This window comes from Ammospiza caudacuta, chromosome 4 (assembly GCF_027887145.1).
Source record: "Ammospiza caudacuta isolate bAmmCau1 chromosome 4, bAmmCau1.pri, whole genome shotgun sequence".
NCBI classification, from domain to species: domain Eukaryota; kingdom Metazoa; phylum Chordata; class Aves; order Passeriformes; family Passerellidae; genus Ammospiza; species Ammospiza caudacuta.
Window position 1 is genome coordinate 51,585,370 of NC_080596.1, and position 485,315 is coordinate 52,070,684.

General features: G+C 39.0%; 14 protein-coding genes across 25 annotated transcripts; 6 read left to right on the forward strand and 8 right to left on the reverse strand.

Annotated features, from left to right (window-relative positions):
- Positions 1-8,575: 8,575 nt before the first annotated feature.
- Positions 8,576-20,213, reverse strand: SPATA18 (spermatogenesis associated 18). Its single transcript, XM_058804331.1, has 12 exons — positions 20,090-20,213; positions 18,464-18,553; positions 18,278-18,354; positions 16,762-16,880; positions 14,819-14,941; positions 12,799-13,015; positions 12,132-12,293; positions 11,585-11,760; positions 10,413-10,536; positions 9,999-10,061; positions 9,124-9,163; positions 8,576-8,652 (listed from the first exon to the last, which is right to left on the reverse strand). Exons 1-12 carry the CDS (start codon positions 20,211-20,213, stop codon positions 8,642-8,644), a joined length of 1,326 nt encoding a protein of 441 aa, XP_058660314.1. The 3' UTR covers positions 8,576-8,641.
- Positions 20,214-20,550: 337 nt separating this feature from the next.
- On the forward strand, positions 20,551-27,952 carry SGCB (sarcoglycan beta). The gene is made up of 6 exons (XM_058803250.1): positions 20,551-20,579; positions 22,042-22,251; positions 23,036-23,221; positions 23,334-23,525; positions 24,011-24,142; positions 24,967-27,952. The coding sequence occupies exons 1-6, from the start codon at positions 20,556-20,558 to the stop codon at positions 25,168-25,170; spliced, it is 948 nt and encodes a 315-aa protein (XP_058659233.1). The 5' UTR covers positions 20,551-20,555; the 3' UTR covers positions 25,171-27,952.
- Positions 27,953-28,235: 283 nt separating this feature from the next.
- LRRC66 (leucine rich repeat containing 66) lies at positions 28,236-36,510 on the forward strand. The gene is made up of 5 exons (XM_058804273.1): positions 28,236-28,731; positions 31,102-31,271; positions 31,793-32,123; positions 33,509-35,191; positions 35,723-36,510. Exons 1-5 carry the CDS (start codon positions 28,236-28,238, stop codon positions 36,508-36,510), a joined length of 3,468 nt encoding a protein of 1,155 aa, XP_058660256.1.
- A 1,502-nt stretch (positions 36,511-38,012) lies between these two features.
- Positions 38,013-79,690, reverse strand: DCUN1D4 (defective in cullin neddylation 1 domain containing 4). Of its 6 annotated transcripts, none has more exons than XM_058803001.1 (12): positions 79,598-79,666; positions 70,053-70,123; positions 69,079-69,118; positions 63,216-63,245; positions 61,813-61,927; positions 52,431-52,525; positions 50,075-50,145; positions 48,424-48,515; positions 47,423-47,531; positions 43,002-43,106; positions 42,454-42,556; positions 38,013-42,343 (listed from the first exon to the last, which is right to left on the reverse strand). In XM_058803001.1, exons 1-12 carry the CDS (start codon positions 79,620-79,622, stop codon positions 42,288-42,290), a joined length of 912 nt encoding a protein of 303 aa, XP_058658984.1. In that variant the 5' UTR covers positions 79,623-79,666; the 3' UTR covers positions 38,013-42,287. The 6 variants fall into 6 exon arrangements, with proteins under 6 accessions (XP_058658984.1, XP_058658985.1, XP_058658987.1 ...); XM_058803002.1 differs by lacking the exon at positions 79,598-79,666 and adding an exon at positions 79,053-79,070; XM_058803004.1 differs by lacking the exon at positions 79,598-79,666 and adding an exon at positions 77,343-77,360.
- Positions 79,691-87,027: 7,337 nt separating this feature from the next.
- CWH43 (cell wall biogenesis 43 C-terminal homolog) lies at positions 87,028-112,780 on the reverse strand. The gene is made up of 16 exons (XM_058804419.1): positions 112,677-112,780; positions 111,688-111,879; positions 108,534-108,654; positions 108,267-108,421; positions 106,744-106,945; positions 105,692-105,780; positions 104,164-104,418; positions 101,287-101,412; positions 99,087-99,166; positions 98,051-98,156; positions 94,701-94,836; positions 93,340-93,489; positions 90,916-91,060; positions 90,234-90,295; positions 89,029-89,184; positions 87,028-87,532 (listed from the first exon to the last, which is right to left on the reverse strand). Exons 1-16 carry the CDS (start codon positions 112,717-112,719, stop codon positions 87,445-87,447), a joined length of 2,106 nt encoding a protein of 701 aa, XP_058660402.1. The 5' UTR covers positions 112,720-112,780; the 3' UTR covers positions 87,028-87,444.
- A 5,019-nt stretch (positions 112,781-117,799) lies between these two features.
- On the forward strand, positions 117,800-132,758 carry OCIAD2 (OCIA domain containing 2). Of its 2 annotated transcripts, none has more exons than XM_058804420.1 (8): positions 117,800-117,962; positions 121,104-121,233; positions 123,474-123,564; positions 124,376-124,429; positions 126,254-126,301; positions 127,294-127,399; positions 128,584-128,671; positions 131,085-132,758. In XM_058804420.1, the coding sequence occupies exons 2-7, from the start codon at positions 121,174-121,176 to the stop codon at positions 128,663-128,665; spliced, it is 441 nt and encodes a 146-aa protein (XP_058660403.1). In that variant the 5' UTR covers positions 117,800-117,962; positions 121,104-121,173; the 3' UTR covers positions 128,666-128,671; positions 131,085-132,758. The 2 variants fall into 2 exon arrangements, with proteins under 2 accessions (XP_058660403.1, XP_058660404.1); XM_058804421.1 differs by lacking the exon at positions 117,800-117,962 and adding an exon at positions 118,504-118,535.
- Positions 132,759-139,738: 6,980 nt separating this feature from the next.
- OCIAD1 (OCIA domain containing 1) lies at positions 139,739-155,397 on the reverse strand. Of its 2 annotated transcripts, none has more exons than XM_058803550.1 (8): positions 155,324-155,397; positions 153,910-153,994; positions 150,407-150,460; positions 149,862-149,909; positions 146,850-146,979; positions 144,475-144,683; positions 142,974-143,123; positions 139,739-140,170 (listed from the first exon to the last, which is right to left on the reverse strand). In XM_058803550.1, the coding sequence occupies exons 1-8, from the start codon at positions 155,372-155,374 to the stop codon at positions 140,133-140,135; spliced, it is 765 nt and encodes a 254-aa protein (XP_058659533.1). In that variant the 5' UTR covers positions 155,375-155,397; the 3' UTR covers positions 139,739-140,132. The 2 variants fall into 2 exon arrangements, with proteins under 2 accessions (XP_058659533.1, XP_058659531.1); XM_058803548.1 differs by lacking the exon at positions 155,324-155,397 and adding an exon at positions 154,775-155,121.
- A 4,694-nt stretch (positions 155,398-160,091) lies between these two features.
- On the forward strand, positions 160,092-322,751 carry FRYL (FRY like transcription coactivator). Of its 3 annotated transcripts, XM_058803962.1 has the most exons (64): positions 160,092-160,224; positions 173,552-173,752; positions 227,144-227,343; positions 233,657-233,710; positions 237,539-237,678; positions 238,082-238,178; positions 238,720-238,799; positions 239,293-239,373; positions 239,834-240,002; positions 240,845-240,937; positions 244,522-244,620; positions 246,017-246,118; positions 248,904-248,948; positions 252,130-252,233; positions 252,867-252,975; positions 253,992-254,078; positions 254,707-254,878; positions 255,562-255,694; positions 255,949-256,056; positions 257,240-257,477; positions 258,090-258,275; positions 258,369-258,455; positions 259,204-259,472; positions 259,889-260,084; positions 261,032-261,156; positions 263,293-263,350; positions 264,704-264,795; positions 265,884-266,056; positions 266,499-266,659; positions 267,182-267,292; positions 268,157-268,311; positions 268,553-268,652; positions 269,788-269,956; positions 270,781-271,040; positions 272,213-272,353; positions 273,367-273,535; positions 274,836-274,920; positions 276,655-276,767; positions 279,095-279,245; positions 279,580-279,683; positions 280,222-280,407; positions 282,121-282,325; positions 283,210-283,331; positions 283,800-283,990; positions 284,677-284,771; positions 285,885-286,492; positions 287,079-287,176; positions 288,152-288,322; positions 289,258-289,398; positions 291,476-291,673; positions 292,877-293,038; positions 293,329-293,403; positions 294,513-294,689; positions 297,335-297,538; positions 298,386-298,556; positions 302,500-302,753; positions 305,403-305,610; positions 307,641-307,790; positions 310,069-310,167; positions 314,713-314,781; positions 318,050-318,067; positions 319,029-319,139; positions 320,497-320,693; positions 321,143-322,751. In XM_058803962.1, the coding sequence occupies exons 3-64, from the start codon at positions 227,224-227,226 to the stop codon at positions 321,399-321,401; spliced, it is 9,105 nt and encodes a 3,034-aa protein (XP_058659945.1). In that variant the 5' UTR covers positions 160,092-160,224; positions 173,552-173,752; positions 227,144-227,223; the 3' UTR covers positions 321,402-322,751. The 3 variants fall into 3 exon arrangements, with proteins under 3 accessions (XP_058659945.1, XP_058659942.1, XP_058659943.1); XM_058803959.1 differs by lacking the exons at positions 160,092-160,224; positions 173,552-173,752 and adding an exon at positions 187,474-187,653; XM_058803960.1 differs by lacking the exons at positions 160,092-160,224; positions 173,552-173,752 and adding an exon at positions 202,413-202,505.
- Positions 322,752-326,157: 3,406 nt separating this feature from the next.
- On the reverse strand, positions 326,158-327,799 carry ZAR1 (zygote arrest 1). The gene is made up of 4 exons (XM_058804063.1): positions 326,870-327,799; positions 326,694-326,786; positions 326,545-326,619; positions 326,158-326,461 (listed from the first exon to the last, which is right to left on the reverse strand). The coding sequence occupies exons 1-4, from the start codon at positions 327,797-327,799 to the stop codon at positions 326,318-326,320; spliced, it is 1,242 nt and encodes a 413-aa protein (XP_058660046.1). The 3' UTR covers positions 326,158-326,317.
- A 181-nt stretch (positions 327,800-327,980) lies between these two features.
- Positions 327,981-330,568, reverse strand: SLC10A4 (solute carrier family 10 member 4). The gene is made up of 3 exons (XM_058804182.1): positions 330,177-330,568; positions 329,546-329,756; positions 327,981-328,878 (listed from the first exon to the last, which is right to left on the reverse strand). The coding sequence occupies exons 1-3, from the start codon at positions 330,560-330,562 to the stop codon at positions 328,363-328,365; spliced, it is 1,113 nt and encodes a 370-aa protein (XP_058660165.1). The 5' UTR covers positions 330,563-330,568; the 3' UTR covers positions 327,981-328,362.
- A 15,933-nt stretch (positions 330,569-346,501) lies between these two features.
- Positions 346,502-380,643, reverse strand: SLAIN2 (SLAIN motif family member 2). 2 transcript variants are annotated; one of them, XM_058803577.1, is made up of 9 exons: positions 380,285-380,643; positions 370,761-370,909; positions 365,798-365,962; positions 364,226-364,387; positions 362,669-363,028; positions 360,481-360,618; positions 355,478-355,555; positions 350,827-351,136; positions 346,502-349,135 (listed from the first exon to the last, which is right to left on the reverse strand). In XM_058803577.1, exons 1-9 carry the CDS (start codon positions 380,641-380,643, stop codon positions 349,069-349,071), a joined length of 1,788 nt encoding a protein of 595 aa, XP_058659560.1. In that variant the 3' UTR covers positions 346,502-349,068. The 2 variants fall into 2 exon arrangements, with proteins under 2 accessions (XP_058659560.1, XP_058659561.1); XM_058803578.1 differs by lacking the exon at positions 355,478-355,555.
- Positions 380,644-397,181: 16,538 nt separating this feature from the next.
- On the forward strand, positions 397,182-441,279 carry TEC (tec protein tyrosine kinase). Of its 2 annotated transcripts, none has more exons than XM_058803170.1 (17): positions 397,182-397,237; positions 426,737-426,838; positions 427,817-427,898; positions 429,430-429,558; positions 430,923-430,963; positions 431,425-431,606; positions 432,547-432,612; positions 434,289-434,343; positions 434,507-434,586; positions 435,121-435,254; positions 436,047-436,121; positions 436,826-436,997; positions 437,160-437,376; positions 437,903-437,967; positions 438,930-439,048; positions 439,385-439,542; positions 440,193-441,279. In XM_058803170.1, the coding sequence occupies exons 4-17, from the start codon at positions 429,453-429,455 to the stop codon at positions 440,268-440,270; spliced, it is 1,548 nt and encodes a 515-aa protein (XP_058659153.1). In that variant the 5' UTR covers positions 397,182-397,237; positions 426,737-426,838; positions 427,817-427,898; positions 429,430-429,452; the 3' UTR covers positions 440,271-441,279. The 2 variants fall into 2 exon arrangements, with proteins under 2 accessions (XP_058659153.1, XP_058659152.1); XM_058803169.1 differs by lacking the exon at positions 397,182-397,237 and adding an exon at positions 412,815-413,025.
- A 1,782-nt stretch (positions 441,280-443,061) lies between these two features.
- On the forward strand, positions 443,062-462,209 carry LOC131556737 (tyrosine-protein kinase TXK-like). The gene is made up of 15 exons (XM_058803566.1): positions 443,062-443,115; positions 448,869-448,920; positions 449,122-449,224; positions 449,417-449,616; positions 450,626-450,688; positions 451,326-451,380; positions 452,187-452,266; positions 453,642-453,769; positions 454,906-454,980; positions 455,920-456,091; positions 456,794-457,010; positions 457,944-458,008; positions 459,981-460,099; positions 460,560-460,717; positions 462,030-462,209. Exons 1-15 carry the CDS (start codon positions 443,100-443,102, stop codon positions 462,096-462,098), a joined length of 1,572 nt encoding a protein of 523 aa, XP_058659549.1. The 5' UTR covers positions 443,062-443,099; the 3' UTR covers positions 462,099-462,209.
- Positions 462,210-466,218: 4,009 nt separating this feature from the next.
- NIPAL1 (NIPA like domain containing 1) lies at positions 466,219-477,062 on the reverse strand. The gene is made up of 6 exons (XM_058803772.1): positions 476,947-477,062; positions 472,942-473,208; positions 471,825-471,881; positions 471,285-471,375; positions 469,339-469,499; positions 466,219-469,205 (listed from the first exon to the last, which is right to left on the reverse strand). Exons 2-6 carry the CDS (start codon positions 473,114-473,116, stop codon positions 468,601-468,603), a joined length of 1,089 nt encoding a protein of 362 aa, XP_058659755.1. The 5' UTR covers positions 473,117-473,208; positions 476,947-477,062; the 3' UTR covers positions 466,219-468,600.
- Positions 477,063-485,315: the final 8,253 nt, after the last annotated feature.

A 485,315-nucleotide genomic window follows, 5' to 3' on the forward strand; every position in this document is an offset into this window, starting at 1 on the left:
CCTCCTGAATGAGGGTTTTACCATTCCTCCATTTTGGCTCAGTCCTGGAGATTTCCTTCCCCTTCTTCCTTGTTTTGGGCAGAAATGGTTTCTGCTTGCAGCACCTCACCATCTGGTCCAGCCCAAAGGTACATCCCTGCTTTATCAGTTCAGCACCTCTTTTCACAATTTCACTTGAAAATACACATGCCAGATAAGGAGAAATTGCTTCCAGATGTCAGGAACTGAACATGAACTTATACAGAGAGAGGTGATATTATGTGATGAGAACACTGTGGGATGATTAGAAATAGAAAAAAGTCTTCTTTTAGAGGTCAGTGGTGAGCTGTCTGTCAAAACATTTTAAGTATTTATTGTCTCCGCAGAATTCCCCACTCTAACTAAGTCGTCCAGAATTCATCTAAACAAAGACTTGGGAACATTTCAGAAATATGGTCTATGTATTGAAGAAAAAAACCTAAAAAGATGATAAAGACAAATCTCCCTTAAATCCAGCTTGGTCCTAGGATTTGTCCTATCCAGCTCCAAGGGAGTGCCTTCCACACCCACAGCTTCCCTAACAGAACTGGGTGCACCCCACCATGAGATATCAACTCAGCATTCCCCACTGTGGGGACAAAAGTGAAGAGACACCCTTTGACTTGGAGCTACAAACTCCAAGTTAGACAAGTGGGGCATTTTCTAGATGCAAGGAATGTTTTCTCAGCTCCTCACCACTACAACTCTCTGTACAATGGGAACAAAACAAATACACCCCTTGTTCCAAAATCCAAGTGTGGTACATGCACATGATTGAATGCTTGCTGCCATAGTAATGGTTTATGACTTACTACATTTAGCCTGGTTCTTTGTAGCTGCATAATATATATTATTTTGCTTCACAAGAGACTAAGTCTGGTTTTGATTAGGCTTGTAGAGAGCTGTCAGAAAGTCAGACTCAAGCAAATAAGCCCCTGTAGGTTCTCTTGGAAAAGCCCATAAAATGTCTGCTGTTCATTTAAATTAGGCTCAGAAAGAAACACAAACCTGAGGGCTGCCAGTGTTTATACATTTGTTTAAGAATTTTTTTTTCTTGTGGGGCAGAGGAGGCTGGGAGAGGAGTTATTCTGGGAATAAGCCCAGTCAGAGAGCAGCCGTGGGCCCAGACCCTCATTCCTTCACACGAAGCAAAGGAAAAACAGACTTATGCAGGCACCCTGAGCTGTAGCATAAATCCCTCTCATGAATTTAAGCACAGCAGTGGAGGAGCAGCACAACTACTTTGCAGACATTTCTGAAACCACTAGGTTGTGGCAGTGGTTAAAGCGAGTTCTGAGAATACTTTCCTGTACATGGCTTGCTTAATCACAGTTTTTCTACACATCTCTGAGCCTTAGGTAAGCAAATCTGCCTGGGCCACAGCCCAGATGGCAAGGCAAGATTTCCCTCCACATCTAGCTCAGGCTGCCATGGGGCTGCTGCTCCCAGAATGTGGTGCCTGTCCTACACTTAAATGCCCATACACACAGTAAGATTGCTTAGAATGGGGATGTCAACGGCCCCTTTACCTTGTAGTGTACTTTTATTTTCTTAAGTGCTCACTGGTTTCTATTTCCATGCTTTAGCTGCCAGAGGTGAGGGCTGCAGCACCAGCTGAGATGATGACATTGCTCTGTCATCTTCAACTCTCACTCTGAGCTGTCTGAAACTCTCCTTACAGTTGGGATTACTCTGGAGGCATCGCTTGAGAGTCTGTCTCTGCTGTTTCTGAGCCAAGCAGGCTGGCTGCTCCCTGCCCTTCTCCCCTTCATGCATGCACATGTGGATCATCAGCTCTCCCACACCCCTGACTCATACATTCTCCATATGAAGATAATAGGCTCAAAACTTCATTTCTTTGCTCTGTCTCATCTGGGTCCCACAGCCTCCAGCATGTCCCTTCCCCATGTGCAGATCCATGGCTGTCCTCCAGAGCCTTTCTCCAGGCGCCTGCCTGCACATTTTCCTGCCCAGCACCATCCCTCAGGTTTTGGGGTCACATCTCCTACTGCTGGGCTGCCATAAATCCAGCATTGCCTCCCACAGCCTCTGGTTGCACGTTTTTTTTCTGGGGGATTCACCTGACCGCTGCACTCATGAGCACACACTGGTTTTGTCTGCAGCTCCTGCTTGGCACTTTCTCAACATATTTTTGACTTCCCAAGCCGGGACAGAGGACAGGAACAACTTCTGAGGTCTCTGAGGGTGCAGAGCCTCCCCCAGGACCTCCACCAGCTGCTAGTCCTGACCTCTGCCACTCTGCGGGTCAGAGAGCACAGATTTCCTCGGGATTTTGATGACTTCTAATTATATTACAGTTTGAGAAATAAGTAAATCTAAACAGAACTTGGAGGTCCTACACACCTGTCTTTGACCACTCCAGATCAGCACTGAAGTCCCCAGCAGGGAAATTAGTATCTTGGACCCCAGCAGGAGAGAATTCCTCTTTCTTTTTTCTGTCTGGCCATCCACTCAAATGCTTACAGAGGTGTTCTAGCTGCTGCATCTAAGCTACCAGAACAAGGTCCCTTGCTGCCCACTGCAGGGTGCTGGGGACAGTTTGGGGGTCTCTCAGTACTGAAACTTTCTACTAATTGTTCTTATTGTTGTTAGCAGGAAGGTGAGAAGGCACTGGTTGGCTCAGCAGGGCAAGAAAGAGGTGCTGCCCTCCATTCACTCCAAACCTCTCCTTCCCACCATATCAGGGTCAAGCTGCATTTGGCTGAACACACACATGCTAATTGTAGAAAGCAATTAATAGGCACAAAGCATTATCTGTATCTTATCTAGTGTCAGCATTTGATTAATTGTTCCCAAAGACTGAGGCTTCTCAGACTTTCATTTTAATTAGGAGGAACAGTTGCCAAAAGCAATTTCTCTGAGGCAACTTTCACCATTTGTTGAAGTATTCATTTATCTGATATTATTCCAAGGCTGGGTTAAAAAAAAAAAGCCAAACCCAAAACAACAACAGCAACAAAAACCACCCTATAAGAACAGCCCATCTATTCAAATTCTGAGAAGCCTCCTAGACAGCAGCTAGGGGGGAAGAGCTGACCTTATGAAAAATCTCCTGTCCTTGGCCCAGCCGAATCTCCCAAGCAGCTTTGCTCGCTGTGCGCACTCCATGCTTTAGGGAGATAAGGAGGAAGCTACTTTTTAAGCCTATTCAAAAACAAAGGAAAAGTGTACAATTACCTTCAAGAACACTTAAACGCCCACATATTTTAGGGGTGACTTAGGAAGGCTCTTATTGTAAGAGCCTTTTTGATCATATTCCCTCTAATCCTTCCTCCCTGTCTTGATTACACATAGGAATTTGTGCATGTAAACATTTATCCAGATGCCTGGGTTGTTTGTATTTATATGAGATGATGGAGCTGCTCTAACTGCACAATACTTGGGCACAGAGAGTGATTCATGCTGTGCAACAGGAGTGTGAATGGGTCCACAGCTGACTCATGGGACCAGGGGAGCATGTTGCACCAAGCACTGATATGGTAAGGCTGCATCTGCCTTGCAGACACATCACCTGTGAAACCCAGCCCTGCTGCACAAAAGGTAAGAAACTGATCCTGACCCAAAGATTTTAATCTGAAAGCTGCACAGTAGATGAACTGTGAAGGAAGAACCATGGGAACAATAACCACATCCTGTGGGTGCACAGAAATTTAGATACATGAACACGGTATTTCAGTGACAGAGGCACGTGTACATGTCGACTGCTTGCCTGTTACTGGTTGCATGATTCAGACAAGAAGCAATGGCACAAAATAGACTGGGGAAAGTGCCATTCAACCAAGAGAACAGACTTCAAAACTCTGGATGACCCAGGACTCACAGATAAACAGCACAAATCCAGAATCATGGCAGAAAATATTTTTAGCAGGGTCATTTTTGCTCTGACAAGTGTTATACATATATTTTGGAGATGCCTATGAAGGCCCTCATCAAATCTAAGGGGTAGGCAAATACAACTAAGAAAAAAATCATGTCTCAAGAAATGAGAGCCATGTCATCAATAAATCAAAAGGCAAGTTTAGATGACTTATAAAATATTTCAATGTTACTTGCTGCAAACCATCAGGTATATAACTTCTATTCTTTTAATGAGGAATTTCTAGTATTTCATTCTGTTAATATTGACAGAGACGTGTCCATTGAATGGTCTCCAGTATTTCAACAAGTTTCTAGTGATACTCTTCACATTTATTTCTTCTCTTGTTAAAGTGGATATAAATAGAGTTAAGTAAGATATTTTCCTTTGCATCATCAAGCTCCAGGTAGCTACTTTGAAACTTTGTAAGGCTGGTTACTAAAATCTGTTCAGGCTGCTTAAAGTATAGAATCACCCTGCAGTAAGTTTTAGCAATAGAGGAACACACCACGATGCACTATGGCATTCACATTGTCATGGTATGTGTGCAAATGGATGCCCAAAGCTCAGCATTTCTAAAACAACTGTGCCATTCATATGAAAAGCATTTAGACATCAAGAGTCCACCAAAAATGTGTGGATGAATTAAGTTCTAGGGGGAAAAGAACTCATCAATTTGAAACAACTGAGGATAATAAAGCTTCTTAACTGATCACAGATAATGAGCCACTTGCCACAGACACACTACAATGGTACAATGAAAATGATAAGTGTACCATACAAAGCTGTTGTCAGGCCTTATCCTGAATACTGGACACCATTTCTAGTCATCTGTACTCAAGAAAGAAGAACTGAACAGAAATAAACCCAGAGCCACCCAAAAAGGATAATCAAGGCAATGAAAAACCTCTCTTCAGAGGAGACGGAAAGATTTGGTGGTTTTAGTTCAGAGGAGAAAAGATTATTGCTCTCAACAGTAGGGCAAATACCAAAGGCAGGGAATGAGGACTTCTGAAGATAATCACACTGGCAGAAGAACAAAGAGGTATAGCCTCTTTGGCTATAGGAAATTAATACATTTGGGCTGGATACAGAAGAAAACCTCCAAGCATTAGAGAAATGACACTCTGGACCAACACTGCAATTAAAGATAGAGCATGATGATAAACAAACTTTCTTTTAAAAAGATAATTAATAAGTTGAAGAACTAATTACCCAAACCAGTCGCTGTGACAGCAGCCTTCCCTCCAGCTGTATCCTGAGGGTTCAGCAGGTGCAATTGACTCTGTCTTTGATTAGAAAATGAACAGAGGTGCAGCTAAAAGCAGGGAGTACCTTCCTGATTCAAAGATTTAGCAGACTTCATTTAAAAGTCTGCAATGTTCAAAAACATCTATTTCAGTCATAGACAAAGGAAATAGCGAAGCAACTTGCCAGTCAGCCATTGCAACAGAAAAATCACACACAAGATAACAATTTTGCAAGCCACCGTTTTCTTTAACTAGATAGAAAATTTAGAAGAACTAGAGTAATTTTCTTGAAATCATTTTAAAAGAACGAATGTTAAGAGAAGTTAATTTTCAATCTGAATTTCAGTTTGGGATTTGTTTTTATATATGTTCTTTGAGAAGATTGGTCAGAATATAAGCAGATAAAAACCATTCACTTTGGAAAGACTCATTAAATTAATTTTGAAAAATTGACCCCTCAACAGGAAAATACCTAAACTCAAACAGTTTCTCCAATAATGTATTGATAGTCATGTTCATCTTACAATATATAAGGATTTTCATATTCTTATTAGGCAGCAAACTTCAATTGTGCTATCAGTAAGCTAATCTGACATCATAATTCTCCATCTGACGTCTGTTCATATTGCTTCAATCTGTGACTATTATGTATCTACTGGCAAACCTCATTATGGCAATAGCTTTTAAAACTGCAGTTGAAATTAAAACCCGATTTTTCTGTTCTTAAGGCAATAGTGCCATCTAGTGGGAGATGTTCCGGTTTTTGTCTTATTCTGGGCAAAGGAGCTCAGAGCCTTTCTTAGACAAACAATTCCTCAAGAAAAAGAGATGTAATTTTTTTTTCCCCCTAAGTTGGCTCCCTCAGGTTAATACATAAACTTTCATCTAAAATGCCCACTATCCCTTTCTAGTCACTCTGATAAGGTTTCATAAGATTTTTGCTCTGCTCCAAGGTGTTCTACAAACCACAGCCCCTGTCTGGGTATGTGCCTAGGGACCCAAGTCCTGCATCCTGCCAGGAGGGTCCCATGGGCATAAGGCAGAGCACTCAGCCCAACTGCAAGTAGTGCTACTCTGCATTGTCCAGCAAGAATAGCCTCACCAACCAAGTCCCTGCTGGGAGTCCTCGGCTCTGCTGCATGTGTTACACACACACACACACACACACACACACACACAGTGGCCAGTCATATCTTAACCCTGCCTCTTCTGGCAACTTTTTCAGACTCTTTAATCTGATTTTGTGCCTCCTCTCCTTTTAATGGCTTTTTCCCTCAGTTTCTGCAGAGTCAAAAATATCTCACAAGCCAGAGAGCACCTGATACCTTTTTACATTTAAAATGCCTCTGTCCTGCAGAGTGTAAACAATGAGGATGAATCTGGTTTTCCCACAAGCAGTGGGTCTTCTTTCTTTCCTTTTTAATAATGGGGGTTATGCTTGCCCTTTTCCAGTCTATGTGAACTTCATGGGACTGCCATGACTTCTCAAATACGATGGATAGTGGCTTAGTCACCTCCTTGGCTAGTTCCTGTGGATGTTACTCACCACATGTCAGGGACTTGTGCACCTTTGGGTTCCTGAGATGCTCTCAAACTCATTCTCCTCCTACAGCAGACAGTTCTTTGTGGAATCTCATCCTGCTAAGATCTTTATCTCAGATGCTTTTACAGAGGGTTTTGACCTCAGACCATGGCAGATAGTGTAATGAGGGGGTGACCTAATCAGGTCACAGTGGGAATTATAGGTTCTTGTGAGTAGTAATAGAACCTTCCTATATTTGGTCATTTCCAGTTTTCCTTCTCTGTTGGGTCAGAACTTTTTTCTTATAAGGTCATGTTCTGAGTTCACCTTCCTGATTGGACCTGTGCCCCTATACCTGGCTGCATTTGCCCCATCCAAAAGATTTTTGGAATCTAGCCTCTGTACCCTGTGCCACCGTTATTTTCATTATTAAAGCTTTAATTTTCCAGGCTATTCCATCATTCCCGTTCCTCTTTATTAGCCAGCTCCTCCCAGCTAAGCCAAGTAGGGGTATCACAGTGGGCTGTAGTGGGCCTCATTGACTCAGTCTTTCTGGCCAAGTGGCCTGTAGCAGTTCCCCACTAATAATGACACCTGTTCCAGCCCTTCCTTTAATCCTTACCCAGTCAGCTCCTCATCCATGCCCAGGCCAAGCTCCATGCACTCCAGCTGGTCGACAGAGAGGGCAATACCATTCGTCTCCCATGCCTTTCCTTCATAAAGTGCCCCTGCCCTTCCATTCCAGCCCTCCAGACACAGGAACCATCCCACCACTTCTCAGGATGCCAATATGGTCCATAGCCCTGCAGGCTTGTGTACATCTCTAGTTTCTCCTGTTTACTTCCCATCCTACCCGCTTTTTTTAGAATAGAGGATTTAAGCTGGGCCCCTGGTGAAACTCTCTGACTGCAGTGGCTGGAATTCCTTGGTGCTATTCCTTCAGGTGTTCACTGACCTGCACACCCTTCTCCAGGCTCTGGTCATCTCTTTCTGGCTCAGAGAGCCAACTAGTACGAATGGGATGGCATGTCATCCCACATCTTATCACTGTTAAATCTCTTCAGGTCTCTCCAATTTTTACACTCAAAGTGCAATAAATGCCTACAGTAAGAAATAACTAGACAGGATTTTTTCACTGTATTCACAATCACTGATCTATCAATACAGTATGAAAGCTCACTAAGTGTGATCCTGAAGAGGCCTCACATATTTCAAGCCTACAAATACTCAGTGGCACACTTTCAAAATACTTCTAGTATCAAACTACAAATTTTTATTATAATAATTTCTAAGTTAGAATGTATTTAAACCAGGACTATTACTGGCCTTGCTAAAGAACATGTGAGCATTCATCCATAAATGTCAATAAAGCCCTGGGGATTCCTGGAGTATTGGCAGTTTATGACTGCTCTGTGCAATTTCTGCATTGCAGCTAGAAAATTCACTTTATCACAGGGATATATTAAAAGGCTGCTGTGTGAGACTGCCACATCCTATGATTATTGCTATTTTCTAAAATTGTAAACAAGAACCAATTAATTACATTGTGTTCAAGTAACAGCTAACCTCAACATTCTGCAACATTCACCATTTAGGTTATATTAAACATCCTATAAAGATGTTTAATATAAGATGTTTAATTAGTAAGATAAACTGCATCATTTGGAATCTGAGGGAAGCAAACATTCTAGATGCAATAATTCTATCTCCACCTGCAGGATTACATCACGGCTTCCTGACCGCTTTGCAAATTTTGCCAAATGATCCTGTACTGCATGCACTTTTTTTAAATCAAAAGTGTTTCGTTTCTAAAATTATAAATAAGCCTTCTATAATTCTAAAAAACACACTGAATACAAACTCCATTTGGAGTGACAACCGCCATTTATTGAGAGATTTGAGGTATTTCCGAAGAGAAACGACACCAGCAAAGTTGTTGAATCCAGTTGTGTTGCACTGCAGGAAGATGTCCAGTTAGCAGCGCCCTATGGAAGAAAAAGGTACATTTCAGTGCAACTGTATTTTCTAAATCTCTGAGTTGGGTTGGCTTCAAGATAGGCACACACTCATGCTGCCTGAAATCCCTCACTTCACTGTCACAACTTAGCCATCTCTTTGGAATTTGAAAGGCTGGAAGACAGCAGATATACAGTAGCAAACTGTCTCTTGTGTAAGGAAGGAAGCAAGTTTTACTTACTACAGCACTGGCCACAGTGAAGGCAACCAGCAGAGACAAATCATGACAATGGTCCAAGTAGAGTGAAAAAACAAGCTTTCCTCCAAGTAAAAAATCTCAGCCTTTTTCCACCCATAAAAAAAAGGGGGCTATCCAATTTAACACTTCGGCAAGTATTTTAGAATCAGAGACAGTCAACATGTAATTTTGTTCTTTTGTTCAATCGTTCAATGGCTTGATGTGAAAACCATGAGTCACTAGGAACCAATATGCCACTTACTTCTGACCCTCACTGTTGAAAGACTGCGGCTTCGAGGCACCTGCAAGACAAAGAGAAAAGGAAAATCAGGCGTGCTAAAGAACTGTAACCAAAAAAGTCACCCGGGCACCCATCAACATTTAGAAAATCTGCACATCTATCAGTGCAACTCTACTGCTACAAAGTCAAGTTCAACAACTTTCTAGTTTTCTTTCACATCCTGCACACACACACAAAAAAGGGAGCCCTACCCAAAGCCTCTCACATTTTCAATATTCATATTTTAAGGTGAGGGTGCCTATGTCCATTTAATAAGATGGGCTAACAACTAGAAAAATATACACATTTTTAACAGTAACAGTAATAATTAAAAAACATTTTGTAACCACACAATATGCAGAACTCTGCTGAAGTTTCACATATCTTATTTGTACCACCTTCTCTTCCTGCTCACCCTACATTTCTTTTTGGCCCCTTTGATGCATTTCATAAATTAGGAGTAAATTTAGGTCACTAAGTCCAGGAGGCAGGAACTATGTGTTGTATATGTACTCCAAAATTACTGAAACACTTCCAGATGATGCAATTATTTATTTGGAAGGGCACTAAAGCAGAGTAGGGGCAAAGCATTCCAAGATACACAATTGATGCTTCTGAGAATTTAACTATGATCTACTTCTCATACAGTATCTCATACAGTATCTCTACTGATCCTTATACCAGGCAATAACTATCTGTCAGTTCAGCTTCACCTCATTCGAGACCATCAAGCAAAGGCACTTATTCCCAGTGTTAAAATGTACATGTGGCACATCAGCATTTTTAACAGGTTGCCTACATTCCTAGTTAAAAATACTTGATGCTGTTAACACTACAAACATTTAGCTGAGGCTTACCCCACACAGCAGAGGACGGCCACAGCTGCAGCTTCTGCTTCTAATCCTGCATCTGCGAGGACACTACAAGAGAAAAGTAGGCTCTTGTAAGTAAACCTCTTCTGCGAGAGAAGGTTTAATAAAGACACACTTTGCAAGCCATACTGGAGACAAGGTTTGAGGACAGAGAGGAAACACAGTAAGCTTTCTGCTTAGAACAGGTTCTGACAACAACCATTATCTGCATAAATAACACATGAAGGAAAATGGAACTATTCATCCTATATACAGGATGAGGCACTAAAACCTAATTGATGTTTGATATACTACTCCACCCATATAGGGGACAGTTAAAAACTTATCTTTTTAAATTTTAAAAACAGTGTTGAAATCCACTGACTTTCCCTTAACATTTTTCTTTAACAAAATACGTACCATAACCATTTTTTTAGTGACTACTTCTCCTTTCACAATAACAGTGCCATCTTCTACCAGAGGAGGCCAGACGTGATAGGCCACAAAGGGAGCTGCGAAATCGGAGTCAAAGCTACGATAGTACCTGTTGAAACAAACAGTACAAGAAATGTCTGCATTAAGTGCCAAAAGAGAAATAAGTTCCAAATCATCAATGCTGATAAAAAGTAGTTACTAGTATCTTTCCACATCACAAAAATATGTATTCTTAATGTGATCCTGTAAAAGAAATGGACTTGGAAGACAGACTTAGCAGAACATACTGTTTACTTATCCTGACAGACATTCTAATAAAGCCATCTAACACTTCAGAAGGCCACTAGACCTTAATTTTTGCATAAATCCCACACAAGCCAGGGCCCTGTGTCCACTGACAGATTAAACCTTCTGAGCAGCAATTTGGCAGACACAGTCATCCCCGCTTCCTGGAATATCTTGGGTTCCATTCTATTCTAAATTATTACTAGAAACCCTCTTAGTGATGTAAGGTGTTTTGCTTTTTAGAGCAATTTTTATGACCTATCAATTCCAATTATTTTCTAGACAACATGGAAGCACTCTACAGGTCTCTGCTAAAAAAGCAGCTTGACCCTATAGAAAAAAGAAAAATTATTAACAAAATTCTCATTTTTCAGAGGCAGTTTTGGTTTTGACCAGCTCTAAACCAGAAGAGATGGGAGCATATTAATAGTCGTATGTTGTACAGTAGCCACAGCCTGGAGGTTGCAGCAAACATGTTGATGACCCTGGTAATGACACCGACTGCAAGATCTCAGTAAGTATGACTTTTACAGAACAGGCCGGTAAGGAGGAACAAGATGCAAGCATTTTTTAAAAGGCAAATAGAGACTAAGCAGGGAAAGCTGATGATCATTTTCTTCTTAAATAATAAATTAAATATGCTCTTGAGAGTGAAGTTTATCCAGAAAATTGCTCTGCTGTTCACTAAAAAAAAATTGCTGACGCTTATGTACATGCTAGTATTTACCTTAAAGACATACCAAATTCACTACAGGCCAGGGGGTTTTGCCCTAAAGTAATGTTTAGCAATTGTGAACTGCTGTATTAATTAGGAAACAAGTAGACTACAAAACTTTTAATGGTAAGTCTGACTGAATATAGAAATGTCTTACATGTTCCTATTGAAGCATTCTCCATCAACACCATAGGCAATATCAAGAGGAGGAATGAGTGTCTGCATTGAATAAGCCAAACAGCACACCTCTCGAATCAAATTGCTGATCACAACGAAATCCAGTTCTCCTGGACATGGAAGCTTTGGGTTCCTGTTCATGCAGCAAACTACTTCCTGAAAATAAACATACATGAGTAATTTGCACTCACTAACAATTTTTTCACAGGCAACTGCAGAAATCCCCCCTAAATATGCCTCTCAGCTTTCTACATTTAAAAATCAGTATAAAAAACTCATAGTAATGTTGGCCTGGACTATTCCAGAAAACAACAACTTCAGAAAGAATGTGCTGCTATGAACAAACCAAGCAAGCCATTACTAAGCCATACATATACTAGTCCTAGCAATGTTGTTCTAGAAAATAAACTGCTACAAGACAAAGTCCATACAGTAACTCTTTTCTCCTTCAGGTTACAGTGCATTTCTAATTTACATATTCTGAATTTACTAGCTCCTGAAAGAGATCACCACTGCCCTTCACTTACATGGACACTGCAACAAACGTCATACAGATCCTTGTGGCAAGCTATATAATCCAGGACAGCAACTTCAAGTGACGTAGGTCCCCCTCTGAAACATATACCCAAAGTGTCTTTTACGTTTATTTTCACCCTCCAGAAGGCCATCTTTGCCGCACGGAAAGATTCCTGCAAAAGTAAAGAACATTAAGTTAAATACAGCAGACCCAGTTTAATATTTTATCTGTTATCAGAAAATTAATAATTTAACCCACTATCATCAAAACAAGGAGGAATATAATACATTGCTGTAAAGGAGAAAATTAACTCATGAGGAAGGAATTCTCTGATTGAGTGTAATTTATTTGCAGAAGGCAATGTTGATCACTGCAGATACCATGTAATTTTCAGACCAAATCACTTGACCAATTTCAGACTAAATTTCACTCTTTTAGTATCCGTACAATAAATCATTGACCCTGTTCCCATCTTGGGACAGGTCAGGTAGGACACTATATTGAGAGTTCAATGTAAAAATGTGAGGGGAAGAAAGAAAAATCAAAATAAAAAAGAAAGCTTTTCTTCTCTACACTTGACAGAAATGCTAATTTACCCACAATTTAAACCACTGCAGACATAGTATTTTACAACACACCTCCAGCCTGTAAAATAAGAAATAATATTTCTTTCTCACCACACATGCAATGTATACTATCCTCTGCACCGTCTCCAAGTTACAGACGTATCGCCTCAAAATGCACTCTGCCTCCAAGCGTTCTTTAGCGTAAATGAAGTTATAGCGAGCTATGAGGCAGGCACGGTGTGAAGCGCTGCCCCGCCTGATCCGGGGAGGTGTACAGGGCCTTGGGCAAAGGGCACGGCACTTGGGAGGACAGGGCCTCATGCAGGGTCTCACGCAGGGTCTCACGCAGGGCTTCACGCAGGGCCTCAAACGGCACGGCAGAGGAGAGATACAGGGCCTCACACAGGGCCTGGCACAGGGCCTCATACACGCCCTTGGACGACATGGTAGGCACGGTGGAGAGAGACACTTCAGACGGCATGGAGAGCCCGACCTTGGAGGGCAGGGTATGCATGGAGAGCAGGGCCTTGGACCACAGGGTCCACATGGACCACAGGGTCCGCACGGACCACAGGGTCCACACGGACCACAGGGTCCACACGGACCACAGGGTCCGCACGGACCACAGGGTCCGCACGGACCACAGGGTCCACAGGGTCCACAGGGACCACAGGGACCACAGGGACCACAGGGACCACAGGGACCACAGGGTCCGCATGGACCACAGGGTCCACAGGGTCCACATGGAGAGCAGGCCCTTGGACGGCAGGGTATGCATGGAGAGCAGGCCCTTGGACGGCAGGGTATGCATGGAGAGCAGGCCCTTGGACGGCAGGGTATGCATGGAGAGCAGGCCCTTGGACGGCAGGGTATGCATGGAGAGCAGGCCCTTGGACGGCAGGGTCCGCATGGACCACAGGGTCCGCACGGACCACAGGGTCCGCACGGACCACAGGGTCCGCATGGAGAGCAGGCTCTTGGACGGCAGGGTCCGCATGGACCACAGGGTCCGCATGGACCACAGGGTCCGCATGGAGAGCAGGCCCTTGGACGGCAGGGTATGCATGGAGAGCAGGCCCTCGGAAGGCACGGAGAGCAGGCCCTTGGACGGCAGGGTACGCATGGAGAGCAGCCCCTCACAGGGCATGGAGAACAGGCCCTCGGAAGGCATGGAGAGCAGGCCCTCGGACGGCAGGGTCCGCATGGAGAGCAGCCCCTCACAGGGCATGGAGAGCAGGCCCTCACAGGGCATGGAGAGCAGGCGCTTGGACGGCATGGAGAGCAGGCCCTCACGGGGCATGGAGAGCAGGCCCTCACAGGGCATGGAGAGCAGGCGCTTGGACGGCATGGAGAGCAGGCCCTAGGAAGGCATGGTGGAGGAGAAATACAGCCCCTTGGAACGCACGGTGGAGGAGAGATACAGCCCCTCAGACGGCATGGTGGAGAGAGACATCTCCGACGGCATGGCGGAGGAGTGCAGCGGGAAAGCCTACGACACACAAGCAAAGAAGCTTCATGTCACTTTACCATCCTCAGATGCTTTCCCTATGGCAGACTTCTTCGTCAATTTAATTTTTACAAGGGTAAGGTGAGTTTTGAGCCAAGTAATTAAAGAAGCTACAGCTGGTTAGTCTAATATGAAGGCATTTTCATAGAATGTTTTATGGCCTACAGCATAAACAGTAAAAGAAAAGTAATATGTAAAGCATATAAGGCCAAGCACTTTGTTCCTAGGAAACACACCTTTAACCAGTAATATTTTGGAGATTTGTTCCTCTTTCAGTACCACCGAAGAGTACTGCTGAAGTCAAACAAGTAAAAATTGAATACTACAACTACAGAGCAGAACTCTATAAAAGTACTCATCAACAAAAGAACTATTTCATACAGTTGCTCTCCATGTATTTTGTAAAGGTGCATTATTTGCTGTTTTGTCTGAAATGTAACATAACTGCTTTAAAATAAAATATTTGGGCACTAGAACAAATAACCTAAAGAGTTTATGTTCCTTCATAACAAAGCAAAAAACCTTGGCTTTTGTTTATATTTCAATTTAAATGAGGAAGAAATTCATGCTACCTAACATGACCGATTTCTATGATTCAGTGACTTCTCTGAGTAAGGTCTCTACCTGCTCTGGATAACAGACTTTTTGCAATCCAGCATAGCAATCTCATCCCGCAAGTTCTCAATCTTCTGCTCGTACTCATCTAGTTCCTCTAGCCTCTTTAAGTGGCACCGGGAAGCCTTCAGACTTAATGACACAGAACAGTCAGTCACAAGATGTCCTTCTATCAACGTAAACTATCAATTAATCCTCATCATCAAACAAAAGGAGCAAAAAAAATAGGAAAACTATTGACCAAGCTCCTTATGCTTGCTGAATAATTTCAGCATGCTTTCCTTATACTGAAATACAGGAAAAATCCAGAGTTTAAAAACAAATGAAACAAAGCAGACCCTTGATCTTACTTTAAATTGTGTAAGTGTATTGTGGCAGGAAAGTGGATATAGCACTGTGTGCTATAGGAACAATTACTGGTTAACATTTGGCGTCCTTATACTAGCTCAGATGATCAGGTCTAAAAGAAACTAATTTCTTTTTCACATTTAAGACAGTAACTAAACCATCTCAGTTTTCTTTCCATAGATTAAGAACCTATGCATTGTCTCCTACCAGGTTCTTGGGCTCTTTTTCTTTGCAGAAATATATTAGTCAGTCAAAAGACATCAGAAATGCTAGTCAAGTAATACCAAAAGCTAACAATTCCTCTCCTGCTGTCCCCAAAAGCAGGAGTGATTCTTAAAGATTGGCAGACAACCAGTGAAACAAGTTTATCTTCTGTCCTTTACTCTTAGTTAATAATAAAAACTATCCCAAAATCTCTGCTTTCCATCCAAATACCGGTATTACTGCTGCTTTTCTCTTACCAGAAGTGGAAGGCAAAAAGAAAATATGTTTTCTATTTATTTTGAAGGTATTCACCCTGTCCTTCCTTTTCCTTACTGGAGGACCCTGGTGAGATTTTTTTGAGACTCTGAATCAACAAAAGCTCTAACACTTATCAATTGATATGATTCTTGTTCCACCTTTTTAAGGAACAAGCTGACTGAGATGACCACAGGTAATAAGGCCACCAACATCTGCTAAGAGGAAAGACTGCCCAGTTCCATCCAAGTCAGCTCCTTCAGGAAGGACTTCTAGCAGAACAGTAGTAAAAGAGGGTTAACGAATTCTACTACAAAGGACAATTGGGAAAGAAAAGCAGATTTGGGAAGATGAGCTCTAGAAGTAGGCATGGGGGAAATCCAAAATTATATTCTTGGAATCACTTAGTAAGGGCATGAAATTATATCACTTAATGCACTGACCCAAGACTTCCAGAACGTTCATTGTTCTCATGGTAATAGGATGCGTGAGAATGTGTCTGCCGCGTCGAGCTGCCTCTTAAATGGCCGTGCAGCTGGTAATAACTGCACTAACTTGTATCTGAAGCAATTTATTAACTTTTATATTATAATGCTCCATAAAATATGTTTTACGCAACTAGACCAAAACTCTTCAGGCCTAGTCACTCATCTGGAAACGATGAGTGACTTCCTCCATCTTATGACAGTGGCTTTTATCTTCTTGGACATTTATGTATCAATTACATTGTATAATTAATTGCGACATGTTGTAGGTCCTTCAATAAATGTTACACTGTAGCTACTCAATTGATTTTTTTTATTTAGGGTTTGCTTAGTATGCAACATTTCATAGACTATAACTCCACAAGGGATTGTCATGGACTATACAGAACCTTTTTATGTAGAATACTGGCATGTCTTTCAACATCTCTGTCATAAGCAAAACTTACCAAGTGAATTTATGAATGTTGGTGTTGACTGTATCATTTGTACCCCACTTTGGATATATACACACGATACAGAGCTCAATGCATTTTGAAACTCTGGTTTTAGGCCAGAAATAAAACATTTTACAAATGTCCATCAATATTTAGACATCAAGGGAAAAAAAAAAACAAAAACAAAAAGCAAACAGAAAAAATTGCAGTTAATTTTTTTCCCTACTCTCGTTCCATCTGGTTGATCTGCACACGAGTTTCACTTAGTTTGTCCTCCAGTTCTTGCAGCTCACACCTTGGTTTGCAGGACAAATCTCTCAGCTGTAGCTCTCCTTCAGCTGACTCCTACCAGGAAATGAAGTCACACTGCTTGAATGTTCTACTTTATAAATTCCCTCAGTAAAGTACTAGAGCATAAAGGGCAGATGTATTTCTAAATATTTCAGCAATGACCATTCTTAAAGAAACTGAGAACAAAAGCTATTGCATTCTCTCTGAGACATAAGCAATACCTTTCAGGCACACCAAAGAAAGACTCAGTTATAGAAATAAAATATTCACTTATTTTATACTTCATGGTAGAAATTATGGAAGGTCAGCATATGCAGATTTACTGCCTGAATCATCAGAACAAAGCCTTTTGCAGATGTGTTGCATAGTTGTTTTTTTTCAGTTAGTCAACTCCTGATTGACTAAATGACCAACTCAAGTAAACTTTTTGGGAATTCGTGTATACAAAACAACAAAAAGTTATTAGAACACAGAAGTATCATTCCAGAAAGCACACTACTATACATGCAGCTGCCTTTAACAACCCATAAAATGGCCAGCTAGTACTGGAATTAGACTAGTAACTGTGCAACGTGCTTTTCTTAAAATTTTGAATGTCACATGCAATTACAAACCTGCAACTGGTATTCCTGGTGTACTGTCATTTAATAACTTTGTTGTTTAATATTTTGGGAGGGTTTCGGCACACCACCACTCCTGATTCATAATAGACTCGAACTCTTAAAGGATATCACTTTTTATTTGTCCTATTTTAATTGTGAAATATTTTGACAGATCAGGTGTAAAAATGAGAAACCAAAGAACATGGAGACATCACTATCAAATCTCAGGATCTTGAAGATCTTCCCCTAGCCTGAATTAGCAAAGTCTCTTATTTTCATTCAAACCATAAAGCCACAACAGATCTGTCTTTTCTGTTAGTATCAAACTGTTAGTATTACAACCCCTTCAGTAAATACCAAATATATGTGAACTCCAAATATGATGGCAGGAGCATAGTGGTATCATGACACACATGAACACTTTTTTTTTAACACTCCAGGAAATAATACAATGTTAAGATATCCTTAGGGTTTTTGCCTTAAAAAAAAAAGGAGCTCACAGATTAATGCATGGAGTTTATGCACACTTTCATCTTACACATGCATTTTCACAGTGCTCTTTTTTTCTAAAAAAGAGATATGGCATAAATACTGCTATTATGTTTCTGAAATGTAAATGGCAATTCCGTACCTAGAAAAGGAAAGCAGTATAATAACACAGATTTATTATACAAAGCAAATCCCTCCATAATAGCATAGTTGTCTCCATAGGTGTCTCCACAAGCAACTAAGGATATATTTCATTAAGTAAAATCTGAGGGAGGCTAATATTAACAGAAAGTCATTAAAGTGCTTCCACAGGTATAAATTCACCTAGTTCTATTCCCTTAAAATAAGTTTCTTACACACCTGAGTGAGGTTGTCACTTCCTGAAGCAGTACATATACTTGGCAGGAGACAGCCTTTTAATTTTGCTGCACAATCCTCTAAAAACACAAACGTTAAGAAATGCTAAGAACACGTACAGAAAAAGCCAGAGTTGGAAAAAATGGCACATGTGAAATGTGTAAGTAATTGGACAAGGCATCAATTTACCTCCTTGGGATGTTTCATTGAGAATTGAGAAGAGCTGCTTTTGAATTGCCTTGTTCGGTTCTAACACTTCACAGCATCGGCTCAGATTTCCTCAGCAGAATTCCCCTGTTAATAATGCGCATTATGACATCTGTGTGGGCTTTCTTACCTAAAGTTACTCCTGTTACAATCATGGCACATTCTCCCCCATAATTACATCTTCCCAACTTTTTCCTACTGGATCCATTAGAACACTTATTTTTGAATACTCATTTCTAATAGGCCAATGAGCAAAACAGGACTTCTATGACCCACTTCATTCACTACTTGAGAAAGCATAATCCTTTTCCATCATAAAGAGGATGCAACCACAAGTTGAGTTAAAATCTTCCAACAGTTATTAAAATAATAATCTAGCAGATTGTTGGATTTTAAAAAATAGCCTAATATCTGGTTTTCCATATTAGCTGAAAAAATACATATAAGGCTCTTATCTTGCTTTGTCTATTCCTAACCAACTTTTGATGGAGAGGTCAGCTCCCACTGCCGCTCGGCCCTCCTAAGGCCTACCTCCAACAACCATTTGCAAGATTTTGAAATACATGACACTGTTCCTCCTCCGGCCTCCTCTGTGGTAGCTTTACCGGCTACTCCCAACCTCCTTAAAACCGCCCTTTGCCTTGAATCTTGCCGACAGTTACGCCGGTTATGTAACTGTAACTCCTATTCAACCATGAAGTAAAAGAAAAAAACTAATTTCCCCTGAAAACACTGCATTTCTTTTCTCACCAACCACAGCAGACACAGTAGGTAGTCACAAGTTCGTGACCAACTATCTGCATCCTGAAGGTACAGAAACCTGGGGATGCCGGACGGAAAATTCTATCAAGAATTTTTTTCCACTCAGCAAAGTCACTGCTGTGAAGTCTCACCTTTCCCTAATTTTACACTTTCTCTACTGCTTCCACTGTTTCACCCCCTCAGCTCACCTCCGGTCACTCCTGGATGGACTCCATCTCACCCCTTCGGCAGCTCTTCTTCAACTAACGGCGCTCCGCCCGTACCGCCTGCCGTTTCTGAAACCGTTTGCCGCCAACGGCCGCTAGCCGGCCGCGCCGCGCGCTGCCCGGTAACCGCCTCTCTCGCGCTCAAGCTTCTCCCCCCCCAAAAGAGCCGGGATGCTGGGTAACCCCGTCTCACTTCCAGCAGCCGTTTTCCTCACTCGCACTCCTCACTCAACTCTGGCTTTTTCTGTACGTGTTCTTAGCATTTCTTAATGTTTGTGTTTTCTTAGATGATTGTGCAGCAAAAATAAAAGGCTGTCTCCTGCCGAGTATATGCTGTACTGCTTCAGGAAGTGACAACCTCACTCAGGTGTGTAAGAAACTTATTTTAAGGGAATAGAACTAGGTGAATTTTTTCCAGACTGTTCCTAGGCCCCAACCGTAGTCCTTCCACCGGCCGTTTTTCAACGCTCTCCTCCCTTCTAAGCACAGCCGGTACCGATCAAATCTCACTTTTAACCTCCAACCCTTCTTTTCAGGAAACCTTGCCACGGACAAAAAAGCGAAACAACTGAAGCTGTGGGAGCTTAACAGGTCTTAAAACTGCGCTAACTGGACGCGCGTTCCGGGCAGTGTCCCAGACCGGCCCGTGGACCGCCGAGCGAGGGCGGCTGCCTCTGGCCCCGAGGAGTGGCAGGACTCACCTCATAGTCCTGCATTTCCCGGGTGTTTCCCCCGCCCACGAGGCTGTTAATTTCTTTGGCCATGGCTAGATGTCAGCTCGCTCTGCTGTCCCCTCGGCAGAGTATTCTTCGGGCGGCGCAGGTGTAATGGAGATGGTAATGCCAGCCCGGGCCCCTTCCCTGGGCTTGGCCGCGTCCGAGGGCTTCCACAGCCGCGGTGGTGTCTTAACGGCTGGCGCGGCGATGGCGGTGCCACGGGACTGGGGGGGGGCTGCGAGGCGCCTCGCGGGGCGCGTGGACGGTTCGCGGCCGCCAGGTGACGCTGCTGGATAACGACGGTGCGCGCGAGCCGCGGGGACCCGGCGCGCGGAGCGGCACGTGGGGGCGCTCGCGGGCCCCGCGCAGCGGCGGCGGCGGCGGGGAAAGATGGCGGCGGCCGCCCCCGAGCAGGTCCGTCCGCAGCGGGACGCGGGCACGGCGAGGCGCGGCGCCGTCTCCGCCGGGGCCACGGGGGAGCGGGGCCGCGGGGAGCAGGCGGTCCGGCCGGGGGTGCTGCTCGCGGAGGGGAAGCGCGGGCGGGGGCGCCATTTTCTCCGCGGTGGGCGAGGCTGGTGTGGTGCCGGAGTGCTCCGGCTGGGGAGGGGAGAAACGGCGCTCGGGCGGCCCTTCCCGCCTTGTGCCCGGACAGTGTTCGGACGGGACGGGCTCGGGGAGAGACGGCCCGAGCCTGCTGTCCGGGCGGGGCCCGGAGCGGCGCCGTCCTGCCCGCAGGCGTGGGTGTGTGACAGACAGAAACACTTTGTGCTCTGTGTGAGGCGCCTGGCGTTGGAGCGGTGCGCGGACGCCGCCGCCGCGCCTGTCGGGGCGCTTGGCGCTGCCGAGGGGCGGGAGGCAGCCGTGGGTGCCTGCGGGGCTCCGCAGCTCCTGTGGGCTCGGCAGGGTCACAAGGAGCCCAGAACATATCCGAGGCTGCGAAGCCTCCACAGACTCGTCCAGGTCAAGCACCTTTGTCAACACAATCTCTTAATAGTTCTTCAACAGCAGAAGAAAATACGGTGTTGTTACTCGTTGCATCAGTGTGGATATGTGCAAGTGTAGTTACTTAAGGAGTAGTTTTAGGGTTCATTTCAAGTGAACAAACTTAATTCCATCCGAAAGATCAAACTCCTTCTTTGAAGATGTGAATCCCTAAATAACAAACCGTTCCATTCAAGGGAAGTGGAACAAAATTTTGAACAGCTACGAAAATACATTAAAGCTTTATTTTTACTATGAATACCTACAAGAGTTTCCTCTATTACTTTGTTACGTTGACAGGATATCCCTTACAATCTCATAACTTCAGATTATTACAAGAAAGCTACTCTGGCCAAGTGCCCCATGCCAGGTTTGAGGCCTCACAGTATCTTTATCAATGCTGCATGCAAGCAACCGGAGCTGAACACAAACCCTGTGCTGTCTAACTAATTTAAAAACTGTATCCACTACTCTTTTTGAATAGTCACTGGGAGTCTATCACATATGAGCACAACTAAAATCCTGTGTATTGGCAGATGACCTGCCCCTGAGAGGTAAACAATACCCTGAGAGGTAATGAATTTCTTAGTAGCTGGTTTTAGTTTATTAACTGTAACAATATAATTAATAATTCCTATCTGCCATGATAAAAATTAGATATAAAGCCATACATTGTCTGAAAGTATCTGGATTTTAAACTTAAGTCATTGTGCTAGCAGAGGTTGCTGTGGTTCTAAGCGCTTATTCTGACAGCTGGGTGCCAGACTTAAATCTAATACTGAACGTAATATCCAATATATCCCACTAGTCAATTTACATTTTTTGCATACATATGTGTATGCCATTGTAGCTAATTTGCATGCCTTTTAAAGCTGACCCGTGCCTTGTGTTACAGCAAAGCTCTAACGGCCCGGTGAAGAAGTCTATGCGGGAGAAGGCTGTGGAACGCAGGAATGTTAATAAGGAGCACAACAGTAACTTCAAAGCAGGATACATCCCAATTGATGAAGACCGTCTCCATAAGACAGGGTTACGTGGCAGGAAAGGCAACTTGGCCATATGTGTGATTGTTGTTCTTTTTATTTTGGCTGTCATCAATCTGATTGTGAGTATAATAGCTATAGTGTGAGCAACATTAGGTCATACTTCATTTTGACAGTTCAGTAAAAAAAAGTTTCCAGTATGGCTGAGGACTTAAAACATACTGAAGGAGATTCTCATTTTTCTTCTCTCTTTTTAGTTCTTTTTTAGTCTGAGCAAGGTTAGATGGAAGAATGGTGTAAGTTCAGGCATGAGTATTTAATGGTCACCTCATGAGAAGTGTTATTAGTACATATGCATTCAGGATTATATGGCATATAAAACATGGTTATATTTTATGTTACAGAACTGTATGTGAACATTCAGAATTAACAAGCCACTGTACTTTAAAGCTTCATTGTTCTAATCATCACATTTTTATTGCGTGTTCAATGAGAAGTAACAAATTATTTTTCATAATTGCACATCCATCTGGGAGGATGCATTCTTGCAGTTCAACATGTTATATATATACCAAGCTGAACTGTTCAGGAAATTTGTTTAATTAATTATTACCCTTAAACAGAAAAAATATGTAAGTATGGATGTGATTTAATATTTCATATCTATTTCATATATATAATATATATATAAATCATTTCAGTTACTGTTTCGAGTAAGTCTAAAACTAATTTTAAATGCTTTTCATAATTAAATGTGTTATGATGTTTTCAGTAGGAGCAAACTAAAGTCAACTCACACTTAAAGCTCACTTTAACACTGGCATTAATAATTGTTCAAATAAAACATCTAATTAATAAAATAATTGAACAATCAACATAATCCTTGAAAATGTGTTTCTCTTTCAGATTACCCTGGTTATCTGGGCAGTGATAAGAATTGGTCCCAATGGTTGTGACAGCATGGAATTCCACGAGAGTGGCTTGCTGCGGTTCAAGCAGGTGTCTGACATGGGCGTTATCCATCCCTTATATAAAAGCACTGTGGGAGGGAGACGGAACGAAGACTTGGTGATCACTGGCAATAATCAGCCTGTAAGTTATACCATGAATTGAAAGTGTGTGAGCCACACTAGAGAATTACACTCACACTGCTGATAAATGTTACATTTGAAACATCATTAAATTCATGCCTTTGTTTCTGAAGATTGTATTTCAGCAAGGAACAACCAAGCTTAGTGTGGAAAAAGACAAAACTTCTATCACCAGTGATATTGGCATGGAATTTGTTGACCCACGAACACAAAATACTTTGTTCAGCACCGACTATGAAACTCATGAGTTTCATCTGCCAAATGGAGTTAAAATCTTGAATGTACAAAAGGCCTCTACAGAGAGGGTATGTTTCTTATTTTTTGTAAGTAATGAGAATACAGCCCATTGTTTGTTTGTGTAAGAGTAGAGTTAGTGGTTTTATAGGGGGTTGAGTGTGCCTTTGGAAGCACTGAGCAACCCTGTTGCAGAAAAAACACAACTATAAATAGATAGGAGGAACAGATTCAGTGAAAACAGAGGGGTAAATTTACATAATCTGTTTTAGCAGGAAGCCCATATTTGGTACAAGTGCTAGCTGTGTATCCCATAAAATTGTCATATGAATTGTTGTCTTTATACAAAAAATTAATTTTACGTACCTTCCAAAATTCTGTTTTGAAATTCACCATGGAAAATAACAAATATGCAGAAGCTAGTGGGCAGAAGGGAAATTCAAGTTTTTTATTAAATTGCACAGCACTGCTTTCAGGGTAATTAAAGTTACTCAGACAAACACAAGTGGCACATAGTCACTAATCCATAATACAGTTTTTTTGGTTGTGTTCTTAGATTACCAGCAATGCAACCAGTGATCTAAACATAAAGGTTGATGGTCGTGCCATTGTCCGGGGGAATGAAGGTGTTTTCATCACAGGCAAGACAATTGAGTTTCGAATGGGTGGAAACATGGAACTTAAAGCAGTAAGTACTTCAAATCGAAGCAATTTTTTTTTAACAGCTTAGTTTCAAATTTAGGCTGATAGTAAACTGATGTAGCTTTATATAGCTTCAAATTTTATATAATTTACTTATGCATACAAGTCAGTATATTTAGTAGGATTTAAATAGATGATTTATTACTTTGCTGTTAAGTAGTGGTTGAGTAGCTTCAGGTAACACTGATTTACTACTGTTAAGACACCAAAAACCTACTATGCAGTTAAAGCTAAGCTATTGACATCAATACCAAAGGGAGTAAATTTCCTCTGGAAGCTTAACCAGGGTTGACAACCTTTGCCAGACGAGCAGTGCATATAGTTTGGAGCATTACCTTCTGTGCTGCTGCTGTAAGACTCACTAGCATTCCTTTAAGATTTTTGGAGATTAAGATGGCAGTATATGTGCAGTGATGGAAAAAAAGGATAAAAATAGAGGTATATGCACTTTCAAGTGTGAATGAATTTCATGTATGAATTCAATTGCCTGTTTCATGTCCATATTTTACATTTACTGCAATTGCTAATAAGAATGTAACATGAAAAGTCACCCTACTGCTGTCTTTCTCCATATCAATCCCCCACTGGAATAGCAAAGTACATTGCTGACTAGAAACCCATAGGCATCACTATAATTTTCATTAAAAAATTAAATATTTGTACACATACCTTTTTTATTATTGTTGATTCTACAGCCATGCTAGAGATGTTACTTATCCATTAAAGCAGTTTGTCCTTCTCAAAAGCAATCTGCCTTATTTACATTAAAAGTTGTAATTCTCCAATTTATTTTTTTTCCTCTCCTAATAGGAAAACAGCATCATCCTGAACGGAAGTGTGATGGTCAGCCCGACACGGCTGCCGAGCTCTTCCTACGGGGATCAGTTCAGCAACGGCAACTGGCTGCGCTTCAAGCTGTGCATGTGCGCCGACGGGACGCTCTTCAAGGTCCAGGTCACCGGGCACAACATGGGCTGCCAGACCTCTGCCAACCCCTGTGGAGCCACGCACTGAAACAGCTGCTCCTGGCACGGGCCACTTGGTGTTTACACAGAGCTGTGGGAAGTAATTGCATGCCTTCCAGGGTTTCTTTTTTTACAGCGGTTTATACTAACATTTCTTACACAGTATTTTTAAGGAAAGGCTGTTACGGTCAGCAATGTTAGGACATCGTGCTGTTAGCTGCAATAGTGGCACTGAATCTGAAAGCTTTCAGTGTACATGCATACTGAAGTACCTTCTTGAATTTGGATCAGTAGAATATATGTAAAGAACATGATCTTGGCATCAGCTCTGCTGCCTACAGTTGTCTCTAGAGGAGGTTTTTGTCCTACGTCTCAAGTACTTCCACAGGAATGTCAACTTCTTGTTGGAAATAGATTTTCCTAGGATGGCTGAAGTGGCAGACTTTTCTCTTCTTTCTTTTTGATACATTGATTTACCCCAAACTTAGGTGGCTTACCAGATGTGTACTAAGAGGAGTAGTGGCAGATTCACTTTAAAATATTGCATTATTTTTGCCATGTATTCGTTCTCACGTTGTTAAAAAATTATGCTATCATAAATACTATTTGCAAAGTAATACTGAGTATGGAAATTTAACTTGAATTTTGAAGTAGTCTTGTGGTTATTGAAGTGTTGCTTGAACTTCCATTCTATCTGTGCAGTTAATGCATTCTGCAGTTGCTTAATTTATGTGAAGTACTTATAAAACGTGTTTATAGTAAAAGTACATTTTTTAAAATGTACTTACAACTTGCTTACTACCCAAAAATAGTGTTTTCCTGGGTGTTCTAATGTGAATAGTGTCTGAGTCCATTAATCAGTAGGTAATAATCTGAGTATAACTGTTGCAGCAGTGTCTGAGTTAGATCTCTCCTTCCTCATAAATGTCAGTACTGATGCATTACTGAGAAAATCAAAACTTTAAATTCTGAAGTTAAACTGCAGGTCTGTAATAATTAATGAGGTGGTAGGACATCAGGGTAAATAGATGTGTACCAGAATTTGTCAGCAGTGAAACTATGGTGAACTGGGGCCTATTAGAGCCTTCCAACTGCTTTGGCAACAGTGAGGTGTTTTGTGCTAAAAATAGACCAGCTATTTATAAGATTCCCTCTTTCCTCACCCCATGTATTTCTTCAGTTTAAAACAGCTTTGTTTTGCAGTAGTGTCAAGTAACCTTAATATTGGAGGTCTCAAAGTGATTTTGTAACAGCTTTTTGACAAGTTTTTTGATAAGCATGCACTTCTTTACCTAAAAATTATGTGAGTTTTACACATTAACTTCAGAATTGATTATTTGAAGATAACTAGAAGATAAACTATCTAGCCACGTTTTACAGTGCTCAAAGTACCTAGGATTCCATAAATCACAAATCAGCTCCTGCTGTAACAAGAAATTAATATCCAAGGTCCCAGTTTCTGAATTTAGTGGCAGGCAGTAAGCACTCATGCAGAATGTGTATAGGTGGAAGTGATTTTTGGAGGGGTGTTCTTCAGTCAGGCATTATGGCACATGGGGGAGGTCAGAGGAGTCATATTTCGCTCACTGCTCAAAGGCAAACCAGATTTTGGTGCTCAGTAGTTGTTGCATTTTTGGGGCTGCACAGCAATGGAGCTGTTCTGACAAACAGAATAAGCAGAATATAATGTAGCAAAAACCACGGAGTTCTCACATTAAAGATTGTGGGGAAGTACTAACATTTTGCATACTTCCTTCATGGACCTTATAGTTTTATCAGAGTTAATAGTTACTAAACACTTCAACACTCATTTTGCTGCTTTACACCCACCTCTGCTGCTAAGCAGTGCCTCAATTAGTATCTGTTAGAGTTAAAAGGAGGAAATGAACTAACGTTTTTAGAATTTTCACTCTCATGCTAATGGAAGTTTGTCACTTTATGTATACAAATGCAAACACATATTAAAAAATATAAAGAGGAGTATCCTCAAAGCTGAAGTCCAGGTTGAAAATAACAGATACTACCTTGGTCAAGTAGGTTAAACACATATTAAAGCTCTTCACTGATTAATACTGACATGCCTATATGCTAGTATTGGATTCTTGTAATTATCAAGAGTTCTTTTTAAAATACTGTGTGCAATGTGCAGCTGAAAGATTTGTCACAAAGGTACTCTTAAATCATGATCTGCAGAATTGTTTTTGAAGTGTGGATTTTTTTGGTCAAAATGTAGCAAAACCAATCATAAATACCAAATGAAATAAATTATCAAATTTGCTAGCCACTATGTATTGTTAATATATTTTATATTTATATTATACAGTTTGAGAAATGTTGGTACCACACATGCCTCTGTTGAGCATTTACTTGTTTATCTTCTAACTGCCTAAGGTACATTTTTCTATATGTATTTAAAACATTGAGTGGAACACTGTTTATTTCAGTCCCACAGATGCACTTAAGATTCTGCATGTATAAAGTGTATTCTACATGCCTCTGTAAAATGCCATACTGGGTATGCTGAAACAACTTGCCTGTGAAGAGCTCTCACCATCTCTAAGTGTGGTGGTTGTTCCAGTGGGTGAAAGGCAGTAGAATTTCAAATGCTTGTTTTGAAATAAAACAATAAATTCTAAGATGCAGCTGCAGTCCAGAAGTGTTATTTGTAAGAATATAGTTTTTCATTAAAAATACATTGTTGTGTTATTGATATGACAGCTGGAAGGATAAAAATTGTTCCACACCTGTTTGTCATAGATTGTACGTGGTGGACTTTGCTCAGTGTAATTGTGTGCAATACCTGAAGCAGAGTTCAAAAGTCTCCACTGTTGTTAGATCTCAAGCTCCCAAGAAGTTGTGTTTCTCGACCAAAAGGCTGGAAAAGGAAAAAAAAAGGTTCTAATTGTTTTTGGGATAGATGGGGGGAGGAGGGAGGTTACCGGTTTATGAATGCTCTTTTTGAAAATAAGACTCCAAAACTGAATGTTCAAGGCGGAATGTTGGTAATGCTGTGGTTATTCGGTGTTGATTTTTTTTTTAATGTCAAACTCTTTATGCTTTCTATCCTTGTTGTGCTGAATTTAACCATAATTCTACATTTTACATATAGATACTATGGATAACTATCACTTGCATGTCATAGCTGTGGTCCTTTACTTTAATCTTCCTGGATCAGTGGGAGCCAAGTCCCAGAGGATCCTTCCTGCTACACATCGCCGTTCAGAGTGCCGGTGGGATGGGCAGCTCTTGCTCAATTGCTCTTCTACCAGAATGTCTACTGTTCCAGAAGATACATCACAAACAGCAGTAACAGCTGATTTCAGTTACAATAATATTAAAACTTTTGTGTGCTCTGATGGAAGAAATGAAGAGTGGATGCTAAAACACCTGAACCTCAGTAACAACCTGATTTCTCAACTCACCTTAACTACTTGTACAAATTTACCCAATTTAGAAACTCTAAACCTCAGTGGTAATGCCATCCACACCCTCACACTGGAAATGCCTGCACCTGCACACGGGTCTAAAAACTACAGCATGGTTGATCGTCTCCTGCCTGCTTTGAAAGTATTGTCACTTGAAAGAAATAATCTTAATACGGTTCCAAGAGGTAAGCATTTCAAAAATCTTTAAAGACTTGATTCCCAAGGGGTAGGTTGGCTTTGGATATAATTCACACATCTTACTGAATCCAGACTGTGACTTTCTCATTTTATTATACTTCAGGTGAGGGGAAGTTCCACTGGCAAATACAGAGGCAGAAGTAAATCGGTTGTTTGTTTACTTTGTTAGGTTTTTTATTACAGTGTTAGCAACTGTACTGCATTAACAGCAGTCAAATACAACCAGTTTTATCCTTTAAGAGCCCAAGTAGTATTCTTACTTGTTGTATAGAAAGGGGGAGTATGGATCTTTGGAAAGCTACCAGCCTCCACATCCCAGTCATGGACTTTAACACCAAAAATATTACAGATCATTAATTTCAAATACCCTTCAGAAGGAAATCAACACTCTTAAATTCTTCCTGCAGTTTGGGTATTTCAGAGACAGGAAAACATTTTATTACTAACAATTTTGCTTAGTGTTGGTTAATACTCAGTCACAGCGAGTAACAGGAGAGGGGTGCAAGGCTTCGAGAGACTTTGAGAAGGGCTTTGCTGGTCACTGAACTATGCTGGGCAGCTCAGCCTCATCCAGGGATCAGTCACAGTGACCAAACAGTTTAAACGAACCAGAAGCTACCAGATGAGCAGCCCTGTCCTATACAATATGTAGAATTTATTGATGTTTGATAACACCATCAAATTAATGAGAGTTTGAAAATACAGGAGGACAAGTGATGACAAACAAAAATGCCACTTATCCCACAAAGTCACACAAAGATAATATATTTGCCCCTACACAGGATCATGAAAGTTCAGTTTTTCTCCTTTTCTGCTATTAAATAATTCTCTGGCACACAGGAAAGCCATTTCATTTAATGATTTTGTAGTGTGTGTATAGACAAGGTATCTGAATAGACAGTACAGAAAAGCTTACATTTTAAAATATATCTATTAATATTTGATTTGTTTTGATATAGATAAAAAATATTTTGTTGGATTTAGATAAATATGACTGCCCATTATAGGATGCCTCAGAAGGTCAGACAGATCAATCCTCTTCTATAAGAGACTCAGTTTTTTAAGTTCAAATTGCTATGCATGGTACCACCATATTTCAAGTTATACTTAAATCCTATATTCATTTAAATACATGTTCAGAACCTTATTCTTGTCCAAAGTACTTCACTAAAATTCTGAGGTTTAAGCTCTGGAAAGAAAACACAATATGCAGGTCTATACCAGAGGTTTCCCACAGAAAAACCCTCCCCCCAGGAGTAAGGCTGCTGCCCACTGTTGCCATACCAGTGTATATTTTTGGCACAAACTTAAATTCAGGGAAGTAGCCACAGTACAATTCCTCATGTAGGTACACTGATGAATTTATGAAGTGCCAGAACTTCTGCATGCCTTTCCTATCACCCACCTCTAGTTTTATACCAGGAGTGAATCATCCTCTCTGCTTTTCACAATAAACCCAAAGATCAGTTACTCAGCAAACAGAACTGCTGTCTGAGAAAAGAGGTTTCTGGAAAACAAGGTGACACCAAGGGCAAAATTGTTAAGAACCAGTAGCTTCTCAACAATAGTGTATGATCAAAAATCCCTTCAGAGTGGCACTGTGGTGTTGAATATCAGTGGGCATGCTGAGTGTTCAAGGGCCTGCCTTTCCACTGGACCCTGCAGGCTGGAGCTTCAGGGGCTGCCTTCACAGCACCTCAAAACAATTAGGTGTCTCCAGCAAACAAAAGTGTTCCTTATGCAAGGTGGATGTCACTGTAACTGGGATACACTGAAGAATTTACTGTCATTCTTCATAATTCACAGGCAGATAGGCACAGACAACAACATGGTTTTGTTTTCATTTGGTTTTACATTCTAGAAATACAGTTCAAGTAATTCCACATATGAAAAACTCCCATGAAAATGCACATGCAAGTGGATAGGAGATACTGTATCACCTTTTGCATCTCTATCTTTTACTTGCAATTAGCATATTTGGATCTTGTCAACTCAATATACTCTAAACTTTTCACACTCCTCTCCTACCTCCAGTTCTCCAGAGAAGCTTGCTCCAAGTACAGAGATCAAAGTCAGAATCATTGTGATAGCACAAAGAAACGCTAGTGGCTTTTATGAAAGTGTCAATTTTTAAGACATCCATTGACTGTGAATGTTTTAATGTGCCAGCTGTGGATGCTATGCAGCTTTTAGAATGCGACACCCTTGACTAGGAAAGGCATAACACAAAGGCTGCAGCCACTCATTGCAATAGTGAGGAATGGAAGGAATTTCGTGGCAAAGTATTTTATAAAGACACTTGATGCACTTTAGAAAACAAGAATATGAAATGTAAAATAGGGATTTTTTTCTTCTAGGGCTAGGCCTCCTGCAGTCTTTACAAACTGTCCATATGTCATCCAATGCCATAGAACAGATTGACCCAAAGGATTTTCAGAACTGCTCACAGCTGAAGGACATTGACCTGCGAAACAACAAGATAACTAAAATTCATCCAGATGCCTTCAGAGATCTCAACAAATTACAGGTTGTTAAGCAATACAGCTTAATATTTTAATATTTTAATATTTTATGGTAATCATTAAAGATATCATTTACCAACTATTCAGCATGATTATATGGTTCTGATTATAATACTAGTGTAGAATTTAAAAACTAGAGAAAATGGTGAAAATAATATTTTATATATTTCCTTTTTATATGTAGGAAAACACACATGCTGAAATGTAATAGATATAACCATAAAATCACAATTTCTCTATGCCACAAACCAATCCATAACAATACATGTCCTTTTCTACCCCCATACCTTCCATGGCAAGAGCTCTGCAGCTCCCTATTTACACAGAGGTAAGTCTACAATGGGAGAAATCTAAACACCACCATTTAAACTTTTCATCTATATTAAAAAGCTTAGAATATTACTGAAATCCTAAGCAGATTCACAGAAATCAGAATTGCTTGTACACTGAAACACTGTTGTAAGATGTTGCAATAAGAATTCCACTGTAAGCCTTATCAAATTAATTCTGTGTTGTTTCCAAATAGGTCGTGGATCTCCGTGAAAATGCTCTGACAATCCCTCTACCACAGATACTAGTCAGTTTGAACTTTTTTCAACTTGAAGTGTATTTCTCAAAGAATGCCTGGATATTTAACTACAGGCTAAATGCTTTTAAAGAGTTCTTTCATTTTGTCTTTGACTCCACAAGGCAGAAATGGAGCCTTTCCTACAATAAGTCTGCCAACAACCCTCAGAAACCTCTCCTGTATCTTTCAAGTTTCCATTTAAACTGCAGGGACAATGTTTTGCTCAAAAGGGCTACAATCCCAACAGGGAACACATCAGTGCTGACCTGTAACTTGGACAACATAAGGGGTACGTAAATCAGGCACTCCATTCAAATGCTGCTAAAATCCAAAAGAATGCAAAATGATCAAATAAATCTGGTTTTAAAAGTGTCTTTCTAAAGACACTGTTTAAAAATAACAGTTTAACATGCAAAAATATTTCATTAGAAAGTAGTATTCTGCTTAGAACATTTGAAAGTTAGGTTTCCTGAGTCTTCATCCCCTTCCTTACATTAAAGGAGGAAGTGATGCTAAATTCCATACAAATATGTTTCAGTGAGAAATGCATTGCAAATGCATTGGTTCGTTTTGGACTGAAACAAAGGACCAAACAGCAGGGTGGCACTTCTGAGGCATGTATAAAACCAAGCAGGATGCAATAGTTTTCAGTGTTCAGTTACAGCAAAATGAATTAAAGGTTTATTTGCAGGGAAAAAGATTTCTAGCTCTTCTAAAGAAGTACAGACACTGTAGCACACACTTCACTTACATTTAAAATTAATAGAGAACATTGAGAATATAAGCAACAAATTCTAAAGAGCCAAGTCTTACTATGCAGATGGAAAACTAAGACCAAACTCAGAGCAGAAGGTGTATTTGCCATGTGCCATAAGGCAAAATGGTTTAACTCTAATGGCCTAATAGCACTTGGAGGTGGTAAGGCTTTCCCCCTGGGAATAATTCATCCACAATGAAAATATGCAGGACCTATCAGAAATGCCACATGCTCTGTTTACAAGAAAAGTCACAGAAACCTGGATTAAATCAACACATTGCATTGCAGCAAAACTCAGCTGGGAGCAAAAGCTGATGCAAAGACAAAGCCAAAAATGCAACTTTGAAACAAATTGCTAAAAGACAACAACCAGCCATGGCCCACACAAACTCAAGTTTGGAACAATTGCTCAGTCTGTATAAATTCCCTTAATTTACAGACTTTTTTTGCTGCAGTCAGATGAGGAACTACAGGAAAATCACAGTGGTTGCAACACTGGCAATTAAGAGGTGATGTTTTATCCCCCAGCTGCACACAGTGACCATGGCCAGGCTGCAGAGCAGCTGGCTGTAGATGTGTCCTCCACAAGGAAGATCAGGAGGTGTTTGTAGAACAACTCTGAACTTGCTTAGATTATTTCAGTGACCTCCTTCCTCACATTACCATTTTTCTGGTAAAGTCTACGATTAAGACCCCACATGTACTCTGTTTTTAGATGGGAGGCAGTTGGGACAGGCCTGTAATACGCTTTAACAGACTTCATACCATGTAAAATTACTTAGGATGGATAAAAGGAAAATGAAGCTTATAATAAACTGTTAAAATTATGAAAGATAGTCCAGAGTATATTCTTAACAACATACCCATGTATACTATGCTTTTAACAAAGACTGAGTTTATATTTTCTTTCATTTCAGGCAATGGAGTCTCTTGGTGGACACCTAAGGGCAGAATTTCAAAAACTCACAGTCTTCCTCATATGACACTGGATAAAATGAATAATTTAGTGATATACAATGCTGATAAAACTGCTGAAGGATTATATTTGTGTCTTTTTAATACAACAAAAGAGAAATATCTGATTTACAATATAGAGGTGAAAGAAGGAGTGTCAGCATTTTTGGTTAGAAAAACCAGGGACACCCTTTTTAGAGAGAAAAATACAGAGCCAAACTTTGCACTGGCTGTCTCCCTCTCTGTGGTCATTACATTTGTTTGTGCTTTTTGTCTGGGTGCTTTTGCTAGACCCTACCTGGAGAGGCTGTGGAGACTCATGCGCAGGAACAAAAATTCAGGTTCAGAACACACGTATTCTAACCAAGCTTTTTCAGACGAAACCTTGAGCAGAGACTCTTCTGCAAGCAAGCCAACAAATATGCAGCGTAATACATTCAATTGTGATAAGAATTCTTTAAGAAACACATGGACTTTCCCTACAGAAGCTTCTACTGTGTATGAAAATGTCACTGGCAGTGGTGTACATTCACCAAATCCCAAAGCAGAGTACAAGAAACAAAGCAATACTGAGATCAACATGAAGAAAATGCCAGTGTTTTCAAAAGCCCAAACTAGTACTGACAGTAATGAAAGCATAAATGTTTCTGATACTGGACTGTTTTTTGTAAGGACGGATTACCAGAACAGCAACGAAATAACACCAAACAGCAAAGTAAGAAACAACTCTGGTCTGCTGCACTCTGAGATCACAAAAGCTACACCAGATTCTCCAGAAAGAAAAGGTGCTCTTTCACATAAAAAACCCAGGCACACTAGAAAATTTATGCAGGGAAGGCAAAGCTGTGAAGAACAACTTTATCTAAATGGCAACAAAAATATACCTAGTGATGTTGGAGATTTTATTTCACCCAGTAGCTTCAGAAGAGATGCAGATATTGAGAAGCTAGACATCTATGAAACAATAGACAACTTTCCCACGACAGAGCATGACTGTAAAAGGATACATTCAGATGAAAAAGATGCTGCAGCTGATATATTTGGTGACAGTTCTTCAGCTGAAGGGACTCCATTCACAATGAGTGACTGCAGCTCTTTAGCAGACTTTGAAGTGGAACACCCTGGTGTCAGTGACAACCTGCCAGTGTGTCAGTCACCTCTAGATGAAGCCAACACAGACAGTGGAACTGAGAAGTTTGTAACACCACCAGAGTCTCCAAACAATACTGCTGAACTTCAGCAGACTGGGAAAAATGAAGATGAGAACAGTGCCTATTTTGAAACCACTATTAATTATGGATTAGACACCACCATGCAGGAAACAGCATCCACTTACACCAATAAAAGCAGTGGCCAGGTGACCGTGTCAGATCCAGATACAGTTAGTTCTTCAAGTCAAGAAATTCCAGTTACATTTGATTATTCTACTAATGCAGAGTCAACAGAAGAAAACTCTATTTCTGATTCTCTCCACAATCAAAGTACAGATTTTGGTAACATGGTACTTAAATTAAAACCTTTTCCCAAATATGACACAGAAAAAACTTCTGAAGAGGATGAATTGCAGCTTTCTCTGTTTCCCAGAGAACCACAGCATTCCCTCACCTTCAGTCACACAGAACAAAAAGAAAATGCACCAGCAGGAAGCACAGATGAGCACACAGCCAGGAACTCCCCTGGAAAGAGTCATGGTGAAGCAGCTATTAATGCAGAGTCCACTATTTCTGATTCTTTCCACAATCAAAGTACAGATTTTGGTAACATGGTACCTAAATTAAAAGCTTTTTCCAAATATGAGACGGAGAAAACTTCTGAAGAGGATGAACTGCAGCTTTCTCTGCTTCCCAGAGAACAGCATTCTCCCACTTTCAGTCACACAGAACAAAAAGGAAATGCACCAGCAGAAAGTACAGATGAGCACATAACCAGGAATTCCCCTGAAAAGAATCATGGTGAAGCAAACATTAAGGCAGAGTCAACAGAAGAAAACTCTATTTCTGATTCTCTCCACAATCAAAGTACAGATTTTTGTAACAGGGTATTTAAGTCAAAACCTTTCCCCACGTATGACACAGAAAAATCTTCTGAAAAGGATGAATTGCAGCTTTCTCTGTTTCCCAGAGAACAGCATTCCCTCACCTTCAGTCACACAGAACAAAAAGAAAATGCACCAGCAGGAAGCACAGATGAGCACACAGCCAGGAACTCCCCTGAAAAGAATCATGGTGAAGCAGACATTACATTACAAAGAAACACGAGTACATCTGAGGACAAAGGCTTTATTTTTGCTCCCATTGATACTAGTTTGAATGAGGTTGTAAGCAAACCATCGCTGCTGCATTCCAGCCAAGAATCATCTCTTCAACTGCTGCCTGAACACACAGCTAAAAAATATTTCATGTTTGTTACACAGGAAGATGACTTGCTACCACATGAGAAGCAGGCTTGTGCACATGAAATGCAAGGAGGTTCTGATGAGAAAAGTTCTGATGGATTCACAGAATTGCAGGAAAGCAGCAATCACAGCCTGCCTGAAGAAAAGCAGTCTTGGAGTCCTACATCAGTTCTGCTGCATCTTCACAGTTCTGGGAAAACACAGTCAGAATTCACAAAAAATGATCCCTTCCAACTGGATCAGGGTGATGAGGATGCATATTCCTTCTCAATCCCACAAGGTTTCTTCAATGAAAGCTCACCATACAGCTCATGTTCCTTCCCACAAAAGCCTACAGGAAACACAACCTCTGAAAGCACTGATTCCAGCAAGATGAAGGATCACACTACTTTGACAGAACTGGAGAACCACTCTGCAATAACTGGAGAACACTTCCAAAGTTCTGGTGAAAATCTCAGCCAAAAAAGTCAGACAAATTCGAGACAGGACCAGTTTTTTGTTAAGAAGAAAAGAGCATTTGATGGATTTGCTAATATTTTGCAAAGCAGGAGAACAAACTTCAATAGCTGAAACACAAAATGGTAATACTAAGCTCCCACAGTGTTTATGTCACTACAGCAGGTGCAAACATTTTGTTTTGAAGTGAAATTACTTTTGTTTAGAAGGGTACCCATAAAAAACCTAATGACAGACTTTATAAAAAGCTACTCCAGAATATTAATAAACCTTTTGCTGAATTATGTTTACTTTTGCATTATTGGTAGTTGATACTTAGAGACAGTTGCTCAGGACACTTTCAGAGGGCTTCTGAGTATCTCAAGGACAGACTCAGTATCAGTGCATGGTGACCCTCACAGCAAAACAGAGCAGTCCCTGATGTGCAGATGGAGCCTCCTAAGTTTCAGTTAATGCCCACTGCCTCTGTCCTGTCACTAGGCACCGGCTGAAGAGTCTTTGTCTTCTTTACACCACCCCTTCAGATATTGGAACACTTTAGTAAGATTTCCCATAGCCTCTTCTCTTCTCCAGGCCAAACAGCTGTAAGCCTTTCCTCATGGGAGAGAAGTTCCCATCCCTTCATTTCCTTCCTCATTATCCTCACGGCCCTTTACTGGACCCTCTCCAGAATGTCACAGTGTCTCTGGCACGGGAAGCCCAGAACTGGACACAACAGGTGTGGCCTCATCAGGACTGTGTAGGAGGGAAGAGTCAACCCTCAGCCTACTGGCAGTACCTGGTCAGAATCAGGCAGGAACCACTCACCTTCTTCACTGCAAGGACTTGTTGCTAGCTCATCTCTGACTCGGTGTCCACCAGGACCTCCAGGCCCTTTTCTGCCAAGCTGCTTCCCAGCTGGGTGGTCCCCAGCAGATACTGGTGCAGGGGGCTGCTCCTCCCCAGCTGCAGGACTTTGCACCTCTCCAGGATGAAGCTCTTGTAGTTCCTGTCAGGCCATTTCTCAAGCGTGCTGAGATCCTTCTGGAAGGCAGTATGGTCCTCTGGCTTATCATCCTTTACTTCCAGCTCTGTGATATCAGCAAACTTGCTGTGCCCCATCACCCAGGTCAGTAATGAAGCTGTTGAACAGGACTGGACCCAGCTCTGACCCTGGGGGTAGAGCACTAGTTACTGGTCTCCAGTTAGACTTTGCTCTGCTGAGCACCACTCCCTGGGCCCTACAATTTTCAGTTTTCACCCATCTGTTCATCCATTCCATATATCAACAGCTTTTCTATGAGGACCTTGTGGTTCAAAAAGCTGGACCAAGATAAGTGGGTAAGAATTATCCTTCTGTAAAATTTTGTTTTGAGACATTTCTGCTCAAATTCACTTATTGTTGAAAACTTTCGTATTAATGTTTTACACCAACACACTCCATTTGAACCATAACCTTTTTGATACATGTACCTGTTCCCAACAGTTTTAAATACAGATTTGCTCCACTATTAGAAACCAGGGGGACAAGATCCTACACACAAATTCCCTGCTAATATTTAATGAAGGCTGCCAGCTGATGTATGTTCAGATATGAGAATTCCTGAACAATGAATCACAGAAAAATCTGAAGTCAGTTTCTGATACCAACACAAATACTGTTTATTTGTGAGATGCCATTTTAGAACAACACCAAGAAAAGACCTAAAAAAATCAACTGGATTAACTCATGTTAGATGGCATAAGAGTATTTTCATATATTGTGAGTCACAGGAGTTAGCACACCTTAATTATGTAATATCCAGGTAACTAAGACATAAAGCATTCACAGTTACAGGTTAACTGCTGCTCCTGCCACAGCAGTGTCAGTAGGTGCTATTTGGACACATGTACACATGCACACACACACAGTGGGGGAGTGGGTGAGGATTTAAAAAATAAAAGCAAACAAACAAAAAAAAAGCTGAATTTTGGTCTCAATTACAGAAAACAAACCATTCTGTTTGTGGATGGATTCTATATACTTTTACAATAATATGAAAAGACAAAATATAAGGCCTAGAAAGAGGTATGTTAGCAGCTATAAATAAAACCAGGGCACAAGCTAACCTTTAAAGCTGCCTATATAAATTCCAAGAGTATTAAACAATTTGACACTTGTGACTAAGGGTCAACAGAAATCTGGGAAAACCTTAACACAACTGAAGTCCATTTCTTGCCCTTCAAAATAGTCACTTGGGAACATTAATGAAGTAGCAGTAAGCCACAACTAATTTTGATTGTGTGAGAATATTTCTGATGAAATAAAACACATGTTTGTGGTAAAATGTGAGAAGCCTCTACAGAAGTAGAAATGGCTACAGAAAGAGAACCCAAGTAGTTATTGTAGCTTAAAAACAACCTTAAAGAGGTTTTAACTGAAAACTCAAACACATAAATATTTTCAGTAATTTCAATGTTCTTCAGTTTGCTTTCCTTGGAAAAGATAAAAAAGTGAAGAAATAACAGCAATAGAGAATTATATTAATACTTTAAATACTTAGTCACTTTGCTTTAGAAGAAAATTTAATTCATGGACTGTTTTGGTTACTAGTATTAATAGAATCATTTAGGTTGAAAAGATTCTTAAGACTACTGAGTGGAAAGAGCTCCAAATGTCAGTCATCTATTAAAGAACATCAACTGCTATAGTCTCTGAACACTGTTTTCCTTTCACTAACTGTCTTTCCAATTTACATCTCCCAAACACCAAAAATGAACTGTAGATTGATCATCAAGTTTCTGCTAGAAGTTCAATCACAGTACACCAGTAACATCAGCACAAGACCCATAATACTTCTTCAGGAATGACCTCTCAAGTGTCTTGTCCCAGAAAACAGCATGTTTTCTACGTTACTTTTCTTAAGGGTTGGGATGGGAGCCCACAATCAAACAAAAAAAAAAAATCTACATCAGCTATTTGATGGCATAATAAACAAAAAAAAAAGCAAATGCCACACTTGTACTAAATACAAGATTAACTGAGTATGTTAATTAAGTTTCCACAACTATTAAAAGTTTCTCCAACATACAGGAGTAGGCAATGTTAGGATCTTCTGTTTATCAGCATATTTAGCAAACCCAACAGAATGGATAGCACAGGGAAGCTCATCAAACCACAGGTCCATTTTAGTCCATTTGTTCACTATAAATGTCAGTAAAGCTGTCTCTACTAGCTTTAATTGAATCTGTGGTTTATTTTATGAAGATGCATGTTTATAAAACTGCTTATGGCTACCGATTCATACTGTTTCAAATGGAAGAAAAAATTTGCAGCATCTGATTCATTTCCAAACATATCCTTCCTTTCCATCATTCTCAATTACTTTTACCCAAATTTAAAAAATCAAGTTTGTTTGCTTACACAGCTCAAGTACTTTGGGGTTTCTTTCCCCATTTCTTTGCTTTTAAGTAAATTTTTTATTCTGATAAACATTTGCAAAATTGCCAACATTTGGCTGAACCAATTTCTGTCAATCCTGTTATATGAAAGCTATACCCGTAACAGTAACATATTAAAAGTGTCTTTGGCTCTTGCTTCCATTATTGGAAGCTCAGTTATTTGTGACATACAAAACCTTTTATACAAACTTGTATTTGTTGCAGGATTCACACCAATTTGAGCTGAACAGTCTCCTAGAGTCAACAGCTAGCTTAATGTTTTAAGAACAATTACATCTATTTCCCTTAAAATCTTGGCAATCACAATTTGGCCTAATGTTAAAAGTTATATTGCTTCTAAGTTCATTCTTTGAAGAACTAAACCAGCAGCTCCACTGGTATTTCATTACAATAATACTATTGTAATGTACACATTTACATCAGAAGTCTTAATAAAAGTTGTGTATTCTTAGGAGGCTTATTGTAAACATTAAATACCACACTCCACTCAATGTCTTGTGCAAACTGGCATCAAACATGGAATTAAGGTTATGTGCATTAGTACATGAGAAAGCACTGACTGTGTATGTTTTACCACTACTAACTTTAAATTTAAAAAAAAATTAAAAATTTGGAAATCCAAATGTAGCTATTTCACAGGAAAGGTAGTATTTTCTTCTTAACATCATGAAATTCTACGTTTTGTATATGCATGTATATTTACATATATAGAAATATACACAAACAGACACACAGTTTTTGTCTTTGGCAGTTGAGCTTGAAAAACAAAAACCAAGAAAAACAACAAACAGATCTGAACACAAATTATCACCTGTACCGTGACAATTACAACCTCCTGGCCCAGGACAGCAAACTAACCTGCTTTTGCTAAACTAGACTTAATCCTGAAAGGAGTCAAGTCAATGGCAGTTGTTCCTCACTTGATGGCAAGGATAGAACCTTCAACACAGAAGAGAATTTCACTTTCAACTAAAAATGCTTTCCTCCTGTTCCCCTGGATGGCATTCTAGGGAAATAACGAAACTGCCAACACCTTGTAAAATATTTCTACAGAAAAGTAATGTTATTTGTTGTTCCAAAACACCCACTGGCCCTTTGCTGTTAAATGCTCCATGAATGAATAACATTTTAATAAATCCTTAGGGATAAAAGTTTAATAGCACCTGATACTTTAAGGACCTATTTAGAAATATCAGCAATGACATTAATGAAGAAGGGCAAGGCAAAGACAACATGACAAAATTACAGAACTTAAACGTTATTCCATTCACTCATTTTTTCCCAAAATAATCACTAGAACCATCCCATACAGACAGAGATGAGTGAAACAGGCAGTGGTCCCTACTAAAAAGTACTGTTACTTAATGCTGGTGTCTTACATACCCATTGCCTGCAATGGACATTCTGCCAGGAAACTTTAATCCCCAACAGGAAAGAAAAAGCAATACTTTGACTATTCAACATCCTATTCTTTCCAATATCATACTTTAAGTACTTAGAAACATGAAGCTGGAGGCCCTTGGAAAGACTAGTGTTACAAACAACATAATCCCCAAAACCTTTGTCGTGTCTGTGCTACGGGTGAGCATACTTCATTCCCCAAACCACTGACTTCAGCTAGCACTTCCAATGTCATTGGGTGACTAGATCACAACATAGACCAAACACTCTTGGTACACCAAAAATTAAAAGGAGTATGCCAAAGGCAATTTACAAAAGTCTAACACCCATTTTTAAAAGGTACTTTAATTTGTTCTTTTGTACCTGTAACAACTACTGCAGTTTTAACATTAAAAAGTCAGTACTTTTTTCTTCAAATGGAAATCATCTGTGGCATGTACAGCTATTACAGTGTTTAAATATTTATATGTATATATATATTTTTAAGACACCAATATTTCATTCTTATAAAGCATTAAGTCAGGTTTGGCAAATTCTGGTGAAGGAAATCACAGCATGTCTTCTCTTCTCAGAAATTGGCATCTCAAATAGTAACATTGAAACCGTAAATAGTTCTTCACATAACTATGTCCAGAAAGACTGAAATGCTACATTTGAGACCAAAAGAAAAACAAAATAACTAAAGTTTCAACAGACGTGTAAGTGATGATTAGAAATATGCCACAAAATTATTTTTACAATACATTTCTGCAGAAATAATTCCTAGGTGAAGCCTTTTTTTATACACATATACAAAATTTAGACAGCAATATACACATAATCACAGTGAAGACTCTGGCAAGTTCACCAATTTGTAGTGTAAATACAAAATGCAAAGCAGCCTTCAAAGAGAACAATGCTAAACAGCAAGCATAGCTAGCTTGTTAAATAGCAAACATCAAAAGTTCCTTGCCAAAGGGATGCAGTGCAAGAAAAGCAGCATGCACTTTGATACAAATAGCAGTTTATGGCTAATGGTTGACATAACTGTGGGAACAGTGACTCTTGAGTGGCTGTGCATAGTTAAGCTCCTATGTCATCTGTTTTCCTTTATACCACTCCACAAACTCATCCAACAACACTGGCCCTGTGGAGAGATCAAAGAACTGTATTTTACAAAATTTTGTAAAAGAACAATGATTGATTAAGCTCAGAGAAATAAATTATTTTAGAAAATCAACAAATGGTAGCACTTACAGGCTCCATCTTCATCATAGTTACTGAGGTCAAGGTTAATTGTTCTGCTGAATTCAAGAACGTTACACCATTGGTCCTTATTGATAACTTTGTATTTTGATTGCTGCTTGAGGCAAGAAACAGAAATTACCGAAATGTATTTTCAACTGTCTCAAACTCAAGATTTTCATACAGAAAATTTCAACTTTTTGGTGCCTTATTGTTTTAATTTGTATGTCATCAAAAATAAAAAGGATTAAACCAGCAAGTATTGAAACTAGTGTTGAATCATGCTTCTGATTAAGTCATCTTTTAGAGGGCAAACATACTGCAATAAAGTTCAAAAGCAAATAAATAACATTCTATAGTTTGTTCTGCATTACACAAATCTTAACAGCATAGGATTTTAGGAAAAAGGAAGAAAGGAAAGATAACCAGCTGTATGTGCTGCTTTGGTGGTTACAATGTCCTAAATCAGAACACAGCATTCTTAGCTGTTCATTATACCTCGAGTTAAAAGTATCAAAGACAGATTAAAAGCCCCCACAATTCTGTTTCCAATTCCATACCTCTAGAAACTGATGAAACACTGGAAAAAGGGACCATGCTTTTCCTAAAAGAAGGCCCAACATACACTTGGCAGTATTGATATCTAGGCTGCGCTGGTCCTTTTCCTGCATGAAAACATCAAAAAGGAAAACAGCATGAATTCCAGATTTTTCACTTCCCTCACAGCTCACCCACGGACAAAATAAATTACCAAATAAATAATATACAACAGTATCTAATAGTGTTTTTTTTTAATAATATACAACATGCCAGTAAAATTTCCTTCCTTATAGGTAATGGTTTGTTATATGGAGATGTTGATTTTTATAGATGCTCCCAATAAAAACAGCACCGTTACGGCAGATGAGGCATGAGGTTATTTCTGACTGCAGACCTCCCTAGCCAGCAATGGCCACCACATCCCCACACAGCCACACCTCTCAGAATAGCAGTGCTGTCCCACTTCCCACCCTATCATTACAACTATGTGAGCTGTCAATAGACACTCAGTGCTAACTGACACCTCCTTCCCTACCCGAGAGTGAGCCAAAGGAGGATCTTTGTTCTGTTTTTCTAATTGATTACATGGAATTCAGATTAAATTATCAAATGAGCAGACAGAACATAGTACATTAGCACATTGAGACTCCCCTCTGGACTGTCCAGTTTTAGTTCAATGTAACAACAACATATTTAAGCTTAAGGGCTGTTTGTTTTTTTTTTTTTGTTTCTGCTAAGTAAGAGCAGCAACATATGTACCCAGCAGGTTTGTTAATCAGTGGTAAATATTTAGTAACATAACTTCTGCACATCTCAAAGTAACATGTATGTGTATGATTCCATTTTGTTAAGTAGTTTATTCACCTACATTTGTTATCACAAAATTAAACCACTTTTGCTGAGAGATGAGACACAACCCCCCACACTTTTATGCCTTGGTTTTAACACTGAGCTACAAATTCACAAGTTAATGAAATCACAAAAAATATATTTCCGTATTAGCTAACATAGACTTGTTCTGTGTATCTACTCGTGACAGCAGAGTGCAAAGGCTAAATTAAGAGGCATCACAGAATCATGGAATTGGTAAGAGACCACAGTGGCTCATCAGGTCCAGCTCCCCTGCTCAAGCAGGGTCACCCTAGAGCACACAGCACAGTGCACCCAAGTGGTTCTTGACTATCTCCTGAGAGGGAGACTCCACAGCCTCTCTGGGCAGTCTGTTTCAGTGTGTGGTCACCTGCACAGCAAAAAAGTTCTCCCCCATATTCAGATGGAACTTCCTGTGCATCAATTTCTGCTCACAGCCTCTTGTCCTATTGCTTGGCAGCACTGAAAAAAGCCTGGATCCATTCTTGGACACCCTCCCTGCAGATACTGATAGACACTGCTAAGTTCCTATCCTTTAACCAACCTCATTGCCCTCCACTGGACCTGCTCCAGGAGCTCCATGTCTCTCCTGCCCTGAGGAGCCCAGAGCTGGGCACTGCACTCCTGCTGTGGCCTCACCAGGGCTGAGTAGAGGGCCAGGATCACCTCCCTCAGCCTGCTGGCAATGTCCTTCCTAATGCCCCCCAGGACACCACTGGCTTTCCTGGCCACCAGAACACACTGCTGACTCATGGACAGTTTGTTGTCCACCAGGACATATCCCACACAGGGGTATCTGGATGTAGGGACTGTCTAACAGATCATTGCAAGACAGCTAGCTGCCCACCAGAAGGGGAACTGTGCCCTACATTTCACCTGCAAAAATGCACCGGTATGTATTACAGAACATGCATCTTTGTTTTAAAAAAAAGCAAGCTCAAATCATAAGTGAATTGTTCTATCACACAGGAAGGAACTGGCAGAGCAAGATCCCAGTTCTCAGTCAACAAGTGAATGCCCTAGTTACAAGGTTATGTTCATTTCATAGTAAATGCTCCTCAGTTCTAAAATTGTATAGACAGAATTTAATGCAGATTTGTTTTGAAAGTAAAGTGGGGAAACCAGCAATTCTGAAAACCTGAGAAACTGTTTTGCATTCTGGGCACTAAATCCAAGAGGGATTTAGGGAAAAAAAAGTAAATTCCATGATGAACAACGCTTTTCAATTAGCAATAAAGAAGAAAAAGAAACCTGCAAAGGCATTTTTGTACTAGTATGATATAAATCTTTCACTTATTTCCAACCTCAAAAAGTTCTAAAAACTAATCCTTTTTCCAAAGCCCATCTACACTTCTGTCACAAACACCTTTAAAGCAGAAACAATACTGCTGTCAGAATACATTTTATTTTACCTACTGTTCATACTCTGAATTCTACCCACACACTCAAGTATTAATGAAATCAGGCTCTATTGCCTTCACTTTGGCCACACTGGTTTTTCATGCCTTATATTGTTACATTTCTACATTCTCTCAGACAACTGATCAGAACAAATTGTTCAGATAAGCCCTTTCTACCCACCTCCAACTGCCTAATGGCACATTTGCCATGACAGATGATGCAATTGCATTCTTAGCTTATGTTCTAAACACATTCCTTGGATACAGTTAAAGGAATTTATTTAAAAACTTTATTTTATCTGACTATTTGTTTTACACTAATGATAGACACTCTTCCTGAGATTTTTTTCCCCTAATATTTCACATTAACGATCAATTTAAGCCATGCAATAGATGCATCTGTATGTTCTAAAACTTGGCAATAACAAGGGAAAACATGGATTGAGGAATGTTATTTGTGCTTAATATCAACATATGGTGTTATAAATTATTTCCCCAAATCTATGCTGACTTAAATCACACATGCCATATGAAACCTTGATGACACATCTTTATTCACAAACTAACTTCAAATGCCAAATCAACAGACTCTTTAAAAACCTTTCCTCTAATAACTTAGGAAGTTTAGACAAGTGGCTTTTTGCCATAGAGTACTCCCTTGAAAGAATTATCCTTAGGACAGAAATTATACAATCAGCTTTTTTCTATCAATCACTTCAGTGACCCTGAAAAAAGTTATGCCCAATTTAATCTGCCACCTATAACTATACCTGCCTTTGTTCTTTTCTATTCTTACTGGATGCCATTCTCCTATAGACTTTCCGCAAGTCTGTAGTATGAGAAGTTCAATAATCATATTAGCCAAATATTCCCCAGTTTATACGTCGTTGACTTCAAGTTCTATAATCTGCAGGGGCTTTTTGTCACAAATGAAGTCACAGCACCTGTGTCTCAATATTTAAATTTTTTGAGACCACTGTTTGTCATACCAGTTTGGTACCTCTTGAAAAGAACACACACACTATCCACCTTTTAAGTATCTGCACTTACTTCTGACAGGCCATCAGCTGGCACAGATTTGCTCTCTATCCCAAATATTTCATCAGTATCTTGAACTTCTTAGGCAATGCTTTTGCATTTCACATTCAGCAAAAACTAGCAGAATAAATTCCTCCTACAGCAAAGGAGGAATTAAGAGGTTGATGTAGCTTTTCTTTTCCTCACATACTAACTAATCCCATGCATTTTTTTCTATTCAACTGCAAGTTTCCTTGTTTAAAAGTGAACTACCACAAATCCGAATGCTGAGATGCAGAAAGCACTGAGGTACCAAAAATCTGAGTTGCTAATGAGATACTATCAGAACTGCTATCAGTTCAACTTCTCCTCATTTTTCTCATTTTCTCATGCTACTTTTTTTGGTGCAAGTTTTCTTAGTATTTTTAGTTTTCTTGCACTGAAATCTGAGGTTCAGTTTTACCTCTTTATGTTAAGTCTTCTGTACACTCCATCACATTAGCAAAAGGGATGTCCAAATTCTATTCCAAAATGTTATTTCAGAAAATAAAGTTCTCTTATTACTCCTTCCAAGTATGAACAGTCTTATGCATATTGGTTCCATTACAAAATTTCATCAAAGCATGTTTTATAGCAGGAAGACTAATATCAGGGTATTCTTTAATGAATACTGAAAACATCATTAAAGCCATTCCAACAATCTTCTGAATCAGTATTTATATCATATCCAACTTTTATCATGTCATCCATTTTTACCTATTGAAATATGTGAAGTGTCTTCCTGTTTTATATATGTTTATGCTCACAAAATTCAGAGTAAGAAAAACCACAGTAAATTATAAAGTCAGAGGAACTGAGTGATAAAGCTCCAATATATAACAGAACAGGCCCTAATTCATTTCCCTGAAGTCATAAAATAGCTTGAGGCAGAGACGTAATTAATACATGCCACTAAACCACTAAGCATTACACATTCCATGTACTTTTCTTTTCCAGTTTTGACATTTTGCATATACTGTTTCAGAACACAAATTGCTCCATTTGTTCAAAGCCATCTTGAGTGGTACCTTCAGAGAAACAAACTTAGAAGTACACATTCTTTCAATTATTATTTATGACAGTAAAGCTTGTAATTTCAAATGCACAGTACTTACCCGTGCAAAGTCAAAGGCATATCTATAAATAAGTTTAAAATTGGTAGGCTCATTTAATAAAGATCTCAAGTAATCCAGAGAATTTCTCAATTTTTCTGTAGTATCACACCTACAAAACAAGCACCAAGTGAGTTTAGAATCTGCATTCTTACTGAGATGTCTGATGTTCTAGGAAAGAATCTCTAACAAGTATGCCCATTAACCTGTTCAAAACACATCACTCTGTACAGACACAAGTGTTTGAGTATGTCTGCATAAAATGCCTTATTAAACCTGTAGTGTAAAACAAATTTAGATGAAGTAGCCAAGTCTTACACTGGGACTGATTGGCTTTGTAAAAAATGCACTCTCCAACAGATAAAGCTAAGAGCTTGTCCATGCATGGCAAACAAGCATCAAATCAAAGCAGTGAAAAATACTTCTAAAGTCTTGCTGAAACTATAGAACTTCCTACACAGTTTTAGTAATTCTCTTCTGGAAGGTAAGTCAAAACAGTTCATGCTTTCTCCAGCTCTCTGTGAAACATGATTATTCAACTTTATTTATGTTAATTTTGCCATAAAATTAGGCTCTTAACTGGAGAAAGCAACTTTTCGAGCAATGCAGAGTTACAGAAAGGGTTGGTATTATTTAATGTTTTACATCACTCTAACAACATATCAATATCTAAAAGATACATGCAATCCAGCAACAAAGATTGTTGGTGTCCTTGGGGACAGAAAGAGTGTCAAACCTCATAACATTTCTCTTTTATCGAGACTGCAGATCTTTTAACCCAAATATATTTAAATGTGCTACATCAGGTTTCAAGTTGTCTCTAAGTGACCATATTATCATAAATCAGGCCAAAAATTTGTGACTTCTACTCCATGGCAGAGTTCTTTGCTTTAGGTGTTGAGTGAAAACACTAAAGTGTGTTTTTTCTGAAAAGCTGTGTTTACTATAGCAAATATAGTAACTATAGAGAATTAAGTAACTATAGAGAATTTCCAGGCACTTACTGTAGTGATGTCATTCCTTTTAACCATTCTTGTAATGTAAAGTAGCCCATGTTTTGTGCATCCAACTTCCATGCTAGCACAAGCATAACTACCTGTTTTAAAGAGAAAAAAATGGAGACTGAGAATTTAACAAAAAGAGCCATCTGTTTTATAAATAACCACTGTTTAGTAGGATACCACTGCTTTTACTTGTGTAAGTGGAAAGTTCAGAACTTTGCTACACTATTTTAGAAGTTTAAAAAACCCTGTAAGTGACAAACTTGTACACAATCCAAATGAAGAGAAGGGAATAGTACAAATACATGGAGTGAACATCTACCCAAGTTATCAGTCATCTCATAAGCAATACAGTGGGGAGAAGATGAGTTGGTGCGAAAGCTGCAGAAAAGATTTCCCAAAGTAACTACAAAATTTCAGTATCAGTTTGATAAGCTATACCTGACATTTGTTAAACCTTCATCTCAATGAGCATCATCTGCAATCCATGGAATCAACTATTTGAAAGCTAATAATGATCCCACAATTCAAGCAGATAAGAAAATCCAGATGAACTAACAGTAATACGCATAAAAACACAGGCTGATACATAATACCTCAGCTCTGCCCAAAAGAAAAGAGTCTTTTTCACATCTCACACAGAAGACCAAAGCAAAAAAGAATTTAGATAAAGCAATACCAGAAAATTATTATAATTTAATTTATCAACTTAAGAAACCACCTTTGACAAATATGTGAAAGAAAAACTTGCAGGATAACTGACCCTACCAACCTGGAAAAAAAAATAATCAAGTTATTTAAATTTGCAACTCAGCCATTAACTAGCTATGGTTAGGGCAACCCTATACAGCTTATAATGCAAAATCAGAATATCTGCTCATACCTCCAAATGTCTACCTAAATCACAACATTTATTATTATCCTAAACTCTGAAATTAGCAAATTACATCTGATTTTCCAGTACATCTTTCAAAGCCACAAATCTCATTTACTTATATGAAGCTCCATGAATTCTGCAAAAGACAGGACTTACAAAATGCATTTAAAGAACAAAAATTAGGCACTAGGAAAAAGCCTGTAAAATGCTCTTTTTTTTTTTTTTAGATTTTATTTATTTATATATATATTTATATATATATATATATAACTATACACACCTTCCATACAGAGTAAGTACCTGTAAATGTATTTATATTCCTTATTTGTTTTTTTGAAACGGTGTAATGGTAGTGCCACTACTGCCCATAATATTTGAGATCTCTTTCTCTCCTAGAAAACCCAAAGGAAACACTATTTGTTTGTAAGCTGATATATTAAATCTTGAATGTTATCTCATTGTTTCAGAGAAGACAATCATCAGCAATTTTTTTTTTAAAGATCTCTCTTTTTATGAAGAGCCTGAAGGTTGGTGGTCTTAAAGAGAAAGAAGGGGGGGCAATGAAGACAAATTGAGGTTTTACAGGTTGACAGTCTGGGGTTTAACATAATGGCAAGTTGTTTCCAAATGTGTTTCAAAACTTCAATGGTTTATATTTCTTGATTTTTTTTAAACTCTCAAGATTTTTTTAATTCTTGGTGGAAACACAAAAACTGTAAGACTAGCTCATGTACACTACAGCAGATGAGGCAATTTTAAAATGGATTCTGAACTTACATTTTCTGGTTCAACTCCAATGTCTTCGCAAAATTTTTCCATACCTTCTGGCCCTACAATGTCATCTGTGCCTGCAAACAAAATATATTTTACTTATCTCTAAAAATTACAATGGCCTGCCCTTTACAGCACAAAAGAAGTGCAATCACATAGTGCAACCTAACTTTGATACAGTTTGTTTGTTTTGGCACTAAATAAATATTTCCACACTTACTATCAGACTTGGATACACTTAAATCTTTATCTCACTTTTGAAAACAGAGAAACCGTAAAACAACTTTTCATGCCTGCCAATCTTTCAACTCGTTTACTGAGATAATCTTGAAAGTGTAAATTAGAAAAATTTTTTCCATAATGCACTTAAGACTAACAGAACACCCAGATAATATTACCAAATTAAATGAGAGGACGATGGCTAGTGAAACTCATGCCCTGGCTGGAATCTCTACTTTTTCATAAGCTCAAATCACATACAAACATGATGTACAGCTATACAGGATACAAGGCATTATCACTCCCAGAACCTCATTCCACACTGTCTCATATATTATCTTTATATAATGTTATCCTGCTTATTCATCATATTGCTACACCATGGTCACACATCATCTGTCTGACAGTAAATGCAGCAGGAAGGAAATAATGAATTACAGTTATTTATTTGCCTACTTAAAAGGAAAAAAAAGATTCAAAACACAAATGCTATTAAAATGCACCACTAATAAAACATGGTCTTAAATCAAGATATTTACAACTTCTATAATACTCTGAAAAAATTATACAGACATTAAGAATCGTACTGTGCAATTCTACACTTTAAGTATTTGAACTACTTTGTTAGAATTATTTGACTCATATTTAAAAGGGCTCATTTGAAAAAAAATACATGCTGAAATGCCTACTTTCCTCCAATATAAAGAGCACATGTGCAAGAAAAACAGGATTTATAAAGGGAAGATCAATCTGTATTTTATTATTAGGTGATCTACTTTAGAAATAACAAGGTTTAATTATGTCTTTTCCCATCTTCTCATAACAGCCTCTCAGCTCTCAGAGTGTACACAACAGCCTTTAAAAAGACTCATTCTGCTATGCAAAAACACACCAAGGGAGGGGAAAAAACCCAAATGCAGTGTCAACTGTCTGCATACATAAAGCAGACTTATGAAGCAAGAACACAAGAGATTATTCCTTGAAAATTAAATTTTTAGAATGTTACTCAATACTGTAAACAGAATCGTACTCTCCACTTTTCTGTGTTTTATCTTGGTGTGTGCATCCAGTGGAAACCCCAAAGTTCTTTCACAAACAGCCTTCCTTTCATCCTTTTTTTCCATGAAAGTCTTGACAAAAATGAGTCATGCCTGTTGCTAGAGTAAAAAAATAAATCAAGCTGGTCAGAAAGGCAGACAATCTAACAGGTTAGATTTGGCTTGAATTCGTCTGAATCTCCTCTCAGACTGCCACAGACAAGTGAGATCTCAAAGTGTTTAATTTCATTTATATAATTTTATTAGGAGAAAAAAAGTTTTATTACATGAAATTAAGTCACTCTTCATTATGTTTAAAAAGCAGACAAAACAGAACAAGTTAGACATGTTATTCAAGACATCGCCAGAAAACTGTAAGATGACACAAAATATATATCTAATTTCTTTTTGGTCTTTACAGTCATGAGATCATTTTCCCCCATACATCAAATTCTTCCTTTCAGAAAACATTTGCAGGAAAACAAATACAACAACCAACTTCACTAATAAAGGATCATCTGTGACCACAGACCATAATTAACTTTCCTAGAAGTAATGTCTGAAGAAAGTTCTCATACATAAGGGCAAGAATAAATAATACAGGCTACCTTCCCTATACCTTGTGATGCAAAACTATCTGGTAAAACTAGTCCAGGGTATTAGAATTCATTCACTTCTTTGCTTAAACCTTAAGCACCAGAACAAAGCTAGCATTACTACCTCCCTCACCCTTTGGGTTTTTAATTAAAGACACACCACTTCTGAGGCTAATTCTGTACTATACAGCACTAACATGGCAGATGACAGAGAGGTAACAACATTTTCAACAGAAGTACAGCTTTAACTGTAGATTTGAATAGTAATGTATAATGTTCCAAAATATTCCAAATTACACACCTTCTGTATTCTTTTCAAAGGATATAGACAAAGGCAAAACTGAACCTTGAACTCTTCAACCTCACATCCCACAGGATAAAGGGAAGTTCCTCTAAGACTTTTACAAAACATATTTTATATTCCATCTTTTGAAAGCTCAGTTAATGCAATTTTCATATTCCAATATAAATGTAATTGTTACTGGTAGGAAATTTGCATTTCACACTTACCTGCATATTCATAGAACCATTCTAAGCATCTCTTACTTGAAAAGACTTCTTCTTCCTCTGCTTTTATTCTAGTGGAATCGTATTTTCTATACATACTTAGAAAAAAAGAAAGAGAAACAAGTAATTAATTAATCAACAGTTTTAAAAGCGATCCTTTAGTCAACAGCCACTCTTAACAGAAACATTATTCCTTTCAGTTTACTCAACATCTGTCCTCATATCCAGTCATTTGGAACACTGCTTAAGAATCAATGACACTAAATACTTGGTTAGCTCACTCTGTCATTTCCACTGATTTATAATCATTACCCATGTAATGACCTTCCCCTAAAATGAATATAGGTCAGTTCAAATTCAACCCCAAACTGTTCTGTAAAAGTTCACAGTAAGGCCTTGCCTTACACCACCAGTCACCACAGACAGCTGATGGGCTGCAATCCAGCTGTGGGTCCATGGCCAGAGTAACTCTGTCACAGTCAACACAGGTCCTACCTCTAGGTGCACTTTGAATTATTAACTAAAGAAAACTGCAAACACTCTTTCTGCTGCCTCGAAAAGATTCTACAAAGGGCATAAAGGCGAAAAGAGACAAGACCTACACTTATATTATTCTAAAGCCAGTAAGATGGTTACATGAAAGAATCACAGGAAAAAAAGGTTGAAAGTCCTCATAGACAATACCTCAAGGGATGTCATTCATCATGGAATACAGAACCATCTGAAAAGCTGGCCCCTTCCCCTAGAGACTACCAGCAGGGTAATGCTCTTCTCCTTCAACAAGAAGTGTAAGGAATTTTAACTACACTAAGGAAACAAATTTAGTACCTGAAACACATAAAGCACAGAGAACATGACAGAATGTGAAGGGTCACTCCCTCAGTTAGACCTTCTGAAACAGGCACAATATCATTTGTGCCTGCTAGAGGAAAGAGACTCAGCAGTCCAAGTAGTTATCCACTGCTGCATTCGCATTCTCTGATCCATTTCCACCACTCTTCAGCTCAAAGGCTGAAAAGAGCAACAAATAAATGGTTTAGTCTAGAGGAGCTAGCCAAGAACAGCTCTGTAAGTGTTCCAAGCATGCAGAGTTTCCTCTTACAATGTCAAATCCTGATGGGGGAAGACAATGAAGCGGCTAACCGGTTCAAGGAGAATTTTGAAACCATTTGAATAATGAAATTAATTTGGAGCTGACTTCATCACTGTTTCATCCTTCTAGAAAGACATGTAAAAGACACCTAGATTTAGGAGCTTAGCACTGATCTCACTATCCTCCACCTAGCTCAGCTATCAGCTGTGAGGAAGTGTAGCTAGAATTTAACAGCACACATCATTCTGACAGGAATTCAAAGAAATATTTCATGTTTACTGTCATAGTTCCCTAAAAGCAGCTAACCTTTAGAAAAGTAATACTAGTCAGAACAAAATGATAAATTGCTAATTGGAAGAAAAATGCAAATGAGGCTCTTAAGAAATTTCTTATGAAAAATTGACACTGTACTGAAACACACCGATCTACAACAAACTGGAACACTGCATAGAAATGTCAGCCATATGTGTTCCAAACACATTCATATACTCACAATTTTAGGTTTGGGGTTTTCTCATTTTGAAAACACTCTTTTCCTATTTGAATTATCTGTTTTGCATAAGCTTTACTGAAGCTGCAAAGGAAAAGGCTGACAGCATCGCTCAGTAAGAGCTAATCCAGAAGGTATAAGACTGAGTTGGAATAATTTTTTTTAAATAGGTCTGATAACATTTTTACATTTGCAAAATGAACTGTGATTATGAAAGACCTATCCAATAATTTTTAGAGTACTCTGAATTCAGAGCAATCAAGACAAAGAAAGGAGGCATTCTGCCACTTTGGCAAAAGTCTTAATTATTCAGTATCCCCTTTTTTGTCACAAACAAACGTGACAAACACCAAGTAGAATACAAGTTGGAAACTGTAGCAGGAGGTAGTCAACATTTTTATTCTATTCTCTTTATTCAAGAAGTCTGTAAAAGTACTGCTGGGATCGAAGACATGGCAAAGCTAACAAGGTTCACAAAGGAAGTTATTTATCACAAGACTCAATGCTTTTTCTTACAAAGGGATGATAACCAATTGTCTTGCCCTGCTTGTTCATGTAAATCATCAACACATTAAGCTGTCAGTATGCAAACAGTGCATTTAAGAAGGAACTCTCAAGAAACAGACTTATTGACAGAGCTGTAAGTCATTCAGGTATTTTAGAAAAAAAGGTATCCTGCATCTACAAATGGCAGAGCTAGATACTGCAGCCTGAAACAAGACATCAGAGCCAGCAGCATGGATAACAGGAATGGTGAGCAAGAACAGAAAAAAACAGCCCATTTTATACATTCTCTGCATCTGCACATAGTAGAAGAATTTCAGACAACTGATATGAGATTGAAAGTCACTTGTCTTAAGGACTAAGGTCACAGTTCAGGAACTGCAGGAAACAGCAATAATAAATTAAGTTAATGTGCCCAACATACGGCCAAGTAACTCCAATGAAAATGGTCTTGCCTCAAACTTATGATTGTTCAAAAAGCTCAATACCTGACCACTGGAGTTTGATTTTTGAGAAACCAGAACTGACTACAGATATTCCAGCTTGTGCCAGTTGACAAGTTCAGAAAATAAAGTCAGAAGGGATACAATCTTGAAATATTATCCCAATTTCTGCTATAAGCTAATTAGTCAGACATGCATTAACAGTGCAGATGACCCTGTATCACGTTTATAATGAAAACAGACTATGCACAGCCAGAATTAGTGATCTCATGTATAAAGACAAACCCTTTTCTTTCTCTGCTTACTCCAAACATTAAATGAGTGTCTCCCCCCAAGCCTAGCCAAGCCAGCTATTCCTACTAGCAAGAGACTCCTAATCTCTGAAGTGTCTAGGGAAGTAAGATGAGTGGGGAGATGCAAACAAGTAAGTAGACAAGTACCTGAGATTACTCAGCCTAGGACAACTTGGTTCAATCTAGTGGCACAGAGTAAAGCTCTTTTCAAGGACTACATCCCCTGAATTATGATGAATATGGATTTGATTACCTCAAGAACCATATTTACAGAGGAGAAAAACACAAACTTCCCGACACATCTGGCATCCATTTTATATCTTGCAGTATTCCTCATCTCTGTGGAATTTCTCAGTATATACTGCAAGATGATGTGCCTTGTCTTTGTTCTAATGACAGTATCTCTTGCTATGCAGAAAAACACACTGCCAGAGTGCACAGGGTAGATATCTGAATACTTTGGGAGTACCAAACATCTAATGAACAGATCTCACAAACAGCAAGTTGTCAATGGCTCACAGCTTCATCAAGATGACCAGCACCAGTACTTTGAAACAGATGCACAACCATTATGCCAACCACGTTCTGCTTAGTAATTTTCTTCCATATTAATGGTCTGTAAAAGGAAACTGCCAGTCACAGGAAATTGCCAGCAAAGTGTCAGTCACACACCAGATGTGAAACAACACACTGCTCACAAAAAAAAAAAAAAAAGAAAAAAAAAGGGGGGGGGACAGGAAGGGTGAGAGCAGGCAAGGCACAGGGGAAAAGTAAAAAACTCAAAAAGATGCCTTCCATACAGGAAGAGCAAATGAATACACTTGGCACTTTTAGTACTAGAATTTGCACACTGCCAAAGAATGCTGGCACCGAAACAGGATTGCTAAGGGCATTTTCTCCATCATCAGTTAGAAAGGTGCAAGCACAGTTTATCCCAGAGTGTTTGCTACATCCATCACTACCATACAATACCAAACTCAGAACCTTTTGCGTTTAGAATTACCCTTCCATTTCTGACTCATGACATGAATATCCATCAGGAACGGGAAAAAAAAGAAAAGTATTACTTACAGGCTAAGTATGTATTTACCTCTAAGATGAAACACACATGTAGGTACAATAACTCAGAAAAATCTTCACTTGAAAAATAACTTTTTTTTTTTAGTTTAGCATGATACTGTGTCAGTGTCAGTGACAGCAATATACAAGTTATTTGTAACAAAATATCCCTGTAAGGAGCATTTAGGGTTGTTTTTTTTTTTTTTAATTATTATCTCTTTCTAACAGCCATTTCATCAGCTAGAGAGAGGAAAGAATGTGGGACAGGGCAGGGCAAAAGCAACATGAGATAACCTGTCTAAATTCTGTAAAAGTGATTTCAGTTACTTAACCACATCAAAATGTAATAATTTTCTCAGAGATGCTTGCACCTCAACCATGACCTAATGGCTGACTCATAACATCCATGTTCAAACATATATATGAAATATTCATGTGAGGGAACTGTAATATACCAGCAAAAAAGGTAAGACAATGTAGTTTATAACTGGAAGTGCTATAGGCAAGCATCAACAACCACCAAAAAAAAAAAATTAAAACTGAGTGTCTAGCACTTCACACTTTGTGGGAACTTTGAATATATGGTCCACATATTTTCCACATTATTTTCTTCTCTTCCTAACTAACTTGGTGGGAAAACAAAAGCATGAAAATTCCATCCAACTATAATGGGGTGACTAGGCAAGTGACTGTAAAAGTTGATGGTTGCTGCCAGCAAAAAGAACAAGGTAAGGGCAATTCTCTTCAACCCACTGCAGTCCTCAAAGCTGGGTTATCTGCTGCTCTGAGCATGTTTCACCTGTACTGGAGTTGGTTAAAGCTCCAGCCACAGCCCCTACCAGTGCACCAACTCTGGGCTGTGTAGCTCCAGAATATTCCAACCAAGATCAGTGAAAACATGGAGCTTAGGTCACACAAAACATTCTCTTCATGGTGGAAGCTGGTAATAATCCATTGAAGAGGAAAAAGAAAATCAAAAGGGAAGGGGAAAAAAAGCTATGTTTTATTATGGTAAGTCAAAAGTCTCTCATGAAGATCTACAGCCTGGTTATTTCAAAAGGTCAGTGCTTACTGAATGAAGACATCAAGAAATTCACCAACAGAAGCTTTGTTTCTAAGCAACCAGAACTTAGTCAAAATCTTTACTGAATTTTGTTTGAGTTTTGAACTAACTAATTGCTTCCAGATTACTTTTTTTTCAAAACATGCCCCACACTATTTCCATTAATACTAATTAATTTTCAATTTTGGCTGAGCATTTTCATCAATGCAGCACAATGAACATACTTTAATAAAGCCTTATCTATTCACCCACAATTATGATTCTAGCAATAGTTTCATAAAATCTGCAGTAGAAACAGAAGGGTGGGAGAAGATACGTTTTGCAATTTACAAGACATGACAAAAACAGTTTAAAGCAACCCTCAGGACTAACTTGACTGTTAAGTTTTATGAATGAATATACCTTATGTCTCCTTGTTTAAAGACTTACAATCATTCCTAAACTGTTCAATGTTTGGAACTTTATCAGAATTACTTAATGAGCAGTATGTGTAACAACACACATGCTGATAGTCACATGTCCAGTTTAAGTGAAGTGCACTGAAAAGCTATAGAAAAAGGAAAAATTATGCTTGTGTGTACCTGAAAACCCCTACTTCAAGCAAAAAGATCTACACATCTATGACAGCTGGGAACACAGGTGGTCTGCATGGCGCAGGACCTAAACAGATAGTAAACAACAGCAGAACAAAAACCAAACCAACTCTCAACACCAAAGGTTTTGAAAACTTTGGAAGTTAGTACATCTTATGTTAATGACACTCTGTTTTCAAAAACTGCATTTTTCCACACAGAATATGGAGTTTACGATTCAATACAGAAAACCTATTTTTCATGTTAGTAGGCCCTTTTGTGGTTCCTACACACATAAGAGTAAATTCATTGAAAACATTTATCTAATTGTTTGAAAACCTAAATTTCAGGGAAGTAGGTAAATATTCCTGGTTTTCATCCTCCTAAAGTGACAGTACCCATTACTTCAAGGCTTTTGCCCTCAGTGTGATTCCAGAATAAGGAGTAGAATTACTTTTTAAATGAGACTGTCAAAACATAAGACATTATATTAAACAGCTCACTTTTCCCTATTTGGCTAGATATGGCATAACAGATAAGCAGCATAAAACAATTACCCAGTGAGGACTATCGTTTTACCTAGCAAGTATATTTACATGAATCTTGCTTTACCTTTCTGAAGATGCTTAACATAGTGATGGAAGAACAATGTACAGAAAATGTAATTTTAACTCTAATTTGAGAATACTCTATACTGTGACAGCTTTAAGTACAATAAAGTCAAGACTGAGATGAAAATAAAACAAAGTCTTCAAGTGATTATGTTCAAGTTAGCACATGCTCAACTGTTTACTTCCAACAGCTACTCTTTAAGGCAAGATAACTCTTACTGTTATCTATAGAGCATTGAGTTCTTTTTATTTTTCGTCATCTGGTATAAAAATTCCCTCCCACTGAAACGCTGCATTCATGCATGGTTCATGATGATGCTATAAACACTAATTAAGAGAATTCAAGTTCTTATTATGTAAGGGTGCAATACTAATGAACATGCTTGGAGTCTTCTATAATCAGTTTATGCACTAGATCAGCATTTCCAAATAATTTCACAACTAGATTGCTTCCTATAAATGTTTTTCCTCAATTGCCTGTGCATTCCACTAGTACTTCTGAGATGAGGTTGTATTCCTACCAGCTTGAAATTAAGGGTGTAAGATATGTTTAAGTTTATAACTGGAAGAGTCTTTAGAAACTATCTTCTCTTTCAGCATAGAGGCCTGCTGAAAGAAACTTTATGGAAGAAGGCATATCTAAAAATATTCCTATCCGATTTGAAGAGATTATAGGAATGAATAAAAATTAGTGAAGACTGAAAATATCACCCAACAAAGCACTCCATTACAGATTAAAAAACCCCACATTTTTATAATGGAAAAACCAGAAAAAATCATCAACCTTCAGTCTCAGTTGCAGTAACACCATTAATGATGACATCCCTTGAAAATCTTTGGACTACCACCCAGTATTTTTCCACTGAGAACAAACAGGAGACTTTGAATTACTGAATTTGTTAATGTTGGCCCTGTAAGTATGCCACTGTAGCTGAGAAACACACAAAAATGTATGTCATTCCATTAAGTATTTGAAGTGACAAATCACTTCTGTTAGGAAAGAGGGGCTCTTCTGGAGAGGACTGTGTAGCTCTTCAGTGACCGCCTTTCCTCACTTAATACAGAATCCACACAGACTAATGTCCTGTGAAGGCTTATCCTGAGTTACTAGAATGCAGCTTCTAAGAAGTCTGTCTCTAAAACAGTAGCTGAGAACTGGGCCTAGGAGACCCTTATTCTATAAACTGATATTCCACTATACTCTTTTTACTGTATATAGCATTCTCTGCACACAATGTGAGCAGAACTGGCTTTGTAAACTAGGCATGCTACAGCACACTGCTGTAGAGTTTCCTGATTTCAGACTGATTTCTGCTCAACTAACTGAGATGTCTGATCCAAAAACTAAACTTGACAGGTATGAACTCCACCTGACCAAAACAAGCATGGAAGTAGGAGACTGCATTTTTACTAACTCATTCAAGAAGATTACAGGGGTAAAAATTCTTCCTTGAAAGAAAATACAGCTTCAAGACCAGGCTGAATGTCCAGCAAATAATTTCATATTGCCTGTCATGCTGAAATAAAAAACTGTTTTCTTGAAGACAAAAATAAAATAAACACTCTGGAAAACAGAGAAAGCTCAAAAATCTTTATAGGAAGTCAGTCAGATAAAAACTGGAACCACATCAGAGGATATTACCCCATGGCTCATGACTAGCAGATCTGGTTTCTCCTCCAATTCTAAAAGCAGGCTGAGATCCTCCCTTTAATAAAGACTTACATGGCAGTAAAATGAAGACTAGATCCATTAGTTATAAACTGAGAGGCAGATATTAACAAATCCTTCAAATTACATTTGCAACAAGCTCTTAAAAATTATGAAATATCCAGTATTCAGAGAGCAAAAACTCAGGTTTTTATAATTTTCTTATGTAATTACACAAATCGGTATTTCTTACTTACATGCAAGCTTACTTTTTAGGGGGGTGCTTCTTTCTATCATCAGTGTCTTGGCTAAGGTAGGTAGAGCTCAGTTTTATGAATCTCTCTATATTCTAGAAAGGGTCTGTCTTTGTATTGCTTCCACATTGTATGCCTATCTGTGAATAACCTGTAATGCCCTCTATCAACTATTTACCTTTTATATTTCATTATTTCTGAAAAGGGACAAAAACATTAAGGACATGAACAGCTTTTTTGTTCTAGTTAGTGTTACAACGCAATGAAAGAGAGTTGAAATCTCTTTCTTCTGCATCAACAGATCATTTAATAAATTCCAGTGCAGTTACAGTTGTGCAACCCTATTAAACACAATGGAGTTATAGGGGCATGACCACAGGCCTAATTTGGCTACAAGTATTTTTCTTACTCATGCTAAAGTATAAAAAGGAGAGAACCTAGCCTGATTTCAGGCTGACAGTTTGGAGAAACATGCCTTTTTTAACCTCCCTGAAGGTACCTGCTATGGAAGCATGTGTTTTCTGGGATGTCAGTAACACATGAGTATAATAGAGCTCAAATTCTACTGATTGATGCAGTGCCAAGCAAACTTTCCAGTTGTATAAGACACTATTCAACATCAGAGCAGTCCTGCATCTATCATGCAGGAGTGTGCAGTTCTATACAGCCTCAAGTTCAGAATTTTGTCCACATAAATAGTGATTTTTGCACACTCTGAGCACATTCAATGCTTTCTGAATTACTCACTACACTACTGGAAATCCACTGCTTGTAGAGATTTCAGCTATCCAATACTTCATGCCAAAAGAGTACACTGTTCATGCACTCTCTTTAACCTGTTTGGCTTCTGCTGTCCAGTGAGAAGCCCCTCAGTAACTGTTGAACCACTGGCTGTCACCTTACTTGGGCAATTTCCCTTCTATGTTCAGTGCTAAATCACAACATAACAGGAGAGACTAGCAGGATTTTAAGAGCTGAGTGGACTATAACTACATTCCCTTTTTTGACAGGCTAGAGATTGATAACAGCCAATCCAGACCTTATGCATGTATATGAGAAAATAGTACTGTATCTCTTAGAAGTTGGTTTTGAACAAACAAGTACATATCTTCATAGCTGGCAACTAGAGCAAGGAAAAGTTTCCTACATGCTTCTTGTATGTCTAGAGAAAGGTGAGATGCAAACTGAAGCTACATATACTTATCAATATCCCACAGTTCAATCACCAGCTATGGTTCCACACTGAGAAACCAAGTAAATTTCAATATTATTTCCATTAGTATTTAAACACATGATACATCAGCTCTTCAATTTTAGATATTCCATAAGTCTTAGCTCATGGTAAGATGACATACCCATCATGTCTACTTTTCTTAGCAGATAAATCATCTCCTGCTGCAGGTCTCCTCTTTTTCCTTGGAGGCATCACTTTACTAAAGCAGTCTGATGAACTGCAAGACCGAAGACTTCCTACAGAGGGAATTAAAAACACCAGCACAAAGAAATGAAACTGTTGCAGACCAGTTAAACTGTGTCCACTAATAGGCATATTACAAAGGAAAGGGAAGGAAGTTAGGGGATTTAAAAATTAAAAAAGAAACAGTCTCCTTTCAATAGCAAAATCCATCTCAGCTTTACACGGTTTCCTATGACCAGATTTCCATTAAGGTCAAAAGTACTACAGCAAAATGTACAGTAGCACTGGCATTACTTCAGTCTAACAGCAGTCAAGAACTGACACTATCCTAAAGAGGTATTTAGGTCCCCAAAAAGTCATCCTTATTTTTAGTCTTTTATTCAAATCAAAAGTTCTAAGAGCTGATCATTGCTTTTTGAAATACAGATATGACTGAACACCTACCTCTAGAAAACAGAACTTTATTTTCAAGCCTCAAGGTTTTTGTGATACAGAGAGCAAGAGGTAGGAAAGGTTTTGTTTGTTCATTGGTGAGAGGGTTTTTTTCAGGTTTTTTGTGAGGTTTTTTGTTTTGTTTTGCAGGGACAGGTAGAGACAGTCAGCAGCCACCAGGGAAAGAAACAAGTGGCTGGCTGAATTATTTACACTGAACAGTTCTCAAAAAATGAAGGTCCCCAAACAGGAAATAGCCAATTCTTGACACTGATGCCAATCAGGTGGCAGTCTTTCCATCCCCTTCTCTCAGCTACATACTCCCGTCTCTGGTAACTCTTCTGTGTGCCAATTCAGCTCGCCAAACCTGTAGATAATTAACCAAGGAAAAAAGAATAACAACTTTCTGTACATTAGTACAAGAAAGAGCACAGGACCATCCCTTTTGACCACACCAAGTCATTTATTGCTTTTGCTGCCTCATGAAAGAGTAGGCTAACACTCCAGGCACACTTTTGTCCTACTTTCATGTGCTGAAGACCACAGTGACACCTGAGAAAGGTGTGTGTAACAGCAGCTCCAAGAGCTATCACACCTCTAAGTGTTACACGGAGAATTTGAAAAGAAAAGGAAGAGAGAAGTGAGGTATAACAATCCAGACACAAAGAGATGCCAAAGAAATTTGCAAGAAAACATGAAGAACTCCAGCATTCCTAAGCTATCTTCTCTTTGCTACAACAGCATCCAAGTTTAGCTACGCTCAGTTAAGATGCCCACAAAATCTTTTATCTTACAACATCACAGCACAGAAGCAAGCAATAAAACTTTGACTGCTTTGTGACACCAAGGGAACAGACTGAAATCAGAGGCCCAATTCCCACCAAACACTGACAGCAATCTTTTGCTTACCTATTCTTCGAATCTTTGAAAGGCTCTCTCCTGTTATAGGAGAAACACATGTAAGGAACCTTAGAGCCTCACAGGCTTTGCTACATGTACATTATTCAAACATGCATGAAAATTCTAACCCATAAGAAAGTACATATTTCTCTAGTATTATGTTCATATTTCTCTAGTATTACATAATATGTTCAACCCAATTTTTACACCAAGATGAACTAATCTGGTTTCAACTAATAAAGCTTTTGCACTAAGTATGCCTTCTTTGGTCTTATCTTTATATTCACTTCTATCTATTAAGAAGAAAATTAATCTCTCTAGTTCAAGAAATACTCTCCAATTAAAAAAATTCTTCCTATATATATTCTTTTTTGAACCCTAAAACTCCCTCCTCATTATTGTCTAGGAGAGTACGGCCATACACTGTCTTTTTGAAAGAGAATTAACAGCATTGTAAATTCAAATTACAATTCAACTAATAATCAAAAAACTTGCAAGTATTATGCTCCATAAACTATTACCACAAAAAAAATCGTAATGGCTGTGTCAGAAGAATATATTTCTAGAAGCACTGTCCAGAACACATTACAAAAGGAAACTAGTGACAATAGTAATTATTTTCTCCTCAACAATATCAGATATATTTGAAACAGGTAAGCCAGAGACCATAAAAAACTCAAAGTACATCCAAGGCATTTTACAAACTAAACAAACTAAGGAACCTGACCTGCTGAATGTCATTTGTTCCATCAAATTATGCCTCCACATTAATGATACTGAAAAACACTACTCTCATAAGTTATTGAATCTGCAATACTTTATCTTTCATATCAAATTTCTGAAGACTCTGCCAGTAAGTAGTTTTTGAAAGCCTACACAGACTAAAACCACCTAGGATGACAGCAGAACTAAACAGATGGCTAGAAAGAGCCAACAGACTTAAGACACACAATGAACTTAATAAATGAAAATGTGATAGTGAACACCTCTTTTTGGTAAATATGAATTTACTTAAGTATAACCTGTAGCTATCTCATTCCTTCGAGAGCAAATAGATTGCTTTTAAGTGCCTTTCTTTTAAAAAAGTAAAAATCCATTTGTGATGGACACAGGCATTGGATGCTGGTAAAATGCAAGAAAAAAATACACATCCCCCTCACTCCCCACAAATTTGTGCAGTTTACTGGTCAGTTGATTGTGAAAAGAAATATGCAAAGCCTCTGTGACAAAAGAAGCAGAGCAAAAGAGAAAAAACAAATAAATGTAAAATAAAGCAGTTATAGAACAGAGAAATCATTTTGTCAGACCTGCAACCCCATACAAACCAAAGAACTTAACTCAAGAATTCCTGCTTGGACTCTTTGCCTCCTTAAATGACAGGATGTTTTTAAGAAGATTGGTGAACTTGCTTTAAAGGCTTAAACTGATCACAATTCACTACACAACCCAATTTCTCCAATGACTCCTATGAAAACTTGTATCCTTTTTGGTTTGAATGTATCTAGTTGCAGCTCTCAAAGGCACAGAAAAAGGAAGAAAAGAGACAGCTCAGAAATTGGTAGGTTTAAATGCACACATACACTGCCCTCACACACTGACAGCTGACAGCACACAGACACCAGGTGGACATATTGTAAATGCTTTCCAAGACTTAACATCTTAATAACTGAGGTTTGGAGCAAGTCTTCACTAAACTTCAGATTTTGAATAATCTCTAAACTACTAAAAAACACAGTGTAAGGATTTTACTTTCAAAGTATTTCTTTTGTTACTAAAATTGGTGTATTAAATTTGAAGGGCAGTTATAATTTCTCTGTAACAGCAGCAGAATAATTCTTTAATTTTCATATAAAGCTAAAAGTTATTAAATTGGATTTTTTTACTTTGAACTCCTGCAATGTCTTAAATTACAATACAGCTCACTAAATAGCAATATTAACCTTTCCTACACAGAGCTTTCTAATTCTAAATGTAATTTTAGGTCTAGCAGTGCACAGTTAATTTCTCTTCCCAAAGGTCTGCAAACAAACATGCAGCTACCTCTGACTACATGTAAATTTGACAGAATTTTACTTACCAAGTGCAGCTTTGCTGATGTGATTATCTTCAAAGTTTCTCACTCCTAGGCCTCAACTCAAGATTGGCAGAACCCTGCTAGTTCTCACTGGTTTTTTGACACTTGAAGCTAGCATTTGCAAGGTAGAGCCTCCAAATGGCTGCTGAATAGACCACCACCAGCCAAAAGCCTGTCAAGTTTAAATGCTGTTTGCCAAACATCCCATTGAATACTTCCAAATTTGCAGGAGACAAAGCTTCCAAATCGAAGTATCAATTCAAGAGCTAAAATTCATCCTAGGAAATTTAAAACAATATATAAAATAAAACCTACAAGAGAGGGACAGCCCTAGAATAGCAACAAAACCAGAATAAAAAAAAAAAGAAAAAAAGTCAACAAAGAAGAACTCTACAAGCTGTGTCCCTACGGAAATTATTTACAGGCATGGCACTTTCACCTTCTCTAGCTAAAGCCCGTGAGGAATCCTACTCTTCTGATGCTTCAGTAGAAGGATGCTTCAAAGGAAAAATAATTAGAAACTGTGAATGCTGAAGCAACTGGGAAGATACAGCTGATCACTTAATAATGCAACAAAACGACCACAAGCATAGCTACAATCATCAGTTTTCAGACACAAGATGAGAAAGCAAAGATACTCATCAAAACATTAAACAACTTCCAATGCTGTTGCAAAAGGAAAAATCATCTTCTCTGTCTTGAATGCTACACTACAGAATTGCTCTGGACTCAAGAGGGGTTTCTTCTGTAACCTAACAAAAGAAAAAACCAGCAGAGACAAAAGCAATTTCTCTCACTCCAAAGATTAATGAACCACAATGAAGCCTTCTTTTTGTTGAAGAGGGTACCTCCCTGTTTTAAACAAGCCAGGTGACAACAAGAAGCATATTTTAAAGACTTTTTAATCTGGATAAGGAAGTCACAATTTAATTATCAAATCATGACTTTAAGTTATTAACAAGCTGCTAGATTTGTAGTTATAACAGAAAAACAACTATTATTTCCAATCTAAGTTTTCCAAGTTAATGCATATACATACTAAAAGAAAAAGAAATTGTTTACAGAATCTGAATGCCTGCTGTTCTTACACCTACAGGTGAAAAGGCAAAGCCCATCAGACAGTTGAAGTCTATCTTATTTTTCAGACAGATATGCATACTGAATTATAGCACATGAGACTGCAATCATTGTAGGGGATCAGAATTTTGAAACAAGATTCATCTTAGCTCTCAAATCACTGAAGGAATTCTGAAACTGCCACTTCCCTGTAGTTCGCTGGTGTTTTAGGGCCTGGTTTCAGACAGGCAATCTGGCTAATACTTAGAAAAGATACAATTTGCTTCTAAGTAATTTAGACATCCAATACATTTTTTGTTAGCTTACAAAAACTGCTTTGAAGTAAATGTGATACGCATTTAAAATTTAACACTATTATTAATAAATATTAACCTAAAACTAAGATTTTTTAAAATAGCTTTTAGAAATCCAATCCAATTTAGATAAGCATACATTAAGTCATCCCAAAAACAAAGTCCACAACCTAATGACAATAATCCAGATAATTATGTCAGAAAACGAACAGCAATCTTTAAGAATAAGGCCTGGGTCAGAAGATTTAGGGTTAAAATAATCTCAGAACTATAAAAAACCTTGACATGGGTTTGGCAACACTAAAACCTTTTGCAACAGTTCTTAATCTGACTTTCAAATGAGTTCTAGACGCAGAATCTCAAATTTACAGCACCTATACAGTTCTATAAATTGTGCAACAAAATTAATAGGTCTTGACAACTTCTTACTGGAAAACAGAAGTTCCACAAGTTTAGGCACATTGAAATCAAACATTTTTCAAAAGTAACTTTATAGATTTATGCCAGTCTCTCCAAGTAAGATGTTTCAGAAGTGTCAAGTTCCATACAAAACAGAAACAGAAGACCTCACTGTACTACATTCATGAGGGCTAAAATAGCTCCTTGCATGTGTATTTGTCCTCATTTGAGTAAAAAATCAAATACACATTTAAACTGAACATGCCTGGAACTTATGTAAACATTTGGGCTTCATCTTTTCCTACAAGGAGACATAAAACAGGGCAGAAGCATAATAGTGGAAATAATATCTGAAGATGAGGAATCAACCTGGCATTATCAACCTTTACTTGTGGTTCTCATTTCATATTTGTTTCTGGTTTGAAAGGTTTTACAGCTATTGCAAAAAAACTGCACCCTTTACTGGGATTTTGTGTCCCGACTCATTCAACAGGCACATTTACACTTTTGAAACAGCTTAATTCAAACAGTGCAGGCAATAGGATACTGGCTTTGATGAACAGTTTTGTACTGACACTGATGGTAATGTGCTCAAGCACCTTCCAATACAGGTAATGAGAGCACCAAGGTTAATTTCTTATACTTTATGACACAAGTGCTAGGCAAGAGGTAAGACAAATTCCAAACACCTCAAGTACATCAACACTTACTCATTAGTGACAGAAGGGGACTACCTCAATGCTTCACAACAGGTCTTGGTGATCAAGAGTACACAAAGATTATAGAACACATTTCATACAGGAGATCAGTATGAAGCTTAGATATCAGTTTAGAGCACCTGGGACACATAGGAAAAAATACCAAGTCTCCATCACAAGATGGGAGAGGACATCAGTTCTAAATTATGGACATTAAAATCTCTGTCTTCAACTATTGGTCATAAGCTCTTTTTCAGAGGCTTTTCATTGACATAATGAGTTAATTTCAAGTATCAAATCACTAACAACACTGATGGAAAGTATTTCAGAGAAGCCTTTTGTGGTTAGGGTAAGAAGAGTTCAAGCTTGAAACAAAGTGACCTGCTGCTGTACAGAGGAGGGTGCATAATCCCTAAGTGAGCTCTGTCCAATCCCAAGCAAGGCAGTCCTATGCATCTCTTCTCATTGCTCTAGGCTGAGTGTGCTAGATTTCTAAGTGTGTGGCAGAAATCTCCAGGAGGAGCTGACAGCTCTCCCCAGTTTGCTAAATGCTCAAGGTAACATCAGCAAATATAGCCATCACCTCAGGACAGTGAAAAAGCTTTGAGTCAGATGGTAGGACTGACATGGTCAGTTTTGAAGAACAGTTCTGCTGAGTGAGTGATCAGGGCTTGAAGGCAGTGCAAAAGGAGGTAAGAACCCTTGCAAAACATCAAGTCACAAAGCTCAAATGCTGACAAATCAGGAATGACAGGAAGCTGGTATCAGGCACCTGAGAAGAAGGCCTGAAAAAATGATGACACTTCATGGAACAAAACACAGATATGATCTCAAAAATAGATAGTACTCAGACACTGACTGAAAATCTGCACAAGAAACAGAAATAACCTGCATCAGAACCAGTCAAGAAAAATGCTGGTTGTTTGGGGCACAGCATTTAAACTCAGTCACAGGTATCACAACAGCCAGAAGAGGTTTTGCTTCTGCTTTGTTCTCACTAATGCTCTTTCAAGACTCAAAACACTGTAAGAACACAGATATTCTGTGGCCCATCAGGCTGAGTCCCAGGAGTGAGAGGAATTTTTTATTAATTCTTCTAAACTAAGAGACAGTACAATTACAGATACTGCTGATACCTGTTCAAGTCCTTCATAATTCAATAAATTAAAAGCACAAACACCTATTTTGAAAAAACTAAGAAACCCTGACACTTGTTTCCTAAAACTCCTTTAGCATTCTAAAACATCATTTTCAGTTATATTAGAGAGACTTGCTTAATAAAGCGTGTTTGAACTGTTTCCATCTATTTTTACTCCATCCCTATTAAATACCTGTCTGGTGATCGTCTTGACCAACGTCCTCTGTCAGATTCTGCAAGAAAAAGGAAGGACACAGTTAAACAAGACAGTGATCTTCATTCCCCTGTACTATTTTTAACTTTTACTTGATAGTAATATTCATCCTAATTACTTAAGGATCATCTACCTAAGATTGTAGACTTTGTGTTTTCAGCCCATATTTACCTAAAAAGTTACACTTGCACATTTATCTACCAAGTTCAAGTAAATTGAATTTGATAAATATTTTTGAGGTTTTTTCCAATCAAAAACATATCAAATTATTTCAAGAGTGGAAATACTTACCCATCAGGTTGGAAATTGGCATTATTTTACTTAATAATTCCTCCAATAAATGCAGCATTAGAAAGACTGAATTTACCCCTTAGCACAGAAATGGCTTTGCTTAAGGATAAACATACATATGTGTTTTAAAGAAAACTGATTAAAAACCATCTGAAACATTGGAAATGAATCTTCAGGCAGGGTCTTTTCCACTAAATTTACAGTGTACACACAGAAGCCATATCACCACTTCCAGCTATAGTTGCAACAAAACAAATGTAAATGCACAACACATAAGCAGGAAGAGTCTTCACAAAAACCTTGTTTCACTTTTTGCATGGGTGTAAAAGGACAGCTTGCTCATTCAATATGTTTTCCAGAAGAACTGCAAGAAACTGGGTAACTATGATGATTACCATCACTTAATGTATCCAAGAAAGCTTCTTGTATGAGGCAACATCTAAATCCAATGTTCAAAGTTCAAACTCCACTCTGACCTCTGGAGTATAATCTTTCACCTTTTACTAATACTGCTTATCTCTTCACCAATTCAAACCCAATAGCCTTTCATACAACAAAGCAGTTATAATTTTTAGAAGTGTAATCACTTAATGATTTCAATCATGAAATATTCTGGACCAAAGCCTTAGCTATTCTGCTAAGAGAAAATGGCAAGTCATTACCAGCCTATTGAGGGTGTGGTAAATCTTGTGAATATTTGCCAGTGTTGATAGATGAGAATTCAGTTGAAAATCTAGAGGGGAGAAGAAAAAAGGGTTTTAAATTTCTGATTTCCAAATGCAGCAGTCATGATCTTCCCACATTCTGGCTATTTAATAAAATCATCACAGAACTTTAAACTAAAAGTAATCTCAACTTTTTCAGCACTGACATTTTCAACACTTGAGTAGAACAATTGAAATCTGCAAAAAGATATCACATGTATATTTCTTAAGACATGGATGATTCTCAGCAGAACAGAAGTATAGCTAACTATAGCTGAATTTAAAAAAAAAATTACAACTCTTTTTTCCCTGATATTGGGAATCATTTTAACTTCCATGCTACCCAGTCCTTCTGTTTCATCTATTCCAAAACCAAGTTAAGTACCATGTAACATTCTAAAATCATTAATAAAAATCCTAGTTCTTAAAAAAAATCTGATTTTATTAACACACATGTACTTGCCTTTATGCTAATTTCCTTGCAAAAATAAGTGACTAGAGTACACTTGCACAGTTGAAACATGGCTTTTAAATAACAAACCAAAGGTTACAATACAGCAGTTGTTAAGACAAGAGACAAAAAAAACTGATAATGAAATATTCTGACACTTCTTGGAAGAAGCCATAGCATAGATGGTAATTTTGCTTCCACGCTCCAAATAGAAAACACTTGAGTTTGCTTCAGTTGCTAAAGAGCGAGAAACTAATTTTTCTCTATTCTTTTGAATTCCCTATTTTTGCTAGGAATGTGGCAAGAACAAAACTGGAAAGTAACTAATTCACAAAAAAACAACTGAGATCCAGCTAGACAGCAGGCAAACCAAAAAGAATCTAAGAAACTGAACACAAACCAGCTGAGAGGGCTTAAAGACAGCCAACTACTACAGAGTATCTCCATTTAAACTAAAAATAAATTAGCTACCCCACTAGAACTCATGTGCCAAAACACTCTAGAGAAATGTACTGTATGATAAGCAAAGTACTCCAAGCAAACTTCTTCTGTATGTGAAAAGCTTCTGCATGTTCCTAGCGTCACTACCCAGCTAACGCACTAAAGCATTTCTAACAGGAGACATTTAATTTGGCTTTGCCCAGCAGCTGATGCAAGATGCAAGGTCAAAAAAATAATTCCCTTATTTCCATCCAGAGTATTTCAAAGGAATGCTCTCAAGATACACTTAAGATGACCCAGATAAACAAGGGTCATCATTAAACATCCGACTGCCAAGCCAGTGAAGCACACTGCTATGAGTTAACAAGTGGAACTGAAAAACTGCCTGCTCCAAGTATACTTGTTACACACATCCCTGTGGAATTCTCTTATCACAGGGAATTAAAAAAAAATAAAAAGATACTTTTAGAAATTATACATGTCATTTATTATGTTAGCCAGAGTATCATCTAATTAATTGCTACCTATTTCTTAACGTGTTGTCCCCAGTCCACCACAGCAATAAAATTGCTCTAAGTCAGAAGCAGCAGAGACGGAATTTCCAACTTCAGCTAACCTTATATATACAAAGTCAAAGACAATCTAGATCTTCTTACCAAGCTACAATAGGAAACTCTTGAACCTTGAACAGGGTGCTAGAGTTTTTCCTGCATTAAGAGCTCAATAAAGTTCCATTTTTGCTAGTCAAACAATACTAAGCAGAACCATTCTGCAAGAAAAAAATAATCCTGATAATCTTGGTCAATCCTCAATTCAATATAAAGCAATGAGAAAAAAAAAACAGAAGGAGAGGGGGGCAAACAGGGACAAGGACAACAGGGAACATTAAAGCCGTTCTGAGGAAGGCAGGATGAAAAGATAAGACTTTATTTGTTAACAGGCAGATCAGATTAAACTTTCTGGAATATGAATTTTACAGTTTCCCTTGCTGCTTAGCCTAAAATCGACAAAGAACATGAGTGGTTAGAGAAACCAGTTATATCTGGGGGTAAGAAGCTGAGAACACTAAGCAAATATTTATTTATTCTTATCCAATATTAACTTCAGATAGCACTCTTAAAATGGTTGAAAAAGTGCTCTAACATTAGGATTATATATATAGGTATCACCTTTGAAACAAAACATTCCTAGGCACTTTAAAACACACAGTTCATGCCAGTATGTTTTACATGTCCGCTGGAAATATCTGTACAATTTTAAGCTGCTGCTTCAGAAATAGGATCCATAACTATGATGGACTTAGCAGGGTTATACCAACATATTTTCCAGTTCTAATACAAGAGATATCACACCATCCACCATTTGAATATGGAGGACCGGAGTACAAAGTTTGTTTTCTCTCACGGGGAAAGCTTGCACAGTGTAGGGATATTAGCTAAAACAAGTTTCTTTTACAGTTATAAAAGCAAACACAAGGAGCACCCGTTAAGTTAGGGAAGTTAAATTACAGTTCAGGTTATTCTGTGAATTGGTCAGTGAGTCAGTGTTTGCTTTATCTATATTTCAAGAATGATACACAAAGTATCCTATGCCACTGTGAAAAAGGCTATTGTGAGAAAGATTGGGTTTTGGGTTTTTCTAAGAAACAAAATCCAAAAAATAATAGTTCCCATGCTCGAACAACACTATCTGAGAAATTAGCAAAAATAGCATCGATCAACAGTGGTCAAGATGGCAAGCAATTGGACAGCTGGTTGCAAATGTATTCTTCAGGGACACACTCTCTCCCCTCCACTTCCCAAACTTTCCCCATATGCTTATCCAGCCTCCGAAGTTGTGCCTGCTGATCCCCTTCTTGGTCAGCCCACTACACTTGGAATCTAACCCACAGAATAAACAAACAAACCCTGCCATCCCAGTGCTCTGAATCAGATCACCAAGGAGCTGCAACACAAGCTAAGTTAGAGGAAGAAACAGGAAAGGTCTTCTGAAGTGGGAGGACAACAGCAGCAATGTGTTTGATTAATCCACCTGTCCCTGCCAGTGCCACCTCGAGAGGAGCAACACATCACAGGAAGCTCCACAGCTGCTTGGATGAGCCTGACACAAATAATGCCACCATGTCTGAAGCTATTTTTCACCTAAAGACAAGAGTTTCAAAGCACATTAATTGGTCTGAATTATTTTTTTTTTCCTACAGAAACTGCATCCAGCTCTGGGGTCCTCAGCACAGGGAAGACATGGACGTGTTGGAGGAAGGTCACAAAGGACAACTGGAGGAACAGCTAACCATGAAGAAAGGCTGAGAGCTAGGCTTGTTCAGTGGGGAGAACAGAAGACTCCAGGGAGATCTCACAGCACTTTTAGTGCACTTACAGTACTTTAAGGGGACTTTCAGGAAAGCTGGAGAGGGACTTTCCAGAAGAGCACATAGTGACAGGACAAGGAGGAATGTCTGCAAATTGACAGTGGGTTTAGATCAGATATTAGTAAGAAATTCTTTACTGTGAGGGTGGTGAGACATTAGCACAGGCTGTCCAAAGAAGCTGTGGAGGCCCCAAGCCTGAAGTGTGAGGCTGGATGGGGCTCTGAGAAACCTGGTCCTGGTAGAAGGTACTGGTGCCCATGGCAGGGGCACTGGAACGAGATTATCTTTCAGGTCCCTTCCAATTCCAGCCATTCTAAGATTCTGACAGAACACACAGTTCATTGACCTCCAATCAGAAGAAGGAAATCTGCTTGCTTTGTAAATAGTGAAAGATGATATGTGGAAAGTTTGCTACGACTTTAAGGGGTATATGTCAAACAAGCATATGTATTCTGTTGATTAAATTAGTTTTCATGCAAAAGGTAGCTGATCTTCAGTGAGGTCTGAAGCAATGAAAATTCCAGATGGCATTAAATACTTTGCAGTAATTCAGAATGCAATGGCTAAAAAAAAAAATCTGAGTAAAATAATTGCAAATCCAGAACGCAGAAAAGAATGACAGAGACAACCTAGGTTAATGGAATTTAAACATTGTCGGCAGTGTGTGATTAACACAATGTTAAGGGTTAAAGGCTGGGTTAGTCAATTATATATTATTTAAAATTAAAAAGAAAATAGTTTAAAAATAATTTTCAGAATATTGTAGGTTAAGGTTTAAACTATGGACCTGAGAATTACAGAGAGGTAAAAGAAACAAGAGCTACCTTGCTTCCATAACAAACTAGAGAAAAAACATTCTACACCCTCTCATTAATGCATACATGAAATACAATACAGAAAAACAAAAAACTCAATGTATCTTAAGTATAAGCAAAGTATACAGGTAAACTAGACTCAAATACTCTACTTTCCTATCTGAAATGAAAAAACTTTAGAGATCAAATCCCAATTTTTTCTATTTTTTAATCAGAAGGAGCAATGTGTTGCCAAACTATTGAAATGAACATCTGAAAACCAAGGGGGGAAAAAAAAAGTACCTGCTGTGGAAATTTAAAGCTTGGACAAAACACAGCTACAAGGTGCAGTAAAATCTATTAAAAACCTAGTAAGAAATTAACAATAGTAGTAAACAAGATCAGCTGACTCCAAGTTTCTTTTAAAAGCTGCTATTTTTTTTTAAGCAAATAGAAAATCTATACAAAATCTCACTTTAACAATAGGTCTGAAATAGTTGTCCCAAATTGATATGCCATATATACAATATTAAAATTTAAATATAGAAATAGCAGTAGTGATAACATAGTAGTAATTCTTATTACTGCTAAAATACAGCTGTAAACTTCTCAGAAAAAAAATTAACAGAAAACACATCAGGCAAATTCATATCTAAAAATTAAAATAGCATGCTTAGGCTTTTATTCAATTGTTTTCCTTCCTTTCAAGTAACAGAGATAGAAAAAAAAAACTTGTAGTAGTACTAGCAACAATAGTTCAAAGTTCTGTTGTCTGAGTTAGCTTTAAATAAACTTTACTTACTCAAAAAAGAATCATTTAATCTTCTACAAAATATACTATTTTATAGTCTGTAGTCTACTTATGGAATTATCCTAACAGCAATACAATTTATATTGATTAATGATGAATTGATTAATGATCTGAAACCTACATTTGGTGAAAGCCCTCAACGCTCATGTCCAGGAAGCAAAATTTTTGTATTCATTACTAAATACAGAAGGCAAAAGAAAAATGTACATCAGTCTTATTTACACAAAATCTTAACAACACACCTGAAGACTGAGAGTCCCAAAGTGCAGTACACAGCAGACAGGAGCTGACTCTGCATTCCTGTCAAAGACAGGATTAAAAATCTATTTCCAGCATCCCTGCAGGCAGTGACACCCTATACCAGGGCCACCGTGCAGAAGAATCCTTTCTCCCAGTCCATCGTGGGACAAGACAACAAGCCTTGGGTCAAGGAAGGCAGAGAACAGGCTTGAAAAGCAGGGTCTCCCTTGATTTGGTGTGGTCAAATAAAGGGCATGATTCAGAAAGTAAGGAAAACAGAAGTGAATTCCAGCTTGCAAAGCAAGGACAGGCAATTAGATGGGATGATCCAAGCTATCTCGAGGAGCATCAGGACCTAGCCATTAAAGCTGAAGACAGGATACTGCAGAATGTTTCTCCCGCCTGCCTGCACCCAGAACTGCACCGGGCTCAGAGCTACTGCTGACACCAGCAGTAGCCAAAACCCACAGTTGCAAATTTGTGTAAATTTTGCAAACACAACAGCCTAAAATGTTCTGAAGCAAAACACAGTCTGACTTAAGCTAGTAAATAAAAAACCCTACAGAAAACCCAAATCCAAGCAAAAAAATACAGTAGGAGTTACTAAACGTACTCTAAAATATTTTAAAAGTAAACATTCACATTCAACTCTTAACATTTGGTATCACCACTCAGAATGACTGCAACAAAATACTTTAAGATCACTGCATGCTGCATAGATAGAAAAAAGCATAATTCTTTTTTGCCCCCATAGGAACAAATCTTTATTCTACCTAGGTGTTTTTGCAGTATCCTAATCTGAAGGCTTGTTTACAAAAAGATCTACAGCAGTTTAACGCTACTTAAGAATTTTAGAGCAATTTAAACAGTGCAAAATTTGTGTAACTGCTACTTTAGTTTGAATACATTTCCATTGACCTTAAATTGAACAAATAAGAGCTAGGCTAATTCTCCTATACTAACATACAGGATAAAATCCTCTGCACAACTGGCTCATGGCAGGATTTGGCTTTGCTTGGAAGGAGGTGATTTTGGTTGGGTGTTTTGTGCTATATAGCAAAGACTAACACTAAGTGGGTTTCTGGTGCAAAACATCTACTTCCATTGATGGCAAGTGTTCATCCAGTCTAACACTTATACTACCATCAGATTAATTCAAACAAGTGTCAGTGAGCTAGTTTTGCATCATTGGCTGCCATGACCCAAGAGCTGTTTGCAAGCATTACTCTTAACTTCATGCCAGGTGTCACCTGGCACCCTACAAAGGGCACAAAGCTAATACAAACTTTGTATCTTGTGCTCTAGCTAATTCAGGAGAAATACAACCCTGTCAAGCAGCTGCTATAGGGTATCCAGCACTGTGCGCATCTGGAATGTGGCTCAGGATGGAGCTGCAACAGCCTAGAAACAGCTATGCCAGCCAAAGGCATCACTGTCCCGCTGCTTGCTTCTTCCTCCCTGCCAAAAGTGACTGACCCCACAGCCCTGCCAGCAGCACAGGCCATGGCCACGTTCTCTAACCCACTTCAGGCAAGAAATCAACCTGTCAGTTGAGACAACTTAAGTAAGTGGCAAGAGCTAACCCAGGTACATTTGACTGAGTGGATTAGAGGGTGCTCCTACAAACCACTTTACCAGCAGAGCAGGGAAGCAGCAATCTGCAGCTAATGAGCAGACCCAGTCCCACAGTCTGGGCAGCGACACATCTGCATCAAGTGTGCCACACCAGCCAGTTCCCCAGGATGAGCTAAAGCCTTGCACCTCTAACCCTATGTAAATATATATAGCCATCTACATACACACAATTTTATATGTATATACACATGCCTCTCACTGAATGAACTGGTAGTTGTTCCCATCTCTTTATGAGCCAAAAGTAAAAATTCTGTTTAACATCAGACCATGACTGTAAATAAAACAATTTAATTGGAGAGTACAACAAAAATGCTGGCACATATAAACTAAGGGTTCTGCTTCAAGCCCCTGTTAAGTAGTCTTACTTCCTGTAGAAGAAATAACCACACTATTAAATGCTCTAATATTTAAGCTGGATACAAGAGGTGAACACTTTCACAGGATGTACTGTACTTCCTAATGCTATGCTTTTTGGCAAGCACCAAGACAGACAAATTAAGCGAGTTACCTTCTTCTGCTTGAAGACACAAACAAAACTAGGAACTAATGCTTTGAAAAAGCCCGAAGTCTTTGCTTTCAGTAACTGCAAAGAAAGTGTGGGAGGAGGGGAATTAAAGAAAACACGGGATTAATAATTCACTAAGAGCACAAAAAGTACTCAGACAAAAATAAATTTAAATGAAGTGCTGCAATTACACAAATAAGAGCTCACCGCGATACAACCGAATGAAGAGAAGCAGTAAAACAAAACTTTACCTGCCTAATTCAACCTATTACATGGTCTTATACAGAGAAGGCTTTTCCAATTATAGCTACAGGAGCTACAAGAAACTTTTAAGCAAGCATCTTCAATAGAAAAAAGCAAAGCTGATTTCTTTATATAATGGTGTGTATCCAGAAAGTAAAACTCAGACCGAGCAAAAATATATTAATGGAGTTTACAGCATAAGAACTAAGAAGGATCAAAAAAGTGGCTCAAAATAAACCTTCAGTCAAGAGACTACCATAAGCCAGCTCCTGTATGTGCAAAACTATGCTATGAACACTTCTTGCTTCAAGAAGTGCTCATTTAGATCAATGAAAAAAACCCAACCACTATGAAGCTACAGATAATGAAATTAAATTAGGAAAAAATATCTATTTAAAATAACACATATGCAATTAAAAAAAAAATTGAGGCACAAGATTCGATAACTCCACAGCACACTGTTAATGAAAAGCCAGTAACAGCTGAAGGATGAGGAAGACTACTCTTACTGTTTTTTGAAGACAAGCTAAATTTTAAAAAAATTAAAAATCATTATGTCGCCAAATCATCCTACATGAGGGAGCCCCGGAATATTTGTAACTGCAACTCACACGTGTATATAATGAGGACCTGCATTTTTTTTGACAGGGCATATGACAAAAGACACAGAACAGAAGGCATTTTCTAGAATAATTATCCTTCTATTTCTGAGGCAATAATTTCTGTTTTAATGGCAGCCTTCACCACCAACACATAATGACCCCTAAATACAAAGGTAAAATAAACCAGAACCACTAAAAAATTATATAACCTTATGATTTAGAGCCTTTACCAGGCTGCCCCTGTACGAGATCTCATTCTGAGAGACACAGGAGGATTCAAGAAAATCCAGGCATTATGCAGCATTTCTTTCCCGCACTGCTTTCAGGACTTCGTCCAAAAGTCGGACCATCATTGCCTAACGCACGACCAAAACTCCAATTTTCATTATATTTCCCACAAGCAAGTTCTACAGTAATAAAGCATCTCAGAGCTGCAAATCCTCTCGCAGTGAGAACACGTTCCCGGGAGATTTCAGAGGGACACCGCTGAGCAGGACAGCGGTGTGCTCGGGACGACCGCCAGGTCTCTGCAGCGGACGGTGCCTGTCCCTGAACCCCGGCCACCCCACGGCCACGCCGCTGCGTGACCCCCTGCACCGCGCACCCCGCCTACAGCAGGCGGTCCCTGCTGCTCGGAACGCGCAGCCAGAAACTCGACTGCGAAGACAAAGCCCTCGCCCCGCTCCTCCAGAACGGGCGGCGCGATGCCCCCGGGCTGCCCAGGGCGGGCGGGGACGGCCCGGCCGGCCGGGGGTCCGCGGGGCGGGGGCAGCGCGCCGCGCCGCCGCAGGGCCCGCTGGGAGTTGTAGTCCGCCAGGCCGCCTCCCGCCGCCCCCGTTGCGTGGGGCCGCCGCCGTAGGGACTTCACCTCCCACCATGCGCCGCGGCTCGAGTCCCCCGCACAAGCAGCACGGTTCTCCCGCACCAGCCCGGCGGAACCCGCTGAATTCACCCCCGTCCGTCTTCCCTTACACACGCAGCTCCGCGGCCCGCGCTCCCCTCGGCAATCCCGGCTCTCTCACAGCCGGCCACGAGGGCCGGCCGCAGCCTCACCCGCTCACCAGCTGGGATGGGCAAACTGCGTCACACCCTCCGAGCGCCCCCGGCCCTCTCCGGTGCTGCTGCCCCCGCCCGCTCCCGCCCCCGCCCCCCGGGGGAGCGCGCTGAGAGCCGCGGGGCTCCCTCTGACCCGCGGAGGCCCCGCCGCCAGGCACGCACACACCGCCCCGCTCCGCGGCGGTCCCGCACCCGCGGGCCTGAACCCTTTCCCGGCATCGGGAGTCCCGGTGGCGCGCTCGGCCAAGCCTCACGACTCAGGGGCAAGAGAAGCCGCCCCCAGCCGGGCGGTTCTTTCGGTCGGACAGCGGGGCGAGCGGCGGGCCCGGGCCCGGGCCCGGCCGTGGCGCTACTCACTGACAGCGGCGGCATCCGAGTGCATTTTCGTGCAGCGCTGCACACGCTGCCGGCCCGGCCCGGCTCCTGCCCTGCTCCCAGTCCAGAGCCTGGGCACGGACACCCCTGCCCCGCCCACCGCCCGCGCCCATTGGCCCGCGCTGCCGGGGGACGCGGCGAGTCTCGCTCTCTTACTGGGTGAGGCTGCTGCCACTCTCCCCCCGCCTGCCCTGCACCTCCGCCCCGGCCTTCCATTGGGCAGAAGGCCGAGCTGGCCACGCCCCTCTCCGCTCTGACTGGGCTCCGGCGCTGCCAGTTTTTCCCGGCCTTTAAAGCGCGTGCAAAGAGCAGCACTTTGTGTCACCCGCGGCGCTGATTGGCTATGGGGACCAAGGGCCGCGCCCATGCATTGATGCGATTGGCTGAGCTAGAGAAGAGGGCGTGGCCTGTGAGGCTGCCCCGCCCTCCAGGGCCGCGGGCGGGGCGTGCCCGGGTCGGGGGGGGGCCGGACTGCGGCACTTCCCCTCTGCTCAGTGATCCCCGCGCGGTGCGGCCAAATCAGCGGCCAGCCTGGAACGATTTCCTTTTTTCTTCCATCCCCCTCTTCCAAGGGAGAAAAATGGCAAGCTGCCAACGCCACCGAACGCACACACGTGTCAGGTCAATGTTACAGCAGCGGCAGGATGGGCTGCGGGCATACCTGGGGCCGCCAGGGGTGCTCCGTGCGGGACGGTGGCAGCGGCTCCTGCCCTCGGTATTGTTCTCCATCCTGGAAATGTACTGCATGGAGCCTCCCTCCCTCCTTCCCCTGCCCTCGCAGGACAGGTCGCCATCGCCGAGCCCGGGAGGAAGGCTCCCTGCCGGTCATTGCTGCTCGGCCTGCGAGCGCAGCATCCCGGGGCGCTCCGGGGTGAACCCGGCCCCGGCACCTCCCGCCGCTGAACACGCGTGCAGAGACTGCTAGAGCAGCGTATGTGCAGCATTAGAAAAAACTGAGTAGTGAAAAAACCCTCCCGCTAAAAGGTTAAGTTAAAATAAAGTCAAGGACTACGAACGTGAAGTAGTGCCAGATTCAAGGTAATTGTCCCTCTGGATTAATGCCTTAACATACAGTCCTGAATTAATTGATCACAGACCTGTTTGTGTTTCTTTGGGGTTTTTTGTAAGCTTTGCCTTACTCAGTGAGTCAGAATGTGCAAGTGTAGGTGATTTTATTTTGCTTGTTTTCCACTGCCTGTTTCTGTTTTACAGAGATTGATTCACAATAAAATGAATCCACTTTTCAAAAGTTGGGCACTAAAACCCATGTCAGAGCAATGAAAGCTCACATTATTTGAAATCCTCACTTACTCACTAGCTTGTTGAAATTATTTCTGTAGAACTTCCTGCCTGTGTCTCAGGATATTTTCCTATTTTCACCATCTTTTCTTGAGCTCAGTTAGTTGGTGTTAATAACACTAAGGTTGGAGTTCAGTCCCCATATGAACTATTTACTTGAGACCTGGACTCCGTGATCCTTGTGAGTCCCTTCCAATTCAGAATATTCTGTGATTCTGTGAAACCTCTGCAAAAAAAATATAAAGCAATGCAAACTAGGTTTCACTTCTTTGGTAGTTCTATAACATCCCACATGCCAGACATTCACATTAGTATGTGTCATCCCAAGTTCTTATACCCAATAGGGGCACCACTGAGTAGCAGTTCATCTGATCTAATTCTGGTTTAAGAGGAACAGCTCCTTTAGGGGTGTCTGTTTGTTCACTTGACCATAAAAAGCATGCAGGCTGCTAGTTCAGAATAAAAACATATTCAAAAAGAAATATTCTTCCATCCCTTACAAAGCTGTAAATTGATACAGATGTAAAGAAAGGTAGCACAGAAAAACCCTTTTTGGTTGTATGTGAAGACAGAAAGGTTTGTACTTTCCCCCCATTTATATTAGTCTAAAATGAAAGATACTCCTTGGCCTTAAAAATATTTACTTAGACTATAGCTAAATATTTCCTTAGACTATAGCTTCTGTAACTACTTTCATTCTAGATTGTAAAGCAAATAGGTTTGACAGGCAAAACTTCTGTATATTTTTGAATGCACAAGTATAATCCCTGACCCTTAAAAATGAGATCTGCAAAGAAATCCAGAGGGAAACATTTACTGTTTTCTTAGCTTCTGCCTGCTAAACAGGGGATTCATGCATGAGCCAGAAGAAGCCTGCCCCATGAGAACAAGGCCCATTAAAACATGCACCCCAATAAGTTATAAATAATCCCCTTTGTTACCACTAGCTGTAAACCACTATGGAGGTCTCCAAGCCAACAGATGCTACAAAATCAGGCCTGTATTTCCTTTATAAAGCCTGAGTTTATAAAATGTAGAAATGCTTCACTTTACATAGAGCAGATAAACAGGTCATGGCTAATCAATCATGGTGTTGGGTCGCTTGCCAAGGTTCTGATAGCAGAAGGATTTCAGGAGTGCTTCTGTGAGAAGCTGCTAGAAACTTCTCCTATGTCTGACAGAGCCAAGGGCAGACAGCTCCAAGACAGACAAATCAGTGATGGGGTAATGCCTCTGTGGTAACATATTTAAGAAGGGAAAAAAAAGTTAATGCGCAGATGTAATGGTGGCCAGAGAAGGGGGGAGTGAGAACATTTGAAAGAAACAGCTCTGCAGCCAGCAGGGTCAGCAAGGGAGGGGAAGGAGGTGCTCCAGGTGGCAGAGCTGACATTCCCCTGCAGGCTGTGGTGGAGCCCATGGAGCTCCACAGGGTTCAGCAATCCACCTACACAGCACCTGGAGACCCTACCCGGCAGCAGGAGATGCCCAAAAGAAAGGTGTGGGAAGCCCACACTGGAGCAGGGTCCTGACAGGACTTGTGAGCCTCTGGGAGATCCATACTGGAGCAGCCTGTTCCTGAAGGACTGCACCCCATGGCAGAGTGGAGCAGTTCATGAGGAACTGCTGTTCATGGCAAGAGCTCAGCTTGGAGTGGTTTGTGTAGGACTGTCCCTCTCCCGTGGGAGGGACACACACTGGAGCAGCTGAAGGACTCCTCTCCCTGAGCAGGAAGCAGCAGCAGAAACAGCACACGATGAACTGACCATAACCCCCATTCCCCATCTCCCTGAGCCACTGTGTAGGAGGAGTAGAAAACTGGGAATAAAGTTAAGCCCAGAAAGAAGGGAGGGGTGGGAGAAAGGTGCTCCTAAGATTTCTTTTACTTCTTATTGTCCTGCTCTGATTTTGATTTGCAATAAATTCAATTAATTTTAAGTCTGTTTTGCCCATGACACTAACTGGTGAGTGATCTCTCCCTGTTCTTATCTCAGCCTCCAAGTCTTTAATTGTATTTTCTCTCCCTGTCCAGTTGCACAGGGGAGTGACAGAGTGGCTTTGGTGGGCATCTGGAATCTAGCCAGGGTGGAACCACCACATGGACTGAGAGAGCTTAAGCAGTTCCAGCATTAGTGTCTTGATACTAACCCTCCTGGCATCCTTTATTTTGTGCCAGTGCAATCACCTGGACAGCTAAATAGCAAGGTAGGTCAAAGAGCAAGACTGTCCTCAATGCTCCCAAAAAGCAAAAAATCTCGTAACAAAACAAACCTTTCAACACTTGCTTAAGTTTTCTTTATTTGTTTGTTTTCCCAGCCAGCTGAATATCTAGATCTGGCTTACTACACATATGTGCAAGTGCTCCCATGAATGCACGGGAGAGGAGTAACAAACCATGGAAGTGAAGAGTGGCAGTAAATGCATTTGCCAGTTTGCACACTGTTAGATCAACCTTGGAACTGTAGACTTCTTTTTTTTTTTCCTGAAAAAGACTGCCATTGTTTGCTTTTTTTTATGTCTGCACTGCTTTTTTAACTGATAGCTAAAAGAGCAACCACGTTAAAAAAAAAACAAAACAATTGTAGACCGTCAAAAATACTGGATAACAAGAGAAAGAGGAGCCATTTACTTAGTTATATCTTCTTCACTATCAGAAACAGTGCAGATGTATCTGAGAAAGAAATTCCAAAAGGAAACTCTGTATCCAAAGGATATCAGACTCCAGATTGCTAAAGCCATTTTATCTCTTGAATACTTTAATTCATCTTGCTTTGCTTAGAAACAAGCTTGAAAGTTAATTTTAGGCACCAAAATCACATGCCATGATGTGTTTTACAAGTCAGAGGGGAAAGAGAATTGTATTGAAATGAAAAACATTACAAAGAGGAATTTGCTGAACATTAAGAAAGCAGATAAAGCAGTAACAAAGCACAGTGCAGGGTATTGTAAGAAAATAAACAAAGTGCCTAAAAGAAGCCCAGCAATCACAGTTCTAAATTATTTGCAGATATGAAGAGTTAACTGATACCCAAATCAACTCATATTTGTGTAATGCTTCTGAAAAGATTTTTCACCCTCAGAGTTGCAATGAAAAAACCTAACACCTGTGAGTTATTCCTGCTTGGTGTCAGCAAACTGTACCAATTAGGGACAAAAGAGGACCTCAAGTGGCAGAAAGTAGAGCTGCAGATTATATGAACTGCTTCAAAGCACTACTCATAAAACAGTTCAGCTCATTTAAATTTCCTTGTCCATGGACCCAGACTGTGTTCTCTGTTGAAGTGACAAGGTCTGTTCTCTAACACTTGCTCCACAAGTACATTGCTTTGACCCAAAGGTCCTTCTGTAACATCCTGCAAACCAATATCATTTTACATACATGAGAAAAATCACGTTGCAGGGCTTTTGATACTTAAATTCTTACATTCCAGTTATAGGGTTTTTTTCAGCTTCAGTTTTCAATTTTACATTCTTTTCATTCATTAGGAGGCAACTCTAAGCAGCCAAGCTTGAGAGCATCTAAGAATGTCTTCCTGAACCCTGGGGGTGCATCAAAACAGCCAGCACCCCTTTCTGGGGCCACAAATCTCCCTCACTAGCAGCAGAGGACCATGAACATTCTCAGAGCTCTGTTCCAGTGAGACAGGTGGGAACTGGTTACCTGTACACTTAAGCTGCAACAACTTGTTTTAATAACATCAAGTCTGGTTCAAAACCAAAGGGTGTGTCCAACTTTTGCTCAGCTTGTAGCTGCAATACTGTTTTTGAAAATGGGAAATAACAGTTTCGGGTTTTTCTTAGCCCAAGAGGTTTGAACTGCAGCTCCCAGGTTCTGGAGTGCTCTCTAGCAACACCAGAGTCACTGTGCCTGAGTCAAGGCAGGAAAATATATGTAAGGAGAGACTGGAGTTTCCACCCTGCTCCCAGTACTCTCAGAAGTTGCTCTGATATATGTTACCTGGAGTTCTTTTTGATTGCAAGGTACACACTGATAGGCCCCTGATGTACTGCTGCCTCTTCCTGCACATTCCTACCAACTTCAACAGACCTGCACAGAATTTCAGAGGATGGGATTTGGAGTACCACAGAATACATATTATTTAGAAGTCAGATATATGTAATCTAGACCTTTTAGCACAAGCAAAAGTTCAAACCTTTAGTAAATACTGCTTATTTAACATGTTATTTTCTTTACATGCAATCTCTGAATGCATAAAGATATTCACAAACTTCTTCTTTCATAACATACTTTCTTATGAAAGCTGAGATGAAGAAAGTATGATTAGAAAACTAAAAGATTAGTCACACACCCCTGCAGCAGGACCTGTTCTAGCACATTTCTGTCATAGTTTGAAACAATGATTGTGACTTAGATATATAATGCACATTTTCCTAAACCACTTAAATATCAAGGGATTAGATCAGTGTGTGGATGTAAGGACAAATAAAGTTTAGTTTTATCTTCCCAATTCTAACCACAGGTGTAGAAGAAGTATACAAACTATTTGTAGTCATGTTTTTTCTTAATAATTTTGATAAAATAATGCAAATGTCAATAAATATTAGCTATTAATTACATACATTAAACTACACAAGCTACTTAGAAGAAAAGAATACTCAAATTGAAGATTTTTTTCACTGTCAACATAAACCCTCCTAATAGGGTGAGCATGTCTAAATCTTGTAAAAAATCCATCAAAGTATGCTCAGAGACTTTGAAAATTACATACAGATATGATTCATAATCTGTTATGCAAGTCATGTTATGCTGTCTGGCTTCTTGAAAAATATCCTCATCCTATTTTTAATTGTTAAAAATTAGGAGTTTTCAAGCTTTTTGTACTTACATGTATTGTCTCTTGCATTTCACATTAATAATCTGCTCACATTACCAGGTATTTGCAGAAGAAAACTGCTAAAAGTGCAAGAAAGTAATTTGTATCTCTCCACAACATCACTTATCCTGTCTTGCTGGGAAGTCACACAAAGAGCAAGTTCAGAGGGCTTGTAAAGACACACAAAGCACCCTTAGGTAAGAAATTAGTTCAACAATGTCTGGTTAATTGTCAGTTACATCTGAGATGATGAATACATAACCACTGAGACTTTTAAATGGCTTTCAGATATCCTCTGTCCACAAAGGCCAGTGACCAGTTTCTCTCTCAGAAACACAGCTCTAAAAACAAGGGAGCAAAATGATAGATGATCAGAACAGAGCAACAAGTGTGGTGCTGGCAGCAATTACCTGCCTCCATAGAACAAGAAACCCTGGGTGAAAACCCATCCTGTATTTGCTTACATGGAGAAACAATCAAATTGAGTATGCTCAAGCTCTTCTTAAAAGTATATGGTAAAGAATTAGAGAGAGAGAAAAAAATCCATCCTCTCTCCTGCAACATATCCTATTCCCCTTAGTTATGGTATGCTTAGATATGACTGGAAAGACACACAGTATTAAATCCCAACATCACAAATGTGGTTTCCAAACTGAATGTGTCACTTAAATTATCTAACATGCTTCTCACAAGCAGAAAACATCCTTTGGACAGCACTGAAGATGTCCTTCCTCATTGTTAAAGGGAAGCTCTGCACATATACTGAAGGATTAGGAGCTAAATATAAAATACATTGCCAAGAGACCCTGAGAAGACACAACATTTTACATTGTGTCACATGTGCATGGCATAACAGGGAATTCACTGCCTAGGTCAAAAAAGCAACACCTCTCTTCAAGTCCTACAGAAGTGTAGTGCTAGAAAAGAAACAAAGCTTTTTCCCCTTTATTACAGTTCATTTTAAATAAAAGTTACCACCAACTTTTCTCCCTTCTCAGAAACCTTGTTATGTTGAGCATGATTGTTTTTAATTCTTCATCAGTGTGTTCATGCAGGTGTCTCATAACCATCATTATTCAGAGGTACTCTGCTCTTCCCTTTGTAAAAGCATTGAAGTGTCTCATGTCCAGTTAATAAAATGAGCTCTACAAAAGTCACCTCTTTTTCTCCAGCACTATGGACATCAATTATCTGCAAATTGTTGTAAAACTCATTTAAGAATAAAATGTAGAATAGCAGCAGATGTAAATACTGTTTGAGTCAAAAAGGTGCACACTTCAAACACATACTTAGTGCATAATTCCCAATTAAAAAATACACTAGTTCCATTCCTATTTTGAAAAGCCCTAGGTCAATCTTTTTATTGCAGTAGCAGCAATAGCACTCTGAAACGTCATGATACATGATACCTTCACAAAAGCTGAAGAAGTTGTTGCCAAAGCAGGTTACCACCCTTGCTCTGTGGCATACAAAGCAGGTATCTGGCCAACCAGTTTATCAAAATGCGTGCATCTCCCCCCCCTCACAGTGATGGCAGCTCATTCAAGAAGGAAGTCTCCAGCTATTACACAGACATTCACAGTGTTGTGCAGCATGGGAGTTGCTCAGCCTTAAAGAGTGTAGTCTTTTTGGCTGTCAATTCAGTTTCAAGCAACAAACCTTTCTTGTTGGTCTGAATAATAATCCTATTTTCTTCCTTTAATTTGTCCGTTTAAAATATTTAGGTGTGCTCATATGAAAGTGATGAATAGGCACATAATTATGTCCATCTTTATAAGATCCAAACCTAAAAAAAATTCAACAGAGCAACACTATTACAACATTATTTAAATCATGCAATTAAATCATACAATCCCTGCTCTACTTCTGAATGTTCTAGGCAATTTGTTTCAGAAACAGGGCCCAACTCTATTAAATGTACATCAGGTTCTATGAACCCTCTCCTGCTAAAGGTCTTTGAGTATACTGGAGACAATTAATTACATTGATTCTGCTCATGCTATAGGCAGTCTATAATTTGAACTTCAGATGAAAAAGCTGAGTGTTGCATTTATCTACTTAAATTTTTAGTCCTAAGTTTTTATTCCTGATTTTAGTGGAGATACAATTTAAACATCCATTGTATCAAAACAGTCAACTCTGTTATAAATACTGTACATCTTGCTTTTGCAAATTATGATGAAAATTTTAATTTTTCAGGCCAAATTTTAATATGGAAGTTTTGACAACTGACTATTATGGTAGACAGACTTGCAAAGGTAAAATGGAGTATTTATTCAAAATATCAGTGCTAAATAATATTTAAGAGCAATGCCATTGTGTTTCTAAAGAAGTAGAGTTAATCAGAAAAAGTTAAATACATTCCAATAGGGTAAACATTTTCTGATTATAGGCAGACAAAAGAAATTAGGACAAGATTCTGTGCTGAAGTCAACTGAGAAAAATCTGAACATGAATGCTAATTGTAGGCAAGTTCCATCATGTGGAAAAGTCTGGGCAAACCCCTGCTTAGACAGGAAGCAGTGGTTGAATGGTACACAAAAAGTGACAACACTCCACTGTCAGATGTATATGAGAAAGTAATATACTCTGCATTATAGGAGTAGTAAATGTGGCATTACTGGGAATTATTCTCTTTGTGGCAACATCTATCACTAACTTCATGACTCTTTCACTACCAATACGTGACACTAGAATAAATATCTTCCTCATGTATCTCTTCATTATGCAATACCAGTGGGAAAATTATGGCAATTTAGAATTAAATGACTCTTTTACATTAAACCTAGTCCTTTTTTTTCTTTCTTGACACATGCAACGTACTGTCTCAGGCATTCTTTTTAATTTTTGCTCCAATTATATGGTATGTTTTAAAATGCTTATGCAAAAAGTATTTATATTGATATTCTTGAAATTCTAAGTAACAGTATATTAAGAGCCCAATTTCCAGAGTGCTGAGAAACATGGGAGACTTTTCATCATCTATCAAATGAGTCACCACACCACTTGGCAAATATCCCTATCAACAATCTCAGAAACTGCCTGGGTGAAATGAGCATTATTTGCAATTTATGCTGTGACACAACAGACTGATTTTCCCAGGGCATATGCCAAAACAACCAAAAAAATTGAATTACAAATCAGAAGTTCTTGACTTCTACCCTTCTGCTCAGTTGGGGACTGATCAGTGTCTCTCACTTTAGAAATAATTTTGTTCCTAGACTTCTCTTTTACCAGATGCCAGGTACATCATCCTCTTCATTTCCTATGAGACACACTAACCTGGGATTGAAATGGATGTCCTCAGGAACTTGGCTGGGATCAGTGACAATTCTGTCATTGTCAACATAGCTATCCACGTGATCTGGGATTCTAAATTTGGCCATCTGGACTTCTGAATCACTTAAACCAGCATGAGATATGCGAGCATAACCCAGCCTGTCAAACATGAGAAGAGTTAGTTTGAAGAAATAACCCAAGACAATTTCACCCCATTCTTAATGAATGTATCTTTTTTTTCCAAGAGTTATGCTTTGACTTATCAACACAATTTTCCATTTCTGTTAATCTCACCTTCAAAAAACTGAAAGTGCTCCATAAACAGGATCATAATACCATGTCACAAGCATAAAAACTGAAAAAATGTGTTTGACAGTAAAAATAATGTCTATGTCTAAAAACCTTTTTTTAAAATTACAGCTTTAGAATGTGAGTAAATTTTCACTGAAAAGATTTCAATATTCAAGAAAGAAACTCAAGCATCAATTGAATGAATAATGAGAAAAATTCAAATTGCAAATAGAGTTTTAATTGAGGTTTTTTAGTTGCCTTTTTTCTTTTTTACTCAATACTGTTAAGACAGCTATCAATTTTACTTCTTGTGAACACTGCAGAATTTGCAGTTTATTCAAAAGAAGATGAAGTCCATTTCGGTACAAAGACCACCAAGAGAATGATTTACAAGCAATTTGGGATTAAAAGATATGGAATGCATAAGTCTAGTGCCTCAATATGGGTTCACACAGTTCAAGTTTCCACTAAATCCAGCATAAAGATTGGCTGGATTAGATCAGCATTTTGCTTCAACAAACCCTAAAGCATAGTTCAAAATTTGTATCTTCTGTGTCACATACAAATTAGGTCTTAGCCTTCACATTTCAGAATGAAGATGCAAAGCTAGAGCTTTGGAAAAATGTAGTTTTATGCTACCAAATAAGAGTAGATCTGAATGTAATTCTGACACAGAATGATGAAACCTGTAATAGTGTGTTTGTGAATTATATTCAGAGTTCTTGTGAACAGGTGAATTATATTCAGCAGTTCTTGTGACCCTAAGATGAACGTTTCACATAATTTTATGATAGATCCAACTGCCCATAAGAATTGTTTAGAGATGTAAGACTCCTCCACAATCACTTACAAAAGATTATAAAACTGATAACCATACAGATATTTAAGCCACAAATAGGTGATTCCCTTTAACATACCTTATGACTCCACGATACATAATGTAGCTACACCATCTGTCCCGGTCTGTACTGTCAATATCCTAGAGAGGTAGTGAAAGAGAAAAAAAGTCAAACAAATAAGGTAAGCGTTCATCTGGGTAGGCTTTAAAGCAGTAACAGGACCAAAGTGTAAGCTCACTGCAGAAAAATATTTTGCCTAAAACATTGTACTAAGGTAGAAAGAAAAAAACTCACTGTTAGACATGGACAAATCAGACAACTTTCTTGGTATCTCTTAATGCAGAGATCATTTTTAATACAAAAGAATCATGGAATTAGAGGCTATCTGGAGGTCTCCTACTCCTAACCTTGGTCAAAATAACTTCAGGCAGGTTCCTCAGGGCCTTATGCAGCTAACTTCTGAATATCCCCAAGGATGAAGGTTTCACAACTTCACCAACTCCCTGTTCTAATCCTTGACAACCCTGTGACTTTTTATTTCTTCTAAGTGACATTCCTCTTGGGGCAGCTGCTGTCTATTGCCTCTTGTTCTTTCACTGTGTAACTCCACCTCCTCTGCAAGATATCATGAGGTAGCTAAAGATTATATTTGAAAATGGGCATGTGTTTTCTTCTCTGTCTATAGTTACCAATTTGAAATACTAAGCTGAGTGTTTCCAATATATATATATTCTCTAAAGATGCAGTATTTTTATATTACCTGCACATTTCCATTTTTTATTAATTCAGTATAGTCTCTGGATCCAGGTGCTGAAGTGATGTATCCTAGAAACACAACTTGTTTAGAGCTAGTCTTCAACAGGTTTGAAACAGCTATTGCTTGGAGTTTTCTGTCCAAGTCCTCTCTGAAAGAAATGGAAAAGACTTTAGGACATACACATTTTAGCTCACAATCTTTGTGCTATGACATAGTAAACCACAAATCAATCTGGTACTATTTTTCTTTCTCAATATTAGAGAGTATGAAAGTTCACAAAAAGCTCATTGATTCAAAATTATCCCTACATTTGATAAAAGCCACATGGTCATGGTAGATGTAATTCACATTCTCTTTCTATCCATTCCAGGAATGACATTTTCTATTACTGTTCTGTTTTTAATACTGATACCACCACTAGGAAATGTGAATGTTAGTGTTTTGGTTATCTAAGGCTTTGTCTCTGCTTGCACGTAAAATTTAACTGTGCTAGCACAATGTGGTGCATAACAAAGAACTTACATGCTAAGAAAATTTTATTATGGATAGATCATGGTAAATAAAGTCTTTAAGTCTGGGTCCTATAATTTATGAAATGTAACTAGAGTTACATCATCCCATTAGCACTACTTAATTACATTTGGCATGTATTTCACATCTTTTTAACAAGATTTACACAAGAGTTCCAACAAGACAAAAAGTGATAGTGAAGTAAGTGGAGCCTGGTAAAATACTTCATTGGATCTCATTCCCTGTCCTTGGATTTGTCATAAAATAATGAAAAAGCAGTTCTCTTTCTATGATTCTTCATATTAATGACTTTAAATGGTTGTGTAAATCATGTTGTCTTCTAGATTTTGATAGTCTGGGCTAACAGTAAAATCGTTGACAGAGAGAGCTGATTTTGGAACCTGTAAACCCTGAAGAAGACAATTTAAGTGCAGCCATGCTTTCTAAATAGTGGTACTTCTGACTGAAGCAACTGTACTAGGGAGAAAGAGCACACAGGCAGGAGACAAAAAACCCCCAAACACTTAAGTAGAAGTGTGACCTAGGTATATATGAAGTTGCCTGCTCAGCTAGCTGCTCTTTCCAGAATGCACCTCTCCAGAAGATGGGATCTTTTAAAGGCACAGGCATAGTTATAGTCCCACATTTTAAAAATCCTATTTAAAAACAACCTTACCCTAGTTATCTAGTATTCGATAGTCTATGTCAATGTAACCAGCAGAATAAAAAATATTAAAAATGAGCAGTTATGTGCAGTATTTAGCTACAAACTCATTCCCCTCTAAAACACAGTCTAATTTGCACTCATTTCCCATGTGTCTCCTCAAATTTTCTCTCTCATCTTGATCTCATTTCTTTGCAAGGGTATAATACAATGTTATTTTCTTCTACTTTGACAAACAGTTTCTCAGACAGGCAAGTCTAATCATCTGTGTGAGGCACAGAATTAAATTCTGTTCTAGAGTTAAAATTGGGAGTGATTTCTGACAATTATATTTGTTTAATAAATGGGAAATCTATAGACCATTCGCAGGTTTCGTGCAGTTTCTACTCAGGGGAAGGAAATGGGATACAGAGAATTCCTTTGGCTTTCTGAGCAGCTTCTTTGTGTTATAATATTCTGCACCCTATCCATAAATTTGATGCTCCATTAATTGTAAGAATTTTTTTTTAAATTCCAGATTTTACTACATAGCCACAAACATACTAGATATCCCATCAAATATAACAGAAATAGCAGCTACATGGGGTATTCACAAAACTGTCTCTTATTAATATTCATTACACACAGGTAATCAAGACATTGTTTTCAAGAACTGAAATATATACCTTATTCTTTTCCATCACTTATTTGATTTATTGGTATAATATTGCTTTTCTGAATTCAGAGATCAGACTTCCTATTTCCATTTGCATACGCTCAGAAAGACACTGAAGGATATTTTTGCTGTTGTTTCAACCCTGTCCTTTCTTAGAGGTTTCAGATGTTACTTTAAAAAAAAAAAAAAAACAAACAGTTTTCTATTAATGGTACCTATCTCTAACTGTACCTCTCTGCACTCATTGTGGAATGTAATACATCTATTCCACATGCAAAAAGTCAGAAGGATGCTATCTTGCACTGAGATGCATCTGTAGCCCTATAAATTGTTGTGACTTTGCAGAACTGTTTCTTTAAATCCCTAGTAATTCAGATAGTAGGTTCAGCTGAGTTTTGCATGATACCTTAAAAAATGCTTCAAAATTTTAAACCAGTAGTTTAACCAATTTTAAATTGTCATAGTATTTCTTCAAATGTGCCCTGCTAGAACCAGTATTAGAGCAGCATATTTTAAAGAGTACAAAATGAATCCTGGAAGTTCACAAATTACATTACATGACTTTGTACACTCTATGTAAAACAAGTGAAATACACACTCTTCATTTCCAAAGTGAGCAACAACAAAATCAACCAGCTTCCCTGTGAAGTTGACAGTCAGGGAGATGGCAGGCGCAATCTCTCCCTCTGGAGATGGAAGGAGGTGATGGGTCGATTTTACAATTGGATACCTGGACAGTGCCATAATCCTACATGAGGAGAGGCAAAAAGTTACATTTTGTGATTCACAAGCATCAAAGGTGTGTAAGCAGATAAATGCGAGCAGAAATCTAACAGTCACTGAAATAGAAAACGGTAAGACCAGAATACAAACCATGTCTAGTGGATTTTCCTGAATCTAGACAGTTTCCTTCTAAAATACTGCTTAACTACATGCCTAAAAACATATTATCAAGTTAATTCCTACACTGAGAAATATATTTCCATAAATATTAATTCTTTCACTGAGCTTTTCATGATCTGTATTTCAGAAAAAACCAGAATTTTATACTACCAGAAATTAAAAGGTATTTTATTAAAAGCAGAAGTAGGTAGAAATATATCTTTAAAATGAGAGATTTCTCTTTTTTCAGCTTCTGTTTGGACATTTTGCACCAGGTTTTTCAATGTATTTCATTAATAAAATCTCAGAGAATGACTTCTCTCCCCCATTCTGTCTCAAATAGACAGGGTCTGGAAGAAGAAAGTTACAAAATGCCCCTCACATATGGCAAAAGTTAAATAGCCATAGCAACATCAGTAGGAAGTTCTATCTGCCATAGAGATGTGTATATCCCCCTGAAAATAAAAAGACACTTTATATGCCAGTATTTTTCTAGAGGACAAAGATGTTTAAAGATATGCAACTGGTAGGTGGTCAAGCATTAAGGTAAAATTAGACACAAAATATCTGTCAAACAGACTTGCACCTTTCTATTCCCATTTCCCATTATACAGCCCAAGCTAGATATGAATTCTCATACCTCCTATATGAAATCAAAATTTCTCATAGCTCCTGATGGGCTACATTTTCCAACTGCTGTCACATTTTTAAGTCTGCAACATAAAATTCTCATAGCCCAAAACAAAATAATATGAAAAGGGCATCAGATGCAGCACTTGGAATGCTAAAATTCCAAATCTGTACATTAAAGGGTAGGGTGCCATTTTCTGCATCACCAAAACCAAAGCAGCTTATGGGGGCAGGCACCAAAATCTGATCATGTTTAGCAATGAGAACACTCCATCCACATGGCATGGTACTGCTAATGAATCAAAGCCTGTTGCTAAAGGACAAGCTTCAACAAGTGATTATAGTGAGCACTATTCCAACTATTCTTTGCTTCTGTATTAGAGCAGTTTGCATTGGGCAATATATTTACATCTATTTACTGTCACTGTGCATGTGAAGGTGACTCACCCCCAGGTGTGATCTCTTGTGCTTGGACCAAAATCTGTGTAAAATCCCAGTCTTTCTCCTAGCCACATGGTTGGATCATGGTTTCCAATGAATGGTTTAGAGGCATCACTCTCTATAATAGTGATAAAATCTGCTCCTACGATGGAAGGGAAAAAAAGAAAATAATTTCACATTTATAACTGTTACCTATAAATGGGACTTATAAAAAAGTACATAATGTCATTATTTTGGTTACAGAGGGATGGACACAAGCCCTTCAGGGGTCAGTCAAGGCAAATCAATGCTGGCAACAAAGTCATGCCCAAACTTTTGGCTACTGCAGGCCACACAAACTCTGATGAAGATGCACTTAGTGTCTGCTGGCCATGGTTCATCTCTGGTGCATAACCAGAGACACCAGACTGCAGAATACAGCTGGCCTGAGCAGACCTCATGCCATTTCTAAAGCATTAGAGATACTGTGCACTCACAAATTAACAGCACAGTAGCAAGTCTGCTTTCAATTTCATGAACAAACATTACACAGCACACCTGCACTTCCCTCCATCTACCAAATCCTATTGTGCTTCAAAAGGTCCTGTACAAGACACAGCTGGATGCTGTTGCCAAAATAATAATTCAGCCCAGAGCAACCCTGCATCAGCCCCAAGGCATGGTAACATGTCGGGAGTTTAGTTCAGGCATGGCTTGAGGAAAAAGGCCATGAAGCCATGCAATTGAGAGAAAAGTAACAGGTAGCTGTGAAGCAGTTCCAAAGCAGTTCCCAGCCTGACTTCTATAAACAATTAGTCTCTCTCAGGCATCATTGTATAAACAATAAGGTTCTCAGGCAGTCTTCCCATAACAAGTGAAACACCCTCTCTGGGAAAAGATGGCACCCTGGGAACAGATATGGAAGTTTTGGGAACCGTTCATATCACAGTGGGAACACTGGTTTTATTTTGTGTAAACAATCAACGGTATTGTAAAACAAAAGGAGTGGTTAGAGTTTTCTCTGTTAGCCTATCATAAACCTGGATTTTGGAATATGCATGAAGTTAATTAACACTGTTATTTAAAGTGACTGATCGATCAATAAATCGGAGTTCGATGCATTATAGGATGGTCGTTCTCCCCCTCACTTCAACAGTAACAGAAGGGTTTGCAGCTCCAGTGAATTGCTGAGCACCTGCAGCCACCTCACTTTCTCAAAGCACTGTGGTCCCTCCCTGTTTGCATGCAGAGGTGTGGTTTTGCCAGGGGAACATGATGGGTTCCTCTACATTTTAACTGCAGGGTACAGAAGAACTTGCAGTTCCTTGAGGAGCTGGCATCTAGGAAACACCTGCCCATGCCCGAAGGAAGGTGGGAGTTGCAAGCTGCCCACAGGAGGGCTGAACTATTCAGACTCAACTTGAGCAGCAGGTCAGTATAAGTGCAGCAGTAACGAGTGATCCAAGGGCTCCCTTCTTGCTGCAATTATGCCCCTCTTAGAGTGCTCCCCTACACAGGAAGGCAAATCAAGTCACCATTTCATCCACAGCCCTTCCATAAGGAATTACGACCATCCAGCAACATAGAAGATTTTTTGCTTTTGAAATATATGCAGGAGTGTGTAAAGCATTGTCAGCAGAGAAAATGGGAATGCAGAGTTCTTAAATGGATTCCCAGGTTTTTTCTTCTACATCATTAGCATACATGCTGATCACAGAAACAGTAACTGAAACCATTAATAAAGGCTGATGTTGGATCCCTTCAGGGCAGACAGAAATTCCAGTGACAAAAGCCATTATATGTTGCATCTTCACTACTCCAACAGAGAGGTGAGCCCAAGGAATGCACTCCACCACACCTTTAAAGACAACTCCTACCCTAAAGCAGATAGCCACTCTTTTCTCTATGGCTCTCAAAATCAGAAACTCTTCTTGTAGGAATTTCTAGACAAACTCTGAATGCATTTACTGACAATGTTAATGTAGTATTTTATATAACAATATGCATGTAGGATAAAACTCCAGAATACCACCTATTAGAAAATTTTTCCACCTATTTCCACCTATTAGAAATTATGATTTATTATTTATATTTTGGAATTTGCTGCCTTTTTGATTCACCAATTGTCTCTTTTAGAAGTGATATTTTATTACCCTAAAGAAATGCCAATGGACATAACAAAGTAAGCACTTTTTCTAATATTCATTAATTAAAACTAAAGGTACCAGAAATGCATGCGTTCATCAAAATTCATAAATAAATATGCAAAGATTAAATAACCACCCAGACATGAACTATAGAATCAGTTATGTAGAAGAATGCTCCAAATTTCAATTTATTAAATGTCCTGGCTCTTTTCTCATATCACCAGATACACAACATAGCCCAGCTCTCTGAACCTTTGGTCATGGGACAAGGGAGTGAACAAGGTTAAAATCAGTCTCTTCACTCTTCACTAACTCCTGTGTATCTCTGCCACAATGTGTTACACAGGAACACATTTCATTGCCTGGGTCTGTAAAGCCTGAGCTGCTCAGGAAAATACTGTGGTGGACCAGAGAGCAACAAATGCTGGAATGGCAGCACGGGCATTTCCTAATTCCCTGAACTGCTTTAGATGTTAAACTGTCTGTCCCCTGTCTACCCTATCTCATGGGCACTGCAGGAAATGAGTAACACCTACAAGCACTCCTGGCCAATTCCTTTCAATGCTCTCTGCAACAGCACTCATCTTGAATCCTATTCTTCATTTCCTATAGCTAATTTTCCAACCAAAATCCTGCCCATGAGCAACAGTTTAGATGCTCTTCTTTAGAGTGAAATCCTGACAACCAAGCTACAATCACTACTTTTCTTGTATACATTGCACTGGTTCAGTGATGGAAACAGACTTGTCTGTTTCTTCTCTGTACTCATTGTTAAGGGCATTTGAATTTCACATCCTTTAGGAATTATGTAATGGTTCACATTAAAAAAAAAAACACATAGGAGTTATAAAACGTTGTATTTTATGTAAAAGTATATTTACCTTTGTAAATACCATTGTATTTTATCTAAAAGGATATTATTTCATTTATGCAAAGAATTTCTCTATAGACAAGTAACTCTTCAGCAATATGAGAAGAAAAATCCAAATAAGAAATATAATACTTCCTCTAATCAGAAATCTCTTTAAAAATATTAAACAAATTATCACCTCTGCAAATGGGTTTTTGACTGAAGTGATTATATTGGAAAAGTTCAGAAATTGAGGAGAAAACCACTAAACACAGGTTCTTGTGTTAATGTGAAAATGGCCTCAGTTACCAAGGTGTTTTCACTTGTCTCTTCAGATGAATCCTCCCAAATATAAATGAAGCACGGAAAAAACGAGTTACCTGTCTGATTAAGCAAATTAGCTGATCCTTCCAAATTAGACCATCCTTCATTGTCATATCCAAATCTAAAAGGCCAGATCATAGCAGAGAAATCTCTTTTTGGAACCTCAGAAAATAAATGGAAAAAAGTAAAATAAAGTTTGAATTTTTACATTTTATAGCTTTGCAGTAAACAACATCAGACACATGGTGCCATAAAAGACATACAAGAAGAGATGTTTTTCCCAATATATTTTCCTCATAAAGCTGTCAGAATCACAAAAGACTAAAACTGCTATTAACAAGGGAATAAAAGTCATCATACTTCAAATGAATTTGTACAAATGAAGAGGAGAGAGACAATGCATTTTTTCATCTTTCTAAGAGGAACTGACCACATTTTGCCACACAATAAGGATAAACCTGAATTAATTGAAAAAAGAAGGCCAACCGTATAAATCTGTGTGCATTTGTGAATGTAACACTGAACTCCATGACTGTTAACCATCTTGTTATTTACTACCTTTGCAATACCGATTTTCTTGCAAGATAGAAAATTGGAATCTTCAAATTTTCATCCAATTTCCATACCTAGTCTAAATCTAATCTACATCAACCAACTTTTCAGAGAGCTTCAGTTCAGAGTTATGATATAGTACAGAACCCTAGAATTCCTTCACCTGGAAGAAACCTCAGGAAGTTATCTGTTCAAACTCTCCCTTCAGGAGATCAGGAGGCTAACAGCATTGTCCAGTTTGAATACCATTCAAATAAACTAATTCATAAAAGTAATGTTCAAATTGAACATATGAGACATGAATCTCTCAAATTTTCAAGATATTTTTCCTTCATAGCATCACTATAAATCTCCAAAGACACGGACATTTCAATTTGACATGAATTCATAAATTAAATTTTTGCATCTTCATTTATGCATTAGTTTTTCCGACTACTTGGTTGCAAAGATCTCTTCAGCCACAGTTAACACACCTAAGCTATTACATACATATTTTACTGTATATTTGAAAGTTACCATTGTCACAAACACCCTACTCACCCCTTGGCCCAACTTCTTCTGGTAAGTTTTATAACGTAAACCCAATCCAAGTAAGCCAACACCAACAAGCAGCCACAATACTTGAAATAGAAAAAAAGAGAAAAATGGTTTTAATTTGAAAAAAAATAATGTTTATATTGCTGTTAAACAGGGCACTTACTCTAAGGTGTGCTATTCACAGAATGAGAAATGTGTCCACTTAAGTGACAGCACCAGATCAAGGCAGTATCTATGCATGCATGCAGAATGTGTATATATGTGCAAATACACTCTCCAAAACACAACATGCTGAGCAGATAAAATGTACCAAAATCCTTGGGATAGTTATGTAAAAATTACAGCTACTGAAGAATTCATTATAGAACATGAGTAAGAGCATCACGTAAACCCTTCAGTGTTTTCCTCCCTCTGTGCAAGTATGCATTTGCAGTACACAATTTTTATCTTGTATTAATACAATGTGTGGAATAAGATTTAGTTTACTTTGCAAGTCTTTAGATGTCAGAAAGATGTGGCTCTTGCCAGGCTTACAGAGTGCCCATTTGTTTGACATACTCTTGGAAAGACAGAGCAGCTTCATAGAAAGAATGTTCAGAGCTTTCTAATTGCTCCTGTGGCATTACAAATAACCACAGTGTGCACTTAAGAGCTCTCACCATTCAGCATTATTTAATTTGATGATTAAAGCCCTCTGCATTTATTTCATTTACACAGTGGCATATGTTATCTACAATGATTTCAGTAACTCTAGTTTATTCTTTCATATATTTAAAAATATATGAAATTATTTTAATGAAAGTTTCTTGGAATGGTTTTGTGTAAAATTTAAATACATTTTATAATGGAAGATGTCAGAAAGAAGGACATCATGCCTATATTAGCACATGTCAAGCAATTTCATACTCTGCAAGACACAAAGGTGCTTGGAGTGGAAGCTGAGAAAGAGTACAAGTGTGGGCATGATGAGGAAGTACAAGAGGCACTGTTGCAACATTACAAGGTTAGCTGAGCAAGGGCTGTGCTTTGTTACAGGTAGCATTTTGAAATATTAATTTACTTCTGTGAAATGTTTCTTAGTGGTAATATTCAAACCACTTGAAATGGTGCTCGTGTTGTCTCTGACACACAAACTCTCACAGGCCACATTCTTTTGGCTCCTGAGCATGCAGAGTAAAGATCTCCATAAAGATTCCAGAAATAGCTCTGAAAAACTGTGAAGCACTATTGTCTTCTTTTTCCAAATGCAGCAAAATGTACACAAATGGCAGGCAATTTGATCTAAAGTCACAGAAGAAAAGGTGCAGGAATTGCAATCTTCAGCATCCTGGTCTCTGTAGGGTTACCATGCCCTCATGCCTGGCATTTTGTTCCTCTACCAAACTTCATGCTACTGACAGGCATTTTTCTTTAGAAACAGTAAGCTGACAATGAAAACAAATCAGGCACTTAAATGATTGTAGAGAAATAGTTTGAAAATATTTGTATTCTTCAAAAGCCAAAAAGTGATAAAACCTCAAACATTTGATTTTCATTTCTCTTCAAAAGCTAAGGAAAAAAGCAGACCCCATACATATAATCTGAAAATCTGGGATCCCTAGGCATAGTTGAGGGACAGGCCTGGTCTGAACATACAGCTAGCCCCAAGCACTGTGCTGTGCTGCTGGCCACAGCAGGCCCTTCAGGACAGCCTCCTCATGCAGGACAGTGCCACACATAGAGCAGCTCAGGGCCAGCCAGTGCCACCACCCTGCCAGCCAGCTCACACAGCCCTGGCAGTGCTGTCACACCAAACCACCTCAAAATCGCCATACTGCATGGCTGGGAAACCATTCACAGCTTCTGTACACACCATGTAAAGCCCAAGGTCCAGAGAGGCCTCCTCCTCAACCACTGAAACAAAACCCCCCATGATGCTGAATCCACTTTCACATTTTGGATTTTTCCCAGTTTCTTGTCTCTGTTTAATATAATCCATGAGGAATAGCCTCTATCAGTAATGATCGCAGTGAGTCAGCTCCTTCAGTAGTATACGCCATCATTAACCTGGAACTGGGGAAATAACCAACTACCAGTCTGTCTCTAAAACTAGTACCAGAAAAAACGTTTCTAAAACATCTGAGCAAATACTCCACAGTGTTATATTTTTTCCTCAAACAGTATTCCTAGAATCATGGAGAAAAGGAGCTAAAATTATACTTACATAGTTTAATATAGTTTTTACTCCTTTTGAAGAATGGTTTTTGGTTGCTTTTCACTTCAAAGACAGAGCTAAGGTCTTTCTTGGGTCCTGTTAGAAATTCTATCCCAATACATAACATTATAAAACCTGTAAAAATACATGTGATTAGTTTAACATATTAAACATTGCTCATAAACACTTTTTGTAAACTCCCAGCTGTTGTGTTACAACATAACAACCTTATGGTTCCAACAACAAAGAAGATTCAAAGCAAAATGCACATAAATGCCATAGCTAATAAGACAATGCAGGAACTATGAGATTTATTGGCAACACTCTCAAGCAGAGTGATTTGCAGTGCAGTTACAGGGTATTATGTCATAAAAGCTAACACATGACTGATAAAATATGCTAAAATCCTTCCAGGCCATATTGATGGCTACAACTCTCACCTGAGCCCACTGTTTTCAAAGTTTACTGGAATCAACCTGACAAAAACAACTGAGGTACTCCTACATATTATAGAACCTTAAAATAACAGCTTGATGAAAAAAAGTACATTGATGATTGCACATACCTATTATCTTTGACAATGAACTGCTCTGTCACCAAGATAAAATTAACACACTTTTCATATGAGAACTACCAAAGCAATTGCCAATAACACTTTGTTATAAAACAGGGTAAGGAGACTGCTGCAGTCCATTTAACATGGCAGCACCTTGTATTCTGGAACTCCAGAGCCAACAGAAATAGTTCTGCTTTTTAGGAGCAGAAAACTAAACACACCTACAGATACATTTTAAAAACTAGTAAGCAACTTCAGTGCACTAACTGATGCAATGGGTGGGGATAGTATCTTTTCAATAAGTACCTCAGACTAATAGTACAAGGTCTTTTCCAATCCCTAATGAGATAAAGAATCCAATTACTTTCAAAAAAAACATGGGAGGATAGTGAGCTGGATAAGAGCTCTGCTGGAGAAGATATATGCCCTTAATATCTTTGTGGCATAGTTAATTAATTATAGAAGCCATATTTTACTTCAGAGTAATAGCTAACTGTTACTCAGTAATTTTTTATTTCCCTTACTTGTTACATTAGCTGTAGTGAAAGTTTGGAAACCAGGACACTGGGTCTGCACAACAAAGGGGAACACATAAAACCTTTCTCAAAGGGTGATTGATTCACAGCCATAAAGTTGACAGAGATCAGGAATCTGACCCCTCAGCATTATATCACATCATAGTGAAGCAGCACAGAAGTTTTTAATTTAATGATCTTACTTTCATTGTCACTTTTCGTGGTGCAGTTCCCTACCCAAACTGCAGCAAGAGAAAGGCAGGATATTGGACAGGAGAAGAAAGCAAGAAATAGCACTTGCACCTGGAAGAAACCAGAAGAAAATGAGCAGTTTGCCAGAAAGCCAAGCTCTAAGAGTAAAAGCACAGCAACAAATACCTAGTCTCATGGTACAATCTTTGATAAGCTATGGGATGGCATAAAAAAGATAGAAAATGCATTCCCAGATGGAAGTTAAATTCATGCAGTGCCATCAGCTGTGTTCCATTTACAGTGTTCTTTTCCAAAGAGAAAATTAGGGCCATCTCTCTGTTACCATTCAGTGATCACACCAGGTAAATTAATCACAAGAGTGCATTTCAAAGGAAGTAACAGAGAGGAATTTTGAATAAAAGTATTTCTTTTGTGAAAGCATTACTCAAGAAAGCATTTGACACTCCTCTACCACATGCTTTCTTCATATAACTTCAAAAAAAAAAATTAATTACCTAGGATATCTGTTTCTAAAGACTCCTCAGAGTGCTTTCAGAACAAAGAAAGTCATGCAATAATGGAATTAAATTATCTTAAAATATAATGAACTTAAATCCCTCATGTGAATGCTGTAATATAAGAAACACACCTGAAGAGTAAGAAACTGGAGTGACACAAAATAGTTGCAATGACATTTATGAAATCTGAAACCTTTGGAGCAACAAGTTAAACCCAGCATTCATTAATCCTTTCCAAATAAAATATACTAATGCGTCACATTTTAAAAAACACAATGAGCCCAAGATCATGTTTGGCATTGTTAAATATAGTCAGTGAAATATGCCATTGAAACATGTTAGTACATATTGCAAAAATATTTCTGGAGACAAAACCAGAAAGGGTTAGTTTCCTTTCCACCTCTCCACCCTCATCAAGTCATCATTTTGCTAAAGCCCATATATTTGCTCAACTCAGTTTTTCCTGATTTGCAGCTACCTGACAGCTTCTTTTCTGCCTGTCCTGTTCTCGTGTTTCTGATGCTACAGGCTCATCTGAACTCCCCCAAACATGCTGGTGTGTCCACAAAACATAAGGTAGAGCCACAGGAGAAAGAAGCTCAGGTCTCCAGCGTAGACTAGCTAGATGAGTAGGATGCTGCACTTTGCTCTGCAGAGCAGGACTAAATAATGCACTGAACTACATTACAGTCCCAGTAGCTACACTGTTACCTGAGGCACTGCTACCTTAGGTAACCAGCATATTTGTGCATTCACACCCTGGATTGCAGCCATATTTTTAAGGTGACTGGATAACAGATCTCTTCCTCCACTGCCTACTTTACTTATCAGACATTTTTCCACTTTGCCATTTTCCCTTAACTGAATTCCATTTCCTGTCCACATTTAGACTATTTCTAACAGAAAAGAAACAAGTAGAATATTTTTTGCATGTCTCATTAATTTTTGCATGTCTCATTAATTTTTGCACTGAAATTCTTACCACAGTAAGTAATTTAACAGTAACCAAGCATTTGAAAAGACTCTTTATACACTAGATACATTTCACGTGCCTGTCTGAGGCTAAAGCAAGCATATTTGTATTTGTTCATTATCACAAATGTACCTAGAAGAAGATGGGAGCTTTCTCTAATGTAAACTCCTCCAGGTACAAATTTATAAGCTGTACACCACACACAGAAGAACAATTCAAGAACGTAGGTAAACATGGCTGTGCTCATGGCTTTCCCAGGATGGGGACAGCTAACAAAGCGTCCCGCTAGCTGAGGCCACACACACATGGTAAAGACCCCAAGAATGTTGCCTGCAACAGCAGCACTCCAGGTGTGTAAGTAAAGCAGACCAGCTGAAGATGCCAAACCTGTGAAGGGATAGAAAAGAATACAGTGAGTCTCAGTCAGGTGTATTACTCACCACACTCATTTTCATATTTTGGCTAGCGAAAAAATAGTCTGGGAAATACAATTGTGCTTTCTAGGCTTAGAAATTGCATCGCTAGAAGGACAGGTATTCAGTAGCTAAAGAGTCTTTTATTTTTCCCAATATCTCATTCTTTTAAACATTGCCTATTCAGCTGAAAACAGTATAGCAAAAAGGGCAGAGAAATGTCATCAAGAGCCAAAACCAAACAGTTTTTTCTTACAAAGTTCTTCAGCACAACAGAGGAGTGATGCAGCTCTTAAGAGAGTAACAGGTCTGTCAGTTATAAATCTCTTTTACCATAATACAGAAATAATCAAATAGATTATTATGAAGAGAAAACATATAATTTCCTGATCTTTCCCTGTAGATAATCACAGGATGGGCAAGAAAACAACTATTAATCTTTTACTGACTGCAAGATCCTTGACTTACCATGCTATCTTTGATTTGGGGATTTGACTCTAAACAGAACACTAGCAACCACAGAACCTCTCTATGACGGGATGACTTCATTTTAAAACATTATTGTAGATATGAATATTTACTGTCACACCATGAAAGCAAATGTATAGAAACACTTTTAATATTTAACTTTAATACATCAAAGTTCTGAGCATTTTAGAATGCAGTGCTTGAATCAACTAAAGAACCTTTCTATGCCTATTTTAAATAAGAAATGTGTGTGTATCAAAAATCAAAAGTTCATCCTTACATTACAATCTGCACACACATTTCTTAACACTAAAACCTGCCTGTTCATACAATTTTACTGACTGCAGAACTTGGCAAGTAAAGATACAGGAGGCAAGCTTGTCTCCAGGTAGACTGCTTGTTAAATTACAAGTTATTTTGCCTCCTGTGGAGTTGAGAGGCTTGTGTCCTCTCAACCCCTAACCCTAGATGTGGCCTTATCATAGAATCACTAAGGTTGGAAAAGACCTCTAAGATCATCAAGACCAACTGTTACACAATGCAGGTGGTCAGAACTGAGATGCTTAACAGGGCTTCTGAGGAAATAACTGCTCTGCAATGGCCTGGGGATTTGGCCTGTAACCCTCAGTCAGCTGGTGACATATGTGTACTACAGTCAGTGGCAAGAGAAAAGGAGGCTTTGATTAGCCACCCTTTTCTGAGATGTGGTGTCAGGTCAGAGGACTTGAGTAAAGGGAATAAGGTAACAGACAAAAATTCTGCTCAGGATTTGCACCTACCTATAAGAAACAAGGCAAAACTGATGATAGAAGACCAGCTCCAAAATGAAAGCATCAGTCCCTGAGCAAGGCCCAACAGAACTGTACCTCTGACACAACAATAAGGAAAAAGAAAACATGCACTCATATGATTTGAAAAACACCTGATATTAAAAAAAAACACTTCTAGATTTACAGACAAGGGTTCTTGGTAATATATTATAATTATTTTACTTTAAACAAAGCTAAATTTTGCTCACACCCAGGTACATTTTCTTCCCTTTATTGGATGTAAAAAACATCCAGTTGAAAATAATGGCAATTTACTGTGATGTATAAATGAGCCATGTTCAGCAGCAAAGCAGTCCACTGAAATCTTGGTACAAAAGGCAAAAACAACTCAGAGAAAACAAAAGGGAAGAATCTACCCCAAACAGAAGTATTTTTTTCATGTCAAATAAGGAATCCTAAAGAATCTAACACTCCTCTCAGTCTTGGGGATCTCTTTTGTATACCAATTCCAAAATATAAACTCTGTCAACTGCTATCACATGTGGTTTACTCAGAATAACAAATTTGTTTTCTTTCTAGATTTTGGAACCTGAATGAACCACACACAGCATTAAGACTACATTTTTACTAACAAAAACTTCTACTGAAGTATATATTTTAACAGTGCACACAGTTTATTTATACTTTGTGCATGTGTCTCTGATCATCTCCTCTCTGAAGCCAACTGCTAGACTAATTTGCTGCATAGTATAGATGCACTGCATTCATAAGTCCTTGAACCTCAGTCCTAATCTAAAAATTGTTTTGAAATATGGCAAACCAAGATTTTAGTGCTGAAATAAAAATAATTCTGTATCAGAAAATTTTCAGGTCTGGACAAAATGCTCAGCAGTATCTCAAAGGAAGAATGAATCCTCTGTGTGAAGTACCTTGTACCCACTATTTTTTGTCTTATACCATCATCAGGTTGAGTTTTAATTTGTCACCCACTACAGCACTGGATTTTCATTACAATTTTGTAATCATCATCATCATCATCATCATCATCATCATGCACTTACCCATATGGATTAGGATCTGGACCTGTATGTGGATGTCCACTTACTGCCCATCTGGAAATCAGGGAAACCTCCCCAAATATCCACAGAGTGAGGAACATGAGGCTGCCAAAAGCAATCCCTGATAAAAACCAATGAGGGTGGGAAGCAGTCTCTCTAATCACTTTACCAGTTTTGTTAGTTTCTTGTTTCCTCTTGTCTCCACCTAGAATAAGAATAGAAATACAGCTAAGCAAACTGTCAAATCCTATTAGCAAGAGTTACTAAGAAAAAGAAACAGCCAAAATCACAAATTTATTAGAATAAATTACATACACAAAAGCTAATTTATATGATTAGGATTGTGTTATCAGAAACTGATAATACCAAAAAAAAAAAATTCTTTACTAACAACCCGAGATCTGTCAAGAAAATATATTCACCCTAAGTGTTCAAAAATGCCAACCTGCCCATCTGATTATTTTCCATAAGAAATTTTAAATGTTTAAATTGGCTTTGAAAATCAGCAGAAAAGTTATTATAATTTGTTCAGAGGCCTCTGTTCTCTGAAACCCGAAACTCTGATAAGAACAAAACCTGACACTTCCAAATAAGCCAGAAATAAACTCCCTTCCTTCTTTTTTCCATGTGCTTTAGAACCACTCTTATCTAAGGAGAAAGCAGCACCTTGCATAGACATATCATTTTGTCACCCACAAACAAGACAGATTTCCTTCCTAATCTGCTGCAGCAGATTCCCTTTCTAAATTCTGATGAAAGCTCAGGCTTAATTTAGATTGTGTAATGCTAGATTACAGACAATATGCATGATGCTAATTTATACCCACTTACACATAGATAAGGTTTTATCTTTCAATTAATTCTTTAAGGTTATACTGAGAAGGAAGGATATTCTGAGGATTTAACATGAGCTGCCTTAACTAACCAACCCAACCTTGCTGTCTTCATTGGCAATGCCACCTCCACAATTTAGCCTATGCCAGCCCCCACTACTGTGTACTCTGTGCAAACACTCCAAGAGCTTGGGCAAAGTGTAACTGGGACAACTTGTCCACTCCTCCAATTCTTTCTGTTTATTTTCACATATCAGCTGTTCCCCAACTGTGTCTCCCTTTCTCTGTTAAAAGATATGCACTGGCAGAGAAACTCAAAGTGCAAACTGAATTAACAAAATAACAAAAACACCAGAAATGTTTCATGCTGGAAAGACAATAACTCATTCTGATTTTATTGGTCTATCTTATGCCTTTGTTTGTGTTACTGTCACATTGTTGGCACTGCAATAGGGAAAAAGAGGCAGTTCTGGCACCAACTTACTACCACTTGTATGAATTGTGATACCAGTTCTGCCATATTATGGGCAGATGGAAGTACCCCACAACTTCTAAAACCTGCAATGCTCATGCAGCAGGTCTAAAACCAGATGAGGTTGGGGATAAAAATCAAAGAATCAAAATCCAGTGACACATAGCTAGGTATACTTTAGGCTCTTCTCATAACCACCATCTTTGCTGTAATATACTTACCTGAATGGATTTGCTCCACTGCTGCTATGAAACCAATTGTCAATATGACAGTATTGGCAACTTGTGAGCTCCAGACTGGATTAAGGGATGTGTACCAGATACGAAGAACAAGGAGCATTATCTTGCCTAGCATGAAGCCCCATATCCTGATGAACCTGTAAGAATCAGTTTTTGAAATAGTGAGACATTTGGGGGATTAAACAAAAAAAGAAAACAGCTTTTAATATAAAAAAACATCAGTTAAATTCCATCAGTATAAGAAAATACCTTTGTAAACTGTTTCCTGACCACCATGTTACTGTTTGAACCAGCAATGAAGAAGAAACACCAGCAGCCAAGATGAGCAGTCTAATTGAAGCATTTGGTGCATGGTATGATGCTAAGCTTCCTGCAAACAAATACACATAGAGGTTTCTTTAATGATCAATAGAGACTGGGTAGTAAGGATTTCCTGTGCATTAGGTCAACATTTTCTGTAATTTGAGCAGCTATACCACTCATCTGAAAACACATGACACTACACATTTTTAAACCAACAAAAGAAATGTAGATATGCATACAAATTGGGTATACATGATTTCATAGCAGTTATAATTTTCAAGGAAAAATTTTATATGAAGCAATTATCCAACAGTCCAAGTGATTGCCTTTTTTTAACTACTTATGGTGATTGATTCCATAGAGAGGATGTATGGATATCTAAGTATGTACAGATATTCTTTAACCATGCACTTAGATAATTCAAAAGCCATAAAGTTTTATGTACTGTGACTGTTCCTTTCTAAAAAGGATATGGCTTTTGCTGCAGTGCACTTGCAAAAGTAAGTACCCTGTGGCAAAAGCCACGTTCTTTATTAGACAGGAGCAGTCACCAAACATAGCACAGGGATTAGTAATCTACTGCCTCAGTAGGGGTGCACAAGGCTTTCTCTGAAGTCTGGTCTCAGAAGTGGTCAGTACCAGCCTGTGCCAGTCTATTACTGAGAGCTACTACTTTCCCAGCCACTGAAGGAGAGCATGTGCATACCTTTGCCATTTCCCAGGGCACAGTGACCCCACATCACCAGCAGTTTTAAATTCTGCTAACAGGTTTCCAATTCAAGTGACAATGGACCACATACATTCTTATACCTTCAGTCAGTGTGGTAAATACTGGCCCAGGACCAATGACAAACAGCAGAGGAAGCAGCAACACTGTTATGATACCAGCCATTGGCTAAGTGAGTATGAGTCAAACTTGAGGAGAAGTTAAGCAAGTAATGTCAGAAATGGCGCTGCAGATTCTGGCAACGCGTGCTAGGAATCCTCCAACTGTTCAGCTGCTCATTCTGCTCAGAGTAAAAGATGCAAAGCTTAGAGCCAAGGTGATAAACAAGATCAATGTGCAGTGAAGGTGTACTTGCATGAACTTCAACAGAGGTTTCATGTACAGTACACACAGATTTCTGTCACTAAATTGTTCTGGCAATCCCTAAACCTGCCTCTTCAAATATTTCATCATGTGTGCTACCCTGATTAAAGGTAGCATGGGTTTGCCAAGTTAGAGCAGACACACCTTTACTTGCTGGGCAAGTACAACCAAGACTTAAATATATCTATCCAAACACCCAAATTTAACTTATTTATGTGAAGACATAGATGCAAATAGAACTACCACAGGACACTTTGCTGTTTTTTGTTTGTTTTCAAACAGAACACAAAATCAAGTAGCACAAAAGGATACAGAAATTAGAAGTTGCAGGGAAAATAAAGCTTCCTGAAAAGGCAGAAAGAAACAGAATAGAAAAAAAAAATCATCTCCATAAACATTCTGGTCTTACTAAGCATGAAGAATTTTCTTATTTTTTGATTGTGAAACTGAAGACTGAGTAGAATGGGGTGGAGCATGCATGGGGTAGATTGTTCTGCCGGACAATTCAACAAGTCCCAGAGGAAGGCCATGGCCTTTTTGAGAAGAAAAAAAGATCAAAAAGAGAATGAACAAAATTGTCTCAGTATGAAGGAGGAAAAATGCAGGAAGAATTGAGAAACAGGAGAATCAGCAGCACATAAAAGACCATCATAGGCTGGTCACTGCTCTCTATTTAGCAGAACAAAACTTACACATTTCTAAGTAATTTCCATCTCTTTTGGTAAAGTGAACTAGTAAACATAGCAAGGTGATCTGAAGGATCAACCTTAAATAAACGTGGCAAATTTTGTGTTACTGTCACATCTGAATGAAGGTAAGGTGAATTTTAAATGCTTATACTCACTCCTACTTTCTAAACTAGAAGAACTTGCAGAAGGCAACACACAAGGCACTGCTGCAAGAAACTGAAGATTCTGCTCACTGAGAAGCTTATTACAAAACAAGGATGGATATAATGGGAAGAGCAGGAAAAGAAAAGAACATGGTAAGACTATTCTTCATGAAAATCAATGACACCAACAAATTCTGCTCATTTCTAGTATTTTTCTAAAGATAAAGAACAAAAATGATTTTTTTAAAAACTATGCAGGGAAAGTGAATAAGATTGTCTTACTCTGTCTTCTAACAGTAAAAGAGGAAAATTATAAGGAAAGTTATTATCTGTCTATCATCTTATATTGACAGATGAGGAGCTAGGATCTGCTGCTTGTGAAACACATCACTCTGCAGCAGCACTTTCACCTCTACACTGGATGGAGACCTTTGTCTCCTCTGAGTTCATTGGGCGTGGCAAACTCTCGCTTCTGAATGTGGCTGTAGCTGCCAAACCTTCCCCCAAAAAACTTTCAAAGAATCAACAAGAGCTAAGATTTGCACAAGTTAGCTGAAACTGAAGTAGGAATTCCAGATAATCTTGGTTTAAGGAGGAGCCTGTGGAATGGGAAACGAGGCATCTATTTCCTGAGTTTAAGATCAAATTTTTGTCCTGTGCAACTGACCATGTAAGAGTTATTTCGTATTTAGGATGAACCTATAACCCCTCTACAGACATGTAGATAGATAGATTTAATTTAAAAAATACATTCTTAGAAGAAAAAACTGCCTCAGAAACTAAAAAAGAATGTTTCACTCATAGAAATTAGCCCCAAGCTGCTCTATAATGCCTCATCCCTACCCATTGTCACAATTCAAAAAACACCTGCTCTGCTGATATTTGAGTGATACTGAAAACACCTTTCCTATTGGACATCACTCTTACTAAATTAAAAGCTCCTAGAAATAAAAGTGAAATTATATTTTTCTGCATTTATGCGATACAATGGCTGCAGAAAATATTTCTCTGATTATAGCTAAAAAGCATGAAAAAAAAAAAAAGAAACCAACAAAATATGAGTATGGAGAGAGTGAGAACTTCTTATTCTTGTCCCTTTTTGCCTGAATTTTAAGTGAATTTGAAATGTGTGTTCTTATGCACTGATGCCAAAACAGAACCTATAAGTGCATACTTACCAACCATAGTCAGTCTCAGAAAGGCTAGGACATACTCATTGTTAGCCAACCTCCAAAAAGGGCCAATTGTCAAGAATATCGGGGAAAAGAAGGCAACAGCAAAAACTTCTATGCCTGTGAGTGCCAGTGTCTGAAGAGGGAAGTAGTAGATCATTGGTGGCAGTGCATGGTAAAGAGACCAAGAAATGTAGCCTAAAACAAGAACAAGCCAAAAAAAGAAAACCCCATCATGTATTTTCAACAACAAGATTTCCTGGAGATTACTTAAGAGGTACCATTTTATACTTTCACATATATACAGACAATCAAATGTATTTGAAAGCAGTTCAAGCAACAACAGCCACCTTCTTTGAAGAAATGTTTGTTATTTCAAGATAAACAAACGCATTTTATGAGGAAATAAAATTATGAAAATAAACTAGCTCTTCCCCCACTCAACGGTTCGTACTTTGAACCTCAGTGAGGTGCTGAACCTCAGCAAGGATCCGTGTTCAGATGGCTGTCTATTTAAGCAGCCCACCCACAGTGTGAGGGCTCCTCAAAGGCAGACGGGTGACAAAGGAATTATTCTAGTAAATCGGTGTGCTGTTCTCCCCTGGAGACGCCTTCTCCGGGCACAGCAGCACTGCGCTGGGAGTTTCCAGCCTTTGCAGGAGATGCACCGAGCCGAGGACACTGCTCGGCGCCCTGCCTTGAGCAGGACAGCACAGCACCGCCTCTGCAACACCTGCACAAACACTTGGCCCGGAGCAGCAATAAATTCTGGCTGATCCGAGAGACAAAAAGCAATCCAGCATTAGAGGAATAAAGAACCCGAAGAAGAACGCTCAGATGAGAGCACTATTTACTCGTCCCAGAAGGGAGCTGTTCATGGACGACACGCCCGCACGCAGGTGAGCCCCGCGATGCCTGCCCGGCCGGGCCCGGCTGAGCCCCACCGCCCTCAGCCGCGACCCCGCGCCCCCAGCCGCGGCACCTCCGCCACCTACCCAGGACACTCTCCGAGAGAACGGCCTTCCACAGCGGGAACATCGCCCCCGGCGCTGCCCGGCTCGGCGGGGGCTGCGAACCTCTCCCGGGAGCCGCGTCCCGAGTGCTCGGCAGGGCGCGGCGCCGCCGCCCGTCCCGCCTCACGGAGCCGCGTCCCCGGCGGGGGCGGGCAGCCCGCACGGCCGCACCGCGCTCTCCGCGATCTCCAGAGCCCGCCGCGCTGGACGGCCGGGACAGCTCGCCCCGCCGCTCGTGTGCCAGCAGCGCACATGAGTATTTTTCTTACTACCCTGAGCAGTCACGGCAGCAAGAAAAATAAAAGCAAAAGGTTGTCATAGCACAAGGTGTGGGGAAAAGAGGAGCTAACCCACTTGGCAGCCTGTACAAACAGATGGTTGACTACGCGTGGTTCAGGGATTTAGCACTGTGCTCACCTTTGTGAAATGCATGTTGTTCTATAGCAGAGTAAGGACTTCTGATAAGCAGTGCTGTCTACAAAAAGCACCAAAAGATGCGTTTCGTTTGAGATTGCTGAGATTCCTGAGTAACCATGCTTGCTGAGATTCCTGAGTAACCATGTTTGATAATTTTAGAAGAAATAATGAGTTAAATCGAGCCAGCCATGATCACAGCTGCCAAGTTCTGGCAAAAAGATTACATTAAAAAAATCTCAACTTTAGAATTTTTGGGGAGGGAGTGAAAAGCAAAATTGTAAATATAAGCCAAGAACTAAGAAATCCTTTTGCTGTTGGAATATACCATCATCTTAAATTTTAATAATCTTCATACAGCATCCTATAGAACCACCATCTGTATCTTCTAATTTGTTTAAAAAGACTGTTCCATTCTAAATAAACCTTATGGTATGCATTTTCTTTCCCCAGTTTGTGAAACTCTAAATCCATAGGAGTAAACTACAAACACCTAACATCTATATGACCTATTATTAGCAATAAAGTCTGGTTTAGACATTTGAGAGGACACGGTACTAAACTAAATTTTGCCCTAGAAGTCTCAAAGTCAAGTGATTCATTTACCCTGCAGTATGATGAGGTTTGCTTATTACAAAAAATTCTGTTGAATTTTGGCTGCTATTTGAAAATATGTTTTAAAAGTCCACAGAAGAATTAAAGTATTTTGATGGAAAAGTTGACCTCTCTAGGGAAGGTTGAGACTCATAGATTTAATGAGCTTCTCTGTTTTCTCCAAGTTCCATGTCACTAAAGGCATCTTTCTTTTTCTTCATTAAAGAAAAGTCATACCAGAATAGTCACCAAGCTCACTTATGACTGGATATCAGGATTACGTGAGTGATGACACAATTTCATCTCACTGTGGTGTGATGCAAATGGAAGATGAGATCTTTGGCCAGAATAAAACCAGAACATGGATGCTGAGCAGAGCTTGAGGCTCACAGCATGCATTCAGCCAATACATGTTAAAAAAAATTTTGCAACCCTTTTTGTAATTGCAGTATCTTGCTTCATGGTTCAGAGGTGGAGTTCCAGTAAAACAAGACATGACCGGAATTGTGAACCCAATATGCTTGTGTGGCTTCCATTGAACTCATAATGCAATGAAAATAATGCAGATCCTGACAAATTTACCCATTGTATTCTGGGTACTGTCTTGGAGATTCTTAGTAACTATTAAGTTTGGCTTCACATGGCACAAAGTTACATTCTAGTGCTCTCCATAGGGCTGATATGTGTATGAGCTCCAGATTCAGTTGTAATGTGTTAAATACAAAAGTCAATGCTTGCAAGGTGCTTAGTTACACATATATGTGGAGCAATGCCTTTCACTACATTTTTTTGTATTCCTGGAGTGCCACAGGTGTACTTGACAAAAATATAAAGCAAAAGCATTTGATCGTTATAGGAATACAATAATGTCAAACCAGTAAAGTCAAGAAAACACTACAGTAGAATCTTCCACTCACAGAACAAGAAGCATTTTCATTCTAGAATAATATTTAAGACACCCTTACCCCAAGGCAGACATAACAAAATTATCTGAATTTAAAAGCCCCATAATTACATTGGTTGACAAGGGTAAACTTTTCTAAAGCTAGTGATTGTAAAAAAACAATGCTTTATTTAGGTTCAAACTGTAATACAAGTATGTTTTGAGACCCAAATAAACACATGGCACTTAAAAGAACTTTCAAACCCCTGTGAGAAGTTGTCCTTATGTATTGCCTGAGATGCCTGAAATGAGCATGATGAAGAAGCAGAAGCAAGTGCCAGAGAAACGGGGTAAAAAAGCATGAAAGTATGAGCACAGATTAGGATTAAAACCACAGCTCTGGAAGAAAGCAGGAGTGGATGAGTTTACAGATAGGCATTTGTCACAACCTCATGGGAAATACAAACACATGCAGGTCCCTGCAAGCACTTTACTGGGTTCTTCACACTGAGAAGGGGAAACCCTGTATCTTAAACATTTCATAATTACCAACTCTTCACTTTTTAAAGATAGCCCAGGACAAGTATAAAATAGAAATACATCCAAGAATCAGCCAAAACAGAGAAAACTTACATGATTCCTTGCAAGTAGTGAGGGCAGTTTAATGTTTTACTCAGAAGTATGTTGACTGTTTCCTGCTGTGACTTTTCACGTCTTTTCATTCGCCCTTGACTCCTACTCCCATCAGCATGAGAACAATGCCCTGTCGTGTAATTCTTACTTCATTTTCCATGCTCTGTTATGGTTACAAAGCAAGGGGGTGGAGCTTTGTTTCTCAGGGAATTTCAAGCAATTAATAGGGTTTGATTTTGTAACAGACAAATAAACCACGTTTAACACAAGTGGTAATAGTTCCTCCTGCTGGCACACACTGCACACATAGGTGGAGTGTTTCTGTTGAACATGCACACCAGCAAGGATTTGCTTTGGTGACTGTGGTGAACATCAGGACCCTGGCAACCCTTCCGTGTTTTTTAACAGCTTCTTCAGTCAAGCAGCCAGAGCCTGTAAACCTTCCCTGAGTTTGTGAAACCTCATTCCTTGATCTGCTTCTACTCTGACAACAGATAATTCCTCAGCCAAACATTCAACTCCATATTGGTGGTTTTATTTTTGGTATCACTTGGGTTTTTTTCATTTTGATGTGTAAAGTTGGTTTTGTTCAGGAGCAGTAAGAGTCTCTTTTGCTTTGTGTTTACCCTTCCAAATCACTTACATTTACTGGTTTCTATTACCTTCTCTCCATTTTTATAACTCTGAAAAACTTTCAGGTAAATCTTGGAAAGAAAGAGTGTTTGAAGAACATATTGAATTGTGATAACAAACTTTACATTTAAAGTTACAATTAAAAAGAAGCTTAAACTGATTTTTAATAGGCACTTTTGCACAGAAATTTGCAAGAATTCCTTTGCAAGAATTCAAACAATCCTATCTCTAGGCAATCACTATCCCCAGGCACACATATAGCCCATAAGAAAATTATCATTCCAGAGCTCTTTCATTTTATGTTCAGCTTAAGCTAGACCAGTTAAGAAGTCTTTGGTTATTAAGTACTCACTCCAGATGGGATTCTCTAGTGTATTGCATTTTTCAGAACAGCATGGAGCCAATATCCATTAAATAGTTTTAGTGTATGTTTCCAAGAATACCTTTTAGATCCCAGTATTAGAAAGGTATTAGATACACTTTCAAGACTTGTTTTAGGACAACGCTCTTGCCCAGCCTCCGCGTGAAAAGCACATTTTGCAGCAGCAAAGTCTGATCCTCTGGTTTGGCAGGAAAGAGTGGGAGAATAGTCTGGTGAAAGGGGCTTCAAGTAGCTGAGACTGATGGAAGATGAAAGCTTTTTCTGGACTTAAGAAAATTAACTACGATTTATGTTTCTTATGAAACTGAGACACCAAGGTCATGCAAAAGGAGGAAGTTTAATGGTGATATCACAGGCTATTCATTTCATGATAAGCACTGAAGTGTCATATCACCATTTTAGATACTCTACTGAAAACTATTGTCTTTTTTATTAAAATAAAATGCAGAATAAAACTCATGTTTATATTTTTTTGTTTTAGAAAACTTATTCTTAAAGAGAGGCATTGCATTTCTCATTTCAGAGAAAGTAGAACCTTTTTTTTCAATATTCCTAGAACAACTCCTCCCACACCCAACTGACATTTTCAGGATAACTTTGTTTGCAAAATTATTTTTGCCTGATGAAAGTGCCTTTCTTATTTGTTAAATTCTTGTTAATATTAAAATTTTATTATTTACTTAATTATTTACAAGCATCGTAGTATTAAAATCAAAGTAGATAAGCAACACTTTTCATTCCAAAATGGTCAAGGTTGAATTTCCTTTTTAAAGAAGATTTCAAAAGCATTTTTTTTTAAAGAAGATTTCATTTCCAAAAAAATATTTTCAATTCATAGGACAGACCCTGTATGTTGTATATTGGGGTCCTCACTACAAGAAAGAGAAGAAGTTACTGGAGAGGGTTCAGTGGAAGCCACAAGGATGATGAGAGGTCTGGAACATCTCTCTTGAAGAGAGACTGCAGGAGCTGGGCCTGTTTGGTCTGCAGATGAGAAAACTGGGAGGGATCTCATCAGTGCATATGAATATCTCAAAGGCAGGTGCCAGAGGATGCTGCCAGACCCTTTTTGGTGGTAGCCAGCAACAGGACGAGGAGCAGTGGCCATAAACTAAAACCACATGAAGTTCCAATTCAGCTTGAGGAAGACCTTTCCACGGAGAGTGCCAGAGCACTGAACAGGGTGCCCAGGGATGTTCCAAACCCACCTGGACGAGTTCCTGTGTCACCTGTTCCAGGTGGCCCTGCCTTGGCTTGGGGGTTGGACCGGACGACCTCCACAGGGCCCTTCCAACCCTAATGAATCCGTGATTCTGTTACCTTCACTAACACATACCCTTGCTGAAAGAGCGGTCTGAATTTCAGTGGCGAAATCCGAGAAGGCGGAATTTTCTTGGCGTGCTTGCTGTTTTCCTACCGGAGCAGCGCACCGGGAGGCGAGATGTGCCCGTGTAGCCTTCGTAGGAGCGAGGAGCGGGGCACGAGGGGCACCCTGCGGCCCGGCCGCCCCGGTGTCCCTGCGCCCGGCGGCCGGCAGGTGCCGCTGGAGCCCGGCAGCCCGGCCGGGCCGGCCCCCGCCCAGCGCGGCTCAGCCCGGCAGGCGGGCCCTTACGGGCTTCTAGGGCCGGCCGGGCCGGGCCGGGTCAGCCCAGCCGAGCCCGGCCCAGCCCATCCCGGCCCAGCCCAGCCCGGCCCAGCCCAGCCCGTTTCCTCCTGAGGCCTAGGGAAGGTAAGCGGTGTGGGGGCCGTGAGTGTCAGACTCCTCCTCTCCGCGCCGAGCGGCCCCGCGGGGCCGGGTTTCTCCGGCGTCACGGCGGGGGAAGGCGGGGGTCGAGGCGCGGCTTTGGGCAGCAGGCCCGGCGCAGGCGGCCGCTGCGGAGCCTGTGCTGCTGCAGCCCGACGGCGCCGTCGCCCTCAGTTCAGGAAGCACACTGAGGTGCTTGAGCGTGTGCAGAGAAGGGCAGCGGAGCTGCTGGAGGGTCTGGGGTATAAGTCCTGCTAGGAGTGGCTGAGGGAGCTGGGGGCGTTTAGCACGGAGAAAAGGATGCTCGCGGAGACCTTATTGCCCTCTGCAGCCACCTGGAAGGAGGTTGATTAGTCTCTTCTCCCAGACGACTGATGGCGGGACAAGAGGACTAGCTTCAAGCTGTGCCAGAGGAGGACGTTAGAAGAATTTATTCACAATAAGCGTGATTAGACATTGGAATGGACGTGACAGTGCCATGGTTCAGTTGACAAGGTGGTGTTTGGTCATAGGTTGGACTCGATTATCTTAGAGGCCTTCTCCAGCTTAATCACTTCTGTGAGTCTGGGAAAGAAATCCTCAGTGCTGGCCGGGTGTGCACTGCCCTGGGTGTGGGCACTGAGCAGGGCTGGGCAGGCACGGGGCATTGTGCTCTCAGGTGCTGGTAGGGACCTTTGCATTGACTGCCTAGTGCAGCTACACTGTAGACTCACCTTTGTTTTAGACTCTGGCTCTTACTTCAGAGAACCAGTTCGGATAGGTGTGAAACATCATGTTGAGGCTTGTCATCTTCCTCACGATGGTCCTTGAAGTGCCTCTCTGAAATCTTTGATGAGTGGTGCCTGCCCTGGGCGTCACAGCCCATTGCCTGGACCAGTTAATAGAAGCGATTTTGGCTCCCCCCTTTCTTCCCCAAATTCTAGCAGCAGGAATTATGGGGTCATTATTTCTATTTAGAAGGAGGATTTTTATTGAAAACACAGTATATGAAGTTGACAACTCTCATATTTGAAAAACTTAGCTGTCTTCTTGCATACTGCTTCTTTGTCATCCCATTAGAGGTATTCAAACTGTGAGATATTTTCAGGAGCCTAAAATTAGCATTTTCTCCTGAAAATGAAGAAATTGACCAGAATATTTCTTGTAAAAGACAAATAAGTTTTTTGACTATTTGATCCTTGCAAACAACATTGATTTAATCTTGTATTATATAGGTATTTAATTTAAACAGAATAATATAACTGGGAAATTCTTCCCAGAATATACACTTAATTGTTGCACTAAGAATTATGTGTAAGGTTGAGAAAACAGCAATGAGTACTGCAGACAATTACAAGAAATTACATTTCTGCAGTAAGCTAATGAAAATATAGTTATTTTTTGGGATAACAGTTGTCTTTCCAAGACACAGGGGCTTGAAATATTAGAACACTTTTACATTCCTCAGATAGGAGACAGCTTGTCTGCTAGATATGAATATTAATGTCAGTTACATAATGTTTTGATGACATCAACTCTGCCTCTTTGTTTCATTCTTGCCAGTATAGCTCTCAGCTTTCATCCCATGTGGGAGATGTACCATGAGGCTGCTTAAAGGGCTAAATATTTTTGGGGTTCTTCATTATGTTGAAGCAGTAGCATCGCTGAATAATTTATAATTCAGGAGAAATGTGTACTTAGGCCAATATAGGAGGCCCATGGCAAACTGCAGATAGCTGTAATCTTTATTTATACTCACTCTTTTCCCTTCATTTTATTTTATTTATTTTCCTCCTGTGACTCAGCTGTTTTATTATCATGAAAAAGACAAGCTCTTTAAATCTGTTGCAGCATTTAGAAACTGTTTCCAGTGATTATTTTATGCAGCCGTCTGCACAAGTAGGCTTTCTGAGTAGATGAGAATAAAAAGGTAGATAAGAAAAGAACATTTGATTCATTTTTGATTGTCACAAACATCTTTATATGTCTTTCTTATATTTTATGTCATTTTTTTGCATTAAGTGACAAGAAACTGATGAAAATTAAATTGCTCTCAGATTGAGGAAGACGGTGTAGAGCTGTGAGCTTTCCTCATAGAATATGGGTTTTCAAACTTATGGTTTTTCAAAGACACAGTGATCATTGTCATTTTTGTGAGTGTCTGAGAATAAAGTGCAGGTTGGTGTGAATTCAATGCTTTATTCAAGTTTTTTTTTTTACCAAGGGGATAGGAGGTTATGTTGCTCCTATTGCTTAAAAAAACTTTGCTGTCTGAATATCTAGTGTTTATGAAGCAGATGTTGCTTGAACTTCATAGCTGTGCAACTGACCCCAAAGTAAGTGCAGGAAGTTGTTTATACAGTAATATTATTAATGAAAAAAAATAGATCAGTAAATTGTTACATATCTTTTCTATTTAACTCTGCCCTTTACAGCCACTTTAGCCTTGCTCAGTGCCACCATTCTCAGAAGGTACTTTCAGAAAAGAAGTGCCCTCTATGTTAATAAAGTGCTAGAGCATGCAGCAAAGTGCTAGGTAAAAATCACAATTCAGATTGTTTGAAGTGCTCTAGAAATAAATGAGTTTCCTTCTTGCTTTTCCCTAGCAGCATAGCTCTCAAGCATGGAAGGTTGCAACTCTAAAACTCTTTGGAATCTATTTATTCTTTTGTGGTTTGTTTTTTTTTTTTAAAGGATGTTTGTAACTGAATTGGGTTTTTGGAGACACAGATGTGGTTTGTGATAGGCTTGCTTGGGGGGGTCCCATGGAATCCAGGCTTCAGATGATGGCAGTGAGGGTAGAAGTAGTGCAGTAATTCTGGACAGCACACTAAAGAAGCTGGTTTTTGGACCTGCAATACATTAAAAAATTAGAAAGGTTTTCTATTACTTGCTCATATTTATTTTCATTTCTTTATGATTGAGCATACTATAGTAAGTCATGATTCAGCATTTAACTTACCTGTTTAAGTTATGCACAACTCTGTGTTGCTGATAAGTGATAAACTATGCTGTAAATTGTGTATCAGGATGCTCTCTGCTGTAAAAATTGCACTCCTTTCAACCTGGTCCATTTTCTTTGTAGATGAACATTGGACTTACAAATATCAGTATGATATCTTGACTTTCTACCTTTGTACCTTGCAGAAAGAGAAGTAGCCAAGCATAAAACGCCTCTGCTGAACAAGAGCAGTAGCAGACTACAAGGAAAGAGACGATGTCTTCTGAAACAGCTCAACCGGGAGGTCAGACACCTCCAGTAAAGCAACCTGGATGGGTAAGCTGGGTTTCCTCCCTTTTATTTCGGTGCTATTGCTAATGAATAACAGACTTTGCCTCAGTTGCTCTTATTGAAGAGAGAAATAGGTGTCTGTTAGCTTAAGCATATAGATGAAGAGAGGAGAGGATGGTGTGTTATTTTTCCTGGTTCACTGTGCTCAGAGGCCTGGGAGCTGTGAATCTCAAGGCTCTGATTTGTGCCCTGAGTTATGAGCTGGCATAGCCGAGGTGTCTGAGCACAAGTCCAGTACAGCCTGTCCCCATCAAGCTCTGCATGCACATGTTCAGAAGGGGAGAAGGGAACAGTTCAGCACAAGAACATTCTCCTCTGATGGAGACATCAAGGAATTTAAATGTGATAGGACTTTTTGCTAACCAGTCATTACCAGAGGGCAGCAATACTGGGCTGATCTGCAAGGAAGAGGCACAAGTGGCAGCAGGGTGGCAGGGGATAGGGCCTCAGGTACAGGGAGCACAGTATCACAGTACCCAAAAAGAGGAGGAGAGCAGATGCAATGATCAGCCTACAGTCAGTTCAGTGACTGCCAGGCAAGTCTGATGCTAAGCTGAGTAATCAGGTTAGCAAGGCAGGGTAAGGATCTCCATGGTATAGCTACAGCACAGTTAAGGCAAGGGCCTGAGCTGAAGGGCAGAGGCCCTGGGTAAAGCTTCCTGCTGATTTCTCTGAGCTTTTCTGTTTTCTCTGCAATCTAACTCAGTGTTACACAACTGTGCCATGGTAGAGCTGACTCTGAGCTCAAGCAACTAAACAGCTGGCAGGGTGTGTATGGAGGCAGAAAGGTTGCAAAGCCTGTTGGTACACTTGGGGCTCTGACATGCATTTCCTTATCTTTCAGGCAGCCTGTTTGTATTTTACTGTATTTGCTATCACCTTGCTCTGAAACCAGTTTGAAGCAGTTCTCTGTGGTCTGGAGTGGAGCCAAGTCTGTGTTGTTTGCCCAGCTCCACCATTAACTTTTGTGGGAGCAGTGCTTGAAAAAGGGCTGAGATATTAATTACCTATAATGTGAAATGTGTGGCTATGGCCAATAAATGCATTTCCTTATGATGGCTATAAAATCATGCATAAAAGGAGTCAGGCATAAAAGGAGATTGAATCCTGTAATAGATGAATGTACTCTTTTTTCCAAGGCATTGCTTCTTCTATGATGCCTGTTTTTTTTTTTTCAAGAATGTGTATGTTTGAAGATGATGTCTTTTTATAAAAAAAATGTTAAAATTTCAATTAATTTTAACTTAATGACAACTCCCTTCCCTTGGCTTTTCTTGTTGAGCACAATGTCATGGTATGGAATTGGAATATCCTTTGGATCTGCTGGGTTCAGCTGTCCCTTATCAAATTCTTCTACATCCCCAGCTGGTGGGGCAGCCTGAGAAACAAAAAGGCCTTGACTCTGTGTAAGGTCTACTCAGCAGTAATGAAATATCCCTGTAATGTAAAGACTGGTTTGGTCATAAATCCCCAGCCTAGCACCACACTGGTTACTATGGAGAAAATAAACTCTCGTCCAGTCGAAACCAGTGTACCCTTTTAACACTGAGTCTTTTCTTAAAGAAAGAAAAATAATCCTCATATGTTTCCATGCCAATACCCTGGATAGAATGCAAGGGAGGATGCTGTCACTTTTTCCTCACAAGCACAATGGGGGAAAAAAGAGCTACCTTCAAGAAGTCTGTTGGCAGCCTGATTTGTACTAGGGTGAAGCCAGTATGAGTTCAGTTAATGCCATGAACATATTTAAATTGCCCAGAGAGAAAGTTCTACTAGTGGGGAGTCTGGCAGAATTTGTGTTGACCCTCTACTTGAAAATCTGCTATTATTGAACTTCAGTTGATTTCTGTACAGAGCAGAACTTGATTTTTGAAAACTGCCATTCTGCCTTTATTTCCTGTAATTTCTTTCTGGGAGACATAATGGAGCTCATGAGAATGAAATGACTAACAGATAGAAAACAATATGCTTCTGGGGTAAGCAGCAGCTGAGCTATTTTAGGAAAGTAAAGACCAACAAGATGGGTTGTTTATACTTAAAACCTAAGTAGTTCTTTCTGTTTCTGTATTGGGGCATCACAATTTCATCACACTGCTAGCAACAGAATAAGGATTTTTGCTTTGCATTTATTTGTTTTTTAAATAATTTATCTTCTTTAATTGATTTGGTTTTTTTTCTTCCTGTGAGATTAAATTTGGTAAACTAATCCATGTTTATGCTTTCAGCCAATGTTCTTTTGTCCCATGTCCCAAATTCAAGACAGAGAGATTGCAAGGATCATTAAAGAATGCAGACAGGAAAGTTTCTGGTACAGAGGTGAGTGATCCAAAATCATTCTCACCACACTTACCACACAGAATGACTTTTTGTTGTATGTATGCAAAACTGTCTGCAAAATGCTTTTTTGTTGGAACACTGTTGTGGGTTAACTCTGTCATGTTAAGTCATACTTTGTATTCTCAAAGGTTTAATTGAATTATTTGCATAATTGTTGTAGGTAAAGGTGGTTGAGTTGAGGTCTTGTTTAATCTCAACTTCAGCAGTTGTAGAGTTGGTTCCATTCTTGAAGTCCATTATAACAACTACCTTAGGAATGTTTTACTTTGTTACATACTTATCCTTGCCTTTGAATGGAAGACAGGCATAGCTATGTGTCTTTGATTTGTGAAATTCTTTGTATGTTAGGACAGCTAAAAAGATCAGTGCTTGGTGTTGTAGTATCCTTTACTTCCACCCTCTCAGTTTGTATCTAAATTACATAATTCCTTGAAAAGATGAATTTTATTGGAGCTGTTGTCATTACAAGTGTTGCAGTAGTTAGAGGAGATATTCAGATTGTGGAAACTATTATTTAATAAATATATATATATATATATATATATTGCATTAGCTCCAGATGTTACAGCATGGCTGATGTCTGGCACTGTGTGAGGACATTGTGGCTTTGAAGAGAACAGAATTTGAATGAGCAGATGTAATAGGTGATTAAGAACAGTGGGCAAAGTTAATGTTTAGAAATAATGTGTTTAACATTAGAAACAGAAAACATTTAATGTATAAGAGAGTATTTACCAAATATGTAGCAAATTTTGGCTGATACTAGCTACTCTCATTTTCATTTTCACAGCTCTTCCTTTATCTCTTGGGAGCATGCTTGTCACCCAGGGGCTAATCTCAAAAGGTAAAGATAAAAAAATATGTCATTAAAGTGCTGGTTTTCAAGATCAATATTCTTCTTGCTCATTACCATCATTGCTATGGTGATTTGATTATTATGTGTGCATTGCCACAGCCATTCTTTTGCAAGAATGAACTGAAAAGAGAATTTGCAAATCCAAAGACTGGTGGCTGGGTTTTGTCACCGTGATCACCTGGAGGTGAGTGGAGCCTTCAGTGGGGCAGCTCGTGGGGCAGAGCGTGGTACAGCCCGAGCAGGGCTCAGCATCGGGGGCTGGAGCTCTCCCTGGTGTGTTGGAAATGCTGGCAGTGTTTTGGCACTGACCATGTATCAATGTGACTGCAGCTTTGGTGCAAAGGGACAAGGAGTACTGCCAAAGGGAGGAGACAGAGAGCTTTCTGTAGAGATGGCTCATGATCTGCAGGCTAACACAAAAGAAAATTGTGTTCTCTTTATGTGGTGGGTGAACCTGGTTCTGCACAGGCATCTTCAGTTTCCCTGCTGGGGCCTTGACTGTGTATAAGGTTGAGGTTGGTGTTTTGGGGAGAGAGTGAGGGGCATCCACCCTGAAGTCTGCTAAGCTGTATCACAAGAGGCTGATGTGGGTTCCCTACTCCATCCTTGACCTATGAGCTTGTAGGGAGACAGGGAGGGAAGGAGTAAGAGTGTGTCAGAGAAGGATTGCACACTGGAAAAAGGGTGAGCAGTGATAGGAAGGGCACCAGGGCTGTCTCTGTAGTAACATGCCAGCCTCTGGCACCAGGTACTCTTCTCAGTCTCTGTTCATTGTACTTGGCTGTTTCTGATCAGCTGTGAAATAACAAATGCTCTTAGTAAATAATCATTGCTGTGTGTCAACAGTTGGAGGGGCGTGATTAGAAACAAACAACACTTTTGTTCCTCCCTCCCCCGAGAGACCCAATATAAAATTGCATAGATCACAGTGGGCAAAGGCCCTTGTGCTTAGCATAGGCTGAATAATCCTCTGTCTAAATACTTTCTTCTGATGGCTGCACACAGTACCCTGCCTCTAGAAGATGCTGGAGCTTCTAAGCCTCATTATTACTGTCTGAATGCATGTAACAGTGCAAGCAGTGTTTACTTCCCTTCCCTTTGCCATGGTAATCTTGCTGTGTGGAGCCCTCCTCCACAGCATGGCATTCCTCTGCCAGACACATAGTTCTCAGAGGAATACTGGTTTCACCTCCTGAGATAACTGAGGGAATGTGGATTTTGGTGGAAAAGCTAAAGATAATTTTTTGCTTTTTTTGTTTAGCACACTGTGTTCTCCTCTTAAAGGCCAAAATGTGTGATCTTTCCTCTGCACAGGGGAAGGCTAGATACCAGTGGTACAATTTTAATTGATAGCCATGGAAAGCTACCAAAGAGCAGATTCATCCTACTTATCACAGCACAAGGAGCTGGACCCTGTGTAAGAGATTTAATTTTGCTGTTTTATATGCAGGGTTGGTTTGTGCTGAAACATAAGCCACCATCACTTCCTCTGCAGTGCTGCAGGTGTCACCAGTGGCAGACATGTTGGTTTACACTGCTGCTTTCATGTTGGTTTACACTCTGAACTCCTGCCTGAGGTGAATCCTGCAAAGTCCAGATTCTCTTCCTCCTATGACTCTAGAACTGCCCAAAACACATGCACTAAGAACTAGTGGAATAGAAAGTGCCCTGATGTACTGAAATCTGAGTTAATGGACTTCATACCATCTTCACCTAAAGAAATGCAAAATCTGTAGGAAAATTAATGCTGGTTTTGAGTGCTGCTGAGTTCCTCAAGTGAATAAGATTTCTGACTATTTCCTTTTATTGTAGGCATTTTCTCAGCAAGTCCAAGATTTGGTCCATTCCCCAAGATGGCAAGTAAGTTGTACCCAATTCTAAAAGGAAAGAAAAGGTTCTTTACAGGCAATATGCCTGTAAAGATGCATCTCTCTGAATTTCTTTCCAAAATCTTCTTTTTTTTTGCAATTTATATGTTACCCCAGCAGATTAGGAAATCAGATTTCTGATGTGTTTAAAAATAAATGTATGAAATGAGATTCTTCTAATGTAAATATTTTCAGTAGCAGCTTATATTTATGTAACACAGTACCTCAAATTGGTACAAACTCTAGTCTCCATTTTGTTTTATAAATTATGTCAGCTCATTGTGCTTGGCAGATTGCACAATTTATGGTATCAAGAAGTCACAATACTATAATATATAAAATAGTACAGTCCTTTTCATGTGTTTGATTGATCTCAACTGTCTAATTCAGAACCGTGGATTGATAAAGAAAACAGAGAGAAGCACAGGAACTGTACTGTACAGTGAGGTGGCTCGTAAATGACAAGAAATTAAATAGATTCCCTCTCCAGCAGAAATTCAGCAGGAAATCAAGGACACTGAAGTAGTCTTTTATTGTGACTCTAGTGAATGAAAGCCACAGTGCAACCGTATGGCAAGCTGATGTTCCAGCTTCTTAGAAGGCCAGAGAAGTTGGTGTTAAAAGTGTGATCAATTAGAAGTAAACCATGTTGTGCAATCAAAGGCAAAAACTGTTAGTGCTGACATTGTGAATTAATTTAATTTTCTATAATCCTTTAAATATTATCTCCTTTTCCTGTACATAGGAATATTATATCCTTTTCTGTATCAATTATTTTGGACCAGTTCTTCTCTCTCATGATAGGTAACCAGTGTTCAGTAGTTATTGAATTCACCCCTGTAAACCCTGTATAATTTCACATGTGTTTGTGACATGTTCTGAGAAGATGTGGTACAGAATTTGTTATATGAATAAAGTGGAGCCAATAGCACACTCCTGATTTAAGCTGTTGTATTAACAATATTTTGTTATCTGTCTCTGTAGTTGCTGGTGTCATGGGTTATGCCATTGGAAAGATGTCATACATGGGAGAATGCAGAAAAAAATTTCAGAAAATGGGTATTGCACCAATTGGTCCAGAAAAAAAAAGGTCTGTGCTTATTTAAAATAGTCTAAAACGCACTAAAATTATATGGAGCAAAACTATTAATTTAAATTCTATTATTAGATCCTGAATACTCATTTTGGACTATATATCACAGTATTAGAAGCTACTACACATTCTTCAGAAAATGCAAATTAAACTAATTGTAATACCTGTTAGTAGGATATCCATTATTTAAATGAAATTATTGTACTTTTAGTGTGATGTGAACAGTTGCTCAGTCTCTTTTCTAGTATCATACTGCTAAGATTGTCCATGTTATCACTTTGATCCTTTGAGTCTTCCTTTGGAACATACCTCAGGCCAAATATGCTGCAGATTTTCTTATAATGTTCTCATGTTTTAACAACAGTGTCAATCTCAGCTCGTATTCCAACCTCCCTCTCCTCTCTGGCTTTGCCCAGCCTCATGCTGTCATGCCAAACCATGAAGAGCACAAACTGAGGGGGTGCTTCTTCCACCTTGCACCTCTAACCATAGAATAGATCTCAGTGGTTGACTTCTGTCACCTGGTGCCTCCATGAATGTTTTATTCATTGTTTTCTTAATTTCACATAAAGTACTCCTTCACATCAAATCAGACTCTGCTTTCCTTCCCAGCTCCTCCTTCAGGTGCCTGTTGTACTCTCCATTCTCAATATGGCTTCTTGTAGAAACCTTTTGCTCACAGAACACATTTCCAAAAGTCCTATCTAAAAAAAAACATTCTCCTTTGTCTTTCTACATCTTTCCCCCAGACCAGCATGAGCTTTTATGGCTATAAAAGTACCTGACTGATAATGGGAAGCTTTTTCATTGTTCATCTATTTCTCTACTTGTATTCTTCCCCCACATATCAAAGTATATACTTGGTATTACATGAAGTGTTATACACCTTACTCCTAGCTCAGTTTGCTCATAGGTACAATGGCAAGGACTGTCCTTTGCTGCTTAGAAAATCCTGTTCTATTTTAGCAATTGCTAGAAGGAGTACTTAGTACTAATTAATGGGCATTTATTGTCTAAGGCATTTAGATGTCATATTTTGCAGTTTATATCCCATATTACAAAAACTGGGGAATCTAGGCAAGAGATTACTTCTTCAAGAACTTTTACCATCATGCTCTATGGTTGTATTAGAAGAAATCCGGCAAAATTCTTCAATGTTTTATTTGCTTTCCATATTGTAGGAAGTGTCCTCATACTTGCAAAGAATGTAAAGCAAAATCAGGATCGAATGAGAGAGAAGGTTCAAGTCCTTCAGCAACTTAGTGCCAGGTAGGCAACCTTGTAATTGTTTTTTTAAATCTCATACTATTTTCCATGGTGAATGGTATTCTGCTTTTGAACAATATTGTGTAAATTACAGATTTTAACAATGGATCAAAATCCAAGCATTACTCGAGGAAATATTCTGTATTTGTAATTCCTGATTAATTTTGTTTCTTAATTTTTACCTTACATACCTTTCATACTAATTTTAAATCCCCCATCTCTGTGGAATTTTTTCTTTAGCTGTAGCTGAGTATTGATGATTGACCTAAGTGGAATTAATTTGGATTGTATTTGTATTAAAACAAATACAACTCCTTTCAATTTCCAGCTTGTTTTACTTAAGAATCAGTTATGGATTTTGTTGATATTTTAAAATGCATTGAAGTATTGAGAACTAAAAGCAGACACAGCTGGGTGTAGGTTTTTTGCATTCAGTTCTACAATTTGGCTAGAGCCTTAGTGGGGCAGTGTGATAGTGGTGCAAGAGCAGTCTGCTGTGGTGGGGCAGGGGATGTGGCTCATGAGGTGTTCTCGCCCCAGAAAGGGGGAAGTTCCCTCTGTGGAAAAGGAGGGTTTGCAGGGTAGAAGGTAGGCAAGTGTTTAAAAGGACTTGCACTCTATGAAAAACAGGCCAGCAGCTAGGTTTTTTAAGAATGCTTTCATACTGTCTGCTTGTGGTAAGCTGGCCTACATTTCTCACAGGCAGGAGAATGTGTGGAAGTGTTTGCAAATAGCTCAGCTGCCTGCAAGAGAGGGGAGCAGAGGGCCTGTTTGAAACCCTGCCATGGGAGTTTATTCAGCTAAGAACAGAAGTCTGACACAGAAATTGTTGCATTGAGTCTAGCATATATAATGTACCAGTTTGGACAAGGATATTGGTGATGGTGCCTTTCTTACTCCAAAGTGCATGCCCACAGACAGTCTAGAAGGAGGAATATCCTGTCAGAACCTGTTCACTTGCCCAGATGAGAGATTTTGATGGACTTTTACTATGCAGCAATACATTGTGGCAGTGAGGATTGAAAAGAGTTTTCAGAGTCCTTAAAGAAGGTATTAGAATAAAGTCCTGATTTTAATCAACTTTGCCACTGGTTCAGAATTTTATATCAAGTGCTGCAAGTGCTCAGCCACTAGCAGAAAATGCACTTTGGCTTAGGCTCACCTCATGGGGTTGTTCCAAAAGAAGCAGTGTTTCTCTTGTGCCGGTGACAGAGATCACTAACTGAGCTGGCCCTCCAGGCCACCTCTCTGCTCTAATTTGGTATGAGGACAGGGGTAAAAAATCCCCCAGAACTTTCTGAAGGGTTTTGTGCTAGTGCCAGCTTGAAGGAGGAAGTGAGCCAGACTTAGATAACTCTGAATAAATAACATTCTAAATCCATTAGCACCTATGAGCTTAATTAACTTCTTGCAGTGCTGTGCTGATTAACTGCTTTTGAAGATTTTGTGTTAAATAAATGTTTATGTAGGCTCACTTATTTCAAATAAGCACCTCAAAGCATATTTAATTGAGAATGGTCATTTACTAGCAATTACCTGTGTGGAGGAATCAAATATTTATTATGGGATTTACCTCTGCTGTTTGCCAGAGCTGCAGCTTGCTGAACCTTCAATCCAAACACATTTTATTTTTCAGTCTTCCTCTGTGAACTGACAATATTTTTCTGGTATGCAAGTACCAATTAGCTTTTAAATAAATTCCAAATTGTCTCAAATACAAAGGAGCCTTGCAGCTTTTAGAGGGGAAGAACACAGGATGCCACAGGCCTCTTTCCTTGTTTTCTTCCTGTAATGGGTCCTGAAAGTTCTGCTGTGGAACCTGTTCCCTGCTCCAGCTCACACGTTCATCAAAGACCCTGATTGCTGCACATTTTACCAGCAGCTTAGATCTTCTTGTTTGGTTTTTGAAACAGCTTGAAAGCTTAGTAAAAAAATTAGTTTGAAAACAAATGTAAGGTAAGTGTATTTCTTTCAAGTTTTAATTGCTGTAATGAAAAAGCCATTGTATTTGGGGCAGTGTGGTATTTTGAATTTGCCACAAATCAATTCTGATGGACAGGTTTTAGAAACTAAGGAAAAGAAGAAGTACTGTAAGTATTATGTTGTTTTCTGTGTTGTTAAACCTCTTCTATGTTTCAATAAAAATTCTTAATTTATCATGCTGTGCTCTAAAAATGTGCAGAGCCTCTGCTGAGCACATCTTGCTACTACCCATGCAAAGCATGTGATGCAAGCTCTGGCAGTACCTGGGAAGCCCACTCAGATAAAATTGTAGTCATGTCCAGGAGTCCAAAGTCAATGTCTTTTATCCTCAGGGACTCTGGAATGTTTGAGAAACCACCAAGAAGTTCTGTGTTTAACACTGAAAGCAAGGTGGCACTCACATAAATAACAGATCATTTTATTCTGTTTACAGATGTGGTGAACACGATTAAAACCTTATGGACCATCTTCTTTCAAGGCGCTTTCCTGTAGATTAGAAATAATAATGTTGTGATTCTATCTCTTAGATTTGATATAAATTGACTTATTTGAAATAGTTGCATATTGTTTCATAGTTCTATTTGTACTAAATACCATTTTTTGGAATGCACTTTTTGAAATACACCCCTCTCTTTTCAGCACATATTGGGTAATTTTCCTCTCTTCAGTGTAATTTAGCTCTTAGTGCTGAAAAATTACATTTGTCTATTGTATTTAGATGCTGGCAATGCTTTGTGTAACAGACAAAGTGGTTTATGTTGGAATGTTTGTCTGTGTCAAACAGAAATGGTGTGAGGATGTGTAAATGGTTTGCACAGTGAAGCAGCTATCCAGTCTCTGAGCTGACCCCTTGGTTGTGGAGTACTCTAAGAGTACCCAATTCAGGGGATTGTCAGACTGCACTTACTGTGCTGAACCAACTTTCCATAAGCCAGTTTTGCACAAAGGGCCACTTTGCCAGGGATACCAAAATCATGAACAAGAACACACAATATTTTGGAACAGTTTATGGTTGCATAAAATCTGAGGCCACCAGATGCTGAGAAAATCCCAAACCTAGATGGCACATGCTCCCTACAAACAGCAGGACACAGTCTTCCATGAAACATCTCAGCAAATCAAAAGCAGGCACTTCCCCTAAACACAGTGATGGCTTTCATATGGAAATCAATGCAGCTACTGAAAAGTTTGGCCTTTGCTGTCAGTCAATGAAGACTGTCTTCTGTGGGCTTTTTCTGTTTGCTTTAATATTATGCCTGTGGCTAGTGTTCCTCTTTTGAACTAGCTTCTGTGGGCATCTTTACCTTGACACAAAGAAATTCTGCAAGCAAAATATATAGTGTAGAAAAGTATAATGTAACTATTAATTGGTTAGTAAACACAAAAGACATTCTAGATTTGACAAAGTCATTAGACTGAATACTCAACTCCCTGATAAAGCACTTGCATAGCCCTTTCTAGCCAAGCAGCCACCAGGCAGAAGGGAAAGGGTTAGACTGGCCTGCCTGTTCTTTACTATAAGATTTTATATTTTTCTACTTAGTGTTTATCCTCTTGAATTCTTGAGCTACTAAGCACCCCTGTCTCAACAGGGGCTTCAATTTTACACTCGCTACTTTTCTACAGAATTTTTCACAGCACTTTCAGTGGGAGTCAGGGATACACAGCAGTGCTGGGTCACAGCTGCTGCTGTGACGGGCAGGTGAGCCCTGGAGAGCCTTGGAGGGCCTCCAGGGAGAGGGGCTTACACACCCACAGAGAAGGCAACCTCCTTTGTGAAAATCATGTCATTGTCATGGCTATGCTGTGATAGCCACCAAAACTTGACTGGTGACATGTCTGAGCTACTTCCCCTTCATGTGTCATCTGCTGCCAAGGTAACAGCCAGCAGCTCCCCAGGGTTGTTCGTGCCTGGCTCATCTGAGGGAAGCCATCACATCCAGGTGACACCAAGGAGAGCCATGCGTGTGACAAGGACCTGGCGTGTCAGACTCTCAGAGGTTGTTCTTGTGGTCAGTGTGACCTCTTGGGATTACAGCTTAGCCACTGAACTTTTCTTTAAATGTAATTCTGATTATTTTTTACCTTTGATTATTTTTCTGTAATAAATATACTGATGTATAAAATTTCTTGTTTCCTTTTTTTCTACCTTTGTTTCCATACTTTGCAAAAGGATGAATAGCTAATTGTGTTGATCTAAGTTAGTGATGCAGATATGAAAAAAGGCAATTTGTGAATAAGATGTATTAGCACAAAATTTATGCATATCAAAGGAAAATGAGCACAGCTAATGGGCAAACTGTTCTTTCAAAGGTCGTTAAAATCAGCTGGTTTTTAGTAATTATGTGCAGTTTAATGAGCTAATCTTTGTTGGCCATTGCTGTTTTGCATTCCATACAAGCAGGTTAAAGAATTTATTTTTAATTGAAGCAGGAGTTGAATACATTGAATTTAGGAGTGACCTATCAAAAAAATTGGGAAAGATTTGAGGTAATCAGTTTCTTCTTTAATAAGAGGGGAAGAGGTCTCCAGGAGGAAAAACATTTGACCTTGCAAAGGTAAACTAAACTTTTCTTAGCGTTTTCTTACACTGATGATAGGCTGTACTTCCCCCTTTGCCAGAAGATGTTAAAAAAGGCCCAAAAAATCCTATGAACTTACACAGCTTCCTGTGAGTCATTTGTATCTGGAAAGTTGAACTTGTTTTCTTCACTCAGAGACAAGGGAGTTGAACTGTGTGCTTAGGCATATCACAGCTTAGGTGCAGTCCATGTACTTGTTAAAATCAGGAAACCAAATACCTCCTTCAGCTGTCATACATACAGAGTGGAGAGCTGTAGATAAGCCTCTGTGCACTTTATGAATTTATGGCTAGAAAAAGGGTGCAAGAGGAAAGCTACAGTGACATTAACCACAAACAACTGCAATAGACTGCTTATCTTTGTGGATTTTTATATTAGCTGTTGGCATTCATTTTACAAATATGGTATTCACTCCAAATTTTTTTAAAATGTGTTTTAGAAGAGAAAGCAATTGCAGGTTGAAAACATCACATTCCTGTTTAAATCCTTAGTAGGTGGACTCCAGGCAAGCCAGCTGGTCTAGAATTCTAAAACTGGGAATGAAAGGGACATGAAAGCTCACTATCAGGTTTTCATAAATCCTACCAAAACCAAGATTTGAGCCTTATTTTATTGCATTTTCAGAGAAGGAGGAGAGAATAGGGCATGCTATGCAACAACAGGTGATAGGAGGGCAGAGCTCTGGAGTGAACTGGTAAGAAAGGAGGTTCTGGGGCAGGATTTACAAGAAGAGCATGCTGGACCAGGCCCTGTGGGAAATACAGAGTGGCAGTAATGCTAACTTGGGAGCAGCAGCCCCTTCCTCAGGTCCATTTCTACCAGTGGAAGAGCTGCTGGTAATTTGTCCAACTCACCCAACTTGTTTTTGGCATCACACACAAAAAATCCCTTTGAGAGAACAAAAAATGGGATCCAACTTCTGACATCAGCATTGCAGTAGTTCCACATCCTTGAAATACTAAGAACTTGTACATTGTATGAGTATGGAGGGTTATTTGTTTTGTTTGTTTGGGGTTTTTTCCCCTAGTAAGTCCCTCAAAAAAATGAGGTTCTTCAGGAAATAAATGAGACTTCTCAAGGCTGTTTAAAATGTAGAATGCCTGAGAGGGCATTTGGGGACATGTTAGGGGGCATCTGGTCAACATTTTAACAGATAATCTGCCAAAGGAAAACACAAGTGTTTCTTGACAAAATTACAGAGCTAGGAAAAAAGTCGTCACGTGAGAGGCTGACTAATAGGCTTCACAGTCATGCAGAAAAATACTAACTGCATCACACTGTTGGTTTTAAATTACTCTTTTTCAGAACAGGGACCTGGGAGTCATTTTGCATAGTTGCAAGACATAGGATCAGTGGTCTTTGACAGCCAAAAGGCAAGTAGAACATTAACAATTCTCAGGGAAAAAATAGATTTAGACTACACAGCAATTCTATGGCATGCCCTCATTTTGAGTATTATGGTGCTTCCAGTGCATCTCAGAAACTGCAACACAGAGACACAAACAGGAGAAAGAAAAATTAAAAAAGAATGATCAGAAATACAAAGTTGTTTCATCACAAGAGATTATGTAACTCACTTTCCAGGCTGAAAACATCTCAAGGTGAGGAATACTATGTCTGTCAAAGAGTGAAAGATGAATAGGGAGCAAGTAATTGCTGGTTTTGTAAAATCAAACCTTATCAACACTCAGTGAAATCAGATTTAAACCAAACAGAAAAGAAATTCTTCTTTACACCACACAATCCCATCAGGGGCATTCTTGCCACAGGATCTGGTAGGAGCAAAGAAAACAGCTTCAAGAGACATGACCTACACTGAGACTTGGCTCCAAAACACCTGCATTTGCATGATCCAAATGCAGCCCTTGTGTCAGGAAATTGAGCAGCTGTGATCAGTGAAGGACAGGAGTGGGCACCAGTGAAGATCTCCTTCTAGAAGGATCACTTGCCAGTGTGGGAGACCACCATGATGATTCTTAAATTCTTGCAGCTTTTGAAAAACCAAGTTAAGAGGCTTGCCAAATGAACTAAACCCCAGGTAGGTCATATCTAGAAGTGGAGAGTGAAAGATCTTCATGTGTAGAAAGGACAAGATTCATGATTCCTGAGAAATTGCACCTTTAAATTATTTTTATTACAGTATAGTGACTTCCTGTGCAGATGAAGGGTAAAAAAGAACTAAGGGTGGTAATGAATGCTTTTCCCACTGTCTTTGGCGTTCACATTGTTTGAGAGCAATGGCACTTCCAACTTCTTGCACAGAAAAGCCCCACTTACCCAAACTTTGAAATGTTTCTTCTCACCTGTGAGCATTTTGAGCTTTCTGCAGCCTGTGCTTGGGCACATCAGCAAGCTCAGGTATCTCAGAACAAGAGATCTTTAATTCTTCATCCCAGAGGCACATTTTAAACCCGTCCTTCGCTCAGCCAGGCTGGGCTGGACGTGTCCAAGGGTACTTCTTCCTTTTACTCTGTCACATCTGTAGTACTCAGAGGAAACCTCTCCCAGCAGCAAACGCTTGCCACTCACTCACTGCCATTCTCCTGCTTAGCTCCAGGAGCCAGCAGATCGGAGCGCTCTGAGCCGTGCCGGGCACGGAGCCTGCCCGTGTCTCACTCATGCAGCACAGCTGGCAGCTGGGGCCGCCGCAGCTCAGAGCGGCTCCAGCAGCCCGGCTTCCAACCCGGCCCGTTCCGTTCTGTTCCGTTCCGTGCCGTTCTGTTCCGTTCCGTGCCGCCCCGCTCCTCCCGGCACAGCGGGAGCTGCCGCCCGCCCGCGGCTCCCGGCCACAACGCGGCCTCAGAGCGGGCTGGGAGCTGCGCGTTCTCCGGCATGAGGAGGGGCAGCGAGGAAAAATGCATGCAGGCTTACGTCAAATCTTCAGGGGACCCTAAAAAGCACACTCTGCTCTTCTTCGCATGCACTGACTCCACAGCACTGTACTAGCAGAAATGTTTTCTACTTACCATAGCTAAAATTATTTTGACATTGTTAATAATCCATCATTGATGTTTAGGGATTGGTCACTGCAACCAAAGTCATCCTTACCCGAATCAGTTGCATTTTTAAAAAATGCTAGTTATCCTAAAATAGTTAAGATTAACAATTGTATTCAAAGTACAAAATTAAGCCAAACAAAATTATTTATTTTGGCACTAGATTTATATAGAAACTAGCTTCATATATAAAATAAAAATTGTATGTACTAGAAATGTGTGTCCTCTGTGGGTTAGTGGAAGTAGAAAAGAATGTGTATCATTCTGTATAAGGAATGAATTAAAAATTTCAGGGTTTAGAAGCTGTTCATGCAAGATCTCAGATCCTGAAAACGGAGTCCTATGTCATCAGTGAGCAACTGGAACAACAGCAACACAAAGGTTATACACTAGGAGTTTTTAATCCTGAGTAATTTACCTCAAGTTTTGGCAAACTCGGGGTAAATTATCTCCATTTCTTGTTCATTTTAAGATTTTTTTTTTCCTCCTTTCAAGGAAAAGTGAATATTCTATTTGATTGCATATCCATTCTATCAGATGATTGCATAGCCTCTTTATCCCATATCCTTTGTTTGCTTACTGCAGCATCACATTATGAGAGTAGCTCATACCAGGCTCTTGATTTTTAGTTTTGAAAGTATAAACTTGAGGCAGGTGCGTGTCCAGGCCTGCACTGGCTGTGCTGAACCACCACAAACCCAGGGCAAGGGTCTGAAGTGGAAATGGGATGCAAATTGTCCCAGTTGTTGCCTTGAGATTAACATCCAAGGATTTGTGGTTTTCTGCTAACAACTTAATAGGAAACTAAACTGCAAAAAGTAAAATGATATTTTTAGACCCCCTGTTTCATGTAAGAGATTACAGGGAATTTATTCTGGTTGTGAGTTAGGAAGACTGGGCAGCAAGCAAAGCTTTCTTCTGGCAGGTCTGGTGTGTTTGTGGGGCCAAGGAACTGAGCTGGACATGCCTCCTGCAGCTGGCAAGGTCCTCACCCAGGGCCACAAACAAGAGTCCCCATGAGGAGAACAAATAGGTCTTTCAGCTTCCAGCAAACAGTGGACAAGTGAGGATTTCTTCTTGAAGCTCAAGGAGGCAAAAAAATTATGGGTTCAGTCTGGAATAATAATGAGTTCCCCAGTTTTCCACAAATCTGCTCAGCTTTCATTAATCAAATCAAATCAAATCAAATCAAATCAAATCAAATCAAATCAAATCAAATCAAATCACTTTTCAGTTACACCTTTCCATGTAGCTGTGCTCCAAACTAAGTCAGTAGGGAAAAAGCCCTGCAAAGGTCAGACTAGTACCTACTTGGGGCTCTAAACATGCCTACTAATTTGGGGAAACACAGAAACATTCAGGACCAGGATTTTTGGTAGCTTTACCAGCTATAAAAGAGCTAAGGCACATTTCTGAAACCCTCTTCTCTCTGTTCATGTATGTTAGTAACAACAAACTTGGAGCTACCAGCTCCTTTAAACTGGCCTGCTTATTTTTAAGCTTGTAGAAACTGTGAAAACAATTATTTTAGAGGTTTTTTTTTTTTAGGAATGTTCTTTGTGAAGCATTCAGACTCTTTTCCTTGTGTTTGATTTAAGGTATAAAAAGTTACTTTTTTAATGTTATTTTCAATTTGAGGAAGAAAAGAAAATTTACTTAACTGTACAATAAACATTGAGTTAATTCCCAATTATTGACAAAGATACAGGTATGATGGACCATAGAAAAACTTCAAGTATTTTTTAACACCATTGTTCCATACATCTAGTAACATTGCTCCCAGCAACAGTAACCCTGCTGTCAGCTCCAAGACACTTGGTTTCAGCTAAAAATTCCCAAAAGTCATGGCAGTGCAGTATGAGCAAGCTACTGATGGGTGACTGAGTAGCTGCTCTGAAACCATGAGTGTAAAGACCCACTATGAAACAAGGGGGTACTAATGGAAGATATGCAGGAAAGGGGAAGGAAATTGAATTCCCTTGGCTGTTTAGTGAATCAGGGGCTCAATGTACACATTGTCACAGCAAAATGTATGTGACCATGTATGTGACCTAACTTTGAAGAAATATCAGTTCCCAATACCCTACTAAATTAACAGCTATGACTGGGAACTGTCCTGTATTTAATGTGTAACTAAGGGTGTGAAATCAAAAGAATTTAAAATTGGTTGACAACAAACCAAACGTGTTCAAGTACAAAAGAAAGTATGTCCTCTGAGAGTAACTAGATGCAATAGAATAAAAGCTTTATATTCAATTTAAAAATGCTATCAATACAGAACAACATTAATTGACATGCCTTTTATTTTCTCCTTTAAGAAAGGAAGAAAAATTCTGATACAATTTATATAAAACACTGTGCTTGTCCACCCAAAAATATGAATGTGAGGCAAGACACTTTGCAGGAAGGCACCATCACAGGAATCTGCTCTATTATTATCTTCTCAATAGTCTGCCTCCTATTGCATAACTGACAACTAAGAAAGTGTGAATATTTTCATGATAAAGCTAATCAGCTTTGGTATAGCACACTGAAAACCACAGCAATACAACTCTGGCAGACTGTGTATTTTCAGAGTGCACTCCTAACAGCCATGAGAAGCACTCTACAAGGTAAATTTCTGATACAACTAAAAGATTATCCAATTAGTGCATTAATTTTTTTTAGAAGATGAGCTTTTCTGAGAGCAATCTTCCTGGTTTATTTTAAGTAGTATTTGGCTCTTTAAGCATCCTCCTCTTCCCACTTCTTCCTCCTCATTTGTGCCATTTGCTGCAAGTCCACTAAATCAATAAGGTCTTTGAGAATTTTCAGCTTGGTAGGCGTGTTGTTTTTCAGCTCCAACATAGATTTCAGGAAGGCTTTTATGCTATCAACTTCATCATGGTTTTTGCTCCCTTATAGCCCAAACCCCCAAATAAATGCAATGCTGGGAGATGAAACTGCACAGGTGAGAAGATGAAAATCATTAAGTGAAGGCAACATGTTCAGAGACAGAGCAGGTGATGCAAACACCAGGAAAAACTCTTCAGTTTTGCCAATGTAGCTCTTCTCTTACAAACTGATAATAACAAAATATTCCATTGACTGGGATCTCTTCTCCATAAACATGGTGGTTTTGTCATGACTTGGAAAATTGAGAAATAAGGTCAAATATACAGAGCCTAACATTAACAGTCAATATATCATTCAAGGTTTTACCAAAGTTTGTCATGTTTAGCCTTCTGCACTTAAATGTAGTTATTTTCAATACGTGCAGTTTCATTCAATTATTTTCTTCAGAAATGACTGTCTGTAGAAACCTGTTGTGGGCAAGCAGAGTATCAGCTGAAAAATGGAGTTGGCACCATGAAACACTTTTGAAAAAGTTATGGTTATTTCAGTGTCTGGCTCAGCTCTTCAGCCCTTTTCCTCTCAACAGTTTAGCAGTATTCCTCACATTACAAACCAAGTATGAGGACAATTTCAAGTTCCCAGCATATCACTTGCAGACAAAACAAGGTGAGAGGTTGAGTTCTACAGGTAACTTTTAATGCAAGTCTTGAAAATTTGAGAAGATTCTGATTTGTTCCCTTCTCAATACATAGGATTGCATTTATTTACATGTATTTTACCTTATGCCATATGTTCATATTACCAGTTACCTTTCTCATTCTTAAACAACAGCACAAATGGTTTACAGTCATGACACATAACAGTAGCCTTGTTTTTCATTTATGCAAAATTAAAAAAAATTCAGCATAAATACAATTTTTAAATTTTCTGAGAAGTCAGGATTTTTTCCTCATTTATTAATAGTTGTGTCTGGCAGAGCACATCAAAGGTGCTGATACTCATGACTAATCTAGATGAAGTTCAAGTTAGCTGACAGGAGGTAATTTTCTTCAGTTCTTCATTTGACTCTTACTCATCCCAGGTATCTCCATATTTATTTACTTTAACTAAAGAAAAAAGAAAAAACAAAAGTAGTCATGTGACAGTTTAACTGCTGAAGTTTATAATATACAGTGCCAAAAAGTATAATGAAGTGCACTGTCATCTGAAGTGGTGTGTGGGGAGAGAGTCAGTCACAGCACCACAGACACGTAATTAAAGCTACTTTTGAATAAATGGGGAGAAGAGTTTGCTAATCACTTTACCTTAATGAATCAATATTCAATCAGGAGGCCTACTGTGCTAATTCCTACTCTACAGAATTTGTAATTGCTTTAAAACAAATGTAACACGAGAATGAAACAAAGACAATTGGAGGAAACAGGCAAGGAATGTTACAATAAATAATGAGGCCACATAATCTGGTTACATGCAAGGTTGGATGTATTCGGGATAGTTAAAAACACATTCAAAGACAAACAAACAGAAATCAGTAATCCCGACTAGGAAACTACTCAGCCATTATTATTTGGCAGCTTCCTTTAGCACAGGATTGAGTCAGAGAGGAAAAACCCAGGGCAGTGGTCTAACGGCTTTGCTCAGAGTGCCACTGTAAGTGAACACCGACCAGAAAGTGAAAATGGGCTCTCGTGAGAGTGAGCTGCAAAGTCCTCTGTAATTGACTGCCATCACTGAAAAGGTTAAGAATGGCTCCATTTGATCCAGTAGGAATGCTGACAGTAGTCAGGCACCCCTTTATAAATCCACTTGCAAGTTAATAATTAAGCTGACTGTTACTAACTGCAGCAGAACAAGTAGAATGGAGCAAAACACCTGGTCCTTGTCTCTGTGAGCTACCAGCAAACTGAGCATAATGCCCTGACAAATCTCTTTGGAGTGACTGATATTGTTGTGAGACACAATGAGAAGCTCTCCCAAAGCAGGATTTGATTTCCATTTCTATTACCCACGGCAGCTGAACAGGCTGCACTCATTCCCTGGAAAATGGGCCAGCCTCGATCACTATGCAGACACTGCAGGGAAGGGAGAAGGCACTGGCACATGGAAGTCAGGGATTGCTTAAAGCTGGTTCAAACATGGGTTGGCTTCCCTTCTGCCCTTGCAAGGAAGGTTCTATTTGCTAGGGACTCAGAGATAAGAGAATGAACCAAGGGGCAGTGACTCAACAAGCACACAGCAAGTAACATGCCCAGTTTGACACAAGAAGCTAAATCAGATCTTAGTCCACAATATCAGTGCAATCCCCGAACTGCCGATTTAAATGTACTTGCACGTGCAAACCACTCCTGAATTTTTGTATGCCCTCCTTCCTCTTTTTCCCTAAAAATGTGAAGAGATACTTTAAAAAGTCTATTTACAAATCTCACACACTGCTCAGTTTTCTTCTCAAAGCTCAAGTACAGCCTTCAAACACAGAACCCAGAAATATAAAAGAAAGAATGCAATATTTGATCAACATTTTATAGAGGTCTTTACATACCTCAAGTAACGAAAAATAAAGTAAGAAATATACATTCTCACTTCACAGCCACATCTGCCATGGAATATGGCAAGGTTTTCAGAATGCTGCTTAACATTTCTTTCTATGGCTCACAAGTGACATTTCTAGGCTTTCTACTTGTGGAGAAGTATCTTGAGAAAGAAACATTGTGTAAATCCACAAAGTGTCAGCCAATGGAATTGAAAAGCAATCTGAAACCACAGCTTCAATAACTTTTTCATGTCTCATTTGGCACAGTCACATGATAAGAGAAAGCCTTTTATCCTTGAAAAAACAGTTAAAAATCATTATACAAAAATGGTTTATAATTTTTCTTTCAAGACTGCAGATCTGTCCAAAGATAAATGACCTGCAGAAAGTAATTCACAAGCATCAAAGCGACTGACACTCTTTAGCAACACTATTCCAGAGCTTGGTGTTACTGCTTCAGAAGGTTTTGTTTTAATACACTCTTCTATACTTACTACCACCCATTATGCCCAATAGGAGACAACAGCTGTTCCTAGAAGTCTTGTTGCAACATGGCTGACAAGACTGGGCAGTGCACACAAACCCAAACAATTTGAGGTGACTGACTAGTGCCTCAGTATATTAAATGGTAAAACTTTCCTCCAGCTACAATTGTTTTTACAGATGCCACATTAAATTTTAAAAGTTCTAGAGCGAGTAATTGAATATGAATTGCTTCTGTGTCTCCTTTTCAAAAAATTGATTGAGTCAAAAAGTTGTCTGAATGGCATCTTGCTCTTCAGGACATTGCATTCTTATTTTGCTCTGTAGAGTTTTCTTTTTCACTGTGAAAACAAATCTCAATATTGCTGCCAAACACCGTTTCCTTCCTCTGGGTTTTAATGTAGAAAATGAACCTCTACAAACAATGCCTCTATAGAAATTCCCTAATTCCACATGAAACTATTCATAAAAATAAATACCCTCCCCTTCAAACCATTGGCCATGTGCTCTATTTTGAGACAACAATGCTATCTAAAACACAAGCCCCTCTCCCATAGCTCTTTGGTATAGCTCTGAGCTCAGAGAATTCTTTGTTGAAAGAGGTTGCTCAATATACTCAATGAAGCAAAACTTATGAGCTTTTCAGTCTGGCACCAAGCAATATGGCTAGAGAAAATGAATTACAATTTTCTATGGGGTGACCAAAATTTTCAAAAAAATAATTAATCTGCAACAGGAAACTACAGACTGCATCTATCACATATGAGATACCTGCAGATACACTAAATATACATTGCTTAAAAAGTATGCAGAATTCAGCTTTGTGGTTGCAACCATTTTTAACATTATGGCAAATATCTGAATTTCACAAGTATTTCTGTAAATTGGTGTATTACCTTCCTTAGCTGGTTTTTCCTGTGAAAACTTGCTTGGAGTTTCTGCCTTTGGTGGTTGCATTACCTCGTATGTCTGTCTGTGTTTATTCCTCAACTCCTCATATGTGATGCCTTTTTTTTTACGACTTTCTTCTGGAACTGGAGCAGGTTCTGGACACAAAACAAACAGAAAAATACTAAATATGACATAACACACCAAAATGTAGCTTCTAGAATACCAGTTAATTATTGCTCAATCCCAAATTAATAGGAGCATGACAGCTGCAATTCTAAATACAACAGCGAATGTATATGGTCTTCAAGTAATCCATTCCTTTTATCCTTTTAATTTTGCCAAACTTCTTTGAAACACTGGCTGTTAATTATTTTTCTTCATTTTACCATAGGAAATTCTAACAACCATGTGGTAGTTGATGGATAAAATAGCTCTGGTCACTTTATCTAAAATTTACAATTATTGTACATTTAAGATATATATGATTTCAGAAGAGAAATCTAAGTGAAGCTCAAGGGTTTGCATGAAGGCTTTAAATTTTGCTTTCAAATAATTAGGACAATATGCATCATATGATGCCTGATAAACATGTGATCCTTTAATCTGTATTTATATTGCAGAATCTTTGTTATATAATAAAGGTTTTACCAACTATTGATATTTGTGATGAAATGCAATAACAATTTTCTTGACACATTTATATCTGATATTTTCATATAATTATAACCAACTTGCACGAAAGGGCTTTTTTAGTGAAATAAAACATTTTTCATAAGTAAGTTGAAGAAATCCAAACTAATTCAAAGTCCTAAACCCTGAATTTGACAGTATCTTCCTCCTTTGTGTACCAGAGATACCTGAATTCAGAATTCTGTCTTTTCCCTGCAATAGCTGAGGACGGTTCACACTGGAAGGAGGGAAACAGCTGTATTGTACTTGAAAACCATTTTAGTTCTCTGTGAGAAAACCAGACTGCTAGTGGATAGAACACAATATCTATTCAGTTCCCAGGAGACAAAAATGTTTTTTCACATTGAGAAAAATTTTTAGAAGTTTAATGTCACGGAGTTACAGCACTATCAGTGACAGCCCCACAGAGGGTGGAACTGCAACAATCACCTTGGAAGGGCCAGCAGGCAGTGGGAAGGCTGTGGTGCATTCAGTACAGTGAAGGGATGCCATATTCCCCTTTCCTTCAGTCAAAGAGAACTTTCAGTCAGGCTGAGTTTCTTGCAAGTTTAGTTCCACAACAGATTTCACTTTGTAAGTTAATTCAGGATATTTATTTGCAATTAAAGCAATTTTCAGCTAGAAAACCCTGAATCTAGTTTACAGTTAGAACACAAAATAAAATTTATATTTACCTTCTGTGTGAAAACAATTATAATTCTTCCACAGCTCTTTCACTCAAAACCACTTTATTTTGCCATGTGTTTGCATAGGGTGAGAATACATAGTTTAATAAGAGCAGTATCTAAAAGAAAGTCTCTAAGTACTAAGGCTCACCTTGAACAGAGTAGTCAGTAATTCCTGTAGGTGAAGATTCATTCAAAGAAGCACTGAATGGAACAGGCTCATAATTTGAGAGGGCTCTATCTGTTGAGCTGTAATCATCTAAATAGCTGGAAGAAGGTGGGAATCCAGCACTTGGAGAAGATGACTCAGTAAATGACTGAGAAGGTACATCTGAAAATTCAGATTTACGACTGGAACGACTGGAAAAGAATAGAACTAAATATTAAATACAAAAATACTGAAGTTAAAAATGGAACTATAACAATACTTGCAATTCAAGAAAATGTTCTTTCATTTTAAATAGTTTAGTTTCCAACTGAATCATCATCTTAAAAAAATTTTGGGATGTTTTGGCTATTTTCTTTACACTGCAAAAATTTCTCTCTTTCTTTCCCCACAGGATCTTAGCTCATACCTCCAGAACAGGAGAGAAAAGAGACAAAACATATTGAACTTTACAATAACTGAAGTTACAATCCTTTTTCCCAAGGAATCTTCAGACAAAAACACCCCATATCAGACACAAATAGTACACGGTGTGCCCACGTAACTAGTGGTAGTATAAACTACAGTGAATTTTAAAAGCCTTTTAGGAAGAATTTGATATTTTAAACCCTTCATCATTAGAAGGTGCTGTAATTGATCAGGCCTGAAGAACAGAAGAAGAGCAAACAGCTATCTTAAGAAAATTAAATTATGAAAATTAATCAAGTTGCTGAATTCTGCAAAAATATTAATGAATTTTCTCTTGAGAGAGAAAGATAATATAATATAAAATATATTCTGGAAATTGGTACCAGATATTTTAAAGTGTTCACTATATTCTTAGAATGGCCTTGCAAGCCACTACACAGCATGTCCCTCTACCAGGAATGCCACCACTAGAATGCCACTAGAACATCTCTAGAGTATTTATTAATTTTTTACTTTTAATTTCTGCTCAGCTGTACTTTTAGTTTCCTATGATAAACATTTGCAATTAGTCTTTATTTAATTCACATAATAAACATACAGAACAAACCCACTTTGTTGCCTCAATTGTGCCTTTAAAATACATGCAAACCCAGCTTTAAAAAACTACCTGATCTTTTAGCTCCCTACAAGTTTTTAACTCATATTATATTTTGGTAAATCAAATTACCAAACTACATTAATTAGTAGACATACAATGCTCAGGAAAGTGTAATGATTTCTGTTGCAAGGGTTAAAAGGGTTAGCCTGTATGGATAATAATGCGATTGAAATGAATTTAAATTATTTATTCAACCAAGGAAAAGGAATTTATCACTTAGGAAATAAAACTTTACAGATACAAATGGGCCATTAACGGTAGAAGGAATGTATTGGTGTGGCAGATGATGGTACTTAACCAAGTTCTCATGTAAACACAATTAATGAGCATGACAATTTCATATTAGAAACTGGAGGGGGGTGAAGGGACAAGTCCAACTCCAGTTCAGCTGATTCTATGCAGTCAGTGTATGAAGTGGTTATGCCTGAAATTGTGTGATGTCATAAAACCATAAACATTTCAGAATAAAGGTAAATCTTGCAGACAAAATAAAAACTGTCATAAATCTGAATTTATAGTATATTTAAGAATTTAAGCAAATCCTTTATAAACATTTAACAAATCTCAGCACATACACAGGAGGACTACTACTCACTATCCAAACACTATCCTCCCAGTTTTGAATCAAGGGTTTAAGTGACATATTCTGAAAGCAGCTTGCAATTAAAAACCAGTTGAAGTAGAAAACATTCTGGAAGAAAACAGGAAATAGTTTTAAGAACCTGATGAGTTTCTCATATGTACAGCATAATGGTGTTACAGATGTAAAGGATTTAAACAAACAGCAGTAAGTTTGACCACCATGCTTCTTCCTGCACTGATATTGTTTACTAAGCTCTTTCCTTTGATAAACACTGAAATCATTTCCACCCTTTTCCTACTTCAATCAAACTAAACTATGGGAAAAAAATTCCAGAATGTAACACTATTTTATTTCAGTTAATTTAGTTTACTTTTAAACTAAGGAGACAACTTGTGCTGTCACACTTCTCTAAGCAAATTCCATGGGAAACACTCTCAATTTTACAAGGAATACAGTTTGCTAAGTAAACTGTTTATTTTTCCACTATTCAAAGTCATCAGTTGTATGTAAAGAGCTCAAAATATGTATTTTATAGCTTGCCAACTGATACAAATACAGATTTCTGAAAGTGGTAGATTTGAGGTAATGGGGAATGAGGGAAGGTGCAGCTCTGAAGGTGGTGGAAAGCTGCAATAGTAGTATTGATCTGTCAGTGTTTGAAACACCCTATTCAGAATATGTTTTAAATTTAAAAGATACTTAAACTCTTACTTAGGTGAACTATGTCTCTGAGCTTGTCGCAGAACATCTCCTATTGGGGAATCCTTCAGTTTCTTAAATTTCTCGCTACAGATTGGCAAGTAGGATATCTTTCCAGCCAGGTATCCACACATTCCAGCAACTTTTTAAAAAGAAAAAAAGATGGGTTTATATGCTGCACTATAATATCCAACATTGTTTTAAAACAATAATTTCAAATAAATAATATAGTATCTTGAATAAAAGAAAGAAAACCAGTTTAGATCTAAACCAAAAACATGCAGTAATCATCTCTGCTTCTTCTGGAGACAAAGGGTACAAAACCAAATGCAACAGCTGAACAGAGACATAAAGCAATGATTTAGACATGGTGTGAGCAACAGGTGATTTCAGCTAGTACTTGGTGAATGAAATGTGGCAAAAAAATTAAATTACATTGTTTTTTCCCAAGATCCAGAAATCACAATTAACTATCATAGATGATAAACCAATCAGGAATAAATACAGGCAGTACATTCTGCTAATTTAGTCCATCAGAACAGTCACATCCTGAAAAGGCTTTACCAGTAATGAAGAGAGGTCTAAACCAACTTAGTAGTAGGCTTATTTTTTGTAAAGGATTCTGTTACTTGACTGCCAGGGGGCAAACAACTGAATTAGCTGAACCCTTGTAATGACTAAGCAAATGGTTTCAATTTAGTGCATGAGCTACTTCCACCTGCTGCAAAGAACATAAGAATAAATTACCAAGATAGCTCTTTCTGGGCTTAAAACTTATGATTTCCATCAACTGGCTCCTTCAAGTTTTATGAGTGGGTCAATGGTGCATGAAGGATTCCATGGGAATGAACAGTTTTCTTGTCAACTTTGTAGGAGAAAAAGACCAGTCCCTCCTTTCATGTGCAATGAGTATTTCCTAAATTTAACGACTAACAGTCTCGATTATCTTTAAGTCAGGAAAGAGTTAATTATCAGGAACATTAATCCTCTGCAATTCTCAGCTGTAGATTACATTGCCTGGGAACCATTATAAAGGGGATTTTACCCCAGCCTGCTGTGCTGATACTGAAATTTTGATTCCTGTTCTAATGTCTTATTTTCAAAAGAAGGCTGAAAGTCCTTTTCCAAGGGAACAGAGAAGAACAGCCACAACTATGAGTGATGTTTACAAATAAGGAATGTAAGGGTTGCACTGTTTAGCGGGTTACAAAAACCCGAACACCTCATATACAATAAATACGTGCAAAGTGAAAAATTGCAAGTCTAAGAGTAATTCAAACTAAACATTCAGCAAAATAAAAACAGAAAAGCTAATTACTCTTCTGCATTAATTACAAAGAGAAAGTATTTTTCATGAGGCCTTCTAGTAAAGAAAAGGGGAAGTATCTCTCTGGAAGATGTTTCACTCAAAGTAATTATTGGCCAAATGATTTGATTTATTTTATTACAGAACTAAGAGCCAGATGATCCACATTTTTCAAGTTAGCACAGTAAATCAGGTGTTGTTCTTTGCTTCTACATTCACTGTGACAAGATCTTTGAGAAGCTGATTAGATATGGCCAGGTCCCACTGCAGACTAAATGAAGGACACAGAGGCATTGGAATCTTCCCCTTCTTTGTCAAAGACAGAGAGCACCAAGAGCTCTCTGCTGTGTTGAAGGGAATGCTGCCAATGTAGTACATCAGCCATGGCTAACTAGATGTTTCAGAAAATTGCTGGGAGTACCTAGAAAACTACTGACAAAAGTACAGTAATTCCTACAGGCAGAACATCCTGGCCAGCCCAGCTGCACCTTATTTCCCCCCCTGATTTCAATAAATTACTTGTATTAAATAAGAAGAATGTGGCCCTTATGTGTAGCAGTGATTGGGGAAATAGCTGTTGTATTATTTATTAGAAATGTTTGTGTTATGCCATTGTTTGGTGTTCAAAGAAAGTAACCAGAATTTAGCATAAACAACTGGAGCCCTAGTCTCACGTTCATTTATCTGCTTAAACAACACTTCCTTGACCACAATCATAGGGTTTACCCTCTTCCCACTGAAGTAAACTGGCTGTATCTGCCAGATTGGCAAGATGGCAACTTCCTGTTTTACTGTCCTGTATTACATTGAAAAGACTAATTTATTAAGTTGATAATTTATTTTTGCTTATACTTTATCCAAAAATCATTCACATGAAATTGCTTTTTTCCTACAATTGTATATACATAATGTCCAGGAAAAAAAAAGTAATTAAACTAGCCTGAACGGGACACGTGAAATCCATGAACAAAGACCTTCAAATTCGGAAGGGAGGGGTGGCTGTGTTCTGGCAGTGTAATTTAAAGCAAGGTTGCACAGTGTCTATTTACAACGTTTTTATCTTAAATGATGATGTTACATTTATCAAGCAATTTTATACAAACCTTATAAAGAAAAGTTGTGCAAAATGTGCAGTACAAATTCAGACAGTGAATAAATCACTGACTCATAAAATGGCTTGGGTTGCAAAGGGACCTTAAAGATCCTCCAGTTCCCCTGTGGCATGAGCAGGGATGCCCCCCACTAAACCTGGTTGTTCAGGGCTCATCCAACCTGCCCTTGAACACTTCCAGGAATGAAGCATCCACAGCTACTCTGGGCAACCTGTCCAGTGCCTCACCACCCTCAGTAAAGGATTTCTTTCTAACATCTCATCTAAATCTCTCCTTTTAGTTTAAAAGCAGTGGTCACACTGGGCATTAGGAAAAGGCTCTTCACTGAGAGGGTTGTCAGGCACTGGAGCAGGCTCCCCAGGGAAGCAGACACAGCACCAAGCCTGGCAGGGTTTGAGGAGTGTCTGGAAAACACTCCCAGTCACATGGTGTAGTTTGAGGTTGCTCTGTCAGGAGCAGGGAGCTCGGACTCTGGTCCTTACGGGTCCCTGCCAACTTGAGCCACAGTGAATTAGCCAGCCAGCCCCAGGGGAATTACATCTGCACAGCAGAGTCCAGAACATACAGCACAAATACACGCTGAATTTATATGTAGCTTTTACTTACATGCAACTTTAATAAAAGAGCCGAATCTTGAGGTATCTCTTAGAACACCTGAAAATGAGGATGAAATCAGATATTAAGATATATCATATTACATAAGATATGTGTAATCAGATATCAAGAATAAACTTGAAAAAACTCAACTGTAGCTATGTTTGTAGAAGCAGGTTACTCCTTTACACTTCACATTAAAGAAAATTTAAAAAAACCCCCACTAATATCTGAATTCTCCATATAATTTAAAAAATCTAGGAATTACCTCTTTAATCATATTTAACTACAGGGTTATTAACACACTAAGAACATATTGTTTCATAAGCAGTGAGATACTGCACTTCTCACACAACATAAAACACATATGAACTTGATTTTGAGTTCAGCTCCTTCTTTATGGTGAGGAACTGCAAATCATGTAGCTGCAGAGTCTGAGCTGCATCTTTTATTTGCGAGTATGTTGGACATTATATTATCAAAATAACTTTCCTAACAGCAGAAAGATATTTCAACTGAGCAAACTGGAATGAAACTGAAGTATTTTTATACTTTACCTTTTCTAATTAAGAAACTAGTACCAAGCATGCTCACTGCAGCCAAAGGGAAAGCTGTGAAGAAGAAAAAAAGCTGCTTAAAATACAATTTTCAATATTTTCAATCACATTTCACAAATATGCAACAAAATGAGAGCTGCTATGCCTTCCAAAGCTCATTTGTGTAAGGATATATATATATAATTAACAAAGTGTATATAAATTATCAAACATTGTCAATTCCAGTTTTTAAGACCTACTACAAATTATGTTGTATGAGTTAATGAGTCATCCTGCCTGCATTATACTTCATGCTTCCTAAAATACAAAAGCCACTGTTGGATGGAATAAAGCTCTCCAGACAAGACTCCAGGTCTCACTACAACTGCTACAGCAGCAAGGTGCAGAACTTTAAGCTAGAGAGGCATACACAGTTCTGCACAGCAGGAGGAAGTTATATAGAGGCCAGTGCTTCTAAAAACTGTTGATAGTCTAAACTCTTGATGTTTTAACATATTTTGGAAAAAGTTTGACTCCTACAGAGCTATAAATCAGATTGATTAAAATTAGGTAATGTTTGATTCACCAGCAAATGAAGAAACAGGGCAGCTTTTCCTGTAGCTTACAGATCAAACTATACAACCTGGGCTTAGGGTCAGAAATGCAGAGAAAAGAACCTTCTGGAAGACCATCACTGCCTACCACAACCAGCCTAACAGTCCATGTCAATTTTTATTATATTGAAAGACTTTATGTGGCAAGAAGCATTTGGAGGTCGCAAAACCCAGAATGAATGCTTCTTTCAAGCAATAATAATTATTTTATTGGGAAGATTACTGTGCAGCTATTCATGAGGAGGACCACCACTGCACAAGATATAGGGACAATGAAGTAACAAACATAACAGAAGGCTAAAGTTATTTAAAGATTTAGATATGCCATAGAGAAGTTTAATTTCATGCAATTCTGAAAATGCAGAGGTTACAAAAAGGCTCAATGACTTCTAGGAGAGAAAGTTTTGCAACAGCACTAGATGGCTGAAGTGTTTTGATGCACACAATTTGTTAATTAAGTTCATATTTGAAGACAAATTGTATTTCTGGAGAGCAAAGTACTAAAGAATAGTTTGCAAATGAACATCTAATTCCCTCAAAAATTCTGACAGATCTAAACCAGGTAAGGAGTCCAACCAGCATCTGTCTCAAGGTAAAAGCAACTGGATGTCACTTTAAGAAGAAATACTGCCTCTTTAGTTCAAAGCAGGATTACAGCAAAACTTCAAAATAGAGAATAAAACCTCCCAACCTATTAGATGTTAAAAATCTGATGCTTTTACAGATTCCAGACCTAGATTTTCAAAAATTTACTGTTCTAGATTTTCTGAGATATAAAATGACAGCACAGATTTGCAACTAAATTGTAAAAGAAAAACAAAAGCAAACAAAGCCAACAACAACAACAACACAAAAACAAACAAACCCTTCCCCCCCAACAAAACAAGGAGAGAGAGGGTGTGTAAAGAAAAATACGCTCAAAAATTATTACAGAAGATTTCAGTCCAATCCTTAGAAGTTTGAAATTATTTATAGACCTAACAGAAACATTCCAGATATCAAAACCAGGCTATACTAGTATCTGAGCATATAAGTGACCTGAAATGGTAACTAAAAAAAAAAAAAAAAAAAAAAGCTAAATGAAAATTGGATTCATACCTAAAAATCAACATGAATTATTCAACTGTTGGGGAAAAAAAAACCTAACAAAACAAACTCAATAAATCAGAAACCATAAATGCTATGGGCAAAGAGTACTTTTTCTACTCCAGGAATAAAATAAATCTAGGGAAAATAATGGAAGGCTGATATATCAACAGCACATAAGGATGGTAATATAATGTATCCAAGTCAAAAGTATTTGATGGGGAAAAAGTTTTATCGGTATGATTTGATTTTGTTAACGTGATTTTAGTTAGAATTTTTAAGAGTGTAAGAATTTATAGGATAATGTGATTACAAACTAGTAACTCCAGTAAAGCACATATTAAACTGAATTGTGAAATGACTAGTGGCAGAAGCTGTCAAGAGAAACTATGACAAAACAGACAGTTTGTAAGAATGAGTAAAATTTGCTACAGCTTGAAATTTGAATAAACAAACTGAAAACACACAAATTTATAGTAACCTCAGTGAAAAACAAAAGCTGACACAATCCAAAGTGAGGATTTCAGGGCAGTCACACAAGCACCCTCTTGCAAAGGGGAGTTCAAGCAGTATGTATGTAATACAGTGAATACAACACTCTGGTATGTGCATGCACAACAGGGAAACAAAGACAGGAGACCTAGAAAACAGCGATGGACTTCAGGCTCTCCCAGCCAGGTAACAGCACAGTCCACAACCCCTGAAAAAAAATCTGTTACTGTTGTAGCTCCCTAAAGAAAAGTGACTCAAGAAACTAACTTAGGGCCTTCAAGCAATACCTACATGCTGTTTCTTCAGTGACTATATAAAGATGCACAGGGCAACGAGCAACATTGCCAAGCAGCACAACAGCTCAGGAACAAACAACTCTCTCTCTCCTCTTTGTGTTCCAAAAGAGAGATTATCAATAAACCACAACCATCATTGTACCACTAATGGACCTGCCTCCTTCACTTATAAAATTATACAGAAAATGTACATTTTAGCAAATATGTTGAAGATTTCCAAGTATTTATGTAAAAGTGAATGAGGAGAATGCCAAACCAATGGAGAAAGACAAAACAGAACTTTGAATCATTAATTCAAAATCACAATGCCTTAGGAGCTGTCCCTGAAAGTATTGGCTTCCACGAGAAATTAGAGCCCCAGTGTGCTAAAATTAGCAAATCAGCTGCTAAATTCTTCATCTGTCCTGGTTTTTGCCAAGCCACCTATCAGCATCAGTAACCTACTAGTGTGTGATAAAACAGCAAGTAACAATCACATCAGAAGGCCTTTTCAACCCTCGAGACCAGGTGTACAAAAATCAAGCATGCCTTGAACCTTAGGGTTACAGAAACCATGCACACACAGCAATTTTTTCCAAAAGCTGAACAGAGTGACTACTTGTATATTGTTCTCTTTACAAGTCTCTATAGAGATGAAAACTAATGGTTATAAGTTAAACTATTTTATTCTTGCATGCTAAACAATAAAAATTGAAAATAAAAATGCAGAAATAACACAAAAAAGAAAATCCAGTAATATAAACAAGACTCAGTAATTAAATCTATTTTCAGACTTTTAATAACCACATAAACTTAAAATATGAAGATATCTTGTTATAAGGCATGCAACTTGGAAATTATGTTGCACCTTGTACTAAACTGCTGCAAACTCTCAGTAAATACCACATGGATCAGCATTTGCTGGGACACAGTTCTAGTAGGTGTGAAGCTCCTTAATGCTCTGTTGTGCTATATTGTGCCTCTGTAATGCCTCAGACAACAGCAAAAGCTAAGGGTGGAAGGAAAGCAACCAATTTTACCAGCAAAGTGAGCTCACCTCTATACCGAAAACTCTCTTCAGCACATTCCTTGAGCAGTCTTCTTTCTTCCTCCGTTGGAACATAAGGCTTTGGTACTTCCCTCTTTCATTAGCCAAATAAATTAGAAAAGAATGAAAAATGCCCCCAGACTGTTTTGTCCAATCAAAAAACTTAAATGTCTAGCTTTCACACCTTGTAGTTCCTATACTTACACCCAGTTAAGAAACCAGTGCTTTTTGTCCATCAATGTCACATGAAATATATAATTTTTAAAAATCCAGTGCTTCTAAAAATTACATGAGAGAGCAGGAAACACTTTATGCATAGTCAGATCCCAACTCAGCTCAGTCCTTTACTTTAGAAAAGCCTGCTTTGGTCCCTCCAACCAGCCTTCCAAACAGCTGACATATGACAGATCATTAAGTGCCTTTTTGAAGTATTTCTTAGGGTTTCAAAGACCACAGGACGTGTTGTTGCTTCACAGGGATGTAATTCAGCGAGAGCTGACCAGCTGTTTCCCCAGCGTGAGCGAGGTTTGTGCGGGGGTGCTGACCCTGTCCCCCCGGAGAGCCGTGACACTGGGCACGCTGCTGGGCACAGCTGTGGGAAGGCCACCAGGGGAACAGAGAATCACAGAATCAGGTGGGTTGGAAATGACTTCTGAGGTCATCTAGGACTGAACACCACCACACTAAGTGCCATGTCCAGTCTTTCCTTAATCACCACTAGGGACGGTGACTCCAGAACCTCCCTGACCAGTCCATTCCAATATCTAATGACCCTTCCTGTGAAGAAATTCCATCTAATGTCTAATCTAAATCTCCCCTGGTGCAGCTGTCTTGTCCTGTCGCCGGTTGCCTGGGAGAAGAGGTCGATCCTTACCTGGTTACAACCTCCTTCAGCCAGTTGTAGATAAGACAGTGATAAGGTTGCCCTGAGCCTCCTTTTCTCCAGGATAAACAACCCCAGCTCCCACAGCCACTGCTCGTAAGACTTGTACTCCAGACCGACCACGAGTTGCCGTTCTCTGGACACGCTCCAGCACTTCAGTGCCCTCCTGAGCTGAGTGGCCCAAATCTGAACGCAATACCTGAGGTGTGGCCTCACCAGTGCCGAGTACAGGGGCACGGTGACTTCCATGGTCCTGCAGGCCACGCTATTCCTGATTCAGGCCAGGATGCCACTGGTACCAGAGCACCTCGGTGGCTCACGGTCAGACACGAACACCTTCTCACCTCCCGCCAGGACCCCCGCCCGGCCCCCGAGAGGCCTCAAGGGCACCGGCCCCGCGTGGAGCTCAGGGCAGGGACGGCCGAGCGGCTGACAGGAATCCCCTTTCCCTGCCCCGATCCCGCCGCCTCGCCCTCCGCCCCGCCGCCCCCAGCCGCGCCAGGTTTCCCCGAGGCAGCGCCGCCGATCCAGCGCAGTTACCTGGGCCGCGTCGCCGCCGGGGCCGGGGCCGGGTCCCTGCCCGGCCTCCATGGCCGCCGTGACCCGGAACTGCGCTCGGCGCACGCAGGCGCGGTGCGCATGCGCGGGGGCGGGCGGGCCGCGGCGGGGCGGGCTCGACTCGGCGGCGCTGCCCGCGCTGAGCACGGGCTGGGCCCTCACAGCGGGCAGCGAAAGGCTTCTGTCTGCCCCTGCCCAGCTCCAGCTGTACGTACGGTACCCACAGGCTTGCTAACGACGGATGGCCAGAATTTCCTAAAAGGAAAGGATCTCTGTTGCCTAAAAAAAGTGGGTTTTTTTCTGAATCAGGACCAAGCAAGGGTCTGCTAGGCAGCTCTTGAGCTCGAAAGTGGAATTAGTTTGGTGGTTAGGATTGTCTTGGAGTAGGAGACTAAGAAGTTGTGTGCTTGATTCTAGCCAGTGCCGTGGAAATGGCAGCTTTAGCAGGTGCTTGCAGTTTTTGAGAAATAAGGAGAAGTTGAGGGAAAAAAGTATGGTGTTGATAGTGCAATGTATGCCTTGGCATTTTCTTGTAAACAAGCAGTACTGTGGCTTGAGCTCACTATATGCTGATATGCCCGTGCTTGCATATGGAATGTACCACTCCCTTTAAGCCTTTCGAGGCTTAAAGAGCAAGCCGTTCTTTCTTTACCCCGGAATTTGGCTTAAATTGCTGCTCTCTGATGGCTGTATAAAAAAGGGTCCATGCCTGAAGATAGGAGAAGGAAGGTCCTTGAGATTGAAGGTCTGAATTTGGTACAGAATGTGAATCATGTGAAGGGCCTAGGGCAAATGGACTAATGAAAACTATAGAGGAGATTGGATTCTTGAAAAAAAATAGGTGGATAGAACCAGAAACTATGTATAGTGGGGTTCTTTTATTCACACCTCTCATCATACAATAAATATATTTCTAATTTACATGAGATTGGAAGTAACTGGTGTAATCAGGCAATCTTCTTTATTTCTGCTTGTCACTTGGGCCCTTGCTAATGGAACATTCTCCAATACATGACCATCCATGATGCACATTATTAGTCAGAAGGCAAAAGATTTTTGCCTCATCAGCTCAAGACAGTTTTGTTTATGGGACTATAGCTCATTTATTAAAACAACTTATTTCATGCTTTTTTCCACTTATCTTTCTATGCAAAGAATACAGTGGGGTTTAAAATCTTTAACTTTTGTGGGGAAGGACATGCTTATGAATTGCACTTCCTCTAAATAAGGAGCTTCAGTGGGGAAGAAATGGCAATCTGTCTCCTTCATTGTAGAAAATAATGACTCTGAGCTGCTGTTTTGCTTCTCTATTGTAAAATTGAAAGTTATCCATTCAGTTTTCTCACTTCACTGTCTTCATGTTTCTTAGACTTCTAATGGGAAAAGAATTAAAATAATCCAGCAAACTGGTGAGTTTACCATCTATTCAAAAATCTTTCCTAGTACAGCCTGCTTGTGAGATACTTGAAAGTTTCACCAGGCTACATGCATCCATTTGTTGGCTTACAGCTGCAGTTGTGGGGCCATATGCAGCATATCTACATCCTTGGCACTTGATTCTCTGTACTCAAGACCAGTTTTTGGAGTTCATTCATTGAAGAAATGTTAACAAGGACACTCTTTCTGACCCTCTGGTGGTTTTTTTACAACTTCCTTTATAATCATGCTATCTTTCATGCAACTATGAGAACTTCAGTTTACAATTGATGATTGCATCACCAAGTCCTTCTGATAAGCATAAAATGTTGTTCTCTTGCAAGGCTTGAGGCTAGATATTTAACCCCTTTCTTGAATACTATTTTCTCTACTTTCTGCTTTAACAGGTGCCATTATGCAATATGCTGGTTTTGTTTATAAATCTATGCACTAGAGTAGTTCTTAAGAGAAAAACTCTCAGAGATCTCAAAATGTTTGTTTTAACAACATGTGTTGTTTTAAACACAAAGATAATAGATTATTTGTAATAGCATAAAGTTATAAATTTTTGGGCCACTTCAGGAGTCAAAATTATTTTTACAAGTATTACAACTCACGTATCTATGCCTCTAAACTTTTTATCTTTTATTACTTAGTATCATGTAAGAATGAAGAATATATTTGAGATTCAAAATACTGTAACAAAAAAACTTGATAGTTAACCTTTAGAAATTGGAACTTATTTCTTGTGAAGGAGATGCCTCGAAAGAAAAACGAAAACTTTCAAACTATGAGATTCTCTTGAAACGAACTGATTACTTAGGTTAACAAGTTGGAAGGTGTGAAGGTCACATGGTTTTTAATTGCAGTACTTTGCAAAGCAGTGGTGAATATTCAGAACCCTTGAAGGTGGAGCTCAGAGAATGATTGGGGTGAGCTCTGTGCAGTCTATCAAGTGGTTTAAAAGTTTGTTTCTGATGAATTTTTTTTCATCCCCTCATAATAGTCAGTGACAGGTTTTATACAACTCCACTGCAAAACACAGGTGGCCTAACAAATGAGTTTTACAATACTGTATAAGACATAACTAAAACTATTAGATATATGAAAGAGTTGGAGCAAACACTGATCTGGTAAGGAAAGTCTCGAAAGCAAGTACTGGAAGTGTAGGTGCTCAAGTGCAAAGAACAATGGTGATTTTTTTTTTTTTTTGCTTGGTGCTCTGGACAATATAGTAAAATGCAACAGCTGAGAGGTTCTGGTGACTGCCAAGAGTTAATAGGATTGTATTGGAAAAATCTGTCCCTAATGAGAAAATAACAGTGCCTCATACCAAGAAAAAAGAGCATTGTTGTAACTGCTACAACTAGTGGCAAACAAAGAATCAGTTATTTGCCTGAAGCATTATGGCACATCAGCAAGAACCAAGAGTGGGTGTCTTTGAGGAGCTGATAGTCAAAGCCTCAATTAGTAAGGACTTTACCCACATAGATAATGATTGCCATTAATATTAACTGGTACTGTAATGTATTTTGAAAATTACTTTACATGTAAACTAATCCTTAGAGCTATTTTGTAAAGCTGGCAGGTAAAGGAGCATTTGGGTCTGAAAGTTACATACTTGCTTCAATCAATTGTCTGAAATGATGCACAACACCAGAAGCAATGAATCCTGTTTGTCATGTTAGGTCTTCTGTCACCCATTTTGGACTGTTTGGTACAATTGTTAAAATACAATAAAAAGTACTCCACAAAATTCTTAAAGCTACGGGGAAGAGTTAACCTCAGCTACCAGGACATCTTTATTTTTTTCCTCTCCTGCTTTCTTTCCCTACTGGCTTCTGCAAGTTGATGTACATCATGTGTCTTAAGGGTATGCAGCACATGGATATAAATAGTTAAACATGGAGGGGCTTTTACTGCAAATAAACTATAATTGTACAAAGTGTGGTACAGAACTTTGAACTTCTAATAGAATTTTTTACAGCTGTTGTGCTGGTGCATTTGTTCTTTGTACTTTTCACTCAGTTCCGGTTTTCTTAGAAATGCTTATTATAATACAGTACTTGCATGACACGCTTATGTTTAACAGTGGGAAAATGTTAACTGCAGGATTCTTTCTAATACTGTTTTGCAAATCCTGTGTTATTTTATCACATTTTACATGTATTTATTTTTCCTTTTTTCCTCTCCACTCCGTTTTTCTTTAATGCCTGGAAGCTTTGATGCACTTTAACAGAAAATATAGTTACTTTTTAACCAGTTAAAATGTTGATGTTGGTACTGTTTCTGTTAACGTTGGCTCCCAGATCTTTGCATTGTTTAGAAATACATTGTTACTTCCAACCACCAGTCCTGTTGTATTAGTGAAATCCCGGCTAGACCCAGTAGCGGCTCTGTTTTCTGAGGATGCTGTGAATTATCGCATTACTCCGCCTCGCTGCCAGTGCATTGCGATAAACCTTGCAGCTCGGCTCCTCCGGGAAGTCCTTGAAATCAAGGCGAATATCAATGGCCAGAGCGGTGCCAGTGCTTTATGTGCCGTGCGGGGGTGGCGGCAGCGCGCCCTGCCCTGCCCCGCAGGCTGCCCGGAGCCAGGCTGCTTCTGCGGGGGAAGCCCGGCGGCTCGCAGTGTACAACAACGCGAGTAATTCCTGGCAAAAAAAAACCTGCGGTATCTCAGCATTTGTGCAGCTGGCCGCGACACAAATATTTGCCCTTATTCGCTGGGGGGAAGGGCGGGTTTTCCGACCGCTTCCTACGGGCGAAAGGAGCGTCCTGATGGCACGGGCACGGCGGGACCTCTGCGGGGCTTCATCGCCTCAGCCGCCAGGACACTTCCCTGATGTTTCCCAGGGTACCCAGAGAGCCGTTTGATTCCCGGCTACCTTGGTTATACCGGCCTTCTTAACGGCAGCGATCGGTCCTGCTCTCTCCGGGGGCTCGGAGGCATCCCGGGGCCGCCCTCCCCGCCGGGCCGGCCAGGCTCCGTGCGGGGCTCCGCGGAGCCGCTGGGGCCCGGTGCGCTGCCCGGGCGGCCCGAGGGGAGCGGCGCCCGTAGCGCTCCGGGGGCGGGCCCGGCCGCCACCCCGGCCTATCACAGCCACGGGAAGGGGGGGCACCGCCAATCGGGGCCCGGCTCGCCCCTCACCGCCTCGCGATTGGCTGAAGTGTGGAGGGCGGTGCCTCGAGGGCGGGCCGGGCGCTCGGGAGCCAACGGGGAGGCAGCGCGGGGGCGGGGCCTTGTGAGTGCTGCGCGCCTGCCCCAGTGAGCGCCGGGGCCGGGCGGGGCCGCGCGTGCCAATGGGGCGGCGGGGGGGGCGGGAGCGCCGCGCCGGGACGTCGAGGTGCCGGAGGGGAGAGGCGGCGTCGGGATAAAGCCGGCGGGGGATGCCGGTGGCGTGCGTCGCTCGCTGGGTCCCACCGGGGTCGCTCTGAAGTGTGGGGGGGACCGCAGCCGCGCTGAGGTAGGCGGCGGCGCCCGGGGCTGCGGCAGCTTCCACCGGTGGGAGAGGTGAGGCGGCGGCGCAGCCGGGATCCGGTCGTGACTGATCGGAGGGAGGAGAGGGCGCCTTGCCCCGACGGGAACGGAGTCCGCGGGTTGTGCTTTGCGGCCCCTGGCGCTGGCCCGGCCCCCGTCCTCGCCGCTTTGTTTACGGTGGGGCGGGGAGGGGAGGAACGGGAGGGAGGGCAGCGTGTGGCCGGGCGGCCCTGCCCGCCGTCGCCGCGGGGGCATGAGTAGGGCGGAGGCGGAGCAGGGGTCGGCGGTGCTGCGTGCGCCCGGCCGCCTCCACCTGAGCTCCGGACCTCCTGCCCCGGGGAGACGGAGCCTGCCCCGATCTCTTCCGCGGCCCGCGCTCTGTCTCCTTCCGCCCCTTCCTCCCCGGCCGCGGCCCCACCCGTGCGTGCCCAGCTTCTCAGCCGGCGGCCCCCGGAGTCTCCGGGCTAGGAGCGGCGCTCACACGGCCCCGCTGGCCGAGCGTAAAGGGGCGGCCGCCGCCGGGCTGCTCCCGCCCCGCTCCCGCACCCGTCCGGCCGGCTCCGGCCGCCCCCCGGGACAGCGGGGCCGCGCAGCCGCCGGGCAGCCACCGGCGCAGGGGATGGCGGGGCTGGGAGCGGGCCGGGCCGGCCGGGAATGGCGGGACGGAACGGGGAGGGTGGCACGGAGCCGGGCTTTGTTCCCGGCCCCGCCCCGCCTGGGGGTGCCCGGGGGCTCCGGCGGAGAAACGCGCGTCCCGGCTCCTGGTGCGGAGGGCGGCGCGGGCGAGCAGCGACGCCCCCGGCCGCCCGTGCCGCCCTCGGCGCAGCTGGCCCGCTCCCCCGCCTTCGGGGGAAACTTGGGAGACTCGAGCGGCAAACTAGGAGACGTGTGTGCGCTCCGTGTGCAGCGCCTCGCTGATGGAGTCGCTCCGAGGTGCTTTTAGGACCAAGTTTGGCTTCCACTGTTTTTACAGCCTCAGATCCGCGTGCTTGTATAGCTGTAAGTATTGTAGGGGCTTAATTAGTTTTCCCCTCTTCACTTTTATGTGTGTGTTTCTAGTATTTTGGTAATGTGATAATTTTTGTTACTCAGTGGGCGGTTCAGTTTGTGTCTTGACCAGAAATCACTGCCTGACGATCAGGGTAGCTCTAGCTGAAACATCCTAAGGATCAGAAGGAAAACATAAAAAGAAAAAATCCCTGAAAACCCAACAAACCTCAAATATTTTGGTGGCCGCTTATACTGAGGGAATTGCAAAAGCAATTTGCTAATATGATCTTGAGGAATAGTAGGGCAATCTGGAGACAAGGCAGCAAGAGTGTAACCTGGACTTCCTTTAGAATTACAAATCTCAAGTGGACTCTAGGCAAGAAATATCCTAAACCAGAAAATGAGTTCTTTACACCTTTGTGTACTGTGTTTCTCTGTGCTGCAGACTTCATGGAGTATATGGAGTACTATGAGAAAGGTGATTTGCTGCTTGAGGGTTGGGCAAAGAGTGAAATTAACTGTAGTTTCTTAAGAAGTATTTCCTCGCCGTGTCATTTCCTCAGTAGGCTGTTTCAGTCGCTTTGCTTCTGTGTTGCTGCTGTCGTGCTGAGGATATGTGCTAAATACTTCAGAATCTTTGTGGAAGATCGCACACCAAGTGCTGTAAAACCACCCTGATTCTTATCTTGTGACACTATCTCAGGAAGGAAACAAACCACTCTGTAAAAATTGTGCTGCAGGTTTAGTAAGTCACATATTTAAAGATGAGAACAACATTTTCAGTATCAAAAGCTTCCTTTATCTGTGGTTTGTAGAGGTCCTTAGTGGTTGGTGCTTGATGGTGTTTGTTTCCCGTAGGCAACCAACTTCCCTGGGCAAATTGCTGCTGTGAGTGACTCCTTATTTATATTCCAAAACTGATTTGGGTAGTCTGTGCTGACTTCTCTGGAAGTGGTTTCCTTGGAGCAGAGTGGTGGTATGTTGCTTTGGGATGTTGTAGAACATTGTTGCTGAGCTTCATTTCAAAAGAAAAGTTATTTAATTCTGCTGTGAGGTTAGTTAAGGTAAAGTTGGAAAATTCAACTAATTCTATTTCTGTTTGACTAGCCTAAGTGAACCAAAGCATGGTGATAGCTGGTTTTCATGTAATAGCATAATACGTTTAAGAAGGGAAGTTTTAGGTTGTAGAGGCTAAGGCAAAAAGTAGAACTGTTCATTTTTCTTGTTACTGTATTAACGCTTTGCAGAGTTGTCCTCCTAGCTCAAGAGTGGTCCTCATATGTTTATTTCACTGTGAATGCTTGTCTTTCTAATTGGGGGTGATAAAATGAATTGGTATGCTGAAAGTTTTTGCTAATACAGTTGAGATCATGCTGTCTGTATTTGCTTTTCCTGAGAACTTAAGGAGATTATAATTCCCTTCAGTGGCTATGCATCAAGGAAAACAACTTGGAAAACAGTGTGTTCTGCATCAGGCAGGAGTTGCCTATTTTATATCTAGCCTTGTATTTAAGGGGGTTTTGTTTTCATTGTCGTGCCAGGTGAAGACTACTTCGTTATTGCATAAAGGACCAAAGGACAAGTTCAGATTTTTTGTCTGAGCTCCTTAAGACATGTGAAGGCAAACTTTTCGCTTCAGTGGACTTGCACAATGCAGAACATGGGTGCATAATGTGCTCCTTCTAGCTTAGAGTGCCGTGAGTTTTTAGCAATTTTGCCTACAATTTGCCTTAGTTTGAAAGAAACTACAGTTATTATGCACGTAATGTAGAGGAAGGAGCTACATGCACGTGTAGGCTGTGTGAGTTACTGTGAGAAAAAGGAGGATAATATTTCAGGGTTTGTGACCCTGTACCTGTGGGTACTGGCCTGCCTTACCAGTAGAAAATGTGATGTAGCTTTTCCTCAGTGAGGGGGCTGCTGGCCTAGCACACGGCCTGGCTGTGGTTTGCTGCTTTCTGCAGCTTCTGTGTGCTCGCACCCAAACAACCTTCAGCCTTTACAACTCTTGTATCTAATAATCCTCCCAGGAATCACAGTGGGCTGGAGAAGTGTTGCAATGTTAGAAGGTTTCAGAATTCAGCATTATTCTTGTCTGGTCTTGCTCTAAATCCTGATGAACTCCAGTAATAGATGCTAGCCAGACTGACTCAGCTAGGGCTGCTTCTGCCTTTCTATATTCTACTAAAAGAGCAGTTCTTTCTGGTATTTAGCTTGCTTATCCTCAGTGCTCGACAGTTAATTGTCCCAGTGTCTGTGTACTCCCATATAGCTCTGTCTCCTAAGATTTCTGTTGTCCTCCCTTTCCTTCCTTCCCCTCCCCCAAATCTATTATAATCCTAATTCCCTCTGACATGAGCACCTCCCAGGAAGAATGACTGAATACAGTCTCAAACAGCAAGTGTCCAATGCCATCACTGGAAGATATCAAAAAGGAAAAAAACAATCCCCTTGAGCTACTTGAACAACAGTGTTTGCTCTGGACTTGGCTTCAGTTTTGAGGGATTTTTGTATTTATCCCTAATTTTTTCTAATGATTTATGTTTGCATGCAAAAATAGAAGAGGAACAAGTATTAAAAACAACCAAACCTCTTTGAGTTTGAGGTTCTCTGAAATGTCTATGTATTTGATCTGGTGCAAGGACCTGGTGTCCTGACGCCATTGCTCTAAGCTTTGGGGTTTTTTTGGTTTGTTCTTTATGTGGGTATTCTTGTCCTTGTCACCAGAAGCAGCATGAATTGTTTTTTGTGGTTAGTGACAATAGTCAAAGCTGAGCTGCAGGGAATTTGCACAGACCTTGTTACAGAAGGACCTTTTTTCCATCATTCCAGCTGCTGCTTTGGCAGCTGGTCCATACAGGTGTGAGAGAACTTCTCTTTTCAAGAGCTGGGGCTGGCCTAGCCTGAAATAGCTACAGACAAGAGTGTCTAGCAGTAGGCTTGGGATATTGACATGCCACTTGAGTGGTGCAGGTGGTCCCTTTGGAATTAGCATGGTGACCTATTTTCTTCTTATTCCATGTATTCCAGAAAATGGAAGAAGACTCCTGGCTTGGACCTTTTTCTCCTCTCTCTTAGATTTTTTTTAAGTGAAGTTACATAAGATGGTCATGATAATAAAACAAGCTTTGTATGTTTTGTCAGCTAACTATTGAAAGGCTGCTTCAAAACCAAGTAACTGATACTTGGGGAATATTTGCAATTGTATGTTAAAGGAGTTTGTCAGTGGCAGTTGCCAACATTATTTTTCATCTTAGGTAGCAATTTTTTTCTTTTTAATGTTTGTTTCCCCTTATCTTGAGTGTTTCTAGAGAGCAATAGTATAATTTTGCTAAACCAGATAAACCAGACTCTCTCTTGTTCAGGTGAGATTTCTTGTTCACCTTATCATACTAGAATGCTGTAATTGCCTTCTTCATGTATTAATTAGTCTTTTTAACATGCATTGGCCAGACTTCTATAAAGTGTTCCAGGGAAAGTTCCAATGGGACTTTATAAAGGTTCTTGAATACTCTGGTGGGTGTATCTTGCTGGTAAACCTTAGGGATCCTGTTTGCTTTCCATAGTCCTCTCAAGGTTTCTCTCTGTCTTCATAAACTGCAGCTTATAACAAAAGCTGTTACTGCTCAAGTATGATACATTAATGGAGGAAGAGAATCTGTAGGTTAAATGCAGCTTTAGTGAGTATCACTTTTGCCAACAGTCCTTGGGGCTACTATAGTTTGGGCCCCAGTGGACATGGCGTTAGTCATGCTTGTGCAGAGAGAGTTCAAGGAGCTCAAAGATGCCCCAGCAGTGTGCCAGTAAGCAGGGAGAGGAGCACAAAATAAAATGGTGTGTGCTAAAAAGATCCTTGGGTTATGGCAAGACCTGCCTTGCCATATGCAATCCCATTTGCTTAGCTTTTCACAGACTTCCTGCTCTTGAACTTTCACTGCTGGCTTTTTGTAGTAGTCTCAAGGACAATAATTGTGTAGGTTTTACCAGCCCTATGCAGTTAAGTTTGATTGTTTAGAGTAACTGAATATAATGTTGGATATGTTTATAAAATATCTATAACATAAGGCTTGAGAATGATCTGATAAAATGAGACCTCAGGAATTTGCATTTGAAGTTGATATTGCAAAGAATGGCTTTCTCCGTTGGTGTTGTCCAGTTTTGCAAAATAAAGAGGCATCTTCTTTTGTAAATGCCATGTCCTGAAGAGGACTTGGAACCAAGAGTAGACCTAGACAAAGGCTGTTTCTCTTTAAAGGCATTAGCATGGGAAATAGCTGAAGTGTTCCTAGTAATTTTTATCTGTCTTTCCTGAGAATAGTCCTTATCAACACCACTTCTGCTCTTGTGCTAAATCAGAAAGAACTGCTGAGGTTGTGCTCGTGGCAGCTGGACGTATTGACGTTGACAGAATTTTCATGATTTTTAATTGAACTAATCTAATCTGCCAGTAATGCTGATTATGTTAAAAAATTGCTATAAGCAAAAATAGTAAGCTTTCTACCTCTGTAGATATCATCCAAAACCAATGTTATCCAAAAAGCTGAAGAACTACTGCCCTGTGACTGCTGACTGGCCTGGTTCTTCTCGGGGACAGGGTGATGAGTAGTCACTGGTCCCACCCCACATCAGCCCATAAAGAGAAAGGAGTTGCAAATGAGTGCTCTTATTCTTTGCAAGAGTAACAGTATGTGTAGGTCTCCCTGACATCTTCACTAGGATACGGCAAACCTGGTGCTCTTTTTCTTGACACAGAAATCATGGAGGTCTTGCCCCATTCCCTCTGTTTCTTCAGCTGTGAGCCTACCACTGCCACCCTGTTTGAAATTACTTTGGTGGTGGATGTTGCATATAAAATTGGGGATCAGAGCTGTCTTTTCAGATGGAGTTGATACATGTGTTTGTGTGTATATTTATATGTATTTACAGGCACTTACCTGCAGAATTGATAGGTGAATAGCTAGAGAGGGTGAGAGTGGTGGATAGTAAGTGTAGGAACAGCAAGTGTGGGTAAACAGAAGTACAAAAGAAATAGAACAAGCTTTTGGTGCAGGAAACAGAGAGATTTTACCTACACATTCCTTTAACACTTCAGTATAATTTTGCTGTAGTAGGGGAGAAATGAACTTTATTTCAAAGTGTTTATGAGCACTTCTTTTCCTGTAAGTCATGAGCAGGCTATGATATTATAGTCTGTAATTCAAAATCTGTAAACAAACCATCAGGCACAGATTGTACTTGTATTTTTGTGGTGCTGAGATAAATTGTGTGCAACTGATTTGATCTGGTTGGAAACCCAACCTTGTTTCTCCTGGGAGAATATCTAAAGAAGGTATTGCATTGTATGGCATTCTGTGTTATGCCATAGTGTGAGTTGTTGTTCTGTTGTCTTGCCTTTTTAAATTAAGAACATTTTCAAGTATGTCCTAGTCTCCATAATGTGCAAGTAGCTTTTATTGCATGTTCCCATCAAACCATATCTAGTATGTAAAACTCTTACATAAAACTTAGGTAGTTTAAGGGCATGAAATCTTTGTGACTGTAGCTCAGTGATACAAATATTCCAAGTTGAAGTACTGACATATGTTGGGGACACAAGACATTCTGAATTTTGCAGGTGGCTGTTTGAAAACTACTATGTGATTATTATGGGAAGACTAGAATGTAGAGAGAGAGAAATCACTAGGGCTTTCTTAACATTTTGTGCCTAGAAACAAAAAGGATAATTCAGCTACTTTCATGTTTGTTATTATTATGCTGGAGAATGCAGACTGGCCTCATTTAAGTCTTTTTTTTTTTAAGTGAAAAAGCAAGTTCATATCTCACCCTGTGTAAATATAGACTCTATGAACTCTACAGTTTAAGAAAAAAGAATAGGTTGAATGGTCTGCAGGTACAACAAAGTCCCCATTCTGATCATTGCAGTTCAAAAGCAGTTAGCACTACTGCTTTTTATGCAGTATTTGTATTCTAATTCCAGAGGCCAGAGGTAATTGCACTAGATTGGGATATATCAATTGGAATGTTTTTCAGCAATGGCTTGAGTAGCTAAGAAATCTGCTAACTGGTGTTATACTTGCTGTATTATACATTATTGATGTTCTACTTCATTGTTGTCTGGTCAGCATATTGGAAGAGCTGCTGGTGTTTTATATGTAGGACCTTAGTTTAAGCTCTGTTGAAGATGTTTTGAGGGCAGGAAGTGGGGAAGGCAGCTGCCTGCTTTGTTTGAAGGAGTGAAGTTGGTGAGGTGTTTTTTGGTGTGGGTGGAGCAGTGGGGAAGTGTTATTTATTTATTTAATTCATCCAGACCTTGGTACTGAATGTGCATAAAGTTCATGTTGGTTCCTCCTAATGTTATGTCATAACTAACAAAAATTGCCACATTTTCTTTGTATAGATTCAGTAACAGAAGTGGTCAGTGTTTTATAGGTTTTGGAACTTTAAAAAAAAGAGAATGTATTTTGAGCCTTAATAGTCTGTTAAGGGAAGAAATATTCTACATAAGATGTTAATTTTTTTAATCATTCCTTAATTTCAAGTGCTTGAACCCTGCTAGATGGTGATGTCCAAAAGCCGATTGAATAAAAAGGGATTGTTGTCTTTGGTTTGAGATACTTTCAAAAATAGGAAATTGCCAAAAGCAGTTTGAAGGTGTGATGTAAGGTCCTGTTCTTTGGATCTAATTTATTTAGTTTCAGGCTCATTTTTAGTTTAGCTGTGCTTGCAATTTATTTTGTAAAAAGGGAAAAAAGGAGTTTAGTTTCTAAAGCCATTTAGCATTTTTTTGCATTTCTCAGTTGTTGCTTTAGTGGTGGTGTAGGGGTCAGAGTTTAAAGCTTCTGGCCTACACTGCACACTCATTGAAGTTCTCACTTTTCCTGTGGCTGAAACTTTGTTAATAGAGCTGGTGGTGAGCACTGGTGTTCAGATGAGTGCAAACACTCCAGACACACTGTTGTGCTTTATTGTTGAGGGCAGCAGTGCGTCTGAAGAGAGCATGATGGCTTTTGCTCTTGATAAGGGTCTGCTGTTTTCCCTTCCAAGCACACAGGAAATAAGAAGGCACAGATGATGATAAATTCTAGGGGACATAAGGTTAGGCAAGCTGGGGTCTTACTCATTTCTTCTCTTGGAAATACTGTAAAAACTTAGTTTTAGCTGTTCTCCTGGTAGAAGCAACATTTCTTTAAGTTAGCCTGAACATCTGAATTGCTTACAACCTCTCATGCCAAGAGGAAAGAACTGTAATTTCTTGGTCCTCTGCAGATCACTTGCAGATTGAACACTTGCAGAGAAAGTATTTCTCTGCTGCTGCAGTTTCTTGAAAAGCAGCAGAGAAATACTTTCTCTCAGATTGCTGGTCCAAATTAATGGTGTAATAGAAGATAGTTAAGGTCACTTTTTGGGGGACCCAAAATATTTGGTTCTGTACTACAGCTGAGGAAACACTCCTCTAAACCAACAATCAGAAAACAGCAGGGGTAAAGGAGCAATCAGAGGGCATTAGCACCTTGGAAAGGTGTAACTGCATCACTGCTTTCTGAAGGCAGTGGGTTCCTTGCCTTGTAGCACTAGTAAAGACAATTTTTCTAGTGAATAATCTGAGAAACTGAAAAGGTCTTAGGCCTAGATGGAAATACCCATTCTGCTGTGGTAAAAACACAGTCTGAGTTTTGGCATACTCCTAATACTTTTCAATGAGACTCCAAAAGCGAAAAAGTTAGACTCTTTACCATATCAACAGGCAGGATTTGTGGCCCTGACCCAGTGGATAAGATTTGAGATTCACTTACTTAGTCCCTTTTCATGCTAACTAACGAAAAGAGAATTCGAATAACCCATTTTAAGTTTCAGTTATCATGGTCAAATTATTACACATTTAGTACCATGCCCTCAAATTTATCTTGCAAATCCTTCTTCACTACAAACAGGAGCATTTTCAATTGAACTTTATCAATTTGTAAATGGAGAGCTATTTGTAATTCTTGGAAGAAGAAAGTGTTGAACCAGTAAAACGTGTAGTTCTCAGGTGCAGGTGGTTGGCTATATTCCAAAGATTTGTTATGACTGAGATAGGCAGTTTTTTCTTCTTGTTCCATGAATCCTTTTAGGTGATCTTGATATGTCTTATGAGTGTTATCTCATTTCCATATCAGTTATGTAAAAGCTGAACCTACATTAATTGTGTACCAGTGATCTATGCATCTTCCAGTTGCAATATTTGTATTCAATGAAGTTCTGCCTGCCCAAGCCCCTGAAGGCTTGGTTTTTGCATTAGTGACCCTGTGTCTCTCCTGTTTACAACTTTTGTGGTTCCTCACTCAACTGATTAATTGATCCTCAGTTAATTGTTCAGCAGCCACCCAGCCTTGCTGGTTGTGTGGATTGTGGAGTGGAAAAAAAGCTATTTTTTAGTAAGGAGATGGTTGGTGAAATTGGGAGAATATTGCATGACTACTGTGTTCTTGACAGCTTTTAGTAGCACTCGGTTCATCATGTACCATTTTTAGTTTGTGGTGTTGATTATTGTTATACACTGTTAATATACTTAAAACTTTTACAGGAAGCAAAAGAATGAAGTTGTTACTAAAAATCTTCTGTTGATACAGTGTGCTGAGCATCAGTAAGGAAATGGAGCAGATTTGAATAAAAGGAGCCTGGGAAACTTCATTCTCCACTTTTATTCTTATGACATCCAGTTTTATGAAGTAATTAGCTTAAAAGTGGCTTCTGTCGTATTCAGGTGCTCTCCAGCTCTTCTTTTTGCTATTTCTGATGTCAGTCACCAGTATCACTTACTTGGGAGGATAGCAAGCCATAAGCTCAGTATAGTCTCAGTAGTGCATGCTGTTGCTGAGGAAGAGGTTGGGAGAACAAGGGAACTAGTCAGCCACTGGAAATCTTTCAGGCTTCTGGTATCATTTTCCCATGCTGTAGTGGAAAAAATGCGTAATTGGTCTGTAACAGGGAAGTCTTGTATAAAGTCAATATGTTGTATAATCTAGTTTATAGTTAACATGGTTAACTACAGTTAACATTTATAGTTAACAATGTTGTTTTCTTGTTTTCATACCTCCTGTGTGAGGGGTGGTGTTAGCTGACAAGAGGACCAGAGCTCACCAGGGGTGGTGTGTTATCTCAGGAGTGCTTGTGACAATAGGTTACTTAGCTCTAGAAAAAGCTGAGGTTATGGGTAAGCCACAGGTTTGGGTGACCATAGTGCCATTGTGTAAATGTTTTCCCCTAAACTTCAAACTTCTTGTTGTAATTTTTCAAATGATGTCATAAAAACTGGTATAGTTCCTTTCTGCCTTTGTTCTACCTGTGTAAAAGCCAACAGTGTATTGAAGCCTGGGTAGGGTTTGTAGTGTGGAAACACCACTTCTAGCAGATGGGTTAAAACTATTACTATCTCTTTTTGTCTTTTGAAGTATCATCTTAATAAATTTTTTGGGCCTATAATTGTGAAGAAGGCTCTAATTTAGTGTGTTGTGTGTATCTTCTTAAATGAAGTTGCTGATACTTGGATTTCCAGCAACATTGGTATTAATCCCCATCCCTGAAGTTTTTGGAAGTGATCTGCTGTACCCCTCTCCTCCACTTAGCAATGTGTGCTGAATTGGAGCATGTTAATTGCTGCTCAAAAGTTAAAGTTGAGTTCCATCTTGCACAACAAGTAGCCAACATTATAGCTGCTACTCTGTGAATATAATACAACAGCTTGAAAATAATGCTCTGTGAACACTTTTCCTTTTAAAAAAAAAAAAAAGCTTTTGTAATTAGAAGTTACATGTGCTGTTACTTGATCAGATTTGAGGTTGGCAGAATTTTTATTTGTGTTTTCCAATTCAGGTTGTTGGAGGATTCTTAATTCTTTTAGATATGAAAACTTGGAGGTAGCATCAGTTTTCTTTGTACTATTTTTTGAACCTTATGATAGCAAACCTCCTGTATTTTCAGCTTTGTTTCTTTTTTTCATGTTCTGCTCCTTAACTTTTCATAAATCTTCTGTAGGGATGAACCCTAAACACTGAAACTACACCTGTGTGATACCTTTGACTTCAAATCTGATAAATATAGTTATATTTTAACTTGTCAGCTGCCATTAGGAAATGAAGCCAAATGAACCGGCAATATGCTGTAGCTACTGTAAGCTTCCCTGGCATCTGTTGGAGACTTTTGACCTTTTTGCTACCTTTACTGATACTTTTTTCTGTAGTCTGAGTTAATCTGATCAGATTGATTCTGTAGAATACCTCAGGTTGTATTCAAATCCAGCTGTAGTTGTTCTTGAAGTTCTGGGCAGCAGCTACTATATGAAATTCATTGTTGCCCAGTGTGCGCAAATAAACTTGAGTACATGGCATGTGTTTTTGTGGGCTTCCCAGCCTCTGGCCTCTTTCCAAACAGTCAGCTAGCTGACCTGACAGTGCCTTCCTAAAGCTTGGACAGTCGAGTCAGTTTTCAGCTTGACTTTATTTCCTTCCTTAAGCAGCTGGGCTCTTGGGTGGTGGTGTGGTGGGAGGGGGAGATTGAATGTGGTGTGGTAAAGAAGGAAGATTTGTATGTATTTCTGTGTGTTTGCTTGAAGGCAGCAAGCAGGGGAGCCTCTAATGAGAATGGATTGTGTACCTGTGAATGTATGTTTTGCTTGAGGTGGTGAGCTAAAATGTCAGCATATGCCAGGGTGGTTTCTGTCTGGGTATTCTGTCAGTTTTGTGGAGGGTAATAATGCATGGGTTTGATTGTGTTCAAGTGCTATTCCCAGTGATTGTATTAGGGGAGGAGTTAAAGGACAGCTGACCCACTCTCTTTCAAACTGGGGCAAACGGAAGATTTGGCTTGAACTGAAAAAAATTGCTTACCTTTAATAAAAAAAAAGAGGAGCAAAAAGAGGAGAAAAAAAGGAAATTGTTCAGTTTATTGATGTAGGTAGGATGCAAGGTGATTGTTTTCTGCACAGCAGAACTTCTCTTAAGTGTCTGAAGAAGTAAAAGTGATGTGTATTTGATGCATTGCACTGTCAAATGCGCAAACTATGGAAAACAGTTGACATTTTTATTAAAGTGTTGCAAAATTTAACAGGTAAAATTCACAGTCAGAATTTTGTCTGTCTTTAAATGCTTCCCTTTGTACCTGGTCAAGTCTTTGAAACACGTGACTTCCTTTTCCAAGGGATTATGTAACGCATTCCCAATTTATATATAAACCTCAGGTTGCCTCCTATTTGCAAAAGTTTATCTAATTTTCTTGCTTGTCTCACAGTCCCACTTTTAAGCTCTCTTACATGTTAAAATCTTCAGGATGTGGCTTTTTACTTTTAGATTGCACTTATATGGGTCTCTCTTTTGTATTTTTGGAAACACTAATTAAGAAGTGGAACAAATTGTACATAAAAGAATTGATGATGATTGAATAGTTCACGCATACTTAAAGGAAACTACTACATTTGTGCTGCATCAGAGCACTGAAAATCATGTTGGATGTACAGGGGTTTTTAGAGTTTTTTTCTGGAAAATTTTCAAGCTGTGGAATTTTAAAATTCCTGGAATTTTTCAAGCTATGAATTTTAAAAAGAAGAAAAAAAATATAAACTAGATGTTCCGGAGTGGTGGACTGCTGCTGCATGATGAGACTTGAGTTGTTAAAAGCAGTTGAAAGTGCTTGATCTGCCTTCAGGGTAAATTTAAAAATACTAAAGTGCTTTCTTTTACTGTAGTTTGGCACTGTAGAAGAACAAAAAGAAACTGCTGCCTAGGCAAGTTGTGGCAAGTATGTCAGCTGCATACAAACTTCTATTGTGAAGGAATCTGCAGAAGTTCTCAAGGCTTTGTTAGGAAGACCCAGCTCTGAAGTGTTTTGTTTCTTTTTCTGACCACATCCTCCTGCTAACTGAGCAGATGAAAAAAAAAACCCCAAAAATCAGAAAAGAAATGAATAAAAGAACTAATATGAAAAAATTGATTCAGAATTACTTGCATTTTAGAATGGTTAGATATGGTTAATAAAAATATGATTGTAACTAAAGTGCAATTAAAACCTTTCATAAGGAATGGATGCATGTAGAATATGCTGAGCGTGGGAAACCAGATGTTATTTTGGTGTCAGTTTTAATTTTTCTCTTTCATGGGGAAAAAAATCATTAAAAATAATCAGCTTCTGAGCAGAAGTGCAGTTTTGAAGACAAATGTAACAAATAGATTTTCCTAGTTTTCGACTTTTAAATGATAAATTTAGAATTCTAAAGCATTGGGAAATTGTTGACATCTCTGTTAAATGTCTAAGGTTTGATTTTTTTTTTTTTTTTCTCATTTCTTTTTCAGAGTTCTGTATTTCATTTGTCTGTGCTGTGTTTGGAGATCTTTCTCCAGTTTTTGGCTACATACCAGCCGACTCAAAGCTGTTTACATCTTTGTCTACTCTTACATCTCGAAGCACAACGTTGGACTCGTGGGGAAAATGTCTTGATGGATCCAACCTAAGTGTGGTAGCTCTCGTCAGTGGTTAACAATGGCTTCTAAGTGGTAAGGTCTTTCTCATGGTAGTGTCATAAGTAGATTTTCATCTATCTCTTTCTGTTTTGCTTGTCTGTGTTTTACTGTGAACACACCTTGGGCTGCTACTTCAGCTATCAGTTGTCTGACTAGAAGTCTGTCTGTACTGTGTTCAGTCCAACAAGAACATTTGTTTTAATACGGTGTAGTGGCTGACCGTGGCCAAAAGTGAATGCCTGAGGAAGAGGTCAGGAACAAGGCAAATAGCCTCCCTGTCATCTGTGTGGGGACTTCCGAAGCCAGATGTGGTTTCTGTGCATTTAGTAATTCTCGAATTGTCTTGAATTGGTATTTCTTTGTGTAATTTCTGTATGTTCAACAGGTCTCTCAAGTTTTCTTTCTCGACGGTCGGTGCCCCGTGCGGGCGGGAGTTGGTGGGAGCGGGGCCCTCCCGCCTGTGGGTGTGCGGGCGGGCGGGCGCCTGCGCGCTGCTCCCCTGTGGCTGCGGCCGGTACTGCAGCCCGCTGGCAGGGGCCGTCATGGAGCCGTGGGGCGCCTTGGGCTGGAAGGGACCTCTGGTTCCTCAGTCAGAGTTCTCATTCCTCAGTCAGTGCCACGTACAGATGCTCGTTTCTTTGCTGCTCTGCATGGAAGGATTTTACCTTAGGAAATTAGGAAATTTACCTTAGGATTTTCCAGTAGGAAATAGATAGGCATTGATGCCAAGTACAGGGCAACTATTGTCCCTAAAGCATTTCTGAGCTGAAATGAGTATGGATAGATCCAACCAACATCTAAACTGTCCTTCAAAAATAATATAACACACTGCTTTTCTATAGTCAAGTGGTAAAACTGATAGACCGTGCTTTCTTTGGGCCTTTGAGCAGAAGGTACATTGGTGTGACAGGACGAAAATATTGAAGTGCTGTTGTGCATTTATGCCATTTACTATGTGGACTTTTGTATTCAAGAAAATTTTATTATTTATATATTCTATAGTATTTTGTAGAATGTAATAAAATATTTTGTTTTATTACTAACTGCCATTAATAATTAGAATATATATGTTATATAATATTTACTCATAGCTCTCACTTTCCTTTATTTTTTATTGTTCTATATATTCTGTGCAGAAGAAAAGCTTGGACAGAAGAAAAACTTACAGTATAAAATTATAGTAATGTTCTCAAACCCTCTGCCTCAATTGTTCTGCTTCATTTAAAAGATTGATTTGGAGTACCTGCTCTAATGTTCAAAGATGTACTTGCCATCCTTGAGCAATAGCAAGTTATGGTGTATAAGGTAAACTTCTGCAGCAAAAAATCTATTATACATTGAAAGAAAATACTTCAGTACAAAAATAATTATGGTATAAAATTCTAACAAAGGACAGTTAAGGAGGTCAGCACGTTACATCACTGGAAATGAAAAATGTAACAGAAGAAAACATGGTACATGATATAGTGGAGATGTTTAAAAAGGAATCAGGTTTTTAACAAATCAGGTTTAAAACAAATATTCTTAGTACTGGGTCCACAGCTTTTCTATCTATTGTCTTCTGTAATAAAAGCCTATTGTGTTTTCTACAGGCAATAAATGTTTGGGGTGTTAGGTGTTCTTTTTGTTTTTCACTTTAGGGAAGTGGTCTTTCAGGGTCTATTTTCCTGTTGGAGAATGCACAGAAAGTTTTATGCAAGTGCATTCCTTTAAAAATATGGGTGATAGGGAGAAATAATACAGATGGAAATATGTGCCAGTTGCCATTCTTCTTCGGTGTTGCTGATTTACCTGCAATCAGTTTCCTGATCCACCTTGTTGCTCAGGGCTTTGTCCAGTCAGGTCTTGAAAAGCTCTCATGGCTTCTCTGCAGAATTGTCTGGAGCACCAATGATGCTGAGAAACCTATTTCTGTAAAAGCAATTCCTGAACATATTCAAAATAAGAAATGTGCCTGTTAATACTCAACAAGCATTTTTGCAGGTGTAGCAAATAAGTTTGGTTAATTTATTTTCCAGCATAATTAATAGAGGATCATCATGAGGAGAAAAAGTGTAGTGGTTTTTTAATGCATTTGATTTAAAAACAAATATTTCTTATTCTTCCTTGTATTTTTTCTTCTCCTTAAATAATCATTTAGGATTAAAGGAGTACTTATTAGTCACTTGATAGTCTGCTCAGCAGTTTTCTTTAGTTTGGTCAATATAAATTCTAAAATAGATATTGAAAAAATAAATAGGAAATTTAAGTTCTTTTTTTCATCACAAAGTTTCTATTAAGATATAGCTCAGTGGGCCTCAGTGACTTTTAATAAGGCTTTCTGTGGGCTTTCCCCCTTGCTTCCTGCTTCATTTGGACATTTGTTCTCACTCTGATGCCTGACTAGAGAGGTGTGTTTCTGCTGAAGAGCTGAAGACCATACCTAATTGAAGTGACAAATGACTTGCAGAATGCCTCACACTTGGTGCCTCGTGTTGTTCAAATAATGTGGAACATCTGAGGCACATCTACCAAACAAACCCCAGAAGATGGAAGTCTAATAGGGACACAGAAGAGCTGCTTAATCTGTGAAATGGGAAAGGGTCTGTCAGACTAGAGGGGAAAAAAAACCTTCAACCTTACTTAGGACGTACTTTCCCTAGGATTCTGTGGACTTTGTGCTTTGTTTTTGTTTGTTTGAGTTTCCTTTTTAGGCAGCGTTCAACATTCATAAATTTTTGTTTTCAACATTTTGTAAATTTTTTTTAAACTTATTTTCTGGCATAAAGAACAGCGATTTATCTTGATAACGAACAATAAACTTTAGTGTGATTGCATTTTTTTTCTTTTGACCACATTTTAAAAAATATAATCTGATTTTGTATTGAGCATAATATACAAGGCACTACCTTTAGGTGTCTTTTAACACCTAAAATGAAATACATTTGGCCTTCAAAGGGGCTAGACCTTTTGTCAGTTTCATTATGCATCAGCAGAAATATTGTGGAGAAGAACTCTGTATGCTAAGTAATTTTGCTCTTGCTTAAAATTGCACTATTACAGCCCTTTTAATATGTGTATATACACACATGTATACAGCCATTTGTATCCATATATATCTTCAACCCTCATTTTTAATGCTTTTTTTGGTCAGGCAGCTGTTACATATTGGTTGTGGAGATGCTGCTGTTCTCCATTTACAGCCAGCAACTGTTTGCTTGAAAGCAATTCACTTGGAGAGGTGCTTAATTTAAAAGTAACAGTAACTTCTACCTTAAGGTGTGGGGTAACTGTACAAGTTACAGTAAAGACTCCATATTGCAGTTTGAATCTATGATATATAATGGAATGGAGACCAGAAATCTTTAAGGAACTGGAAAATGCTTATTCCTTGATTAGCAGCTAATGGAAACACTGTATGTATTTAAACAAAACAAGTATGTCCAAGATAAGAAAAATGATTTTTTTTTCAGAGGTTTGGGTACAGCACAAGTGATGTATCTACTTCTGATACCTCCTAGGTAGCTGCAGAGCTTTCCTGTGGAAACTCTGAGTTGCCCTCCCTTGTGCCCCTGCTCATCAGGGCTTTATACATCTTGCCTCACTTGGCCCAGGGCAATTTCCATGTACAGTGCACCACTGGTCATTAAGTTCTTGTTTCTACTGTGGTTAGTTCCTCCTCAGTAATGCTCTGGCTCAGAAATCCATAATGAAGTGCAGCAAGCCTCACTTCTGATGCAGAACTGTTCTTCGATTTGAGGCACTCTGTAAAGAATATAAGGATTCAGTCTAAGACATACAGCAGAATTAAAGGAGGAATAACAGGGTTGTGTGAGAAAAAGGCTCCTTCTCCCATTCAAGTGTACTTAACTCCTATTCTTAATTGTAACCACATTTAGTTGGCTCTTCTGTAAGAGCGATGGAAGGTAATCCTAGCATGGACAAAATGACAATTGTCACACCTCTTTAACATTTCCTTTAAGAGGAAGTGATTCCAGTTTGTGAAATTTTTTAGCAAAGAATCCTCCTGTGTTTCACTACTACAATTACTAGTTTTTTGTTATTAAAAGTCACAAGTGAAGGAAGCACTCAGGTGTTCTTTAGTCTTTCTGTTCTTATCAGATGACTGGAGCATCACTTCTTTAAATAAAGGAATTCTTCCCTTTCTTGGTGATCATGTTCAGCCAGGTCTGTAAGTTTTAGTTTCCTCTCTTTCCCTTCAAAGACAAGTGATTTTTTTCCTTCCTGCTTCTAACAGGAACAGGCTTAACCTCTCCTTCAGATAGGTAATACAGCAATTCTCCTCCATAATAAGGATACTTCCATAAATCTTTTACAATACATGTAATCTTGTGTGTGTTTCTTCTGGCATTAGAAATTACATTAATCCTTTAAATTAGATGATATATGTGAGTAAAAAGTGTGCCACCATTCTTAGTATGTCTGTTCCATAGATCCACCTTAAGGTGTGGCACTTGGGTAGAGCTACTGATACATGGAAGTGCCTTTTGAGCTTTGCTGTGGCCCCCAGGTGACTGTCAGAATGCCTGAGCAGCAGAGCTGGTGTGTAGGAACAGTAACTTTGCCTTGATTGCTGTCTTTTAAGCCAAGTCTGTTAACTGTCCTTCTGAAGTTGCAAAGTCAGTGTGCTGTGTATTGCTTCTGTTTTTTTTATTTTATTTTTTGGTGATCTTGTTTACTGCTCTTCAATTTTATAAGCTTTACTGTGATAATTTGGTTATATTTAGCAAACAAACCTGCGTGGTTGTGCATAAGTTTTCTCTTGGATGGCTCAACAATTTTTTTGTTTAGTTCCTTCATCCTTGTGTGTTTCTTTACTTAGTAACTTTGATATACTGAGAATTAGTTATTCTAGCAGTGCATTTAGTGACTGTGTTTAGTTATTTACTAATAATCAAAAATTGTTTGGTTTCAAACTTAGGGTTTTTTTCTCCCCTTCTTCCGAGAAACATTTTTGAACTTTATTTTAGTACCTTAGTTGGACCCCTGTTTCATCCAAGTATGTTGTATTTTTCCAAACAGGAAATTAGATTTCATCTAACATTTAACACTGAAAGTTAGAATTTCCTCTCCTGTGCTCAAAGCCCTGAAATCAAAACCTCACCAAACCTAAACGATATCCATTCTCTTTCCTTTATAGAAATTGTGAAAGTGCAAATTCTCTGCCTCTTTTCTTGTTTTACCTTAAACATGAATGATGTTTTGTAAATGTTTATGTACTTAAAGCTACAATACTGTGGTGCCCATAGGCCCATGTGGAATTCTACTGGGAGCATTCTCTGCAGTATCTGGTGTTTTGGTTCTTGCTACTGATTTTTTTCCTCCTCCTTAAAACAGGAATCCAGATGTTTCCATCCACAGTCCAGCCCATTTGCTGAGACAACACCAAAAGGAAGCCTATTAAATACTTGTACTGATACATATGTTATATTCATACAATGTATATAGAGTTTCAGAGTTTTAGTGTTATAGTCTGTATAACAGAGCCTAAATTAGTGGAGACTTGAGCATGTCAGTCCACATGAATGGACAGGTGAATGCAGCCACCCAGGTAGGTTGGGTTTTCTTCCAAGTAGGTTGAATATGAGTTTCCACTTTCTATTTTGCCGTGTAGATTAAACTTTCTGTGGCCAGAAAATTAACCCAGTTAATTTTGCAAGAGAAGAGCTAAAATAGATGGGATGGGTGTAAACCAAGACAGAACCTGTATTTAATGTAGGCATTGAGAGCTTTTTCATTGCTATTGTAAACGGAGCTTATCCTATAACTCACTAAGCATGTTTATTGTATTTTTTCAAGTAATAGAAGCTGTTGAGAAAAGTCACAGTGAAGAAAAGGATAGTGGTAGTTCCCCCAGGTCAATGTGTGCCTTGTATGAAATTTTAAGCAATGAACTGCAGTTCGGTTAGGCTTGGTAAGGGAAGCAAGATAAGTGTTCTGTATGCAGTTTTGGGATTGGAATGGTGGTTATTTTGAACAGTGGAATATAGATTCCCATGCTGTTTGACTTTTATGCTTTTAACATGATTTTAAAAGTTGGCCATTCCAACATGAGGAAATTCTTCTACAGGTGTGTACTTTTATTAGTGCTAGAGAAACTCTTTACAGAGACTGTGACAATGCTGTGAAAATCAACTAAATAGCCCAAATATTTGTTTAAGAAATACATGTTGACTCACTGTTCTTGAGTAATTCTGGAAATACACATGTGCTTGGTCTCTGGTTATTAGTTACTGTCTCTTCTGGCTGCTCTATGTATTAACAATTGGCAACTCTTGTTTTTCTGTAGAGCACTCTAAAAAACTTTTAGTAAAAGTTTTCAGGTCTCAATTCCTCAGAAATCCAATTTTACAGCAATATTACCATTGTTGTTCTGGCAGTGAACCTTTGGTTTTAAAATGTTTCTTATTTTAATGTCCTTTATATAGAGATATCAAAATCAAGATTGTCATCATTCACTTTGATTATTTTATAAGAAAAAAGGTCTGGCCACTTCTATTGTTATGGGATTGTGTAACGATGTCTTCTCTTGCTGTTTCTACTTGCATGGAAATGGGTATGGTTCAGGTTATGCTGCATAGTTTGGAAGATCTTGTGCAATACATCAGTACTTGGAACAAGCAAGAGGTTAGCAACAGGAAGCCTGACTGAGGATTGTAGGAGCTGTGGGGTAGACAATACCTTGCTCTTCTCAGGAACTCCTAATGAGTTCAGGAAAGCATTGTATTCTTGCATGTGACCTCAAGATAAGAACAATTATTTAATACATAAATGGTAAGAATTTGGGGACTTTTCTGTTCAACAGACTAATACAGTACTCAGTCAGTGAACAGAACAGTTTTATGTTCAACTGCTGATGGATATATTTTGACAGATGTTTGTATTTTGTTTTCATTCTCATGCTAGACAATCAAAGCTAAACTCTGAAACCTCCCCCTCAAATCATTCCTGGAAATTTGCAACCTTCCAAAGAAAAAGCCCCACAACTTGCTCCAAAAGGATCTCCAGTCCCATTTAAAGCAAATAAATACAGCCTAAGTGACTGAAAGAAAAGTGAAACTTTACAAGAAACTGACTGTGGCTTGTTTCTTTCATTTCTCAGAAAACAGCTAGGTGTGTCTAAGAAAAGTGATAACTGAAACTATTTACATTTTTACATTAAATCAGTAAACTAAAACTATAGAAGGGTTAAATGGCTTAATTTATAAGTATTTTGTATGCAAAATAATAGCTAAAACAAGTTTGCACTGATATAGAGTGTATTGCATAATTGTACATTGATTTGTCCCTGGCTGGGTTTTTTTCTGTGAAATAACATTAGTTGAACAGAACCAAAGAAACCATTAATTCCAAGTAGCTTAGGAATTAACTGTAAAGTTAAGTGTAACTTATATGAAGGATGGCCTCTTAAATATGATTTTAAAGTTTGAAGTAGACATGGCAAGTTGATTCCTTTAAATGTATTAGATCCTTACAAGTGGTTAGTGCAAACTGCCAAAAGGTGAAACACAACAACATGACTGATACACTGGTTTCTCCCTCTGTGTGTGTGTTTTTCTAGGCCATGTTCTTTGTTCAAAACTGTGACAGTTGTAGTTCTAAAGCAAAAAGGCTTGCCATTAAAAAAAAATGCAGCATATACAAAGGAAGAAACAGGGTTTGTCCTCCCTACCCCATGCAGGCTTTGTGTGAAATTATGAATGTCCTACTATTTGCCTAGCTGGTATAAAACATGGATGTCCAGTGCCCACCACCTCTTGTGATTTTAATGTAGGTCTGTTAATTTATACCTGTAGGCTGGATTTCTTTATACCTGTAGGCTGGATTTCTAGCTCTGCTGTCTTATTCTGCTTTCAGTTGTGTATCTTGCATCATAACTTTTTTTTTAAGAGTAGGTTTTTTCCATTGATATGACAAACTATTACAAATAGTCTTACAAATTTGTCTTTTCTTCTAAGCATCAAGAAGACACTTCCTGTACTTGTTTTTTTCTCCTAAATATTTATTTTTTTTAGCAGATTTGCTTTCACATGACAGTGGAAGCAAACAGTGATGTCAGGTTGAAATGAGGAAGTTGGTGAAAACAGTCATGTTTATTTGGTGTGCACTAATGCTATGTTTAATATGTTTTATATGGTTTGTTCAGTATGGGATGCATAGTTAATACCCTTAATCTCAAGGAATATTAATGTTTCCTGAAGAGGTGCAAACAGATAGAGATCACTTTGCATCACTTGGCCGGCTCACTCTTTCAAAAGGCAGAACTTGCACCCTTTCTTATGCTGCTGGGTCTTTACTGTTAAAACTCCTTTGGTGATGCCTCCAGTACCAGTGTCCCAGCAGGAAGGATAGTTTTGCTTTGTAGGTTCTTGTTTTGGTGGGTTGTTGTTGTTTTTTGCTGGGGAATGTTGGTGGTTTTTTCTTGGGTTTTTGGGTTTTTTTTTTTTTTTTTGGCTGTGTCATTGTGGGAAATACAAGCACAGAGAGCTCCCAAAGCCTCGAGCATACAAACTCAGAGATGGAGATTGATACAATGTTTGGCCTAAGACCTTGGAGAAGGCTTGAAGGTTTAGAACAGAAAAGTGAAACAGACACAAAGTAAGAATAAAGATTTATAGTTTAAGCAGAAATATGTTTTAAGCAAGTAGGAATATGCCTCACGTAAGCAAATAAATATGCTAGCCAAGATAGTAGAAAATTTTAAAGGCTAGTAATGGAACTTGTTACAGAGTTGGTAAAAAGTAGAAGATACAGCAGTAAGTTTCTGTAGAGTTACATGATTGGATAAAAAGAGATGCATTGTGACAGAATCTTGTAAAACAATTAGTGATTGGTTTGTGAAGAGGCTAGTGAGCTTTGTGGAAGTAGTTGATTGGATAAGAAATATATAAAAGACATTGTAACTAGAATTAAACTGGCTTTTGATGTGATGGCATTGGATGTAACAACATTACCATCTCATCCTTCCATGAGACTGATTTTGCAAGAAACCCTTTGCTTAATCGCCTCATCAGCCGACCTCGTCTACTCTGTATCCCAAACATGTTGTTCTGTCTGGTTAATGTTGTCCTGTGGCTGAAAAGCTGGGAGAAAGCACAGGGTCTGTGTGCCAATAGATGTGCCCACCCTATAGCAGTGTTTACCTAAAGGGGACATCATAGAATCGTTTAGGCTGGAAAAGACCTTTAAATCACCAGAGTCTACAGTGTGAACTTCCACTATGTTGGCACAGGAATGCCTCTAGCTGTGTCCTTTGCCAGTGTGGTTGTACTGATGGCCATATTGCCAGCATGGCTGTTGAGGAATACATTCCTCGTACGTGGCTCAGTGTACAGCTCCAGGCTGAGCTCTGCGGAGCCCGGAGCCTGAGGCAAGAGAATGTGAGTTGGTGGCCCTGTGCAAAGTGAAGGGAGCATGGTGCCAGCCAGGGCCAGGAGCCTGAGGCAAGAGAATGTGAGTTGGTGACCCTGTGCACAGCGAAGGGGATGTGGTACCAGCCAGGGCACCAGACCCTCAGAGAGAGGAGGCTGAGGACTCAGCTAGGAGACCCCAGGCATCCCTGCGCCTGCACTGTGAGGGTACAAACGCCCAGGGGTTCCTTTGCTCGGGGTCCCTCCTCTGGGGCACCAGCTCCAGCTGTTATTTTGTGATTTAATTATTGCATTACCTTAAATTATTTTAAGGATCTGGACGTCTGAAACTCTGCTGTGGGAGCCCTGGGATAGAGCCTACAGGGAAACCTCGCCTGACTGTGAGTGTGGGGCGTGCAGCTGTGAAGGGGCCTTAATCCCAGCTCAGGGGGTGCCAGGGTGGCTGGCAGAGTGGCTCCCGGATGGGCGGACAGGGAGTTTCCTTAACACGGCTGTATTTTGGAACACGCGTTCCCACCGTGCTAAGCAAGCTCCCCTGAACTTGTTGCACTCTGCGGGGGCCCGTGAAATCGGGCGCAGTTCTGTTTCCTGTGCCAGGGCGGTCTGCGCGGCCCTGGCAAGTTGATCCCGGCCCGCTGTGAGGGCCGAGGGCCGGGCCGGCAGTCGGGCCAGGCGGAGCGGGGTCCGGCCTCGGGCCGCGCGGGGGCGCTGCGGCAAAGCCCGCCGGGAGAGGGGGCGCGGGGCTCCCGGAGAGATCCCGCCGGGACCGGGGCACCGCGCTTCCCCCGCCCTCCAGCACCCTCTGCCGCCTTACGACGTAAGTATAAAATAAACCCGTGCCCCCTGTCCCACAGCTGGTAGGGCTGGGCACAGTGGGGTAGTTCTACAAACATTTTGTGTTGCAAAGCTGTAGGTTTGCAATGCATGCTTGCTGGGAATGTCAAATGATGCTCGGACCTGTCAAATGATGTGTTGTTTGTGGTAGGCTATAGGCCCTCTAGGCAGCCTTCCAAAGTTGTACTTCCCAGTATCTTGTCTGATTTATAATTGTCTTTTACTATTATTATTGCTAATTCTAGGAATTCTCTGCACATGTGAATTCAAGTCGCTTCCAAGTAGTTTTTTCTCACATGGATCTTTCTTTTGTTGACTGTGTTTTGTTTTTTCAGTATTTCTCATTCTTGGGATGTTCCTCCATTAGCAGGTTCACCTGCTTCAGTGGAATTCCCATGTACAGAGCTTTCTATGCACCCCTGCCAAACAGCTTGGCTGTTTATGTTCTGAAAGGTCTAATCCAAGGAGACAGTGCACTGAGAAGTGCTCTGAGAAGACCCAGTGATCATTCACTCACTGGGTCTCCCAGTATTATACTTCGGCATGTTTCATGATCTGTTTGCAATCACTTCTGCTAATGTGGACTCCTGTTGGTGAGAGGTGCAGAGCTCAAATGTTATCTTGCCAGCTAGTGACACAAACATCAAGAACTGTGGAAGGGGAAGCCTGAATGACTTCAGCAGGCACTTCAGTGCAAAATCAGTCATCCATTGAGTGTAACCAAAGTGGAATATATGTGAAAACACATCAAAGAACTTGCTGTAATGCATATAACATTTTTAAAAGCAGGTCTTCTATTTTTAAAACTCGTTTTGTGTAGAGGTTCCAGAATAAGAACTAAAAATTCTTATTATTCTTATTCTGTTAAAATTTATCGAATAAGGCTTATCGTTGCCTGTTTTGGATTTGTTTAAACATGAATTTAGGTATAACAATTGTAAGACTTCTGATATGTTTTACACTGGCAGACAATCGGTAAAACTTGCTTAGGTTGTATAGAACCCACAATTGTACATTGTACTGTTTAAGAAGATGGTAAGAGCAAATGTGAGTAAGGAGTATATGTGAAATGATATAACAAGGCAAAAACATAAACCTTGTATCTTGCCTTTATTTTTTATAAAATACTGTTTTCATAGAATGTAGTGAAGCATGGAAATCCTGGAGTTAACCTCCAGCCATCCATGTACATATATAAATACATGTGTGTGTATCCCCAGCTATCTTCTGTAGAAAACTTCTTGATGTTCTTTTCTTAAGAGTCAAAAGTCAGCCTGAAGGAAAAATCAGTCAAAAGCTTTTTGGTACATCTGTTTTGTATAAGCTTCATTAGTTTATCAGGTTTAATCTTGAAATATGATTATGTGTCTGGAAGGTGATTTTTATTGCTTGTGTTTTATGTGTCCTATTACTTGCAAGGCTATTGTTTTCTTATTTTGCAAAAAATATAGCTTCAACACCTAATTGTTTTTTAAATTCATGATTAACTTACATATGCCACATGTTGTGTAAAATGTCACACCTTGTGCACTTAATGTTAAGTGGTGCACTGGGTACTTGAACTTGACATGTTGACTCCACCCTGAGTCCACACACATAATAAAATCTCCCTCCCGTGGTTAACAGCACTTTGGTTCCTAGTCTGAGCCTTTCAGAGGGTGTTTAAGATAGGTACAAAGGGAAGGATCTGGTTGCCCCATCTGCAAACTCCAGTTTGGCAGGTGGATAGTTGGAACCATTCTCAGTCTCATGGAAGTATCTGAATTGCTCCCAAATGCAAAGAACTGCAAAGTAGCTTTGTGGCAAGATTTCAAGGGCAAAAAAAGGAATTCTATAGAAAATAATGCTATTATGAATAAATGATGGCTTGACCTTGTAATGACTCATGATCTCTTGTAATCACAAGTTGTCTTTGTGATATCATTATTATTGTTCTGAAAATGCATAAACCCCTTTCTCTGTATTTTCTTTTTGTATTGTGGGTAAAACACTGTGAATGAAATAATTTTAGGGAGACTTTTTCTGCTTGATCTCCCTGCAGGAAGTGGTATTCTTGCAATATGTCTCTTATGATAAGGTCAGAATTTTGTATTCATTTATAAGGAAAAAATTGTGTAGATGTTTATATTCATTTACAAGGGGAATTTGGACTCACCTATTTATCTGGGGATTTTAATGCAGAATTGAATAGAAAAGACATTTTCAGTCTATATAGAACTTGAAAAAATATCTTAGGTGGCGGCTTTAATGAACTTTTTCAAGTTGTGGCATTCTGAATAACATAGGTGGCAGTTGAGTAAGACTGACAACTTAATCCAGTTGAGCAGCCCCTTGTCAGCATGCAGCTGAAACTCTGAGACCTGAAACATGTTATGCTGCATACCTTTCATAGACTTCTGTTTTCTTTTTAAGAGCTAAACAGTAGTGAATTTCAGATTAAATACCTTCTTTTGAGGAAAGTATACAAGTGTGCTATGCTTCATGTGTAGTTTGGATAGTTGTGTTGCATGCATTCAGCAATGTTTTGGACACTGTGCTGCCTTCATAAAAACAACAGAATCATGCAGGCTGCCACTGAGATGTTTGGAATGAGTATTTAGTGTATTTCCTCTGAGCAGTGTGTACAGTCTGCAGTAGTAAATGAGGTAGGAATATTACCTAATACAGTGTCTGTCTGTCTCCACTCTACGTGTAGTAAATAAAAGAATACCGTAAATCAAACAATTATACATATTCCCAATTGTAGAAAGCCTTAAGGAACGTTCTTCTATGATAATTTCTTTTTTTGTCCTTGAACTTTCTTCTCCAAATGCAAGTCATTTTTTTGGCTTCTTTAAGCTAAATATAAAACAACATTTAAACTTCCCAAAATAAAACCCAAAAATTCAGCTAAACCAGGCATGTATGGAGAAGTAGCCCTAGGGATAAAGTGGATGTTTGGACAAGAGACAGGTTATTTCTGTACTTGTAGTTTTCTGGAAGGTGGTGCGAATATTTTAAGTGGTAAAAATAGCACCAGAGTCCCTGCAAAAAGCACATAAATATAATAAAAGTTAGTATTTTTGTAGTTAGTTGCTAAAACTATGTGAGAATGTGAATGGTGATGTTATACACCAGCTTTAAAAACAAAGTGCCTGGACTTTCTGAATGATAAGTGTTATCTTTCAAATACAGAAGAACGCTCTTTGTGCACTTCATGAAAATGAAGAGCTATTAAACTCTGTCAGATATGAGTTTGCAAATTCTGTGCAAATTTTCGTTGGGCTTACAACTTTAGCAGTGCTAAGTAGTGTCTCCTTGGCGTGCAGAGTTTAGCCTGCGTTGGTTAATATATAGGCTTGGTGGTGTTTGGTTTTCTTATCAGTCCCCACAGTGAAATGTCTTTAGAATCTGCCCTGGAGCAGCTGGCTGGCAGCTGACGTGCTGCTGGCACCACCCAGGTTCAAACGTGACATCACCACAAGAAGTCCACCTCTGTGCTCAAGGAAGTTGATGTGGGAGCCACGCTCTGTGAAGTGGAGCATAACTGCTGAGACCACAGAGGGCACGTAAAAATGGAATTCCTGAAAAAAATTGTTCCCACTGCTGCTTCTGGAGATGTTCTGGATGTTGGGAGTCCAGCCCGTGAGAGCTCTCCGAGGCTGCTGAAGATGAGACGGGTCAGGCTGTTTTCATTAGGACAGACAATAGATGAAGATGAGGAGACACATATTTTACATCCTGATTGCTGTATGTATCCATTACATCAACCTGGTGGAAACTGATTGCTAAGCTCTTCCTTCAGATCATGATTATTTTGTTCAATTGACAAATTTGATTATAAAAGGCATTTTTATCAGAGTTCCTATGACTGTGGTGTCTTAAGCTTTAGAACTGTTTTATCACTGATGCATTATCCTTTGTTAGTGACCTATGTGGAAGCAATTTTTCAGGATTTCTAATTTCAGGACTTCTTGTCTTTGGATGTCTGTGTAGTTTTTTTCCCCCTCCTCTTTCTGGGATAAGAATATGTTTAAGTTTCTAAACTGTAATGTACATAAAGTTAGGCACTAAGTTGTCTAGACAGAAGTGTGCTACACAGAGATCTGTGACTGTAGTGCAGGATGTGAGTTCTGTGTCATCTTTTCTCTCCCTGTCTTTTGATCCCCTAAGTTTTCAAAGGCTTTCCTTTTGAGTGGTTTTTTGTCTCAAAACAGTATGTTTCACTTTTTTAGTGTTTGGAAGATTGCACATTTTTAGTAAACATATTATGTAAATAAGTAAGAATATGGATATTGTGTAGAGAATTTTTAACCTCAAGAACATGGGTAAGGTTGCTTATATGATTTCTTTTAAAAAAAATTTTTACTATGTGTTAGTGGCTAAATATTAGTGTATTGTGCTAATAAAAAGTAGAATTAGTTCATGTTCCTTTTTCAGATAGTACAGCTGGGTGGTAATGGAAAATTCAGTTTTACCTTTTTTTTCTTTTTGCCTTCAGCTAAAGTAGTGCAGTCTTGAGCCTTTATGGTCTTGGATTCTGCTGGCTGTCAGATGTAGTTTTTGCCCTTCACTGTGTGGTTGGATATTTTCAAGAATTAGTATGGCTTTTAAATTTTTTTCCTTACCTGCAATTTTTTTCCTGTCTACCTGCAGTGGTGGGAGATGGAGACATTCATCTGTCTTACCGGGTGATGAACTTACAGCCTTAGGGAATTAGGCTTGTGGTGGTGGTGGGAGAAAAGGATTTCCTTGGAAAGATGTCTCTTAGCCTTTCTGATTGTTACATGAACCACTTTTTTTAGTGCATCAGGTTGAGTAAAATAGGCAGCTGAGGAAAGCAGGGACAGTTCTGATGTTTTAAACAAGTTGTTTCTGTGCACAGCAAATTACAAGAAGTTGATGTTCTAATGCTGTGGGTTATTGAAGGCTGCCTACAAAATAAAGTGTTGTGGCTGCCTATATACTTGAAAACTGATCAGAAGCCCATGGTGTGTGATGGTAAAGGTTTTTTAGCCTCATTTAACTTGGAATGCTGTACAACAGCCCTGGAGTTTATAGTTGGATATCACTGAATTTAATATCTCCGTAGGTATATCTCACCAATCCTGCTTTTGTGCTACATTCTAATTTCTTTATAGCTCTCAATTTAATTAGTATTTTTTCCACATGTTATAACATCAGAAGAAATAGAATTGTCTTTGTGTCAGGTTAAAAGAAAATGCTCTAGGCTGATTAAGTTGGTAGAGAAAACAGATACATTCATCTTTGTTCAGTGTTTTGTTGATAGTTTGAGCAAATGAGAATAATAAACATAGAATAAACTACTCTGACTGTTAAAGATGAATTTACCTCTCTTGATCCTTAAATATGGGCCAAATGGTGGCTGTTAGGAGTGATTTTGTGGAAACCAGCAGTGCCTGACTAATATTGTTTAATAGTGTGATGTCATCATTTACGAAATGAAGACTTAGAGTCTGTTCTGGGATCATGCTTTTACAATAGCAGATAGTAGCTGAATCCTCTTTAAATTATCTGCTTATTTCTATTTTTGTATCTTGGTAATGGAATGAGCTGCCCTGCTGGAATAGAGCAAAAGAACTACTGTGTTTACCAGTTGGGTATGCTGCAGAAGGCAGGTGCTGACCAAACAGGTAATAAAACAATAGAATTATTTGAAAAAATATTGTAAACATTTACTTGCTTGTTGTTGGCAGATGTGGTGTTAACGCACCATAGAATTTGAGGAACTCAGTAGTTTTTTAAAGCCAAGGTGGTTTGTCCTATTACTGTGTTTGAATTTGAGAGTAAGTGGTGTTTATTATTTTTTTTCTTTTTACTTTATGTTCCTCATTGCTGCTGTTAAAGATTTTTTGTTTTGTTTTGGTGAGAATTTAGGTGAAATTCTGAGCCTGACAATTATTTTTAAGTATAACCGTATTTTAGAAGTTCTCCAACAGACAGACCAAGCAAAAAAAACCCTATTCCTGGCATTGAAATCCTAAACTGTTATTTTTATAATGCAAGCTAGTTGGGTTTGCATCTAGCTGACCTAAACTTTTTGTGAGAAATTTGGGTGGTGAAATTTTTTGGTTTTGTTGGTTAATAAATATTTATCATATCAGCTGTCAAAATATTTACTCAGTATATACTTTGTTTTAAAGCTGAAAATAGGACCTTACAAATATATGCTCTGTGATGCATCTTTTAAAATATGTAGTTTCCACCAGAATGGTTTCAAGTGTATTTTAGAAGTCTTTTCAGAAATGTCTTTTTAGATGTGTAAGATTAGCACAATTGTAGAAGAAAACCACAACTGACTTGTTGAAGTGTTTGTATGTGACTGGATGCATCATAATGCTTAATAGAGGTTAGTAAAGAAACAGGCAGTTTTAAAAAATTTGCTGTAGTGTTTAAGACTACATGTTCTCAGTTGTAAAAATTTGTTTCAAAAAAATCTACAATCCAAATGAAACATGCGAAGTTGAGCATGGAAGTTTCAGATTGTGGCATTTAAGAAGGGGAGTGCCAGGGCTGCCCCGAGTGAGCTGGCGAACGGCAGCTGTGCCTGTGGTGTGTGAGATGTGCCCTCCTGTTGCAGCTCTGTGCTTTCACTGTGTTACAAGGCAGGCTAGCTGATACTGTGAACTGTCTTAATGGCCAGCTGTGTAAGTCAATTCTGCAAGAATTGTAGATGAGATGTTGATTTTTTTTCAGTGATGTGAGTATTCTCACTGCTCACAGCCCCCATGTTATTTCTGTGTGTGGAAACCTACTTCACTTCAAGTGCTTCTGCTAGGAGAGTAAAAATACATTCCTACAGGAATGTGGTCTTTGGTGGTAAAGCAACAGAGCTGTGGCTGCCTTGGGGGTCGGCAGCAGGGCCTGGATACACATACAGTACCTGTGAGCACTGTGTAACCTGTAATATCAGCAGCTCTGCAGGGCATGTTCAGCTCCCATTGCATCTCTAATCAGCCCTGTACACCTGGGACTTGGTGTTTATACGTGAAATAAGAGTCAGTTTCTGTACCCAAGTACAGAGTTTTGGTTAGAAAAGACTGGGGGGGTTGGTGTGCAGCTCAGTGCCATGGCTGCCCCCCACAATCTCTGCTGGCTCGTGTTTAAAGACTGCTCTATAATGCTGTTTGGGATCCAGAATAGTATTTGCATAAAAGCCTCTAACCTCTCTCCTTGTTTTCTTATTGCTGCAGATAACATTGTTTTGTTTGAGTAATGCCCCAGGAAATTGTTCTGTGTATATTTTCCATAAGAAATAAAAAGTGAACCTCTCCTAAGGGCCTTTGGAATCTGTGCTTTGAAGCCCTTTGCAACAGAAGGGAGGGAAAGGAGATTTTGGTTGGATTTTTGAGTGCAGTTTTACAAGCGGATCAGGCTGATCTAACAGCCTGCCGTCAATGAAAAGGGCAATCTCACTCACAGCTGTGCAGCCTTCCCCATCTTCTCCTGAGTTCTGGTGTGGCTTTTCCCTGAGCTGATTAATTTCACAAAGCCAGTGGAAAATGTTCCAGTGTATTAGGGGCGCTTTTGAAATGAATCGGCAAGGGGAGTCAACTTGCTGAAAGGGCCTTTTGGGTCAGTAATGGCACAGCATTAGATGTCCTACCATCACCAAAAGTAGCAGTCACCTTTTGGATATCCCCTGGTTTAATTGATTTGTGGAAAATGAACTCTTAAATATTTTAGATAAATGGAAAAACAAGCATCTCTCCAGAGTTTTATTTTAAGTGCAGGCATGATAGATTTTATTATTACTGCTTATAAGCAGATAAAATGACCATTGGGTAAATGTTTCTTAAGTAAGGCATTAGCTTAAGATGGAGTCAATAAAGAACTGAAGTAAGGTCCAGCAAATCTTTTTGAAAGTAAGCCCAAGTGCAAAGAGGGTACACTTCTGACTTCTTTATTTTACCATTAATAAAGAAAATTAACTGTAGTTGTGTTTAGTTTTCAGCCACATCTCAAATATAATCTTTATTTTATTGAAGATCTGATCTTTTAAAATTGCATACTTGACTGTATACCTAATATACTTCTGCTGTAGTTTTTGTCAGGATTTCTTCTGAAGAGTATGTGTGCAGAAATTTACAATGAATATATTTTAGTAAAGTGGTGAAGTAATTCTAATTCAGTGCTTCATACAAGGTGTGTATCAGAACAAATCAAAGGTGGATCTAGAAGTATTTCTTCATACTTAACAGCTACTTGTGTGGGATATATTTATATAAATGTGTGCAGTATATGTATACAGTGAGGAGGTAATTCACTTGTTTTCATCTAACACATGGTGAAGAGCTTATAAATTTTTTATTGCTATCGGTCACTTACTAGATTATCTTTGTATCACATTTATGCATCTTCTGGACTTCAAGCACTTTAAAGGTTTTCTCAGACATAGTGTTAGTATGAGCTTTCATGTGACAGCTGAATCAATGTAATGGCTCAGTGCTGTGAACAGGAGATTGTACCCTTCCACCTGTGTAGTTGTCTTGCATATTCATTTTTGGTATTTCGGTTGCACATCTATCTTTGGTGAGACTATTCTACTGCTAAACCAGAGGAAACCTCCCTTCCCTTTCAATACCAGTGGACAGGCAGCAAACTAGAATGCTGTGAGAAATAACCAACAGCAAATCTAGGAAGTGAATGTCAGTAAACCTGCTGTTTGGACTTTGTTTTTCTGTTCTTTTGACTTTGTCCTGCAGATTGTATGGTGAAAAGTAAGAATAAAATCTCCAGTTTATTAAGGGAAAAAAACCCCGTGAAATTGGACAATACTTAGCTGCAAATATTCATTGAAATGTTATCTTCAGACTAATTCTTTGAAATAATGCAGATAAAATTTAGTGGGAAGATTGTAAATCAAGCAAACATCTCTTGACCTTGCCAATCTACAACTATTTTTAAGGTAATTGTGAGAGGGACAAAATAAAGCTTTTAAGTTGAAGGAGAGGGGGAGAGACACGATACATGTGGGGGATGTGAAAAAACTTAACATAGACAAACAAGTTTTCAGAAGATTTTACAAAAGCTGCTGAAGTCAACAAGATGTGGAGAAACTTGTTGCAAAAATATCTGCTACTGTAAAACTGTTCTATCTATAATATACTGGTAATAGAAGAACAAAAATATTCTTGAAATTTTTTGTGTCTAAGGTGGCCACAGGCTTTACAAGTGACATTTTGAGAGAGATAGAATAGTTTAGCATGTTGTTTCTGTTTCAAATTTTACTTGTATATATCTTGCACGTAGCAGATTAAGTTTTAAAATCTGTTCTATCAATAATGTCTGTTAGTGATCCCAAGGTAGAGTATATAAAAGGCTGGATAACATGTAAAATAAAAGTATCAGCTTATTTTTAAGGAGCTGTTTTCTTTGAAGTAAAAAACTGTTATCCTTTAAAACATTAAAATTGATCTATGGGCTAAAAAAAAATCCCATCTAATATCCCCCTAATGCTCAAGAATATATTTGAAAGGTCTGTATAGTATTTACTAGCAGGATTCATTCAGCAGCTTCATGTGAAGATGCCACACTTGTGATACCAGCAATTCAGATTAAAGTTACAGAAAGGTTAGAATTAGAACATTGTGAAACAGTTTTTCAGTTATCACTTGAAAAAGAGGTCTGTGTTTCAAATGGAAAAGTTTTGGTTTGTAGGTGATCAGACTAGTCTTAATCTCCTTTAGGCGTGTTTTTTCTGTTTCTAATGAAGATGTGAATTTTAAGTGGAAGAGCAGATATGATATTTTTCAATAATTGATATTTTTGATGACTGTTGGTAGTTTCTGTTGGCTGCATTTGTTGACTGTTTTATGTCTTTGTTTATAAACTTCTATGTTTCTAGTTGCTTTTGTTCTAAGCTCTTTGGTAACAGGATGGTTCTTACCCTGTGAGTTCTAATTTTGTGTGTTCCTTTATTGTGTGGATCCAAACTGGGGGAAAAAGACTACTACTTCAATTACATCCTCTTTATCAAGGGCTACTTTGGAAAGCCTTTCCATTTTCAGTAAATGTCATTTTTCATGTCTCTAACTTAACACTGAATAGCTTTAGTTGCTCTTCAAGTAAGAGTATGTTCTCTCAGGTAGTGAATGCTACTGCAGAGTAGCTGTGATTTGGGAAGCAGTGTTAGTGACGTTGGCTGTTTCACTCGACACGCATCCTCTTGTTCTCCAGCCAAGTTCTAAAAGGTCCCTTCAAGCAAGGAACCACCCTCCCAGACAGGAGGATTCTTGACTCATGCTTGTACATTTTTGATGCTTGTATTTATTTATAAAAGAAAGAATTTGTTACGAGAAATCCAAATGCACTACTGTTTTGAGAAGACAAGTAAAACTTTCAGAAAGCCATGTCACTTTACCAATGGAACCTTCTCAAGAGATGTTTCTGTCTGCAGCAGTTTTTCATTATGTGCTCTGGATGTTCAGGACTTGGTGTATCCTCACTTAATGAGCTGTGCAATATGCCTTTGTAGGGTGATACTACATAACTAATAATAGTTCTTTAGCTGATATCTGTAGTGCCAGGCATGTTGTGGGCCCTGATTTCTTGGGGGACTTTCAGTGCTCATTGACAAGACCAGTATGGCAATATAAGCTTCAGATACTCTTAACACCAGGATGCTGTTGCATGGTTGCATTAGACTGAGTCAAAACTGTCTGGTGTCACTTGGCATCTTTAAAAATGCACTGATGTGAGCTTTGTCTCAGTTACTTTTTTGAGAGGATGACTTGCTGAAGGATGGATGTTTTAAATTTCAAAGTATTTTCTAAGTTAAAACAGGAAAACCAGTAATACATATAAAAGAAACTCAAAACTTGTATAAAAATATTGTATTTATCTAGTATGTTCTTTTCAGTTTATTAGAGTTAGTTTAAAACTGTTTTTTCTTTGTTGATTGGGGTTTCCATAAATTCTATTTCCATGGAAGGTGCTGTGCAGAGCAGAGTAGGTTAATTTACCCAGTTATTGAGGAAGTTAGATGTTTCTAGGTACATTGTATGTTTGGATAATTGACATGTTCATATCAGTTACTGGGAAAAATGAGCAGCATGCAAATGCTCTATCAATAGATAATATGAGTGACAAATAGGGAGAGCCAGGTGAATGAACAGAAAAAGCTAAAGCACATTGTCCATGTTATGTGAACTTGTTTTTACCAGCTGATTTCAGCTGTTCATTTTTCAGTCATTAGCAGGGCTTGCAGTGGGGTGACACCATGGCTCTGGTTGGATGTGCTGTGCCCGATGCAGGTGTGTGGGTGCAGAGCTGCCTGCCGTGGTTCAGGTGGAGTGCTGGGCTGTGCAGCTGCTGGCAGAGACTGGCTTCTAGTCCACCAGCTATGGCACTTTAAGGAACTCTGCGTCGTGAAATATTTGCACAGCTTCCAGACAAACATGGCCTTGTAAAGTTTTAGTGTGTGTTAGGTGTTTAGTATCTAACTGTTGCATTTAGCTGCCCTTGGGTTTGTTACTAGTTCTGGTTCTCCCCCTTTCTGATTTTTGTGTTTATTTTGCTTTTCTTTAGTGTAACAGCATGCTTGCTCAAGATAAAGGTTCAGAAAAGACACTCATATGAATTTTTATTTCTGATTTGCAAAAAAAATGTACGTTTTACCTTTTAATTACCTTTTTAAATCTTAAAAGCATCACTGTTTTTAACTTATGCTTCAGGTTCCTGCAAGAATATATGTTTCACAGAGATTGGAGAGCTGCAAAATTCAGCATTAAAAATACTTGTTTAAATCCTGGTAACTAAAGCACTAAAGAAAGGTGCTGTAAATATTTTCTGGCTTTGGAGTAAAGAAATATGCCAGTTAAGTTCAACTGTGAAGAATGCCATGCTAATGTAATGACTCCATTTATTTCTGATATTGGGTGGTGGAGCTCCGTATGCTCCTGCCCTGTGTAACAAACATCAGGAAAGGCAGATTTAGGAGTTGAAACCTCAAGAGAAAATTGGCTGTCCATGCCTTGCCCCTTCTTGCTTTCCTTTTCCTGACTCTCAAGTGCATCTGACCAAGTCCTTATACTCTGTGTGCAGAGCTGCCTACATGGGGATTGAAGCTGTGGTGGAGTAAGTTGGTAGCCTGTGATTGTGAGGAGGTTTTACAGAGACCCCTGCAGCAGTTCCCTCTTGTCACTGCGCCACTGCCCATCCTCTGCCTGCTGTTAAGTGCCCTGTGGCAGAGGTGGCTGACTGAGACGTGCATCTGCATATGCAGGGCTCTCTGGTGTTTAATGTATGAGCAGGAGTGGACTGCAGTGACAGTGCCTCGGGAGCAAACACTCAGCTTTGCTTATGGCAGAGGGAGGAGGGCAGGAGTTCACCTCCAGGCACAGGGCAAGCACACACACAAGGATCTGCAGCTGCTCTGTGAGTTTAGTGGTAATCTGCAGCCAAGAATATTTTCTGCCCAAGTACTATTGCCCTCATGAGGCTTAATAGATTGCAGCTTCTGGGCTGAGTTTATCCCTATAGGTAGTGTTTTTTCTTTAACTTTTTCTTCTTTAAAGTTTTCCCAGATGAATCATAAGCTCTCAGTGTTCTTTTCCCCCCGATGCTCTCTATAGGGATGGAATAACTGATCCTTGCATAATGTAAATATGATGTTTCCCGTAAAAGCGGCAGAGACATCCAGCAGCTTGGGAGGAACAACAAAAATAGAAACATAACTGATTTGTAGCAGTTGTCTTGAGGCCTTGTAGGGTAACAGAGTTAAGCCTTTCCTTACTCTATCCATTTAAATGCCCAGCAACTAAGCAGGGATTTTCTGTGTAGCTCCGTAACTGTTTCCAGGTTCCATTTAAAAAGTTGGTGAAAACTGAGGGCTGGTTCGCAGTGCATGGGTGTGTTTGTGCTGAAGCACCGTGAGGAGGCTGGCACAGTACAGAACTGGACAGATCAGACCTTAAGCAGTTATTTCAGGTTGTCTGACACTGAACCATCCTAATTGGGCTTTATACCTCTAACTTTTATTGCAGTCATTGAAGACTGAAATTTAGCATCTAAGAAGGGAATAAATCTCAGAATTTTAATTGCAGGGCTGCTTGTGGTAATTGAGAAACTTGGATGTGTCAGACTTAAGAGATGTGATAGCAACTTTAGGCTTGGCTATCACTTTACCTGTCTCATTTTGTCTTGGCACGAGATGGGTTAAACATCATCTCAGAATGGCTTATTCTGGTTTTTGAAATGTTTCACCTTTTGATTTCTGATTTGCTTCCTTGTAGTCTTACAATGTTTGCTGATCTGGAAAGCTAGATTTTCAGGAAGGACTGGGTATCTGTTTACTATAAACTCTTACAAAATTCATAAGACTGTTGTTATCTACCTTAAAAAGGATTTGAATTTTCATTATTTGATTACTCTTGAAGGTTGTGGGGGATTCTTTCCCTTTAATTTTTTTTCCATTTACAGCAGACTTACTATTCAACCTAGATATTGTTAACTTAATGAAAAGTTAAATATTAACTGCATCCTCTTTGATCCTACTCAAAGACTGTGTTCTGTGGGGAGGGTGTGCATGTGTATCTTCAGTGTTCTTCCAGAACTAGCTGGAAACTTGATCATTTACTTTCAGTGGGGAATATTATTTGTAGTTCTGAATGTATTTTCTGCTGGTCTTTATCATCCTGAAGATAAATGTAGTAGGGTTGAAAACTGTAAAGGAACTTACAGAAGCAAGGATAGCTGCATGTTTTTTGTGACTGGAAAGAATGCCTTTAGCTTTGGTTTTTAATTGAGTGTTAATGCCAGAATGCTTTGTTGAAAATAATCTAAATTATTTTGCAGAGAGATAAGTAGAAAAATCATATTCTGTTATCTTGGCCATGCCACTAGAAAAAAGCAAGAGTGCACTGGGGGTTTGAGGGAGGGAGGCAGAGTGTTCTCTAGAGTCCTAGAGAAATGAAGCTATTGTAGAACTGGGGAACAATGCTTCAAATGAAGGGAGGGGGAAAGGAAATGAAGCTAAAAATCTGTAATGCTCCCTGTGAAACACAAATTAATTACTTATAAAGTGCTATTTCTTTGCCATTTAAAAGCAAAGTTTTTAAAGTTAAATATTGCTCTTTTAAGATAATAAATACAACAATGTCTTCAGTCATGAAACCCCTCTTACCTTTGCAGCCTGTAGAGGTGAAGCAAAACCAGCATTGTATGAATAATTTTTGTTGGTCTTGCATGTCAGTGTTTGCCACAGGCCAGATCTCTGGCAGGTACTGCAGCAGCAGCATTATGCATATGGCACTTGATGTACATTGTTCAGAGTGGTTGCCAGCAATGTGTCTGGGCATCTCCAAGAAAATGGCATGATGCTACTTGAATTAAAGCAAAGCTGTGCAAATAGCCTTTGCATACACATTTCTGGTAAATGTATTGATCCTAGTATGGATAATGATCCTTTCAGAAATATTTTTATTAAATGCCTAATGCTACAAATAAAGAAAAGTTCTGTTATTTGTACTATCTACAGTGCTAAAGTTTCTGATCTCTTAAATTACTTGGGTCCTCCAGCTATTAAAACACTCAAGGCAAATCTTGCCTGTCCTGTGACTGGGCTTACTGTACATGTATTGAAAATTCCATCTCAAAGGTATGTGTGGAAGTGCTGAATGGGCTTTGCTTGCACAGGTCAAGCGTGCTGTGGATGAATGGTACCACAAATGCCAGTGCAATGCTTCCTGGAGCAGCTGGGCTTACAGTGCGTGAATCTTGTAATGTATCAGTCTGTTTCCAGCCTGGAGTCTGCGGACTGGGGTCACTGAAGCAGCTTGAGCAATTTGCTTCTGGCCATCCTCTTTGCTGAGAGTTTTCCATATCAGAGCAGAAAGTATGGTGTGGACTGGGCACTTGGATGAATCATTTTAGTAGAGTGCAAACAGCTTGTGTCTGCAGATTGAGCACTTCTGCTTTACTGCACCTACAGTCCAATTCTTGTCATGTTCTTTTAAGAGCTCGCTGATACCAGTGTGCTTATTCATGCATACCTCACCTTGGCTCTTGAGAAAATCTCAAAAATAGACTTGAGTAGTCTGCTCCCTTTAGAAGTGAAATTGATCCAGAATCAAAAGGTATACTGGGATCAGTATATAAACTGTGTATTTATTGGAATTGTTTAATGTTCAGCCTATTTATAAAAGTATGCACAGATCTTCAATGTCATATTTTCTTTTTTGGATTTTTTTTTTCTTAGTTGAACCACCTCCAGATGAAAGCAATTTGCTTATATTTAAATGCAAGTACTTTATTTTCCAGTTTATCTAAAATAGTAAAATATTAATCTTACGGAAGACTTTTTAAAAGTACTCACACTGATAGGTATTTTTAGTGGTCATACTTGTTGCTCTCAGTTTTAGACACAGTGTACTTTCCAGAAGACTTTCATGTTCCTCTCTGAGAATCAGGAACTGGAAAAACAAATATTTGTTGTAAATGACATTTTTCTAACACTGTTCTAGAAATATATGATGTTGATATCTTTGTTGGGCTCTTCTCAAAGAATTAGCCTTGTCTGTGCTTGTCCAAGATTCAGAAGCTTGTAATCCATAGTTTTTCTTTCCTGCTTTTACTATTCTTGTTTTTATTAAAAATAAAAGGTTACATTTTAAACTTTGTAGTTTATACTGAAATCTTCTGTTTATTCTAATATTTGGTAGGTTGTTTCATTAACTCATTTCAAAGGAAAACCAAAACCCAAGAAGTCTGGTATGGCAGTCATTGTTATTTACACACCTTTGGTTACAAAGCAGTTAAATTGAGTTGTGAGGAAGAATTGTTGGAGGGCTTGTGCACAGTTGTACAATGAGAAAACTCTTATGATGCTGATGGTATATGATAGGTCTAAGATACTGACAGACCCATTACTCCACTTGTGAAATGGACTTGTACTAATAATTTGGTTCTGCCTTTCTTGGGGGGAAGGGAGGACTGTGAAAATACTTGGTGAAAGCCATTTTTAAGTCTAATAAATTAGTGATGTCCATCTAATGAAAGTTGCTGTGTCTGTTCATGTATGTATGAGAGCATACATATTCCTGTAGTATTAAAAGAACATATTTCTTTTCATAATATTTTGATTCCTAATATATATTCCTAGTCTTCAATGCATCTACCAAAATCTTTGGAAAGAAACGCTTATACTCTTGGTGCATACAATTCTCATTTCTTAGGAATTGTTAATGGGCTAATATTTTTTCTGTTAATAATTTAAAATTACAATTGCAAGTATCCTTGAGGAAACCCAATCTGTTGTGATCATTAGTTGATATTATGAATAAATAACAGTGCTACAAAATCTCAGATGCTGTGGTGAAAGGCTGAGTAACTTGCCTGGCTAAACACCTCAATGTCATAAATAAATGCAAATTTTGAAAAAGATTTCCTGATAATAATTTAATTTTGAAATGCTACTTTACAGAAATACTGACAAGTTCTCTGTTTGTTGAAAGTCTCTTCACAGGAATCCAGAAGGTGGAACATGGAGACCAGTATTTTTGTGGGGTTGTTTTAGTGTATCTCTTGGAATTTCTGGGATGATTGTTTTTAGTAAGTCTTTGGCACTGATAACTTAAAGAATAAAAGCTGAGGGGGGGTGGAAAGGGCAACTACAAAGAAGCCAAAGTGTATTTTTAAAAGTCATTATTTTTGAGGTGCTGAGAGAGTTGGCTCATGATTTTGGAATGCACACTGTTAACAAGGATTCCTTTGAAGAAGTGTCTGTAGCCCAGTGTTAAAGGCAGTCAGAGACCAACCATAATTAATACAGTCTTTCAAATTAGTGGTGAAATTCATCAGCCGGCTCCAAAATCTGACCTTTATATTCTACCCATAACAAAATACAACCTCTGCTATGTCTTATTTAGTAAGAGGAAAAAGGAATGATTGGAGTGTAACTTTGAATGTATTCCTAAAAGGAGTGATGAAAAGGAATATGATGTAATACTACCTACTACATGGGCAGTACTACCTGAAACAGCTTATGAGAGAAAGTTGGATGTGAAGTCCCAGAGAGTTATCCTGCGGATATATGTTCTGCTGTAACCTGTTTGGGAAGAACAAAAGTACTATTTTGATATAGGTGGCAATTTACTATCTAATTACAGAAAAGTATTTTTGCATGGGGAAATTTGGATTATTTTTAAACTATGAAAACTGAATGAGATTACTGGTCTCTCTCTTAATAAAACTGTTCATCTCCTAAATGACAGCAGCTGTTGGTTGAACCAGCCTAGTGCAGTGAGAGGCTTGTGCCCTTCTTTCTCCAGTGTCCTTCTACTGCTGTGTTAGACCTGTCACTCAGAACCACTTAGTTTTACATCAACTGGTTTGTGTTACCTCTTGGTTAGTGATAATTCTTTTGTCTATGTGGGGTGAGGGATATAGATTTAAAAAGCCCCAAACAAACAAAACCAAAACCACAAATAAACCCCAAACCTTAAAAGTATTTGATGTTCACTGTTCTTTAATCTTTCCTACAACTTCAGATATCTAATAACACCTGAGGACACAGGTGTTATTTCCTCCTCATGGCTTGTTTACTCCTAGTATGGGCAGCAGTTTTAAAACTGTGGATTTTTAAAAATGTCACTTTAAAACAGATTTAGTTAATCAGTGTTGGATTGCATCCCTAGGAACCCAGAACTGTAACTTCTAAGAGACTTTCCATTGTAGCGTTTGAGATGATACTGGACAGAGTAAACCATCAGAAATGCCAAAATTGTGTCAAGTCCTTTAGAAGATGCTAAGAAAAAAAACCCCAAACCAAACAAACCCCAGGTCAAGTCCTTTAAAAGACATTAAGGAAAACAACCACCACCAACCAAACTCCAGAGAGTTTGAATCATAGAAGGATTTGGGCTGGAAGGGGCCTTAAAGCTAGTCTAGTTGCAGCCTCCTGCAATAGCAGCACTACACCAGGTTGCTCAGAGCTTCATCCAGCCTGGCCTTGAACTCTTCTGGGGCTGGGACATCCAGAACTGCCACTGGCTGTAGCTCTTTTGCAGGCAGCCACCGTGGGAATACTTAAGGCCTTCCTGCCCGCCACCGCGATTGTTTTTCACATTTGTGATTTCCCATCCTCCTTACCGCCACCCCTCCTTTGATCTTGATGTTCTTTTAGCGTAGACGGCTTGATTGGCTTTTGGCACTGCGCAGAGCAACGCTGGGCGGTTTGTTTAATTCATCACGATTTTAACAGATCGGTTGGAAGTTTATTTAAAACTCGGAAAAGCACAAGCAGCCTTTTATAGCCCCTTGTTGTAGTTGCGAGGAGTCGCTCCCTTCGGCTGCCAAGGGCTGGGGCGCTCGGTGGCTGTGCCCGTGTCGCTGGGAGCATCCCCCGGAGGCGGAACGGCCCCGGGGCGGGGCTCGGAGGGCTCGGTGCCGGCAGGAGCCGCCCCCCGGGCCCTGCGTCACGGCGGCACCGGCACCGGCGCGTCCCTCCCGCGGGTGCTGGCGGAGGCGGCGGCGCGGCCGGCGCCCGCTCCGCCCTGCCCGCACCATGCTCAGCCTGCAGGACTCCCTCTTCTTCGAGATCAGCATTAAGTCTCTGCTGAAATCCTGGAGCGGCAGTAGCAGTAAGTATGTCGCTGCACCCGGAATCACAGCAGTGTAGCAGATATCTTATCCCTTTTTAATTTTCTTTTTTGGCGATTTTTTTCCTCTATTTTTCTTTTCCCCCTTTTTTTGCATGTTGCCGTGTGAAATTGCCCTTTAAAAAACAGGATTTTAGTGGTCCTGTGTGCTGATGCAACTTGGCATGGCTAGTCTGAGAGCTATCTGCTTCATGGTTCTCATGAAAGATTTTGTATGTATATATTTGTTTATTATTTTATTTTCTCAGACTGCAGTTATTTCAGTCTGATAAAGTTCTTTGCACCCTTTGCTGTCCAAGAGAAGTGACAGTAGATGCTCATCTCTGCGGAGTTACCGGATGCTGATGATGTCTTAGTTCTGTCAAGCTCCAAATGCTCCTTTGGAGCTCAGTCACCCTTGGACAGTGTATTTTACAGGGGGGCATTGTTTTTTGTGCCTGAAACCTATTATTATGCCTACAAAAACTGTCCACTTTGATCTTCTAAATGTCCTGAAACAAGAGTTTCTCAGAGGATTCCTTGTCTGAAGTGAAGCAGTGAAGCAAGGATGCTGCTCTTGGTTCAGACAAGCCGTCTGTCCTCACGTCACCCCTTCACACACGCTTCAATGCAGGGTCTGGGCCCCGAGCTGCCTCGCACCGTGTCCAAGGCTCTGCTAACGTAAGCACAGCAACTTCATGACAGGATGCCAGGAGGTGACAAAGATGACGTAATTGCACGTCAGCTGAGCATTTCCTAGGTCTGAAGTTTCTTGTATATGTGAAAATGAAAAAAGTTAAGATCTGGAAGTAACCAGTATCTCAGCTTTATGTTTCATTAATTGCTGCTTGAGATGTACTGGGATGCAGTTTCTACTTACCATACACTTCATCAAAATAGCTCCATTAGGATTTTTACCCCAATACAGTAGGATATATTCACCTGTCTTGTTTGAAGGAATTAGTAGCAAGTTATTTATTATACACTGTATTAATCAGTGCTGGGAGATATGCAGATACTTTGTTTGTCCTAATAGCTCATTCAGACCTGATCTGCTTTTTGTATTAACTGCTATAATTTGTTTTAGACTGATAACTTCTAGACTATTATCTTACAAGTTAAAGCAATTCATGTTTCAGAACAGGTTTTCCTTATAGGTTTTGCTTTTTAGTTTGTTTAATTTGTGTCTTGCAGATTAACAGTATCTGTTCCAAATTATACCTTGTAATTGTACTTGGTAGTTATTAACATGCTTGCTGCAACAGAGATAAGCAGAAGGATTTTTCCAGTATTTTATAGTAGAAGTTGAAAATATCTTATGAAAATGATTAAACATCCTTAATGTTGATTCATGTATATTGTTTCCAAGCTAAAGTAAATCGTAGGATACAATCAGTAACAATAAATTTAGTCTGCTACTAGATATATCATTGCATAGATAAGGAGATAAATTGCAGCTTCCAGACTAGATAATTGTCAGCTGTGACAAGACAGAGTAACAATATTAAGATAGAGAGTAATAATAATAAAAAGGTTGTCCAAGAAGCAGTTATATATGGTGCTATGTTTTCTCCTTTATGCCCTCTGTTATGTAAGCCCCACGGAGTAAGATCTTTCTGACTCCTTCATCAGGAAGTGGCACTTGGATCATCTACCAACAAACCAATTTTTTGTGTGTGCTGGTGAGATAGCTGGGGTTCATTTCACTTTTCCCAGCATTGTCACCCCATTTGTGGGAATGGCTGTGATTCCAGCATAGCTGCACGTCCGAGCGTGCGGGAGTCGCATTCTGATGGCGCTGTGCAGCCTGGCCGGGAGCAGAGCCCTCTGTGCAGCCTGTGCTGGCTCCAAGGACTGTGATTCACATGCATACCTCAGTGAGCTGAGCTGAAGTGGGCAAGCCATTTGCTTTGTTCCTAAAGCATTTTCTATTCAAGTGATGTACTATGTGCAGAGCAAGGGATTACACAATATTTATGTTGAAGATGAGCTTGGAAATTCAGGAAATATCCATATGCTAAGAAATTACTTCAGAAAAGTTTTTGCTATGTTTTCATAAAATTTTTAGGTGCAAATGCTACTTTTTATAGTTTTTATCATAACTTTAAATTTTTACATGCTGAAGGATGTCAGAAAAGGAGTGGGTGTGCTAGCATGCATTTCCATGTGCATAAAAGTAAGCATCTGCAGGGAGTGTATAAGTGTGTAACAGAAAGGCAGTAAAGCTCCATGGGTCTGGTTAAGGGCTTGCTTAGCTGGCATAACGTTGCAGTGCTGGCTAAGGTTTTATTGTAGTTGATCTTTTTTCTTTCAGTAACAACAATGAAGTGACATTCATACAGCCTAGTTTCAGAATGCTATCTCTGTGCCAACAATTTCAGGCATTACTTCTTTTTAAATGGAGTCAGGAATGTTCTTTTAATCCAGCAGTGAAGTGAGGATGTTCTTGCTTAAGAACTGATTCCTAACTGAAGTTGTGAATGTAACTGGGAGCTTAATACTTGCTTGTCCTCAGGGCTGCTTGGCTCCTTAGTATTTAAGGAATCCTAGTTGTGATCATGTATCTCAGTGCTCTTGGATTCTGTTGTTTAGCCCATTGCAGTTTCAGTGTGTGGTCTGTCTAGTGGTTCTTCTGAGTTCCTAAATTGTAGGAAAAATACTAATTTTGATTGTTGTTTATGTTGCTTGGTGTAAGAAAGCTCTTATATTTTGTCCACAAAAACCTTCATTTAAGGTTAAGGAGGTCTGGATGCCATGAGAATTGCTTTTAGTAATGCAGTATGTGGGTTCAAAAACCAAATGTGGTGCTGCTTACAGTGAAAAGCATTTAAGTAATAAATACCTTACTGTAAGATATGACACAAGTTTTAATGAAAACTAGGCATGTATTTCTGGGGCTTACAGTCTGGACAGGAACAATGACTTTCCAGTAAGCACAAGTACAATCCATTATTGCTTTATTAAAAGCTTTTTTGTGTTTCCCATATATACCGTATTAGTAGTCGTGTCCTGTTTGGAAATAAAGAATTATTTCTGGATTATTTTTTTTAATAGGATATATTGTCTTTCTTCAAGCTATCCCACAGCTTTCTGTTGCTGTGCTGCAGTTGTACTGTATCTATCTGGTAAACAGAAAGGACTAAACAGAAGGGTACACCTTTCATGTGGGTGCTTGTGTGTCCTTGAATTTGCCCCTATCCTCTTCTGGATGAATCAGTTTTGGAGGTGGTTTGTGAGATTTTCCATTCCACCTTGCTCAGCTTGGTTCAGAAGTCATGCATATATCTCAAGAACTTATGCTGCTTAGGAGAACAAGGCTGCACTTTGACGATGCCCCTGCCAAAGCTACATTGAGGTTGTTGCCCTTGGCTTCTTTTTGATAAAGGTTTGTGACAGGGATTTTCAAAGTTACTGAGATGTGTGAGCCTGGGAACAAAGTCCTGCCAGGAAAGCAAGCTGTATCTGCCTGGACAGCAGTTGGTTTGGAAATTGTTATAAAATCAGAAAGAAATGGAGCAGCTTTAAAAGCTCCAAATCATTGGAGCTATGGCTGCCAGGTGCTGATGAGCACATGAAAACTGGGGAGCTGCCTGGCAGATACTTTTGAATCATTCTTTCTGTGGATGAAAAAAAGCACTTGGAGTTTGCTTTTTAAGATTCACTTATCATCTCATAGGATTAGTTTGAAGATTACTTCCTCCTTTACCAACCAAAAATGAACTCTTGGCTCTCAAGAGGTTCTGCTCTGCTAATACAGCATTTAACGAAGTAGATGTAGTGGATTCATTTTTATCCTGTGACTGTTTGTTTGAAGACAGCAGTGAAGCTGTAATTAAAATAAGAAAAGTCACATTACAGTGCCATTATAGGAATGTATATGAAAGAGGACCATAGGAAGAATTCTGGGAAAACAAATGTTTTCTTCATGGTCTTATTCTTTAGGAGAAGACGGGTGAGGTAGAGTATACATGGGTCTGTGTGTGGTTTTTTTAATAAAACCACAGATTTGCTGCTTCCATGGCTATTTGCTAGTGATTTATACTTTTTAAAAGTAATAAAAGCACCAGTTTTTAACATACTGGAAGTTATTATTGTATGATAAATTTTATCTCGTTTCCCCATTAACTGTTAAAGAGCAAAGAAAAATAAAACTTGAGGAAAAAAATTGATCTGAGATGTTCCATGATTGCTTCTCTTTCAGACTGTGCTTTGGGCTAAGAGTTATTAGTGGCATGGCTGTGCTTTAGAGAATGTTCATACAGCTTTTATATTCCAGTGGATAAACCAGTATTACTTCACAATGTAGAGAAGTCCTATTTTCATGAGATACTATTTTTGGTGCCTTCTAAAACAATAATAGTTATTAAATAAGTACAGTATTAAATAGGGTGTTAACTTCAGCATCCCAAACAATAATATGCTCAGTCTTTTTTTTTTGTTGGAAACTTTTTCTTTATTGTAACCTTGACTTCAAAGGATCACATCAGTTAGTAGTGTTGCCTTGTATGCTGAAACATGATAGGCACTTTCTAGAGAATGTAACAATTTTTCTTTATGATTATATCTTCCAAAACTGTTTTGACATGTTGCAAAGTGAAATTTTTAATGAAATACGAATCCAAATGTATTGAGTTTTGAAAAAGCTACTAAATTCTGCTTTTTTGAAAAAAGCATCTACATCTAATTTGTGTTAGTAAATGTAGTTACAGGTCCCTGTACTACTCAAGAAGCAATTTATTTTCCTGTAGAAGGGACATATGATGACCTTTCCAAAGTCTTTTAAGTTGTCATGAGTCTTTTAAGTTGTCAGTAGTTAATTACCCAATACAGTGTTGAATGTATCAATGTATTAATGTATTGTGGAGTGTGGCCTCCATATTTGGCTCTGTTTATGAACTTCTGTGGCCTTTGATGATGGTCTCTTGTGCAGTACATCTTGAGGTACATAATGAGTCATTGCATTTCCAGATATATTGTGTGTTGTGTGTTGTCATATTCATTAACAGAGGTGCTGGTAACGTTCTGTATAGTAAAATTTGCTATGCAAAGAGAACATTGGGTGGGACTTTTTTTCCTCCTCCTTTCTTTATTTCTGGGTATGTTTGGAACAACAAGGTCTATCAGTGGATGTAGGCTTGAGGAGGATAACAAGGCTGGAGTATAACATCCAAACTAGTCAAAGCCAAGTACCACCCTGAAGCTGAAGAGTACCCAGCACACATAAGTGAATGATGTCAAGGGAAGGAGGCTACTGTAACAGAATGTTCAGGATCAGCTGCCTGGCAGTGAGAGGCTGCCTGCCTCTCTTGGTGGGCATGTATGGATGTCTCAGCTCAGATGGATCCTGGAGTCTTGCTCTCCTGTCTTTTGCATAGAAGCCTTTTTATATTTGCTCATTTTTCTTCTGTGTGACTGAAGCTGGGGAGCGGGTTGGGTATTTGGGGGTTGGTCTAGCTTCCATTATTGCTAAGCATTCATACCTACTTGTATACTTTTTGCCTGCCTTACCTATTTGATGTCAGCAGTCTGTATTGTAACACCTTCCATGTAAGTTGGGCATTAGGGTGTGGATGCTCATTAGGGAAGTGCATGTATCCAGATTTTCACCAGTTGTAATTAGCTAAGCTTATGTGATGTTTTGTGCCCTACTTTGGACTTCTCTGCACATAAAGATGGAAAGTATGGAACTGTTATTTAAAACAAAAATTTTTTGAGGATTGTTTTGTGTGAAGTTCTTTGTATTAATTTTTTAATAAAATGCTTGTGTTGTAGGAAGTACATTACATGTTGAGATATGCATTATTTGTCTTCATCAGACATAGATATGCTAGAATGAGCTCCCCTTTGTGAAATTCTTTCTATGAAAGTGATAGACTTTCTACTAAACCCATAACTAGATTCTGTAATGATTCAAATTGCAGAAGAGAATGCTGTTGAAAGGAGAAAGTGCACCAAATGCAAATCACTCTGTCAGCTACTGTTGCTGGAATAAACTGCCTGCTCTGCATGGACTTCAGGAAAGCTCCAGATAAACCAATTGCAACAAGCCATATCAAATACCCCATTTCTGCTGACTGTTTTTTTTTTTTTTTTTTTTACACTCTAGCTCTGGTGCTTTTGTATTTGAAGGGGAAAGGTTTACACATTAGGGGTTTAATAGCATTTAAGAGATAACTGACACAACAACATTGATTTATTTGGAAAGGTGGTTGCCAATTTTTTTTGCTGTATTATATCCTGTGTACATGTAGTTAGAAGTTTTCCACTCTATAGAAGTAAATGTTCTTCCTCATTCCTATACAAAGAGTAATGATGCTGGTTAAAGGGAGCTGTTAAATTCTGTTAGGTACAGTGCAAAATAAAGGGTCTGTTTAAAGAGGAAAAGGCCATTCTAAATCAGAAAGGACACTCGGAACCTAAAGGAAACTGGGCCATGCTACTGTAAATAAGAATTAAGTTTTTGAACTCTTAACATTCCCAGTTGCCTGTGTGAATGTCACAGGCAAAGGTTTATATTGGTAGGTCTGGTGGAAACTACATTTTGTGAGAGATTTCAGGGGAGTTTAAGGAAACTTGATGTGTGTAATAGGCTACCAAGCTGCAATAACAGAAGAAAATAAAATATTGAGGCATAGACTTGCTTGAACTGCTTTTAACATTAGAATACTAATTATTGGAAAATTAGGTTACAGAAAGAAATAAACTTTTTATCATTGAGTTTGCTTTAATAACTCTCATTAGACAAATCCAGGAGTCTCTAATAGACTGATATAGAAGTACTTAAAATACAGTGATGGTCAAAAAGCTAGATGTGGAAAGTGTTTCAATGCAGTTACAGAATTACATGGTTTATGAGTCTTTAATTAATTTTCATCAGAATTTAAACTTGATGCCCTAAGTAGGTATAGTTATTGAAACAAGAAAAGTATGATGACATATTTTACTCCAATTAGAACAAATTCTTCTAATGAATAAGTATATATATATATATTATATAATGCTTTCAAAGTAGTAATAGAACACAACAGGCATATGAAACATTTTCTTCATTCTTTGCCTTTTCTCATTCTTCTAAGAATCAAGAATTTGAAAATCCAAAGGGAGTACTTTTTATCAGATATATGTAGACTCAGACTTTTGAGAGTTTAAAAAACAACCATTTCAATCTTCAAGAATAACATTTTTAATTTAGAACATTAATATTTATAGGTTTCTTGCTCAAGAATTCATTTAAGTTCTAGAAGCAATTAATTTTATAAAGAGATCTTAGGAAAGTATGGGAGGTATAAATAACTCCTGTGCTTCTGCCTATCAGGCACAGCTGGCATGTGATTTGGGGATATTTTCAACTATATTTTTTAAAGTTTTCTTTGCAGACAACTGGTACAGACAAGAATAGTGGTCTAGAAAGATATATGAATGCCTTAAGCCCTTGCCAATCAATGCTAGCTAATTATTGAAAGAACTGTTACATTCACAGTGAGTGCTATCAAAGCAGTGTAAGTAGCTCTGGGGGTTGGTCATTTTCTTCCTTTTGCTCTTTTTATTCATCATCCCTGTTTGCTGCCTTTATTCATGCTGCTGAACTAGAACTGAAGATCTTGAGGTTAGGAAAGTGATGTTTATGAGGGTGCCAGGGTCAGTGGTCAGTAACAGCTCAGCAGCTCTTAGTGAAGCCCATGTTGGGCTTAGAGAATCGTGTGTCTGACATCCCAGTGGAAACCTGCCTCCTTTTTCTCTCCAACATCTTGCTTTGTGCTGGCTGTTGGCAGGACACAGCAGCTGGGCCAAATATCACCAGATTTTTACTGTTCTTTCAGCTACAAATGAGGTCTTGTCCTGAAAAGAGAGGCTGGCAACTGGCACTTTGTTTTTATGACAGCAAAGTGAAGAAAGAAAGAAGCAGAGCCAGGTGTATTGAGGTTTGACTGAGAAGTTCAAAGGTTTTTTTGGTAGCTGTTTGAACTCTGTGTCCAGACAGCCATGATGGACTAAGCCGGGGATATTAAGGTGGAATCCTACATTGTTCTGCATGTAGGGGTATTTTCATCTTTTAATCTCTCTTCAGAAAGTAACTGGGTAGGAAAAAAGGAAAGAGAGTACCCAAAACCTAGAAATAACCCAGCAGAAGTGCATGGATTGCAAAAATTTTGCAGTCTTTTTGTCTTACTTTTTTTCTTCTTAAATAATGATTTAAAAAAAACCCTGAGAGAGTACTTCAAGTTAGAGTTTTTCTTCTGTGGGAAAAATTAAAAGTGTATCACTAATTCTGAAAGAACTATCTTAAGAAAACTATGGACAAACCCCAAGTTTCCCAAATATGGCAAAAGGTGGCCAAAAGGAAAGTGATTCCGCTGTTAGAAGTTTTCCTAGTATCACTACAGTGTAGTATTGTTTAAAGGCTAATTTGAATAATTTTTACTTATGTATTTATTTTTAATTTACAGTTCATGCCTATCTGTTATGCCCACATGCCCCCTTTAGACATTGCTGTAACTGGAAAACTGGAGTGCTCATTTTGGGTAAGACAAGGAAAAACAAGAACATAATGTGTTTAATCAGACAGGGGAGAGGATGGCAGGACAGCTGGGAGGTCCTTGGCGTTGGTTCTATATTATTTGAAGTAAACCTGTAGGATTTCACTATCTAAAATGTAGTAAAGGATGTGAATTTATGCTACCACTGAGCACAAAAACATTTTGAAGCATATTGAAGCTGAAGTTCAGCATCACTAAGAGTCAATCTTGGTGTGCCAAAATGGTGTCTTGCTGTAGATTCAAGTTTTTAAAAAAATTAGTATGCACTGCACTTCTCACTCTGAAAACCTGAAGTGAGGCAGTACTGTGTCCTCCGTTAACTTTAATTTAGATACTGTTTTTTTAACATATGTTCTTGCACATTTCTAGTTTTTCCTCAAGCTTTTGTATGTCTTTCTTGCGTGCTTACTTCTGCTGAGACCATCTACCTAATGGTGCTGAGAAAAACGATGCTAAGTCCTTGAGAATGTTTGCAGTTTTAAGACTGAGGTGACCAGGACTGACTGCCAGAAGGCAATTGTGAGTATCAGACAGTTTTAGCTATTTGGGACTGAGAGAGGTGACAGAGACCCATGAGGTGCAGCTGTGCCATCCTGACATGATTAAAACATCTTGGTGGTTTATGGTGGTGTTAATATGTGAGCACGCAGACTTAGATCCCACATCCCGAAAGAAAAGGATGAGCGATGAGCTCTGGATGTGAAACTGGCATTTCCAGGTCACTGGCCAAGAGTGTAGCTGGGCAGAGGCCAGAGCTTGTTATCGTTTCATGGTCTGCCTTTGGTCTCCTTCCAGGTGGCAGGGCTGGAGCGCTCCCTGCTTTGAGGCCCTAAGCCCCCAGCATGCCCAAGCTGCACCTCTGCTTCTGTTCCCCCCAGAATCTGGTCAGTTGTTCATCTCACCTGTGTTTTATTACTGGAGAGTGATTATTGAGGTCATGTTTTATTAGAATAGATACAGAATTTGCCTGTAACCTCAATATAGTGAGGAAGCTTGAGTTCCAAAACCTTGATCAGAGAGTCCAAGATTTCCAGGGTTAAGTGGGAGTAACTGGGCAATGTATAATATCAGTTCTGTTAATATATACCTGAGCAAGAATGAAGAAAGAATTGCTCCATTTTAAAATGAAGGCTACCAATATATTTATATATTGCAGCTTAGGAGATGGCAGCATTGACTACCTCTCTGTAGTAATTCTGGTTGGAAATTTAAGTGACCTATAATTTTTTTTTCTTTATTATGTAGCAGTATAAGCAGTCATACAGACTATCAGACCATTATTTGTTTTGTGATATCCTCTGCTAGGAAATTTCACCCTCTCTGCCTAAAGAGAGATGAACATTGAAGAATTTTTAAAGCAGAAACATAATAGTTTCATATAATTTTTCCTGCATATTCCTCATTTTTATATTTGTCATGACCTGTGTAGTCATCTAAATATCGTGCAAGTACTGCTGTCATTATTGGCCAGCCATAGTTGCTGTCAGCACATGCAGTTAGATACTTAGTTCCTTTTCAAGCCCCAAAACATGGTAGTATTTGAATGACTTGCAGATCTGAATGTAGCTATGACACAGTTTTCTCATCTCCTTAACAGGCTGCACTCTCTGAAATATGGATTGATGTATAAACATGTTTTTATCCCTGTCCATCAGCTTGTAGGCCAGTGTATCTCTTTCTTTTCTGATAGACTGGGGATATTTTCTGTGTCTTCCTACACAAGTACAAAACCCACTATTTAATTTTTACCACAACACAGTGTAGGAAATGCTGTTGCAACATTGTATAAACTGTGTAGCAGGTGTAAATGTGATATCTTGTAAGAGGGAAAGCAGATATTATTTAAAATGAACTGAGGGGAGCAAAGTGAATGAGTCCAAGAGGACCACCAAGCACTAGGACGAGGGGGTGCTCAACGTCCAGCAAAAAGGCACCTCAATGCTTGTGTCAAGCTATTACATCTGTAATCTGTGGCCATGGTGTGGGAGCCAGGAATGTCAGGTGTGTCATTCTCCATGTGTCCTGGGCTCCTTTTCAGTTGGCACCAGATTTTGGAGCAGTGTTTTTGAAGTTGTCACTGTTTAGTGTGCCCATCCTGTCACACTCTGTGAGTCATTACGTGATTCTTTGTCTCCAGCTGTGGGTGTGTTGTGAAACTGCAGGTGGGTGCAGGGGGATCTCTGTACCCACTCAGGCAGGTGTTGTTCATGCAGGCCGTGCTGAAAGCACCAGTCCCCTGGTGCCTCCACAGCCAGAACCTCCCATTCATATCAGCCTCAGCCTCTCAGGTACAGTTCTCTGCAATGCTTTTTAGAGCTTAAACGAGTGTATTGAAACCAGATAAAGTTTCTATTGCAGAGAGAGCAAACTACTTTTTGAAGTAAATTAGAATCAGATAAAAACATAAAAAGAAAGTTGAGGGAGTTAGGAGAAAAAAGTTGGTTTTTTTTCCTTGTGATGCCAGTACACGCAGCTCAAATCTTTTAAATGACCAATTTAGCCGTGTATTTTGGAGTTCCATGGACAAGCATATGACAACCTATTTTTACTTCAGATGTGACTAGTCTCCTCCCATGAAACTGACAAAGAAGCTGGTAACTCTGAAACCTTGGTGTGTTTGTGGTGGCTAAGAATAGCACGGCACTGAGCATTGTCTCCATATAGAAGTCCAGTGTGAGTGCTGGCTGTGTGCTTGCTGGGTGGGGTTTTTTTGCCAGGTTTGTGCTATGCCCTTATGCTTTGTCTGAGGACTTAAAGCCCTGAAGGCAGTCATCTGCTTCCCTAAGGAATTGCACAACTTGGGATTCTTCCTAATTTAGTTTACTTTTATTTGCAGTAAGCATAGATAAATTTAGTCAGAAAGACTGATTAGAAATACAAGTGTCTCATGCTTTTTCTTAAAAAAAAAGCTAACTAGGGTCTCATGTGAACTCAGCACTACCTTTTGCTGTTAAAGACTTAAAAAGCACTGAGAAACCTCAAAAAACAATACCTACACTAGCCCACACATGCAAAGCAAATTTGGATAAGTATCCTAGTGAACAATCCTGAGTTTTCTATATATTTATTAATTTTCATATTCATAAAACTTTTTCCCCAAGAAAATAGTTGTCCCAGACTATCAATAAATAAAGCAGCTGACACTGCCGTTTTTCTGTAGAGTTTGAGGAATGGACTTGACTCAGAAGAGCACATTTGATAAACAGGAAAAACTGACAATTAACTACACCTATTTAAAAACAGAACTTACAACAGCATTATAAGATGTGTTTATGCCTTCACAAGGAAATTTTTGTTGTAGTTGAAAATACTCAGTCTCTCCTATGTGCTGATAACTCTTTGGTAATATCTACTGGGAACTGAAACTCATTGGAGTTGAATTTTCAGAAGAGCTGATTCCCTGAGTGCAGGGCAGAAAATTTAATTCAGGGAAATTATCAGGGTTTTTTTACAGTTAAATTTAGATAGTCACCTGGATGTGAAAAGGAAAAGGGGGTTGTTTTTTTATTCCTCAGCAAAATTACTAAGAATATGCTTTTGAAAATGTTGGTTTCACTTTTTCTGTTTTTCTTCCTATGACATGTTTGTGTTAAATGTGGCAGATTGAGTTAGTCTAGTATATTTTCCTTTTCAGCTCATATGTTCATATGGAGGATTACCAAGCAAAACTGACAGAATCAGAGCGTGGAACAGTTGTTCTTTTCTGAAATTGATATTTAATGCATGAGACACTTTTTGTCCCTGATTTGTGTATGCTTGAGCATATTCCAATGCTGGATTGTATTTGTTTATTTATTCTCTCCTTTGCTTTTTTAATCCTTGTGTATATATACCTAACTCTTCAATTTTCAAAACATACCTTGGTATCAGAAATACTATTACAGTATTTCTGAGTACATCACTAGACTGTTATTTACAAAGAAGTGAAGGTGCTCTCTAAGAGGACCCAGGCTGGGCTAATGTATTGGTTTTGGGGTTTTTTGTTTGTTTGTTTTTAATGATACATTATTTGAAGTTCTTGGTTACCTTATAACTGACATTCCACAGTCCTTTTCTGAAATAATCTTTTAGAGCAAAACTGCCAGCATTCATTACTTTCTTGCATTTACTCAGGAAAGGTATCAATTTGACACTAATGAGGATAATTGAGGATAATGAGCATAATGAGGATAATGAGGAAAAGTTTTTTCCTCTTTGAACTGGGAGCTGGAATTGCCCTCTTCTCACAAGGAAAGAATAAGCAGGCAGTGAAGTGAGAGAAGGTTAAACAAACTACCTTGGCTGTGCTCTGCAAGAGACCTCTTTGCAAAAGCTGCTGGCTTTTGACACAATCTTATTTGGAAATAAGATCAAGCATAAATTTGTTGAGTATTTTGACATTGTTTTTTCTTCAAATACAGTGGACCAATAGAGTTTTTTATATCCTTAAGTCTGCAAACTGAGGATGTGAAGTTTTGTTTTTCCAGAGAGCTGTGGATTAGGAAAGATGAGATAAAGTATTTAAGTTTCTGTTTGCTAGTTAACAAAGGCATACCTGTGGTCACTTTGTTACAGAATGCACTTTTTGTATGTGGTGTATACAGATCTTTTAGTACATTGAAAGGAAATAAAACATCACCACGTTTGCAGTGACAATTGTCAGTGTCTGTGCAGCCTGTATTTATGTGTGTTCTTTTGCTGCTATATCCTTGCCTTAGTTTTAGATTTAAATGTTACTTCTTAAAACTTTAGATTTAGTTCATGTAGTTAGCATACCATGGAAGTGAATTCTTTATTCAGAGCAGGTTCACTCTCATCATTGCTGTGGAAATGGGTGTTTTCTTAACTTACAGATCAGTGTGTAAGGAAATCTGGAATAAACACTTGTGAATAAAATTCTCTTTCCTTCTCTTCCTACTCTTTCACTCCACAGGCCTGATTAGTGTATCTTTCACTGCTGCCTTTGCTTCTCTTCTGCTTTTTAGTTTAACATAATTTAGCCAAGCATTGATTTAATTTTATTGCCTTTGCTAGCTCAGCTTAACACAGGATTCAGAGCATTAGTGCCTGGTGCAGCCTTCAATTTGATGGCAAAAATGAGTTTCTCTCCTAGCAGTAAGAGAAAGCAGTAAGTTCTGTTCTCTGCCCCACTTCCCTCACCCCACGGGCTGTGCAGGGCCCAGTTTCTGTGCCAGTCAGAAAGGTCATGAGTGCTTGCAGATTTACCAGTGTGCCCTTCCCTGTTGCTTGAAAAGTTGACCATCAGTATCTGGCTCTCGAATGGGAGGGAGAGGGAATAATGAGGAACCAAACTGCCCTCAGCAAGCTTAAATTTGCTCTGTAGGAGTCTGCATCCCCCTTGGAAATTTCTTCTAAATAATAAAAAACTCCAGGAGACTGAACTGAAGGAGAAATAATACTGATGAGTTATGGCCTCTCAGCCATTGCATGAATGCACAAACCATCTAAAAGCATGGTAACTGACTGGTATGCTGGTGACCCTGAACTTATAAGCCCCCATGAAAAGCAGGGAATAGTACTGGCTCAGACTTAGTGGGGACTCGGTTTACATTTTCCAGATGGATCAGAAGAACTAACAGAACAAGCCAATATTAAGCAATTCTATCTTTGCTCTCCATATTCAGTGGGAAGTTGATATCTTTGTCCAAGTTGCAGAAATAAAGTTAAATAAAAAATAAGCATCAGATACTGCCCTTTAAAATTAATACTGTAAGCTTTTTTTTTTGGCAAGTTAATCATACTGGAATAAATTGCTTCTGTGTTTGCATCGTTAATGAAAGTATGACTTGCAATGCTGTAGAAGCCTAATGCTAATGAGGATAGGAAGTAAAGAAACAAGTTTAGGGATTTTTTTATACTTATGTGGTTATTCTTTTGAGGGAACACAGAATTTGTAAATGAGTGAGTGTTGATAGTTCTATATGTTCATTTGTTAAAGTTCAGTGTTTTGAAGGAAGCTGAGATAGCAGGGTGGATACATACGTTCTTCACTTGTGCTGTGCAAAGTAGTCTCACAGTTCAGGGCGTGTTTGGTCTTCACAAGGTCTACTGGGAAAGGAGACTGAAGGTACCAGATGTGTGCCTGGGGTGGTATTGTTTCTCTGAGAAGTTTGCAACTTGATTACAGAACTGTTTTCGAGCAGAAATTACTGTATTAAAGTCTAGCTTGCTTTATTATTTGTGCACCTTAAAATTGCATTGAAGGCAGTTGTATTAAATGTCAGGACACTAAGAGTATTTCTGAAAACTACTACTGGGAATTTAACTTACAGCCCTGAATCTTTGCATTCCTGCCATTATTCTGCTTCCAAATGTGATGGATTATGTTTAGATTATGGACAGATGAGACTTATCCTTTACATTCTTTGAAGCTGATCTTGCATGAGAGCAGCTTTCTGACAGTGAAACAAAGTATGTTAAATAAATTAGTAGTTTGGAAGTATGCTATTAATTAAGTCTCACTTCTTTCTAAATAAAGATTGCTGTGAAATTCAAAAATATTATTTTTAATTAAAGTACTTTGAAGAGGTTTTCTATTCTGGCTGTTGTTCTAGAAAAGGAATTACATAAACTATATTTTTAATGATCTGACACTTTAATGGCCAGGATATCCTGATGGCATGCCGTAATCAAGAATGACTGGGCAGGACTTGAGACAATTGAGTTCAAACTGATTTCCTCTTCCCCCTCTAGTTTTTGTGTTCTATCACATTGTTTTCCACTGTGTATGGTTTGCTCTTTTGGCATCTTGTGCTATCAAAATTATTTTTTAATTTTTCTTTTTTCCTGTCTGATAATAATCTACATGCATGGTCTACCATACAAGGCTCTGTAAAATGAGTTCTACTTATTGCATATGTCTAGAAATTTCAGCCAGTATTTCCCATCTATTCCTAGCTGTTGTGTTGTTGAGGGTTTTTTAAAATGTATGTAAATTAATCTAACATTCATCTTAGTTATTTAAAAAAATAGTTTTTAATTTTAAATTTCTTGTTTGCTGTGGTAGTTGCTTCTGCTATAGATGGCACAGTCTGTCCTGCTGTCTGACACTATATTCTGAATTACACAGCACTAGAGATCAGATGATCCTCAGCATTATCTTTGGAGCTTCTAGCAGCCTTTGATGCTGTCAAATCCAACATTCTCAGGGGACAGAGGGAGCCCAGTAACAACTAACAGTCTAACTACTGCCCTGGGTATCCTCACACTATCCTGAATGGCAGATCTGATCTCTTCTTCAACCGTTAAATTTCTTAGTGAAAGTTTTTGTGCGTTCTACTCCAGTGAATAAAAAATACTCATCCATCTGATTTGGGTGATTGTGCATTGTGTATGTGGCTGTTGTTTGTCCTGTTCAGCCACAGTTCTGTGAGAAGCAGGTGCTCCTCGTACACTGTGAGGATAGAGGGTTAGAAAGAATGTTCAGTGGAGCTGCCACTTCTCACCTATGTATAAAGGGGTGGATGACTGCCACATGCCATAATTGCAAAGCCAGTAGGATTTACTTGGAGAAATTCAAAGTTCTGTTTCTCTCTTCTCATGTGTCTGAGTTTACAAAAAATAAGTATTTAAAAATAATTTCCCTGATTTTATCTCAAATCCATTTTGTCTTTTTGTCTGTTCTAGAGTTTCAGGAAAGAAATCATATACCTATTTTATTTTTGACTTTTAAAAGTAGGGAAGCGACTATAAGAGATGAAGCCCCATACATAAATTGGAGTATTTGAAGGTTAGAGTTTGTTCAGCTGTTGAAGCAGCTGGACAAGAAGAATGTCTTGTTCTCTTCATAATGCTTCTTCAAAGAACATCTGAATATTAGTACAAAAAAGGGGTAAAAGAACAACGTGGCAGAGAATATAGCAAAAAGTCTCCAGAGGATTATGGTGTTAGGGAGTTTAGAAAGGAAAAAGACCTTTCAAGGATTTATTTTATGTTTGACACATGGGGAATTTACTTCATATATCCCAGACAATGGTTATATGTGTGGAAAAGATGCTGGAGAAATTTTCTTCTAAACTCAAATATTTGTGGTTTGTTACAGTTGTGTTTTTTCTAATAATTAAAAATGTCACTTTCAAGTTTGATGGAATATTACTTCCCTTTTGCTTCTTCTCTTGTGGGAGACTGTTTGGTTGCATTTCTAGAAATTTATGCCAAATGAAAATCTAAAAATCACATTTTAAGAATGAAAGTGACAGAGGTATTAACAGCAGTGGAGAAGGCGGCTACTGAATCTCTGGAAGGACTGAATTACTTAGTTGTAAGGCAAAGCTCGAAATCTAAGGATCATCTGTAGCAGCAAGACTTCGAAGGGATTGCAATCTGGCCCAGATACCTAAAACCCAGATATTGCCAGACAAGGTTCTATGCCTTAGAATTTCTTCTGTGTCTTTGTGTTGGCAAGAAGCAATGCTTCTATTACCATTCTTGCCTGTGTTTGCAGAGTCTTTGAGAGCAGAAAACAAGTTTCATGTGAGTACCGGTAACTAGACAAATTTACAGCTGCTCTCCCAGTTGAGTCAACTTTCCTTAAAGAAAGAATGTTCATATTTGCTGGAGGTAAAAAAAAAATAATCTTTAGAATAAAACTTCAAAGATTTCTGTGAAGATTTTGTTCTGTGGGGATGTTTTTAGTCCAAATGAAAGCTCAGATGTCATAGCACCAGTTCCCACAATAAACTCAAAAATACCTTGTGTATTCTCTCTCAGGCTATCCTTCATGTTACAGTTGTATGGTTAATCAACTACTTGTTGAAATTAATTTATCTTCTGTTTATTGATGCAGCATTCATTTATGTTCTTTGTCCCAGAGTTGGGCTGAAGTTAAACATATCTGAGACTCCTTAAAAAAGTTTTTAATAGGGAAGTGTTTCTGCTGCAGAAGTAAAATGTGAGTTCCGATTTAGACGTGGAGGGGAAGTTATCAATACACATAAAACTTCCTCTCACTGAAAAGTTGGACTTGGCTTTACAAACTTTTCATGAACTTTACCACTGAACAAAGCCACTTGTAAGCCTGCTTCTATTTCACAGGTAGATAATCCATTCATCTTGTCATCGTGTGAGATATCATAAATGCATGACACAAGTACCAGCTACAATTGCTGGTTACTTGATTATTTCCATAAGTCATTTAAAACCAGTAAAGGATTGAGAGAGGTGAGGTAAGAATTTGCACTCTGGGCTTAGTCCATGTGACCTGTTAATGAGAGAATAGTTCTTCTTTGCCTGTTGTGCAGTTGGACACTTGTATGAAGCCAAAATTTTTGTTAAACATCTTCCAAAGAAAATTCACTGTATACTGCCAACACAGAAGAGAGAATCCATAGCTGGTGTTGCTGGATGAATTACTTGTATAGTCTGTATTGAAAGTAATAGGAAGTTTGTGCTTCAAGAACTATGTATCCAGACTAAGGTATGAGAAATAGGGGAAAAAGTGCTGGTTTGTTTTCTTGATCATGTATATTCTAATGTATTCAAATTGATTTCAGTTTCTACTGCTGTGTTTGTATTTGTGGTGTTACCAATCAGTTCATAGGTATTATATACAGCAAAGGAATGTCTAGGTACCAGACTCTATGAAAACATGTGGTCAGTTGCCCATAATAGATGCTTAATTTCACGGTCAAAGACTGTGAATTTTGTTCACATTATTTAGGTTATCTTGTAAAGTGACATTGCTCTGGTGTCTGGAGGCTGTTTTGCCTCTCCCTTGGCATTGAGTGTTCCATGCCAATATCAAGATTAATATTTGTATTAGGTATGGGGTTTTTTAAGGGCCATGTAGGAATGTCTCAAAAAAGGGCATCTGGCAGAAACTCAGTTTCTTGATCAGTCCAAACATATTATTGAGAATAATTTACATAACCAAGAAAATCAGAATAGCATTTGTATAAAAAGAGATGTGCTGAAAATGAGTATATATTTTATGAGTTTGCATTTTTTTTCCTCTTTTATTGTACCTAGTAGCACAGTTTAAGATTAGTACCACCTTGCTTGTAAATAAGTGTTAGTGAAATAAATAAGACAATCTGGATAAATGCAGTATAATGCAGAAGTGTCCACTAATTCTGCAGGACTGCTGAATCCAGCACTTGTGTGACACTGCTGAGCCAAGGAGCCAGCCACGTGTGCACAGTACTGGGTGTGCATGGCATCAGCAGGCATTCAGTACAGCTGGAGCAGATGAGGCAGGGATAAATCCAGCTGTCAGACAGGCTTCATGCACTATCAGTAGTGCTGCATAGTTGGAGCAAAAAGCAGTGAAGTAGACCTGGTTGTCTGCTCTGCCACCACGTGCTTCAGCAACCCAGGTAAACCACAGCCTCCCTTCGCTACTGTGGAAGCAAATCCAAGGGATTTCAGTGAAGAATGGCTCTTTCTTTGTATTTGCTTATAGGTTGGAGGCTGAGATCTGGAATGTGCACCTGGTACTAGGGCAGTGTTTGTTGACTTCCATTGTATTCATAAAGCTGTTCACTGTTCATTCAAGTCATAAGAGTTTCTTTTCCACTGGTAGGAGCAAGCAGACTTAGGAAATAGTAAAAACCTGATGATCAACATGGCTTTCAGAATTGTAAAGTAATGATAAATTTAGTGAGGAAGTTGCTCTGAAAAACAGGGTTCATATCAGGGACATGAGAAACCTAGGTTTAACATTTGGGCTCTATTCATAATTTGTTGGCATGATTCTGGGTAGATTGCCATCTCTTTTGAGCATTGACATCCTTTTTAGGAAAAAAAGTATTCTTTTGGTAAAATAACTAAAGATTGTTTGTTATGAAACATTGTAACAATCACTACAGACAAGTTTCCATGTATATTAATATCATTTCTGGAGGCAGGATAAAATGTTCTAGATGTTATCAGAGTAGAAGGCAAGGAGTTTAATTAAAATTCCTTTAAGTAAGCACACGTAATATTTTTAGTCTTTGGAGATTTTTGTATTGTCAGTTGGACATGCAAACTCTATTCTGCAACAAGTGTCACAGGAAATATAAAGTACTTCTGAAAGCACATGTGCTTCAAAAATAACAGTAAAAAGCTTAATTGCTAAATGTGAGCTATGTAAAATTATGTACTACTTTTGCAATTAATTATAAAAATAGCAACCAAGAATATAATCTGCTTGATGAAAACTGCAGAGACTCCTCAAGATTGTGCTGAGCATGTTTATTTTATAGTTGAGTACCTTATTTTAAAATGCTATAAAAGTAATTCCAGATGTGTTTTCAGGTATGTGGAAAGAGGAGAGATACCTGATGGAAGTTTTGCTTCAGTCCAGCCATTTCCAACTTCCAGAGGCACAGCAGCAACTGAATCCAAATTTCAGTTAAAGCAATAACTATGAAAAACTTGGGTGTATAAAGTGCCAACACTTGGCTAAGTGTATAGTACACTTAGCCAAAAAAGTCTGACAGCTAAAACTCATCATTTTTTATTAGCCATGAAGTAAAATGGACTCATCAGCTGTCACTGGCAAGCATTCATTACCTTTCAGTACCTGCTTTGTATGTTTGAACCCTGAATAGTCTCATTGGTAAATAGGATGCTACTTTATATCCTCAAATACTTGATGCATTTGGGCTATGCAGAGAGAAACAGGATGATAAAATAGTAGCATTCTTTACTGTCAAATTGGGTATTAAATAACCTTTCCTAGTTCTAGACACTTGTGTTTAACATGAAACAACTTTGTTTTTCACTTAGCATACATCAGGGCGTGTTGCCTTTTGACCTAGGAGTGTGTTGTCTGTCTAATTACCCTTTGTATTGTTTTACTGTTCCTTGCAACTATCCAAACAATTCGGTGTGGCCCTAGCAACCAAACAATACTGTTTAACAAAGATTTCCTTACTGCATTGCTCCCAGATTTCCCACGTAGCAGTAGCTCACATCAGAGCAAACAAACAGGATATTGTTTCAAGTGAATAATGTTGACTGTTTTCAAGTGGTTTGTGAAAGTAGTTTTTTAGTTTTGAGCTGTTGCAAGCTGTATGGTTTCTGGTTCCACATCTCATATGAAGTTCTGTAGAATGCTTCATGTTTTGAAACTTCCAAACGATGTTTGAGACTTACATTTTCTCTGGCACCTAAGAGTAAAGAATGGCTTTGCTTTGATGGCAAAAAATAGCAGAAAAAAATTATTTAATTCTGTCCTGCAATGACTTTTTTTTCCCATTAAGCATATTTAAATTCATATAGATCCTTTTTACAATTTTATTAATTGCAAATTCATGAGTAAATGCATCCCACTGAATGTAATTATACCAGATAATAATGTTGTTTGACCTAGCTAAGAAATCTAAGAATAGATTTCGACTTTTCTTTAAGACACTCTTGTATATTTACTTATTAAATAGTCGAGCTCCCTCTCCATTTTCCCTTGTACATGTTTTTGTGTGTGTATTTAACTAAATTACTGGTTTTACAAAGCAGATGAAACCATGAACATTGTCATATGCAAGACAAGAATCTTGATGCTAATGTCAACCACTAGTGGTGTTGTGAATTAGAGTCCTCAGCAAGTTCATGGATTAAAATAAATCCTAATAATTTTCTCTTCCTTTTACATACTCTTACATTTTAGCAAAACTAAGATATTTGTAATACTCTCATGACGGTTTATAACTGCTTCAGTATGACAGTTTTCCCTGTTTTTCATGGAAAAAAAATCAGGGGGGTAAGTTCATTGCCACCTGGAGAGTTTGTGCATGTGAACACAGAGATGAGTAACATGAATGGCTGTAGGGATAGCTGTGACTCTGCTTTGCTGCTGAAAGAGCAAGAAAGCAAGGCAAGCCCTGTTCCTGCCCTGACTCGGTGCTGGCTGGAAGGGATTGATTGCATCCCTGGCAGTGCTGCAGTCACAGCAGCACCGTGTGTGCACTCTCTGTGTGCTGTCCAAGGGGGGCTCTGTGAAACTATAGCCAGGGAGTGGGGTCCTTGCTCATTCTGGGGGCTGTAAAGCTATCCTCCCACCACATTTCCTTGGCTACATGACCATGACCTCTGCCTTGTACTGAAATGTCTGCAGCACTCACAAGACCCAGTTTGATTATAGTCCAGTTCTTTTTTTTCTTGCCACCATAAGATTTTTGCCCAGTTTATCCATTTCCTATGCTTTTTTTTGAGCCTGAGGAGGGAATTTACCTGTGTTTAGATCAGTGTAGAGAGCCTTGGAGTTTCATCTTTAGTGAGGAAAGCTGTCTTATAGCTTTGAAAGTTCACACACTAAGGTGATCCCTTTTACTGAGGATTGAATTGCTAACAGAAAGTAAAGATAGCATTTAAAAGATGATCAGCTCCCAATGTTTCCTGATTGTTAAGTGACAGGGGCTGTTTGAATGTGATCCTTTAAAATCTGAAGACAGAAATGTATTATGTAATCACACTATTAAGAGTTGTCTGCCTAATTGTCTACATCTAAATACTGTGTGGGGTTAAGGAGCACAGTGGTCTTAGTTTCCCCAGAGAGCAAAAAGAGCTGGTTCAGTACCAGCTCCTCACTCTTCAGGAGTGGGAACTGGACCAGAGCTCTGGCATGTTCACTTCAGTGCAGATCATGCAACAGCTGTAGCATATCCAGTAGGTAAGTCTGGAATGAGCTGAAGCTGCTGCTTTGCTAAATTTCTTCTGACAAAATACAAGTAATGATATTCAAAAGGACATTTAAACGCTCTCATTTCTTTGCAGCCTGTTAGTGTTAATATGTCTTTTAAAATGAGACAGTCCAACTTGTCTGTAATTAGAACAAAGCTTTATCTCTCTTAGAAACTCTGATATTTAGGATAAAAGCAACTGCATATATTAGAAATACCTGGTATCTGTTGTGGGTCCTTAGCTACTCTAATTTCTATTTTGTGTATCTGATGGAAATGAAAGTTGTTCAAAATTGCATGTTACAGCATTCTTCTGTTTTGCCTATCCCATGCTTGGTATTTCTGTTTGTTACCTGCTATGGCCATGAAGGATGTCTTTATTCCTTCTTTCCCCTCTTCTCAAACCTCTGTACTCTTGTTCTTGACACATTTTCATCTCTCTCATTTTCTGGGCTGCCTTTGGAAACATTGACGTTTCAGGATGGCAAGAGTATGGATGCTGGAGAACATAGGCATTGTAAAGACATGCATTTTTTTTTAAAGTTCCTGTAATGTTTATGTTTTTGTACTGAAGGATGAGCCGATCATCAGATGTGGGATGAGAAAGAGTTTTGGGTTGTAATCTTCCTTTTGCAGCCTGCACTTTGTTTTGTTTCTTAATGTTTTTATGTACTTATATGTAGTGAGCTTCTACCATAGGGATCTAGATCATGGCAGTGTCTGTGATGTCCCATTGTCCCTGGCTGTGTGGGACATGCTCTTCTCTGTCTTTTAGGCCCTCTGTTACTGAGATCAAAGTGCTGGATTGAAGTGTTAGAGGAGGTTTGGAAATTTTTTATGACAGATGCAGTGTGTGCCTGCTGTTCTGGTGTTGCCCCTGGTTCCCAGGCACTCAGTTTTGTGACCTTGTGCAAGTCTTTGCAGCCTCAAAGAAAGGATTCTGCAGTTTATGTTTATTTCCTGTTTTATGCAACAGGAAAAAAGATGCATTATTCCAGCCAAGCAGCAAGTTTGTACAATAGCATAGGGATTAAAAACAAGTAATGTGTAGTACTCACAATTTTATGCAAGGTACTCTTCCTTCTGGATTAGAAGCTGAGGTAGTTGGGGGCATTCAGTTTTCACTCCTGTAGAATTTATCACTTCACTAATGCATTTGATAAATGATAAATTTCAATGGAAGTTGCAGGAGTCTGTTTATATTATGTAAAATGTAACTTTCTGAACTGATGGAAGATATAATAAATGGCCAAGACTTCTCTTGAAAAGATGTGATGTACCAATGTTTGGTCTCCATGTTTGGTCTCATGTTTTTTCATAAATGAGTTGAAAAAAACATTTGAGAAAAAGTTGTGGATAACATTTAGCTTACAAGGTTTGTACATGTAAAAACTGAGATAATGTAAAAAAGTTTTCAGGTTCAGCAAAATAAACCAAATGTGTCACTTCACACTTTATGTGCAAAAAGCCTTAAAAACACTTACCTAAACACATCACGAAATGTGGCAGAATGAAACAGATGGGAACTAGGCTCCCTGCATGACTGTCTTAGGAAAATAAAATCTTAATATAAGTAGATAGGAATTGTTAATATCAATTCCTAATAGCAATTGAAAAATAACATCTGCAGTCATGGAATACACTAGGGAAATATCAGACCTTCCTATGTATGTCTGGTTCATCATTAAGAGGTTTCAGCAGTTATTTTGATATTTAGTGTGCAAGACAAGAATTGTAATTATCTACCCTGATTGTTTTGTGTATTAAACTCTGTGTGTGAGCTCTGAAACATGATTTTCAGTCCTGCAGTTCACATTGCTAGCAGCTTTTACAATAAGTGGATGTTTTGGAATGCCTGAGGAGAAAAAAAAAATTAAAGGTGGATAACTATATATAAAGTTTGTATATGACAATGTCAGTATAAAAGCAAAATAATTCTTAAAAAATGAGACTGATACATGCAATTTTTTTTATTGATTAATAAGTTTTTCTTACAAGGAACAGTTTTTAACATAGGACTAGAAGATCAGTTAGCATGACATGTCTAAAAAGGGTTTGCTTTCCTGTTAGGAAAATCAACTTATTGACAAAAAGTGCCAAAGAAGAATTTCTCTTGAAGGTATTTGGACACCAAATAGAAACATGAAATTAATGGGTGATCCATAAAATGGAATCAAGCAATGCTTCTCATAATATAGGGGATAACCCTTTCCATTCAACCTTCTGAGTTTTAGTCATACTTGAACTGAGGCTACTATGTGTTAATCATGTAGAGCATTTTATTGACAACACAAGTGACCTGCATTGTAAACCCTTGTGCAAATTAAGCGTAGAAACTCCGACCTCACTAAAACAAATTCTTGTTCTATGTTACAATTGTTTCCTTCTGTTTTAGAGAATTTACTGTGTGAAAATATGTGTGTGATGAATGGGAAAACACTGTGGCACCATGTTTAGAAGCTCTGCTTTATAGCTCTGTGTTTTTCTCGTTTTTTACCTTTAGCCTCCGCACCACCCAGCAGAGTAAATAAACGTAGAGTTTCTCCAAGTGTTGTTTCCACCTGGGAAAAGAGAGGCATCATCATGTCTAACATTACTATTGACCCAGATGTGAAACCGGGCGAGTATGTCATCAAAAGCCTCTTTGCTGAATTTGCTGTTCAAGCTGAAAAGAAAATTGAACTTGTAATGGCTGAACCTTTGGTGAGTCCTTTTTTTTTTTCATAGTACCTCTCAAAACGGTCTTGTTTTTTTCTGGAATAGGATTTATCATATGTGTGGTTAGTGAAAAAAGCACTCACAGGTATTGTTGACTTTTCAGAGAGATTACTTCAGGAATAAATAAGCTTCTGCAAACAGGGTTGCTCCCTGATTTGTTTTATTGACTTGTGTCAAAACTGTTACCTAGTAGTTACTGGAAACAAGACGTCTTTACTGTATCCCTAAGGTCTGTGAAGTTGCAAAAGGAAATAGGAAGAACAAAAAATGTTCTTTCATTAATACTGTGGAGTGTGTTTCCTGTCAGTGTTTTAAATAATACTTGGGCAATATACTTTCAAAGGAAGATACATTTGGTTTGTTTTCTGAAGTAATGATAATAACACCTGGAATAATATCGTAGTCTGCATATATTGCAGATTGAGCAAAAAGGTAAAATTCCATTGTTGATCTAGACTTCATGGTCTTGAAATAAATGGTTTTCTTTTAATTTGGAAATTTCTGGAAAAAAACAAACAAAAGACCCCAAAACAACAAGAAACAAAACCAACTTTTATTTTTTTAAGCCTGGAAATTCACTGGGCAGGTGAGATGCTATGGCTAGCAGAAGGCCAGGTCACAGAAGGCTTCTGTTGGCAGCTGCTGCTTGCCAAAGTGCTCATGTGCAGAAAGTGCCTATGTGAGCATTTGAGCCCCAGTTTTGAAACTTCAGGAAAAAGTTTTCTTAGGAAGCAGTCCAAAAGAGCACAAAAGCAGGGCTGAAACTGTTTTGTGGATTATGGAATCATCTTCAGCTACAACCATTAGTGTATAAAAGGCTGAGGAAAATGAAACTTTTCTTTATACCTGTTCTTTATATATATGTTCAGTGTTCACCAAGCAGGTTTACAACTTAAATATAACTTGCTTATTTGTTTTTTACATCCAAAAAAGTAATGTGTTCAGAAGGAGTTTGGAAGAAAGCACAAAAACTTTGTAGCAAAAGGAGCACACAAGCCTCCACCTGGCTGAAAATGAGAGGAGAGCTGTAGTGGCAGTGGTGCTGTGGGAGGAAAGGCTGGTAGCTCCACTGTCCATCCATGTGCCAAGCGCTGCTCCTCCAGCCCCACTTCCATCCATCAGCTGAACAGACAGGGAGGGTAGTGCTTGGCCAGAGGCACAGACTGCCTGGAGCTGAGATGAGCTGAAGAGTGTGTCCTGCAGACACAGCTAGTTTGGAGTCAAATATAACCAGAATAATGAGAGCAAGGCAAATATAGTAGCCCTGGAGTTCACTTTTGCTGCAAAATTGTCCTTAGACCAGATAAAACAAATCTTCTGTCATCAGTCCCAGGTTGTGTCTCCTTGCCATGCTGTTGACTGTTAATTTAACAAATGTTTTTAAATCTGTTAATCATACAAAATTGAAACATCTCACTAGATTAAAAATTAGAAACCCCATGAAACTAATTAAATAATTCACCTTTCACAGAAGAGTGATTCCCAGCTCTGTTGCCTGGTGAGGTTTTATGGTGATTGCATGAAGTCTACCTTGTCAAGATTTTTTACTGATAAGAACCTGCAGTTGGTATTTTGTGTGTATACAAGTGTGTATAAAATTCTTTAGAATAAAGTAAGAAATTACAAATACTACTTAAGTGGTCATCTATAAAGGTTTTAAACAGTTTTGTCTGGGTTCATTTGCTAAGCTGAATTCCTTTAAACAAAATGAATTTTAATGGAAACAAATGTAATTTACATGTATAGCCAGCTTTCCTTATTTTATATTGATGGGTGAGAAGGACTGTATAGAAAACAAGCAAATTAAGAGAGGTGCCAAAGGCTGTGGAAGTGAAAGAACCTGAGCCTGGATAACATAAAGAGATAGGAGGGAATTCTTAAGTGTCCAACTGAAAGGAAATACTGAGGTATTGAAGCAGCTTTATTCCTGTATGTAGAATTTTTGTAAGTACTGAACATTCAGTTCTAGTGTATGAAATTTAAAAAGAAAGCTAAAAGGGCTGGAAGAGCACCAGAAAAGCACTGATTGTGATTGGATAAAAGGCTTTAATGGAAGAGTGGAAAGCCCTTTATTATTTTAGTGTGATTTGATTTTGTGGAATGACTTGGCTGCAAACAAATTATGAAGAATATATATAGAGTTACATAAATTTTTAATGAAGCTAGGCTGTTGGGTGAAGCTGTTGGAGAGAATTTAAAGCCAGACTAATAAAAATTAGGAGCTAGACATAATAGACAGCTATTTTTTAAAACTTGAACATGACAGTAGGGGAGCAAAAATGAATTAAAATATAAATTTAAAAAAAGGTCACTCGCTGCAGATCATCTGTGGGTGAGAGGTAGTACCATTTTTGCTAAATGTATGGATTACATTTAAAGGTAACTGACTTGTGATTTCAAAAATTACCTGAATGGTTTCTCCGGCTGTGACTTTTACCTTATTTCTTCTTACTAATTTAATTAAGAGTTCTCTGCTTGCAAATTGTAATACCTCAGCTTTTTCAAAGTTGCAGACAGAGCTTATCAGCAAATGCTTAAAATAAGTTATTAAATGAAAGCAGCAAGTGTAATGACAGGAAGGAAGATCATCCTTTTAGTGAATAAATGAAATAAAACCACTTTTTTTTTTTTAACCAGCTGTGCTAAATCTTTTGGAGCAGTATATAGTTTTAAAGGAAAAGAAGAGTAGTCTTGTAGCTTAAAAAATACTCTTCAGCTTAGAAGGATGACACTGAGGAATGACACCAGCATTCCCCAAATGTGACATAAACTATACCAGTTAAAAAGATTAGTGATAAACTCAATTATTTTGCATTTTGTCAAGCTGCATGTAAGTATGGATGGTTAGAATTTAAGCAGAGAGTTTAACATGGGGCCACCTACTAAATTGTAGGTGTCTCACACTGAAGTCACGACTAGCAAGAGTATTTATGCCTGTTACCACCACAAGGATTTTATTCTGCTGTAGAAATACTAAACATGGCTCAGACTAGCACTGTGCACTTTTGCAAGTCTTGCCTAGATGCTTTCAAAAGTTTGTCTGAAGTAAAATTTAGCAGAGTGCAGTGCTTGCCCCTGGGGCAGGGATGCACTGCCCAGCCCCGGGGCTGCAGGAGGTGAGGCAGCATCCCTTGTCTGGGTTCTTCTCTGCAGCTTGGAGCTCTGCCAGAAGCTCTCTGAGCCACCCTGCTGAGGCGTGCTGGCCACCAGAGGATGGTGCCAGGGAATGCTGGAGAGGGACCAATGGGTGGTGCCTTTTTCCATGGGTGCAGTTGTTTGCACAGCACATGCACATCCTGATCCCTGCTGCCTGCCATATGTTGACATTTCTCCTTTACACAGTGGATGCAAACTGCTCTCTGCTTAATGCAATAGTGTTTTGGTTTTTTTTCATTTCACTTGTAAAAGATAAATGGAGACCTATTATTTTCATCTCTCTCTGAACTTCAGGAAGCCAGGAAAATAAATCTTAAATTATTCAGTTAGAGTTTCCAGACATTTACTTTATGCTGTTGAATAGATTTTTTTTAAATCATGTGAGATGACTGGAGCCATGACAAAGCAGAGGTAGAAGAAGATATTAAAAGAAACTAATTTTAAAAGTCAAATAATTCAAAGGCCTTGATAAACCTGTGGTTGGGTTCAAGAGTATTATTTGGTTATGTCAGGTTTGTTTGGTGAGTGTTACATTAACTCTACAGTGTATTTACCTTTTAAGAGTTAAGATTCTTAGTGCTGAGGAAACATAATAGAGTTGGTTATGAACTTGTAAGGTCTTCATTCTTTCTGACCTTAAAATCTTAAACATTTGATATACAGAACTATCTAAATTAGTATGAGTCATGGGAGGCAAGCTAAACTTTCAGAACTAGCTTTCTCTCTATTGACATGGATTTCAAATTTGTGTAAAGACTTACAGAATGTTTCACTTCTCTTTGATTTGTCATTCTTTTCTTTAGCAATTTTTGGGTTTAGACACATGCAATGGGTGTAGTGAACCCAGGGTTTCTTCACCTGTATAATAGTTTTGTAGTATTATGGTGGAAACATGGTTTGTTGGGACGTTGTATCCTAAGGCCTTAAGGAACCTGACTTTTCCCATCTTCTTACAGGAAGACTCTTCCCATCTTCTTACACTTTTCCGTCTTATAAGGAAATAGTTTTTCTCATTTAACTTAGCAATGATACAATGTTTGTATAGAGTGGAACATTTCTTGTATTTCTGCTTTATAGATAAGCTTGCAATTACTGTGCAGTTTATCTGAAAGCATAATACAGATAAGAATTCATCTATAGCAGGCGTTTCTGTGTAAAAAAAGAAGGAGGGAGGCTTGCTAGCTAGAAGAAAATTTGGCTTTGCAAGTGCTCTCTGGAGCTTTTAGTGTATACTTCAAAATATTAATTCTCATAACAGTATTTTGAACAGATTTAACATGTAAAATTACAGGAATTTGAAAGAATCCACAAAGTAAAACCTTTCCCCCTTTGCTTTTAAATAGACAGTGAAAGAACATTAACTATTACATCAGTTGATCAAAAAACAGAGCTTTTTCAGAATAATCAATGCATTTACCTAGAAACCCCCTTCTTAAAATATTTTTTAATGTGGGCATACTGGAAGTGAACATAAATGGTAGTATTTTCCTAGATAATTAAGTGGATTTCTTTGGATTATGGAAAGTGAAAATGACTTGTGCATTGACATTTTTATAATAATTTCAAATTATACTTTCAGAGTAGGCAAGTGCTTTTTGCCTGGGCAGTGTTGAATCCAAGTTTTCAGAGGCTGTAATAGTTGCCAGATATTGCATTCTTTTTAACACCAAATACAGCTGCACTTAAAGGAGAAAATGCCAGAAACTGTGCTGTATTTTCAAGATTACACTTAGGACAAGAAAAAATAAGTTGCTTGTTCAGACCTTGGATTTGGGACATACAAAATGAATTTTTATCTGTTGAACATACAGGCAGTCTCTTGCAGCCTTGCAAGTGTTAATCACCAAGCAATGTTGACTTTCTCAGTTTTTGTCAACAGTCTGACAGCATGGGTGTTGTCTCATACTAAACTACTGAGCAGTTACTTTGTGCTGAGTTACAACCTGTTGAGAGCACAACTGGCTATCAGAATTGCTCACACCTCCCTTTACATGCCAGACCAGGCAAGTTAACTACTTGACTTAGCCTGCTCCATAAAACTTCCTTGTTTGCTTACTGCAGTCTAATGTGAGCTATTAACTCTTTAGGTACTTTTTTTCTTTCCTTGTGAAAGATAACATTTTGAACTCATTTATATTATCAAGTGAAGGATAGTTTAAATTTTTTTTAAATAAGAGGAAATGCTCAGCAGATCTTTATATATGTTACTGCTTTGCAGTGTGCTCTTAAAGCTGTTACTGTGGCACTTGGGTTGCTGTAAATCACTGATCCTCAAAGCCAGTTCACAGGACTCAGTGTTCTTTTCCTTTCTTCTCTTTCCTCTTCTTTTTCTTTTTATTTCTTTATTCTTTTCTTCCACTTTTTTTTTTTTTTTTTTAACTTTCCAGGGTACCTGAGCAAAGTATACTTGTATTTCTTGTAAGTGTATCATTTTGTACTCTACACAGTGACTAGTAAGAATTACTGTGTACTATTAGAGTTTATAAATGTTTTATTTCCACAATGCTTTAATCCTCACTAAATTATTTTGTCAGGAGTATAATTTAATTTTGCTTTTAACAGAGGAGTGTGTCATATGCTACTGGTAGCACTAAATATTGTAATAAGTGAAATTCTAGTAATATTGCTTTGTTTTTGTTCCTTATAGTTACTTGAAGTTAAAGCAAGTGATTATTCACATTCTCCTTTTACTGGAGTAGGTCTTCTAGCTGTGTTGTTCTGCAGTTCAGGGGAAGAGCAGATTAGAAATGCGTTGAACACTTGTCTCTGCCTTTGGGAAGACATTTTAAAAATCATTATTGTAACTTAGAATAATTGCCATATATGAACATGAAAAAACTTGCTAATTGAGATAGGAATGGCTTTCCCTCCAAGTTACACTTGACACCCACCACCAGCTGGTCCTCATTTGGCCTCTACCATCTTCTGTTTTCAGTCTTTAATGTTATTATTATTTTGCTACTGAATTAATTTTTGGGAGTATATATCACATCTCCAGAAATACTTGTATCTAAAAAAACTTGCAAATATTTATATTAAAAGCTTTTTCTTTGTTCTGTAATATAACTGGAAAAAAGGAATCTATCTTTGATAATAGTCAATGACATTGTGAAATGTATGTTTCTTCTTATTTTTTGTACAGGAAAAGCTCTTGTCCAGATCTCTTCAGAGAGGTGAAGATCTTCAGTTTGATCAGGTAGGTGACATATAATTGAAGGCAACTTTTATTGGATTAAGGTGGGCTTTACTGTTGCAGAGTAGTGGTTCCACTGTTGTAATAACTTAAAACATTCACATCTGAATCTGTGTCAGAAGATTTAGACTCTGAATGTTAGACTTTATTTTCCATTGTAGAATATGATAGTAATAACCTATTAGAATAGATAATTATTTGAAGGTGGCAGTGAAAACTGGTGGAAGAAAGATGCTGCAGCACACTAGGGGACAAAAAGTCTTTGTTTATTTCTGTATCCCTTATTGTTTGAGTGTCTAGGGTTCTGTTTTTATAAACAAATAGTGTGAATTTTATTTCAGTAACATGGCTTTTACTGAATGCTTTTTGATTCTATGGCAGAAGGTATAGGGTAGATTCAAGTGTTACTAAAGTGTTACTTTGTCCTTTGCTGAAAATATAGATAGACTGCTAGGCAATTCCATTTCACTTACTCTCAGTGAACTGTGTCTGGAAAGACTCTCTGCTCAATTTATTCATATTTATTGTCTGTATTTCCAATTCTTCAATAGTGTAGGCATGTTTGTGTCCCATAACCACTTCCTTGCAGTGGAGAGGCAGTGTTCACAGGAAGCCCCAGTAATTGCCTGTTCCTGTTCTTGACTGTCCCTGAATAGCATCTACTAAGATGAAGCTTAGTGTTCTGTCTAAGAGAGGTTCTAAAAACAGGCTGAGTGAAGAGAAATGAAAAATAAAGCATGTAACTTTTAAAAGTGGATAATATAAAAAGAAACTGGTTTTCCTGAAAATACAGTTTTTAAAAAAAAAGTTTTGATTGTTTGTATATATATATGTGTGTGAGTTCTTATTTTATTCTTTTGTAATTTGTAATCTACTTTGAAGTCGAGATCTGAACTATAATGCCACTGAATAACTGCTTTAGGCAGACCTGAGTGGCTGGGATCATGAACTTTGTTAGGAAATTTTGCACATTGTTTGGCAAAAGGAATTAAGATTGCATCTCTCTGTTCATTGCTTGCTGTATAAAACCCTTATTAAGAACAATTCTCCATCAGAAGATTACAGATTTAAAAAGTGATTGGTAAAGTGTGGGAATGAGAAGGAGCCAGAGGTCAGAGCCACAGCATCCAGCAGAGAAGCTAGAGCTGCTGCTGGGCCAACCTTGTTCACCCAAAGGTCTTTATGGAGCCAGGAATCTGGGTCTAAAAAGTGGCTTTACCTGTACTGATAATGGGGTCTGAGTTTGTAAGTGTTGTACTTTGTGAATAAAGAGGGCATGCTTGGAACACAAGAGGGCCCTGGGACTAAGGTGCTATCTAATTAAGACTTGTTCTCTCATCTCAGTAAGTGATGAGAAAAGGGATGGAGGAGGAAGGCATGGAGTGTTGCCTGTCCCTCTAATGAAAAAGTAAAATAGCATTGAAGGGGATTATAAATCATTTTTGTTAGAAACATAACCAGACCAAGAGGTCTGCTGTTAAAACAAGTTTGAATAATCAATAGTTTTTAATTTCCAAACAGCAGAAATCTTCTCTTTGTCATTTGATATCATAATTGGAACAATAATATAAATTCAGCTAAAAGAGGAGAAATTTTGGAAAAGGAAATTTGTATGTTGATACACTTGTGAACTGTTAAAAATTTTAGCACCAGAGCTTTCCCTTTACCATTCCTAGCACATCAGGAAGCTACCAGACAGGAGTTTTTTTATAGAGCATATATTGCGTTTCTTAAAATACTTTTGCTTGTACAGCTTGAAACTGAAATAGCTAGTGGTTTTCTTTTTTTTTGTTTATTGTAGGAAACATACTCGGCAATTTCCTACTCTTGTCCTAAGACACCAAAATTTTATGATCACACAGAAGCCTGTGTTGACCTTCTCAGTGACTGAAAGCAGATGTATGTGAGGTTCAGGGTTGTTCATGATTAGGCACAACTTCAGCAATGTTTTAAGGGCAGGGATTTTGGCCAAAGCTGGAATTTGTGCTTTAGCATCTTACTATAATTTTGCTTCTCTGTTTTTACCTCTCACTCTGCTGTTGGATATGATATGTGAAGCAATTAGAAATATGTTACAGCCTTTGAGACTTGAGCAGGATTTGCTGTTTCATTCTGAGGAACTGAAGTATATGTCACATCTATTGCAGCCCTGTCCTCCTGGGTATTACAGGAGCCCTTTGTCTGGATTGCTGCTTTCAACCTAGGCATAATGTAATGCTAAAATAAAAGAGTTTTCTTGTATGAGAAATAGATCTTCTATATAAGAAAGTATTTTTTAATTATAAAATTATTTTGAATATAGTACCCAGGCAGTATAGTAATTATTTTAAATGAAAAATAGCTGATGTTCTGCTTAGATGCTATGAAATATTAGCAAAGATGTCATCTTCCTGGTGATTGCAGTGCCTTTTCATTAGAATACAAAGAATGCAAAACTTGACAGGAAATAAATAATTATTATGTAAAACTTTTTATTTTTCTAGAGGAAAATACTTTATTATGCCAGTAGTTTCTGGGTTTAGCATTTTAGCAGTGACATTTTTGAATGTGTGTAATACATGCTTGTTTCTCTAGAAGCCAATGTAAATTGCCTAACTACTTTTATGAACATTTATGAATAGTATTAGTATTGATAAACTGTGTAAACTTGAATGAAAACCTAAAGAAAAGGTTTAGTAAAGTTTAAAATGCAGCTTGGTTCTTCTGCTTGTGCTAATAAACCCATCAGTTCACAGCACTATTTAATTCTTGTGACTTGAATAACTGACTAATTAACAATCTAAGTAATGTATTCAGAAGATTAAAAGAGGTCCTTTTGAGGTTTTCCTGTGGTTAACTTGTCCCTATCCTTTCGATAACAAACCTAAAAACCCAAGATGCTTCAAATGAGGAAAAAGAAATAACTTCATTAATGTTATATCAGAACACGTAATGGCATAATATTATTCTGGTATCTGGAATAGTGAATAATAGATAAGTTACAGCTTGAGCATGGCTTCTATTAAAACCTTATTTGAAAGATCCAAGAGACAGGTAATACATGACATCAGTGAGCAGCATGGTAACTCTCCCATTCCAACCTTTGTTTAGGGAATGGGCTTGCTCCCTGCTGCCTCCTGGAACCAAGTTTATAATGGCATTTTGCTGTCTTCAGTCATTTTTTCTCCTTTCCAAAAAGTTTTTAGTTAAAGGAAGCCTAGATAATTTAAGTTTAATAACATCTTAAAGTCTTCCTTCTGTAATGGTTCCTGTTGCCACATCTGTTGCACAAATGAGTTTACTACTCATACAGATTTTCTGAAAGAAAGCAGAAGATGGAGGAGTTACACTACAAGAAAATATAGCCTGAGACCCAGACCAGTCAAATGTATTAAAGGCAATGTAGAATATCTAAAAGGCTCTTGGTTTTGTTTATATAATAGCCAAAGAACAATATTTTTTTAAAGTTTTAAACTTCTTCAGTTTAGAAGGGCTGGCTCTTGTAATTCGTGATGTGAAGGTTTCTATACTTCAAATATACATATGGCAACATTCAGGGATGTCCTAATACCACTGCTGTTTTCTCATGATTTTATACATGTTATACGTCTATAAATTTGTCATTTTGTGATCCCTGTGAGTTTTGGAACACTTTACTTAAATTTATTATAGTAATAGACTCAGTATGTTATATTTACAGTAACTGTCCTAGGTGAAAATGAATATTAACTTGCCACTTTGTGAAGTTATGCGATATATGGTTTTAAACATTAAAAAACAATTTGAAAGAATTATTCAACTCCAGGATTTTCCGAGCTCTATGAGGCTAAAGTATTTTTCTTCCTCTTTCAGTTGATAAGCTCTATGAGCTCAGTAGCAGAGCACTGTCTCCCCTCCTTACTACGCACCTTGTTTGACTGGTACAGGCGCCAAAATGGAACAGAGGATGAATCTTATGAGTATAGACCTCGGTCAAGCACAAAATCAAAGGGGTAAGAATTTTCCTTGCAGAAGTCTGTTTGATTTTTGTGTGCTTTCTCATAAGAAAATGTGTGCTTTGTACTTCTGTGACAAGTATGTTGTATTTGGATTTGTCCTTACCTAAATTTGTGTAGAAAACACACAGACTTCTTTAAGGTAGTGTATTTAACTTGTGTAGATGATATACATGAAGTGACCTAATGGGTTTGGTGTGGATATACAGAAAGAAGCTGGATACTGGTAATTCTAAGCTAGTTTGTCCCCCTTTTTTTGTTTTGATTATTGGCAGGTCCACCTATCCATTTTATGTACATCTGCAACAGTGATTACATGAAAAACAATGCAGTAACTGTCCCTGCAATATTTGTGTTCAGTCTTGTGTCTGATAGCTGTGTTCTTGATTTCTTATTTTAGGGATGACCAACAACGTGAAAGAGATTATCTACTTGAAAGGAGGGACTTAGCTGTAGATTTCATTTTTTGTTTAGTTTTAATAGAGGTTCTAAAACAGGTAAGATCTTTTGCTTTGGCAAATTAATATTTTGCTTGTAATGTTGGTTTTGATAATCTCCTTTAAATTCTTATTTTAAAGACTAGAACATATCTATGGTGAGCATATGCAAGGCTGTAATTATACTCTCAGTTACATAAAGCCTTTGGCCTCTCCTGCCTTTTCTTTACATGCATGCATTATCTCAGTTCATGTGTCTTGGAAAGCTGCTGATGTACTTCAAAAAGCAGAACTGTAAAAAATAACATTTAATTTATGCTCAGTACCCTTTGCCGGCTTAAATGTTCTTGAAATACAGGTTGAAATTGTTGGATAATGAGGTTAAAATGTACTTTAGAATTATCCTTATTTGGCTAAGAATGCCAGTACAGATTGTGTAAAAGTTATATATTGCAGAATTAGCTTGATATATGCCAGCAAAGGTGTCCTTGGACACTGGTGGGAGAGATTTCTCCAGAGCATCTCACAGCACTGTTTATTTGCTTCATACATGCATGTATGTATAGGTGCTACATACATGTAAGTGATATGTGCCTTTCAGATACCTGTTCATCCAGTGCCAGATCCTTTAGTACATGAAGTTCTAAACTTGGCTTTTAAGCACTTTAAACATAAGGAAGGGTAAGTTTCAACTGTGTATTTTAAAATATTTGTATTACCAGCCTGTGTTTCTTTGTTGTGATTGCTTTCTTTTCCCTCACATGTAACATGTTGGTGATAATACCAGTGTGAATGAACAAAAGTCAATGTCTTTAAATTGGAAACACATCTTGAAAGAAGATGGCTGTGTGCAATGTAACACTGAGTTTGTTTTGGTTTGAATCTACAGGATGATTTGCATCCTCAGATGCAGTAAGCAAAATCTGAGTTTAGATAAATACGGTAAAATTTCTATCCAGAATATGTTTCTTTTGAAATAAGAAATGAAACTACATTGCTTTAAATGTCACCCATGCATTTCATGTTTGAATTTAATTGTTTTTATGGTAATAATTTGCCTGCTAGGGGACAAATTTTTTTTTTTGTAATTGAAAACTTGCTTGAGGTTTAGAAGAGCAAAGTTGTATTTAATGAAGTTTTTTTCCCTTTATTGTTTTTTTTTTTTTCTCTTTAGGTATTCAGGAACCAACACTGGGAATGTTCATATTATTGCAGACTTATATGCAGAAGTGACAGGGGTTCTTGCTCAATCAAAGTAAGTTCAGTCTCTGACTCTGTGTTTAAGAACAGACCAATGTAGACTTAAAGATTATTTGCTATAGCAGAATCTATTAATGTCCCCAGTATATAATCCTGTAAGTGTCAAATGTTGTCAGGTGTAGTGTGCTGTGTCTGTCTGATGTTCCAGCACAAAAAAATTGAACAAATTAAGAAATAATGTTTAGTATCATTGCTTTGCAGTCAGCTTGTAGGGGCAGGGAAAGGAGGCCCTGTGCCAGTCAACTCTTGTTTACTTAACTGGTATATTCTCATGTACTGATCACCGTAGGCACTCGTAAATGCCTGGGTTTGAAGTACCAGGGTTCATCTCCCTTGTATTTCTCATACTGCAGCTGCTGATATTGTTACAGACTAAAGAAATTGGTTCAAAATTATAGACCTCATACAAAAGTAAGTAAGAATGCAAATAATTGCTGTCTATATTCCTTGTTCAGGTTTCAAGCTGTTAGGAAGAAGTTTGTCACTGAATTAAAGGAGCTGCGGCAAAAGGAACAGAGTCCTCACGTAGTACAGAGTATCATCAGTTTGATCATGGGAATGAAGTTTTTTCGAGTAAAGATGTATCCTGTGGAGGATTTTGAAGCATCATTTCAGTTCATGCAGGTAAACAAGTGCTACAGAAAACGGAAATGAGTGTAATTTTAAATGTTTAAGTCATGAAGCTATGATGACACTTGGTGTGATCAGTCACTCCCTCTACTTGGTTGCCATCCTTCATCCTTTTCTGTTCAGTTCCTAATTTTTCAGAGGTGTGAATTGTTTCTCTAGTTTGTGAGTACCTTTCATGAGGAGGAGCCTTTCACAATTGTCATAGTAGTATGGCAAACCTGTAATATGTGAATTTAAGACTGAATGAAAATGGATAGCAATGAAATAATTTTGTTTTTATAAAAGCAGTGTATTAAAGAAAAATAATTATTTTGTATATTATTTTTTAACAGATGAGATGTCAAGACTTACTTTTCTTTAAAAATACTTCACTGTGGATTATTTATTGTGTATGGAATATTTAGTTATATTTAATTTTCTTTACATCAAAGTCCTTTGAAAATGAAAATTAGTATTAAAAAATAAAATATAATTCCCAATAATTTTAATAGATTAAGCATTAAAACTTTTTAAGCTTCAAAATGATCTGAGGGAAAATGTGTGTATTTATATTCTTTTGTATTCTGAGTACTCTTTATATTCTGAGTAAAAAGTAAATAGCTATCTGGTATTACAAATGTTCTTTCAATTCATTGAGGTGTATTGCTGGGCAAACAGGTTTTAAACTTTCTTATGTTTTGTGAAGTTGATACTGCTAAGGAATGTAAAAGTAACTCAAACACATTACATGTTTAAAATTAAAACAGGCAACTAATGTTAGACTGCTAGTGGTTTTTATGACGTAGTTATGTTTGTATTCCTTTTTCTAAATATTTTTCTAATGTTTTCTTACTAAGGAGTGTGCTCAATACTTCCTGGAAGTAAAAGATAAGGATATAAAACATGCACTTGCTGGTTTGTTTGTGGAAATTCTCATACCTGTGGCTGCTGTAAGTATTTTAATCCCCCCTGCCACACTGTTCCCCCCACTTTCCACTGAGCTGTCATTAAAATTCTTCAATTAATCCTCAAAATATTACATTTTTATAGATTCAGAAGGACATCTACTGCCTAAGGAGGGCTTACAAGGAGGCTGAAGAGGGACTTTTTACAAGGGCATGTAGTGATAGAACAAGGATAGAAGTAGGATAGGTTTAGATTAGATATTAGGAAGAAATTCTTTACTGGGACCATGGTGAGGCACTGGAACAGGTTGCTCAGAGAAGTTGTGGATGCCCCATCCCTGGAAGTGTTCAATGCCCGGTTGGATGGGGCTCTGAGCAACCTGGTCTAGTGGAAGGTGTCCCTGCCCACAGCAGAGTGGGGAGTTAGAGCTAGGTTATGTTTAAGTTCCCCTCCAACACAAACCGTTCTGTGACTGTTGCATAGATTACCTTCACAGTCTTAAAGGGAAATAGGTTGATTTGTGTGTTGGCTCATTTCCAAAGATTTTTCAGAACTTTAAAAAATCGTCTGTTTTCTAGACACCTTTATTACCAGAGCATTGTGTAATTTTATACGTGCTTTAAAAATTTGAAATTTCCTTGGTTTAGTATTTGTTTGCTCAAGGGTCTGGCTGACTTTTCTTTATTAGCTGAAATCTTTTGAGTTCTTTCTGTAGTAAGCTGTGTAACATTTTTACAGTTTGATAAGAAGAGTGTGAACTCTTATGCAGGAAGGTAGAATGTAGGTCTTGGCTAATTAAATAAAAATAATTTGTAGAGGTGAATGTCCACTAGATTTAATCCTTCAAGTGGAAGAGCAGTCTGTCATCTCCTCTGTGTGTTTTAAATCTAAAAGTAGAAATTTCACAAAGCAGCTATGAACAAGAAAAAAAACCTCATTATCATCCCAGTGTTGGATGTACTGTGCCTGTAATGCTGCTTGTGCAATCTTTTAGTCAAAACAGGCCCTGTTTCTTCCCAGGCTGCTTTGCTTGGTTTTGTGAAGCTTGTTCAGCAGGTCAAGAAGAAATGATGGTGCCTGAGTATAATTCAAGCTGACCATTGACAAGCTCAGTTAATTTCTTCATAGTAGATTGATACTTTCTGGAATTGTTGTGTAAAATGCTAGTTGTATTAGCAGATGCCAGGCCCATGTTTGGCATGCAGTCCCAAAAAGTGGCCAGTTGTGGCTGTGTGTTGCCACATAGATTATAGGGACATATCTTGCTGTAAATGGAAAATTGGGACATGTAGATCTTGTTTTGTAGAATAGGATCTACAAAGAGTAGCATGCTAGGTGGCCATCCCATCTGAGCAAGATCATAGGAAAAGAAAGATTAGGTAGGAAAAGAAAGGAAAGTAACTCTCTGAGTTCTTCATCCTCTTTTAAATGGTTTACCTTGCCCTGGGAAAGTGCTTCCTTCCTTTCCGTGGTCTCAGTCTTGGTTTTTTGAGGCAGGAGGTTGTTTTTGGTTTTGTGGGTTTTGTTTGTTTGTTTTTATGGATGTTTGTTTGGTTTTGTTGGTTTGGGGGGGGGGGTTGTGGGTTTATTTGAGGTTTTTGTTTGGCTGCTGTTTGTTGGTTTTTTTATTGGTTTTGTTGCTGCTGTAAGGTTTGGTATACTTGGGGACTTGGGTTTTTAAAATTATTTTTAAATTACAAAGGAAACAATCCTTTTTCATAAGGCATAATTAGAAAGAGGTGCTTCCAGTAGTAATTGCTTATGGGAATAAGTTTTGATCTTACCCAGGCATGCCTATACTCCTCTAGAGAAGAATAGAAGAATTTCTTTCCCATTGAAGAGTGAGCACATTTTGTCATTTTGAATTCCATAGTAGCTTGGCAGCTAGAGTGGGAGTGCCAAGTGAAACTATTTAGCATTTAGGTAAATGCAAATATTAGTTTGCAGAATCATAAACGTGGGGAAAACTGCCCTTGAAATAAGGAGGAAGAAGCAGCATTTGGGAGGTGGGACTGTCCTCTGGCAAGGGCAGAGGCAGGAACAGGGCTGTGCAGAGCACTTGTGGTGCTGTGATCCAGCCTGAATCAGCGCTTCAGACACTTGGGGAGGGAGGCTTGATCTGTCCTTCTGACTCACTGGGTCTCTAATAATTTCATACTAATGGAGCTTCTTAAATAGAATGAGGAGCTCACTCCCAGGCTGAGGTGCAGTTGAGCAGGTTAGTCATTCTCTGGGAAGATGTGAGATGCAAGTTTGAATATTTTTCATGCAGCTGAAGGAATTGAATGTAGATTTTTCTGTATCTTGGATACAGAAAATCACTCAAGTGAGGAATCTGTTGGGTTTCAGCATTGAGACTTCTTTGCTGTCATTCCCTTGCTTAGTCATTCAGGCATTTTAAGAAACCTGACCTGATTTGGACCCTGCAGGTATGATGAATCACAGCATATTTTATAGCAGGGAAGTTAGGGCTGCTCTGAAAGCCTAAGATTATATCCCAAAGCAACAGTGCTGTGGTGACAGCAACTGACTGATTTCTCACGTGGAGTTAGCAGAGTACTAATCAACCTACAGCCTAAGATAGCAAAGGATAAATAATTGGGTACATAGGAAGTGATTTAAATCATAATTACTTTCTAATTTCTTTCTTTGTCGATCTGTACACATTACAGAGATACATGCTTTTTTTTTGCTTCTACATCATGAAGCTTTTAGAGTATTCTTAGCAAGATGGACATGATTTTTCTTTATGTAGTGTTAGTAGATATAATGTTTATGTAATATTAATAACTGTAAATAATAACGATACCAGAAATTATCTTATGTTGTAAGGAAATTATATGTACTGAGGATTTCTTCCAAAAAAGCCATTTTAGTCTCCAACACCCCACCCCTCAATGTGATAAATAAAGCAGAAACAGCTTAAAACAGGAGGTTGAGAATAGTGTTTAAATAGATCATCCTGAGGATCCAGAGGGAAGCCTAAAAGGCTTGCAGAGGTTTCAGTAAAGGAGGTGGCAGCTGCCTGGGTTGTGGAAGGAAAGCTGTTCTGTGTGCAAGAACAGAGTGGGTCAGAAGGCTGTAGGGCTCCATGTGTGTTTCAGTAATTCTGAAAGCTGAGCAAAGACAACTTGCATGATTGGTTGACTGGTAATCCTGTGGATTATTTCTTAATTTTCCAGTTTTCAGTATTAAAACAAAGAAGAAAACAGGAGCAGTTCAGAGGGGAGCTGTGAAAGTTAAGGATACTAATTTTTTTTCAATAAATGTAAATATGCATATGAAGATCTTCAGTGTAGTTTTTATTTGTTAGTTGGTATTAAATACATTTTCTTCTTTGAGTACGGAATAGAGACCATGTTCCTAAACCAATTTATTTTAGTGGACTGTTCTGTTGGGGTGGAGTTTTTTGTATGTTTGCTTTAATTGTTAATTTTAACCATATGATTGTAGTGTATGGCATGATTTCTTATGCTTCTGTTTTTATTTCAGATAAATACACTGAAATACCTTACTAATGTGAAATTTAACTTTTGAGTGGTTTTGAATTCATAGACATCTTAATGTGTATTTAAATTGCCTTCTTTGTAAATTTTTAAGCCCGTTAATTTGTGCTTTTTTTTTATAGGCTGTTAAAAATGAAGTGAATGTGCCATGTTTGAAAAATTTTGTGGAGATGCTTTATCAGACTACCTTTGAATTGAGTTCAAGGAAGAAGCACTCGCTGGTATTTTAAAGAAATATTTCAACTTCTCCATTTTGCTCATCTTAGGCTCTTAAGCTAGTGCATTATATGAGGAAAAGCTTATCAAGCCATATTAATTTAAATCTTAACATCTCAGTATAATTAAATTCCCATAGTGTGTGTGCATTTGTTCTAATTTTGCTTTGTTTCTTTGTGCAGATATGTGCTCTTATCTCACATGTGAGATTGTCTTGAAGTCAGTGCTTGTTTTTGATTATTTTAGTGGATTTTAGCAGAGTTATTTAACTTAATGTCTTTTTAGTAAAAAACTTGCATTCAGGGAGTCTGAATATATTTAAATTAGGATTAATTAAAAGATGCAAATGTCAGACAAGACTTTTTCAGTAAAATAGCAGCCTCTTAATACTCCTGCTTTAGCCTGGTTCTCTCCTCTCATCATATGCCATGTTTAAATTCTATCATTTTTTAAATTATCTCTTATTTTTGCAGTATTTGGTTATTTTTGATGACTATGGCAGCCATGTTTCAGGTTGATTTACTTCACTTTGCTGAAAATGTAGAGCTACTTTTTGCATTTCAGTTGGCACATTAAGTAAATGCAAGTGAATTTAAAATGTTATATTCTCACTTTCATGTTATGGATGAGCTTTTCTTTCTAGTGTTCTGCACATATAAAGCATATATCATTGTATTGGTTAAACTCTTTATGTAAGAGTAACATAAAGTGGTTGATATTAGTATTAAAGATATAATTTTTAAAATGAAGTTAGAAACGTTGTATCAGGAATATTGTTTACCTACTCATCCTTTAGTTGTGCTTCATAACAAGAAAAGCTGCAGTCAGATTTGGTACTAATCACCATTATGTGTTAAAAGGTTGTGGTACTTAAATCTTACCTTACTAAAGCAAAGCTAAATCATACTTTGCATATGCACAGATTTAAAATAAAATATATTGTGGTTCATTCCTCACTAAAAGTAGATCTTGAGTAGAAGTAGCATTTCTGACAACTTAAAGTCTGAGTTTTTATTGAGTTAATATTTTTCCTGAATATTCATGGAGGCAGTGCACCTGCCCAGCATGTAGAGCTACATGAATTGAGTCTTGTGGTTGCAGGGAAAGCCTGAACATTGTAGGAAGGATCAGACTTCTCACAGTCCTTGTTTGACATCAGGCCTTGCTGGGGGATGAGCTTCACCTTGGTCCCCCTGCCCCAGTGTGACCCCCTGAGCTCTTGCAGCACTCAGGAGTTACCAGGGCACTGTGCACGAGTGTCCCAGGGCAGGGAGAGGGGCCATGCAGTGCCAAAACTGTGACAGTGAGGGGCAGCAGCCAACTGTGTCTCATTCTCAATGTAAAACACTTGGGAGGTCTGCAAAGAGCAATTTGATCAATTCTTTTTCCCCCTACTCATAGGCTTTGTACCCATTGATCACCTGCCTGTTGTGTGTCAGTCAGAAACAGTTTTTTTTAAATAACTGGCACGTTTTCCTGCAGAACTGTTTGTCACATCTGAAGGTAAGAATCCTTTCTAATTAAGGAACTGTTGCAAATCACTAGCATTTATGACAATATGTTTTCAGCATTCTTGTGCCAAATAAACAATGAGTAATATTTGGCTGTTTAAAAGGACACTGAAATATTTTTCTAAAAAGAAATTAAATGTTTCAAGTCTCTGTATTAAACCTAGTAGTAAGTTTTTGTGATGCTATATTATATTGCAAATAAGTGTGGTCCCCTTGGGGATTATAATTTTTATTGAGTAAAATCTGCAGAAGTGTCTGCTAACAAGGGCTATTAATGCCAGAGAAAATATAAACCATATTTCTTTCTGTGTAAATTATATGTGAGAAAATAAGTGACTTATCTGCTCTAAGTAGAATGTATAGGAAGTGCAAACTTCCTGTCTTTTGTTCACTTATTGAGGGAATAGAAAATGAGCTGTGAGACCAGAAAAGATGTTATATCTACAGCCTGTGATACAAATTTTAAAAAACCAATTACAGTGTCCCTTTAACTTGTGCCTTCTGTTGGTATCATTGTAACCATCAATTGGTTGATGAAGACATCAAGATATTTGCAAATCAGTCACTTTATTGTAGTTATTGTATGTGTTCTTTCTTTGATTATGATTAACATAATTCTTGATTTTGCCTAATGTATTGATTTTGATAATGTTAATAAATTCTTTGATCCTCCTTCACAACGCTGATTCTGGTTAGTTATGAGTGACAGTTACAAAGCTTATTTGTAAAATACATAAACCAGCATGAAGTCAAAAGGAAAACAGTTTAGCTGCTTTGATTGTTTTGGGTCATTTTGTTCTTACAACATCTTTCACACCTTTCTGTTGCTTGTTGGGTTCTGTATATTTTTCATCTAACATTATTGCAGTTCTTTTGCAGTATTTGCCTTGATTTTTGTTTTGTGGTTTATTTTGCTTATGGAGGCTGCTTGTGCTTTTGTTTTTAAAGCTTTAAAAAAAACTCCTTACAATCTAGGAGTTGCCTTTTTCTGGCATAATGTCCATCGCTGGTAATGGATGTATTAAAACTATAAATGCCAGTGAGTTTAACTGGTATTTGCTGAGCATGCATTTTATATTTTACTTAGATTTGTTAACCACTAACAGCTTAACACATTTACTGTAAGGCTCTATTCAGCAGAAATTCCACTTATGAATTTCTGCAATTCAGAATTTGCAGTGTTATGATGCTATGCCATCAATGAGTCCTTTAGGGTATTTTATGCCTTGGTTTAATTTGGCACACCAAATACTATCAAGTTTTTTGGGTGCCTACCTTGTTCAGAAATTTCATTGAGCTTAATCTTGAAAAATACACCCCCACTGTCCTGATGTATCTTATGAATTAATGTGTTCCTTTGTTTCTGAAGCTAATTAAATGCATGCACTCTGTAATAAGTAATCTCATTAATTTACAAATCTAAATTTCACAGCAGTTTAGTCTTTCGGATTTCCCCTCATTTTATTTCCTGATTTTCTAATGACTAAAATTATTTTATTTGGAGTTATTTAAATATGTAAAATGAAATAAGAAATTCCAAATCCATTGCCTCTAGTATCCTTGTTATTAATAAAGTAATTTTGAAAGTTACTAGGAGATGCTTAGAGCACTAACAGGATTCATTTACCCCTACTGTATTTGTTGAAATGAACAAATTAGGAATTGAAATAATGATAACACTTGGAGTCTGTCACAGGGATATTCCATGAAGAGTACAGGCATGCTAGAAGTCACCAAGAGGTAATGTAGGTTATGGATTCGTGGTGCTCTCATTATTCCCTGGTGAGTGCCCAGTACAAACTCTCCTGAGCCATGAGCACCACGGTGGTGGTGAAATGAGCACGTTGGTGGCTGAAAGGAGCCATTGCCCATTTGCTCTGCTGTGAAAGCTCACACCTTTGCAGTGGCCCCACAGTACCTGATGCAGTTTGTTCATACCTGCCTTACCTTCTGGTGCTTTATTAAATTTGATAATGCTCCTGAGAGTGCTCTGAATCCTAAACCTGGCAATATTTATGGTCTTTGTAAACTCTTTGTGCTGGGTTTCAGTGCACGTTGCCTTTAGTTATCCTCAAAGCAGGCTTAGAGTGTGGGGAGAACATCCTAGCCTTGCTGAAAGGAGGAAACCTAGTGGTCTGGACCAGTGCAATGAGCACATCAGTGAGCTGTAGGAGTCAGACCAGGAGTGTACCAAAGGGTTGGTTTTTTTCTGGTATATATTTAGTTAGCTTTGTCCCACAAATCGCTTGGGCTGCTGTTTCAGCACTGAGCCCAGCAGACATTTTTTTACACATTGTAGTGTAGGCAAAATTCTGAGTTTGTTCAGCAGATAGTAAAGCTGGGTCAGTATTGTAAAACACTTTGCTTACTTTTTTTGACTAGTATTTACACAGACTAATTCTAGCAAGTTTGTCAGAAATTTGATAAATTTTTGGATGAATCTGAGTTGTGATATCTTTACTACTTGTTCTGGAGGGAGGAAGGAACATTTTAAAAAGCTGGAGAAATGAGAGAGAACAGTGTCTGTCACTCTGCACCACTGTTGGCTGGAGAAAGAGTATTTTTTGTCCTCACAGTTTACCTGTAGTGTCTGTTACCACAAAACCTTGAAAATTGAAGGAACGTTTTCTGCCACTACAGCAAACCCTTTTATTTCTACTGAATAGAGTCCTTGCTAGACACCTATCTGTTGGTTTTGAGCTTTTTTTCATCTAACATGCATGTGCCTTCCATTCTCATGTTTGTTATGTTTTGCTGTCTCACATTGCTTTATTTAGATGCCATCTAACAACAGTATCAGAAAACAAATAGAAACACTGCAGGTGAGTTAATATGTTGTTGTAACTCAGTGAAATGTTGCTTTGTCTCATGTAAATACTTTTGTTTTGGTTTTTTATGTTATTTGTTGTATTTTGTGCTTTCCTTTCTTTGTAAAATTGCTGTTAGTACTGTTAGAAGCAATAGGACTAAGAATAGCTAATGTTTCAAAGATGTTTTTCTCTTGCCAGGGAGTAAAGGAGAAAGATCAGAAAATTGTCTAATACCAGTTTTTCCTTGGGGGTGTGGCTTTGTGAGATTGATTATTAATATCACAGCTGGTGTCCCTGAACACCAGTGCATGTTTCCTCTGGAAGTAACTACCTATTCAGCTGTATGGGTTTTTCTGTTACTTCATTTCAAAAAGTGTCTTGCATGTGAGCAAACTGAAAACATTTTCACAGTAAAAAAACGTGAAACTGATTTACTGTAACAACTTGCAGTGCACTAACTTGAAAGACTTTTACACTGTTGGTTTTGCAGGTTTTAAAAAGTAGAAATTGTTTTAGTTCAGAACAGAAGAAAAGTTTAACATCAGTATTAAAAAGTACTTTCTTCAGTAAGTGACTACATTTGACTAACATGGAAAAAATGCTATTTTGTTTCTTGTCATCATTGAGATTTGTTTCATTGACTCATTTTAATGTGTTTTAATTTGCTCCCACGTTTTTGGTTTTGTAACAGATACTGTTCCTGACAACTTTTTTCATAGTCTGCTGATGCCATAATTTATGTTTAAAAGTTTTAGAATTTTAAACAAAACTATGTTTAAAAAACCCCAAACATATAGCATACTTTAAAATGTGACAGATATCATCTAAAAAAGATTAAAACTCTGCCAGATGTTGAATTACATAGCCATCTATTCCTTATTCTAGTTGCTCTAATGTCTAAGAGAAAATAAATACTGACATCTTAATACCAGGTGTACATGCAGTGTTGTAATTCAGACCCCAAAAGCAATTTTCTTCTAGAATATTTTTTAACTCTTCATTGTAGGAAGTGATCATGAAAATTTTCAATGCTTAAAATAATAAAAGTACTGCAGAATTTATTTCCTAACTCTTTTAAAAAGGTGAATGCCTCTATATATGTTCCTTTTTTTTCCTTTATAACAAGCAAACTTTGTCATAATTACTCAGAAGTAGCTCTATTGGATGATACACCTGCTAACAGATGGAACATTGTTTACACATTATTAAAACATCTACCATTTTTTTATTAGATTATTGAAAGCCAACAATAATTTTTTTGTTTACTTCTGGACCTGTAAATTAAGCCCCCCTGTAGAATATCAGAAATTAGAAAATTGAACTATTACTCATTTCCAGATGCATTTCAGATAGACTTTGATAACACTTGTTCCAATGAATTCCCCATCTGCTTTGACAATCAATAATTGTTGGCCTGTAAACTAAATACAGTGAGTAATAATATTGTGGGAGTTTTGCTGTTTAAGCTGATTAGAATCAAAGCTATCCCAGTCTCACCCTCTGGTAGAGTTACATTTCCTTCTTGCTCACAGTAGCACTGCAGGTAAATTAGCTGTAGGGTGAGACATTTATCAGTGTGAATAGTAAGCAGGGACAGGTGTAACTTCTTGCTGGATAGATTTTATCCAGATCACTTCCCTAAATTTACCCACTGCCTAGCTGTAGTGCTGACTCAGAGGTGATGGCAGCACACATTGATGTATGAAGGGAAGACAGAACAGCATTATCACAGATGTAAACTGGGTTAAGTTATTCCCTCTAATATTCTGGTAGTCAATCTTGTGTGTTACTTGTCTGTCCTACTTTGAAATACCACTTCTGCCTCTGTGATTCTGTGATAGGCTTTTAGTACCAAAACCAGTAGCCTGGACCCACCTGTGTTAAAGCCACCAAAATTACTCTCCTTTGTGTATACAGTCTTTTATACAGACATGGACATGAGGTTATTTTGATCAGCTTATGGGTGTGAGTTGGACTTTCTTACTGCTAGAATTAATGTACAGGGAGCATTGAGGTTGTGGAGAGAGAACCATGAATGAGACCATCTCTTTTTGAACAGTATGTTTTTTTAGTTCCACTTACACCCTTTGTGAATTTGCACTCCATTTGTCCTGGAAGGACAAAGGCATCTGCAATTCTGACTCACTGGCTTGTGGCAAAAAAAAAATGAAATTAATTATGTTCAAGTCATCATATAGATATGTCTTGAGACAGAGGGACTTCACTGGAGGTGGGGAAGGTGTGGTTTTGGGGTTCTGTTTTTGCTTTTTTGTTAGTTTTGTTTGGGTTTATTAGTTTGAATTGGGATAATGCCTAAAAAGTTGACAACTCAGAATCATTTATTATATTCAGAAATTTATACTTATGGCCAGGTCCAGGAATCTTGCTGGACACTTCTAGATTGTAAGTACTCCAAGAATCCCTATTTGGAAAGGAGGTTTCTGGAGCTGGTACAAAGAATGCTAGCTACTGTTTTACACAGTTTATGAGCTTGGAGGAGCAAAGCTAAACTCAGTAGCAGCTTGAAGACAAAAATCATTTTGTGTTCAGTACATTATTTAAACTGAATTGTGCTGCTAGATTTTATATTAATTCAAGAAGCAGTAGCATAATTGTTACAATAAAAGTTCATTGAAAGTGGGCAAACACTAATACAGCCTGCAGGAAGTGTCTGCATTGTCTGAAGCCACACCCAGAGATGCATCTTTGTGTGCCTTCCCTGTTTTGCATTCTTTTCTTCTGCACCTGCTATTGTCTGCTGTCACAGGCTGAGTGATGGAATGAGACCTTGTGCCTGATCCAAAGCAGCTACTCCAATGTTTTAGACAAACTAAAAATTGGTTTGCTATGAAGTAGGTATTTGTTACCAATGGCTTTCTGAGAAAAGTTCTTGAAAGCAATTTACTCTTGGTGTGTTCATCTCAAGAAGAATATCTGCTTTTTAGTTACTGCTCTGCCCTCAGAGTTAGAGATGTGTAAAATGAGCTGGAGTTACTAGTTAAAAATTTAAGGTTAGGAAATATGCAATACAGGCTTGGTTTGTTTTTGAAAAAATACCAAAAAATTGTAGTCAGTATTAAACCCATCTGCTTTCATTGTTAAAAATTTATTTTCAAAATAAATAAACGTTATAATAGAATTTTGTCAGTGTCTCACAGGCAACAATAACTGTATTTCTAAATTTATTTTACAGAATAAAGATCCCAAAATGTCCCGAGTTGCACTGGAATCTTTGTATAGGTTATTGTGGGTTTATGTTATTAGAATTAAATGTGAAAGCAACACTGTAACTCAAAGGTAAGTTCATTATACAAAGTATTTTAAACTACTGATGATGGAGATTTTATTCCAATTTAGTGATATCAGAAGAGAGCTTGAAGCCAGCTCAGGGATGGTTTAGTCAAATAAGCAGTAAATATTTTGTAAAAAACCAAAAGCCCTTGAGTACTTTGATGGAAGAAGGAATAGAGTCTCGAATTGTCTTTGCAGGGATAGAAGAAGGCAGAGAGATGAGCAGGAAATTTATTAAAGTCAAAAGGCACCAATGGTGACAGAACAAATTGGATATGAAGTGTCCATCACTAAGTATGGACTGGAAATAAAAAGGTTTTATTTATATTTGTGTATAATGAGAATTTGGAATAGTCATTCAGATTTTGCCCCTCCTCCTGACTATTAGTAACTGGTTTAAAACAGGATATTTTTCAGTTCATAGAGGAACCCATGATCCTATTGCCTGTGACAGCTGGTGCTGGGCTTCCTGTACCTGATCCTACCTGTATAGGCTTCTATATTATTTCATAGTAGGTCCACACACACGCACACACACACACTCACACTCTTCCAGATTTGAACTGTAACATCTGTGCTGTTATAAGTATCTATTTTTAAAAGATCTTTTTATTTCTTTTTGTTTCTAAACTCTTGTAGCCGTCTCATGAGCATTGTATCAGCACTTTTCCCAAAAGGGTCGCGCAGCGTGGTCCCACGAGACACACCTCTGAATATATTTGTGAAGATTATTCAGTTCATTGCTCAGGTAAGAATGCATCTAGCTAGAGCTATAATAGTAGGATGAACATTATTTGGAAGAAATTTAAGTTTAAGGTTCATTTTTGAAATGTTTCCACTGCAAGTGGTCTCATCTTGAGTAGAATTTCTCCAAATATGTGTAACAAACAAAAGAATTAATTCTCTTTCAATTGGTGGCAAAATTTTTTTTTTGAACTTCACAAACTCGTATGTACAAACATTATGATGATTAGTATTTACATTTGTATTGCACTGTTGCGTGCTGTATATATATATATATATATATATATATATATTTATATGTTTGCAATATAATTACTATATCCATTATGGTAGTTTTATAAGGGACAAAGAATCAAAGAATTAGAACAGCAATACCTATTTATGTTTAGCCTGGAGACTGACCTCAATAGACAGAAATAGTATGCAATGAATGCAGTAGTATATAGTCAGCATTACATTATGATTTATATTATTTTAGGTGCATTTCTTGTCCTAATATCAAAATGCAAGATGCAATATCACAAGATGAGCTCTCATTAATCTTTAACTTTATATATTAGAGACATCTTTTCCTGTCTTAGAAATAGCTTGTCTGTGCTTCAGCATCCAAAACTATTTGCTTTTGGTCATACAAGGATGAGGCAGGATGCACAACTCATCACTGTTTATATTTTTATATTTATATTTATATGTAGTATTTTTTTCTACCTTAGGGCTTCTCTTTATCCCAATTTCTTTTTTCTATAACAGCTCATGTTATTTGTAGAAATGTATTTGATCTGATGATGAATTGTCTGGGAATTTTTTCAGGAGAAATGGTTCAGCCGTATCAGGGGACGAGCTGTGTTGAATTGTACTAGATTTTAAAAAAAGGTCATAAGAATACGGAGGAAAAAAGAAATATTTTAAAAACTTTTAAAAATAAATTTTAAGACATAATACCCAGTAGCTGTGCAAAGCCAAGAAATTATGCATATTAATGGGAAAGAGATGATCATACAAATCTGTTTTTCTTTGTAGGAACGTTTGGATTTTGCAATGAAAGAAATAATATTTGATCTTCTTAGTGTTGGAAAATCACCTAAAACCTTCACTATTAATCCAGAGGTAATAAAAGCTCATTACTTGCATGCCATGAGAACAAGGCATTGAGGGATTTTTGGGGAGGAAGTGGTTAACTTTGTTTGCACCGAGATAAAAGCAAATTAATGAGTATCTGAAGGAGTGTTCTGCTAATACTGAAGAAGTAATTGTTGTTGTGCACTGTTGCTGTTTAATTTTAGGTGAGCAAGCAGTTCTACAGTTAAGACTGATTTCAAGAACAATTTCAGAAAGTATGGGGGTTTTGGTACAGTGTAACTGTAAAGCATTTTTTCAGGAAAGTCATACCTAGCTCTTCAAGACCCAGTCTAACAGATGGGATGTTTAGCAATGTCTGTCTTCAGTGTGTTGCTCTAGAGGTTCATATCAAGTCCTTGAGTGCTCAGTACTATAAAATATTCTGTATCTTAGCCTGGGCCCAGTCAGTTCACTTGAATCAGAAAGTGGAGCGGCACAGAAAACTTAAGCTCTATTCCTGTTACTTCATTACCTTAATATGCAACATTTAAATTAGGTCTGTCTTGCTGTCTGTTTAAAAGAGAGGAAAAATGCAATTTGTATTTTGTCTCTGTGTTACTTCAATATTGTAATTTTTTCTCTTTTCCCTTTTTTTCTCCCATTGTTGTGCTTGAAGAGGATGAATATTGGCCTCAGAGTCTTCCTTGTCATAGCAGATAGTTTGCAGCAAAAAGATGGTGAACCACCAATGCCAACAACAGGAGTTGTTCTTCCGTCGGGAAATACTCTACGTGTGAAGAAAATTTTTCTTAATAAAACACTGACAGATGAGGAAGCAAAAGTTATAGGTATGTTGTATTCTTTTGTAAGTTGGCATTTCAATATGTATGTGTATATTCCCAATTATTCTCATCAGTAAATTAGTGTAACTTTATTTATGTATTTATTTTAATTGTTAGCCAGAATTACTTTGATTTTTAGAGAGGGCTGCTAGACATTAATGACCCTCTGGTGTCTCAAACTAAACCCATGTCTTAAAGTGTTTTGCACTTATTGCAAAATAAGTACAAAGAAGCCTGAGTGCAGTGAGTGTAGTAAACAGCATGGCAAGTTTTTTTTTTTTTTTCTTGATGTCACTCTAAAAATGTCCCAAATGTCTCACAGCTGAGTGGAGTAAGACACTCTAAATCCCTTTGCCTTGTTGATCTTCTATGAATGAGGTAGTCATCTCAAAGGACTGTTTCAACATGTCAAATTTAAACTAGAACTAAAAAGCTTGGAATTGAGAAAATGAAGAAACAGCTAATGGTTACTTCATTGTTTTTGTTTTTCCTGCAGGAAACTTCTACTTTTGTATAATGTCTTATATTTATAGATATGTATTTCATAAATACATGCATTTGTTTTGACAGTTAAAATATATATTTCATGTCGTCTGTGCAATAAGAAACTTGTCCTAACCTGAATAAGTGGCAGATTTTTTAATAAAAATATGAAAGAAGGTGATGGAACTCACTCTTTGATTTTTCAGGAATGTCCATATACTATCCTCAAGTCAGAAAAGCACTGGATAGCATTCTTAGGCATTTGGACAAAGAAGTTGGACGGCCCATGTGCATGACTAGTGTGCAGATGTCCAATAAAGAACCAGAAGACATGATTACGTATGTACTGAATTACAGCATTTTCGCTGTCACAGTAGCATCACATTATTTTTATTCTCTTATGTTGCAGATGCCATCATTAAAGTGTTACAGTTGTGAGGTTTCTTCTGGACTATTAAGTGAATGTTAGTTTCGTTAATTATTGATAAAAATGTATGTTACCTCCATAGTCGTGGCATGAAATTGAAAATACATTTCTAGTGTACTGAAGTAAATTTTCTGGTCTCTTTATTGATTATAAACTGCTTTTGTAGGGGTGAGAGGAAACCTAAGATAGATTTGTTCAGAACTTGCATTGCTGCTATCCCAAGACTGATTCCAGATGGCATGAGTAGGACTGACCTCATTGAATTGCTTGCAAGGTAAGAGAAACAGGATTGTGCTCTTAGTGGATGTTCTGTTTCAAATGCTGCATGTGCACAATTGTCAGTGCCCTCGCTCTGCAGCGTGAGTCCCTGCATGCACACTCTGTCCTCGCTGCTCCTGCCAGCCTTCTGCAGTTGGTCAGCTTTTACTGGCTGTAGTAGCAGGAGGCCAATTTATCCTGCAGACCTTGCATGTATTTTTAGAGAGAGTATTTTGAGAACTAGGAATTTTTTGCTGTTGCTTTGTTTTTTTTAACCTGCTATACTTTTTTTCCTCCCTTTTTTTCTTGTGTTGCGAATACTATATATTTTCATAAAGTCAGTCCTGTTTGACATTACCAAAATTTGAGATAGGCACCTGGGGGAAACTTCATTATTTTTCTCTACTAATCCTGCTTTGTTTTTCCATCTTTCTGTGATCCAACACTACGCATATTCTTCCATCTCTTATCTCAGTTTAAATTGAATATACCCTGTCAGTACTGATATATAGTTGAGAAGATATTTTTAAATTATAAATGTAAGAATAGTCTGGCACAGAAATACAGCACAACATATCGCTTGGAAATTCTAAATTCATTTTCATATAAAGGGTTGAGTTACATATATAAAAAGTTAGTAATAACTTAGGAGAATAAGATTTTTCTAACACTCTTTCTTCAATGTTTAAAATAATATTAAAGACATAAAATTATTAAGTAATATTATAATACCGGAAGAAGTGTCTTCTACTATAGCAGGCTTAGATGGATTTTTAGGTATATGTTCAAAGGATTGTTTTGTGAATTTTTTCTCATATCTAAAGTAAGTGTCCTTTAGCTGCAAAACAAATGTGTTGTTTTCAATTTTAATTTGAAGAAAATAGCCTATACATCACAGGGTGCTGATCTGCTGAGCTTAGACACCTGCAAAGATGCGCCTTTGTTAAAAACTTGATAGTCTCTCTTGAACACAGTTTATTTATATTAAGTTTTGTGAAACTTTGCATTATTTTGCTTTAGTAGAAGTGCCTTCTCTTACTAGCCAGTTTCAGTTTTATCCAGTGCAGGAAATGAATCTCTGTGGAACTGTTCTGCATTGTACAGTAAAGAAGGAAGAGTAAACACCAAACTTTAAATGATAAAGACTGGTTAAGAGTATGCTTATTTAGGGTGATGATTCCAATGTTTTTTCTAAACAGGCTGACAATTCATATGGATGAAGAACTTCGTGCCTTGGCTTTCAATACACTCCAAGCATTGATGCTTGATTTTCCAGATTGGCGGGAAGATGTTCTTTCAGGATTTGTTTATTTTATTGTGCGTGAAGTGACTGACATCCACCCAACACTTCTTGATAATGCAGTAAAAATGTTAGTGCAGCTCATAAATCAGTGGAAACAAGCAGCCCAAATGCACAATAAAACCCAAGATGCTCAGGTATATCTATATAAGATCCTTTGGTGTTAAAACATACTTGGAATCTACATACAAACTTAGTAGTGGGCTTTACTGGTTTTGTTAAGTAATAAATATTCAGCTAAATTTCTTACAACACTTGAAGACTTCTAGATCTCTCATTTTAAGTTAACATTTTTTATCAAAATAAAAGTAGTCCCAAATTATTAAGTATTATGTGAACACTAATTCATGACCACATTTTGCTTACATTATAGGAAATATGTAGGAGTTATTAAACAGTAGAATTAAGCCCACCAGTTTTTACTTGCCAATAGAAAGGGTTCAAATAATTTAATATCATAATTGTTTACAAAAGAGTATTGCTTGAGGTTTTTGAAATTTTGCTCTCATTGCATCATCTTGTGAGAAAGTGAAATAAAGATGTTCTTGTGGTATTTGTTTGGACTAAATTCAGAGAGGTAATAAAAAATGAAGTGACTAATATTATGTCATTCTCATAATGCAAAATTTGACCAGTAGCCAAAAATCTGAATGTTTTATTTTTAAATCAGCCATTGCCAATAATGGAACTGCATCTTAGCTGTGTTTAGTTTTTCTTTATTTGCTTAACTTCTGTGTTGTTTTTCTTAGCGTGGTGTATCCAATGGGGCTGCCCATACCCTTCCCCTGGAGAGGACCCTTTACTCCAGTGTATTCCATGTGGTGGAAGGCTTTGCTTTGGTCATCCTTTGCAGCACAAGGCCTGCCACCAGGAGATTAGCTGTCAGTGTTCTCAGAGAAATAAGGGCCTTGTTCACACTTCTAGAAATTTCAAAGGTAACAGTTGATGACCCATTCTTAGGCTGCCTGGTGAAACTGCTTTTATTTTTTGGTATTCTTTGAGCCTAGTATGCTTTGTGCTTTTTGTAGAGTGATGATGAGTTGGCTATAGATGTAATGGACAGACTGAGTGCTACTATCCTGGAGAGTTTCATACATCTCACAGGGGCTGACCAGGTAGGACTTTTTATGTAAAGTTGCTTGTAAGATGAAGTAATTCTGTAAAGCTATCCCAAATAAATAGTCTGTATTTCAAATGATAGCGTCATTATGTTCATGCTGATTTTAATAGCAATTTATCACCGCAAAAAGGCAAAAATCTGAGGTATGTCATGAGGTTGACTCCACCATTGTAAACTTTCTGACTGATAGTGTGTTGTTATCACCACCATATAAACACTGAGAGCTGTGTCTTTATCTGTTTTTTCTCATCTTGCTCACAGACTGCAATTTCTTAAAAGCAAAGGGCACTGCTTTTTTCTGCAGTAGTACAGTGTCATAACAGTCAATGTGCCTTTATCCATGATGAATGCTCTAATAGCTGTCAGTGAATAACAGCTGAATTCCACACTTAGGTATTTATCATAAACTCCTAAGTATTAAGCAAACTTCTGATTTTAGGAAACAAATTGGAATCCAGTAGTAAGGCTTTTAGAGTACAAAGCTTTTGGAAGAATTAAATCTTTATGCATGAAAGGGTCTTTTTCTAGGATTTGCTATTTCCTAATACCAGTTTGTTCACAAACAACATGTTTCTATAGCTGTTTACATTAAGATCTTCTGTAAAAAGCCCCATAAATTACTTTTTTCTCTGTTATGGGTGTGCTTTTGATACTGATACTTTATTAGATAAATAACAAAAGATATTGTTGCTTAAAATACATGGGTATTAAATATTTCCTCATTGTCTTTTCTATGCACGCAGACTACTTTACTGTACTGTCCCAGTTCAATAGATTTACAAACTCTGGCTGACTGGAATTCCTCCCCAATCAGCCACCACCTTGATGTGGTCAGTCCCTCACATATTTGGATATTTGCACATGTGACTCAAGGCCAAGATCCATGGATTATAAGCCTCTCAAGTTTCATGAAGCAGGAAAATCTTCCAAAACACTGCCCAACAGCTGTAAGCTATGCTTGGACATTTGCTTATACAAGACTTCAGCTGCTGTCTCCACAAGTGGATATCAAGTAAGTTTATTTCTTAAGTAAATACATTATACTATATTGAGTATTATTTCAAGATTTATCATCATTGCAGTGTCATTATTGTTTCATTGAGGTAACATAAATTCTTTATATTGTCTGTGGATTTATTTCAGCTTTATATAATAAAAAATTAAAGCAGATTTATCTGCATAAAATATCATCTGCAGCAAACATTAATTAATACCTTTGGCCAAATTGTAGTTCAGCAGATTTGAATATAAAAGCATGCATTATTGATGTACAAGTCTGCTCTGAATAACTTACTCAGAGTTTACTATGTTAACAATTGGAGAAGTCGTGGCATATGCATAACTGAAAAATAAATTCAGTAGAAAACCAAAGTAAAATGTAGTAAGCTTAATTTACTCTACTGAGCTCTTATCTTTCTTTTTTAATAGCAGCCCTATCAACGCAAAGAAAGTAAATACTACTACAAGCAGTGACTCCTATATTGGGCTCTGGAGAAACTACCTGATTCTTTGCTGCAGTGCAGCATCTTCTTCAAACTCCTCCACTTCCACAGGCTCTGTGAGATGTTCCCCTCCTGAGACGCTGGCGTCTACCCCAGACAGTGGTTATAGCATTGATTCAAGAGTAAGTTCTTCTAACACTTTCTGTAAATAAGTCTACATCTTATTGAAAATAGAAACACCAGAGGGTGTATTGTGTTCTATCGTGGTTAGAAACTGGTATAATTTGTCTGAAAATATTTTTAGGATACCTTTGTTTTTCATTTGTTTAGAATACTGTTTTAGTTTGCTTTTCCCAGTCTGTGGTATGTTTTTAAAGCAAATCCAGTCACATAATGAAGACATTTACCAAATCTCAAAATCTTATCTAGCAGTAATAAGGAAATGTTTTGTTTGCTGTTAAAGGGGTGGTTTTGCTGTCATTAGACTTCTGTAGTTCTGAGAAAATAGACTCTCACTTCAATAACTGAAACAGGGACCTATTCAGGCATGATGTATCTTGTATATTTTCCCAATCACAGATACTTTTTTGTCTTCATATTATCTGCAGATTACAGGGTTTTTTCCCTCTTCTTTTGCTTCTTTTTGTTCATCTCATTTTTGGCTTCCCATAGAAGATACAGTAGACATAAAGATAATTCATGGACTATGCCGCAGATTTTTGACAGAAGTAGCCTATTTCACTTGTTTGTTACCAAGATACTTTCCCCAATTCTGAGAAACTATAGAGTGAAAGCTTTGTTCTCTTTGAGAACTACTCAGGAGTCTAAGGAGTTGGACACCAGAAATCTACTTCTTCCCCAAGGAGGGCAGATACATTAATATGCAAAGCATCTGTATATCATATTGTGCAATTCATTGTCATATGAATAGGAAAATTCAGTGATGCAAGAAGTAGTTAATACTACTTTACTATTTCAGGAAATCTTTTCCTTGTCAAAGATAAATTTCACTTTTATCATTTTGAGTCACTGGTCCAGTGTGAGTAGACTGTGAAATTACAGCAGATGTTTTCATGTCACCACCTTGTGGTAGCTACTTCATTGTGTTTTGTTCTGGTTTTCTTCTTAGATTATTGGCATTCCATCCCCTTCCTCCCTGTTTAAGCACATAGTTCCAATGATGCGCTCTGAGAGCATGGAAATTACAGAATCTCTTGTCCTGGGACTTGGCAGGACCAACCCAGGAGCTTTTAGGTAACTGTTGTGTTTCATCTATTTCTGTTCTAATTGGTTATAAAGCTGGGCAATTTGAGCTAATTTTTTATTTCCTTTTTTTTTCCTTTTTTTTTTTCCCTTTTAAGAATTTTTAAAAAGCTATGACAACTGATTCTCATTGTCTTTTCTAGCATTTAGAGGCATGATAGAGATGGTTAGAGATTGTAAGAATTTTATGTGGAGGTCGTGCCTGCATAAAGAAAAAGAAGTTAGTAGAAAGAATAAATAGCTTATTGGTATTTAAAGCTGCTGTTATCTGAAAGAACAGATTATGTGAACTAATAACATTTGAAATGTTAATAACAACCAAGTTTGTAGTAGTTGATAAACTCTCCTTACTGGTATTGTCAATTGTTCTTTATGAGGATGAATGAAGAGAGAGAACATCTGAGGGCAAGAAAATCTCCTGGGAAGGCCATCAGATGTTCTCTGACAGCAGCCAAACTCTGCTGCTGAGAGAAATTATGAGTTATAAAGTTGAGATTATGAGTTATCATGAGAATTATAAAGTTGAAGCATGCACAGCAACCAACTCTGCTTCTGCAGAAGGAACAGGAATTGCTGATACCGTTGGTTTTGAATAAGATGATGCTTCTCTCCAGTCACTTGTGTCCCATATGATCTCAGATAAAAAATCAATATTGATATTAATGCCAGGTTCTTAGTTGTTGTGTTTTGGTTTATATCCCTTGATAATCTTATAATTTTATATGATATCTGACTTTATTTGCTGCCAGGAGTAAAGCAAGACTTTGTGCCATGATCCTGAAGAGCTGCTTAACAGCTATGAAGTCTAGAAAATGCTTTCAGAGATAATTTTACCAGAAATCCTTGATTTCTGAATTAGAAACAACTTGTCCAGCAAGTTAAAAAGAAAAAAACCTGATTCCTCATCAGTTTTATAATTTCAGAATGTGTTTTTTTTTTCTATGACCAGCTTTTTTCTCTGTCCAGTGCATGTACTCACACCAGATGCTAGCTGTAGCCTACCCCTCACCATTGCTGCTCTGCACTGATTTGGTGTTTAGCTTTTGTGGTTTTAGGCACTGTTCCTCCCCACTTGTTATGTTTTCTCAGGAACTTTTTCCATTATAGACTATATACATGCAATCCACATACATTTATTAGAATAATATTTTTGCTTTGTGTAACTGATCATATAAATTCTTTTAGGTATCTCTTGATCTTCATTGTAAGACTACCCTTTACTATATTTTAGCACAGAAAAGTTTCTTCCAAGTTATTTTCTGTGTTTGAAAGAAAATACATAACAATATGCCTAACTTTCTTGTAAATGAGTACACCACAAACATTTGTGCAGCATTCTGATCACCTGGACCCATTCTCTGAAGGAGGAACTTTGCATGAGGTATCAGAGGAGTCAGTCATTTACCAAAAACTTGAAGTGGTTTATGCTTTTGATATATCTCAGTTGGGGCACCACAGGAAGTAGAATGTGTCCACTCCAACAAATCTGGAGACAGTAGTTACTATGATAACAAATATGAAAGTAAACCAAATATTTTTGCCGTAGTATCTGATCTCCTTTCCCCGCCTCCTTTTTGAAGTCATATGAGAATCTTAGTTTGGCAGCAGGAATCGAGTAGTGATAAAAACTGTGGAGCTTCAGAACAAATGGGGAATGTAAGCACACTGTCAAAACCTGTTTCAGTTTTCAGAGACTGGTCTAACTACTGTCAGTGTATTGTTACTGGACTTAAAGAAACAATATTAACAACTAAATGCATCATAACAGCTGAAGGGGCATTGTATGATAAGCTGCCAGCATCTTCTTTTCCCCATAATGATATCCATCTGCACCATATGGCTTTGTTAAACTCTTAATATGAAAATAAATGAAAATTATATGTGATAGAAATAAGCCATAATACTTGGAGAATGCAAATTAGGGATAATTGTTGGGACATTAATTTATAATCTCCTTTAAATTAGGAAAATATCTTTCTAGGAAACTTTGCTTTTAAAAGCTACAGATAAAGAAGGAAAACCTGAGGGTATTTTAACTTCTGTTGTAATACTAGTTCTTGAGAAACATCTTTCAGCTGAGATGTTAATTTAATGTTTGTTTTTATCCTTTTAATTATTTTAATTCAGGGAACTAATAGAAGAATTACATCCTATAATTAAGGAAGCACTTGAAAGAAGGCCAGAGGTAATGAAATAATTTCCATTATACTCAGTACAGTTTTAACTGTCTTTTCACAAAGAGAAAGTGTTAGTTATTTTCTTTAATTTTTGCATTTAAAAACAGTCAGTTTAACAGATAAAAAAGTGAAATATTGCTTTTTTAAATGATTGTGAAGTGTTTGCATTAGAAGATCTTCATGTTTGAGATTTCTGTTATTCCTCTATCCGAGATTTTATTTCAAATGATGAAAAAAATACAGTAACCTCTTCCTCATTCGGTTAATTTCTTTAACCTAATCATAGTTTTACACAATTGTTACTTTGTTATATCATCAGCGACATTCCCACAATTAGTGGTAGCTATGACATAGAATTGAGTTTAAATCTCCACTAACTTTGTTGGGGTGTGGTGGTGGTTTTTAGGGGAAAAGATTGTAAACTCAGCTGACTGCTCTAATGAAAATGATGAAAAGGAGCAGCGCTTCTGTTTCAAAATGTCCCTGTACTGTTGTGTGTTGTGTCAGGCTTGCATACAAATCACAGAATATTTTGGGTTGTAAAGGACCTTTAAAGGTCACCTAGTTCACCCACCTTGAAATGAGCAGGACCATCTTCAGCTACATCATGTTTCTCAGAGCACCATCAGCCCGACCTTGAATGTTTCTACTGATGGGGCATCTTTCATCTCTCTGGGCAACCTGTTCCAGAGTTTCACACGCTCATAATAAAAAGTGGTCTCTTTTATATCTAGTCTAAATTTACTCACTTTTAGTTTAAAACCTTTGCCCCTTGTTGTATCACAACAGGCCCTGCTAAAATGTTTGTCCCCATCATTCTTACAAGCCCTTTTTAAGCACTGAAAGGTCACAATGAGGTCTCCTTGGACCCTTCTCCAGGCTGAAGAGCCCTAGCTCTCACAGGTTCTGTTCACAAGAGAGGTGCTCCAGCCCTTTGATCATTTTTGCAGCCCTCCTCTGGACTCATTCCAATATGCCCATGTGCTTGTGGACCCCACGAGGCAGTACTTCAGGAGGGGTCTCACGAGAGTGGAGCAGAGAGGCAAAGTCACCTCCCTCAAAATATGTGAGGAGACTGCCTGTTGCACTCAATTGTTTTGTATATTGCACTTAGTGACAAGAGGCTGGATAATACATGTAATAGCAAACCTGGTATATGTCGGAGCTGCAACAGGGAAAATGTTCACTGTCTGGTTTATTAAACTTGTTAGCAATTTTGGTAACTTATCTTAAAAGATTGGCACCTCTGATAACAGATGCCAGTTGTAGTACAGATATAATAGTGCTTTTATATTCTACTCTGGTTTTCTACTTAGTTTTTCCTCAGCTTCATGTAATTTTGTGTTTCCTCTGACGGACAGAACATGAAACGGCGCAGGCGTCGAGATATTTTACGAGTACAACTGGTGCGAATATTTGAACTGTTGGCAGATGCTGGTGTCATTAGTCACAGGTAGGGGCAGCATGCATGAGAAGTTCTTGGTGTTCCTGAATTGTCACTGACTGACTCAGTAAAACAAGCATGCAAAATTCATCCATGAGTTTCAGTATATCACTAAATAAATAGACATGGGGTTATAAAACTCAAATTTTGCTGTTTTCTAATCCCTCTCACTCCCATGTTCTTTGTCACTGTGTTCTATGTTTTATTTAAGATGTTACTGTTCCCCATACTTTGAACAGGCAGTACTTCATGATCCCTTTTGTTTGTGTGTGCTCAAACATCGCACCACTTGTGCAAATTGTAACTGTTCTGTGATAATTCAGGAACTTCTGCCTTACTTAGAGTGCTGGTGCTAGTCAGCACATCCTATGCAGAGAAGGCTGCTGCTCATTAATGTTGGACTTCTGAAGGCTGGAGAGTGTTAACTCACTTGGTTTTTTTTTCCTCAATTTACCCTGCTTGTGTAGGGACACTTCCAAAGAAGAAGTTTTGGTATATGTTTTACAAAAGTCCCTAGGAAATTTTTTCCTATGCATGTGGAATTGTGTAAGAGCAAGTAGTCTAGGAGATGGTTGGCTCCTTCCCCCCACAATTTGACAATGATACTTAGATGTGTATTTGTCAGCCCTAACAATATATGCGTGAAATTCTCAAGTGTATTTCTTCAAGTGTAATTCTCAAGTGTATTTCAGAATATTGACTCGGGAGCATGACTGAAATGTCTATCAGCATGCTGATATTATAGAATCCAACTATTCTTTCCCTTATCTTTTAAGGTTCTCACTAGAGGAGGGGGAAGGGACTTCGTGTTTGAAGATTTTAGTTAATATTTTTAACACTTGTCCCCAGTAAAAGAGCTAGTTCTGTGGAAGGATAAGTGACTTCAAATAATTAGGTTTGATTCTTAGTTTGCTTTCACTGGAATTTTTTACTGTATTGCTGAAGTAGAAGCTGGATGAAGAAATTACTTTGAATTAAGTATTTGCAGTGATGAGGGTGTAGGGTTTTTTAAAGATAAAAAAACATAATGATGTTTTTCAAATGTTGTATGTAATTACTGTGCTCTTTGATTTTCTAAATTTACTTTATTTGTTCAGTGCAAGTGGTGGCCTTGATAATGAAACACATTCCCTCAACAACACTTTACTTGAGTATGTTGATCTAACAAGACAACTCCTAGAAGCAGAAAATGAAAAGGATTCTGATACATTGAAAGATATCCGATGCCATTTTAGTGCCTTAGTGGCAAATATCATCCAAAATGTTCCAGGTATGTCAAAATGTAACTTCTGATTACTGATTATTTAATATGCAGTATATTTTAAAAAAACAAACCAACCAAACAGAAACTAAACCAAAAGACACTTCTTATCTGAACTTTCAGAATACTTTTATTAAAATAATTAGTGACATCATTTTTGAGTATAGCTTTAGTAGTATTAGTTTTAAGAGATTTTGGTACTGTTTGGCAAAGTCCTGTTGATTGTCTATGTATTTGAGTTCTGTGTACTAATAAATAACTCATTCTTGTACACTACTGGCATTAAACAGGACAGTAGTCAATCTACATCCAGGCATTATGGTGTTAAAATAATAGTGGATCTTTACAGGGATTTTTCCTTTTATATTCATAGTTTGGGTCTGTTTGCATTACATGCTTTATCTTAAAGAATTACAGGAGGAGTGTGTATAACTGTGTGTATTTCTTACAGTTCACCAGAGAAGAAGTGTCTTTCCACAGCAGAGTCTACGCCACAGTCTATTTATGCTGTTCAGTCACTGGGCAGGCCCTTTTAGTATCATGTTTACTCCCCTGGACAGATACAGTGATAGAAACATGAGAATAAACAGACACCAATACTGTGCATTAAAGGTATTTTAACACTTGTGAATTTTGGAAATAGATTGTTATGTCAACATGATGCAAATTCAACATTTGGGCTTTTAGATGTGGTTTTCACATCCATGTTTTAGCACCTCTTTATTCCTTCTGCTTACATGTGTATTTATGTCAGTCCAGCTTTTCCTATAATGTGACTATTGCACTTGCTATTGAAATTTCTTATAATCACTACTGAATGTTCAATTCCTCACTTTAGTTCTCATTTGCTTAAGTTAAAGGCTTTCATCTAAATGTACATTAGCAATGGAACTGGTTAATGGTGTATTAACTCTTCAATATGTCAGCATTTTAGTATTCACCCTTCCTTGTATTTCAAAGTTGAGAAAAAATATGATTTAATGATATCTTGAATAAAATGTTAAACATTTTTTATTACCCTTGGTCTTTCTCTCTTAACAGGTTAGTATTTAGTTATCTGATATTTTAGTGGACTGAGTGAGAGCAATTCCTGTATCTGAGTTACTAAAATGTGTTTTTCATTGCTTTCCAAAGGCTATGTCTGCTGTACTGTGTTGTGGCCCTGTTGCAGACAACGTTGGGCTTTCATCTGATGGCTATTTATACAAATGGCTGGATAATATTTTGGATTCACAAGATAAAAAGGTAATACAAGCAATGTCAGCATCACTTGGCAACTATCAGTGCTTCAAACACGTTTTAGTGAGTTTGCAGACAGATTTGCCTAAGTGCTGTACTTAAGCTCAAAGCTGTTTTAGTAGCACAGGGTTTTGCACTGCCTTTCATATGTATTCACCCTGTTGAGGAAGGTGGTCCCTAATCAGACACCAAGAGAAGCAGAAGGGAAGAGGAAAGGACAAGGGGTGAAGCGCTGTATATTTTTTATAAACTGATCAACCATGTTAAGCTGTAGTAATAAGTCAGGTGCTCCACAGATTTAAAGGAGATGAGATTTTGAACATGAACTCTTGTGAGACTGCAGAGTTCCTTGGGGTCCTTTGGAGTTACTAAGACCAAGATTTTAATCTAAACAGCAAGGTAAGCTTTAAAGGCAGGACCTCTATTGCCCTATAACGGTAGGACTACATAAAAATACAGCTCCTGTGGGCTACTTTGAGTCCAGGAAAGATGCAAGTCTCCATGTGGATGTATCCCTTGTATCCCACTGGAATTCTTGCTTGCCTTTCAATGCTTCTTTGTATCTAGTGCTTTCAGGGCAGTGTTTCACTGTGAGACAGAAAAAAGCTCAAGCTAGCCTTGGGAACTGAAGGGGGAAAAAAAGTCAGTAGAGCTCTAGTTATTTACACAATAATTTATGACTGTGTGCAAGTTGAACAGTAAACAGTGTGATAGAATTCTCTGCTGCCAGTTTAGTCTATGGTGTCATTGATTTTGGATGAACAAGATTTTATGTTCCCAAAGGTTTCAGCTTTCTTAAATAGTTGTTTCCCTGTTTTGTAAGTTGGTCTTTTTTTCTACATTTTAACATATATATTTACTCTTCTCTAGGTTCACCAGCTGGGCTGTGAGGCAGTCATGCTGCTCTTGGAACTCAATCCTGACCAGAGTAACCTCATGTACTGGGCCGTTGACCGGTGTTACACAGGTTCCAAGCGGGTGGCAGCTGGCTGCTTTAAAGCCATAGCCAACGTGTTCCAAAACAGGTACTACAGCATTTTTCAAAGCTTTAAAACTTCCATTTTCAGTGTGCTTTTATGTAGAACTGTGGATTTTGCTTCCATAGAGAGAAAATATCATCATTGTGTGTGTGTGTTCCTAGAGAAACTTGTCAAAATGTTATGCTGTCCCCTATCGTGTTCCTTGTAAATTAAACTTAAATAAATTCAAATCTTAGAAAACCAAATCTAATTTTATTTTTTTTTCATACTTGCCATTTTTTCCTAGGGATTACCAGTGTGATACAGTGACCCTCCTGAATCTGATACTATTTAAAGCAGCTGATTCTACTAGGGCTATCTATGAAGTTGCTATGCAACTATTGCAGGTTTGTAAGCTAATTCTGATTATTATTTTTTCTTTTAAAATAATAATTGCCCTATATATTAAAAAAAGTCTGGCTTTGTTTGGTTTTCTTCAGTAAGGAAATTGAAAAACAATGTTGTTTTTTCCTTCTCTATTTTAGTATATAGTTAAACCAGATCCTTTCCTGGCATAAATAGACTTTCCTGAAAGTCTGTCTGTTTCCATGCACTCAATACCTGTATTTTCATAGTACCTGCTTTTTAATGAAACAACCTAAATCAGGACTCTCTTGATTTGGCCCTGAAACAGAGTGATACATAGCTCCCTTTGTCCAAAAGCACCTCAGAGAGAAGCAGATTGCTTCCCAAGCCTTCTCTGTCTGCTGGGGCAGCAGTCTGTTTTCTGATTTTTGCACTATTACCAAACATTTTTTCATCTGTCCATATGGAGAGATGACAGTGAAGATCTTGTTACCAATTTAATTTACTTTTGTATAGTCCTTTCTGTGGTCATTGAGGTCACATTAGTGTTTAAAAATCTGTGCTGATAGTAGCTCAGACCTTAAGTGTTGGAGATTTTTTTAAGGTTTTTTGGTCAGCTGAATTCAACAGTGAAGTCCTCGCTGAAGTCACACCCTTATTGATATATCATCCCCATCTGTCTTCTCACATGGACACTACTTGTTAAAATCAACCCAAATTGATTTTTAAAATATCAGAGTGCTTTAGCCTCCTGCTGCCCCTCTACCACATCAGAGATTGTGTGGTTCCTGTCCATGTCTCATAGATGAGCAAAAATTGGTGTTGTTTGGAAATGCAAATGTTAAATAGTATTTCACATTTCTTTATAGATAAATTTGTATTTAAGATGGTATTTTGTGAAAGCAGGTTTTGGAACTTTATTGCTGGTAACTCATCAATTAGAATATATCTTAGCTAGTCTTCTATTCATTTACCACAATGTATGGCAAATGCTGTAGGTGTATGGAGATCTGCATAGATAAGAAACATTAAATGAGAATAGATAAATAAACTTTAAAATGTACATGTAATGTACAAAATGTAATGTAGATACATTAACTTAAAAAGTGATTTTTGTATAAAAATTTCTACAGTAACTGTATACTTGGCTTCAAATTCTGAACATTACTGTTGTAGATTTTGGAACCAAAGATGTTCCGTTATGCTCACAAACTGGAAGTTCAGCGGATGGATGGGGTTTTGGGACAGCCTTCTCCTTTACCACATTTGTATTCTATGTCCTATTATCAACTGTCAGAAGAATTAGCAAGGACTTACCCCGAGCTGACACTTGCTATCTTCTCAGGTACGATTTTAAAACAAAACAAAAAACTTCATCAACTCAAAAGCATTGTAGGAAATGTGTCATTCTTATTTTTCAATAACTGATTTATATGTAATTCAATAAAATCAGGACACCAACATCATCATACTGAATAGAGACAAAAAAGCCTACTAAGTGACAGTTTTTGTTCACTGGTGTTTGAAATATATTCAAGGTGAAAGAACATGAATCAAAAATACTTTACTGACTTTCTAATAACCATGGAAAATCACATTATAGAAATAATTTGCAATTTAAAAAAAAACATTCTTTCCTTGTTCCCTTTAGTGTGTTATTTGTTGTAGATTGCTTAAATACATTATTCTGCAGCATTTTTAAACAATTGCAGAATAATAACCTATTACATAAATTAAAAAAAAAAAAACTACTATGACTAATATAAGGAAGAAAAAAATGTGTTTTTTTGCCAAACTTGGTACATTTTTATGCCATAAGTTTTTCAGTTCCCTCCTTCAATTCAAGGAATATATGTACACACACACACACGCACACACACACATATATATGTGTGTATATGTATATATATATATATATATATATATATATGCATACTAATGTGATTTCTTCATCATACTGTTTGTCAGCAGTGTCTTCAGTTAGCTCTGCTGAAGACCATGGACTTTTTCATTATGAAATGGCACTAGTCAGCTAAACAAAAAAAATGCATCTGTATCAGCATGACATTATATCAGTGTGGTGTGCTGGGTTCATGATTGTTGTTATCACCAAGCCAGTTCTCATTATTGATTTGGAATTCGTGTATGTACCTAATTTTTCAATGGCAGAAGTGAGTCAGAGAATCCAAACAGCTCACCCAGCTGGGAGACAGGTCATGCTGCATTATCTGCTGCCATGGATGAACAATATTGAGTTGGTGGACTTGAAACCTTTGCCAACCATTCGTCGGCAAGACGAAGATGAGGAGGATTCTCTGAAGGACAGGGAAATGATGGTGAACAGCAGACGGTGGCTACGAGGAGAAGGCTGGGGGTCACCACAGGCTACAGCTATGGTTCTGAACAATCTGATGTACATGACTGCAAAGGTAAAATTAATTACTTATGTGCTTATCTTCTTTCAGTGGATTGTTCTGTTTAGGATGCAAGAAAATACTGTTCAGAGGTACTATGTCACTGAGCTTTCAAGAGGTACTGTTCATATTTGTGAAGGTGCTTTGTATACCCAAACTATACCCTACAGTTTTGAGGTATTCCAAGAAATATGTAATATATAACATAAATGTCATAGTAATTGTTATGTATAGTGACAGTATATAACTAATGTTTTGCCATATGGATGTCTAGCTGGATAGAGAATACCTAACTGCCTGTGTACCTATGATCTCAAAGTGGAGTTTTGGAACCTGTCTTGCTACCTGATTGACTCTCCTTCTTCCTATCATAGCTACTTCCAACAGAGAAGTATTGCTCACATGCAGTGCTCCTGTCAATAAGACTCTTAGTGATGAGAGATTGTGTTTTGAACTATCAATTAAAAGCTCTTGTCAGTGTGTGGTCCATGGAGTGTTATTCAGTATTGTCAGGAACTGGGAGACTGGGTCTCTGTTAAGTTTCACAGAATTGTTCGAGCTTAAAGGGACCTCAGGAGATCATCAGGACCAACCCTCCTACCAAAGGAGGGTCACCCTGAGCATGTTACACAGGAACTTGTCTAGGTGGGTTTTTGGTCTCCAGAGAAGGAGGCTTCATGACCTCCCTTAGCAGCCTGTTGCAGTGCTCTCCACCCTCTATGGAAAGAAATTCTTCTTCATGTTGAGATGGAACTTGTGTGTTAGTGTATGTCCATTGCTCCTCATCCTGTCGCTGGGCACCACCAAAATGAGTCTGGCACCATCCTCTTGGCCTTTGAGATACTTATATGTATATTAATGAGACCCTCCCCTCTCAGTCTTCTCTAGACTAGAAAGGCCCAGCTTCCTCAGTCTAATGTATTATATATCAATGGGATATAAAATATGTACACATATCTTAAGATATATTTTTATATAGGTAAATCTATAGAAGAAAAGGTATTTCCAGAGAACGTTTTTTAAAATACACATGAAAGCATCATTCCAGAACATTAAAAAGGCAACAGTTTCCTACAAGATTTGTGTCTCTTTCTTCTAGAGCTGTTTCACTTGATCAGTACAGATAGTTTCTGAGTACAGTGTTTTCTGATGAAGTTTTCAGGACATACATTTATTTTGTTTTCTAGTATGGTGATGAAGTGGCTTGGTCGGAGATAGAAAACGTCTGGACTACTTTGGCAGACAGCTGGCCAAAGAATCTGAAAATAATTTTGCACTTCTTGATCAGTATTTGTGGAGTGAACAGTGAACCCAGCCTTTTGCCTTATGTGAGTATGTGACAGATCTCTCATTGGTGCTTATTGATATTTTAAAAATTAGTATGTTTGGCAGCAAGGATCACCAAATAAAAATGTGAGCTTGGATTTATAGTATCAAAATCTCCACCCTGTATTTTATGACCACTAATACTATGAACAAATCAAATTCAGTTCTTTTGTTTGCATTACTTTGGACATCTATGTCAAAATTACAGAATCAATTAAATTAATTAATTTGTCATTCATTGAATGATTGTAGGAGACTATATGAAGACCATGGATATTATTAAGTGATTAAATAATAAAAAATGTTAAAAAGTTACTAAGATTCTACATGTGTCTTATCATGTTATTTTCTTTTGTCATAAAAAGTAATCTTCAGAGTTTGATAGGTAAACTTGGATTAATTTTATTAAAAGTACACACTGAAAAATTTTTTTCTCATGCGATTATTTAGTATATTCCTGCAAAGCAGACAGATAATACAGGAAAATAAAGCACCAGTTACACCCTGCAGAGCATCATTCTTTCAGGACCAGTTTTATACAAGAAAACCCCACAAACCATCCCAAGCACCCTCAAAACCAATTTTATTTTATGTGAAAATGGATGTGAGAGCACTGCAGGATAGCATGAAGAAAAATATGATAATATGCAGGAAAAGAAATAGTATGGAACAGAACTGTGAAATATCAAAAAGAAATTGTATCAGAATACATTCATTCCAGTGTTGGTCTCAGGTGCTGCTAAAACCTTTGTAAGAAAATCTTTTGCTTAAATGATTTTCAGAAGCATACTTTCAAACTTTATTGTCAGAAGACTGGAACTCTGAAGATTTGCTTTCTTACTGTTGTGATATATTCCCCATGCTTCCTGCTGTTGCTAGGAAAGCAACTTAGGGTGCTTTTAGAACGGGAGTAAGTTTCATGTATCGTTGCTTGTAGTGCAGGTAGATACTGATTCTAACAAGTTGTGGTATTCAAATATTTTCATATAAATATATATATATATTTTTATTGCAGGTAAAGAAAGTCATTGTTTATTTGGGTAGAGACAAAACAATGCAACTACTAGAAGAGCTGGTGAGTGAACTTCAGCTCACGGATCCTGTCAGTTCAGGAGTCACCCATATGGATAATCCACCATATTACCGCATTACATCCAGTTACAAAATCCCCTCTGTCACTTCAGGTAAGCATTTACTGACTTCACTCATTTCAGCTGTTATTATTGATAATTATAAACATGCTGCTGTCAATCAGTTATGCCACTGGACTGGATTTTGTCAGTATTCTGTAGGAGTGTGAGGTTCTGTTTCTAAAAAACAGGTTAAAAGTTTGTTTTACAGTATCTGCAGATTTTGGTGTACCCAGAGTTGTTACTGAAGAACATCTGATAGGTTCACAAGGGATGGGTTTGTCTTAATGTGTGCATCAGACTTCATCTGTGTTCAGAGACCTTGCACTGTTTACCCTCACTATATGACTTTGATGTTTAGTCAGTAAAACCATAGGGAAAATGTATATAATTTTAAATCCATCTAAGTCATTGCATTTGAAGTTCTGTTACAGACACAAACTGCATCCACAGGACTTGTTTCAAGATTTAAGTGCACTTACTTAGGAAAATTTATCTGGAAATTGTTAACAATAGACCAATCATCAAAAACCCCTCAAAGTGCTGAACATATCAAAGTGTCTACCTCATACTTCAATCCAAGAACATGCTGAGAAATGTGGGGAAGAGCAGTCTTGGTTTGGTGCAGTTTCCATCTGTCAAATTGAGCTGCAAAAGACAGAGATGTGGGGAGAGAATCTAAGCAAGGCCTTAACTTTTGTGCTGAAAATTTGTCCATACTATGAAGCAGCCTGGACTTATCACATGGTGTTATGTGGATCACAAGGTGGATGCATTGGCACTTGTTCTTGGAAGTGTTTAAAAAATGCATAAAAAAATCTGGGGCTCTTGCAGTTAATGTAATTTAGAATTGCAAAGGATGGAAGGGTACAAAATTGCTTCCAGCTGGGGCTGTCAGTTCAATGTGATGCTTGCAAATTTCTCCTTAAAGAGAATTGTTAAAAGCTTCACCACAGGCTATTAGGTTTTAATCCTTAATGAGTTTGTGGTTTGAATTAACTGGCTAACAAAGTCCAACTACATTTTGCAGATTACCGTGAGGTGTATAATACAGGAAAAAAGGAAATAGGTCTCTAGATACTGCTTTAAAAACTTTCTACTTAATTTACATTGAAGAGTTAGAGATTCCTGGAATAGATATTTTTTTTTCTGGTTAGTGAAATTATGGTAGCAGCTCACAATCCTTTATTTCATGTGAAAGTATGACTCAGTTTGTATTTGTGCCAGTTGCTGTAGAATAAACCTGATTATATGATTTACTGGGCAAGGGCCAGTAAATAAGGGTGATCTTGTAGTGCTTAAGACTACTTTTCCTTTTTTTTGACCAACCTTTTTCCTTGTCCATAATTCACAGGTACCACTTCTAGTAGCAATACAATGGTGGCTCCCACAGATGGCAATCCTGACAGTAAACACATGAAAGACAGTATTGAAGAGAAGTAAGTATCTCCTCCAAGAGCTGTTACTAATTGAATTACAGGAATTCCTTCTAGGTACTTTTAAATACTCCCATCTCAGCAGCTCCAGGTATGTCTTCATTGCAGGGATTACATTCCATGTAGTGGCATGCATGTCAACAGAACTGGAATACTATTTGGTATTAACTAGCAGCCTCAATTGCAATTTGAACTCCAGTCCAGGTCAGGCATTGTAATGCTTACAGTTACATTGTTGGTGGTGCCTGAAATAACTACTGTTACACTGGACTGTGTATGTTCACATGAGGGCAATTGGACTGTGAGGTGGGGTTGGTGAGACACTGGAACATATTGCCCAGGAAAGTGGATGCCCCATCTCTGGAAATGTTCAAGGCCAAGCTGGATAGAGCTCTGAGCAACCTGGTCTGGTGGAAGGGGGGTTGGAACCAAATGATCTTTAAGGTCCCTTCCAATCCAAGTAATTATGTGATTTTATGACTTGCAGATTATTACCTCACTGGAAATGAACACTGCCTATGTGTTGCTAGTTTATTTTCCCTAACTAGGGTATTTGGATGCCTGGTATCTGTGTCAAGATACTTTACAGCTAACTTTAAAACAAATTTCTCCCTCCCTAATTTTTGAGCTATTTAAACATAATCTTTTGGAGAAACTTGGCAGACACTGTGAGGCTGGTGGAAAGCAAACAGTTGATGTAGACTTAGGCTGTGTAGTTGGAGCTCAGCAGTAACTGAGTGTGGGCATGCTGTCATTTTGTGTTAATATGGATAGCTAACCTTCAAGTGAAGAGGGAGTGGAGGCTCTGTAATTATTAGCATGAGCAAAGTGTGCACGTCTGCCATTACTGTCGAGTAGCAACGATGTCATAAATTTGTAAATGAGTTTCTGACAACTTGTTTGAGAGCTTTAATAATTACAGTTCTGATATAACTTCCCAGTTGGACACTTTCTTTCCTTCTCTAGGATAATTATGTCAATATAATTAGAATAGTAAATATATTGGGAGAGGCAACCCCAATACTTAAATTAAATTGGGGTGAGCTGTATGATAGTAAATCACAGAAACCTGGAATGCAAGGTGTCATTCACAATTCAGCCTAGCAAGGCACAGACAAGGACTTGACTGCAATGGAGGCTCAAGCTGAAGAAACTTGTAAAGTAATGAAGGCAGTTTTGAAAGTCTCTGTGAGTTTTGGCATATACTGTAGGGTTGTCTTAAACCTGCCCAGGGTGTATGCTTCTTGATAAGATGTACCCTGTACATCTTGGACTTGCCAGGAGGAGAGAAGTATAGAAACAGCTTGGAAATGGTGCTTTTAGCACTCTAATTTATCTGATTTTTTTATAGTTTAATCAGATTAGCAAGGTAGGAGCTTGGACACTGTGTGTGTATACATGCATATGTCTCTGTCAGATCACATGGATTTCCTTATTTTGGTCTAGAGTGAGAAGAACTTATGTAAAATGGTAACAATTATTTAAATGGGCTTAAATGTTAGTGAAAATGATGGAACAGAAATACAATTTATAGTGGATAATCTCTTTGAATCTCCTTATCTGGTGTTACTTGAGAAGGTATGTCTTACATGGCTGAGGTGCTTTGGCATCATGTTGATTGTAAGATGAATTTTCTTTTGTAAAGGAGTTTTGCTGAAATACAGTTTTCCTGAAAGACCCTGATTAGTGTTTGTCACAGAATGTCAGTTACTAATTCTGCTTTATTTGCACCCACAGCTACGCACACCTAGACATCTACAGTGGGTTGAACAGCAACCTGAACCGCCAGCACCACAGACTGGAATCTCGCTACAGCAGCAGCTCTGGAGGATCATATGAAGAGGAAAAAAGTAATAATCTTTATTTTAAAATATTTCTATGAATAGCACACAGAATTTTCACAAGTCAATGTTTCTGCTGAAGGTTGTGGAACATAAAGAAATGAGCATTATCAATGTTTTTTGCATGAACTTATTAAATATCAAGGGTTTTTTTATCTTCCTCCATCTTATTACTTCTATTGAAGTCTAGCATACGTTTGACTGCAATAAAATATTCAAGGAAGAATGCTTTGTTCTTTCTGTTATCCTCTTGAATGAGTTGTGAACATCTTCCTGAATGAAATGGTTTTACTCTATTTCCTTCGACAGTTAGGCACAAGAAACAGAGATGAGCAGTATGAAGATGAGATTTAAAAAAAGGTGATGGAATAGAAGTTTTTAAAAAAAAGAAAAAAAATTGCAAGTAATTGTTCTTTTAAAGGATAGCATTCCTTGACTTATTAAAAAAAAAAGTATACTAAACATTTTTAAATCCATAGCAAAGGAAAATATAGCAGGGAAAAAAGTTCTCTGTGTACATCTAATTTCCAAGATTGTTCTGAAAACATGTCTTGGGTTATTTTTTGTGATCTATGTTGTTGTTTTTTTTTCCACTGAGATGCAGAGGTATTGAAAGAGGTAAAAATTTCTTCTGAAACTCCATTATGCATTTGTAAAGATTTCCTTAACAGAGGCTTATTAACTGTGGCTACTTTTGCACCAATGCCTAAGATACAAATCGCCATGGCAATGCTATGGAAAGCAAAACAGGTGGTGTAATCAGGCAAAAATGAGGACAGTGGTCAGACAGTAAATGATGTGTTACATTAGGGGGTTCTGTGTGCTTGGTCAGAAGAGTTGTTTCACTGAAACTCTTGTTTCAGCTAACAGGTTGTTAGAAATTTGAATGACTTTGTACTTCACCCTGCATGGGATAATCAGATATATTTCAGTCGTGGAAGTGGTCCCACAGACTTAGGTTTCACTCAATTTTTTATTGACCATTGATTTTACTACCAGTTAAGTACTTGGGGTGTGTTACAGCACACAGTGCAACACTGCTTTTTCCTTAATTTTCTTGTATGACTGAACAACAGGAGGTGAACTTGTGCATTTTGAGCTTTAGATGTCAGTATGGAACCTGTCCTGTCCATGCTGTATTGAAGCAACAAGAGTTCATTAGGATCTTCTGATGCACTCTTCAGTGACTGATTCTTTGCACAATGTGAAGATTAGAGTGACTATGTAGTTCTTACTGCCACTGTTAAGGAGGTGAAACCTAATGTCCTCTACAGATATTGTTGTAAGGGCTGGACATACTAATGCAAAATCTCCTAAAATTCGGGTCAGTAACAGGTTAGTGGCTTCTGGTCAGCCAGAATGTTTATTACTCCATGGATAGGCATTATCCAGAATCACAGCTGCAGTCAGTTTTGGATTTGTTTGCTGTTTGTGATAGCAGCACTGAGTATCTTGATGATATTTCCCAAATTCCATCAGTAAGGAGTTTGTCACTTCCAGTGAAGAAGGTGATAATGAGCTGATACATGTGTGAACATCTGAAACTTCTGCAGCTATACTTCCAAACAGAGCTGGTAGAATCACTGAAACATAGAACTGTTGAGGCAATTTTCTTGTTTCTAGTCTTGACTGACAGTTCTGAAGTCCAAAACAACTTTTAAACCAGTAAAGCATTCTGGGTGTGTTAACACAGTATACTCTCATACCAAACAGGTGAAGTTTTTCTTGCACTTTTGAAGCTTACTAAATAAAAAAACTAAATGTCTTTCTGTGCTTTCTTGACAAATTTACAAATTTTCTGAGCAGTAACTTTTATCAATCAATAGGGTTGGGCTATGCTGTTTTAAAAGTGTCAACTTCCAAGTTACCCATGGATCAGGCCAGCATTATCTGGTAGATAGCAGTGGTGGGGTTTTGCTGTGAGACCTATAAAGATGTGCTCTTGATGAATACTTCCATAGCCTATAATTAAACACTCTTCAAGATGAGTTCAGTTAAATCGTAGGGCCCAACCTTAATTAACTCCCTATCTGGCATGAGGTTTGAAATTCAAGGAAATGTCATCAGATCACTGCCTTTTATCATAAGTTTTATGAACCTATTCAAAAACATCTTACTCTGTTATGTGTGCAACTTCTGTAGAATCATCCTTATACTAAAAGAAATAATACTTCTTTCAAAACACTGTGTCCAACTACTACTGTTTACAGCTGGCTTCCCTTCCCCTCTCCTAGATCTCAACCTTTCAAGAATTTAAAAATATTTCTTCAGAAGGCTGTAACATACAGAAATATGCATTGTAAATATATTTCTGGTTTAATTTTCTGTTGTGTTAGGTGATTCAATGCCTCTCTATTCCAACTGGCGGTTGAAGGTGATGGAGCACAATCAAGGAGAGCCTCTCCCTTTCCCACCTTCTGGAGGTTGCTGGTCACCACTGGTGGATTACTTGCCTGAAACTTCTCCTCCGGGCATGTCACTTCACAGGTAGCTGTTTTGGCAATGCCAGTGGCAGTTTTTTGTTTTTATTTGTGTTGCACAAATACAGTCATTTGAAGACAGCAGATTAAAGGGCAGTTAACAATACATTTGTTTTCTGTGGGTTTTCTCACAGGTCTAGCAATTTAAGATTACTCAAACTTTTAATCTGGAGGATTAAAGTGTTTCTATTTTTATTATGAGCCTTCATCTTTTGCCTTATAACACAGCTTTGTGAATGTTTATAGACTGAAGAATACAAGTTAGAAGCATATTAAGCTCTTTGCAGCTCTTTGTAAAGTTCCTGTTACATTCTTCTAACATTCTATTTTTTTTGTTTTAGATGCAATATAGCAGTGATTCTTTTGACTGATTTGATAGTTGACCACAGTGTAAAGGTGGAGTGGGGAGGATACTTGCATCTTTTGCTTCATGCGATTTTTATAGGTAACTAACTTCTTACAGAAATACTTACAGTAACTTGAGGAATTTTTTACCATTGTACTGAAATCCCATTAATTTGATAATATTTACAGTATTTTTAAAAATTCAATTAAATGTCTTTCAGCTTAATTACTAAAATGTAGATTTTTTAGTGTTGTTTTAGGGCACTTTGTTTAGAAGCTTTTACCTCTTGTAGAAGACAGTAAAATTCAATATTTTGCTTTCTGTTTTTAAGTGTGGTAATTTTCATACGGAGCACAAATGAAGTTCTTACTTAAAATTCTTCTTACTTAAAATGACTTTGTACTTTAACCTTCCATGGGATTATCAGATATATTTTAATCTGATCAACATACAGTTTGTTAAACTATATGCTTTTTTTTTCTCTATTGAAACACTGAAAAAATATTGTTTAGAGAATTCTATATCTGTTACTTGGTAAAGTATAGCAGACCAATTTGAATACTGCTGTTTTTTAAATAATGTAATTCAATGTGCCCTTTGAGTATCATAAAGCCTCTCTGTTTTCCTTTTGTGTTAGGTTTTGACCACGGTCACTCTGAAGTCTATGAGCATTGTAAACGACTACTTTTGCATCTACTGATAGTGATGGGCTCTGGCAGTAATGTCCAGTCTGTTGCTTCTGTCCTACTCAGAAACAGAGAGTTCAACGAGTCTAGGGTGCTTACTGTGAAACAAACTACCCATTTAGATTACACTTTCACAGGTATGCTTTTCAGTTATTACGTGTTGCTTGTTAAAATGACATGGGAAATTATAATACCTGTTTCTTACAGGCATTAATCAGATTTCTGTTGTTTTTCTTGCACATTTCTTGCAAATATTTTCCTGAGGCCTTGGCATTAAAATTTCTTTGGATTTTAATGAAGTCAAAATGAATGGAGTTCTCATTGGCACTTTGTGCTCAGTCGTCAGAGTTGGGAGCACAGTTGTATGAGGAATAGTAGTGGAAATCAAAGAGGGAGATCTGTGTTTTGGAACTTTAATACAGCTGTTTTCATGATGCCTTTGAAAATAAAAACCAAGAAGATACATCTCTTACTTGTTTATAGCAAGTTAAAATTTCCAAGTTTTGTCAGCTGTGATTGCATTCTTTATTGCCTATCAGAATATTTTTTGAGATAGGACTTTTTAATATTCCCTTTAACTTTACAATATTTAAATTATACAGTATACTTTATATTTCTATGTACCTCTTTATGAAGGGAATATTTTGATGGTGAGACTGTATTGTAGTTTCTATTAAAATAGTTCTTTGTGGGTTTTTTAAATTTAGTATTTCATATTATTTCAGTAGGTGGCAGCATATTGCCATACAGTTGTTTGTTCTCTTTTGATCACATCAGCAAGGGTTTTATTACTTAGCAGAAGTAGTTGTCTGATTTGTGAATTTGGTTTTTTGTCGCAATGAGGAATTAAATTCCACTGTGTATAGTGGAAGGATTATTTTATAGGAATCTGTTCAGCAGAACTTTAATGGTGCATCTACACAGTGGCATGTACAAACCATTCCCTTCCTAATCTTTAAGGGCTTGGATAAACTGTCTAAACTGGACACAATAAAACAAAGATGTTTGATAGAAACTAGAATAAAGTCAGCATCAAACATTTCCAGCTGGGGACTAGGATAAGGTGTTTACAGGTATGAACGCCTAGCCCAAGGTTGGACAAGCTAATTTTTAATTTTATTTGAGCTGACTAAGCTCAAATACCCCAGTCAAAACTCTGTGGTTCTATAGTGAAAATCTGTGGTGGATTAGTGAGTCTTAAGCTTATTTAAGTACAAGTGCTCCAGTCAAAGGGCCTGCCAGTTTTCCTTGGTAGTTTACTTTCCCTCAGCCCTTCATGGATGGATGGAAGGGCAATGTGAGCAGTCACTGCAGTTGTATTTTATTGTCACATGATTCTTTATATGGAGGAGAAAAATCTTCTGGCCACAAGATTAAGCTAACTTCAGAGAAACTTTGTGCAGCCACAGGGGCTCTGCTCAGAGTCCATTCACTAGGTAATACTCAATGTTCACTGATTTCAAGTACTGTCAGATTCAGTGGGACTGGGTTTTACCAAAAAAACCAGATCATTAGTAAGAAATAGTCTGTATAATTTTGTTAATTAAGTTGAGATGCCTCAGAAGCTGATGAGCTCTGATACTATTGGTACAAAATCAAGGATAATAGAGGGGTTTTAAAAAGGGATCTAGCAGTTCCCAATTAAAGTTCATATAAGTCATGTGAAGAATTTGCATGTATGAGACTTGTTGATTTCATTGAAATTATTGCATCCATTAATTTATTCTCTTCTAAGTATTCTCATTACATTTACTAAGTTATTGATCTTTTTAGAGGGCTATTTTTTCCTTTTCTATATTTAATATTAACTGTCAGCTTAAAAGTGCATAATCATCTTGTTTCAATTTCAGCAGGTGTTCATGATTTTATACCTGATTACCAGCCCTCCCCAATGACAGACTCAGGGCTTAGTTCAAGTTCTACCTCTTCTAGCATCAGTTTAGGAAATACAAGTGCTGCCATTTCTCAACTGCAAACCACAATCCTCAATGAGGTTGACATTTCAGTAGAGCAGGATGAAAAAGTGAAAACTCTTATAGAATTTATTACCTCAAGGTAAGATTTCAATTTTTATTTTTGTTGAGACATATTTTGTGGAAAAATGGCAAACCTCTCACTATTTAGCATCATGTTTTCTAATTCTGTCTCTGTTTTATCACCAGTAAATGTTTTCATGTGATACACATATGAAAAGCTCTAACTTTCCAACACTTTCAGAGAATTTTGACCATCCTTTCAAGTCCTCTCTGTTTAAAAGTATTTTGCCATGTTTTATACTGAATTAGGGCAGGAACACATTGAGATTATTAGAGACCTGAAGATTTCTGTGCAGTTCAGGGATTAGCTAGTAGTAGAGAGCTGGCTATTCAAAAATGATGAATTTGTTGCACAGGACATTGGTAAAATCATCCACAGTTGTGCAGTTTGTATGATAGTTTATATTAAACTTTGAAGATAATGTTAATCTGAAATCCTACCTGTTCCTCCATGCTTTGATACTTTTTCTTTACCTCAGCCTAAATTTATAATTGTGTGGCATATCACTGGAAAGGAATTGGGAAGAAAGGAAGTTAGGAAGTGCATAATGGTGGTAGTTGTACTGGCTCTTTCTTAGAGTACTATTTATTATACTGTAACTATACCTTCCATCTATTGCATCTGTTATGTACTATAGCATCTCTTCCATCTTCTTACTCAGTTATTTCAGTTGGAACTGATACACTGCTTTTCACTTTGTCTTAACTTCTTGTATATTGTGTAATATTGGTCAGTTGTCAAAATTCCTTCCAATTCGTGCCTGTGCTTCTAGATGGTTTTTTTTAATGTGGTACGTAGTAGATTCTTTTGCAATTAACCTTAAGGTTTAAATTTCATTTAAATAATATTAAGGACAAAGGCTGTATTTTATATTCTGTTTACTCTATTTTTGTATTTTTTAGAAAAAGAGGCCCACTTTGGAATCATGAAGATGTTTCAGCCAAGAACCCTAATATAAAGAGTGCTGAACAGTTAACTGTGTTTTTAAAGCATGTTGTATCTATATTTAAACAGTCTAGCTCAGGTATGTTAGCAAACAGACCATACATGATCAAATATACAAGACTGTGAACTAAATAAATACTTTTTAAAACATGTAAATGCATAGGTTATCTATGAAATCACTGTAGGAAATTACTGCTTCTAAATAATAGTTTTCTTGTGTATTGCTCACTTCAGCTCATGTTTCTGTTATGACAGATTTAAATATAGTCTTTTAGGAATGGGATAAACCATCTTATTAATTTATTGTGAACAGTTAATATTCTAATCATAAATGTTTTATTATCTACGAGTCTCTCTAGCATTAAGTATTTGGAATACATGTTTATATTCCTGTAAAGATTTTTGAGACTAATACTTCTTGAGAAAAATGTAGAGGATGTGAGAATATTTTAAATTTGGGAATGACTGTGGCAATTTACTCTTCAGTAAACTCAAGTGGATTTGGTTTTTTATAAAGCATTGCTTGGCTATTTATTTCCCTTCATAGGAGGATATCAATTGGAACATCGTCTCAGTGAAGTTGCTTTGCAAACTGCTCTGTCGTGCTCCTCTCGCCATTATGCTGGGAGGTCCTTTCAGATTTTCAGGGCTCTGAAGCAGCCTCTCACTCCATCTACACTTTCTGATGTTCTCTCCAGACTAGTAGAAACTGTTGGAGATGCAGGAGAAGAAGCTCAGGTATTTGAAATTTTGCTCCCACTTTATTAGAAAACTAAGTCTGTCTAAATGATGTGTGTGCATTATTAGCAAAATTTAAAAGCATTGTTTTTTTCAGTTTTTTTTTTTATTTTTAAGTGTTTCAAATATGAAAGTTTTGATCATGACACTTCCTGAATTTCACCTAATTAGCTGAGGAAAAGTTGTTCACATTCTCTTCCACAGCAAGAGGCTCTTTCAGAGAGTTTGATACATGTCTTTACTGTAGACACCACCTCTTTCATTGTTAGAGAATACTGAGATCAGCCATATAAGAAATTACTTATTTTTGTTTTCTTTTTTTAAGAGCTTTATCTCATAAAGTGTTAACAATCATTCAGCTTCATGTCATTGTACATCTTAAGAGTGTATCTAATCTTTTAATACTGCAGAATAAGTCTGAATGACTTCATCCTTCAATCCATGCTTAAAAAAATGCAAACTAGAATTAATTCAGTAAATGCTTATAAATAAATTGAAGTTTTTTTCTTGTCTGGAAGCTATACTGCTAAATTGAGCTGTCTTGTGAGGATTGTGTTCTAATTGAAGCATGAAATAATTTAGTTTACTGCTACTGATTTTATATTTTTATATTACTACTTAGTAGATTTTCTGTGATCTTCCTTGTGCCTATTGCATAATTTGTAATGGCCTGTGGCTTTCCCCAGGGTTTCGTCATAGAGCTGCTTTTGACTTTAGAATCTGCTATTGATACATTGGCTGAAACCATGAAGCATTATGATCTGCTTTCTGCCCTTTCTCAGTAAGTTCTTTTATTAGTCAATCTTTATTATGCATTTTTGTACATTTGAATTATTAAAAATTTGTATTATAAATGTAATTAAATAATTTCTTGTCATCTTTGCAGAATAATTGCATCCATATAGCAAAATTGCTTGCTCTGGTATGTTTTTATCATTCTGCCTCAAGCAAAACTTGTAAGAATCTAGATTTCCTGTAAGGAATATCTTATTGCCTTTCTGATTTACCCTCTTGGGTTCAATTTAATATTGTAGAAATGGAATTCAAGAAGTTTCTTATGGCTCAGTTCTGAAATATTGTCAGTTCTTCTTAACCTTCTTGAATTTAAATGCTCTGCAGATGGTGGTCTGTCTTAGGCCTCAAGTTTGTTGTCCATGTATAAAAAAGCGTAACTGAACAGTCTGAGTCATTTGTGTGTCTCATTACAGTTTGAATGGTTACCTTGATGACTTTTTATCAAACTGAAAAAAAATGCCTAAATGTACAGACATCTCTGTATTTGTTTGATTCCCTTGCAAAGATTTTGAAAATGCTGAGATTTCTAGGAATACATTTAATTTCTCTGTATCAGAATAGGAAGGTGTTTGGTTTCCTAGGTTAGATACCTCAGACAAATACATGGTAATAATTGTATTAATTCATTCATTTCCCTACTTTTATCACATCTTTAAATAAGTTGGGATGCTAGATCATCATTTACACAATCTTTTACATGCTATGGGCTAATTTTTCCAATTTTACTATAATTTTATGGTATTCTGGGATTGTAACAAAAAGATTGGGTAGAAAAGATAACAGGATACTGCAGTGATGTCTTAATGCTGTAAGGATATTTTAATAATAGATACAGAAATCCTGTATTTATGTGCATTACACTCTTAGGATGATGAAACAGAGTATGCTGCATGTGTATGTGATTTGTGTAACTTCTCTCTTTCTCTCTCTTTCTTTCTTTGTCTTTCTTTCTCTCTTTCTCTCTCTCTTTCTCTTTTTCTCTCTTTCCTCTCCCTCTCTCTCTTTCCTCCTTCCCTCCTTCCCTTTTTCATTGTTATTAAAATTCTTTGTTATTAAAATATTTTGCATGTAACAATATGTAATACTGATTTTATTTTAGAACCTCATACCATGATTCTGTAATGGGAAACAAGTATGCAGCTAATAGGAAAAGCACTGGACAGATAAATCTAAGCACAAGTCCCATGAATAGTGGCAGTTGTTTGGGATACTACAGCAACACAAGGAGTAATTCCTTGAGACTGAATTTAATCAGCGAGCGGAGAGGCGACCGGCGACGGAGCAACACACTGGATATAATGGATGGAAGGATAAATCATGGTGGAAGTTTGGCAAGGACTAGAAGCCTTTCCTCCCTGAGAGAGGGAGGGATGTATGATGTGCAGCCCACTACTGACCCTGTCAACTTGATGGCCACTATATTTTGGATTGCAGCTTCGTTGCTGGAGTCAGATTATGAGTATGAATACCTGCTGGCTCTCAAGCTACTCAACAAGCTTCTTATTCACATGCCTCTGGATAAATCAGAGAGTCGGGAAAAGATAGAAGAGGTGCAGAATAAACTGAAATGGAATAACTTTCCAGGCCTTCAGCAGCTTTTCCTGAAAGGCTTTACTTCAGCCTCTACACAAGAAATGACAGTTCATCTCCTCAGTAAACTCATCACAATTTCCCGGCATGCTTTGGTGGATCCTTCTCAGTTAGCAGGTACCTTTAGTAAATATGTGATAAAAATCTATCTTTTCATTGAATGAAGTAGAGTCAAAATCAGTAGTAATTGTGCTTTTGCCTTAAAGAAACACTCCTGTTAAATGCTTTCTGCAGCTGTCTGTATTACACTGCTAAATAGTGGGAATACATTACAGGCTATGGTTATCTCATGAGCAAGATTTCATGTAAACTTTATGTATTGACTGTTGTTTGCAAGTGAGTTTTAAGAGCTGTGTATTTTTTTTTCATTATCTTATGCTAACTAGCTCAAATAGCCCTGTTTACACATTTTTAGAAACAATGTGACATAGTGCCTAAAACTATCCAGTTTCATGGTGGTTTTGATTAATTGGTCCAGTGATGATTTTATTTTCATAATGCATTTTTATACCTAACACAGACATATCTATATACATCGTTTATACATACATGCTTAGGTAAATATATGTGTGTATATAATTTATATATCTCTGTGAAAGTATGTGTCATGCTGTCGGAATTTTAAATACTGGCTAGCTTCACATTAAATTAAGTCATTAAAAACCTTAAGGACTCCTATAACTCTGTTTATGTATCTGTTTAGGATTTCCCCTAAACATCTTGTGCCTACTTCCTCATCTGATACAACATTTTGATAACCCAACTCAGTTTTGTAAAGAAACAGCTGACAGGATAGCAAAGGTATGTAACATGATGCTTGGAGAAGTATCCAGGAGGATATATATACCAGCACTGTTTCTCTATTTTTTGGGGTCCCTTTTGTAATACTTCGATGTGATTCTAATAGTAATATACACATAACTATAACAGGCCATATTTTAAAGATGTGATCCAGTCAAATTTATATACCTGGACCTTGTATCAACCCCTGAGTTTGTTTCTATAGTTTATTGTGTAAAATTTAGATTTCAAGAACAAATTTTCTTACCAATGATATCAATTACTTTTTCTTACTTGTCTGATTTTTCTACTTGTAATTTTGAATGTCAACCTAATCATATTTTAAGCATGCTTCCTAATTTTCTTACAAGAAGAAAGTGCTTCTTACTGATAGAGAAGAAAAGGTTGTATGTTCTTTCTTTTACTTGTACACAGTAAAATGCACCTTGAAATATTTCTGAACTGTAGTGGCTATAAAAGAGGTACGTGGTGCACAGCAGCTGTTAGCCAGGATGGTGTTGCACTGGCCTGGCAGAGTCTTTCTTTTAAGGAAGAATGTGGAAAGGGGAATAGCAGAGAGCTGTGTGGCACAGGAGCTGCAGGCATACACCTCTGGCTGCTCAGGCTGTGACTTGTGAGCCACTAAACCACTAATGCTGTACACAGGCTGACTCAGAGTATGTGCCTGATGCAAGTGCAGAAATCACTGCTGCCCTTAAATACTTGTATTACCTGAGTGAGGGATATTGGTTGATCATGCCAAGTGCATAAATAAATAAACTTGGAACATGGATGCCACAGGACCAAAATTCAACAGAAACTGTAGGTCAGGCTTGTGTGATTGGTTTGATTTCACTTACTAGAAAATAACTGAAGTGAAATCTTAGTAATTAAATTTTAGAGTGAAATTTAGAGGGAGAAGTGCATAATGACTCAGGAATGCTTGGATTTAAAAAAATTACTTCTGATATAATTAAATATGGTTTTGCTTTTCAGGTTTGTGCAGAGGAGAAGTCACCAACTCTTGCAAATCTGGCTCATATGATGAGTTTATACAGTACACACAGTTATTCCAGAGACTGTTCTAACTGGATTAATGTAGTGTGTAGATACTTGCATGACTCTTTCTCAGATGCCACATTTAACCTCATAACTTATCTTGCAGAGGTAAGGTTTTACTGGAAGTATCTCATGTTGACAGTTCATTGCCAATTACTATTTTCTCATGATTCTGAATATCGGGGGAAATACAGCATATCTTCTCTAACAGGAAAATATTACTAAAATGTTCTAGGATGTAGAAAAGGTGCCATTTTGGAATGCAGTAATTTATAAGTACCTTGAAATTAGAATCCCTCTAATCACAGATCTCCTTTTATTGGAATGGTGTTTGGTATTAGATATTTAAATTCTATACTACATGAATATACACTGTCCTGGCTTTAGCAAAATAAGCTTAATTTAAAATTTTAAGAGACCTTCTTTAGTCAGGTACACACGTCTTTATCACAACTTTAAAAATTAATTGCAAAGTTCATTTGTAAGTAGTGCATAATGTAGAAAAAGATAATTTAAATTATAAACATCAGTATATTATTCTGCTGGCCATTCATGCAGGAAAGCTGTTAAGTACTTTGTATGAAAAGCTTATAGAGCTTGTCCTTGAAGTGTATCACTTCAAACTGATGGAGGCATTTAAAAAAATTTGTTCATTCTTACAAATGACTTTATTTTTTTTTTTTTTGTAAAACTGCATTTACTGACCTTCCTTAAGGTGTTGCTGTAATTGTTTTTCATACAGTTTTAAGACTTTGAATTACTATGAACTTTTATTTAGTGAAAAGTGTTTTACTATTAGGTACTTTCAATCTGTGCTAAAAATATGTCAAAATTCAGGGAAAAAATTAATTAGGACAAAAACAATTGTGCTGTTGTATTACTGGTTTTTAGTGCTAAAGCAAAAAGTTTGAAAAACAAGAAGTGGTACATTTAAGTTTCTTGAAGGGAAAAATAAATGTGTGTAGAAGTTAGCTGTATTTTAATGTTTGCTTTCACTTTTTGCTACCCTAATTAAATTTTGTATTTTAAAAACCTTCTTTTAGCTGTTAGAGAAAGGCTTGTCCAGTATGCAACAGTCCTTGCTGCAGATCATTTACAGTCTTCTGAGTCATATTGACCTATCCACAGCTCCAGTGAAGCAGTTTAATTTGGAAATCATAAAAGTTATTGGTAAATATGTTCAGGTAGGTACTCTGAAGAACTGTAAAAGCCTGTCTGCTCTTTATCAAAATGGTATCAAAATTACACTTGAATTTTGGGGGTCATTTATTTCAGATATAAGTAAGATGCTTGTGGTCAGATTCCATAGGGGTTTTTTTCCTATGTACTTAATCCACCAAATTTTGTATTTGTCCAGTGTGGTTTGGATCTGGTGGCACATGTTATCTGGGTGAATGTGCATCTATGTACAGATGTAAGCAACTTGTCATATGTAGTTAGAGATGATGATCCTTCAGCTATTTAAACACAAGGAAATGTTTACTGCTAAGCTGGACAAATGTTTTATTTATGTGTATATGTTTTAAAAAGAAAATTTCACGGTTAAATGAATATTTAAATCACTCTCAGTAATGTATCTGTGAGGAACTTTAAGGTGCACCTTAACAAAATTGAGTACATTTTTTATTAAAGAAAGTCCCCAAAAGATGAACCACAGTGTTTTGCCCAAGGTAATTTAAGCCTTTGTACTCGAAACACAAATTTACTGAAAATCTATTACACAGAAGAAAGTCTAGCATCTTACTGAAAGATTTTATAAAAATGCCTGGAGCATAAAACCATTTCAGTGCACAACATTCTCTTCTTTTTTCTCTGAATTCCATTATTGGTGAATGTATTTCAGTCAAATGGTTTCATCATAATTACCAGGAAAGTCGTGTTCCCTGGACGTTTTGTTATTGATGGATGTGTACTTTAGATACTGTGCTCCTGTCAGAGTGCATTAGGCACAATGAAATGATTAGCATTAGCTGTAGTTTCTATGGCCTGGTGGCTTGTTGCTTCACCTCTAACCCCTCTCTGAGCAAGCTTGCTCTGAAGCAAGCCCACAGTACCATGGAATGTAATCTTAGATGTAAGCTATCAAAAGATGGTGCTAGCGAAAAAACATTCCAGGGGAGTCTTAATATATTTTTGATAAAATAAAATGTGTTACTGTAAATGACAAAAGGAAATATCATAAATTATCATGTCTTGTTTTAATTTTCTACTAAGCTTTGGGTCTTTTCAGTCCTCTGCAGTGACAATGGCTGTAAATAAATCTAAGTTGCTACAGGACAGTTCCAGTTTGAGACTCCTTTTTTTTATGCTTATGATACATAGAAATGGAGGAGATTAGTGAAGACTCTCATTATCTGCTAAGAAGCATAAAACATATACTACTTAGAGAACTGAAAGGGGTGTTTACTTATTTTAATTGCAATAAAATAATATTTAGACAAATATGGCCTCCTAATTAAAAAAAAAAAAAGCAGACATCATGCTAATTTCAAAAATTGGGATATTTAAGTTTCAGGCAGAATCCTTGCATTTCTGGGAGTGTAAATCTTAATCCTTGCACAAAGCTGCTTTTATTTTGTCTCTTCTGATTCTTCACAGTGTGTGTAATTGAAACCACTGAATTATTTACATTGTCTTAATAATTTTTTTAAGTCCCCTTAACTCTGCTTCTGCCTCTTATATTCTCACACTTTTTCCATAGCATTTTTTAAGCACTCCATTGGTTTGATACTAATAACTTTGTAAATGTTTTCACTTCTTAAATAAAATCTTTTGTATTTCCTCAGGTATTTCAAGAAATAGTTTTGCTTGTTTCAAATTGCATTTACTCTCTCCATAACTGTAAAATAATTGAAGATGGCCAGAAGTGGAATTGTTAATTTGAGTACTGTCAGTTACTGTAGTTAAGTGATAGTTCAATACTCTCAGTTTCTGTCTCCTGGGTCACAAAGGGCAGTTTCAGACAATGGTAAAAAACATGGTGTAACTACAGAGATGGAGGGACATGGACTGAGGTGTGGTTGTTGCTGGCCCAGTGAGCTGGAGCTAAGCCTGCTTGGCTGGACCTAACCATGCTCCATGGTATGGCCACTGCTTTCCTGGCTCTTCAGGGTCTGAGGTTTCCCACCTGTGCTAGCCCCTTCAGCCATGGGTAATACATCAGAGGCTTTGGGTTGGGGATTCTTAAAAAATGCTACTGTACATAAAAATTGCTGTCTTGGTTGAAGGGATTGTTGTGTGATTTGTGTATGTTCTCTTCAGAGTCCATATTGGAAGGAAGCCCTTAATATTTTAAAACTGGTGGTGTCTCGATCAGCAAGCCTTGTTGTGCCTAATGATATTCCAAAGTCTTATGGAGGTGACATAGGCTCTCCAGAAATCTCTTTCACAAAAATTTTTAATAATGTCTCCAAGGAGCTACCTGGGAAGACCTTAGATTTTCATTTTGATATATCAGAGGTAATTATTATATTTAGATGACAACGCACTTATGACTTGCTGTTACAAACTCATGTGTTATTTTTTGTTAGACTTCTGCATTTATATGTTTTTTAATAAGTACAGTTTTTAAGAATGGCAGAGATTGAAGTTTTATGTACTTGTAAATGAGAGTGATACTACAAGATAAATTTCAAATTCTTTTATGATGTTTGTTTGCCTTTTCCCCCTTTTGAATATTTGCAGATTGAATTACTGAAAGTCAGTAAGGTTATTCTCAAGGGTATCTCATCTGTGTCAGAGAGCAGACAATGCAGCTGGCTGCGCATTGCAGCTGAACACACCAGGCTTTCAACAAATGAAGGGATGTGCATTCAAGGGCTGGGAGGATTAAATCCCTGTACTGCAGTTTTGGCATGAATTTAGGGAAGGGGGAGGAAATTTAGAGGAGGGGATAGGATACAAAATGTAGGAAGTTCAGTGTAAGAGGGATACAGTTGGAGAAAAACCTCCTGTGGCTAAAAATATCACCCCTACCACCAATGATACTCCTTCTACATCTGAAAAGGGGAGTAGGGCCAAGTGACTGCAGTGTAATGTAGAGACATGAAAATTGTAGAAACTTTAGAAGTGATCAGGAGTAAGAGCCCTCGGTTGAAGCTAACCCTAGATAATGATAGGAGATATAGATGTCATAGGAACATTACATAAATTGGCAAGTACATTCACTACTGAAGTTTCAGGGCATGTGGATAATTGAAAGATAAGATAAATTCCCACAGAGTTCATTGGGTTAGCATTTGCTGTCAAAAGAGTTGAATTTGATCAGTTTTTTCAGAAGTGTGTGTGTGTTTGTGAAGTTTCTGGTCTGTGAAAATTTGTTCATGTCAGGGAATGATTCTACAGAGAAGCTTTGCATCTTTTAAACCTAAAACACATTTGATTTTAAAGTGTGTTTAAAAATATAATTGGATTGTCGCATAAAATGTGCATAATTCAAAGCCACACAAGTGGACAGAATGGCCCTTGCTCCATAGGGTACACGTATTCAGCTTTGTATTTCCCAGTGAACCAAGGCTCTGTGGATTTGACATGGGTTTTACAGAATGCTTACAAACAGACCAACCCTCCTACAATTCATATAATGCTGAATTCTTAAGTCAAATATGTGGTCTTTATTAATATAGATTTGAATTTTAATAAATTGTTTGTTGTCTTTGCTAGACTCCAATTATTGGGAATAAATATGGTGATCAACACAGTGCAGCTGGTAGAAATGGGAAGCCAAAAGTCATTGCTGTGACCCGGAGCACTTCTTCAACTTCATCAGGCTCCAATTCAAATGCACTGGTTCCTGTCAGCTGGAAGAGACCACAGCCATCTCAGGTATATTGTGCCTCAAACACTTCATGCATATATTAGAGGCAGTGTGTTTGTGAATGTATTAAAAAAATACATTGAAGTGTTATTTGAAGTCTGCATTGTGTCATAGCAAAACAGTAAATTAATACAGCATAAACTAAAAGCTGATACTGGTGAAAAGTAAAAAAAAATTAAGATTGTTTTTAGAAGATGTCAATATGCAATATGACTAGTTGAATATGCAAAATTTTCTGTTTTTACCTGGACCTCGAGGAGCTGCTGTGCTATGTGATTTTCTTTGGTATATTTTTCAGAGAAGGACTAGGGAGAAATTAATGAATGTGCTTTCTCTGTGCGGTCCAGATTCTGGTCTTCCCAAGAATCCTTCGGTAAGTGGTGGTGGTGGTTTGTTTTGGTTTTTGAACTCAACTAGCAGGATACTATTGCATTTTTAGTTGTTGGTGAAGTTATGAACAGTGGATTTGGACAAGCTAGTTTTGGTTCAGCAGTTCACAAATCCAATGGAAAGATTAAAAGGAAGAATCAAAAGTAATGGATTACTATTAGTCCTCAAGGACTCCAGTGGGCATGGTTGTCTTGGCTAGAAAAGAGAATTGAACTAGATCTCCCCTGTTCTGACTACCTCTCTACCTAGTCCATTACAGATGCTCTTGAGCAAAGGAGTAGCAGTAGCTGAGGACTGCAAGGGTGTTGATGCTGTATTGAAAATATCATAGAATCCATTGAAAATAACCAATGGGTCATATACCTTGAAACATGGTTATTTATAGGAACAATAGTCTTAACTGTTGATTAAAAATAGGTTGATGGTTTTACTTCTTTATAAAGAACCCCACTGGCATACTATGCTTGATGGTGGTGATGACATTGACAACTTTTAAAACAAAGTGGATAGCCTACCTTGGTTATCATCTGGAACATAGTTTTTTTATTGTGGCGTAACAGTTCTTACCTGAGAAAAATATTGGTGGGAGAAGGATCTTGAATCTAGTGGAAGAAGCTAAAATAAATAAAAATAGATGCCTGAAAGCTGGAACTGGACATATTAAAAAACAGTGTATGGAAATAAACAGAATATTGTCATTTGTGAAGGCCACAGTAGTAGCTCAGTATTGGATCCCTTTTAAAGGTGTACAGTCCTTCCACAGAAGTTTGTAGGTGTGGTCTGTGTCATGTGGCTGATTATTATGATGGATTCTTTTGTTCTTAAATTTGACTGATATTGTGGTTATGAAAATGAAGTTTGGGTGATATGTTTTTCTCTCTATTTATATATTTGTAACATTAAGGAGAGAACGGTACCACTAATTTCAAGATGTAGTTTAAAATCCAACTAGTCTTGAAGCAAAGTGTTACCAGTACAGGGGTAGACACGCTGCCTGCCACTAATTCCACTAAACGGCAGGAAGCAGGATAGCTGACTTTTGGAGTTACAGAAATCGGAAGTTCTTACTTCTGTTTTTACCTATATCTGCAGGTTGTGTTTTCTTCTAATGAAGACTTGGAAGTTGGAGATCAACAAACTAGTCTAATTTCAGCAACAGAAGAAGTGATTCAAGAGGAGGAAGTGGCTGTAGAAGACAATACCAGTGAACAGCAATTTGGAGTTTTTAAAGACTTTGACTTTTTAGATGTTGAATTGGAAGATGCGGAGGTGAGACCTTGGGGTTTCTTCTGTGTATTTCCATTTGAGAGCATTTTAAAAATAAGGTTGTGTTGGTGCACTTCCAAGGAATTGGCAGCCCTACTAGCTAATCCAATTCAGAAAAATTTATGACATGGTGGAGTTTAGATAGAGAAACCTGGGCCAAAAACTTTGCAGGGTTAAGTTGTTGCAAATTGTTGGCTGGTTTTGGAGGAAAGAGTTGAGGTTTTTTTGGAGGGATTTAAGTGACTTTACCTGAAAGTGAAGTCATATGACAGTGTAAGCCAATGTCAGCATGAGCACCTGGGTACCACGCAGGAGAAAACTTAATTATGGAACAGTGTGTTAAGAAAATGGCATAATTATTGTTTCTGATATGTTTCTGGATTTTGAGACCTTGATGAAAGGCTTTCAAAGTAACAAACTGTATGATACACTATCTCATTATATATGATTGACTTGCTCTCTATAATTGCTTGCTTTGACTTTTACATTATATCTGGTATATTGAAGTTCTTGTATTTCCTCTACTTCTCCTGTCAAAAAGAGAGAGGGAAGGTAAAACAAAATTAAGCATTTAGAAATAGTGAAGATTCTGTTAACAACTCTTACTTGTTTCAGATCAATAAAATGCTTCAGACCAGAATTTGCTGAAGCTTAAAAGTATGACTATAAAAGGACTGGGAAGGAAAAAGTAGAATGTTCTGTAGTTTCTTGCAGTGGTTTTGTTACAGTCTATGCAAACTATTGAAATAGCAATGGATATCCTTGCTGGTCATGAGTCCACAAGTTACTAAGAATATCTACCTATTATCTAGACCTCTTTACAGGGTTTCCCCCTAATTCTTTAGTTTTATCTTGCTTTCCTCTTGCTTCCTGTGTATTGCTTAACTTGAGCCAGAATTTGCACCTTCTAGGAAAAGTACAGGCTCATTATGGTCTATTGCATAGATGTAACCACACACTATTCAGACACCATTTCCTGTATTGAATACAAGTTCAGAATTGAGTCTCAGTAGTATTTAAACTTTATTTTAACACTAGACAGGACTTGACAGATAGGATAGCAGAAGCTGAATACTTTACCAAATGAAGTTAACCTTTAACTTCACTTTCTGTGCTATTTTAATGGCAGGTCATAATTAAGAAAAGACAGTTTCTTCTTCATTACTTGCCTGAATGCAGCATGTAGTGCTGTAGTAAATAAAAAAAAAAACCCAAAAAACACTAATATGATAGCACAGATTTAGGGTGTTATTATATAAATCATGCACTTGGTATAAGAGCTGTGGCTTATTTTTTCACCAAAAATATAGCATGTTCTTTATTGCTATTAATTAAATGCCAGCAGTATGAACTGGGGCTTTTACATTAACATCTGAGTAATATCCAGATTAAACCTAAATGCTTCAGCCCACAGTAGTAGTACATTGTTGTACTTGAAATTATTTTGCTTTGCAATAACTTTTCATCCTCTTTTGAGGAAAAGAAATCACCAAGAGAGAAAGGGATTGCAAAATGTTTAGTTTGCATGTTTAATGAGTCATGGTGATTTCTTAAGTCACCACACAAGATACTCTTAAGGCAGTTTTGGAGCCGTGTTTGGGGCTAGATGTGGTGTTACAGTAACTGTAGACGGGTGAAGTGAACTTCACCAGGTTTTCCATATCACTTAGCTGAATTGTTAAAGGTTGATGAAGTGCTTGAGAAAATCAAAGCTCATTATTATACTTGTGAATTAAAATAACAGTGTTTTTAAGATATGGATGCCACTTAGTATGATGGATATTTGAAACTCAAATATCTCAGCTTGAAAATGCACAAGCATGGATCCAGGGTATTGGTATTCAGGGTGCACTTCATAAAACTGACACTAAGTAGCTGGTAAAACAGTTAGGGACAACATCATCTTTTCTACACCCTGTATATAATTATTGTTAATAGTGTTTTGTCACTTGGATGTGGTCAGTATAGATTCATGTGTGTTAGTTAAAGAACTTCATCAATGTTTGTTGGAACAGTTGCTTTACATGTTATGCTAGAGAAAATGTATCATAAGCATGCTGATTTTAGTGTTTTGTCGTCAGTTTGTTGTTTTTTTTTTAATCTCATTAGAAAGAGACATTATTTTAAATACTAGCTTTTTGATTAAGCTTTTTTCCAGAGCTTGAATCAGTCTTTTACTGTTGGCAAATCCTATGTAATAAAACATTTTTCCCTGGCTCTAGAGTATCTTTAAGTGTTTGTCCTCGTTCTTTCTAATTATATGTGTTTTCCTTTTTGCTAACCAGGAGCTGCAGGTAAGTTGCAGCCTGGTGCCCTGGCTTGTTCATCTGTTGTCTGTGATGTGTTTGTACTTACTAGTCAGATTATAAAATCAATACTGATGTAGTTTTAGATTACATATTGAGTTACTTTCCAAGAAGATATTCAAAATATTTCTACTTCCTTTACCATATATTTTATTTACAAGCATTTACCAAGGTACTTAAAATTTTAATAAAACTAAAGGGCTGATTGAAACTCTGTTCATGATGCTCTGAATGAAACTCTGTTCATTCAGTACTCATATTTTCTCTGTCTCATTTGTGTATTAAGTTAAAATTATGTTGAAACTTGTACATACCAGATGTGTGCACGCTTTTCTATTCCAGGGTGAAAGCATGGACAACTTCAACTGGGGCGTTCGCAGGCGCTCTCTTGACAGCATTGACAAAGGAGACACACCGTCCCTTCAGGAGTGCCAGTACTCTGGTAGCACACCCAGCTTGAACTTGACCAACCAGGAGGATACTGATGAGTCTTCAGAAGAAGAAGCAGCACTGACTGCAAGTCAGATACTGTCTCGTTCACAGATGGTAGGTTATTTTTCTGTGGAAGAAATCCGAGAACTTAAGCTTTCCCTAGCACATGTCATAGATAAGTGTGGCTCACAATTCAGCCTAAGTGACATAGTAAAGGAACGAAGTTAATGTGGCTAAGCTTCTTTTTCACAACAGCATCAATGAAGGAAAAAAGTTACTTTATGACATTGATGGTACATAATGTATAATTTTAGAATGCTCTTAATTGTTTAGTGTCTTTACACTTACATTTTTTTAAATATAAGCGCAAAATTGCATCTATTTTTTATAAAGTGTGTGTCTTTGTGGATTTCTACACCAAAAAACCACTCCAAATGCTAAATAAGATTAAGAGCATTAAGTGGTCATATGGAGGTCTAAGCACAGAAATTGCTAAATTAATTATGGATTTTGAAACCTGTGTACATATAACTTAGGAAAATCAAGAATGGTGGCCACTCAAAAGTCTCTCTGCATTACATAAACGAAATTAAGAAAAAGTTGACTTGATGGGGAGCAGCTTGATGTGCATGTTGCTTTTCGGACTTTAGGCAAAGTTTGTATTAATGTTGCTCCCAACAAAATGCTCTGCTTTTCGAGCGTTTCAGTCTAGCAAAAAGAACTTCTAAAACAAGAAAGAAAATAATTTTCCTTAACGGAAAAACTTCTTTTCGAAGTGAAATGTTGCAGAAATGCATGTGATGCTTTGTAATAGTTCTAGTGTAAAGCTGTGAAATCCATCACATGTGAATATATTCAGATAGCTAATAATACTGAAACAACCTATTTCAGAACTAATGTATTCTTTACCTGAAATTTGTGTTTCCTTTGAAGAATTTTGTTTCTTTCTTTTCTGTCTTAGTTAATCAGTGATTCTGCCATGGATGAAACAGTGTCAGATCATGCTGGTTTATCACTTCAGTCTCAAGATTCCACTAGCAGTGTGGGAACAGAAGAGGTGCTTCAAATCAGAACTGAGACCCCAAGTTTGGAGGCTTCTTCTCTAGATAACTCTAGCAACCAGCTGCCTGAGGTGGGGAGAAATGTGGGCTGGTGCATGGCTGATTTGAGCTCCTTCTAGTTTTAGTAGCAACTTTGGCTTTCTTTTCAACTGAATTTTCGTCTGTTACACTGATTAGTTGATTTGCTTTTAATATTTCTAACCTGTTGGCATGTTCTTACAAAATGTTCCCTCAGCATGGAGATTTCCTGGATGGACTGAGGGAACTCACCACAGGTTAAAAATATTCTTGAAGGGCTGATCATGATCATTTCATGGTGCAGAATGAAACAGGCTAATATTCAAAATGCTTTTACTTGATATGGTTGAAATTCTTCTTGAGCAACATTTTCTTTCCAATACTTTTTTATTTTTCTTCCCCTGTCCCCCCCCTTTTTTGTTTTGCTTTCTTTGGGTTGTGATTGGTGCTATATGGGAATAAAACCTCAGGCCAGCTGTGTTAGCAGTTGGTTCCATTAAATAATCCTTTAGTAAGGACTACAGATGCTAGTGGTATACTTTTTTGGAAAGGCCCATGTGGACTGAGACAGATTTCAAGCTAATGGCCGCCTGCAAATCTGTGAGTACTTCAGTTTATTGTGTTTTCAAATGTTTGAATAATTTAAAATTTAAAAAGACGCCCATAATTTAAAACAAACTCTCATCTGCTACAATTTTTCTCTAAATGGCTTGGTTTAGGTGGACTTCTTATCTCTTCATTTAAAATTATTTATGCTACTAGCAATCTTATTTTTATTTGCATAGTGTTAGCCAATCCTATCTTTAACTATGCATGAAATTTTATTGAGTATTCCAGAAAATTAAGCCATTCCTATGTTTACTTGTCTAACCAGTGATTGCACTGTTGACACTTAAGAATGAGTCTTCAGCCAGCCTGGTTCAAACAATTTACTGACTAGTTCAAGTTTCTATTGGCTCTAGTTTATCTGTTTGCTACTAGAAAAATTGCTCTTACTAAGAGGCAGACCACAGATGTAGCTAATATTTAATGAAGAAAACCGTAACAAAAGAGTCTAATAAAGGGAGCATGACTGATTTCCTGTAATAAAACCCTCACCTTTTACAGGTGTAACATTGTGATGCTCATAAAATGCTTTCCCCCACATCTTTTCCTATTTTCCCATTATGATTATCTATGTGCTTTTTAAAAAAAGTGTTTCATTACACTGCTGTTGATAAATTGTCTCAGCTGTTGCAGAGCACCTGTGCTTAGATTGTCAAACAAATTGTTATCACTTCTTGTGCTCCTCTACAACATCCATTTCTCATACAAAAGAATTTTGTTTGAGGAAGAACACCTCATCTGGGTGAACTTTTTGCACACAGAATAGATAATTTATGTTAAGATTTCAGAAGCAAGAAGCAATATATAAGCTGGAATTTTATAGAATTAAATTCATCATAAAAAACTTTTGTCTTCTCCCTTGGTGTGGGCCGTGGTACATCCTCAGCTGTAACTAATTTTTACATTTTCATAGTTATTTCTGAGACTGCCCTTAGAATTCATTGGTCTTCTGCAGCTCCCTTTATAAAATCACTATACTGCTATAATTCAGGTGAAAATATTCACACAAAAAAGCACCATTGTAATTTTAAAATACGGAAAACATTTAAACTGGGCTGTAAAATAATCCTGTGACTAGGCAGCATTCAGAACGAATTGCTGTATATAAAAAAATTACTGCAGGTGCATACAAATGCATTCACTAGATATGATGTGTTCCAGGTTTATTTTGTGCTTGTTAGAATATGAGATTTGGACAACTATACAGGTTTCTTCAAGCAAAATTCAAACACTCACAGTTATTGCTCTACAAGACTTAGATATCTGGTTGGATTTTGTTGCCCAAAAAGTGAGCTGGCCTTATGCCTCTTACCAGAATGAGCTCGAAAATATGTACATGATTGACTCATCTTGAAATATTTATGATGCCAGTAAAATGGATTTTATTCTGAATATTTATACTGTACAACTTGTAGCATAGAGCAGTTGTTTTTTCCTGTGCTCCTGTACTTTATTATAAAGCTCTCTCAGCACAAGCATTTCATTGTATGCCAACTGCCAGTTATCAAAATGTTTTTAATATAAATAAGTATATATCAAAGTTATCTAAGACAATATGGGTAAAATTGAAGCCATTATTCATAAACAGGAGTGTGCTGGTTAGATGAATTGAGTTCCTTGTTTCCCTATGTCTCATAGGGATGCTGTATTTAAATTAATTGTTCACTTAAATGCATTTGGCTGATTCCCAGAAAATGCAAAAAACGTGTTTCACATTCCAGTTAAGAATTTACTGTCCATCTGAGAAGAATAATTTTGTTCACAAATATGTTTTACAGGCTAATGCATATGAAAGTTTCTGACTGAAATGATTCTCTGTTTTACTCACTTGCACTGTAGATTTGTGAGGGAGTAGTTTAGTAGAAGTAATTTTCCCAAGGTTCTGTGGCATTGGTAACCATATAACTATATAAATATTGGTAACCATATAACTATATAAATCAGCTGTTTAAGATACTTAAGGAATATTCGTACTGGGAGTAATGTCCAATGACACACTGAAAATGAAATGAGGAGTCATGGCACTATGAAGATTTAAACTTGGCAATAAATTTATTATTAATAAGTGTATTTTCAAAAAGTGCATCTCTCATGCATATATTTACCAGTCATGATCAGTGCAGTTCTGTATCCTGTGTTAGCACCTGTAACAGAAATGGACCATTGGTTCAACCCAAAGTATTTTGTTGAGGTTTTGTAAAAGTGTCCTGCATTCCCATGTGCCTCAGCTGCTTGGTAGGACAAAATTACTCTTCTGTGAAAAAAAATTCCAGATTTTACTTTAACAAAAGAGGCATAAGTGAAGTCACTAGCTGTGTCAAATGTCAGCAGTGTCACATTGAGGAGTACCATAGTCAAAGTGAGATTTGGTAAGGATCACTGTGAAAGAAAATTATGTTTAAAGCTGAATTTTCCTTTCTAATACGTATACAGTTATTTAATGTCTAAGAGGATCTGTCTCAACTGCTGAAAACCATGAAATGATGTGTATGCTTAGAGGCTGTCCAAAGGTTCCTTGACCAGTTTTGGATATGCCAGTAGAGAAAGACCAGCATACTAAGAATGAAAATATGTGGTAATTTGTGTCTTTAGGAAATAGCAAGTGTTATTTTTATTCCACAGAGAAATCCAATATAAAGGTTTCAAATTAATTAATCATAAATTAACTGAATCTTAATTCATCTGTTCAATATAGTGATTTAATGAATATAATAATGCTAATGGAGGAGGGGAGAAAGGGTTGTTTCAATATTACCTACATTAATTTAATTATCCTCTCTCTGTAATTGCCTGTTAATGAAAGCCTGCATTTAGAGATTCAGGGTAAAACCATTAAAAGATGCCCATATTAGTAGAAATGGCAAAATAATAAAAACAGTGGAATGTCCCTTTTCTCCTGTTTATCTATTACACTGTTGCTTATTAGTTATGCTTTAGAAATTTATTAAAATGGAGAGTGGAAAGGAGAAAAAGTGTTCTGATACTTTCTGCTCTAGACTCCAGAGGCAAGCATGAGGCAGTCATTTTGATACTTACCTAGAAAAGTAAAACATGAAAGTCTTGGGTTTGTTTGATCTCACTAAGTTTGAGGCTGTTTGCATATTTTTCTATCAGTATTCTCTAACAGACTTAATTAAATGTATATGAGAAATTGTATTTGCTCTACATAAGTCACATTCTAGGATATTAATGTTTATCAGAAGTTATAAACATTACAAATAGGCTGCCTGTCTTTGCCCCACTAAAACTGTGTGTACAAGCCAAAGACCTGAATAGTTAAAGTAAATATTTGTAAATAATCTTTTATAACTGTTAGTTTACCATAATAAAAACTGCTAAGAATACACAGGCCCTGACAGTAACACTAATGAAAGGATGTGTGATTCACAGGAAGGCAGTTCAGCAGTGAGGGATGAACAGATTAGCACTGCTAGTGAAGACACTGGCTCATACCTACTGCATGAGCAGCAAGAATGTCTGGTCTGTCACGAGTCTCTGGAGCTGGAAGAGACCCCAGAACTGGTAGAGGCAGCAGCTCCTGAAAGCTATTCTGAATCTGTCTGTGAAGAGGATGTCACTCTTGCTTTGAAAGAGCTAGATGAGAGATGTGAAGAAGAAGAAGCTGACTTCTCTGGTTTGTCTAGGTAAGATTAATACTGGTTATAAGTAAATTACAACAAATTACAAACAAATTACATGTTATCAGTGCATTATCAAACAGGCTTTTCTATGGTGTGGAGATTTCCATTAATCCCAAAATACAAAAATATAAAATGATGGTTTGCATATCTGAAATAATGGTTGATCAGTATTGCCTGTTATAGCACGTAAACTCGGTATTTTTTTCAGCAATTGTTTCTGGTACAAGGAAAACAGTTGCGCAGGAAAATGAGAATTCTCGAATAAAAGAAATTAGCACTTTTCTTCACCATCAGTAGGACAGAAATGTGAAAAATTAGCTGCAGACAGTTTAACAGGGAAAGGCTCTTGAACTGCTCTGACTTACAGCAGTACCCAAAGACATTAAAAAAACCAGGAGAAAAAGCTGGTTTTTTTTAATCAAAGCTTCTGTAGCAGTGTCCTGGTTTAGGACAAATTAGGGGAAATCTCCAAAAGGGAGCCCCCCAAAACAAAACAAACCTCCAACCACCCCTCCCCCAATACCGGGTTCGGGAAGGAATTTCTCGGAGGAGCAAAGTGGAAAACAAAACCTATTTATTCACAAGTAACAAAAGAACACTCCCCAACACAAGAAAAGAAAAGAAAACAAAAACAGACTGTGTTGAGAGGGCGCCGCGCTTCTTTGCAAGCTTCGGGTGTCCTGGAGCTCTCAGGTCAGATCCGGAGCCGGTCCAGTATCTTCAGGGGAGGGTAAGAAAGAGGGAACAAGAGAAAAGAAAAAAAAACAGCGCAAAAAGCAGAAAGCAAGCAAGCAAAGCGGCTAGCCAAGCCAAGCAGCAAAAGCAAAAAGCCAAAGAGGCCTGGTCAAACCCTCCCTCCTCTCTTCCCCGCCCCGCCGCGGCAAGACGGCCGGGGGGGGGGGGAGAGAAAAGGCACAGCTGCCAGACACAACACACGATATTGGGATAAAGGCTGTCAACCCACGACAAGCAGTCAGATCAGTTTGTCTTTGAATTTTCTCAAGGGTCATTTGATTATTAAGGTTCATAAATCTCCTGTATATTTCTAAGATATTTTAAAGTAAAATAACATCTTTTTTGATTTAATAAGGAGAGCAAAAATAACTACTGGGAGGAAAAGTTAAAGTTAGTCCTAGCTGGTTGAATCACAGTTAAAGTGAAACTCTTAAGTCCTCTGGAAGTAATGGTCTAAGAAGGAAGGAAAATGAATAAGAAACCCCAAACAAACAAATAAAACCCACAAACCAAAACAAACAAAATCCAAATTGATCATAGGTTTGTTCATATTTAAAATTGTTCAGAAGTTTAGATTGAATAATAGAGAAACTTGGTATATAGGAACACAGACTTGACATCTTCTTCCAGAGAGATCTCTTAAGGAGGCTTTTTCAGAAAAGAGGACAACAGGAGACACAAAAGAAGTTGGTTGAGAAGGTTTTACTGGGAGAGACAGAAACTTGTTTCTTGTGATCCCATACTTGACCTACTGCATGTGCCTTGTGAGAATTCAAGGCTGGTACCAGTTAACAGCAGTTCAGTTCCTCATTTGCAACTGAACAATCCCTTAAGGTTTTATTTTATTTACACTAAGCAAGCAAATGAAAAACCCCATAGCTCTAGTCTAAAGAGTGACAGAGGCGATAGCATTGGTACACTAGTTAGGAAATACCTGAAAATATTTTTTGAAGCTTCGCTTACAGATGATAATCATAAGGGATTTGTCTTAGCTTTTGAAAGCTTTGTGCTACTAAAAGGAAGGTATTTAAAATCAACACCCATACTTCTTGTTTAAGACATGTTTAAGTCTTGTTTAAGATGTACTTAGTGCTGTTGTGGATGAGGCAGTTGTCATAGAGAAAAACTGTATGTAATTTAAAAGATAATTTTAATAAACTATCTGTATATTTGCAAACCTTCTACACATATTTGTGCTGCCTACATACAGTTATACAAGAAGAAATGTCAAAATGTATCATCCCTTTTAATACAGAATGTTTTAGCTTAATCATTATTTTAATGATTGGAAGTAGTAGCATTGATTAATTTATAGTTTGATATTTTTATTGGATGTTTGGTGCCTAATGGAAAGTGTGACAGCAGACTGTTCTGTGAACAAAGGCCTGTTAAACTGATTGCCCATAAAAATGAGTGTTTCGATCTATCTGCATTTGCTTCTGTTACTTAAGACAGTTATAAAGCACTATTACATTGCTAAATGAGCTCTTGTGCTTCCCTTAAGGAAGGCTAAAAGTTGTTGCAGATATTGGTGGACCATCTGTTCAGATCAATGGGATGTTACTTCAGTTATTGGGGGCAAGAAGAAGATGCCTGTTTCTAAGTGGTGTCCATATATATAGTGCTGTATATACCTGTATATAACCTCCAGATAGCTCTTTGTCTCTAGTTCTGTGTAGAACTGACATGTGGTAGTAAATTTTAGAGAGTATAAGCAATTTTTAATATATTGCAGTAGCAAAAGTTTTTGATTGTTTACTCTTTTCTTGTCTCGTAGTTACCTTAGTTGATCTGTTATTTATTTTACAAAATGCTATTCTGAATCCAAAATTCTTTTTTTTTTTCTTGCCAAAATGAAGGTGTTTCCTTCCTAAAAAGTTTGCTGAGGAGGTAATTTATGTTATTTATTGTTTGCAGCCAAGATGAAGAAGAGCAGGATGGTTTCCCAGAAGTGCAGACCTCCCCTCCTCCTTCCCCCTTTCTTTCTGCCATATTGGCAGCTTTCCAGCCCGTGGCCTACGATGACGAAGAGCAGGCCTGGCGCTGCCACGTCAATCAGATGCTGTCAGACACAGATGGATCCTGTGCTGTCTATACATTTCATGTCTTCTCAAGATTGTTTCAGGTCAGTGAATTCTCTGTGTATGATTGCTCATCTGAAATCCTTTCCCCCTAGTTCTAAAACTGTTCTTCCCCTTGAAACTGCAAAAGCCACAAGATTATGGTAGCAAGAAGCTTTAGAAAGCAAATTAAAAGCAGACCAGAAGAACACTGCTGAAGTAATGTTACACTGTCATACCCTATTTTTCCATAGGATATCTGCTGTATTCATTGCCTAGGAGTGAACCTGCTCAGAAAATAAACAAAAATTGAGAAAAACTCAAAAAATCAGTTCAGTGTTTCTTGCAAGCTCTTAGTCCAGGCTGTGTCCCTTCATTTATTTTCTGAACATTACCTGGGTTCTGTGATGATTACAGAATTAATGTCTTTCTCCCGTTTTTTTGGGGTTTTTTTGGTTGGGGGTTTTTTTGTTTTTTTGGGGGTTTTTTGTGGGGTTTTTTTTTTGTTTGTTTTGTTTTTTGGTTTTTTTTTGTGTGTGTGTGTTTTGGGGGTTTTTTTTGGTTTTTTTTTGTGGGAGTCATTATTATGGGATCACAGCATGACAAACATTAATGAATTTATCTTGCATCTGTCTTGAGAGAAAAAGGTTTCTTTCTGCAGAGAAGTAATTGAAACACCAGGAGATCTACTGGAGCTGGATATTTCAAATGCCTCTTTTGAACTATATTTACCTCACAGATCTGCTATCCAACACAAAATACCCATGGCTTAATTTTTCTGGCTCCCTTCTCCCTCTATGTAGGGGATGAGATTTTACATTTTAAAAGTAATGCTTCTTTCCAAATTCCTATGGGATAGAATAAGTATAATTAATTCATTTTACATACAGGCAATGTGCCAAATGAGCTAAGGTAATATTCAGGACAAGATTTTATGGCTCCAGCCCTTTCTTGTATCTCTGATATTAATTTTGCTTGCTGTTTGGCATATCATAATAAATTCCTCAGTGAAAGATGCACTCTAGCACATTTTATCCCATGTATGGGCAGTAACTTAGATGTGAAGAATTCATGCTCTGCCTTTCCCATGGAGTAATTTGTTTTCACATCTATACCCATTTTCCATTTTATGGTAAACTAATTTCATGGCCACAGTGCCATGAAATTTCTGTTACAGGTTGTAGATTTTTGTCTCTTGCTTTGTCTAGACATCAGGGATTTGGTTTGCCTGTATTATACCAAAGCTTAGCTGCAGTTGGTTTTCACACATTCATTCATTTCCTGAAAGTGGTAAAATGAGAGCTCATATTCTCTCGTGCTCATTAACGAGGGAGCTGAGGAAGAAGGATGAAACTTAACAGCTGGAAAGTCAGCTGCTCTGCACAATAGCAAACCAATGTTCAAGCATGGGCAAAAAATGTTCCTGAGGAGTTGTTACTGGGTACAGAGGAGGGTTAACATGATTAAGTGAATCTTGGGAGGCCTTGTTTAACTGGACCTTTCCATTTTACCTTTTGGCTCCTTCTTCCTGTGTTTAACTTTGCAGCTGTCTGTATAATCTTTATATAGTTTTTTTCTACATGTAACTTCCAGGATTAATGAAATAGTACATAGCAGATTGCAGTGTTCCATTAGGCTAAGATGACACTCTGCATAATCAAACATGATAAACTCAGGACTGATTTTTGAAGAAGGTATAAATCCTGCAGGTGGCAGTTTTGGACACAGATTGTGCTACATAGGTTGCATACTGACTCATAAAACTCTGTAATTTTCTGCACTTGAAAATAAATTGAACTATCTGTACTGTGTAAAGGCAAATAGCCATCTACCTATACTAAGGCTAGAGGCCTAAGTAGGAAAGGAGTACTTGTTTCTACAGATACTGGCTGGTTTTATTGATTTATTGCATTTTCCAGAGTTGATTTTACGTAACTATTCAGAGAAAATTGCATATTAGTTTTTCATTTAATAAAAAAACATGATGTGATAGAAGTTTGTCAGGATAGAAATTTGCTTTGAAATTCTTACCTAAAAAGCCAGAAGAGTAGTAAAACACAATGTAAGATAAATGTTTTTCTGATTTGACTTTTAGACCATTCAAAGAAAGTTTGTATCTATTACAAATGATTCAGTCAGCTTTCTTGGTGAAAGTCTACAGCGCATTGGAACAAAGTTTAAAAGTTCTCTGGAAGTGATGATGTTATGTTCAGAATGTCCAACAGTCTTTGTGGATGCAGAAACGGTAAGAATCTCAAACCTGCATGTTGGAATATCTGTCTGCTTAAACCTTTCATGTAACATACAAAATAATGTTTTAATATATGGAAAAAAGAAACTCTTTGAAATCAGAAGGGAATTAAAATCTTAAGTGGCCACTGTGTATCATAAACACTGGAAACCACCAGTGAGAAATGCATTTTCTTAAAAAATAGGTTCCAGCTGTAACAGTGAACAGTATGGAAACTTAGTGATAGTAGATATCACTTTAAATCCCTTACTACTCTTCACCTTCCCTGATTGTTCATATTTATTCTATGTTCTCTGCACAAGTAAGAAAAAGGAAGATTATTTATCTAGCAGCAACTTTGCGTTTTTCTGTTATATTGTTTTATGTATATATTCAGTGATGCATGGGAAGAACATTCTCACTACAAATCTACAATGAGAAGACTTTGAATTATTTGTTGTCATGCAAGTTGAAACCCTGATTATAATAGATACTAATCCAAGAAGTCAGCTCAGTGTTTAGCAGCAGGCAGAAAAACCCCTGTGCTAGAATTATCAAGAAAGGAGACAGCAAAACAGGAAATATCACTGAGTTAATGTACATATTCCCAGTATACCTACATCCTGAATTTTGGGGGCAGTTTTGGTCCCTTGCTCTCAGAGCAAAGGTAGTAGTGCTGGAAAAAATTAAAGAAAGATCACAACACAAGGATGATGAAATAAGTACATGTAAGATATGAGTATGTAGGCTAGGATTTTTAGCCCTTTAGAAGATAAATCTGTCAATCAATGTCTTATCATGGATACATGATAGAAAATATTTTCTTTTTGTCTTAATTGATGTTAAGGGTGATCAAATTAAGCTAGCAGTAACTTAAAAAACATACAGAACCAAGGTCTTTCATGTGATACATAAACTGTGAAATGCTGTCACTTTTTATGGTATCTGTTCATGTTTTCAAAAAGCCACTAAAGAAATTCATGGAAGAAGTAGCCCTGGACAGATCCTTTAAATATGCAGAACAACACATTGACAGAGGCTTTGAAAGCACTCTGGGGCAGGTGGATCACCATGTTTGCCCTTCTTTAAACAACTGCCATTAGACATTGTCAGCTGCAGGGCTGAGGTACATGGATCTTTGGCCTTAATGCCCTGTGTGAGACATTTCTACTGTCCTGCTTTTTTTCCCTTGCTACTAAGGGGCAACTCTTTCTTAAGCTCTCGCTTAAGAATATGAGAATAAAAAAAGCATGATACAGATAGTGCATTTCAAGGGAACCACCTGTAATGTTTTTTGGTTTTTATTATTTTATTATATTAAGGCTTAAGAAGCCTTAAGAAAAGCTACATTAGTGCCGAACTAAAACACCATGTGTATTTTAAAATAAAAAACCAAATCTATATAAACACAAATATAAAAAGGATATAAATTAATATAGCACACAAATACTTACATGTGTACATGGACATACACATGTTAGTGTTGTTACATTGACAAATACTGTATAAATAAATCTTTCCTCTCCAGGTAATGAAAATTAAATGAACCTGTTTGTCAGATCAATTCTCACTGATGAAGTACAGAGCTGTTATTGTGTGCAAGGACTGACCAGTGTGAGGGAGGAAATGTCATGTTAGACATGTTTATTACAGGAAGTGTCAGAAGAAGGACTAATAAAAAAACCTAAGTGAAAATAAAACTACAGGGAGAAATTGTGTGGAAGAAAGCTGAGGTAGCAGCTTTCCTGAGGGAAAAAAACTGATACCATATTAAAAGAGGCAGTTATTAATAGTAGATAGTAGTAATAATCAAATATCCAGTGGTTCCTGCTTTGACCAAGTCCTGTCGGAATGCAGAAGCTTTTCTGGTAGTATATTTTGTACATTGAGAAGAGCAAGTAACCCTCAGTGGACACTCCTTAGTTTGCTGCAGGAGCAATCCAGCAGCAGTACCTTTCCTTCCTTCTACAAGCTGTTTTATTTACACTAGTTGTATGTGTGTATCAAATATTCTTCATTATGAAAGACCTTAAAATTGCTTTGAAATCTCTCTTTCACATGTTAACTAGGTACTACTCTTCTTATTTTGGAATTAAAACTGTTGTTCACTGATTTAAATGGTAGAGCTGCATGTGTTAATTCACTTGCTTGTCACAAATGACATGGTCAACTAATTCTAATTTGTTTTTCCAAATATGAACGTGGGATTCTGTATAATCTAATTTAGATATTAGACTGTATGGGTTATAGTCAGATGTTACCTGACTACAGATTGATTGCTTTTATCTTCCAGCTATTGTCTTGTGGCCTGCTAGAAACATTGAAATTCAGTGTTCTAGAGCTCCAAGAACACTTGGATACCTATAATGTCAAAAGAGAGGCAGCAGAACAGGTGAGTCTCTTATATCTCAAGACAACAGTATTAGAACTTATCAAAAAATGTTGCAGGTCCTTATCTCTCATCAAAGGCATCTAAAGGTAAACTGTGGGAAAAGACTTCTGAAATAAAATCCTGTTTCCTTTTCTTATTACTATAATTGGAACCTGAGGGGTTTTTTAGTAAGTGTAATTCATTTTTGTTGCATGTATTTCTGAAATTGATTTTTAATTATAACACTGCACAAATCCACTAACAGTAGGAAAAGTACATTCCTAATTTAAAAATATTCAAGTATTTCTAACATGAATATCAATAAATAATAGGTTTTTTAAATTTATGTTCTACTTATTTTATTAGACTAGGGATTCACCTCCAGATTAAGACATTTACAGATAACTATCTTTCTGGAATGCCAAGTGCATTAACACCCATAATATTCAAGGATCAAGTCAATACATTAAAAGGAATCAAGAAAGCAATGCATTTATTCTAATAGAGATACTGACTTGTTTAGCTGAATAACTCTTTATACTTCTTTTTGGTGACTGAATCTCCACGGACAAGTAATGAGGGTTTTACAGCTGTGTCACACAGAGACAAATTTAGGGCTCATCTTACAACTGGATCTCATTGAGGATGATGTTTCTGTGTTGCTTAGAATAATGCAGTTTAGTTTTCAAGGTATATGTTTGTGGTTATAGCCTTTTGCCAAAGAAATGCAGTTTAGAAGAAATTTAGAAAATTTCTGTAGCAAGGGTCTGTATGTTTGGTTTTGTGAACCTATGTGTGAATTCCAGAAAGTAAGATACTAACTTCAGAAAACTGACACAGGTAAGATTTGTATTTCAAGGGCCAAAATAAAACATGGATCTACAATGAGTTTTGCAAATAGAGGGAAAGGGGGAGTATATGGGGTTTTTGTTGTAGAGATGATGATTCCTAGGAAGATTGAACACGCTGAATTTTACTGATCTCAGCAGCCTCTGAAAATGGCTGTACAGGCAAGTTTGAGTAATACAAAACAGAACCAGAATTCGAGCCATGATGCTTTGGCAGAGCTTTGGCAGATGTTTTGCAGCACAAGTGGCTCCGTGTCTCTTGATCATGCTGAATTTATTAGGAAATTATGGCCTTTGCCTTGCAAAGATTGCTGACATCTCATCTGTTGAATAGACCAGACAGTCACTTTTTTGTGGAAAGGATCTCACAAGAAATGTGGTTTCGTTGAAACCAATGTTAAAGTATGCCACACAGCACTGTTAATGAAGATAAACTCTTGGCAGGATGCAGACCAGCAGTTCTGTTAAGGAGTTGCTGCATTTATTTGCCCTGCTCTGTGGTAATAACAATTTATTTGATCGAATATAATGAGCTACATTTTGCCTTGTAGGCTTAATCAGAAACAAGTGCTCATCTAATGACTAAGATAATTTTACTCAATGTAATATTTCATGTCTGGCAACCTTCAGTGCAGAATGCTATCAGCACTGCTGGGAGAGCATAATGTATTTCATGCCTCCTTTTAGAGAGCAGCCCTGAGGCACAGAGGGTGTAACTGATTTGCCCCATGGTCAGACAGAAAGATTTGTGACAGGGTAAAAGGGGACCGATGTGTGTGGGTGTGAATAGGATGATAACTATCCAAACATGAAGGAATTTTGCATCAACTCTCCATTTAGCCTAGTTTATCACAGCAATAACCAATGGTATTGTTTTGTTGATTTGTCAAAGTATAACAAATTAAAATTGCATCCCTTTCAGATGGCAACTAATTCACTAAAGGTATTGTTATCTAATTTTGCACTGCCACATTTCATATTGATATAAACCCATGATGGATATTAGGAACTTCTTTGTATTTTATTTTACTAGGTAAACAAATACAAATACATCAATTTGATGGCCTCTGTCATTATATCATAGTGAAGGAATTGTTTTTTCTGTCAAAAAGGGAGGCCAGTAACATGTTTTTATGGTCAGCCTGTCTTATGCCACAGATCTGTGAGTGACTGGAGCAGGAAGAAGGTTCACAGGGTTAAAGGAATTGTTCTGAAACAACTGAGAGCATTTTGTCAGGGTTTTATTTTTATTTAATCATTTATAAATCAAAAGGAGTACTGAGAAGGAGGAAACTTTCAGCTTTGACCAGTCATCTCTGACTCTTGATAGTACATAATTTAGACAATTTAGGGCATTATTTAAGTGGTTGTTGAGCATGTAATTTGGAAGTAGTGACTACTTAAATACTTTACTTTTCTAAAACATTTTAGAAGTATTCCTTTAGCTGTTGGTCCTTTTTTCCTAAGGTGTATTTTATATTAAATGTAAACTAAGAATCTTCTCAGCTACATCTTAGATATGTTTTATTGTCTTCTTACTTTGTCCTCTTGAAAAGAGTATAGAGAAAGATTGAACAAGACTTCCTCAAGTAAAATCTGAATTTCTATTGTTACACACAGCTGTGCTGTGTATCCTATTAAATTTGAAAGTATTAAGGCAAAATCCTTAATCAACTTTATGCAGACCCTTGTTTTTTTCATAGAAACACACAGAAAAATGACCAGTAAGTAGTTGGGTTACTGTATAATAAAGTAAATAAAAATTAACAGATTTTTGCATGTTAATCTGGTATTGTCTAGAATTAACCACTGGGAGAATCTGTATGTAAATTTCTTTAATGAAAAACTGTTGTTTAAACTTTATCCTAAAAGATTATGTTTGTCACTCTCAGTGCTGGCATTCACATGAATCAAACTGAAAAAGTAAAAGGCTTGGGCTGCAGTTGCTAGAAACACTTCCCTATAGACCAAGATAAGACAGAAAGGTACCAATAGTATAGGCTGCTCAGCATTTCTGTTTAGGGTGTAATCTGGCAGACCAACCTGTGCCTATGACCAAGACTAACCCCAGACTTCCCTGCCTTATTGCTTTCATCAATACTTTGTAGGAGATGCATGGAGAAAACATAAATTGACACAAAGCAAACACATAAAGAAGGTTATTCTTCACACTATTCCTAAAGAAAAAAAAAAATCTTTCTACCATGCTGAATATATATTCTGTAAAAATTCTTAACAAATTAATTTTGTCACCTTTTTGGAGCTATTCTATTTTCTTGCAAGACGACTGCTTAGACTTCATGTGTGTATTAGGGACAAAGATACTGAATCAGATAAATGTAATGGAAAATGCAGGTTTATACACACAGCATTCTAGGCACACCCTTTATTCAGACTGGTTCTAAGATTTAAAAAAAGATCTTAAAAGGGTGGTGTGTGAAAATAAATACTAGCTTCCCAATTGCTGCTGCTCTTTGTTGCAGTGCAACCCTATTCCATTGTTCCTGATGGAGGCTGGCTGATAAAAAGAAAAATGAGATTTGCTATGGATGTTGGTATCCATGTCACTAATTGAAACTGACACTGTGATGTTCAGAGAATTCCATTTCTCCTCTTGATGAGCACACTGGCCTAGTTAATTCACTAAGTAACCTTTATTAAATTGAGCAGATGGGAAATCACATTTTTCTTTTTCTTGCATCAGACAAAGGTTAGAAAAAGGTCACCAAGATTCCCTCTGAGATTCAAGATACTGAACACAAGCAGTATGCTAAATTATTCTTCCTTGGATGTATAGAGGCTATTCTTCATTTCAGATGATACTGTACACCTTATCTCAACAAGATGCATTCCCATTTCAATAATAACCATGCTTGCAGTTGCTGGCACTGTACAGAAAAATTTATCAATGGGGTGATCAGGTTGTATTGTCCAAAGAGAAAATATTTTATTCTATAAATGCTTTATAGTAACACAGAAATTCATGGGAATGCCAGTACACATGGAGGTTATTTTTTGAGAAATTTGCATGGTTGGTTAAAGGTAGAAAAAGAGCCTGCCCACTGAAATTAATAAACTTTTTGTCTGATATAGGAAGTGAAGTTAAGTGCAGCCCTGAGTGGAACCTGCAGGTTTGCATTGTGTAATGCAAGAATACTTTATCTCCTTGGCTTGTATGAACTGGAGGTGATGCTAAACTCCCACTGGAGAATTTGGGTTTTTTCATTCCATCTTGTAAACCTGCACTTACTTACACAGGAGAGCTCTATTTCCTTCTGTTTCTCAAGTAGTCCCAAGAAATGTAACAGGCTTATTCTCTTAAGGGGAATGAGAATTAATATGAATTAGTTCTATATTTTAAAGGCTGATAAATCACATTAGTGTAAAAGTTGTGCAGAAAGTAAAGAGAGAAATATTTCTGCTTCCACCCTCTCATACATTTTCCTGTAACAGTATCAATTCAATCATGGGTTAGTATTTATGCTGAAGTGTACTATCTCCATCTTGGGTAATGAAGGCCACAGGAAATAAAAGTTACAAAGTGATCTATCAGAGTGGATATCATCACTGCAAACAACATTGGTAAACAGTTAATTTCACAGCACAATTTCTTACGTTATCCAAGAATGTACAAGACAAAGTGTCTCAAGCAGTTTTAGCACAGTCTTCAGTTTGCTGTGTCAGAAGATGATTAATCTTGTTTATATTTATTTTGCAGTGGCTAGAAGACTGCAAAAGGACATTTGGTACTGATGATGGTATTCATGGCACTAACACAGATGCCCAGGTAAGTGTATGTCATTTGTGAGTCTCAGGATATGAGACTAAAAATCATCTTTATTGCACAAAAATTCCAATATTTGTAGAGATATTAAAAATGTATTAAAAGCTTTTCATTTCAGTTATCATCCTATCTTTTGGAAACTCAGAGTCTCATGAAGTGGCAATAAAAATGGGTCTTCTTAATAAAAGCTGGCAGTCCGTCTTGGGTTCTAGATTTAATAACAATGAGTAGATAAGCAGACTAGATACCATCTGTGTACCGGCAAGTCTGCTTTTCTGCTGCTGTTTCTAGAAGGAAAAAAGATTAAAATTCTGGTTATACGCTCAGATATATTTTCTACTCAAAAACTTAGAACTATGTAAGACCTTTCTGGAGCCAGTATTTGAGTGAGAAGTAACAGGGAGTAAAGTAGCAGTATAGCAAAAAGCTCATTAAACACTTCTGTGAAAATATCATCTAACAATAGATTAAGTAACCATTAATATTAGTTGAATATTTTGTGTGTATTTGCATGGCACTCATCCATGTTTAATATTACTAATTGCTATAGTAAGTGATAGCTTTTCCTGAAGTGGACTAGGATTGAGGTTTTTTTTTTTTTAATAGAATAGCTGTATAATATTGATACAGTTAAAAAAGCAAATCCAAAACCTAACACTGGTAGGTACAAGAGGTCTGCCATCTGAAGTACTGTGGTAAGAACAGTGAAAGATGTAAGAAAAAACTGCAGGTAGCAGATGAACTTAACCTTTTCACAATCACAAAAATCTCAAATCCAAGCTGAAAAAGGAGGAATTTTATTTCTTTTATTCAGTTGAACCATTCATTGATGCACTTGGTCAGGTTTCTGCTGCTGAAGATGTAGTCTTCACCAACAGAAATGTTTACTGTATCTTTGGACTATTTCTTCTTTTGTAGAGTTTTCTTTCGTTGTTCTTCATATATATCCACATATGTGTTTAGGGCTTTTTAATGCAATCACAAAATGTACCTGCATTTTTACAGTAGTAAAATGTGATACTATATGGTAATTTTTATACTGCATTGAAGTTGCACATTAAAAAAAAACAAACAAGTGAATAAGCTTAGGTAATACAAAACTGGCAAATAATTTGCTACTATTTGCAAGGACTTTTTATCTTGCCTATGAACACATGCTTTAGTGTATTTTACACTAAGTATACATCTTTGCATACTGACTGGTATATTTCAGAAATAGATAACATTTACTATTACAATACAGTAAATGCTGTATATATGTTAATTAAAAAGCAGCATTTATGTATTTCAGTCCATACTTGTAATTTTCTTTACGTACACCAAGAAATTGTTCTAACATTTAGTTGTTAGAACAGAACCATTCTGACCATGAAGGTAAATGTTACTGTTCCTACTGGAGAAACCAAGAAATGGAAGACAAATAACATGCAGGCTTTCAGCTAGCTTGTACAGAGAAAATCCTTGATTCCTTGGCAAGGCAGTTTGGCCTATTCATCCCCGTTTTTGTAGGGTTTGAATCACACTGATTAGTATTTGTGGGGACGTCTTTTGATTTTGGTTTTTAATCCACCCTGCTAGGGTGCATGCTGGTAATTCTTCAAAAGTCCTTGTAAATGGAGTGTGGGGCTACTAAGTCTGAGCAGTCAGCCAGTTAATGCTAAAAATGTGTAAGTGTTGTCTCGCTCAGAAAAACAGATATTTTTCATTCACTAACACAAATAAGATTTTCTTACTAATTCTTGGCACTGTGGTCCATACAGCTAAGGAACAGCGAGATTAATTCTGTTCCAGCTTGTGCATTGCCAGCAGACTTGCAAGTAAATCTAATCATTCAGTTCTTGCTATTAGTACATCTAAGCCTGAAAGAATGCATCTGGACTCTGGCTTCACTGTTTCTACAGGACAGGCAGGTAGAAAAATTAGATTATTTCTCAAGTAAGCATGTATGTGAAAGACACTGAAGCAGTACAAAGCCATTTTTAAAGGAAAACCTCTCCTGAATTTTTAAAAGGTAGCTATCAAGGTGTGTTTTGGGGAAAAGGGATTCATTATGGGTTACAGTATTAATGAGACTTGGCTTTAAGAACACTGGAACTTAATGATTAAAATTATTAAATAGTCAATCCTGCCATTTCTCAAAATCTGATTCTCTGTGCCTCATTAAAGTGATTAATCAAAGTCATGTTAACTTCTGCAGTTCAAGATTTTATGTCTTCAATGTTCTGTTCTTCAATAAGAAATATGGTAATTGTGCTGAGTATATATTAGCACAGAGTGCAGAACAAAAACATGGAGTGTAACAAAACCATGCAGTGTTTATAACCTGGGAAGCACATAGTTTATAACTTACCATAACGCTGTGTACAACTGTGTGCTTAGTAAAGCTCAGTGGCTTCTGTCTCTTGGCAGCCAGACATCCACTGACATTCCATTTTTTGGCTCTCAGGCATGTGGCGTGTAGGGTTGATGATGATGATGATGATGATGACAACCCCATGATTCCAATGGGGTTGTCCTGTGCAGGGTCAGGAGCTGGACTTCAGTGATCCTTGTGGGGCTCTTCCAGCTCAGGATATTCTGTGACTCTGTGATTTGGTTTGCCATGACCAATGTACGTGCCTAAGTGCCATCAGTACACTCAGTGCTTTACAAAGCACAGGAGTGGGGAAGTTCACATCCCTAGTCTGACACATACATTTTCTGACCTCTTCTCTCCCTATCCCTCCTCCCCAAATTTTTTTTCAGAAATGGCTTGTAAAAACCAAGTGCAATTACAGTAAAGAAATATCTGAGAGGGGTTTAGAATTGAGTTTAGCAAACCCAAGAATTTCTAAATTATTCAGAATCCAAATTAATCTTGCATCTCCAATTTTAAAATGCATTGGTTTTGCTTAAACTATTGTTATACAGAACAAGAAGCTTTGTACAGATGTTCAGATCTAAGTGTCCTTGATTTTGATTACCTTAAATTTGTGCACCTTTCAGACTACACAATGTATGAAGACCAGACAGGGTTGTAAGAGTGTTATTCATGATGTGGGGTAACAAAGCCAGTACTTTTTATTTTTAGCTATAGCAGCAGCAACTAATTTTACGCCAAATTCAGCCTGGTAATTTTTTACATTCAGGATATGTTTGGAGCACGTTACTTGTATTTCTTCCTCTATTTTACCTGGGACATCTTTTACCCGAATTATAATTATTTCCTACACTAATTCTTGCTCTTTTTTCTTTCTTTGTATTTTTGTGACCTGCTCATCTTCTTGCTTAGCAAATGGAAATTCTAGCAGTAAGTGACAGTTCTTGATTTATCAAATACTTAACCATGCCAGTCACCAAACTGGTCTCCATCTGTCTTGTCCATTTGTGAAATAATGATGTCTTGTCCTAGACTATTACAGAAATGCTGTGTGCTTCAGTTTTGCATCATCTAACCCATTAGACTGTTGGTCCTTTGTAGATAATAGGATCCTGTAGTTAGTAGAATGTTATAAAGATTATTCCATTAGCACTAGCTTTTATGTCTGTATGTGAAGCAGTATTAACACTGCATTTCTGACTAGTGTTTTAGAGGCATAAAAATGGAAGCAAGACAGTGCATAAATTAATACTGCTATTTCATTTCCTTAAGAATATATCATGTGTTATTTTCTAAAGCAGAATAAGAGCTACCTTTTATAAAGAAAACATTATTCTTGCCTCCAGGAATGGAATTATTCTCTTCCTACTCTGTCAGGCAGTGTAAGCTAAGGGCCAGGTTATATACTGTGCTTACAATATAAATATTAATGGTTATAAAAGATCCTATACTTATGGACCACAACTGCTTCTTTTGGATATTAGATCTTGAATTTAAAACAGTAAAATATCAACAATAAAAGTAAGTGATCTATGAAACTCTTGGTTTCAAGACATGAAATCTTGAAATGTTCCAGACATTTCAAAATGCCTTTTGAATCACTTCACATCCCACTCCACCCCCTTTCTTGGAAATGTAACTTATTATAAGGTGAACTTCAAATCTCTGTGAGAGGCTACTTGTTAATCTAGAACTGAATGAAGCTTTCATCTGCTTTTCATTAGCTTACTGTATGTTAGCTTCTAAATATTTTTGGCATTTTCTTTAGTAGCCAAATTAACTACTTCTAATTTTGCACACTCTACTGAAGAAGTTGTGATTTATTGTCTCTTGCACTGAATAGTAGGAGGTTTGCACTTCCTGAATGTAACAGTGTTGTTTACGTTTGCAGGAGCTGGAGTTGTGTCGGAGGCTATACAAGTTGCATTTCCAGTTGCTGCTTCTGTTCCAAGCCTATTGCAAACTCATCAGCCAAGTAAAAACAATCAAAAAAGAAGCAGAGGTAATGAAAACCATGCCATTCAGCTAGTAATTGCTGACATTTTAAAAGCAGACAATTTAAAACACATTTTGATAACACTTTCATCAGTGGGACATCCTTTTAGAAACTGGAAGATGGTTCCAGCTGTTTTATAGCCAATTAATAAAATATTTAAGTAGAGCTTACAATAATTTTCTGAGATGTTCAATTATCTGTGTTGATTTTTGTACAGCTTGAAAGCTCTTTAAAAAAAGACAGGAACGTAGGGAGTCCAATGATGAGGATTTTAAGTATTTCAGTGGCACTCCTGGTGTATTCTAATCAAGCTACAATCAAGGCACATCAAGTCCCCTCAGAAGAGTTGAGCCTTTCCATAGCCCTGGTGTTTCCTACAGCAAACACCACCACTTTCTACCAACTGATTCATTTAACTCTGTCACTTCAGCCACCATTCAATTACTCTGCAACCTTAGTCCCCATCCTAAGCACAGTTAGTAGAACATAAGCACCTCTTATGCCTGATTTTTAGTTGTAGTAACCAGAAGTAAGAAGTGTTTTTCAGCTGTGCACATGTGGTCCATATGTGATGTTGATTGAGTTGTGTGCATTATGCTATTAATAATGCCTTCTGTAAGTTCTCCCCTGGGAATGCAATAAACAGGGGTAGCAGAAAAAAGAAGTAGGCTTGGTCTTGCTTGATATACTAGGGAGGAACATCAAAATCCTGACTGAAAGTGTTTTGTTTATGAGTAGCTTCAGAAAAAACTGCATGTTCCTCACTTGTATTTCCAGATTTTTGTAGAGGCTGCAAATAAGTTTGGGTTTGAAGAACACTGTGGAAGGTTGGCATCACATCAGTCCCACTTCTCGCCTAAGTTAGTCAGATGCAGAACCATGTTCTGAGAAATGGCCTTGTGTTCTACTCATGCATTGCAGCTAAAGCCAAAGACATTATTATATACCCTGGCTGCACTACTATTACTGTGCTGGGTTACCATCTTCCAGATTTTTTCCTTCGTATTTAAGATGTCCTTGTAATGGCACCATTGCTGTCATACCTTTCTGAGAGGTAATTAATACCTTTCTGAAATGTTTTATTCTTCTCAGTTTCTTATTAAGTAATATAAGAAGAAAAGAATTTTTTTTTAATAAATTTTAAAATAACTAAGAGGGAAATTTCATCAGGGAAAGCCCAAATAATTGACTTGCAGGCTTGGGCCATTAACTGTATACTTAAGCATCCGCAGAAAATATTTGGGTGTTCTTTTTCTATTTCTCTTTATTGCACAGAGGATGAAAAATAAAAACCTGATCTTCTGAAAATTATTTTGGTTTGAAATACATTTAAACTAAAAGAGATAAATTATACTTGTTTTAGGTAATAAACATGTCTGAAGAACTTGCTCATTTGGAGAGCTGCCTGAAAGAGGCCGAGGCAGTGTCTGACAGTGGTATTGAAGAAATTGAAATTGCAGAGGCTGCCCAAGCTAGCACAGAAACAGCTATTCACTCCCTCATCGAAACCCTGAGAAACAAGGAGTTTGTGTCAGCTGTCGCACAGGTCAAGGCTTTCAGGTAAGTTTTTAAGGATTGCTTTCAGATCTTGAGTTTCTTAACAGACATTTTTAAATTAAAAACAGGGATAAGTACTATTCCTTTTTTATAATTTCAGTTCTTGTCAGATGTCCTTGTTGAAAAGGACAAGCGCTGTTGCTTCATTACAAGTTTTAGGGTTTTCTTTTCAGTAATTTAAGAAGTAAAAAGCAATTTTAGTAGTACTTATTTAGAATTTATATCTGAGAAATTATACTGTTATTTACCAGGACTCTGTGGAAGACACTTCCCTCTAGCATTTTTCTGTCTTTTGTTCAAATATCTGCTTAAAAATATTTAAACTTTTGATTTTTAAATCCAAATTGCATGTTATTTTCCCTTGCATTTGCCTGTCTTCTGTTCAAATATCTTTTAAAAGAACATTTAAACTTTTTTTTGGTAACATTTAAATCTAAACTGTGTGTTTACAGATCTATTTGGCCCCATGACATCTTTGGCAGTTCTGAAGATGACCCAGTTCAAACGTTGCTGCACATCTATTTCCGTCACCAGACACTTGGCCAGACTGGCAGCTTTGCAGTAGTGGGCTCCAACCAGGACATGTCTGAGGCCAGCTCAAAGCTGATGGAACTTAATCTAGAAATCCGAGAGTCTCTCCGCATGGTGCAATCCTGTCAGCTTCTAGGGAAGATCAAAACAGGAATAAATCTTGTGACCACTGGATTCTGAACAGCTGTCATTTAGAAAAGAACTGATCATGAAGATACTTCAGACTATTATTGAGCACCTTTCACAAAAAAACAAAAACAAACCTCCAGCAATCCTGGCAAGCAACACACTTTTATCACAGCAAGAAACTGTTTCATCACAAGTAAAACCCTGGAAATCCTGTGAACATCCTTCTTGACTGCTCTTTCTACACAGCAGCCTGTGTGGCAGTAGTATTTTTTTATTAAATTTATGTATAAAAACTACATGAAAGGAAAAGGGCTTAAACACAATGCATAGATATGCATTATTTTCTGTTGTAACAGAACCATAAAGGATGTTGGCAAAAACAGCCTCTAGAGGTTGGATCAGTATCGCAGGTGGGATGAGGCTAAAATCAAGGCTGGTTTATTTTGGCTGAAGACCTGCAAGGCTTCCTGGCTTTCCAGCAGTAAAAGCATCAGCTTAACACCTAATGAGACACTTTGCAATGTCATGAAGAATGTGCAGTCAAACATGAATAGAATGATCTAGACTGCAAAAACCATTGACTTCTCAGTGTTTTATTTGCTTTTGTTGTCTGTTATAAGGAAATAATGTGTGTGAGTTAGAATGTATGGCTATGTGACAGTTGTTTTTTTGAAGGTATGGATGACTGTTAAATAAGGTCTCAGAGCATGCTTAAAAGAGCTGCAAGATTATTTTTGAAGAAATTTTATTTTATTAGATCTAATCCTCATAGTGTGTAAATGTTAGGACATTTAATAATATTTTAAACTGGGATTTCCCAGTGTTTCTAAAAGAAATAATATATCTGTTAACTTTATTGGAATGCTGCTCAGTTCTCTGACCAGTGCTTATGTTAAAATACTGATAACAACTAACCAAAAAGTAGCTGCCTGCAGAGACTTTAAAATGTATATTAAAGATATATGCTGCCCATCAGCAATTCTCATTAGAAGTTAACTTATTTTATTCTGTATATATTCTAGAAACTGTATAGTGCAAAACCAGTATTTTTCATGTAAATTTGTGCAATGCACTGTTAAAACAGTAGGTGTATAAAGCTATGAGGAGAAGGGGGCATTCCCTCTTGGTAATCACATGCAGTACTTGCAGTCTGAGTAGCCTGCAGGGTTTGAAGAGTTTGAAGGCATGTATATGCATCTTCATGACTCAACTGAAGCCTAAGGAATTGGGACTACAAGAAAAAAAAAGATAATAAAACCCAACTACCAAAACATGCAAACAGGCAATATACTCATAGTTCAGTGTCAAAGTCTGTAGCATAAAACAAACTGGATTCTGTTGAAACCAATAGCATTTTATAGGAAAAAAGAAAAAAAAAAAAAAAAACAGAAAAAAAAAGAATGTAGTCCCACAACTCCTGTGATTTGAAAGGAACACCCAGTATTTTTATATACATCTCTTACCCACTGTGATTTTTTTTAATGGGCTCTAATTCCAGAGTTTAGAATGTAGAATTGAAATTCTTAGCTCTACCTTTTTGGGGGAATTAGGCTCCACTAGAAATGTAATTATGCTGAAATGCATTAATTGAAGGCACTGTGCACGCTGTTGGACTGCTGACAGTAGTTATGTTATCCTAACAAGTTCTGTAACTGGTCAAGGCACATTCATATTCACTGTATTTTTTTTCCCCTGTCCTTGATAAAATTTAATTATTTTGATGGTTTTGTGGTACTGTAGATGGTGTTCTTAATTATTTAACAAGTATTTACAGGGGAGAGGTAGTTTTATTTAGGGGTGCATTACACTTTTATTTACATCATCTTTTACCAGCTTTTTTTGTAAAAATAAAAGACATTGTATCTCTCATTTTGTGTATTTTTACAAGCTAGAGTTTAAACACTGACAACAGAGGCCTGGGTGCCCTGAAAACATTTTTCCCCTTTTATGTCCTGTCATTGCAGCAGCATTTTTCTAGGCATCGTCTGAAGCTGTTACTGGATTTCTCATGAAACTCAAACCTGAATTCATATATGTAATTCCTTATGTTACACATCTTCCTCCATTTAAAATGGCTAGTGAAACCTGCACTATTGAGCAGAATAATGTTAGATGACTGTCTTTTGATATTGCTTTAATTTCATTAAGCTTTTCAAACATGACTCATCTACTGCATGAGCTGTCACCCTGCATTACATGGTGCCAGGCCTGTGCTGAACCCAAAGCTGTGGTAAAGCTGTGTAGAAACAAGCAAAACATGAGACAGCTCCTGTAAGATGCAGCAAATACAGCACTGACTGAGCTAACACTTGCAAAAGAATTTCTGTGAAAAAGCTGTACAGAGCTTTGAATAACTGTCACCCTTCCACTTTGCATAATTTCATAGGTCAGGAGGAGCTTTCCTTCCTGCTGAGTCCAGGAACCAGTGCCTACCATCAGTGCTGTCATGGACATGGCATGGTAGTAAAGCTGAAAAACAGCTAGAGAGCACAGAATTGTACTTGGGCATCAAGCAGTGAAAGCATGGAACATATTTATGAAGAGGGATGACATGTAGAGCTACTCTGGAACTAAGGAATGCTACAGGATTAAGGAAAGCTTGTTTAATATGGCTGCCCACTGCACTGGACTCCTCTAAGCCACAGAGCCTTGCAGTAGCTGAGGGAAGCAGGGGTGGCCTCCTTGCTGCTACTCAGTTCACATCAGCTAAGCCTGTTCTACATCTTAGCATGCAGAACCAATGCTGCTTTGACTGTAGTTAGTGGGGATGACAGCCCTTAAGTGTTGCTAGATTTCACTTTGGGCTAGTACTGATAGTCATGCAATATTCACAGCAAGTAATCCTCAAAGCCATGTTTTGTAAGGATGCCTATATAAATAGGAAGCATTCAGCTGCTGCCATTGCCATGGCTTCACACTGACATGGCACAGAGTTTCAGTTCTCTCACTCATTACCAAGGTGGACAGACTCATCACAGTCAGTTTCTCAGTGCATGCACGGGGAACACACTACAGCCACAAGAATGGGGAAGGCAAAGAGGAAAACATGGAAGAACATCTTTGGAGGGGAATATGCTCAGAAATAAAGACATCCCAGATCACAGCTGCCACTGCAAACTGAGGCAGTGGGGCCAGGTGGCTGCAGAGGGCCCCAGGGGCATTCCTCAAGCTGGAGACTTGCCACTGCTCATCACAGTAACTACAGGTGAGCACAAAGCATGTGCATCTACAACAGAACACTGCCCAGCTGCAGGGCAGCTTTTCAAATTGAATTGGGCAAGGATGGAATTTGCTGTGAAAGTCTGAGTGAGCTGGTAAAGAAAAAAAAACCACGTATGTTTCCTTTTACTGTGATCCATGGAAAAACATGTCAGGTAGAAGCCTGAAATAGAACCATGCTCTGCTCTGGAAGGAGTAGGTCTACTTCTTCCCAGAATGCCTCACACTGCTATAATAATGAATGCAGCAAGAATAAATAAAATTACTTTGCAATAAATTGACACTGAGGCATTAAGTCTACTGCAGCAGGTTCAAGGGGCATATTGAAACAAGGCAGGAATTTACAGCAAGATGAGTGGAGCATATAGAAATAACACTCACTGCCACTTACAGAAACTGGCACTGAAGCTGTTCTACAGCACGGGCTCAGACTGATTCTCTCTTTAGCATTTAACAGAATGGTCTCTCAAGTAAGCTGGGTATAGATGTAGAAAAGTTTGCTATAGCAAATATAAAAAAAAAAAAAATCACTCTTTTGAAAGAGAAGTTATCTTGAGAGTTCTGCAAAAGGCTTGGTGACTATGCCCAATTTAAAAATTAACAGTGCCAGTAGCATTCTCAGAAAAGTAGGTTTTCATCTGAGTTGTTCCAGCTTCATAGCTAAAAGGTAGACTGGGGCAGTGGTGTAGGTTTTGCTAGCTTGTGAACCTGCTCAGATGGTGATGCTGTACATTGGTCACAGAGCCAGCTTGTAACACTTGCCTGAAGCATGGTGTTCCTATAGACAGCACCACCACCCCACAGAGAGCATCATCTGCAAGTAACCAGTGCTGCTCCTGCCATTACTACCAAACATGACAAGTACAAACCCTAGCTGCAACCCCAACCCCAGAGGAGTGTGGCAGTGTCAATCCTTCTGATGGCAGGCATCTAAACTGTAATTAGATCAAACTCCCCAAGTATAATCCACTGAGTGCACTGCTCTTGCACTTCACCTGCAGGTTGAAAAGGAAGCCAAGCAGATGCAGTATTATTGCATCTTGCTCCTCTGAAGTGTCACTTCTCTCTGTAACCTTGTGTGAGATGAAGAATACATTTACCAGGAGACCTCACCGTAACATCAGTGACTCCATTCCTCAGCACTGAGAACCATCCCTGAAAAGCTTTCTTTCACTTTTACCTACAGACAAAAACACCAACTTAGCTAAATGCAGGCCAGTACCAGTAGAAGTGATTCAGTACTTACACAGCATTTCTCAATCATTTTCTAGTGATGAAAAACAGGTGCAAGATACTTTACATATTGAATAGAGGTGTGCAAAACAAGTGAATACTACTGGTGTTTTGTTCATCATGAAGGATGATCTACCACCTACTGCAGATGTCAATTTGATGTTAACTTCAGGCATTTGATTAGTTCAAGAGCAGGAGCAGTAACAGAAACCCTTTCCACCTGAGAGTCTACAAAATCCTGAGTCAGTTGCTTCCAAGACCATCACTGATTTACAATACACCTCTAGGCTTGTTGCCCATGCAAGTTACAGAATTTACAAGATGCATCCTCTGAGCTGGGCACAAACCCACCTGATCATTTGAGTATGCTTTGCAGTTCTTTTATTTTCATGCTTTCCTAGCTACATCTCACCAATTACCTTCAACAATACCATCAAAAACAACAACAAAAAAAATCTGCTCTACTTGCAGTTTTCTTGAAGAGCCCTAAACAAAAACAAAGAACCCCATCCCACTCAGATGATGTATTTGAAACTGAAAGTGCTATCGCAGGAGAGGCGTTTCCCTTTGCATCTCCCACAGAGGTCCTGGCGGTGGGGCCTCTTGGGATCCACGTGGCGCATCTTCACGGGGCAGGTGCACCGCGTCTGCTTGCAGCTCTGAGGGAGGGGAGAAGGCGGCGGTCGGCGCGGGCAGCCGAGCCCGGGAGAGGCCGGGCTCAGAGCAGGGCGGGGTCCCTTACCTGGCAGGTGATGTCCTCCACGCGGTAAGGGTTGTAGGACTTCTGGCAGGTCCGGCAGAACTGACGGAAGTAGACCTGTGAGGAAGGCCGGGGTTAGCAGGAGGGCGGCGGCGAGGAGCGCTCGCCGGGACAATCCGAGCCGGCCCTACCTTGTTGGTGCCCTGGACGCACCAGACGTAGGCGCTCTCCCAGCGGATGTTGCAGGCCTTGCAGTGGTAGTACCCGTACTTCTGCTCCAGGAACTGACGGGGACAATGTTATTCGACGGTGCGGCCCCTCCCGGGCCTGCCCGGCCCCGCTCCGCTCCCCCGCGGCCGACACTCACCTGGAAGCGCAGACGGGTCTTGCCTGCCGACGCCTGCTGCTGCTTCTGGGGTGAGGCCGGTGGTTCTGCCGGCTGGGCTGCCGGCTCTGCCGCCCCTGCCTGGGCTGAAGGCTCTGCTGCCCCTGCCTGGGCTGAAGGCTCTGCCAGCTGCTCCTGGCTTGCCTCCGTCGCCGGCTCCGGGGGGGCGGCCGAGCGCTGCCCCAGCGGCTCGGCGCCAACCTCGGGGGGCTTCTCCCAGCTCGCCCTCACGGCAGCCGCCTCCGCCGCGGCCTGCGCCGCCCGCTGCTCCCTCAGCGCGGCCGGCTCCTCCTCGACGGCCGACGCCTTGTCCTGCTGCTGCGGCTGCCGCTCCAGCTCCGGGTTCGGCTCCTCCAGGAAGGCGGTGAGTCTGCGGGACGCCACGGGCGAGTAGACGGCGATGGTGCGGGGGAAGCGCACGGCGCGGGTGTTGATGGTGGCGGGGCTGCCCAGCTCCTGCTCTCGCTGCGCCTCACAGGGCCGCGGCGCGGCGGGGCCGGGGCGGCCGCGCAGCAGCGTGCGGCGCCCGAGCGAGCACTGCACCGAGGCGTCCTGCCGCGGGTTCACCTGCACGCCCACCTCCTTGGTGTTGGCCTTGCGGAGCCGCGGCGTCAGGTTGGGGTTGACCTGGGACAGGATGGCCTTCAGCTGCGCCCGCTGGTAGTTGTCGAAGTACTCGGCGGCCGCCTCCCCGTAGCCCGAGTAGTAGCCGCTGCTGCCCCGCGGGCGCCAGCCGCCCGCCGCCCCTCCTTTGCCCCTGGGCGGTGGGTAGCGGTAGGAGTAGGGGTGGTAGGCGGTGTAGAGGTAGCTCGCCATCGCTTCCTCGGCCATCACACCGGACCCAGGGCAGCCCCCGGGCAGTGGCCTTAAATACCCCCGGGGCGGGGCCCGGCTCCCCTGGCCCCTCACCATCCCCACCTGGTGCGCGGCCCTGGGCCATCCCCCACCCCCCTCACAGCTCCCCAGCTGAACCAGGTAGCGCGGCTATTAATTGCCTCCGAGGGAGTAAACGGGAGAACACGGGTTTGGTTTGGCTTCGCCATGTATTTGTGGTGACAACAATGAGAACAATGCTTTTACAGCAGATGGGAGGCACAGAGATACACATGCCACGTGGTTTTTCCTGTCATCTGAACTGACATTGAGTTGGTGTTTACTCTGTAGAACCCTGTTTCTTCCTTCTACCCATTCCTGCTGCACTCAGCCAGGCAGCAGCTTTCTTGCATGAAGTTTTACAGTTACTATTTTGTGTCGCAGTGATGCTTTTTCCTTTTTTTTTATTTTTTTTTCTTCACATTTACTTTTGAGGAAGTAGAACTGTCTTGGTAATAAACACATATCACCTTGTACAATGGGAGTAGCTGGAGAAACGATAGAGGCTGGGCAGCTCCACTTGCACAGCAGCGAGCACAGCCCCAGCCTGGTTGCAAGCACAACACACATTCACGTCTCTGGGAGTTACCTCTTTGTCCTGCCTAAAGCGCTGTCTGAGTCGGCTCCATCTGAATGGAGTTGTGCTCTTCTGTGGTCACTGTGCCATATGAAGTATCAGCTACCTCCTCTTCCTTCAGCTTCTTGTAGGAAATATCTGTGTCTTCCTCTTCGCCAAGTGCATCTTGCTTGTAGCTGTCTTTTCCGTACATCTTGTATGCCAGCACAAACAGTCCCGCTTCTGCTGACTGAAACAGCGCATAAAGCAAGGGAAACATGTACATGCTCCCTATGAGCTCCGGGGAGAAGGTGAGTTTTAGGATGGCGGTGCAGAGTTGGACGTTTTGGCACCCTGTTTCCAAAGATACTGTTCTCCTGCAATGTGGGGGCATTTTAAAGACCGTGGCTAAGCCGTATCCCAGGGCGTACCCTGCCAAAGGCATCAGCACTGCAATGGCGTAGACAGACGCAGGAATCTGTGCCAACAGGTCTGGGCCCAGCATGGTCCCAGTCAGGATGAACAGGACCACCAGAGTCACCAAGAGGGACCACAGGGAAATCTAGCAATAGACAGAGACATTGATAAACAACATGAGGGCTATTATTTTGAAAGGATAAGCATAGCAATTAGAGGCTTGGTAAAGAATCTAAATGGCACAACGTGGTTGCACTGCCCTTCCCAGGTTTGCTCCTGGCCTGGGATTTTGGTAGTGTTTGATCATATCTCAGGAAAGGAATGGGCTGAGGTCATCCTCCATCACTTTGCTTTGGAATGAGTTGCTGAGAAACAAGAGTTGGGACTTGTGCCTCATTCTTCCTTTTTCAATTAAGCTAATTTAGTTGCACATTTTAAGGAAATGTGGCTGTGCCTGCAGGTTGGTTTTGCCTGACCTGGGTGCAGCAAGAGTGGGGAGAAAGTAGGATGTCAGGGAATGCCTCTGGTACAGGGTCCAGGATGCCTGCCGGGGGAGAGCACCACGCTGCCCTGCCTCCTGTGTGCTGCGACAGGGGGTCACCCGCCCTTTCTCTCGCTTTCTCTGTCCCACCCTTTTATTTCAAGACTAAAAGTCTTTGTATTTCACCTAAGTAGCTGAACGTGCTTGTGTGACACTAACACCGGTTTGGAGAGACCACAATGCTCGCTGCCATCGGCTCCCGGTGCCCGGTGCCGCCCCGCTCCTTCCCCGCGGCGTGGCCGCCCCGCTCCGCTCCGGGCGCCGTGCCTACCTTGACCAGGAGGTCGGCGGCGCGGGGGTGCCGGTAGCGGATGAGCACCCCCAGGCCGATGGGCAGCAGCGTGCTGCCCAGCGTCAGGCTCACCGCCCCCAGGGGCAGCAGCTGCACCACGGCCGTGTTGATCCAGTGGCGGCTGTAGATCCAGAGGCAGAGGGGCATCAGGAAGAGGGCCAGCAGGGTGGAGGAGGCCGTCATGATAATGCTGCTCCGGGGGAACCAAAGAAGTGCTCCATCACCGCGCGCCCGGCCGGGGAGCAACCCTGGGAAGCTCCAACCCCCGCGGGAAGCGGCTTCTGCAGCCGGCCGGGCACTTCTCACGGCAAGAGCCCGCTCGCTCCCCTCTCTCCCCTCTCCATCCTCCACCCCCTTCCCTGCTCCGGCCAGGGCGCGGGCACGCAAGCTTTTTAGGGAAGGAGGCAGGAGGCAGGAGGCGTGTGTCGGGCTCTTGTAAGATCCTCCACGGCAGAGGCAGGAGAGCAGTGCTGGCGATTCCCAGCGCGCCGTGCCCACCCGCCCGTCCGTCCCGGCTCCACCGGCGGCAGATGCCCAGCGAGCCCTCCCCGCTTCCCGGGGCCGCCGCAGCCCCCGGCCGGCTGGGGGCGAGGGGCAGCGGGGCACCTACCTCAGATTCATATCCCCGTCGACGAGCACGGACATGAGGTTGGAGAGGTTGCCCCCGGGGCAGCAGCCGCACAGCAGTACAGCCACGGCCGCCACCTCGTCCAGGGCGAAGATGAGGGCGAGGAGGAAGGCCAGCAGCGGCATGGCCACGAACTGTCCCAGCAGCGCCAGCAGCAGCCCTACGGGCCGCCGGAGCTGCTGCCCCAGCTGCCCCAGCTCCACGGCGCAGCCCAGCCCCAGCATGGTCACGCAGAGCCCCAGCCCCACCAGCACGCTCAGGCCCTGGCTGAGGGAGCGGTCCCCGAAGGTCTCGCCGCCCCCCGCCAGGGACCCGCCGTCGGGGCCGGCGCCCCCCGCCGCCGCCGGGGGCTGCGCGGAGCTGGCCATGGGCTGCGCGGCCCCGGGAGCCCCGAGGAGAGCGCCGGCGGAGGGGCGGCCGTCAGTGCGGGACGCGGGGACGTGTCGCCCCGGCGGGCGGCGGTGCCCGCATCCCTCCCCGGCTCCCTCGCAGCTCCGGGCGCTGCCGATGCGCAGCGGCCGCGGTCCCCGGCTCCTGTCTGCTGCGGCGCCGCCCGCGCGTCCCCGGACCCACGCGGGGCCACCCCCGCCGTGGGCGGTGTCTCGCTGCAGCCTCGACGGCGGTCAGCGCCGGCCGCCAGCGCCGCCCGGGCCCGGCGGAGGGAAGCGCAGGCGGCGGCGGGTTCGCGGCCGCATCCCCCTCTCCGGTGCGACCCCAGGCAGCCTCTTCTGGAGCCAGCAGGGCCCGACCCTCCCAGCGGAGGACCTGAGGTATCGCAGGATTTACTTTGGAGTCGGCATTACAGAAAGGTCAATTAGCGTCGCAGTGTCACGCGATGGGGGTGGGCAGCACTAGACCCCTCTGCCGAGGGATTGCCAAGCTCGTTCCCCCTTCAGCAAGTTGCTATTGATATGAAGGTTTTGGAATGTGTGAGGAAGGATGGAAAGCCTTTTTATGAAGTCGAGAAGGCACCACTTTCTGCTGGTGGGGACCCAGAAACTTGTCAGGAGAGGTGATACCTTTTAAAGTGTAGTCAGTACCCGTGAAGGAAGCAGGCTAGCTCAGAGGCACACAAATATTCAAAGCAGAGTAGGACTCATAGTCTGTCACCCAAAAATCACATCCAAGGGCAATTAAACTGCTTTCAGTCATAAAATTGTGCTTACAACATTTGCTTTTCATTTAATAATTGTGTGTCACTCTGTTCCTTCAGGAGTGAAGTGCTGTATAGAATGCCCAAATAGACTCACAAGGGCAGGAGTTCCTGAGAGAGGAGGGCAGTGATACATCGTGACTCTCTCTTGGCACTGCTATTGGCCTTGTCTTAGGAATGTAACTCTTTCCCTCCTTCACTCATGGGGTTTAGAGGGGTCACAGCCACCACTTCACATTACCACTCCTGGGTGAGGGTAGCTGATTCAGGACAGCATCCCCAGGGTCTCCCCCTTGGCTTCTGCACTCTGTGGCTCTATTTCTGCATGATACATTTTGGGTCACAGCTGAAGGAGAGACACTGGGTGTAAGGAGACAGCCTGTGGGAGCTGCCCTGACTGGCTGTTTGCCTTAAGCTCCATCAAACAGCAAGTTTGGGTAAAATTTTAGGTTGTCCTGGGACTCAAATAGAAATTATTGGTGACTTGAAAGAAAACTGGACGGTTTGCTTATTAAACCTTTGGTTGTTTCTTGGGGCACAGGTGTTATAAGAAGTGCAAGCAGTACCTGGTGACAAAATCCTGGAAAAGCAGCTTTGCCAAAATGATGCCAAGTTCAATACTGTTCTGCCTGTGTTTGTTTCCTTGTCGTTAGCCTAAGAAGAGCTCAGATGAGAGCTCAGGGAAGATGAGTCATCAGAGCTGAACAACCAAATAGGATCCAGATTGCTTTAGTTCATTCATATTTTTGGCCTCCAGAGGAGGGGAGCTCAGGATCTGGTTGGATTTTTGAGCCAACAGCATCCTCTGGATTTAATTTTCTGGTTTGCATACACAGAAGAATGCTTGCAGTATATTTATTGTGGTTCATAAAGTCTTACCCCTGTTATATCTTATTTAATCTGTCATGTAGCCAATTCTTTGCTTTGCAACATGCAGGTCATTTGCTTATCATACCCTCCTTGGTCTGTAAGAAATGCCTGGGTGTTCCCTGTGCTGTAGTTGACCAGGGATCACTGTGGGCAGACCAAGGATGGATCCACTGTGTCAGCACAAGGGGGCTCTTACTGAGCAGGTCAGCACAGCCAGCCCTCCTGCTTTATCTCTGACTGCCACTCCCCAGACTCCCCACTGCAGCAGGGCTGGCCACAGGAAGATATTTTTGTATCACAATGTGTGGCACCTATGGTGCAGGCAGTTACAGGAGGAGTCCAGTATCCCTGGAAGCAGATGCAAGCTCTTTCAGAGCGCATCCAGTCAGCATAAACTTCAGTTTCAAGGGACACTGAACTATAGTGGGAAAATGTCATGAATGCATTGCAACAAAACAAGACCTCTTGAGATTTTTCTTATAATTTAGCAGCTAAAATTTAAGTTAAACTCTTGGTTTAAACATGAGCAGTGAAGCTGCCTTCAGGGAAAGCTAAATCTGAACCCAGCCAATCAGTTTTGTAAATTGTGCATCCACAAAGTACCTCCACTCCAAGTGGGCACCTGACATATTTTCACATGGAGCATTTGGAATGAAAGAAATGTTGTACCTGCTGCTGAGCATGGTTCTTGTCTCTAACTTGCTGCAGGCTTTTCTGATATGTCATAATGAAGGCACAGTCTGGAGTCTGGAGTGATGCTGAGTAGTTTTGCAGGATCTGGCTCTGAGGCAGCCAGCTCACCCATAGTGAACACCTCAATGTATCTACACCCATGGATAATTCCTTTCTGCTTTCTTTCAGGGAGGGCAGGAGAAAGGATACTGCCTACCCTACTATTACTGGAAGCCACAAATTGAATATTTGAGTATAAAAATACTTGGCAAGTAAACCTGATCATAAATAATTCTCAATTATTCCTTGTTAGTCCTTCTGTTGAAAAATGGGTAAAAAGATAAGAGTTAGCAAGAACAAAGAAGAGGGAGGGAAAGGACCACTGAAATATGAACTTGTTGTAGTTTGTAACTTATATTAAAATATTGCCTTACAACAATCTTAGAAGAGGGTTGATTTCCACAGAAGAGCACTTGTGCTATAAGCCAGTCTGGAGAGGGAGAAGTCTCTTAAAACCAAGGAATTTTGTTTGCTGCTTTGTAACAGGATTTTTGTGCCTTCCCTTTATTTAACTAGAATCAAAGGTGAAAAAGAGAGGATAAATTTGTAAGGAATTCTAATGGTACTGCAAGGAATGAGCAAAGCAACCTTGCTGTTTACCCACTGACTGCTTCAGCATAATGTTGCTTCTCCTGACAGAGATTAAAAGCATCTTGCATAGTCCAGGACTGCTGCAAAATTGCAGTCGTTATGTCTGTGCTTCCTCTTGGTGACCCCCAAGGGAAGTCACTGTGGGTGTTGTCCTCTGAGCTGAATTTGGGGCAGCAAGAGGGGGTTTGGTGAGTGCCTGTCGCTCTGCAGGCTCTAAAGCCTCAAGCAACAGGGGTTGGTTTGCAAATTCCAAGTGAGTTAAGGATAAATCAGGGTCTTGAAAGTCTAAATCCCGAACATGTGCACTTCAGGTGCGTGCATGCTGTAGTTATGAGCACTCCATAAAAGCAGCCAGTGGGGCTGGGTAAGAAAGCCAAGGGTGGTCACCCCCTCTTTTCCCTCTATTCCCATTTCAGCTCGATATCCATGTCAGCTCCTCCCGCCCTGGCTCCCGCGCGCTGTGCCTGGGCCTGTGGGAAGTGGCGTCACCCTCCCGTAAGTCATGCTCTGCCTCTCTGCAGTCCGTGCCAGCTGATTTGTGGAGCTGTGCTGGGTGTTTGCAGAGGAGAGGCCTCTGAAAGATAGTCCTGGAGGATGGAAAGCTTTCAGTCAGCACCTTAAGGCAGTGTGCTACTAAAGATGCTGGGACAAAAACTGCTGTGAAAATGATGTTCAGGTGAGACCCAGCAGGAGAAGTTCCTGATTTCCAGGGGATGTACAATCCCTTCATTTCTACCTTACTTGCTATGCACCTAGGCTATGGATAGAAATAAAATTAAAGACTCAATAGGGAAATAATGATTTACCATGGGAAAAAGAAAAGTCTTTGCTGTTGCCTTGAATTAAAATATTCCTTTGTATGTATTGTGTGACCCCCTATATGCAGTTAAAGGTAATTTTGTGGTAAACTCCATGAAATGCATAAGCTTGATCTTTACTTATAATGTAGATCCAGAGCACTGATTTTTGTGGCTTAGGAGAATTAGGAGTTGGAACCTAATTGTGTAGAGATATTGGTGCTTTTGCTTGTTCTTCCATGGTTGTCTTTGTGCTGGGAAGGATGTGTCACCTGTTCCTTTGCTGAACTAGGGCCTGTCTCCCACTCTGTCTCTCAAGAGTGGCAGCACACAGGGGACTTGGCACCTTTTGTCACTCCCACCCATAGCCCACCTTCACGGAGCCAGCAACTGTCAGATCTTAGCAGACAAGTGACTTTATCCTTTTTAAAAATTTTATGTTGTTTGGGATGTTGTTATGTTGTTGTTATGTTGTCTGGTCACTAAAGAGGTGAGAAAATACATTTTGGAAATAAGGTGAAGCACTGAGATCTGTGCAATCAAGTTTTTCCCAAGAAACCTCCCCAGGCAGACACAGGCAGAAACTGCTTTGGTGAGGATGTGCTGGTTGATCAACGTTGCTCCTGGCCCAAGCTGCTTGTGGGTCACACAGAGTGCAGTTGTACTATGGAGGTGGAGAAAACACAAGAGTTGTGGGTTTCCTGCTATTTCATTGCTCCTGCAGATGTCTGTAGTGCAGAAGCACTTAGGATAGACCTGCCTTTCCTGCTTCCCAGGCTTTTCTGCTGCTGTTCAACATGGCACCTGGCCCCATTGCAGCACTGTTACATCTCATCCTGAGCTTGTTTATCTTCAAGTCTTCTCTGTCCTGTCCTTAGCAAGGTGCTGCTGCTCAATCCTGCTTGGTAAATCTCCACAATAATCAGCATCTTTTATTCCATGGCCAGCATCCTCAACCTGTTCCAGGGTCTGAATTTCAGGGTGCAGAAAATTAGATAAATGTCCCTTCCTCTCCTCTTCAGCAGCAGTCATTGCTGCATCCCTGTCTCCTCTCAGAGATGAGATCCCATCAAATCATCCTTGCCATCTCCTGGCTGAGGGGGCAAAGGCATCCAGCACCCTCCTCTGCTGTGCTGTGTCTGCCTCTCTTCTCCTCTGCTGTCTTTGTTATTTTTCTGTTCATGGGAGTGCCATCCCCCTTTTCCCATGGGCTCTTCTTCCTAATGATGTCTGTTTCAGTCCAGTCCTGCTCTGTATTTATGCCTGCCTTGGGAACAGTGCCATCTACCAAGCAACTTAGAGCTTCTGAGATTTTATTAAATTGAAGTGGTGTGGAAGGGAAACAAGCATAAGCCTTGTTACCTGGCTGGGCAGTCTCCTTTATGTCCCCCCTATACATTCATTCTCTGACCATATGGGAATAGATCCTTTCACTGAAGCTCTGGGTTAGCAATAAAGGGCAGAAATTATTTAACTCCTCCTGTTGCACTTGGTGTTCCCTCACGTTTATTTTTAAGATGTCTGAAACATTAATCAACAAGTAAGTGCACGATGCCTCAGGTCGCAGTGTTCCAGTACTTCATAGTTCGAGCTAAGTGTATAAGGCTGCGTGATCTGCCTTCTAAATGAAGAGGCCTTTTGCCAGCCATCCCATTAGAAAAGGTCTTCTGGTCCATGAAAAGAGATGAAATCAGGGAATCACTGAAGGATAATTTTGTAAATTGACTGCTGACAGTGCGTTGTTTAGGCAGTTGTATCCCTACAACTGTAAAACAATTGCTAGCAGCAAGTTTTTCTTTAAGCAAGTAAATGCCTTTGTGTGAGGTACCTTTACCCAGATTCAGATAAGAAAGGATTTTGCCTCATTTACTATTCCCTTTTGTTGTCATTTGATCTTTTTCTGGAGTTGGAGTATTATCAGAATTAAAATGAAAAGTTGTAATAAATGACCTGATGACTAATGCATGCCTTGGTCCAGAAGAGCCGAAATTATCATCCTGCCCCATCAGATAGGGACAAGGAGGTGAGATGAGGATGACTGAAAGTACTGGATTCAGATTTAAAATTCAGTGGTATTTTGCACTGCAGGCGCAGGCTCTTACAGGCTGCCTCTTACAGGTTCATAGGACTTAAAAACCAGGCATGTCTTGGATGTCAGAGCTCTGATTGACCTCCCCAAGAGCGTCACAAACAGCCTGCTCAGCACCTTCCCTGATGGTGTGGGGGGCCACACTGTGGTGTGGGGGACCCTGATGGCTGTGGACATCAAGGCCAGAGAGCACAGTGACAATGGGATGTGCACAGCCTGGTAAGTGTTGGGGCTTCAGGATGGGTGTGCAGTTGCAGCTCCAGGTCCAGCTGGGTTTACTTGGCATCCATCGCCTGCTGAGGGTCCCAGCCCCCTTTTAATATTCTATGTTTGAACCTGGGGTTAAGGGCATAAATCAAGAGAGGTAATGTGGCAGTAGATCACACAGATGTGGTTTTGTGCCTATATAACCTATAATTTGGGTTTTGCAAAAAAACAGATCAGAGGAAATGACAACAAGATATTGTCCCACAGATTAATTTAGTTGTCAAAAATGTATAAATAAATACATTTAATACCATCTATAGCAGCAGTTGCTTCATAGAGTATTCATTTAATTGAAGAAAGACACCCAAAAGAAAAATTACATCACTCACCTGCCAAAGCTTTCTCCATATTAAAAGGAATGATAATGGTGAGCCCCGTGGGAATGGTAAGAATTAATAGCATCAATATTCTGTATCTCAGGTTGCACACAAAAAATATCTTTGCACTCTACACACTTTACCAGCCATTTGTATCATGCCATTGAAGGTGCCTGGATGTGGACTAAAGCTGTTTTGTGCTAGCATGACCATAGAATAAAAATCCTTCTTGTCCTGCTGCCAAATTTTTACCAGATATTAAAAATGAGTATCAGTAATGCTGATCAGCAAATAAGGAAGCCCTTCAAAATAGGTGCACCATTACCTAAATTAACTCTTGAGCTATCTAGAAAAAAATGTCCGGGAAATGGGGAGAAATAAATCTCAAATGTAATAGACATCTCTTAATACTTGCCTTAGCTAATGTTGTATATTAATCCTATGAAAATAGCCTTGATACAGTGTTATGTGCACTTTTAAAACTGTGATGAAGCAGAACATTTTTGAATAAACCACGGTATCGGTAGAGCCTGTAGGTCACTGCAGCTGAGGCAGAGGTAGTCTGGGCTTTGTGTATTTGTTGATTTTCCAGAGAGATGAAAGCATGAATGTCTTGATCAACAAGATCTTTTATTTCCTTTCTTCAGTGCCTAAGCAGAAATGCTGGGTATGAAGTCAGGGGAATATTTGTTCCTGCCTGTGCTGTCCATTCTGCCAGTAGCTGAGAGTAATCTCTTTTTATAAGCTCACAACTGCTCAGAAACACGGTGCTGTAAGAGATTGGGATTAGATACTGCTGGGGCCAATACAGCCGTGGTGCTGAAGGCCGGATGGTCTGGGCAGACAGCACGATCTCCCGGGAAAGGTCAGGCGAGCATCTCTGCGGCAGCGCGAGCTGCAGCTGCTGACTTGGCTTTGGGGTGGCACGGGCTCCTCGTGGCCCTGCTTACCTGGCTGTCTGTACCTTGTGCCCTTTAATGTGCCCTTTAATGCGCTTTGTTCTGCGCGGTGACACCGCCGGTACCAACAGAACCTCGCGTCTCTCTGGGGCGTAACTGCGGCTGGAGCTGCCGGCAGCGCCTTCGGGATCGCAGGTGTCTGCCCAAGCTGGAGACGTCAGGTGCAGTTCACAGCTCAGAAATGAAGTCTGTGTCCTGAACTGCTTGCAAATTTTATTAAGCTGGCAGCATCTTGCATCCTGCCTGCCAGAGAATGAGCTTCGGACAGAGCTGTTTCGGATTGGTTAGTCAGTAGAAGGAATAAAAAGCGGTCAGCCCCTTGTTTCAGGGTGAAAGAATTAAAGACAAAAGATTGGAATAAACATACACAAAAGGGCCACCATAAGAGCTCCTTTCCTCTGCTCAGTCCATTATAAGAAAGCAAAATATTAGTGATATTATTAAATTAATTTTAGGATATTAAAATATATAAATTACTAAAATAATATAAATAAACATATAACATTTATTTTGTACACACCGTTTAAAGCATATGATTTCTAAATAAACTCTTTGAAATATATTTTACCCGTATGGGTAATCTAAATGCTGAGGAAGTTTCAGTAGGGGACCCTTGCTGCTGAAATCAAAGTTCACTGGGACCAAAGGAGTCTCTGCCCACAGACATCTGTAAGGTGTCAGTGCTCAGTGCTTGCACCCAGCTGTGAGTGATACCATGCAGCAACCCCAGGCCCACAAGAGAAAGTTCACCCAAACAAACCCGGCCCAAACCCCTCCAGGCAAGGGAGCCCTGTGCAGGGTAGAAGCTGGGGATGGGCAGGAGATGACAGAGTCACCACTTCCCATGGAAATCCAGAAACTCATCCTTGCAAAACAAGTTGCTTCAAGCTAACACCCAGAAGTCTAAACAAGTCCAGGTCCCAAATGCAAGGTGCTAATGCAAAGCTAGCTAGTGAAGGGACCTTCCCTGTCCCCAGAGAGTTTATTATCAAGTGCAGAGATGCAGGGTCATGACATTATCATGGTTATGTATAGAGGGAGAAGTTATACTTGGGAGTGATTAATTTGCGTGACATCATGCTGGAAATAGCGCAGAGCTGCACACTGGTGACAAGTGCACTAAGCTCCACAGGTACCATACTCCTGAGGAGGCAGCATGTACAGTGTGATCCCTCAGGACAAAACAATTGTTTCTCTACCACTGCCAAACATCTACAGAATTAATTTTCAATTCTAGCTTCTTGAAGTGTTTGAGTGGTGATGCTGAGACTCTCCTTAGGACCTGCCATAAGCAGTGAGCAATCACCTCCAGTCCCTACAGACACATGAATCCTGCTCCCAGAGAGACTCTTCAGGGAGGATGGCTGCTGGGCTCCTCCAGCAGGCAGCAATTCACTGTAAGGGCTTCATTAAATCCTTTGATTCAGTGGCAAAGGAGAGGTGTCCAAGCATATTTTCCCTTCAAGTGGAGAGGCTGTCTCACAGCTCGTGGCTGCTCCCTGTCCCTGCAGCATGCTGGCACTCACCATTAGCATCCCAGGCCTTTTGACATTCAAGACATTTTTGGCAGTGATCTTAGCCTTCATTAGATAATGAAAGATATTATCTGAGAACTCAGAAGGAGATTTTAGAAAGACCTTAAGTAACCAAAAATTTAATTTTGAGGAATAACAAACAGTAAGAGCCGTTGGCCAACCAGCATAGGGAGCACTAATATATGAGTTCAAATTTCACTGTTGCTTGTGCAAAAAGGTATGTCACAGCTGAGCTCTTCCCAGGAGATTTCTCAGATCAGATGCCCAAATCTGGAAGCCCTGAGAAGCCAAGCTCTGCAGAAAAGGAGACTGACCCTTGCTCCTTGTTGCAGAGTAGTAACAGCATCAGTTTGCAGTCACTGCTGTGGCCCCAAAGCAGAAGCAGTCCTGGTGCAGCTCAGACTCCCAACCCCTCCAGGGATTTCACAGCCATGCCAGTGGGAATTAGTGGCTCAGCACTGCACTGAGGTTGCTCAGAGGGGCTGCTCTGGGGGTTGGCTCTACTTGAATGCTGTGCTAATTGCCACAGCAAGAAGAGGAGGGGTGTATGTCTTGTGTAATGCATAAAATCTCTGAGTAGCTCAAGACAAGCCTTTGTGCATCACACAGTCTTGAGATGTTGCTGTGTCACCACACATTTAGCTGGAAAAACCCAGACCAGTAGGAATATATTTCTGAAATCCTAAACAATTTAAGGAAGTTTAAGTCCAGTGACACTGAGTAAAATGTCTAGTGGGGGTGTTTCAGACTCCTCAAGAGGTGTTTTTTATGGCCTGCTGTTTGTGGCTTCATCCTTAGACTAGGGCTTTCCTGGCATAAATGCAGCTGTTAATTACATTCAGGACCTTATGGACAATTCAGTGAAAGCTCAGCACAATGTGTTGAATTGAAGCTGAACTAGACCAAACTTGGCATGAAAAAGCACTGTGAAAGCAAGTTCACCCTCTAGTGTCTGAAGAGTCCTGGGTAGGAAGCAGAGAGCAAAAAGAAAACCCTGCAATACTTAATAGAGTAATAAAAGGTAAAAATTACAGGAAAATAGAAGGGCTAAAAAGAATGCATAAATGGGTTATAAATGCAACCTACCAATGGTAGGTGACATTTCAAATTTTGAAAGAAGGTTTCTGGTAGGCAGATTTCAAGTGACTTGTTTGGGTAATTAATGTTATTTAATTATCCTGATAATGAGAAGGATGCAGAAAGTGAGAGCACACAGATAGAATCTGCTAATGAAAACAGCTGAGAGACTTCAGTGTGGAGGGCAGCACAGAGAAATGGCCTGGGCAAGGAGCAGGGGAGATGGGCTGAGTCAAAGCCCTGAATAGGATACATGGTTGGAGCTCCTTAACAAGAAGCACCTATTTTTGTACTTCAGTTCTGCCATTGAGGCACTTAGGCCGGGAAAGAAATATTAAACTGATGTTGTACCTTTGTGAAGGTGGGGAAATAGGGTACAAATCAGTAGAGCCTACTACACTGTAGCAAGTCTTGAACAGTAAGCTGTGAAGTGGCTTTGTAAATTGTAGGAACAGAGTTTGTGGTAACTGGGAGTGGGGCTGTGGCTGAGCCTCATCCCCAGTGGGTGCAGCTGTGAAAAGCAGATGAGCATCATTGACAGCAATGAGCCATGGAGTGCCCAGGGGCACTGACCCATCACCAAAGGGAACAGAGGGCACACAGTGCAATGTGTGAGCATGAGGGGTATAAAAGGCTGGGCTGAAGACTAAGAAGAGCACATGCTTGCAGCCCTCTGAAGTGGGATGATGTTACTCTGGATGGGCAGACACTTGAAGCCTTCTGCTGTGGTTTGGTGTTGCTGTGTGTGGGTTAAAGCCTTCTGACATTGTATGATGTGCTCTGTGTGTCGTGGCCATCTCAACTGCGATGTGTGCGATGGCACATGCTGCGACAGTTAATGTAATTTTCCATTTCTTCCCCTGACAGTGGGCCTCTGGGCAGGAGAGCTGGCACTGGTGGCTGGATCCAGGGACCTGCAGAGAATTGTATTTCAGTCCCCTGGGTAAATTTTCATGTGGATATAAGTTGTAAAGGTGAGAAGTCCACCATATATCAAATCCCTCTGTTCTGCTCTGGTAAAGGTAACCTGAATTTGCCAGACTTTATCAGGTCCTTGTGTTGCCAAAAGCTGCTTTATTGCTGAGGAGGGCTGAGCTGTGCTTGGGTGCTTTACCAGCTCCACGATTTTAAGCAAGTCCCTTTAATATTTCTCCAGTATGTTTGTGTATGTGGGCCCTACCATTCATGCTGAGCCTGTGTGAATGGCAGCGTCAATAGTCACTAAATCTTTGTTGATGTTCTTTTAAAGGGAAAATAAAATCCCTTGACTCTGACATTTACAATAGGAATTATCTGCTCTCTGACATTTGAGCTCATAAACTGAGGTCAACCAAATTTCTGTTCTAACTTACGCTGCTGTATCAGACCAGATATGAACTGACTAGCTGTCCCTTCCTCTAAAGAGCAGCCACCCGCCCCTTGCTCCCAGCACGTGAGTCAGGAAGCCTGGGAGTCATTTCAGTGATGATGGACTGAGCCTCAAGGAAATAAATGAGCAGAGGGTATTCTACAAGCCCACTCTTGTACCATAACAAATCATTTCCTTGCGCCCACAGGAGGTGTGTGTGCCCTGACTCAGCAGTGCCGGCCGGCAGCAGCCGTGCCGGGTGTTATCAGTGGCTGCTGTGGCAGCGCAGCCGCTCCCGCGGGGGAGTTTCGGGCGGTGCCGTGACCCTGCTGCAGGTGCTGCGTGTGCCGGCAGGGCCAGCCTGTGGCTCGGGAGCTGCCGCTTCTGCCAGCAGGGCTGGGCCCGCCTGCAGGGGGATGCTCCGGGCTCTTTCCTGAGGCTCTGTGATGGTGGTGGCTGTCTCTGATACTGCTGTCTCTGACATGGTTTTAAAGGGATGAGAATCAGGACGAGGTTTTCATGGCTCCTTTGAAGACGGGTCCCTTGAAGCAGCATTAACAGTGATTTTCTGTGTCTGCATTGGCCTGGTGGGGAACAGATGAACAGGAACAATACAAGCCTGCCCTGGGCTCAGTAGTTGGGTGAATAAATGTAGGGGTAAATGGATCACTGTGGAGCTCAGAAATACAAGGCTAAGACAGGAGCTGAGGCAGAACATGAAAAGGAGAGGCTTTGCCTGATCTCCCTCTTTTCTTTTTCTTCAAGAAGGGACTCAAAATGGTAGCAAGTGCTTCAATGAAGTTTTTATTTTTAAAGGAGGAGAGTAACAAAGATATAATTATGGTGGCACAATACTCTGTCCTGTCCATCATTAAGACAAACAGCTTTGAACAAGAACACTTACTCTGCTTTTAATTTGGCATGTATTGGGTTCAGTAAGCCAGCAGCACATTGGCCTTACCCTCTGCTCTGAACAGGAACCAAACTCGCTGTAACCCAGAGCTGGTCCAGCATGACTTTCTCCTGGCAGCATTTTGGCACTCGTGTGCAGCACAGGGACCAGCAGCAGCTGTACAATTTGCACAGCAGTGTTAACCCTGCTGAGTGAAAGGCAGGTAAGGATCAGTGGCATAACTAAGCTTTGTAATGGGTTGTGCAGTTTTGTTTGCTGATGATCTCTAAAGGGAAACAGCTTAGGAAGAGTGCTGCAAGAGAAATGGAGGAGACTGCTGGGGGTTACAGTGCAGTGATGCTGGTGTTAGAGCAGGGCCCCCTGTCCAACCCAGCAGCTGATGTGTCAGTGCCCAAGGCAGGAGACTGGGGAAAGCCCAGCATGCTGGCCCCCTATACCCTGACCACTCTTCCATCACACCCCAGCTATTTCCTGATCACATTTGTGGCTTTAAGCAGCCAAGGCCACACAGAGTCCCAGGTCAAGTCACTGATGACCTACTCCCACATTTAATAAGCACCTTTTTCTCTTGGGCAGGGCAGAGGTGGGAAACAATGCAGAACAGAAGTGTCTTTATTCACCTTCCTGTTACTATGTAGAGAGTTTCCATGAAAAAAATCCTAGCCTTGCTACTGGAGGAGAGTGGAGGTAGCTGGTATGAGGCTTCCAGAGATCATGTGCTGGGTGGAGGGCCTGTAGTTTGTCTGACATTTAGCCCAAGCTGTTTGCACTAGTAAGGATTTTAATCAGGCTGTCATAGCAAGGCTATGAAAGGTTGCAGTTTTCCAAGTCCCAAGAAAATCATGGCAAAGAGAATGGAAAAGAACAGAATGGAAAATAATATACAGTCTGTATTCTGTGCGTTGTGCATGATAGCCAGCAGCTGAGTGGCACTGGGAACCACAAAGTCACCTTCTCGGTAAGGCACATCCCACGCACCCCAAAAGCTGTATTGGCTTGAGTCTCCCATACTGTAGTGGCAAGGGAAGCAAGCTCTCAGGGATCGTTTAAAAACAGCAAGGAGGGGAGAACATGCTGGGGGAGAAGGCATCACAGGCCACTGTCTTTTAAACTGTACTGGTTTTAGTTATTAAAAGTATTATTTACTGTATTTACCGTTTAATTTATTAAAGCTGTTTTCAAAAGAAAATGGATTTACATTATTGTTGTCACTTTCAGGGCAGCAAAGCTGGTGAAGATTCTGGAGCACAAGTTCTAGTTGTTGCGTTCTAGTTTTAGCACAAGGAGCAGCTGAGGGAGCTGGGGTGTTTAGCCTGGAGAAAAGGAGGCTCAGGAGAGACCTTATCCCTGTCCACAACTGCCTGAGAGGAGGTTTCAGTCAGGTGGGGATCGGCCTCTTCTCTCACTCAGTTAGTGACAACAGGACATGACCCCAAGCTGCCCCAGGGGAGGTTGCATTTGGACATAGCATTTTCTACACAGAAAGGGTGATTAGACATTGGAATGCACTGCCCAGGGAGGTGGTGGAGTCACCATCCCTGAAGGTGTTGAAGGAAAGACTGGACATGGCACTTGGTTGGTTGGATTTGATGATTTCAGAGGATTCTCTGAGGATGATTTATGTGATTCTTTGCTTATGCTGCTGATGACAGAAGCTCAGATTACAATGTGAGTATCTTTAGTTTAGTCTGATGTATCTTTATGCAGTGTACTTTTGTCCCCTGAGAGTTCCACATTGCAGAGATCTCAGGCATTCCAGTTTTTCAAATCTAGTTTGTTTTTTTTTTTTAATTCAGTTTGTAACAGGTGGATGATGCACCAAGTTAAAAAATTACTTTGCTGGTAAGAAGTAATTTTTGCTACCTCTTCCTTTAAATCCTTTAAATAAATGCTGAAGAGCTACAAATCAGCTTAATCATTACAGTTGCATTTTGTGTCCTTCTAAGTGCTTAACCTGGTCCCAGCAGAATTTACCATTTAGTGCAAAGAGGGCAGTGACACACAGGACAACTCTGTGTGATATCAAAACTGAAAACAATTGTAAGAAATCTTGTGGACAGTGAGTCAGGTGGAATTTGCTCCTTTAACTCTTAGAGCCAAAAGCATCTTCTTCGCTGGGCAGCTGTGTGTAAAACAGGGGTGCTCCCGAGAGCAGCTGAATGCCAGCCTCCCCTTCCTGAGGCGTGCAGCGAGTACAGACAAGCTGCCTGTAGGTGTCACACTCGGACTTCACATGGCATAAATGCAAGTCAGGAGCAGGTGGGCCTTCTGGTTTGTTTCTTAAATCAAAGCAACCTCACATGTTGCCTGTTTTAGTTAAAAAATAAACCTTAAATCCAAAGTTTGTTCTCTTCCAATCAAAAGAGGGAGAACTGCAGACAATACTGCTGACAGGGTCATGTCCCATACCTGTTTTAATGCAAATACTTCTGAGAAATAAAAAAGGTAAGTTTTAAATTATTGAATTGTGCACTCTGCAGCCATCTCAAGACCAGCAGCATATTCATTTTCAGCCTTCTGCCTCCTTATACGTTCATAACTTTTTTTTCCTTCACCACTGCAATTGGGCTGCCAGAGGGGAACACACATGAAATGTAAGAGGACCCAAAGGAGCTGTCACACCTTCCCTCAGAATGAGGCTGAGAAAAATACTATTTCTACTCCTCAGTCTTGCAATATGGTGATGATACTAATTATAAACAACAGTTTAAAACAGAAGAGTTTTTTACAGAAACCTACTAAAAAAGAAGTGCAAAAAGCTAATAATTACCAGATTTTGACACTGCTCTACTTTCCTGAAGGAATGGGGCAAATGATACTTGACTGCAGACTAAAAAGTGGCAATACCTTTTACAAGCAGCAGATCTGAAGCCAGTTCTCCATAAATACGTCCGTTAACTATAGGGGGAAACATTTTAACCTACTGGCTTAATTACAAAATAGGGGACTATGCTGGGATAAAGGATTAGTTAGAAGTTTTACAGCTTAAATTCTGTTGAATTTAAGTGGCTACCAAATAGAATTAAACCTGCCCTTATTAATACCAAGACAAAGATGGCATTCACATTACTATTGAATCCATTGCTTTATAACAAAATGCAGATTACAGAAAAATACCAAGTTCAAAACTAACTTCTTGCTTGTATGTGAGCCAAAGATGGAGGAATTCATATAGAAGGCAGATAAAATGTGTACTTATCAGTTCCAAGAGGGCTTAGTAGGTACACTTGTACATGGGTCAATTTTCTGCTAAATGCCAGAATTTTCAAAATAAAGTTTTCTTTCATGTGGTGGTCTGAAGTCCTGGAAAATGGAAAGGAAGGCTTGTATACTTCAAACTGCCCATACAAATCTCTCTGGATGCAAATTTAGAATACACTTTTTCACGTAAATCTGAACTATGCAGGGTCCTTCTGCAACAGAGGCACGAATCCACCTCTGTCTGTCAGTGAAATCACAGATTTTACCCAAATACAGTGCTGTACTCAGTTCATGAATTACAGTAGGCAGAAACCAATACTGGTAACCTCTAAAAAAAGAGAATACAGTTCCTGAAAAACAACCCAACCAACCAGACAGAAAAACCCCATAAAATATCCTCTAAATTTCTAAAAGATTTAAAAAAACACTTTGTTGTACAAATAATGATCCAGGAAGTGTTTTGTGGTAAGAATATTTTATATATTTTTTTACACTTTTAACACTTACAAAAACATTCAAACACAAAAAAAAAATTAAATAACTTTGGGAGCAGAATAAATCCTTCTGCCTACACACATACATCAATTCCAAGCTGTTGGCACAAAAAGTAATCCACATTCATAAAACCCTTACTACTATATCAAACATAAGTTAAGTAAATCATAGGCACTATTTTATCAAATCCATATTTCCACAATTCTGCAGTAAATCTCTAAACACAGAGCCCCATGATTTCCTGATATCAATGAACTGGTAATGCACAAAGGCCTTCTAGCAAACAGACAGTCTGTCTTCTCAGGAAGTCATTTGCTGTATTTCGGGGAGAATAGCAGAGAAAAAAATCCCTATAAAACTCAAGCTGAATTTACCCAAGCGATGAATTACTTAACTTAAGGAAACGTACACAAGTTTGATGCAGCCATGGCAAAACCCCCAATATTGTCACCTAAACTGACTTTCAAAATTTGTAGGTCAAGTGAAGTTTGATCCAATCCATCAAATTCTCCTTTCTTCAGTGAAGACTGCAGCACTGATTTGTACAATGCTGAAATATTAAAATTCAGGCTTTACTGAGAATATGCACATTTGATCTAGTCCTGTTTTCTGCTCAACAGTGCTGTGAGATACATCCATTCCCTGTACCTGCAGGTGACTCAAGGCTGCATTAGTGGTATGCACTGCTCTGTACTGGTGAAAGGTGCTTTCTGCTGCAATCTGACAATTACAGTATATTTGACACCCCGACTTTGAAGTCTTAGCACAGATCTTGGTCTGGTGTGTGAAATCACCCATCAACCCAGAGCTTGCTTGAGTAGTTTAAGTTGCAAGTTAGTCTCCACTCTTTCCTATTTGGTTTCTTCCAAGTCAAGTAGTATTGAATGGCTTTTCATCCAGGAATATGTTTATGTTGGCCTAAAATTCAAGTGCTAGAATTTCAGGATTAGTTATCCTCTTAGTGGTGGGAGCAAAATACACCAGCAGTCCCAAACTCAGTTACTAATGGGGTTAAAGGCTACCTTACCGTCCAAGCTGACTTGTAGTGTTTGTCAATCATTGCACAAAGGATTCACATTCTCTTACTTCATCAACTGTACATCCAAAATATTGAAAAACCTTCAAACAAAATCCCTTCCGCTTAACTAGTCCCACTCAATACAACTTTAGGTACAGATTTTTGTATGATGTCTTCCAAAACAGAAAACAATGGTTCAATGCTAAATATATCAGTTGTTCTGAGCAAAATGTATTAGAGTAAGTCAGAGCCACCAGAGGAGTTTAATAGCTTGTAAACAGACATAGCAGGTTTCATACTCTGTTACCAGTAATGTAAGATACACATATGTAAGGCAAAGTACATATTTAAACACACTTACATGGGCAATATCTTCTGTAAAAATATTTACAATTTAAAATAAACCAATTTAAGAAATGGATGAAAGTAAAAAAATAGGATACAGAAAACTCCCTCATACCATGGAACATCACCTAAATGAATATCATTTGGCATCAAGAGTCAACTCATTTCCTTAAAATTTGTATGTTACAAGTGCATAGTTGTGTTTCCTTCTCCTTAAATATCAGCATTTACAGTTGCTGCAGGCTGCATGTATAGTGGTATGGTATTAGAATAAATCAAAATTATCACTTGCTCTTTCTTTTGCAAGGAAACCTGCTATAAAAATTTTTTCCCCAAATAGCAAGCCATGTGTTAAAAATGTGGCTACAATAGTGAAGGCCATCTTTCCTGAGCCAGGAATTTAAAGTTAGAAAGATTGTACAACTGATACTAAGCCCTTTTGGCAATCGGACACAGGAGTAACTAAAGCCAATAAATCAACATAGGAAAGATGCAATCTATACTATTGCATTGTGTGTCTGCTACATTCAAACCTTTTAATGCAACAGAAGTCATGGCTACAACTCCCTGTCTGCCCAGTCCTCCAGAGTAGCTGCTGATTCTTCCTGCAGTACTGAAGGACAGATCCAGCCCCAGTTGGGATCTCATACAATTGATAAAAGCAACATTTCCCTAGCACTGTAGCAGTCTGCAATCAGAACATGAGCTCTGATTCATGTAGCCTTTTTCAATAGTACATATTCAGCAATCTTTCTGCTGAGTTAAAGCAGGCTGAAAATGAAGTTTTGGATGATATGTGTTGATAGTTATCCTTGCTGTTTTTCAAGATGGGCATTTCTTTGGCATTCATTCATTTTTGCCCTGACATTGGCCGCTCTCATAAATGCTCATATTGATAACATTTTTAGCAAGCAATAAAAAAGCCCCCAGAACTGATAGCAATTTAATGTAGAAGTGATTGTATGACCACCAAACATCTGATGTTAGATGTCATTAAAGTGCTGCTTTATAATAATCTCTGCCAGTTTGTGCTAATTAGAGACAGAGAGGTTTGGAATTTTTACAAATTCCAAGAGTCACATCTGAACAGTTTGTTTAATCAAGCTGTCTTTTCGCCTGGTGAGGAAGTATCCATGAGCACTGGAACTCTGCATTAAGCTGTGCAGATCAGTAGCAGCCATCTTTCCAACTCTCATCTTTCACGTTGCCATATGTCTTGGGAGTGGGTAATGATCTAAAATGAAATGAGATGTTTTTCAGTTTCATATACAACTGTTCAAGTCTCTATCTACAATACATAAGAATTTAAGCATTTTATAAATAACTGAAATATACACTTCATTTATTTACTTCTCTGCAATACAGTTTACTTAGGGCAATCTCTAGAGTATTTTCAGTTTTAGGTTTCATGTGTTGTATCTTGGCAACTACCATGCCAGGAAAAAGGCTAAATAAATAAACAGATAGAAAACTTATTGCTATTATACTCTGTGAAAATGCAAACTTAATCTGCTTCCACCTAAAATGGGCCATTTTTTCAGTGATGTATATAAACAGGCAAATCCTTGTTTAGAATATTGCATTTTGCTTACATCAAAATCTGACATTCCTGGAAACTTGATTATTGCACTGTGTACAGAGTCTGCATTATAGAACCATGGAATTGTTCAGGCTGGAAATGACCTGTAAGATCATCAAGTCCTACCATTAACTCAGCACTGCCAAGGCCACCACAAGACCATGTCTCAAAATGCCACATCTACACATGTTTTAGATATCTCCAGGGATGATAACTCCACCACTTCTCTGGCCAGCCTATTCCAATGTTTGAGAACCCTTTCGGTGAAGAGATCTCCCCTGATACCCAATCTAAACCTCCTCTGGTGCAAGCTGGGCCTATTTCCCTTAGCCCTGTACATGCAAACTTTAAAAAAAAAATTTATAAAGTCAGTTTTAAAAAAGTTTAGTAAGTGAAATGCTTTTCTATAAGCTGTGATTTGGACAACCACACTTCATTACTATTAGCAAACGCCAAGAAAAACAATTGCTTTTTATTCACAGAGTTTTGTACTGCTGATCAGTGCAGGCTTTAACCACAAAAGTCAGTGCTGTGACAGTCACTTGTCATTCCCCTGCCTAGCACTCACTGCAGAGCAGAACTTTTCCACTGTGCTATTTACCACCATTTTGTCTTTTTTACAGTACTACAGACTAACTGTTTTTCCCTCCTGTTTAAAGAGATTCTTAATATTTCTCATGGATGACTGCTTCCTTATGTCAGCTTCTACTTAACACCTTCAGTGAAAACCGACATTTACAGTTAATACTCAGTCTCTCTCGCAGTAGTTTTCAAAAAGACACATCAAGCAACTTCTATTCTTGGGTGTTCGCACAGTTATGTTTAAGCTAAAAATGCTGTTTCAGCCTGGAGGTTAACTGCAGTGCTTTTTATGTTAAGTTTAGCAAATGCTATAGATGTCTCGGTGCATCTTCCTTCTGGAAGTTTCCAGCTGCCCAAGGAGAGAAACTACTCTCACCATGGTACTGTTGCTTGAGTTATGGAAGCAAGCAGTTCTGACTTCAGAATGTGTCACTCTCTTGTCAGCTGTATTTTGGTAACTTTTTACCACATGCAGACAAATTCTTGCTGCCTTATCAGCCCAGACTATGATTTTATTTACTTAGTTCAGTATCTTCCATTACTGATTTCACTTTCACTCATTTACTTTCACTCTCTCATTAAAGAACCTTTATCTCTCGGTTTGGATTCAAAACTGTTTTGGAAATACTTCACATGGAGGTCTCAATTTCTGTTCTGAAAACCTTAAGATCAAAATAACAATTGCAAGAAGCAGCAGCACAAATACACAGTGAACAACATTAATTTTGAAACCTTCAACCTCAGACTGCCTGTCAGAGACTCACCTGCGAACAGGCTGTGCAAGTTTGCTACGAGGCACTGGGATGCCCCCTGTGGAAGGGGCACTGGGTCTGGGCAAGCCACTCCTCATCCCTGCTGGTCTGGTGAGAGTAGTACTGTTAATACTGCTGGCAGGGTTGGGCAAGCCTGAGCTCTGGGCTGCGAGGGGCCCTGGTGAAGAACTGCTGTGCGTCAGCTGAGCGGCTTCTGGAGAGGCAGCCGAGCCCGGCCCGTGGGCGCTGAACGCTTTCACCGGCTGCCGCAGGGCCAAGGGCGACGGTGCCGCGGGCGAGCGGAATTTACTCGAAGAGGGTACTGCAAAATACAGAAGTCACTTTCAGCTTGTGTTACAGTATTACTGAAATGAACAACTGGAAATTATGTGATTGTACAAACAATATGGAATGTATAATGGAATACAGCCAATCAAGCAGCAATGAGAAACAGGAATTCAGATGTCCTCTTTGTCATGTGTTTTTGATATCATAACTCTAATGCCCTCTTTGCTGACTACAAATATTTATTTGGATTTCTAAGTGATCCTAATCAGGCTATAACTGTTGTATCAGTTAAGTAAAAAAAAATTAGAGAAGGCGGCTTAGGAAGAAATTTAACTGCTTCAGAAACATGTGAACATAATTCCCATCTGTGAAAGAACATGTTGAAAAATACAGTATTCTAGTGTGACACAGGCTTTAAACAGATTCAAAGTCTATTTTAGTCTTCAATGATGAAATTTTGAGCACAGAGCATCTTGGTGTTTCTTTAATGCTGTTCTGTTTAACCACTGAGTTAGAATTCATCTAAAGATATAGTTACATCCCATATTTTCTGGCAGATGGAAAAAAAAAAGAGATGGGGTTATCTGTCCTGATTTCAGCTGGGATAGAGTTAATTTTTTTCCTAGTAACTGGTATAATGCTGTAGTTTGGATTAAGGATGACATCAGCCAACCCCCAACACCAAAGAGGTTAAGGTGCTGCTTAATGAAACTTAAACCAGACAACTCTTAACAATTTATAGCCTTCCTCTTCTTACAAACATTACCTAAATGATCAGTACAACTAATATCTGTTTTCTAGTACTTTGTACCTGAGTTGGTATGCAAGGTTTTCTTATCAGTCCTTTCTGGGATAGGTTAATCAGACAGAATATTCAACAGTCCTTTGATAATGCCAAACCTTAGGCATAATTCTTCACAAGTATGAGGAATATTTACAAATTATGCATAACTTATCACTGAATAGAATACTTAAATAAACTCATCATCTTAGTAATGGAATGAAATTTCACCAGCTTTTTGAAGTGATTAGGGTGAGTCAGTAAGAGTCAACACAGGATGATCAAATCAATCACGTGACAAAAGCATGTTTACATCTAGTAAATCTGCATTAACTATACTTTCCTCTACTAAATAATTGTTTTATAATGAGACCAAAGTTGCATCGTTTTTGACAGATGTTGTGCATAAAGAAGCTGGTCCTTAACACAGCTTTTATTATAATTTTCAAGGTAGATCCAGTAAGAACACGAGGAGTGAGAAAGGAGACAGGTAATGCAGCATCCCAAATGGGGTACAGAAGAACTGGTAATTTTGAGATTGTATTCTGAAGCTGTTTTTTATAGGGGATGTCTAGGAAGATTAATATGTACCTCATTAGAGATGTGAATTGGATTTGATTCCTTTCTGGATTACCCAAGGTGGCCTTTCCCCTAACAGCAATATCAAACACAGCATGAAGCCGCTCATGGGAAAAGCTGACAAGAAAAGGTGACAGAGAGGTCAAAACCACGTGACAGTTGCTAAGTGGCAGGGAGATTAAATAAAAAAACCTTAAAAGCTGGCATCAAGACAGAGTATGGATTAAGGAAAGTATTACCAAGGGAATGACTGGACAAGAAGAGCATCCAATTGCTCCTAGGACTAAGATAGATTATATGTAAGTTTTTAAAACGTGACCTCGGCTGTTAACATCAACGCAATCAAATCTGCAGAATTTCCAAGTGACTCTACAGTGTAAATAGTGGGAGCTTTTACCACTGAACTCCTCATTACAACGCTTGGAACACAAACACAGCACCATGTTAGCAACTACCAACAAAGCAACGCCAGTGTATAAAAGCTGAATACAGCTTTGGGCCTCTTACAGGCACAACAGGGAAAAGGATTTTAGGTAAAGAATACAAGCAACAAAAAGTTGCAACAGAAGTAAGCTTCCAGCGTTCCCAGCAGAAGTAAGGATCCAGTAAATTAGTCTTCTCCATCCTCTTTAACCTTCTGCTGGCCATATTTTATCATGCTGCAAACTTGAGCTGTCAATTCACAAAACATTTCCTGTCAGCACAGCATTGCAGACATTGCTGAGAGCTATATTCATTCTTGTGCATAAAGGAATGAATTGTCTTCCAGAGCAGCCCACATGATGCAGTCTGGCAAACTGCCTAATAGTACAGTTCTACAGATAAAGAATTTGGTCTCAGAGCAGTTTTTGATATTCATTATAGTCAGTTTGGTCTATCTGTAAGACAGCATCACAAAGACTGCCTCACAGACTATCTGGTAACTGCGTAACCATGTAGAGTATTTAGCTGATCCATGTTCAACAAAAACATGTAAACATGTAAGTGTAGCGCTTAATAATTTTACACAACTCAGTCTCCTTATAAAGTAAACTAGAAACAGCTACAATTAAAACATCTGGCAGCAAAAAAAAAAGAATAAAAAAAAAAAGAAATTAAAAGGCATGGTGCAGTTATGATATTTAGATGTCCTACCCTCTCTGGATTCTGTCCTGGATTGTGGGCAGGGAGCACGAGATCTCCATGTGGAAAAGTAGGGTGCTGTGAAGCTGCAAACTTATTTGGCTTGCACTCCAAGGCCAGCTGCTGCACACCAACTTGAAAACAGATTAAATTCTAATGCAGTTGTTAAACCACAACCATTATGATGAGATGAATCACCCCAATATGAAAGAACAGATGAGGTATAACTATTGGAATCAATAAACTGATCTGTCATCTCAGTACAGGAAAGATGTGGACCTGTTGGAGCAGGTACAGAGCATGGATGAGTATCTCTCCTCTATCTGGAGAGAGGTGGAGGTCTTCAGCCTGGAGAAGGTGCTGGGGAGATGTTACCACAAAGTGGTAAAAAAAAGCCAACATGTGTGTGAAAGGTGTCAAGCTATGCAATGAACAGTATTTTAAGAAGGTAAAATAATAAATTGTCGCTCAGCTTTTCATTTTGCTGCTTCATTACTATTAAATAATTCTATACTCATGAGGATCTCAGATCAGAAGAAAGAGAACCAACACATTAAGGACTATAAAATAGCAAATAACTGAAAAAGACAAAGCAAGTAACTGAAAGGGTCCTCATTTGCAGTAAGGAATGACAACAGCCATAAACTGGAATATATAACTGGCAGTGCAACATGCTCTGTTCCTCATTCTCTAAGGTTTAATAATTTTTTACAAACAATATAAACTCAAAGAAAAGTGATTTTCTGTACATTCCTACAGGCTCAGACTAGGCCACTGACCTAATAAGTGTTCCAGACAGCCAGAGGGGGGCATGGCCAACTGGAAAGAAAGCAAAGAAAGCTCTGCAGAGGAATAGCAATGGTGCTCTTATGCAAGGCAGAACATTGTGAGAACTTTATCTGGTACGAAAGGTATGAAAACTGTTAAAAGGCTTCCTCTTAAGACATGTGAATCTGTTCCACAGGCCTCATACTCTGCTAAAACTTTCTGCATGGCATGAAGATGACTAAGGAGTTGGCATTGGCCCCAAGAGAAACACGTACATTCTGTCAGTCCCTCATGTCTGCACCAGTGACTCTCACAACACTCAAAGGATTCTAGCATCTACAAGCTTATGAATTCGTCTCAAGTGTAATATGATTTTTAAAATGAGATCTTCTTGATTGTAATAGACAACAGGCCAACTATGCTTAAAACCAGAATCATTGTTTACCTTAATTGTGAAATTGAGGCAGTGTCACATACAAGGCTGCCAGAGCTGATTAAAAATCAGATAAAACTAATTGTATTAGAGACTTGATATTTCATTGTATTAAAAAAAAAGTCAAGTTCAACCACTAGCAAACTGGAATATTATATACAAGAGTCTCTAATTCCTTGAGTCAACAAACCTTAATTCATCTGTGTTGGGATTAACCTTCTGTTTTTGAGAGGAAAAGAGAAAGCACAAATACATGCAAAATAAGCTGACAGTCCACACTCATCTTCTCAAAGATAAATTTGTTAGCTTTTATTCCCAGCACAAAGAACTGTATGAGTATTTTTACAACTTCTGTTTTAAAAACTGTATTTTGCCATTAAAGAATTCCTATACAAATACAGCCCTAGTGAATATGTATTTAGGAGTCTACTTTTCTAATCCCTATTTCCAGATTAATGTTAGAAAGTCACTGTTCCTTGGATTTTTATCTCAAAATTCAATCTCCTATATAACACAGAGTTTATTTTCAATATTTAGACCAAGAAGTTAACTTTCATACAGCAAGGACCACTTGGTTAATCTCTACAGTAATTGCAAGAGCAAGTTTAATAATCTAGAACATGTGAGATTTAATGCAGGCGAACCATTATCTGAGATTTGCTGGAGCTTGTAAGAGGTTGTAAGTTAATTACCTCCTTTTGTAGATGGAGTTTGAAGAAACTGTTTGGTTTTGAAGGCAGCACGAGGCAAATTTTTCTGCCTTTGCAGAGCTGTTGAAAGACAAGAAGTGTTATATTTGTCTAAGAAGAGAAGAAAACTAAATTTACTGGGAATTTCAGAATTGTATCCGCTTGTGAAGCATCAAGAAACAGTGAAAGTAAAACACTCTAAAAGCTGTTATGACTCTGGAAGTGATGGAGTTTTGTGAATGGTGCTTGCTCTTAATGGCAAAGAGTTGCAGAGGAGTGTGTCAGAAATTTTGCAGTGCAAAATGCGCAGATTTGGTAAGAGTAAAGCTTCTTGCAGGGCAAAAAGCCCAGAAATGCAAAACAAAAATTAAAACACCAAAGGGAGAACAAGCCACCTAGCAAACATGCTACAGCAATATGAGAGCAAGATTAGATACAGATGAAAATTAAACTGTTGTATTTGACCTAGGCAAGACTAAATTTTTAATTTTAGAAGTGTTTTCAAAAAAATATTCTAATACTATACAAAAGCATAAATCTTTGTCTAATATGATCATCATATAAACAAATTATATTCTTCAGTTATGGAGACTTAAGCCTTCGTGAGAGATGTCTTTTTTCTCTCCTCTTCAAAAAGTATGCAAGAGGACTTAAGCTTAAAATGAAGACTTAACACTAAGATTTATCAACTGCCAGCATGTACCCAGCATGATGGAAATTGGTTTTTATTGCTCCTTTTCTCCCTCATCCTGCCTTTTGCCTAGTAACACTCAGGGCTGGTGCTGCCTTGAAATGACCTCACTACCTACCAGTTACCAAGAGAGAAGCCAATGTTCCGAGAGCTGCAGAATCTTGGCATGGAGAGAATTACTTATTGCCAGAAGGAATTCACTGACTCAGCCTATTTCCATCGCAGCACATTTAAGGGGGAGAAGGAGGAAAGCAGTCAATGAAATAAAGCTTTGACTACACAGAGACTTCATAAAATGATAATGTATGAATAAACATCTCTGCTTATCTCAGTGTATGAAGTTTTATAGCAGCATAAAACTGACTGCACTAGCAAGGCTTATTTCCATAGCGAGAAGGAAGAAAGATGGGGGAACATCTGTGCAAAAAGATCCTGACCCTGAGTGAGGAATAATCCCATCACCAATTACTGAATATTGCTATAAAGAAGGTGGGGGGGAATAATTTGAATCCTAATATTAGTTAATCCTGTTGTTTGATAGCATATAATGATTACTATCACCTTTCCTATGCTTCAGTCAGTGCAAAATACACAGTATTTTATGAACTATAAAAAATTCATCATATGTTTTATTAACATCACGCTGAAATTATGACTAGGTGGGCTATTCAATTTAGTCCTAAGATCTAACTAAAACTGTCATCTTCAACAAACAGCAAAAAGGAATTAGATTGTTCATAAACAGTAAAATTCTGCCTGTGCCTACTACTAATAAACATTATTCCTTCTACCAACTAGAATCTAAATAGCCTTGGCAATACGTAATTCTTACTCAACTGGCACATGGTCTTCCTAGAAACCTTTTTTAATGCATACATGTGAATAGCCAATTAAGTACAGTATGGTCTCTAAATATGAGCACAATTCCTAGAAATTTACTGAGGCAGACCACTAGGCAGACTGCTTCAGTCCTCAAGTATTCCACTTTATTATTTTCCACAGAATCACTGTTTTTGTTATACCACACAAAATGAAGAAAAGCTTCTTTCTTCATATTTTGAATTTGTTTTGTCCTAATCCACTCAGATTTCAATATGCTACTGCACATGGCACTTTCTTCCCCCATCATTATTCACACTTCTTGCAAGTCAGAGAGATAGGATGATATGGAAAGGATTTTAAATATGCATATATCAAATTCCTTCCTTCTCAATGGAGACTCTGGGAAATAGGCACTCAATAGCAAAACATTTCTGTGCACTGAAACACTGAACAGAGCTTAGGCAGTACAATCTGAGCAATGCTGAGCAAACATGCAGTTTGAGATAAGTGCCCAGTGCATGTTTATCCACACCACTTGCTGCTCTTGAAGTGCTCTGTGTGCTGTGACATTTCCTGTCACAGCTGCTGCATGCAGAACTCATGTAGTTACATTTACTTCTGATCAACTAACCGGACTACTTGGTCTCTTCAAAACTTACTCTTCCTCCTTTTACTCTGAACATGCCAAGCAGTTGGATCTTGGCAAGCAGACCAGTCACTTTACTGATAGTTTGAATCTACAGCTCGAGAAAGTTTTGTATTTAGCTCTTCTTAAAAGCATCCCTGTGCTCATAGTGCCACTAAGTACAAAAGCATCACACAGAATTCAAAGGCAGGTAGCTCCTACGTGGAAGTCACCCTACTATTTCTAGAGCTTTGTACAATCTATGTGGTATAGGACCCAAACACAGAGATTTCCCATCACTAACACTTTAGACAATACCTATTCCTAGGGGAACACACATATTACCATATCTTCTAGTGTTTTAAGGTGAACTATTTACTAGCTTTCATATTTAAAAAAAAGTACTTTCTGCAGAATGGCACAGAGACTCAGATGTAAATGAAGAATCAAATTGTTAAAATTGCTACTTAATTCAGTCTCTCTTCAAAACCAATTTGGATTGTTCATGACACTGCAGCTAAAAGTTAAAAGGCCTATGTTTTCATGTTTACAGTTGTACCTCTAAACACATCACGTGTCTTCCCTCTCTTCTGTAAACAAGCAAATACAATTTGGCTATAAACTGTAAGAGGAATTGTCATTTCAGAAACTTACTGGATTCCTAGCTCATTTTTTGAATGCCAGCAACCATAGCAAGTTCAGTATTGCAGCCACAGCAAATGTGCAAGTAAATTATGAACTGCAAATCTTTGACAAGGAGCAGAGTAGTGACCTCGGGTGGCAAGCCAGCGTCCTTGCAAAGGTAAGCTCATGCAAAACTAGCAGCTGTATGAGGAAGCTTCAAATCCCAAGACCCAGAAATCATTGCCAAGGGAAAACAAAAATTTGCTGCAATTTAACAGTGCTTTGTGCAAAGTGACAAAATATAAAACCAATAAAACAAAAAGTATACAATAAAAAGGACACAATTCTGGAAATCTTGATACAATGTACAGTTTTGCAGAAAATTTTTTAATCCGGACTAAGCAAAGATACTTACTCATCGACTTCACACACAAACCGTTTTACGATTGTCAATAGCAAGACTCTGACAAACATCTGTAAGAGCAGGGAAACTGTAAAAGCTAGAAATCTGGCCTTTATTAATGATATTTAACTTACATTTAAATGTAAGTTGGTCTAGAGTGGTTCACATTTGGGGAAATTGTCTATGAAAGAAAAGTAAATTCACCTAGTAATTCTTAATGCACCCACAAGTTGAAAAAAAGAAATATAAACACAATCAGACCTATTTGTTTCCTGCAATGAAGGACTGACTAAATATCGAATACTGAGTCTTCTGTTGTCTGGTCTTTCCAGAAAGTTTAGCCATGAAGATACTTTTAATTCTGGAAATAGCCTTCTAGCTAAGTTGCTCTCTATGCTCTTCCCTTTCCAGTTCACTCAATTCTAAAGCACCAAATGAAATCTGTAGAGATTTTTACTAAAAATATTTTTCATTAAAGTTATTTCAGCTCATTTTGATAATTCTTCCTATCACTGAAATAGCACAGCTGTAGACCAGCTGCCCAACTCCTCTGAGTGCTTTCTACTTTGATAAGGCTGCCAAACAGGTAACAGTTGTGCATTTGAACTACACAAATGTCCTTTCAGCTTGAAATCCCACCTTCTGAGTGTCTGCCAAAGGTGGAAGAAGAGGGCCAAGGTGGAAGGATGCTGGAATAACTTATATGAACAATGGTAAAGTCACACTAACTTCTGTCTACTGCAGTATCACACACCTGGGACTGACTGTCCACACAATCCTTACATCTGCTCTGAGTCTGTACAAAGATGGAAACCTTGGAGTCTTTGGCTTGGTCTCTATTCCTTATTCTGTATTTAACTGTACTTGTTAGCTTTAACACATTGTTTTGAAAGTTTTAAGACAACCAACTAGGTATGCCACTGTGGCTTCACTGTTCTATAGGTAAAATACCCCTAGTTAAATTGACAAACATTATTTTTACATTTCCTGCCAAATATTTAGATTACAATGAGCCTTTATCACAGAATCTTTACAGTTCAAAGCTCTTCAATAAAAATATTCATAATGTGTTCTTTCCTTGAAAATGTCACACAAGGTTATTAAATTCAGAAACTTGTTTTAAAAGAAATGGTCAGGAAACATTTAAACAACAGGAACTGGCAATATTGACATATAAAGAAACATTGAATATTTAATTTTCATTTGCTTTAGCTTCTTTAAGGTCACCATTTTCAAGAGATTTGTGAGAATAGCAGTATTTTCGTATCAGCAGTTAACTTTTGGAGAAACTAGGAGAGCAATGGGAGTCCAGCAATGGGCTAATATGTTTTATGAGACACAGGTTCATCCAAACCATTTTTAGGAAGTAACTAACACTTTAAGTAAATAAAGTTGCCAACTGGATATGTAATCCATATGCCCAGAAAAAAAAAAAAAAGAAAGAAAGAAACTGCAGACATGGATTAACTTAAAGGGCTAAACTGAAATTAACACTTTCAGGTCATGTTTCACTTGTTAAAAAAAGCAATAAACATAATCTAGGTGTTTTTTCAGAGCCTAGAAAGAAAAGTTTTGGACATGCTCAAATACTGTATTTATAATTCTTCATATTACTTCTACATATACTTCTGGGAAACTATGAATGACACCTTAATAAGAAACCAGACTTTGACTATTTTGTGAACCATAAAAACAGATTCACAAAAGTCTGATTACAAATCAAGATTAGCATCTCCAGTGTGGCATGCAATGTTGTGCTTTGCCCTGAGACTGGGCAAAGACAGCTGAACACCATCACTTAACTCTGAAATTCACACTGAAGTAGTACTAAAGGTACTTACTGGCTGAGGCTTGAGGTTGAATGCGAGGTATTCCTCCATTTGGCACTTGGAAGTTTGAGTCACTTCTGCTGTTTTTCACAGACTCTGCTTGGATGTTGGATGTCCTGGACAAGTTTGGAAGACTGCGCCTTAGCTTTTCTGTATGAAATAATACAAAGATACAACGTGTAGTCTGATGCTGGACAAAGGTCAGGTTGTGAACCTGTAGCTGAGCCCCAAATGTAAGTAGCTGTATAAAACTACAATTTAAAAGTGTATTTTGCTACATTACTTCTTCTATCATATACAAAATATTTATGTACCTAAAGAGTACGAATGTCTATTTCTCACCTATGGTGAAAAAAGTCAAGCATATTGTGTTTTGAAATTGAAACATATCTGGATTGTGATTCTCTGGGTTTTATGGCAGTATTATCAAAGCTGAACAGACAAACCAAATTTGCAGTTTTGCATACTTTTCCAATTATTTACCTAGAAGGTTATTTGTAACAAAACACTTGCCTCAAGAGTAAAAACAACATAGATGTTTGAATTTTTGAGACTGCCTTGTCCCATATCAGTCCATTACACAACAAATCACAGAGTCCCACTTGGTAAGGACCTCTTCACACACAGCATTATTCAAGTGTCCAGTTATGCTTCATCTTTCACATATGACTTGACCTATCTACTCAGCTAATGCTGATACGTCGGGGGCCTTCTAATATTTGTACCACTGTTCACAGAATATGAAAAGATGTCATTAAGTACTTCTGAAGTCTAATGACATTCTGTGTATCTCCAACCCATGCAGAGCTGGGTTGATGACATACTTTGGACAGAGGACTGAAGATGCCTTGACAGGATGAGTGGCCAACCTGATTCTGCAGAGGGATGCAGGGAAGAAGTAGGTTACAATGCAGAAGCACTAAAGGTGAAAACAAAACTAAGTCTTCATTGGCTGAATATTCCAATAAGTGTAGTTTCTTCACTTAGCAGTCTCCATTCCTTTGTACTGCACTTGTTGAACCCTGTCAACCAAATTTCCCTCCAATCATTTTAGACAAATAATACTAAAAAAAAAAACAAAGAGCAAACCTGAACAACTTTTTTTGGCTGCTGCTGTATCAACTCTGAATATCCAAGCAACACTCAACTGCACAAAAACCACTGCAAGATAACTCCTTGGAAGTGTTTCAGAAACACATGATCACATACTCTATTTTGATTCCTCTGGTATGTGGGATACTAGCTTTTGGTACCATTCCTCTCATAGGATATTTTTACTGCAGCTCATCTAGCACACATTAAGACTTTCATTTTAAGAAATGAATGGGAAAGGAATTCTCAATTAAGTTACAATATAATTGATTAGCTTTTGTGTTGCACATTTTCCTAGATACCTAAAATTTCCCCAAATCACTATTACTAGTAAGGGGAATTCTTAATATTTAAATGTATATTCTTTCTAAATTTAAAATCTTACTTGCTGGATAAAAAATACATTTGTTGAAATGGGAACTTGCTTGCAAAATTTCATCCCAGTAAAAGGAGTTTCTGCTAGATGGCTACTAGGAAAAAGTACATTCAAGAAGAAAAGTTGTATCAGGATTATATTATTTTGTTCTATGCCAATATAGTATAACTCTATGAATTTACTCCAAACTTTATTCATTACGCAGCAGTTTTCACAGCTTTGAGATATCTAAAATATCCAACAAATGCATAATATTTTTAAGACTATGTTCATGATTGAAAAGTTTCAGAGTCCTGTGCAACCAGAAGAAAGCATTCAGCTGCCTCAGAGGCTATAGGAATGCATAAATCACCATGTTACTCTTATCTGACCACAGTTACTTTCCTCTGCATTTTGTTCTGTCATCTGCAAGGCCTAACTCTACTAGTAAATGAGTGTCCCTCCTTTATTTTAGTGCATTTGCCTGCCAAATATAGACCTTGGTAGCTATGAAACTCAATTATACTCATTGACTGGATAACATCTAAAATAAATGTAAGCCTATTAACTTATCACACTGTAAGGGTGCCCCAGCAGAACTTAAGCTTTGCTTGCTCTGCGTTTTCTTCAGCATTTCAGAGATCAAACCACAATGTTACACAGGCACATAATTTTAGGACTGCACATTGACAAAACTCCTTTATACAGAAACTACACAGCTACTCGTGTAATGAACTTCAAACCGTTTTTTACCTTCACTTTTGACATTAGTAGTTTGCAAGTCTGTAGGATGGCCTTGAAGGGAAAGACGAGGCTGCTGCAAGCGGCTGATCATGGGCTGCGGTGACACTCTGCTGTACTCTATGCTTCGAGCAGGTGATCGGGAGCGAGGCGAGTTTCTTGGGGATTGTTTTGGTGAAGGCCAGGGAGAACTGCGAGGTGATGGTGAGAACCTGCTGACAGCAGGGTGCACTGTATGATGTGTGCCATCCTCCTCATCTTCTAAGCTCTGTGCATCAAGCTCCTGGTCGCTGAACGTGCCTCGCCGCGTGGAATTGCAGGAGGAGCCAGAACTACGCCGAGACGCCGTGGCTGCGTACTCTTGCCGCAGGCCTGGCAACAACAAGACCATTGTTTACTTGCTTCCAGTCTACAAATGGTTCCAACTAGAGACTGTGCACACAGATACCTGCACAGTTCTCAAACTCAGATTTGGCTCACCTTAACTCCTTTTATTGGAGGCATTAAATAAATTCCGATCAGTACCAAAAAGTTATCGACCAGCTAATGATGACTTGAATTACGTGAGCTCATTCTTTTTCCTAGTAAAGCAATCACCAGTATAGGTGTAATGTGTACGTACATGTTCATCTCCTCTCTCAGGCTGCAACTAGCAACACAGGCTACATCATAATTTTGGTATCAAGTAACATCCTACAACAATTACAGCAGCCACAGTGCAATGTCTCTTGCAATGTGTTAGTGAATCTAACCAAAAAAGCAACACAATAAGCTACTCCTAGAGAAACTGAAGGTGTTAGATCAGTGGTCTCTGAATCGTGGTGCCCACACCTCTGGGGATATACAAAGCAATCCACTGGCATAAAGCAAGAAAATTCTGAACAACTGATATTCTTAAAAGAGCATTTATCTTGTCTTTATCTCATACTTTTTAAAATTATATTTTTGTGTATGTGTATGTATGTTATACGTTAGATTAATACACGTCTATAGTTTATTAAAAAGTACATATATTAGGCATTTGGTTTTGTTTTTTTTCACTGGTAAGGACACACAATAAAATAGTCTGGAGATCACCTAGTTAGACATCTGAAATTATTACCACTGCAAATTCAGAGGGACACAAAGTCTCAACTAAAGCTATAATTAAAGACAGACATCTATATAGGCACCTTTCTTAATAATTCTTTGCCATATTGACTTTATAATTCAATGATTTAAATTATGATTTAAGCATTGATATGACCAAGACTGGATTATATCAGGAAGGCACCAATCCCCTTAGAAGAATGGTGGCAGGCAGTAGTCCATTCAAACAATCATCCTTTTAGCAAATACTGTACCTTACAAAAGTCTTGTCCATTGTTCCTAAAGAAAACTTCTGCACAGCAACTTCCCTTGTTTAGCCTGGAGGCTGAAGTCCTTAACCAGCTTTCTAGGGCAAACTACATTTGTACATCCATAGTAGAAGTTATAATGCTTTTTCACACTTACTAAGCAACTACTACTGCAGTTATTAAAAAAAACCAAAATGCTCTATTTGATTTCAGGAAAAAAAACCAAACTTACTTTCTTCCTGCATCCGTGCTAAAATTTGCACATCTGTAACATCATTTAACTTGTAATTAGACCCAATAGAGTCTTCATCCATCTCCGACGCACTTAATTCACTGTCCAGAGAAGACTGTGGACTTAGTGGAGGATTTCTATCTCCTGAAATTTTAAGATGACCTATAGAAGGAAAATAAAATAACAGGAATTGTTGTTACTAAAAAAAAAAAAAAAAAAAAAAAAAAAAAGGCAAGCTGCATTTCCTTTCCTAGTAAAAACCACCAGTGAAGAGACTGCTACTGAGACATTGACCTGACAAACCATTTGACACATTTGATTATTTTATTGCAAACCTCGGCTGAAAATCTAACTTGTAACTTTTGTAACTTACAAAAGCAGGTCACAGCCATTACCTTCTAAAAATGGGCAACTTTATAAAATCATTGTGATAGTCTCAAAACAGACTAGTGGCAAATAATTTGGTCTATCATAGCATGCTACAACTGCTGTGAAGTTTGCACAGCTCTACAAAAAAGCAACTGCATACCTGGTTCCATCTCTGCTTTCATTCTCACTTCTGTATATACCTTGTAAAATGTAAGTTTGGATCTTTCTTAACAATAACATTTTTGCTGATCTAATGAATATTGATTCAGTTTAGAATGCTTAAAATAGACTTTATCTGAAAATACTGCCTGTTCCACAAACACACCTTTGCTGAACTGTAACATGGAAACTATAACAAGGAGAAACTCTCCCTGTTCGCTGCCTTCTGCCTTCCCACTTCCTGTTACATCTCTGTCCCTCAGGCAGACATGTCATTGTAGCACACAATGCAGAGCAGAGCTACCAAGATAAAAACTGGGTAATGGCTCTCATGCAGTGCAGGCTTCTGTAAAAGCCCAGTGAACTAGTGATAGCTGGATTGTCAATGCAATGTTTTTTCATCTTTCCTGTAAGCTAACTTAAATTATATACAATAAGCCAACAGTCTGACTTCAGAGTAGAATATGTTCCAGGCACCAAATTTTTTCATGCAAAGAAAGTGTCTACAGAGCAGAATAAAAGTAGAAAACATCGCCAGAAGTTAATGCTCACACTGATGGCTACAAAGGCTTATGGAATGCTTAACTGGAAAGTATGCTTCTTCACATATCAGAGGCATTGCTGGATACACTGCATACCAAATGTTTCAGTTAGTAAACAATAGGATAGTTGAAAAAACTTCACAACTAACCTTTGAACAGCTACCATGGAACTTACACCCCTGTCAATTACAGAGTCAGTTCCAGAAGCCACTTGGAACTCTACAGAATGATCTCAGGTGTTTTGGTCTAACTGCTAATCACATCCATCAGTAATTCTTGGGTCACAGACACCCAAAGAAAACATTTTACATGTTTCTCATGCCAGAGAGTACGCAAAAATCCCTTCCTGAAAAGCTTAAAATGTGTGATGCACACATCCTACAAAATGCTGGAAAGTTCTGGAGTCTTTCTTACTCTAGTTTGATGCAAATGTTGTCTATCTGAGCATATTTGTGAAGGAAGAGGAGGAAGAAAGGAAAAGACCGGACACACAGTGCCTTACCTGAGGTACCAGGAGGTATGAGCTGTTTCACTAAAGCAGATTTCACTGGTGTTGAGGAGGGAGAGTTGAAGCCACTGCTGTAGGGGCTGCCGGTATTTGGACTGTAGGAGCTCGCGTAACTGACCGCACTGAAAGGGCTGCTGTACAAACTCTGTCTCTTGAGAGCTGCAGGAAGGAGGGGAAAAGTGATTAATTATACTCAGTGAATCAATGAAAAACAAATACAATACTATACTGTGTCTTCACTGTGATTTAATTACTATGCCATTCAAGTAGAAAACTTCAGTCACCAGAAAATTTTTCCACTGCTTTCTTCACCCCTAGGTATAACCATAAAGTGAAAGGAGTGGCAGAAGAGGGCAAGACAAGATAGTGACAAGTGTTTTCTTTTCAGAAGTCAGATCTAAGATCACTACAGCTGATGCCTTTGAGATGTCCAGTGTAGGTGCTGGGAAGCAGGAAGGCAGTAGTAGCTCAGTTACACTAACACACACCCCATACAGAACTACATACAAACCAGAGCACACCAGGAAGTCACGTTCTCAGAACTCTCAGACCTCTCTGAATCACACAATACTTCAACAGTAACTCCAAGACTGGCACCACACAACTAAGCAGTATCATCTACAAAATTTCCTTAAGCATATGCTAAAATCAAAAGCCACTAAGTAAGGCAAATGCTTCTGTATAGATTTGTGGGTACCAGAACATACCAGACTAAAGCAAATTGACTATTTCCTACTGTTAACCTTCTGTTCTAATCACTTGGGATTTTTTGACCATAGGCTTCAACCTCATATGCAATATAAGATGTAAATTTGGTACTTTCCTCTGCCATTTGTTGTAAATGTTTCAATGTTGAAGAATTTTCAGATTCATTTTAAACACTGGTGAACATTAACAGTGTTGAACAGTATGACACTGAAATTCCACTGGTTGTCAGCTATATTATTTGTTTAGTCACTTGACTATTTTGTTCAAAAGTTTACATTTTAAATGTAACAGAAAATGGAGTTTCACCTACAGAGGTAGTGGGATCCAAAAGATATTTAGACACTTTTGCTACAAATCAGTTCCTTCACTGCTGGAAGTATATTAATGCAGAAATGTATATAAGGACAAATTAAATTGCAAAATGTTAAGAAGAAAAAGCTAGAAAAGCCAACTTGATGTTATGTAAATCCAGATTAGATTTAGTTGCAGCTCACCCAGCTGCTGAAAGTAAGCAATTAAAAAATATTGTGTGACATTTCTCTTAGTGAAAAGGGGCTTCAATAAGTGCAGTAAGAATTAGGCTACTGATAGCAGTGGACAGAAAAAAAAAAGGAAAGGAACCCAAATTTCCTAACTAAAATTTATTGTTAATTTGACATTAGAAGCCAAAATAGATTACAGTTGCATGAAATGCTGCTTTCAGCAGCCAAGCCCAGCAAAGCTTCAGCTTCTCCCCTTTGCTCTTGGTCACTACATCCTCAGTTGTCCAGTGCAAACACTGGTGGGGCTGCACTATTATCTGACCTACTGAAGCAGATTTAAGTTTAAAAATGTATTATTTAAACTGATTTTAACTGTATTGCATCACTTAATCAGTTTTGAAGAGTGCCCCCAAAAAAACATAACATCCAACCTAGCCAGTGGCAGAATACAGAGGCAAAAGCAGCAGAAATTAAAGCTGACTTTGCAGCAAATTCCTAAAATCACATCTCATGTAAAGATCCTTTCTAAACCAGTTAGTCTTACCAGTGTTTTAGTTAGAATGAAAACACAGTTATAGATGAAGGATGAAAGGTTTATATTTCAGCTTTCACTGCAAGTCTTAAACAATATGTGTTAATTTCAGCAAGTTGTGACTTCACTAAATTCTAGCAAGTATTCATGAGATATTTTCAGTTTATTTTGAGTGTCAGAAGGGAAAACCTCCATTTGATTACAAAGCTCAGTAAACAAAGCCAGTAATTACAACTCACTCTGATCTGGATGATTATGATGAGGCCTTTGATATCAACTTCTAGCATTCACAAAGGAACCCCAAAGCATCTATTCCAATTGAATCTTTGTTCTCACACCAAAAAAAAAAAAAAATCTACTTTTCATCTCTTGCTGAAAAAGTCATTAAAAATCCCTAAGATGTAAGTCTGCACAACAGTTCTTTCTTTTGTATTTATTACACAGGCAAGTATTTTAAAATATTAACCACACATTAGAAAACAATTCTACTACCGTATAGTCTTCAAAACAGGCTCTTTGTATACATCCATAATGATACAAAGTATTTGATCATACACAGTTGGGGTTTTTTTGGATGAAATTTAGCAGGATTGTGCTACATGTAAAAAGTTTGCTTCTGTATGTGGTGAGACTTGATACACACAGTAGTTTTGATGGTAGCTAATGTGAACCTTCATCAGCACAGTAGATTTTCTAAGAAAAAAAAAATCTGGATTCAAATCCATTTTCTGGACCAGAATTTCTAAAGGTTTTCCAACAGGGATTTTTGTGACATTGCTATTTTTACGAATAGAGATATGGTATTTATTAGGAGTGTCAGACAAAACTAGTAAGACACATAATAATTTTAGAATTACAATGATCCTAATATTAAACACTAGCTTACAAAAGATTACACATTAACTTTCAAAACATCAGAAGGGAGGGCTGATAATCAGCAAGTTTATTATAACATAAATTTTCTGTTATAAAATACAGAAACAGTATGCAGCATCTAATTCCTTTTAGTTATGTTTCTGCTGAAATGGCAATGAATTTCACTCTAGTCTGAACACACTTCCAACACTGAGCATGACTTGCTCTGCTGACAAGGCACTGTGCATCAGTAACTGCTAGCAGCAGCATGGAGCTGAGAGCTCCATGCTATTCCTCCCTCCTTGATTGTCATGCAATGAAAAATACAATGGAAGAAGACAATAAGATATACAAAAGAGCATTTGAGACTGAAAAAGAGGAAAAAGATATTAAGATTAGAAAGACCTAACAATGTAAAAAGAGTAAATGCAAAAGAAGCATCAGAGAGTCAATGCAAAAGAAGCATCAGCAAGGATTCAGGGAAGAAAGTTACAGACATTGAACAGCCTTATCCATGGAGATTGGAACCAGAATCTATGAACTGAACCAGTAGCTAGTAACAGGTTAAGTGATGGGTCCATGAGGTACAAGTATTATGCAAAATGCAAGTTACATGACACTCCTGAAGTTTAGAATAGGAAATACACACAAAGTTACAAGAAACACCACTTGTCTTCCCCAGTGGAGCTCCCTGCAACCCTTATTCTTAAAGAAGGCTGGTTGCTCTGAAAGATAATTTTCTGTTTTGTTGAAAATTCATTTTTACATGCAATCTGTTCCAAGCAGCATGTGCTCCATTAGTATTTCCACCAATTAATACTACAAATTGTATTATTCTTACAAGTATCACTGCCAGAAGCAGATTCACAGATCTAGGGGAAAACAAAAAAAAGAGAAAACACATCATTGGAATTTTAAAACTTTGAAATGAATCCATTTCACAGACAAGTTTCCTGCCATTGTGCTTCAGCTATGAATTTTTAAAGATACCCTGTGGGTAGCAGAATTAGTGGTATTTCCGGAAGACTTCTACTCAATTCTGAAAGAAGTTAAACCACAAACAGAATTATGTCAATCAACTACTATCCATTCATAAACACTCAGTAGTATTCAGATTCCCACACCTGTATCATCCTTCATAAATCCCTGTGATGTGAGTGCTTTTTGTTGTTCACAATCTCAGTCTTTGCCTGTATCTAAGTCATATATCATGTTAACTGTTGAGGTAAATTTTTAATAGACAATTGTCCAGGCAGCATAAAAAAGCTCAAGAAACAGGGAAATATTTAGGGTGACTCATACTGAAGGCACTTCCACCACTATGCCCATGATTTTCCTAAGAATAAAGAATGGATTCAAATTTTATTAAGAACAGTTTTAGTACAAACCAGAATAAAGACTGAATTGCTCCAAAAAACAAGGACAGGAAAGAAGTCACAGCCAAATAAATTCAACACAAAGTTTACATATAACCATGGAAAGGAGGTGGCTGCTGGAACCACTCCTGGAACTGTGTGTTCATACACTCTTAGCTCATGTCCAACTATTCTGCTAATTCCTGAAGATAACAGTTTAACATGTAGCAGTAGCAGACTACAAAAAGAGGCAACAGGAGGAGAATAGCTATTGATAACAGAAAGCAAGTTTTCTCAGCATAATTTAAAAAAAATAGGTTCCAACAAAGAAACAAAACAAAGCAAGAAACCAGATGGACAGAGAATTCTAATCAGACCTTCAGGATTTTGCTGCTGGTTTGACATTAAAAAAGTCTGGTAATAGAAGGATGGAGAATGCAGACTTGCATTCTCACAGGGTCAAACACTCTCCAGTTTTGAATATAAGCAACTAATTAGTATGAAGGAAGAATCAAACTGGATTTTTTTAAAATCTGACTGTAACTAGATCTCAAGTTACTGGGGATGTGAGGAGAAGAAATCATTATCATCTCCCAAAAGTATTCAACAACATAAGCCTCCATTTCTTTAGGTGAAGTAAAATAGATAATCTAGCAGAAAATCAAGTTTCATGCTAAAATACTGACAAACACCTAACAATTATGATATTTTAATATAGGCCTCTATTAAAAAAAAAAAAAAAAGATGAGAAAACTTTTTGAGTTAAAACCATTGGCTTTTCCTGAAAACATCAGACCAAACTATGCAAGTATTACAAAACTCTGAAATCATGACTCATGATCTAATGCCTTCTTTCATTTCACTCATATGAGTAAAATGAGTAGAATTAATGACTTTATAAACCATAATGAAAGCTTTAGACACAAGTAATTGATAAATGTTTTATCTCACAACCATTAGCTAATTTTGATGCTGTTTCAGAATAAATACATACAACCCAGGGGTTTCAGTGTGCAGAAACTCACCTGACATTGTTTGCTCCAGCTTGTGGATCAGTGACTTCTTAGCACATTCAACATCAGGACTTGGGTAATCCAGTACCTGTCTGCACCAAACTAATGGACTGACACTTTTTTGCAGTGGATTTTTTTTCTTCTTTGGAGATGTATATAACCTGGAAAAGAGAGAAAAAAAAATAAACTATGAGGACAGACAAAATGAGCGTGAGATCAGACGTGCAACAGAATACCACGGAGTATGCTATTTCTGTTTTTATACTCTACCTACACGATAGTACAATCCCAAAAGATAAAGCACAGCTTTGACCCTACAATTAACTATTTTGGAGTATGACAGCAATAACATATGCCTACCAAGGACTTCAGACACATCATGGACAATTTCACTGTCCATAATATACATAAACATACAAATGAGGATTAATCTTTTCAACTGAAAGATTCAACTGAAAGAAATAAAACACTATGCAATAGAGAACTCTTGTTTTTCTAAGCAAAGGAAGCAATAAGCATCTTAATAGCCAAGGAGCAGTGCTAAAGTACACAAAACACAACTACTGTTTCAGTAGCCTTGAACAATAAACAATTTATTTTTGTTTATTATTTCTATCCTAGCACCTGATCTTTTCACTCTCTTTGAACACAGAACAAAGAAACTATCTCTGTCCTAAGGAGGTACACAGTCAAGCATTAGCAACAAGGAAAAAGAGATAATGCACAGAGGAGAGTGGAGAGAAACAACGAGATCATATTGTTTTGCCAGATACACTGAAACCTTTGTCTGTCTGCATCTCCACTCATTTATTTGAACATCAACATTCCATGACTAAAGAAAGTAGTAGTCCAGTTTAAAACCTCTAGAAATTTAGCTGAAAACTTCTCCTCCCTCAACAGACAGATCAAAGGAAAAGTCATAACCAATCACACACTCACAACAGGGAACTTTAAGCCTTACTTGGAATTAGAACCAAACTTGGAAATGTGGTTCATCAAAAGACAAAAGTGAATTGCAAGACATAACTCTTAACTAGAGATTATGCATGTGTAGAATCAGCTAAACAAGTGTTTCTTCTAGGGTAATGACAGACTTCATATTCCAAGTGAATATGATTGCATGCCACACAGCGTCACTTAGGAACATCTGACAGTCTAATCAGACATGCTTCTGTACAAAATACACAGCAAAAGTTGTTCTCTTTATGCCAATGACATTAGCAACACAAGTTATTTCCTACAACTTTCTCTCTACAAGATTATCTCATCTCTCCTCTGTAATTCTAGAACTTGAACTGTTTGCGTTATAATAGCTTTTAGATATTTTCTGTAATTACTACCATTAAGATCACTTCTTACAAAAGCTTATGTTTCTAAAACCACCTCTCACCCAAATTCTGATCTTTATTAAGAGCGAGCTCCAAAACACTCTTCCCTCTAACGCAGAAATTAGCAAGCTATGCTTGCAGATCCAGGCAAGAAAATATTTCAGCTGCCAGGTTTTAAAATAAAAATGAAGCTGTTTGCTACAATCCAAATAGTCACTGCCACTTACTGTAGTTCAAGGGGTTTATGCTGTGGCCAATATCATGCTGTCTGTCATAACTGCTTTTGTAGAAATGCCTGCAATTGGGCACTCAGCCCAAAAGAAAAGCTAAAAGCTCTTCATGTATTTATAGCCCTGGAGATCCTTGAAAAGCACAAGAGTCACTCAATTTTCACAGTTGTGTAAACAATTACACCATTTTCTGTAATTTTTAGGACATCTCCATACCATTAAAAGTAATGTTTAACATTGACTATCTCTCCAGCATTTAGAATTTACTGTCTTTTTAGTACTTACCTGTACTCCTTTCTGTCCTAAGGTATGTTTATACAATACACAGAAGTGTCAAAGGCAACAAGGCCAGCTTTGCCCAGTACAGGCCAGACTGACTCCTGGTGCTCTGGATAGCTGGCATGCCTTGCTTTGTTTGAGAAGTTCCATGCACGTTCAGTTTACAGTAGCAGCCAGTATAAAAGGCAAGAAATTAAAATGTATGTCCTCTTTGAGGACTGGTCTAATCAAATCTATACCTGATATTTTAAACTTCAACACATTCTTTTCAGGAATTCCCAATTGTTCCATTTGTTTCACAAGTAGTTTATTTACTGAAGCAATCCAGGCTCACACAGCTCCCTCCCTCTTTTCCACCTCCCTTTCTAACCAAATATATATTGCATATTCCCCCCACCTCTTCCAACTCCTTTATCAACCTTTGTTTCATAACTTGGACTTCACAGAAAGACAGAACTTGACAACATACATATTTCATGCAACTCCAACACATACACACACATACACTGATGCAGTGACAACACAGCTCTTTCAGGGCAGTTTCTTGCACATCATGCAATTATCAAGTCTCACTATAAACAGTGATCTTAATATTCCACCTGACAAAGAACAGCCAATCTCAAGTCTTGAGACTGACTTAACTCTACTTGCTTTGCCTAACTTGGATTTTTTAAAAACCAAAAGGACCAAGGGCAAGGCTAAGAATCAGAGTGATGCCTCTATTACTTCTTCCTCTTTGCCCAACATCAGAAAAAGAACAGATACATGAAGCTCAAACAAGTAACTTCACACAGCTAAGTGGTCTTCCTGGTGAAACTGTTTGATCCAAATTATATAGGTCCTCTTTAGCTGAAGAACCTTCCAGAAGAAATCCCATTTGTACCTGTCAATGCAATCTACAGCAACACAACAGCACTGACTGGCAGTACAGCAGCTTCAAGACAGAAGATTATCAGAATGACTTCATACATCTTTAACCACTGTAAATCAACTCTCTCAAAACAGGAAGTTAAAAATTATTGAGGAAGCTGACAACTTACAGTTGCCATCCATACTACAAATGTTAACACACCAGAAATATATACTCCAATCTCTCCTCAATGGAGTAAAGACTCCACAACTCAGTGACATAAGGTAAAGCAGAACAAAATGGTACATTAAGAGGAGCTCAGGAGCTTTGATCTACTTTGGAACAACACTAAGGAGACCAGACACTATGACTCTGCTACAGCCATTAATGTTTCCTTCCTTTGGCTCTTACTAGTCAACCACAGCAGAGCAGCACCAACCTAAGGCTGAAAGCAGCCAGAGGCTCTACTGATTAGTTCCAGGAAGATGCAGCACAGAAAAGGGCAGAGCTTTTGCAGGAAGACTGCCCTGACTACAAGCAAATACGATGTCAGCCAAATGGAGCAAGATGCAGCACGTTGCACTGGGACACAGATGAGTCAGAAAAGGCTTTGAAGAAAGAGGACACACCACTGCAGCAGGAGTGGAATATCTGTGTACAGATTACCTCACCTGAGGAACACCTTCCAGTGCATTAAAATACAAGAGGCTAGTTGCTACAGGCATGAAACAAGAAGCCTGGAAAAAAAAGGAAGTGCCTTTTTGTATCAAATCCTTCCACTGCTCAGTACAAGAGTGAGGGAAAACATGAAGTCACAAATCTGAATTAGAAAGAAGATGGCAAGTGGAAGGAATCTGAAGTTAGAGCTCATTTATTTTAGTTATGTTAGGTTTAAGCAAAAACTGGAAGTTACAATAAGGGAAATTAAATGGGAGCACACAAAACATGATGCATGCAAAAGCAAGATTAAAAACCTGAAGACATGATGAGGAGAAAAAACTGAAATCCAAGGATAAATCAATAAGAAATGCCCCTAAAATACAAGAAAGAAACTTCACAGTGAAAAGCTAATGAAAACATATAAATCAGGAGACAATAACACTGGACAGTCTTGGAACAGACAATTTAGAACACAACAGTGTCAGTCTAAGCTATTTTAAGACAGTTAAAAAGTTTTAGGAAATCCTATCTGAAGTGGCTTAAGCATGTTAAAATTTAAGACAGATTTTGAATGGACAGGCAAAGATCTGAAAAGCATCTCTGGCTGAAAGACAAATCAATAAAAAAATTAAGTGACATCCCTGCACTTACGTGGCCCACAGATCTCCTTTCCTTCTACCCACCCCACAAAATTCCTGTGCCACAGCTGTGGCTGACTAAGACACACACTGTTTAGCCTGCAATTATTAGTTTTCAGCTCTACTTCACAGAATACTTCTAGTTCTGAGAGATTGTACAAACTTCAGCAAACTCCAGTCTATGAATATAAACTGCAGAATATGAATACTACAAAAAGCCTTTGACAGACTCATTAAACCTTCATATCACAGTGGTACATCTCACTTACATAATGAAATTTTTAAGTAGAATTAAGAATATCCAAGAGGTTGCAAATCTGGAACACAACTATCTTTCTGTGCCCAATTAAAGCTAGTTAGCTGTGCCCTGGCTAGTTGCTGGAAATTACTGCCATTATTCATTTCCTCATCCAGAAGAACATGTTTGTGTCGGAAAAGGATTTTGTAAGATGGGAAATAGGCCATCAAAGCCACCCTCATGTACCTTCTCTAGAACTACCACACAAATTGTACAACTGTCCACTATCTGAGAAGCTTTTCATAAGAAATTTGTTAGTGCACATGTGCTCGAACATAGCATTGTTCAGACTTACATTCAAGAGAGAAAAGTTGAGAAGTTCTGTGTCCAAATAAATGTACTCCAAAATAAAATTCCTTTTAATGACTACGCCTGAGAGCTCTATCAACAACTACAAGTTGTAGAAATGTGAATCATGCCTAAACAAGACATGATTATGTAGTAAATTTCAGGAATATCATTAGGACAGTAAAGGAAACCCATATCAAAGATTTCCTTATATCTAAATATCAAGCATGTTTAAAAGCTATAATTATCACAAAAAAGGTCAGAAATTGAAATAGTTCTTTCTCAGGATTCTTCCTCCAGTCTTCAAATATCTGTTTCACAAATATGCATATCTCAAAGACAATAATCAAACTGAGTATTATTTAATGTTACTAATTGCTTTTCATTGTAACACTGACGACTTCCATAATCCCTGCCTTTCCTCCATGCTTCTTTTCATATTATCTTCCTAGTTTGCGAAGATGTTATCTGAATTTGGTTAAACCCCAACAACTTTAAATCAAATTGACTTTTTATGTGCCACAAAATGAAAAGCAGCAATTTCTCTTTTACTTACACCATGGAACAGAAATTGATCACAATCTGTCCTGCTTCCAAGGGGCCTAAACCACATTAATTCAATAAAATTTAACAGTTAAACAGGAAATGCTGCAATGCAATTTCAGCAATGGGGTTTCATTCAGGTGGAGCTCTAGCCTAAAACAGTCAGAGTATACTTTACCAGCTCACTATGGCAAACCAGGATTCCAAAACAATGCTGGTGCTCAAGGGACATCCAGCAATATGAGACAGAAGAATCATTACAGACGACAATCGTGTATCGCACACAGGCCCTTGGCCAAGTAACACTAATGGATGGCTGGAACGGAAACTTGCACTGTTACCAACAGGTGCAAATTAGAAATAGCTGCTGAACGAGAGTGAGTATAACAGCAAATGTATGTGCCTTCCATTTTAACTAGTCAGGATACACAACCAGCCTGAGCTCTTAACAAACACTGAAACTATTACTTTTAGCTATTCAGTCAGTAAAAAAACACCAATAATTTAAATTTAAATTCACAATAACCACCTTTTGTTAAATGAGGTAAATCAACTGTCAGCTATTTTAACCCTACTAAGGAGACTTGATGCTGATATGAAAACATGGGTGCTAGCATTTATAGCACTGTCATTTAAAGAGGAACAACTGTTCTGAAGTTTGCTGAGCAATTACATGTACAAAACAGATACACAGCAAACTCTATACTCTTATGCACATGCTGCAAGTAAATTTTGAAGAAAAGTACAGCATGCTTTGCTCAAATTTAAAACAAAACTTCTCAGAGAGCTTAGTCTGGGAGACCGTGCAACAAGTTACCACAAAGGAAGTTACAGTGGGTTCCCAGCCCAGTAACTCATCTAGAGTAATTGCCCACGTGTGCACACTTATCCTGCAATAAACTCAAGACCCAATAAACTCTTTTTAAAGGCAGCATGGCAAGCCACCCGGCACCCTGTTATCCAGATAACACATCCACACCCAACCTTACCCAGCAAGTCAGGCAAGGAGGTGCACACCACTTCTCTGAAGATTTCTCCACTCTGGTCACCTCTTCTGCCCTATTGTCTTTGCAATTAATTAGTAAGAAAAGACCTGTTCAGACTGAACTTGAAAAAAATTAAATTTGATGCAATCTGGTTCAAGAACAGCTAAACAGGAACACCCATAGAGTAGATTATGAAAGTTGCTGATAACTGGAGGAAATAATCAGCAGGCCTAAAGCAAAGTCTCCATGGGTCTGTGCAGAGCTCAGTACAGTGTGCAAGTACAGATGTGCCAATCTGCAACATTCAGGACCTTATCAGGAAGAAAGTTTCAGCACATTAAACAACTTTCAGAAGCATATAGACAAGAAACTCAATCTAAATTCACTAAAATATTTTTAATAATTTACCACATAATTTGAAGATTATCTGATGCAAAAATATTTAAAACATGAAGTGAATCTGGATTTAAGTAAGCACAGAGAAGAAAAACAATCAAGCAAAAATATAAACAATCCCAAAATTCACTAATACTGTATGGATGTTTTAATAGCTAATGCTGCTATTAAAACAGCAGTGCCAAAGTTCCTTTGCTTGTTTGACAGTTGCACCTTCTCCTTACTTTTTCACTTGACACTTCTGTTCTGTTCTTACCTAAATGCATTTTAAAAGCTAAAAATAAGTTGATCAACTCTACAATGTAGATTTAAAGAAACATGTCACATTCTAGTATCAATTTCAATCACAGTATTAAGTGTTCTGTCTTAAATTCACAGCCACTAATCTCATGTAGGCATTAAATATAAAACAATTTTAACAGTTAAGAAAAATATTTATTCTGCTATGACAAAACTGCAGACAATTTAATAATGGGGTATGAAAATGTCTATATTACACAAAACAGAAAAGAACAGTGATAACCAGCACCCTTTAACACCTATTACTGCCCACAGCAAGGTCCTTTTGAAATCAAAAGTAAAGACAAATCTTAACTTCTATCTGTAGACAAGCAAAACAGGCAAGATGAATCAATTTTTTATGAACAAACAAATGATTTAGTTTGTTTCCACAAGAGGCGTCCTCAGCTGCTAAGAGAGAGGTATTTGATTTTGACAGCGTATAATCCCATATTTTAAACAGGACTTTGGGTTAAGTAGTAGTGTAGTGATCCAATCCATTTGAACCTAAAAGAGTTCATATGAGACTTAAATTTCATTGAATACATTCACCCTTTCAGTTGATTAAATTATTTTATGAATGACCTTGCATAGCTAAGGCCTTAGGAGCAGGATATTTATAAAACAGTTTAAGGGAAATCCACTTACACCAACCCCTCCTAAAAGAAACAGGCTTGTTTCTTTTAGATTGCTCCATTAGCCCTCTGAAAATTTCAAACTTCATTAAGAGCAAAAACTCCATTAATCAAATGCATAAATACAAAAACATCTTACCTTCATAGGAAAATAAAAGGGGTTGGACTATTTAGTGTTTCAACAGTTGAATAAGAAGGTGTTTAGAAATTCCAAGAGCTTGATTTCCATTTTTATTAAGCACTTTGGAACAAAAAAATCATCATTCTAGCTAAACTATCTTTATCATTAATTGTATATTAAACAACAGCAGGAAAACACTTTTTTTAAACAACCATATATCCATATTTTGTGATATGTGTGACAATTTCTAAGTTTTTACAATTGCATCTTTTGTTTCATGCATTTGTGTCTCACTCAGTGTCCCATGCCTGAGAATGAAAATTAGTAGCTAAAACACTTCAGCATTATAGTTGCCAAAATATTAGTAAAGGAATCAAGATGTGCAAAAGACTGCCTATAAGTTTTGCTGCCTTTTGAGCACCACAACTTGCACAGAAACATGAGGGTGCCACAATAACTGGCAGCCAAACACCTGACACCAGCAAGGGCAGCGCTCAGCGAACCATGCGGCTGCCCCGTGAGTGCCCAGAACTGCGTCAACAAAAACACAGCACTAATGCCACCACTGTCACCATACACTCTGTCAGGACATTCACTTTCACTTAAGAGACTCATTATGTTACCCATGATTTAGAATTAATGTATAAAACAGTAAAATCTATTGTCACTAGAATTCATGACGTTTACAAATAAATTTGGCCATGCCACTCCAAACCTGCAGTGCAAATTTACCAGATTCTATTTCCATCAAGGGCTGTAGGCCCTTGTAGGTTACCAGGCATACAGTGAAGAAATAAGAGTAGCTGCCTTGCACAGACTCATCTTCTGGGAGATGATGCCTTGTGTTAATTTAGTGTTGGATGAGAATAAACTTATGCTCTCATACTTCTCCAGTGGATCGGGCTGAATGTCAGGCAAATGATTTCTCCAAGGAAGCGCACATGCCGTCTCCTCCCTGAGCAACTAAAACATTGCTCATGCATGGAGTCATTCCAGAATTTTTAAAGGCGTTCCTAACTCTGCAAGACATTTTTGTTTGTTTTGTAAATCTGTCTGCATGTTTGCTTCCAGAGACCTTCGTAGATGGACCCACAATTAGTTCTGTTGCAAGACAGTCTGCATATCTGTTTAAACAAAAGTTTACACTTTTTGTCCCTGTACAAGCTTCCCTTGCATTTCTCTGTGGACATGATGCTGACACGGTGCTCCTCCCCACTATTTCTCCTGCAGCTCTGAGGCTGCCCCTCAACAACTGTCACAGGAAACTTCAAAACGACAGCTGGAGCCAGTGTGATGTTTGGAGAGAGCCAAGTCTCCTTGATTCTCAGTGGAAGCTCAATCAAGTGTTAATAATGACAAGGCAAACAGCCACCTGCAGCGGTTTCTGCTGGAGCAGCAGGGTAAGCAGTCCATTTATACCGAGGAACCACCTAAGGGAAACCGTGATCCTACATCATTAGCAATAAATTAGAACGCCTAAGGGCAACACGTTTATGAGATGAAAAAGTGCTACATTTGCTGTCTTTACAGCTGAAAGAAATCGAGGCATTAAAGGTGCCCGATGCATGTCTGAAGTCTAACAGTACCTGTAGGCCAATTCTATACGCAGAAATTTCCCACAAGTTTCTCAATGCCTCTCCACCGCCTGCACTCCCGAAAACACTGCCGGCTCGTTCTGCCGCAGCGCCGGAGCCCTCTCGGGGTCCGAGTGCCCCCAAGTAACGCTCCCCTCGCGGCCGAGCAGCAAGCAGGGCAGAGCCGCGGCCTCCAGGGAGCTTCACCGCCGCTTGCAGAAAGCCAAACACCCTTCCCCGGCAGGCGCCTAGTCCAGCTCATTAAGCCCTTCACCCAGCCCAGAGGGCGAGGCTGCCTCCGCACACAAAGCCCCGAGACCCCCTCCGACATCAGCCACACGCCTGGAAACAGCCCCTTCCCCACCCAGGCACGGCGGAGCCCTGCTCACCAACCCGCCCCCGCCCGATCCCCACCCCGGCCGCCTCCTCACCACCCGGTCTCGTCCTCATCGCAGCCGGCCAGCCGCTCCAGCTCCTCCGGCCTGAGCACCGCCGCGTCGTCCAGGAGGCCATTGCCGCCGTTATCCCCATCGCCACCGCCGGGCTCCTCGAGGAGCGAGTGCCGGGCGGTGGCCCTGGTGCTGAGACAGCGGCCGTCGGGCGACGCGGAGACGGCGGGGGGCGGCGAGGAGGGCCCGGCGCTCGGCAGGCGCTTGGGGCTGGCGGGGGCGGTGGGCAGGGCGCCGTGGCGGCTGCGAAGCTGTTCATTCTGCTTCTCTAGCTTCTTCACCAGCTCCTGCAGCTTCCGCACCTCCGCGTCCGCGTTCACGCCCGAGCCCACATCCTCCATGGCGGCCGCCGGCAGAGCGGCGGCTGCGCGGGGAGAGGCGGCCGTGCCGCCCCGTCTACGCGGCCCGGCGGCCGGCGGCGGGGCAGGGCTGGGGCGGGGCGCAGGACGCACATCCGCCGCCGCCATGTCACCGCCTCCGCCTCTGCCGCCGGAACCGCCGGCCCTCGCGCCGCCTTCTCTCAGGGCGGCCCGGAACGGCGCGGCATGGCACGGAACGACACGGCACGGCCGAGCGTGGCGGCGGCTCGCGGCCCCGGCAGCGGGAGGCTGTGACTCAGCCCCACCTGGGGCCGTGCGAGGAGCTCGTGCGGTGGGCTCGCTCCTGAGGGAGCGGCCTGGCCTGGCCTGGCCTCCCCTCCCGTGTCTTGGGCACCTCAGGTCCCGGACAGGAGTTGTATGGAAGCCCCGGAATATCTTTCAAAACCGTTCAAAACCTCTGGAGAGTACAAGGCTGCCCATGGTCCAAGGCCTAGGTGAAAGCGTTGGGCCTATTGTGTATGACAGACGTGTGAACTGAACATTCTTGGAGTCTACATTTTGTATAAATAGATGCATATTCTTTTAAAGGTTGTGGGGATTTTGCCTTCCATAGCAAAATTTACACCTTTAGGTTTGAGGAATTAGTGGGGCTTTGGGATTTGTCACAGAATCACAGAATGGATAATGTGGGAAGGGACCACAATCGATGATCTCGTCCAATCTCCCTGCTCAAGTAGAGTTATCGTAGAGCTCAGGGCACAGGATTGTGTTTACTGGGCAATGTGTTCCAGTAAAGAAGTTTTTTATATTCAGGTGGAACTTTCTGTGCATTGCTTTCTGCCCATTGCCTCCTGCCCTGTTTCTTGGGATGTTTTGTGTCTTGTGATGAATTGTCTCCAAATTTCATCAGCTGGCATTGTGGGGATGCTCAGTGTCCCCCTTCCCTGAGCCACTGAGTGACACTGTCCTTAGTCCCACCCCTTCAGAATTTTTTCCTCTTCCAAAGTTCCATCTACTCACCAGCTTCATTTTGGAACCTATTTTAGCAGGAGAGAGGAGGAACACCAGCAAGTGAGCCAGAGGATGGCTGGAGCTTGCAGGGGATGGCTCTGCTGTGACCAGTTTTTACCAGGCTCAGGAAGGAAAGAAGGAAAATAAGACTGGGGTGCTCAGACCTGCGGGATGTGCTGAGAAGTTGTAAAGTTTGGGGGCATTTAATGCCACACAATCTGGTTGTGTTAGGTATGGTGCAGGGACTGCTGGTGTGTTGAGACTGCCAGGCATGACTTTACCACATCCTTACAAGACTGGGTCACTTCCTTGCCTTACCCAACACTCTCCCCTTATACATTCAAAGAATACATTCCCTGTATGTACAGCATTATTTGAGGGTTTATTCTGGCGTGGTTTTGCACTGTTACTGTTAGCTTCTCACCAGAATCCAGGCCTTTGATCCATACATGCAATTTATGTCATTGTTTTCCCAAAACAATTATCACCTTAAGTGTTTAACTGCATTAAAATACATCAGGGCTGCTATCTTTCAACAAAGCAATTTAATTACTCCTATGGTAATGTCTTCATTATCTGCAAATGAAGCAAACTTCTTATCAGCAGCAGATTTTGCCACAGATTTTGTATAATTCTCACAGTTGTAGAACTACTAAACAGTTTTGGCCCATGAGCTGAGACCTTTGGCACTCTGCTCCCTGGCACCATGTTAATGACTATCATAACTCCTTAGAGACTGGTCTGTAAACCAGTTTGTAAATCCAGCTAGTTCTCTGTGTCTGTATGATATGGTACAAAATCAAGTGCCTTAAGGGAATCCAGATATATTCTGTGAGAACAGTTACTTATCAACAGAATTTACAGTCCTACCAAAAGGCCAAGAAAACTATAATATAAAGGTTTTTTACATTGAGGAGCTTCCATGACCCCCATACTTACAGTGACACTGCTGATGAGTCAGTAGTTGGTGGGTCTTAAACTATGCAGGGAACTTTATTCCAAATTAGAGCATTTATAGCAGGACCATGCAATATAACTTCTTTCTTCTTCTATGACTGTCCTCAGGCCAAACATCAGTGGTGTGAGAAACCCTCAGTCATTTGAATTAATCATGCTTCTATGGTAGCAACAGGAGGAGTTTAATCCTTTCTATAGTGCAAATACTGGGATCAGGATGGGACTGGTGGCTGGAACTGGGAGTGTGACAGTGTGAAGTGGGGCTGTGGCAAAGGGCTCTGCCAGGAGATGCAGACAGGCAGTGCAGAGGAGGACCAGGACCACAGAGACCTGGGCTCCTGGGAGCTGCTCCAAAACTGCAGCTATTCCTGTGATTCTGTCGTGTTTAGGGGCCTGCTCTGATAGCTAATGGGGCACTTCTGAGAGCTCTTTAGTGGTCAGTGCACTGCCTGCATCCTGCCTCTCCTCTGCTTCCTCTTCCTTCTCCCTTCCTCTCCCCCCAGTTCATTTTATGGTCTGTCTGTCCCCCAGATTTCCTACTCCAACCTTCTGTCCCCTGCTGACACCATTACTTTGCTGCCAGCAGCTGTAGCAATTTTTTCTCCCCACAAGATACACTCCCTGCAGGTGTGTGTGGACAAAGGGGGAGGAAAGTGAGAAAAAAGTCTCAGAAAAAAGCTTCAGAACTGCTGAATCATCTGCTATTTTTACAAAGAGTAAGGGCATAAATGAAATGAAAAAAGGGAGTCACTGCTTAATAGTCACCATAGTCTGTGCTTTGAATAGCAAGAGCCATGATTCTGCTTTCTCATTCATTCCTGGGCTGTGAGTGCCCTTCTCGTGCTGGGAGCTGAAGAGCAGCAGGGCTTGGTCCATAAGCTTCCTATGAAATACCAGGTCAATAATAGGCTTCCACAACCTTCTTGTTCCTCAGATTCCAAGCTTGCTCTGGCCAGAAGTGAGACCACACCCAAGCAGAGGCCCTTGGGTGGATATACAGAAATAGTATTAATTGATAGTAATGCTACAAAAATGAAACCTTTCCACTGTGTCACAAGGGCCAGAGAAATTCCTCTGTGTGTGAAATTAGATCTGTTGCAGAGTTTTTTGTGAACAGCTGTGATTGCACCCACACTGTGTTTTCCCTTTTCACAGAGAGGGAGGAAAAGCAGCCTTTCCACAGCACTATTTCCAGATCTCAGTTCATGCATGGGTGCTTCTCTTGTCTGACTTGGGGCAGGTTCTAAACTCACAAGATGAGAGAAAATAAGGAGCAGTCTCTCCAAAGGAAAGGAAGTCTGAACAAGGCTCTCATGTCACTCAAATAATTCAACCCATCCTTCTGACAAGTGGATCCTAGAAAAAGGCCACCAGGAGCCTTTTTTTGCTGACCTTTGAGCTCTCTAGCATGGACAGCCCTATGGTTAGTTTCTCACAGTGGTGATTTTCTGAATCTTTGTCTTTGCATCTGTCTTAGAGTCTGACTTTGAAACCTGGATTTCACTTGTCACATGAGAGGACAATCCCTCAGGGGGAATAGTACATGAAGATAGGTAGATGTGTGGTGGGAAGTTAATATTTGTTGTAAATATTTAACTTGATATCTGGAAACTGGACTGGTTTTTAAGCAGCTTTGTTTATTCTCCTGCAGAAGGGTTGTTGCCTGCCAGACTTGTCAAAGGAGGTGTTTAGCAGGCCCACACATGTTTGTGTTAGGCAGCGTTTAGCTAAACCTTTGACAAAATATAAAGTGTTGTTTATCATTACAATATATGGCACATGCAAAAATTGAATACAGAGTGGAAGAAGCATGTTCCTGTCATAATATGTTTCTTTCAGAATTAAAGGCAGAACTGTTACTCTGGTTCTACTGAAAGAACCAACATTGTAACTTCAGTTATTTATAAGATACCTCTGACTACATCAGGCTCATCAGTGGTGAGACAGCACCAACAACGTTTAGCCCTTTAGATTGGAGTTTGGAAACTTAAAAATGTAGTCACTCTGCACACATCTTCAGTACCCATCCCCTAAAAACGGTAAACAGCAGTGAGCTGTGCATAAATACACTTTAAAAGTCTTTATAAATAATTTTTCAAAAGTGTTTTCTGCTGACAGTGTCATGAATGATAGACTGTGATCAGTATGTTGGTCTCCTTACCAAGTTACAAGGCACATAACAAAATTGAGTTGAGCAAGCTTAACCATAGTCAAATTTAAATTATTCAGACAGAACAAGGTACTTGCTAAAGCATTGATTGGAACTTTTTAGTCTGGCTTACAATATATTTTGAGAAGAAAAGAGAAAAAGGAAAGGAAAGGGGAAAGGGGAAAGGGAAGGGGAAAGGGAAGAGCAAATTCAGTTTTGTCATGGCGTTATCTACCAGTATTTCATTTTTATCAATCACTTGGAAATAGCTTAGTTGCTCTTAAAAAAACTGCAGAGTTCAACACACTTAAAATGCTGTGGTGACATGGAAATTGAATTGACATTGTGGTGACTCAGAACACTGGGAAAGGATTTTTTGTTGTCAAGAAGATTCATGATTGATGTTCAGTTGCGAGTGCAGTGATTTTAATCACTTGGGTAACAGTGAGTGAAACCTTACATGTCTCCACCTGTATGAAGCAATCTTCTGTTCTGTCATTCAAAAAAAGTTCCCAAATTTGCTCTCCCAACATGGCTTTACTAACAGGCCAAGGCTGGAAGGAAGAAGACATCATTGCACTCAAGAAGTTTTTAAAACAGTTTTCCTTCTGCACTTTTTTTAGCATGATAAAGCACCAAATCTTCAGAATGCAAAGTAATTGGAAAGTCAGGAACTTTCAAATGTGTTGAACGTTTGAAATGCTGCATACTGGAAAAGCTAGTATGTTTTAAATGTCTTTTTGCTTAGATTTGCAGAAAAATTGTTATTGAATAGGAGAGAGAGGGTATTCACATTGCGCAGACAAAACTTTGCAATTAAATTAGGATTATGCTCGATTTATTAATGGCTTGTATTTAACAAGGCTCTGTCTCTATCTGAAGGCAGTATGCTAATGGTGACAAAAGTAATTGAGATTTGCAATCAAGACAGGAAAATGTGTGACCGTGAGTAACCAAAATACTGTATGCAAACAAAAGATTTACCAAAGAAGCCTGAGATACTCCATTGGTACTTGAGTCTGGAGAGAAAACGAGAATATGTTATTTGAGATGTGGCATATCTCTGTATAATGCAACTTCTGATCTTTTTTTTTCTCTTCCCTGTTCTCTTTTGAGAAAGCTTTTGGTATTTTGCACAGTATCGAAGGTATCCATCGCCATCTAGTGACACCACGTTATGCCTGAGTCTGAGCCTGTAACCGGAGCGTTCCCAGGGAGAAGCTGGTGCCCCAGGACTCCTGCCGCTCGTTCAGAGGTCTTGAGGGCAAGAGACCTCGGTCATGGCTTTGGTGGCCCAGGGCTCCCTCCTGAGGAGGTGGCTCAGAGAGGGGACAAATGTGCCTGGAGAGTTTCTCCTGGGACAGCTCTTGCCATGTCCTGTGCAGTGGGGAGGTAGCACAGGTTTGTGTGTGCCCTGGCCTCTGCACTGACATTTTCCTGCCCACATTTTGGGGGCACTTGGAGAGGACATCCTGCACATTCCACAGTGGAAGGAGTTCCCTGTATTTGGAGGATGCCATGAAGGAAATCCTACCGTGTAGTCAGTCCCAACACTTACTGATCTTCTTTTCTTCAGGACCAGTATTATTTAAAGCAGTGTCATGTTGTTTTTCTTTTGGATTCTTGTATGGTAATTTTTTAATATATCAAGTGAGGGCTGATTTTACCCAGCAGGGGTAAAATAACAAATAATTCATAGGACTGGCTAAAACATTCCCTCTGTCATCCCTGCTGCTCAAATAAATGAGCTAACCTCAATGAGGAGCTCAGTTAGTCACTGTGCCCTCTATCAGCAAGGACAAGTGAAAGGAAAAGCCCTGCAAGGAAACTAAAAGAAAATTAAAATTCATTTTTTTCCCAAAGCATGTTTTCCAGGGCCTAATTAAATGCATACCTTTTTGCTGAAGTCCACAAGAAGAACTATCATTACATTTCCCACTGCAAGAATATTATAGGGTTTGTAAATGAGAAGCAAATTGGGAAAATATTGTTTAGAAATCATGCTGGAATATAAGAGCAAGCTGTCCAGGAAGGGGGGCAGGAGACCTCTCAGAAGGGCTTGTAGGCAAATGGCCCTCTCATCATGGCTCCCAGCAAAGTCAAAGGAAAATAGACAGGTCTTGGTATGACAGGTCACTCACCATAAGTCAGTAGGCTTGATACAGAGATTCAGCTGCCCAGCTGCAGGTGGATCTTGATAAACAATTTGATGTAAAAAACAAAAAAAGCAGGACAAATGTATTCCATTATTTCCCTACTGAATTATTTGCTTCCCTTCTAATATTATCACAACATTCACCAAGCAGACTGGGATTTTTTTCTTTTTCAGTAATGACTGCAACAGCAATATCATCCTTTAAGGTATACACTACCACAAATCTTATTTATTTTCCTCTGGTTTTGCTTTATTTTACAGACTTTTTAGAGACTACTAAAAATTAGAAAAACTAGGCTGATAAAATGGTCTGTGTCATTATTCATGCTCCTGCGTGTATAACATATTTGTGTTTCTTCTGTTTCTGTTATTATCTGTCGGGGGATACAGTATGGGTAAATGAAGGTGGTATAGAATGTAATCTTATCCCCTAAAGAGTTGCAGCTGAACCAATCACTGGCGATTAGGAACAAGCCTGATGTTAACAGGCCACAGCTGAAGCCAATAAGGAGAGTGTTATAAAAGAGTGGATTGGTGGGAACTGGAGTCAGCTGGCTGCTGTGAGGATAAGGAAGACTCAGTGCCTGGAGGAGCTGCCTACAACAAACATCAAGGAGGTACAAAGCTCTAGCAAATGGAACCCTTGCAATGTAATGATAATAGAACTCTTGCACTGTGATGACAACAATTATCCCCTTTAGATTATAAGATCTTTGTGTGGAGCAGTTTTGCTCCAACTTCTGTTTTTTAAGTGCTTTGTTTTTCTCTAGTACGCCTAATAGAACCACTCAAGCGTAAGTCAAGCTCTGCAGAATATAACTAGCTGAAATATTAATTTAAAAATATTTGTGATACCCAGATGATTTGAAGCCAGAATGGCTCAGTCAGATAACTATGGAAGGCAACTGGAATTCCTTTAAGCCTAAGTGCTCCAGAAATTATCTTCAGCATGTCTCCCAAAAGGAAAAAAAAAAAAAAAAGGAAATAGCTCCATTCACAATTAACTAGGAAACCCTGAACTTCATAAAGTAAAGAGTGAGTCTGCAAGGAACAGAAAATGAAAAAGTGTCTTGCTAGACAAAAGGCGTGTGAAAATGTCAAAAGTCAAGCTTAGGAAGAGGCTGCAAAAGAAGTTTAAGCAAATAGTGAAAGGTACCTTGGCCATATAAACAACAAAAAAGGAGTGGATGCCTTATAAATCATGGATGTGGTTGCAATTAAGGATAATTAAGGTCCCACCCCAAACTACCTGATTATTTGGCTCAGCATGAGTAATGATAATGCTGAAGTACACAGAGCTAAACCCAAAGATGTTCATGAGAATGGGTGTGGAAAGAAATTGCGTGAGGTGAAAATGAAGGGCAGAGAGCTTGCCTGTCAAGGAGGCCCAGTAGCAGAGATAATAAATCCAGCAGTAAGGTTTTTACTAAAACAGACAACAATACCATGTGACTAAAAGACTAAAAATTGAAGTTGCAGTATTTAAGGAAAAAAGTGATGCACAAAAGTGCATTGTGATGATTTCAGTCTGTAAGGACTCAGCATTTTTGTGAAAGGAACAGCTATGGAAGCAGATAAAAATTGGAGACAGTTGCCAAGGATCGACTTGTATTTTTATTTGCTAAAATACACAATGTTGTAGACAATTGCAATAAAGCAAATCCATATAGATTTCAGTAAAGTGACTGACATGGTGTTACATGCAAGTCAGTGCGATGATGCAGGAAAATCAGAGGAAAGAAACCAGCCAAAGAGCAACAGCAATTACTGTACTTCAAGGAAACTGCCCTGGCTATAGGGGATGGTTTATGTAACTGGATTAGGGACTGGTGCATTTATTATTTCTGTTAATGGTTATGTCCAAAGACAAGAACTAATTAATGAAATACACTTGTGACCAAAATAAAATATCTGGGCTGAACTACATAAAACAAAGTCTTAGTTAACAGAAGTCTAGGGCAACAAAGGCAAGGTACTTAAAAGAGTAGGAGGAATTTCTTCAGTAACTACAGATTTATCAGCTGCTGAATAAAAATGAAGAGAAAAGCCTGAATAAAAATGAAGAGAAAATATTTTTGAAACTGTTTAAACTGAGACTTTATGGAGATTACTCAGAACATGTCACAGTGAAGAAACATTAAAATACTCTGAGAAGTTTAGGAGACAGAGCCTTAAAATGGCCAAGGAAATGGTGATACCTTAAGTATAGGTCAGGAGGTGTCTTGTTTGGCTCAACCAGATGAAACCAGATGTGGTTTTAGACAGCAACAAGGGTAAACACTGGGGAGGAAAAGCTGTGCGAGTCAAAGAACAGTGCCCCATGAGCAGGTTTTCCAGTTTCCTCCACATTCAAGTTGCAGTTCTACACAGTCTGAACATTCCCAGTGCAAGCAATACATTAATAAGCCATGCATTGATGGTTTGCTATAACCGAAACCTGATCTTATACTCCCTATTTATTCCTATTATCAGTGGGAATTAAAAGCTTGTAGCATCAGGATCCCTTGGGTGCCTTTGTAATTCAGGTAAGTTGCAAAAATGCAAGATTTACTGTTGGGTTTTGTTAATGCATGTAATAATTATGAGTGTCAGTACACATACCATGTTGCAAGTGTTCACTGATGTGTATTTCTCTGTGTACATATATGTATTTGACTTCAATCAAAATGTTCAGCTGAGGTTTTAGAATATGATAAGTAAAATAGCAGTAGAAATATTCTACCTCGCTGCCAGGTAGAATATAAAATTTTTAATACTTTTAAACAATTATATTTCTCTCTCAAAATTAAATAGGAGAAATAATATTTGAACATGTAGTTACCATCACAGAAAATCTGTTTATTGAGGGCTTGACAATAATAAGCACAGCAGAACATCTACATTTTATTAGAAGTTAGCTACTGTATGTATTCTTCTCTGTAAAAATCCCTAGCTCCTTGCAGTATTGTACTTTGTACACGTGCAGTTTAACTTATTTTATCATTTTCATCTTGAAACAGTCTTTGGAATGAGCTGTAACCTTCTAAATGCCTTTGTTCCTTGGTGGAAAGGCTGAGTCACTCGTCATGAGGGATTGATGGAGGATGCAAAATCAAAAGAATATATGGGACAGATTCAGCCCAAGTGTGGCTGATGTCAGTGGTGCTCTAGGGCTAAATATGAGCCACATTTAGACTTTCTCCAGGAGAAGGGAACTGTCTTGGGCTGAGGCATCTTACCCCCATCACAACCAAACCTGCACATCAGGGCACAGTAGGATGCTGATGTCTGGTTCAATAAGGCACATTTTGCACTTCCTCTGTTAACAGGTTTGAACCTGTTCCACTGCTGCACAAATCTTTAAGTACAGAAAGCCCTACATAAAAGCTAAGCTATATTCAGACCTCAGAAGATGTGCCAAAATGACAAAAGTCAACCCTTAGTGGAAAGTTCAGAGTAGAGGGAAAATTCAAAGGCTTCTTATTTTTAACTGAGAATGTAGCAGTTTGTCTCAATTTCCCAGCTCAAACAATGTGGCAGGCTGGTGAGAGTGAGACATTTTCTATGGGCTCAGTTCCTGGTATTGTTTGCAAGCCAAATGTGAGGGTAGATAGCAATGTGTCAGCCCACTCTCAGTCATGGCACAGGCATCTCCTACTAGTGACAGGCCTGGCTATTAGAACAAAGAAACACATGAGGCAAGAGACTTAAAGACTGCTTCCTTTCTCATAAGCATTTTGGCAAGAAAATTTTGAGAAAAACATTAAGGTTTGTCCAAGGAATAGAATTATTATTAGAAAACCCCAAAGCTTTTAGTGCTCTTGACAATTTTTTTTCCAAAGAAATAAGTGACAGCTAAATAGTTCTCTGAAAATATTGGATTTACGACAAAGTCCAATGAAGCAGAGAGGGTATTGACTTGGGAAGGCTAGGGTTATGATCTGTTCACATTGCCATATTTCAAAGTGATGAACCATATTGTGTTGTTTTAACTTGTCTTTCGTTAGGTGTACAGCAAAGTGTGTGAGCAACCACACATGTGTGTGTATCTCTATGCTTATACATGCACATACACCTTTAAACACCATATTTGCAGACCATGTTAGACTTGAAAAATTGCTAGAATGCCGGACTGCAGCTTCAGGAGGTTGCAAGGAAGCAGCAATGAAGTATGAAGTGCAAATTCCCTCTTTATGACACTTGAGGGTCCCTAACTCTTCCTATACTTCAATATTAAGAGCTTTTAGGAACAATGAAGGCAATTTTTTCAGCAAGACCATAGCTGTAGACACGACATTGGGGAGGATGCAACATTCATCTTCACTCAGCTTTGTTGACAGCAAAGCACATTCACAGGGGTTGAATTAGGAAAAAAAAATTACATTTTATGTCCCTACTTCATTTAATCAGTAAATATTACTTGAAAAGTGATCATCAGTTAAATAAAACATTTTAACATGAAGTTGCAAATTCTTTAATAACAAAACAAATGTTACTTGCTGCAACTGTTTTGAAAGTTTGTAACATTAGCGTCTGTCAATGAAGGCTGGAAAATGGGTTTTAGAGGGAGTGTAGAATGTCAAATTCACTCTAAAATAATAGTAAGGTCATGTATGTGATTATCTACTCTGAATTGTCATTACTAGGATGCCAGCCTGATAAGGGCAGAAATTATGGTCATGTGGCAAAATGAAGGCTGCTGCCATACTACTGATTCCATGTGTTGAAGTGAACTTTTATTGTCAACTGGATGCATGGTTCATTTTATTTTGCAATTGTGTTAGGGAATGCCAAATACACTAAAGCTCCATAAGCAAAACGACAGTCTGACCTACATGTAAATTCAGAATAATTTAACTAGGAACACAGCTATAATAATATCACAATCAGAATCTGACCTTCTCTTGGGGATTTGGCATGATAGGCTTCTAATCAATGTGGTTCAGCTGCTTCTTATAATTAAATCAGTATAACATGGTTATATATACAGTGATACAAACCTCTCAGAAATGGAAATAAAATATTTTTTTCTCTTGAGAGAGAAAAGTTGTTTGCATCTTTGCTTTGCTTTCTAACCTTACTCAGTCTTACATAATACACAAGCTAAAATCATTGACACCTACTTTTCCGTAGTATATTCCAGTTCAACAGATCACATCTTGACACAAAATTTCCTTTCAGCATTTTCACTGTAAATTTGGTGTAGCTCCCCGAAAGTCAGATGTGAAATCCCAGTTTTGCTGAGCTCAGATTCTGTTCACTGAGCATGCATATTAATTGGTTAAATTTTGCTTTACCACCCATATCTAAAGGCTAAACTTGCTTTTGAACTCTAAGAGTTGCCTCTTCAAGCAGACTTACTGTTTCCTTAGCAGCAGCACGTGCTAAGCCACATATGATGATATCACAGTGTCTGAGGCTGCCCTGCAGTGTCACCTAGACAGTTTTTGCCCACAGCTCCTGGTAGCTGCATGCTTCAGACAGTCCACACTGACTACATTAGCTGGCAGGGCAGTAGTTTTCAGATCTAAAGTTCCTTAGAGAGTGAATCCTACTGTGGTCCTTCTTGGTTACCTCCTAGGGGTCCTCTGACAAGTATCTAGAGACTCAGAGAGCACAAGCTGACAATCACCAGAGCTGAACAACCCAGCATACTAATCCACATCCTTGTCTTTTTAGACAGTTGTTCTTTGTACCAGGACTGGCAGAGAATTTCAAAGTACTCCTTAGCACTACTGTTCTGACCCTGGATGTCAGGTAAAATGTGCAACTAAATGAAGACTCTACATTCTCTTCCATGTTATATATTCATGTTACTTTCCTGTTATGCTATTACATTAGCACATCAAGCCACCACTCAAATCAGGCTGCACTGTGCTGAAGACAGGGCCCTGTTTTTAATAACTAACTCCTTTGTTTGTGGCAAGTTGCACTGCAGCAGTACACCCTAGCACAGAGAAAGAGGAAAGAAGGGGTTGACAAATGTGTGTGGTTGTGTGATTTTACCAAACATTGTGGTCAAGCAGGCCCACCACTTACTAAAGAAATTTCTCAGACTCTGCAAGTTTATGGGTCTGGTAGCTTTAGAGAGGTCTATGGATTTTTGAAGGCTAATTTAGCCTGATACATGCGTCTTTAACCTTTTGTTCATTAAATCAGTAACTATAGTAGAGTTCCTTGCAAAGTCTTGTGGGTTTTACTCCTGGTATATCAATAACCTCACTGTTTGATAAACTATTTCCCCAGTTTGTTTTTCCTACATGGAGTTAGCATTCATTTATGAGTCCTGCTAGAGTGTGGATATGAAAATCCCAAAATGTCAGGTGACACAGCTGCATGCCAAAGGAAAATCTGGCATCAACTGACAACAGTTCTCACTGAAAGGATAAAAGGTTACCATGGTGAAAATCACCCTGCATCCCCAAGAAGATTAATCCCAGCTAGACCAGCGAAGGTTATCACCACAGTAGGTCAGGGCCTGCCCCTTCCCAGCCATCCAGCAGTAGCAGCTACATCCTCCCACTTGGAAACACTGGCTTCCTAGGCCAGAAAGGGAAGTTCCTAGAGGGGACTTTTCAGAGGAGATGGTGATCAAGGAAAGGACAAGTGATACATATGGATAATTGCTGTTCCATAAATCTAGATTATAACCACATAACAAAACAAATGTTACGTGGTTATATGTTTTGTTTGTGCACATAGCTTGTGCACAGATCTTTCGTGTTGTGCTGGGCAATGTTCACAATGAAAAATGCTATAATATCCTAAAGCTGTGGGTGGTAAAACCCCAGATTCCCTGTATTCTAGAGTGCTTTCAAAACTCTTTACTATTTTGACTGTACCTTCCTGTTGTGACTACGATATCTTGTAAATCAAAGAATCACAGAATCATTTAGGTTGGAAAACACCTCTGAGATCATCAAGTTCAATCTTTGACCAATCATCACCTTGTTGATTAGACCATGGCATCAAGTGCCAGAAACAGTCATTTCTTGAGCACCTCCAGGGATGATGACTCCACCTCCTACATGGACAACCCATTCCAATAACTGACACCCTTTCAGTGACAAAATTCCTCCTAATGTCCAGCCTGAACCTCCTCTGGCATAACTTGAACCTATGTCCTCTCCTCCTGCCACTTGTTATGTGGGAGAAAAAACTAATCCCTACCCAACTCCAACCTCCTTCCAGGTAGCTATAGGGGGCAATAAGGTCCACCCTGAGCCTCCTTTTCTCCAGGCTAGACACCCCCAGCTCCCTCAGCCACTCCTCATAATGCTTGTGCTCCAGACCTTTCACCAGCCCCATTGCCCTTCTCTGGACTCACTGCAGCACCTCAATGTCCTTCTTGTAGTGAGGGGCTCAGAACTGGACACAGGATTTGAGGTGCAGCCTCACCAGTACAGGGGGACAATTCCTGCCCTGCTCCTGCTGGCCACGCTATTTCTGATAAAGGCCAGGGTGCCATTGGCCTGCTTGGGCAATGTTCAGCCCCTGTCACCAGCACCGCCAGGTCCTTTTCTGCTGGGCAGCTTTGCAGACACTCTTCCCCCAGCCTGTAGCACTGCAGGAGTCACTGTTGTTGTGACCCAGGTGCTGGACCCAACACTTGCCTTGTTGAACCTCACACTACTGTTCTTAGCCCATGGATCCAGCCTGTCCAGACCCCTCTGCAGAGCCTTCCTGCCCTCCAGCAGATCAACACCCCCATCCAGCCTGGTGTCATCCATGAGGGTGCACTTGATTCCCTCATCCTGACAAAGATATGGAACAGGACTGGGCCCAGTACTGAGCCCTGGCAAACACCACTAAGGACTGCCACCAGCTGGATGTGGCACCATTCACTCTCTGGGTCCAGCTGTCCATACAGTTTTTGACAGAGTGCACCCATCCAAGCCATCAGCTGCCTACTTTTCTTGGAGGATGTTGAGGGAGACAGTATCAAAGGCTTTGCTGAAGTCCAGGTAGACTACATCCAACTGGGCCAAAGCTATGGAGAAAGGAAAACCAGCACATTTGCTGATAGGAAAACCAGATAATGAAGAATGACTGAAATTTTTCTCTCATTCACAGGGTTCCCTCTTAAGAGTGTTATCTCTGCCCACAGCAAGTGAGGGAAGAGTTATAAACAAAGAAAATGCTCAGTGACTAAATTGACAGAATCCTCTGAGAAATTAAGGGACAAAGAGGATTTGACAAAGAGGCATGTAAAGGAAAAAGAGCCTCTCTGTGATCGAGGAACTGGTAGACATGCCTCTCTCTGACCAGAAATATTACAGAGTGTCTTTTTGAACCCGAGCACACCCAAAAGAGCTTCAATGAGAAAATGGGCATGAAACATGAGATGCTGAAGCATCTGTAGGTGAAAAACTGCTGGAAAAGGTGGTCTATTAAAGTTGCCATCCAACTTGTGTATTTGCCTTTCTCTCCCTGGTAGTTTATGTAGGCCTGAAATTTCATAAGTCTCAGTATTTCCCAAAGTGGAGACTTTCTCCTTGAGACTTCACCACAAGGACTCTTCACTATTACTCTTTCCTTAGTAGTAGAGCAAAATCCTGAGAAGCAGTGGCATCCTGTAGTTGCTTTGATTCCACCATCCTGATGGTGTCCTTTGTCTGCTATTGTGGTAGAAAAAACATGGGAAGGGAACTGAAACCTGCAAACTCCATAAAGTTTGCAAGCAAGTTTGTGCTCCACAAGTCCCACCACAAATGCACTGTCTGATCAACATCAAAGTAGTTAACCCCTGATCAATAGTTGTAAGAACAACTTCAGCATGGAAATAGCCAAATGCTTTGAACCACAGGGATGTGCCCTGCTGTCCCTTTGCTTCTGCTGCAGCTCTGGAGTGAAGCCTCAGTAGTAAGGTAGCTGCTGCTAGTTAAGTCATAGTGTAGCATAACACATAATCTAGTTCTCTGCTAGATGTCACTTCTTTCTAGAGCTCAAAAAGGGCACCATATAGGGCAAAGCTATTTCAAGTTCCTCCTTTAAGCAACTTTTTGGTTTTATTGCCCTTTCCCTGTGCCACAGCAGCAGCAGAGGGGGTGAGGAAAGCTGTAGCTGCCATTGCTTGAAAAGTGAAGCAACAGTTGCCTGCTTGCAAAACTGACCACATCAGTGGCAGTGGGTAAAGGTGTCTGAATGGATGCCTGAGTGTGTGCTACCACAACTGCGTGGATGTGGAGGGAGTGGGAGTGGTGACATGGGCTGGTGGTACTAGTCATCATAAAGTGGCTGCAAGGAGACTGCCTATGTATTTAAAACAGGCCCACACACCAGGCATTCAGCCCTGTGACTCCCAGGTCTCAGCAGTTGTGTGACAGGCATGGGAGACATGGACACAGTGCCAAAGTAAGTTGGAGGAAATCCCTCAAGCAAAAACAAAGGCTCGGTAAGTCATTTCCTCTGAGCTGAACAGAAAGACATCTGTGTTGATACAGCTATTACACACTAATCACAACAAAACAATTCTCTTGTAAACGGCATAGACCCTGCTTGCTTTCCTCCAGGCTGACTGAAATGTGAGAGATGTATTTCCATTGAACTTTACAAGATCTTTTTCTTTCAATGTGGTTTTGCAGTGACAGTTTCTGTAGGTCAGACTGGGCTAAGAGGGTAAGGAGGTAAAGAATAGAGCCTACGTGCCATTTCAGTACAGACCCTGAACTCTGAAGTTCAGTACAGGCACCTGAGGTGCACAAAAGCCGCTTCAGTTATTCTGGCTGTGGGTTTGAGGTGGCTGGATGTGACTGTTGGCATGGTTAATTATGAAGGAAGGCACTGGAACCCCGGGGACACTGGGACACGAGTAGATCTGCGATGGGCATTGAAGAGGAGCAGCCTCGGGGTGCTCAGCCCATTGGGGATGGGGGAATGCTGTGCCCACTACCACCGCACGGCCCAGCCTGGAGCCCTGCGAGCGCTCATCCTCCCCGTGGTTTGGTAAGAGAAATGCTGTAGTCAAAGCACAACTTTCACACAATTTACAGCCAGCTGGGGCCAAGAACATATATTTTGAGGGAGCGTTTGCAACTTGCTCCGAACTACGTAATTTGCCTTTTTCTTGTACTTCTCGGACGGGATTCGAGGGAGCTCCCGACGGATCTGGTGGGCGTGGGACACCTCAGTTCAGTTCAGCCTCTCGCAGCGCCGCACCCGCCCCGGGTTGCCCCCGCTGCTTCCTCCGTGGGGAGCCGCGCTCGGCGGGCGGAGGAGGAGGAGGAGGAGGTGCCGCCTTCCCGGGCCGGAGCGAGGCAGTGCGGTGCCTCTCTCCCTTCCTCCCTCCCTCCTTCCGCCGCCCTCCACGCCGCCGGCGCCCGGACTCCTTCCGCGACGGCGGCCGGGACACGCAGGTAGAGCAGGTGAGGCCGGCCGGGGGTGCCGGCCCGCTGAGGGAGCGGGGCTGCCCCAGCGCCGGGCCCTGCCGGGGGCCGGCACACGGAGCCCCCCGGCCACCGCTCCGAGCCCCAGGGCGTGCGGCACCGCCGGGGCCGAGGGGCTGCTGCCTCGGAGCACAGGTGTCACAGCAGCCCTAAGCGGGAGCGGTGACAAAAGCCGGCTTTGAAACCTTTGCTTAAAATTGCTCTAACTGTGTGATATAAAGGGGCTGTGGCCCAGGCTGCCAAGTCCATTTGAAAGGCAACACTGATGAGTATTTCTTTATGTGACTTTCTTCTCTGAATCTTAGCTCCATGCAACCAGTGTGCTTTGCTAAGACTGTTTTGCCTCGTCTCGTGGGAAGAATTGCCTTCTTTTGAGTTCAGTTATCCTAATAATTCCTCCTGCTTTCTGTCCCACACGGAGTTACCTTTTGTTGGCAGTGCATGCTCTTACATAGCCTTGTGCTGGGATACAGCACACCTGCTGCTTGTTCAGTGGGTGACGAGACTCGCGTGGTGCTTTTCCACAGGCTTCCTTTCTGCACCCTTAAAATTTGGAACGGGTAATTATTTATGCTGTAAACTGAAGTTTTAGTACCAGAATGGCCGTGAGCTCCTTGCTTGAAATGACAGATGCTGATCTGAAATACTCAGGGTTGTTTTTTGAGTCAAATACATATTGGTTTTATAGATGGAAAAACTGACTGTAGTAGAAATGCAGGCAAAAAGCTGTCTTGTGAGTACCTGCTACTGGAGCTTTTGTTTTCATTTTAGCGTACGTGTTTCTGATATTCTGACTGTCTCACCTTTGATAGAGGATGATGTTTTGTTCAGTTTCTCAGAACTCTTCAGAGACTGGAAGATGGGTTATTACTTATTGCTGTTACATAAATGTTTAAAGTGTTTTGAGCTATCAGAAAGCACGTGCTTTTCTTTCCTTCTGGCAACACCAGCTGTGCTGCTCAGATCATTTCACCTGTGCAGAGGAGGCCCTTCAGGTGTCCTGGTCTAGTTTGCTGGGTACTGCTCTTGTACGTGGGGAGGTAGCTCCCGGACAGGGAGTTGCTTACAGTCATTTGGTGGTTATGGTTTGTAAGGGGACTGCAGCAGGAAAGGGCACATTTACTATCAGACTCTCCTCTGGTATTCTTTATGTTTCTCTGAGGTTTATTTATGTTTTATTTGTTGTGAGATACATTTTATCTTGAACCAAATGGTTGATTATTTTGAACCAAATGGTTGATTTCTATGTGAGCTTGCCTGCTGAAACCACTGAAAGCAGAGCAGCGTGATTATGTTTGGCATGTTTTTTGTCTTGATAAGATAATCTCATAGGTGCGCAAATCAAAACCATACTGGCAGTTATACCTCTGTCTTGAAGGAACTCTGGTTATCAACTGCCAGCCCTGCTTTTATTAACCCTTCTAAATTTGTAGGAATACCACCTATTTTTAATGTTAATATAGACTTTTTAAAGTCTTTGAAATATTTAAAAACCATTTACTGTGAGGTGGTTTGAACTATGTCCTAAGTTAAATCACATTTTAATGCTTAGCTGTAGGCATTGTGGATTTGGCATTGTAGTGTATCCACTAGGCTGTTTACAGTAGGTAGAAAGAGAGAAAAATAATAGAGCTGATAAAACAATATTAGTTCCATATTTTTTTATCTTGCCCTGAAACAACATTGTATTCAGAAGCACCATATGTGATAACCTGTAATGAAGTTAAAATAATTGGGAACTGGTTAATTTAATAGAATTACTTGGAAGCATCAAGAAAAGTCTTCCCCCCCACCAAATATAGGTGCAACTTGTTGTATATTTGATTACCTCTGTGTTATGTGAGCTAATAAACTGGATGCCCAAGATAAGATGCAGAATAGTGTAAATTTCATACAAATATTTATACCTCAAATATGCAAAACTTTTTCTGTTTCTTAGACAATAGGAGTCTGTGGTGCCTGCTGTCAATGCAAAGGTCATGGAAAACAGTCTTTAGCCTTTGTTAACCATTGATGTCTAAGATGTTTTTTGCTTTTGCTTAGTTTGACTTTTTTTCAGTAACCTATTACCTTCTTGCTGCTGAACCTGGAACTATTCTTTGGAAAAGGAAGATTTGTGCATGGCAAAGAATCAGTTGTAGCAGTCTACAATGACTCTCTTGCAGAAATAATATAAGTAACTATAAAAACTGAAAAATATGGAAAACAGTACTCAAACATAGTGGAGTACAGGTTGGCATGATGAAGAAAGCCTGAGGTGGTGGAGCTTTTATATTTCTAATTACATATGTGCTCCTGAAGGACATGTATCATATATTTTTGTATTTGTGCTACATATATTTTTATTACTATCTAGATACATCTATTTGCTCAGAATTACAGGTACCTTGTCTGGAAAGTGTTGGCAATGGTCAGTCAGTTGCTGCACCATGGAAATTAGAGTGATGAAGTTCATTAAATTACCTGCTGATAGCCATAGCTTTCTCCATTATGCAAAGTGCAAGGGAAAGACTCTCACTGCACTGGCTGCTCCTTACTGCAGAGGGATCAGCCCAATTTACCCTAATTCTCCTGGCCAGGACTTCATGCCAGCACTAGGCCTTAGAGGTATTACTGATATAGTGCGACACAACTCTCCAGAAACCCATGAAATTGCACCAGTGTTTTAGTAAAGGTCAGCCAGGTCTCAAGAAATGTATTTTTGTTAATGGAGCAGTTTACTTCTAGCAGCAAATCACTGGTTTGCTCTGCCAGCCCTCAGGCAGAGGAGCATTCTGCTCTCCTGCTTCTGGTCTGTTTTTCTAGGTGTATTTTCTAAAGGAAAAAGCATTAGGAAAGAAAACAGTGTGCAAGTGAAGGAAACAAGTGTTTGGGTGGACACGTCTGCTCTTTGTCTGGTGTGGCAGAAGAGGAACTGGGGAACTGAGCACTGCCCTGTGGCCATTACAGCTCTGGCAGTTCTCAGTCATCCCCTGGCCTGGCTCAGCCCCATGGGCTATGATTCAGAGTCAGGGAAAACAACATGTGAGCTAAAACCTTGAAAAACAGACAGGCACCTACATACCAGTGTGACAACAGTCTCATTGCAGAAGGTGCTTTGTGGGGACGGGAGCAGCTTTCTGTATGTCCTGGGTATGGAGGTGGGATGGAGAGAGAGATGTTTCTTACAAGTACTGTGAAGTGGCCCCTGTGTTCAGATGGGGTCACGAAATCTTGGGAAGAATTACAGAAGTCTCCTGAGAGTAGGTCTGTCCATCATGGGCAGGGTTTACCTTTCTTAGGAAGAATGACATCACCTAGAAGTTGTCTTGGGCTTGGTCAATACCCAAACATTTAAGAGGAAATGATATTGCTGAAAAGACACCTCTTGGTTGCATGGCTGTCCTGTATTCTGGGCAGTTCAGTAAAGCTCATGCTTAGTGTGGTGTGGTCCTGCTTTTGTGTGTGAGCAGGAGACAGGGTTTTCAGGAGCCTGCTGCAGAGAGAGGAGTTGCTCCAGGCGAGTCTGAGCCTGGCCAACAGCTGATGTACAAGAGCTGTTTCCCATCAGCTGTGGGACTCAGGTTTTGGTGAGGGGAAGGAGAATTGTTTGGCCATGCTAGCAGTCACACCTCCTCTGCTGAAGCAAAGCAGCAAGCTGCCAACTGGGTTACTCTCTTTCAGCTCTTAAGGTAAAAATCCTGTGCAACATTAAACAAATGCAGGAAAAAAGGAAAAAAAAAGTAGTGTGCTGAGGCCTGTGGGACCTGAGCAAAGGCTTTCTTGGCACTCCTGCTTTTTCTCATTTCCATTTCTCTTATCAGCAGATATGTGAATGGGTGCCACTTTGCCACACATAGGGTACAACTTCATGTAGGCTCAAGTAGGTCACAGCTGAGTTTCCTGTGAGGAGGGGTTTTGTTCAGCCTTGTGCCTATTGCAAGCTGTGATCTGATTAACTTGTAAGATCTAGGCCTTCTTTTCAATTGAATGTAGGGCAGAAAAGCATGGCTTTGGGTAGTAAAGGAAGCAGGATTCTTCCTTCTGAAAGAGGATCTGGCCACAACACTGGGACCCTGCCCTTCTAGGGGCACTTCCAGAGTGTGCACTGTACACTAATCTGGGACAAACTCCTGGCCATTTATGTTTATGAAACAAAAAAAGGTACTCTTTGTTGTCTTTGTTTTTTTTTTCCCTCCACTAGATAGCCACATAACTCACCATCAGACCCAGGTGATATCTGCTCCTTCATTTTAGTTAAACATTGTAAATCTGTCCTAGGCAGCCCTGTGAACAACTCTTGTCAGATTCACTATGCTAGTTTACTGGGTAGGTGAGATAATTATAATTAAGTTGAATATATATATATTCATATATATATTCATATATATATCTATCTTTATATATATATATATTAATATATTAAAGGTTGCTACTTGTCCTGTGAATTACAGGATGTCCTATATCACAGGGCAAGCTCCATATCCTGGCAGAAAAAATAACTGTGTGTTTTCCCTGCCTCCCCACTCTTATTCTGAGCATCTCTTCCTAGCTGAAGTGGCAGGCCACATCAGTGGTCTCCAGTGCTATGGCAGGAGGAGAAGAGGGGGGACTCTCCTGCTTTGAATTGTGTGACCCAGTTCAAGGGATGTGCAAAGTAAGTTGAGCTGAGTGGGCCTTTTTCTGTCCCAAAAGAGATCTCCTAAACTGATAATTTTACATATACTTTGGGATCTTTTGAAATTAGAATTTCTACTAATCTGTATCCAAAAGATGCTTAAAATAATATTTTTTTAACATGAAGAGATCTAACACTCCAGTATTAAGAGTGGCTGGTTCAAAACTGCTATTGCAACTTGAATTTTCCTTGCTTACACCTAATCTGTTACGTGTTTAATTATGTAGCCACATGTGATTTTGCTGTTTCATTCAGCCCATGGCTGGTTGGACTGTTTCAGTTTGCTTTGTTGTGGTCAGCCTTGAGGACCATCCTCCTCCTCAGAGCTGCAGGCTGGCAATCAGTCATCCTCAGTGGTCCTTGAATATAGCAGGTTCTGTTGTTGGAAGGAGACATATTTACATATTTACTCCAGAGTGTCAGATGAACTGTGAGGGTCTGTTTTATCAGCAGGGCGTTTGGGAGAATGGCATGGTGAAAGGCTGTGGAGTGTGAGAGCAGTGGGAGGAGGCCATCGCTCTGTGCAGGCAGCCTCTTTGCCACCACAGCAGCTTTCTCTTCCCACCAAGGCACTCTTTCCAACCATGAACGGGATTGCAACTTTCTGAGGGAAAAGTAAAAGTCATGGGCAAGCAGCAAAATTCCCTCAATTTGGTTTAGTTACTTTTCTGGATCTCTTAACCTGAAACTAACTCTGACAGTCAGTGTGATGCAGGCACTCCCCATGAAAAGCTGAGACCTAACCATAAATCTTACCTTTGCAGTGCCTTAGCTTTACTTCTTGTAATTTTGGCCTCAATGGGACTGGATTATGGTAGCCCATGTTGTGATGATGTTTGGTTGATTCTCCAATATCCTTGTGTCTCACCATGGATAAGCAGAGTGCAGTAAGGTACTGTGAAGCATTAATGACTGTGTTGCATGATGTCTCAAAGAGTTTGAGCTGAATGCTGTTCCTTAATACCATAAATGTCTTGTGACTCCTCACAAGTGCAAGTCCAATTCCCTGTTTAACTTGCAACAGTTGAAACAATTCAATGCATCTGAGATCTGATATCAAGAAGAGCAGAGATAACAAGCTGCTTTGCTAGAGATGCTCACTACCTTGCCTTAACCAGAGGAAAGGGAAAACACAAGACCACAGCCATGTGTCAGTTCTGTTTATTTTCAGATTCAGTGAGAAACTTTTCCCTTGAATTAATATTTATATATTGACATGAATGAAGCTGAAGTTCTTTGGTATTCCTTGTTGCTTAGGGTGCACTCTATGTGAAGGAGAAATTCTTCAAGGTCACAGCCTGGCTTTTCAGTTCTATATGAGGAGACTTTATTAGCAAGTGGCTGAAATGCAAGTAAAAGCAAGGATTTCTTTCACCACTTCCTGTGGGTAGGCAGGTGTTCAGCCATTCCCAGGAAAGCTGGTCTACAACATGCAAAGCAGTTTCTTGGGAAGACAAATGCCATAGCTCCAAATGTCTCCCCTTCTTCCTTCTTTGCCCCACTTTATCTACTGAGGTGATGTCATTGGTGTGGAACATCCCTTTGGTCATTTGAGTCACCTGTCCCTGCTGTGTCTTCTCCTAATTTCCCTTGCATCCCCAGTCTCCTTGCCAGTGTGGCACTGTGAAAAGCAGAAAAGGTCCTGGCTCTGTGCAAGCACTGCCCAGCAATAACAAAGCCATCTCTATATTATCAACACTGTGATCAGCACAGTTTCAAAACACAGCTCCATATTAGCCACTGTGAAGAAAGTTAACTCTACCCCAGCCAAAATAAGCACACCTATCCAGCATATCAGGGTAAGAGAGTCTGGAATCACAAGATAAGCAGGCTGACCTTGCCAACACCACTGCTTTGCCACGCAGGGGAAGGGCAGAACATCATCTCAGCTGAAATGTAAATGGTTGTTCATTTCGTGTTCCATCTCCTGCACTTGTTTTGTAGCAGAGGGGATGTGTCCTAGTGAAAACAACATAGGGAAAAGGTGACACATGGAACTTGGATATTTTCTGTTCCCCACTCACTGCCTTGGGTTTTTCCTGCACAGAAGGCAGTTCTGACCTGTAACTTTAGATATATTATTTAGATATAGATAAATGTTGCTTTTTCACACCTACTGAGCCCTGTCAGGTGGGACTAGTCAGTTGCTCAGTAGATGTGAAAAGGCAACATTTATCGAGTGACCTTATAATGCTACCTCAAAATAATTACTTTGAAGGTAAATATATCCGTTAGTCGACATGAGATATGGGCCCAGTAGTTCATCATCTGAGTCAACTTCTCAGCTTTGTCTTCAGCAGAAGTTCTCATGTTTGTTGAAGCATTTCTTACTGTGTAGCTTCACAGAGTCTAGCATGTGGAGAACAAGTAGTTCTTTAGTAGGTGGAGAACAAGCAGTTGTTTAGGGAAAAAAGGTCTTGGAATGTTTGGAAAGAGAAATAACTGAGGAAGTATTAGTCATTCCCTGTGCATAAAGACAGTCATAATTTGTATGTATTTCAGTATTTTAGTTAGACCATGTCAAAACAGCTGAAATAAATTGAGCTTGTTTTTGTATAATCTATCACATGCATATCTGAGATTGTATAACATTTGAGAAGACAAGTTCAAATTGTGAAGAAAGTCAATTAAGTTGACTCCTTTATGGTAGCTGGAAAGAAGGATACCCTCAGGCACTGTTGATCTATTTTCTTTTTATATTTTTCTTTCCTATAGATTTGATTTCTTTTTCTCATACTTGCAGTTTTGTGTACAAAAGCAATTGTCCTACTTGACAGTGAGCTTTAGGATTCCTTAACAGAGTTAGGTTCAACCTCTGATTTAATAGTGCTTTTATTTTTCCACCCCTCTAAACCTTCAGCTTCCTGGAGAAGTAGGAAAATCTTTTGCACAAGCATCACCCATTTCTTTTTCAGTTTCATTGCCAAATCTCATCTTTGCCTGTTTCTTTAGAAAGTGGGTGTTACTGTTTCTCTTCCCTTCTCATCAGCGGGGGATTTTTGGAAAAAGCCAAGGCAGCACTCGGCTTTACTGAGTGTCCAGCCAGTGGGGTGGTGGCGGGGTAGCCTTGGCCTGTGTGGAAGTGAAGCAAATACACTCTGCTCTTGAGGTGCTTCTGCTCCTCCAAACCAGTGCCATGCCACTTTGGAGTCAGCTCTTCCCTCTCTAATCTTATTTTGGAAACACTTGCCAGAATAAAGCAGATGGTTTCCTTTCAAAGGTTCATAAACATGTGAAAGGGACCAGTACACCACATGCCTCTTCCCAGTCCAGAACCTGTCCTTCCCTTCCTGTTCTTCCTTTATCTTTTACCTTTTCTCTGCCAGGTGAGGGTCAGTTATATTTGTACAGGTAAACCAAGCCAATATTCTTCACCAGACCTTTATGCTGCACAAATGAATTAAGCAAATCTCTTTATGCTCTGCCTCATTGTGCCAGCTACAGTCAAACCTTGTAGCATCCTGAAGTCCTGGTGATAGCACCATAGAGGGCAAAACCTGCTGGATGACAATGGAAAATTGTTTGCTATTTTCACTTTGCTTTATACATGGTATTTAGAATAAAAATAAACCTGAGTTACAAAGTCTAGACCTAGGAAAATCTGCTGTCTCCCTTTTCAGGGTTAATATCAAACACTGAAGTTTCAAAGTCTTTTTTTTTTGTGCCTTGCTTTCCCATGTCCCAAACTAATTTTCAGCTTGTCTTGCAGCAGAGAACATTACAAATGATAGAGGGTTTTGCTCTGAGTAAACTGAAGGCAAAATAGTCAATGCAAATTTGTAAATATTGCAGAGCTTTTTGTGGGAAAAATAAAACAATTAGAAGTACTCAGCTCTAGAGGAATGAATAAAAATATAAGAAGGTGATGAGGATAGTGAAAAATTATCAGTTCATCTTTTGTATGGCATCTCATAGTGCTGCTAACTCAAACTTAGTACTAAATAATTTCAAGTAGAAAATGCCCATGTCAACATATTTCCTTCATCATGGATGGTAATAATGTAATTCTTGTTTCATAAATTTCCTGAAAAATTTAGTTGTGAAGAAGTTGCCCTCTAAAGCTGTGAAAGGATAACTTAGTAACTGGAGTGTATGGTTTGCAGGCAATCCCAGTAAGGAGCAACAGCTGAATTTATAAATGACTTGGAGACCTGGACATGCCTGTTCTACTAAATCATCATTGTAAGGGGAAAAGAAACCCTTTTGGTGCTCTTACCATTTCCCTGAGCTGTTCTGTGTCCTCTCTGGGGTGCATTTCCCTTTTGCAATGGTTGATGCTCCAGTTTGGTGTGATAAACACCTCAATGCCAGCTGACCCTAAGAGGGACCATGACTTGTCATCATTGTTTTCTTTACTTACCCCAACTACCTAAGTTAGAATGCCAAAAGGAAACAAATGATTTATTTTGTAAAATGTTGTGAGCCTGTTTCCAAGAAATTTTGGAAAACTGGTTCTGATTGTGATAAAATGCTCCTTCTGTGTGTGTGCATGGGTACCTTTCAGCTGAATAAAGGATATTTTGCAGCATCACATGGTCTCAGAATCTCCAGCCAGAGTTGTCACAGAGTTGCCCCTTAGCCTGTTTACTTTTAAACCTAAATTTCATACAGGCAAATATAAATTTTATTTTTGCAGGGTTTGATTGTGTATATAAAATTAGCCATTTGTTGTTTGGCTGATTTTCAAAGAGAAACGAAGCTTTTGCAAACCTTTGGCTATAATTTTGAAATCTCTTAGAAATTAGTCCCCCCAAATTACATTTCTCACAGTTAAAAAAACCCCCAAACTTGCATATGATGGAAGTGGTGGAAGTGGTTACTGAGAGTCTGCTGTTAAAAAAAAAAGGGAAAAAAGTTAATCAAGTAAATCTAAATATTTCCTAATGTCTTTACTTCTCCTTTTTCTGGATACGATACATTTTGTATATTATTACAGTATTTCCCCCTGAACTTGAATTTTAAAATTATGACAGATTTTCGCTGAAGTATATTTCTTTTGTATTTGCATTTCTGTGAAATTTACAGAAATGCATTTCTGTGAAATTTTGAACAGGGATTAATAACAGTTGTATTTTATTATTTTGAGTTTGAATTTGCAACCTTAGATGTGGGACAAAAAGGCAATACAAGAGTATATTTTGCAACCCTTGCCTACACTGAGTTGTAATTATTCAAATAAGCCTGTGCTGGATACTTATGTAAATGTTCACATGTAACTCCGTTCATGGTTTCATGGTAAAGCAACAGAAGCTCCAGCAGAAAAAGACAGGGTAAGGAGTTCTCCTTTCCTTGTTCCTTCTGCACTGTTTCTGCTCTCTACCCAGAGGAGCTCTGGGCTGCATTTTCACTTGCCCCACTGCAGACATTTGCACAATAAGAGCTTGGTCAGCAAACTGATCTGAAATGATTAAAATGGAGGAAAAATATTCTGAAATGTACAGATTTGAGGAGGGATTACAAGGTACCAATTGGGTTTTTAAAATTGACATTTTGATTGATACTTTCAAAAATGGAAGTAGTGAATATTCTATTTTTTTTTTTTTTTTCAGTCTCCTGCCCTAGGAGGTACATTTTCAATGTTAAGTATCCAGATCTGGAGTTGACATGGGTTTGGATTGATGTGTCCCAAATCTGAAAAAGAGCAGTTGTGCACGATGTATGAAATCCGAGTCAGAAAGCTGAGGATGCTTATTCCTTAGAGGGATTGTCTGCCTTGATACCATCAGCTTAACATTAAGACTTTGCTATGAAGGACACAAATTCCTAGGGACATTTTACCATCAGGAGGTGTTGAAACTCAGAAAACTGTTCTACCTTGCTTTCATTTTTCTTTTCAGCTACCAATATTTTCTCCTAGTGTTCCTTTTGTATCATTGTGATAAGTATGTTTTTCAGAATGTGTTTTTGTCTTGTGAGCCCCTCCATGACTATGTGTGGTGGAAAGATTTGTGCCTTAAAAAGTGACAATTACTTGTTGCATTTGGCTGAGAGGAACTCTGGTCGGACTGGATGCACTTTCTCTTTTCTGCTCGCTAGAATTTGCGCTGGGATTTTCATACATTTTTTCAACTTTTTGCGTGTTGAAGGTGTTACAGTCCAGGTGGCTTACAGTGACTAATTGTTTCAATAAACAGACACAATCTGGGAGTGGGAACCAGAAGATGTGTGGGGTGGGTAGTGTTGCAACACCTGAGTTTACCACATCACTTGGTGGCTCAGTTTTCCCCAGTGAAAACTGGCAGAGGTGGCATGCATAAGAAACTCTGTGTACAAGTGAAGATGTACCTTGTGCATTTGGACCAATATTGACTTAGAAGGCTCATCTGAACAGCGGTTTTCATTTGTTTTGAGGACGTGTATGGTGACTTCATGGCTGTACAGATTAATAATTGTACAATGGGAAGATGGGAAACCTGAGCTGATGCAGATATTTTGAAACTTAAAGTTGAGGATGTTTTTCTGCCCTCAGAAAAGCTGAGAAACTGTAACTCTTTCTGATCTCTGCCGTAATTCTGAGTCTTCAGCATCTCTGCAAATTAGATTGTCTTTGTGATTGTGTAACTATGGTTGGCAGGGAACAGGGCAATTCCTTGGCACCAGTCACATGGTGAAAAGTTTACATTGGGTGTCAGCCTGAAACTCCCACAGGTGTTTATAACAAGATAACAATGTGTCATGCGAACAGCTTCGTGTTCCGAGGGTTGGTCTGGGAACAAAGGAGTGGTTGGGGGGAAGTGGGGCAGGGAAAATGTGCAGGAAGTGTCTAAAACTCTAATGAAGAAAAGTTGTGATATATGGGTTTGTTAAGAGGTAAGTGTGGCTGTTACTCGGGCTTCTTGATGAAGTATTGCTATTCTGAAAAAGAACTTTCAGAAAAATAGGTGAGGGTTCACTTATCCTGAGCCAAACAGAAATGTATCTAGAGCCATTGGCTTGGAAATAACCCCAAATAAGGCAGGTTTCTGTGACCAAATGCAGATTCAAAGGCTGATTTTGTGACCTGGGAAACTGGTTCTAATCTACTGAAATCTTCATAGCAGAGATAATTCAGTGTAGCAACCAAGAGCAGACATTTACTGATGTTTTTATTTTTTAACCCCGATTTTGTCAAAAGGATTTTTTAAATTCTTGTGTCATGTTAATGTAACTTAGAGAGAAATGAAATATATTAGCATTATCAGTATTGAGATTTGAAATCATAGTTAGCTTTGCATCCTTCTTGTGCTCTGCAATGCAGCATTCTAGGGATCTAGAGATATGATGGATAATAATTATGTTTTTCTTAAGTACAAACAGAGAATTTTTACGTTGAGAACAGTAGAATTGTTTTGAGTGGGAGATCGTGTGATGGGAACTCTTAAAGTTTTGTATGCATTAAGCTGGTCTGAAAGTTAATACTGAATTTTAATTTTTTTGGACAGTGTTTATATTTTCATTTTATGGTAGTATTCTTCCTTCTGCAATTACCTTTAAGATTGCCAGTTTATTTTTAGAAAGGCAATAAAACAGAATTGGTCAGCTTTAGTAGTTAAATAACATATCCAAGACAATTGCTTATTAAAGATCTGCCTTTTTCCCAGAATGCAATATGACAGATTACCAACAAAATATATGTGTATGCATTTCAGAAGAAGAGAAATAACAAAATGTAGATTATTCATAATAATCACCATTTGCAGTCCAATCATCATCTTTTACTTATGCATCCTAGCCTTGTCTTATTTTGTAGTTTCATTTAAACCTGTTGCAGAATGATCCGTTTGTTGGGGATGAGCTATTTGTTGGGTGCAGGGAAAACTCGGACACTCAATATGAGTGTTCAGCAAGCTCCGTTTATTGAAGAGAGCATCAGACACTTATACAGCAAGTAATAAGCTCATGAATATTCTGTAATTTGCACCATCTATTGGATACACTACAACATCAGCTCTTCCCCATTCCTTAGGAGTTACATCCTTCTTTTCTCATGTCTCTTTCACTATTTATCATGCTACAACTAAGCCTAAAGACACACTATCTTACAGGTGCAGGACTTAGAATTAACCACAGCCTTGTATTTTTCCAATCTCTAATCAACTAAAATCCTAACATAAACCACTGATTTTTTTTTTTTTTGACATATGAAGAGGTATTCCTAGGAAAGAAAAGGATATTTTAAAGCTGTTAACAGTTAACAGCTACTTCCAGCTGTTAAGATAGCAGCAGTATGGGCTATGACAGCTCAGCTGATCAAACCAGGCAGTGAAAAGTAGTATCGACCCTGGACTGGAAGGCCAAGAGTGTCACTTCATGTATTGTGACAGCCATCAATTGCTCACAAAATGAGACACACTACAGTGAGTTTGTTTACATTTAATTTTATTAAAAATTGTATAGTGTAAGGCAGTGTTGTGAAGAGGTTTGTGGTTTTTCAGGATTCTCTGCCACAATTCTGTGAAATGTACTGTTTTGTCCATGCTGAAGTTATGTTGCCTGTGGAGAAAAACGTGCATGCCATTTCCCCAGTGAATTCTGAAATACTCTAAGTAGCAAATAGGTGCATAAAGCAAGCCCTGTAAAGAATGAATTATTTTTTGTTTTACTCTAGGGCTTTGGTTTGGGTCATCCCCCCACCCCCTCCAAACAGCTGAGAGGTTGTTCAGTCACTGGTGCTTCAGCAGATGCTGCTGTTCCTTCTTCAAGCCGTGGCTTCAGCTCCAGCCGTGCTGCTCTAGCCTGAATTGCTCTCCAGGTCTGTGCCTGCAGCTTCTCCTGGCTTTGGAGCACAGCTTCAGGCAGGGAGGGCAAGTGGTGCCATGGGCAGGGCTGGCAGAAAGGGAGCAAAGCAAAAGGGAGTGGGGAGGAAGATTTCTGGGACAGCTTCTGCACAACCTCTCCCACAGCTTTCGTTCCTGCCTCCTTGCACTCCATTTAATGTGTCTGTGCAGGCAGATGAAATGTGTCATGTGCTGCATGATGAAATCCTGCTTGGATCCCTTCCCTAACCTGCTTCCCAGCCTGGCAGGAGGAACACCTGCACAAGGCAGGGTGGCATGGCAGGACAGTGGTGGGTTGATGAGGGAGGAGATCAGCTGTGTTTAAGCTGGCATCATTGTGAAGAACAGAGAAATTTCCTACGGCGGAACCCTGAAGCCAGATTGGCAAAAAAAGCAGCTGTGGGTGCACTGGTTTTCATGGACTCCTAAGTTTGTCCTGCAGGTATCTGTTATGATGTAGAGCTTAAAGCAGCTTGACATTACTGAGTGACCAAAACTGTGAATCCATTGCTTGATTTTGATAGTCAGCATGAAGTCTTTCTCAACAGAAGCTGGAAAGCATATGCTTAGCAGTTTCTGAAAAACAAGCTTAAGTTCTTTTTTCTCAAACTGATTTCTTCTAAACAATCGTTTGTCTAAAAATTGTCTTCTAAACAATCATTTGTCTAAAAATTTTCATTAATAAAATTGGGGTAAATTTTCAAAATTACTTCTACTGATCCATGTTAAGTACAAAGGGTTGTAGTAAATGGGATTAATCAGGCTGATGACTGATCATTAGTGGAATTCTCCAGGGCTTCATTTTAGGCCCAGCATTCTTCAACATCCTCATAAAACACTTGGATGCAGGATTGAAAGAATATTAAATGAGCTTTCCAAAAATAGTAAATTGGGAGTAGCTGTGGACTGCCTCAAGGGCAGAAAGAGGCCCTGCAGATTAGAGAGACGCACAATCATCAACCATTTGAAGTTTGACAAGGGCACATTGGGGATTCTGCACCTGGCACGGGACAGCCCTGGTTGTGTGTATAGACTGGGGAATGAGAGGCTGGAAAGCAGCACTGTGGAAAGAGACCTGGGAGCCGTGGTTGATGACAAGGTGAACATGAGCCAGCAGTGCCCTGGCAGCCAGGAGGGCTATGGGTGTGTCCTGGGTGCATCAGGCACAGCATGGCCAGCCAGGCAAGGGAGGGGATTGTCCTGCTCTGCTCTGCGCTGGGGCAGCCTCACCTTGAATATTGTGGGCAGTTTTGGGTGCCACAATTAAGCTATTGGGGAGCATCCAAAGGAGGGCAGCAAGGATGGTGAAGGGTCTAGAGGGGAATCCATATGAAGAATGTCTGAGGACACTTGGTCTGTACAGTCTGGAGGAGGCTGAGGGGAGACTTCACTGCAGTTGCAATTTTTTTGGGAGGGGAGGAGAAGGGGCAGACACTGATCTCTTCTCCCTTGTGACCAGTGACAGGACCCAAGGGAATGGCCTGAAGTTGTGTCAGGAGAGGTTTAGGCTGGATATCAGAAAAATATTCTTCACTTAGAAGATGGTTTGGCACTGGGACAGGCTCCCCAGAGAAATGATCACAGCACCAAGCCTGACAGTTGAAGGAGCATTTGGACCATGCTTTCGGATAATTGGTGGGATGCTTGGGGCTGTCCTGTTCTGGGCCAGGAGATCCTTGATCCTTGTAGGTCTCTTCCATGCAGGATATTCTATGATTCTATGATCTTCAATTTTGTGTATAGAACTCTTTTGCAAATGACATTTGTACATGCACAATTAGCATTTGAAATTAAATTAGCAATTAAAACTTGTATACAGGTTAGAAACTTCTGTACAGGTTTGAGGTGCAGAGCAGTTGTGCACTGCTGCTTGCCTGGAGCACATTTCAGACTTCTCACCCGTATTCTCTGTGACACAGGCTGCAGTGTACCTGATTTCATCCCAGTCACGTACAGCTTTGGGCTTCCTGGGAATGTGCCAGTGCAGCCCTCAGCTGAGCAAAGCCTGAACTTTTTAGTCTAATAATTAACTTTTGTAAACTTCCATGTGAGCTCCAGCTTTCTGTATATTCAGGCAGTTTCGTTTACAAGTAGAAGCTCTTTTTGTTACAGAAGTCTCCAATTCTGTGATCCTCCTAAGATCTGGTAATGTTTTATTCCTCATCTTCACAGGAACTGATGTTCAATGGCTAGAAGAGAGCTGACAAGTGGCTGAAATGAATACGACTACTATCCTACAAGAGATTTTGATAAAAAGATCGCAGCAGAAGAAGAGGACTTCTCCCTTGAACTACAAAGAGAGGCTTTTTGTGCTTACAAAGTCTATGCTAACATACTATGAAGGTCGAGCGGAGGTAGGAGACACAGATTGCCTTTGTTCCTTTTTGCTCTTGTACCACACTGGCTTTTTTTCCTACTGTATGTCATACTATCAAGAGCTGATCAGGGAAATGGTCTTTAGTGGCTGTGAACATGAGTTGGCACTTCTCTTATTTATAATGCAAGCTGGCAGAGCTGTAGGTAACTTACCTGGCAGTCAGTGTGAATTGATTCGCAATAGGAGTAGTAGTGTATAGCCAGGATGGCAGGAATGACATAAAACAGTATTTAGAGGTGGTCATCAAAGCTGATTTCTTTCTCTCTCCAGAGACATAAAAGATCGCACTGCTATGATGAATTGGGGAAAAGGTAGAAAAAGTTGCAATTGCAGTTTCTTGTAGCCATGGGTACTGTGAAGGTCATTACATTAACATCTGACAATTACCTGCATTTGAACAGGAGAAAGATCATTTGATAGGAGTAGTGCATTGCAGACCAAGTTCAGCAGAGACAAGATCCATTAGAGTGGATCATGCAGCCTGGTGATTGAAATGAAGCTGGAAGCAGTTTATCTTTGACCATACAAGCAACTCATCCAGACTACCACTTTCTGTGTAAATTCAGTTACTCAGAAAGTCATTGGTGTAAACCATGCAAATCCTCAGATCAGCATTTTTCCAAATAATCTTCAGACTCAGTTTCTTTAAGGTCACCTGCCCCCAGAGTATAGGTCACCTGCCCTGTCATATCCTCAGTGCTCAGGGTGAGATTTTTTCCCCAGATCATCTGCCCTGTCATATCCTCAGTGCTGGGGGTGAGATTTTCCACTTAAGTGAGGCTACTTTCCATGTTTGTCACAATGCTGAAGAGGATTAAAATGACTGCAGTAGCTTGTGAAACATGTTGTATACCTTGGGAAGCCATTTAACACATAAATCTTAATGGAGGGAACCCTGCAACCTCTTGTCTTGGCTGTCTTACCTGTGCTAAAAGAAGAGGGTAGAGGAGAGCTAAGGCTTGCTAAGCATGTTTCTCTGCCAGATGTTATGGTTGCACCAGAATTGAGCTCACTTACCACGCTGCAAGATGCTCACAGCACTTTGTTCTCTGAAAGTAGCTTGGACACAGTCAGGGATTAAGAACAAGACCACAGACTGAGGCTGGAGGGGGCCTCTGGAGGCTGTCTGATTCAAGCAGGGCCACACAGAGCTGGTTGCCAAGAGCCAGCTGGCTGTCAAATATCTCTGTCCAGCTGGCTGTTGAGTATCTCCACTGATGGAGTCCTCCCAGCCTTGCTTGGCAACTTGTGCTAGGGCACGGTGACCCTCACAGTAAAAAAAGACCAACATTGTTTCCTGGTGTTCAGATGGAGCCTCTTGTCTTTCAGTTTGTGCCCACTGCCTCTGGCCCTGTCACTGGACACTGCTGGCAATAGCCCAGCTCTGTCCTCTTTGCACACTCCTAGAGAATAAAGAGGTGGGGGCTAGGAAGTCCTCTGAAATATGTCTTGCCTACTTATCCCATGTCTTACATTCAGATCAAATAGAAATGTGACAAACAGGTTTTGCAGGTCTAGTTGTCACCCTTTAAGAAGTTACCATTTCCAGCTTCCCCTCTTCCAGTCTTCCCCTTCCAGTTTTCCCTTTGCCTTGCAGGTTAATGTCCTCTGGCTAAAATGCTTTTCCAGGAGACTGACTTGTGGATCTCTCTGAGAGGGGGTTTAAGCTCTCAGTTTCATTTGCAGTGAGATTGAACAGGGCAGCCCATAGTGCCATCAGCTGAGGATGCAGTAACTTCTTAAAAAATTTCTGCCTCAGATACAGCCAGTTGGGCTGAAAATATGCATTATGCCTATGCTATGCCATCAGTTTGCTGCTGAAAAAGGCCATTTTATCCCTGTCCTAGACCTCCTAGACTCCCCTACTCGCATGCTTTCATACTGGTCCTTCTTGGAATCCATATTACTCTGAAAAAATTTGCTAACCATGGAATCATAGAATGGCCTGGGTCAGGAGGGACCTTGAAGTTCATCCAGTTCAAATCCCTCTGACCCTGGGCAGAGATACTTTCCACTAGCCCAGATTTCTCAGAGCTCCATCCAACCTAGAGCACTTCTAGGGAAGGGGCACCCACCACCTCTGTGGGCAGCCTGTTCCAGTGCCTCACCACCCTTACAGTAAAGAATGACTTCCAGAAATCTGATCTCAGCCTACTCTTAGTTGGAAGCCGTTCCCCACTGTCCTGTCACTACCTGCCCTTGGAAGCAGTTTCTGTCTTACTTGCCTTCTCCCTTCGGGTGCTGGAAGGCTGCAATTAGGTCAGCAGAAAGATATTGGATCTGGTTTTATTTTTGCTGGATTAGTGTTCTGCTGGGTTAGCACGCTGCATGACTGGGTGCAGGACCTAACAAGTGCCAGAGGCTGTGCCAGGTGGTGGAGGAGAACAGGATGATCCAAGTGTTGACATCAGCAGGTTGTTAGACTGGCTCAGCCATAATGCATTACTTTCCAACCTCAAACCATTTTCATTTTCACTGTTCCTCTCATTTTAGATTCTTTTAAACATTAATCAGCATTTTATTAACAATGTTGTCTGAAAATAGTGAGCTCTGATCTTAAAAGGGCATACTGAATACTTTTATCTCTTAAAAAAAACCACAACTGTAAGACTAAGATCTCTGTGGCACAGTTATTCCTTAATGTCTCTGGAGAACTTTAATGGCAAAGGTGTTTGTGGGTTTGATTATTGTTTGGGTTTTTTTAAAGCCAATTGTGGTGGCTGTAAATATGTAAGCTGCATATTCTGGCTAATTTATATGAAGAGAAAAATGTTATTAGCCATCAAGATAATTCTGCCCCCTCTGAATAACTGGGGGTTTGTTGCTGAAATAAATGTGACTCCTGTGTATGCTGGTTGAATTTAAAGACTTGACAGATGAAAGGATAGGTACAGACTGATTTAATTTTGGGCTTGGCAGTATTCAAGGTCCAGATTGGTAAAATAAGCATGGAAATCCCAAGCCAAGAGGATCTCACACCCTCATTTTAATCCCACTACTGCAGTGGTAGCAGTCTGCCAAGGGTGGTTGAGTTCTGCTCCTCTAGGCAAGTGTGCAATTCCCAGTTTGATTGTTGACCAATCTGAAATATTTTCTTGTTTTCTTCCATTTTAACTTTTATGGAAGTTCAGTAGAGAGAGTTCAAGAAAAACCCAGGGTTTGTGGGCACATGACTAATCATACCACTTCTTTTTTAAAACAAGACTGAAGTAAATCATGTTAACAGATTAGTCAATACTCAGAGTGTGGGCAGGTTGGGATTATTAATAAAGTGACAGAATTAGATATTTTGTATGTCTGGTGACAGAAGTGGAACATTTATGACAACAAAAAGCAGTCAACCACAGCAAATAGTATTCATGTAAATGCTGCTGAGAGATTTAATTGTTCTGTGCAGCCAGAAGTGGAGCATCTCTGGCTCTTTGAACAGAAACTGCACGATATAGACATCACACTTCTCTGTTTTTTCCTTTCCTGTGTCCTGAAAAAGTCCCATTTACCTTACTTGGAGCAATAAATGATTATCTCCTAAACATAACTACTAACAACAGGCTAAAATCTTGTTTTAGCTTGCTTATTACTGGTTTAAATCTTTCTATACATGCTTTCAAGCAGATCAGGCCCCTGCCATGGCACGATGGCTGTGCATGCCTGCAGTGTAGCTGGAACTGCACTGCTGCCATGAGAAGGAGAAATACCCTTTATTCACTTAAAGATACTGCTCTGCTGTAAGTCATGGAGCAGGTGCATGAGCTAGTGAAGGAGCACAGCTACAGAATCAGTGAAGAGGCTGCATTTCAAGACTGGTTTCAAAACACAGAAGCCTGAGGAAGGAGAATCCTGGTTTGGGCCACCTGTGCAAAGCTCTACAATTATGATTAATACCATGGGAAACTTATTTTGCATAGGAAGCCAATAGGACCTTGGCTTTTACTCATTACCTTCTGGGCATGATGCTGTTGGATAAAAAATGTGGAAGAAGTATCACCTTTAGGTTTTTTAAAAAGATGGACATTAAGAAGCTTGAAAATAAAAATACATCAGGAACCAATCTGCCTTAAGTGTCATGGAGATAGCTTTTTAATGTCAGAAAAGAGAAATATTCTGTTTAAGCTGGGATGTGTTCTGGTTTTGTCTTTTTTTCTTGGTCATAAATTCTGAGAATTATGGGGAAATGGCATCATTGCACTATTGTGCAATATTGGACTAACAATGATTATAAACAAATGAAAAGGCTGAGCTGATGTTGTTTCTTGAAGCTCTTAATGGTTTATCAACTGGAAAGAGTATTTTCTATATTTTTTCCTAATGCTGCAAAAGTGGCTATTGAAATCTGAATGTGATGTGGTCCATTTACAATGAAGACAAAAATTCACTGTAGTAAAATATAACTGCATTGGTCTCTAAGCACAGAGTACTGGTCACAAATGTATAAAAATAGGGAAGAAGTAAAATGTCTTCCTATTCTGAGCATGGAGATGTACTATAAAGTACATCTTGCTGGTTATGCTGCAGTCAGAAAGACTTGAGATATGTACAGTGTTCTCAAACATGTATGGTAGACTTACCAAGCCAGCTTGAAACACATTTATGTAGACAGTAGTAACTAGTTTGAAGTGGGAGGTGGTGGCATTTTTTCACGAACTGGCCCTTGTTCTTGAGGGCTGCTGCACTATTCTTACTGGTGTCAGCTGGAGTAATGGATTGTAGTGTGACTTTGCTGGATAATCTGGTTGTATAGCAAAGGCAGTGTTTGTTTGTTTCAAATGAGGAAACACAAGCATGAAATATTTTATTAGGAAATCTCTTTTCAATTTTGTGTGGTTTGAAAACTGAGGGTAACATTTCAGGTGTGCTTCTGGTCATTTTCCTGAACTATTTTCTTTCAAGAAATCAAAACATACTAGTCAGTTTTAAATTGATAAGCAAATTCAAGGAATTTTGAAATTATTTCACTTGCTTGAAAATCAAATATTTCATGCAGTGATTAAAAAAAATCTCATTCAGAACGGCTTTCTTTATTTTTGACCAGCAAAAATTTAGCTGAAATTTTAGTATGACTTTTTCCAAATTGCTAATTTCATCTTGAATGTAGGAGGGTAGGTTTGAATTCCAAGGAGGCATTTGTGGAAATAATACCACATATGCATGGCCCTAGGTAAGTTTAGCCATTTTCTGTCAAAAGTGAGCTCATATGTTGAATATTCAACTTAAAATTCCCTGGAGTTTATTTTCAAAGGATCAGTGCATTCTCACTTTCATCTGTGTCTGTTTGGAAAATCAAACCTTAAGTGTTTATCTAGGAGCCCACTGAAATTGTAAACACTTCAGTAAATATCAGCTGGACAATGGAAAGGAGGACTCATTTTACCAGCATGCCTGATGGCTGGTGTCACACAGTTCATGTGTCCCCCACACTCCTTTGGAGGCTGACTGCAAAGAACAGCATCCTTTATTCCTCTTGAGATAGCCAAGACCACACAAAAATTGCATCCAAGCTACTGCATCCATCAGGCTTGGCCACCTTCTTGTGGTTTATTGGCTTTCTCCTTGTGTGCCAGTGAGTCTGGCTGCTGTGAATCCTTTCTCAGCACACAGTGAGAAGGTGTCTCTCACTGGGCAGCTGGATGGCCTCAGCTGGGGCAGGCTTGCTGCTGCATTACAGAACAGCCATGACAGCAAGTAACACCTACTGCACACAAGTTTTAGCTAGCTAGTACTGGCAGGGCATCCTGCTTGAACATAAAAGTGCCACCAGACTAGAGGTTTTTGCTGTAGATGGCATTTTAGGCAAGGGAAATTCGTCACGATGAAGGAAAGAGAATAAGTGTAGGTGTTAGAGTACTTCTTGCAGTGAAATAGTTGAAAAGAGCTGGTCTGTGCAAGTGAGATGTCCTACCAGTTTGTTGGTTTGAAAACTTTCACATTGATGTTTCTCATGAGTGTGGTGCTTCCAAAAGGTGACGCAGATCTGGTCATAATTTTATCAATCCTTGTCAATGTGTAAACTGTTAGTATCCTCATATATATTGAGCCTGTGCAATGTTCCCTTTCACCATGATATTTCTCTGTCACTCAGCTTGTTTATCAGTGATACTCTCTAGTTTGAAAGTGTGCTGATGTGTGTGGTTTGGTTACTGTCCTCCCACACAGGGCACAGCATGCTTGAATTAACCTTTCCATCCCACTGCAGCTTGCACTGACCATGAATGTGAAGCTGACTATGAGCTTATGAACATTAAATTTCTTTATGCTTTGGCATCTTTATTGTTTGCTCACGTTTGCTGTATGGATGACAGTTCACAGCAATAAATAGTGTACATTGGATTTTGCATTTTCAAAAGGCATAGGCTAAATCCTGGTTCCTGTGGTTACCCTGCATGTGTTTGGGTGGACAGGAGTCTGCAGTGCTAGAAGGGAGGAAGAGAAGGGGGCAGAGTTTGGGCTGCAGTGCTCACTGGCTCTGGAACTGCTGCACAGATGTTGGAGTGGGCACATCACTTACCTGTTTATTAGTGTGCAGAAACCATTTCCTTCTACAGAGAAGGCAAATGATAGTTCCCTGAGGGAAAATGTTTAAGAGTCTGAACTTGAGAGGTGCAGAATGCTCCTGTCTTCAGTGGCAGTAGTGGTATTTGCCATTGGGATCAGACTTGTGTGAAAAGTTTATTGTGTAAACAGGACTGTTACAAATGATAAAAACCAACCAGAATATAAACGAAAAAAGCAGAATACAAACCTGAACGTTTTGGGGGGTTGCTCATTTTGAAAGTCTCTTCCTAAGGAAAAAAGGTCCTTCTGTGAGGGTTATGTTTGGTTCTTGTAATTTGAATATAGAGGAGACAGAAGCTACTGAAATTACAGTGGTGATATTTTAAGGAAGGAAAATGAAGCTCTGGGGCCCACCCCGAAGCTGTAGGTTTCAGGGTAAAATTGTGTAGCTTCATTGCAACACTAATATTGTGCAAATACTTCATTTGGAGCACAGCAACATTATAGAGTTCCAAAAAGCTGTGCTTCTTTCTGTCCTTTTTTAATAGAAGATTAATTCATTCTACTGTTGTTTATTCCCATAGTACCTATCCTTTATAATTTTTTAAATAATTACCCTGATTAATGTGATTTCCTTAGTCATTGCATAGGTGATTTAATTATTTTATATAAATGAAAGCACAATTCAGTATTACAATGCTTCTGAAACCAGTAGGTTTACAGAGAATTTTTTAGTTCCAAGTCACAGGTCATAATGATAGAGCTTTCTTAAATTACTAGTGAATGAAAAGTATTCAAGTTGGAGACATAATGTAAAGCTATTCATGTGAATGGGAGCAGCTTAACAGTTGCATGGGAATGCTCACTTCTAAAGGGCAATTCATATAGAAACCTAAGTTGTAAAAAAAAATTGTTATGTTGTAGTAATGATTCCCTGTTTTCTATAACAGCTACTGAAAGAAAAGTCAGCTATAAAATGAGAATCTGCAGTAACTACCCTTCTACAAGAATTTTGATTTTTATGAGATGGAACAAATGAAATGTAGATGAAGTTGAGGAGCAAAGATTGTAGTTGTTGAGATATAGAAAGACAGGAATGAGAACATTTACCTTATGACTGGACAGGAATGGATGAGTCTTCAAGGTCTTAAGAAGGAAGAACTGGAAAATAGATGAGAGAAGGCTAGAGAAGTCCTAGTTTTTTAAAAAGTGTGCAGAAGAGAAGCTGAGAAACTTTAATCTGTGAAGATAATTTAGAGAAAAATGCAAGAAAAACCAAGCTTGTTGAAGGTACCTAGAAGATGCAGAAATTGCACATCAGCTAAAAAAGAAACACAACAAAATAAATAAACAAAAGAAAATAATCTCAGATTGATCCATGTCCTGTCTGCTATGAGGTGACAAGTCTTGTGGATAGTAGAGAGCAGCAGAAATCCTGTGTTTTCATCCCAGTAAGGGTTTTTTGACACTGCTGAATGAGACATTTTCATGTGTCAGCATTAGAAAATACCTATATAAACTTGTGTAAATCTGATTGCAGAGCACATGGGAAGCTGCTACTGTGTTGAACAGGCATTGGTGGCTTGTTTCTAGATTAGTAGCCTGTCTTGAATGGGATGTCCTATTCTGCATTTTAGTATTTTCACTACTGATACTATTGTTGGAATAGAAGCTTGTGGAGTTCTCAGGTGAAATAAAACTTGAAGGAGCTGCAAATATTTTGACAAATAAGTCTAGAAATCCATGTGGTATATTTGGATTGGATGTGCGGTGGGTTTAATTGTTTGCCTTTTCTTTTTATTTTGTAGAATGCAATTCAGTGTGGACAAGTAAAAAGGCAGGAGTGCTGAAATGTTCAGATACATCACAGCAATAAGTAGCCTAGAGTCAGGCTGTCCCCAGCAGGACCTGGGGTCTGTAGTTGTGGAGTCCATCACCTGGACCTTGAGAAAGTAGCTAAAGCAGCAAGTGCCTTGGCTGAGTGACCTCTTGGATCCTGTTTTGGGCTCTGGTCACTGGCCTGTGGTGCCTGTGGACTTGGGCTCTCCTCTCTGCATGGCTCAGACAGCATGGAGCTGAGTTTGGGCTGAATGCAAGGTGTCACTCACCCAGCAGCCAGAGGGAGAAAACAGGGCAGAAATGCTGCAGCTGGGCTGGGCAGACTGAGAGCTCTGTGTGTGTGGACTTGACAGAAAACCAAGAAGAGAAGACTCATCTGAAAGAACCTGTAGAGGTATAGCAGTTACTTTGACAGCAGAAGGGTTGAAGGTTATTTAAGGCCTGGTATGGATGGAGACCTGGCTGATTTATTATGTGTCCTTTACTTTTATGAGGTTGCAGCAATGTATCATAACTGCAGTTGTGCACATTTTAATGGCTGCCTCTCCATTGCAGGAGAAGAGTGAATTAATTACATTAATTACAGATACTGCACTGTAGTCATGGTTAGGAAGTTGTATCAGTGCTATGACAGAGAATTTATTTTTGTGCTTTTCAGTCTCTCCAGTGCTGGTCATTGACATCTGCTTAGCAGCCAGGCCGTGGTAATGGATTCTCAGTTTCTTAATCTACAAGACAGGGTTTAAAACTTTCTTCTTCTTAATTATGTCTGTATTTTTTCCCCTTTAAATTCCTCCTTGTAGACAGATATTGGGTCAGGTCAGACTAGATCAGAATAGTAATCACCTTTTATTTTCCTATCAATTCTAGCCACTTTCGAAAGGTAAATGAAAATACTTAATACTTGCTTTTCCTAATAATTTAAAAATATAATTGAAAGGAGAAGGGCATTTTTCAATGTATTTAACACACTGGAAAATATAGGAATAGAAAATGTGACCACCTAGCACCTAGTTATAGGAATTATATTCACATAATCTGTAATTGCTTGCCTCAAGAGGGAACTGCAGAAGTATTCAGTCAGAGCTTCTTATTAATAAATGGCAATATTATGAAAAGGAAAAAAACCCTGAAAGCCCAACCTCCCTCCCTGCAAAGAACCCAAAAATGAAAATACCCATACGTTTGGCTCTGGAGCATATTCTATCAGAGCAGCTGTAGGCAGTGTTGGCTTAGCCAGGCTTTTTGTGGTTTTGCAAAGTTGAAGAGACACTCCATAAAAGGAGATAAAAGTGGTGCTGTGATGTGTTGCACTTGTGAGAACCCAAGATCCATGGTCACATGCTGATGACCTCAGGATTTCCTATATGGGGGTAGGCATGGAAGAAAGAAATAATAAGTACTTCAAGGAAAGAGAGAAAGAGAGAGCATGGGGGAGACAAAAATCTAGATATTTCTTGCAGGCTGGGCTGACTTATGCATGTTTTCATTGAGGCTTTTTTTTCCAAATCTAACATCCTTTGTATTGTTTAACACCCCCACATACACACATACTTCTGCAGGGGTAAACAGTGCAATATGTTCATCAGCAAAGAGGAAATACGCTGAAGAATTATTTTCATCTGATAGTGAGAATATGGGCTTCTGTAGCTGTAAAGCTTCTGCATTTAACAGAGGAGGAATTCCAAGTGTACAGAGGATCAGCTGTTTGATTGTACACTTATCTAACACTTGGGTATTTCTTGTCTTACTGTATTCTAAGATTATTTTTTTAAAGCATTGTGTAATCCTGTATTTGTTCCGTATCTGACAACATAGGTCTAGTGTTATGACTTCTTCATATTACTGTTTAATATGCTAAAATAAAGAGGAATAGCTTATTCTTTTGAGATTGTATGGAAACAAGACTTGGTCATACCCATTGTGAGTAAGGAGCAGGACTTCTAAAACTGTAAATCAATATTTTGAAACGTAGGTAAATATGAAATGTGTACAGCATTTTGAAAAGCTTTGTATAATTGTTTCTGTATAGTCACTTCCCTTTTGTTTTTTACAGAAAGAAGATACATTAAAAAAGAAAACCCACACCAAAACCCCGACCTTTAGTGTCACTTTGAAGTACATATTTTACCTATTTTAGGTTTTCTTTATTAGGATTTAGTATTTTTATTCCTTTATTACCGTTCTAACCATATTTGCTTCTATAGGCCTCCCTCTAGAGGCATATATTTATCTTTAGTAAAGGAGCAGACCAGGTTTGATAGATCCCTGTGTTTCACTGACCTGTGATTCTTCCAAATCCTCTCTGAATACTTGTATCCCATTCAGAGAGCATGCATGAATGTTCTGGTAAAATACTGCTACTGCTACAATAAATCTATCTTTTTTCTACTCTATTAGCCGTCTTCCACCTAAAAGAATCTCTCAAAATGTCCCTCTGCTTCCTACCCTTCAACATTGCATGATTAGCCATTGCACTAATTTTGTCTCTCTGTAGCTTTTGTTGCTGGAAAGAGTGGTTATGGTTGGATTTCTCAGGGCTGGCTCATTCCCACATCTCTACTTCCCAGCTGCTTCAGGGCTTGAGCTCTGCTTTGATTCTGCATTTCTGCACTTCATGTCTGCTGTACAGCTGGGTGTAGAGCCCATAGAACCCATTTGCCTGGAGAATAAATGCAACGCAGTTATGGTACGCAAGATGTCCTATTATTATAAAAGGAAATCATTTAGGTAGGGAGGAGAGAGAATTGCAGTGGTCTTTTTAGCATTTTTCTTGAGTCATTCTTTCCTTCTTCTGTGCACCATAGCTTATGTAATGAGTAATGGTCAGCTAAAACAGAGCTGCACACTTGGCATTAATAACTGTTGATGTGATCTGAAAATGTCTTGAGCAGTAGGTTTTTTTAATTTCACATATGCAAGGGGGTTTTTAAATCTATAAAATATAAATATAAATATTTTCTAAATATACATGCAAGAACAGAAGAATCTTTCCTGACATTAGGTTTAATAAGGTGGATTGCCTTGTAAGGTGGGTCAGCTTTGTGTTAGCTTAATTTAGCATCATGTGATGAAGCAAACTGAGCCACCCAAAATCAAGAAAGCATACAAAGGTAGGAATTAGAAAATACAATTACTAGAATGATGTGCTGTACAGCAGGGGGTTTCCTTTATGTTTTCCCCCCAAATGTTAGATGGTTATCTAGTTGGGTTCTAGACCTTTGTCCTCCTGTCAGTGTCCTCTGAGTGAGCTCCCTGAATGCAAGAATTGACATGAAAATCTCTGAGCCCAGAAGGAGGGTGATTCAAGATAGAATAATAGTGTGTTCCTCTGAGGGATTTCTGTGATTCTGGACAAAACCCCCCTCCAATGTGTATTGTCTATCTGTCCTGCAACCTCAGTTAACCAGTGGGTGGGATCCAAGCAGTATGAGCACCCCTCTGGACACAGAACAGGGTAGATAACTTACAGGAGTGGTGTTTCTTCTTCTTTGCCTGTTGTTGTGGAAGAAAGGATCTGGGGAGGTGTCTTCAGCACAGTTATGTGGGTATTGAATTCTGGGGTTCATGAAGAAGCTGATCTTGTTTGGACCCTCCTGTTGTGCCTTGGCTAACCTGGCATCCCTGAAACTGCCAGGCAGCCACACAGTGACAAGGAGAGGGAGGGACAGTACTGCCTGCTCTGCCAAGTGGTGTATCTTTCAGTAACAACTTTTGGCTTTTGCATAACTTTAGGGAGTCAATGTTCAAGTAAGGGGATACCATAGAATATACTGAGTTTGGAGGTGAGCAACATAAAATAAAAAACTTAAAATGATTTTTTGGTAAAAAATCCAAGGTTACATACTTAGGACAAAATTATTTTTCAGCGTTACTTGATAAATCTTTGTAGTACAACTCATGGTAATGTTTATGATTTACTTTTTTTCTTTATGGTTGGTTAAAATACCTAATTCCCCCATACATTCCCTTTAAAATCCACCTCTTTTGCATGTGTTGGTTTTTCTGGTAACAAATAGGAGTTGCAGCTTTATCTGAACTTATTCCTTGTCATTCTTCCTGATGCTGACCATGATGTACATGAATTCTTTATTCATGTTCTCTCTGCACTAATCTATGTAAGACTCAGAGTGCTAAATGCATTTTAAGTGCTGATGAAGCTTCATGGTAATTAACTGTGGTGTTTCTAGGGTGATGGAATCATAACTGCTGTGTTTGAAGTTGTTCTTTGCTTCTGTTGGCAAGACTGTGTTTTCAGTTGCTTGTGATTGTACCAGACTTCTGCTATTTGGGCTAAAATTTCCATCCCCAAGAGAGGAGCTGAGTAAGGATTAGCATATCTCAAAGAATTCAGTAATTGCTAATTATTTCCACATTGTGTGAACAGTGTCAGTCTTTCATAAGATGTACTCTGGACTGGATGTTCTGGATGTGCTTGGCAAATCAATTTTTTTGATGTGTATTAATTCAGTACCAGCCATGAGCTGCTACTGCTATTTTTTTGTTCTGGATTCCAGTAGAAACTTCCTCTCCTATTAGAGATTGGTTGTCCCAAAAGTGAGAGGTGGCACTGTACAGTCTTTCTGTGGATTTCAGTGTGGACTAAAGCCCAGTACACCTTCCTCTCATTATCAGCTCTTCTTCCAAGGGGCTGCCTCTCCAGAGTGTTGAGCTACACTGTCATTCCATGCACTGTGTAGCACCTGCTGAGCACCTTTGCCTTCTTTAAAATGCTCATAATTATCAGTGAAGGTGACTAAATCTCAGATTTAGTCTGTGCTTTTGACTTTGCTTTTCTGGGCTTCTGCTAGCCTTGTTCAAAGAAGTTCCTTCAATACAGACCCCACTTTGGTCCAGGGTTACACCTGTATCTTCTGCCTTCTGTTTCATCAGGGACTTATGTTGCCTGTGTAGCATCCAATTTCTCTGGAACCTTAGTGGAACACTACAGAAGCCTCAAAATGGGGGGAGCACTTCAGCAACAGAACAAGGAAGCAGATCAGATGAGATTATACCAGTTTTATTCATAAACTCACCAAGGGGGAAGCACTTATTTTTTCTCAAGTTATTTTTTGTAAAGAAGAGTATATTAAGCTTACAATCACATCTGATTGGAAACTTTCTATATAAAGAATTGGTACTTTTCACTAAGCAAATTTAATGTACTCAGTGCATTTTCACAAGTGCAGATCTTTATATTTTCAGTTTTCAGACAACTTCTCCAGTTAAAGTCACATAAAGTGAAATCACTTTTATAAGTGGGAAAGAAATCAAGATGCCTCTGCTGAAAAAAAAAGATCATTAGATAAATTTGTTATCTTTTAACAAATGTTTTCTTTCTTTCTTTTCTCTTATAGAAAAAGTACAGAAAAGGATCTGTGGATATTTCAAGGATTAAATGTGTAGAAGTTGTAAAAAATGATGGTATTATTCCATGTCAAAATAAATATCCTTTTCAGGTATGTTTTCTAAATATAAAATACATAAATTAAAGTGCTCTTTTCAACAACACCAAGTCATTTGGACATAACCAATTTAATCTAAAATTACTGTCAATTCCAAATAATGAGCCCATTCTCTGTCTCTTTTGGGCTGGTGGGAGGTAATTCAGGATCAGTGGTTAAAACACATCCCCTGCAAGCTCTGCTGCCCTTGCAGTCCCTTTCCTTGGGAGTTGGGCCACAGACACTTGGTAGTTTTCTATTCCTCACCCTCAGCTTGAATTTTGACTGGAAACTGCCTTGCCCTGTTCTTCTGCTGGAACGAGTGAGCTGACATTAAATTTAATCTAATTGCCATGAAATTATATAGGAATAAGAAAATCAAAATATAACCCTTTTTTTTCTCCTGTTTCACTGTGAATTGAATGGAAATGAAAACAGAAAACAAAGTGCTTAGAGGGGAAAAAGAAAAATGTGGGGGTTGGATGCTTACTATTCCCTCCTTACTGTAGAGGGAATGGTTGGAGTGAGGAGGAATTCCACAGCTGGAGAGGGGCAGCAGTGACTCTGATCCATTTTTGCCACAGCAATACTCTTTTTCTACCAATACAAGCAGTGGAGATATACAAAACAGTCACTCCAGAGCAATACTGAATCAGATGGGAGAATGTCTGATTGCAAAGCAGCTTTCATTCATTAAACAGAAGTGCTTTTAGAAAAAGCACAGTGAAGAATGAACAAAGCAAAGCGTGAAGCAAGCATTTTAAGGAATGCTGACAAGATAATATACCATTATAAAATTCTTCCTAATTCTCCTGAAAACATCGTATCAGAATAATTACACCTTAATAATCTTTCCCGGTTTCTGCATTTTGTGCCTGAATACACTAATTTTGCTAGATGTAACAGTTATTTGTCTTACTCTGTTTCTTTAGGAAGAAATGAATTAACATTATGAGGTGAATGTATTTTGATTATATCTTTTCTCCCCTCCAGGTTGTATATGATGCTAATACACTTTATATTTTTGCACCGAGTGCACAAAGCCGGGATCAGTGGGTGAGGAACCTGAAAGAAGGTAATGGGAGCTGCTTGTACTTAAACCCTAACAAAGGCAGATAGCTTTGCTTGAGCTGTCTGCATGGGTTGGACTTAACTTGGTGCTGTGTTTTGGATTTGTGGCCAAAACAGTGTTAAAAACCTACCAGTGTTGTGGTTGCTGTTGAGCAGTGCTTGCACAGCATGGAGAATTTGCCTTTTTCTTCCTCATTTGCCCCCATCCACTGGGGGTGGACAAGAGGCTGGGAGATGACACAGCCAGGACAACAGGCTTGGTCTCACCAAAGGGATATTCCAAATAAAGTTGAGCTCAGCAATAAAAACTGGAGTAGAGGAAGTCAGGGGTTAGGGTTTTTCCTTCCCTATTGGCTGCTGCACAGGGGCTGGCTGGGCACTGGTCTGCTTGTGGGAGATGGTGAGTCATTTACTTTACATTACTTCTGGGCTCTTTCTTTCTCTCTTTTGGTTGTTAAACTGTTTTTATCTCAAGCTGAAAGTTTTTATCTCTTGTCCTTTCTATTCCTTCCCCCATCCCATTGGGTTGTGAGAGTGGGGGAGTGCCTGCATGGGTGCTTAGCTGCTGGCTACATCAGCCCACCACAAATTACAAAAATGAAATGGTAGAGTTTCTGCTGCTCATATATACCAATTTTAATTTTTATTGGGCCAGCTCATTGCTTGCATACACAGGGGATGGCAACAGGTACTGAGAGCCTCAAATGCTCAGACTGATCTAGTTTGATTTTGTGAAGTCCAGCTGCAATCAGAATTTGACTCTGCTTTTGCACAATGAGTTAAAAAGTTTATCCAAGCTAGTTGATAGCATCACTGGAAAGTTTTGTTTGGATGTAGCTAGACAACATTGTGGGCCTTAAGCTGATGTAAAATGATAGGAGGTATCTCTGCTGAGATGTGATTAGATAGTTGCTTTCACAGTGAGTAAAGGTGTTTTTTTAATTTGCCTCTTAATGCCCTCTCTCACCATCAGGTGCTCACATTAATTACAGGTGGTCTGTAAAGTAATAAGAAATTATTTCTGGGCTGGGGTCAGGGGGCAAGGAGCGACCTCTGAAACTCAGCAAGCCCCTAGCGTGGGGTAAGGAGCCTTCCAGGCCAAAATGATGAATTGTGCCACGGAATAGAGATAAATATCAGCTCCCTTTCCCTCCAGAACAGTGTTTGTAGATGAATTTGAGTCACTTGCAACAGCAGTAAAGGAGGAGGCAGAGCTCCCAAAGCCTACACAGCTGCCTTGACTGATCCCAGTGGCGCAGGGTCTCCTTTCACTGATGCACCAGACCCCTGCTAGGATGGCTGGTGTAGGGGGGCAGTATGGCATACCCTTCTGGAATTAAGTTACTACCTTAAACATATCCTCTGTGATTGTTTTATCACCTCCATGTAAACTTGCAAGAAGAGATGCCATGCTAAAGTAAGGGCAAGCAAAGATTATGCCTCATGTTAAAGATATTGTAATATGTATTAAAAATTACCCTCTTGCAGACTTCTTTTATTTTATCTTTCATTATATGCTCTTTTTCTTCTTGTAGAAATAAAGAACAACAGCAATATAATGGTAAAATATCATCCTAAATTCTGGACAGAGGGAATTTATCAGTGCTGTAGGCAGACAGAAAAATTAGCACCTGGCTGTGAAAAATATAGTCTTTTTGAAAACAGTAAGTACATACATTTTCTTATGAAGTTCTTCTGGTGTATTTTTCTGTATTTTTATATGATCCTATTGTCACACCTGAATGCCCTGGCTATTAGGCAAATTTGTAGAGCAGAGTCAATCGCTGGTACTGTGCCTAAAGTAAGACAAAAATAATTACCAAGCATTCTGTAAAAAATAGAAAAGCTAGCAAAATATCCTTGGAAAGAAAAAAAGTTTAGATAAATCTGAAAGGAATTATTGAAGTTGCTGAATTTCATTTTGTCTTTTTCTCCCATTTGAAACTTATTTGACCAAGGGTTTACCTTAGACTGAGGATAAAACCTTATGGTAAAAAGATTCAGCTGCAAATCTTGCCAGCTCTTCAGTTATTTATTGAAACCTCTGCATAGCCATATGAAGGAATAATAACTGCATTGCATTCAGTGTTCCTACACCAAGCTAAAAATGATACAACAAGATTTAATATGTTTACAGACACTGGATATCCTCAGAGGTTTGTAAATGCCCCTGTGCTGAACCTGGATGAGCTGTGACTTTTTCCACGTTCCAGACTGCAGGTTCAGCAGTGGATGCTGCACTGTGCATTGCTGTGGCACTGCAATATTGTCCAACAAAGGAGCTAGTAATTATTCAGTCCTTGATTTAAGGAAAATTCTCTTGTAGGGAAAGAAATTGAGCCATTGCTTATCTCCCAGTTAAATCTGTGGCACCCAATGATTTCTTATGTCTGCACAGGCAGTCAGGGGGACCTGGGCATTTAGTAGCATTAGAAGACTTGCAGTACAAACAGGGGCTCATGGCTGATCTGATTCAGCAAAGTGAAAAGCATGACTATAGCTCAACGTTTTCAATGCATGAAGAAAACATTGCAGGGGGAAAAAAAAATTGGATCTGAGACATGGAATCAGAAAATACCTACAACTGTTATGCATTATTTAGCAAGGCAGGGGTCAAGAGCTTATGTATTTTAAAAGGGCAGATGTTAATACTAACAGACCTTTAGATCATCATGCTGACAAGAACACAGCTTCATTTTCTCATGCCTTTTACATCTCTATCCCTTTTTTATTTCTCACAAATTTTTGCATCTGAGGGCTGGTTCAGAGCTCTCTGTGGCATGCTCTGGTGTGCCATAGATGTTGCCAAATCTGTGGTCGATGTAACCTGCTGGCTGATTTGGGATGTCTTTGCAAGAATATTTAATCACTTTTCCTATAGCTTAATTGGAGTTGTCTTTGCTTTCTGAATTTCTAAGCCATACTGAAGGCTTGTTCAAGCCTAATCTGAAATTTAAACCTTTTATTTAATTTTGAGATTTTTAGCTAAATGAATAGGCATAAATCCTCTCCTGTGCTTTGTTTCTAGATGTAATGAGATTGTCTTCTTCAATGCCAGAAAAAAGTGCGGTAGGTAGAATATTTAAAATATTGAACAGCTAATTACTGCTTTTTGAAACAGTGCTTACATTTCTCAAAATACTTGCTGCATCCTGGAGCAAAGGTCTATTTCTGGATGCATCAATTGGCATCATACTCTATCTCAGGGTGAAGGTAATCCCACTGAAATTTAGCTGCATCTGTTAGCTGTGTCTGTACTGCTGGTGGAAGATGTGGGCAAAAAGCAAATGCCAGCCAGCTTTGTTCTGTACTGGCAGCTGCAGGGCTGCAGCACAAACCAGCCCCATGGATGGCACCTGCATGGTTTGCCTCCCCAGCCCCAGCTGCCCCCCAGGCCTAGCCCAGCTTTTGCCTCCAGGATGCACAGGTGGGATGGTGAGGGTGAATGGGGCAGGAAGGTGGAGCAGCGTGGGATGATAATGATAATTTATAATGGTAATGATAATTTAATAATGTTGTGCTGTTTTCAGAGAAGGCCTCCCCCACCTGTTCCTCCAGTTGAAGAAAATGGGAATGAAGAGGAGGAGATAGTGGTAGCAATGTATGACTTTGAACCTACAGAACACCATGATTTAAGATTAGAGAAAGGTGAAGAATACACAGTGATTGAGAAGAATGACATTCATTGGTGGAAGGCGAGAGACAAATATGGGTAAAAATGAGTTCCTTATTTTTTGTTATAAAGTTCAAAAGTCTGTTTTCATATTGTAGAAGTTCATATTGACTATGTATCAAGAAATAACTGTGTTGGACTCTACATTAGGCCCAGATTCTGAAATCTCATCCATGCATTCTCATGCAGAAACCAATTTTTAAAAGGGCAGTACTCGATAGATAGATTGTGGGACCCAAGTGCAAAGACAGTTCCAGAACTGGAAGCCTTTCCAATTATGTTTACTTTCCAACTTTATAGTTCCACAATTAAAGCACCAGCCACCCTTTAAAACCTCCCTAGACTGGTAAAGTATTCCCACTTCGCTGGGGAACATCTCATTAGGGAGCAATATGGGTTAACATTTAGCTCAGCAGGCTCTAACTTCCAGACTTGAATAATCATCATTTTACTTAATAGCTGGATCATTAGAAACAATCTTTGAATAAGTTGAGAGAGAATTGCAGTGAGATGCTGTAATGACTACAACTTCATATTCCCTGTATTAGAATTTTCCCTGCGGTTTCAAAGATGAAAGTTCTCATATTTCAATATTTATCAGGTTCCTGTTGCCATATGTTATGGGTAATTGTGAGTTATCAGGCTGTGCCAGGCTCCACATATATTTCCCCTGACTGACTGGGCTTCTGAGTGCAGAAGAGTGACAGAGCAGCAGGGAGTTTCTCACTTTCCTTCATCCCTTCTGCTGTTTTCTTGGACACTTTTGCTGCCCATGACACTTTTCTAGGGGTGCTGAAAGTTAATGTGGGAATGCTGATGCAGAAAATTAGTTTTTGAATAATCAGTAGTAGGGTGGGTGGGTCATTAATTAATAAATTACATTGAGAGACCTCTGATAATTAGCAGAATGAAACAACCGTCTTCTAGGCATGCAATTTTACATGTTTTCACTCAGATCATATATTCTACATTTTTTTAGAAAACAAGGATATATTCCAAGCAACTATGTAACAGGAAAGAAGTCCAACAACCTTGATCAATATGAGTAAGTTGGAATTCCATAAAATGAAACCTATGCTTCAAGAATGACAATGTATTTTTAACATTTTGAAAGCAACTGCTCAGCTAGAGGTTAAACTTAAGCAACTGAAATAGGCACATAATTCTTCAGATTCTCCTCATTGGTTTTGTTAGGATTTATAATGTAAAATCAAGTCAGCAAGACAGCCATCAGCCTGTGGTATTTAGGCTGTCATGGTTAAAGCAAAATTCCCCTCTTAATTCTCTGGTAGACAAAGGGAAACTTTGAAGTAAATTTACCCATTTAAAGTGTGGTAAATGTTGTTTTAATAGTAAAGTGACGTGTCTGTCCAAAGTTTGTAGCAGTAAACACTAGAGGAGAAAACAGTGAAAGTCACTCTAAATAAACATAAAAGATTGGATATTTTGGAAGCTCTAGTTTTCAAGAAAATATGTTCAATGTATTTCAGTGTAACTTAACAGCTATAAATGTCTAGCTTCTTTTTTTTTTTAATACTTTTTCCAGTTGATGTTTAATTAGGGAGTACTTATTTAAGAACATCAGGGTAAAATTTAACATGATAGTCTCCAAACCTGTTCTTGATGCTCAAACATCATTGTAGGATAAACTGTTATGTCTGAGAATTTAGGACATACTTCATGACTTTTAGATAAAATGGAGCTGTCAGAAAATAATAAATAAAGCCAATGTTCAAAGCTATGTTAGTAGCTCCAAATCTTTACTCTTGGCTGTATATGGCTCCTACTTGCCATGTTTTGACAGAAGACAGAATTTCATCTGGGATTTTCTCCTTAGCTTGACTAGAGGGAATTCTTTGTTGCTTTCTCATCTTAAAAGCTCTTGCTAAGAGCTCTGCTCAGCTGTGGGCTGGCCTGCAGGGCTGGCAGAAAGGGAAGGAAGGAACTGCCTTATCTGGTCCAGCCACTTTGTGCTTTTACCACCTTGGGGCCAAAATTCTGAGTCTCTGTGCAGCCCAGGGAGCATTACTCCAGGTCATGTACCAACTGCAAGAAACCACTGTCTCCTGAGCAGGCACAATCTGATTAAAGGCTGCTGTGCCACTTCCCTGCTTGGTTAGTGAAATAACAGCGCAGCTCAAAACAACTGCACCCCTCCATTTGCCAACTGCCTGGTTTTCCTTTTTTTGTTGTTCTCTGTGACTGGCTGACATGCTGGTGCTTCTGTAGCTGCTTTAACCTGCCTATGCAGCTCAGAGATGTGCAGCCATGGCACTTAATTCAGAGTTTCAGCCTCCCCTGTGCTAGGTGGGTCCTCCCTGAGAGCCCAGAGGTGTGGGGTGCTGAATGGCAGAGTGGCAGCAGCTCCATGGGTGGTTTGACTGGTGTGCAGGCAGCTGCTTCCCAGGGCTGCCAGCCTTCCCCTTGGGCTGCTCTTCACAGCAACTGCTGCCATCAGCCTGGGTGTGTTGGACAAGTGTTGTTTCCAAAAACTTACATCAGTTCCCTGGGCTTTTATGGGATGGATTTATTTCAGGGCTTTTTTATGGGACAACTACACAGTGTGGTAGAGACTTATTTTTGCATGTTATCAAAGGTTCAATTCTTGATCTTCATTTATCATAAAATTATTTAATCTCCAGCTTCATAACACTTTGCTTACAGCATTTTAGGCAAATAATGCACCTTGAGGAAGTTTTATTTAATGATGTTGTGTTGCAGGTGGTACAGCCGAAACCTGAACAGAAGCAAGGCAGAGCAGCTCCTCAGAAACGAGGTGAGCACATCAGCCTGGTGGTATCAACTGTGAAATTCACTTTAAATAGCTTCTTTAGTTAAAACAGAAGCTTATTTTGGCAAGTGCATATCCTGGAACCAAGTGAAAAAATCATGTTGCTTAAAACCAGTTGCTCAGAACTGTCAATGTGCTTGTGTTTTAGGATAAAGAAGGTGGTTTTGTGGTGAGAGACTCCAGTCAGCCTGGCCTGTATACTGTTTCCCTTTACACAAAATTTGGAGGGTGAGTTTCTGTGTTTTCTCTGCACACCTTGTCTCATCTGAATCTGTTTGTATCCGTATCCAAATTCATTGGCTGGGGGAAAGCCAGAACAAGGCTCAATAAAGAAATGGGCTGCTGATGAAAAAGAGGGGTGACTAAAATGAACTTCTCAACTCCATGGTTAACTCCCATTTGGTTTAATCCAACATACACCTTAACCCCAACCCACAGCAGGAGGATTTGCTCTCCCACCCCATTTGGTCTCTTCTCTCCTGCCAGCCTGCATTTGTGTCTGCATGTGTGAACTGGACTGGGGAGTTCACTGGGCTGAAAATTAACCTTTTCTGGGTTAATCTTCAACTTGGTTTGAGCACTGAGATGAAGGCGAGTAGCCAGTTCTTTGGATATTTGATATTCAAGCCATTTCCAGAGCATGAGGTGCTCTGCAGCTGTGCTGGCCCTTTCAGTTTACTTTTCCTTGTCAATGTGCTCCTCTTAAAAAATTCACCACAAATTGCATATTATTACTAATTGCTATTGTTGTTTTTTTTCCAGGGAAGGTTCATCAGGAATAAGACACTACCATATAAAAGAAACCGTGACATCACCAAAACAGTACTACCTCGCAGAAAAACATCTCTTTAACTCCATTCCAGAAATAATTGAATATCACAGCCATAATGCAGCAGGTAGATTGATTGGATTCTTTCTATCACTTAAGGTTGATTTGAAAAGGAGATTGAGACATTTTATTGTTTGAATGAAATTTTGGGGGGGTTTGTGAATCCTTCCTTTTCAGGGAAGCCATGAAACACTGTAGTTTCACATTATTTCAATAATGACAGTAATTTGAAAGGTTTTGTGCATGTGTGTTTGTATATATATGTGTGTACATACGATGTATAAAACGTTCCTTCCCTAGAGTAACAGAAGAATAGTTGTATCAAGTCAGGAAAAATTTTCTCCTTAGCTCCACATAGTGCTTCTATCAGCTGCCTGTAACCCGCAGTAGATGAATAGGGATGGTACTTCCCCAGAACACTCTCCAGGCCCTACCTTTTTACCTGCTGCTCACTGCCACTTGAAATAATCTAACCTTCCCATACAGCAAACGGTTGAGGAGAACAATAATGTGTTGTTCAGAAAATCCCTACTCCAGATCCATAGCTGATGGCTGATGCTGATCTCTGCCCTCTCTCTGTATGATGGAATGGGGAGAGGATAGGAATTGAGTTCAAGGCACAGATACTAATACTTCTTTTTTCCAAGTCTTGTCTGTGCATTAATTTCACTCACTCAAGAGTTATAATTTCCAGATCTTTGCATCAAACTCAGACAGCTCAGCATTTCCTCATGCCCCCTTTTAATTTATTATAACTGATTTTTCTACATATTCTTAATTGTAGTCTGCAGTGAACACAAGGCTGCCTGGTGCTGTTTCAGAAGTAAACTGTGTCTCTTGAATTGTCATTGAACCTCAGGTCTCGTTACCAGGCTGCGCTACCCAGTGACCCCAAAGAGGACGACAGCACCCACAACGGCAGGATTCAGCTATGGTGATTGCCTGTTATCTTCGTCTACACTTATTCTGATGATTTTATCTATGCTGAGATGCTACAGTACTTTCTAAAAGTTTTGAAAAGATCTGATTCTGTGCTGTGATTGGCTATATGAACTTACACTGGTCCAAGCTGTACTTTCAAGACCCTTGCACAGAGTATCAGCATGCAGAGGCACCATCTGCCACTGGTGCTCCAGGGGAATTTGGTCTTTTCCTCCCTGCTTTCTGCCATGGATATCTTGAGCTTTGCCTTGTTAGAGAGCTGTGCCTTTGGTTCCTTCGTTAGTCTCCAGACTTCTGACTCAAACTTGACCCTTTGATCTTTGTTGAGGGGTTACCGTTTTAAAATATAAATTTAGAATAGCCATTTTTAAAGTGTGGTGATGTGAGCAACTTCTTTACATTGGCACAACTTTGTGGTGGCATTTTGTTGCAATCAAATCTGATAGTATCAGTATGTACTTACTGGCCTCAGAAAAGTTTGAATTTTGACTTCTTTGTTAGTCAGGAGCTGCTTAAAGGTCACGTCCACCTAAAAGTTTGTTTTGTGAAGTACAGAAGTGTTGAGTTTTCAAGTTAATTCTCAGACATTTTCTACCTAAATTACTTAATTTGCTACTAGTCCATTTTCTCTTTCCTCTTCCTTATCCTCTACCAGCTCAGTAGGTTCCTTAGCTGTTTGTTAACTTTTTTTTACAGAGAAGTGGGAGATCAACCCCTCAGAGCTGACCTTCATGAGGGAGCTGGGGAGCGGCCTGTTCGGCGTGGTGCGCCTCGGGAAGTGGAGGGCGCAGTACAAGGTGGCCATCAAGGCAATTCGGGAAGGTGCCATGTATGAGGAGGACTTCATTGAAGAAGCTAAAGTAATGATGTGAGTTGTGTGCTTGGCACTTTGATTTCCAGTCCTAGGCCTCTGATGCTGTATACTGATTATAAATAAACTCTGGGGGAGGGGGTATTTCTGCAGTTTTGTGTGCTGGAGGACTAGCACTGCGTGGAGGAAGTAATAATGACATGATCTCAATCTTTTCAGGAAGCTAACTCATCCTAAACTAGTTCAGCTGTACGGTGTGTGCACACAGCAGAGGCCCATCTACATCGTGACAGAGTTCATGGAGCATGGCTGCCTTCTCAATTACCTGAGACAAAAACGGGGAGTTTTGAGTAAAGACACTCTGCTTACTATGTGCCAGGATGTGTGTGAAGGAATGGAGTACCTGGAGAGAAACAGCTTTATCCACAGAGACCTGGTAACATCCCATTAGGCAATACAATCCTCTTTGAAATTTTTATTTGTGAATGTATTTATTCCTTTTTGAAATGGTCTGTTTGTTTACAACTGCTTCTGTTTTGCAGAAAATTGAGTGGATGAAGTTGGCTCTTTATGGTCTAGTCAAGACTCTAAAACTGCTCTATACAAAAAATCATGAGAGATTTTTCTCTCCTAAGAAAATGGAATAAAATCTCTCTGAAATATTTATAAATAGTAGCAATTTGTGCTGATATAACAGCCTATCTCCTTTCTATATTGGTGCCATTTTCACCACACATTAATCCCTTGAGATGATAATTTTTTCCTGGTTATCTTTTACACAGTAGTGTAGTTGTGAAAATGGTGCTATCAAGAGGAGATGCACATGTACTTTTTGTAATGAGAATACACCACTGAACGTGGTAAACTTGCTAAGCACTGAATACAAAGACATGATTAGATTGCTGTAATTTGTCTGCAAGAGACTCCAAGTTTTCATCCAGCTCTAACCATTCCCATTGCAGGCTGCCAGGAACTGCTTGGTGAGTGACTCAGGAGTGGTCAAAGTCTCGGATTTTGGAATGACAAGGTATGTGTGAGTGTGCAAATGCATTTATGGAGATTTGGGAAAATTCACCTAAGCCTTGTACTTGGCCCAAAGGCAACACAGACCAAGCAAAATTGCATACAAAGATGATCTTTTTTGGCCTCTTCTTTTTGGTTTTTTGGGGTTTGTTTTGCTTTTTTCTTTTCTGATATCTTTAATACTTGCTGGTTCTGTGTTGATTTCCTTACTCATCTTAAAAAAGACAGAGTTTGTGTTTCAGAGAGCAGAGCTGCTGCAGAGATAATAGTTAAACTGTGTTTTGTTAAATAAATGTTAGAAAGAGGCTGTTCAGTGAGTTTGGGTTTCTCTTGGGATCGATGTTTCAGAGTTGTGCTGGCTGAAGGGCTGGGAGATGCTGAGATCTGGAGGGGGGGTTAATTTCCTGCCCTTGTTAGCACCTGCGTGGGTGATGTGTTGGTGAGGCAGTGGTGGGAGCAGCTCTTCCAAGAAAGGTGTTAAAGCACCGTGGTTTGACTTTTGCCACATCTCTGTGCTGCGAAGTTTCTATGTCCCCTGACAACTGAACTCAGACTGGCTGGTAAAAAACAGAACATGAAATTTCTGCTTTTCCTTCATTTTCTCTCATAATAGAGACATTTAACTAGCAGGTGGCCTAGACCTGTGTTGTATAGCTAATACATCACAAGAAAGGACTCTGGGGTAATATGAAAAATGAACAGTTGTGGCTGAAGCAGTAGTACTGCCCCAGGGAAGCTATTTTTATCTTGTGATGCTAACGTCCATGGCCATTAGGTGGCAATATGAACTTCTAGTACTCCAATCCAAAGCTAAATTAAAATTTGCAGGTTTGGAGACTGACAGAAGGATATCAGAAGGATATCATGTCTCTCTCTTTTTTTCTTTTTTTCTTTTTTTCTTTTTTTTTTTCTTTTTTCTTTTTTTTTTTTTTTTTTTTTTTTTGTGTGTGTGTGTGTGGTTTTTAGGTATGTCCTTGATGACCAATACACAAGTTCTTCAGGGGCTAAATTTCCTGTGAAATGGTGTCCCCCAGAAGTCTTTAATTACAGCCGATTCAGCAGCAAATCAGATGTCTGGTCATTTGGTAAGATATTCATCATGGAAAGAAAGTGTATTTTTTATATTTTATCAGTAGCAGTTAAGCTCTGGTAATTGGGAAGGATTCAGACATCTGAGAATAAGCTCAGAGAAATCATTTGCCATGGTTTTATTTGTGATAAAGTTCCAGTTCTGTTATTCATTAAAACCCATGCTACTAGAATAACAGATTTTCAGTGATGACACATGTGAAAAGCGTCTAGAATATGGATCTCAAACTATTTATCTATCAGCCTGAGTCCAGAGCTCAAAATAAACACACATGTTTAATGAACACATATGTTTAAGAAGTTATTTATTTTCTTCTTTTTTTTCCCCACAGGTGTTTTAATGTGGGAAGTATATACAGAAGGAAAAATGCCTTTTGAAAAAAGCTCCAACTATGAAGTGGTAACAATGGTTAGCCAAGGACATCGCTTGTATCGGCCCAAGCTGGCCTGTAAGCAGATGTATGAAATGATGATGATGTGCTGGCAGGAGGTATGTATTCATATACATATATTTAAATTTTGTTTGGTCTTTGAATTGAAATAAAGGTTGATCTAGAAATGGCAGTTATGTTCTCTAGAGCAGCGTTCTGAGTGCATCCAGGTCTCTCAGCTATTCATGTGCAACTGAACTAGAGCTCTGATAAGATAAAACATTGAAGACATTTCTATTAAATAAATGAACTGTCAGATTAAGTATGTGAAGGCATTTAGTAACAAAATTAAATAATTTCTTATTTCAGAGGTCAGAAAATACAGCTGATATAAAAGAGGCATCAGAATGACACCCCAAATTCTTAGGAGCATGAACAACTTGCAGAAAGAAAGATTGGAGCAGTTCATTGGGAAGGGTGGGAATGGGGAAGAAAAATAAAAAGGTGTAAAACTATGCAAATTATTTAATTATATAAAGAGTGTAGTCCAGCTACACCTATTTATGCCTTTTCAAACCATAAAGAAAAGTTTGGCTTACTGAGATTAAGTGATACATCCCAAAATCCAGACAAGGAAATATTTTTACATTTAATACTTAATGAAATGCTAAATTCCTCACCAAAGAATGATAATATGTCCAGTAATTTATCAAAATCAACACAACTTTATTGATTTCTGATCACATCTGTGCATGCTTTTTATTTTTAGAAACCAGAGGAACGCCCAACTTTTGAAGAGTTGCTTCATGCAATCATTGACTTTGCAGAGGGTGAAGATGCTTTTTGAAAAATGGCAACAGCAGCACAAGCAGAGAAAATAAGGCACTTCCCAGAGATATGTGCCTTCTTAGTTTCTTTTTAAGAACTTGATCCTGTAAGCTGTTGGGTGCTGCTAAATAAACAATGTGGGGAACCTGTAATATCTGATGCACTCCAGAACAAGGAGAATTTTCCATGATGTCGGGAAATGAGCACAGTATCTTCAGCAATATTAGCAATCTCTGTATTTTCTCTGAAAAGTCAGCATAGCTGTAAACTTTAGCTCTTTATGGAGGTAGAAAATGTGGCCAGAGGCCAGTAACCTCATTTGTATTTAGTAGGTTGGGTTCCTGTACATACAGTCCACGTTTCTGGGTTTGTCTTTACATGGGCAGTAGCATTAGTAGTGATTTGCCTGCTTAAAAATGGAAGGTATCTATAAATGGCTTTTTACTGACACTGAAATGTTTCCAGAGATTCTCCAGAAACGTTCTTTTTCTTGGTTGATGGGTGTTTATCAAGAAGACAAAATGCACCTCTTTCATTTGCACATAGTAAGTTGTTGCCAGCTCAGTTTAGCATAACACTCTAAAAGCTGTGCTTCATGAGCCATGGTATGCCTGGAGTCATTGTAAAGTTGGTTTACCAGAGATCTCCCATGCTTAGTCTTCATGTTGCTAATGAAAAATAAGTCCAAGATTCACCACAACTGGCTGTGAGTGAACCATAGTACCATGTTTTGGATTAATTTTAAAATTATTTATATGCTGTATGTACTGTAAATATATAAATTGAATGCATTTATTTATATAAAGTGGAGGGTTTTTGTCTTGAAATGTTTAAGCAAAAATTTGTCCTTCCTTCACTTAAACACACAATTATACAGGGAGTTGTAAATGAAAGAAATTCTCGAATATGTTTAGGAAGGGCTCGTGTTTCTGTCTGTTGTCTGTACATACAGTGATCTAACCTTTTGTTCATAACAGGAGATATCATACTGCATGTGTGTGTAAATAAACTGAATGTTAACTATTGTTTGGAACCAACTAATTTGTGGCCTATAATTTACTGTCAGTGCATCATAAGTCAAACTAATTGTTCACATGAATTTGGCATTATGGTAGGGCATGTATATATAGATATGTACCTATATAGATATATACACTTTGGTGTGTATACAGACACTCTCTGTCTCTTTATATATATGGTGGAATGAATACAAATTTAAATGAGTTTGGCCATGATGAAATGTTCAGCATTACCTGAACTTTCCTTGGAAGTTACATGCCCTGTCCCCTCTGCTGGAGGCTAACATCTCCACAGTCTTACTGAAGCCCACCTCAGTTAACCTCACTTTGTAACAGTGCATATGAGGGCTATTTGTACTCCTGTTTCACTGTAGTCACCTTCTAAGGAACTCAATTGTTTTCATTTCCTGTTGCTACTTCTGCTGTTGTGCCATGTGTAATAGCAAATAGATTGCAACAAAAGTTATTTTTGCAAGTAGTCAAAGAGAAGTATGATGAATTTAATTTCCAATGAAGTTATTAAAAGTAACCATAGTTAGCTTAATACATTCCATCATTCTGGCATTGGAGTATTTCAGTAATCAATTTTAGAGATGTCCAGATTCCCACACCGCTTTGCTTAATGTTTGCCTTTATGTTCAAAAGGAGGAAGCCTCCTCTTTCTTGGAAGAAGTGCTTTCCTTTTCTCATGCTATTCTATTGAAAAGCTACAGGCTGCCAGAAAGGTTCAAATGCCTATTTCCATCATGACAAAGTCTCAGAAGATTATTCCAACCATGCAAACTAACCTGTCAAATTGCTGAGTCCAAAACCACTCTCCTTTCAATAGTAACAGCAAGCATTGTTGAAAGGGAAAATCTAGTAGAAAAAGTAGTGGAAAAAGCAATGTGGAACATTTAAGGTAAGCTTTCCTTCCCTGACTGCTCCTTTGAACCCCACTTTCTCTTAAGATCCTCCAAAGTATGGTGCTGCTAACTCTTTTCAACAACATATCCTGTCATAAGTAATGTTTTCCTTAAAACCTAAATGATGCTTAGGAAAATCAGAAGATTAATTACTTGCAATGAACCTTAAGCCTATTTCTTTGCAATAATTAAATATTTATCATTAATTTATATTATAAAACACACCCTAATTGTGTGAAGGTTTGGCAGCAGTTTTCTCAGTGGGATGGGTGCTTTGAATCTGACCCTTTCACTTGCCTCTTCCCAGTACCTGAATATAATTTCTGCCTACTTGGTAATGGGGTTGATACTGAGGATGTCAGGAACTCTGAGGCACCCAGTTTCTAGATGAATTATTTTTTTGTAGTTGAATGTAGCCTTAGGTGGCTTATTTTAGAAGGTATCAGAACTCCTCTGGATGCAGCTGTGTTGCTGACTCTCCTGGAATCTTTGAAAGCACGCTGAAATGCTGTAGCATCCTTTCTTCTGGATGAGCTCACTCACCCTTAAGCTACTTCAGCCCTTCCTCCCATTTTTATTATAACTGAATCCTGTCAGATGTTGGGGTCAAAAATCCATTTGAACAAAACCATTCTGTGATTTATATCTGCTGTGGGTTTTTTACTTTAAAAAAAATAGTTAGACCTAGTGGTAACAGCTTAATAATTTTATTTTTTCTATAAAATATTTCATACTAGACCATTTTTTCTCCTTCTACTCTGTTTTGTTTTTTTTTTAAAGAAAAGGTAAGTAGGCGTGGTCAAGCAATATTTGTGGTTTACCATGCTTCATATCAGAGCAAAGAGCTCAGTTTGGGCTGTTTTACTGGCACAGCTGATGAAGGGAGGTTTGCATTTTCATTTTGATATAAACGGATAACCAGACATGATTCTTTCTACCTGTAAGTAAACTTGGGTGCATATTTTGATCTTGAAGTTTTGTTTTGTGCAACAGCAGTGTACTTAGCAAATGAAGTATTTAAATATTGCCATAAAAATATCAATCTACTTTCTCTTGCACTGCTAAGGGGATCTCTGTTAAGACTGCTTGTCTTGACTTTCAAAATTAACACACAAATATTAATCCATTGTACCACAGATTTAGCAAAGCAACTGTTTTTACATATAGATAGGGAGATGTTTCCAAATACTGTTCTTAAACTTGTGAACTACATGGACATGGACAGAGAGTTCTTTCCTTGGAGTAGAGTTAACTCACAGGAAAGACAGGAAGCCTCAGCTTGCACACATCTAAAACTGAAAGCTTGTATTTTAAAATTATTTTAGAAGCAAACTATACTGTGGCTTTCTACCAGGTTATTGATTTTTGTAGTAATGTTGAAAACTGGCAGACCAGACCAGGAGGCACGGTGTGTTACAGCAAAGGTTTGGTGGGTGAAGCTGAGTTTGTAGTGTTGAACACAGTTAACCTTCTGCTCCATTGCAAGAGCAAGAGCTGCTTGCAAGCCAAAAAATGGTAGAAGAGTGCAAACCTTAGATGTGGACTGGAGTGCCTTCAGTGTTAGTAGCACTTTGGGAAACTGATTCAGAAAAAGGGATTTTCTTCTCAAATGAAGAAAATGGTGAAATAGCAAAGTTATAAAATGCAAATTATAAAAATTAATTTCTAAATTGTTGCTTTTGTCTTTGATGTTACGTTCCTAAAGCTGCCATTTACAGTGAGTAACAACTGAGGATGGGAGGAAGATGGCACACATATGTGTGAATTTGCCATGTATACAGACAGCATTATCAAGCCAAAGTGTACTGTGGGTGTATGTGTTTTCACTCCACCTTCTCTGTTCTCATGGCACTCTCCTTAAGCTGCTTAAGCAAATGGCTGTTCCTGACAGCTGACCCATCTTTTTCTTCTTCCTCTTGCATCCCATCTGCTCTGTTGTGCACAGATAAATTTATTTCCAGGACTCAAAAGTTGGTTATCAAAATGTCAGCTGCACATTTTTAGGCTGTGTATTTGTCAGATTAGCTTCAACACCATTTTCCTAGTGTTTTTACTTTAGCCACATGCTTCTAGTGCCATGGTTATTTCTTGTTTTGAAACAGAGCATCCTAATAGGTCTGATGTACAGAACTGTCATGGTTCTTGCTAGTGTTGGGATTTGTGTTTGCTTGACTGTCATCAGGGAGATAATGTGACCCTGCTTTATAAACAAGTGTCTTCTTCATAAACTGCTCATTCCCAGAAAGAAAAAGACATTAGCAGTGAAACACACTGTATTTGTTTGTTCCTGTGTTAAATAACTTTGTCTAAGGTGGCAAGCTTTCATCAAAAATTGCAGAAATAAAAAATTCTGTATACAGTTTAAGAAGGAAGATGGCCAGTTCTAGATTCAACACCTCAAATACTCTTCTTGTTTAATTTAAACCCAGGTTTTAAGCTATGAGTTTAGTTTTTCCATCATGACGTACCCCAAGGATCAAAGCAACGTGTGTACATAGCTTGTGTTGTGATAGAACTCAAGGGAATGTGAGCTGGAAGATTTAATGGGGCTGTGGGTGCTGCAGAAATCTTTCTTGTTATGGATTTAAAAGAAGCTGGATTTGAGTACTTTTTTATTTATGGGAAACTTTTTGGTTAGGCCAGAAACAGAGACGTGGATTCTAAAATAATTGATAGCTCCATAAGTACTTTATTTGAAAAGACATCAAAGTTAATTTACTGTTAAAAATTAGAGACTATTTCTTCCTCTTAGCCTGTATTTTTTTCCTGTGTCCTGTCCAAGCAGTCTGTAACTCATAACATGGCAAATCTAACTGGTCTCTCTGTTCTCTTCCAAATATGGAACCCAAAGTGTGATTTCCTTGCTGAAGCACAACTCTCAGTGATACCATCAGTGACTAATCTTTAATTTATGAACTCTTCAGTGTGGTTACTTGAGCTGGGGACCAGAGGATCTAGGCCAGCTAATATGTGACTCTAACACTCCTTGACAAATCCAGTGTTTTGCTTAGGAGAATGTCCTTGGTGAAAAACTAAAGGAAATCAGATAGAATTGTTCCACTGATTTCAGGGATCTAGCAGAAGGGATAATCAAGATGAAATGTTTTAAATGAGTAAATTCTATTTTCAAAATATTTGTATTTTAAATTATAGCTTTTAAAAATTTGAAATACAGGAGTTTAAATATTATAATTCTTTCTTAGTTTATCTGTTGGGTGTTGAGAAAAGAGAAAGGAAGGAAGAGCTCAAGACCTGAGAGAGTGCATGTGGGGGTGAGAAGTGTCAGGCAGGAAATGCCATCTTCCTGCTGTGTGACAGCACACACCGCTGTGCAGCCCTCAGTGTCAGCATCTTCCTTGGCCACGGGGAGAGTTAAATCAAATTATTCACTCAGTGTATCAAAGCTTGCCCCATCTGTAATGTTGGCCATGTCTTCCTGAAATAGCACCACAGTTTGGGCCTACTTTCTGAAGTAAGTTATGAACTTAATAAATATGAATTTAATTGGGAGGGGAAAATGTACTTCAAGAAACTTACCAATGACCAGGGAGGATGTAAAGTGCATAGATCAGTACATGAGTCTTTGCTTGAGAACTGAAATTCCAAGCCATTAGGTCCAAGCTTCTGGCCTTAAGTCAATTTAACTAAAGCAGGACTGAGCTCTGGAGAGCTGAAGGCCTTTTTCTATGAGCTTTGATAATGTTTCCTTGCAGCCTTGGCAAATTTCCAAGCAGGAATGTACAGTTTGCACTGCAATAATTTACACTTGTACTAATTTCTACTGAATTAATTCCACAAATACTCTAGGAGTGATGGAGGGACAAAAGAATTTCAGAAGTGACTGAGGTTGCTGAAAAAAGATGTATAAAGACAAATTAATTCTCAAAGAACTGGAAATTGTCTGCTTTAGGATGATATCTGCTGGATTGATAGGCTGTGATTTCACACTTAAAATACTCTACTACTCCACTAAACTTTGGTAGGACTGTGCAGTTTGTGCTGCTCCTCCAGATCCTGCAGTTCAATTCAGTGTGGTCTTGTCTGATCCATGGCCTTAGTCCAACCTGAGCCTTAATTTACAGTCTGCAGAATTTATCATCTCCTATTTTGTCATCTTTATTAGGTTATACACTCCATCCTTTTGAAAAATTGCTCACCAAATGAAGCACAGGAAGAAATATCAGAATTACAGCTTCAACATATACCTTTTCTATGGTTTTATGGACAGGACAAGAGGCTAAATATTCAATATCATATGTGCTTAGGGTATTTTTTAAGATGTCACATGCAGTCATTCATTACTAATAGCTTTTAGCACAGTGAAAGGAGGGGGTCAGATATAAAAGTCATCCATTAACAAAACAAGTCTGAGATTCACTGAAGGCAAAAAGGATTCCTGACCTTACACTATAAGTATACTCTAATTACTGGGCTCATAAAGAAAACAATCCAGAATTACACATCCATGGCATCTGTCTGAACCCTTGTTTTCAAGCTAACAGCCAAATCTTTAAAATCTAATTAGAAGATTATTCTAGTGTTACAATGAAAGTCTGCAGTGCTCTTTCTAACTATTTATTGTAAATGTTTTATATGGAGAGCAAATAAACTGAAGAGAAAGAATGTATTTAATTAGACTAGATGGTTCAATGAGAAGAAACAGGTTTTGAAATATCATGTTCCTGTTTGCAAATAACAACATACTTTATAGACATTGATTAAACTTCATGTCACTGGCTGAAATAAAAGAAACCCAAGCATTTCTTCACCCACAGTGTTGACTATTTATGAGGCAGGTTTAAATGGCCAAGGGACAATTCAATGTACACTGGACAATTACACAGCAAATCAACTTCATTGACAATATCTTTTTAGTCTGGCTGCTTTGAAGAGAATTGTTGCTGTCAGCTGACTTGGGTATTTTTATTTGCTGCATTTTACACAGCTGTCACTGGAAATTTTTATCAAACAATCGATGGTGTCTTCTGATTACAGTCAGCTCATCCATTTCCCATACAATAGATTCTTCACAGGATTCAACACTCTAGGGGAAACTTGACCATGACTTTCAAGACTGTCTAAACAAACCACTTATGAGACAGGGCTCTTCCAACTAAGAACTAGATTTGGTCTTATCATTCTGACATCGAACATTCTCACTTTTTTTATTAGCACAAGATTTGCTATGCTGTGTACCTTCATAGGGAAAATAATTACGTTTTCATTATGTGGTAAGGTTGCTTAATTGTTTGAATGCTAAGATTCATATTCTTAGTACACTTGGCTTTCAGCTAGTAATAGGCAATGGCAAAAGGTTTCACAGGACACTAGAAGGGACATCCTATTTATTCCAGGCTGGATTAGGTCATTAGGATCAGCAATGCAAAAGTGCCATGAGGGCAAAACAAATAATGTGGAAGGAACTGGTGGGACTGCACAAAGAAATATCATTGAAATACAAAGCAGCAAAATTCTGAGACCTTGGGAAGTCTATTTCAAATAAAAATCTGAGGCCTCTTTGCAAACTGTGACATCTATGGCAGAGAAAAATAGGACACATTCTAGTGGGATATAAAGTTTATTTTGTGTTAGTGCTGCTGAATATGAGGGGAACCTTGTCTCTCCATCCCTGACTGACATGCTTCTTAAAAGAAGAACCTGAGCCTGTCCTGCAGGTGCTGCTGTGCCCTCCCACCTGCCCAGTGGTGACACTTCAGGGATCTGACCCAGTAAAAAGGGAGTACCTGCCCTTTTAGCATCCTGTCTTGTCCAGTTTGAGATGAGTTGAGGTGGAGAAGAAAAGTACAGGACTATAACTGCTGCAGCTTAGCTCAATCTGCTCTGGGAACACAAACTGGGGAAGGTACATCTCTGCCAGGGTAGGAGTGGACGAGGTGTCAACCATTTATTTACTTCATTCAAATATTTTTAATGCCTTCCAACATATTTAGTATCATATTATCTCTGCTGCATATACAAGATAGAGTGGATTGGTTTCTCTCTAAATTTTTGATGTCTGTGATGATGTATCTAATATATTTTGGATTTAGAAACAATTTTGTAAACAAGGATTATCAGCCCCTTGACATGGAAGTGTAAAGCACATATTCTCTCTGCACTTCAAACCTAGGCTAGTGTATTCATTATATTAATGGCTGCAACAGAAACAGGAAAATCAGTATTAATTCAGAGAAGTAAATATAGTGTGGTTCCTTTAATAAACCTCAAAATAAAGAAAAGCTTGTCATGCAAGCATGGTTTTATATTTGTCTTGAATAATCTAAAAATTATGTCAGTGCTAAAGGGGACGGTTCTCCATCTCCTGTCCCTGACAAGAGTCTCATTCCCCTCATTGCACTAGGTAGAACTTGTGCAGGGCGGTGTAATCAGCCAAATTGGTATGAATTTGGCTGACAATGTATCTTTTTTTATTATTTATTTTTGCTGATTTAGTGAGCTGATTTAGCTCATACATATAGCCTCATGATTGCCAAAACATTGTAAGGGAGACTGTGGTAGGAAAGGTCTGCTGGTTTTGGTGACTGCAAATTCAGCCATAATGATTTGCTAGATATCTCACAACAAGATAGAGCTAACAGTGGGTGTAAGCACATAGGATAGTCCTTAATTCTCTAAGTTTTGTGAGCAAACAAACAGAAACACTGCAAATATGGAAATTGTTCTTGTTCACAGATCACACCATCCAGTCTGTTTTCTGCTGCTGCTGCTGCTCAGTGCAAGAAAGGTATGTGAAATGCTTAAACTTTTCAGTAATTAAATATCTACACATAAAGGACTTAATCAAGTCCCTCTATTTGCAGTAGAAGATGTAGGATGTATTTGCCATACATCCTTAATGAAGGAAGGCATGGTTGGCCATGGAATTTTTAATGTGCCTGTTTACAGGTAGGCATTCACACGAATGCTTAATGTTTTTCAAAATCAGGGCAATGAGAACAAAAGTGAACCTGGAGCCTGACGCTGTCCTGGTGACCCAGTACTCTGCCTCACAGCCAGATGTTTCCTATGAATCTATTTGGAAGTGTGGGGTAAGTAACATTTTGGCAGGTAAAAAGAGAGAATTGACACACCGTGGCTCAGTACCAGGATAAGCAGGGGAGTAACTAGCTCTTGAGCATATAAAGTCCTTTGTTGCATAAAAATTACAGAGTAAGAGTAACTAAGCAATCTATAGTAGAGAGAAAAGACTAGTTATGAAAAATACTTTGATTTTTCAGCAGCCCAAGAGACAGTTTAAGGACAAGCCATTACCTCCTCTGCCTCCTGAGGCCTTTGAAGACTACAAGGACAAACCCAGAGTTATTGCACTCTATGACTTCTTTGCTAGAGGGCCTTTAGATTTACCTCTCAAGAAATCAGAAGAATACATTGTCCTGGAACAGTATGATCCCCTCTGGTGGAAGGCAAGAGACCAACATGGGTAAGAGAGAGGGCATCTATTTCAATCTCCCTACAAAGAAAGAAAAAAGCCTTAAAACAACCTGTGCAAAGGTGGGCAGATAGAATGAGACTTATGGGACTATGTAGGAACAGGCTTGAAAGTGTTCAACTATATGTGAGGCACACAGAATGACTGGGGAGAGTTTCAGCAGGGCTTGGCACCCCAGAAGTGGACAGGGAATCTAGAACCTGTTGGGAATTCAGAGTTAAGCCCTACACTCAGTAGGTTCCTGAGCAACATAGGGATGTTTGAAGACCATGTGGATCACTGGGCTCTGGGCCATGTGAAAATCCAGCTTTCCATATTTCAAATGCTCTACAATGGAGCATGTACGTGTAAAAACTTTATGAAACCACAGAGATTATGAAGACATTCCTGAAACATAACCTCTTCCCCAAAATACCTGGTTATTTCAGAGAGCTAGATAACTTCAATTAGGATCTTTTTCACACTTATGTTAGTTTTGTTTTGTTCCCCTTTCTCCTTTGTACTATCTTCAGTATATCCTGTACTATGATATTGGGAATGGTTGCATGTTATATTATAACCATCTCCTTTCCCTTCAGATTTCTCCTTTAAATATTTTAAATGCTTTTTCTCAACTTATGTTTTCAGCAAAAGTATACTGACAACTATTTTGAACATACAAACAAGCACACACTTTGTATTTCTTCATATAGGAGGTTTGTACAGGCCAGAAATAAAGATGGTGGCTTCTGGTTCAGAAGGAAAATATTTTTTTTCCTGAATCTCAGCCTATACCATCTGGCTTTTTCATTTGAGTAGCCATCAACAGTCATGGGACAAAAAGTTGTGCCTGGATGAAAGGACTCAAATTTTTATTCAGTTTTAATGCTGGAATTCAGTATCCAGCAACATAGCCCCCAAGATAAGGAATCTTTGTAATTCAACAAAAGGATGATGTATATCTTAATCCTACTTATCTTTTACACCATACTATAATATTATCCCCAATATGTCGTTTCAGGAATGAAGGTCTAATTCCCAGCAACTATGTTACAGAGAAGAAAAGCAATTTAGAAGCATACAAGTAAGTACCTTTGAAAATTATAACTGGGCTTTTATTTCTAAAAATGGATTGCAGAAATACATTTTAATGTCTGAGCCTTCAAATTTTTATTAGACATGAACATGTTTATCAAAAGCTTTCTTTTTTTTTTAAATACAAAACATTACTCCTAAAATGAATTTAAATTCATGTACATGAATCATAGTGTCAGAATCCAGATTTTTCCTGTTTCTGTAGACCCAATGCATAATTCTGTATTCTGATCTTTGCCTGTTGTGATCATGTAGCTAATTTCATCCACTATAAATTTAAATTACTGGAGAGAAGATGAAAATTCTGAAAAATTGTAGAGAAGAAAGGCTTGACACATCATCCAGGACTGTAAATTTCATCACAGTTTGGCATAACTTTTTTTTTTTTCCCCTGGGGTTTCTTTTTTTCTTCTTTTCTTTGAGCTAATATTTAGTCACAGTAAATTGGGGCCAAAAAGTTCTAAAAAAATGTCTAATAAAATAATTCTAAATTAAGACATATTCATATACAATGATAGTTCTAAACATGTTTTTGACTTGGAATAATGCAACTATTAAACTGTGAAACAAAGCAAACATTCATTTTTACTGTCTGAAATTAAGGATAGGTTATGTCCTTGTTGCAGGTGGTACTGCAGAAACATGAACAGAAGCCAGGCAGAACTTCTTTTGCACCAGAAGGTAATTCAGCTTACACATAGAGCTAACAGTACTGAAAAAATACCTATCAGTAGAGGCATCAAGAGCATTATCACAGTCAAATCAAAATCTGTTTGGGATTCTGTAAGAGAGAAAAGTACATTTTAAGATTTCTACCTTAAAAGGAAAGGCTTTCTGGTGTAAGTGTAAAGTGCAGACTATCTAGACTTCACAAAGCTTTAAGTTGTAGCCCCAGCAAATTCTATGCCAGATAAATCAAATTATGTGGCTTACTGTGCTTGTCTGTTACATTAGACATTAAAAATTGAAATCCATGTAGTAAGCTAATTAGCTCTGAGTTTAGCAGAACTTAACAAATCACTGCATCTTCCTTAAATACAGAGCAAACAATCCACACTGATTCTACCCCCTGTCAGTTACCAAAGTGCCTAACTCAGTCAAACTCATTGGGTCTTTGCTCAGGCCTAGGACAAGAAAGACCAAGGAAGAACGTCTCAGACAGAATTGTTTTAACTGGATTTTTTTTCCTAGTGATTTGTACAATTTGATTTTTTAATAAATTGAAACATTTTCACTCTCTGACACTGAAGAGTATAATTCAGCTAAATTACTTATCTCTAAAAGTTTCCTGGCATTTGTTATTTTCTCTTGGTTTATTTTGCTCTGCCATGTACCTGGCTATCTATTCCTGTTCTCCACTTCTTGATCTTCCTCCCAAATAGCCATAGGTATGCTACAGAATTTGGTAATCAGCTGCAAGTCCTGTCTCAAGGGAGCATTACTGAAGTTCAAAAGCATAAAATAACTCTACCTGGATTTCTTTTCAGCCCAAAGAAGGTGCCTTTGTTGTCAGGGATTCAAGCCGGCAGGGTCTTCTTACGCTGTCCATGTATTCGCGGGCTAAGGGGTGAGTTCCTCTGAATGGTCGGGGTTTGAATCAAGTGGTGATGGAAAAGCTTCCTCCAGACTCCTCAGAATAACTGGGTAGGTTGGACATGCAGTGCACAGGAACAGGGAGCCACTGGGATGCTTTTCATGCAGAGTTAATCACCCTGTGTGCAGAAAAGATCAAGGGGGGTGGTGGATCTGGGAGTCAGTGTGCAAAGGTCCTGGCAAGACAGGATTACCTGCACTCTCTGAAATTCTCAAATGATCTGCTGTGGAAACCAGCTGTGGAAACCATGCCACAGCCTTTGGCCACTACACCAAACTGTTTCCTTTCTCCACAGGCTCTGTGCACTGTAAATCCATCCCAGACTCTGCTGTGCTCAAACTTCACCTGTTTGTCTCCCAAAATCACCTCACCCCTACTGTGCAATCTTACTTTTGCTGGACAACACCCACAGGACTCACACTTGCCCATATCAGGAGCAATCACCTACACCATTGACTTAACCTATTTCAAGCTATTTTATAACCTTTTCATCAGCCCTCCCACATCCCCCTGTATCTACTGTGTCTGCTTTCCTTCTCTCCCTCTTACAGCAAGTCAGAGGTGAGAGCAGCTAATGCATTGCTGTTACCTCCACCCTCTTCCTCCCTCCCTCCCTCCCTCCCTCCCTCCCTCCCTCCATTCCCTCCTTGAAAACATGGGGCCAGCCCTCCCCACCATCTCTGTGCTGGGGTCAGGCTCACAATTTCTGTAGGCTCAGCAGTGTTTCTGACAATGACTCAGTAATGCAGACTGTATAATGTCTCTGTATTCTGAGCTCTGCTTGCTGCGTCCACAATTTAGAGTAGTAACCCTCAGCAACCACCAGCCTGAAATGCAAACTTAACTGCTTAATTTTGAGTGTCACAGAAGCAGGGATAAGCAGACAGCAAAATACACAGAAAGCAAAAAAGACAGATAATGCAAAGAAATACAGAAAAACAAAGGTTTCAAATAAAAGCTCCAGTGAAGACTCTTTGAAGAAATAGAACTGAAAATTTAATCTCATGCTATACATGAATATGTGTTTAAGTTTTTGGGGAGAAAATGCAGGTAATTTGTAACATTTTAATTTCAAGAGGTTGTATTCAAATGAATGTTAAATGAGGAGGAGCAATTCTTAAACACTGTGGCTATTTCTTATGAATGCATTGATACAGGGGTAAAAAATACTTTGGCAACAAAAGTGTTTTTTTTTCTCTTGAAACAGTGTTCCAGCTAGACACAGCCATTCTCAGCTGAGAACTGTGTCCCAAGTTTTCAGATTTTTCTATGTTTTCATAGTGAAATTTAAGCAGATTTATACTATAAATTATTTTTACTGAAAATTCTAATGCTTTGTTGATTTCAGAAGTCATAATGGGAATATTCTACATTATCAAATTAAACAAAATCACTCAGGACAATATTATGTAGCAGAAAATTATGTCTTCTCATCTGTTCCTGAGCTCATTGAGTATCATCAACACAATGCTGCAGGTAATGCATGTGAGCTGATAATGGTTTTACATCTTTTTCTAATAGCTTCCTTATAAAATCTGACACAAGTGTTTCTATTGGTAATGAATTCAAATATGCCTTGATTCTTTCTGCCAAAGTTATAGCTGTCATGTGCATATACCATGAGGGAAGTGAAACGACCAAACTTGTCTACATTATTAAATGAGTTTAGCAAAGATAAAAGACTTCTCTGTATTCTCCTGGTTCACATTTGATCGAATGGGACTTGGGTGTAATTTGATCATAATTCTTTCTTTGTCTATGACAAGGACCAGCATACATGCAATCTAATAAAAGCAAGAGCTATGCTGTGCATCAGCAGGCAGCATTCTACTGATTTTGAAAAAAACCCAACCCATAACACAAACAATCAAGGGCAGAATTAGTTCTTGTGCTCACAAGGACTCTCCAACACTGACTTTCAGCTTACCAGAGTTAGATACCCCTAACTGTTGGCTGATGGCAGACTTTTATAATTTTTAGCATGAAAAATATCCTTCACCTTGGTTCTGCCCATCATTTTAATACAATATAAAATGGTTTTACTCTGAATGAGGGAAGATGGGAAAACACAGGGAGATCCCTTGCTCTAGAGAGGAGGATATGGGAATGGACAGAGCCTCTTGCTGGAGGGAGGAGAATTGCAGGAAACACTTGTAGCAGAATTGGCCCTAAAAGTAGTAGTGGGAAGAATCAATGAACTCAGGGAGTCCTTGGTGAAGGATGTATTCACTAGTACTCTTGGCTTATTAATGCAAAGAAAATAAATGAGACACAAAAATATTTCAAACCTGAGAAGTCATGCGACCCTACTTAGGTCAGTGATACAGCATTTTAGAGGTCATTTATGCTTACTGTCATGGTACAAAAAAGTAAGAGTATTAGTGTTGGCTTTATGAAGTAGAAATACTTTTGTAGTCAGAGCCCTATTAAATAGTCTTTCTCCGTTTCTTCTCACTGTAGTGTTTTATCTGAGCAAACTAGGCAAAAATAACTTCAATAAATAAGAAATTTACATGAGATTCCAAGTAATTTTGTTTGAGAAGAAGTATGGTATAGCATATTTTAAAATTAAATACTTGGTCAGCAGAATATCTTGGCTTTGTCCCCTACAGGTCTTATCACACGTCTCCGACATCCAGTGGGATCAGATGGATGCACCTCACCAGAAACTACAGGACTGAGTTATGGTAAATTTTTTATCTTCTTTTGAAGGAGATTTAGCTATCTGCTAAATATCTGAGGCAAGAATTTAGCTCATATTCACCCAGTTTAATTACTAAATTGTATCTGTGAAATTCTTTGGTAATACTAAACACATAAACAGTGTCAGTACTAAATGAGACACCTGACTGAGCTGCTTCTGTGACTGTTGTGCTTCTGTTACAGCCCCCAGTGCATTCACAGCTATTTGGACTTTTCTAAGCAAACCTAAGACTCAAATAAACATTTAATAGCTTTTGAAAGGCTATTTGATTTTTGTAAATGCTTAGGAAACCAAAATTGAAACCTGAAATTAATACTATTTATGGAGAAGATTTTCTTTGTCAGTTCTGCAGGTTTTAGAAATAAGAATGGAATCTTATGTGGTATTGAAACAAACAAGCAATAAATGCCTGTTTTGTGTATATAGATCAGGAATTTCATACCATCTATTAGACAACAGGAACCTCCAAAACTGAGTATCTTTCATGTTCCCATGAATCTCATGGCTTAATATTTCTGAAGGGTTGAGCTATTGTAGTTATTACAATAAAGGTAGCCACTGACTATTTCTGTAGCTATACTATCCATCTGGAACTGGTTTGGAGATAAAAACATCACACATCATAGTGCCAAAAAAGTTCTCTTGTGTAATCAAAGCTAAACACTTGCCTTATCTTCAAGCCTCAGACATTCCTACATTAAGCAAAATTCCTAATCACATTCTTTAAGCTGTAAAATAGCAATTATATTTAAACATATATGAGCCAGTAAAAAATTTCAGATATTTAAAACTCATGCTATGACTGACGAACAAGTGTGATGCTTTGCAGTGCTCATTGACTGCCATCAGCAAGGCATGTCTCCTGCAGCAGGGCTCAGGAAACCTGGCCTGACTCTCCTGACATTTTGGGTTGCTTTTGCAGAGGAGTGGGGATTAAACCCATCTGAACTGCTGATACTGAAAGAACTTGGGCGTGGGCAGTTTGGAGTTGTTTATCTTGGTAAATGGAAAGAGACTGTCAAGGTTGCCATCAAAACAATCAATGAAGGTGCAATGTCTGAAGATGATTTCATAGAGGAGGCCAAACTGATGATGTAAGTACAAAAGCTATTCTGTCAGCTTACCAAGAAATAAATATAACCTAATTCCATTTCAAACAAACAAAGCAGATTGATGGGAATGGTGGATGTGTGGGACAGAAAGGCTGATATAAAGGTCTGAACCAAGCTGATGCAGGTGCTTCCTATGCCCAGACTCTTTCTTTAGAGTGTGTCTTGCTTTGTACTGTGGAGCTCAATGGGGAATAAATGTTCTGGTAAAATGTAACTGTGCTCCTACAACTATTCTTTAATCCATACCTCAGTGTCTCTAGGAAGAGCTTCTACCCAACTAAAGCTTTTGAGAAACTATATTACCATACCTGCAAACTTTGCAAATTAAGGAAGTATCCACACGAGGTCTTGGCAAAGCCCAGAAGGGATGAACTCTTCCTTGCAGGGTCAAGGCCCCTGCCTGCAAACCAAGTGTAGCTCGACCTTTCCATTTTGCAGCAACAAAATCAAGCTTTGCATTCACTGCATTTATATAACTAATGAAGAATTATGGGTTCACAGAGTGAAATTTTGTAGAAAGTTTTAGAGAGAAAAGCATTAAGTACTGGGAGAACTCTTAGTACAGCTGAATAGGACACTGTTTATCAAGTAGTGAAATATTTTTTCAAAGCCATCATGAGAATCAAAGGTTTAGTTACCTGCCAAGAACAAATATTAGCCTGTTGAAAATGTGATTTTAAACAGGAAACTCTCCCACCCAAAGCTGGTCCAGCTTTATGGAGTGTGCACCCTTCACAAGCCCCTCTATGTTGTGACTGAATTCATGGAAAATGGTTGCCTGCTCAGTTACCTGCGGCAAAGGCGGGGGAAACTCGGCAGAGACGTTCTCCTGAGCATGTGCCAGGACGTTTGTGAAGGGATGGAATATCTGGAAAGAAACAGCTTTATTCACCGTGATTTGGTAAGTACAATAGGTTTTCTGTGGCTCTTAACAAATATTTGCAGTACAGAATGTGCTGTTGCATTTTATGGGGCACTATGTATCCTGTAAGACTTCAGCCCTGCAGGATCTAATAAGGAAAATCCAAACTTTTCAGCTGTTGTTTTGCCCATGGACAGCTCAAAAAACCACTTGAGAGAAGTTTGTCCATTGGAAACACCCCTTGAGAGCTCAGAGAAAATTAGGATATTGACATGGAACTAGCTGGTATTATGACATCTCAATGTGAAAGTGATTAGAACAGAACCAGAATCACAGCATTACAAAATGTCAGCAACAATGAGAATTTTTTAAAATTGAAATATTTTTCTATCTATATTTTTTGGCTCTCTACAGCCATTCATTAATGTTGGGATATATGAGTGGCTTTTCTGCCCATAGGCAGGGAATTCGAGAAAAGGAGTTTGTTTCTTTACTCCTTGATACTTTTTCAATGCTCACATTTGGATGCAGAGAGGAAATCTTCCTCCTCTCCTGCCTAGTTGCAGAAGAAATGTAAAATCTTGAAAATTACCAGGAAGTTCCTGATTTCTGTAATGAAAACATCAAAAAACAAATTTAAGAAGTTACACTAATTGTCCCTTGTGTTGATGTTCAGGAAAATATCTGGTTGGATCATTAGACTCTGAAGCCTAAAAGTCTTTCACTGTTAAGAATACATAAACATATCGCAACTCATACTACAAGCATATAAGTTGCCAGGTGCTATGTATGTATAACTACACAATAGTGAAGTATGTTCACTGACTCAAAAATTCATTCATATTTTTGACCAATACATTATTCTCCTTTCAGATATAAACAGCATGAGCTAGAGCGAATATAATCAGCTGCTGTATTTCTCTTAAAAATCTTTAGCTCAGATTTCAGATATGTTTCTCTCATTTTCCCCAGGCTGCAAGAAACTGTTTAGTCAATGAGGAGCACGTGGTTAAAGTATCTGACTTTGGCATGGCAAGGTACGAGGTCACTGACAAAGGTTTTGTGAGCACCCATTCTCAGACAGGTGCAGCATGATCTTTAGTTAACCTCACTGCTTGCTTCACTGGTTTGGGGGATCCCACTGTGGGTAATATTTGAATCCTGATGAAAATTGTAATGTTGTTTAACCACTGTACCATGAACTGGATGTCATGTCCTCCTCTTGCTCTTGGTGAGAGCAAGATAGGTAAACACAGTGCCAGGTAAACTTCAGAGGTGTTTATGGACAGAGAAATGCCCAGAGTGCACAGGGCAGCCAGAAGCCTGAAGAAAGAAGTTCCCCAGCTTTGCTGAGCAGGATGGAGGTGAGAAAGTCGCTAGGGACAGAACTGGAGCTGGTGCTGACCTCTGGAGGCTGCGGTAGCTGAGTAGGTGAGGCAGGATGCAGGGAGGACCATGTGGGTAGGAAGTGTGACACATGCTGCTCTGGAAGGGAAGTGGTTTTTCTGCTTAGTGATAGAACCAGCCAAAGTGAGGAAAGAGAGTACTCTCAACTCTGACAAGCACCAGCCTGAGAAACATAACTCTAGCCTCACAGACTTTCCTCAGAGGACACAGCTGAGCTGGCCAAATGACTGAATGCTGACCAAAGAGGAAAACAAAAGGTTGTCCTCTTATAAGGCCAACATAAAGCCCTCTACTTTTGTGCTTTACTGGCTGGTTTTTCTGTGGGTTAGCATTAGGAGGCAGATGAGCTTGAAAGACAGTCAGTGGCTCTGAGCAGAAGCTTGTGGTGACACTTGTGGCTGCGAGTCGTTAGGTCTGCACAGCCATGCTCCTTCAGTTTTGCCTCCTATTTCTAACCTCAGGCTTACAACACCCTAGCAGTTTATAGCTAAGGACTTGTTTTTCAAAGGGCTATCCTGTACCATGGTTGTACTGCTCCCCAAAAGGGAAAGGTCAGCATCAGGGCTCTGGACTCATCCAAATGAATGAGAAAATACAGGAAGACCAAGGTGGCTGCCAGGCTCCAGCCTAAGAATAATGGACCTGAAAGGCTCACTGTGGCCACAAAGTGGAGATCAGTGGGCTGGCTCTAGGACTCACTATCCTGAGGAGGCTGTGGAAACGCGATGGGAACACAACTTAATTATTCAGAGCTCACACAACTGCTTTTACAGGTTATTTTGTACTGCTATTTCATATGTTCCTAATTCAACAGCCTCCCATGTTTCTGTGCCTGAACCAAAACAAGAAAGTGAGGCAAAAAGATTATTTATTTCAATGTGGCCTCCTTTAAAAGGTGCTTTAAAAAAATTACCTTTATGCTTTCCCTGAGAATAAATGTGTACTGCATGTCTGTGATCTGCTCAGGAACGTTAATACTTGGAAAATGTGCCCAGAGTTCATAAGGATGTTGCGGTCAGCCTAGTAGTCATTTAAAATGTTGCCCTATAAATGCCTGCATTAGGTAAATAATTTCATTTTATCTAGGAGGTCAGCTCCTATAAGCTTGGGGAAAAACAATTACTTTAGTGCTCCTACAAGAACTGCTGTCTTGAATGTGATAAACATTTGTTTGTGTGCTGCTTTGGTAACAATGTCCCTGCTATGGCATCTGTGAAGATGGACAGCAAGAGTCTTACTTGGGTAGAACAAGAGGTTGAAAAGGTGGATCCTTTAAAAAAAAGACTAATTATTTATTGCTGCTGATTTTCTTGCCCATGGTGATGTGTTTTATTGTCATCTTTTGGGTGTATATTAACAATAACCATCCTGTCACTCTTATGCTTGTATCAAAATGTTTTATTCTGACATAATTCTGATGAATAATCCAAATCATTCATTTAGACAAAAATGTCTTTAAGTGCATTGCTATGGGGTTTTTTTGTGTGTGTGCATTTTATACTAAAATAGCGATATAATTTTGTTTCCAAATTGATACTATTTTTCTGGAATGAGTGGGAATGTCACTCATTGAAATATATGTGGTTTCCTCTTATTCTTCAGGTATGTCATTGATGATGAATATATCAGCTCTTCAGGTGCCAAGTTTCCAGTCAAATGGTCATCTCCTGAAGTCTTTCATTTCAAAAAATATAGCAGCAAATCAGATGTCTGGTCATTTGGTGAGTTGATTAGGTGAAAGGGCAACCATACTTCCCTAAAAAAAACTACTGATGTGATTTAGAAAATTATAAATTTCTACCCATACTACATATCTGAAACTTCAGTCTTTCCCAATTTTCAAAGTTTGCTTATATTGGACAAATGGATTTTTCATTCGGAAGGTTGCACCTAAAAAGTAGATTTTGACTGAAATGTGCATTTCTGATGAGTCCTCATTAGCCAAATGTATTCATCTGAGTTTCATGGACCATCACCTTAGCTGACTTAAAAGAGAGCAGAATTATATTAGTTGAAAATTGTTTGGGCTGTATCCTTCATTCAGCTCAGGCTGCCCGTACTCTCATTCATTTTTCAACACACAGAAGAATCAGGAGTGGTTTTTATTCTCCTAATTTTGTTGAAAACTTGTGGGTTTGGAATCTTTTGTTTTGTCCTAAACCTATTTTGGTTCACTTCTAGGTGTACTGATGTGGGAAGTTTTCACAGAAGGCAAAATGCCTTTTGAAACCAAGTCAAATGCTGAAGTTGTCCGTGAGATTTCTCAGGGTAACCGACTTTATCGACCACATTTGGCATCACATCCTGTGTACAAAGTCATGTACAGCTGCTGGCATGAGGTTTGTTCCCCTTGGTTTTTTTTCCCTGAGGTATTACTTTGTTCTTAATTTTTAACATGGATGTAAGAGCAATCTTAAAAGCTCAAGGCATTAAATCCATATTTCATATCTGTGGCATTCTCAGCATCTCCAACTGTTTTTGGAGTTTACAAAAGTTTGCAAGCCTCTGCTTCTTTTAACTGTTTCAGCTGAGAAATACAGAGCACACTATCAGTACAATAGGTCTAGAGCATCCCTGGTTGGAATATGCCACTGCTGTCCTGTTTCTCTGCTGGGTGCAATGTGATACCTTTTTTGTGCCTTTGTATTGTTCATGGCTTTCTCTAGATCTGCTCTGGATGATAACACACTCATACACCAAGTGGATATGCCCACTAAATGTAGATTTTGAAACCCCCTTTTCAAGTGTATATCAGTATCTCTGTACATCAGGGCAGCTCCTAAGGCTGCACCTCTTTCACCCTCTCCAAGCTGATTTAGTACTTCATGTTCTTTCACCATTTGTCCAGCACCTATTATTTCCTATATTGGTAACAAAACACTGATTTCCTCAACTTCTCCATCTGATTAGTCCCTTAAGAGCCCTCCTTCTCTAGTCTCTAGAAGAAATGAATCTTTATTTTAGGTTAAAAGTCCTTTCAGAAGAGCTTTGTGTGCAATTTTTTCATGTAAAATTGTGGGCATACACAGCGAGTAGCTGGGGAATCTTGTCGTTACCATTGCCTCCTTTATCTCCCACCCTACTCCTCTGAATAAAATTTTAAAATCCTGAGTAAAAAGAACAAGCTTAAGAGAAGGAAATCTAAATTGCATCCAGCTTGCCTGCTTACTGCAAACACCCATTGGGGTGCCATCCAGCAGAGAGATCATGGGGAAATTCTCTTTCCTGTCTGCCACCAGACAGGAGTTTGTTTTCCATGCTGAGCTGCAGCACTTCAAATTATACAGCAGTGAAAATCCTTTATCAAAAACACAGGAAGCATTCCTGAGTGCCATGGTTTCCTGGCTGGTAGGGCTTTCCACAAACCTACTGCAGGGGGAAATTCCATAGGAATTCTGATCCAGAATTGAAATAACTATAAAGAAATTTCAGGAATTTTTCACAAGCGTCTGTGCTCATGCTGCTGGTGTCATGAATAACAGATTTTTCTTTTTCTCTAAAATGACAAGCTTGATTTTTTTCATCTGTATTAATAAAATGAAATGTAATTTTTAAGTGTTATCTCATATGTACTTATATCCAATTTCTGAGGTCTGGTACTGTAATCAACCAATCTGCTAACACAATTTTATTCTCTGCTTTTCTTTTCAGAAACCTGAAGGACGTCCTACTTTTGCAGAGTTAACAGTGACCCTCAGAGACCTAGCAGAGATGACATAATCACAGATTTTATACCAATGTATTTCCTGAAAGGTTAGCATTAAGCATGCCACTAATGAAGCTGGTACAGAAAACCTCAACAGTTACGAGAGCTCTCTACCTAAATCACAGTACCAGCATCCTGCATACTGAAGCAGCTGTTTGGTCTTGGCACAGTTTTTCTTTTTTGAGAAAGATACTCCAGGACATTGGTTTGGGACTCCCAAGGCTTTGTTTTCATCATTAGGGAGAAAAATCTGTCTGAAAAGCAGTAACCAAGCCTACTCGCCTTATAGATATTTTTATTCATTCTTTTGTTCTGAGTTACACTAATTCTTGCATCAATATTATTACATTATTTATACTTAATATGACTCATGCACTGGGGAATAGTGATTGGCAGAGCAAAATGATGGAAGAACCTCTGATAAGCTCTGGCTAGGTCACTTCTAAAGGCAAGTCCTCGTGCACTGCACAGCATCCAGCCCTGGAGAAGCAGAGCAGGGCTCTGTCCAAGGGACAGCCAGCCCAGTGACTGGCTGCTGGGGCAGTGCCCACACGTGTGCCTGCACCCACTGCTTGGACAAAGTAGTGCCTCAACCCTCCCCTTGCAAATGGCCAGGATGGTTCATGGGCAAGTTAAAACAGGAACCTGACAGTGAAGCTCAGATGGATCCTATGACACCTTACATGGACACATCTGTACCCCTACTTCTTATGCTATTATTCACTTTTAATTTTAAATCTTAACTGTGGTCAACACAAATATGTTGTAGAGGAGGAAAGGTAGATGGAATTCATAATTATTTAAAACAAAGTAGATCATTGCAAATAAATATGTTCTTGGAAATATGTGATTGCATTGTGAATTATTTGTAGGTAAATACATCACAATATTTAGTGTTTTAGGGCTTTGTAGACAAAATATGTAAAACATGCTAGATAAAGAATGAGTTCAATTTAATTTTTGTCACAAATTGAGTCACAGTTTAATTTTTTATTTCCAAATATAAAAAACAACTGTAACATTAAAATTAAATATAGAAAACCCCACAAAGTTTGGAAATTTCCAAAGGATGATGGCATCTTATAATCAAATATAGTCCTGGCAGTAATCAGTCATCTTTACTACAATTGTATTTTGATAGTTATCAAGCCTTGGGAAAGGAAATCATTAGTCCCAGTGCTTGAACATTTGGGAGTACCTTCAAACACACTTCTAAGGTATTTCTGCATCAAGTAAACCATGATATTCTCATTATTTCATGTAATTTCCCAGAAGAATTTATGTCACTGTTTACGTTCATAATCAATTTATTTATGAGAGCTATGACTGAATGCAGGCCTGTAACTGTTGTGGTTTGACCCCAGCTGGTAACAGTGCCATGCAGAGCTTGCTCACTGCCTCTGCCCTGGTGGGACAGACTGTCAGAAGGTAAAACTTGTGGGTGAGATAGGAACAGGTTATCAGCTGAAGCAAAGTAAGATGTAACAATAGCAATAGTGATTAAAGGCAGAAAGAGAGAGGACTAGAACCCAAGAGAAGCCAGTGATGCCCAGTACCAGTGCTCACTCCCTGCTGACTGATGCCCAGCCCATCCACAGGCAGTAACCAGCAGCCCCCAGCCAACTTCCCTCCCTCTCCCCCCCAGGCTGTACATTGATCACGACATTCTATGGTACAAAATATCCCCTCGGCCACTTCAGCTCAGCTGTCCTGGCTCTGCTCCCTCTCAGCCAAGACTGAGACAACAACACAGTACACACATGGAGCTCACCACAGTTTATGTCCAGGCCACAGAAGTACAAAGCTTTTCAGCAGATGATGTACTACCAATGTGGAATTCAAGCTCTCTCCACAATATAAAGTACATGGGGACTTTGAATAACATATGAGACATCTTTTTAAGCAGCTCTTGTAAAACTGGTTTTGCCATATTACTGCAAGTTAATGTGTAATACGTTACAGCACCCTGCAGTGAAAACCAGCTCCATTAGATTTATGTGCTCAAAGCATCTTGCTCCTGCCTGTCTCACTGATCTGTCCCATGGTGAATATGGGACCCATATTCATGTTTCCACCCATCCAGAAACATGCTGGCCTAATAACTGGAGCCAATAATGCTTGCCTACCAGGCTTCCACTCCCCAATATAATCTTTCTGTAGGGTGCTTGGGGAAAAATTTGAAGAAGCTGTTATTAACATTCTGACACAGAATAAATTTAACAGCTGCTATCATCAAGCTGATAGTAAATAAATGAAAAAGCATGAGAACTTGCTTCAGAGTCAGTGAAACTGGTGCTTAATTGGCAGCAAGAAATGATCTGCAGTACAAAGGTCAAGTATCTACAGTGCATTTATTTACCAGAACAGCTACACCCTTACATAAAGACTGAGTAGGCCACCTTAGACCTCATGGTGACTGTGAGCTTAGGTCAAATTCCAACCATATTCTAACAGGCAAAAAACCAGATGAATATTGAGTGACATCTTATCACTAACCATAAAGAGGTGTCTGTTTGCTGATTTCTTTTTGAACTTCCATATGATGAAAATGAGATCTGGAAAGAGTAGTAAAGGAGGCACATCCATACAGGGAAACTTCCATCAAAGGCTGTAGGAGTGTTCAGCATTTGTAAAAATTTAGCTACTATTTGCTGATCAAACATCAGAAAACTTGGAACAAGTCTGTATTATGGATGGGAGGAAAAGAGGCAGAACTCCAAGCTTTTGTGAGCCAGCCACTTAGGATACATCTCTTTTCTATAAAAAGATGCATTATTGACAAGATGGAATTTATTTTCAGAAAGTGAAATTAATTCACTTGTCAAAAGTACTCCTGTGAAACAATGCAGACCAATAACTAGTGTGTGCAGGGCTGGTGACATTTGGTTCAGACCAATTCCTGCCTCCTCCCCCTCTCCCCCCAGCAGATTTCACAATGGGAGGCCCTGCAGTCCCACCAAAGCACATCACCATCCCTCCTCCCTCATGCACCACCAGTCTGGCTCCTGCTCAGCCTCCCACCCACGTTCTGAACCACGGCATCATTTTAAAGCCTACCCAAAAGGAGTCAGCTACAGAAAACCTGTCCTGCTAGAAGGATATTTCCTAGCACACTTTCCTAGCCAGTTTTATGTGGGGGGATAGAATGTAAGAGAATAGTGCAGAAGGCAGTCTCACACCTGAGGAGCTGCAGCTGTACCAATCACCAAAGATTAGGAACAGGCCTGCCCTTAACAGGCCACAGCTGTGTCCAATAAGGAGATGAGTGCTACAAAAGGGTGGGGTAGCTGGTGGTGAGGAGACAGATGGAGTTTGTTGGCTGTGTTGTGAGGAGCTGTCCATAAGAAATCACCGAGAAGGTATGGGAGCTTTTGCAATAAGATGATGATAGTTTTATTTTGCTAGAATTTAAAGAATAAGAGAACATTTTCTAGGAGTATGCAGTTCCCTGTATAGCTCCAGGATGCAGCCTGATGAGATGAGTTTGAATTTTTGAATATGCACCCTTTGGGACAAAGATTTTGTTTATAGCATGGTTCTTTCAAGTGTGGCTGCAAAATGAAGATGGTAGAACAAATCTCTATAGAAACTAATAACTGATGTATTTCCTCCCAAAATTGTACAGGTGTTTTTAACCTATCCAAGTCTTCTTGACCTACCTAAATTTAGCTGGTGCAGCTATGTAAGGAACTTAATTGCCCATTAATTTGTCCTGAGATATGGTAATAATGAGTGGCTGCCAAGATTTGTTTAGTATCAACATTTAATTTGGTTAGCAATGTATTGCCTCTGAGGATTGCTTTGTTCTCCTTCTTAACCCTTCGCCCTACATACCAAAACACATCTAATTACTTTAAATAGTGTTCTTCATTTCACTGCCTGGGAAACCTGACAATTCACTGAAACACTCTCCACTGAGACTGGCTGTGAGACACGCATGCTTTGGGTTCTATTCTCCAGTTTAGAAATATGAATGACACTCTTTTTTTAATCCCTTGTTTAAAAAACACAGCTGATTTAGTACATAACCATGAATAACTTATTACAAGAGAAATATTAGCATAATTTCAATTAAAAAATCAAAGTTATTCCAAAGTAGTAACTAAATATAAACATTTAAAAAATAGCCTCTCTTACAACAAATGTTTTTATACAAAAAAAATCACTAATTTATTTCTAACATGATGGACTTGTTGTACACCATGAAAATAACCATTAACTTTGGGTTTTTGGCATTGTTAGAAAATAACATTCTTTTATTATTAGTTGCTATTTATGTGTAATAGCAGATACACAGATCCAGTAGAAAATACAGGAATTTTGCTTGGTATTAGCTCATTATTGCCAGCAATTGGTATATAAGGAGTCCACAACCATCTCAAAGAAAGTATTATGATATATCTTTAAAAAATGCCAACACACGACCATTCAAGAACTGGACTGGTTGCTATTTCTTACAAATAACTCATTTGGTCACATCACTTTGACTCTATAAGCAAATAAAGGGGCCATGAACTATGCAAAAAGCATTTCTTTTTTTATAGTCAATATTTTCTTCAGTTATTCTTTGAACTGTGTAATTCACAGTGAAAAGCAATTCAAGTTTTTGTTAAAGAACAAACTATAAAACCCCCTCCATCTTTAGTATTTTTAATGTTTGTATTACTTGTTTTAACTATTAAGATTTTGAAGCTTGGATCTGGTCAATGAAACCAAATTACTCTCTACATTAACTAAGAAGTAATGAAACCCTGTTAGTAGGTTTTCTTGTCTGACGCTTTTTTAACAGCAAAGAATTGCTATCAATTTCATCACTCAAGCTGAAAAATACTCCAAATTGATAATGTATACAATGTCATTATAATTTGAAGGCAAGTACATTTTTGCTGGGTAACAGTGATGCTACACAAATATATGAAATATAAGCAGCAACCCTTTTGTAAAGGATGAGCTTTCTTTGGCAGAACAATTTTCTATCCATCCAAACTGTTTTCTTCTGCTAAACCTTTTGAACATTAGAAAACATATAGCCTGCTTCATGAGGAAGTTCTGCTTGGCATATAAATTTCAGCTGATTAAAACCAGTTTTTAACTGCTGAAGTCACGGCATCCTCTGGCAAACTTTCTGGACTCACACTTAGAAATCCAAAGATTGGAAATGCTGCTTTCTGATGAGCTTGTCACCAACCACATGTCTGATGGCTGAAGTTACTTACTTACAAAGTGGAAAACAAAGAAGATTGTAATGAGCAAACCATGGACTGTGCGAGTTTTTTTGTGACAAGAAGATCCGTGACCACAACTGAGGAACTACAGTACAGTTACCAATCTTCAAGGCCTCTGGTAGGTTAACATATTGTAAAACATCTAATAGGGGCAAATACTCTTTTTTAGAGAAGTCCAAACTCAAAAAAAAGACATTCTGACATTTCTCACCCCTTGCCTACAGCTCATCCCCCTACCTAGTATTTTTAGAAGTAGCGCATAGATTGTAAAATGAATTTTTCACGAAGAATAAAAATTAACAGGACTGCTTTATTATTAATAAAGAACAATACCTTCCCAGAAAATAAGGAAAAAAATTTGAAAAGCTTATATGGGTTCTGATGGTTGTATATATGGGTTATAGATGGCTGTATAAGGAAGAATTATGGAAATAAGTAAAGCCACTTTGTAATCCTCAAAACTATATGAAACAAAGGAGAAATTTTTAATTGCAGGTTCTGTTTTTCTCCTGGATTTGAATACTTAATTCTATAACCTCATGTAACTTTTTAAGCCAGTAGCAGCTGTTTGCAGGCAAATGCATTTTTTTCTTAAATTTGGTCTTAGTTTTGAAATAAAAAAGTACAGGCACATTCAGGAATTCACAATCCATTCAGGATTCCTTGGGTAGAAAAGCTGAGATATATCAAGAATTGCATTTGTGAAAATTTTTGTGACATCTAATCAATGTTCATTGGAAGGTCATCAAAAGTGAAAAAAATGTTGCACAAAATTTTAAATGAAAAACTAATATGGTTAAACACTGTTTTCTTCATGTTATGTCTTCAATGAATATCCTTCATGTAGAATATCTACAAGCTCACTTGGCAGTAAATTACAAAAATATAAAGAAAGCCAGAAATATTAAGGCCATCGCAAGATAATAGCAGAGTACCTGCCACTTCAGCAAGGATTCTCTTTTATCATCCAAAGAAAATTTTATTTTTAAACATGGCTTACAAAGACCATTCTTTTTTGCTGAAATTTCCCAGGAAGAGAGGCTGCATAAAAAAAGGACCATGTTTTTAATTGTCTAACATATAATCACCACCAGGTTTCTGTCTGTTGTGCTAATTACTGACCGTTTTCACTCATTACTGCCAACAGCTGACAATAGAGGAGTGGTCCACACTTAACTGGTCTCACAGACTAATTTCCAGAGGACTGCAGAAAAGTAGAGCTTTCTAGTAGACATGGGTGGGCTGAGTTTGCAATTCGTGATACTTTGACGATGAACACTGCTTGAGGGTTTCACTGACTGAATAAAATGTTGTCCTCCTCATATGCCAAAGCTGGGTTTTCCATGCTCTCCAGCAAAGTGTGACTGGTTTCAGAGTCACGGTGTGGCTGTGACGATTCTTTGGCAACAGTGGACATCAGCTGACTCCAGGTGATGTTAGTGTTCCTGAAAGCATGCAGTAGGAAGATGCCAATGATGATGCTGCAGAATCCACTCAGGGTTCCAATGATGTCACCCAGTTCCATACTGCTCCACTCCTTGAACAAGATGATGGAGCACGTCACCACTGTGGTAGTGAAGCACACGTAGTAAATGGGCGTCACAAGGGATGTGTTGAACACGTCCAGCGCTTTGTTGAGGTAGCTGATCTGAGTGCTGACTGAGAGCACCAGGATGCCCACCAGAATGTAAACCAGGGGATGGCGATAGACTGGCTTCCTCTGCAGCATCTGCTTGATGGCAATGCCCAGGCCCTTCACAGACGAGACGGAGAAGGCACCGATGAGAGAGCAAATTAAAATGTAGATCAGTATGTTTGTCTGACCTCTCTTTGGAGCCACAACAGTGATCAGGACAAGGACAATGACTGTCAGCAGAAGAGCAAATGTAACAAACACTGTAAAACAGAGGAAAGGGAAGAGTAATGCACACAACATCAGACTATGCTCACAAACATGCTCAGAGTTGTTCGGTGTCCCAGACACTTCCCTGTGAACTGCAGCATATCTTCACTGCAATTGCATACAGACCTGGATCTTGCAGCTTTCTTTCCATCTCATCTAGTGAGGTGACCTCCTCCTCCTCTGGGGCATGAATAACCATGACTGTTGACCCCAAAATGCTCAGTACACAGCCCAGCTTTCCATGAATATTCAGCTTCTCATTTAAAAAATAGGATGACAATATAGCACTGTACAGCAAAACAGAAATAAAATGTTCAGCTCCACCACGCACAGAAGACATTCAAAATCTCTCTGTGTAGCATATCAGAAAACCTCTCTTGAATTTGGATATATGGTAAACCAGTCTGAAACAATCAAATTGTGAGGAGTTTTTCCAAGAAAGTTGGTTATGACCAAGAAGGCAAAGTCAGGTTTTAGGGAGTTTAGCAACCCTCAATTCTTCCTTCCAGGTTGTAAAAGGGTCCAAATTGCTAAGGAGCTTCTCATTCCTGATTGCCTGGGTCAGGGTATGCACTCTCACTGTAGATTAACCACAGAAGCTGTTTCTTTCTTTCAAAAATGGCTCAAAGCAGTTCATTTGCCATTACAACCAATGCACATGAGTGATGCAAACTATTCCTCATCTCTCCCCAGGCTCTCCCACCCAGGCACACTTTCTGCCTGGCTTGCTAGGGCTCCCCCCAAAACACAGAGAAGGCATCTCCCCCTTCAGAGATCAACCCCAGGATCTCCATGGGGTTATTTAACCTAAGCACAATAACATGGCTTAAAACACCACTCACAGGGCATGATTAGCTTGCTAGAGAACAACCTTGGGCACGGACACAGACTTAATGGTGTGTGAACACACAAATAGCTACTCAACCCACTGATCAAAATACAGACCTTTTTTTCACACAAGGGCAATGAGTTCACTGACATGAAGTTCTAACAACCCCTCTGTCTGATGAAAATTTGAATGATTGCTCTCCCCATCAAAGAAGAAGGCAATAAAACTCAAGCTGTTTTTGCACAGCAGCAGCCAGGCATCCAGCTGATCTGCATTTACCAACATGCTGACCCCAGCCCCACTGCAGAGACTCAAAACATTGGTTTTGGTTTTGCTATGACAGAACAGCTGCAGTTTGAGCAGGTCAATTATTCCAAGCATCCTAGGGGAGGGGGTTGTTTTTTTGGGGTTTTTTGTTTGGGTTATTTTTGTTTTGTTTTTAATATGTGGTGCATATTGTTTTAAACACAGTGTTTCATGTAATATACTCAGTTCTTAAAAATCAGATTTTTCCAATTAAAATACTATAACTTCATTTTGCTAAAAGATTATTTCCTATAAAATTTTTGCATGCACAGTCCACATCTTTTCTGCTGCTATGATGGCCACATTACTGTATGTGCTTAAGAACTAGGAAATTATTTTTTTCTTCATACATAGGAAACAATAAGTCTGTGAAAGACAGTTATGTTTCAAAAGAACCACAAATTTTAATTGTGGATACAGAAGAAAGCTTAGATTTTCTTTGCCTTATTTCCAAAATATTTCAATGACCAAACAAAATCAAAAAGTTTGCTAACTGTGCCTTAATATGAAATTGTGCTCCTATCAATAGAAATGTTTTTGAAAACATTTTGTGAAGGAATGCTGTATTTTTATTTAAAGTTTAGTCACAGCCAAAGAACAGGATAACAGTTCTTAAAGTTCCAGTTCTCTAGGAATAGCTAAATTACCTTCTATCAGCAGTATACCTTGTTTATGCTGATAAGAATTACTTTGTGATCTAGGTGAAAAGCTACTGGGAAGGCCTTCAGTGACCTTTGCAACAAGACTTTTGGTTCCATCTACCCAGATAACTCAGTTCTAAATAAGGAAATATATATTTCCAGCAATCAACAAAAACCAATTTTTGCCCATAAATTGATTTTCATTTTTTTAATTAAAAATCTCTCCTTTCAGCCAAAGCCAGTATTTTTTCCCTCAGTGGTTCATTTGCCAAGGCTTGCTCCCCATTGGTACTGACCTTATGAGAACACTCAGGGCACCCAAGGGGGTAACCAAAGTTGCAGGTGCAAAGGCATAGGCAGCAAAGTTTGCAGCTTCTCCTAATCCCACTACAGAAGAAAGAACATTTGGATCAGCTTGGAGGAGAATATTAAAAGGCACGCTATTGTAAATATTTTGTACGACAACTCTGACAGCAAATAACAAACAAAATCTTTTTTCTGCACTATACGTGCACATTTTCATTTCAAAATTAGCTGCACAATTAGTAATGCTGGAAGGAAGTAAAATACTCTTCCCCTAAGTACTCCTAGAAGCTGGACAGATGCAATTCCATGGCATTTTACCAGATATTAAAGAAAAGATGGTTATTCTGCAAAGAGCTCTTAAGACCAACTCCAGTATTTGAAAGAAGGCATATGAGAAGAGCTTGTCATGAATGTGATTGCAAGGACATTTCTTTTAAGTGAAGGGAATGAAAAATCAGACAATAAATCTATTTAAAACAATCTGCTTTTTGTAGATTTACATATGGGCTGAGAGGAAAGAGCTGACTTACTTGATAGCAGTCCAGCCCACCAAACCCATTCCTTCAAATAAGAATATCCACCTTGTCCTGAAAGAGAAAAAAATAACCTTATCTTAGAGGAAACAGATCACCTTACTGTAAGAAACAAAAAGTACAGCCTCACATTTGCACTTACAAAGTACAAAAAGAGCATGTTACCTAGATACAAAAAGCAGAATATTTAATTTTGACTGACATTTTATTAATGACTCTACTGCTTTGTGACTTGGGCTTTCAGAAAATGCTATTTGACTAAATATTCACAGAGGAGAAGTTTCAAGCAAAAGTAAAATGTTTAAAAAGATTTTTGGTGAGCTTTAGAGATGTTTCAAAATGCTTTTCCAGGTCAGATCCAATATATTCACACAGTCAGCTGCAGTTTGACTCTCCTTTTATTTTAGGTTTGAAGAAATTAGAAAGAACAATGCCCCTGTGTGCATGACTCTTTTTTAACATAAAACATAAGTATATCTAATATTCAGTATCAGAGTTTTTTCAAATAACCAAATTCCCTGAAATAATATTTTCCAATAAAGACAACAAACAAAAGCAAAACTGCTAATGCTATGTATTTAAATCCATGCAAAGCAAATTAAGACATTAGTGCAACTGTTCTTTTTCTAGCTGTTCATCTGCTGACTTTGATTAAGGGATAGTTGTACTAACTGTAGAAACTTCTGTAATAAATGTCATTTCTACAACTCATTGCACTCACTTTAAAAAAGCTGAGCAAAACCAAAAAGCTAAACCAGCCTAAGACTTTCAATCTCAAGTGAGGGGGAAGAAAGATTGAAAAGGGAGAAGGGCATTTTGGAGGATAAGACAAATGGAGAATTTTATTTTGGTAACTAATTTCTCTCAGTGAGAAAATAGCACCAGCTCACTAGATTTAATACCCACTGCATATCCCTTAGTCCTAAGAGTTCTGAAATCCCAGTCCCTGTAACCACGCACAGAAATACCTTGTCTCCATCCCTCACCAAGACAGGACTTCTGGTCACCATGAAAGTCATTTTAAACATGTGATCTGTGAGTTGAACTTTGATTTTGTGAAGTTAGAAGAGGTGTTTGTGTCCCCAGCAGGAGCAAGGATGGCACCATCACCTACCAGCTCGGGTGACTCCTCTGTCTGCCAGTTTCAAAAGTCCTTTCTTCTTCAGTATGAAACTAGAACCAATAAAGATACTGGAGCCTATAGCCAAAGCCAAGCCAATGTAGAGGTGGTATTTGCTTCCAGAAGGAAGGGAATTGCTCCAGTTTGTTTCATTGCCAGCCCCCTCCATAGAGGTGAGGAGAGGAGAGTGTGATTCAGACACGTTGGTGATCTGGCACCATGCCTGGCAGGAGTCAGGGCGAGAAAAAGAGAGCACAGCACCTGGGAGCAGAAAAAGAACAAATGATTCACAACACAGGCCCAGCACTGGAAGAGCCCTGTTCCCACTCTGCTCACTCCTTTTTGTGTCTTTGCAGAGCACCTGTAATTTCTGACTGTGAAATAACACACAAAACCCACAAAATGCACACAGTGCTGCACTGGGTCATTACCCACTCCTGTAGCTCACAGGTGATTACATTATTTTACATCCCTATTTTGCACTTCATTGGCCAGACAGGCAATAAGGGAAATGCCAAGGAATGAACCAAAAAAAAAATTAGCTTCAGTTAAAAATTCAACTCAAAATCTTAAAAGCTAAACTGAAACCTGAAGATGAAAGGGCTCCTTTTTGTTGTGCAGAGAACACAAACATATAGCCAAATCCATGATTTTGGACTTTGCCTGTTAAAGTAAGCCTGCTGCTATTCAAGGCTTCTGGTTTTATATTGGTAGCTAAGATTGGAAAAACAAATGGAAAAAAAGGAAGGAAAATCAAACAGAGAGGAAACTGTCACTGCATATGGGAGCTAAGGCATTTTATAAAAACTGTTCAGTGAATACTGTGTGAGCCAAGTCTTATTTAACCGATCACAAAATTTTCAGGTGAAGGCCTCATTCCACCTCCCAGCAAATTTAATCTAACCTCAGAAAGCCCTGGTGGAGGTAGATCACAGCCAACAGGGACAGCTCCCCAGCTATCCCTGCAACCCTGCTGGAGAGCTGGGTGATCCCGAGCACAGAGCAAAGGTTCACACTCAGCCAGCCAAGCATTATCAGCACCATGATGATGACAGTCTGTGGGAATGGCATCATTGTAATCAGCCTAGATGTGTTTCTAAAGGAAGAGCAGGTACTGCATTTCCAAGAACAAAAGGAGTTGCTTTTTTCATGGGGAAGCAGGGGTCAGGCAGCAAAGCTGCCACAGGGCTTGGGCAGTCTAGGCTGACGTCTCAGCTTGTCACAGTGGAGTGCATCAGGCAGCCTGTGTGGATTACACACTCTAGCCTGGAAAACTTTTAAGAGCAACCTTTTTTGTAAAGAAGGCTTATTGTGAAGATATATTAAAATATGAAACAGTTTGCAAAAGTACAAAAGCTCAGTCCACTGTGATACAGAGGAAGCTGGGGATGCAACAAATAGTTTTTTTCCCCATGTTTTCCCTGTAATTAAAATAATACATTAACGATTCATCCTGAAGAGTGACAGCATCAGTAATACACTCCCTTTGTTTCTTTTCTTTTCTTCTCCCCTTTCCCAACTGAAGAAATGGCACTTGGGGACTTGGTAGAAAAGGATGCGCCTCAGTGTTCACACGTAAGCTCTGGAAATAAAAATGTTATATCAAAAGTACTTCACCAAACAATTAACAAGAAGCAGACTTGGATAATTAATTTAATACAGTTTAACAAAGAACAGTTAAAATACATAAGGTCCGAAAAATATCCTATTTGCTGTTGGCAATGCTGGTATTAGCTCTGGGAGACAGAACCCTTTTCAACTAAGGAGCTAGAGTGAGTACCTGCTGCCTGTTTTCTCATTCCATATTATACAACAAACATACTACAGGAAGTTATAATTTGATTTGCAGGCTGTGCAAACACACTTCCTTGTTTGCTAAGAGTGTTTCCATATAACAGGAGTTGTTTTGTATTGCTAAGTCAGACTTAATAAAAATGTTCCCACAAGATAGGCATGTTCATATTCACCAGCTGAAGATTAAAATCTTAGAGAACTTATATCCACATGCAGTTCCTGTTGTATAGTATGTAGGAGAGACACTATTCTACACTCTTATTATTACTAGAAATTACAGTTGGATAGTGTAAAAATATGGAATTAGCATTTGCACCTGAAAGTATTTTAAAATCCTAAACTATTAGCATAGTCTTAGAAAAAGAAAAATTTGCATATACTTGTTATGACAAAATTAGTGAAGAATAAATCACAAAACAAAATTACAGAAAAGTCCTTTAAGGATAAATATATTTTCTCTTTATAAACCCATAGCAGGGCAAGATAAAAATGCCCTGCTCGTGGCATGGTGATTGGTTTCAACAGTCTTCAAAGGTCCCTTCCAGTCCAAACTATTCTATTATTCTGTGAAAAAAAACCAATGGAGAGATGAATGAAATCCCTTAGCTCCCAATACCTATACTGATGCCAAACCAGGATGGTGTGAGAAGCAGTAACATTCCTTGCCTTTAATGAAATAAAAATCATGAAGATAAACACTCCTGATAAGTATAGTCCTTCAGTTTCCTGCAACAGTAAGTAAACTGTAAGGCAGCTTTCTATCAGTGCATTGGGTTTCTACAGTGAAGAAAATAACAATTTTCTTCCCCCTTTTTGGTGACTGGTGTACTTTCATTTAGCTGGAGATGAATGGCAGGCTTATTTTGTTTCACATGAAACAAAATGTTTTTCTATGTGTTCTAAAGGTTTTCATTCCTTAGCATACCTTACGACATCAGAAAAATTTAATCATGCCATTTGTACTAAGTCACCCAGTGACTGCCACAGGTTGTTTCTCTCCTTTCTGAATAACAATCTTTGCCCACATTCACAAAGAAATATTGGATTTATCACTGAGAAGACTAATCTTGAATGCTTATGATCTCTGTTTATTGGGATGAGCAGCTTCTCATGGTTAAAGAAAAAAAAAGTCATTTGTTCCACTTGCATGAAAAGTGGCATGCAACTGCACTGACCAAAGAACCACCTGAGAGATGGGAAGAGGAGGCTGATCCAGGCATTACTGTTATTTTATTACCCTGTGAACAGTCTGAAGATCACTTGGAAAGGCTGAGGAAGATGACAAATCACTGAGGCTGCCTGGCTTGCTCAGCACAGAGTTTCTGTAGCTAAGCTAGTTTCACCTCCTACTTCCAAATGTCAACAAACACAAACGTGTCAGCAGAACTCCTCCTAGCAGAAATAATCTCTCCCAGCTCTGACTCAAGACTGGCAGCAACAGGAAACCAGTCTGAGCCAAGGCAGTTGCTGGTGTAACTTCTGAACTTTTTTTATGATTCAGCTATATTTTTTTCTTTTTTTTTTTTCCCTTTAAACACCTAAATATTCTCTATCTGAATTGGGCAGACCAGACACTCCGGTGCTACACACTGCTTGTGACATCCATGACTTGCTGTCATTCTGCAGTTCAGGGCTGACTTGCCTGTTAGTGACAGCCAACTCGGTTCTTAACCTGCTACTGAAGGTACTGGTCCTAAGTCATCTCAAAAACTAACTGCTTTGATTAGACAATAATTTAACCATTTCTAGCGAGCTCATGACTCAGCTCACCCCTGGCAGAAACATGAAACGCCTCTCTCGGTCACCCAGGAAATACCAAGCCCACCTTTGCCAAGGCGCAGCTCCTGGGGCCAAACGTGGGTGTATCGAGAAGCAGCAAGGAATTCCTCCCTGGCACGCCTGGAGTGGAGACTCACCAAAAAGCACAGAACAAAGCTGAAAAGATGTTTAACCCCAGGCAGCCGCGGCAGAAGCGCAGGAGCTTCCCCGGCCCCGGACCCACGCCACTCCTCGGAAAACAAAAGGGCGACGCCAGGGCGGAGGGAAATCTTACGGGGGCTCGGACACCGGGGGAACAGGAGCGCACGGCCGCGTCCGAGCCCCGCCGGCCCTCCGCGTCCCGAGCTATGCGCACACCGAACAGACCGGGCCGGCCCCGCGGCCGCGCAGACACCGACCCGCACGGCAGGACGGACAGACACTGACCCGCACGGCAGGACAGACGGACGGACGGGCAGACGCTGACCCGCACGACAGGACGGACGGACGGACAGACGCTGACCAGCACGGCAGGACGGACGGACGGACGGACGGGCAGCGCCCCTCCGGGCCCCACAGCTGCCAGGCTCCGCGGGCTCCGCCCGCCCGGGCGCGGCTCAGCGCACCTGGGCGCGCCCGCTCGCCGGCGGACACGGAGGTGGCATCCCCTCGGCCTGCGGGGAAAGGGCACGCAGGGCTCCGGGAGTGACCCCAAATGGGCTTCCTAGATCGTTATCGAGTCCCAGACCTGGGGAGTTCTGTGACCCCACCTGAACACTGAACCCAAAGAAAAGCGCGCTCTCCTGAAGTACCTTGGCAGCATTTGCCTCTCCTGGAGTCTCTACAGATTTAGTTTTCTTCCCCTTCGCAGCTGGGAGAAGAGATGAGCAGTCTTGATGTGCAACCACTTGTGTCTGTGACAAGCGGCCTGTGCTCGCTTTGGCCGTGGATCTGCGGGCAAGCAGAGGGTTCCCCCAGCCAAACTAGAACAAGGGCAGTGCCTGGTGATGCACACCCTAAGATGACTCCCTGTGGCTTAACAGGCTCCAGGTTGTTACAAGAAATAATTACCTTTATCACCCAAGACCTTAGTTGAATAATTTCAACTAAGGCCTTGGCTTTGACATGATTACGTGAAATACATTTACAAAATGTAAGGTTTAATAAAACATTACATGCTGCCCAGCGAACTTCTTGGGACACTGCAGACCTTTAGCACGCACAAGGATTTCTCTAACTGGAGTCAAAATTGCAAATTTAACACACCTCCACAGAGCACCACAGTGATACATGGGATTGAGATTAGAGCTGGAACCAGGCTTTGCAGCACCCAAACTAATCATCATTGCTTTTGAAAAGTTGTACCATTGGGCCATACTGCTGACATACACTGACATTATCAGCAAAATATCTTGGTTTTCCTTGGCTTAGGTATCCTTGAATTTGCAGTCCTGTGGTTAAACCAAGAGACCAGTTTCAATGTCTTAGTCTCATTTTTTTTATTTCTGTATTTATTTTTTAGCATAACCAGCACTCTGTATGTTAGGAGAAAAGGAACATTGAATTTCCTTTTTGTGATTTTAGTTACCATTCCACTTTATCTTACTGTGTCTACACTATAACAACTTCTAGGGAAGGTGGCCTGAGTCCAGTGCAGGCTGCATGATAAATAGTTTGACTTCTCTGATTTAACATTTCTAAAGCAGGTTACTGCTAAAAAAACAGAGCAAAAATTTTAAATTATATTTGAAAGACTTAAATCAAAATTTCAGAGCATAATCTGAAAGTTTGGGAGAAAACTGTGATATTCTTGTACAACATAAGCATGCCCATAGGATAAAACCATGTATATGGACAGATGCATGTCTGTAGTCTGCTTCAAAATCCTGCTTTTGTTCTGTGTCCTCTCAGATCTGTCAACTCTGTTCATATCCCTGTTTCTGCAAAAATATGTCAATTTTTTGAGCTTGCTGCAATCCTGCAAGTGACTCTGTTGGCAGATGTGCTGAGAAGGGAAGTGCTAATATCCACAGAGCCCTGCTGGAGCTGCCAAAGACCACCTCTTCCTCTGGCACAGCTCTTGCTGCCCTGCTGCTCACAGCTTCACTGTGGTGCAGCACCCAGAGCAAGAGTACTGAGAAACAGCACAGCTAGCACTTCTGTAGATGGGCCTCTGTATCAGCCAAGTCCTTTAGCAGGCCATGGACATCAAAGTCTATTTAATTAATAAATAAAATATTTAATCTGATTGACACATTTGTTGACAGCTGGCTGGGCATGAACCAGCAGTGTGCCCAGGTGGCTGGGAAAACCAATGGCATCCTGCCCTCTATCAGGAATAGTGTGGCCAGCAAAATTTTGTCCCCCTGAGGTTGACACTGATGAGGCCACATTGTGAATCCTGCGTTCAGTTCTGGGCCCATCACTACAAGAAGGACATTGAGGTGCTGGAGCAAGTCCAGAGAAGGGCAATGGAGCTGGTGAAGGGTCTGGAGCACAAGTCCTGTGAGGAGTGGCTGAGGGAGCTGGAGGTGTTTAGCCTGGAAAAAAAGGAGGCTCAGGATAAACCTTACACCGCTCTACAACTGCCTGAAAGGAGGTTGTAGTTAGAAGAGGGTTGGTCCCTTGTCCCAAGTCAAAAGCATCAGGACAAGAAGAGATGGCTTCAGGTTGTGCCAGGGGAGGTTTTTCTTCACTCAAAGGGTTGTCAAGCATTGCAACAAGCCACCTAAAGAAATGGTGCACACACCATCCCTGGAGGTATTCAAAAGATGTATAGATATGGTAGTGATGGGAATAGTTTAATGGTGAATGTAATAGTGTTGGGTTAAATTGTGCTTATTTATCTTAAGAATATTTTCCAACTTAATTGATGCTACATATTTATTGTTCCTTGGCTGAAAAGCTTTAAATGCTTCATATTTTAATATTGTAATAAACTCCAAAAAGCACTACGAGACCCTTTTTCTTCTGACAAAAAAATGTGAAGTCACAAAAAAATTGTGACTAACAATCCAAGTCAATGGACAGATGCAAAAAACTTGCAATCCATAATATTATTACAGAAGAGAATAGGCATATACTTCATGTGTAAATATTTCAATGATGCTTAGCAGTTTTCACACTCAATTTGTTTTGAAGAACTTTGAGAAAATGTCAGGAAGAAACTAACTACATAAAAGTAATTTATCAACATTGATATATTTTTCTTTATTTTGAATGGCATGTAAAAGCCAAATGGGAAAGAAAATAAAGTATTAATATACAATCTTGTTAACTGACATAAAGAGAAAAAAAATGCCATTTTGCCATTCAAAATGACACTTATAACTGATTTAGAGCAATGCCTGGATCATGAGCTAATGCAAATCAGCACAGACCCATTTAATTCCCTGGAGCTGTGCCAGATGCAGCTAAATACAGATCAACCTTTTGTGTATGAAGTAAAAATATGCATGTAGTAATAGTCAAAGCAATTTTGTGGCAGTTTCCATTTCTCCTAAAGAGGAATAAGTGTCTTATGAAACCCTGATATGTTCTTCTATGTTATGGCATTATTCTGCCCCCCATTAAATGTTTGGAAAATGCAAGAGAAAATTTATGTTAAGATTCTGCTACTTATGCAGTTACATAACTTCATTAACTATGTAATATATGAAAAGTTTCATGAAACTTTCCTTAAAGCCAACAAGCACTGAGTTTAATTGTTGATCTTCCATAAAAAGGGAAGCACCATCTAGCCAATTTTAGTATTTTACATTTATAACAGTCATGGTAAACCCCATTTTTGGGCCTTAATAAATCCCATCTTTACCTCTGTGTTAGCCATGAACAACTTAATTACCATAGTTTGTGTATGTATCTCTTTGGCTTTGTTATAAATTTAATCTTGAGGATTTTTTTTCTTATGTGCATAAACTTTGAGTTCCTTATGCAGTATTGAATTATACTATGGTAAATACTGAAGATGATGACAAGTTTCACCACAATTAGAAAACCTGTTCACTATGCAGCTCATTCAGGTGCAGACATGAAGCAAGAACTATCTCTATTATTACTATTTAGGAAAATTGCCTGTGGCATTTTTAAATCTTGTTATCATTACTCAGCTTCCCTGCTCTGCATTACTCTGCCAGCAGTTGTTGCTACATGACAGCGTCCAAACATGAGTTCTGTTCAATACAGAAGCTACAGACAGATTCATTACCTTTCCTGGCATGTACCCACACAAAAATTACTGAAGTAGATTTGTGAATGAAGCTCTGACCATGGGAACTCTATCTTCTCCACTACATGGTGATTTAGTGCAGACCTGCAGGATCAATACATGTGAAGAAAGGTTCAACTGAGAAAAAAAAAAACGGTCTCTAGACAGAGGTGCAAAATTATTAAATTGCAGTACTTGCTGTGTAGAAATTAATTGTATATATGTTCCCTTGTAAATGCCCACATAATGCCACCTTAACTCCTTCTTTACTACAAAGAGTGAATAACATGCAAGGCTGGATTTATTAAACCTTCTTTTATCACAGTGCACTTCCTACCTCTCTTATTGGTGGCTATGTCATATATTGATGATTTTTGTTTAATTAATATCAGGTTTTGTTTAACTAAGATCAATTTTAATTTTAATTTTTGTTTAATTAATATCAGTTTTAATTTTAATTTTTGTTTAATTAATATCAGTTGAATCACCTTTTTATGTGTAAATGTTTCAGCATCGTAATTCTGTGCAACCAAGATTTCCTATGTTATTTTAACTTGAAATAAAATTCCGCGAAACAGAAGTACTGACTGTACAGAAATTCTGGAGCTTCTGTAGGGTCATTACAATTATTCTTTATCCCAATTATACCATTGAATGAAGATCTAGTATTTCCCAGAGAGTTTTCTGATAAGCCAGTCCCTCTGTTCCTTGCAGGTTTCAGCCTGGGAGCTGAGGAGAGATCTCAGGGGAGAAACACCCACTGAACCTGGAAGACACAAGGATAATCTTACTGCAGGTTCATCTCAGGACAGAAAAAAACTGCCAGGCATGGCCAGACACAGTGTGTCCACATTGCCACTTTTCAGAAGTGCTAGTGTCTGTGCAGAGTAGTCATGCAGAAACTAGGCTCTGGACCTGGAGGGTGGTGGGGAGAGGTTTGAGACAGTGTTTGAGCACACTGTGCAGTGCTGTGCTCTGCGCCTGAGAGCACTTAGAGTGCTTTGTGATTCCAGCCTCGTCTGAACATTAGAATCCAACTCACCAACACACATCTTAAATTGCTTCTATTTCACTCTCCATCACCCTAAAGTAAAAATACAGTACCACCTACTGGTGGAGACACTGTTGGCACTGATGGTTTTCCAGTCATCAAGCTCATTGGGGCCAATTGAGCTTCATGCCACTGAATTCTACACAAGAGCATAAGTAAGTCAGAAGCCCTGGAGTCTTCTCAGCTGCAGCACTTCCAACATGACATTAATTGTTGAAATCACATCAGCTCTAGAATAACCAGAACAATATTTGCAGAATATAAGCTGGTCAAAACTGTGATCCCAATCCAAACACTCACCTGTTTACAGAGCTTCAACATAGTAAGCTGAAAGGCAATGTGCCATTCAAACCTGCTTATTTATATGTGATAATACATATGTTTAATGTATCTAGTGTTTTGTTTATGAGTATCTGAAACTATATGTAGAATTAATAGGATTGAGAAGAATTATGGATGATGACAATGCAAGATGCAAAAAGAGATTATAGTTGGCCTACTAAAACAATAATCCATTAGTGTAGTCATTCTCCCATCAGTCAAGGTTACTTCACTGGAATACAGAATGACAGGAAAAATATCCATGAAAAAATATTGACAGTCAACTAATATAATTGTCAGTGAAGTCAATGACAGCTATGTAACTGGCTTTTAAAGGAGGGCAGAATTGACACCACTGTGTTGAGCTTATCCAGAATTTGTTCTGCAAACTTCTTCACAGGTTAGTGAGGTCCTGGCCACTGTCAGACAAGAAAGCGGCCAGGCCTAGCAGGACTCATTTTCCTCTGTTTGAGAGCTTTGAAGAATTCCAGGGTAAACCAATAAAGGAAAAAATAAGTTAGTTTTGCTTTGCAGGACTTATTATTTTATAAGAAAACTGGCAGTTCTATACCAGATTAAAAAGGTGTATTCCTTTGTGACACATAACAAGGCATATGTCCCAAACATTTAGTGCCACCACATATTCACAGAATCGCTGCTCAGCACTGAACATTGACACCTTTCAGATAGCAAGACAGGGAAAACCCTGGAGAATGACAGAGGTAAATCTGATCAAGATTCAATACTGGTTGGATGCAGTAACCTTCTGAGATTCTTTCATATCTGTGATCTTAGGATAAGAAATGCATTTCAGCTCTTCAAAGACAACAGTAAAGCATAAACCAGAATTTAGAAGATTATTCACTTTATCTCTTTGTCATGTTGTATATCTTACTAAAACTGGTGTATGTGGCTTCCATTGTGCATAAGATTATACATTTCCTTGTTGCCCATTACTATCTTATTTTAAATTATTTTTATTCTTTAAATTTCAATGCGTGTTCTCTTTTCTGGAAAATGGAATGACTGTCTTCAGGGCTGGAAAGTCGTACCATCAGAAGTGTTTAATTTGCTTCCATCATCAGGAGGCTGACTTGTGCTGAGCTTTTGTTTTATGATTAAATCCATAAACTCAGTCACCTGGGCTGCAAGATTTAAGTTGGTTCCTATGATTGCTAATGACATTTTTTCCTGCTGCCCTTGATTATAGAAACAAATGTATCATAATCCTAGAGTCCTAGGGGCTGGACTGCTTTCCTGAGTTCTGCTTTTTGTGAAGCAAAGTTAGAATGTAATTCATAGAATGTAAAAACTTTAGCTATGTCTCAGTTGTGACAAAGGTATAAATTCAAGTTTCAACATATACCTCTTTTTGCTGCTTAAGAGCTTTTTTCATTTTTCTTTTAAAAAGATGGGCCATGTACAAGATTCCAGATTGAAAAATTAATCACTCAGACTTCAGAGAACATTATTTTTCTCATTCTTATGGTATTCAGCAGTGAAATATGAAAGGTGAGGCATGCAAATACCATGTTCTCTTTTGAGGTATATCCTCATGGGGCCTTTCTTGACTCTCTAGCCACTACAGATGCACTTTTGCACGTTTCTAATGGAGGAGGAATGCAACTACTTATACCATTTTGCAAAGTCATAATCCATACTGAAGCTGAAGATCAATTCAGTGTCTTATAACTTCATCATCAAGGTATTTTCCACTAAAAATGTATCCACAATTCACTGGATTTTAAAGCATCAAAATATGTTATGTTATATTATTTAAGAGCTTTAAGTAATTTAAAATGTTATTTCCTTTTCTTCAGCCCTATGGTATACGAATTAAAATAAATTTTTAATTTATTCTAATTTTATTCCTTTCATAAAAGGAAATTTCCATGTATGGCATTTTATCTATTACAGTAAAAGAACCTGTTAGCACTGCTAAAAAGCATCTGCAATATGTAAGAGAACAAGTGAGCAGACAATACTGAATACATAGTTATTTACAATATTTTTTTTCAGTTTCAAAACAGAGCACACTCCAGTATTTGTCACTTCTTGTGCTTGCAGATAGGGCTAGTAAGCTTCTGCTCAGGTGAAGGATAATACTGACTGCCACTGTCACCTTCATCTCCCTCTAAATCTCAAAATCCATCACTAGGTCAAGGAAATCCTCCTCTAATAACCATGTCTTTCCTTGGGAATAATTCAGAGAACTGCACAAGGGGCTGGCTCTTTGTGAAATCAATCAATAAGCGAATAATTTTTGAAATGTTGATTATATTTAGCTTTTCATGGTGATACTGCTTATGTAGTAAGGAAATGTGGCTGATTTAAAGGACTGAAATCTCTAGCAGAAGCAGCAGATTGCATTCCTAAGGTAAGCATGCACACTGCTTGTTGAAACTGCTTATTGCAGAACTGCTGAGGACTCTTAGCATGTTAGAAAAGACAGATCATGCTGCAAATTTCAGTGTAAATGAATATTTTTTGCTGCTTTTTGTAAAGAAAAAAAAAAAGATCTGTATATGATGCCCAAATCTGTTCCAGGGAATCCTTATTTAAAGCATTTTGTGTATGAAAATAATTATTAGAGATGTGAATGTAGTGGGCCAGTAAAAAAGGGAGAAATATGTAAAATAAAACAGCAGAAGCAACAGAAGTTGGTCTTCCATTCATCACAATCCTTCATTTTCTTGCAGCCCTAAAGATTTTGATGTATAGTGATTAGTAGAATTAGTTTTCAGCTCATAATGCTTGAAAACTTGGATGTTTATCATAGTAGTTACATTTTAAAAAATCCAAGTAGTAAAAGGATGATACTGTTTGAGATGATACAGTAAAAACCATATGGTAGAAATCTAAAACATGTCTATAGAAAACATCTATTACTTTTTGCATTTGCTACATAAATATGACAATGTGAAAATGTGCATCCCAATATTAAAAAGCACTGTAATAAGTTGTGACAGTGTATCAGTTAAAGAAAAAAAAATGTGTGACTACAGAATAGGAAACATGATAGTGATAGAATTTAGTAAAAATTTTGAAATGCTTGAAAATGCATTAACATGAAGTTGGACCCAGGGAGTTTAATGTGATATTTTCTACTGTGCCCAGTATGGGCAAATGCTGTAACAAGGTATCAATAGTCCCCAAATTAGATTTAGTTTCTGTGTCTGTCCAACTTGCACTGGGCACATGCTGCATTAGCACTTCTGTGTCTTAGACTTGGGAACT

What these genes read in the sequence shown, in the direction of transcription:
- SPATA18 (XM_058804331.1), bottom strand. Translation starts at nt 20,213, where the DNA reads ATGGCCAAAGAAATTAACAGCCTCGTGGGCGGGGGAAACACCCGGGAA. An exon ending in CAATGAAACATCCCAAGGAG is followed by an intron (nt 18,355 to 18,463) that starts GTAAATTGATGC and finishes TTGTGTTTTTAG; the next exon opens with AGGATTGTGCAGCAAAATTA. An exon ending in AAGTCTGTTATCCAGAGCAG is followed by an intron (nt 13,016 to 14,818) that starts GTAGAGACCTTA and finishes ACCCTGCGTGAG; the next exon opens with ACCCTGCATGAGGCCCTGTC.
- SGCB (XM_058803250.1), top strand. Translation starts at nt 20,556, where the DNA reads ATGGCGGCGGCCGCCCCCGAGCAG. An exon ending in TGGCTGTCATCAATCTGATT is followed by an intron (nt 22,252 to 23,035) that starts GTGAGTATAATA and finishes TTTCTCTTTCAG; the next exon opens with ATTACCCTGGTTATCTGGGC. An exon ending in AAAAGGCCTCTACAGAGAGG is followed by an intron (nt 23,526 to 24,010) that starts GTATGTTTCTTA and finishes TTGTGTTCTTAG; the next exon opens with ATTACCAGCAATGCAACCAG.
- LRRC66 (XM_058804273.1), top strand. Translation starts at nt 28,236, where the DNA reads ATGGATAACTATCACTTGCATGTCATAGCTGTGGTCCTTTACTTTAAT. An exon ending in GAGATCTCAACAAATTACAG is followed by an intron (nt 31,272 to 31,792) that starts GTTGTTAAGCAA and finishes GTTTCCAAATAG; the next exon opens with GTCGTGGATCTCCGTGAAAA. An exon ending in AGAAAATGCACCAGCAGGAA is followed by an intron (nt 35,192 to 35,722) that starts GCACAGATGAGC and finishes ATGCACCAGCAG; the next exon opens with GAAGCACAGATGAGCACACA.
- DCUN1D4 (XM_058803001.1), bottom strand. Translation starts at nt 79,622, where the DNA reads ATGCACTCGGATGCCGCCGCTGTCA. An exon ending in TCAAGACGATCACCAGACAG is followed by an intron (nt 63,246 to 69,078) that starts GTATTTAATAGG and finishes CTCCTATAACAG; the next exon opens with GAGAGAGCCTTTCAAAGATT. An exon ending in TGTTTCATCAGTTTCTAGAG is followed by an intron (nt 42,557 to 43,001) that starts GTATGGAATTGG and finishes TGCCTCAAGCAG; the next exon opens with CAATCAAAATACAAAGTTAT.
- CWH43 (XM_058804419.1), bottom strand. Translation starts at nt 112,719, where the DNA reads ATGTTCCCGCTGTGGAAGGCCGTTCTCTCGGAGAGTGTCCTGG. An exon ending in TAATTTGCTTAATCAGACAG is followed by an intron (nt 94,837 to 98,050) that starts GTAACTCGTTTT and finishes CTTCCATCGTAG; the next exon opens with GAGCAGATTTTATCACTATT. An exon ending in GACATCCATTTCAATCCCAG is followed by an intron (nt 87,533 to 89,028) that starts GTTAGTGTGTCT and finishes AATTTTTTTTAG; the next exon opens with GTTTGGATCTTATAAAGATG.
- OCIAD2 (XM_058804420.1), top strand. Translation starts at nt 121,174, where the DNA reads ATGTCTTCTGAAACAGCTCAACCGGGAGGTCAGACACCTCCAGTAAAG. An exon ending in GGAAAGTTTCTGGTACAGAG is followed by an intron (nt 123,565 to 124,375) that starts GTGAGTGATCCA and finishes TCATTTTCACAG; the next exon opens with CTCTTCCTTTATCTCTTGGG. An exon ending in ATTGGTCCAGAAAAAAAAAG is followed by an intron (nt 127,400 to 128,583) that starts GTCTGTGCTTAT and finishes TCCATATTGTAG; the next exon opens with GAAGTGTCCTCATACTTGCA.
- OCIAD1 (XM_058803548.1), bottom strand. Translation starts at nt 155,032, where the DNA reads ATGGAAGTCACCGTGCCCCTGTACTCGGCACTGGTGAGGCCACACCTC. An exon ending in CTGAAGGAGGTTGTAACCAG is followed by an intron (nt 153,995 to 154,774) that starts GTAAGGATCGAC and finishes GGCTAATGAAAG; the next exon opens with AGGGAAGTACCAAAGCCTTA. An exon ending in CAGAGACATAGTTCACCTAA is followed by an intron (nt 144,684 to 146,849) that starts GTAAGAGTTTAA and finishes ATTCTTTTCCAG; the next exon opens with TCGTTCCAGTCGTAAATCTG.
- FRYL (XM_058803959.1), top strand. Translation starts at nt 187,479, where the DNA reads ATGGAATTCCTGAAAAAAATTGTTCCCACTGCTGCTTCTGGAGATGTT. An exon ending in GCTGGTGTCATTAGTCACAG is followed by an intron (nt 264,796 to 265,883) that starts GTAGGGGCAGCA and finishes TTATTTGTTCAG; the next exon opens with TGCAAGTGGTGGCCTTGATA. An exon ending in CAATCAAAAAAGAAGCAGAG is followed by an intron (nt 319,140 to 320,496) that starts GTAATGAAAACC and finishes TACTTGTTTTAG; the next exon opens with GTAATAAACATGTCTGAAGA.
- ZAR1 (XM_058804063.1), bottom strand. Translation starts at nt 327,799, where the DNA reads ATGGTGAGGGGCCAGGGGAGCCGGGCCCCGCCCCGGGGGTATTTAAGG. An exon ending in AGACCCGTCTGCGCTTCCAG is followed by an intron (nt 326,787 to 326,869) that starts GTGAGTGTCGGC and finishes TGTCCCCGTCAG; the next exon opens with TTCCTGGAGCAGAAGTACGG. An exon ending in GCGTCCAGGGCACCAACAAG is followed by an intron (nt 326,620 to 326,693) that starts GTAGGGCCGGCT and finishes CCTTCCTCACAG; the next exon opens with GTCTACTTCCGTCAGTTCTG.
- SLC10A4 (XM_058804182.1), bottom strand. Translation starts at nt 330,562, where the DNA reads ATGGCCAGCTCCGCGCAGCCCCCGGCGGCGGCGGGGGGCGCCGGCCCC. An exon ending in GACGGGGATATGAATCTGAG is followed by an intron (nt 329,757 to 330,176) that starts GTAGGTGCCCCG and finishes CCCCCGGAGCAG; the next exon opens with CATTATCATGACGGCCTCCT. An exon ending in CCGCCGACCTCCTGGTCAAG is followed by an intron (nt 328,879 to 329,545) that starts GTAGGCACGGCG and finishes GTCTATTGCTAG; the next exon opens with ATTTCCCTGTGGTCCCTCTT.
- SLAIN2 (XM_058803577.1), bottom strand. Translation starts at nt 380,643, where the DNA reads ATGGAGGATGTGGGCTCGGGCGTGAACGCGGACGCGGAGGTGCGGAAG. An exon ending in TACTAATGTCAAAAGTGAAG is followed by an intron (nt 360,619 to 362,668) that starts GTAAAAAACGGT and finishes TATTTCATACAG; the next exon opens with AAAAGCTAAGGCGCAGTCTT. An exon ending in AACTCCATCTACAAAAGGAG is followed by an intron (nt 351,137 to 355,477) that starts GTAATTAACTTA and finishes TGTATTTTGCAG; the next exon opens with TACCCTCTTCGAGTAAATTC.
- TEC (XM_058803169.1), top strand. Translation starts at nt 412,888, where the DNA reads ATGAATACGACTACTATCCTACAAGAGATTTTGATAAAAAGATCGCAG. An exon ending in ATATAGTCTTTTTGAAAACA is followed by an intron (nt 429,559 to 430,922) that starts GTAAGTACATAC and finishes CTTTGTTTCTAG; the next exon opens with ATGTAATGAGATTGTCTTCT. An exon ending in GCTTTATCCACAGAGACCTG is followed by an intron (nt 437,377 to 437,902) that starts GTAACATCCCAT and finishes TTCCCATTGCAG; the next exon opens with GCTGCCAGGAACTGCTTGGT.
- LOC131556737 (XM_058803566.1), top strand. An exon ending in ATGTATTCGCGGGCTAAGGG is followed by an intron (nt 452,267 to 453,641) that starts GTGAGTTCCTCT and finishes TGTTGATTTCAG; the next exon opens with AAGTCATAATGGGAATATTC. An exon ending in TCATCAACACAATGCTGCAG is followed by an intron (nt 453,770 to 454,905) that starts GTAATGCATGTG and finishes TGTCCCCTACAG; the next exon opens with GTCTTATCACACGTCTCCGA.
- NIPAL1 (XM_058803772.1), bottom strand. Translation starts at nt 473,116, where the DNA reads ATGGAGGGGGCTGGCAATGAAACAAACTGGAGCAATTCCCTTCCTTCT. An exon ending in CAGAGGAGTCACCCGAGCTG is followed by an intron (nt 471,882 to 472,941) that starts GTAGGTGATGGT and finishes TTTCTCTTTCAG; the next exon opens with GACAAGGTGGATATTCTTAT. An exon ending in AAGAAAGCTGCAAGATCCAG is followed by an intron (nt 469,206 to 469,338) that starts GTCTGTATGCAA and finishes TCTGTTTTACAG; the next exon opens with TGTTTGTTACATTTGCTCTT.